Source organism: Anthonomus grandis, chromosome 16, assembly GCF_022605725.1.
Source record: "Anthonomus grandis grandis chromosome 16, icAntGran1.3, whole genome shotgun sequence".
NCBI lineage: Eukaryota > Metazoa > Arthropoda > Insecta > Coleoptera > Curculionidae > Anthonomus > Anthonomus grandis.
Genome location: NC_065561.1, coordinates 9,423,316 through 10,000,000, shown reverse-complemented (window position 1 = coordinate 10,000,000; position 576,685 = coordinate 9,423,316). Strand labels below are relative to the sequence as shown.

The following is a 576,685-nucleotide window of genomic DNA, read 5'->3' as shown; positions in this document are numbered from 1 at the left end:
CCAATCCACCTGTTTTCAAAAATCTCATTTAAATAAGTACGGGCCTGTATGGCATAATGGGGTGGAGCTCCGTCCTGCTGAAACCATACGTTAGGATTTAAATTTTGGTTTAGTAGACGAGGACAATATGGTGGCATGCGGCAGAAAGGAGGACTGTTATTCAGAGACTTGACAAAACACGAATAATGGCGTGTATAGTATAGCTGATAGCAGGAGCCATGTCAACGACACGGACTGCTGCCCTAGAAAATCTGACAAAATCTGTAGTACGGACACAATGCCCTATTCGAGAAGATACAGGATCTCGAGCGTATGGCACTAAGAACGGACAAAGCCAAGGTCACACAGCTGTGTAATTAGGAGGACCACTGCGAATAGAAGTTACCCAGCTTAGGCAAAGCGGCTACTCACTATGGTACACTGCGGCCAAACGATCGAAGATTGGGGTAGCGAGGCCGTGCTAGAGGATGGACAATAAGACAGGCAACTTAAGGCTGTACCTGGGCCTGGAAGCAACAGAATTACAGGCAATCATAATAGGAGATCCAGACCTGTGTCCAACTGATGAGAATACAAGCCAAGTGGCCGAACCTTCGTAATTATTATAGGAAACCATGCAGCAACAAACGCTTAAGGATAGTTTGAGACTGGAGACTGAGGTCAAAGACTGTTATACAGTCAATCTGAAAAAAGACCTTAGTATTCATTAGCTGCTTAGAGCGCCGACAAGGGCGTCGAACCTAATTTTGTGAATTGCAACAAAAGGGAAGTGATTGACATTACCATTGTGTCACGCAACTTTTCAGATATAGTAGGTAACTGAAGAGTATCGAATGACGTAACTATGAGTGACGGACCATGGACTGGGCCACCTATATAGAAGGCCTAGCAGAAGTGCTTAAGATCTCTAAATAAATTAGGTCAACTACTCAATCGAGTTTTTAAGATAGCATATCAGAAGAGAAAGTGCCTGCAAGGTGAACGTGGTGGAACGAGGCCCTCGAAATCAAAAGGGAGTCTAGGAAGGTCCATCTCTGAGCATCTCGGGAAACATCTCAAGAGGATAAGTATAAAGACGTAAAAAGGCGCTTTAAGATAGAGGTGAGAAAAGCAAAAGAGGTAGGTAAGATGCTCCATCAGGGCCTGAACTTAATCCTTCCTCAACTAAAGTATATTTTTCCGAACCAGTGTAGCAATGGGATATGTACCGAAGATATGGAGAGTGACGCATGTGGTCTTTATTCCCAAAGCGGGCAAAAATGACTACAGCCTGTCCAAATCTTATAGTCCTAATCAGTTTAATGTCTTTCTAATGAGTACCTTAGAGAAGATGATTGACAAAAATTTAACTGAGGTAATTTTGAAGGCAAATACACTTCATAGGAATCAACAGGCGTACATCAAAAGGCAATCTAGTAAAACTGCTCTACACGCCGTAGTTGAAAAAGTAGAAAGGGGCAAGAACAATAAGAGGTTGCATTAGCACTGTTCTTTAATGGTGAAGGAGCCTTCGATAGGGCAAAAAGGCCTTTCAAACTTTTCGAGCATGAATGGCTTTCAAGCACAAGAGTGCAGGGGTACGATATACGATAATACAACGGATACAGGAACAAAGTTTTGTTAATTTAATTATTTCTCGTATATTATCGAACCACTACTTTCTAAAAAGCCAGAGATAAAGTTCATTAGATATTCTAAAGTTTTTGGCAAAGGAATGCTTGAAAACGAGGAAGATACGCCGAAAAAAATGTAAATACGTGAAGATGAAATTCTTGTCTCTTTTGATTTATCTTCTTGGTTTTCAAGCATTCCTGTACCAGAAACATTGGAATAGTTTCATCGTTAGTGAATGACGGATCGAGAGTAAAATAAGAGTTCTTAATAATAAAACTGTTTTGTGATTTAAAATCTGTGGTTTTTTAAGACGCAAGTTTAATTCAACAAGAGTCACCGACCGAAATTTTAGTTCAAGAATGCCGTTAAAGATTAGAGTTGTTAAGAAAATTTTAAAGAATAGCAAAACTTTACTTAACCATTGTAAGAAGTTTACAAGAGAGTTGAATATGATGGCACAAAAAAATTTATAGTGGGGAGAATTTTAAAGAAACAAAACTGAATATAATATTTTCAAATATTGTTTACTTTTTTGATGTTTACTGAAATGTACCATTATGTAAATGAGCTCAAATTCTAACTAAAAATATCCTGTAAATCTATAATGTTTATAATAAAATATGATGACACTGGCAATATGAATTAAAGCTATAAAATCACATAAGTACACAATAGCTATACACACTAACATGAACAAAAATATTTCTCAATTTGAAAAAAAAAAAACTTATGCGACTTGTATTAATACTTAATTTTGTATGGTACCTAATTATTATGAATTAAATTCTAAGAACCAATCTGCTATCCTGATACATTAAACTTATTTATATTTTTGTTAAAGATCTAAGGCACACTCAGTATGGTCCCCTATTAGAGATATGATCTAAAGCACAGTGATTCTTAGAAACTGTAATAGAGTAATATAAAGGTATTTAACAAATTTATAAAGCTCTAAAACACACATAGATACCTACTTATTTGGTAACATTTAATACTCCCTCAATAAAACAACACGATAAAACTATACACAAATAACAATTTTCGTATATGAAAAAAAAAACATTAAGGCACAACCTGCAAGGGCACAACCTAAAGAACACAAAACCGTACAAACTACATAAAATTAAAATATAAATAAATAAATAAAAAAATAAGTACTGAAGCCGGACCAGGCCAGAGTTGAACATACATTAGTAGACATTCAAAATTCGCATTAATATTAATTTGTCTGTCAAACAAATCATATATCTTATAAACTTGCATCATCATCTACTTGTATTTCGAACTGAACCGACCCTGCCCTCTTCAAGGATCCGCCCTTGTATTCGATGTTTTTCGCCCAAGCTCGACATTCTACGCTGATAATAATATTTGCTGAAAAAAAAATACAAATTAAAAATAATAAGAAAATTACAAACTGGTAAATTTGTATTTAACCAAAATATTGTGATTGGAATTGAAGAAACTATGCATTTAATTTTTTTTGGACGCACAAAGTAATTTTTCTTGTAGGACATAAAGGGTGTAGGAAAGCCAAGTTATTTTAATTGGTCATAATTATAGTTTCACTTAACCCAGTGATGGATCCAAGGGGAGGTCAACTGGGGCAATTGCTCCTCCCCTTGATTACTCTGTTTTAAAATAAAATTTATAATAACAATAGAATATTAATTAAAATAATATAATTTTATTAATGTTATTTATTAGTGCATTATTCTTCTCTACGTTTGTACGTACTTTATCGCAATTATCGTTCAACATCTCGCGTCGCGTTGAAATGAGGGCGCCGCGCCGTTGACGTATGACGTGGTAGATCATTCGCGGGGAATCACCGGAAGCAATAACAGTTTTTATTTTTGCAATTTTATTACCAAGCAATTTACTTAAATCCGACGATGAAATAATTAATTCGTGTGTAAGTAGTCTGTGGAAAACCTTCAATCACATTTTATCTAATAACGATATATCAACCTGTGAAACAGCACCAAGTCTAAAATTATGATCTGAAAAATGAAGTTCCTAAGGGAAATGGACAACGATCGAAAAGATAAAAAAAAATTTCTCTAGATATTTCTAAATTGTGTAATAAAGATGATTATCTAAACTGCAGCAACCTACTACAAATTTTAATCACTCTTTCAGTTAGTGTAGCGTCAGCTGAACGCACCCTGTTCAGCTTTACGCAGATTGAAGACATGGCTGAGAAATAGAATGTTACAAGAAAGACTTTTAGGTTTAGCATTACTTCAGGTACATTTCGATCTAGACATTAATATAGAAAATATAATCAATGATTTTTCAAAATCAAAACATAGATTAGATTTTGTGTTCTGCAATTGTTTGATTTGTGTTGCGTCACTACGCCACTACGGCCCTAAGACGCGTTAAAATTTATAAAAAACATTAATGACCTAAATAGGATCTGCTGCATTTATTTTTACCTTTTGTACATGATACCATAACAACAATTGTTTAAAATCAATGCTTATCAATGTCAATTCTCAATGTCATGTTTAGAAATTTTATAGCTTCAATTTTTAAACATTTATTGCTGATGGAAAACTTTACCAATCAAGAATTGGCGGATATGCATTTGGCATACGGAGCAACAAACTGCAATATACGAGCATAGCATATATAGCATATATAGCGAGCATCCCGGTTGTATCATGAACGTTTTCCCGAACGACAGCATCCTGGATACAAGAAGTTTATTGCGGTTCATCGGCGGCTCGCTGAGACAGGCATGTTTAAGACCAACATGCATGATATTGGTTTTGCTCGAACCGTAAGAACGGTCGAATTTGAAGAAGAGAAGCTTCAGCGAGTTGCCGATGAACCATCAAATAGCACACGTGACGTCGCTAAGAATATGAATACGAGTAACGCTTCTGTCTGGCGGGTACTACACGAGCAACAACTCCATCCTTACCACTTCCAGAAAGTTCAAGGTATGACTGCAGCCGATTATCATCATAGAGTTCAATTTTGTCGATGGCTTCTGGATCACATCATTGCACGACCAAATTTTTTACGATAAAAATTTTTACGATATATTTTGTGGACCGATGAAGCCTCTTTTACAAGAGACGGTATTTTTAATAGTAGGAATAGCCATGTTTGGGACGAAGAAAATCCTTATGCAATTTTTCCAAGAAAACATCACAATCGTTGTTCTGTCAACATATGGGCAGGCATTGTTGATGATTATTTAATTGGGCCATACCTTCTCCTAGAACGGTTAACAGGACCTATTTATCTGCGTTTCTTGGAGGAATTTCTTGGTGTGGTTTCAGCATGATGGAGCGCTGGCTCACTTTGCTGTGCAAGTACGCGAGTATTTGGCTCAGCGGTTTGGGCACCGTTGGATTGCCAGAGGTGGAGCAGTTTCTTGGCCTCCTAGGTCACCCAATTTAACGTCGCTCTATTTTTTCTTGTGGGGACATGTAAAGTCTTTAGTCTACGAAACTTCAGTAGAATCAGAGCTAGACTTAATTGGACGAATAACAGCAGCATTTGAAATCATTCAAAATGAGGATCAAATTTTATTGTAGTCCGCCGAAATCATGTGCGGCGTTTAAATCAGTGTATTGAGGTTGGAGGAAGACATTTTGAACAATTGTTGTAATGGTATCATATACAAAAGGTAAAAGTAAATGCATCAGATCCTATTTAGGTAATTAATATTTTTTCTAAATTTAAATGCGTCTTAGGGCCGTAGTGGCGTAGTGACACATTTCCGGACATGGATTCCTATACTCAAATGGATTCTACTATTGCACTGAACAACCCCAGAAGTTTGATCCCACAGTTCTGAAACACCCTGTATAATCAACTTAAAATACGTATACTTTAATTTTACCTTTATACCAACTTTTATTTTAAATAATTATCATCAATATTAACTGCATTTATACTAGCAAGTGCCCTCCCTTAGTGAAGTTCTGTATCCGCCTCTGACTTAACCCACCTAAATTTGATTTATTTCCATTTAAAGAAGATACCTTCTGGATATATAATACATAAAAATAAAGTTTTACAATATTAGTAATAATTTCGTTACAATTTTAGTGGCAATTTTTCGTAGGGGGTGTGCAGGCCTCACGAGAGTTCTGAGAGGTTCCGTACCCATCCAAACTAGTATAATACCCAACTATTATACTATTTTGGTTGATGCGACACCTGATTCCAGTCACGTGGAGCAAACGATTTATTTACGACCTTTCAATTTACGATACATGTTAGTTTATCCTGACGAAAAACAATGAAAAACACAAAGTCACGGTCTCACAACATTTACTTAAAGCTACACGTGTTTCGCTCTATTCAGAGCATCATCAGGCCTAAAACAATAATAATTAGTATTGAAAGAAAAAAAGGAGGACATTAAAAAGACTAAAACCTTAAAAAGCCACTAACGTTGGCAAAACAGTAAATAAACATACATTTAAGGTTAGGATGACTATACAGTTATTTAGAACCAAAAAATAAAAAATAAAAAATTGTAAAATAATATCACACCTATTGGGAATCGAACCTGCGATAATAAGCTTACAAGCCAGAGACTATAACCTATGGGCTACCGGAACACTGAGGAGAAGTTCAAAACATTTGTTGTTAAGCCAAGGCACTAACACAATATTAAACTTATCTCAGTTGGAAGAGATTATGTAAATATAAAATTGATTAAATAAGATTATTAAAAATAAGGTTGGGTTCAAAATTAAATACGTCGTTAACACAGACAAGAACAGGACTCTTCTTGGCTTTAGTAATTTCCATCCTCTCCAGAAGGTCAAGATTTTTCCCTTTAGGGCATTCATGAAGTATTTCAGCTCCGACCTCTGGAGAAAAGTGATGAGTGGAAGCTAACAGGTGATTTGCAAACGCTGACTTTGTATCACGGACGTCTGTATTTTTAAATTTCTCAAACAACGCTACATGTTCTTTAACGCGTGTAGAAATTTTTCTTCCAGATTGGCCAATATATACAGCGTCACAATCCCCACATTTCAAAGAGTAAACCCCTGATTTCGAAAAGACATTTGCCTTGTCTATCACGTTCACTAACTGTTTTTTTTAAATTATTCGCGATTTTGAAAGCGATTTTGATATTAGAGGTCTTAAAAAATTTAGCTAAATTTAATGAAATTGAGCCGAAAAAGGACAAAGATCTAAAGGACTTTTTGTCGTCTTTCTCATGAAGAAGGTTGTAAGTCAACCTATATTTATTTAAGAACTTAAAGTATAATTTGTTAATTAAGTAAAGTGGGAATCCATTATTAAAAGCAATATGTTTTATAATATTAAGCTCTTTAGCAAACGCTTCCTTTGACAGGGCGATGTTAAAAAGTCTGTAAAAGAAAGAATTGCATGTTCATGCCTTTCCCCACTGTTAAGTGAAATTTTTATGAGCAACCTAGAAGAGAGGATTGTTAAGGGTAGGTTTGAGGAGTTTCTCATTGAATATAAGAGGTACGTTGACGATATATTCATTGTCTGGAATGGCCAGAAAGAAGATTTGACAAATTTTCTTCGTTTTGTGAATTCTTTGCACCCAAAGATTTCTTTTACCATTGAGGAAGAACAAAATGGTAAACTGCCATTCCTAGACCTCCTTATAGAAAGACTCAATAATAAACTAATATTTCAAATATATCGTAAACCCACAACTACTGATAATGTCATTCAATATGCGTCTATTTCTCCCTATCCATACAAATTTGCCTCCTTCAATTCTTTGAAGGAGGCAAATAGAGCGCTTCTGCTGAATAGAGCGAAACACGTGTAGCTTTAAGTAAATGTTGTGAGACCGTGACTTTGTGTTTTTTTTTTTTTGTGATTTTCATTGTTTTTCGTCTGTTGTATACGTCGGTCTCTTTGTGAAAAATGGATGAGATTTTCTTATTAGTTTATCCTGTTTGGAAAAAGCTATCAGATTGAAAAACTTTCTTTGACTTTTATTGATCGTCACTGTAAAACTGGTGAAGTTATTGCTGCTTTAGTTTGTGGAGCTTTAGAAAAAATATGACATTTCACGGATAAACACCGTGCACAAGGTTATGACAATGGACGAAACATGAGTGGTAAGTACAAAAGAGTTCAGGGTCGCATTCTGCAAATAAATTCATATGCACTTTACGCACCTTGCGGAGCTCACAGTATGATTTTAGCAACCTGAATGCTATCGCAATGCTATAACTTCAACATATTCATTATTAGTCTGATTGGAACATTTTTTGGAAAATTTTAAAAGAATGTGTACCAAATTAACTTTACTGCTTATTCGACACAAGAAGGTCTGCTCACATTGATGCTGTCAAAGTTTTTGGTACAAATCTACCGAGACTGAGGAAAGTTCTTACAAAATTGATAGGTCTCAATCTTACCGTAGAAAATAGGCGCGATGTCGATAGCATTTCCAAATATATCAATAAATTCGAATGTGTCTGGATGTTTATCAAGAGTTCAAGATTTTACAAAGAGAATTTAGAAAGAAAAGTAACAACGATTAACTTCGAGGTGAAAAATCTTGAAAGCCTTGTAGCCGATCTGCAATCATTACGCAGCCAATGGGATTTAATGTCGAACTGTTGCAAAAAGTTCGCCAGATACTTCGTCAACATTGGCGAAGTATCTGGCAGTAAAATGCGAAAAACCCTGTTTTTCGTTGATAACGTTTAGGTTAAAGGTCTTATACTGGTTTTCTATAACTAAATATTCAACGTTTTGTTGATGGTAAGTATATTTATTTATTAACTCATTTTGTAAGCATCTTTAAATAGTAAACAATATACCATACTTAAAAGTTTAACTTTTATGAAATAACTAATGTATACCTTCTTGTTAAAGGCGAATTAGATAAAAATAATATTAAATTCCTTAATGTATATCACGCGGACAATCTAGGATGGCAATTTTGTATTTGGAATCTTAGTTACTAAGAAAACTCAACTTTTTCACGACTCAAAAAATTTTATGAGTCAAACCACGAAAGGCGAAATTCCAAGCATCGCGTCAGTTATTTTTGAAGATTTTCTATTTTGTTGAGAAGCACAATATTAGTTCTATTATGTTGGATAAGCCTGTCAGTTTGGATATTTCTGGATATATCTTTCTGACTTCAAGACTTAACTTCAGACTTAGTTCACTATGAATGATTTTTGCCACATTATTAGAGGGATTAGCATATTCTCGTGAAGCCAATTTTTGCAACCGCTGAGACGGTAGAATTAGTATTTTCATGTTTTTACCATCACCTTTAGATCGTTTACTATGTGTTTCAGTTATAATTATTGACATAGTCCTGGATCGCACATATAAAATCTTCAGTTTCTAGAAAGATGTTTTCTCTATTTAGCCATTTAACTGATTGAACCTTTTTATTGGGGTAAATAACATCGAGCATGTTAGGATAGCGACCAATGGAGCTCTTTATCTTTCCAATGTTGTAATAGTGTTGAAACGGAGTTTCATAAATCAAAGTTATATTCTGCATCATATAGGTTTAGTGGGGATTAGATTTATCTAGTTTGACAGAGAGGTGAATCTGTTGCTCGATCAAGAAAAAACTGTCTGGTTCTTGGGATGGTGTTTTCTGTTTTCAGTAAAGCACACTCTGATCGTTTTGTTTAGATGTCGTAATCGCTTAGTGAGTTTTGCAGTAGCCGCTGTCCAAAACAACAGCATTGCATTCAAATTATAGCTTCGGACAGTACTTTTAGCTCTTCTAAGTATTTGAGCGTTTGTTTAGTAATCATTCCGTTAGCTGAGATAATAATAGGTTTAACTCCTACTGCTTGAATTCGCCATATGTTCTCAATTTCATCGGTCAGTATTTTTCTTTATTCGTTTTGAAAATATTGTCGTCTAAAGGCTTAGAACATTGAAAGGCTGGAATTAGCATTGCCGTGGAACTATGGGCAGTTTGTTTACTTATTATAAGAACATAGTTTGTTTAACAGCTGTTCATGCCAGACCCTATCGAATTCCTGTGAAAAATCCAGAGGTACTGCACGGAATTTACCATATTTCTCGATAGCATCAGTCTAAAATTGCGTAACATAAGCCTACAGTTCGCCAGGAAATCTGTGTTTTCGAAAACCTTACTGACGGTCGCTATGAATGTTGGTAGACTCCAAGTATTTTAAAATTTGCTGGTTGATCATTTTTTCCAATGCCTTGGCGATTATCGGGACTAAAGCAATTAGACTGTAATTGATGGACACTATCTTTTTTCCTTTTTTGGGTATTAGTTAAATCTGCGTAAGTTTCAAGTCTCCAAGGAAAAGACCTGCTCTGCATGTAAAAGAAAACAGTACGCACAACGATGGTGTTAACACAACGGTACACTTTTTCAATACTATTGGCGGTATTTGAGCATTTGAAAAGTTTGTTCTTTACTCATTATATTTTTTTGCAGGTATTTAACGTTTCTTGGGCGCATTTCTCAAGGCAATAAAATTGACACGATTTGTAGAGGTCTTGCGATAAGCAACATTTTTGATGTTAACTGCCTTGGTGCGACTTTTATCGAACCACGGTTGCTGAGTGAAGAGCTTTTCAGAATGTTCGAAATATAAGCCTCCATACATGCCAAAATCAACCACTCATATGCCACTCGTTTGATCCGTGACCACAATATAGTCCCAGTATAGCTTTAAGCTTGTAATTGTCATTGTTAAACATGGTATCTTATAAGAGAACTTTATAGTAAGGTAAATGATTGATTGATATGGAGAAGCTCGAGTTCTAGTAAAATATCCGTTCTGTAAAATATCCTTTCTACTGCTCCACGTCGTTCCTTATATTCAGTTGCAGCAAGAAGAATATTAAACTCAAAGTAAACACAATTAATGCAGCGCTTATTAGTCCGTTTATAGGAAAATCTCCAGACTCATTAAAAAAGTATGTTTTAATGAATACCGCCCTCTGGTGGTGAATACAATAAATAAATTACCAGAGTTTATCTTTAGATTATTTAATTGGTTGCATTTTAAGCACCCCCATAAATTTAAACCAAACCTTGAATCTATTAAGCAAAATCTTAATAGTGATTTATTTAAAAAAATAGATTTTCTTACTTCTCTTCGTGTTTTCCAAAAAATATTTCGGTAGAAAGACTACAATAAAAATTTCTAACAATCATTTTATTAAAAAATATTTTTTAAATAGCGCTCAGGTAGCTGTTACAACTATCATTCTGACACCCTAAGCGTAGTCAACTATAACAATTTATATATATACAGGTTGGGAAATCGATCATTACGCATTTGAGGAGGGTCTCTACGCTGCTGTATATTTGATTTTATTTGGAGAATATCCAGTTTATTTAAATATGTGCCTCTTTTTCCGTCTGCACAAATATCGATCAATTCTCAAGAATGGAATACGTCTGTGTATGTTAGGTTGCCTTATCATTTTTTTTTTCTTTTAATAAATATTTTTATTAATCTGTTTCCTAGCGGAAAAGTCCCTAGCGTTTTACAGCATATAGAGTTATTTTCCATTGAGTGTGGTGGTATTTTCACCTGCTAAAAAATTTAATGAAAAAAAACCTTTAATGTAAAACACTGACGGGGTCCTGTGGAAGGCAGAATTCTATTTCTAGAGGTGTAGTCCTTGTCACTTGCATGCAATTTTAAATCGACTAAAGAAAGACAACATTTGAAATCAACTTTTAGAGTACATAAACAAAATCCCAAAGCTGATCCAGAGGACGTTATTATTTATTTATGATGCGGTTGTTATCGTGTTAATTGCTTTACAATTAATTTGATCTCCTTATTAGTCCTGTAGGTTCAAAACGATTTTAAATAAATGCACAGGATGACGTATTGCAGGGACGTGCAAGGAATTAATGCGAGCTTCTTATTGGCTTAAAACTACTAGTTAACCTCCGCTCCACTGACCTAGTTTTTGTGAAATCTGGAGAATTTTTAATTTAACTTTTAGGAATCCTGAAATTTCATTGATGGCAACACTGCTCAATTTTTTTAGACGACATTAGTGAGCGTCTGACTTTAATGGAAGTGACTGTATTAACTAAAATTTTGCAGAATATTACGCGAACATTCATGCTTTTCCGAAAAGTTTTTAGATACTGGCTTTACATACATTAGCCTACAATCCACATAGAATCGGAATCTTAGAATTTTTATTATGCTGTGTATTACGTAAGGAAAATGAAACATTATTCTAGTAAAACTATGAGCTCTGATGAAAATAGAAAAACGTAACCACTATACAAAAATTAAATTAACTAAAATTATTTTTTTAAATAAAAGGCTTAAACAGACTTCTTTCATTGAAAACTGTGCTCAGACAGTGAAAGGATTGCGTTTCTTATGTAATGGCAAAGAAGATTTATTTAAAGTATGGAATATTTCATAAAAAAATATCATTTTCATTTGCTTCTCTAAGAAATATCTCCTGAATTTTGGAATATTGGAATTACGTGTACCCATTTTTTTTTCAAATGCTGGTAACAGTTGTATGTTCCATACCCAGTTCCTTTCCAACACTTCTACTTGATCGTGTTGAATCCACCTTTAGGGCACTACAAATAATATCTTACAGTCGTTCTTGCTCCTGTACTCTTTTAATAGAAGGTTCTCGTGCTTTACTGTGGCATTTAGGACAATCTTGAAGGCAAAAGGATCTCTAAAAATTCGAAACTTTTCGGAGGAAGTATAAACAGCCATAATAAGTTGAGAAAAACAGTGCAGGGTGCAGACACACAATAAAATGAAGCATGCCGATGATATTATTATTATTCTGTAAAAAATAAAAATTGCAAATACCTATCAGGAGGCAGCCGCTAGGTCGACCATGGACATAGGGAAAGGGTAGAATGGTCCGAGACCTGCGCCGATTGTCCAATGACCATGACCGCCATTTTATTTTTATTTTTTATTTTATTAAATTTACGGAAATCCCCATTTTACAAAATAAATGTGCAAAATAGATTATTACATAATAGATAACTTAACCTAGTGAGTTGATACAATGTAAATATATATATATATATATATATATATATATATATATATATATATATATATATATATATATATATATATATATATATATATATATATATCCAAGAACTGACTTGACACCATTACAGCCATAGTCTGCTCAGACTATTCTTAAAAACGGACAGTGAACTACTACATAAATCAATGTTATGAGCGTTTAAGACACTAAGAGATCTATCGATAGGAGAATGACGGCCATATTCAGTTCTGTGCATAGGAACATGATAAAGGTCAAAATTGCGTAGAGTTCTATTTGGAACATTGAGACCCACTTTTGAAAGAAGGTCAGGAGCATTAATCATGCCATTAACCAGCTTAAAGACAAAACAAAGATCAGCGTTCACACGCCTTTTGGCCACTGTATCCAGGTTAAATCTTACTCTCATGTCCTCACGATGGTACTTGTCAAAGCTAATGCCCATTCTAAATGCAGCACACCGCAAAAATCCATCTTGTACTCTCTCAATCATATCTATTGAATTCTGATATAGAGGAGACTTATACTGAAGAGAATTCAAGATTAGATCTAACCAGTGAGATATAAAGGAGTCTATAGGCTTGCAGAGAGAGATGTGAACTATACCTGTTTGCAGCACCCAACACTCTTAGTCCCTTTAAAGTTATTTTAGAGATGTGATGAACAAATCTCAGATGCTCATCGAACCACACGCCCAAATCCTTGACTACATTCACATACTGCAATGACTTATCAAGGATACTATAGGTAGAATTGAATCTCTTCGAACCTCTATGAAATGATATGTAGCAACACTTGGAAATGTTGAGCCTCAATCCGTTCATCACTGACCACTCACACAAAGCATCAAGGTCTTCTTGAAGTTTGGCTATATCATTCACCTGCTTAATCTGCTTGTAGATCTTCAGGTCATCAGCAAACATACATACAGAACTATGATTGATCACATTAACAATATCATTCACAAGTAGATTGAAGAGCAGAGGGGCACAATCTGAGGAACCCCTGAGACTACATTAGTAGGTGCAGAAGTACCGCCATGCACCTTCACACTCTGAGTTCTTCCTATCAGAAAACTGTTTAGCCATTTTAAGAGGGAGTCATGAAAACCAGCACTTTCCAACTTGGCCAGCAAGAGACCAAAGTTCACCCTGTCGAAGGCCTTGGAGAAGTCGGTATAGACTGCATCAGTCTGAATCCCCCCCTCCAAAGCCCCCAACAGATCACACTCGTATTGAACCAAACTGCTGGTTGTGGATTTCCCAGAAGAGAATCCTGACTGTTTTTTACTAATGATTCCTTTGCATTGCCATGTTAGCTAACCGCAAACCAAACTATCAAACAATTTGGCCAATGACTTTTGAATACATACTCCACGATAATTGGCAATATCCTCCCTACTGCTAGCCTTAAATATCGGCATGCTGAAACTGTGCTTTCAAGCTTCTGGGAAGGTAGAGTCCTGTAAAGACATATTAAAGATCATCTGGAGAGGCCTACTAATTGTATAAATACAGTTCTTTAAAAAGACATTAGGTATATTACCTGGCCCACAGATAAACTTGTTAGGTAATTTCTGGATCTTAGAAGATACCTCCGAGAGAGTGAAGCGTCCAACAATAATATTCTGGGAACCAAATTCAAGAGAATCAGAAATGGGATAAGTAGAGTTGTCGTAAACTGTAGCAAAAAACTTTGCAAACAAATCAGTAATTGCTTTCCTAGACTCTGCCATTTCCCAGCCCAAAAACATCGAATTTGGAAATGCATTGCTCTTTCTTTTGTCATTGGCAAACCTCCAAAAGTAACGACTATCATCCACCACTGACTTCTCCACTTTACCAATATAGTGTGCAGCCTTCTTTTTACAAATTAAGTCTTTAAGTAAAGGACTAAACCATTTAGGAAAAGACGAAGACTTAGTCTCTTTTTAGGAACATACAAATCAAGGTAATCCTGTAAAATATCATTTAACTTACCCGCAGCACCATCAACATTCAACCCATCAAAATTCATACTCCAATCAATAGCCCCCAAATGAAAGTTAACAGCCCTAAAGTCGACATTCCGAAAATCGAAATAAAATTCATCAAGCATTAATGAAGATGAGTCAGTTTGAATATTAATATGATAAGAAACGTGGTGCAAACTATTACTAAAAATGCAGTCAACAGCAGCTGAAATATTAACATTAACATTATGCAAATCAGAAAATACAAAATCTAAAAATGTGTTTCTGTTATTTGGTACGTTATTGTATTGAAACATATTATGATAAGAAAACATTTCAGCTAATACTCGGGCTGGATAGTGTTCATTGCAAGCTACACAAACCCCATCAACATCATTTGACCAAACCGCCTCAGGTAGGTTGTAATCACCGAACACCAGCACCGATGATTGTTGGTAGCTTTCATAGATTTCATGAACTGACATCCCATGTAACTCGTACTTATCGCGTGTAGCACTTGGTGGAATATACACTCCACCAAAAACAAATGACTTCTTGCAAATATTTACTTCTACATATACTTGCTCCACTGAGATGTAAGGAGTAGCAATTTTTCTAGATCTAAATTTATTACGAACTGCTATAAGCACTCCACCACTTCTAATCTTTGTACTTGATTCCAGGCTACGGTCAGTGCGGTAGATGGTATACCCAGACACAAGGATTTCACTGTCAGAGATATCCTCATTCAACCAAGTCTCAACTAGGATTATGACAGAATAGTCAGACAGCTGCACTCCGTGATAAAATTGTTCAATTTTAGTGCGCATACCACCAACATTTTGGCAGTAGAGGCTTAATTGTTTTTTGAGTTGTTATCACCATCTTGAGACCTCACATTTTTCAACGGCACGATCTTGGGCACTCCTCTAATGTACTTGATTCCCAGATTTTGTTCTCCATTATTAAGGCGATTCGAAAGAGTAAGCTTTAGTTCCTTAAACTGCTTTCTCTGGAGAAAAGTCTGATCAGGACCTAATTTAACACCAGTGTCACAATACACTCTGCTCCTCAAAATCTTCAATGCCACTTGTTCATTAGCAAGAACAGCCTTGATAGGTCTCACTCCTGTACCCCTCTTCTCAACACGAAAAACTCTACTAATTTGATCCTCTAATCTGTCCCCCACCACGCTCTGAAGCAAGCTTCTAACTTTGTTCGTATCAAACGCCACTTTCTCTCTAGCATCCTCAGATGTCGACTCAGTCACATTGTACAGCATGATGTTCTTAGATCGCCTCTTTCGCTCTTCAAATTCCTCAAAAAAATCGCCACCTGTATCTGAGGCAATGAGTGCTCCGTTTTCACCTTCACTCTGAGAATTAGATCTAGAAAAGTCTACTTGGAGGTCATTTACCGCCTGTTTTAAGGTAGATACTTCCTGTTCCAGACTTTCAAGACGCTCTGATTTTTCTTTGGTCAGGTTGCGTATTTCCTGCAAAGTCTCATGCAATTCAGTTCTCTGATCAAGCATAATATTGAGCATATTTGAAAATAATGCAATAACATCTTTGGTGTTCACATTCTGTTCAGAAGAGATGACATCCATCAAAGGGATAACTCCATCAAAGGGAAAGGTCAGGGAACCACTGACCGGGGCTTTGAGGGAATTGCTATTGTTGAGAATGTAGCTGCATTGCATGTGTTTTTTCTGTCACATATAAATTTAAATAAATATAAAAAAACTAACAAGCACCCAATACCAAAAACTATATTGAAATTTCGATTTATAAACAGAAAGAACAAAATAAATAACCTCAACTGCTCTAATTGAAAACAAACAAAATTAATTTCCACAAACAGCTGATCAGCTGTAACAGAAGACCATACAAATGGCGGCCCCCTATGTATCCACCTAAAATTGGATGCGCAGTGGTCTATATGCACATTCTACTTTTAGGAAGCGGTGTTGCCATTATTCTGGACATTGCCTAATTCTTAATTCTCGAACCGGTATATCAATAATTAATTACTCTTCAATTTCTAAGTTTAATACACATCTACATTAAAACTGATAAAAAAATTAAAATCTTCGATTACAAGTTGAGATTTTAAACCTTACATAATCTCGAAATTCACTTAAGCAATAAAACGAAAATAAATAAATCACATTTGGATGGTACAGAACAATATGTCATTATAAGTTACCAACAAAATCAGGGCGGGAAATTTAAATATATATAATCAGTTGGCCGCGCCCAAGCTTTATATGGCTGCAAACCAAATTATGTCATACGTGACGTACACGTTTATTGGAAGTATGAAATAAAATTACATAATTAAAAAAAAAATAAAATGAATATGGGCAGAGGAAGGGTGACCGTAGTAAAGAAAATTTCGATATGTTCACAATTTTAATTAAAAAGATACAATACATATTCCGTACCTCATTAATTAAATACAAAAGAAAATTAATTCTACCAAGGTAAGGTCTGAAATGTTATAAAAAAACATAATTTTTCCCTGTCTAAAATTAGAATTAAAGGTGACAACTTAGGGCCATTGTCTTGTCATATACTGAACAACATCATTTATTACTATAAGGTGATTATTATTATAGCGTCTGATGACCTCGCTCTATTTCCTGGAATGGAGACACGAGCCGCTCAAGAACTACGATATTCCAACGGGAACACGATTTTCCAGGGAGTGGCCCCAGCGTTGGTGGTATTTAAGCAGTAATGGCCAGTTTTTCTTTTTATAGAAGTCTATATGAGTTGCCCAGCCGGCGCCACCCTTGATATACATTTGAACGTAAAGGCGTCAATCAATACTCGTAAATTGATAAAATCGAAGGGAAGTCTGACAAATTTTGTTTTTCTACCTTTCACTTATTATAATAGTTTTTTTCTGCTTTTAACCAGAAAAATAATTGGATATAAGGAGACAAACGACTATAGTGTGATCAGTTTCTATGCGGGAGCTTTCGAAGTAATGTGAGATAATTGTTATATGACCATGAACTTACTGGTTAAGGGTGGTTTAATGGATTTGTAAGATGATATTTTAATAAAAAGTGGCATGACGACATAAGACCGATAGCTATAAAAAAATATTAATTGAAATTGTGACCAACATTAGATTTTGTTTTTACATTCACCGCGATTTTTTCATTTATATTCTGTGCCTGAGTAATAAACTTTTTTTGTTCTTATGTGTTATTGAAAATTAGCACTGAAATATGAAAACATAACCATAGCTTTTATATTGCCGTTAAAATGATCGAGGATACAAGAAATATTTTTTTAATTGTGAAAAAAAATTAAAACATATCCACTTTCGTAATATAATTCAGGCTTGCACGCTTTTTAACACTTCAAAATTTTCGTCTAACTTATAAAAATATAATGGTATGATTTCGTAGGAAGTAAATCAATTTATTTTTTTTGTCATAGACCGAAATTACATCGCAATATTTTACCAGCCGCAGCTTTGTCTAAGAATAAGATAAAAACTTCATATACAGGAATCTTGAAAAGTTAATTGTTTTCATCTTACAGATTCCTATTGAACATGATTTTTTGTTAATATTTTCGAAACGCCTAGTCGTTATTTTTTGAAATTTTTATGCTATACTACTGTTATTGTTACTGACTGATTTTATAACACTTTATGCTAAAATGTATAAAGGGTCATTTAAAATTAGTGGTCAGCAAAGATAAAAATGTCATAACTTTTTTTCTGGTTACTTTTTAATTATTTAAATAGTAAAATTCAAAAGAACCAACATTTTTACATAAAAAAGGTACTTTTGTCTTATTTCGTTAGTCCTCCGGTTTCTAGAAAAATAATTATTAAGTTTTAAGTAAATCATGACTTGGTATTGAAAAGGTATGTATGTATATGTATAAAATAAAAAAATAGTTGTTGGCAGTGCTTGTTGATAATTTGTTTATTGCTTGAATTTTGTTTGACGTTTTTATTAGCATTTTCATTAGTTTAAATTTACGTTGGTAAAGTTAAATAGTTCTTTGTGTAAATTATTTCTTTAAAACTATGGATAGATTGACGAATCAAGAGTTAAGCGATATGCTTTTTTTATGGTTTTTGTAATGGCAGCTCGTTACCTGCTGCGCGTGAGTGTCGCCGAAGATTTCCCCTCAGACGAATTCCAGATCGTTTCCAGATCGTCAAGTTTTTATTAACATCCACCGTAACTTATGTGAAAATGGAAATTTTCGAAGAGCTCGTGGGCAAGGTAGACCAGTATTTAGGCTCAGTATATCCAGGCATTTAGACAATTTTGCGCTGAGGATCCACTTTTGTAAATGGATAATTAACAACCCAAACTTAGTCCCTTTTATTTTATGGACTGATGAAGCTACCCTCACTAGAAATGGTTCGTTTAATCTGCTTAATATGCATGTTTGGGCAGTTGATAATCCAGCGCATCTAGAGCGATTCGGCGTATCAACTTTTAGACGAGGTTTTCAATAAATTTGTAAGCGGGATTAATCGGGGACCACCTTATTGGCCGATAGAGTTACCCAGCCGTCTTACCTCTGAAAACTATTTAAATATGCTGGAACATAATCTTGAGCAGCTTTTGAAAGACGTTCCTCTTAACATACGACAGAATTTAATAATTCAGCAGGACGGAGCGCCTACTCATTTTGGATGTAATGTTCGTCAATGGATAGATATCCATTTTGCTGAAAGTTGGATTGGTCGAGGTGGTCCTATAAATTGGCCTCTTCGATCTCTTGATCTAACTTTAGTCGATTACTATTTATGGTGTCATTTAAACGAATTGGTATATGCTGTACAAATTAATGACCGTGAGGATTAATTAGGCGGTTAATGAGATAAGGGGAAATCCATTTTCTATTTTAAGGGCTACTCGCGCAATAAGGCGTAGGGTAAGATTATGTCTCCAACAAAATGGCAACCATTTCGAACATTTGCTATAATTTGTTTTCTTTTATTTGTTTGTTTTGTTTGGTATTTTTAGTTTTTTTTTCTTAGCCAATAAGTTAATTGATTTAATTTTTCTCAATTATTTACACATTATTTGCAATTTTGAAATGAAATTTAAACCAAAGAAAACAGTTTTTGATATTAAAATTAATTATCATTTGTAATAGTCTTATATCATGTTTATACCTGATGATTTGTAACATAACTTTAAAGTTTATTAAACGTGATCAAAAATACTTTATGTTTGTAGGTTGCAAAACATTTATGTCTGAATATTTTAAAAACGGGCGATCATATCGAAATAAGATAAGAGCACTTTTTTAATTAAAAATAGTGATTCTTTTTGATTTTGTTACCAAAATTATTAGAAAGTAGCTAGAAAAAAAGTTTTGACATTTTTTACCTTGCTGACCACTAATTTTAATCGGCCCTGTATACATTTTAGTTACGACCAGGCATTTCGAAAATATTAACAAAAAACCATCTTCAATAGGAATTATAAAACACCCTGTAACATAAAATTGATTTACTTTTCAAGATTCCTGAATATGAAGTGTTTGTCTTATTTTTAGACAAAGATGCGACTGGTAAAATATTGCGATGTAATTTCGGGACATCCTGTATACGTTGATCGCAGAATTCCTTTTACTGTCACCGGTCACAGGCAAAAAAAGAATACATAAATCTTGTGCGGCCTGCTACCAGATATTTTACATGGCTAGTTTCACCATGCAGGAGTTGCAGAAGCGCTATAATTATTTACTGCATAAAAACATTAAAATTGTCTTCTTCTTCTCCTTGTTTTTCCTTTTCTATTTAAGGCCAAACCGCCTGTTCTAACTTTATCCTAATTCAGGTGTTAAGTTATCGCTCTTTATTTTTCTAGGTCTCCCTTTGCTCCGCGACTCAACGGTGATTGGTGATTGCGCGTGCTATTTCTACGATTCTTGCCTTAATGTGTTGATTCCATTCATTTTTTCTACTCAGTAAACATTGATTCACCTCCTTGGTCCTGCACGTTCTCCTTATATTCTCTTTATGCTCTCTGTCTAGCAGTGTTTTTTCAGCAATCCTTCGAAGGATTTTGATTTCGGTTATCTCCAATATCCGCCTGCTTTTTGTTGTTTCAGGTCGTTTTTCAGCTGTATAAGTCATTTTAGATCTGATTGAAGCCTTATATATTCTGGACATACTACTATTCTAGCTGCTTTGATTGTCTGCTCACGTATATACTTCGGTCTCAACGTCTCTATATCCGGATACTCCATGCCGAGATACTTACATCATACTTATATTTCTTGGTGGATAATTTTTTCATCGACAGCCAGTTTGCATCTTACAAGGTGTTCGTCGTTGTCACGCATTTTGTCTTAGCTGTGGATATGTTCATATTAAGTGATTTTGCTATTTGGTTAAATATTTGTAATACTTTTTGCACATCATTCTGACTGCGTTGTTAGCGTAGCACAATATTTTATTCTCTATGTCACCCAATCCATAGCCTCTCAGCTTGCGTATAAATATAATATATAATTTTACGTTCTTGATTATTTCGTTCATGAGTCTCCCTGTCTCATGCTTTTTCGATTGGTATTGGCTCGGTGTATTCGATATTAATTTTAGCTTCAGCGGAATTTGCCGTATACAGTGCTTTCATTTCAAAACGATCCACCCTTAATAACATTCTTAAAAAAAAAAAAAAAAAAAAAAAAAAAAAAAAAAAACACTTCAAATTAGATATACAGGGGGACGTTTAATTATGCATTTACTGAAGTTCTGTCAATCACCTCCTCACCTCCAGCTAACCTCACTTTAATATGTCAAATGGGAACCCCCATCGTGTGATACATCATAGTAAGCAGCGCAAAATTCTCTATTCAACGGTACCAAAAAATGAAATCGGTAAATGTATAAGCAAATAGTTAGCAAAAATGTCTAGAAATAATGAATATTTTATTTACGCCAAACTTTGGTATTTTAAATGAATACTTTTAGTGTGGTACCTACATCATTTTAAAATTCTTACATTTTTTATAACAGATCATCAAAAAAAAATACAAGCGATTTAGAAGTTAAAATGTGTGGTAAGAAACAGTACATTTAGTTCAAGCAAATTATTTATTTTTTTAAGTAAAGAATGTGTACCGTTATTTGCGAGAAAAAAGAGTGTCTTAGTTTTCTTCTCAAAAAAGGAAACGATATTTTTAAAAAACTTTTATTCAGATTGACAGCAAGTACTACTAACAAATGAGCTGCATATAATTGGTTTCACTCATATTTATAAGATATTAATATACTGACTATGCAATTACGGGAATTAACAGTAAGCAATATTATACAAGGAATATACGTTATACAGGGTATATAACTCCTCCCATGCTAGACGAAAGCATATCTTAAAGGGTATGTTTTCGTAAAATAGGGTACAGTAAAAATACTTAAAGGTCTAAACATAAAACGTAAAATAAAACATTAATCTTAAAATCTAAAAATAGGGTAAAACAAACCAATATAAAAATATAAAAGGATATAAAATATAAACTAAGTATAACTAGACCATAACACTTTCAAAAATAGTGTCTTTTGGGGTATTAGTTTTCTCGATAGGTCTTAATTTACGCACTGAGCGAAACTTTTTCACTGTTAGATATAAAATAACTAGTACAATGAGAATGTAAATGAAAATAGTCCATACACTAGTCCTAGTTAAGGAAATGGGTGACGTAATGTCTTCAAGGCTTCTAGCTTGGCTTCTTAGTTCTTGTTGGATTTCATCGGTGGCTTTAAGATTTACTAGTTTCAAATCAATAGAAGGTGGGTTGAATACAGGCGGCTTTTCTTGTACATCTTTAGTCCAGTTGAAGGTAGGAAGACTAACTTTCTCGTAGACTAATTCTGTTGGCTCGTATGATTCAAAAACCATTGACTTTATTTGAACCATGCAGTTTTGCGGGATTTCCATCAAGTAGGAACCTTGGAGGAGTTGGCTTGACTCGGAGTTGCCACATTTGACTTGGGCGACTGTGCTCGTAGGGGTGGTAATTGCCCAATTACCGTTAACGATTTGTACGGCATGTACATCGTGCAGGTGAATCGCAAATGGATGGCAGGTGGTAGTGGTTGACCTTAGGGTAAGGAGCTCAACGGCACATGGCGGGTGGTCCTCAATAACTCTGCTATGAGTGTTCTTGCATAGAAATTGATTATCTTGGACTTCTGGACATTTCTCGTCTTGGTAGAAATAACTCGTGCTGCTCAGCGCAAGATATTGTTTAAATGGTAAATTGACAAGAAAAGACTCATTACTTGGCACTGGTAACGTTAATAACTTATAGTATTGAAATGTAATTTCACTAACCAGTGGAAGCTCAAGAATGAAAGTTATTTGAAAGTCTTTAGTGAGGCTTTTGACTTGGATTAGTTTTTCTAAGGTCAATATATTTTCTACGTTATCACTAAGGGGTAGTTTATCATTTTCATTAAGGTGTTTATTTAATTCCTTAATTTTAAGTAGCAATTCATCTGGATTAATAATCGAATTAAACAAGATGTTTGTTTTCGAAAATGTCAAGGCAACTTCGATTTTATTTAGGGTGTTGTAAATTGATTGGTAGATTGATGTGATTTGACTAGTTATGACGAATATTCTTAAATATTCATGCAGTTGAACATTATGAATATCGTGTCGCTTAATTGATTCCTCTATTTGAAGGATCCTAGATTTTAGTATATATTCGTTATGAGTAATGTTAGTGATGATATGCTTAAAATTCTCAATAGTTTTGTCTAGGAGCGAAATACGGTTAATCGCATCAACTTTTAGTTTATTTTGATTTGATTGTAATAATCTTATACTTTGATATATGTTCTCAGCATCAGTTTGGTCTAAGTTTCCAGTGATGCTTTTAATAAAAGAACCCAAGGGGTTAAACAAACCTCTTTTCCGTCTATTATTAGGAGAAACATAAGGAAATATTTGATTTATTAAAATATCAATATTTCTTTCCATAGCATGAAGGGGTGTTAATGAATTAAAGTACTCGGCGTGATAGGTAGTACTGTTTTTTAAGTTAAATGATAGGGTTTTAGTGTGGTTTTTAAGAGATAGGAATTCATTGATTATTGGTTGTAAATCTATAGTTTGTACAAATGACCAATGATTTGTAACTAACTGTGCCGTTCCTAATTTGAAAGGCAACATTCCCGGATTTTCGTTTAAGTCGTGGAACTTGACGTTGATGGTTCCGTAGACGGTCCAGGTCCATCTGGAAGAAGAGAGACTGATTTAGTCTCATTGACATGGATTATTTCCTTCTTGTTATTTCTAGGGTTTTCTATCTCTAATTTGCTATTTTCTAAAATTTGAGTAACTGTAAAGGGGCCTAAGTACCTATCTTTGATTTTACCAGATCTTTTATCTGATTTCTTATAGATTATAGAACCTATTTTGGGGACTTTTGTAGTTTTCGATTGATTAACTCGATCGATAATTCGTTGTTTGAGCGCGGTAGATTCTTTTGCGATTTCGTCGTATAAAATCTGCGTTTTATTTTTATGATTGTGTATATATTCTGTATATACATGCGATGCTATTAAATTCGTAGGGTCTCTGTTATCGGTATGACCGTGAACTAGCTCAAAAGGGGTGAAGTTAGTACTTGAATGGATTGTACTATTATAAGCTATAATCGCGTAAGGCATTAGTTTTACAACATCGGCGTTAGGATCAGCTTGACGTAATAAACGAATATGTTCGATTAACGTGGAGTGTAAGCGCTCAATAGGTGAATTAGATTCGTGATGATTAGGGGTTGTAAAGTGAATTCCGATGTTATGGGCTTTAAGAAGTTCTTTAACAACTTCGTTCTTAAATTCAGATCCATTGTCTGATACTATAAGTTTCGGTACACCTAGAAAAGAGAAAATTTTAACAAGTTGTTCGCAGCAGGATATTGCGTTTCCATTGTATGGAAGAGCTTGTGCGAATTTAGAAAATTTATCTATAAAGGTGAGAAACTTAGTATTCCCTATGATAAATGTATCTACATGGGCAATTTCAAAGGGTTTACTTGGTGTTTCAGTTAAGACTAATGGTTGATCTGGGGGTTTCGTCGATTCCTCTGTGATTGGTCTTTCCTTCGTGCCTATATTTAATCATGAGGGTTCTTTCGTCCTCTTTTACATTGTTAACCAACTTAGTGCATTCTATTAACCTAAAGTTTCGGAAATGGTTAACTAAGGCTTGGTGGAAATATTTTCTTAACTCTTTAGAGTAGAAATATATATAGGAAGGAGAGTGATTTAAATGTTCTTTTAAGAAATTAACAATCTGTGTCATATTTGTTGGAAGAGTTGCATGTACAATTTTATTCCCATCAAATATTTCATGGTCAATTTTAATGTAAGTTGGATAGGGCGATTGTTTAACAATAAATTGATTTAATTTATTATTAATAATCTCATCCAACAAGGTCATTGTCGTGTAATTCTGGTCCGAATTTGTCGTGTGTACGGTGTGTATCATTTCGTCATTCGCAATTAAATTATCTTGGGTATCAGGTTGCAATAGTGGGTCATTGTTTTGTTGTTGTGTTGGGTCAGTATTTATGGGATTTGGCGGACGAATTTGAATGTTAGACAAAATCTTGATTTTGGGTGATTTTGGCTTTTCTAAATTAGTTATAGTATTCTGTACTAATTCAGGGTCCAGTGAGTTTGGGTCAAATTGATTTATGTTGTCGAAGAATTGTGCAATCTCAAAGTCTATGTCGCCTGGGCTATTTATTATAGACTCAGTTTCAATTGCGTTTACCTGTATGCGAGAGAGTGCATCCGCGTTTGTATTTAAGAGTCCTTTTTTATAAATTATGTCGAAATTGTATTCGTCTAGTTTACATTTCCAACGCATTAATTTACTGTTAGGCTCTCTGAGATTTGCTAACCAAACTAAAGGTCTATGGTCTGTATATATGGTAAACTTTTGACCGTATAAGTAAGGTCGAAAATATTTACAAGCCCATACTATACCTAGGAGTTCTTTCTCGATGGTACTGTAGCGTTGTTCGGTTTCATTTAAAGTTCTCGACGCGTATCCGACTGGAAGGTCTTGGGGTACAATTCCTTGTGATAGTACGGCGCCTAAAGCTACGTTAGAGGCGTCTGTAGTCAAGATAAACGGTTTTGTAAAGTCTGGGTATCTTAGAATGGGTGCATTTATTAACAGCTTTTTTAGATGGTTAAACGAGTTTATGAAGTTTGGCGAATGTTTTACTTTTGCATTTTTCTTTAGACAGGCGGTCAGGGGTTTACAGATTTTCGCGAAGTCTTTAATAAAGCGTCTATAGTATCCGGCTAGGCCTAAAAATGACTTAATGTCTTTTGATGTTTTGGGTAAGGGGAAATTTTTGACTGCGTTTATTTTGTCGGGGTTAGGTTTAATTCCGTCACTAGTAATTTGATGTCCAAGGTATGCAACTTCTTTGCGCAAAAATTCGCTTTTGTCTAATTGAATTTTGAAGTTGGCAAGTCTTAGTCTTTCAAAAACAGATTTTAATCTGTCGATACGCTCTTGTAGGGATGTAGAAAAAATGATGATATCATCAAGATATACAAGGCATATTTCGTTCTGGAATCCGCGAAGGACGTTATTCATTACGCGTTGAAAGGTCGAGGGTGCGTTTTTTAAACCGAAGGGCATTCGTTTAAATTCGTAATGTCCTGTGTCTGTTGAAAAGGCGGTTTTTTGGATATCGTTTGGATCCATCTCAATTTGGTGGAATCCGTTGGCGAGGTCTAAAGTCGTGAAGTATTGCGATTTTCCGAGTTTGTCTAAAATGTCGGATATGTTAGGTAACGGGAATTTTTCGTCAATAGTCTTTTCGTTAAGCCGTCTATAGTCGATGACTATACGCCATTTACGTTTACCGGACGCATCCATTTTTTTTGGGACTATCCAAATTGGACTACTCCATGGGGAGAAGGATTCTTGAATAATTCCGTTTTTTAACATTTTAGAAATTTGGGAGTTGACTTCAGCTTTATGTATATGGGGGTATCTGTAAGTTTTGGTGAAAATAGGAGAATCTTCTTTTAAGTTAATTGTGTGTTTGATTTGGTTGGTGAATGTCAAGGGAGTATTTTCACAGTAGAAAATATCTCTGTACTCGTGACATAATGTTCTAATGGCTTTGTACTCTTCAGAGTTACAATGGCTAAGCCTTAAGTTTTTTAAGTTTTGTTTTTGTAAATTATCCATATGCTCGGTTAATTCACAATCAGTTTCCATTTTTTCAATAAAATGAAAATCTGGTTCATCTAAGATTTCAACTTCTACGCGTTTTAACAATGTTAATTTAATGTCATTCTCAGAAGAATTTGTAACAGTAGTAAATGCATAAGAATCAGTTATGCTTACTAAGGCTTGAGGCATTTCGGCTGGGCCAAAATTCTTGTAATTAATAATGCCTACTCCAGTAGTGTAATTCACTGGAATTTTTACACGTTGAGATGTTCTCGCGGGAATTATTAATTTGCATGGTGGACAGTCTGTTAACTCGAGTTCTGGTGAACTGGGTTTTGGGAAATATAAAGGTAAAGTTACATTCTGAGATTGTAATGTAGAGTCTTTTAAGTTTATGTTAGCTTTTATTTGTGTGAGAAAATCTATACCTAATAATCCGTCAAATCTCGAGGAAAAGTCAAAAAGATAAAATTTATGCTTTTCGTTTGAGTTAAATGAGGCGAATATAGGTATGTTTATGGTTTCATTATGGTTGGATATTGCGTGGGCTGTTTTTACAGAAAATGGTTCATAAGCTATATAGTCAGGGTAAATTTTATAAGCTAATGCGGGGTTAATGAAGCTTTTACCGCTACCAGTATCTATAAGAAATTTTGCATTAATTTCCGGTAGATATATAATGGGTAAGTCGGTATTAGGGTGTGTATTTAGGGGAATTACGTCATGTCGTTGGGATTTTGAACCTCTTGAAAATTTCTGTCTGAGGGGAAATTATTTATGGGGTTGTAACTATCATCGTACAACAGAGATTCTTCGGGTCCGTTCAAAGATTGATCATAATAATAATTATCATAATTACTATTTCCTTGCGGGTAATAATCGACTTCATCATAACCTTGATCGGGGTCGTAGTTATTAGATTGACTAGAACTTGAAGGGTATTTGAACTGATTATTATTAGGATTTTCTAGCATAATTTGAGGTTGCTTAAATTGTGGTTCGTGTGATTGGTTACGAACATTGGGATGAACATCTTCAATTTGATATTCAGATTTCTGTTGGGTTTGAATAGGGTGAGCATGAATAACGGTGTTGCCGGACGATGTGTCCATCGGCTCAACTCTTTGGGTGTAAGGCCTGACAACTGAGGATGTTGCAGGGCGTTTATTGTTTTGGTTAAAGTTATTATTATAACTGCGGTTAAAATTAGGATTATGATTTGTGTAGTATTGGGGTTGAGGCGGCCTTACTGGATAACCAGGATGAAATGGCTTGGGTTGTTGAAAAACATTTTGGTTTTGTGTAAATCTATTATGTCTAAATGGATTTGGTGTAGCAAAATAGCGATGATGGTTATTAAATTGGTGTTGTCTAAATGTGTTTTGATTGGTGTTGTGATGTTGTGGATTTTGTCGTTGTTGTGGAAATGTTTGATGTTGTTGAGAGGGTTTATACTCAGAATTTCTTTTTGAATAACTCATGAAGTTTTCTTCTTCCTGAGCTAAGCACATAGCTTCTTCGAGTGTTTTGGGGTCTTTTAGGCGTACTACTAGTTGCATATGGTAGTTAAGACCATTAATGAAAGTTTTTAAAACTAAGTTAGAATACTCTTTAATTTTAAGAACTTTAAGGTTGTTTTCGTCATTACTAACGTTAATTTTCGAGAATAGTAAACTACGTATATCCTGGAGCCTTATACCAAACTGTTGGGGTGACTCTTCTTTTCGTGGTTTACAGGAAATAATATCTTGGACTATACAATCTATCGATCGTTGGTCTGCAAACGTATTAATTATGGATTGTTTAACATGTTCCCATGTAGTTAATTCTACTCGGGATGCTACCAAATCGGCAGCTCTACCAGTCAATTTTGTTAGAATGGTATCGAATAAGCAAGAATTAATAGTTGCATTAACATTTGTGGTGTCTTGATGGTTTTTAATAAAATTTTCACAGGCGGAAATAAAGCGGTTAATTTGCCTGGGGTTACCATCGAATGGGGGAATGTTATCGGCTTGGAACCTAATTAACGCATAATTTGGTTCTGGCATTTTGCTATTTTAATGGTAACACAAAAATAAAATAAGTAACGTAAAGACGTTCAAATACGACAAAGAAATAAAATTGAATTCTACTTGAATTCTACAAATAAATCAAATAATAAATCGATCAAATAAAATAAATCAAGTAAATCTTTCAATACTATAAAATATCAAATCTTCCTTGTCAAAATAACAAATAAACAAAAATCAATGTACTTACGACAGCAATAGAATTATCTTCATTCCAATAGGACGAGCGATGCTTGTCTCTTCCCTGGAGGTTAGTTATGAGGGTCGGACGATGTCTGTTCTTCACCTCGCACCAATAGGACAGTTTCTTCCCTGGTCGTGAGCCCTTTGCCAATGCACTACCGAATCTCGAATTTTGTTTTTGGGTATACACCATTAATCGTTGAAACGAAAGCGAATTGTAAATTTTCGCGATGAAACTTTTTAATCAACCCGCTTGGTGTATCCTACCGACTGCGCCAGTTTTCTTCTCAAAAAAGGAAACGATATTTTTAAAAAACTTTTATTCAGATTGACAGCAAGTACTACTAACAAATGAGCTGCATATAATTGGTTTCACTCATATTTATAAGATATTAATATACTGACTATGCAATTACGGGAATTAACAGTAAGCAATATTATACAAGGAATATACGTTATACAGGGTATATAACTTCTTCAAATTTTTTGCAACATCTTTGCAGTCTTATAACTTTGTATGTGTATTTATTTCACTTATATTTTTTGCGAAACCTACCTAATAGGTACAAAAAAACACTGCAATACCTTAAATTTTTAAGGCGTTTAAAAAGCAGGCGATTTATTATAATAATAACAATAATAATAATAAGACGTTTATTAGCCACCAATACAAAAAAAAGCATAATTACAGAAGGTAATATGATTATATACATGGAATTGAGGATGAGAATATTAAACAAAGAGAGCATATTAAAAACAATAGGTTATATAAAGAATTTAGTTAACACAAGTAAGGCAACTAATAAGCCATGCATTCAGACTTCCAGAAAAGAAGGAAACAACTTCCTGGATTCTGTTAAGGCTTATAATAGAAGAAGTGAGAGAAAAAAAAACAATTCTTATAGACAAACTAAAAAAAAAAAACAAATAGGCAGGCATATACTTATGAGGGGAAAAAGCAGTAGGGGGAAAAATGGATGAAACGGAATGAAAAAATTCTTTTTTTTTCTTTCCTTTTTTTTCTTTTTAAATTTTAATAAAGAAAGGCATTCAAGAAAAATTAGGTTTGATTTAAAAGAAGAAGCTTGGTTTTTAATTTAAAAGTTTTTTCAGTGACAGTAAAATTCATTACTTTGAACTTATTAATCAAATTTGGTACGACATAAGAAAAGGATCACTTAAAGAGTTCTTTGCTATGGCAAGGAATTGTTAAAAGATTTTTACGTCTTATATTAAGATTATGCACATCAGTACGATAGGTAAGCTTTTCAAGTAAGTAAGGCGGAGTTTTTGATTTAAGAATTTTGTAAGAAAAACATGAAATATGTGATATTCGTTTATTGTGCATATTTAACCAACCTGCTTCTTTTAATTTATAAGAAATATGTTGCCGTCTTCTTATACCAAATATAAGTCTTAAGCAAGAGTTTTGAAGTTTTTGAATTCTACTTGAGTCGGAGTTATCGAGACATGGTCCATAAATTGTGTCGCAAAAATTTAACGGTGATAGTACTAAAGCATCACAGAGCAGTTTTTTGATACTTGAGCTTAAACAATGTCTTTGACGATATATTGTTTTTAAGGCAGAATATCCATTTTTTAGTTTAAGGGTAACATCTTCTTTGAATCTAAGTTTATAGTCCATAACTAGTCCAAGATTTTTTGCAGAGTTTTTAAAACTTATTATATTGTTATTAAGGTGTACATTTAAATTATTTAAAATATTAGTTCGATGATTGTCACTACAAAAAAGAATAGCTGCTGATTTAGTGGGGTTAATCTTTAAAAGTAATTTTTGAGTTTCTATATTTAAGGTATTTAAATCCTCATTTATATATTGATTAGCTTGGACAACATTAGTGTGATGAAATGAATAAAATAGCTGGGTGTCATCTGCATAACAATGGTGCTTACAGTGTAAAATTTTTTTGGTAATTTGTGAAGTATAAAGAGTATAAAACAAAGGACCAAGAATGCTACCTTGGGGCACCCCAGAGGTAACATCCAGTGCATTTGATTTATTGTTATTAAGCACTACTCTTTGTTTTCGATTAAACAAGAAAGAAGACACCAATGCCAACGCAGACTCAGCAAAACCCATATATTCTAATATAGCCAGTAATATTCTGTGATTTACCATGTCAAAGGCATTAGAAAAATCTAAGAGAACCAACACCGTAGCTTTATTTTTATCAAGTTCCTTAAAAATATCTGTCACTTTAGATAAAGCGGTTGCACAACTATACCCCTTACGAAACCCAGACTGGTATTTAGGAATTAAATTATTTACATTTAAATATTGAACTATTTGATACTCCATAATTTTTTCTAATATTTTTTATAGTACAGGAAGTACAGATATTGAGCGAACATCATTAAATTCAACAGGATTTTTTATTTTGGGCAACGGAATAACATTGGCTTCTTTCCATTGATCGGGAAAGCAGTTTTGTTCTAAACATACGTTTATAATATGAGTGAGTGGTTAAATTATGGCAGGACAACAAAGCAAAATCAGGGTAACGTTTAATTGATCAACGCCAAATGCTTTAGATTTAATAGATTTTAAGTAATTTATTATTATATCTTGTGTCACCAAATTAAATTTAAATTCAGCCAAATAATTTAACCTATGTTTTTTAAAATACCCAACAAATTCTTCGTCAGGGTTATTATTGTTTTTGTTAATATTAGAAAAAAAAATATTAAGTTTATCTACATCTTGCATAAGAGGAGGAAGTTGTATATTTGATTTATTAGAAATATTTAGTTTATTAAGTTCTTGCCATGTTTCTTTGTTATTACATACTCTAAATCTGTGAGCCAGGTATGCCTTTTTTTCCGCCCTAATTGAACTAGTTACAAGATTTCTGTACTGCTTATAATTTTCCCAATCCTCGCGACTTTTGGTGTTTCTAAATTTACGTAAAGCCGAGTTGCGAAGTCTTTGTATAAATCTAATATTAGGAGTAATCCAGGGGCAATATGGTCTAGTTTTACCCTTTACGTTTTTTATAGGAGCATGTAAGTTAATTAACTCTAATAAAGATTGAGTAAAAAAAAAACTTTATTATTTAAATCAGCCATACTGTACATATTATGCCAGGGAATCGATTCAATATCAGACTGAAATAAACAAGTTTTGATATTTTGTAAATTTCTATAAGTGAAATTATAAATTTGAGGCTTAGGTATATCAAAGTTTATATTGCAGTAAATTAGCATATGATCCGATATTTCAATATCCCTTATTCCACAATTCTCCACCGACTCTAAATTTGAGAAAAGTAAATCAATTAAAGACATAGTGGTGTTGGATATTCTGGTAGGGTCAGTTATAAGCTGTTTCAAACCATATAATTCACTAATTTCGCTTAATGATACCTTAAAATTCAAATCTAAAAAATTTATATTAAAGTCACCCAAAAGTAAAATAGACTCATAGTTAACATAAAAGTCGGTCATAATATTTTCAAGACGGGAATAGAATAGATGTATGTCGCTCTTGGAAGGACGATATATATTACCAATTAAAACTTTTTGATTATTTACTTTTAATTCGATCCAGACATGCTCAAGATAATCGCATGTCTGGGGCCAGTTTGACGCGTGCAATTTTTCAATTTTAGTTAAAACAGTGAGTTAATAAAATGGTGTATACGCTAGCCGAAAGAATAGAAATAATTTTCCTTTATGGAGCTCAAGATCGGTGTGCTTGCAGAACCGCGAGAGCATTTAATGAAAGGTATCAAGATAAAAACGTGAGCCATAAATACGTATTAGAATTGATACGAAAATTTGAAGAGACGGGATCGATTTGCAATAAGAAAAAATATGAAAATAGAGTTGTCGATGAAGCATGCCAAGTTGAAGTACTAGGAAAATTTGCTATGGATCCAACTTTGTCTATACCAAAGGCCGCAAAACTAACAAATATTTCCACTGGTTCCGTACATAAAGTTTAAAAAAAAAATAAGTTCTTTCCTTATAAAATTCATATTCTTCATGAACTCGGAGAAGATGATTTTGATAGGAGAATTCAATTTTGTGAGTGATGTACCAGCGAATTGACGACGATCCCCATTTATTGAAGAACATTTGCTTCAGTGACGAATCGACTTTTTTTTAGATGGCCTGGTGAACAGACATAACTGTAGATACTGGGATAATGAAAATCCGCATGTTTTTCGGGAAGGCCATACCCAATATCCCCAAAAAATTAATGTTTGGGCAGGAATTTATGGGAATGAAATAATCGGGCCATTTTTTTTGGAAGAAAATTTGACTGGCGAAATTTATTTAAACCTTTTAGAAAATGCAATATACCCTTTCATCATCCAATCTATGGAAAATCAAGTAGATCAACATGGTGCTATATTATTACAGGATGCTATATTTGGTAGTTCGAGAGTGGCTTGATGAAAATTTTCGAGAAAAGTGGATTGGCAGACGTGGTGCAATCGAATGGCCTGCGCGGTCTCCGGACCTAACCCCACTAGACTTTTTTCTTTGGGGCTACTTAAAAAGCTAAGTTTATAAAACCCCACCTGAGAGTATTGAAAATTTAAAAAATAGAATATTTCAAGAATGCAGAGAAATTAGCGGGCAGACCCTTGCCAATGTTCGTAAGGCTTTTTTATTGTCTTGCTAATAACGGCGCGCATTTTGAACATTTAATAAAATAAAATTGTTAAACTAATTAAATTTATTTTTCTACCCTACCGATTTACACTTTAATTGCTTCTTGGTCAATCAATTTTATTTTTTTTACAACCATTGATAGCATAATGAATTCCCTTTAAAATAATGTATCACACCATGGGGTAGCCATTTGACATACCAAAGTTTGGCGTAAATAAAATATTCATTATTTCTAGACATTTTCGCTAACTATTTGCTTACACATTTACAGATTTTATTTTTTTTGGTACCGTTGAATAGAGAATTTTACGCTCCTTACTATGATGTATCAAACGATGGGGGTTCCCATTTGACATACTAAAGTAAGGTTAGCTGGAGGTGAGGAGGTGATTGACAGAACTTCAGTAAATGCATAATTAAACGTCCCAGTTGGACGCGATCAAACGCCTTTTTAAAATCTATGAAACATTTAGTATGCAAACACAAGGTTTGCCAGTTTGGTATATTTGATCAATTTGTCATGATCATTGTTTTGTCAACACTCTAACGTGTCTATAGCGTATCTCAGTGTGTATTTATGCAGCTCTCTATTTAAACGCAATATTTAGTAGCTAAAATCTCTTAATAAAGGTAAATTTTCTGCCATTTTGTAACTTACAGTCTGTTCTTAGTGATACTCTGTAATTTCATAATAACATATGAAGTAGTTTGAGGCTAATTAAGTAAACAATGTCGCCAATATGTATACCTTGCACGTCACAAATAAGGAAAAAATCTCCAGGTATACAATGCCAAGGAATCTGTAGGAATTCTTATCATGCTAAATGTGTTGGTCTATCGATAGACCAAGTATCATTAGTGATAAACTGGGTATTTTGTGGAAATGTTCAAGTTGCAGCGGCAGCGGCGATCCTGTGAGTCAAAGTCCAATCGATGCCCCAACTGGAATGGGTCATTCTACGAGTACTGCTGATATTGGATTTAAAGCTGAAATGGTCGATTTTATGAGAGATATTTAGGCTCAAATTCGCGAGTTCCGCACTAAGCAAGATGAACTTTTAAGGTCTAAGGATTTTTGTTCTCATAAGGTGTCGGAATTTGAGGAGGAAGTTAAGTGAAGAAATGAAGGTAATTCAAATATTAAAAACGGAAAACGAGACCTTAAAAAAGACTGTTAAAGAGCTTTCCGGGAGGGTCAACGATATTGAGCAGATGTCTAGAAAGACCAATATAGAAATACAGGGACTCCATGAAGGGAGAAATGAGGATCTTATTAGCATAGTCAGAAAAATGCACACCTTGATCGGAGTTGAAGTTGGAAAAGATAGGGTTCAGATAAGGTTCAATCCTTTCGCAAAGATCAGCCTAAAAATGTGGTAATAAAATATGCATCACGCAAAGTAAGATATAATATTCTCCAGGTCTCAAAACTAACAACAGGTAATAATAAAGACAATAATAATGACAAGCTATCCCCACATAATAAACTCCTTTTTAAAAAAACTCGCGAACAAGCTCGAGCCAAGTCCTACAAACATGTCTGGATTAATAATAGCAATATTTTAGTGCGAAAAATGCCCGGAGGTAATGTGGAGGTAAGAGAGGTAAGAGTAAAGTGTATATAGTGTAGTATAGAATAAAGTGTATATAAGAGTAAATAAGGAGGTAAGAGTAAAGTGAGGAAGATTTACTTACTATGTAGGCTTTTTCTTTAAAATTTAACTTAGATTTGCGGCAGTGATATTTTCTTAGTCTTAATATATCCTATTCACGTTTTTTTCTTTTTTTTATCAAAATGTAAGGGGCATAAGATCTTAAGCTCAAGATTTCAAGTGTAATTTACTTTCCAATAACTTTAATTGTATCATTCTAACAGAAACCTGGTTGAATGCTGATGTTTTTGATTCAAAACTATTCGGTGGTTGCCATGTTTTTCGGCGAGACCGAGAACAGATTGGGAGCGTGAAAAGTGATAGAGGTGGATGTTCAATTGCTGTGTCAGACGAATATACTGTTGTGAGACGTTCAGAGTGGGAAAGTGATGCGGAGGATGTCTGGGTTACGATTTACTTTAAGAATGGCGGTAAAGCCCATTTTTGTTGTGTTTATATCACACCAGGTAATGATCTTGCGCTAACCTGCTTCTTGGATAAGCTTTATAGCATATCAAATTTTATCTTAGGGGATAAAATTTTAATCTGCAGTGATTTTTAATTTCGCTACTATTAATTGGATATCGAGAGAAACTTACTATGTAGTTGAAAATCATAACCCTAAATTTAATACTTTTTATGACATGCTTAACTTCTTTGGTCTTTTCCAAATGAATAATCTCAAAAACCAAAATAACCGAATACTTGATTTAATTTTAACCAACGATTTAGTGTTTTGTCAAAATATTAAGCAACTGACTTTGGTCCAAGAGGACCCCATCATAAATCTATGGAATTTGATATTTGCCTCTCACCTGTGGATAAACTTAATTGCAAGAATAACACTAATGTCTATAATTTTAAAAAAGGTGATTACGATAGTCTACATTTGCATTATGATAATTTTGATTGGGAAGACATTTTTAAAGATCATAACATAAATGTATGTATAAGTAAATTCTATGAAATTGTAAACCATGCAATAAATAATTTTGTACATTTAAATCAAATTAATAAAAATTTTCCACTTTATTTTAGTAAAAAACTATTAATAAAATTTTGCAAAAGAATCGAGCTCATAAAAAATGGAAAAGATTAAACTCTGAAATGCATTATTGCGTATTTAGTGAGTTACGTCGACAAAGTAAAACAATGATACATTCGGATTATGTTAATTATGTAAGATCTGTTCATAATGATATTTCAAAGAATAAAAAGAAATTCTGGCAATTGATCTCTGTTAACAATAAAAGTAGTGGGATATCCGATTTTATATACCTTAATCAGAAAGCTGCTCGGGGACCTGAGGTCAACTATTCTCAGATTTTTTTAGGGGAGCTTTTCAACCTTATATACAGTCAGTAAATCATAATAATTCACCCATATTTGATGCAATTATTCCTAATGCATTCTTTTTAGATTCAGAGGAAGTATAGAGAGATCTGTCTGACTTGGACGAGAGTAAGGGTGGCGGGCCTGATGGTATACCGTATACCGTCTTTTTTTGGAAAAAAATGTGCACATTCGCTATATAAACCATTGTCTATTATTAATAACTTATCTCTTAAGCAATGTGTGTTACATTGCAAGTGGAAGATGGCTAATGTAGTGCCAATTTATGAAAGTGGTGACAAATCTAGTGTGAAAAATTATAGACCAATAAGAAAACTTGATATATTTGGTAACATTTTTGAATCATTAATTATTGATAATATTTTCTATAATTATCTATAATTATTGATGAGCAAAACAGTTTTTTTCCCAACGGATGAATTGATTCCAACTTAGTTGTTTACTCGGAATATATACTCTGTTCAATGAATTGTCAGACGCAGGTAGACTCTGTGTACACCAACTTCAGCAAAGCATTTGACAAAATTGATCATAACACTTTATTACAGAAACTTGCTGGAGTGGGAGTTCATGGAGATCTCCTGCGGTGGTTAGCGTCGTACATTTTTAATCGATCCCAGTATGTCACTGTACATGGCCACCGGTCCTCCACGTATCCAGTTACCTCAGGCGTACCTCAAGGTTCCCACTTGAGGCCCTTACTATTTATAATCTATTTAACTGATGTTATAAAATGTTTTACCTTCTCCAGAATATTACTTTATGCAGATGATATTAAGATTTTTGCTTCCATCAATAAACTCGGTGATTGCTTTCTCTTACAAAATGATTTGGACAGATTTTATGAGTATTGTCAGAGAAATAAACTTTAACTTAATTATGATAAATGCGCATTTATTAGTTTCACACGTAATACTAACTTATTTCAATTCGACTATAATTTTAATGGAATTCTACTTAAGAGGATTGATAAAGTGAGGGATCTGGGTGTCATATATGATCAAAAGCTAACTTTCGCAGAACATATTAATTGCTTAAGCATCAAGTGTAATCTAATGCCGGGATTAATTGTAAGAAGTAGTAGGCTATTAACCTCTCTAAAAGCTCTCTAAAAGCATTATATTTTGCCTGTATTTATAGTCGTTTGGATTTTGCCTCCGTCGTCTGGGCTCCGCAATATGCGGTGCATGCTAACAGATTGGAAACAATACAAAATAAAATTTTAAGATTTTTGGACTATAAAAATACTGGTATATTTAAGCTACATGGTAATTTAATAGAACTTATAGTTAAATATCAATTATATTCTCTTGAAACACGGCGCTCTCACACAGACATGTTCTTTCTCTATAAAAGAAGTCGTATGCTTTCCTTATATAATTTTAAATTTTTTCTGTAGATTTATTTTGCCGCTCTCTTTCTATATTTAAAAAGAGAATCAGAGATCCTTGTTCTAATTAACAAGAACACAAAATTAGAAACTTAGCACTTTATTGTATTTCTGCTCTTGTATTATTTTTTTAATATTGTATTAGTTAAGTACACCTGAAACACTTTGTAATTTGTGGATGTGCCTTTGGGTTTCGGCCTGTTAACATCCTATTTATTTTTGATAAATAAATAAATAAATTTATCATGTCTCATGACAATGACTGCGTCGATACACGATCTTCCTGTTGTAAATCCCAGTTATTCATCCGGGAGAGTAATCAGGTTTGTTGTTAGTTTTAGGATGGTATTCAAGATTTATGCTTCTGTAATAAAAAAATGTAAATGTCTAAATTTATGCTTCTTTCGACGGAATTTTCTTATCGCCTTTTTTGAACATGAGGATTACGATGCTATTGCGATTCTGTTGGCTGAGTCTTACTTTAGTTCCTTAAACTTTAATAATTCTTTTCTAGGGCTTTTCCAGTTTTTTAGTATTTTAAGCACGGTTTCACGTGGTGTTCCTCTATTTGTATTACTTCGTTTGTTGTTATCTCTAGTGTGTTCAATTCAATTATATGTTCTTCCTTCTTGTACAGGTCAAGGTCTTCTTTTTCATTGAGCTTGATTTTTTTATTTCTTAGATTTTATTTCGCTGGTTCCTGATGAACCATCACATTTGTTTCTGTATACCGTAGAAATTACTTTCCATTCATTTCAAAAATTTTTCCCAGTATTCGTGTTTTTTTTGTCTAACTAGTGCGGATGTGTTTGTTTTGTTCATAAGACTCTTTTGCACTAAGGTAAATTTAGGTAAAAACTAATAGGAGTTTTTTTAGGAACTTTAAAAATAATACAAGACAAAAATATTATTGGAATAATTTTTTTATTATTACAATCTGCTAGATAATTTCATGGCATTTTTTTAATATGATGTCCGGCATATACTTGCCGCGGCTACGAGTTACATGGTTCATTCGATTAATGCAATTTTTCACTACTTTTTCCAACAAATCTGACCATTCGAACCAATTCCAATAAATCATGGTGGTTTAAATATTGGCTTCCAATACTTTAAGAGTTGCTGATTTGTGGGTATAAACCAATGAGTTAACATAGACCCCTAAAAAGTAATCGAGAGGCACATGAACGAGAAGGCCAGTTAACAGGACCACTTATGGAAATAAAGTTGTCACCAAATTGATTTTGCAAAAAATCGATGGATAAACCCTGAGTGTAGCTGATTAGGTTTTGAAAACAAAAAATTATATAGCATGGCTCGATAGCGCTCGCCATTCACCGTACCGGCAGCTCATTCCTCATTTCAAAAGAAATAAGAACCGATAAAGGCATAGGAATAAGAACTTCGAACAAAATGCTCATCTTCGGCCAGTTTCAAGTTAGGAAAAAATGCGACGTAAACGATGGTCATCTATCTTTAATTCTTGTACGAACTGTATTTTATAAGCTCAGAAGCCAAGATCCCTTCGTAAATTTTCCGTGTAATCGAAGGACAAAGGCCAACATGTTGAGAACGACGACGAATCAACGGTTTAATTTTCTCTTTAATATTTCTTTGTCGTGTTAATGGTTTTGAATAGAGAAGAGGAAAATTAATACAAAAACGATTAATAACTGCACTCTATGGACTGAACGAAGAATTTGGAAGCGTTGTTCTCACGTTAAATGATTCATGATGAATTGCCAAACCTTACTGAATAGATATATCAGTAGAGTTTAATATTGACAATTGTCAAACCATAGACAATAATCAACAAAACTTTAAATGCAGGTGTAAAACACTTTATAAGGTCGTTACAAATAAGTAATATTGGAATTTAAAAAACAGCAATAGAGATGAGATAGATCATTCTGTCATAAAATCATATAAGAAAAACGTCATTTACGTAGGTAAAAGGACAGAAATATCAGTTATTTAAAATCTGAAGTCAATTGTTCCTAAAAATTTATTTCAAATTTCTTCGTCTTCAAATTGACTTCGTTAGTTGTAAGCTGTAATTGACTATCAGGAATGGAAACAGGGTTTTTGTTTTCGAAGTCATCATCATTTAATGATGACCTACGGTCAAAAGCACTAGGCAGACATAGTACATTATTTCTTACGCTGAATACATATTTTATTTTACTTTCCTGATATTCCTTTTTCTCGTCTTGGTAATTTGATGGGTCTGCTGTACGCTTAGAACATTGAAAGACTAGAAACAATAAACAACATACTTTGTCTGAGTTTACCAGCTCAAAGGCAAGGGGGTGTTTTGCTTACAAAAATATTTACCAATTCTCTGTTGCCAATCTTCTACACATTTCCAAAAGAGGAAATTTTCAGCTATATAATATAAATTATTTGTGTTGGATTAAAAATAAAACATAGAAATAGATATGACTTATTCTAAGAGTAAATAAAACATCTTTAAACCAAAAGAAAATTTATTAATATTCTTATTCCTGACGCTTTAAAAAAATGTGGAATGACAACACCGCAAGCATAAGGAAAATGTTACCTTATCAAGGTCAAACGGCTTTATGCTTACACTCGGCAATTGTGACGTTCTGTGTTTTTTCTTTACGTTAACTGTTACGATGGTTGTGCCGTTTGTGCTGCACCATGGAAATAAGGCAATTAAAGTCGATTTTTACAAGTAAATAACGATACTTTCATAACATCACTTCATGGGGAACAGAAGTGGTGTTATGAACACCACTTCATGTTCACAACATCACTTCATGTTCACAAGTGATATAGTTAGAAAAGTTTATAAAGAACCGGTGACATCAATGTTGCCAGGTGAAAAAAATAAAATTCACCAGAAAAAAATGAAAAATCACCAGAATTTAAAAAAAATCACCAGAAATTTTAAAACTTTATTTTTAAAGCTGTATTACTAGATTTAAACAATGAAAATACATACTTTAATGTCTGTGTACAACATAGTTATAACCTCTAAACACTTTATAAACCTTCGGCACTTGCATCGGTCACGGGAATTAACGCAAAAACTTAATCTTTAATTGTCAACTTTTTACTATGAAAGCGTACCACCATTGCTAAATTTTTTACCGCGGAATTATCAGTAGAATCATCAACAAGCAACGAGAATTTTTCTTTTTTCAGTGTGTCTACTAAAGTTTCAAAGCTTACTTTACCTATTACATTATTAATTATTGCAGTACACTTGGTTCTGCTACATGATAGTCTTGATACTTAGGAAGAGTTTCATTCCAGAATTACATATACTTTTAACCAACTCAGACAAATGATCCACTACATTGATAGGAATATTGTGTTCTGTAATAAAGCCTGCTATTCTTATTTCATTTTATTTAACAATGTTTTCATTAGTTTGAAGAAACAAGTTCTTATGCAAATCGGTCTGTTTTTTTTAAACTGAGAAGGTTTGTTTCATGTTTTTTTGAGGCGTTGTGTTTTTTTACTGCCCCAATGCCGCCAATAAAATCCTTGTTACAAACGTTACATTTAAAATAAGTGTTACCTATAGAGTACTTTTCTAAATACAATGCTTAAAATCATTATGTTGCTCCCAAGTTGAATTATATTTGTGAGCATAGCATTTTTTTTCTGTGGAGTCTCTTCTGCATCATTGGTGTCTAATAAATTAGAATCAGATGAGTCCAAAGAAGAGATGGAGAGAAGTAGATGGAACCGGCGGAGACGCACATGCTGACATATTATTTGATGAGGAACTAGTGCCAGGCTTTTCTGTGTTTGAATCTATTAGCTTTTCGATAGGTTTCAAAAACTGTTGAAAATATTCAAAGTTGATTAAATTTTTAAAATTACCAGAAATTGCCATTTTACAAAAAGTTTTTCACCAATCCCCAGGTTCATCATAAAATTGATCAGATCTGGTGAAAGTCGAGGTCTGAAGACAGTGGAGGCGGCATACTTGTTGAAATAATTAATATTTATTTGTACTAGAGTTTAAATAGCCCTAGATTGTTAGTAGGTATAGCTAGCGATATTGTAAGTGCGTTTGATTTAGTTGAAATACCAACTAAGACTGCATATATTTGAATTTAATTGCTCCGAGATTCGTTTAAAAAAGTGTAGATAAATTAAATTTATATTTTTTAGCATTGTGATGTGCCCATAAAAAATCAAATAAAAAATAGTTTTACTTACAGGAGGATGCAGTTCGCTAATTATTTTTAAAACAGGACTTCAAATACGTAGCTGAAAGTTATTCTTTATTCGCATTTTTTTTTAAGTATTAGGTATTTTAAACGACGTGTGTAATGAAACAAATTGGTATAAGCTTAAAGTTTTATTTCATTATTTTACATATTATATATTGTTATTTACTATCAGATAGTGTATTACAACCTAAATCAGATTCATCCGATGAAGACCATTCAATCTCTTCATCAGATGAGCCTATATTTACTGTAAATTTTAAAGAATCCAATGCTTCATCAAAAAGGTGATGACTTTCGAAGTATTGTTTTTCTATGTTGTCTATATGGTTGCAAATATTTATCCACTCATCATTCGAAATTTCCGCAAATTTCTGCCTTGTCAAAAATTCGACATCCGCCAATTTAAAAGTGGAATTTCTGCTTGCCACCCAATTCTTAACAATTGCCCAAATTTTTTCTATCGGATTAAGCTCTGGGTGGTATGGAGGCAACTATTTCCTGCTTTTTACTTCCAGATGTAACATTCTTGACTACAGGCACATTGTGATAAGCTGCATTGTCTAATACTAGGACGAAATTACGTAGTAAATTTGGAATTAACTGATTTTCGGCCCATTTCATGAAGTTGTGATGGTTCATGTCATCATGATAGTCTCCGCTTTTTGACCCTAAAAAGAGAAGAATAAAAGATTTTAAAATAATCGTATAAAATTGTCAGTATGGTATTAATTATCAAAATATCAATATTGATAATGGTAAAAGGTTGACTAAATATTATAGGTGAAAATATGGGTTAGGGAACTGGGACTGAAAAGTATAAGTACCCGCTTATCCAATCAACGAACTAAGAGTATTATTTCTGCGTATTGCATTTTAATATCATTTTTGGTATTACTTTATATAGAAATAACTAAAAAAATTTACCTGAGCGAAAAATCAGTAACCCATTATTTACGAAACCATTTCTTTCTCTAGCATGAAGAATCAGTCTCTGTCCTTTGGAAATGGGTTTTCTAATTCCATGTCGACTTTCATCAAACCACCCTTTGTCCTTTGTATGTCTATTTCACTATTATACTTTAAAAAAAACACACAACAGATTTTAAATGCCTTATAACACGATTAACTCACTTCCCGTACGAGACGACACTGAGTAGGCCTTCAGGCTACGTCATAGGCTTTAAATCCCCGGCAGGTACAAAGAAACGAAGTACGGCGGCTGCTTTGTTCTTGCGGTTTCTTTAATAAGAAGCGAGAGAAAATATATTGCGGTCGTCTTTTCTCTCTGCCACCGGATTTTCTATCGATTTTGTGTTGAAAAATGGGTTTGTGCGCATATTGACCAGCCGGTTCTTTATAAACTTTTCTACTTATATTATCTACATTACTTCTTTAGGAACAGCCTTCATAAGCGTAGAATAGGGGATCCTAGAAATAAGCCTAAATAAAAACTTGAATATGAATGTGTGTGTATGAAATATATTAATTAAATATTTTTTTGATAATACCTATTGTTAGAACTATAAGTTATATTTTTTCTAGTGCTATATATTAATTGGCTATAAAAAATAGTAAACTGAGTTTTCTGCATGGTTTTACTCACACGACTTATTTTATATTTTCTTATTGTCTTGGCAGAAAAATGGTAAAAAAGTAAAAGTGATATTTGTTTAATATAATAAAATTACGCAAAATGTTACAAAATTTGTATTTTAAAATATGAATTATTAAGATATTTATATATAATTATAAAATATTTAAACTTCATAAAAATGCTTCTTATTACCTTTACCTTAATGAAATTCGTAAAGAAGCACATAAATAGTTCATAAACAGTAATATTACTTATATTTAAAGCATGTTCATTAATAATAAATATTTATTATGTAAATATTGTTTGACGACGTCACTGGTAGTGATTCCTTATGTCAAGGTGGTATCAACAATGGAATCGAGCGGCGTTGCCATATCATTATGTTTTTCTTATAACATTATTATAAAGTAATTTTTTGCTATTTTTACATAAGCATCATTGCATCAGACACATTGCAAGCAAACAAACTGCCCATAGTTCCACGGCATGCTAATTCTAGCCTTTCAATGTTCTAAGGCTGTACGATTTGGAGATTCAGAAAAACCGTCGGATATATACCATGTTCTTTCAATCTATAACTTTCATAATTTTTATTTCTTACATGCATATCCTCTCCCACGATGGTAACGTATCCGGAATCATCCGGTCCAGTTACCAGCATGAATAGGATCGGTAACCACTGGCAATCGGTAGAAAAGGATATAGGAAAGGGATGCAAAAGATAGAAAAAGATAAAGAATGACCACATATTGACATATTCCTTTGTAGATTTTTGATTGACGACAATATCTCAAGCGCAGGCTCCTCCAGATCTAGTTTAAACCCATGTAAATAGGTCGAGCGGAGGACTGAACGGTTTTAAACCTGACCGCTTTTCTATTATTTAATGTGTACTTATTTTATTAAAGAAACAAATGAAATAGAAAAAGACTTGGAAAGGGAAAAATAAAAAGTGGTAAATCAAAAAAAAAAAAAGATGAAAAAAAGGTTAGGGAACTGTTCTATTTTTTTTCATCTACTCGTTCTAGCAGGTTTGATAGAACAGTTTTGGGAAAAAACCAAAAGACAAAGAACAACCACGTGTTGACTGGATGAAAGGGAACGCAGTAAAAAATTTTAAAGTTCAGTTATTTTAAAATCATAAGCAAAAATGTATACGTTTTTATAACCTTAAACCTCAGATTATAAGTTATGCTCATCAATGCAAAGTTTAGTTTCAATTCCTGAAAAATTTAGGTTACTCCAAAAATAAATCGGGCCGTCACTTTATAGACGCGTGTGAGAGCGGGAAATACCAACAAATACTTATTTATTATTTATTCTAAAAATAATATTTTCGAAGTGTTGTTCCGTAAGACCTTTTGTATTAGAACTAGGCTTTACATTATTAACGGGTTTACTTACTTTTAACATTGACGAGCTCCACCGCGATAATAGGACTTATGTAATTGGGGTAGTTTTGATACGGGTAGTAGTAGCTGGCAAATCCGTGAGGATAATAATTGAACGACTGCACGTGTTCTTTGTCTATATCATCGACACCCGTGCAGGAGACCCATACTTGTTGTCGCTCAGTGACGTTCTTAGTATTCTACAGAAAAAGAAGATAAATATTTAAAAAATAGGCTTTTACTTAACTTTAAATGTTATTACATCATTACACAAAACTTTGTGTAAACTTTGCATCACGAATCTCTTGAAAAGTGAATATTAAAAACATCAAACAAAAATATGTTTGTGATGACTTGATAGGTACATATAAAAGGTGTAATGAAAAAACAAGTATATCAATTAGTGAAGTAAACTGAAGATTTCTTTCTTTGCTTCGTTTGTCTATTTTTTGTTATTGAATTTTTTCGCTATTTTAAATTTTATGTAGCCTTATTTTTTCTTTAAATAATTAATTTTAAACATAAAAGTTTTTTCGTATACATAATGGTCTAGGGGACAAGGAAAAAACCGTTTTATTTTTAAATGAAAAAAATAGTTCCAAGATAAATTGTATCTATTATTTGTTGGACCTTCTTTTAAACATACCTTATATTAAGTTATGGTGAGAATTTGTTTTGAGTGTGCTGTGCATGCACCATAATCAATATACAAAGGCAACATCTGAAACACAGTTACGAGCTAATGGTATGATACACGGTGGTATGAACATCCGCGACGTCGCAGAAGCTGTACATTCTAACAAGAGTACTATAGGAAGATTGTGTCAGAGATTTGAAGAAACTGGTGATATGAGAGAAAGACATTCTAGTCGAAAGCAACATTTATTTGTCCTCAGGCATTTTGAAATATCAATATTACTGCTAAGAAGTAAGCTTCAAAATGTTCAAGGCGTTAGTGTCGCTTCTTAAATAAATTACACGAAAACATATAGTTTACTCCAGAGAACGTTCCGTTAGAGCTCCAGTACTATCTCGTGGGAATCGCGCTAGTAAATAGTAGGACGGTTCGAAGATGATCAGAATTGGCAAGACCATGGATGCATGCTACATTCCTTTTAGCAGTTAATTGAGGTTTTGTACTGATTGAAGAAGGCTGATTTTGTGGCGAACACTTGGCCACATGTCTCGCTTGCAAAACAGAACTTTGATGGTTTGGGTTGGAGTTTTGATAGATTTTCGGACTAGTTTGGTTCCCATTGAAGGGTATTTAACAGCAAACAAATATTAAAATTAAAATCTGGAACCCATTGTTTATCCGCGTGCTACAGAATTTAGTAAATATTTTGTAGAATAGGCTGGGTACGGTTGAAACGGTAGACCGTTGAAACAAAGCGAATATCTCATGAACCATGCATGGTAATTGGTAGGGTGAGAAGGCCAGGAGAAGAATGAAGCGGAAGACCAGTTGAAACTAGTGCTGGGATATCGCAATGAAACATCGATGTTGACCGTCGATGGTGACATCGAAAGGTAACATCGATGCCTTAAAAACATCGGTTGTAAAACATCGATGTTTTCCTAACATCGATGACCGACTTAATCAAAATTTAATAATAAACACTTCACTTATAAATTGAAGCTTAGTCTGGGTCTGGATAGGGCATAGAAGAACAATTCCAAAAGCTTCTAACAAAGTATGAAAAATTAAAAATACACTACGAAACTCACAAACGAAAACACAAACAAAAAATAAACTTTTTAGTCGGAAATTCTCCTAAAACGAGTTACGGGACTTGCGCGGATTTTCCGGATTCAAGATTTTACCGACCGAGTCCGAGATAGAAAATTCGATCAAAATCTTAAGCTGTGTTCTGACCTGACAGAGGCAAACGTGAGTACCCAAGCCTAATATTTTTAAAGACATTAGGAGTTGGTTAGAAATTGGTATTCACGCATTTTTCTTGCCCTGTTTGTATTTTAAAATCGATATGTTTTATTAAAATAAAACATTTAGAATTTTTATTTTCAATCAATATTCTGGTTTTTTTATTAGCGCATGGGATATCGAAAGGTAAACATCGATAAAAAAAACGATGTTCTTGATGAGCGATTTTTACCCCAGCACTAGTCGAAACACGAATTTTAGCTGTATACAGTTGTGGCCAAAAAAATAAGAGTGCATATTAAATTTCAAATCAAACTGAATTAGCTTCCCTATATGTTGAAATTTACAAATAAAATACTACGCATTTTCTTCCAGCATTAATCTGCTTACTTGGTAAAATTTATAAATAAACCAAGAATGCCTTATCTTCTAATAGCAATTTTTTTTCATTATTGTTTAAAAATCTTGTGGACAAAAAATAAGAGTATTTCTTTATTGTAACTACTTGGTCTCTGTTTATTCAGATAAAAGATTTGTTTGTGATATTTTCCATAGATACAAGTCAGTTTCAACAAAATCGTTGCATCGCGTTGGTAAATATGGGTCGCCCAAAGCATTGAAGAAAGGCGTATAATTTTGCAATTGAAGAGTCAAAATAAATCCTATGCATTTATTGCAAATGTGCTTAAAAGATCACCTTGTGAAATCTCCAGAGTTTTAAAAACAGAAAAATAAAACGGAAAATGTTCCTGAAAATCGAGGCCGTCCAAGAAAAACCACACGGAAGACTGATAAGCTTATTATACGCGAAGTCAGTAAACAACCTTTTTCCACGTCTATAGACGATAAGAAGACGTTTGCAAGACCAAAAATATATGGTCGAGTGGCCAGAAAAGTCCCATTTCTAAGCAAAAAGAATATAAAACAAAGACTGGCATTTACTAAGAATAATTTTAATGAAAATTTTCAAAGAAATTGGTGCAACATTCTTTTTAGTGATGAGATGAAGATCAACCTATTCAGATCAGATGGAAAATGATACGTTAGAAGGAGGAACAATAGACACAGTTAAACACGGAGGTGGAAATATCAAACTGTGGGGCTGTTTTTCCTACAATGGAGTAGGTCCCATATTTTGGATTAAAGAGACCATGACAAAAGAAATTTATTTGGATATCTTGGATAGAGTCGTGGCTACCATATGCTGAAAAAAACATGCCCTAAGGTGGGTGTATCAAGATAACGACCCTAAACCTACGGCACAGATTGTTAAACAATGGTTTACACAAAATTGGGTTTCGGTTCTGGAATGGCCAACACAATTACCTGACCTTAATCCTATTGAAAACCTGTGGAAGGAGCTGAAAAACCGGTTAGCTTGTAAAAAAACAACAAATAAGCAGGATTTATGGAAGGAATTTCAGGAAGCTTGGTATTCCATCCCAGTTGAAACATGCCAAAAGTTGATCGATTCGATGCCACGAAGATGCGCAGCGGTTCTCAAGAATAAAGGTGATTCTATCAAGTACTGACTCGCTTATCTAATGCTGTCGTTTGTTTTATGGTACATTGTAATTATAATTTTTTATGGCCATTTTTGAAAAATACTCTTATTTTCTTGTCCACCATAAACCGTGTAAGAAATAAATTATTTATTTATAATTACAAATTAAACTGGCAAAGAATAACGTGTATTTATTTTTTTATCACTGATGGCATAAGTTTTACAAATATGAAATCGTTATTGTTTTTTCTCTAAGTAGCACAATATATTATTAGGAATATTGAAATAAAACCAGGCACTCTTATTTTTTTGGCCACCACTGTATTTGTGTTCTGTGAATTTTATTATTACGTTGCTCTTCGCGCACTATGGTTGTGTTTAGAGACCCCGTTGTGATTTTTGGTGGAGAAGTAATTATTTATGTTTGTACATTTTTGCAATTATTATAGTTTTGAATAAACTTTTTGTATCGTTACAATTGAGGCTTGTATAATATTTTAGTATCATTAGTTTCTATTCAAATTTATTAACATTCCTCTCGTAAGCTGTTTTATATTTAGGAGGTTGGGGACAGTTAAAACAATTTTATGGGTTTGGTTGAAACAGCTTATTAATTTGATTTTCTTGTTTCTTGGATGCCAGGAGTACGCCAAATGAAGACTATGAGAGGCCAGGCTCAGGTATTGATGTAAGAAGTAGCCTGTGTTAGAAGATGTCAAAGCGGGATCTTTATTATTAAGAACAGCGGCAGAAAAGCATGGACTGAACCACTGTTCCTTGCTGAGGTATGTACGGAAGTAAGATGCGGCTGCTGGTGTTAAAAATCAATAAATAAAAGTATTTAACTAGATGTGCAGATATCTATTTTGGCCTAACTAAAAAGGATGTTATGAAATTGGCATACGAACTAGCTATAAAATACGACTTATCACAACCTCGTACTTAGAATGAGAACAAAATGGCTGGCGAGGAATGATTTCGAATATTTATGAGAAGAATTCCTGGACTTTCAGTACATGCAGCTCAGGTTGCAGGCCTCTCTAGGGTGACTAGCTTTAATAAAAATACCGTACAACCTTTCTACTATAATTTGACTACTCATACACCGCTAAAAATTGGAGACACAAAATATATACAGTGCTTTCATTTCAAAACGATCCACCCTAAATAACTTTCTTAAAAAAAAAAAAAAAAAAAACACGTCACATTAGATATACAGGGGGACGTTTAATTATGCATTTATTGAAGTTCTGTCAATCACCTGCTCACCTCCAGCTAATCTCACTTAATATGTCAAATGGGAACCCCCATCGTGTGATACATCATAATAAGCAGCGTAAAATTCTCTATTCAACGGTACCAAAAAAAATAAAATTGATAAATGTGTAAGGAAATAGTTAGCGAAAATGTCTAGAAATAATGAATATTTTATTTACGCCTAACTTTGGTATTTTAAATGAATACTTTTAGTGTGGTACCTAAATCATTACATAAAAAATACAAGCAATTTAGAAGTTAAAATGTGTGGTAACAAACAGTACATTTAGTTCAAGCAAATTATTTATTTTTTTAAGTAAAGAATGTGTACCTACCTATACGCTAGCCGAAAGAATAGAAATAATTTTCCTTTATGGAGCTCAAGATCGGTGTGCTCGCAGAACCGCGAGAGCATTTAATGAAAGGTATCAAGATAAAAACGTGAGCCATAAATATGTATTAGAATTGATACGAAAATTTGAAGAGACGGGATCGATTTGCAATAAGAAAAAATATGAAAATAGAGTTGTCGATGAAGCATGCCAAGTTGAAGTACTAGGACAATTTGCTATGGATCCAACTTTGTCTATACCAAAGGCCGCAAAACTAACAAATATTTCCACTGGTTCCGTACATAAAGTTAAAAAAAAAAAAGTTTTTTTTTCTTATAAAATTCATATTCTTCATGAACTCGGAGAAGATGATTTTGATAGGAGAATTCAATTTTGTGAAGTGATGTACCAGCGAATTGACGACGATCCCCATTTATTGAAGAACATTTGCTTCAGTGACGAATCGACCTTTTTTAAATGGCCTGGTGAACAGACATAACTGTAGATACTGGGATAATGAAAATCCGCATGTTTTTCGGGAAGGCCATACCCAATATCCCTAAAAAATTAATGTTTGGGCAGAAATTTATGGGAATGAAATAATCGGGCCTTTATTTTTGGAAGAAAATTTGACTAGCGAAATTTATTTAAACCTTTTAGAAAATGCAATATACCCTTCCATCATCCAATCTATGGAAAATCAAGTAGATCAACATGGTGTTATATTATTGAATGAAAATAATATACATTTTCAGCAGGATGGAGCTCCCGCGCACTACACTTTGGTAGTTCGAGAGTGGCTTGATAAAAATTTTCGAGAAAAGTGGATTGGCAGACGTGGTGCAATCGAATGGCTTGCGCGGTCTCCGGACCTAACCCCACTAGACTTTTTATTTTTGGAGCTACTTAAAAAGCAAAGTTTATAAAAACCCACCTGAGAGTATTGAGAATTTAAAAAATAGAATATTTCAAGAATGCAGAGAAATTAGCGGGCAGACCCTTGCCAATGTTCGTAAGGAGTTTGAAAATAGGTTTTTTTATTGCCTTGCTAATAACGGCGCGTATTTTGAACATTTAATAAAATAAATTTGTTAAACTAATTAAATTTGTTTTTCTACCCTACCGATTTACACTTTAATTGCTTCTTGGTCAATCAATTTTATTTTTTTTTACAACCATTGATAGCATAATGATTGCCCTTTAAAATAATGTATCACACCATGGGGTAGCCATTTAACATATCAAAGTTTGGCGTAAATAAAATATTCATTATTTCTAGACATTTTCGCTAACTATTTGCTTACACATTTACCGATTTCATTTTTTTTGGTACCGTTGAATAAAGAATTTTACGCTCATTACTATGATGTATCACACGATGGGGGTTCCCATTTGATATATTAAAGTGAGGTTAGCTGGAGGTGAGGAGGTGATTGACAGAACTTCAGTAAATGCCTAATTAAACGTCCCCCTGTATATCTAATTTGACGTTTTTTTTTTTTTTTTTTTTAAGTAAGTTATTAAGGGTGGATGGTTTTTAATGAAAGCACTGTATATAATATATAACTATTGTGCAAAAACTCGACCTCAGAAAGAGTTAGGTAAATAGCTAGGCATGATGATCGTCAGAGAGGTTCAGTGACCTCAGGCGAGAGGAATACATTAGTCACAGTTGTCTTTGCGGTCAATACAATCGGAAATGCAATTTTACCAGAAATGGACCAGTAGGATTTACTGGGAGTGCAAATCCTTCTGGCTGGATGCAGGATGAAACATTTTATATTTTCTGGAACACTTCAAGAAACATACAAATGCTTTTTTTTACATAAAGTCTTACTTGTGTTTGATAACCACTCTTCATATAATTATATTAACGAACTAAATTTTTGCAAGACGTACTGTGATACTATTGTTCCCTCCCCAATATTCACATAAGCTTCAACCCCTTAATTTGACTCAGTGAAGAAAGCTGTAAATTCGACCTGTAATGGCTGGATGCGAAACCATCCCAACAGAATATCAATATACGACATTCCAGGTATTTTACTTGTTGGTGTACCGCTTGCTTTTACATAATCGGACATTCAAGCTCGATTTCGCACAACTGGGATATTTCTATTTAATCAGAACTTGTTGATTGATTTCGATTTTGCACCTGCATTTGTGATAGACAGTTCAAATCCTGTTTATAATAAATACAATTGAAGCAGCTGATTTTGCTGCTCTTATCAGAATATTAATACACCTGGGGAAAAAAAGCCAGCACAGTCACCTTTTGAACTACTGGAAAAGTTAGAGGAGCTTTCTAATACAGCTCTTTCTGTACAACAACCGACTGTAAATATGCGACAGTGTTCACAAGTCCCAGACAGAAAACAGGAAAATATTATTGCAGATCCGGTGCCTTTGATTACTTACACTACCCACACATCAAGATAGTGATAGAGTTCAGAAAATTTCACATAAATTCTCAATCCATTCCGGTGTTGATAAATCAGACAAAAAATATAGAATCTCCGAGTACAACGCTTTTGTTTTCAGCGGAAGCAGTACGACCACTATCAAAAGCTCCTCTAAGGAAATTAACAAACAGGGGGTGAAAAACCAGAAAATTTACAATATACGCCGACACACCTAAAAAAGAAGAGATAAGAAGAAAACATCAGAGCAGATTAAATGGAAACATATCTAAGCAAATTAGGAAAAGATTAGATGGAGAGGAAAACACTAAAAAAATTCTAAAACAGAAAAAAAACTATCACAGAAGCTGAATCATCAGAAGAAGAGGAATTCTATTGTCTTGTTTGTTTGTCAGCACATTTAAAAAGCAGACCGGGTGAAAAATGGATGTGTGGTAAAAAAAATTAACGTTATCTCGTATTTAAAGTATTTCTGTTTAAAATATGATTTTTATAGAAATAAGTGTTTGGATTTTTCCTAAATAGCACTTATCTATAAACGGTTAAAACAAATTACACTTTTTTTTTAAACTGACGTTACAAATAAAATGTGAAAAATACAATTACCTTACTTATGTACGTCCGCATGTCGTACGAACCGCTAGAAACTTTTTGGAGCAGCACAATCTTCAGGTATTGCCATGAACTGCACAATCCCCTGAATTAAATCTTATCGAGTACATTTGGAATATATTAAAAAAAAAATTGTGTTTTAAATTAAGGAATAGTATTAGAGATAATGGACGAGTTGCTGAACTGGATGCAATTAATTGAACAAAATGACAGTTTTACAATCAAGTTACATTTTTGTGTTCACTCATTTTATTATGACAAATAGGAGTGTCTCTCGATTAAAACAACCGTTTGCCTGCACCATCAGTAAACTGTAGTACAAGTGAGACAACCCTTTTAAAGACCTTAAATTACTATTTACATTCCAGTTGCAATACATTTTAAATATTTATAAGACAAAAAAAAAGAACCTATATTTGAATAGGAATGTAAAAACATAAAAAAAATGAAGAAAAACCACTAAGAAACATATTAATAAAAAGACATGCACACTCATGAAGTGATATACCCTCAATGGGGAATGGGGATACCAGCTTAGATAGGGAGGCAGCGCTGATGCGAGAAAGCGATAAGGGGGACCGACATGCAGAGAAATGCAGATGAATGGGCGAAACCAGTCGGAGACACGTAAAACTGTTTTTTTTTTGCAAATACATAAACAAAAAAACAAAATCAATTATTATTTTGACCCAAAAGTATTTTTAATTTGACTTGTTTAAAAAAGCTTTGGATAGGTAATTCCTCTAGTTCTTGAGAGAGACTGTTCCATATCTGAACAGCAACAAATTTAAAAGAACGCCTAAAAGCTGCTGATCTGTGGATAGGTACAATAAAATCGTTATTTCGAGTTGCATGAGAATGGACAAATTCTTGAAGCTGGTGTATTAGATATGCCGGTTGTCCTCTTTTTATGACTCTGTATACAAACATGTGCATGTGCAGTAGTCTTCTATTATTCATATTAAGAATTTGATTAGCGTTAAGATACGGTGTTATGTGATGTCTATATGGAATGTTATATGCCAATCTTATGCAGGAATTTTGAACTTTTTGAATAGCCTTTTTGGTGCTTACAGATAAGGAATCTCCATAAATTACGTCCCCATAATCGAACAAAGACAAAACCAGACTTTCGCAAAGTAGATATTTCTATTTTGGGGTGAGAAATGTTTTTATTTTATAAAGCTGCCTTAATCTTAGATATGCATCTTTAATTTTGTTTTTAACATGGGATTCGAATGAATTGGTCAAAAATTACAAGTTTTTTGCTTCTGCTACTATTGGGATTTGTGTATCATTTATTTCAATAGAAATGGTATTTTTTTATTTTCCCTTAATAAATTATTTGCCGAAATTATCAGAATTTTTGATTTAGTAGCATTCAACTTAAGGTTGTGATTCTATGCCCAAGCATTTAGGTTTAATAAGTCTTAATTCAGTTTTTCTTGCACTGTATTTAAATTTTCGCAGCTCACAGGTATGTATATTTGGGAGTCATCAGCATATTGGTGTAATCTCGAGTACTTTATTGTTTCCTGCATATCTGACACATATATTGAAAAAAGCAGGGGTGAGAGTATCGACCCCTGGGGTACTCCTCGATTACAGGGCCTAAATGTGGAGACTTTGTTTTCAGAAACCTGATTAACGACCACACAACTCTGTCAATTATGTAGATAATCCTTTAAAAAATTGATACCCTCAAGTGACACCCCAAAAAATTGTAATTTTGCTAATAATAATTCGTTATTTATGGTATCGAAGGCTTTACTGAAGTCCAGTAATGCCATACAAGTAGGACGATTTTGTTCCTCGTTAATTCTTATGTCGTTTAATATATTTACTAAAGCCGTCGAAGAGCTAAAATTTTTCCTAAATCCAGATTGGCAAACTGGAATTATATTAAAAGATTCGGCAAAACTAAATATCTGATTATAAATATGTTTCTCAATGACCTGCTAATGAGATATAGCTGGCAGTATAGTTATTGGTCTTAAATCTGAAATTTCCTTTGGCTCTACTATCTTCGCTATAGGCTTTATGATTGCCTTTTTCCATATTGATGGATATTTTTGTTGTAAAATGCATTCGTTAATAATATTGACCAATGGATTTAAGCAAAACGGCAGACATAATTTTATATCTTTAATCGACAACTGGTCTATTTCTTTTGCGCTGGTTTTAATAGTTGAAATAATCTTCAATAAGTTATCTTTATCTATTAATTGAAACACTAACCGTTCATTGTTAAAATTATTATTTTTATAATATTCGATGATGCCTCGGTTGGTTGTATCTGGTAAACTGCTAACACTTTTTTTTTCGTTAACTTAAGTTTTTCAGCAACGGTCCAAAATTCTTTGCCTTTTTCGTTAATTATTTGATTAAAAAATGTGGTTTTTTCACGAATTATTGCGTGTTTTGTATAATTTCTTAATTTTCGATAATATTGCAGATCTGGGTTTGATTTTGATTTTTTAAATTTTTTATGCGCAAGGTCTCTTAATTTTATTAAAAGTTTAATATTGTCGGTGATCCATGGGCAGAATTGCTTATTTCTCCTTATTTTAGTTTTAACAGGAATATGCTTGTCCAAGAGCATGGTAATGTTTTTATTGAAAAAATTGATTTTATCGTCTATATTTCTTAAATAATAAATACGTTGCCATGGAATGGCTAATCCATCCGTGATAAAATTGTTGTAGTTTAAATTATTGTAAACTCGAAACATTATATGTGGTTCTTGATTTCTAACGTTCTCATATTCAAAAATAGAAAAAATTAAATTATGATTGGATATTGTCTCTGAAATTAGTATCGATTGTGATTTTTTGGATATTAATTGTTTACTAGATAATATGAAATCAATAAGACTTCTATTACCGGTATTAAAGTCTATTCTGGTAGGTTCAACAATATTTTGTGTCAAATTAAAACTTTCCAAAATAAATCTTAATCAGTTACTATACAAATTTATTTTCAAGAAGTCGATATCACCCACCAGAATTATATAGTCGTAGTTTATAACCAAGGATTCAATGAAATTCAATGAAATTCAAGGATGCATGTTTTCCAAATCATTTAAAAACGTTGGTATGCTCTTTGATGGAGGGCGATAAATTGAAACAAGTGCTAATGATTGTTTTTTAAATTAAATGCTATTCCAAGGCTCTCAAATGAGTCTGCTTCATGATTTATTTTGACAATATTTATATTTTTTTTCAAATATAAAGCAATTCCTCCTCCGCGCCCCTGTCTATCCTGTCTTAAGAGTCGATATCCAGGCAGATTAAAGCGATTTGTTTCTGTGTTGCCACGTCTCAGCAATAGTAAAAAATCGAAAAGACATTGAGATAGATAGTAGGAAAATTCGAAAATTTTTTTTCGAAAAATTTCGAAACCTGTATCACAGATGTAAATAGCTCCACACGGAGCCTCCGTGCGCATTTACATCTGTTTCTGTATTTAAGAATCTTATGTTTAAATGGCCTACTAATAAATTATTCAAAGGGCATCTGCTTTCAAAAAAAATGTCATCCGACCTTCGCCTACTATACAAATCTCTAGCCATTATCGATCAATAGTTTCCCTATGTTCTCCTGTACAGGACCCCCAAGACGCCCACCTCGCACTGCACTGTCGCCACCACCCCAGATATAAAAAAAAGAACTTCATGGTGCTAACCAAAAACATAAATTCACCTCCCATAAAGAATTCCTACAGGTTTAGGGCTGTATAAGGAGCAAGCCGCTAAAAAATTATTATTTTTTTCTCTTTTTAATAGATTTTATATAATTTCGTGAGGTACCTACATACGTTCTATAACACACATACACATATATATCTTAGCATATAATAAATAATATAATTACCAATACAATACCTACACCCCAGATCTGATTTTAGTAGGCAATGATTAATATATCATAAAAAAACAAAACTACGTAATTTTGATATGGTACCCGAAAAATACATTTAAAAACACATTTTAAAGCGTATACAAAAAAAAAGTAGTGTCATAATATGCCGAGTAATATACTCTTGATAGCAAGCTTTGTAATAAAACTGAGATAATAAGAGTACCTGTTAGTTTGTGCCAAGTCTGTCTTCAGCCCCAAGCTGGGTAAGATCGGTCTCTGAAGCAATCATTTTCACACTATTGTTTAAATATATTGCATTATCGATAATAATCCTTGGTATACTATGACTAATTCTTCTATTTTTAATAAAATTCTTCTATTTTTCCAATTTGAGTGCAGATTTCTTAGTTTTAAGATTTTTCAAATAAATTTCAAAATGATTATTTAATTATCTTTTAATACCTTTGCCCCCTAGACCATTTTGTTCGTGCAGGTTTTAGTAGAGTATCCTTATACTAAATCACTCTGAGCTAATCATGATAATGTAATGATTAGGCAATCGTATAGGTTTAGTGTTGTTCATTTGTTTGAATGCACATACTTTGGTAAATTATTTAAGAAAAATGAAATAGTGAAATAAATGAAATTGAAAATCATGATTAATATTGCTAAAAATAAACATAAGTATGCAGATATGACAAAACGAGAGTGCTTTAAATATATATAATAATAAAACGTAGTTAAGGTAAAAATGAAATAAAACTAAATAAAATATAGCAACAGGAAGTGCGAAAATTAGTGTGTGCATCCCAAAATGGAAGCGAATACCTTACGTGATTCAACAAGAAGTAAATACACATTACGAGCAATATCTCTTCCCAATTCTTGATAAGTATCCGTGACGGAAAGAAACCTTTTTTAAATCTGAGTTTGGAATATGCTATGTGTGTTACAGAATGTCTTAATAATTAAATTAATTGATAAAAATCAAGTGACATTTTTTAATGAATAAATTAACAAACAAAGTTGCAACATTCCTGATAACAGTAAAAAGGATAGATTTGTCGAGATATCCCGTGAGTCACGATGCAGAGAAAATAAAGGTGGTACTTGCCGACATGTGTTTCTGCTTATTGCTTTCTTCAAGGCAATCAGAAAACCAAAGGAAAAATGAAAAAAAACATAGGGGATCACGAGAATAGGCAAACAACCGATTTGTATATCAGCTCTATACCAAAGAAGCATAAACTACCTGCGTCACAGAACCTTAAGTCAATACAGTTTAAAGAAAAGAAAGTTTGCACGGAATTTTAAATGTCAAGGGGTAAGGTAGGAAGGATCAAATGTCACTCTTTTTAGACTACGAATATAATAAGGGGGCAGTCAAGTTTAAAGATCTGTACTGCATGTAATTTAAGAAAAAAACTCTCTGATATGACTATTGTTTGCTTACCATATTCGCCCTATATCTAATGGACAATAGTCTATATTATTAAAAGGTTAGCATAGACAGTTAAGTGACTTAAAAAGATGATTTTTCGGAAAATGCGCAAGTAAGGGAAGCAGTAAAAAATAAGGATGGTATATTTCTTTTTGTCTTCCTTAAGATAATACACTCAAGAATATCAAGATAAGGGCACTTAAGAAATCGCAATCCTTCTAAATCGTATGTACCAGAATTGGTTGCTGGTTGTACGCAAATTGGTTATTTGCTTGGACTCGTGATCCCTTATTATAGTCTAAATCATTGGCCATAAATTGGTAGTTAATTGGCTTTAAGCTTATTGTCAATAGGATTGTAAAAAAAAGCATTTCTTTTTGCTAGAGTTTTTATTCTAGTACAAAAGATCATTAACACTACCGTTATTTTAAACTTTATTAGTTCACATAAGCGAAGTAGCGTGACCGACACATAAGCCTCTGGAGAATGAGACATTTTTAATAAATGCCTCCCTCATGCAGATAAAATCTTTTAATCGCTAAATGAATTGCAAGTAACATAGAGTTCATATGGCAATGATAGAACTATTGCACCAATAAATAATCACCATTTTTCAAATTGTTAGTTAACTTTTAAATATTACTGCAAGACTTATTATTTTAAGCATATTTTCCTCCCATATCATATAAAAAATATATTTCATTTACATATTTCACTAACGACACTTCACAGAAAGCTAGTAATAAATAAATGAATAAAACTTACTTCTTCAATATGTAATTTTAACTCTTTGGGCATATCGGGATGCACTTCAGTATAATACTCTGGCTTCCAACCAAATATCTAGAATATACCATTTTATTTTTTCAGAATTATTTTTGAGAGATTCTTACCTTATTCAGCTTTAAGAATATACAGGGAGAGGATCCATTGTATCCATAAGCGCGATCTTTGTTGCAGTTTCCCAGTTTTGATAAGTCGCTAACGCATACTTTTCCTTCAGCGGGAGGCTTATCGAAATCGCAGGTCACGTAATTCTTACCTGCTTGGTTTGCTTTGTATGCTGTAATAAAATAAAATTTTTTTAATTTTTTTTCTGTGTTTCTTACTCATTTAAATTCTTTACGATTTTTCTTCCATCAGTATTTAAACCACATACATAATTGTTAATACTCTTTAAGAGTTTTCCAGATTTGACCCTTATGGAGATTTATAAAGGATAAAGCAGTGGCTACTTCACCTATGACTTTAGAGGCTATGAAAAACAGAATTCGTTCTGCTTGCTTATTAGTTGGTATTGTTGTGACCAATTCATAATGAGTTACTTATCTTGTTGGGTAATACGTCACTTTTAGTAAATAACTGAGGTTTAATCTATTAATCTCTGAGCTGGTTTCTTCTTTTCAATATCCTACCTAACTTTATTATATATATGTGAGAATATAGTCCGTGCCAGACCAGCTAGATTCGAAACTCAATAGGGCCCTCTTCATGAAATCGTCACCCGAGCCATTAGCCTTATGAGTGTCTGTGTTAGTTTTAAGTTTTAAGTAAGAATTTTGCTATTAAAAAGAAAAGGGGACATTTTAGACAGCGTCTGCGACGCATTATTTCTGAAGAGAAATTTGTTCTGTTTTATTTTAAGATTTTTCGTTTTATTAAATCATAATTTCATTAAAACTCGGTGTTTTCTTACATCAGAAGTGGGATCGGCTTACTTAAAGTACCACTTATTGTTCGATATTGTTTTCGTGGACGGCTTTAAATCAGTAAAATAAAAGAAAAAGTTAATCGCGTCTTGTGGATACAAGAATTATGGAAGAATTCGCGAAAATTTTAACCGACTCTCTAAAAGCGCCTAGAGATGAAAGCAAAAGTGCTGTGTCGACGTTAATGGACATTCCGACGTTTAATCCGGGAAATGACGATGACGGTGCGGTAAGGTGGTGTAACGAATTGGAAAAATTGGGTGACGCTTTTAAGTGGTCTAATCATGAGTTACTTGCCAGAGGTTCGAGTGGGTCGGCTGGAGAAGCAAGGGACTGGTTGTCGACTTGGAAGCCGTTACAGCGAACCTGGGAGGACTTTAGGACTGAGTTATGCAGTCTTTATCCGGCCAAGAGAAATCTAAGCAAAAGGTTGCGAAGAGCCTGTTTGTACACCAGCAATGACGCTACCTCGTACTGTGAGTATGCCAGAAAAAAAATTATTCTTTTAAATTCTCTAGATATTAATCTAACTGATAGTCAGTTATTAGAAATTGTCATTGGTGATATCAAAGACATTCATGTCAGAACCGCTGCTTTTAATAGCAACCTAGACTCAGTGGATTACTAATTCTTTTAAGTGATTATAATAAATCTAGCCGGGGTAATTTTTCTGATAAAAGAGGCCAAAAAAGAAGTTTTCCTTTTCATTTTAAAAATCAATTTGACAATAGTTCAAAGAAATGTTACAACTGTAACCAAACTGGGCATATCAGCCGCCATTGTCAGAATAATCAATTTAAAAGTATTGATTATATTGTTGATGTTCAACAAAATAAAAAAAAACACAGAGCACTTCCAAAACGAAAAATGTATTTATTAATAAACCAGAAAAAAAAACAAGTTGTGAGTTTACAAAATAAAGCTCAAACTGCTCATGACAAGAGCTATAAAGCGACTAAATTTAAGGAGGCATCGCAGATGCGTCCCTTGCTAAAAAAACCCTTATACCCCCAGATTTTTATGGTTGTGCAAAGGTTTTTCCTAAACGTGACAAAATACAAAAAAATGGAAAGCTGTAAGAAAAGATAAAGAACCAACGCTACATTTAGGCATCTGTTTTAGATCACATTTTATTACTGTCAAGTTTGGGTTTTTTTTTATCCCTTATACCTAAATTATATTATAGGAAATCCTTAACATTAAAAAATACTTTCTATAGCTATAGAATTTAACACTCTTACTTATTTTGAAATGTTCAGGATATATTTAATTGGTCCCGCAAAAAACAAAACTGTTGCTTCGGTAATGGTTTTGTAAAGATATCGGCTAATTGCAGCTTTGACTGTACATAGCAAATTTCAATCTCTTCACGACTGACCACATCACGTAAAAAATGAAACCTAATATCTATATGTTTTGAATGCTTGTGAAACTCCGTATTGCTGGATAACTTTATTGCCGATTGATTGTCCACATAAATCGGAATACCTTTAACCAGAATCCCTAATTCATTAAGCATTTGGCGCAGCCAAATAGCTTCTTTGGTACCGTGCGCTAATGCAATGTACTCAGCTTCAGCTGTTGACAATGCAACGACGCTTTGTTGCTGACTAGATCAACAAATTGGTCCGCCGTACAGCATAAATAGAAATCCGCTTCTTGACCTACGCGTCTCTAAACAGCCGGCATAATCTGCGTCAGTGTAGCCACAAATATCTATACTCCCACTGGTCCCCAAACTTATTCCGTGCTCGCGAGTCCCCAACAAATAACGAATAATACGTTTAACGGCTTGCCAACGCTTTTGCTCATATGAATTTAAAAATTGACTTGCATAATTGACTGCATATTCAATATCCGGACGACATACTCTAGCCGCGAATAAAAGCGAGCCAACTGCATCACGATATGGAATCGCGCTATTTCCTGGCGTGTTGACACTTATGTCAAAGTAAAGCCCGGACTCCGCATACCAAACTTTTTGCAAATTTTGTCAATATAATGAGACTGGCTAGTCTTAATTAAATGTTTCTCACGATCGCTTGATTTCCACGGATTCGTTTGATTTCCATGGCGACGAACTCATTTGCTTGATCGACCGTTATTTTAAACTTGCTTTTTAAATAAGTTAAAACATTGTCAACCCCTCGCAATACCTTTGGGCAAAGGCACAGAAATCGACGTATTGCTTTCCAGCAGCGCTTGTTTCTCTTCTTCCACTGCTTTTAGCCACTTTTCAGCATTTGGGTCCGAGACTGCCTCACCATAGGTCACCGGGACAGTCTCAGCAGGAAACGCAACAGATATGCCATAGCGTTCAATGTTCAATTCCTTCGTCTTCGTCTTCAAGCGCTTGTTGATTCGGTTCTGCTGCTTCAACCGCTTGCTGATAGTTGGCAATCTGATCAGCTGGTTGAGCGTTGGGCTCTTCTTCAAGACCGAAATCAAGTGTGTGGTAATTTGCTTCCTTTTTCAATACTGCTTCTATTTCGTAAAAATCGACATCGCTGCTCACATGGATTTTGCGCATTTCTTTGTCCCAAAGCCTGTAATTTTTTGATTCAACTTCGTAGCCTATGAAGATGAGTTTTTTGCTTTTCGGGTCTAGCTTACGACGTTTTTCTTTAGGCACATTTAGGTATGCGTACATACCAAATACCCGCAGATGGTTAATATCTGGCTTACGGTTAAAAAAAATTTCATATGGAGTTAACGTTTGTTCTTGATTTAATAACACTCTGTTTAGCAAATAGCAAGCAGTACTAATTGCTTCTAGCCAAAGTTCGACGTCCACTTCACTATTAATCAGCATCGTTCTCGGACATTCCACTATGGTTCGCATTTCACGCTCGGCGCGACCATTTTGCTCGTGAATGTATGGTGACGAAAATTCGTGAATTATTTCATGATCTTTTATATAGCTTTGAAACTGTTCAGAGGTATATTCACGCCCATTATCCGATTTTAGAACTTTAACCTTGTTGCCAGTTTGTGTCTCTACGAAATTCTTGAAATCTTTGAATTTTTCAAATACTTCTGACTTATGCCGCAAAAAGTATATTTTTCGATAATGTGTACACTCATCTTTGAAAAGCAAAAAATAACGCGAACCTCGCGGAGATTCGACATTATTTGGCCCGCACACATCTGTGTGAATTTTCTCTCCAGGATTAAAGATGCTCCGGTATTTATTTGCTGTGGGATGTGGCTTACGGGTTTGCTTACCAAGTACACATGTTTCACAAAAGAAATCGTCTTTTCCGTTATCAAAATCACGATCTGGGAACTCGAACAGCTTACTTGTTCTTACAATGGCACGAATGTTAACATGACCAAGCCTTTCATGCCAAAGCTTTAGCATATTACGCTTTGACTCGGCCACATTGCACTTTACTATAGGTACTTCAACTTCAAAGTTCATTTTAAAAAGTCCACGATGTCTTTCGCCACGAGAAGTAAGCTTACCATTTTTGTCGCGCACTTCACAATGCGTTTCATACGCATGAAACGAAAACTTCTTATCGTTGATAGTCACGATCGAAAACAAATTTCTTCGAAGTTCCGGCACTAACAAAACGTTTTGCAGTTTTCGTAACACAGTTTTTCCGTTTACTTTCTCGCGAATCATAACCGTACCCTTGCCGCTTGCAGGCAAGACTTTATCATCAGCAATTTTCACAAAATCACTTACTGCGCTAAGGTCTTTAAAAAATTCCCTCTTGTATGTCATATGCATGCTAGCTCCAGAGTCCGCTAACCACAGATCTTCATCACTCGAGACAGTTTTTGAATAAAAAACGCTGACATCGCTGATGTATGCCTCGGCATTGTATGACGAATCTTCTTTCTGCGCGTTTTCACCTAGGTACTTTTTGTTCAGACACTCTCGTGCCCAGTGGCCTTTCTGCTTGCAAATCGCGCAATTCGTTCGTTTTTTTAAATTTGCGATTCGCTTTTTGTTGTCAAACTTTTGTTTGCTTTGCTGCTGATTACCTTTATTTAAACTCAGGGCCTGTGTCTGCAAGGCTAGAGATGCCACACTTGACTCAGTATCACAAAGACGCTTATCTTCACGAATTAGCCGGCTTATTAGCACATCCGTTTTTCGATCCACTGATCGCGTGCACTCCCATGCCATACGAATCGTTGAAAATCTAGGTGGCAAACTACACAAAAGCTTTTACTGTTTTGCTGTTTCAGATGGTTTTTCACATGAATCAGTAAGCTGCTTGCAGATGCACTCAAACACTTCCAGTTGTTGCGCAATTTGGACACCATCGACAATACGAAAGTCGTAGAATTTTTGCCACGCACTTTGCTTCTCATCATCGCCGACTTCTCCAAATCGTTCCTTTAGTTTTTGCCAAACTTCGTGCTACTACTGGAGTCGTGCAATTGATAAGACACGTATGCAAACGCATCTCAACAGAGCCCACCAGAATACTCATTGCTTTTAATGAGTTAGTGCTCCACTTCTTCCAGTCGGTTGCTTTTGTCTCTTTGTCCGGCTCTGTTTCTGTACCTTCGACATAACCCAAAAGACTAGCTGATCTCAGAGCTAGGTTTACACCAAATTTCCATAGAGTGTAATTGGTTTCGTTGAGCTTAACGAAGTTAAAATCCCTATTATCTATGCTAGCCATAATAAAGGATTTGCTTAACACTCGAATGAAAATCGGTATGCACGCACCGATTATAACCGATTGTAACTGGTTAGAAAAATACACTTGCGCAGTGGAAGCGTGCTGGGCTATAACCTATCGATTAGATTGTTGATGTTCAACAAAATAAAAAAAACACAGAGCACTTCCAAAACGAAAAATGTATTTATTAATAAACCAGAAAAAAAACAAGTTGTGAGTTTACAAAATAAAGCTCAAACTGCTCGTGACAAAAGCTATAAAGCGACTAAATTTAAGGAGGCATCGCAGATGCATCCCTTGCTAAAAAAACTCTTATACCCCCAGATGTTTATGGTTCTGCAAAGGTTTTTCCTAAACGTGACAAAATACAAAAAAAACGAAAGCTGTAAGAAAAGATAAAGAACCAACGCTACATTTAGGCATCTGTTTTAGATCACATTTTATTACTGTCAAGTTTGTGTTTTTTTTTTATCCCTTATACCTAAATTAAATTATAGGAAATCCTTAACATTAAAAAATACTTTCTATAGCTATAGAATTTAACAAAGAGACAAGCTATAGAAAATAAATCTTATAATGACCATATAAAATTGGCAAATAAATCTGAACTTATTTGCAACTAGTGTAAAAAACGCGCACATTCTGAATCAAAATGTTTTAAAAAAGAAACCCTAGCTGGTTATTATGCCATTAAACATTTTCGCGTCTATTTATTGGGAATTCATTTTAAATTAATAACTGATTGTAACTTCCTTAAACTGTCATTTAGAACCTTGCCTTATTACTATGAAGGGCATAGGGAATAATATAATTTTTGCTTATAGTAAAACTGAATTGAGATTAGAAAAATGGCACTGCATTTGAAATTTCTTTTTATATTGTCGACGTTTCCATAATTGGCCCTGATGCTATAGTCGGAAAATATTTATTTAAGTACACAGATCCAGAAATACGCACAGATCACACCGGAACTCGATTGTTTTTGAATAATAACAGTAATTTAATTCCAAAAGCCATTAATCAGTTATTAATATCCTCAGAAACCATTAACACCCCATTAACTGGTATTGAGTTGCAAAATTTAATAACTTCACTTTCTAAATATAAACAAAAATATTACGCAAGGAAATTCAGTAATAGCTGCAAAAATTCAATAATAGCTGCTATTACTACTGCTGAATTAAATATTAAACTAAAAGACGATACGATTATAAATTTTCGTCAAATAGGATAAATAGGATGCCATTATGTGAAAGAGAAAAAATAAAAATAATAGTTCAAGACTTCCTTAAAAACAAAATAATTCGTAAGAGCCATTCACCATATGCCAGTCCAATAGTCCTTGTTTATAAAAAAAAATTAGTCTCTCATTTTAATTAATGCACCGGCGAGTTTAGAGACGAACTGGCATGTATAAGAAAACAGGCAGAATATGCAAAAAGTTTATTTGACAAAACAAAAGGCTCAATAAAGAAATCTCAAGCGGCGATCTTGTCTTTCATCCGTCGGGTGACAGTCATTTAGCAAAGTTGGACAAGAAATACGAAGGTCCATTTGCAGTTATTTCTATTTTGCCGAATGACAGGTTTCAGTTAAAAAATCTGTCAACTAATCGGAAAAGAGTTATTGCTAGAAATATGATCTGAGTTTGGCCAGGCGAACTTTCAGAATGTGGAGATATATTATTACTTTATTTAAAGTAATTGGAAAATATAATTTTTTGTTTGTTTTTGATATGTGGAAGCAAATTGGTTTGACAAGTTAATAATTCAGTATTTGCTTTATTTTATTTTGTGTTGAGAGCTTTTACGCTTTGCGAATTATGTTGAAAGCCTATACGCTTGACAGTAACGTTTGATTTACGTTGAGAGCTTATGCTTCACACTGATGTTGCTATAACATTGAAAGCTTTCACGCTTTGCTAAAAAAAATTTTTATTAAAAAGAAATTTGAAAAAGAAAGTTAAAAAGAAAGACGAAGTTCTTATATTTTTGTGTCATATAATATGCTTCCACACTAAATAGTTTTAAACAAAATAACTTTGGCAAAATTTGGCTGGCGTTTGTTTTGTTGTTCCAGGTTAACATTGGATTTTTGTTTCAATTCGAGAACAAATTGAGTGTCAGGATTGGTAGTGTGAGAATATAGTCCGTGCCAGACCAGCTAGATTCGAAACTCAATAGGGCCGTCTTCATGAAATCGTCATCCGAGCCATTAGCCTTATTTATTTGACATTATGGGACACTTTATGATGACGATTTATGGATGCGGAGTGTCTGTTAGTTTTAAGTTTTAAGTAAGAGTTTTGCTATTAAAAAGAAAAGAGGACATTTGAATTTTAGACAGCGTCTGCGACGCATTATTTCTGAAGAGAAATTTGTTCTGTTTTATTTTAAGATTTTTCATTTTATTAAATCATAATTTAATGAAAACTCGGTGTTTTCTTACATATATTAAAATTAAAAACGATGAGAAAAACCTACTTATTTAATAAAAATACCTAATTTGAACCAACGTTTCGGTACTTATATTTACTACCGCTATCAAGGTAAATAAAACTCAATTAAACTAAATTAAAAATATGAAAAAATTTACTTATCTTTTCTAATTTCTTGTCTGCCCTTTGTGTAAAATTCGTTTTTATTTCGAGAATTATTACAATACTTTTTTTTTTAATTTGTCTTACTTCTTTTAAAATTAAATAAAAAAACTTTCTACAATTTCATTTAATCTTTTGGTAAGTTTTGGCGATGTAAGTCTTTTTACTAATGTTCCAGTTAATAAAACTTAAAATATTGTTAAAAATAATTAAAGAATGATAATAATTTGGCAGAATGCACAATACTAAGAGTAAGTACCATTTTAGAACTTTGAACCTATTGTGTAAAAACTACTTATTTCCAATATAATAATAAATTTTATCAACAAAAGGGTTCTCCTTTTTTCACTAATTTTAAGTAATATATTTATGGAAAATTTTGAACCTGACTTTATTAATAGATTTAATAATACACCTAAAATATGGTGGCGATATATTCATGATATTTTTTATATATCACTTTAACGAAATAGACCTTATAAATTTTTAAATTACATTAACTCCAAAGAATCTGCTATAAAATTTACTCTTGAAAAGGAGGCTGATGATCTGCTTTCTTTTCTTGTTATTTTAATTAAAAAAGATTTACAAAATTTTGTAACTAGAATTTACCGTAAACCAACTCATACTAATAGATATCTCAATTTTAATTCTCAATACTCAACACCCAATAAGTGTTAAGAGAGGAAAGGTAAAAAGTTTATATGATCATGCAAACATTATTTGTAATAATCAACATTTAACAAGTGAAAAAGATTTTATTAAAAATACCTGAATACAAAATAATTATCCCAAAGAATTTTTGGAAAATTTCTTTAAAGAGTTTGATAATCCGCGTATAAAATTGAATCACCAATTTTTACCACAAAACCTATTTTACCATTTTTTCCAGGTTTTCCTAATAAGACAAAAATAATTACTAAAAAATTTAACGTGAAAAAACACATTACGATATCTATAAACAAAAACTAAATCTTTCAATGAAAATGAATTTAATACAAATGTTATATATATAATTCTGTAGACCATTATCAAAAAAAATCAATGAACACAAAATTTACATAAAAAACAATCATTTTGAAAAATCCAAAATTACACAACATGCATTCGACAATAACCATAGACTAAACTGGACTACTTCCTCAATTTTAGCAAAGGAGCCAATTTCAAAATTACGTAAATTAAAGGAAAGTACATTTATAATGTTAAATTAAGATAAATGCCTAACTACTTGTTCGGTTGATTTTAATTGATAATTTAAAATATATTTTATTCATATATCTTCTTTTATTAAATTACATTATGATCACAACCCTTTATACTGACGTAACATGCTTAGTAGTGACGCCAATAATGTTACAGCGTGTATGAAACTCATTTTTCTCTCTTAGGGGGTGAATGAACAAATTGTCGTTGATACTGCAATAAGACTTATGTCAGTTTAAGTTAGTTTTCCAGGAAACTGATATAACTTTACCTACAATTTGTTTTAAAAGACTGGCATCTTAATTTTTTTTCTGAAAGTTAAGGAGGCGTCAGTGTTTCAGTCGGAAATAATTATCTACAAAATGTTAAATACTGATTCCACTAATGGATACTTTTAAATGACATAAGATTTATTTTTTTGCCATAAGGCATATTACCTTAAACAATTGCAACTTTTAAGTGATAGAGGATTTATTGATTCTTATGTTTTAATATAAACTTAAGCCTAATATTTTCTTATTTAGGTATCCTCCATTTAAGATATCATTAACAAAATAAAAGCAAAAAAATATTTATATAGTAGGTATGTCTCAAAATTAAAAATGGACACAAACTAAATACTTTAATAAACTGCTAATCGGAGAGTTCAGTAAAAAAAAAACAAAAATTCTTAAAAACTATAATAGGCTGTCGTCGACTTTTTTACGACAATAATAAAACCATACAATCAAGGATTTGCATTTGAAACTGATTTTACATCTTCACACTTTCCTTTTGTAGAGATGCAATTCTTATGTAGTAGAGTAGGATAAAAAGAGTGATAATTCGTAGCCTAGAGCAACTTTAGTTTTTAAAGGTATACACAAACTTTGATAACTAGATTGTACATAGAGAATTATATAGCGATGAGTGCTTGATAGAACGCATTTTTCTGTTTGGATACGTCGGCAATTATGCCCAAACATCGGTGAAACTTAATTTAGAGCAAATACTACCTTCTGATAAATACTGAAGTGCACAAATATTATCTATCGGGATCTCTAAGTTTTGATCCCGGACGAATACTTATGTACATTCCCGCGTCATATTTACTTATTATAACCAAATTACTTAAATATTGGAGTCCCTTTTTGAATGTTTACATTGCACACATAGTCAATTGTTGTATAGAACAAAATTATTTTCCTGATCAGTGGAAATTATCAATAGGTAAGCCACTTCCGAAAGTAAAAAATCCAACTAACTATGGTGATCTATGAATAATTAGTTTATTACCGGCTTTGTCAAAGGTTTTCGAAAGGGTTCTGTATAATCAGTTGATTGAGTACTGGGTCGTGAATAAAATTATCCCGAAGACTCAGTGTGGCTTTAGAAAAGATTTGAGTACTGATGTTGCCCTAACTGGAGTTAATGATGAAATAATAACGTCAATTGATAAAAAGTTGTCTACTGCTTTGATTCTTTTACACTTTCCGAAAGCGTTTGACACAATCAACCACGAACTTTTATTGGCGAAACTGAAATTTTATGGATTTCTAGATGGTTCGGTAATGTTGATTAAATCATATCTTTATAACAGATTTCAAAAAATATTTTCTTTTTCCGAAGAACCTAGAATTTTATCAGGCGTACCTCAAGGGTCAATCCTGGGACCATTATTATTCATAATCTACACCTCAGATATACTTAAATCATTAAAGTACTGTAAACTGAGAGCTTTTGCCTATGATACCCAGGTTTATCTTCACTTCAATCATCAGGATTAGTTGCATGCATCTTCTTTAATAAACCATGACCTGAATTTACTTATCCAGCTTTCTTCTTGCCATAATCTAAAACTTAACCCTTTTAAATCGAATGCTATGATTTTTGGATCAAATATTAAGATTTTCTTAAAAATAATTTAAATATCTTATTAAATGATGTTTCTCTTCCCAAGATGAATCGTGCAAAAAATTTAGGTATTGTCTTGGATACTGAGTTGAGGGTTTGCGAATATGTTAAATTGTTAATTCAGAAGTCATTTTTATCGTTGAAAATTCTATATAATTGTCGTCAGGTTCTTTGTTTCCATTTGAGGAAAATGCTTTGTGAGTCTCTGGTTCTGTCCAACTTCAACTACTATGATTTTATTTATGGTCCTTGGTTAGACATTGCAGATAAAAATCGTATTTAGAAAGTTTAAGATACTTGCTCACGGCTAATATTTGGATTACGAAAATACGATCACATCTCACACACATTTAAAGAGCTTAACTGGTTGAGAATGGACAGGCACAAAGAGTTACACTAAGGTAATTTTATATTTAAAGTTTTGTTAAACCTTTCCCTTCTCTTCACTTTACGGAATAAATTTGTTCCTCGTTCAAACGTTCACAGAAGAGTGATCCGATTTCCTGAGAGGATGACACCTCCTCGTCATTTGACTGCAATGTTTTAACGTTTTTTTACGTCCATTGCCATTAAACTCTACAATAACCTACCAACTGAATTGTCAACTTTAGATCAGAAGTCATTTAAATCAAAGTTTAAGAAATATCTTTTACATTCAACCTTCAACCCGTAATTTAGGCCTTTAATTATTGATTTTATTTTTGGCAATTTTTTAAATTTTATATTTAGCTATTTAATATTTATTTAAATTATATATATATATATATATATATATATATATATATATATTGTTCTTTATTTGGATTATTAATGAATTTAATAGAGTTAATCTTTATATTGTAACTTCAGTTTATGACCGTTGATTAGGGTTCAGTAGAGTAGCTGTCTTAGCTAGACTGCGCTCTGCTTCTCGGGTACTTAATTAGAGAATATTATTATTGTTAACTACATCTGTAAATTTTGAATAAAATACTATTATTATTATTATTATTATTATTATTATTATTATTATTATTATTATTATAATTATTGTAAAAGTCTTTATATGTCAACGAAATGACGTTATATTAAAAGGAATGTCTCAGGCTGATTTGATAATATTTATGTAGTCAGCGGAAATGCAAATGTTTTGTCGTTGGTCTAATTTTCTTTCGATGGTACTGTGGGTGGAATCCACTTCCATTTAAGTGTGCCCCACCTCTAAGTATCTTTGTTTTATCGTTATTTGATTTTACATAACTATTTCAAGCAGGCAATTTGACAACTTGCTATTCCGGTTTTGGTATTCGCAACCATCCCTCCACATTATAATTTTAGCAGGTTTATGCTTTTGTATTTTACTTTTTTAAGAAATTTGTGCATAATTGAACAAAAAACGTCGCTTTTCAAGCCACCATTGGTGCCACAAAAAACAAGAAACATCCTTGTCGTTCAAATTGTAAAATGTCAAGTTGTGAACCTTTATAGTTTGCTTTACTGCTTGTAACCGAAGACACAAAAAAACTGCCTGAATGTCTACAGTTTAAACGCAGATCTTTCCATCATCGGATGAGTTGGTTAATTCTTTCTCTTTGTTTTATTCTTCGCCTGCTAGATTTTTTCTTTCAATATGAGCCTCATAAAGAGAATCTGTTAAACTTCCATTTTTGTGCATTATGCATACATGTTGTTGTAAACATGCAATGATCTTTTTTAGGGGAAAAATATTAACATTCATTGGCCGGAATGCTTTAAAAAATGTTCCCCAAGAACATTCTTTTTTATTTTCCTATTCTCTATTCAAAGTTCTCACAAAACGCCCTTAATAACTGCCTGCTATTCCATATAGTATTGAAAAGTTAGTAGGGAAAGTCTGTTCTCCACAAATAAAATGCTAATTCTCTAATTTCAGAAGTGATGCATTTCGGCAAGTGTTCTTGCCATCATCAGACTCTAAAATATATTACAAACAGTTCAAACACACATATGAACATTTTTTCCTTGACAGGTGACATAAGAAAATATAGATAAAATACTGAGTTACTTAACACATATACTAATTCTAAACAATAACAATCAATACTTGAAAGGTACATTGCACGACATCTAGTGAACAGTTAAAATTATAACAAAATTGAACAATATGAGATTAGCAGATTTCTACTGGGTACTGGGAGCGAGTAAGAGAGAAACATCGGACTGTTATAGGGTGTGAATAAATAAACAAATAAATGTGTGATAATAAATCAGATCAAATCAAATGTCAGTGTTACTGTTAGGACCCAAGGAATTAAAGAAAGTGTTGCTCTCAAATTGAGTTTGCTCATTAATGCAAGTGTAAACGGTTGATTTGATGGCTTTATTTATTTCCAGGATTACCAAAAGATCCAACCTTAACACCTCCTGACAACCATGGAGCACCTCGGTATCCGCTCCAGGTTCGAACCCATGTTCGGTCTCAATAATATGATTGGCGAAAGGAGAAGAGGTATTGGTTATAAATCGGTTTATATTCTTTTCAATGAGTTTATTATGTTCTTTGACTCTCGTCTCGATTCTCCTTCCGCTTTGTCCGATGTAGCACACATTGCAGTCAAGATGAGAACATGTAAGTCTGTAAACACCAGATATGTGTGTGACGGGAATTTTATCTTTGGTGTTGACTAGAGATTTAGACAAATTATTCGAAGTCCTGAAACAAACACGCAACCGCTCATCGGAGTCCCTCGACAAACTCTTAGTAACCTGATGGGATATGTTTCCAAAATATGGTATGCTTCTATAAACGCCATCGGTTTTGTATATATGTGGCTTATTTAAATGTTTGTAAAGATGTTTAAAATAAAGAGAATTTATAATCTTGTCAGGCTAACCATTGTTCCGAGCAATTTGAAAAATTATATTGAGTTCCTTTTTAAAATGTTTTTGAGAAATGTTTCTTCGTTTATGTTTTTGAACTGTTTGTAATATATTTTGGAGTCTGATGATGGCAAGAACACTTGCCGAAATGCATCACTCCTGAAATTAGAGGATTAGCATTTTATTTGTGGAGAAAAGACTTTCCCTACTAACTTTTCAATATTATATTGACTCCACTTGAGAATGGACTTTTTCCTTAATATATTCCATATAGGATCTAAGTACAGCTTTCTACTTGAAAATCTGTAATAATGTGATTCTATTTCCTTAGAAAAGTTACCAAAAATAGAAGTTAAATAATATTCCAAAAATAGTTCTTAAACTCACGCCATATTTTTTACAATCACTTTCTGAAGTTTTGTCTTCATTAAGGGAAGGAGTTGGCCTTTTGATATTCCGATCATGAAGTATCCACTCTCTAACGGTTGTTTCACCCATGCCTAATGTTCCAAGGAGCATTTTCTTACACACATGTTTTTGTAATTTCTCATTTTCCCTCAAAATATAAAGATTTAAAGAAATCCTGAAGTTGCACCAAAAACACAATTTTCAAGACTTAAAACTGCTAGCCATTTGTGACAAATTTGACATAAAACAATTTGCAGTAATTATATATTCATGCTAGTGACATTGGTCTTATTGGTTAGATGCGTTTTGCTTCTTTTTCATTGGTTGTTAATATACGACCTTGCAGGGTCATTGAGCTACTGATATTGACTAGTTTGGCGATATTAACACAACAGCTGTTTTTTGACATACGACCTATTGCAGCATCAACGACGAAATATCAAAAATATCATAAAAAATGCCTTCCCGTAAACTCACTCTGTATAATAAAACCCAATGCTAATTAATTATTATACGTATACTGATACCATTACGTAAAAAGACTCCCCATTAACAAAACAAATCAATAAATAACTGCCACAGTAATAAGATAAAATTCTATTGATTTACCCAAATAGCTGTAATTTTATTATCGGGCAAACATTTGTGGCGACAATGACGATAATGATGCTCATGCATTTAGATTTAATCTGTGTCACTAATGATTGGTAATAATGAACAGATTTTTATGTTTTTTTTTGTTGTTGCAAGCCAATTAAAATTTACGCAAAGGTTTTGGTAATTTACATCTTTCGTGACGATATCCATTTTAGTTAATAAGCTTCGAATTAAATAACAACCATCAGCATACAAGCAATAATGTATTCTTTAAATATATATATGTATATATTTAATATTTATATTCAGACAAAATTTTATATTTATTGTTATAAGATTTTAATATAAATAAAATTATAAGGTATCAATCGCGCTATAAAAATCTCGCTATTAGGTTATATTAATTTTGACTTTGATGCGACCTCATCTACGTAATTTAATACCATGCAATGTGCTAATCGCCATGGGAGGTTTAAAAAGTATGTTAAAAAAACGGCGATTAACGGAAACTTAGCAACTGTTGCATGATATATCCAAATAATTTATTCAGTATATTGATAAAAGGGTCAAAAGAGCCAGGATGAGAGAAGATAAACAAAAATGATAAATACTTAGAGCATTAAAAGGCTAGAATTAGTAAACAAAAACTTTGTTTGAGTTTAACGTGTGCACAGGAGCAAGGCGGGGTGTTTTGTTTACAAGCATATTTATCGATTCGTTGTCAAGTTTACACATTTTCAAAAGGGGAAAATTTCAGCTGTATATCAATACATATAATAATGTTAATTTAACTAATTGATGTTAGATTTTGGATTAAAAATAAAAAGTAGAAATAGATATAGGTTATTCTAAAAAAATTATTAACATTCCTACTCCTAATACCGCTTCTAAAAAATTTGAAATAGCGACACCGCAGGCAAAAGCTGATGTCATCTTGACAAACGGCTTTGTGTTTACATTCGGCATTTGTGAATTTTTGTGTTTTTTTTTAGTTGTTGGTTAAAAAAGGAAAAAAATTCAGTCATTTCAGTGTTTTTGTGAATTGTTACGCTAGTAAAAACTTGTGCCGTTTGTGCCACACCATGGGAAAAAACGATTGAGGCCGATCTTTTCACAGGTAAATACCGATATTGTCATAACATCATATCAAGGGACAACCGTCATCATAAAGGTAGAATAATAAAAACTTATTAAGAACTCTATAAAAATATAAAATATTTTATTTCATAAAAATGCTTTTTATTAGATAATTACCTTTACTCTAATGAAGTACGTTAAAAAAAACGTATAAAGAGTTCATAAACAATGATATTGTTTAAAATTTAAAGCATAATCTATTATTAATTAATATTTGTCAGGTAAATATTTTTTGACGACGTCACTGGTAAAGATTACTTGTGTCGGTGGAATCAACAACGCGATTGAGCGGCGTTGCGATGTTGTTCCCTTTTTCTCTAATATATATTTTTTTTAGAATATAAAGTGTTTTTTTGCCATTTCTACATAAGCATTTGGCATCATTGCATCAGAGGTATTGCAAGCAAACCAACTGCCCATAGTTCAACGGCAATGCTAATTCTAGCCTTTTAATATTGTAAGGATAAATATTTATAAGAAATAATTAAAGAATTTAGTAGGTGGGTCTTTGATTTGTTACAGTAACAAGTAAATGAAATTAAAATTTTAATTATAAGTTGTTTATTTATTGCATTTGAGATATCATTTCTTGTCTAGTGACGATGACTTGGAAGAAATCATGAATGTTATGAAAACTCCAAGAAATAAAAATTATTTTGAAGGAATTGTTCATGAATACAACGAGGAACAGTTTAGTTTGAGCCGAGAAAAAACTGCTGAACTAGCACAATAGTCTGAGGCTTTAGAGTACTTCCATGGTCAAGAAGGAGATTCAGAAAAAAATTTCACCTGAAAAATCTATTACAATATTCCTGTGGTTTGCTGCACACGAGCCAGTAGTTTCAGGGATGTTGAAATAGATGTATTTAATAGTCAACAAATATGAGTCAATATATTTCTATTATTGAAGAGGTTTATGATGTTTATATTTAGTTTAAGCCAATATCCACATCGTCATCTTTCTTTATGAAAAGAGAAAGCAACTGTAATATAAATGCGTTTGTATAGTAACTGACGTTGTGTTTTTACTAATACAAAGACCGATTCATTAGGTCCTTATTAGGCTATATTAAAAGGGATATATTTAACATTCATTCCTTTTTCGACTTTTGCTTCATTCGCTGCTTAAGTAATAAAAATAAAAGAATAGTTATTAGAATTTGTGTTTTTGTTCTACCCATATTCTTAATAAGTATCTTTACTCTAATGAAGTTTGTTAAAAAAACGCATAAAGAGTTCATAAACAGTAATATTGTTTACAATTTAAAGCATAATCTATTATTAATTAATATTTATCATGTAAATATTTTTTGACGACGTCACTGGTAAAGATTACTTGTGTCGGTGGGATCAAAAATGCGATCGAGCGGCGTTGCGATGTTGTTCCCTTTTTCTCTAATATGTTCATTGAAATTTGAATGTTGACTTCTTTACAGAATATCTTATTATGTTTTACGAAAAAAATTGCTTCATATTTTATTCAAGAGGAATAGTATTATTTTGCGCCTGTCAAAATAAGTGACAAATTTTTATGAACGTGTTTTCTTGCCATTTTTACATAAGCATTTGGCATCATTGCATCAGAGATGTTGCAAGCAAACCAACTGCCCATAGTTCCACGGCAATGCTAATTCTAGCCTTTCAATGTTTTAAGGATAAATAATAATAAATAAGAAATAATTAAAGAATTTAGTAGGTGGGTTTTTGATTTGGCAACTCTTATCTAGACTGAACAAAAAATTCAAGACCTAAGTAGTTAAAAGTGTCAAAGAATTATAATGTCGGATAGAGCAATACACAATACTATATACAGAATATCTAACCTAACAAGCTTTAATTAGAAAGTTATTTATAATCTATTATGAAAATATTCCTGAATATCGCAATAGGCTCCTGCAACAAGCAATCCCTTGACTTTCCTTTTAGAGCTCTTTGATTGAGAAAGTTGTCTCACGCTCACAGTCAGATGATTGAAAAGTATACGACCATTAAAGACAATCATTCACCTGGGCGTTGCAATCAGTTCGTTGGAGATTATTCTTAAGGTGACACTAATTTTTAATTAGCGGTAGGTCGTGGTTAGTAAGATCCATCAAAGCCTCCTCATCTTTATTATTCCACAAGATAGTACCATCATCTGCAAACATAGTAAACTTTACAGATAGATTGAGATCCATAATGTCATTGATATACAAGGTGTCTCATAAATAACAGGAAGTAAGCTAACATCAGATTGTTTTTAACAAAAAAATGAGATTAAGTTAAATTCTCCTAGTCCGAAAGCCAAAAATAATCAAAATGCAAGGTGATAAAGTAAATATAATTTTATTGAATTTTGGCCATTAATTTAGCATTTATTCTTCGTTTTTCATAACAATTGGACAACGGGCTTTTGTTTTAAAAGGCATATCCTAAAATTACCTTTTATTAAAATTATGTCATAGAGGGCGCCCCCAGAAACATTTTGATTCTTTTTAAAACTCCGTAACTTTTTCGGGATTGACATAATTTAATTTTTTATTGAAAATATGTTTAGAAAGGATACACTACAAGAATCTCGCTCATATTTAGGTAATAGGGTGCAGCTATTACTTAAATATGATCGAAGCCAATGCACTTGGCTACCTCTAAATCCACAAATCTCCAACTTGCGCAGCAGTATCTTGTGACTCACACAATTTAATGCCCATAGGAAAATCCCTTAACATCATCAGGAAAAGACTCAGACAGGACGTAACACTTGCAAAACGCACTGGACTTCCTTTCATTGGAGGCAGTGATGGACCTTCTGGAAGTTTGTCCTCTTACCTCAAAATCAAACTACTTTAAAAATTTTACAGGATGTAAGACTTCCAATGTGCTTTCGTTATCCCCAGTGGTGGCCACCTTAATATGGAGTAGTTCGAGCAGCACGCGATAAAGACGACTCAATCCAAATCCAAGGTGTGGCTTTGATATGTCGATAACACATTTATTATTTGCTATAAGAGAGATAAAGATCAAACTTTCTGGCGCATAAATAGGCCGAGAGGAGAGACTTTAGACCGAGAATCAAATTCACGATGATGTTGGAAAATGAGTCAGCAGTGCCCTTCTTAGATGTTCTTGAAAACAACAACAATGGACAGTCATACAACTTCGGTCAACCTGGTTCAACAAAGGTCATCATTAAAAGACTATATAGGAGAGTAGTCAGAATATGACACAGCAATGTTGACCTCAACAGGGAAATGGAAAACATCATCAAAGACTTACATCGTAAAGGTTATTTAAACAAACTAATGAAAACAACTATTAGGAAAGCAGCAGAAATAATAAGGAACGAGCCACAGCAACTGGAGGATCCTACAACGTTTTTAACGATTCCATACATCAACAAGACACTTCGGAGAAAATAAGGATAATTACTAAGGATACTTGCCAGCGAATTCAATTTAATTCATTAAGACTGTCCTCACTTCAGATACAATCTTACGAGGATTAGTACCGAAAACCAAACCACAATGCCTACTGGACATCAATAACTGCGTATAATAAATCCCTGTAAATATGGAGAGTCATACATAGACGAGACAAATCGACTACTAGAAGTCGGAACAAAAAAACATCGAAAGTGAACCCAATAAGGAGCGGTTTCCAGATCAGAAATAGCAGAACACACTTTTCTGAGGGGAGCAACATTGGAAGAAACGAAGATTCCTGAAAGCAAATTATATATCCAATATTAATATGAAGGTTTTGGCTTGGTCGTGGATGTCTCTAATGTGCCTCCTTAAGGTGGAAGTCGATTTAAATGTAGTGGAGCAGGAGTGGCAGGAAAACGGTTTTTCCGGCAGGTGCACCGAGAGGTGAACTTTCAGTTTAAATCTGTGAGTGAACTGCTTCGGGCAGGGAGGGCATTGGATCATTTTGTTTTCGGTTTTTATTTTTTTATTTTGGTCCCAGTACCTGGAAGGATGAGGATAGTTTGCTGCAGGAGGTCCATTATTGCTTGTAAATAAATAGAATGCTAGTAATTAAAATTTATTTATTTTATTTACATCACTCAACAGAGAAACTTCCATAATAGAGTAGAAAAGATACATATAAAGATGAAATCGTCTTATCAAAATAACATTAATAGTATAGATATAATAGCTATATGACAAGTAACTGACGATATATTTAAGGCCCTTGATAATAATCAGGCTACAGTTATGGTAATTTGAGACTTCACAAAGGCTTTTGACATGATTAACCATCAGATATTATTGGGTGTATTGGGATATATCGGATTTGGTCGCATCTTTTTTATCTAACAATAAGCAAAAGGTTATACTTGATGATATAGTATCTGACGTACTTGCTGTCACAATACTTGATGATTTGGTTGACACCATAGTTTAGTTGAATATTTTAGAAGTATAGCGTCTGATATCGAGAGGGGTGATTCCTTTTATATAATTTAAACTTGTAACTGGACTAGTTATGAAAGTTCCAGTACACAATATCAATATAGAAGTAGAAAACCACGCAGCATTTAGAGGCGTTATTATTCTTGCACCATTCATTAAGTGAGTTAATGGCTGCTTGGAGTCTAACGCAGTCCTCAATAGTATTAATTCCAAAGTAAAAATGTTTGTCATTGCAGCATAATGAGCCGTTTACTTCCAGGTCCTTAGAAATGGTATTAATAAATGAGTTGAAAAGTAGAGGTCCCAATATGGAGCCTTGTGGTATGCCTGAAAGAGCTATTATTTCACTTGAGCTATGTCCAAAGCATTTAACATATTGAGGACATTTAGTAGGATAAGAAGAGATAAGAGCAAGTAAACGAGATAAAAACCCAAATTGGTTATTATTATTTATGAAGTTTTTGGTCCAGAGTTGCTCTGGATGTGGACCATGGCAAGGGCCTCTTAACTGCTTGAATTTCAGCATTGAATCCGTGGGTTTTGAGGACTTATTAAGTGATACTTGCCAATCTCAAGAACGCACTTATAAAAATGCCGTTTTATTGCAAAATCAATATATTAATTATAAATAAATAAATAACAATGAATAAGCCTCCTTCTTCTCCTCCTCTCAAAAAACTGGCTTTGGCAGAAGCCAAGCCAGCAGGAGGAATAATTAGGAGGATCGCCACTGACGATTAAAAATGCAAAGAAAATAAATAAATGGAAAAGAAGTTCTGTACTAATAAAATTCCTTTCTACCCTCAGCTCTGTATCTATGACCCAATATCTGGAGACTCCTACTGTCGGAACACTGCATGATCTAATGCACTTCACACGTGACCGAATGTCACACACCTCTAGTATATAAAACTGTAGAATAGTTATTGTTAGTTTATAGTTGATAACGGTTGTAGATACTTCCCAACCGAAACGTCATGCTAATTTAAAATAAAGACAATGAAAGTTCGAAAATTAGATTTTACTACTTAAGCACTGTCTACCATTTCCAAAAACAAATATATTATCGATCATAGTGACCTAGGTTTGTTATTTTAAAAGTTTGACAGTGAAAAAATTAAACAAAATAACTCACCAGCCTGTTAATATGACATAATTGTATTTACAGAAACTTGGTTGCATAGTGGCATATATGCAGCAGAACTTAGCCTCACTGACTTTAATATCTACTGCCAGGACCAGTATCTTCAAGAAAGAAGGAGGAGTTTTAATTGCTATACATAAATCTATACCTATAATTAACGTCTTCAAGTTCATGATAATATTGAACATGTTTTTGTCTCAGTTTGATCTGTTAATTTCAATATTATCATAGAAGCTGAATTTCACCCAATTTGTCAGCACAATCTTCTCACTTCGTATGACGAATTCCATCCTGCATATTATGAATGACTTCAATTTGCCTCATGGCATATGGGAAAAAGCAGCTTTAGCCGCACAGTATCAATACAAATAGAGCACGACCTGAAGAAGCGTTGAGCACACCATTCATGTCAAATACATGTAATTTCCATAACTCATTTTAACTTAACTTATACCTAACATCATACAGAAGCCTTCTCAATTTAGTGTAAATACAAGACTTTTTCAACAGATATCAAATGAGAAGACTATTTTTTAGTTCCTCCAGTTGTCCACTCATTGCTAAGTTAAATATTTGCCTTGTGGAGATTGAAGAGGGTCTCGGGTTTAACGGATTCTACAGGGATTTTAAGACTGCCAATTTTCAAGAGATTATAATGTTTTCGGATTAGTTTGACTCAGCTGTTTTACTTTTGAATAAGCCTCTTGAAGCAATGCTAAATATTTTTTATGAAATTATCTTTATTATAATTGATATATTTGTACTTAAAAAAAATATTCAGCTTATCTCGTATTATCTACTAGCTAAATCGTATTATCGAAAAGAAAGACACTGACAAAAAATATAAACAAAGACGATTACCTAGCGACTGTTGAGAGTTTAATAGGTTGAGACAGCTATGCAAGAATCTAACACAGGCATATCACACACAGTATATTTACTGCGCTGAAGAAGCAATTGGCTCTAACATAAAGAAATTTTGGTCATTTGTTAGTCATAAAAGGACAAATAACTCTTTTTGAAGTACACTAAAATATTTAGACAAGACAAGTTGTGCTGGAGAGGAGATTGATAACATTTTTGCTGATTATTTTCCTACCGTATACTCACACGATAGGGTTAACGTCCCCACTCATGAATTATCTGCATCCGATACTCATATCCCTCACCTTCACATTAGAATATCAAATATATTTACTAAACTCTCATCCTTGAACATTAACAAGGGTCCTGGACCAGACGGTGTGCCTACTTCTCTAAACCTATTTATAAGTCAGGCGACAAAACCAGTGCTACCAGCTATCGTCCCATCAGTATACTCAGTGCAGTTCCCAAAGTATTTGAAAGCTTAGTATGTGACATTATCACCCCTCTTCCTGAACCTCTACTAACTGATCAGCAGTTTAGATTTAGACCATGCAAATTAACGGAGCTGAACATTCTTACTCAGGTGGACTTTTTTTGTTGGATGCCTTGAGAAGGGATATAAAGTAGATATGATATACAGAGATTTCTCCAAGGCGTTCGACAAGGTAACTTACAATATTTTGTTGCATAAGCTAAACATTATAGGTATTGATGAATCTTTATTGTCCTGGTTCAAGAGCTACTTATCTGATCGTAGACTGATTATTAAAATAGGTAATTTTCTTTCTAAAACTATTCAGGTTCCATCTGAAGTGCCTTAAGGCTCTCGGGCCACTTCTTTTAAATATTTTTATTAATGATATAGATGAATGCTTTATTAACTGCCTATTTTGTTGTTTGCCAATGATCTAAGATTGAGCTGTATAATCTAATCCCCGAATGATGGTGACAAATTACAATATGATCTACATCATTTCGTAGTTTGGTGTAAAGAAAATGGTATGGAACTTAATCCAGCTAAATGTAAAGTAATCTTTTCTCGTTCTAGAAATACTATTAATTTTGACTTTAAGATCAGTCGCTATTCCCTTGAAGCAGCTTCTCTTTTGAAAGATTTGGGTGTCACGTTTAATACAAGCATACAGTTTTCTCATCACTTAGATAGTATTATCAATAAAGCTTTCCGATATTTGGTTTTGTTGGGAAATGTACTCAAGACTTTGCAAGTATTGCCGCTTTGAAAACACTCTACTATGCCTCGGTCTGTCCTAATCTGGAGTATGCCTCCTGTCAGTATGTGGTCTCCTTTCTATGATGTACCCCATTGATGTTCTTCAACTAGTGGGAAATCTGGAGCTTCAGAACTACTTCAAAAAATCAATATTCATGCTCCACTTAGAAGAAATAGAGTCACTGATAGCTTTCATTACCCAATCCACCGTACTAACTATGATCTTAATAGTTTCCTCACTAGAACAATCAGACTAGCAAACCAACATCATGATATTGACCTTTTTGAAACTTACGAACAAATTTCTGTGTCAAGTTTTAGTAAGCATAAGTTAGAGATTATTAATTATTATTACTTAATGATTTTCTGTATTTCTGTATATTACCTATATTATGTATTACTGTTCTGAATTTAAAAGTTTAACAAAATTGTAATTGTGCTTTGCCTGTTTATAAATAAATAAAATATTGACGTAAATTTGGATTAATTTTTTTTTCTATAATTATGATTTATTTTATATGCTAAATATTTATTCCATTTCAATTACGTATTTTAAAGCCAAATTAGCTTATATTTATATGCCATTAAACAGAAATTTTAGATTTATACGTATAATCTAAAAATATAATTTAACGAAGTTGACATGTACTGCCAAAAACGACAAAGCTATAAAATATTTCCAATTGTTAAGAGTATTGGTGATAAAACGTGTTAAATGCCATGGAATATGCAATCTTTATAAACTTAAGAAGCAAATTATTGTAAACTTACGTATTAAAAATTCATCGATCAAATCAACCCATTTATTGACCTCCGTTTGATTGGTCATGTTATATACGATCAACGATCCCTCCTCCGTTCTTTTAGAGATGGGACGAAAACCTAAGCCTGGATTGGTGCCTATTAAACTTTTGTCCAGAGTCCAGGTAGGTTGTGTGTCGCTTAAGGTGGCAAAAAGGCCTTGCATACATATCGCGAATAGGGCTGCAAGGACTGCGTAAAAGATGGCGTAGAATAGAAGAAGTTGACCTAAAACAAAAATTTATTATATTAACCGACAAAATTAAAAACACTAATTAACAGTTCGTTAAATATATAAATAAATAAAAATCAATAATTTTTCAAATAGTATTGAATTGTAAGGCAGTGGACAGCCAAAGAGGCTGTTATGCACATAGAAATGCTATAGGAAACCCGTCGAGCCCCACCGAGAATTACCAGACTTGGAAAAACCAATGGTCTGCTTTGTAAGACCCAAATCGATTCCAAGCGATCTATCGGTTTTAACCGCGGTTCAGCCCTTGGTTGACCTTGAACAGTCCCTTTATAACATAACCAATCGTGTCCGCTTGGACGTGTTTAGTTGAAGAAACTTCGTAATTTGTCAGCTGTCGCTGTCATCATTTTGTTTGTATGTAAAAAAGAAAAACATATACACAAACATGTATAAAGGTTATTTAGCATGCTATGGTCCATCATCCTAAAGGCATTCTGCTTCCATGTATATATACAATTTTATTAAATGTAAAACTGTAAAAAAAAATTCACAAATCACATCAATCACAAAAAATCACAAAAGTAAATTAGGCGAAATGATATGGTGTAAAAAATATAAAGAATATACCTAAAGTCCTGCAAGAAAAAGGTAAAAATGACTAAAATCTATCCGACAAAAATTCAGTTATTTCATAATAGCCCTTTGCAACTAAGAGTTATTTAACACGTTTTCTAAAAAGTTTCCTGCTACCTATACCTTTCAAATCAGCAGGAAGATGATTAAAGAGTTTTTTACCACCAAATATAAAAGTTCTTTTGATCAGTGAACTTGTCGGCATAGGCAAGAGCACATCATTAGGTCGTCGACTGCTATATTCATGCCTATTAGTTGTGTTCGCATTTCTAAATTTCTTATGAACGAGGCAAACAGATTCAAATATAAATAAGACAGAAAGGGTTAGGATTTTATGAGTGATAAATAGCTGTTTGCAAGACTCTCTCATACTCACATTACACAGACGTCGGATTGCTCTCTTTTGCAAAACAAAAACACTATTAAATAAGTAATGTGTGCATGCACCCCAGAAACACAAACCGTACCTTAAATGGGACTCAATTAAAGAAAAATAAACATTTCTCGCCATGTCAAAATCAACCTCTCCTGCGACCACTTTAAGAGCATAACAATTTGCTGATATTTTTCTACACAATTGCGTGATATGGCCCTCAAATTTTAGTTTATTATCAATAAATAAACCTAAAAATTTATTTTCGTCTAAATTGTTTAGAATGTGTTTCTCCAAAACACATTATTTAAATTGCATTTAAAATTCATAACACTAGTTTTTGAAATATTTAAACACAGTTTGTTGGAATCACACCATTTCTTGATTTCAACAATATCTCTGTTAACTGTGGTATTTAGATCATTCATGTTATATGTAATTAGTTCTTAAACAAATATCAAAAAAGGAAACTTATTAGCCATAATAAATTTTGTGATCTTTAAAAAGGAAATAAATTGTTGTTTGTTTTTATTTTTTCCCGCACTTATTTCAATATCTTTGACATTTGATGTTTAGAAAACAGCTCCGGACGTGGGTAATTACTGTTACAAATTGATGACGTATAAAGGGCTAATTGGTGACGTCACATATCTCAACACGGTTATAACCATAATCGCTTGGACGTGTTTGGTTAATACCATTTAGGAACGGTAATTACCGATTGACCGATTGGAATCGGTTCTAATGTCACTGGTGTAGCTGTAGATGTTACCCAGATATTTAAACATAGCGTGCGCGAGTGCTGGGCATTCCTTGATAATGTGACCTGATGTTTCATCCTTCTCTTAACACTATTGTCATTCCAGGTTGTCCGCAATAACTACAGTGATAGATGACGTCTTAAATGCTAATATGTCATAAAAAGATCTGTCACTAACCAGACTTCAGACTTCGTCTCTTTAAGCGCAATAGTTGTCTGGTGAGTCAGGCTCATCTATGTGTGTCTAGTCTGTTCCATGCCAGGTGCATCTGTTCATCTCCTGAGGGTCCACTACGGATGATAGGTTCAGGGCCTACCGGTTGTTTCGTTGTTTCCAAGTCCAAGGGAGTATTCAAGGAGCATTCAGGAGTCCAGTTACGTGTGAGCAAGGATTGAGCTTGAGCACAATTGATTACATTGTTTCAAATGTAAGCAATAAAACAGACTGCAAGACGATTGATTTCAGAAAATTTTTCAGGATTTCATTTCAGAAAAGGTATTGTTTTGAATCCTTATGAAACTAATACAAATCTTTTGTTTGATCAGTTTATGAAACATTTTTATTAGTGTTTTAATGCAGCTGTTCCTGTGAGAAAAACAATATTAGGTAAATACAAAATAAAAAGCCAAATTGAGTTCCCTGCTGAAGTTCTAGCACACTTAGACAAATTAAAATCGTTAAATTGGTTAAGAAAGCAGACGAATTCTGATTCATTAAATAATTATTATAAAAATTTAAAGAAAGTTGTTAATAAAAATATACAAGATAAAAAACGAGAGTTTTATGAAAGCAAAACTTGTAACTCTAGGAATAGAACAAGAATGCTTTGGAACATTAAAAATGAAAAGTTGGGCAGACAAACCAAAAATAACAAAGATTCCATTATCGCCATTACAGATTATAATAAAAAAACTGCGTTGTTCGGACACTATTTCGCCAATTCAGTAAAAAACAGATTAGATAATTCAAAATTAAGTAATAAAAATTATAGTGCCCCACAACAATATATAACAAATACTTTTTATTTTAAGCCTGTATGTAAGCTTAGATGAAACTCTTGTAAAAGGTTTAAGAAATAAATTTTCCAAAGGACTTGACGAGGTCCCAGCAAAAAACATGGTTCGAAAAAATATATCTATTGAAACAGCCTCTCTTGAATTAATTCAGTATGTCTGGGATAATATGGAAAAAAGATTGAATGTAGTGGCTTTTCTGTTTGACCTATCTCGAGCTTTTGAAACGATTAATTCTTGATTGATTTTTATTAAGCATACATTAGAGAGCTTAGGAGTGCCAGGTAGAGTATTGAATTGCGTTATATCATATATGACTGACAGATCCTTAGTTGTAAAAGTGGGTGATGATTTCTCAAGTCAGTATAACTGCGAACTTGGAACTTCACAGGGTGGTACTTTGGGGCCGTTACTTTTCCTATTATATGTTAACGATCTCTCAGAATTCATTGGCGATGTTAAATTGTTCATGTACGCAGACGACACTACTATTGTAGTTACAGGAGAAAGTATGGAGGAAATCGAAAGCCTGCTCTAAATGCATAAGTTTCTTAAAGAATGTGGTGGAGGCTCTGCGGTTTCAATTGTCTGCGAATCGTCAGGTAAGTTTTTGGGATGCATAATAGACCAACACCTATCTTTTCTTTTTTAAATTGACGAGATATGCAGGAAACTATCTAAACTGTATTTTTCATTGTTTACCCTTAAAAGGCATCTAGGAATGAAGGGTCTACTGAGTGTATACTATGGTATAGCGTACCCTCTCTTGACCTGACATGTTGCTGTTTGGGATAATAGATCAGAGGCACAAAGGGTATTTGTATTTCAGAAAAGATTTATGAGACTGATTTTGGGTTGGAAATACAATAAGAGCTGCCGTGAAATATTTAAAAAATTAAATATTATAACAATGCCCGGAATTTATATATTTAAATTATTGTTATACATATTTAAAAATCAAGAACATTTCTTCAAATTAAGTGATTTTAATAAATATAATGTTAGTTGTAAGGATGCTCTTTATTTACCAAAATTTAACATTGTTTATTTAAAAAAAAACCTTTTATGAAGGAATTAGCTTATTTAATTAACTCCCTGCTTCATTAAAACAAATAGATAACTTCAACATATTTAAAAATAGACTAAAACGGCTTATTATAAGTTCTGTCGTCTATGATATCAACGAATTTAGCAACATGTTGAAAGTCACTCCTGCCTAGTCAGTGTCTGTACTTTGTACTGTTTGTTGGTACTTTTGTGGTTATTATAGTTTCTAAGTTTTAGATGTGTGTAATTAGTTTTTTTTATAATAGTTTTACTTTTTTAAATAAGGTAATTAGGATATAAATTTCTTTCTCCTGACTTATTCCATTGTATATATAGTATCAAATGACCAAATAAGTCAGTAATCAGGAGTCCGCTTCCTCGCTTCCAGCATGACCTGAGTGGCCAGGCATCCAGACAAGTTCAACTCTGCGTTCACTTTTACCATAGTTCACTCCGGTACGAGCTTGGAGCTCACCTTTTCGGTCATAATAGCCTGGCAGCCTATCTTATTTCCTCTCTGAGCAGATTAATAAGACAGTATTGCGATATCCACAATTTAGATTTTCCATCCGTATTTTAATACCGCAAAGACTTCAACCTGGAAGACGGTAGCGTGGTTCATATTGGAGCCATCTATATATCAGATGGTTCCCCTGTTTAGCAATGTAGTTCATTGGAGTTCTGCCACTTCTCCCTGCGAGAGATATGGGTCACATAACCCTTACAATCCACTGTCTCAGGTGCCCTATAATCACTGCCTATCAGAAGGAGATGATATTTGTGTACGACCTGTGACTAGAATTTCGCATGACCAGTCTCACCAGCCCATAGTTTATTAAGGGCATGTAGTCTTATATTTGTAGACACAATAGCACTTCTTTTATGGTATTTTTTACATATGAGCAAAATATTCATTAAAATTCTTTGAACATATTCCATGTGGTCCATCATGACGTTCATCAACTAATTAGATTTCGCTTAGTCATTCGATTTAAAATGTCTCTAATCTATTTGACTAGATTGGCTTATTCTTATAAATACCAGTGCCGTCTTTTTGTGGTTTCCAGGTAGGGGCGCTACTTTTCTCAATCGGTATTTTCCATTTGCTTGATTCCAGAGCTTCTTCCTGCAGTGTATTTTTTTTAGCTTAGATAAGATTGTTTGATGGCAGATGGCTTTTCGTGACTTAGACTGGACGTGCTTGGATTCTTATAGTTGAAAGTGTCGTCACTTTCAACTATAAGAGTCCAATTTTTTATATAGACTCTTGTATTGAATTTCCTAGTTGCCTTTTTAGATGTCCATACAAAAGCCCTTGACCTGTCTGCCCTTCAGTGTTCAGGATTTTAAAAGTTTTTAGAATTTCTTTATAAGAAAGTTGAGCAAAACGAGATAATCTTCTTCAATTCCTTATTATATAGGTTATTACTTTGGATTAGACTAAAGAGTTTTTGTTGTTTCTCAGCAAGATGGAACTCTCTCAGCTAAATAAATCTTATTGATCATGACCACTTATTGGACAACAGTTTGTTCATGTGCCATAACCTTTCGAAGAATATTGCACGTTACTAAAATAGTCGTCTTTTTGTGCGTCTATTCTCTTTGGATGTTTGAGCCCGAGTAGGCCTAGGTGTTTGATGACGCTTTTTTAACCAGTCCCTTTGCGGATATTACTCTCGGTAATATTTTTGCCTCTTTAACTGATAGACGTCCTTCAGTTCGTTTTCATCAAGTGGAATGGTTACGTCGATTAAGAAGACCTCTTTGTTCTCTATGTCTATAGTTACACAGTCTGGACAATTGTGTTTCACTTGTTGGGAACAACTAAAGTAGTGGAATAAGTCTGTTATTATACCTGTATAGGTTCAATATGTTTCGTTTTCAACTAGATCTGATGGTGAATATTTATTGTAGGCGATTCTACCATTATTTAGGTTTTTTTTAATGCATATTTGCTGATGGATGATTGCTACTAATTGGTTGAATCGCCTAAAATAATATTTCGGTGCAAGGTAAGTACAGGCTGACAATATAAGCTAGTGTGTTAGTGTTTTAGAATACGAATCGCAATTTCTACAATGCTCATTTGGCACTTCGTGTTTAAGGATGTATTTTGTGTAATTTCTAGACGCTATGACTTGAACTTGAATAGAGCTAATAAAATCCTCTGTTTATTAATGATTCTTAGGTAACGTAAAAGGTAGATGATTATTGTTTTTATTAATATTATTTTCATTAATATAATTATTATCTCCGGTTTCCACATATATATTTGATCTATGGTTGATTTAAAGCACCACCAAACGTACAACGTGGCACCACCAACTGGGGTGGCACTTCTTTTTCTTCCAGTGTTAAAGTACCTTTCGTATTATATGAACAGTGCTCACCACAACTGACTTATGTAAGACCAACAGGTTATGCTTTCCAGGTATTTGGTCGATGGCTTTTAATGACCTTTTTGATTTTAACCCTGTTGCTCCTATTACAACGGTTATAATTGTCGTCTTCATATTTCTGTACTTCTTTTTAGGTAATGTTGTAATCAGATGGGGTTGCTACGTCTATAAGTTGGCACGTTCTCTTATCTTTGATTATATTGTCTGTCTTATACTGTGTGTTGTTGTCTGTTTGTATGAACTCATCCCAAATGATGGTAACTTCTGGTGTGTCGATTTCAGGGTTCGTGTTGTGCTGGTACTACTTGTCTTGAATTTTGATGTTGTATTCTTTGCAGATATTCTAGTGCAGATGTTTGGCAATTTGATTATGGATCCAGATACATGACGTATGGTTTCCTGGTGCGTCTGGCAAAGTTTGCTGTTAGGGTCCTAGCCGGTTTTTCGGATCTTTAATTTCATGTAGTTGGTGGTGATACCTGGCGAGTTGTTATAAGGGATTCTGTTTTCATTTTAAGATTAGCGTATCGCAGCCAGCTCCATGATAATGTTTTATTAATTGTATCTTTCATTGTCCCTTTTAGTAACTATCCATGTGAAGCTTTCTCTATCCATTTTTGTTTACTTTCTTCCTTTATTTTTTGTTTCAAGAATTTCTTTCACATTTTTAACACCAATATCTGTTTTGCATTGAGCCTGATTCTCGTTGGCTTCAGATTTACGTCCTTGTCTATAAACCATGTCTATGTACTTTTCTCCTTGTTTCAATTCCAAGTAAGTCTTCAGACCCTCAGTGGCGATATCGTAGCTGGTTTCTAAGCTGATCATTCCTCGCTCCCCTTCTTTTCTAAGGAACCCAAATAGCTTAATATTCTTTAGAAGACCTTTTGGAATAGTGCCTGTTGTCGAAATAATAATTGGGACCGTTTGGACCTTTTCCATCTTCCACTGCCTCTTTATTTGTATTTCCAAATCTCTGTACTTGGCTATCTTATATCATTGTAGATTGCTGTTATTTAGTACTGCTACGTCGACAAGAGTTGTCTGCCTAGCATTCTTATACACAAGTTTTAGATCTGGTCTAATATACATGACACAATGGTCTGTGAAAACACTGCGATCCCAGTATAGCTTATAGTTGTTGTCCACAAGAACAAACTCAGGCATGTAAAGTAAGAGAATACACAACGAAAATTAGTATATACTGAAGTACAACATATTTAGAGTCCAAAAACAAATAGTTCTTTGAATATGAATAATTAAAATATATTTTACCAAACTTTAAAAAAAAAATGTGTTAATGGCCATATTACCACCACGTTGGTAAACATTAACACCATGTTAGTAATATGGCCCACTATGAAAATGTTAAGAACTTGAAAAAAACTAGTAAAATGCGAGTAGGTACGTATTTGTTTGAAACTTACAGTAAATAAAAAACAATTATACAGTAAGTATATGAAAATTAACATTCACATAATAGACAAATAAATCTTTCCCAATTTCCTTCGTTAAACCTACGCAATTCACATGAACATATTTTTGACAGACAAAACACAGAAGCATATCAAAGATTTCATTCAACTGACAAACTTCACAATACCAGTCTTGCTTATCTATTTTGTTGGAGGTAGTTTTTTTATTCTTTGCTTTAGATGTTGAAATTTTATGTACTAAGAATCGTTTAGGTTCAACTTTAGAATTTGACGTTGTCCTAGATGTTGTTGGAACATTGGAAGTCGCCGCAACAGTCGATGTTGCTGTAGTATAGTCTTTTTTAACAACAAGTGCTTGACTGTTTAGGGCCTTTTGTCTCACATTTTTTACTGTTTTGATAATTTTAGAGGTATCCAGAAATAAAGATGTGTTTTCTTCATCTAAGCTGTGACTATAAGAAGAGCTAATCGTACTTCTCCGTCTTTTTCAGATCTTCACAAAACAGCGATTTCACCAAATCTCTGTTTTGTGATGTTTCGATATTGATTGATCGAGTACTTGATTTTTCCAGTGGTATTCAAAAGAACAAAATTGTCCATTTTTGTCCACCGATTTGTCCATAGGTTGAAGCTCGTATGTAGTGTTACTTTGTAGGCATTAAGTTCAATGTCATATTCTTCTGCTATATTTACGATTGTTTCATTCTCTTCCCCTTAAACAGAATTGTAGGCGGAATGGAATTACTAGAAGCATTACCACAAGAAACAATTGTAACGTTTTCTCCATGCTCTGGAGCCAATTGTACATGTTTCACTCTTTTTTTTGCCAGCACACTTTGCTGATGATGTAAGCTGAGCCTACAGCCTGTTTTCATCAACATTTAAAAAAATTTCTGGGCTTTACATAAGATGCAGTTTTAAAAGTATTTTTTTTCAATTTTTTCAAAACGGTCATTAACGATAAATCTTTTTAGTTTTTGGGCACGGGCAAGATTCATACTTTGAGCTTTTCTTTACCTTATTTCATGATTTCGTTTTAAAAATCCATCAAGCCAATACCGACCAGCCATTCGAGACATGGTGGAAAATTTATTTTGTATACTACGTAAAAAATTAAAAACACACCGTCGGAGTGTCCTAAATGTTAATGGATAGCCAACATCCGCTAAACGGATAATTCTTTCAGACAGTTAACTTTCCTGATTTACAGTTACTGCTTTATTAATTTGGTTTTTATTAACATGCCGAGACAGAGTTATTCTGGCGACCTTCTTGCACAGCTTCAACTGCATTTTTTCAAGTCCTCCCTGCTTCATTTACTTTGAATGTCTTGGTTTCTTGTCTTACCAGTCATATCTGTAATAATTTATACCAAGTAGCTTACCGGCAAATAGCTGGCAATATGCCCATGTGCATGTTGCGAGCATCATATAATATGGTGGGCATATTACTACATACACATGCAGTCAAATTAGGTTAGGATATTTTTTGTCTAAGCTCTTACCTTAAATGTATCCCTTTTTAGTTCAATACACACTTTATTATTCTCTTACAGAACATGTGACGTTTGATTTTCAAATTTAAATCTATCAAATACTCTTGATTGGTTTAATTCTTGGGTTGTTTGATCTTTGTAGTTAAAATATTAAGTTTATCATAGAACAGACTAGGGGTTTCTAAAAAAATTACTACTAGATCATAAATTGAACACAAGTCAATATGTATAATGAAAGAAACTAGCGGTTCCTGATAAAAAAACTAGTGGGTTATCTTCGTAGTTAAATTGAACAGTTCAACATGAAAAAAACTAGCGGTTTTTAATACTATGACTAGTAGGTCATCATACAGTGAACCTATTAAAGTGTATGAAGGAATAAACTAGGGGCTTAAGCTAGTATATAACTAGACGTTTTTCGTATTTTCAGTATATATAAAAGTGTATCGGTAAACATTCTAGGAATATTACTAGGGGGTTTTTGTACTTGGCTGCATAAAAAAAAACAAACAAAAAACTGAATATTCCTACAAAAATTGAATTTGCTGTTCATGCGTTTCACTTTTGGAATGAATACTAACTTTAAAAAGAAAAATGTAGGAGTACGTATTAAAATAAGTACGGATTCCTAAAACCTATCTTCGATATAAAAGAGTGATCCGAAATAAATAGAAGTTCGTAGTAAAATATATGGGAGTTCTTCTTATAGCGCCGCATTAAAAAAACAGATTGTAACCATATGACGTGTTCGGCGCTTACAGCTCATTGAACTGTTCATTCTGATACGACGTTAGGATAACAACAAAACATGGGTACGGTGTGTATAGCCATCTCTCCTAAATAACCAAACTATGCGCCATACGCATATTGTACTCATCTACCTTACTTGTAGTAGGGGAGATTGATCTCCTGTATGAGTTTTTACTTTTTGGCGCTTTGCTAGTTTGTGATGCAGTATCTTTCCCACTGTATTCCACATGTATGAAGCTTGCATGGTGAAAATCGGAATCGTATGTCGGCCATCTTACTTGGCAAAATTGACAGGGAGCTGACAGACAGTTGTTGACATTGACTGATAAAACATCATTTGTCAGTGTCATACCATTAGAGTTTGTCTTTCATTTCAATGAATGCTGGCAGCGTGGGTTGGGATTGCTATTTGTTTTCAGGATGTTATTTTAAATTCATGACTTTTTTTCTAAAAAGTTCTCTTTCAATATTGGGAGTAATCTTTTAATTGATTTGCAGCAAGCAATTAAGAAAATCTTATTTTATTTATTACTATTATGTTTTTTATTATTAATCTTCAGTCTTTAATAAAATTAAGTTCAGTTGATTTCAGAGAACTATTACAAAATGTCTGGCCTCTCATTTTCTTTTTCACAATTAAAAAGTTAATTAAAATTTTCCTGTAAATATCCTTCATGTAAGAGTATTTATATTTTAAGTGATTCTCATAAACATAATAAGAAAAGATTTTTGAAAATTCCTTTAGACCCCATTACGACAAAAACATAAAAAGAGATTTGCAATGTAAATTTTATTAAAACTGAGCTATAGAATTTGTTCCTATCAGTTCTCCCCAACAAATTTTAATAACGCATTATTTATAAGGTTTGCACTGCCTATTTTTTTATTTTATTTCATGCTCGTATTATACAACTTCCTGTGTTCACTTAGACGAGACATAGGTATAGAGACTAAGAGAGCTGAGCATCCAGAATGGATCAGAATGAATGTTTTTCTTTTAACTTGAGTTTCTTTTTATTTTATGTAGACATGTGTCTTTCAATTAAGTTTTTATTATTATTATAGTTTCATGAAATGTTAGTATTATAAGAGACCAACAAATATATACTATGTAAGTAATACATGTTTATACTAAAATAAGTTGTTTTCATCTTCGAAGAGCTTATTTTGTTTTGCAGAGAGATATATTGTTTCTTTGGATACTGTTATAAAATTTTTAATTAGTTTTTAAAATCTGTTTAATTTTTCTTTGGGAAACAGATACAAGTACACATTAAATAAGCATAATTCAATCTGTATTGAATATATATTTGTGTTAGTAACATTGGGATATTATTAACCTAATTGTAATGTCTTCAGAGGTATCGTAAGAAAATAGCACAAAAATCTTCACAACCTTTTCTAATCTATTTAAAAATTAGGATAGTTTAGTGCTAACAAAATACTTTTGAACATTATTAATTCTAATTTATATAAAGTCTGTTATAATAAATTATTGTAAACTACTTATATCATTTTAAGTAATTTTTTTTCAGGAAAATTAAATAATAATTATATTTAAGCAAAACATTGTTTTATTTCCATTTTGTAATTGGTGTTATGTAGTACACTATTGTTAATTCATTATTGCAGTAAATTAACTCATTCAGATATGTAAAATAAAGCTGAAGAATTTTATTTTTATTCTGATCAAAATGCAACACCAATCAAAAGGTGCCTTCTCTATAAGTAACCTTATTGAATAGGCGTTTGCTTTAGATATTACTTAAATTATGAGATTAAATTAAATTTGATTTCCCGCGTTCATTTGGCCACGCCTTTTTATCATTTTGATTGGTCCCATTAGGCACGTTAAACTGGCAAGTTAGTTACAACAGTTTTCGTTTCCAAGCGAGAGGACGCTAGCTGATTTGTCAGAGGAATGTCGAGATGTCAAAACTGGCCATCAATTTTTAACAGCCTCTACACATAAAATACTAATATTACACTTATGCATCATACTTATTGTATATTAATAATAACGTTCTTCGCCTAAATAGAGAAGAATTAAAGATATTATATGGTTCTTTTTAACTTAATTATTCAGAGCGCATTTAATATCAATTTGGACCAATTCCCTATATCACACGCCATTCAAAATGTTTAAACCACCCACCAGCGCGGCTGCAAAAAATATTTAATATATTTTTGTCTTTGCTTAATGACCTTAAGTCCTACTTGGCAAATTATTATTAACCTTCCCACTATTTTAAGCATTTTTTCCAGAAAAAACGCGAAATTCGCTGATTTACGTACGTGAGATCTAATGTGAGATTTCCGCTTGACGAGTACCCTACTGTACAAAAGTTATGTTAGATCGCGATGGTTTTCACGGTGTTTTCAAAATCCGAAAATAAATCGGCGATTATAAATAGGCATGAAAGGACTAGATTTAAATGAAATCATTTAATTTTCTGTTTCTATTTGAGTTTTACTAATATGAGAACCTAACAAATTAAATGCACATTCGAAGCAATAGATAGTTTTTTTGTTTTCGAGGCAGTTGGGTATGTTACTATGCATTTAATATTGCAGCTAATTACGTAATATATGAACCCAATTATAAAATGCAGTATTATAAAATTTATAAAATTGTAACTTTGCAATATTATAATAGTTTATAATATTGCAAAGTTACATTTATTACATTTATTATTTTTCTGAACGAAATATGCAATTAGGACATGAATTGTGGTTTTGGCATCCGACCGCTCAATATAAACTAAAAAAATCAACAACAAAAATTAATGAAATTTATGTATTTAAAAATACGAGTTAAAAAAAATTAAAATCAGCAAAATAATGAATCCTTTTGTAAATTTATACCACATTTTACATGTTTTATATTTTAAAAACTTTTCCGGTCTAGGGAGTCAGATTAATTCAATTGTGCTGTTAATAAAAAAACAAAAAAAAAAATTGGAAAACATGTCAATTCTTTGGTATAAAATACCCGAAAAATAAAAAATAAAACACGATTATGAGAAAACGAAGTTCAGTCTCATAATTCCAAAGAATTTTCACATTCTTGAGCTTTTAACTGGATCAACCAAAAAGCAGTAGTTGTTATACTGCTCGAGATTTTGAAAATTTTAAGCCTTATTTAGGGTCCAATGTCCCTTAAAGTTCTACTCAGATCTCCTCATAGTGCGATATTTTTGTAGCTTTGGCTTTGGTTTAAAATAGGCGCAAATTTTTTTTCCATATTAATTAGTTCACGTTGATCTCTATGTTGCGTGGTACCTATGCGGTTTGAAATCAAAAATCTACTTGAATCTTATTCTACTTTTTTTACTGAGCATGCTTGTTCCTACAGATATTCAGTTACAGCTACATGTATCAGCTGAGGAAAACTCAAAACATATAATTGAAGTTTAAAAAACGTTTACGATGTTTCTGTCCTTGATTTTTACGTACAATGAAGAGTTTTTGCCCTCTATATCTTTGGCAATGGGTGAGATGAATAAAAGAGGGTAAATGCTTTTACTTTCTAATTTTTAAGTAAATTCTTGTCAGTAAGTGAATAATAAAAGTTTTAGTCCTACTTGTCAAGCAAACACTTGCTATCTTGAGTTATTACTCCTAAAGCAACTATTTTAAGTGTTTACTTATGGTCGGGGTGAATAACAGCAAATGAAAACTTAACTTATTAAGTAAATACTTTTATTTTCGCAAGGTTGATTTAATGCTACCTTACCATAAGATTTATAATTTATAGTTTGTAAATTATGGCAGCATTTATGAATATTCGTAAAATTAAACAATATCGTGATGGTAGAGATGTAACTCCAAATAGTGCAAAACGTCTTTTAAGGTTTGAAAATTAAAATATTAAGCTCATTACGAACTATTTCTTACCATATAACAACGAAACTCGAGGTGGTGCACTTTCTTCAAGAAAATATATGGAAATATTTTTTCGGTATATTAGTGACCCTGGTTTTCAAAATGGTGTTGCAAATGATTTTGGTGTTGATAGAACAACAATTTGTAAGACTGTAGATTATGTTGCACAAAAAATTAAGGCAGATCAATGGATAATGTTTCCAACAACTGAACGACAGTTAAATGAAGCTAAAACAAGTTGGATGGAAAAATACAGAATTCCCACCATAATTGGCGCACTTGATTGTACCCATATACAAATTAAAAAGCCTGGCGAGCAGTTTGATGATGAGTACATAAATAGAAAAAATTTTGCTTCATTAAATGTTTAGATGACATGTGATGCAATGGAAAGGATCACAAGTATAGACGTGCAATGGCCTGGAAGTGTGCACGATAGTAGGATTTGGAGACAAAGTTCTGTTCAACAGAAGCTTGCAATATTTAAAAAAAAATTCTATTTGCTGGGGGGACAGCGGATATGGTATATCTCCATGGCTTTTAACACCATTTAGACAGACACAAACTCAATTAGAACGGCAATACAATACATTACATTCAAAAGAACGAATAGTAATAGAACGGGTATTTGGCCAAATAAAACATCGCTTTTCAATACTAGCAAATATGATTAAACTGGCAATAAAGAACGTACCTAAAATAGCCATATGTTGTGCTGTACTTCATAATATTGCTAAGTATTTGCAGGATGAATGGGACTATGAAATAGAAAATAACAACGACGACGATCCTGATGACACAGAAATTGAGGAAGAGGGAGATATTAGACGTCTTGGTGAACAAAAACGCTTGGAAATAATGCAGATAATAAATCAGTTTATATCTACTTATATGAATTTAAACGCCTTATATCTACTTAAATCAAATATTTTGTAACATATATACATGAGAAATAAATTCGGATTATTATACATAAATATGTATACCAAAAGAAAATCTTGCAACCTATATTCCTTATTAAAAGGATCGTTACTGTTTTGGGTATTATTGGCTTTGTTTTCTTGCTCACGTAGGATTTTTAGTATGGCAGGTAAAAAACTTTTATTACCAAAATCTAGCCCAACTGTTACTCCTCCTGGTATTTTACTGTACACAGGATTTTCTTCAGCATTTAAAATTTCTAGAAAATCTTTTTCCCATTGCAGTAGCTTAATTGGTTTATTTCCTATTCAAGAGAAACTAAACTGCTGCGTGCTGCAGTTTTCTTCTTTACAGAGCTTTTCATATTGTTAAGAAGTTTTTTCAACCTATCTATAGTTACGGTTTTTCCTGCATATTTAACAAACTCCCTCATTCTAGTCCAGGCGTTCTCTTTTGCCGAAACCATTTTTGGTACCATGAACTTAATTAAAACAATTTTATTGTTTTCTTGCTGTAGAATTCTGACCAACTGTGCTCGGTTATCAGAAACAAGCTTCGGTTCCTTTATGCTTTCTTCATCACTGGAAGACATCCTTGTTAAATATCTTGACTTTTTTTTTTAAATAACTAATTTAAACAAACATTTACCTAAATAGAACGTAAAGAGGTCTATATAACACGTGGTTTATAAAGTAAATAATCGTAAATAAGATGATTCAAATATGTGAATAAGGATAAACAAGCTTAGACTCGCAAGTTCTACTTCGCTATTAACAAGTAAACCTTTTTCAGTCATGCCTTACTTTTATTCACTCATTGACAAGCATTTGCTTCAACTTTCAAGGCAACACTTTTCTTATAAGTAAATGCTTATAAGTGCTTACTTGATTGAATAAATTTGAATCCTCCAAATAGGACTCCTTAGTACCCAAGTGTACTTTGGCCTCCTTGTAGACCTAGTAGTGGACTGTATACCTTTATAACCGTTACCAAACACCGTGAAATAAAACACTTCCGGTGAATTGTTTAACACAGTTTATTAACCCTTAAAACTCGTATTAAACAATCCCAACTGCGAACAGAAACTTATGAAACTAGATATTTAACAAAAACCATTTAGAATTAGCCGCATGCAATTTTTATTAGAGCCCGTGTGCAATTACATGTTCTTACTATCGGCGAGTCAACAGACAGACTCTGACAGACTGACTATTTTTTAATAATACATCTTTTATTTTGGCGGTCTGCGGGCGGGGTGGCGCACGGATGAAGATGAGATACGGATCGGCAAGCTTCAAACGACGCGGCTTTTTTAATACGAACTACGCAGTGAGTAAACATGCCAACTTTGTTGATTCCAAGAACACTCAATTCAAAAAATTAAATAGGTAAAATTAATTGGCGCTCTAACATTCTCCCCCCCGTTGAAGCCCCTGGTTCAACCATATTTATTATTCCTTATCAAATGGCAAAGGACATAACTTTGTTATGGGACGTATAAACTCTCCCTCTTTAGTTCTTATTTTTACCATTCGAACCTTACTATCGGAACCTGGAACCGCTTCAATCACCCGTGCCAATACCCATTGCAAAGGAGGTAAGTTTTCATCTTTTACGAGAACAACCATATCCCTTTCTAAATTTTTTCTTGACACATACCATTTCGGTCGATTCTGAAGTCTAGTCAAGTATTCAACTGACCATCGAGTCCAGAAATTTTGACGAATTTTTGAACATAACTTCCAAAAACTTAACCTGTTTTCGGGTACATTGGATACATCTCTTTCAGGAACGGACGTTAAAGGTTCACCTATTAAAAAATGTGACGGTGTTAAGCAATTCAAATCTCTTGAATCTGATGACAATGCACAAAGTGGCCTTGAATTAAGAATTGCTTCAATTTCTGTTAATACCGTAGTCATTTCCTCGAAAGACAATGTCAAATTACCTATAATCCTTCTTAGATGAAACTTGGTTGATTTTATCCCCGCTTCCCACAATCCCCCCCAGTGTGGGCTTAATGGCGGAATAAATTTCCATTTAATTTCTTTACTTGCTAAAAAAGTATTAATATTATTCCGATTTGTTTCATTTTTAAAAAAGAGATACACTTCTTTCAGCAAGTTATTTGCCCCTTGAAAATTAGTTGCATTATCGCTATAAATTTTACAAGGACAACCACGTCTAGCTATAAATCTTTTCAACGTATATATAAAACATTCAGTGCTCAAATTACTGACTAATTCAATATGAATCGCCTTCGTTTGCATACACACAAATAACGCAATATATGCCTTTGTAGTCGTAGAACTTCTAAGTCTTGACTGTTTGACATATATCGGCCCTCCAAAGTCAACTCCGGTATTTAAAAATGGACGTCCAATTGAAATTCTATCCAAAGGAAGAGAACCCATAAGCTGTGCAGAAGTTTGCGCTTTAAGCCTATAACATTTGACACATTTCCCAATTACAGACTTTACTTCGCTAAGACCATGGATTGGCCAATACCTTAACCTTAAGTTTGCCAATACCGCCTGTGGTCCAGCGTGAAATAATTTCAAATGTTCTGCCCAAATAATTAACTTTACCACGTGATGCCTCGATGGCAATACGATTGGAAATTTTTGATTGTAGTCAATATCCGCCTTGGATAATCGACCATTAACCCTCATTATACCATTAGTGTCTAAAAATGGATTTAAACACTTTAAAGAACTAGTCTTAAATATTTCAGAATTATTGTCACCATCATGACAATTTAAATACTTAATTTCTTTTGAAAATGTCTCAGCCTGTACAAGTTTTAAAATTGTATTTAATGAACGTTTAAGTTCGTCAACTGTCAGTGGCCCAGATTCCCTTTTATCAAAAAATCGAAAACAATACGCAACAGCCCTTTGCAACCTATTAAAATTCGAGAACCTTATCCAATCAATGACCCTTTGATTTAACTCTACCTGAGTTAAAGCTATTTTTCGTTGCTCTGGTAGACCTTCAGTAATTGAACATTCCTCAGGTAAAAAATCAATTTGTGAATCATAAAGAAATTCAGGGCCCTTCCACCAAATTTTGTGTTTTAAAAGTTGCCCCGACATTAAACCCCTTGACAGGCAGTCTGCCGGGTTGTCCTGAGACGAAATATGTTTCCACTGACAATTCAAAGTCAATTCCTGCACTTCAGAAACCCTATTGGCCACAAAGGTGGTCCATCTACTTGGTGACCCATTTAACCAAGCTAGTACAACTTTGGAATCCGTCCATAAAACAACCTTAGATATTTTAAGATTTAAAATTCCCAAAATTTTAGAAGTAAGGCGAGATACTAGAAGTGCTCCACAAAGTTCAAGTCGTGGCAATGACACTGTTTTTAAGGGAGCTATTCGTGATTTCGAGCAGAGTAAATTACAGGAAACATTTTTGTTTTTATAAATAGCCCTTACATATAAACAGGCCCCGTATGCTTTCATGGAAGCATCCGCAAATCCATGTATCTGAATTTCAGCAATATCCGAATTATTAAACAGACAACGAGAAATTTGTAATTCAACTAAACATTTAATATCTGCCGAAAACGATTTCCACTTATCTAAACTTGTTGATAGGAGTTCCTCATCCCAATCAACTTTACTTGCCCAGATTTCTTGCATTAAAATCTTCGCAACAACAATCACAGGCCCCAACAAACCCAACGGATCGTACATCTGTGCGATTTTTGATAACACCAATCTTTTTGTTATCTTGATTTCAGTTTTATCTATTTCATCTGGAACAGATATTTTAAAATAATCCTGAGTTGGAAACCATAACACTCCTAACACCTTATTTGAAAACTCATTATCCAAAGAAATGCATTCACCATCCTTGTCACTACCAACATTCTTTAACAAAGACAAATCATTAGCACACCATTTGTGCAATTTAAAACCTCCAGAGTTTAACAAACCAATCAATTGCTCCTGTAGTTCTAAAATTTCCTTTTTAGAATTTGCGCCGCAAAGAACATCATCAACGTAACATTGCTGTAAAATTGCCCTTGAAGCCGCCGAAAAATTACACATCTCATCTGTTGCCAATTTATTTAAGCAACGAGTTGCCAAAAAGGGAGCCGAGTTGGTACCGTATGTCACGGTTTGCAACTCTATGATTTTAACTGGTTCATCTGGCTTTTCCCTCCATAGAATATTCTGGAATTTTCTATGATCCGGGTTTACCTTAATCATACGATACATTTTTTGGATATCAGTCACTAAAACATATAAAAACGTTCTGAACCTACAAAGAATATCAAAAAGTTCCGGCTGAACGGAAAACCCTTTTAACATAACGTCATTTAGTGAATATCCTGTTGTCGTCTTACTTGACGCATCAAAGACAACTCTGAGTTTAGTTGACACAGCATCCTCTCTTACGACACAGTGATGCGCCAAGAATACCCTTTCCTGTTCTCCGAATAAATCAGAATTTACTGAGTCCTCTTTTATGTATTTTCCATGACCTAAAGTTACATATTCATTTATGAACTTCTTATACTCAGAAAATAACTTTAAGTGCGTATGTAACCTTTTTTCTAAATTTTGAAACCTTTTCAATGCTAAATCATACGAATTACCTAACTTTAAGTATCCATTTTGTTCTCTAAATGGTAAATCCACCTGAAAAGATCCATCATCCAATCTCTTACAGGATTTAATAAATTTTTCCTCACACAATTTATCTTCTGAGGATAAAAACCGTTGACCTGATATCTCTTCCATTTGCCAAAATTTTGGAATTAACTCATTAATGTCCTGGCCCTTAGAATGACTAAACAAATTTACACTTAAATTATTGTTTGTGCTATTTTTAATACTATTTTTCTGAACTGACTTTACCGGCGCATTTCCACAAATTAACCATCCCAATTGAGAGTTTTGTAGAACTGGCAGACCTGACCCTAACCTAATTAAATCAGGCAGCACTAAATCAAAGTAAAACTCTGCTGAAATTAAAATATCGATATCCGATGGCTTGAAGTAATAAGGATCAGCCAATAAAATACCTGGTGGAATTTTCACCATATTTGTTTCTATAGAAACATGTGGCAACTTACAGGTAATCTGATTTAAAACTGCAAATGACACATCTACCTTATAGTTAGTAACCTGAGACTCGAGAACTAAATTAACAACCTCATTAATGTCTGTGACCTTATTTCCTATACCACCTATTTTAAATTCAGTTAACTTACAATTAACATTTGTTAATTTATTAAACAACTTCCTTGTTATGAAACAGCTCTGGGACCCAGAGTCCAACAGTGCCCTAGCCTCCAATTTATTGCCATCCGGACAAATCAAATTTACAATTGCTGTGGCCAGTATAACTTGTACATTAGAATGAGCCACAGCAGCCTGTTGTATTACAGGCTCCTCTAGAATACCCATATCAACCCCATGACTCACTCCAACAAACTCTTTCCCAAAGTAATCCTCATCTGAACCCAACTCCAACTCCGATTCTTGAATTTTATTCAAATTCCCAGAAACACCTAACAAGGCATTAGAACTAATTTTATTTTTAACATCAGGTTCATCTCTTTTTACTTCTTCACCTTGACCTTGACCTCCATTTTGTTTACTATTAAAACCTTCCCTATTACCATCCCAAGAATAATCATGCAATAGTAAATTGTGTCTTTTTTTACACACTTGACAAGGTTGTTTGGTACAGCGTGAAACTGAATGTGAATTATCTAAACAAAGGTAACATAAATTATTATTTTGAATTATCAACCTTTTTTCCTTTAATGACAAGTCAGCAAATTTAAAACATTTAATAAGTGTATGCCCAACACGATTACAAAATATACACTTATTTTGAACATCATCCCTATGACTTTTTCCTTGAGATAACAGTGTATGTCTTGTCGGTTGCTTAGAGTATTTATCCCCCTTTGAATGCCCCATACTATTCCCTTTATAAATTTCCCGAGAACTTTCCCCTTCAATAGTTTCTAAGGCAACACAACGCCTTTCCAGAAAATTAATAAATTCTTCACATGTTGGCAACACTGAATTTGAAAAAGAGGCATTTCTTTCTAACTCATATGCCTTATGAGTTTGATAGTCTAATTTTTGAGTAAAAAGAAAAACAAGCAGTACATCCCACTCCTTAACAGGCAAACCCAAAGCTGTCAAAGAATTCATATGTTGTCGAACATGAGTTAAAAAGTTTCTTATTTGTTTACCCGAACCCTTTGCAAGGTTAGGTGTATCCAACATACCCCTTAGGTGAGCATTAATAACCACCAGTTTATTTTCATACCTACTCTTAAGCAAATTTAAAGCATGTTTATAATTGTCATTTGTTAAAGTGAGGTCATTTATTAATTTTAATGCTTCTCCAGATAAAGCACCCTTTAAATATAAAAATTTTTGAACCTCATCTACATCAGCTGTATCAATAATTGCATTAAAAAGATCAATAAATGATTGCCACTCTTCAATCTTTCCCGAAAAAGTTGGTGTGTTTAAATGTGGCAACCTCGCGTTCCTAAAACTATTGTTACCGGAGATTGAAACGGTTCCTTCAGGGACAGGGGCGGAAGATTGTTGCAAGTTTGCCGTCCTTAAATCCTCTAACCTTTTAATACTAGCCTTTATTTTTGACCAAATCGTCAAATATTTAGTTTCCATCAACTCCCTATCCCTAACCTCATCCTCATCCAGTTCCTCTATCTGAGATTGAACCTCACAATATTGTTCAAAACTATTTTGTAAAAAAGTTTCCCTAGTAGAAAATTCACTAACTTCTACATTGTCCGAATTTACATTTATGTTAACATAATTTTCTATCCTAGTTATTGATCCTTTAAATACACCTCTTTTCTTTTTTAAGGCTTCCATTTTTATTTATTTATTTTTTTTTTTTTTTTATTAATTTATTTTTATTTTATTATCAATTTATTTTTTTTTCAACCTTTTACCCAAACACTAACCTAGTATTATTCTAAGTCACTTTTCACTGAATACATTTTTAATCACTGCTTAAGCACCTTTTTTAAACCTTCATAAATACTGGTTTAACCTTTACTAACAACCCTTTAAAATTAACCAATTAATTGTAATTCTTCTTACAAATGACAAACTAAGATGTCTAAAACTAATTAAAAAATCCGTTAGGTGTATGTACACCTTAAAAACAAATTATAAGTTTCTTACTAACTTAATAAACATACAACCTTTTCCATAAACCTAAACACCCAATTTTGTTATAACACACCTTGTGTATAACTTATTTTAAATAGAGTAAATATGCTTTTAAATCTTTAACACCCAGTATTTTAATTATACAAGTAAGTACACCCAGTGTGAATTTAACCAAACTTATAACTTTAGCATCTACTAAATAAGATAAATACCTAAATATCTTATAAACCTAAAACCGCCTAAAACACCCAGTGTGTTTTTAATTATATTATTTAATTAACACAATACCTAAAATGCCTTAATTTTTAAATTACTTAACACCCAAATGTGTAATTTTTAACAAATCCCTAATATAAGACCCTGTGCCTTATTTTTAAATTAATGTATTGTCTTTTAATTATATTCCTTTATGATATGCCGTAAATAATCCCAAATTCCAATTCCTTAAATCCTGGTGAATCAAACTTGCAGCAATCAACCCCAGTGGTTTTCCACAAGAGACCCAAATAATAATGAAAGATCTGACCTTATGTTAAACTCCAGTTTCCAACGGTTCCAGCTCTCCAGTTCCAAACCAAACTGACCAAATCCAGCTCGATTGGACCATGAATAAATTTGAATCCTCCAAATAGGACTCCTTAGTACCCAAGTGTACTTTGGCCTCCTTGTAGACCTAGTAGTGGACTGTATACCTTTATAACCGTTACCAAACACCGTGAAATAAAACACTTCCGGTGAATTGTTTAACACAGTTTATTAACCCTTAAAACTCGTATTAAACAATCCCAACTGCGAACAGAAACTTATGAAACTAGATATTTAACAAAAACCATTTAGAATTAGCCGCATGCAATTTTTATTAGAGCCCGTGTGCAATTACATGTTCTTACTATCGGCGAGTCAACAGACAGACTCTGACAGACTGACTATTTTTTAATAATACATCTTTTATTTTGGCGGTCTGCGGGCGGGGTGGCGCACGGATGAAGATGAGATACGGATCGGCAAGCTTCAAACGACGCGGCTTTTTTAATACGAACTACGCAGTGAGTAAACATGCCAACTTTGTTGATTCCAAGAACACTCAATTCAAAAAATTAAATAGGTAAAATTAATTGGCGCTCTAACATTGATTTTATTTACCTGACCCATTGTGATTGCAGTTAAAGCTCTCTGATATAGTGTTTTATTGATCTCCACCTTGGTTGATGCAGGATGGTTAAACTTGATAGAGTGCAGATATTTTTCAGGTATCATAAGAATATCAGCTTAGAGGAAACCGACGTTCTTATGGGTCCTTTGTGGTTCATAACAGAAATTAACTTTATTAAACTCAGAAATTATCTTTTCTTCCTCCTGGTCGTAGTGCATTTCGAGTTGTGGAGCTCGAGTAATTAAATTAATTATTTTCTAAGGAGGCAAAGAAGTTTGCTGTAGATGCTGGTGTTGGCTAGCTTAGGAACAAATATAAAAAGATCTCCAGAAGATTTCAGTTTTGTGTATATGTATCAAAAATTATGTTTATTAAGAGGAAACTTTGGAGAACTGCTATCAAATATGCGTTTTGTTAAAAATACTAAGTACCACTTGACGGTCGCTTATTTTTAGCTAAGTTCCCCAATTTTCGGACTAATATGATTTCTTATCTCGCAGGCTTTTGTGGCGAGGCTGCACAGCTTGCCAGGCTTGTCTTTCAGACTTGTTTTACAGGCTGAAGTATTTGCTGTGTTAAAATGGGGACAAAACTTAAAACAGATCAACGTCAAACCGTACGTGAACATCATTAAACCAGTTGTATGCTCTATACAGGTTGTTCTTAAACTATTGTTTTTAGATGTAAGGGTGCATAGATCTCGCCAAAATATTTTTTTTTTACTTATTATCTCGTAAGCGCATCCGCAAGCATTCAGTGATAATAGCGCATTACGCGGATCTTGCGCAGCAATACCACTGCGCAAGATCCGCGCAGTGGTATCCAACCTGGGACACAGGATAACGTGTTTGTACCGAAAACCGTGTTAGTAAATGACATAAATCCACAAGGAATATTTGGGAGAGTATATGAAAAAAAAATGTTTTAATTTAAAAGATGTTCAAAATGCGACAAAATGATACGACGCTATCACTGCGTCATCCTGCACACGTTGAAACACTTACACACACACGGAATTTCTTGAATTTCAGCAGTAGCAGCAACAATCATTTCTACTAACTCTTCCTCTGTTTGAATCGGAGTGTCGTACACAAGCGCTTTCATGTGACCCCATAAAAAGAAGTCGCATGCCGTCAGGTCTGGTGAACGTGGAGGCCAAGCATTTGGTGCGCCCCTGCCAATCACTCTTCCCTGATATGCCTGGTTCAGATGTTCCCTTACGGCTAACGGGTAATATGCTGGGGCTCCGTCGTGTTGGTACCACATGTTTCATCTGGCATTCAGGCGAACATTTTTTATAATTCGGGAAGCGTTTCTTGTCGAAATGTCAAGTGAATTTTGCCATTATTCGTGGTGGCAAGAGATACGGGCCGACCAGAGTATTATGAACAAGTCCTGCCCAAACATTCACCCTAAATTTTTGTTGAAAACTACGCAGGTGCATGCGTGGAGGTTCTCTTCAGCCCAAACTTCATAAGCTTGGTTAAGATATGTTGATGATGTGTTTGCCGTGTTCGACAAAAGCAAATTCAATATTTATAATTTTGTAGAACAACTCAATAACTGTTTTCCATCGATTAAATTTACGTTCGAACAAGAAACATATAACCAACTTCCATTCTTAGATCCTCTTGTCATCAAAAATAATAATTGGTTAGAATTTGATATTTATAGAAGATTATTCATTCTTTTAGATACATAACTAGTGGCTCTAAATATTGTTTTCAACATACATCGCTTGATCTCTAAATGGTCTTTTTGGAGATTAAAATAGATAAGTTTAAAATTACTCTTAAAAACTCTACCATATTTCAGAAAAAAATAAAATAAGCAAATTTTTGTTGCAATACTATATGATCCTATCTTGAATAAGGGCTTTGATAGGGTTTTTAAAGGCTAGGTCTAAGAACGGTCTATCAAAGTTCGGCCAAGCTAACCCAGCTACTCCCACTGGCCTTTTAAATGGACGCTGGACCATTCTTACAGAGATGGCGCTACTAACACTGCTTTGTTTATGAATGCACCAGTTAATTTTGACATTTGCTTAAACATGTATTGTTGTTTATTTGGTAATGGAGGCAAGTCTTTTTCGCTATTTTTTTTACTCGATAATGGACAACATCTGAAGAAATACTTTTAAAATATATTTATTTTATATTTTTTATAGTTTTGTATAAATATCAGTGTAAAACAGATCATTTTATAATATTTGATATTTGAAAATAGTTTTTGGTTGTAAACAAAAGCTAGGTTATGGTGTAATAAGTACCGTCCTTTTAAAAGGCCAGTGGGAATATAGGCTACTTTTAAGGTACTGGAAAAAACCATTAACTTTAAATGAATTATTGGAAGAGATGGAGAATATTGATTCGAACGAAATTCCCTCTCCGAATGCAATCTTCCCGGTAAGTTATCTTTTTTTACATGTACCTGGTTCTTGTAATCATTATTTTTTATATCATATTATTTTATTTTAGGTAGTTTGCTTAATTCTGAGGCTGAACCTGTTTTCAAAACAACCAGTCACGCAATCGATGACAATGAGGATAACTTAGATGATAGTGATGACGATGTGCCTCTATCTAGTTTTATGAAATATAAGAAAAAGTGTAGGAATAAAGACTGGGTTCGACAGGACATTACAGATACTTTACCGATCTGGCACGACGAGGTCACTCCAATAAATACTAATCTTTCACCCTTAGATATTTTCAACTTCTTTTTTGACGAAAAGCTCTGGGATATGTTAGTTGAATACACAAATATCTATGCGGAACAACACAATAGAACTGGTGATGTATCAGCAGACGAAATGAAATGCTTCTTTGGAGTTCTGACTTATAGTGGATATTGTACTGTATCCAGAAGAACCCTATATGAAGAACCCTGTATTAGGGCAACTGGTACTCTAAGAGAAAATCAAATAGCAGTTCCTATAATAAAATCTAGCGAAGATCTAAAAAAAGAACACAGAGGTACGTTTGAATATGCTTTAGAGAAAACCGAAAATATTATAGTTTGCCGCTGGAATGACAACAACACTGTACTATAGCTTCAAATTGTGAGTATGTATTGCCTTCAAGCAGTGTTTCTCGATTTTCTCAAAAAGAAAAAATAAATGTTCCTCAACTAAAACTAATAAAGATTTACGACCAAAACATGGGAGAAGTAGATAGAGCTGATCAAAATATTAGTCTTTATCGTGTAAGTATAAGGGGGAAAAAATGGTATGTTCCATTGATTTGTCATTGGTTGGACATGGCAATTCAAAACGCCTGGCACCTCCACCGTCATTATGGTGAATATTAGACCAGTATGCATTTCGAAGAACCATTGCTAAAGGAATTTTGGAAACTTTTAAAAAAACCAATAAGAGAGGGCTTCTACGTCCTAGGATCGATGACAGAGAATTATCGCGTTACGATGGAAGAGACCACCTGATGGAATACCATGAAAATGAAATTAAATGTCGTTTTTGCCATAAAAAAGTGCAATTTAAGTGTACTAAGTGCAATGTAGGTTTGCATCCCAAATTTTGTTTTATTCCATTTCATACTCAGTAAGGTTTGTTTCATTATTGTTTATTATTTTCTTAAATAAATAACGTATTTTTTTATACATGTCCTATATTATTAAAAATTACTTTTTAGATCATAAATAAAGCATTTTCAGTAAAAAAATATAACATTTAAAAAAAATAGTTTCGGGAGTTAGACCAGGGTTAAGAAATCTTTTAGGAAACCAATAGATAAAATGAAGGTCAATGAAAAGTTCAAGATCTATGAGATTTTGACGATTATGATAAGAAGTATATAGAGCAAACAAGATCAATTATTATGTCAGATTGAAAGAACATGTAGGTCATGTGAAATATGCAAGAGTTGAAAAGTCAAGTTTGGCTGAACATGTTTTAAATACTGGCCACTTTGTAGAAATAGACAACTTAAAATTAGTTAATAACAATCGAAAATTAGATGGATACATAAGTTTAACAATATTCAATATTTAAAAAATCATTCTTAATCTTATATAGTTGACTTATTGTTTAAACTTTGTTCAGCCATGCTTTGTTGTTTTTTTTTTCGCTCTGTTAGTTATATCTTTAGTTATTTTTTTTTTATCTTTAGTTTGATACGGTTCAGCTAAATAAAAAGATGTTCGGCAACGCCGGAGAGATGGTGGCGCTGGCGGTTAACTGTACATGCCGCGGTGACGAGGTCACTCGGCATCGAGACCCTGATGAGCGAGGGTGATGCGCTAAAAGTTTTTAATTTTGGTTGTACGAATAAAAAGTTTGAGTTTGACCGGTGTGTTTTTGTAATTGTGATTCCTCTGACGACCCAGAACGAGATAAAGCTCAGCTTGAGCTGTTTCATTGGCACCCAACTAGAGGCCTGAGGTTTACAGTTACCAATTGCTTAATAACCGGTAAGCTCTTTCCAATTTCTTGGCGTGCTGTTGCTAGGCGGATCATTAAATAATTTGCTGTCAGCCGACGAAAAACACGTCTTATGGGTGTTTAGTTAATCGCATGTGGTACGTTGTCTACGTTTTGGTACAGTTCAACATGTTTGGATGTCTTCAAGGACAATAGACTATTTTACGAGGATCTACCTAGTTTCTATTAAAATAAAGGTTATTAAAATAATAGAATCCTCACGGAACTATTTTTTTTTGTGCTTTAGAATATTTTAATGAATATTCGGAGTGTTTAATATTTATCACAAAGTTGGTTTTTTGTAGAAATCTACCCTTATTCTAGATTAATGTTTAAGTTTGATAAGGTAGAGTTTGTAGTTTGGTAGTATTTTGTCGAGTAACTTTAATAGTGTAGACAGTTTTTGTTTGTTGGTGGTCTTACTTTGTAAAAAAAAAAAAAAAAAAGGAAGCTAAAATGCCACCTAAAAGAAAAAGTAAAAATAGGAATCAAATGTCGGATTTTGTTTATGATTCGGATAATGATAATGCGGAGGGTTCGCAAACAAATAGTGTTACCGCACACGAAAACATAACTCAGTCTAATGATTTCAATATGGTGCTAAATAAATTAATGTCTGAAATGAGTATGTTAAAACAGGCTGTAACCGATCTATCTATCAAGCAAAATCAAAATAGTGGGGAGAAAAATGAGGCCGCGAGTGTAAGTTTACCGGTGGCCGGAGCGATAGTTCAAGAGGGCTTAACAATAAATAGGCAAAATGCTTGTTTGGGGGATAGATCCTATATTTTAAATTTTAAGGAATTGGGGGGTAATAATTTATATTTTTCTCCTGCGGGAAAAATGAACCCTAAAGCCTTTTTAAATAAGGTTTATAAAATTTTTGACGAGGCCGGCGTGCCAGATAGACATAGATTGGGCTTGGTATTGCCGTGTTTAAAAGGCACAGCAGCTGATTGGGCAGCTATAAAAGAAAGTAGTTTTCATAATTTTCAGGATTTTGAGGTGGCGTTTTTAAACAGATTTTGGGGGGTGGACAAACAGAGAGATTTATTTTTGGAAATAAGCTACGGGAGATTTGAATCTGGCAATCGCGCGGACTACTTTTCGAATCTTTTTAACCAGGCGGGTTTCTTATCGTCACCAATTCCCGAATCTAAATTAATATCGTTTTTGAGCAGGCATTTTCCGCCTGACGTTCAGCGGGGTATTGTAACCAGGGGGCTGAGGACGTTCGATGAGGTCGATGAGTACCTGCGAGACATCGACGCAACATACGCTTACCCAACAGAGGGTAACGCTGTTAATGTTAATAGACGAAGTGTGCAGACTCGTGGGGATCGTGTAATGGGACCGACCCAAACTTCAGATAATAGCGGACCGGGGAATCGTGGCAACACGGGGCCAAACAATAATACTTGGCGGCGAACACAGGGTTCGAGCGCTAATGGGCAAACGTCGGAGCCGGTCGACAGAAATGATGCGCGGGTCGATAGGCAAAATATGAGAGCTATGGAAATGACGCGTTTTAACGAAGATTTCGATTTTTTCAGCGAAACGGAAAGCGAGAATGAGGGTGAATTTGAGGCCTGTAAACCATCAATTAAATCGCCGGTTATCAAGGCTGTGGTCGGAGAAAAAGGCGTTGAAGTTTTAATAGACAGTGGCAGCGAAATTACTGCTATCTCTGAGGATTTTTTTAAATCCATTGCGAATAAGTCTAGAATGTCAGTTTTACCGGTTACGAATGTGGCTATTACGGTTGCGATTGGCGGAAAACAACAAAGGGTTAGAACGCAAGGGCTTATTAATTTATATATCCCTGATGCGAAAGTTTACCTAGATGTTAAATGTTTGGTAGTACCGGGATTGAATCGAGATATATTATTTGGGTTCGATTGGCTCTTGGAATTTAAGGCTAATATTGACTTTAATAAATCCATAATTGCTTTTTTTGTAAATGAGAACGAGTATGTAGTTAAGTATAGTCAACATATGACAAGCTGTTTAGAGGAGCGTTGTCTTAATTTATGCACTAGCGCAGGGGCTGTTTCGGTGATACAGCCGGGTAATATTAGTGCTTACAAACACAAATATAATGAAAGTGATATTCGCGCGGCCGTCGATATTATTAATGCATCCGAATTAGATAAAATTCACTTCTTTGATCTTTTACGCCGCTTTGAGTCTATATTTTCAGAATGTCCGGGTCATATAAGATCTTACCAACACGAAATAATAATGACCAATGATAGTCCTTTTCATTGTGCTACGTACCCTATTCCATTTGCATATCGGGACGAAGTCAAGTCTCAGATTGAGGAAATGCTTCAGTGGGGTATTATTTCAAGAGAGAAAACAAATTATATTTCGCCATTAGTGACGGTTCGAAAGAAAGACGGTAGCATACGCATATGTTTAGATGCTCGTATGTTAAACAGCCGTATGGAGCCGGATTTTATAAATCCGCCGAATCCAAATGAATTATTTTTTCATTTTAAGACAGGCATGGTAATAAGTACCATTGACCTAACATCCGCGTACTGGCAAATTGAAATTAAACCGGAGCATAGAAAATACATAGGTTTCATTTATGAAAATGACTCTTATACTTTTAAGAGACTTCCTTTTAGGTTGTCAACTTCGATGGCTAGTTTGATACGGTGTTTAAAAAATGTTTTACCATCGGATACGCGGGATTTTACAGTAATTTATGTAGACGACCTATTCGTATTTTCGGAAAATATAAGTGATCATTTCAGTCATTTGGAGCGACTTTTTACTTATTTTCAATCAGAAGGTGTTACGGTCAAACTAAGGAAGTGTCAATTTCTTAGCGAGAAGGTTAAGTTCCTTGGGCATATAATCTCGAGTAAGGGGATAGAAATGGATCCGGAACGCATACAGGCCATTAAAAACTTTCCTGCACCACGCAACATTCGGGAGCTTCGTGGATTTTTAGGGTTAATTAATTACGAGCAAAGGTTTTGCCGCAAATACTCGGATTTGACATTACCATTATTGAAACTATTAAAAAAAAATGAGAAATGGTCTTGGGAAGAGGAAGAAAAAGAAGCCTTTAAGACCATTAAGGACCGGTTTCTCAGGGCTACCTTGGTGGTACATCCTGATTTTAAAAAAAGATTTTTTGTACAATGTGATAGTTCGAATTATGCTGTGGGGGGTTGCCTTTTTCAGAAATCTTTGGAAGAAGAAAGGGAAGTTATAAGTTATACCTCTACCACTCTTAAAGGAAGTCAGATACGGTATACTACAACGGAAAAGGAATTGCTAGCATTGGTGCATTGCCTTAGGCAGTGGCGTACCCTTTTATTAGGGCAGGCATTAACGGTAATAACCGATCATAAATCGCTATGTTTCTTAATGACGTGTAAATTAAAATCGGCTAGGTTGACTAGATGGACACTTCTTATACAAGAATTTGATTTTAAAGTAGAACATTGTCCGGGGGTTGAAAATAAGGTTGCCGATATTTTATCAAGAAATCCCCCTAATAAAAGTTTATTCTTGACCCCAGAAAAATCTTCGAACCTACACATTATGTTGATAGGTTTATCAGAATCTTACGATAATTTAAAACAAAATTTAAAATCTCTGCGGGCTGATCAATTAGAGGAGGCTTGGATACGACAAAAAATTAACTTTTTAGAGCAGCTTAATAGAGATCCGCGAATTTTTTCAGGAAAAGAGTATCGGATCTTTTCATGGTTTCGAGAATATAAGGGTTTGCTTTTTAAGAGGGGAGACCATCTGAATCCGGGGTACAAATTATGTGTTCCTAAGAATCAAGTTAGAGATCTGATTTTAGCGCATCATATCGGAAACGGGCATTTCGGGCGAATGAAAACATACGCTCAAATGAAAGAAATTTTTTACTGGCCAAAAATGCAACGGCATATCGGTCAAATTGTATCTACTTGTGACCTTTGTCAAAAGGCAAAATGTTCTAAGCTAAGTAGGGGTGAATTACATACCGTCATTGTAGAGAATCCAGGTGACTTGGTATGTACAGATTTAATAGGTCCATTACCAGTGTCGCGAGGTGGGGTAACTCAACTACTGGTTTTGGTAGACGCTTTCTCAAAATTCGTTAAGTTGTATGCCTTAAAACGTGCTACTGCTAAGGCTATCATAAATAGAGTGTTACTGGACTATATACCAAAAGTTCAGAAACCAAAGTGCATTTTAAGTGATAACGGGACCCAATTCACCGGGAACTTATGGAGGAATAAATTAGCCGAAAAAAGTATCCGGGTTAAACATACCTCCGTTTATTTTCCCGAGGGAAATATGACGGAGCGATATAATAGAGAAATTGGCCGACTACTGCGTTCTTATTGTTTTGATAAACATACTAAGTGGGCATGTCTTCTCGAATTCATTGAAGGCTGTTTAAACTCTGCGGTTAGTGAAGTTACAGGGTTTACACCGATGTTTCTGCAATTTGGAGAAACTCCGCAGCGGCCTATAGAAAAATTTATATCATTTCCACGTGAAGATAATATGGGGTTAGATTTGGAAAGTGTAGTAATACTTGTTCGCGAGAGGTTGCGCACCCGAGCTGAACGTCGCGTGGAAAAGGTTAATAAAAAATTAAATCCTACGGTTTTTCAAGTTGGTGATAAGGTGCTGGTTAGATCTCATGCCCAGTCATCTGCCGATGATCGAACCATTAAAAAATTCTTCCTGTTGTTTACCGGCCCCTTTTATGTTTTGAAGCACAACGGTCCTAACTCGTATGTCATTGGTGATTCTATGGGTAGGGAACATTCATGTCAAAATATTATTAACCTCAAGCGTTATAAAGATGTAGAAGGCTTAACCAATTAGTTTGTAATAAATATTTTCCTATTAGTTGTAAGGTTATTTGTACGTGAAATTTTGTAATCAATGTTAGTTCCTAAGTTGCTTTTGTTAAAACGTCTGATAGAATTAAATCTGTTCATATGAATTAGATTTAATTGGGGGGTCATGATACGGTTCAGCTAAATAAAAAGATGTTCGGCAACGCCGGAGAGATGGTGGCGCTGGCGGTTAACTGTACATGCCGCGGTGACGAGGTCACTCGGCATCGAGACCCTGATGAGCGAGGGTGATGCGCTAAAAGTTTTTAATTTTGGTTGTACGAATAAAAAGTTTGAGTTTGACCGGTGTGTTTTTGTAATTGTGATTCCTCTGACGACCCAGAACGAGATAAAGCTCAGCTTGAGCTGTTTCAAGTTATTTATCTTTAGTGTCTTTAGTTATCTTTTGTTTTGTGATTTGTAATGATTAGATCTAAACTATTTGATCTTAATAATAATTGACTAACCTTCTCATCAGCACAATTAACACTTTAAAATTTTATTTCATTAACTTTTCAAGTGAAAGGATCATGTTTGTGACAGCAGTAATGCTTTTAGCAAGAACTGTTACAATATTATAAATAGTAATTTCGCTTCTCTATTGATTGCCGCGCCCTTACCGGAAATAAATTTTACCAACTTCCTCCTATTATCCAGTTATAGTCCAATTATTTATCCATTATCCAGTTGTAAATGCGTTTAGTAAATCTTGTGTATTGTGGTTTCTACCCAGTTATCTGAGTCAAAAATACAATACTAGTTTTTTCTTTTAAGATTACGATATTAATATTATTAAATTTCATTTGTATATAATAATCTTCTTTAGCAAAATAACATTTTTATTATTATAACATATTTTTATTACAATGACCAGTACTTCTTATCAATATAAAATATTAAAATTAATTGATTCGTTATCATTGTTTTATATTTTTACATTCGGTCTACTTATCGATATTTACAAGTTTTATGTTATTTTTATATTTGAGGGGTATAATTTGGCATTTAATTAATCATATATTGTAATCAAAATGATAGAGTTTTCGTTTATATAAACTTAGATTTTTTCATATTCAATTCAAATTACATCCGTTTTACGGACAAATATTATAGATATAAATTGTTTAATAAATAAATCATTTTTTCCTTACTTTGGCTATTGGAGATCGCTGTCAATGGACATAAATTATTTATAAATGTTTTAGATTAATTTTTTACTACACAAAATAAAAAAAATCCAATTTAATTTTATTACTTTCGTGGGCGACCTTAATATAGTCTAGAAAACTGGGAGAAAATACGAATAACAAATACTATAACATTTATGACCACCATTTTGCTTGCTTTAACAGAATACCTGTTGCTAATATACATACCTTCCACCAAAAATTAATGAGCTTGCCTATAAGAAGTAAATTAATTTTATGTGGTCATCTCAATATTGAAAGTTAGGGTGGGTTGGGTTCGGTTGGGTTGAATATATACAAGCCCTTATACTTTTAAATTTTACATATTAAATGAAGGATCCTTACCATTATTAATTAAAAAAAATATAAATAGCTAGTGCTTGTGTTTTTATATTAGTAATACCAACACTATATACCTAATAGGAAATTCACTTACAAGAAATTTCATGTGAAAACCAGAATTTATCATTGACTTTGTTAATAAGTGCAGACTTTCACCTGAATCTTATGGACTTTTGTCAAGCATGGCAACACTGCCGAATTTCCTGATGAAAAAGTCACATATTGAAAAGTTTTTGCATGGCAATGTTTTGAAATGACGTCATTTAGTAAAAAGTTTTTTTTTATTACAAAAATATGATCCATCCAATTGTTTTTTTTTGTTTTAAAATGTTCTATAGACTGTACCATTTCTACTAAGCTATTTTTTTTCGGGAAAATGGTTTGGTCTTCAGTTGCTCAAGAACCAAATTAATAATAACACAGGTCTACAAAATAAAACTTTTTGAGAGAAAATAAATAATATAAGCCATAAATACAAATACATTTATTAATTTAAGAAAAATATTAGTTATGCTTAAAATATAACGTAATTTTAATGTTTAACTTATTGAAATCTTCGCCTTTTTGTTAGAAAACTGCGTTTTGTAAAATTTCTGCTGTGAATTTTATGCGGATTCTCACGTTGTTGCATCCAGCAGTAGTCTGCTATCATCAATACACTCCATCTACCCTGGTAACGCCTTTCCATCTCTTTAATATCTTAGTGGAAACGTTCTCTTTGTTCCTCGCTAACTGCCCCAAGATTTCCCGGAAAATAGTTTAGATGTGCGAATAGAAAGTGTAATTTCAAACTCATGTTGCAGCCTAACACACGAAAATGTTCCAACATTTTCCTGACTACGTTCTTATAGTCTGGATCCTTGTTATTTCCCAAGAACTTGTCAATAACTTCTTTAAATAAGCGCCAGGCTTCCTTTTCGATAGGCGTCATAGAATTTTAAAAGTCTTGGTCTCTACATAAAGCCCTAATATCGGGACCTACAAAAACTCCCTCCTTTAATTTGGCTTTAGACAACTTGGGAAATCTTGCACAAATATACTTGAAACAGTTTCCGTTTTTGTCGAGAGCTTTGACAAACTGTTTCATCAAGCCCAATTTCATATGCAATAACATTTTTGTCAACTAAGGTATATTGTACTTTATATTTTTGCTTCCCGGCGTAAGGTTTTCTCTTGTAGGCAACTCCTTTTGATTCCAGTGTTTATCTCGTGCTCGACTATCCCATTAACAAAAGCAATGGATGTTTAGTATATCCTGACTGCTGCCCAAGAAGCATACAGAGGACTTTCAAGTCTCCACAAAGCATCCAGTTATGTTCTCGGTATTTTATTTTTTCCAACAGAAGTTTCAAACTTTCGTAATTTTCCTACAGGTGAACAGAATGATCAACAGGAACAGCGGCTAGCATATTACCATTGTGTAACAAAACAACTTTTGGACTTCTCGCAATTTTTCTTTTTCGTAAGAGGTAGCTCCTAGCTTTATAACTACTTTAGGTATATTGTTACAATATACTAAGGATCCTTCTTGAACAAAATATGGGCTTAGATCCTTTTCTCGATTTATGTAGATACTGGTTGATGTTCCTGGAGACAGCAAATTCTTCTCACGAAATCTGGATGCTAGAAGTTCTGAGGCTTTTTGGGAAGATTAAGGTCTCTTACTAAATCGTTTAATTCCATTTGATTAAATTAGTTCTGGTTTTCGGTTTCAGAAGTGAAGTCGACGTCAGTGGAGACAACTACAAACTGCTCCGAATCAGATGATAACACATTTTTAATTTCCTTAGGTGGAACAGGTATGGGTACATCAGGACCATGAAGAATAGGTCTAATAGTGGAATTTAGATTGGTGTATAAAATGTGCCTTTTATTCTTGTCATTAAAACCTTTTAAATCGAGGGAACAAAAGTAGCAATCATCAGTATGGTTTTTTGGCTCACGCCGCACCATAGAAACCCTAAAACTCAATGACTTTTTTGTACGCTTTGTCCAATTCCTTAAAGCTTCTACACAAACCGTACATACAATGTGTGGTGCCCAAGATTTGTCTTGATCTCCTAGTTTCACTCCAAAGTAGGCATAATACGTATTACGGACAAATGAGGTTATATTCTGTCTCTGTTTTGTAACCACAAATATAACAAAAATAATCTGCTTTATTAACACAGTGTCTACTTTCCATGGCTCAAAAAAAACACAACGATTACAGAGCACGGCAAAACACTCACTCGAACTGTTAAACAATGACTGGTTTTTACAGTTTTTGTTAAGTTCAGTTACGGCTGCAAGAGCGGACTCGCGGGTTTACGCCTGTTAACAAATATTACAATGTTGCCACAATTCAGTATTTTAATTAAATGTTTTTCAAATATTGGTTTTTGTCATATTTATGCTAAAAAACTTACAGGATTTTATATATACTATTTTCTTATAAAATAAGGAATTGTATTAAGATATCAGTTTGTGAAAAATAAGAATGTGGTAGGACCAAACTAAGGTCAGTTTCGGATTTAGGAGTCAAAATCAGTTAAGAAGAGATGTTGATTCAAAAATATCAATTTTGCTGTAGGTCTGTGTTATTGTATAGTCTGCAAATGTAATTTTTGACATAAAAACTAAAATATTATTAGATAGTTAGACTTACATATACACAAATAAAGACTTAGATTGTAAAGTTAAATCCAAAAATGCCTGGATATAAATATATGGGATGTTTCATTAAAAATAACGAAAATATTTTAGCCGCGTTCCCCTTTTCGATTTTAGTATATGGTAAAATTTTTAAATTTTTTCTCTATATAGTCTTCTCAGAATCGATCGATGCGCTTCCTGGAGACCCACCCTATATAGTCCTAAGTAATTTTTAGAGAGAGTAATACTATAAATTAAAAAAAAAACAAATCAATTAGAAACTATTCTATGTGAAAAAAATGTGCACAAATACGAAAATTTGACATACTCATCTCATGTTTTTTCATGACACAAGATCATTAAGTAACAAAAATATTTTAATACCTTTTGAATTTTTTACTGAAATACTACGAACAGGAAATCATAGGTATTCACTACTATCATTTCTACTATCCCTGAGCTACAGGCTACTCAAGCGCTTTGTACATAACCGAATAAGCCAAAAAATCCTCTATGAAATCCTAGTAGAACAAGTTGGCTTCAGACCAAAACGAAGATGCGTTACGGTCAGTTAAGTTGCTCTCCCCTCCCTCCCAGTTGAACTTTTTTCTCAAAAAGCTAGCGCAGAGACCTTATCTCTAGCGCACTATTTTTAAAAGCTATCGCACCAACCCTTGCGATATTATCAAGGGTTGAAATCGGGGGGGCCAGATTAACGCTAGTCCTCCCCAGTTATTTTTGTTGTGTAAAAAAGCTAGCGCAGAGCACTTATAACTAACGCAGGCTATAGCGTACTACTTTTAAAAACTAGCGCACTAACCGTTGAAATAATTCCGAGGAATGAATTCTGGGGGTAGAGGTAGTGCTTATTTAAAGCTTTTATGCAGAAAAAAAATTAGTGTCAAAAAAAGTATTTTTTTATATACATTTTTAACTAACCTAAGACTTATTTAACTTAGGTATACCGGGGGTTCTTTGAAGGTACTTTACTCCAAAAACGTACGTTATATTTTTTTAATAAAAAAATTACATTTATTGGCAACAACTAGTAACTATTGATAAATAAAATTCATCGATAGATTACTTACATTAAAGAGCCAAGACAGCCTGTTATATGAGATATTTGAGAAAGTCGTCCTCAAAGAGACTTAAATATAAAAAAAAACTAAAATTATTCTCAAAAGTCATTCACATATTTACAAAGGTAACGCGTTTCACCGGTTTACACGACATCATCATACCTACATAAAAATAAATTTTTGACTTAAGTAAATAAAAAAGTAAAAACAAGAATTACCTATCTACTACTTTCCAAAAAAATTCGGCATATCCAAGTCGACAATCTCTCAAGGAGGCTCCGAGAATAGGAATTTAAATTATAAATTAAAGTTAGCAACTAAACATTGATAACTAAGGAAAAATAAATTAAATTGTTGCAGGAAAAAAATTTTAAAAAAACGCTTCGAAAGAGATATTGCAACTATTTTGCAGTGTTTGAAGGCTGTAGGTTTACCAAATATTTATGATTTTTCTACAAATACTGCAGTTAATCGGTAAAATTTTATTAGGAAATATTTGGCAAGACCTACAGGCACAGGGCGTAAATATCTTACCATTGAATATTTTCAGTATAATTTAAAAAAAACTATTATAAGACATATGAGTTATTGGGTATTCAAAAACAGTGTTTGAGCTGTCACAACCGGGAATTAAAACTAATTCATTATATTTCCCTAGAATTAAGTGATATGTCCGAATTAAATGATAAAATATCCAATGGTATTACAGTGCAACTATATTCCCTTAAATCTTCACAGTGCAGCTGGACAAAATTTTGAAGAAAACTATTTTTAAATAATACCTACATATTGAGTGAGTCTATTAATATAGAAAATCAGCCTCTATTTCGAAATTAGTCTTAATGCAATTCCGAAATATATCAAATTTAAACAAGAATTCGTTTAATTTGAGAGGCGTGGTATTTGACCATTTGCAGTTGAAAGTGTAACACCGTTGACTTCTAGCAATGTGATTTTATATTTGTATACCATCTATTATCGCGAATAGGGAACTCAGTGTCAAGTTTGAAAACACAACTCTTAAACATAAGAAAATTTATAAGAACCTAGGTGTAACACTCGATATAACACTTTCGTTTAAGGAGCAGTTATTAAAAATAGCAGAGAATCTGAGAACAAGAAACCATATAATGTAGAAATTCGCTGTCAGCCGTGGGCCTCGTTAACTCACCTGTAGAAGACTGTGCTCTGGTAGGTGCATCTATTTATGCATGAGCACATCTATAAAATATATGCACAGCTCAACAATATAATGAGAATTATTGCTGGCGTTATGAAATCGACTCTTACAGAGTGGCTTTCAGTACTGAGTACTGGAACGCTCTGTACAGAGCCTTTAACAAGATACGAACTACTGATCCATACAGACATTGAAGATGCTAACCACAACCGCCTCCAATCTAGAAAACCCCCAATCTAGAGCACCACCAACCAAGACTTCATTTAACGCAATAGATGACGAATGAAGCATCGCAAACACTTGATCAAAACAAAATAGTGATATGGCATGAATTACCATCAGGTTCGACTTACCAAGATTTCTACCTAAGATTTTCTATTAGCGACTCCAAAATCGATAGAGTGTCTAAAAATATATCTCTCATCACTTGTCAATTAACGCATCAACTTCTGTAGTTCTGAAAATTAGTTCAAATCGCGCAATATATCAGGCTTAAATTTTCCGCCACACGCCACCCAAGATGGTTGCCCCCGTTTTTGTCAACAATGTCAATAAAGCTGTCAACAGAATTTCTATCTGTTCATTAGGCAACTCGCATTTCTCTATATTTGTGTTGTGTGGCTGTATCTCTTGCGGCAAAATTTTAAAAGAAATTACGCGGCATTGATATAATATGTTTCTAATGCAGAAATTACTTGTGTAAAACCCGCATATATTTGTAATTACAATTTTTTTATGCTGTGCATTGCATATTGAAAATTAAAGCGTTGTTTTTATTAAAATAAAATATAAACTCGTTAGCCTATCGTATAAGCTAATTCTTACTTCCAAAAAATTTGAGCTAAAATTGACTTTTCAGATTTAAAAATTTTGTTTCTATTCTCCTCTAAATTCATTGGCCTACTATTATAATGTTTATAAATGTCTACTTACGATAAGCGCACAAATAAAAGTCACACAAATCGGAAGATTTTGAAGGACATTTAATATTGCCAGTCCCACTAATAAGGCGGTTAGGAAAGGTATTTGTTGAAAATTCTTTTACTCTAACCGCATTATGAGTAGGACAGCCATCTTTTTTAGAATAGAATGATCCCAGGTCTATATCAGGGATGAGTTGAACGGCAAGAAGTACTTGGTTTTGTAGCAACTGTAAGATACCATCAATGAAAAATAATGGCTCAATAATATCGTCCCTACAATGTCCAACTATCGAATGTGAAAAAAAGGATTTTTCAAATTCGATACATTGCTGTTATCCTAGACGTAATACGCCTTGTGGCAAATTATTAAATCCGTAGCTCGTTTAGAACGCGTTTTAGAAGTAGCGAATATACATATATATGTATTTCTATATTTTACAGAATCAAAGTATCGAATATTCACATTCGTTTTCTTATACCGAGATTACATAAAACTGTTATATTTGTAAATCTACACACTATCGAATATGACACATTTGTTAGTTAGACACTGCAAATAACAAAAAATCTTCAAAATCTTGAATATCAAAGTATTAAATGTGCCATATTCTATAGTTGAATTTGGGAAAAATCATGTAGGGTTTGCAATTAATACAAAGCATAATATCAGTTGTGGCACATTCGATAGTTACGCTTTGGAGAAAATGCAAATTTTTTGAAATTAACGGATGTCATTTTATACAATATTTCATATTCGATAGTTGGAGTTCGTAAGTATTAGCAGAGTATACGAACGTGGCTTCATTAATTTATCGAATGTGCCACATTTCTTATTTTGGAATTGTTTATATTTTCTGAGTTGGCGCTGAATCGTGACTACTCGTAATTGTTTATTGGAACCACCTAAAAAACGCTGTAGATCCAATCCTAACACCTGGAAGCGAAATGAAAATGAAAAGCTTCGTCTAAAACTGAAGTATACGTTACCAAAAGTGGCAAAAATATTCCTGCTAAACAATTAAAACCTTCTGCGTGTTTAAACAAACATAAATGTCTCACAAACATTCCCGAAAGTGAAAGACAAATTATATTTGATAATTTTCATTCATTGTCTTCACTTCATCTGCAGCGGGAGTTCTTTATTAGACATATTGTAGTAGAACAACCTAAAAGACGCGTTGTTGATAGTATTTCAAGAAAGAGTGTGACAAAAAAATATTCATTGACGAGCAATAATGAAAAACATGTGGTTTGTAAACAATTTTTTCTCGATACGCTTGGCATCAGTGAAGGCTTAATTAAAGGGGCCTTTAAAAAGTTATTAGAGCCTGAAAGGAGAGGCGGAGAAAGATCTATAGCGGGAGATAACGACTAACTCAGTGCAAACGATGAAGATAGAATAAAAAATCACATATTTTCATTTCCCGCGTTAGAATCTTACTATTGCCGAAAAAAGTCTGACTATTAATATTTGGATTCAAATCTAAACATAAAGTCCATGTATGAGATGTATAAGACAGAACGCCAAGTTCAAGGCACAAAAGTAAATTTTTATGAAACCTACAGGAAAATATTTAAATCTTATAAATTGAAATTTAATAAGCCCAAAAAAGATTTGTGCAAATTTTGCATTGCATTTAATGAATGCTCAGAGGCAGACAAAAATAAAAAGGCTGAATCGTATGCCAAGCACCAGGAAAGAAAAGAAGCAGCCAGAGCAAAACGAAATGAAGACAAAGAGTTGGCTCAAGTTAATAAAAATATATTGGCATTTAACTTTGATTTGCAGTCAGTTTTATAAACTCCTAAAGGAGCAGGGTCTTTTTTTACATAAGAAAACTTGCTATTTAAAATTTAACAATATATAACTTGGGAGACTCAAGTGTACATTGTTTCTTGTGGGATGAAACGGAGGGAAAACGGGGAAGCACCGAAATTTCTACTTGTATTTATAAATACATTATGTCGTTTCCATATATTGAGCATGTTAAGATTATGTCGGACAGCTGCGATGGACAGCAGAAAAACAGTTTTTCAGCTATGTGTCAATATCTTGTAAACACTCACCCAAATTTAAAAACAATAGATCATGTATACTTTGAGCCATATACTTTCTCACATGGAGTGTGACTCTGTACATTCAAAGATCGAAGTTAAATCAAAAAATTGTCCTGTTTACACCCTGGAAGGATGGGCTCAAATCATAAGGCTAGCGCGCAAAAACCCAACTCCATTTGAAGTTACTCAGCTACTCCATGATGATTTCTTGGAGTTTAATAAAAATCATATTAAATTTGAAATGGAAAAACAAGAAAAAGCAAAAAAATTAAGTAAATGAAATGGAACCGGTTATTGACGATCATTTTACCTTCATTGATGGTGTATGGTTTCAATATAAAAAAAATGAAAATAAACACAGTTTAATGAAACGAAACTATAACGAGGACTTTTTGAAATTAGTGGCTACAAAAAAAAGAGGATATTATCAAACAATTCCTTCTACTCCTTATAATAATAGACTTCCCATAACCGATGTAAAGAAAGAGATCTTTTGTCAATGTGCTCACAAAATTTGATCCCAAAACCCTACCCACCAATACTACTACTCCCTACCAACATCAAGCGAAGTAAGGGACTGTCTACCAGAGCCAGATGCTAATGAAAATGAAGATGAGCCTGAAGAGATTTAAAAAATATTTCTAATTGTAATTTCATTTCATGTTTAAATTTCCGTGAGAATGATGATTCTGCATCATTTAATTCCACTTAACCATATTTTTATTTTGTTCTTGGTTTTGTTTTCTAATGTGTTTAGTGCTTATAATAAATAATTTGTGTGTCAATTTTTGTTTCATTACTTGACTTTTATTAAAAACAAAAAAATGTTTATAACACAAACATTCGAATATGTCACATTCGATTCTTTGAAGTAACATTTTTGACAAAGCCGTAAATTGGTACACATTTTTAATAAGATGCAAAGTGACGAATATAGATTTTTAGCCTATAAAAAGAAAAAAAGCTATATAAGTGTTAGCACTATCACAAAAAGAATCAAAAACTGCATAGCAGTGATATAAAAAAAAACAAGTTGGCATATGCGATAATTTTTAATTCACAATTAAATATGTTTTTTAGCTCTTCTGAAAAGTAGGCATTTTCACATTCGACATTTGGACATTGTAGGGACGATATGGTCGCCCAAAATACCAGCCAAATATTCAACTTTTGAGCATTTTTTTCATGTTCGAACACTCGTCACATTTTAGCGCCATATAGCCAGTTTCTCTTCAACACTTCTGCTCGATCGTGTTTAATCCAAAACTAATAAATCAGTACAAACCATTTCTTTCTGCCGTTTTATCTTATGGGCCCTTTCAATAGGTGGTTCTTCAGCTTTGATGTGACAATTTCTACATTCTCTACAAGGCAAAAAGTTGTCTCATAATTTGACATGACATTTAAAATAGTTTTAGCACAAGGAATCGGTCTATTTTTAAAATTTACTGAAAATAAATCCTTTCCTTGTACTGCTGAATTGCCTCTATAAAACCATTTCATCAATTAAACTTTTTCGGAAGGGATATAAACAGCCATAATGATAAATATTTAAAAAAGTTAAAATATCACTACCTATAAGAGTCAACAACATGCAATCTCAACAGTATCCAATGACACAGCAAAATAAGATCTGCTGATTGTGCCCTGTCGAAAATAACAAATCAGACGATTGGAACCCCTTGCGCCGCTTATCAAGCAGAAAGTAAGCGAGAAGCAGTGTTGCCATTTATAATGCCTATGTGTAGTCTTCTATTCGCCAACCTGTACATGCTTTGTGTCTTAATGTGCCATACGCTAAATAAATAAATTTTAATACCTACATACACCAAGACTCATAATCAAAACTTCATAAACTATATATATCGTCCCTATAATTTTAATAAACAATACCTGATTTTTAATGATCTTAACATAAACTCAAACTAAGACCATAAATCTCATCGCGAAGAGATTTACATTCCATCGTTTTTTGCTACAAGATACGTAAGAATCGATGACCACTCTGTCTGTTTAACAACGTAATTTTTAGAGCAAACATACATCAAGCCACTATTAGAAATAGACATCTCATAGACATTGTGCAGCATTATGAAGAAATTTTTAAACGCCCATTTTCTTATAATATTGCATTCATAGTGAACAAGAAACATTTAGCTGACCTCTTGCTATCCACTAATGGTTTCCGGGATAAGATAAGAAAAAGACTTATACTCCAGTAATGTATGATTTAATATACATACATAGATAGGTGTATTTACGTTTTTTAACACTTTAATTGCATTTTAAAGGATTTATGTCAGTTGACATTTAATTGTTGTTAATTTTAGTAAATATAATATACGTGCTTAGTTTTAAATGTTTACTGCAAATATATTTTATTCATTTTATGATACTACAACAGCCCTCAATTAGGTTGTTATAAAGCTAAAACCTGCCTTTTAATCCGCACTGGCATTATCATGTATATTGTTTTTAATTTGTGGATTAATAAACGGTATTTTTATTATGATAATTATTATTATAACAATATGTAATATCCGTAATATTTATAGATCTCGCTATCAGCTCGACTGCCTTGTTGTTCCTCTGCCGATTCTCTTACAAATTCTGAAATGGCTACGCAATATCCATACATATGCCTCATAATATTTTTAAAATTTTATTATACACTTAATATACATATAAAATTTTTTAAATAATGTTATATTTAACTTCCTAAATTAATTTTTATACAAAGGCATTGAAAAGGTAAAATTGCTTAATAAATAAATCTCATCTTCTTCTAGCTTCTTCAGCTTAGGTGCACTATTTTTTTAATGTATATGTGAATTGTAGTTACTTAAAACTATAATATACTTTTTTTAAATTTGAACTTTTTTAATTTTGATTTCAAAATATCATTAAAAAGAATGAAGAAATTCCTTAGCATCTCTGTACTCGTAATCCCGTCATGAACTGCACAAAGTTCAAGCCCATTATAATATTGAAGGGAATAATCTAATAAAGGCCGCTAGACGGATAAACGCCATTTAATTTCGTATGAAATAATTTAAACAATTGGTGATGATAATACATTACATGTTTAAGTATCTTTTAATCTTGTTTATTGCCAGATTTGTCTGTTTTTACGACATAATTTGATTAACTCGATTATGTTAATTGCTACGATATTCTTACTAAAATAATTAACCTTGCTGCATCGCTAAAGGTGACTTTTTTAGACAGATTTTATGTCTTGCAATGATTTTCATTTAGTCACTTAATCTTTATCTTTTACGCTACAGTATATATTATTAAATGATAATCCTATTAGACTATAATTTAAGAAATACTTTAGAACCATTTTACTACATATTGTGAAATTGCCATTTTTCAATGAAATAATATTAAGTAATTAGCACATATATGATAATTTTTTATATTTGACAAAAAAATTAATAATGATTATCGTCTTTATTCGGTATTTTCTAATTTTTCGAGCTCAGGTGTTTTTAAGGCCTGATGATGCTTTATTATCTCGCAATCCAATATGCGGCTACGAGGCATGGGTAAGGGACACGCATTCGTAAATAAAACAAGGCTCATTTTATTCATAAACTGCCCAGCGAAATGTGCAATTTTACGTAATCATGATCATAAAATACTAAACATCTTCTTCTTGGTAGCAATACAACCCTCGGTGGTTTTTGGCTGCCATAACGATCTATCATGGCCTCCTTACAATCCTATAACTGCATGGTCTGTAGGTCTTTTAAAGTGTTATCTCTCCATATGAGATTTAGGCCCTCTAGCGGTCTCTCGTTTCATGAATTTCCTGCCCATACTATCTTGATGCGACATCTGGTATCGTTTATGCATAACTTCGTGAAATTGATAATTATTTTTATATATTTTGTATACCTATATTTGCCATGGCTATCCAGACACTATCCCGTATACCAGTGTCGTTAGCTTGTCTGAAGTCCAACACCATGGTGCACGTCTTTATTGTATCGATAGTGCTTCTCCAGTAGGTATCGGGTAGTAAATATCTAGTCCACTCTTCACCTTTTTGGTCTGAGTCCACACTGATGGTTGCCAATTTGTTACTAGTTTGTACTATTCTGGACAGCTCGTTTCATGTGTTTCTTGTAGTCACCGTAGATCTACTCTGAGAAAAACTATACTGACGATCCCTACAGTGTCATGAAAATTGCACAGAAAACAGCTTGTCAAACAGCGACTTTTCCGATATGGAAGCACAACGACAGAATAGGACTTAAATTATGATGACGTAAAACACTCGATTCCGTTTATCACAAGATGGACACAAACGAGGTCTGCTTTAGTAAATACTATTGGGGCAATCAGTCCTGAAAAGGTAACTGCAAAAAATGCAAAGCCCCCCAAAAAAATGCACACTTGTTGAAAATTCTTAACCAAAATTATGAAAGATCAAATACAATTACGAACTGCGCATTAAAAGAGCGAGAGAAGGGTAAAAGACAAAGCTAGATGTTATCAGATGTTTTGTCATTTTAATGACAGTTCCTAGTAATATTGTATTAACTTAAGAGGAAAAGATTTTAGTACGTCCGGGTCATACTAGATTGGTCTCCCCATCCCCGTACTTCTGCAGTCTCACTCCCAGCACTCTAGCGCCTGGGAGATCTCCACTGGTTTCCTAAACCTGTATATAAAAAATGATAAAAGTTTAGGTTAAGTTAGGTTAAAAAAATGCCACTTTTTACTATGGAAGAACTCTTGGGAGCTTCAAGCCTTATTAAAAAGAAGCGAAGGGAAAACTTTTGGTAATGCTGCTTAAGTAAAATAACATCCCTATTCAACAAAAGAACTTGCAAAAGGAGTGGAAGAATGTGAAGATGGGCCTCATAAAAAAACCAAAGAAGAACAAGAGCAAAAATCCGAAACACATGCCTATTTGCCTGCTGAACACATGCGGCAAGTTGTTAAAACACCCAATCCTCGAAAGAATATATCAAAACCTTAACCTAAAGGAAACGCTATCAGAACGGCAATATGGTTTCAGAGCAGCCTGGCTCACAAAAGATGCAATCATATAGGTAACGAAAATCACAAAAAAAAAACAGACACCGGAAAATAGCAGCCCTATAGAAAACTTGGCCCCTACTTGACAAAAATAATAAAAAGCTATTTTACAAATCGAAAGATAATAATAGAGACGGAAAACCAAATATCGGAAATGTATATGACCTACAGCGTCCTACAGGGTTCCGTATTGCGATTTACTCTCTGGAACGTACTATACGAGGGGCCACTCAAACTGCCTCTTCCCGTAGGAGGTAATAGCGGGACACGGAAGAAATACGAGCTAAATTAGAACCTCTATGTTCAGCATCACTTACTGGCTTACAAACAATCGCTTAAGATTATTGACGGAGAAGACAGAGACACTCCTAGCCTCTAGAAAGAAACGTTCGATATAAGGTACTTGAGAAGAAAAATGATCTTCACAACAAACATAGTAATAACCTTCACAAACAATTATGACTAGCGGTTGCATAGGCAACAATCAGCAAAAGCCTCAAGGAAAGGATGAACAGCCTCATTGTGTTTATTGTGTTACGCAGCACCCGCATACTCAGAATCTCTAAAGTTGAAGAAAAACATGAAAACCCTAAAGTCATAGTCATATATATACAGAGACAATCAGTTCAACGAATCTGCAGCGCATGCAGAACTGCCCCACACACGCAATTTATAGATCTACCACTTAGGAAAGAAAAGACATCTATTCTGCGAGCGATGAACAAAAAAAGCAGGTGCGTAAAGGCCCTAATAGACGGACGTTTTTGTACGCGTTCATATATGTGCGTTCAAAAATGCACATACAAAAACGTGAATGTGTATGCTAAAAAGGTCACAGTTTTGAATGCACAATCATTTTGAACGACGCTCACGATTTCTGGCGACGACAGAAATTTTGTGTGTGCACGCAAAAATTTCTTGCAGATCTCAACGGATGGATATAAATTGTTCGTCGTACATAAATAGCGTAAGCTGTTAATAGATTAGTTATAGTTGGATATATTAGTTAGGTTGAATTGTAGTTGGGTTGGGTTGAGTTGGGTCATATACTATATTTTGTTATATTAATTTGAATTGATTAAGTTGTTTTTTTTTTTGTAGAAATGTCTCATTGTAGAACACTTTCCCGTGAATTCCCGCGGGAATTTATTGATATGCACATTGTGGCAAATAACATCAAAGTTTTATGCAAAATATTTATACAAAATATTTATATGTCTGAATCTACGTACTTATACAGGGGGTCCATAACAAATGCGACATAAAGTAACTGGAGATTCTTTAAGTCAAAAAAAAATGCGATCTGGTTAAATTTTTATAATCCGAAAGTCGACAGCTACCGAGATACAGGTCGTTGAAAATTTCGAATATCGAATTTTGTTTTCAAATTTTTCAAAAAAAAATCAGCACAATATTTATTTTTTACGCAAAATTTGACAATTGAGGTTTTTTGGGGATGACAAGTCATAATTTGCCCCAAATTTTTATGTGTGACTTTAAGGGCGCTACGAACGATTTAATATTTTTATTAATATTCAAATCTTGGTAATTTGTCCAGTCGCTAAATATCTTAGAGCTGCGGTTAATCGTTCATGTACACTTAGTGCTGGTCTCATTACTGTGTCTTGACGTTGAAGTAATGGACTAACCATTTTAAGTAATTGCAAATAAGTTCCTTCGTCCATTCTAAGATAGTTGCGCCAATCATCTGGCTGTAACCTCAGTTCTACCAATAGGTTATTGTGGAAAAACTTAGCCCGTTGTAGATGTCAGTCTTGTGCACGCCACTGCTGCTAATGCTAAATCAACCACTTCCTTGGACATCGCTCAAAAAACTGCGGATTTGTAGGTGCGTCTGTAGGCAGTGTTAGTGCACGTTCATGTGTGTGCATTTGCAATGCACACACTTGAACGCGTACAAAAACATCCGTCTGTAGGGCCCTTAAAGAAGCAAAAAGTCTCCAAACCTCGCAAAACTGCTGGGATGATAAAAAAAAACGAAAAATGAGTTCCGCGTTATCCTTCACCCAGTCAACACGTGGTTGTTCTCGTCATTTTCTATTCTTCGGATTCCTTTCCTAGATTCCTTCCTACCCCTTGCCGGTAGTTACAACGTGCATTTCAGAATTAAACTTTATGAAAGTTTTGATCCCACTTCCGCGTCATCCTTCACCCAATCAACACGTGATTGCTCGTCCTTTCCTATCCTTTAAATCCCTTTCGCAGACCCTTTCCTTCCCTACCCCTTGCCGGTGGTAGCTGATCCTATTCACGCCGGTAACCAGGCCGGATGATGTCGGATGCATCGTGGGGGAGGCGACATCGGGACAAGAACAGAACAGAACAGAAAACGAAAAGTGCAGATGGATAAAAAAACTGATCCCCCACATCGATCCTTGGATATACCGTAAACGTGGCAACGTAGATAACAATCTGACGCAGGTCATGACTGGACATGGCCGTTTTAGAGAAATCACACACTTTATTAAAAATTCGGATGACGACGAATGAGATAAATGACAGAACATACTATTTTCCACTGACCAAGAGAGACCGATGCAAGAAACCGCTGTTATCGTAACGTCGAAACTAGTTTTACTTCTGAGAACCTACACTGAGAAAAACAGGTTTGCTAAACATGTTAGTTGACGTTTTTTAGTTGCTATTACTATAAAATTTGTTGCTTCAATTTTTATGTCTCTATTGTTCCAGCTATTTTAAATTAGTTGTACCTTGCAAGCTACTACAACTAACTTTATCAGCTCCAAAAACGACTATTTTTTGTAATAACATATCTTACTAATAATTTATTTGTGGAAACGATTTTTCATTATTTTCCAAGAACGTTCAATAAAAAACAACCAAAACATTACTACAAATTTAGTGGTGACAACCTGGTTCAAACAACTAATGTTTGTTAGTTTATCCTTCGGAAGCTTCGGACCCAAGATTTTAGGAAATAATACTTATTGCACGTAGTGCCTCGGCCCCGAAGTTTACCGAATCCTCAGTTTGTCGGATCACTTTCAGTCTCATCATGATCATTACATCATGAGTCTCTAATGCTATTTGGTGCGGTCGTTTGTCACCCTATATGTTCTTGTATTCTGCGCATATATGTTTACCCTTCGTTTATAGTGAATATACATAAGAAATCACCTTTAATGAAACGGGCAATAATAGTTACAAAGTCCAGCTAATAAGTTGGTACCTAGAAACTTATTTAGATGCGTTTGAAGGTAAGTACCTCTGATTTTTCAAATATAGCATTACTTTTATAGCATTTCATTTTTAAATAGTGTTTATGTAGGGTGACTGGCGATTGGCACCTCAACAGAGAGGAGGAGGCAAGAGTGATGTGTTACCTATATTTTTAGTTACTTTTAGTCCATCAGTACTATTCCATTAATTTTTTTTGTATAACAATTAATATTTTTTGTTATGATATGATTGTAAAAATATAGTATTTTGATTTAAGACGAGTCTAAACTAAGCAAGCAAAATGTCTTTAAACGTATGCATACCTTTTGTGCCCTGCATGATATGGAGGAAAGACGCTCACGAATTTGTGGACTTAAATCTGATCATCATGAAGTGCACAAAATATTTACAAAGGCTTAAAGACATTTTACTTGGCTCGTAATTTGCACTGGACTTCAACGAAGATTATTAGTTGGCATTACTAAGATTATAATTTGTCACAAACAAAATAATTCATTATCAAAACAAAAACTATTTTTTTGACTAAAATTGTTTTGTTAGAACAAAAACAGTTCGTTATCATGACACAAATTTATTGGTTATTGTGACCAAAATTATTGGTCGTCATACAAAAGTTTTTAGTTGTCATAACAAAAATTATTGGTTGCCGATGCGAAGAATAAGATTAAAACAAACCAGAAAAGCTAGTTATAAACTGAGTTTATTAGTTTCACTGAAGAAGAACTACAGTTTATGTAACCAGTTTTTGCTTTATGATACCTGAAACACTTAGTTCTATTAACAACAAACTTAAAATTTTTAATAAAATTTGTGGGTACTACAACAATGTTCTTTATTTTAAATAACCAAAAAATTTAGTTACCTAAACCATAGGAGGAGTTCTAAAAAAGCTACCAGAGTTTTAGTTGCCGTAACAATAGAAACGTCTTGTTCCTCGTACTATTTTATACCTACTCTTATAACTAATTTGTTGACCTGTCCTCTATGCTATCCACACTTTTGGGCTACTATTACTAAGTTTTTAGTTATGGCAGCCTTTTTTTTCTCAGTGTAGTTACAGAAATGCTTAAAGGCCCTGAAAGATGGAGAATTATCACTAAGATCCATATGAAATAATGGAAAGAAAAAGCAAAGACGAGAGAAACTCAAAATAGGAACAGATCTTCCCCTTATTTAAAGTAATAGACTGGTGAACGCAGTCCCAAATGGAAACCGTGAAAGAGGTAAGGCTAAATTGAGTTGCGTTGGGTTGGAGATATACTAGCCCCTAAACTTTTAAATTTTACATATAAAATGAGAGATAGATTCTTACTCATTTCAGTTAAAACAAAATTAATATACACAGTTAGTGCGTGTTAAATAGAGTAATCATTTCAACATTTTTATAATAGTAATACGAACCTTGAATAAAAGGAAATTAACTTACAAGAAATTTTAAGTGTCAACCGGAGTTTATTATTTATTGTGATTTATGTTTTACATAAACCTGATGGAATTTGACAAGTATGGGCATATCACTGAGGATTATTCTTTAATGCAAAATTTGATTAACCCATTTCTTTTTGTTTTACAATATTTAAGATACATAATCTCTTTTTACTAAACCAACACTTTTTTTGTAAATCATTAGGTCTTAAATTGCTCAAGCACTTGTTATTACTTCTTTTTATTGTTTTGTTGGTTTGTTTTAGTATTTAATGAAATCATTTTCAAGGGCAGTGAAAGATTTCTAAATAAAAAAATTGCACAAAATGACTCAACCAAACGGATTAACTCAGAATCACGGGAACTCCTCTAAAAAATCTTCTGTAAAATGTGTGAATATGTTTTAAGGCGCTCCTAACTTAAAATATCCCCTAATAAAAATCTCCTGGGTGGTTAAAATATGCATTTTAGTTTTTTAAATTTGGAGACTTTTCAACCTTGGTTGACAGGATTGATCCTCCATTCAAAACTAATTTCGGTACAATAAAGGTTCCTTAATGTTGGGTAAAAAATATTAAAACTTTTTACAAAATATATTTAATATTACGTAAAAAGTTCCTAATTTTTGCTAAGAATTTAACAAATTATCACTATCACTTTTACCAATTTAATATAATATTCAGATTATTTTATGAGATAGCTCTAAAATATATGCAAAATTTTCCAAGATGCTCTATGAACATTTATTAAGAAACATACCAAAAGAATTCGAGAAAAGAGTATTCCTTCAAGGTTAAAAACCTTTAAAGATTGTTAGATCTTTGGTAGTTGGTTGTCTCTATTATTTCAGAATTAATCTAAAAAAGTATTAATACATTATTTACTGTACTTACCCCAACTTTTCCCAGTCCTTCCCAGCACAGATTTGGTTTCAGGATCATAGATGGCTCTCTTAAAAGTTTCCCATTTTGTTTCATGTTTCAACTTTTGAAACTGAAACTCTTTGACACCGCCGTTATCTTCAGATTGATCGGAGACAACCATTTGAGCGTCTTTTTTTTACTTTTTTAACCTATAGTATTAAATTAAAAAATAACCGCGTTAACGCACGTTAACAGTTACGAGTAAACCAGAAACGAGATCGCGAGTCGCGAGCGCACTAGTTCATGTAGGTATATTTTGTGTATCGAAACTCCTGCCTGATGCGATGTTTCAGCAGCAAGAGAGTCTTTGGTGGGAATTTCTGCCGCTAGCAACCGAAAAACGCGCTGACGATTTTATTTTAGGCGTCAGGATTGATAGAACGCTTTGCCGCTTGGATGGTCACCGCATCAAGAATGAAAATTGTACAAAGTTTAGTATAACTCGAATCCGCTATTATTCCATTGATTTTATGTATTATTATGTATTAATAAATTACTTTTTGACTTTTTTTTGTGTAGTGCCCATTAAGTCGTCAACTGAAGAACTTATGAATTAAACGTAATGTTCCCTAAGTGATCGTCCAAACTACGTGCATTTAAAAATAGGAAAAATAGCTTTAACGATATTTCAATATTTAATATATAAATCATATAATAATATTAATAAATGATTTTTATTTGTTTAATCGATTTACAAAAAATGATGTTAGAAAGAAAAAGGACGATCATATGAGCCCTATACTAAGTAGTCGCAGTCTAGCCTAAGATAGCTACTCTACTCAACTATGTTATACATCTTGTAAATGTTTTCTAAATATTTAACTAATTAACATATCATCATCCTGAAGATATATTAAAATAAACATTATACACATATCGTGCAAAAAAAAATAAAAACACTTCAAAATATTAAAACAATCAAATTTAAAATTTAATTTAATATTAAAGAAAAAATTAATCATTAAAACTTATGCAGCGTGTCCGAGACAAAACAGTCCACCCTGAAAATCTTGAAAAATAAATTGTTTAGCCAAAAACGGCCAGGATGGGACATTTATTGACAGAAATTGCGTTTGTCTGACGTCAACCCCTCACTTCCCAGAGCCCCCATGTCAATTTTTTAAATAGGAATAGGGGTCGAGTGATACGTTGAATTAAAGGTAATTTTATTCTCTAGCTTTATTTTTATTTTTTTATTGTATGTGATCAAAAATATAATTGTGAAATATAATTTTAAATTAAAAAAAAGTATCTAATACCTAGTTTATTAAATGTTGAAAATTATCTCTGTTGATCTTCATATAAAAACACATGTGTTGTTCAAAACGTCTGCGCACATTAGCGAACATTTCGGACGTTATTAACTGACATTCGTTAACAATTTAATTTCGATCTTTAAGAAAGTCAGGCTTTGTGGCGAAGACTTTGGTTTTTAGATGACCCTATACAAAAAAAATCCAAAGGAGTAACATCGGGAGATCTAGCCGTCCATTCTACAGTACCTTTTCGGCTAATCCATCGTCCAGGAAATATGTCGTTTAAAAAATGACGAACGGCATCAGCCCTATCTTGTTGAAACATCAGTTTCATTTCTAGAAGGGTATCCATCTTGTTCAAGTAACTCAGTTATTCTGGGATTGATGGCGTACTACCCTTCCGAGTCATTTTCAGCATTTAGATTTGTAATAATAAAAATAGGTCCAACTGTACTAGGTATCTGGTACTTGAACGTGTCCAAAGCAAGTTTATTCGTTTCATGGCTTCTAAACTAAATATAGATTAGGAGAACAACCTTAAATAAATATTTTTTAAATTCTGAAATCGGATACTTTCGAGTTATGTAGTTATGTAAAAAAACCTGATTTATATCTACAAAATGATTAAAGGCCTAATAAATTATCCTCGCCTATTAACCGAAATAGCTATGTAATGTTCCCTATCGAGGTTTCCTTAATTTTCATCTTTTTCATATCACTTTTCACTCAACGAATTATGGGAACACTCGCCAATGGAATGATCACTGAAAGCCGTAATTAGATATATTTTAATGCACACTCTGGGTTTAAAAAAATATTAAAAAGGCGATGACCTTACTTAATGGAGTCAACTTTGTGATAATTAATTAGTTTTATTTCTGTACTTTATATATTTATTTTGTTTAGGATTTTTTTTCATGACTATGATATTGATATAATTATTTTAATATATAGGTAGTACTACTGTATTGATCTATGTATCTAATATATTAAAATTATTTTGGAGGCAATCTCTTTTCACTACTTACAAATTTGTAGTATGGAATTACATGTTTTTTTTTGTTACCTTTTAAAGGGTGTTTTTTTAGAGGTTTGGATTTTAAGTTGTCAAAACTGATTCTGGTGATTGTCAGTTTGACAGTACGGTCGACATAATCGGCCATCCGAGCAAGTTATTCGAAATCATTGATTCGAATCCATGAATCGTTTTCTTACCACGCATACTCTAGTTGATAATACGCATCCACAAAGACGTGATATACAGTGCGCACAGAAGAAGTTATTGCTGCTGTGGAGCATAGTGTTGAAGAGGACCCGAATGAGTCGATTCGCCATCACAACAATTGGGGCTGTGGCCATCCACTTTGTGGAAGATTTTGCGGCAAGATCTTGGCTTGCGAGCTTACAAGATCCAACTATGCGCGCCGTACGTTCGATGAATGGGCGGAAAACAGTATTCAGCTTGACCCATTTTTTCAATCCAAAATTTTGTTCAGCGATGAGGCTCATTTTTGGTTGAACGGTTTCGTCAATAAGCAAAATTGCCGAATTTGGAGTGGAGAAAATTCACAGGCTTTTGTTGAGACGCCCTTACATCCATTAAAAGTCACAGTTTGGTGCGCTTTATGGTCAGGAGGAATCATTGACCCATATTTTTTTAAAGATGATAACGACCAGAATGTTACAGTCAATGGAGAACGTTATAGAGCCATGATTGCCGACTTTTTTGTTTCTCAGATGAACCCACTTGATGTGGCAGAGCTTTGGTTTCAACAAGATGGTGCAACATGCCACACAGCGCTTGACACTATCAATTTAATTGCGGGAAACATTCCATGATCGCATAATTTCGCGCAATGGACCTGTGAACTGGCCTCCACGATCGTGTGATCTCACACCCCTGGATTACTTTCTTTGGGGATATTTGAAGTCACATGTCTTCAAAGATAAACCACAGACGTTTGATCACTTGGAAGCAAACATTCGCCGCGTTATTGCCGAGATACGGCCCCAGATGCTTGAAAAAGTGGTCGAAAATTGGACTTCCCGATTACGCTACATTCGAACCAGCCGTTGCGCTCATATGCCCGAAATCATTTTTAAGCACTAATGGCATAACAATATCTTTTAAATAAAACCAATACCATGTCAATAATTTTTTTTTATAGTTTTATTTCACTTCAAATTTGCATACCTCTCAAAAAAACACCCTTTATGACTCTTATTTGTATCCTGTAAATATTTAATATTATAAATGAAAGTGGAATTTCTCGTAAAAGTAAATAATAAATATGGTGATATGTACATACCTAGACTAAATGTATGGACTTGCATTATGTAATAAATTAAAAACACATAGGACAATAAAACCTGCTGATAAAAAAATACTTAAATAAGTTGATTGATTGTTGGCTTAGGGAAAAATAATAACAATTACAATTATTTTATTTAAATAGGTAATCCGTTCATTATTTTAGAAAAGTTTCATGGGCTCTCGATTGTACAATTCTGAATACCACTCATGTTATAGACTATATGACAATTAGATCTTTATCATCTACTACTTTCATTATCATAACATTTAGATTTTCCACGACGAATAGTTCTATTGGCAACACCAATCATATATGATGAGGTACTCACATCAGATCTTATCCTAGTTGTTCGGGATCAAAATGATCTATAATATATCTCTATTAGTACTATTGTATATTTTACTTGAATTGTCTAATGAAACTTTTCTTTTTTTTCTTCCAATCCCTTGTTTCTTGCTATCTAAATTTGGGAGATTACCTACATATTCTGGGACATACTGTATACGAGTTGTTCTCTTGATGTTGAGAAAAAACAGTTTGATTGCTCTTGGAAGTATATTTATAGTTGCAAAATTAGCGTTTGAGGTCAGCTGAATATTTATTTTCTTTAATGTTATATAAGCCATAAACGCCCGAGAAAAGAGCAAAGTTATTTTCTCATTTATGTCAATTTAAACATATGCATTCTTTGAAGGCATATACAAGACGGGGATGCCTTTAAAGAACTTAACTGAAAAGAGAAGGGTATAAACATAAATGGTCAACTTTTAGATAATTTGATGGAAATTAAACAAATGCTATAGGAACTACAGTATGCTCTGAGACTGGTTTAAAAATTAACTATTCAAAAACGAAATACATGACAAGTCTGGTTTCTGTAAATGAAAGTTTGGCTATTGGTGGACAAGAGGTAAAACTTGGATATAGCTACGTATACCTGGGTCATGAAATAAGAATAACAAGAGACAACTAAACCGTAAACTTAAGAGAAGAATGAGACTTTTCCGGGCTGCCTTCAGCACACTAAATAATGTATTTAGAGAGATACAAAAAACAATGTCACTAAAACGAAAAGTTTACCTCATCTGCCAGGAAGCTAAGAATAACCAAACGAAAAATGGAGAGGTCTACGGAGCATGTTGCTCGAATGACAGATTGTAGATAGACGAGGAGATTGCTCGAATGGCGACTTAGAGCCGATAGTAGATGTAGATAAAACCCGGCCACAAAGTGGACCGGCGACATCAAAAGAATTAAAAGCAATTGGATGCAGAACGCTCAAGACAGGAGGCAGTGGAAAATATTGGGGAAAGCCTATATCCAGCAGTGGATGCAAAGGGCTGAATGAAGATGATGATGAAGCATATGTATATATTCGCTCGAGCAATTATCCCCATATTAACGTTGCAGGTTTATTTATCAGGGTGACAATTTCAAGGGTAGCCATGGCTTATAATTTTTAAACTGTAAAAGATATAAAAAAATGCTTAAAACCGTTTCTATAGTAACAAGGGGGAACCAAAATGATGAATTTTTTAGGGATATACTATCATCCCCCTAACCCCCAGAGCCACCCCCTTAAAAATTTTAAATTGGAAGGGTAGTCGAGTGATACCTTGTTTGAAAGGTCTATTAATTCCCTATATTTTGCCGTCTTACTCATTAAAATCAATGCAACCATTTCCGAGACATGTATGTCCTTTTAAATGTTAGTCAATTCATTTTACTATCAGAATAAAAATATTTATTCTGATACTAAAATGAATTGTTAAAAGCCAAAACAAAACTCCAATAAATAGTACACTTATACTGAAATTATTGAATTGTCGGAATGGTATTTGGCGATGTAAAAAAAAGGAAAATTTTCGATGCCTGCCATTCTCGAAATATTTGTTGTTTTTTGTTTATTTAAATTAAAATGTTCAATTTTTGGTTTGGTTAGTAATATCGTGGTTCTTTTTGTGATTTAAAGTTCTCTCACTGCTCTAGTTTTATTTTTACAATGGTTTATACGATCGCCGAAAGAGTTGAAATGATATTTATTTATGGTTCTCAAAATCGCTGTTTTCGTAGAAGTGCCACAATATTTAATGAGAGGCACCCAGATAAGCAGGTTGGGCATTATTACATCCAGAAGTTGGTAAGAAAATTTGAAGAAACTGGGTTTGTAGGTGATATAAAGAAAAATCAGCCAAGAATACTGGATGAAGCAACTCAGATTGAGGTTCTTGGGCATTTTGCTATGGATCCTGGTATGTCGACTCGTCAAGCAGCAGCTGCCACAGGAGTGTCTCGTGAATCAGTACGAAAGATATTAAAAATTAATAAATTCTATCCTTACAAGCTACAGATTGTTCAAGAACTTGGTGATGACGATCCAGACAGGCGGATCGAATTTTGTGAATTAATGACCCAAAAAATAATAAATGAGCCATGTTTTATAAAAAACATTTGTTTCAGTGACGAGTGCACTTTTTATTTAAACGGTAACGTTAATAAGCAAAACTGCCGTTACTGGAGTGATGAGAATCCCCATATTTTTAGGGAAGGGCACACCCAATATCCCCAAAAAATAAATGTGTGGGCCGGAATTCTAGGGAATAATATAATTGGGCCATTGTTTATTGATGATAATCTAAATGGAGAAATTTATGCTGAAATGTTAGAAACAACTGTTGAGCCTTTAGTAATAACGGAATTGGAAAACCAAAGGGATGAAAATGGAGATCTTGTTCTTGATGAAAATTTATTGCATTTTCAACAAGATGGGGCCCCACCACATTATGTATTGCCTGTTAGAGAGTGGCTAGATAATCATTATCCAGACCAATGGATTGGTAGAAGAGGACCTATTGAGTGGCCGCCAAGATCGCCAGATCTCACCCCTCTCGATTTTTTTCTTTGGGGTCACCTAAAATCGGTCGTTTTCAAAACGCAGCCTGCCACCATTGAGGAGCTAAAACAAAGAATTACACAAGAGTGCCGATTATTAACAACTGAAGTTTTTAGAAATGTTCGTCAAGAGTTTGAAAACAGATTGTACTTTTGCTTGCAAAATGATGGAAGCCACTTTGAGCATTTAATAAAATAATTAAAGTTCAATGCAGATTTTTATTGTTTTAAAAATAGAATAAACGTAATATTGCAGAGTGTTTTCCTAGTTCTTAACCATTTGTACTAATGTTCAAATGTTAAATATTTTATGACTTTTTCAAAATATGTTAATTTTATAAGAAATTAAAAAACACTTAAATAACCTTTAATAAAATATTAAAATTGGCATAACTCTAAAATAAATGCATTGATTATTATAAGTAGGGTCGCATAATATAGGGAATTAATAGACCTTTCAAACAAGGTATCACTGGACTACCCTTCCAATTTAAAATTTTTAAGGGGGTGGCTCTGGGGGTTAGGGGGATGATAGTATATCCCTAAAAAATTCATCATTTTGGTTCCCCCTTGTTACTATAGAAACGGTTTTAAGCATTTTTTTATATCTTTTACGGTTTAAAAATTATAAGCCATGGCTACTCTTGAAATTGTCACCCTGTATGTATATTTATTTGTATATGTATGTATATCTGTTCTGTATAGCTGGAGATCCAAATTCATCCAAGCTATAATAAAAAAATATACAGGTTGTTTCAGAACTATGGGATCAAACTTCTAGGGGTTGTTAAGTACAACAGTAAAATGCATTTGAGTATAGGAACCCATATCCGGAAATGTGTCACTACGCCATTACGGCGTTTAAATTTAAAAAAAATATTAATTACCTAAATAGGATCTGATGCATTTATTTTTACCTTTTGTATATGATACCATCACAACAATTGTTCAAAATGTCTTCCTCCAACCTCAATACACCGATTTAAACACCGCACATGATTTCGCCGGACTACACTAAAAATTTGATCCTCGTTTTGAATGATTTCAAATACTGCTGTTATTCGTCCAATTAAGTCTAGCTCTGATTCTACTGGAGTTTCGTAGACTAAAGACTTTACAAGTCTTCACAAGAAAAAATCGAGCGACGTTAAATCGGGTGACCTAGGACGCCAAGAAACTGCTCCACCTCTGGCAATCCAACGGTGCCCAAACCGCTGAGCCAAATACTCGCGTACTTGTACAGCAAAGTGAACCGGCGCTCCATCATGCTGAAAACAGATTTGCTGTCTAACGTTTAGTGGAACATTTTCAAGGAGTTCTGGGAGAACTTCCTTCAAGAAACGCAGATAAATAGATCCTGTTAACCGTTCCGGCAGAAGGTATGGCCCAATTAAATAATCATAAACAATGCCCGCCCATACGTTTACAGACCAACAGATGATGTTTTCTTGGAAAAATTGCATTAGGATTTTCTTCGTTCCCAACATGGCTATTCCTACTATTAAAAATACCGTCTCTTGCGAAAGAGGCTTCATCGGTCCACAAAACATATCGTAAAAAATTTGGTTGTGCAATGATCCAGAAGCCATTGACAAAATTGAACTCTAGGATGATAATCGGCTGCAGTCATACCTTGAACTTTCTGGAAGTGGTAAGGATGGAGTTGTAGTACACGTGTAGTATCCGCCAGACAGAAGCGTTACTCGTATTCATATTCTTAGCGACGTCACGTGTGGTATTTGATGGTTCATCGGCAACTCGCTGAACCACCTCTTCTTCAAATTCGACCGTTCTTACGGTTCGAGCAACACCAGTATCATGCATCTTGGTCTTAAACATGCCTGTCTCAGCGAGCCGCCGATGAACCGCAATAAACTTTTCGTATCCAGGATGCTGTCGTTCAGGATAACGTTTATGATACAACCGCGATGCTGCTCGTGCATTGCAGTTTGTTGCTCCATATGCCAAATGCATATCCACCAATTCTTGATTGGTAAAGTTTTCCATTAGCAATAAATGTTTAAAAATTGTAAGCTATAAAATTTTTAAACATGACATTGAGAATTGATTTTAAACGATTGTTGTTATGGTATCATGCACAAAAGGTAAAAATAAATGCAGCAGATCCTATTTAGGTCTTAGGGTCGTAGTGACGTAGTGACGCATTCCCAGACATGGGTTCCTATACTCAAATGGATTCTTCTATTGCACTGAACAACCCCCAGAAGTTTGATCCCATAGTTCTGAAACACCCTGTACAAATAAGTCAACTTTAAAATGATATCGTTTTGAATTCAGCTATATAGAGACTCCATATATGCAAAAGTTCTATTTATTTTATTTTTTTAAGTTGCGTATTTAATAATATTGTTTTGTTTTTCTATATACCGTAAATACCTTTAATATGGACTTCGTTAAAATTTTTTTTGTTCATCTGCCATTTTGGAACTATCATTTTTAGGTAAAAAGATGGTTTAGTATCTAAGACCACTTAAATGTACAATGTTAAATGTACCTTCTCTAGTTATTTTGGGCACAGCTTATAGAATAATTTTTTTTTATAAAAACCTAAAATAAAAGGGAGGCATTTTTCAATTAACAAAAAAATACCATATGCTAAAGAAAATAATACTCTTATTCTCATAAATCTAAAAATTTACTTCCTTTAGAATAATTTTTTTCTTGGAGAATAAAAACCAATTATGAAATTCTTAACATCAATAAAGTATTTGTATCTATATTTTTTTCTTTTTTGCTTGTTCTCTTAATGTTTCCAAATAGGAGGACTCCTTATCGTTGTGGAAGGGCTCAACGTGAGCCTCTGGCTGAGTGGACTGTACTATACCAGCTGGGGCTAGAACTAGGGGTGGGTTCCTATTAACTAAAAAAGAAAAATTGTTTGTTATCAAAAACATTACTTATAAGATTTATTATATAGAGTGGCAGAAAAATCTTTAAATACCTACCATATGAAAAAATGAGCTTAATGAAAGTTGTTTAGTAAATTACTCCCCCCATTTTTACCTGCATGAATATTTTTCATCATTTCTGGTTTTGGGATTGAAATTTTAATAATGAGGATTAGCAACAACTTTTAATGTCTCATCAGTCAGTGAAAAATTTGTCTCCGAAGAAGTTGCATCCCTAAGATGGTGTATAAGTTAAACGGAGATAATTTTGACAGAAAGATACTATACTGATAATAACTTTGCAAAAAACATAATTTTCTCGGTTGAAGCTGCTATTCATTTAAATAGCATTCTTAATAAAGATAATTATCATTATTGGTTAGCTGATGATACTCACTGGTTTCAAAGAGCTCATACTCAGAGACCCGTACAAGTTAATGTTTCTGTGGCCATAGAAGGGGGACATATTGTGGGTTCCTTTTTTTTAATAGATATTAATTGTCAAAAAATATATTTTAACCCCCTCATATAATTTCTTTTTGCAGAATGATTGTAAAAGTTGATGAATTGTGCAGACATTTAAAGAACAAAGTTTTCCTTAACCTTCTTAATTACTTAAAATATTTAACTGTCCAAATGAATGCTGACATCCGAGCCATAAAGACTAAAAAACTTTTTTAATAAAATAACGCTATAGATAGACAGGTTCAGGGATTGACTGACGCTTTGCATAGCAGAAAATGGTGGTCCTTCTGAACTCCTGATCTACGTTTCCATTGTTTACTATTCCGATGTTAACAAGTCATATTTAGAAAATGCGATTTTTTTGTTTTGCTTTAACTGTCATTATTTTAAGTTGAAAATAGGTGAATATGAAAAAATCACGTTTTCCGATCAAAATTCAATTAGATCTTTATGGCAACCAAATTAGAAATGCCAGAAAAAATTTATATAGGGGGAAGAGTAGGGAGTAATTTACTGAACAACTTTTATTCAGGTCACTTTTTAATCTAACAGGTAATTAAAAATTACAGGCATTATTCGCCACTTTTTTGCCAATAATAATATTTGCCTAGTGCATTCGCCAAATTTTAACAAGATAATATGTGGGGTCTAGTCTAAAGGAATTTGTCAAAATAAGAACTTAAGATTTTGATTACAGAAGAAATAGACCTATACAACCATACGACTTTTATTTAAATATATTCAACTTAAACGCTCTCCAGCAATATAACCCCTATACCTACTTGCCGACCATCCTGTCGGCTTCCTCAGACTACTTTTTTTCTTGTCTAACTTGGCTTGCTAGGTTAAAAGCAATGTTGTTTTGCTTGCCATTTTTCTTTGATACAACTCACATTCCTCTAGAGCAGGGCATAGTTTATTTATAGCGGTTCCATGACCGCTGCGGTAAGTGAGTCTAGCCATTTGGTTAGCCTTGACAATTTCAGACTGTTTTAGAAATGGGTGTCTTGCTCTTTCATGGACTATTCCGAGTATTGGATGAGAGAATTATAGAACGGCCTTTAAGAGGTGCTGTTCACTTTTATTGTGTAGCCTTGCAGTATTTTTTTGCAAGTTGCTGTACAAAGTAGTGATCTTAAAGTACCAAATCTTTTGTAAAAAGTCTGTCTGCCTTGTAAATTATCTGTTTTATGATGGTGTTCCGCGATTATGGAAGTCACGTTATTCTTAAGGCTTGCCCATTGTTGTACTTCGTACTACCAATCGATCTTAATTCTCCTATCAGTTTCTTCTAAGTACTTTTTACCATGGCTGCATAGAATTTATTATAAACTTGGAGTTTCAAAGGGTATTTTATCCTAGATTGGATTTTATAATTTAGATATATTAGGCTAAACAGTATAACTATGAATTCTTATGAGACAGTATGTTCTCTCAGGAGAGTTAGCAGCAAGAGATTCCCCTGGTGAAATAACATTCTGGACCGTTATAAAAAAAACACTTAAGCTGATCTTATCGCTCTCAAAGGAGGAACTCAAGAGAATTAGGATGTATACTTGAAAGACTTTGAAAAATGAAGTCAAAAATGAAGTCCGAAGTCGGACATGAGACTGTTGGCGCAAGTTCTCTGGAGAGATAGAATCTCGTCTTCTAAAGCTACTGGGCTCTGACAGGAAAACTGAGATAGGACGCTTGAAGAAAGGTAACTCAGTTTCCTAAAGTAATAATCAAGATAATGTTGCCTTTTGTGGCGGGGAACAAGAGCCGAAGCTGGACTGGAACCTCGTCAAAAAAATAATGAAAAACGAAGCCTTGGGTGAGTTTAGTCCATATAAGGCTATACGGGGCCTGATGGAATTACACCTATGATGCTGTAGGTAGGCCTCAAAAATTGCACTCCCTTTTTAAAGAGAGTTCTCGAGGCCAGCATTGCAATGCGGCATGTTCCATTAGCATGGTGGGTGGCAGATGTGGTCTTTATCCCAAAATTAGGCTAGAAAGACTACCGCCAACCAAAGCCCTTTAGGTCAATAAGCCTGACTTAATTTCTAATAAAGACTATAGAAAGTCTAATAGACAGGTATATAACAGACTGGTACACAGATCGGTCATGCATGAAAAGCACCTAGTCAGCCGGAGCCAGAGTGTACAGGATGGACACGAACACAGCGAAATCTTTTTCACTAGGGAAATACACGACAGTTTTCCAACCGGAGGTGTTTGTAAACAAACAAATGGGAAGTATTAGAAGGTAACGAGGGTATTTGTATCTACTCTGATAATCAAGGTACCCTCAAGGCGATCCAAAAACCCAGGATCAGCTCAGCGCTAGTCCGCGAGTGCAAAGACGCACTAGAAAGACTGGCAACATATAAAGAACTGAGAATTAGGTGGGTCTCAGGACACCAGGGTGTTGAGGGAAATGAACGAAATAACGAACTAATAAGACAAGGTTTCGTTAGCCCCTTCGTAGGTCCCGACCCGTGTCTCCACCTCAGTAAATAACAAATTTCCCAGGAACTTAATAATTATTGTGCTTGAGAAAATGAAGGAAGGATTGGAGAAGGATAGAATGAGGTAGACAGGCTAAGAAGTTGATAGCTGATCATGACTGCTCTTAAGGAAGGCGATTGCTAATAAAGAGCCGACAGGGAATAAAAGACTTGATGGGAATCCTAACTAGACATAACTGCCTATACAGGCATCTACACCTTCTTAGTATAAGCAAGAGTCCGCTGTGTCCGAATTGCGGTACATGCGAGGAAGCTTCATACCACATATTAGGGATTTGCGATAGGTAAAATCGTCTGGGAAGGGAAATTTTTGGAGTAACGACACTCCAACGAGAAGATCTTAAAGGTCTCGTCTGGGACAACATGCAAGCTTTTATTAAAAGGACGGGCCGACTCAGTGAAGACCGTGCATTGAGAGTGGAGGGGTAAGGGTAGGTGATTCTGGGGTTCGCGAAGAGAGACTTTCTAGGCTTACTTGCCGAGATCTAGCTCCCTGATTCTTAGTACTACTACTAGATATGTAAGAAAATCGGATTTTTGTCTTGGTATCTCAAAAATATTTCTAAGATTCGTTCATTTCCATTATAAGGTACACAAACCATAATATTTTTGGTCATATCTGGATCCAAAAGGGGATCCAGCCCCATTTTAAGGGATCTTTGTTTCTCAATGGAGCCTGTTTTAGAAAAAGAAATAATTTTCAATGATTACTGCTATGTGAACTGGAAGTCAAGAGATTCCTCTTTAAAAAACGAGACCTTTATGTGGACTAATGAGTTTACAGCATATATTTTTTTGAATTAAATGGTTATGCAATAGCGCGCTAAGACATCGGTCTGTATAACTAGGTTTCCTGTACAGCAACTGCAACTACGAGTAGCAATCTATCACAGTATGAATCCAGAAGTATTTTGTCTACAAAATGTTTTTTAATGCATGAATTGGTATAAATATGCAGTTAAAGTTTCTTCTCAAGTTTCATTTTATTTTGGTAATACTGTATATTTTTCATCACTTAAATTCTGAAAATCTTTTTAAATGTCTGTTATCTCTTGATTGCAATTTAACTAATATAATTTTTATCTTTGGCTACATTAAAATAACAAAATATGCTTATAACAGTAATATTGATTTTCAAGATAAGCTTTGTCATTCTTGACATGATTACAAAGACTGCTGTAGTAAAATCATTGGATCTACGTTTTGATGAGATGCCTATCATCTTGCTCTTTAAGTCTTTTTAAAGTATTGTATACTTTGAAATATATTTTAGTTGTATTTCTTATGTATTATAGGGCTTTCTTTAATCAAAAATATAATTATTTTACCGCAAGCTTGGCCTTTTTGAAGTTAGATCTACTACCGCAATCCTTATCCAAGAAATCGCCAAGGCAATGATACCAGGTGCCAGGTTGTCATATATTTTGATTTTAGGAAAGCGTTTAATAAATTACAAGGTGCTCTTTATAAGCTAGTTAATTTTGATTTGTAAAATTCTATTATAAAACTAATTTCTTTGTGGTTATGTGATCGTAATGAATATGTAGAACTATACATATATGCTAAGTCTTATCCTTATAATGTTTTATCCCAATCAATGCCAAGGATCCTTTCTTGCCCGATCACTCTTTACCTAATTTATTTATGATAGGCGATGCTACTGCATCTAAATGGTTCCATCATACCTAACTCGTCATCGTCTTCATCAATTTGTTCCAAGTGGGGCTCAGCTTCCTGTTGTGGAAAATCGATTACGGTCACATTCTTGGGAGGTAACTCAGCTTCACTTTCAACCACAACAGCTTCTTGTTCAACCGCTATCTGTGCGTCCGCATTGTTCACGTAGTCTGGTTGAGGTTTTAGTGCTCCAAATGGCCCTGTATTGGCATCATCTAAAGAAAAAACAATAATTTAGAAGATTATGGTTATATATCAAAACTTACTACTTACCAGGTTTTTGAGTAGGTTTGGGTGTTGATTCAGGTTTAATTGAAACATCAGGAAAACGCTCTTCGAGATTAGGGGCTAATGGTTTTTCAGTTTTATCACCCTTAGCCTCTTCGATAGTGATGGTAATTTTAATTGGCTTGGTTGGCACAGCGTAAACTATCTAAAATTTGTAAGTTAATTTAGTGTTTGTTGCACCATATAAAAAATCACATGTATCAAAAAATAAATAAAATATTGCAGGATTTACTTATATAGCTACATTAACAACCATTTATTTATTCCAGTTAGCAAGGTTTGTAACCGTAAAGGTTTTCAGTAAATAGAGAAGTATATGGCAAGGATTTATACTATTATCACTTTATGTAATGCGTTCACGGGCAATTTACTTAGAAAGGCTCTTAGTAATATTAGTGAAAGTAATAATATAAGCGATAGAGTACAAATATACATAGTTATGCCGACGATACAGTTGTAATTGCTAGCAGTATCAAAGTTTTACAGGTGCTTATAGACCATATAATAAAATGTGGAATTTATGGGAGAAACTTAGTTCCAGTAGGTGACCAAAATCAAAGTCAAAGTCTGCTTTAGAACCAATAACATCCCAGAATGTGTCAACGAAATTACAGAGACGATCTTGGCAGGAATGGAAGATTATATCCCTTTTTCTACTAAATGCAGATCAAACAACAAGCAATGGTTCAACCTGAATTGCAAAAAGGCAGTAAACATTAAAAACGCAGCATATCGCAAATGGCGTCAACATCCTTCCACCGAAAATTGGAGGAACTTTTTAACCTCCAGAAATAGGTGCAAGCGAATTATTGATGAATGCAAAGAGAGTCACAACAACAGGATCAAAAACAAATTGCTAAACTGCCCAAATGGAACAAGATCTTTCTGGTCGGTATCGAAAGCCGTTAGTCAAGGATCTGCTAAGTCGGCCTTGCCACCCCTAGGGTGAATTCATCGATGGGAGAAATTTCGTTTCCCCAACGAATTATAAATAAAATTCTTAAAAGCGTAGACACCAACAAAGCTTCTGGACCCGATGGAATTCCAGTCCTAGTACTAAAACATTGTGCAGACGAATTGACTCCTCCCTTATGTAGACTGTTCACGGCATCGTATAAGCAGGGCTCATTTCCAACAAGCTGGAAAACTGCTCAAGTGCAAGCTGTACCCAAAAAGGGTAAGAAGACGATGCCCTCCAATTACCGCCCGATTGCACTAGTTCCAGTAATATCGAAGATTATGGAGAAAGCAGTCAACTAACAACTGTTAAGATATCTAGAATCATCTGGACTAATCAGCGATCATCAATACGGCTTCCGAAAGCTTAGATCCACCGGCGATCTTCTGGCCTACGTCACACACTTGTGGACGGAGGCCATGGAGAAGCACGGCGAGTCCCGCTCAGTCGCTCTTGACATTTCCAAGGCATTTGACAGAGTGTGGCATGAGGGACTACTAACCAAGGTCTCCTCAATCGGCATACAAAACTCATTATTGAATTGGATCAAAAGTTTTCTTGAACAACGAACAATCCAAGTAGCCGTCGATGGACACCTCTCCGACAAATTTAACATTAACGCTGGGGTCCCTCAAGGATGCATTCTATCCCCCACCCTTTTCTTGATATATATCAACGATTTGCTAGAAACCACTGTCAATCCAATCTACAGCTTTGCGGACGATAGCACACTTATTTCCACATTTAAGTCCGCCAAACCAACGACAGCCGCAACTTCTCAGAATCCTAGGCAGCAACAAGTAGCTTCAACCAACAACGATATTAGAGCAATCTTGGAGTGGGGCGGTAACAATCTGGTCAATTTTAACGCTAAAAAAACGCAGGCTGCAGTATTTACGATGAAGACTAACCTTGGTGGCCCGGAGCTGGTTATGGCAGGGAAAACATTGCCAATGAAATCATCTTTACATCTTCTAGGAGTCGAAGTCACCAACAGTAAGTCCTGGCATGACCACGTTGCCGAAATCGCCAGGGCAGCTTCCAAAAAACTCGGAGTGCTTTTCAAAATGAAAAAACTCTATACACAGCACACTACAACAGCTGCTGACTCTTTATAAGGCTCAAATACGCCCTTCCCTCGAGTATTGCTCGCATGTCTGGAGCTCTGCACCCAAGCATAGTTTAAAGCTGCTAGATTCTATACAGAAGAGAGCTATTTGTCTTATCGACAAACCAGAACTGACAAAGAGTCTGGATAGTCTGGAGCACAAGAGAAAGGTGGCTGATCTCTGTTTATTCTACCGTTATTATCACGGTAAGTGCTCCTCTGAGCTGGCAGGCCTGATTCCACCCAGGACTGTTCCGGCAAGAAGGACGCGTCTAGCAGTTGCGGCTCATCAACATCGAGTCCACCTGCCTACCCCAAGGACGTCGCTGTATCGGGACTCATTCATCTGGAGAACATCTTCTTTGTGGAACGGGCTTCCACCTCACATATTTCGCGACGCATACAACCTACAGCGATTTAAGATAAATGCCCACAAATATCTTCGCGCAAGCACCACTCCAAGAGTGACATTGGACTTTCCTCTTGTGCTTGTGTTTACCATTAAAAAAAAAAAAAAAATATTTTAGTAGTCATCATAAACAATAGCATTTACTATCAGTTTTCAGCAGGCTAAACGAAGAACGCCACCTAGAACTATTGGAAACAACAGCATAAAGTATTTAGGATATAGGCCTTAAAGAAGATGCTTCATCTAGATAAGTAAGAATAGCTTGTAACTCAGTGTTATGCAGTGTATTAAGTTAAAATGTCATGGTATGGAGGGGTTAACATTAATATATATCAAGCAATTTCGCTGATTTATTGAAATAGACAATTTTCTCCCTGATCGCTTTCCCGTTTTTGGCTTTGAATTAAAAAATCAAACTCTTCCTTTGTTCAATAGATCTGATCTTACTATTAACTCTTAAATCCAAGTTACAGCCTATCTTAACGTGTTCAATGATCTCTTCATTCTCTATTCATTAGCATAACGATGACTCCTTAACTCTTGAACGCTCTAAATAGCCACCAAAATATCTATGCTCGGTTATCAGTTATCACTTCTTTGTTAGGTTCAGCTGTTTCATTCCTACTTCCAAGCACTACCGTTTAATGCCTGATTCTCTTATATTTTGTCTTGCTTATCCATTCCTCCTTTTCCTCATTTGCTCTACCCTATCTTATCTCTCTCCTTACTTGTAATAAGCCCTGTGATCTCCCGTTCCTTTATTTATGTACTGACCTCGTATATGGCTCTTTGACAATGCGCATGGGTTTTACCCATCGTCGCATAGTCATTTGCCATCTCTGCTATGGTAATTTGAGAATTTGCCAATATATCGGTTCATATATTGGCAAATAATACTGGTTCTTAGTGTAAAAAATGAAATTCAGCCTAAAATCACCTAATCAGCTCTATTTGTCCAAGGGATCCTCAACAGATCTTAAACTCAGAAAGTGAACAATACAAAAAATGCATTTACTGCATCCTTTATTTCGTACATAGTCTTATGATTATTGTGATCAACTGTTAATGTTAATTTTATTGATGCACTGGTTGATATCACTTTGCAGTGATGTTGACTTGATCATACATTACAGTGTTACAGTTTCCTTGTCATTTCATTTTTGGCTGTAGAATTATATTGTAACGATATTACAACATTAAGAAACCAGCTGATTCTCCATCATTTCAGAATGACACAAGTGGCACATCATACGACGTCTCGAGAGCGAAAATCTTCCGAATCAGCGTTCTGCCGAGTGTACAGTGACCGCCTAAAGTTCCGCATAAATTCGATAAAAATTAGAGACATAATTTTTTGAGAAAACGCTCGGACCCGTCGATTTTTATTTTAAGTTGCACATTATTTCACATAAATTCTTGTATACAGGGTGGAACAAAAAAAGATATGACGTCATCGGTCATTTTTTTAAATAGAATGCTATATTTTTTATTGCATTTATGAAATATAGGCGAAATTCCAAGCAAGTTTCAAGAAAACAAATAACTACGTCTATTTACAAATGAAGGTAAAATCAAGGATAAAAATAATGTTATAAACACTGCCAATTATTTTTATTTCCATGGTTGCACTTGTAAAGAATCTCCATTTTCGAATGTCACTGTCAGTTCGAAAATGAATAGTTTTTATCAGAATAAATTATGCCTAATTTAACGGAAACCCACGAATTGAAATTTTGATGATGCTAAGGTACGGGGATCGAGTGCGCACGTAAAAAGAAGTAAGTGAACTGTTTAATGCCAAAAACCCAAACCATCCTATTTCTCAGTCAACAGTTAGTAGAACAGAGCACAAATTCATAACTTCAGGTCATGTTAGGGATTTGCCAGGATCAGGTCGTCCAAAAATTTCTGAAGAAACAAAATTAAACGTTCTGCTCTCCGTCGAAGAAAATGCAACTTCACAAATTTCAGTTGATAATAATATAGCCGGAACGTCAGTAAGACGCATCTTAAAAGCAAATGAATACCACCCTGATAAAATTAGACTAATACGCGAATTAAATGAGGACGATCCTGATTGAAGAAACCAATTTTGCGAGCAAATGATGAACATTTGCAATAAACCATCAATTTGTGTTACGAGTTTTGTTTTCGGATGAAGCAACTTTTTGTTTAAACGGTGTTGTAAATCGGCAAAATTGTCGGTACTGGTCAGTGTCAAATCGACACTGGGCAACTGAGGCTTATTGTATCACAGTACCATAAATCTAATAATGTTTGGGCTGGTATCGTGGAAAATAAAGTAATAGGGCATTAATTTCTCGAAGAAAACTTAACAGGACAACGCTATTTGAATTTTCCTCAAGAAGATCTTATCCCTGCTTGGGCTGCCCTATACCCAGACGAACAAGACCCTGCTGTCCCGACAAATAATTTGTGGTTTCAGCAAAAAAACGCACCGTCACATTTCTTTCGAGATGTCCGTAATTCCTCTCCGTCCGTGTTCCTAGGAAGATGGATAGGACGAAGAGGGCCAATAGAGTGGCCGGCCAGGTCACCAGACCTAAATCACTGCGACTATTTTCTATGGGGATACCTGAAAAGTAAAGTTTATATTGAGAAGCCAAACAACCTAGAAGATTTGAAAAATAGAATTAGATATGTAATTAAACGTATATCACCCGAAATAATTGATAGTGTTTTACATGAGTTTGTAAACCGTCTTGCTTTCTGCCAAGAAGTAAATGGGGATCAGTTTGCACCCTTGATACATTAATATCAGTTTTCACAGTTTATAACATGTTATCCTCCATTTTATCTTAATTTGTAAATAGACGTACTTACTTGCTTTCTTGTTGGTTAAATGTAAATATTTCTGAAACAGTTGAGTTTTGAGCTAAGGTGTGTTACACGAAACTTACTTGGAATTTCGCCTATATTTCATAAATGCAATAAAAAATATAGCATTCCATTTAAAAAAATGACCGATGACGTCATATCTTTTCTTTTGTTCCACCCGGTATACAAAAATTTATGTGAAATAATGCGCAACTTAAAATAAAAATCGACGGGTCCGAGCGTTTTCTCAAAAAATCATGTCTCTAACTTTTATCGAATTTATGCGGAACTTATACGGTCACTGTATAAGGAGCCGCATAGCCGACGGAATTCAATTGACAGTTCAGTAAAGGAAAATTTAAAATATTGCCGCGAGATTTAAATAGTTGTAAATAAATACGGTAAAAATCAATATTTCTGGTAGTCGTAAGTGATCGTGTTTAGTAGTGTAAATGTGTAAATAAATTAATTAACTACTTTTGTGCAATCGAATATTTAATTCACACCTACCGAACGGTAAAAACGTTACAACAAATTTGTTGCAACTGATTCTTTAAAAGCTTTAAAGGAGTTCCTTTAATATAATTGATTACATTAGAAGATATGCCAAGTAAATTCCTTATAGTCTTATTAGTAGCACAGCCTCTGCACACAAATGCTCTTAATGTTTTGTTTTTTTAGGACGTACATATATTACATACATCTATACCATATCCCATGTTTGCAACTTGTAAAGTCGTGTTTTGTAACTTGAGTGGGTGATTGTTCTAAGTCCTTCTGCATAGAAGTTAAGTCCAGACAAGCTCGTAATATCCCTTGTTGCACAGATCCTTCAGGAATCGTTTAATATCAATAAATGTCATACCAATGATACTGATTATTCCAAATCTTCCTGTTAGTGGAAAACTCCGAGCCCGAATTTTCCTATGAACGTTTATTATCTATCTCCCCTGTTTTTCCTTACCTTACTTTCTTCTAGTGCATTTTTCTCTTTTATGCCATCTTTGTCGCTTACCATCTTTGGTTCTGCCGGGTATCACTTAAAGTTTTTCCTGTTTCTTGTAATAGCCCACAATTTTAACGATAGACTTTTTCCCTTATCATCTTAATAGGATTTAAAAATTATGCCCTTTTTTTCTTTACCATAACAACTGGAGGCTTCATAATTCTTCTTGCTGGAGAAGTATGTCCACTGTCTTAATCTCCTCTGTCTCGTCTTCGTGCAATATTCACCTCTTTTAATTAAAACTTGGTGTCTTCACTCAATTTATTTATATACTGACTCTTTCTCTTAAACCATCCTTCTATGAGTATGATCCAGGGGTCTACGCTACAAATATTTGCTACTGACGCTATTTCAGGATGAGCTATTAAAAAATCCCTCCATATCATGGACTGTCAAAATACTAAAACTCAATCCAAGTGACACGATGAGAAAACACTCGAAGACCCACTGTGAGTGAAAACTTTTAAGTGCTTTGTATTAGTTTACTAAAGAAACTTATGCCTACTGGAGAACCACATTAACTAATATGAAGGATCACAAAAAAAGGTATGAAAGTGGCTTTTATATTTAGCGAACATCTTTTTTTAATTAGATCCAGTGCAAAGAGCAATATCGAACAACAGTATCAGAGATTAGCAAAACCTTACCTTGTTGGAGATATAATAAATCAGTCAATAAATGTGTAACTGCTACAAGAAAGATAGAAACATAGTGGGTATATAATGTAATCATCCTTAAACTACTAACTTGATAAAATGTTAACTGACTGAATGCAGATGACTTACCTTTACAGATATTGGAGTTTCTTCCGACACATAAGTATCAGGCAGTACGGGAGCTATGACAGCACCAATCTTGATGGGAATTCTAGCATTTTCGTGAACAATTTGTACCTCAGAAGGAAATAAAATATTGCTCTTCAAGCTGTTAATGATCAAAGGTTTTTCCAGTACCATTCTGACTGCTGGGGTACATTGGAAGGACTGGTCTCCTGCTGTAACGGTCATTTTCGGTTCGTTCTTAGATACGGAGGTGATGTGTCCATTGGAAACCATTTTCATGGTGTTTTTCGAAACAACGTACATTGGGACCACTGAAAATCTAAAAAAAAAACATTAAAATAATTAAGCGACTTAGCAGGCAAGATGAAGAATACAAATTATAGCTGCGCGGTTGATTAAAGATATAATCAAGCTTTTTGCTGTAAATTGTAGTACTTAAACGTGATAAATCTTATGAGATAAATGCATCTCAAAATCGGCTTAATAAGGTTTAAATTATACGAAAGATAAGTATATGGTGCGATAGTATATAAACTTGATTTACTGCTACTGGCAAAACCAGTCAAGATTCGTCACTACTCAAAAACGTATCATAACGTAACAAACTGCTTCTCGTCATTTCATCAAGGTTCCTAAAAACTTAATTTTTTCGATAATTACCTGCCTAAAAAGGGCACCTTCAATCAAAACACATGTAAAAAAGAAAAAATAACCGTAACCTTGAAATTCTTAAGTACTTTTTTGGGGTTTTATCAAAACTTAAATGTGGCCAAACCTGTACGAAAATTTTAATGGGCGGTTTGGCATTGCGTTTTGTTTGTTTTGATTTTATTTGGACCAGACTTGAAATTAGGTTAAAGCCGGCAGACACTAAAATCAATTCGGTGTTAATTGTCGTTTTTTATCTGATGGACTTGGACTTGATGAGAGATTTAATAAATGGTGACACGTGAGATAAAATATTTACTGAATAATTGTGTAAATCCACATATAAAAAATAATTTAGATTGACCAGTATCTTTACTATAAATAACAGCCTAGCAACAATGCCAGTAAATACTATTCTACATTTCAGGCCTCTAAATGCAAAAGCCGACAAGTCTAGCATAAAGTTTTTTACACAATTAGCAAAAAACCGATTATGGTTTTAATATTACTCCTAACAACATAAAAATTAATGTATGATTAACGTCTTAAGTATGATACTCCAATAAGTGTATGCCTAAAAATCTAACAGCTTGTTTTTTTATAAATTAGGATTTAAATTTCTACATGTCGAGTTTTGTGTGCTAAGATCTGTGACATGTCGAAATTTGATTCCAAATATAATGTGAAATGTTTATAAATTAATTAAGAATAAAAATAAAAACCATATGTACTGTTTTAATAAAATGTATTATTAAACATAAACTGGATTTAACAAAAACGGGCATTCCGCCAACTAGTTTAAACCGACAAAAAAAGTAATCCTGTTCACAAGCCATCGCTGTTACGTATTCTCCATCCTGCTTTACAGGATAGAAGCATGGACACTTACTGGAGCCACAATGAGGAAATTGAAAGCATTCGAGCTATGGTTATATCGCAAAATATTGAAAATACCACGGACAACGAATATCGAGGTTCTGAGCACAATTGGCAAGGAAAAATAAGTGCTTAATACTATAAAGGAACAAGAGCTCTAATATTTGGAATAAGTAATGAGAAATGAAAAAAGACTTTACTTATTGCAGCATATCTTGCAAGGATAGGTACTAGGAAAACGAAGTGTGGGTACAACACGAATCTCATGGTTAAAAAACCTTAGATCATGGTTTGGTATGAGCGCAACTGAGTTGTTCTGGGCTGCAGTGACCAACGTTAAGATAGCATATATGATATCCAACACCCAAAACTAATAGGAACTATAAAAAGAAAAAGAAGACTAGGATATGAAGAATGAAAAATATATCAGTTGACATTTGCTGTTGCAGTCTAAAAGTGCTTTTGCAGAAAAAGTAAAAAAACAGGATTGGACTTAAATTGATGTGAACACTTTATCAAAACATAGTAGTAAGTTAAAAAGTATTACACACCAAAATTTAAATTTTCAGTCAAACAAAAATGTTCAGAAATAACTTCTGCGGTTCTTCCATCTCCTGTGTTAAAGTGAGGCTTTTACTTCTTTCCGAAGGAGACGCTCCAAAATTTTTATTTTCAGAAGCATTTTTAAAAAATGATATGGACTCATTGCTTTGCCATAATGGCAATTAATAATTAATTCGCGGGTGCATGTGAAAAAGGTGTTATGTCATTTTTTTGTCAAAACTGGTTTATGTCAGAAGCCGAATTTAAAAACCCTCCTTTACGTATGGGAATAACGAACCAAGTCATTATACACGCGTAAGTCCATCATTTTCAATGTCTAATGAGATAAGTTACATTTTTATCGTGTAAAATGCTCGTTGTCAGACATACTACAAATGCATTTTGTTTTTTTGCAGTTACGCGTGAAAAAGGATTTAAGTCAAACATACGGCTTATTTCACAGCAAAATATTTAACACCTGTTTGGGAAAAAAGTATTATGTCTGACATATATCATTTTACAGGCAAAAGTTTAAATAAAATTGTGACATAAATCATTTCTCGCATTTAAATTGAAAGTGAGGTTAGACTATAGTGCAATAATTTTAGTGCTGTATAAACATAGGAAAACGAGAAATTATTGTTTATTAGTGTAAAATGGGCTCTAGAGTTAACAAAATAATGAGTATGGTGAACAGCAACATGTCTGTCAACATGTAACCAATACAAATAAAGGTAAGCTTCTAAAGTTTTGTTGGTTCATGAGAATATAAAGATATTGTTTTTATTTAAAAAATACTAAAGAGTTTAGCAACAATTTAAGGTTAATATTTTGTCATTTGTATCCTAAATTTGCTTGGATTTATATGCTCCTAGACTACTTCGATAAGCTAATTCTAGTTTTTAATTGGTATTTTTTTTTTTAGAACATAAGGATCTACTGACAAATTCTCCAGATTCTCCAGACAAGATTATTGTGCTACAGAATCTACCATCAGAACCATTTTCTTGAGACCAAGAAGATTTAAGCACTGTGATGATGAACCATGCAGAACCGACTTTCAATAAAGGTAAGAAACTTATAAACAAATAATTTTTTTACGCACTAGTGCGTAAAGTAAATTTGACAGTTTTGACAAAGGACTCTGTTTTTACTCATGTGATTGTCACACACATTCTGTCACACATTGTACATTCGTAAAAAATGGCTTACTTTACACACTTGTTGCATAAATATCCATTATAGGTAACATTTTTTCATAAGTGGCCATATTTTAAAACTTACTTATTATTATTTACTGTTTAGTTAGTTAAATTAAAAATAAAAACAAAGGATTACCTAGAATTATCCTTTTCAGACTGCAGTGAATCTACTACCCCGCTGGAACTGCATTCTCCGTTTATTAATATGGATGTAAAGGACACAACTATTAATAAAAGAGATCCTGATTCTGACATAATAAGTACAGGTAAATAAGATTCTATTTACAAAAACATTTTTTGGTACACTCTTTATTTTTTTTTAAATTCTGTTTTATTTTAGTATCCAGTGAGGCTCCATCTATACCTGCTGACATTCAAAACGCTATTGAATTTTACCATTTTGGAGACTCTGACGATTCTATATCAGACCCAGATTTTACATTTAATTCATCAGAATCAGAATCTGAAAGTGTCCCTAAGAAAAAAAAAATAAAACGACAGTTAGAATCTAATCAAGAAGAAGATCAAAATACCGTAAAAAGACCTAGAAAGTTTTTCTAGTAGATCAAGAGCTGCCCGAAATAAGAAGGGTATATTAAAAGGGGAAACGAGAATTGTTCGAAAAGAAAGGCAGCTTAATCGGAACTTAGGACGTCAATACACAACTGCCAAAGGTAAAAATGTATCTACGCATGTTATGAGGCCTTTAGGGAGATGTAGAAATAACTGCCAAAAGAACATATCTGAAGAAGATAGAAAACAAGTTTTTGAAGATTACTGGAACATTGGCGACTACAACAGAAGGGTTTCATATATTGCAGGTTTGCTGGAAGTTAAAAATAAGGCCGTATCAAGAGTTAGAACAACTTTAAACACCAAAGGACATAACAGACAAAATACCGTTATGTATCATTTATAGCTTAATGGAAAAAACATACCAACCTGTAAAGCCTGTTTTATGGCTACTTGATGAAACAGCTAGATTCATCGATACCGTTGTTAAAAAGAAATTAGCTGCAAAGTCAGGAATAGTACCACTCGATAGTCGAGAAAGAGTGCACCAGTCAATAAACGAACCGAAGCAGATATTGAGAATGTTCGTGCTCATATCCATTCCGACCTATGAAAGTCACTACACAAGAAAAGACTCTTAACAAAGATATTTACCTTCCCATATAACATTGTGCGACCTCTATGCTGAATATAAACTTAAATATCCTGAACATCCCGTATCGCGGTTCATATATGAACGGGAGTTCAACTCTTTACAAATAAAGATTAAACAACCCAAAAAGGATACGTATCAAAATTGCGATCAACTTAACATGAAGATTAAGTTAAACGAAAACGAGAATGAACTAAAGGAAAAATTAAAGCAACATCATGACGAAGCTGATTTTGCCTTTCAAGCCAAATCTACCGATAAGGAGCTTTCAAAAGATGATCCTACCATGAAAACCATAACGTTTGATATGCAACAATGCTTGCCAACCCCTTTTGTTCAAACCTCTTTGGCATTTTATAAAAGGCAATTATGGACGTACAACTTGACGGTTCATGATTGTGATGATGGCCAGGCGTTCTGCTATATGTGGCATGAGACGGTAGCAAAAAGGGGCGGTGATGATATCAGTTCTTGCCTTTATTTTTATATTATAAACGATTTACCTAGTAGTGTAAAACATTTAACAATGTACTCCGATACGTGTGCCGTACAAAACAAGAATAGCTATGTTGCTGCAATGTGCATGAAAGCTTTACAAGACTCTGAAAATTTATTAACAATCGATCACAAATTTTTAGTGTCAGGGCATACGCACATGGAGTGCGATTCCGACCACAGCATTATTGAAAAAAGAAAGAAAAAACATTGCTTGCCAATAGAACACCCCCATGATTGGGTGTAGTTGGTGCGGCAATGTGGAAAGAAAAAACCTTTTGTTGTCCGGGAAATGAGGCAGAGTGATTTTCTTGCATTTTCCAATATGTTTAGGGGCCACTTGTAAATAGAAATGAAATAATCAATAATGTAAATAGAAAACTAAAAGGAAGATAGGAACTCTTTTTTATAAAATATCACTTCAAACTTCGGAGGAATTTAAAAATGTTGATTTTAAAAGGAAATCTGGAAAAGATCGTATAATATTCACTGCTAAACAAAGTTATATTGGACCAGTTCCTATATCTAGTGAAAAGAAAAGTAATCTTATAGATCTGCTGCCATAAATTAGCGACACTTTTGCGGATTTTTATAAAAATTTGGGTGCTGGTTAGATCTCATGCCCAGTCTTCTGCCGACGATCGAACCATTAAAAAATTCTTTCTTTTGTTTACCGGCCCCTTTTATGTTTTGAAGCACAACGGTCCTAACTCGTATGTCATTGGTGATTCTATGGGTAGGGAACATTCATGTCAGAATATTATTAACCTCAAGCGTTATAAAGATGTCGAAGGCTTAACCAATTAGTTTGTAATAAATATTTTCCTATTAGTTGTAAGGTTATTTGTACGTGAAATTTTGTAATCAATGTTAGTTTTAAGTTGCTTTCGTTAAAACGTCTGATAGAATTAAATCTGTTCATATGAATTAGATTTAATTGGGGGGTCATGATACGGTTCAGCGAAATAAAAACATGTTCGGCAACGCCGGAGAGATGGTGGCGCTGGCGGTTAATTGTACATGCCGCGGTGACGAGGTCACTCGGCATCGAGACCCTGATGAGCGAGGGTGATGCGCTAAAAGTTTTTAATTTTGGTTGTACGAATAAAAAGTTTGAGTTTGACCGGTGTGTTTTTGTAATTGTGATTCCTCTGACGACCCAGAACGAGATAAAGCTCAGCTTGAGCTATTTCACCTTTTCCTGTCACGTTTTATCATAGTTGTTGTTTAGCTAGGTCCCGTTTAGACTGCCGTTTAATCTTATTGCGTGCTGTATTACCTTTCGTTGGCATAATATTTTGGTCACACATTTTTAATATTTTAAACAATACAAAATAAAACTTTCCTTCAACAAACACGACGCCACGCGACTGACGTGTACAAATGTGCGTGTACAAACCAACTGACAATAAAACGCGGGAATTAGAACGAGTGACTTTTGATTGACACGTGACAAACCAGCTCGATCCTATTAGGTGAATTGGACACGTCGGCGTTGATGTCGGTTTTTGCATTTCAGTCCAATTTTCTTCATCAAATATCGTATCGATAATGTCGGTTTTTGCAAGAAAAAAATGCATAGCATCTTTAAAAATGGAACAAAATTATGTATTAAACCCAATTTCCAAGGAAGTTTTGCATTTAGAGGCCTGATTTGCTAGATAACGTTCATAAGATAATTTATAGTAGTAGTAATAATTAACATGCTATCTACTATAACCAGTTTTTAGTACTAGAACTTTTTACCTAATCTGATTTACTATAGAGTTAGTTGGCAGAATCATTTTTTAAAGTGCTTTAGGTATCAAGGGCGTCGCCAGCCGGTAAGCTAGGGAGGGGCAGCATGAAAAAACTGAAGAAAAAAAACAAAAATTTTAATTAAAAAAAAATAAAAACCGAACAAAATATTTACATGAAAATCAATTGAAACATAATCTTTTAGGGTTCTCCAGGTTTTGATTCTCCTAAGGCTACTAAATGACCTTTAAACTGTACAAGTCGTACAAGGTAATGCAACAAGGATCTGTAAAGCCTTCTTAATTTCAGGAAAGAAATCATCAGTTTCCTTGAGGATGTCCACAATACTCATTTTGACCGATTCTGGTTTTTCCTCCCATCATTTTTTCCATTTTTTCCTCTATCTCATTTTGGATATTTGTAACACCGTAAAAATTTTTAAATTCCTCGCAAGCCTCTTCAAGTTCTTCCAAAGAAATGTTTTTCATTTGCGCAGGATGTAGTTTTGACAAAGTAAATGATGGTCTATTTTCTTCAGAAAACCTTATTTCTAGGGAATTTATAATTGAGTCCAAATAAGAAATTCTTATGGACCTGCGCCAAAATTCTGAGGGGCTTTTTGATGGGTGGTTGCTACGGTGTTGTTGTCTTTCAGTAGTACGCGGTATTGATTTCATATCCAATCCAATTTTTTCCGCAATAACAGAAGCATCTTTGAAAATTTCTTCTGTTATTTTTTTATTGGATTCTCACGGTGGTTTTTGATCAGTTTTAAAATACGACCAATATGCTGTGATGCCTGAACTGCATCCAAGGAGACTGATTGGAGCACGTTTACTGTTGGTTCTAAAAGAGCGGAATATTTGGCTATCAATCCAAGGCTAAAAATAAACGAAACTTTGGAAGCTGCAGCATGGAGCTGATATGCATGTTTCCTTGTCGCAATATTGCCATCTCGAGATAGGGTTTCTAGTGCCTCCATTATATTACAAAAGTTCTCTTTAAAAACTCTGATGCTCTTGTATTTCTCGCTCCACCTTGTTTCGCACAGCTTGGGAATATTGGGTATTAATTTTCTTCTTAGAACCGATTCACGAAAAAATGCAATTATATCTTTGATGGCCCCAACTGTATTTCGGATCTCCGGCAGAGCATTCAGATCATTGATTACCAGGTTGAGTTTATGTGACGAGCAATGAAAAAATAGTGCTTTCTTGTATTTTTTACGCAAAATAGCCTGAACGCCACCTTCTTTTCCAGACATCGTGGAACAACCATCGAATCCCAAACCAACGCATTTATCTGGATCGAGATCCTCTTTCGTCAGGAATTCGTTTATTACCGTGGCAATCGATTTAGCGTCCAAGGCTGTAAGCTCAGCAAATCCGAGGAAATACTTCTTCAATGTTGCTGGTTTCCTCATCAAAATATCTTATGCTAACTGAGAGCTGTTCCTTTCCAGAGATATCCGCTGTTTCGTCTGCTAAAATGCTATATGCTTGCGATATCTTCACATTTTTGATGCAATCGGCCTTAATAACATCTCCACAAATACTGATAATCTCATTCTGGATGTCAACCGATCGATAACTTGCATTTTTCTTTCCATGCTCAAGATGGTTTTTTAAAATAGTGTCTCCTGCGTCAATTCGCATCTTATACAGCCCTTCCAGAATTCCATCACCATAGCTTGCCCCCCTTAAAGCTAGGTCGTGGGATCCGCAAAACGCAATGCAGGAAATAATCGATCTTATAATTTTCCTGTTTTTTCAAGACTTTCCCGAGAGTATTTGTTATTTTGCACATCTACTGGCACATTATCAAGAAAAGATTTAGCTGCTTCCAATAGGTTTGTTCTCACAGCAGTAAGAAACAAGTTTTCGACAAATACACATGCGCAATAGAGTAAAATGCGTTCGCACAGGAACTTCTGATCGGTTTCAAATCAAAAGTTTGATGTTCTTACACAAATTTCTGATCGTCATCTGACAGTCAGACTTGTTTTCGGATTTATTTCAAGCAAAGTGTCAGAGAATTCGTGTAGCCAGTCAACGCCGATCTTCGGAATATGAACATAACCTCTAAATTGTTGTTTCTATTTTGTCGTTTTGTATAGTCCTTGATATTCGTTTTGAAAATTGTATTTTATATTTTTGGATTAGTGTAAACATAAACATTAAGGAAACAAGTGCTTTTGAATCGTTGGAAAAATCTGATCAGAATTATGTTGATTCCGATACAAACTTTTAAAGAAGATTTAATTAAAGAACGGATAAAGCCCAAAAGTCAAAACTATTTTCATGAAATTGTCTCCCAATTTAATAGAATAGAATTTAATGAGTTACTTATTATATTGGGTATTACATCACTTATAGCAAAAATCAATTTAGAAATTTTTATCTCACACGCTCAACAATTGAAAAGAAGAAGAAAATATTTTGAAAATATTTTTTAATAATTTTCTTCTTCTTTTCAATTGTTGAGCGTGTGAGATAAAAATTTCTAAATTGATTTTTGCTATAAGTGACGTAATACCCAATATAATAAGTAACTCATTATGAATTCGTCACAATAATACAGATTTTACTTAGAATAGAATTTCTCGAGCATTTTAGAGTAAGTCTTGAAGTAGCAAATAATCACACAATCTTAAACTCTATTAATAATATACAGCTATTTCAAGGTTGTAGTATAATTTTTGTTTTGTTCATGTTTTATTTATTTTCCCATTTCCCACTGGGATAAAAAAGTGAGGTTATTTTTCTTCTCCACTCAACCCGTATTTGATGTTCACACAGACGGTTTCAAATCGATCAGAAGTTGTAATATTTTACACATGCGCATCAAGAATGGTTTGGAAACAGTTTCAAACTTGTAAGAAATTTGCAGTGAGAACAAACCTAATGCCGTCTTATGAAAGTGAGTATCTGCGTGTTTTCTGCAGTATTCACGAACATCTTTGAACTGACAAAACAGCCTTATAATGAACGAACCTAAAACACCTCTAACGGAGCTCAGATTGGGTGGAAATAGTGTACAGAATTTACACAAGGCTCCTTTTTGTTGGCGGGAGTATGCTAACCATGGTGAGTACATTTCCAACCAGGAATGATTAAATTTTCTTTTCAGATACTGGGCGTCTTTGGCAAAGTCGTACGTTTTCCGTAGTATCCGTAGGTTTTTGGCTCAAAGTGAGCGTAATCGTTTCAATTCGCTTTTCACTTGCGAGCGCTTCGAGCCCCCGAAATGTAAATATGTATAGGTACAGTAAAGCCTTATCTTAGATTAAAGTTACCTAATAGCCTAATTATTAAGTGAAATTAGAAATTAATAAGTGATATGTTACGAAATATACGTTTTCAAAAGTAAAGTTTGAATTAGCCGGATGACTGGTTTAGCGTTAACCTCTAGGCCTCTAGGGGGAGGGCCTCTAGGGGGGCACTCCTAGAGGCCCTAGGGGGACACTGCCCCCCCCCTGCCCCTCTCTGGCGCCGCCCTTGTTAGGTATTTAATATCTTCCATTGGTTGGTCCTCTACTTAACAGTTCTAAATTATTATTAATAATCACTTCTAATGAATATGTCAGAACTTCCGAGCTAGAAAACCTAGTTCGGTGGTTCTTCTAGTTCTTCAGATGAGCTCTGCGTGCCTTTGTTAAGAAAACTCTTTAGCAGTGGTCATTTGAGAAAAAAATGTATGTTACGAGGGTCTTGGATGAGAAAAAATAAACCTTTTCGATTATAATTTTCGAGTTTTGATTTCTTTATAACCACTAACTAAGATTAAGAAATAATGTTAACTTACATAGCTCATCCAACAAGCTTTTTGCCACTACCAGAATCACCATTTAGTAGTTTATTGGACTATGGAATATCGGCTAGTTGGGTTCCAAATATGTATGTATGCAAATTTGTTATAGACTTTCACGTTTTCTTTAATGAATCCTGTAGAAAGTGATGCAGGAGAGAATGGATTTACTGATGGGTATAAGAGGCTTTTGGGTGAGAGGATTAAGGAGTTCTTTGTTAACATTACCAAAAAAACAGATTTTTATTTGATTTTGAGAGTTTTGTCTTCACAGGAGAAAATACTTTAGCAGTGTTCATTTGAGATAACATTTTATGTTGCGAGGGTCTTGGATGAGAAAAAAAAAACCTTTTCGAAGTTTTAATTTTTTACCTATCCAATTTTTTTTAAACGTCAGTTACACGCTGTAATTGACTATCGGGAAAGTCAAAATAGAATAAAACACGTCTTCAGCGTAAGAAAGATGTTCCTTTCTTAAAAAAAAATTCTGTCAAATGCTTGACTGATTCTGCCAACCAACTCTTCCCTCTTTCTTATCTCTGTATAAGCCAGGAGCTAGAAAAAGTCCAGTATATCTATAGAGAGTCCTGACAAACAAAATCCAATGCGCTGGACAATCATCTTGTTGGAACATTATTGGTCTTTTACGTTCCAAGAGGCTTTGATATCTGATAGCAGATTTGCAGGAACTATAAATAGTTAGCTCCATCTAAATGCTCTGGTAGATAATGTGATTCAATAAAAGTTCTGCTGGTCTACACATGGAAAAAAAATCTGCTCTGAAATTTATTTTGTTTTTTCCAGTACAGATTTGCGTCCTTAGGACTTGTCTGTCCATAGAATCATTTTTAAAAACAACGGGTCTTCGATATTTATCAGTGGATAAAAAGCGGCAAAACTCTATTCTTCTTGTAAGCCTTGCACTACCACAAAAGGGTGCTTTCCATCTTTGTGCATAGTCTCCCATACTCTGATGTAGAAAGAACAAGGTCTTCAGCTGCTTTTCTGACGCTTTCCATAGGATCCTCGTTATTAGTATTTGCTTGTCAATCTCTATATGATGAACAGGGTTAACACCACGTGCAGGTTGTTGCCAATGCCAACTTCACTAAGCAAACGAAAGGTGTTTTGAAATACTCTGAGGTTTGGTAATCTCGGATCTGGAAAACACTACTGGTATGGCGTACTTTTCATTGGTAAATGACATTTCACAATAGGGTCCAAAAAAAACGAAAAGGAACTCGATTTGGAGAACTGTAGATGTGCTTAACACGACATAAAATTCATGATAACCATATAAAATTAGCAATTTTATTTGACTTTATTCAAGCATCAAACCAAGTATTTTATTTTAATGTTTCTATTTTTGCTCTCAGTTAACACAGACTAAGTAACCATTAGATAAAACGAAATAAACTTTAAAACTTGTAAATTGTAACTGTAATTGAATTGTATTAAAGATTAAGTGTGAAATTTCGGCATTTGTCGGACAAAATGCAAAAGTTGCAGTAAGATATGGATTTCGACCTATACATGTTTGGCTTAAAATGTTCGAAATTACGTCAGCTCTCATCCTATCCTTTTAAAGGATGATGCGTGAAAGAAATGCATTTGATCCGTAGGATAGTTTGGGTCTTATTAAGTGTTTGTAGATCAGTGCTTTTTTTTAAAATTGAGGAGACTTTCCTGTTTAATATGCCATATAGAGATTGGAATTACTTATTGCATTCTTGTGTCGTTATGTCTATATGTATTTTGAAATTTCTTATTTTGTCTAGATGAATTCAAAGACATATGTTGGCCATCTTTGGTTTCCAGTTTTCTAGAGTTGAGTATTGGAGGGAATTGAAATCTAGTTTCTCCTCTGAGATTTACTCAATTGCCGGAATATTTTTCTATCTTCGTGTGTCAATTGCAGAAAATTGTACCAGCCGGCGTTTTTTAAATTTATTAATTCTTGCCTAATTTCTTTTTGTATAATATTTATCGTCATTTTAATTGCTGGGGCTAGAGATCGCTGTGCTTTTTTTAAATTTTGTTTCGGGATTTGATTTTGTAACATCTATTAAAAAAAAGTTTAAGTGATAGTTCTGCTCAAGACATCTTTGGTTTGAGCAATAAAATATTGAAACAACTTGCAAATGGTTTGGCCCTACCACTATCTCTAATAATAAACAAATGTTTTTCATCTGGTACATTTCCACAAAAGCTTAAAATAAGTAAAGTTGTTCCTATATTTAAAAAGGGTAATATGGATGATCCAGGAAATCATCGACTCATATCAATAATACCGATATTATCCAAGCTCATTGAGCTCTGTCTAAACCAACGTCTCATATCTTTTCTTGATAAACATAATTTACTTTCACCAGCGCAGTTTGGCTTTCGAAAAGGAAGATCCACTGCTGATGCACTCAGGGTAATGGTAGACTACCTGGTTGATGCATTTGAGGGGGGCAAGACAGTGAGTGCAATTTTCTGCGACCTCTCAAAAGCGTTCGACTGTGTCTCGCATAATATTTTGTTGAGCAAGTTGGTTTTTTATGGTATCCGGGGTATTTACCTGGAACTTATCCAGTCCTACCTTTGTGAGCGTCAGCAGATGGTGACTTGTGGAGGAAGAACATCCTCCATACTTCGAATAACAACAGGGGTGCCTCAAGGATCAATCTTGGGTCCTCTTCTGTTTTTACTTTATGTAAATGAATTATTCGCCCACTTCTCAGAGGTGATATCTGTACAATATGCGGATGACACAACTCTTCTCAGTCAGCATTCAGATCTGATTTCCCTACAGAATGAAACTAGTGCAACTCCTCACAAGTTAAAAGTATGGTTTGCTGACAATAATCTATGCTTGAATCTAAATAAAACAGAGGTGGTTAATTTCTCTTTAAGGGAAAGACATCAGAGAATAGACGCGATCAAATTTCTGGGTGTTTATCTAGATAATAAATTATCATGGAAGAACCACATAATAGATCTGGCAAAAAAACTCTCGTCGGTTCTTTTTTTATTGCGCAGAATTGTTCAATTGGCGCCTCCAGTAGTATGTAGAACGGCGTATATGGGACTTTTTCAATCAAAGTTGTCATATGGACTGTTATTTTGGGGTAACTCGGCTGACTGGCAGAGAGCATTTAAGTTGCAAAAATCGGCACTCAGAATTCTAGAAAACAAAAAACCAACAGACAGTTGTAGACCTTTATTCAAGAATTTAAAAATCATGACAATGCCTGGCCTATACATTCACCAATGTCTGATGTTTGCCAGAACATACTCTTTTAGATTTAGCACAGTAAATAGTAGGCACTTATATGACACCAGACATAGGGGAAATCTTTTACTTCCACAACACAGGCTTAGTCTGACCCATAAAGGCTATATGACTAATGCCATAAAACTTTTTAATGCAATACCCGAAACCACAAAACAACTACATTTAAATAGATTTAAGCAAGTAACGAAAAACCTGATTTTGGAGATCTGTCCATACTCATTGGACGAATTCTACAATAGTCTTTAACCTAGTCTATCAAAATTTATCGAATACTATACTTTCATACCTGTATAACAAATGTTTCATACATACTTGTGAGCATTTCTGATGCGAACCAAAATTGTATTTTGTTTAATCTTTTTTTTTTTATTTGCTATGTTATGTAGGTAAAACTCTGATAGATTAATGTCTCCCTTTGTGCACTGTATTATTGGCGTTTGACAGTCTATACCTTTTGACGATGCTAAGCTGTTGGATGTATTTGAGTAAATAAAGAAGTATTATTATTATTATTATTATTAACATCTCTAATAAAGACAAATAAATGGGTAGTCTTAATTTGCAATTTTTTTATAACTATATTATAAAAAAAATTATTATGTTTAAAACAGTTATGTCCATATAACTATCGAATACCTTCTTAGGAAGGTATTCTTTTGCGTATGTATTTGGTTTAATACCTGCGTTATTACTTTTCTTACAGCTCCAGTTTTTGTGTTTGCTGTTTAGGTATTCAGGCCACTATACCGGGTGTTTCAGAATTATGGGATCAAACTTCTAGGGGTTGTTCAGTGCAACAGTAGAATCCATTTGAATATAGGAACCCATGTCCGGAAATGTGTCACTACGTCACTACGGCCCTAAGACGCGTTTAAATTTAGAAAAAATAATAATTACCTAAATAGGATCTGATGGATTTATTTTTACCTTTTGTATATGATACCATCACAACAATTGTTCAAAATGTCTTCCTCCAACCTCAATACACCGATTTAAACACCGCACATGATTTCGGCGGACTACACTAAAAATTTGATCCTCGTTTTGAATGATTTCAAATGCTGCTGTTATTCGTCCAATTAAGTCTAGCTCTGATTCTACTGGAGTTTCGTATACTAAAGACACAAGAAAAAATCGAGCGACGTTAAATCGGGTGACCTAGGAGGCCAAGAAACTGCTCCACCTCTGACAATCCAACGGTGCCCAGACCGCTGAGCCAAATACTCACGTACTTGTACAGCAAAGTGAGCCGGCGCTCCATCATGCTGAAACCACATTTGCTGTCTAACGTTTAGTGGAACATTTTCAAGGAGTTCTGGGAGAACTTCCTCCAAGAAACGCAGATAAATAGGTCCTGTTAGCCGTTCCAGTAGAAGGTATGGCCCAATTAAATAATCATCAACAATGCCTGCCCATACGTTGACAGGCCAACGATTCTGATGTTTTCTTGGAAAAATTGCATAAGGATTTTCTTCGTCTCAAACATGGCTATTCCTACTATTAAAAATACCGTCTCTTGTGAAAGAGGCTTCATCGGTCTACAAAGCATATCTTAAAAAATTTGGTTGTGCAATGATGTGATCCAGAAGCCATAGACAAAATTGAACTCTAGGATGATAATCAGCTGCAGTGATACCTTGAACTTTCTGGAAGTGGTAAGGATGGAGTTGTTGCTCGTGTAGTAACCGCCAGACAGAAGCGTTACTCGTATTCATATTCTTAGCGACGTCACGTGTGGTATTTGATGGTTCATCGGCAACTCGCTGAAGCACCTCTTCTTCAAATTCGACCGTTCTTACGGTTCGAGCAACACCAGTATCATGCATCTTGGTCTTAAACATGCCTGTCTCAGCGAGCCGCCGATGAACCGCAATAAACTTTTTGTATCCATGATGCTGTCGTTCAGGATAACGTTTATGATACAACCGCGATGCTGCTCGTGCATTGCAGTTTGTTGCTCCGTATGCCAAATGCATATCCGCCAATTCTTGATTGGTAAAGTTTTCCATTAGCAATAAAAGTTTAAAAATTGTAAGCTATAAAATTTTTAAACATATCATTGAGAATTGACATTGATAAGCGTTGATTTTAAACAATTGTTGTTATGGTATCATGTACAAAAGGTAAAAATAAATGCAGTAGATCCTATTTAGGTATTAATTAATGTTTTTTATAAATTTTAACGCGTCTTAGGGCCGTAGTGGCGTAGTGTTGCACTGAACAACCCCCAGAAGTTTGATCCCATAGTTCTAAAACACCCTGTAGTCAGCTACTTTGATCTAAACAGTTTACCTAGGTACAGTGCTATCCAGTTTTGCTTTTATATGATATAACATAAGAATTATTTGTGTTTTTAAAGTTTAATTTTGTTGCTGTGGTTTGTCTGGGAGAGCATGTGTTGGATAGAGCGATTAAATAGCGGTTTATGAAGTTCTTGGTAAATATTGCTTTGCCACCTCCAGTAAGTTATATATAGCGTGTATATTATCTATTGCGAAAGTTGGTTAAACGGTTTGATGTTAAAAGATTTCGGGTTATTATTTAAATTATTTTTTGTAGTATACTGTAGTTTTTGGTAAATTTGGTTTGTGTCTTAGTCTAAGAGTGAAGGTATGTGGTTTATATTTTCAACGTATGATAGTTGGAGGAGAATGTAAGAGGTAGTTTGTGTTTGAGGAAATGTAATGTTATTTGAGTTTTTTTTAATGTGGAGGATTTGGTTTTGCGAGTATTTTGGAAGGAGGTTGCTAGCGCAGAATAGGTTCTGACTGCGTTTATATTTATATGTAGTGTAATAAGTGTTGTTATTTTCTTTTTATAATTTGAGTTTCTTCCGTATTTGCTGTAATTAGCTAGTATCATTACAGTTACAGCAGATAAATTACTGGTGAATTACGATGTGTTTTTGAACAGTCTTTATAAATAATATAGCACTTTCTAGTACTATATTCTGTAATTAAATTTAATCCTGAATTAGAAAATATCAAACACAGTATTAGCCCCTGGTGTTAAATGTTTTAATATCCACTATAATTATTCTGTTCTACCTTTTGGGATCTTGAAAGAAGAAACATTGACGAAATTTAATACTATTAACGAAATAGTGGTTAGTTCAACATCCTTACTACGTGTTTGACATTGACAGTAGAATCTTCAGGTTCATTTCTATTCTCCTGTAAAGATTTGTCTTGTTTAGTCTTAGGTCTGCGAGCAAGATTTTTGTGATATGTTCAAGAATTAGTTTTTAATTTGATTGATGTCTGGTTTTTTATAACAGTTTTCTTAAATTTAGGTAATGCTTTATTACGTAACTTTATTCTAACATAAGCTGGTTTAGAGACTGACACTGATGTGGGGATTGCGTTGGATTGGTTGGACTGTAGAGGTTGGAAGCAATGGGTCAATAAAACACTAGTCTGAATATCTTCTTTTCTTTTTAATATTAGTTTAGTATCAAGCTAGTCTCTTACCATGAACCATAAAAGGCCAATAAAATACTAGAACCAATAAGGCAATGAACAAAATGTATTTAGGGCTTTTCGGAGGTTGCGGCTAAAATATCAAATGATGCTATACCAAGATTAGGTATTTAATATTCCTAAGTTTCATACCCATTGAGAGTATTTCATAACTGATATGTGCTTATTTCAAAAAAACGCGATAACCACCAAAGCTTGTAACCCACGAGAAGTCTCTCCTGTATATTCTCTTTCAAAATTATCTGGGCCTGACTTGAAACATGTGTGCTTACCCAGTACTAAAAAATCAAGTACGTAACATTTCATCCCATATAAATGGCGATTCTCTTTAATTTGTAAAACTTCTTTTCAAAAGATCATTTCGGTAATTGTACAGTATAAAACGCTATCCACAAGAATATTCTTGAATAATATATGCTAACTTCCTTATCGAATCTCTAGTAATTGTGACATAGTCTCTTCAATTACTGCCCAATGGCGGTAATTCAGTTAATGATAGTGGCGATAAAATAAAAATTAAATAATCTTCACGTCTTTTTTCAACTTATAAGATTTCATCTCTGGTAGTTGCCTTTGATGTTATTAAATTACCTGCTATATTCTGCAAGACCTTGTATTTATATCAGAAAGGTGTTGTTTTCGCAATTTATCAATATAGCTTATCTAGCTCAAATCTAATTATTATCTTTTCACATCTGAATAAAGGTTAAATCGTTAATTAAATATTTTTTCTTTCGTTAGCGTTAATTGAGTATTTTTCAATCTTTGGCCTGTAGATTAAACCGACTTGGCACAACTTCTAGACAGGTTTTTGGCCAAGGCGATCAGTTGTATGCAGATTTTTCCACATTCGTTGTACTCTCATCCTACTCTCTTGATCAAGTATAATAAACCAAGTTAGATCTTCGGTATTCAGAAGACAATTCCAGAATACTTAGTTTAAGACTTTCAATAGAATGGTTCTAAGCGTAATTAGAATAACTGAAAAGCAAGTGATAAAAGGAGGTTTATCAAAATCAAAACGCTGCTTATTCCCGAGAGAACAAATCAGTTTAGTGAAATTGGGAAGCGATTTCAAATCATTACGGAAAAATTAGTACATTTTTTCCTAATATATCAGCTATTGTTTGGCATTCGGGAATTATCTCATCTGTCGCCTAGGCCTGAAGGTGCGCAAAGAGCCCACCTCACGACATCTCGGGACACATGTAGAAAGTTGGAGAATATTCCAGAACAGTGGTCTAATTAATATATAAAGAACCCTCGCCGCTAGGAGGGCAGATCGAAATAAATACAGTGTAAACAAATGTTTTTATCAGCCTTAGGTCATTTAGTGTGTACGTATGTAATAATTGTGATAAAAGTGTGTAATAAATCACTTAACTATTTCTGTGTATCGAGTGTTTTAAGGCACATCAAAATGCAAAGGAAAAATTGAGCTGGGTGGAAAGTAAATATAATTTAAAATGCAATATTGTAAAATCATAAGAAAATATTTTAAAAAAATGAGAATTGAGATAAGATGCTGGATATAATGTAAAGGTTAAATTTTTTCAAAGATCCTATTCGTATCAGTTAAACTGGAAACGTCAAATTTCAAAACGTCACGCAACATTTCCACATTTTATTGTGTCTAAAAGTATTGAAGTATTCTGTGCCTCGATGGCGAGGTTTTCCGGTTTCGTTGAGTGTCCTTTAAAGTGTATATTATAGAAACTTCATTTATAGAGAATTTCACAATCCGCTAGGCATTTATGAATAAAATTAGGCATACTTACTGATGCCCCACAGTCGCAGATTGGATATTGCCAGACGATAATAATTTATTTTAAGAATCAATTATATGAAGTTTTTAATATACGTAAAAATATATGCAAATTATACGAAGTTTTTAAAATACTATTCAATGACCATACTTACTGATTTGATACTGAATAAGGCAACTCTGCCATAACGTTAAGTGTTGGCTGCTCCTCAGAGAAAACTGAATATCCCAGATCACGTGCATAGTCATAAACGAGCTCACTATTGTAAGATGGAGCATTAGGTGAGTAAGTTCGAATTTGTGGTGCGTAGCTGCCATATCCATAGTTTGAATCAGCGTAGCTTACAGATCCAGTATAGGCTACGGGATAATAATATCCATATGGGTTATGGATAGGATGTGATGCTGAGAAAGCTGCCAGTAAAAGGAGCTGAAGTACAGGAACCTGAAATAATATGTAAATAAATATGTTGTATTCCAAATAAATTTAAAGTGTAACGTCAGGGGTAGTAGTAAAGGCAAGGTATAAACATAACATAACACAAAGATAAAAATCGTTATTTTTAACTTAACTAGGGAGAAAAGATGGCTCAAGATCTTTGATCAATTGATGGTGGGAACGCCGACGGTAATAAATATGCGATTTAAGCATTTTTTTGTTCTTCCAGTGCTAAGCATATTATTTTTCTGCCTTATTGGAAGAGAAATGTAGTTTTTTTTACACAGCGGGCTAACAAAATTAAAAAAATCCAAAATATACACATAAAATACAGTAAGTAATACAGAAATAATCTTATCAATTCTTCGAAAAAGGACAAACAAGGAAAGCATCGCGATTATAAAAAACCAATACACAGATACATGCAACACCACAAAGATGTCGATATATCTGCGGGATGCTACCCGTTAAAAGTATAAATATACTATTTTCACCAATATAAAAGTGTCTAATACAAAAATCTTATACTTGTCGGAGAGTCACTTTCATTATTTTCGGCGGAGATGTTTGTTATAAGTAAAACTCGTAATTCGTGAAAACACACACTTAATTACGTCAGTATAAAGTACCGTCGCGAATAAAATAAAAGAACTAGTGATCCGAAGCCAGTCTATCTATCATCAGTTCTCTCAAAGACATTCATTTCCGGCTTCGTTCCACTCTCTCGATATCTCTTAAAAGATATTGAGTCATGTCCTTTATTTTATTTCTAAATAAACTTCACTAAAAATCAACATGAACCAAGACTCATAAAAATAATTAATGAACGGCCGTACCGCCGATCGTTGACAGTAACTTAATACCAAGCCTATCACTAATCAAAACAAATCCTTATCTTAATATTCTTAGAAAAATACGTATAGCCGACACGGCCAAGGCCATACTGACATGTCGCACGTCCTCGTGCGCTAGGCCACTGTTTCACCTGGAACAACCCAAACAACAAATCCGCTTGTCCATCCTGACAATTCAAACAAATCACATAAACAAATACTATTTACATTTCAATCATTCTTTACTCAACTTTCGTTCTTAAACAGCTTGTTACCCTCGAAACACACAAAACAAATCACCGCAGTGATTAGTAAAACATAATATGATGATGAATCATAATACACCAAGAAGATTACCGCAGTAATACTTTTTTGTAAATGTTTTTTTTTCAATACACCATGTATTGAAGCCAAAAACTACCGCAGCAGTTTTTAAGTAACAGATAACCTCAGTTATCTTTACTATACATCATGCTTAACCAAGCTACTGCAGCAGCTGTTAAGCCCCAGACAACCGCAGTCACCTTTAAACTTCTCATCTAGCTACCTCAGCAGCTATTCTCAGTAACAGATAGCCGCAACTATCTTTACTACTTTCACACTTGACCTAGCTATCGCAACAGCTATCAAGTATCAGATAACCTCAGCTATCTTCACTATACATCACGCTCACCCAAGCTACCGCAGCAGCTGTTAAGCCCCAGACAACCGCAGTCGTCTTTAAACTTCTCATCTAGCTACCTCAGCAGCTATTCTCAGTAACAGATAGCCGCAACTATCTTTACTACTCTCACACTTGACCTAGCTATCGCAACAGCTATCAAGTATCAGATAACTGCAGTTATCTTTGCTTCTATAAACTTGCTAATATCATCCCGCAGTCTAATATTAGCCTTACTTCTGTTTTTTTTTTACAAGAAACTTCTGTACTTTTCTATACTTTTAATAATGCCTACTCTTTTTTTTTAATCCATCTCTTTTTAGCCTATTTATTCTTACTCATTAGCCGACACTGACTCATCCACACATTCTTCAACATCATCACTCTCAAAGTCAAATATCGCTTGTCCTTGACCAGTCGGCACAAGCAGACATTGATCGTGAATAAATTTACTTAACCCTTCTTTACCATTTATTTTTTCTACTTCATATCTATCATTTGCTAAAACTCTTTTTATCGTGTAAGGTCCGCTAAACTTCTAATTCCCCTAAATGATCTAATTTTATAACATTCGCTCATTACATTTAGCGTAAAAAAAATCACCTACGACAATAGTATATCTAGTAGGAAAAGCTTAACATTCCCGGGCGATCGTAAAAATTACGCAATACGGAGCAATACGGAGTCTATACTATTTTTCCGAAAATCGAGAATCATTAAAATTACGGTAAATTATTACTAATCATGTTAAAAATTTTAAATCAACATTATTATTTTTCCCTTAAATAAAAAAAGCCATGAAACATTGTTTTGTAACTATGGAAACGAAGTACCACATAATTTTAAATTGTCAAACTTGACGAGTGAAAAGTTTATTTATGGCGTCTTTCCAAAGTGTTGATTTTTTAACGTTTTAAAAAGCCAAAGTAACGTGTAAAATGATGGGTGATGATGACTGTTCCATTTCTGGAACCCCCCCAGAACTCACGGAGGCAAGGAATGCTGCATCATTGGAATTGTTACCAGCAAAATCTAGAAATAAGTATAACTATGCATACAACCGCTTCATGGACTATCGTACGAATAAAAATGTAACTTCTTTCTCGGAAAATGTTGTAATGGCATACTTCTTGGAGCTTGGTTCCAAGATGAAATCTTCAACTTTATGGGCCAATTATTCAATGCTTGCAATTAGACATGATGTGGATATATCTAAATATTCAAAACTTCGGGCATTCCTGAAACGGCAAGCACATGCCTATAAGCCAAAAAAATCCAAGATTTTAACTAAAGAAGAAATAAACAAATTTATTCAGGAAGCTCCAGAAAACGAATATTTAATGATTAAGGTAATTTACAAAACTTCAAATTATATTTGGATTTTTTACATGCTTATTTATTATGTTGTAGGTAGCTAAAATATTTGGAATTTCCGGAGCTTGACTGGACAAGATATACAAGACCTACTATCTAAACTTTTAGTTACCATACCGGATTCAAAAATCAATACATCAAGATCATTTACAGTAAACGAAATGTACTTAAATCTATACCGCAAGTAAGTCTCTTTAAGACCAAGAGACATGAATACCACTCGGTTTTTTTAATGTTTCTTTTAAGTACCAAAATGAAAAAGGTTGTAGAAAAGTAGTAGGAATTCACCAATTTAGAAACATGCCTAAAATAGTGGCCAGTTATTTGAATTTGCCAAACTCGAAAGAATATACGGGCCACTGTTTTCGTCGGTCTTCTGCCACAATGCTTGTTGATTCGGGTGGAGATATTACTAGTTTAAAGAGACTGGGTGGATGGAAATCAACAAACGTCGCTGAAGGATATATAGAAGGGTCTCTTACTAATAAGGAAGAAGTGGCAATAAAATTTTCACAGCAGAAAAAAATCAAGAAAGTAAATCTAATATTTCTAATACTGCAGTAACGCCCAATATTAGTTATTGTCATACAAATAAAATTATTAGTTTGGAAAATATTCAACAAAATAATGCTTTTAGTTCCCAAGTTCTTTCAGTTTTCAATACTTGTACTAATTATCAAATAACAGTAAATAAATATAAGAAAAAATAAGTAACAATTTTAAAATATAATGTTAACCTTGTTTGTGCTGAAAGTTTTAAAAATTAAATTGTTTAGGAAAAAACCTGTTCGCATTTATGTTCTAAAGTTTACTGTATGGAAATAACATTTCTTTACAGTACAGAATATTGACTTTTTCTTTCAAATATGCTGTCAAAAATGTTATTATTTCTTATTGATTTTCGGAAAAAGATTTTATTTTGCCTTTATTTGTATTAAAACGTTCCGTATCTAATTTTGCGCATTTATTTATGTTTTTACTTGCTTCTTCTCTTATTTCAGTTAAAGGCGGACTCCTGTTACCATCATCATCCAAAAATTGATAAACCAAACTGTTTAATTGTAATGAGTGAATTTTAGTACCAAATAACATTTCTGCCGGACTATACCCCGTGGTCTTATGCCTGGCACTATTTAAGGCTAACTTAACCTCTCCCAAATCTTGCCATGTTTTTGATTCTTCAGACTCAACTACGGTAAGAGTATTTTTAAGGACCTGCATTACTCGTTCGACCTGACCATTTGCTTTACTGGCACCATGGGCTATGAAGTGAACATCAATATTACTTTTAGAACAACATTTTTAATTCGGAACTAGTAAAGCATTTTCCCTGGTCCTATATTATACGACTTGGAGCTCCGAACAAGTGAGTAAAATTCTGAAAAGAATCAACGGCCTGTTTACCCGTCAGTGAAGAAATGTGATATAAAACAACAAATTTCGTAAAACCATCTATAATTACCAAAGCATATTCTTTTCTGTCACTTTTCCCACTTAATTTTCCAGAAATATCGATCTAAACTGTATGCCAGAGTTTTGAAATTTTGGGAATAAAATGTAGCTGAACCTGTGACTTTCCACTTTTGTTCTTAGATGCTTTACAAATAAGACAATTATCTACAAATGTTCGGACATATTTGGAAACCAATAAAAGTCGTACAGCTTATCCAAAGTTTTTTTCCACCCTAGATGTTTTAAACCTACATGAACATGGTTGATTATGGACCAAGCCATAGAACGTGGAACAATAGGAAGCCATTTTGATTTTTCATTTCTTTCTATTTTCTTCAACAAAATATTATTTCGAACATCGTAAATTTTTAATAAACCAGTAGGCAGTTCATGAGATTCCCACTTAGAAATTATTTTAAGAATTTCATCATCTCTTTGCTGTTTCACTTAAAGCCAATCTCTTTGCAACTGTAAAATTTGAACTTTTTTTTACAATAGATGTGCAGCTGCTGACATTAGAAATAGGTAAATGATTTTGTGAAAAGAAATCGACGTGCTTCATGCGATTACCTTCACAATACTGAGTGTCAAAGTCAAAGCCTTGTAAAAATGCCCACCAACGATGCACTCTAGGTGTTAAATAAATTTTATTTTTTTTTGGAAACTTAAGAATTACAGTCTGTTACAACGTAGTAGATGCTAATGCTTCGCTAAAAAGTATTTACTTTGTAGCATTTGCTTTTACATAAAAGTATCTACTTTGCCTATGAAGTAAATACTACACTGTACGGCCTAACAGAAGTACCTACTACTTAAGAGAAAAGTATCTACTAGTGTCGCAGTAAGCGCGTGTTAAAGTTCTCAAAATTGACAAGACACTTGTCAAAACTCGTTTTTCTATCAGTGCGTCTATTAGTATTAAGTGTGTTCGTGTAATTCGGTTCGGATTCAAACTTTTTAAAAGTTCAGTGATTATAATACTGGTTTAACTATGAGTGATTCTTCAGATTCCAATGCAACAAAAGAGCTAGGACAAGATAAAAACGAACAAGTATTATTTGTTACTCTACTTGAAAGTTATCAAATTTTATTTATAGATAAAAAGATGACACCAAAAATTAAAAACGAAAAAGAAGATAACTAAAAAAACTAAAAGCACTAAAAAAATAACAACTGGTTTTAATAAAATAATGGGAAAAACCCTAGACACAAAACAAAATGAAAAAGTTTAATAACATGAAAACAAAAGTTAAGAAAATAGTTGACTTAAAAAAAACTGGAAATAAAAGAATTGTACTGACGGAATGGCAAAAAAAATTTTACGACTTATGGAATGTAGGAGAAAACCCGGTTCTACACAGAGTACCAGGTGCATGTCAGGCCGGTGTAAGCAATGAGATTGATGTTTCCTTCCAAAACAGTGAAGATAACTTCCTCAGTTCTAAATCTGGTTCCAAACAAGTTAAAGTCATGAGACCTAAAGGTTCTAAAGCAGCTGATAAGGAGGAGACACTTATTCAACTACAAAAGACCTATCTACGAAAACAAATTGAAGCAGCCGAAGCCCAAATTTCTGCTTCTCGAGCTCAACAGTCTTCAGCCGAAGCTCAGGAACGGGCCGCGATTGCATTGGTAAATTTTTCCAAAGCTGGTGGGCAGTTAGTTGACCATTCAATTAGGCGGGACATGTTGGATTACTAACAGGAATATAAAATCTACGTATGAACCCATAATTTAAATATAATATGAGGTGTAGTATCCATTTATTTCTTTTATAGTTTGATATTTTGTCACAACCTTAAAATTGAAATAATTAGTTTATTTAGTTGTTACTTTTTTATACTTAGTTTATTATTAAACATTTTATAAGTTACCTATTTAGTATATAATTATCATAATAATAATAATAATAATAATAATAATAATAATAATAATAATAGCTTAAATTATTAGGTATGTTAGTTATGAAATAAAAACTCAGCAACTTCATTTCTGCGCTGTGTACCTTGATTTCGAATTTGTGGTATGGATGGTGGAATCCATGGTATGGGTCTTGTAGATATTTAGCTATATTGTGAAGTACAAATGCACTCACAATATGTTCCGGAATGTTTTCAGTTTTTAGGCGAAAAGTATACTGGGAGCATTGGAAAACGCCGTTTTAACTGACCAAAGCAGCGCTCTATGACACATCGTTCCTTTGCATGGATTAAATTATAATTTTCTTGCATTGGTGTAGTTGGATTTTTATATGGTGTCAATAACCACGGGGCAACACCATATCCTTCATCACCTAATAAAGCTGCTTCGTGCACATTATTATACATAATTCCATGCACTATGGAGTTTCGCCAAATTCGACTATCGTGTACGGAGCCAGGCCAAGATGCATCCACACTTGTAAACATTTCTCGGGCATTACAAGTAGCTTAAACATTTATTGAGGATACCCCTTTTCTGTTCACGTATTCATCACCACGAATAGATGGTTTTATTATTTTTACATGGGTACAGTCAATAACACCTATAACCCTGGGCATTCGCTTACCACGTGCTCCCTCATTAATAGCAACTCTAAGCAATTCGTTAGTGTTGGGGAACTTTATCTAATTGTTTCTTTTTGAATAAATTGCTTTAGATACCGTGGCTAAGGTTCTGGAAACAGTGCTTTGATTGACGTCTAGATCAACACAAACTCCTTGCTGAAATCCAGGATCTCCTGTAAGAAAAGTTATGTCCAAGCCACTCTACATTTTCTCTGTTAAATCTAAAATACCAAAGCGTGATTAGATGATTGGGATAAAAAAATCTATTAAATTTATGGTAATTACCTAAATAATTTTCGATATAAATCGTCATTATTGTATTCTCTTCTTTGTTTGTATATTTTTTGACGATGCACATCCATAAAAACTGCCATTTTTTACTAAAACACTTTGATTGCTGGGGCCGAAGTTTGTCAAACACCAACTTCATTTAAACTGTAGTAAATAGTACTATAACTCGTAGATACTTCCAAAGCATAGCACCTTCTTCTATGTATCGCGTACATAGTAGTATATGCTACAGAGAGTAGTAAATGCTTCATTAGTGTAGTATAAACTTTAGAAATGTAGTACATACTTGAAGCATAAGCATATACTACTTTTTATGCATTCCACCCAATGCCTAAAATGTTTAACAGCGTTTATGACAGCTAATGTTTCAAGTTCATATGAACGATACCTTGATTCAGAGCTTGCATCTGTGTGCAACTCGGTACACAAATCTGGATCATAAATAGAAAGCACGGGTTCAGAAGTAAGATGTTTTAATAATGTCTGCCGGGCAGCTTCGTGATTGTCGTGAATTGTGATTGTACTGAACTTCAGTTTTAAGAAATTTCCACTTTTTCAAATTGAACGAAAATCCGGCATCTGCCAAAACAGATAAAACCTTTTATTATATTGGCCTCTAATAACTCTGAAACCCTAGAACGGACAATCTCACGCTCAACGGGAGCTAAACGATAGAGTCTAAGGTGAGATCCAAATTAATCAATTTTAATAATAATAATAATAATAATAATAATAATAATAATAATAATAACGTTTATTAATCCACATATACATACGTTTACAAAGCTGTAAAAAAACATCATTGAAACAAAAAGTGACAGACAAAATGCGGATTAAAAGGCATAATTTCAGCTTCTCAACGCAGTTGAGGGCTGTTGTAGTCTATAAAGTAAAATATTTTTTTCAAAAAAAGTATCTAATAGTAAGTACCCAAAGAAAAATAAATAAATAGTACTAAAATCGAGGAAACACATTTAAAACATTTTTACATAAATAAAATGAAAAAGAGAATATACAAAAATAAAAACCTATAACAAATCCAAAATTCATATTTTTAAATGCATTGCTCTGTTTTTAAATAATATTCTGGAGCTTAGATTTCATGCATTTTTGGAAGCCGTCTGTCGTTAGCGAGAGATCAGTAATATATTTTTTTACTACAGATGCAATATTTTAAGAAAATGATCGTTTAAAAATTTCTTTTCGATGTCGTGGAATATCTAAACGCCGTCTATTTCTAACATTAGCCTGATGATGAATATCAGCTCTAAATACCACCTTGTACAAAAGATATTGTGGGCACCTCATCTTAAGAATATTGTAGCAAAATACCACATAATGTCTGTAACTCTCTCTTCAATGACATATTAAGCCACTCAAGATCTTTCAATTTGTGCGACAGTTCATATGGCCTGCGAATACCAAAAATAAACCTTATACATGCATTTTGCAACTTTTGTATACGCTTTTTATCTCTAATGTCTAAACAAGGGCCATACACAGTATCACAAAAGTTAAAATGAGAAAGAATGAGAGAGTCGCACAGCATTCGCTTAGTATCCACATTTAACTCATGGCGCTGCGGATATAAAGTTTTCAACATTGAATAGGCTTTCTCCAATTTTGATGTCACATGATATGAGAATCTTAATCCTATATCAATGTACAATCCGAGATTTTTGCAATTTATATAGATGTAACAAGTGTTCGTTTAAACAGTCACCAGCATTGCCCGGATTCCATGAATCAAAAGACAACATCAACTGAGTATCATCAGAATAACTATGATGACTTTAAACATTTAAACAAAACGCACGTATAAATCAAAAAAAGAAGAGGACCAAGAACACTGCCCTGAGGAACTCCCATAACTACAGCCATGTCTTCCGAAAAATTGTCATTTAGACAACCTCTTTGCTTTCGATGTGTGATAAAGCTTTTCCACGAGTTTCATTGCAGCATTAAAAAATCCTACAAAGCCAAGTATCGACAATAAAAGCTCGTGGTTAAGCATATCGCAAGCTTTGCTATAATCTAGCCTCACTAGTACAACGGATTCTTTTTCATATAAAGATCGAATAATATTATCCGTCACATCGCATAGAGCGGTCGCACAGCTACGATTAGAACGGAATCCAGGCTGCTTCAAAGGAAGGATAGAATTGCTGTTTAAAAACAACGTAATTTGCCGCTCAAGACATTTCTCTAGAACCTTCGATAATATAGGCAGAATCGAAATTGAACGTAAGTCGCTGAATTCTTTTGGATTTTTTACTTTGGGCTATGGAAATATACTTCCATAGCTACTTTCCAACTGGTCGGAAATATATTTGATGTTATGCATGAATTTATCAAATGAGTAATATGTGGTATTATAAATGGACAACAGAGCAATATAAGCTCCAAGTTTAAATTATCACGACCAATTGCTTTTGACTTAAGTTTTCCTAAAATTTTCAGGACGGCATTTTGTGACTGAACATTAAACTTCAATGAATTATGCGTTAGACTATTAGTACAGTAATAATTAAGAAGCCCTGTATCGATGTTAAGTGGCTTGACAGAAATATTGGAAAAATGCGATTTTGCGTCAAGTTTTTTGATAAATTATCAGATAATGTAGAGTTTTTGGACTTTTTCGAATTCCTATTTTTCTCAATTAATTCCACTTTTTCTTAGTATTACTATGTTTTAGTTCATGGTTAAGAAAGGCCTTTTTTTCAGCACGAATAGCAGAAGTAGTATAATTTCGAAGTTGTTTGTAATACGACTAGTGATTATTATTTTTTGTCTGTCGAAACCTATTTAAAGTTTTATTTCGTAGTTAAATCATTAACCGAATATTCTCAGTTATCCACGGTGCATAGGGTTTCTTTTTACCTTTGATAGTTCTTGTTGGTGCATGACAGTTAAAAAGCTGAAGCAATTGGTCTGTAAAGAAATCCACCTTTTCGTAAATATTGTTGGATTCATAAAAAATATTCCAATTAATATTCCGCAAATCAAACTGTAATTTATCTTTATCAATGTTTCGGATGTCATGATAACTAAAACTATAGGTTTAAGGTTTAACAATTTTTAAAAAATGCAAACTACAATATATATTAAGAATTGGTCCGAAATATTAGGGTCTCTAGTCCCTACCGCTGTGACATTATCGCCGTTGTAAAAAATCAGGTCTATTAATATCGAGCTATTTGCATTTATTCGCGTAGGTTCGGTAACGAGTTGTGACAGATTAAAACTCTCCGTAATACCAATTAGTGCAGAGCATAACCTACCCGTTGGATTATTCATATTTATATTGAAATCTCCAAAACACACTATGTTATCAAAAGATAAGGAATCAATAATCAAGTTTTTACTATTGTTCATAGAATCGATCACTCCGAGTATAAGTAAAAAAAAGCAAAGCCAGGACTACAATTATTAGTCAAACAGGTAAAAGGGTTATCGAATTATAGCTTGTAATGTGTTTTATTATCGTTATATAGAATTCCAATAATAGTTTTATATTTTTAATCTTTTAACTGTATATTTATTTCCAAATTTTCTAAATTTTATTTTTTAATTTTTATTATATACTCTCCGGCACAAAATTCCGCCACCCTGAAATATTGGCCAAGTTTGATGTTTGATAAATTTTTTTTTAATCAGATTCTCACGATTTTGCCATCAGTTTTTAGATACATTTGTTGTGATTTTTTAAAATCATTTTGTAAAGTAGCATTTTTCGATTAGGCTATATTATACAGGAGTAAAACACACTGTTGTTTTTCTCGTAATTTCAAAAGACCCTGTAGGAAAATTAAGGTGGATAATTCTGTTTACATACTGTTCCTTGTAATCTTTGATGTATTCTAAACATTTCGATTTTTGATTCATTCCATTATCTCATTTCTGCTGCGAGCTGCACATTTTTTATTGAAACGCTGCGATTTGAAGCTTATTTTTAGATAATTAATGTCAAGTTTTCGGTTAAAAATTATCGACGTTGGCTAAGGACGCAATTAATGTGACAGTGTTAAAGTTTGACAGTGTCACTATTATAATTTGTTGTGTGTCAATATGGTATTAACTCCAGCAGACGTGGGTAAAATTGTTGCGTTAATAGAGGATGGCCGTAGCAAAAGTTATGTCGCCCGTACTCTGAGATTTCCGCGGTCTACAGTTCGAGATGCCTGGAATAGGTATTTAGAGATGGGAATTTTTACTAGACGACAAGGCTCTGGCAGAGGGAGAATGACCACTGCAGCTGATGATCACTTTGTCACCATTAGTTCTTTAAGAGATCGAAGATCTACTGCTGTGTGTCTAAAAAATGACTTGCGAATACTTCATGGAATAAGTGTAAGTGAAAGAACGATACGTAGAAGATTAGCAGAAGCTGGACTTTATTCACGAAGGCCAGCAAGATGTCCACAATTACTTCCTCGGCATCGACAACACCGACTGAGGTTTGCAAGATCGCATTTTGAGTGGACTCTAGAACAGTGGGCAAACGTACTATTCACAGATAAATCCAGGGTTTGTTTAAGGACGCCGGATGGTCGTGAGCGGGTATACAGACGTAGAATTGAAAGATATGCTGACTGCACCATTTCAGAACAAATCTCATATCGTGGCGGTTCAGTCATGATTTGGGCGGGTATTTCTACCGAAGCACGCACCAATCTTGTATTTATTCAAAATGGAGCTCTAACCGCCCACCGTTACATTAAGGAAATCCTTCAAGAAGTTGTTGTCCCATTTGCTCCATTCATTGGGAACCAATTTACATTAATACATGATAATGCTAGACCTCACGTTGCACATGTAGTGAGCGAATATCTGGATGAAGTTGGACTTCCAAGATTGGAATGGCCCGCATGTAGCCCGGATCTCAACCCAATAGAACATCTTTGGGATCAACTTAAAAGGGCCGTTCGTCGTCGTCCTGTACAACCACAAACCTTGCAAGACTTACGACTAGCGCTGATCGAAGAATATGAGGCTATTCCTCAAGAAAGAATAAGGAACCTTATTTATTCGATGTCGCGAAGACTGCAAGCAATTGTTTTTTTTTAATTAACTTTATGATATACCTAGTGTTTGTTTCTCCTAATAAAAATACGCTTCAAATCAGCGTTTTAATAAAAAATTTGTAGCTCGCGGCAGAAATGAGATAATGGAATGAATCAAAAATCGAAATGTTTAGAATACATCAAAGATTACAAGGAACAGTATGTAAACAGAACTATCCACCTTAATTTTCCTACAGGGTCTTTTGAAATTACGAGAAAAAACAACAGTTTGTTTTACTCCTGTATACTATAGCCTAATTGAAAAATGCTACTTTACAAAATGATTTTAAAAAATCACAACAAATGCATCTAAAAACTGATGGCAAAATCGTGAGAATCTGATAAAAAATAAAAAATTTATAAAACATCAAACTTGGCCAATATTTCAGGGTGGCGGAATTTTGTGCCGGCGAGTGTATGTAAAGATAACTGTAGTAAATTGAATATTATTATCATTAAATTAAGTAAAATATGTTAGGCACTTGCTCGTAAATTCATCTAGAAATATTTTCGTTTTCATCCCATCTGCCTGCTGAGTAAAAACCGGATTTTTACAATCTTAAAAATAAAGAAAAGCATAGCGGCTTTTAAACATATCTACAAAGATACTAAATAATAATGATTACCCTGTGTAAAGTGCTAAAACCAGTTGTCAGGTTCAATGAGACTTGACTTATTACAAGATCCTGTTGAAGCAAAATTGGAAAAAAGTGAAAAAAAAAAGAGTTTCCTATCTCGCTTTAAATAGGGTGTCATAAAGTTAACAACGATTGCCAAAATTATAGCCCCACGTAATTATTCTTTCGGGTTAATTAGTAAACGAGAACCCATTTACACCATGATTTATTTAATATCATTTGATATTATTATACGAGAACATTAATGATATTTTTATGTTCGAGCTAATGATACTGGGAATATATTAAACGTACGTTGAACCTGTCGGCCTTTTGCCGCAATTTTATATATTGTTTTATTTTAGGTAAAGCAAACTAACCCGTATGCAAGAAGAATTCAAAATTAGCAAGCGGATTCTTCGGGAGACAGATTTTTTTATATCATTTGTGCTCTGCGTATCGGAATATATTATTCGCCAATTACAGTTTGCTTTGGGTGTGGAGTTGCGCTCACATATTATTGGGTCACAGTATTGTTATTACGTGGAATGATGCATACAATTAGTTTTACATATTTACGTGCATTTATAGTGACTTATTGACATTTTTTTCGTATGAAATGATTCCAGTGTTTTAAGATCAGATTGTTAAATATTTTCTAAAAAACTTGCATTTTGGCACTGAAACCAAAATCACGAAAAGTTCTCTGTACTATTGCCGACTAACAGAGCTGTCTTAGAATTTGTTTTAAATTTTAATTCGTCATCATTTTCTTTTTTTTTACCAATTTAATTACTGTCTTGCACTAAATATGTTATATTCTGATGAGAATGCATATGATATAATTTTCTTCTTACCTGTACATAATTTTGTTTTGGTTTTTTTTTATGTTTGGTTATAATTTTTGGTTTTTAATGAATATTAAAATTTCTGAGAAAAATAAATTAAAAATTATTATTTAGAATTGGCTGAGAATAGTAGTATTAGTTTGTCCTGGTCATTACTTTTACATATCCTTGATCTTCCTAGTACTCACGTAGATGTTCAGAATTGCAGAGATAAGAAAGGGTTGCAGGTTATTGGACGTTAGGTATTATCTCCTGAATATTCTTTAATTCCAGCTTTTCAATTCCTTTTTTTTAAGGTAAGTTTCGATGAAGTATGATAGAGATTGTTGGGTAGTAGAAATATTTTATTTGATGTAGAAGATATATGTGCAGATTAAAGTTTTTCATTCTTTCGCAGCCAATTTCCCCATAACAGGTTACAGCAGTGTTCAGATGCGTTATGATGATGACAGCAATCTATTTTTCGTTAATGAGGTGCGGACTAATTACTCCAGGTTATACCCAGTACCCATGTGTATTGGCAGTACTCATGTGTTAGTTGCTGTGGCTTTTACTTGTGAGCATAGATTAGATTTTAGGAATAGTTACAGCCTGTTGTTCCGTAATTTTATTTACCATGCAAGTCTAAATATTTTTCATCAGAGGGTAGGGGCTTAAAGACCTGCTTTTACCTCTTACTGTTTCTATTTTATCTTACTTTCTATCTTACTGTTCCTTAGAAAAAGACGCCCTTCTATAGATCTCACGATTACTATTTTTAGAACATTGAATGCCTAGAATAAGCCTAGCTGCAACGCATAGACGAGGTATTTGAGTTCACCATCTCTCAGGTAATGATGTCAAATCGATTTTTAATTTTTTCACACAATATATATTTTGCTTAAGAACTTTTCACAATAATAAAATATTCTTAAGAAAAAAGTTAATGGAAAAAAACAACTTGGCAACGGAGAACACCTCTATGTTTACAATGGAAGGATCCAATCTTGCCACCTTCTGTTTTTTTCCAAATATTTTTGCATGTGTGTGCCTCTGATCGATATCTAGCAACAAAAATCGAGAACATAGCATATCGACGGTCAAAAAGCAGGACCTTGTAAGTAATATTTTGGAAATTTTTCAGGAGAGCAATAAAACTGTTTAATTTTTGTAATAAACGACAAGTAATGATTTTTTCATACATTTATTTATTTAGCAGGAACATAATGACATCAGTCTAGAAAAAAATAATAATTTTCTTTTTTTATAAAATAAACTACATTTACGAGGTACCGTGTCTAAATAATACAGATACGAGGAATTGCATTCAAAAAAACTACGAAAAAAACACAAATAAATTTTGTGTATTTATTACAGAAAATAAAATAAGAGAATATTCAATATTTTCTGCAAAGGAGTATTAAACATTATAAAAAGTTGTGTACTTATACCCTAAACCTATTTCCTAACATAATTAAATACCTATTAACATTCTTCTAATAATATCATCACATTATCAGGTACTTCAAAAAGTTTGTGATCTGGTCTTTTTCTAAATTTAAAAACAACATCTTTTCATAAAAGTATTTTTTATGTAGCAACCTAATACAAATAAAATTAAATTAAAAAAATGAAAAATAAAAGCTGACGAAACTTTTCTTGGCAAAATATTTTAACTTGTAAGGCAACTGTTCATAAAAACTCCAACAATCTTTAGGAATTGTAGCCTTAATGCTCTGTAAATTACCATACTTTTTTTTCGTAATTGAAAGAGGCGATTGGTAAAGAGGCGGAAATATTACGTTGTTAAACTCAACATTTTTTGGTCTTAGGGGCAGGGGGTGAAAGTCTTCGTCAGAAAATTTTAACTTGAATGAAATTTGCCCATTACAATATTTTAACACTCTAATATTGGTCACAATAGCCCTATCATTATTCATTCTTGAAGGCCGAATCGAGGCATACTTTAAAAAATCTTTATGGCCGTAGTTTTTGAAAAACTCGTAGTCCATATTCTTTACCAAATAGGGATTTTTAATACGTGCTTGCTTAGTGATTTTTAAATAATCACTTGGTAAATAGATTTTTTTGTTTTTTAAGCAGGTTTCAATAGCACTATGGACAGAGTCACACTCCATCTGAGTGTGACCCTTTTCCAAAAACTTTTGCGTAATTGAAACATCATGCTTCTCTGATAAATAAAAAAGAGTATTAGCGAGCCCACTATTCCGAATTTGCGCCGCACAGCCATCAGAATAAATAATGATAGGTCTTTTGGCCTCTTGGGTTAAAAGTTGCTCTTGTAAGTAGTCTACTAAAAAGGAAGCATAAACAGATGCTTGCCCATCGGCAAGAGTTTCGTTACACCAATAACAAACGACTTGGTTGTTGACTAAATTATAAGTCGTGAAGTTATGGCAACACAATTTCTGTTTATAGTACAACGTGCTAGCTGGTATTTGCGGAGATAGCTTCACAGCTTGCACATCCATGGTATCCATGTGAAACTCACCATTTATCGCCTTCTCCTTATCTATATCCCTTTCACGTCTTGCTGATTTTTTTTTCTCAATATGTTCCTTATATTTTTCCGCTTCTATATTTTCGTTCTTATACTTAAAACAGACATCACATTGGTCCTTTCTAAGTCGGAATATTGAGATTTTCATTTCGTCGGCAAGTTTAGTCATTGTAATAATTGACATTGGATTTTGCCCCTTTTCTTGGCATTGCCCCATGTAGACACGGTATAAATCGGACCATGACTGAAAAGACTGTTCCAAGTACATTTTGTTGGTATCTTTTCGACAGTAATGTGAAGGAAGCTTGTTTAAATTTTGAAGAAACTCGGTAAGAAAGTTTCTGTCATTTTTAAAAATATCTTGTCGTTTTTCTCTCCTGCTTATATCGGTTTGGTTGCTACTAACCATGCCATTTTCAGAATTCATACCATTCTCCGAGATTAAGGGTATTTAAGTACATTTTCTTACAAACAGTAATGGATTGATTACCGATAATAAAAGAATAATTTAGTGTTTGGGATCTACGAGATGAATCGATTTGTTTCGACGGCCTGTTTTTATCGCAAACTTTGACAGTATTTCCAACAAACACTTTTCGCTATCATATCTTCCCAGAACTTCTTGAATAACTTTTCTCGATCCTCGTTTGAAATAAGAAAACATTTTTTGTAGCATCCTTCACTTTTTCTTTGTTTAAACACTTACACCTTTCTTTTATCTTCCTTTCCTGGTGATTTTTGTTTTGAAACGTATTTTTTTTATTTTTGGGCTTTGTGAATCCCATGTAGCTTTTGTCTATCAGCCTTAGTTTTTTATTAATAGCCCTTTTATTGTATCCTTTTCGCTTTCTATTTTCATGTTCACCTACAGGATGTTCTTCTAAATCGCTTTCTTCTGAATGTTGCCCTTGCGGTCCTTCATTTGAATTGTCTTCGACCATACTTTCTTCAGATGAGTCGGGGTCATCGGGCTCCATAGTGGCGTCGTAATCAGGATCAGACAGTGTGTTTTCTTCGGGTAAGTCATCCGTAAATGAATTTGTCACGCTTTCACCCAAACTGGCTTCCATAGAGTTTGTTTTAAGGATGGGATCTGATATCGTAGCTTCTTTGATTTCCATATTTGCCATTTGATCGGGAGAGGTGCTGAGAATTCCTGACTCTGAATAGCTTTTGAATACGACCTCCGCATTAGTGATTAGTTCAGAAATATCCTCAGAGCTTAAAATTTGGTCCAACTCAAGCTCGAGTAAAGACACTGATTATTAAAATCACTTATATTTGACAAGTTCAGGTCATTTTCTTGTCCTAGGCATTTAGTTACTGTATTTAATTTATTTGAGTTTAGATTTTTAGCCATTGCCACCATTTTTCTTGCTTTATTGCTACTAATTATATTAGTAGTTCTAAACAGCAACTCGTAAGCGGTAATACAATTTAAATTTTTTAAAGTGCAGGACCTCGTAAGTGTTTCCTGGAAAAAAAATGTGGTTTAGGTAAAGAAAAATTATATTTATTTTAAAATAAATTAAACACAAACTACTAACAACTTTAAAACAACTATTTTCAAAGTGATATAAAATTTTAGCTATTTTAAACATCTTACCGGCCAAAAACACAAAGCACTTCCACGAACAACAACAGTAACGGTCGCTAACAAGGGTTAACTGACAAATACGAGGTTATGATTTTTGCGATTTGCCGCTAAAATTAAAAACTGATTAATATCTAACTTGGTCAACAGATGCCACCATCTATTCTACGCATAATGGTATATTAAAACTAATTTAGCCAAAAATGTTAGTTACGAGGTCCTGCGTTTTGACCCTCGATATGTCGTTTGCCAGAAGGCTATTCATAGTCTGCGCCCGCTGTTATTTAATCGATGATAACAGCGTGCGCAGACTATAAATAGTCTACGATGTTAATCGATGAATTATTAAAATTCCTTGGGAATTCCAGTGGGCTATCTCTCGGATTTAGGTAGAAAATAAAAACATAATATGGAACTTTCCTATAAAAAAAATTCCTATAGGCCCTCCCTACGAAGATATGACCTCTTAGAGACGCCGCTGAAAATCGGTTCTTCTTGAATAACTTTTGATGTACTTGATTTAATAGAAATTTTTAACAATATGTTATTATATCACTTTATTTTCTTCTCTTAAAATTAAGTAATCACTGGTACCATGGAATACTAAGCATGTTTATCAAAAAAAGATCTCCTCTGCCCCCTGTGAAGATCTTGCGTTCAATCCAAAACAGGCAATGTCTATTCTCGTGTATTCAATGTTCTAAGATTACTGCTAAATAAGACCAGTTCGAGTTGTCTTAAAACATAAAGCTTTAATCGTTCATTTCAAGCGGAAGGTTTTTCTTTACACTGGGACATTTCGAAATACAGCGGAAATTAAATTTTTCTTCTATTGTTCTGAGGCAAAACCACAATTTCTCTTAACGTTACATCCATTTTGTTTTGCCAAGCTAATATATTATATTTTTTGAAGAGTTTTTTGATTATTTATTCGATTGTTGTGTGGCAGTAATGCAGTTATTTCTCTGGAAAAAAAAACTAATATTTTTAAAGAATCCTGTAGGGCTTAAAAATTGTTAAATATCAAAGGCATGATATAGTTGTCTTTAGAGATAATTTCGTTTGTTCCTTCTTCATAGTGTCCACCTAATCTAGGTGAACCATGGCCAAAGATTCTAGGCTATTCTAACCAGCTTCTCCATCTGCCTTTGAATTCTGTACTTCAGTGGTGGCTTTCTTTCTTTCTCAACCCCTCTTCCACAGAATGTACTGAGGAAGAGGGGGATTCTGTATCGGATCACAGCAGTCAGCTTCTCGCGCGATGCATCTGACATGATCAACGTGAACATCATCCAATCATCGGCCAGGAGGTGGGAAGGAGTCTGGAGACTGAAGGAGACAGGTTAAAATAAAGAAGAGAACGATATACGCCTTTATGTGTTGAAGTCTTGCTTTGGTTACATGACTAGATTTCAAAGGCTATATCTTAATATTTTTTACATTTTTGTCTGCAAGTATAGTGTTGTGATCTAGAGATACCAGAACATCTACGCTAAATGCTCGTTTTTCCCTTATTCCATATACCGTCAGGATGATTCTATAAGTTGTCTACATTAAATTTATCAGTTAGTATAGTACCAAATAATAACAGATAAAAGATGCTCGCTGCATCTTAGCGTTTAATTATTGGGTTTTTTTACTTTAAGATATAGGACTACGGAGATGTAGGCCATTGACTAGAACAGATGGTTCTATTCCAATGCCCGCAATGGAAAAGGCAGACTTGCTGGGTGTGATGTTCGCATTAAACTCTACCGTGAACCCACCGTTCGATTGATTTAGTCCCTACAATCACCAAAGTAATGTAGAACCTTGTTAACCAATTAATTTTAAAATACATGGAGTCCACCAACATCATTAGTGATCGTCAGTATCGTTTTCGAAAACGCTGGTCTACTGGCGATCTCTTGGCCTATATTACACATGGTTGGGCTGAGGCTATCGAGAAATATAGTGAATCCCGTGCAATAGCTCTGGATAAAGTCTGGCATGAAAACCTCTTAAACAAACTGTTTCCTTGTTTTGCCAACAAGTCTCGTTGCTTGGCTTCAAAGCTTCCTCGAGTACCGATCCACCCAGGTTTTTGTTGATGAACACACCTCACAGAGGTTTCAAGTTAACGTTGGCGTCCCTCATGGTTGCATGTTGTCTTCTACCCTCTTCCTATTATACAGGGTGTTTACTATACATGCGGGAAAAATTTAAGGGATTACTCCTTGTCCTTTTATGATATTTGATAGGACGCTTTGTTTTAAAGATACGGGGCGAAAGAGAATTTTGACAATAACAATTATTTATTACCAAAAATTACTCTCCGCTCGGATGCAAGAATCTAATCTTCTCCTCACAAACTATTTCAAAAACACCAGACTCGTTTCTGATTGCGTTACATCCAGCAATTATCAAATTTCTCAAATATTTTAGATCTTCTACTGCAGTAGTATAAACTAATGACTTTAGGTGCCCCATAGGAAATAATCCAGGAGGTTTAAGTCCGGGGATCGAGCAGGCCATACGTGAGGTCCACCTCGACCTTTCCAGCGATCTCCGTATGTTACTGTTAAAAACTGTCGAGCCAAAATACTCTGGTGCACCATCGTGCATAAACCGCATTGCATTTCTTGTAGCCAATGGTATACGTCCTCCAGAAACTGTGGTCGCATTTATTTCAAAAAGTTGCGGTTTACCTCATCGGAAATTCTTCCTGGCAGAAATGCAGGTACAATTAGAAAGTTACTTATAATTCCCACTCAAACGTTTGACAAGAACTGATGTTCAAAGCGATGTTCAAGCACCTCATATGGATTTTCTTCTGCACAAATATGATTATTGTAAAAATTCCTTATTGCATTTCTTGAGAAACTGGCTTTATCGGTAAAAAGACTAAGAGTCAGTAGTTGTGTAAATGTGTGCAAAAGGCATTGACAGAATGCAATACGTGGAAGAAAATCTGCAGCTAGAAGTGCCTGAACGCGTTGTATGTGGTATGAGTACAACAAATATTCTCTAAGAATCTTCTAAATTGGCCCGCTAGTTACGTTTAAAGTATTAGCAATTTTTTGCGTAGAGGTACCTGGATCTTCTTCTACTATGGCCAGCACATTATCTTGTAATTCTACCGTTCTTACTGTCATTGGCCGTCCTGGTCCTCCACTTCGCTTCAATGCTCCTCTTTCATGAAGTCGTTGATGTATACTTTGGCAGGTTTTTCTAGCCACATTACGATTTTTCGGCTACATTAATCGGAATGTTTTTAAACGATACCAATGGAATTAGACTAAACCAACGGATATAGTTAATAATTTTAAAACTACCAAAATTGGATGGTTGAAATTTTTTTCACCTCGTATCTTCGAAACACAACGTCCTATTAAAAATCATAAAAGGAAAAAATATCCTTACATTCTAGAATAGTCCAAGGAATAATCCCTTAAATTTTTGCAGCAGAACACATGGGGACGAGAACACATTGGGGACTGATGACGCTCTGTTTTCCCTTTTGGACCAGAGCATGAGTCTAAATAGAGGTGAGGTTTCTGTAGCGGTCTTCTGCGATTTGACTAAGGCTTTTGACTCTGTCAGTCATGATATACTACTTTAAAAGCTTGAGATATATGGGTTTAGAGGTGTATCCCTGAATTGGTTTCGGTCATATCTTAGGGGAAGGATGCAGAGTGTGTCTTTGTCTGGCTCAGTTTCAAGTTTCCAATCTGTAAGTTGGAGTTGTTAAGTGTGGAGTGCCGCAGGAGTCAGTGCTGGGACCTGTGTTATTTCTTTTGTTCATTAATGACATTTGCCTAGTGGAAATTATGGGCTATTTGACACTTTTGGCCGATAATACAAGCATCTTGTGGAATGTATCAAAATGGACAGAAAATTAAATTTTGATTATCACATAAGTGCTCTATCTAAAAAAACTGTCTTCAAATTGTTACGCTTTAAGGGCTATTTCTAGCCCTTTGGGGTAGCTGCAGTGGTTATTTCTTTAAGTCTTTGTTTGTATTACAAAAGAGAGCAGTTTGGATTATGTACAATGTTGGATTAAGGGCATCATGTAGGCCTGTCTTTTAAAATAACAAACTTAAGACCTTGCCGTGTCTATGTATTCTTGACAGTGTATGCTTAGTTCCTAGAAAATATAGGCCTCATCAAGGGCAACATAACACTCGTCAAGAACAACATGTACCATTACCCATACCAACAAATGCCCTTGTAAAGAGATCATTTATGCAAATGATCTATAATGCAAAAAAAATATATAACCATTTGCTCTCATAACTTAAAAGCATAAATAACTTTAAAAAGTTCCAACGTCAGTGTAAAAAACTTTTGATTAGTAAGGATTATTACACCTTAGATGAATTTTTTAATGATCAACTCGCATGAGTAATGTTAAGATTTATGTACCCACTTTATTTTATTTAATTTTTTCTGTGTCATATGGAATGTCAATTTTATGTTAACTTTTATTTCTATTCCAAATTTTGACATATCTATATTATTTTATAATTTAATTTTAGCTTTGATATCAGCCGACACCCAGTGCCATAGGTGTCGCCAGGTAACAACAACTACTAATTCATACCTTAACATTAAGTTTAACGCAGCTAAGACTCAGGCTGCTGTGTTTACAAAGAAGGCTGCACCTGCCGCCCCAAACTCGCTTATTAGGTGTGGAGGTTGGAAGTAATATGTTTGACATGATCATCTAGCGGGAGTAGCTAAAGCAACTTCTTAAAAACTTGGGGTTCTCTTTAAAATCAAAAGGCTCTATACACCGTAACAGTTTTTAATGCTTTACGAGGCCCAGATTCGTCCATCTCCTGAGTACTTCTCACACATATGGAGATCTGCACCCAAACACGCTTTAAAGCTGCTCGATTCCATCCAGAAGAGGGCCATACGTCTTATAAGAGATCCAGAAATTAATAGAAGCTTGGACAGTTTGGCGCATAGACGGAAGGTAGCGGATCTTACTCTGTTTTATCGATACCATCACGGTAAATGCTCTTCCGAACTGGCCTATACTATTCTACCTAGAGCTATACACGCAAGATCTACTAGACAGGGAGATGTGACTCATAAATATCGAGTGCATCTGCAGACGCCTAGAACGTCGCTTTTTATAGAGAAGTTTAAGTCTATAAAATCAACTCTTAAAGAAAGGCTTTCTTGAACATTACGATTTGCAGAATCTTAAGAAAAGTATCTACAGATACTTTCGTAGCAATGGAGCGACTCGTGGCACTCGAATACCACTGGCTCTTTTGTGTTACGTCAAAAAAAAGAAAGCAGAAATACCTTGGGCCCTGGAAATAGGTAACTTGTTGCAAAATAGGAAGTTGAACGTCTTGAAGTCTATTTCAGTTTAAGAAGATTCTTATAAAATCTTTTATGTAGAATTTTGCTCTGTATTTTTTTTTAATTTCAAGATTTTTTTCTATTTCAGGTATCATTTTATCAGTCTATGTCTTTTAGTCACATTGTGTTGCAGTCGTATACTATAAATCCAAGGTTTCTATTTACAAAAGGAAATAAAGCCAATAATATATTTGTGTATATTTGGGCTAACGATGATAGCATCTTCAGGAGGAGATTAAATATTTTTGCTTAGCAATAATGGCTAGATTTAGATATTAAAGATTTATATAGTAAATTTAGCATTTAAGAGTTAGAAACATACACACTTTTTAAAAAACTTAACTTTAGATACATTGATTTAGAGTATGGGATGTTTGAGGTTATTATTAAGTTTTCTTCACTAAATAAAAAGTAAAAAGATTAGTGAATTCGAAAGATATACCACAAAAAGGAAAACTAGTTAATATCATTGAAAATCAGCCATCTGAGTCTTTTAATTAGAAAGAACTTAATGTTCTTAATAAGGGTCTTAACTTTGCACCAGTTTTAAACTGCAAAAACAACCTAGAGGAGATAAGTATTGAATTGATGAGTTGATACTATAATAATATTGCTATAAAAGTTGACAAATGCAACATGATTGTTAGTTTAGACAAATGATTACAAAAACCCTAACTCCTCTTAAGATAATTCAAGTTACAACTTTCGAACTCTAATTTTAAACAATTTCAAAATTATATTGTATACCAAAAATCCATAAACCTAGCAGTAAAATGAGATCGATTGTGTCCGCTATAGGATCTCCAAATAAAGACATTTCAAATTTTTTGGTAAAGTAAACCGAAACATTAAAATTACCTTATGCATATTTTTCAGTAAAAGACAGTCAACAGTTTATTTGAAAAGTCAATAATTTAATTTTAAGTGAAGGTAAAATTCTTGTTTATTTCGATGTAGGGGAGACCGGGTCACAGTGGCCAGATACAGATTAAAACTTATATTTAGGAAAGATTACATTATATTGTAACCACTAAAGCCAATACTGAACTGCGTATAAGTTGTACGTAATCCGAAAGTACATCCATAATTTAAAGGGGCTGGTAAAATCGCAACAATATCAAATACTGGTACTGTTGGCTCATCTTTCACTTGAGTAAAACCAAACTTATTACTTTTCTTGCTTAAGAAATTTACTCTATAGTCACTTCCTACGAATATTCTTCAAATTTTCATCGAGTTCCACAAAGTCTTCATCTGATTTCAAAATCTCTCTGTTTGAAGTATCGCTATCTGCTAAATCTGATATTTCACCCTCATTTTCGATGCTAGATAGCATCAATTTCATTATATTCTTCTTATCTTTTATAGTATTATCTTTTAATTTTTTTTTGTTTCAAACTCTTTTCAGTATTTTTCCATGTATTCCTGTTCTATTCTGTTCATTACGGCGGCTGTGCTTGTCAATACCTTTGCTTTTTTTCTTGCGTCCAGTTTTTCGTTGTTCAATGTCATTAACTTTTAGATATGGTCGTAAATTTTTAGGAGGTATGAAAAGAAATGTACTCATTTTGATCTACTACACTCATATTTTCGAAAATAAAAATATTAACTGGGGTACAGTGACCACTAGAATTAATACAAATTAGTATTGACCACTGTGCTCAACTAATCTAAAATAAATAGCTACTGTAAGAGGTTTCCCATGCTAAAGGCTATAAACCAATTTACAAAAGTATAAAAATCAATAATTTACAGAAATATCGCTTTTTCATAAATAGAAATAGTCTTGAGAATTATTAGAATATTATGAGAATAAATAAGACAAATTTTAAAAATAATTTGAAAAAAGATCATCGATCATCGAAGATCAAAGAAGTTTTGGACCTGGAGGGAGAAAATTGAAGATTAATTTTAGAACCATATACTTATTTTAACATACAGTTTCAAATAAGATTAAACGATTTTTGGATCTGTTTAGCACAGTTTAATTTATAACAGGTTAATAGATTAATTCAATCTAAAAATGATGACGAGTTTTTGAAATGAACAACTCAACTATAAAAACTTTAGTACTTTTTCCATACCGATAGTTTCTTTTTATAGCTAAAAAAACGTAACCCCAAACTTTCTTTTTTAATTTTTTAAGTATAACTGCTTTATGCTCATACATATTCTCTGTGAATATTCGTAAAATATATTACTGATAAGTATGACTTATTTCCATGAAAATAATACTATAAATATTATCAAAAACCACTATACCGCCGTCCTAAGCCAAAAGGGCGTATCTCAACATTTTTCAATTTTTATATTATTGTTTTTAAGGACCCCAAATACAGTGTTTAACCTATTTCCTAAGCGAAAAAGACGCATTTTAACTCAATAGTGCCTAAAAATTGGTAACAAAATTAGAGGCATTTTAAAAAAAGAATACAAAATCCTACTCCGATTCGAGGTATCTCAATTTCCCAAGCGAATATGACGGTTCTCAAAGATGCGCCTTTTTCGCTTAGGATTTTTGGTAATTTTAAGCGCGTAATGTACAGTGTGCATTTAGATGCGTCCAAATTAGTTATGTTTTTACATGGCAGTTTCTGTGTTGTAATGAGTTAGTGGTGCTAAAGACACACGAGCAACCTGTTATCGACTGTTTATAACCTAACTTTTATGTGAATTGTAGTAATCGTTTCAACAAATTTGTTTTATTGGGGTGATAAACTTTGAGACTAACTAAATACAGGGCCTATTATAAAGTTGTAACAGAAGACATATCGGCTACAAGACTCTTTCGACCGGTAAGTAATTATTTTTAATTTTGTTTATTCAATTAGATCGGATTTTCGGCGGCCGTCTTTATCTGAGCAGCACTTTTGTCTGTGTTTATTCGTCTTTTTACTATTTACGTTTAAAAAGGTATACATCTTTAAAAAATCCAGAAATAGTTTTTATTATTAAAAATACTTAAAACTAACTCTGCCCTGCCCTTTTAGATTCAATGGACAGAACACAAGGATTTCGAAGAAAAAAAATGGTCATGTTGGCGCTGAACAAGGAAAGCATTCCAACCCAAGGAAAAAAATAAAAATCGTAAGGCTTCGGAAGATTTAGATTATTATCCGACTGACCCTGATTCGGAAAATGATAGTAGCGACACGGCAAGTAAGTGCAGTGAAGAACTTATTATTATTAACGACATAAACTTTGGGAATTGTGTAACAGAAATCGCCCCTGCCATACACATATAATCGGAAAGCCCAGTTCTTCTCGATATTTCTAGGTCTTTTGTGCCAGTTCACTTTGAGGCTCTCGAAGAAGCAGACTTATGCCCCCTTACGTCAGAAGTAGAAAATGTTGAGTTGGAAACAGTGACTGAATTATGTAATCAAATCACGGAAGTAGCCGAGCCATAATTGATGCATGAACCTATTCAAGACGAGCATGTTATGGATTCTGACCGACGCAAGACCGACGTAGATACCGACGCAACTGAAGTAAATAATACCGCATCTGTCATTCAATATAAGTACTAAAAATTGAACAGTTCGAAAAAGAAAGAAGTTCGAATTATTAGTAAGTTCCAGAAAAAAAGCTAAGCATCAATCACTTGCGAAAAAGCACTGCGTTAAAGAAGGTTGTGGGAAAGATTGTTTAAAAAAATGTCTGTTGAAGATATCAGAAGAAAGAAGAAAATTATTGAACAATGAATTTTGGAAAATTTCAAATGATAAAGACAGAAAATCTTTTATTTTACATCATGTTTCATCAAAATCTGTGAAACAGAGAACTACTTTAAAACGTGATCTAGGTTATCGAAGAAATAATATTTATACGCTTAAAAATGAAAAAGGAACATCTGAAAATGTATGCAAGGTCTTTTTTTTACAACTCTCGGCTTTAATAAACAAAGTGACAAAGTTATCCGTATAGCATTGCGTAATGCTAATAATTCTGTAGTACCTGTGGCTGACTTAAGATGCACGAAGCAACCTCACAATAAAATAGACGATAAAGTGATTCGTAATCATATTAATTTTTACAACCCAACTATCTCACACTATCGGAGAGAGCATGCACCCCAACGTCTTTACCTTCCTAGTGACCTTACTTTTGCGGCAATGCATCAGGATTCTAATTAAATATCCCAATATACAAATTTCTTATGAAAAGTACCGTGTATAGTAGCTAAGAAAATGAATATTTCGCTAGCAAATCTTGGACACGAAGAATGTAAAAGTTGTGAAGAATTTTCTCTACATGATAAAAGTCACACAAAAGATAATCTTGACGAAATCTGTGATAATTGTAACAGTTGGAAAAAACATATAGATATAGACAGAGCAACAAAGTCGCATGAAAATTACAGAGATGGTAGTCAACCAGAAGAACCAGGTAAGATTATATACTGCGCAGACCTTGAAAAAGTTATTATGCTGCCAAGACTGGAAACATTTAAAACTGCAATTTTCAAAAACAGACTAACAGCTTACAATGAGAGCTTTGTACCAATTGGCAAGAAAAAGAAAGTGACTTTGTGTTTTTTATTTGTTTTTCATCAAAAAAAAGAATGACAAAACGTTTGCCGCCGTTTGGCATGACGCCTTGTTTAAACGAAGTAAAGATGTATTAATAAGCACATTTTACCAGTTTTTCCTTGTAAAGAGAGACGCTGTGAAAATAACATTATGGCTTGATAATTGCTCCGCGCAAAACAAAAATAGGTCATTATTTTCATTTTTGCTCTACATTATTAATTCTCATGAAATGAATGCTAATGAACTTATTATAAAATATTTCGAGCCCGGTCATACATTTATGGCCGCGGATTCGTTTCATCATAAAGTTGAACAGTCAATGAAAAAGATGGGCAACAAACTATACGTTTTTGCAGATTTTGTTCAAGCCGTAAAACAATCCGCACGGCAAACTGAAGTTCTGCCAATGGAGTTAGATCATTTTTTTCTTTGGGAGGATTACACCTCGCAATATAAACTTAGTAGAATTAATCCCCGGCCATATCTAAATGAAATAGTCCAAGTATCTGTCCAAAGGGGTTCCCATATTATAACATACCAAGATGACTTCGATGGTCCAAAAATTGCACTTGATTTTCTTACTGCCAAAATTTAAAAAATAAAATACTGCCACCACCAAAAAAATAACAAAAAGTCCTTGGAATTTCATCTAAAAAGAAATAGTTAATAATAAAAAACCTCGGTGCAATAATGAAGAACAGGCTTCAGTTTTGGAAAGACCTTCCAGCTTCCCAAGATGATGACTCAAAATAAAATGTTAGTATTTTTTTGTAAGCTGATATGTTGAACTTATTCACTTTCAATTAACCTTTGTTTAAAAAGTATGTAATAAAGCTGTCCATTTCTTTTGTAATATTAGCAAATATTTAATAATAATATTAGCAAAATGCAATATCCTTCTTGACGTATCTAAAATTTGTACTAAAATCCTAAGCGCAATAGACGCATCTCATTTTTAACTAAAAATCTCTTTCTAAACAAATAAAACTTCAAAGTTATTTATTACTCAAACACATTACTACAAATAACTAAAAAAAAAATTCAAAAATTAAATAAATACGAGTGCTGTAATAAAAAACCGATAAATCGCAATAACTCAAAAATCTTGAGATGCGCCTTTTTGGCTTAGGATGGCAGTATACTACTAATTAAAAAAAATTATCATTACGAAAAAAAAGACCAAAGAGGAAAAAGAACAAAAAGATATAGGATTTAAAAATATAATATGTTACTGATCGGTCAGTTTTAGATGAAAGTTGAAAAGAGTTTAAGCTTTATGGTTGGTATAAATTTATAAATTTCTAGGAAAATAGTATCAAAATTACAATAATAGGATAATTTAAAAATTAATAAAATGATTTAGTTTTTTAAAGAATATAATGCAAACAATAAAGCTGTGCATTAAAAAAAATTATTATTTTGATGGCTCGGGCATGCTGGTAAATTGATAAGTTTTATGTTTAGGCTATATTAATTTATTATTTCTATTATAATAAAAATATTTTAGAGAGAAATATACTTGAAAATTCAAATTTTCTAATAATTCACAAGTTTAGGAAGTAACACCTATTTATTTAGCATAATTAGCACAAAAAGATCTAAATATCAAAATAATTGTAAAAATAAAGTGGCGAAAAAATATAAATTTAATTTAAAAGTAGAATAACAATCAAATCTTAACAAACCAAAACTCCTCATGTTTAAAGTCTTATCAGAACTTCATTTATAATTTTGCAAATTATTAATTAGCCACTATAAGAGAGGAAATAGGAGATATTTAAAATAAGGCCCAACAAATCGATGACTAACATAAATCAAATTGAAATTCTCTGATAGTACTACTTACGTTCCGCCTCATGATGTCAACGAAAAAATTTGTTTTTGGCACTAAGGTACGCGACGCACAATATATTAAAAGAGAAGCCGGACTGGTCAGGATGGCCACTAAATCCGTGGATTTATACCAAAGAAATAAGCGACGAGAAGTTGCTTCGGGTGTTGGACAACTACAACATATAGGTACCAATCCGGATCTCTGATGATGGTGGTGCGATGGGGGATCGCGGTAGGTCGTTTGGTCACTATACTAATAAGCCGAGACAATTATATTTTTTTTATTTATAAATATTCCTACTACCTAAAGGATAAAATCAAATAAAAAAAACATATGACAATAAGCTTTTTGATAGCTATACAGAGAGTTTCATAAAATGGTCCAAACTGAAGCATATAATAAAGGAGGTTATTACAAACAAGTTGATGTAACCTGGGTGGTAAAAAAAAGATAGGACATTTTTAATAATAAAATATCAAAAGATTTTTATTGTTTCTTATAATTTAACTTAATTTATTTTTTTAGTTTTTTTGTTCTTCATAATTGCTAACAATATCTCAAAAACAACACTAAATGAATATAAAATTAACTCTTTTTAGGTAAAAAAAAAGTAAATTTTGTTATAATGAAAAGAAGATCCTATTTTGTTTTTAAATCCAAAGAAATCAATGGGTAACTAAAAACGCTTCGATCATCCCCCACTAAATTTACTTAAAAATTATTCATTCACATGTTTCAGACATATTACATGTACATCATCAGGGATCTATAAAGAACCAAGGAAACTTGTAAGATAAAGATTAAAAGTGTTAAAATACAAAAGGTATTATTTATAACTTACACAAATTGAGGGTTTTCGTCAATTCATATAAAAAGCTATAGTGCCTCTGGCAAGGTCAAAAGGTTAAAACAACTAACAATGAATAAAAATGGCATCTACAATAATAATAAAAAAACGCCACAGTTATCACTGGAGCAGTTTAGTTGATAAACACCCGATTTTTTATATCCGCCAAACCGGTAGAAAATTCTCCACTCGTGTTACTGAACATTGTAAAGAGATCGAAAAGTCTAGAAAACGCAATCTTTGCCCTTCAAATATCAAATCCAATTTTGCTAGACACATACATCTCAATAACCATAACTTCGATCCACTTTTAGTCACCAAATTTTTACATTTCTGGCATAAAAGTAATAAACTAGATTTACTAAGTATTTTAGAAATAAATAGAGCTATACAGAATAATAATATTGCATGTGTCAATGATCAAATAAATCATTCATCCACACATTTTTTTAATTCATTAAATTTTAATGCCGATTTATAACGCCTTTTCATTCTCTCATATTAAGGAGTCAAAAACATTTATATTTTATTTATAAGTATCATTTCTAGTACCGCCCTCTGTTTCTATTTTTACAAATTACAGGTACCATATTTTAAATAAGACGCACCCTATCTTTTGAAAATTTATATGGTTCTTTTGTTCTTAGTTCTTGTTGACATAACAATTAGCGTAGTGTTGTAATCATGTGATTTTAATGTTTGTGTAGCTCCAGTTTTAGTCCCTTTCTCATGCATCTTAACTTAATTTTTTTGTCTTCAACGTCCAATTGTTTATTCGTTAATTAATTAAGCCTTTTTTATCATTATTGTAGATGCCACTTTTATTCATTGTTTTTATATGTATTAACAAAAACCCTCAATTTGTGTAAGTTATAAATAGTACCTTTTGTATTTTAAGACTTTTTAATCTTTATCTTACAAGCTTCCTTTGTTCTTTATAGATCCTTGATGATGGACATGTTATATGTCTGAAACATGTAGGATGAATAATTTTTAAATAAATTTATTAGAGGATGACCGAAGCATTTTTAGTTACCCATTGACATATTAACTTCACTGCAAGTATGAACTACTTCTTCCACTCCAAAGAAATCAGATTTTTTTTAAATTTAGTAAATAATATAATTTTCTTATTAATGTAATCTAAGTCAAAAAATTGTCTATATAGAAAACATAATAAGTAAGAAACACATTAAAATATAATTGTTAAGTATACAATGGGCAAAGCACGTAAATTTTCCAACAAACAAATAATGGACAAACAATTTCAAATGAAAATTGCAATAAAAATCACAAGGTTAGACAATATTATAATTCATGAATTCCTCAATGCTATAAAGTTCAATGTTAAGTAATATGTTAATAAAGATTTCTTAAAAACTGGAATTATGTTTTTTTCCGTCTTTTAGTTTTGGTGGTACCTTACCGAAATAAGAAATGCAAGTATTTGTTGGTAATTTCTCAGTAGATGTCAATCTGTGTGGAGGCACACATAGTTTAATAAGCTTGCATCATAATTTTGGTGTAAATTGTAAAATGTTTGAAATGTATGTTGATTTTTTGCAAGGAAAATAATACATTAAATAATATACAGGGTGGCGCATCGAAAACGAAACAGAGGCATTTAATGGCGGTTTAGTTTTTTTTTTGGAAAAAGCTCAGACCTGTCTGTTTTCGAGGGAGACACAAGTTATTTAATTAAGAAATTTGTCATTCTGTTTTTAATTACTTATTCAAACATTTTTGAAATGTTGACAAAAGTGGGACAGGTTTGTAATTTGATATCTCTTTTTTATAACCACTGTTATTTAAGCAGGGTTTAATAATTCCGATTTCCGACAGTCAGGAAAGCACTGTATCAAACGACTTATTTATTATCCACGTCAAAATCAGTGAAATTTCTGTAGGTATTTGTTTTAGGCATTCAATTCTTATATCGCTTCATCCAGAAGATTTTTTTATCTTAGATTTATAAAACCATAGAATTTTGTAGATATTCATTGTCGTTCTTATAATTTGGCAAGTTCTCAGTATACACATTACCATTTGTAGTTTTCATTTGGCGTATTTCAGTTTTTTATTTGGTTTTGTTACAAATTTTATTAATGCGGTCCCAAAGTTTTGATTTTGACGTATAATTTTGGTTTATTTTCATTTGAAAATATTGTTTCTTACTATTTTTTATTTGGGCTTTTAATTAATTTTTTTATATAAGATTTTAATTATAAGACTTGATATAGAAAAATCTGCAGCTAAGGTTCGGCAAACAAAATGGCGTCTACGAACAGCGATGGGAGATCAAGCAAATAACCATGCCAAATAAAAGTGAACAACAATAATAGCAACATCATCAACATCTTTATTTTTAACCAATTTATATTTTGTTAACCATAAAAATATAACGTTGCCTAATAATAAGATAATCTAATATAATGGAACTCGGCCAAAAGAAACTCGACTAATAGGATCACACTCGTAGATAAACAACAAACCTTATCAAAATGTCACAAAACTTTCAAGAAATCATTACATAATCAAGAATCAACTACATAAAATCCCAAATATGCAAATTACGAGGATTCACAATAAAATAACCTAAATTTAAATCCTAAAACTAGATCATCCACTATTAAGTGACCTTTACTATAATTCTTACATACAACTTTTAACATTTATTAAAGATTATTAAGCGTATAAAGTGATTAAAAATAAATTATAACAGATATTTTCATCTCGAAAAGGATTTCTAATCTGTTTTATTTTGCTTTCTCTTCACCACTATGATTAAAAACCAGATTCACAAATTTATGGAGATAAGAATACACCACTCTATTATGCAAATACTCATATCATCATATCTCCTTTACTTGTAGCACTTAAAATCTTTAAAGAACATGTATTAGAACTGAATATTTTGAAAGAACTGAGGACTAGCCAGTTATCATCATCATCATTAGATGCAAATGAAATGAGTGTTTAATCTCGTAATACTGGATACCAGCAAGTTAAAATCATTTGTTTTGTTTTGAAAGAAGAAAATCAAAATTATCGCTGCCTGCATGTGATATTAAAACCCTCAAAGAAATTTGCACCAGGTGATATTGTAAGAAGAGCGTTAATTTTCATGTTATTATTACAAACGCCCGGCATTTAACAAGACGCCATAATTTAATCATGGAGAGTATTAACCAACTCTTAGTTGTATTGCAATTTCAATATTTTAATTATTTTAACTTTTGCGGGCTCAATTGATCAATAATTGTTTCTATTAGCAGTGTTACTTTAATGAAAAGTAGATCTTTCTTTATCTAGAAAAAACATGTTCCTTGCCAAATTGTTATCGGTATGGCATCTTTCCATTATTAGCTTGCAAAATTCCGCTGTTATACCAAAATCATCCTCGTTTAACTCATGCACCAACTTTGTCTTGTAGGAGTGTAGCTTTTCGTTTCTAAACAAATTTTCACTGACTAATGTGAGAGGCATCTCAGAGCAAAATCCATTGTCAATCTCTGAATGATTGCATCGAGTTTCTTGTATTGATATAATATTCAAATCCTTTTTCTCCTCCGGTTGCTGTTTTAGATAGCCCTAGCCAGAAACTCAAAATTGACTGCTTTTAAGTCGCTGTCAAGGAAACATCTTGACCTAAATAGTAGTTGTTAGGTCGTAATAGAGATTTCTGCATGCCCGTAGTTCTCTATTACCTTGGAAATAGTGAATAATAAGTGAAAAATTAAAATCCAAAAAATCATAGTTTTCCCAGTAGAATCCACATGCCGGATGTTATGTTTAAAAAAAGATGTGTAATCTCGGACCTAAGACCAAACCAAAGATCCGATCCAAAGTTGATTCAAAGTTAACCACAGTACCACAAACGTACTGATTTAATTGATGATATAACCACAAATATTGTTAACAAAGATATTACAACCCTCGTCTTGCTGTATTTGTCTTGAGAAGTAATTTGACACCACTAGTCACAATTTATTGGTTGCGACATTTAATATTATGATTTATTAAGAGAAGCTGTAAAAGGCATATGTGTTCAAACTGATTGTCGCCATCAAAGGGTGAAATGATATTTTCCAATATACATTCGTCATTTCAGCGATACCCAAGGGATCTATGTTATAGGTTTCTTAGCTTCTTCCATGTTGTTTCTTTGTGTTTATCTTTCTTTAATATTATTACTATTATTATAATTTTTTTACAGATTGCTTAGGGTGCTTGAAGTAGTCGAACGATGTCAAGACTATTTCTTGTTGTTTTATGTAAGTATTTTATTCCATAAACTACGGTTGACTTGAAGTAAAAATGCCTTGTGCATTGGTAAGTCGATTTTTCAGGCACGTTTACCACTCTAAGAGAATTTTTTAGTGTTCTAGGTATTATACCAAGTAAGGTTATGGCTTCTCAAGCAGGTGTGAGAGCTGAAGAAAAAAAGATAAATATTGCAAACATTGCAAGAGAAAAGTCACTACATCGGTGGATTGTGAGGCTTGTGGGTCCAGTTACCACCCCAGTTGTGGGCATCAAGCAAAATTAATTAATAGTTTAAGTAAAATTGAAAATTGTAAAGTGTGTACTAAAAGTGGGGTTAGAAGTGAAGAAAAGACTGGAATGGATAAAACTGAGGTTGTAAATCTGGTGAGGGCCTTATTTAAAGAGTATCTTGACCCTTTCAAAAAAACTATGCAGCAGGAAATGCATGAAATCAAAAAATCAATGCAATTTATATCAGACTCATTTAATGGGTACAAAGTTCAACTTGAAGAAGTCCTGTGTGATATGAAAAAGCTTAAAGATGAAAATGACAAATTAAAAAAACGTGTGGATGATATGGAATCAAAGCTTAATGCCCAGGAGCAGATAGAAAAAAGAAAAAACTTAGTCGTTGTGGGTATACCAAAACAAGGGGTTGATGATGTCACCACTATGAGGAAGGTAGTGAAAAATATGAACGTTGGGGCTGACCAGGATATATTAGATGCTTACAGAGTGGAAAAAAAGGTGGATGGTCCGATTGTCCTGAAACTTGGGAGCGAAGAATGTAAACATAAAATTCTAAAGTTTGTCAGGGAAAAAAGGGCATAAAAATAAATGAATGTGGACTGGATGGTAGAAACAACATATACTTTAATGAGGACTTAACTCACTATAACCAGACATTGTTTAAAAAGGCACGAGAATACAGAAAAAATCATAATCTCAAGAGTTCATACTGTGTAAATGGAAAAATATACCTGAGATACAATGAGACTGATCCACCGGTAAGAATTAAACGTCTTGAAGATTAAAACAAACAATAAACATTTAATACTCTTATGTTTAAAGAACTACAAAATAATAGCTTAAATATATTGTATATAAATATACGTAGACAAAATGGACGATATAAAGGAAATTTTAAAGCAACAAACCTATATAAACCTTCACATATTGGTTTTAACAGAAACATGGATCTTTCAAAATGACACACAATTTTATAATATTGAAAACTATTCTTCCGTACACAATTGTAGGAATACCCGAGGAGGGGGCACAAGTATTTATTTAAAAAACAATATAGACTATACAGTAAAAGATACATCCTTTGTAAACCTGGAAGAGTGCAATTTTTTGTCAATAACCTTGACTAAATTTAAATGTACTATATGGAGTATATACAGACCACCGAGCAGCAATGCACAAAAATTTATTAGTGAACTGGACAATATCATGGAAAGTGAAAAAAATCCTTGCTTAATTATAGGTGACATAAACATAAACTTATTAATAGATTCTCACATAGTAAATGAATATAAAAATGTAATATCAATCAACGCCTTTGAAATAAAAAATAAAAATAACTATTGACAAAGCTACTCGAACAACACAAACAAGTAAAACAATACTAGATCATATCATAGCAAATAAGAACCTACAGTGCAAAATAAAACTAGATGATCATATGGTTTCTGATCATAAAATAATAAAAATAACTCTTAATAGAAAGGTGGAAAAATACAAGAAAGAAAGAATTATTAAATATAAATTAGATGAAGAAAGGTGGATTCAAATGGTGCAAGAAAAACTACATAGAAAAAATAATGGCGTACAATCCTTCCAAGAATTGGCTGAGATTATTGTTAACTCTAAAAACTAATGTTCTAAGAAATATACACTAAAGATTAGATCTGCTAATGATTGGATTACTCCAGAGTTTATAAGAAAATTAAAAATACGGGATGAACTATATATTCGCTGGAAGAGGATCTCAAATGAGTTTACAGAAAGAGAATTTAAGAGCATGAAAAATACAGTAAATAATATGCGAAAGAATTTGCAACAGAAGTATGCTGAGATGAGATTTAAGGCAGTGAGTGAAGATTCTAAGAAGACATGGAGAGTGATTAATGAACTTTATAAGAAAAAGAAAAACAACAATACTAAAATAAAGCAAATTGAGATAGATGGACAAAAAATTACAAACGAAAAACAAATTGTACAGGAGTTTAATCACCATTTTACATCTATAGGAAAAAACTTGAGGTACCTTATAGTATGTTGGGGAAATGTTCCAAATTATTTATTAAATAAAATACAACGAGTGCAAAATAAAGCAGTTAAATTAGTTTATTCTTTAGATTATTACACACCAAGTGATATAATTTATAAAAATACTGGTATTTTAAACAATAATCAATTAAGAACCTATGAACAAATTAAAGACTGCCAAAAGTATCAGCTAAGAAATAAAAACATGTTGAGAAATGCATTGGTGCGAACAAAAAAATGTCAGGACTCTCCATTACATAGTGCAATAAGTGTCTTCAATAAAATTCCAGAAACTATTGTGAATCTAAAAAGCTACAAAAATATGTGTAAAAGACTAAAACAATACCTTAAGGTAAACTAAATAAATATATTAAATATGTAAGGCTGTAAGCCATAATCTCTATATATTAATCAAGTAATATTGTACTAAATTTATTTAGAATTATGTTCCTAATTCTGTTGTATTTTTTTTGTTAAGTTTTAGGCCCTGGTGCCAGTTTACAAACTGTTTTTGGGTCATAAATAAAGTTATTAAAAAAAAAATACCAGGGGCCGAGAATATGATTGACACTTTAGTGACAGATTGCATCCTCCATTCCTTCTTCACTTAAATTGATAGTGCCACATACTTTTTAAGTTTTTCCTTATATTTAATGTCAACCTTGCTAGCGTTTGGGATGGAAATATCTATAAGGTAAGTTTAATTCTTTTTTTATTTATAAAAGTTATATCTGGTCTGTTATGGGCGATTGGAGTATCTGTTATGATGCCTTTATCCCAGTATATCTTGGAATTAGTGTTTTCTTCGACGGGATTTGGATGTAGCTTGTGGTACCCTGGTAGATTGGATGTATCAAGTGCATATAGTTTGAAGAGTTCAAATATAGCACGGCCACAGATTACCTACTTTAGGTAATCTGTGGCACGGCTTTAATTGATGTTTTTTGAAGAATCAAAGAGATCCAAAAAGATTAATAGTTTTATTTACCTACACGAAAACTAAAGTAAAAAGTTGTTATTTTCTTTTTAATTTTAATAAAAAATAAAGAGGTAGGATAAAAATTAACGATTTCTTTTTAGATTCAGTGCAAAAAATATCACCAAAAGTCAACAAGGAGACACCTAAAATGAATCGTACCACAAAATGTACTGCAAATAAATTTCAATTTAGTCTGTGTTCAAATAGTGATATTTATAAGGCCTTTTGCCAGATTAAGTCTAATGCTTCGGGATCTGATCAGCTCTCCCTCGTTATGATAAAACTATGTTGTCCAGTAATCATTCCCATCTTAGTAGAAATTTATAACAAATGCATTTGAACCTGCACGTATCCACATCAATCGAAGGATGCTATTGTATTGCCACTACCAAAAATCAGTAATTTAACTAAATTCACAGAATTACGCCCCATTAGCTTACTCTTCGTATTGTCAAAGATTTTCGAGAGAGTACTTTATAACAAGATTGTTGAACACGAAAATAATCTAGTTGCTTCGTGCCAATCTGAGTTTAGAAAGGGATACAGTACATCTTCTGCCTTGCTGAAAGTACTCGATGACATTGTTAGGGAGACAGATATAGGAAAGACATCGGCATTAATATTTTTAGACTACAGTAAAGCTTTTGATGTACTCAATCACGAGCTATTGTGTGCAAAATTGGGCTATTACGGTTTTAGTAAGAGTGTGGTCGATTTTTTTCGAGAAATTACTTATCAGGAGAACTCAGAGAGTACAGAGGGATCGTCCAATCCACGTGAACTCAAGAGTGCGGTTCCACAGGGCTCCATACTAGAACCTCCACTTTTTGTTATATTTTGATTGACATACATAAAATTCTTAGCAAGAATAATATCCATCACTATGCCGAGGATACCCAGGTTTACAGAAAAAAAATTAACAGATGGTTGCAATCTATTTATTAGTATTCAACAAATAATGGTTTAAAGATAAAACCTAGTAAGTCTGATGTTTTGTATATGGGACACAATAAGAACTAGGCTAAGGAAAACATGAATCTAGCCATGAACAAGGAGAAACTTGTTGTAACTGAATACAAGAATTTGGTTATACTCATGGACATAAATCTTCGTTTTCGAAACCACGTAGCAAACATAGTTAAGAAAAGTTATATTTCACTTAGATATCTAGACAATTAAAAATTAAAAAAACAACTTTGTGAATCTCTAGTACTTTCAGTAGGTAATTATTATGATTATGTGTTCATGCCTTTCTTGGATATCGCGTGTCAGTATAAGCTGCAAAAAGTGCAACTCATGCATGCGATTTATTTACAATTTAAAGAGAAGGGATCATGTTAGCCATAAGCTTTCTGAGTTGAAATGGTTAAACATATTAAACAGGACTAAATTACATTTTTCTTATTTTCTCTTAAAAGTGTTGAGCTCTGGATCTCCCGACTATATTAGAAGTAAGCTGGTTCGACGTACCGATGTACATGTCCGTAATACTCGCTATCGGTTAATTGAATAATAGGTATCTATATTCTCAATCAAAGATATAATTATAAAAGCCATTTTCAGCGATCTTTCATATACTTGGCTCCAAAACGTTTAAATTCGGAATTGCTTGGCAGATGGGATAGTGTTAGCTTTATAACCTTTAAGACTAATTTTAAAGAATATTTGTTAAATTGTAAATAACTAAGCTACCTTCCTAGTTTGTGTTACAGGCGTTCCTTAATGTTCTTATTTTGCCTTTATAAAATCGTTTTATTTATCTTTTAGTTTTTCGTTTTAAAGTAGGTTAATTTTATTCGTTTTGAAATACTTAATATTATTTTTTTTTCTTTTTACATTTTAGTTGTATTATTGTATAGACCTTCGTGTTGTAATACTTCAGTTTTTCTTTTTTTTAAGTATTGGTGTATTTATATATTTAAATTTATTTTCTCTTCTTTTGCTTTGTTATTAAATTATGTTTATTAATGTTATGTGATTCTCGATTGTAATATGTATGCTCGGTTATTCAAACATCTCTGCTGAGATTCGCCAAGTTAAAAATAAAGGCCTTTTATTATTATTATTACTACTATTATTATTATTATTATTATTATTATTACTATTCTGTTTTAGCTCGCTGATAGCGGTGTTGTCAATTTCACCGGCCTGAAGGCAACATGAATTTTGCTATGGTAGATTTAGGAACTTTCGAACAATGTTGCATGTATTCAGTACAACAGATTTCTGTATAATGACAATCGTCCAGGAGGAAAGACCCAATGCGTTAAGGTTTTTGGACAGTGTTAAAGGGACAATTCCAGTGGATGAAATTACTAGAGGGATATATAATCTTGCCTCCATTGTTGTTTTATCTCGTGAGCCAGATCTGCGTGTTTAGTAAGTTTAGTGTGTGTCGTTTCTAGGACATTATTGGTATTTGGCACTGCTATGTCAATTAGAAAGGTTTTCTTTTGGGCTTTGTTTATTAAGATTATATCTGGTCTGTTTGAAGTCAGCGTCCTATCGGTTAAAACAGTTCTGTCCCAGTAGAGGCGAAAGTCGTCATTTTCAAGTACGGTTTCTGGTTTGTACTGGTAATAGGGGAAGTTTCGCCAATTAGATGATAAAGTTTTGCCAGTTCTTGATGAATATTTTTTGCCACACAGTTATGTCGGTGCAGATATTAAGCAGCTGATAGAGATGTTTATCCTGATGTTATATGTTGAATTGTCTCCGGTACGCGCAGGCATTTTCTACATCGATCGTCGATTACTTTCTCATCTTTAGTAATATACTTAAGGTAATTTCTTGTAGCAATCACTTGGTCTTGTAGAGCCATCATAAAGCCTTCAGTTTCAGGAAATAGATCTCCATGAGTCAACCAGTAGTTCGACGTTTCATAATCGACATGTTCGGCATTAAGTTCGTGAGGATGCTTTCCGTGTATTGCCTTCTGCTTCCATGTGTTAACTTTAATAGCTGTGTGCTCTGATCTCGTTACAGTAATGTGTTCTGCTATACCTGCATGGAGATTCAAGGGTGTGTATCCGTTATCCGCTAGCACCACTGCTCTATGAAGAGAAGAGGTTTCCCTCATAGTGAAGAAGTATTTCTGAAGATCTGCTACTTGTTTTTTGAAGAGAAAAGAAATATCAGTTAGTCCTCTGCCACCCTTGGATCTGGGAAGAGTAAGTCTTTCGATGGCTGACTGAGGGTGGTGTGCTCGAAACGTCGTGAGGGTTTTTCTGGTCTTTCTCTCAATCTCCTCTATATCAGTCTTTGTTTACCTAATGACTCCAAAAGAATACGTTTAGACAGGGATAGCGTAGGTATTAACCGCTTTAATCATATTCTTACCATTCAGTTTAGTTTTTAAAATTTGCTTAAGACGATTGATATATTCCTTTTGGAAATTCTGCTTTATTTTCTTGTGCTTTGTATGGGCTGACTGATGTGCGCCCAAGTACTTATAAGTTTCCCCTTCTTCCATAGCCTGAATGAGACTACCATCTTGTAATTCAAAGTTGTTGGTGTTGTGTTTACCTTTGATAATTATTTGAGTTTTGCATTTATCGATACCAAAGCTCATTTTAATGTCGTGGGAAAATATTTCAATTGTTCGCAGCAATGAGTTGACATGCGTTGATGTCCCAGCATAGACTTTGATATCATCCATCTACATTAGATGTGTAATATTATACATATAGGTTTTCCCTGTTATCTTTAACATTAAATCCATGTTGACTTCGATTAAGCATATGGGAGAGGAGATTCAGAGCCAGACAAAACCAGAGGGTACTCAGGGAATCTCCCTGGAAAAGGCCTTGTTGTATTTTAATAGGCTCAATCGCTAAAGTTTCATTTCTGCAGTTAAGATTCAACCGTATGGTCCGAAAACCCATCATATGTTTTAATAAATTGATAAGCGGTGGAGCGACTTTATAAATCTCAAGGACCGTAAGCAGCCAAGTGTGTGGAGCGCTATCGAAAGCCTTACGGTAATCTATAAAGGCGGTGTATAAGTTTCTCTGCTTCTGTATTGCTTGTTCTATAATTACAGTGTCTATAAGTAACTGTTCTTTACATTCTTGAGACCTCTTAATGCGGCCTTTTTGTTCTAGAGTGATAATTCCATGGTCTTTGCAGTGCTTATAAATTATTTTTGCAATGCATGCTGTAAGCAGTTTATAGATTGTAGGCAGGCAAGTTTTTATTATTATTATTATTATTATTATTATTATTATTATTATTATTATTATTATTATTATTTTTATTATTGTAACGAACTTCTAATCTTAAAGAAGTCTATAGATAAAATATTAGTTCCTGAGTATAAAAATCGATTTAGTAAGTAAATAATATATAAGGGAGCTGCTGTTACATGATTAACCCCTTAAGAACGGCACTTTCCCTGAGTTAAATTAGCGTTGGTCAAACCTTGGTATAAAACAGGGGATAAATCTTTGCTCGAAAGTGTAGTTTTCGAGTTTACTACCAGGTTACTAACGTTTTCTAAATTATTTGAGATTGCTATACGCACAAGGCTTCTGCAGTTTTTGTATGCTAAGAAACTAATAAGTCTCAACATTATCTCAGTAAAAGATCTCTTAAATAGACACATACGAGTCGTCGAGAAAATCTTGAAGGGCTAGGAAGATGGCAATATAATCCATGGGTATATATTTAGAATTATTCAAGGCCTCTGATGACCATCAAATTATACTTAACAAATTGGAGAGGATGGATGGAGAGAATGGACCTGGTTCAGCTTTAAAATGAATAGAGTCCAGTTTTTATCTACAGGCGGAAAAAGGCAGTTAATTTGAGGAATGGGAGGCACTACTTTTCAGAGGAGTTCTTCCATATGGCATTGCCTAGGACAATGTAGTAGGACCAATTCCTTTTATTTTAAATGTAAATAACTTATTTAGAAAGATATTAAATGATCAATCATACCATGTAAATTTTGCTGGCCACTCAAACCTTTTGACAATAGCAGCAACTTTTTTAGAACTCCTTAATATCTTTTCGGATAGTTTTAAAAGATGACTAAAAAACCAATATTGGCTGTTTTCACACCAAATAAAGAAACACATGTGTCGGAGTCGAGTATCGGAACACCAGTACTTCCTGGTTAGCTAATATATCCTTAACAGTTCCAGTCTCTTTCCCCTTATCCGATTGTAGATTGACTTACAGGTTCTCTGTTTGGATATTCATTGTTGAAGCGTACTCGAACTTTGTTGTGTATTCTAGTTTTGTCACTACGGCCAATCATAATTCTCTTAAACGCATTGTAAATATTTGCTTGCTGATAACACAAGAATTTTGCACACTGCAGATAATTACAAAGGGGCTTTGGAGGGGTCCATTGAGGCACATACCTAAGTGCAGGACTGGTTTTACTTAAATCGGCTCCCACTAAATGTGGAAAGAACAAACCGCATGTTTTTTATTTTGAGAAAGCTTCTCAATAACGAACTACAACAATAAGTGCGGTTTCTATGAGTGGAGCTTGATCCGAAACTTCAGGCGAAAAATTATGTTGATGCACTCTCAAGTAAACCTAATAGGGGGCAATATATAATAATAATAAAAATGTCTTTTATTATTATTATTATTATATTATAATGTCTTTTATTATAAAAAAAGTACCTCAACTTGGCGCAGTCTAACTTTATATAGCTACTCCACTGAACCAGATCAGGGTGTATTCGAAGTATATAAACCAACATTATAACAACATGTTATATGTAAAGAAAGATTCCCAATTATAATGTAACACAAAAAAAGTTTTCTTCTATAAAAAACAGCAAATTTGATACATATTAAACAGTAAGAGAATTGTTTTGAATATTCATAAGAACAATTTTATATTTCCTCCTACATTTATCTGCACGAAGGTCAAGAAATTCTGCAGGTATTTTATCGTAGCACTGAACAGCCTTATAAGAAAATGATCGCTGAAACATAGCACTCCTATGTACCGGCATGGTTAACTTATTTCTAGCTCTAACATTTACACCGTGTACATTTGCTCTAAACAACAATCTATTCCTTACAGTCGCAGGTGCCTTTGGGCCGCTAATCATTTTTGTCAAAAAAGTGGAAAAGTGAATGATTCTACGATTGTCCAATTTAAACCAGTTAATTATTTTAAAATATTGCGGACATATGATCATACTTATGTAAGCCATAAACCAATCTGATACAGGCATTCTGAATTTTTTGTATGCGCATTTTACATTCATTCTCTAAGCAAAAACCGTAAACATAATCACAGTATTTAAAATTAGAGAGCCCCATGGCCTCACATAGGCTGCGTTTAAGACCTAGGTTAAGAATATCTCTATTACTATATAAGAGTTTTAAAGCTGCAAACGATTTTTAAACAATTTTTTTAACATGCTCCCTGAATCTCAACTTACTGTCCATCACAATGCCCAAATTTTTGGCAGTTTCAATAACCGAAAGCTCAGAGCCCTCCACATGAACATTTATTACACTTTTAATACCTGTAGTTTTATTTGTATTTCCAAAAACCATTAATTAAGACTTTGAGGAATTTAATTTTAAATTATGTTTTTTAGATAATTGATTTATTATATTTAAGTCATTGTTTATACCAATCTCCGCTTCTTTAAGATTATCAGGTTTGAAAGTTGTATATATCTGCGTATCAGCAAACGCTTGCACCTTACAAACTTTTAAGGACTTAAGAATGTCTGCTGTATATACAAGAAAAAGCAGAGTACAGAACTCTGGGGCACTCCAGACAAAATGTGAGCCTGATTAGAATAAGAATTATTTGTAAATATTGTCTGAAATCTATTATTCAAATAAGACTCAATTAACTGTATAGACTCCATTGAAAAGCCATAATATTTAAGCTTAGCTAGTAAAAGGGCATGATTTATTGTATCGAACGCCTTAGAGAAATTTAAAAGCGCCAGAACAGCAATCTGTTGCTTATCGTAGCGTCTATTATATCATCCAGTACGTTTAGTAGAGCTACAGAGGTACCAAAGTTCTCTGCTAGCAACTTTTGATAAGGGCTTACCAATCGAAATTTTCCATTGATCGGGAAATAGTGAGCTTCTATGCAACAATTTATTAAGTGGCATATGTACTAATCAATAAACATATAATGTAAACATATATGTACTTAGAAATTTAAGAAATTCTGTTTCTGTGAATATCTTAAAAAATGCGTTTATGCAATATTTCATGCACGCCTCTCCTATGTCATTCTAGCCATACAGCTCAGATTCATAGGTTATTCGGAATACAGAGAAAAGCTGTGAGGATAATAACAAACCTGTTATTATACTCACAGCCTTTTAGGTTTCAAAGATTATTGCAAGGATATATGTTGTATGGGTTTGATGACTGTGCCTTGTGTATGTATTTTGGAAAGTTTGATTTATATTAGTCAGAATATGGAGAAGTATCATACTCATAAAGATGTCCACTCCACTATACACGCAGTGGGTCTGATGTATACCCTTTATACTGGTGGCCAGGGTTTTATAATGTACCAGGTGCTATCATTAAACACTCATTTTATGCATTTGAGCAATACTTAACTTTTGATTTTAGTAGTATGTTATATGTATAAGTGTTTTTTGGCGCCCAAGTCAAGTTATTTTAATGTTTTAAGATTTATTTTTAGTTTAATTTGTGTTTTTTTTAATATATGTGTTTTTATTATGACTTAGGAATATAAGCCTGAAAAGTTTATAAATTCATGATTTTGATTCATACAGCTTTTTTCTTTGACATGTGTACACTGATTTTTGTAATAACATAAATAAACTAGATGGACTTGTATTTGTTAAATACTTGCAATTGCAGTTGAAACTTTTAAATAATTGACACTTATTTGAAGACTATATCAAATATTTACAAACAGAGGTGTAGGTAATTAAAATGACGGGTTTTAAAATACTTAATAATTTCGCATTTTAGGTTTAATAAATTGGTTTGAACCTTGGAACTTAAAAAAAATAGTAATAATAAAAACATATTTTTGACTAGCAACAGGCATCAAAATGACTCTATTTTGACTTATCCTATTATATAGAGTTGCTATGGGATTGTATTGCTATTTCATATCCAGCCAGCCTTGACACAGTCATTGAATAAACCTCTAGAAAATAGTAAAAATACTTGAAGCGTTGATTGGATATTTGAGTATATAATAAATATTCAATCAACGCTTGCAGCTTTGACGACACCATATTCCTCTTAAGCGAATTCACCAGAATATGCAGAAGTATCCTTAGACTTGCAACCAAAATGTATTTATTGTGCTTGTAATTCAAACTGAGGTATAATTTTTTATTAGTAAATTCAAACTGATCCCATGTTATTTGCTGATGACACAACTTTTACTTAAAAAATCCAAATATAGAGGATGTAAAGGATTTAATAGAATGCTTTGAATCTACCAAGCTGGCATTATTGGAAATGCAGTTTTTGCCAACTGAAAATCGGTTTTTGGCAATCTAGAACACACTTTAAAATTCAACTATCATGCTGATTTTACCACCTAACCAGTGGTAAAATCAGCATGATTTTACCACCTAACCACTGGTTAATCTTAAAATCTTAAAAAATAAATTATTTTGCCAAAAATGGCCGAACACATCAAATTTTATATTGAGGGGGACATTTATTGACAGAAATTGCGTTTCTCTTACGTCATCCCCTCACCTCAGAGAGCCCTCATGTCAATTTTTTTAAATGGGAATATAGGAGTCCAGTGATACCTTGAATTAAAGGTAATTTTATTCTCTACATAGCCGTATTTTTATTTTGTTATTTTCTCAATTGGATCTCAAGAAATGTGAATAAACTTGATGACATTCTTCAAAATTTTAATTTTGCAATTTTGTTGCCTGCATAAATTTTCTTTTTCTTTTGATTATCCAAGTGGTATCTTTAATCAAGAAACAAAATTCATTCCGAAAAGTTGAAGTGAGCAATAACAACAGTAGCACGAAGTATGAGTTTGTGGGATTTTATTATCAACAAAATAAGTCTTCTAGAGCAACGGTAGGTGCCTTTAACGGTAATCATTCGGATAAAAAAATAAATTATCCTCATAAAATCATCAAATTATTTAATGGATTTGATGAAAAAGTTCCAAAAAGCAAGGTCAGTACAAAACAGAAAAAGTTAAGTTCTGCATCCAGTGAGAAATAAACTGGTAGAAATTGCAGTGTTGAGTCATGTTGACATATAACTAAATACATCTGCTTAAAAAATTGCTAGGGCATCTGGCGTGTCTAAAAGTATCGTTCAAAAAATTTAAAATTATACAAATTTCATGCCTACAAAATTAAACTAGTGCATGAGCTAAGTGAAGATGATTTTGATCGTCCTGTACAATTTTGTGAGTACTTTAGTAATAGGTTAAATCATGAGAGAAATTTGCTGTACAATGTCTGTTTCTCGGACGAATGTTCGATTAGAACTTCTGCAGGACACCATCAATCCCAGAATAACTGAATTACAAGAACAAGATGATAACTTTCTAGAAAATAAGCTGATGTTTCAAAAAGATGGGGTACCACCACATTATTCTGCTGCCGTTCGTCATTTTTTAAACGACGTATTTCCTGAACGATGGATTGGCCGAAAAAGTACCGTAGAGTGGCCTGCTAGATCTCCCGATCTTACCCGTTTGGATTTGTTTATGAGGTCATCTAAAATCTAAAGTCTTTGCCACAAAGCCTGATTCCCTTGAAGATCTTCGAAATGAACGCCCTAAATATTCCCTAATGTGCGCAGACGTTTTGAGCAACAATTGAATTTTTGTATGGAGATTACCGGAGATAATGTTCAACATTTAATCAAATAAATGTTAGATACTTTTTGTTTTCTTTTTAATTTAAAATAAGGTTTATTTTTTATTCCACATTTATTCATATTTCTTGAAAATGAATTCAAACTCTGCAGAGGCGGCGCGTCGGGAGGTCCACTTTTTTGTATATCTTAAAAAATATTCATTAAGAAGCTTGTTGGAATTAAAAAATAAATACGTATCGTTAGTTACAAACATGTAAATAATTTCTACAAATTCATTAATTTAATAATTGACGAGCCAATAAATATGTCTTGGATATTATTTGACATGCGTTGCATATTCCTCATCGTTTTTTACAAAATGGAAAAGTGAAAACTCAGAAACGAACCAAACGATTGCATCGGTTCACGCGACTCAGCACTGAATGCTTTGGCAAATCTGCATTGACTTGTCTATTCTGGCGGTGTAAGGGTAGGGAGTTCTTAGAGCAGAGCATATTATTTCTATATTTAAATAATAAAGTGAATTTTTCTGACAATAATCGTAAATCAATCAAACGTCTTCTATGTAGAGAAAAAATGAAAACTCTAAGTCTCAGTCTCAAAATCTTCGTCTTCTATTTGTTTAGTGGATTAACTAAATTTTCAGGTGAGATTTAAAAAAAAACCAAAATAGCTATTTGATTGTAATCGCTTATTTATTCATTCAAGTCGTAATTCATGTACAGATTTCCTCTTTAAATATGGCCAAAAAACATGCATTGCTTAACAATTTTTTCGGTAAAAAACTACCTCTTTTAGAGCCAAGGCAGGGGGATGATAGTATATTACAGCCAGAGACTTTAAACGCTGACATTTCAACGTGTGCTAAAAAGTTTTTGCTAGAGGACTTCGGCGGTAGTTTGAGAAGATTTCAATATCAGTGGTAGGTATGACCGTTTTGCTTGGTTGAATTATAGCATAAAACTAGATGTTTTTATTGTCGTCTTTATTGCTTCAATCAACCAGGATGCGCAGATGAGGCTTTCGTTAAAACTGGACTGAAAAACTGGAAAAAAGCTTTGGAAAAATTTGAGATACATGAAGAGGCTACAGTTTACAAGAGAGCAACGCAGTTTTTTTTTGGAAAAGAAGTCAATAGGAAAGAACGTACTATGTCAAATAAATAATTTGCATAGAGAATCAATTTAAAAAAAGAGTCTGAAAATAAAGGTTTTGTGTCATAATGTTAGTTGCTTTACAGTAATTATGGATGAAACTACTATTTCACTAATGCTTTACATGTAGAGCAAGTAGCAATACTATTTCGTTTCTACAACATTCCAGAAAAGACAGTTCTTATTAGAGGAAAAGTTCTTATTAGACTTAAAAAGAAATTTGTGGGGTTCTTAGAATGTTTAAATATATCGAGTAGTTTTTTATTTGAAGCCACTAATAACTACATACAAAGAATTGGTCTTCCTATTAGCAAACTAATATTTCAATCTTATGATAGGGCTTCTAATATGAGTGGCAAGTTTTATGGCCTAGCTACAAAATTTAGGAAAACTGAACCAAGGGCCCTATATATTCATTGCTAGAAAATTGTTGAAGAAAATACAATGAAAAGCTGAAATGAAAGAGGCCAGTTTTCCACGCCAAAGAAAAATTCCTAATACCCCCAATCTAATACTGCGTTTAACTTCTCTAACGTGAAAGATTGTGAGATTTTTTTGGTCGTCAAAACGTTACGCACTGAGTACCCATTAACTTTTATAACGTATTTGCAACACTTTAGAATTAGGGGAGAGTGGGGCAAGTGAATCATAGGGGGCAAGTGCTAGAAATTAGACAACTAGACAAGTTTCTAGAAATATGTCGAGCAACCGGCATCATAGCACGACAATGATCAGTGTAGTGTACATGTCTATTAGCGCGTATTGTGTCCTTAAGCATTTAACTGAAAATTACTATAATTAAGGTAAATATTAATATTTTTTAAATTTTGCGTGTTGTTTTATAATATTTTAAGCGAAATCAATAAGGATTTGCCCTAATTTAAAGGCATTTTCTTAATATTGTATGAAGTGCATACCATAACCTTATATTTGCTTAATACCGCGTTATGCTTAGAATGTTACCACATTTATCTGTCTTTTCAAGATTTAAATTTTTATATTTTAAGAACGATTGGGGTAAGTGAGTTATGCCTGACTCACTGTAGTATAAAAAGTTCTTATAAATATATTTCATATATTGCAGAGGAAAAATGGTGCGTAACTACGTGCGCAAAACCCAAAAAGGATCATCCTCAGAAGATGCCATTCGTGGTGCCTTGCCAAGCGATTCAAAATAAAGAGATGTCTATATAAAAAGCTAGTGTGGTTTTTAGTATTCCGAGAACCACCTTACAATCACGATTAAAGCGTCGACAGCTCACTCCACTTCTAAACCACGGCAGGTTCAAACCCGTATTCACTGAAAAAATGGAAAAGGAATTATGTGAACACATAATTTTGTTGGAAAAACTGTTTTATGGACTTCTGACCACAGATCTTCGAAGGATTGCATTTCAATTTGCTGAAGCCAATCAAATAAGTCATCTTTTTAATAAAGATCGACAACTTGCAGGAAAAGACTGGGTGAGAGTCATTTTTAAATCGTCAGAAAATCCTTTCCATTCGAAGACCTGAAGCAACCAGCATTGCAAGAGTAACAGCATTTTCTATATCTAGGGTTAATGATTTTTTTCAAAACTTAAAAAAGACCTTGGACAAGTTTAATTTTCCGCCGCATCGGATTTTTAACTGTGATAGACGGGGATTACCTGCGTTTAAAAACCGGGAAAAATTTTAGCTGAAAAGGGAAGAAAGCAAGTTGGAAGATTAACTTCTTTAGAGAGAGGAAAAAACACAACTTTATTAGCTTGTGTCAGCGCTACAGGTACGTCTATTCCACCATTTATGGTCTTCCCTCGTGTTCGAATCAATCCTGGTTTTTTGAGCGGTTCATTTCCTGGAGCAGTAGGATTTCCTGCTCCATCAGGCTGGATGGATGCTGACCTATTTATCAAATTTTTAAATTATTTTATAGGCTGCACCAAAACAACAACAGATTGTCTAAGTCTACGACGAGTTTTTATTATAACCTTACCTCCTCACACATCAAATAAGTTGCAACCGCTAGACGTAAGTGTCTTTGGACCATTTAAAACCTATTTGGCAGGAGAAATGGATCACTGGCTTACAAATCATCCAGGCTCTAGGATCACAGAATATGATATGGCTCCTATTATTAAAAATGCGCTTATTAAGGCTTTTACACCAATAAATATTATTAAGGGTTTTGAAAAAACAGGAATCTACCCATATAATCCAGATGTGTTTCAAGGCAGTGAGTTTGCGCCAGCCGAGAACATTCTTCAAAAGGAATGTAGGACAGAAAACATTAATCCCGTCGAGGGTCCCGTAATAAGTGATGAAGTCTTGTTGAGAAAAGATGATATCCAGAGTACTTCTAAAGAATTAGTAAACAATTTTGAACAAGAGCAACCATCATGTAGTTATGTTTCAGTTTCAACTTTAAGGCCAGTTCCAAAACCCTGTCAAAAGAAAGAAAATGCCAAATATAAATCTAGGCGCATAGAAGTATCTAAAATAATAACCAGTTCTCCTTACAAAGATCAATTGGAAGAAAAATTAAAACCAGTGAAAGCTAAGCAAGTAAAAAAAGAAACTAGACGACAAAGCAAGGACAAGTACTAGTAATGGAAAAAAATTAATAGAAGGAATTTCTAAGCAAAAGAAGCAAAGTGCCACGTCAAGAGCAGAAGAAAAACAACACAACATAAAAACAATGCCGGACGAAGAGAAAAACACATTATGCATTTACTGTCATGAGACCTACGAAGACACTTGTTATGAAAAATGGATAATGTGCATGCAATGTGGTGCCTGGTTACATGAGGATTGTTCCGATAATGAGCCAGGTACTAACAATTATGTTTCTGACAATTGCCGTTGATTAATTAGCATTCGGACTCACTTGCCCCATGTGGATGACTCACTTACCCCTATAACTTTGGGAAAGAGAGTCATTTTTCTTTTTTTGTTTTAAGATTGATATTTTTCCAAAGAGTTAATATTTAGTTTATTTTTAAGGTTATGTTAGTTTGAAACCAATTAAACTCGTGTTACAAACGATGAAAGTTTTTTTATTTCTAAAACTTAGTAAGTTATACGCCGCAGAGCCTTAAGGTGTCTCACTTGCGCCATCCTCCCCTACTGATTTTTGGACGAATGAACGCCATAACGACAGAAAAATTAATTACTTTTTTAAAAATAAACTAATAGATAACTCCAGTAGGCAGCTACTCCAAAAATAAAACCTTTTTAATCCATCTTTTGAACAGTCCTTATTTAATATTTGTTTTGTATGTAGTTTAATATAGTTAATTATACGGGTAAAATAGCCGTTTTGAAGGCTTTACACGCACTTAATTTATAAACGGAATGTAGTTTACTATAAAAAGATATCATTTTAGTCCTAAGTAACATGCGCGCTCTTAATTTATAGCGGATTAAAAAAAAAGAAGTAATTTTTTTTATTGGTTACATAGGAAATATAGATAAATACAAAACTTTTCACTGCTATCTTCCGCCACTTCCATTGATTCTACATAATCCATATCAACTTCAGGTAAGCTAATTGAAGGCATTTTTGCCTCCATTGCAACTTTTTTTTGCGTCTGTAGTAAGTTGCAGAATATTTAGTCTTTATATCTCCTTATTTTTTAAACCAAAACGAAAATAATAAATCTGAATAATTCCAAGCAAAAAATGAATTATAATAAAAATCTAGATTAAGTAGGTTATGATGAATTGAATATTTTTTTTCTTCGTCTTATTCTCTCTACCTTTGTTTTTCATCCTTTTTTAAAATTCTTAACGCGTCAAAAAGTTCCCTCTACAGCGAAAAATGCTTAATACCGACGATCAGGCAATGTAATACCCATTCGCTAACGATTACCTCAATGTTGTTCTTACCGGGTTTTTGATTCGAAAAATTGTACACGTCTGCACGTCGTTGTTTTAAGTGTAAATTACTACTGCTACCATCTATAGTGAACAAATGCGTTAACTACGACACACATGTGTTACGACACAGATGCAGTAGTACGTCGAAGCTTCGTCGAAAATAAACTTCGTTGCAAAACCAACTAAATTTTACACTGAAAACAACGTTGCAACTAGTGAAAAGTAATCTCAACTTAGGTGACTACAAATTGTTACTTGGGGAGATTTATCAAAATTATATAATGGGACAAAAAATTACTTTAAGTACTATCGAAGATTATGCATGCATGTTTTTAAAAAAATTAATTAAAACCTATGCTTCCATTGGTCTGGGATATGTTTGAAGTAATTGAAGCGTTCGGACGAATAACGGTCTATGTTACAACTTGATATTTTCGAGAAAAGACGAGTTTTAACATTTTGTTGCATTTCTTGAAATTTTATGAGTGAAAATGTAACATAGACCGTTATTCCACAAATAAAAGTACAAATCGTTTTTTGAAAAAATTTAATAAACAAAAATTTTTAATTGTGTAAGTTATTTTAATTGTGTAAGTTAAAGTATTTTTGAAATAAACAAAAGGACAGATTTCAAGAATGAAAAACAAACAGAAATCAGTGCTCTGGTAGTGCTCTATAAAAGTCTGCATATTGACTATTCATATATATAATCATTTTTATTAAATCTTTTTTTTTTATTTTTCGTAATGGGCAATGGTGCATTGTACACTGGTTGTAAATCTGCAGGCTTTGTTATAGCTTCCCAATTTTCTTTAAAAATCTTAAATGACTCTCAGGGTCTTATGACGTTATGACTTGCTCGACCGTAAATAGTGTAGGGATCATCAAGGTCATATTTCATCCAGAGGTACTTTGTCACTTGTAATTTTGAGGAACTTCTATTTTTTGGTAGGTGTTCTTTAATAGAGGTTAGGTCTTTAAAATCATTTTGGCTCTTTTCTATAATATCAAGAGGTTCATTCACTTTAGCGTCAGCAATAATATATTTCCACTCAGAGGGTACATATACGTTTGCACTTTTCTTTGCTTTCTCGATTATGGCCAAATCTCGATCACAAGGCAGAAAACTGTGACCCGAGGAGAGAAACTTTTGGTTAATGTCGCATATTTATACGCATATTTTACACGTATCTGATCTAGGAGCACCAAAACGCAAATTCATTTGCTTAAAAACTGTGTCATAATACGTTTTACTCACAGCAACATTAGGATATTCAGTTTGGAAACATCTATACATTTTTGACAAATTTAGATCAGGACTCAAGTATTCTTTCTGTGTTTTACCACGAGAATAGTGTGACTCTTGCCTTGGAAATTTGTTAATATGTTCCATAACCAAGTTCCTACTCTCGTGTAGAATCGCCTTTGGTCTATTATGATGCTTGCCTCTCTGATCTAAAGGAATATGAACACCGAGTTTGAGTTTATCTTGTAAAGTTTGGATTCGTCTATGAGTGATTTTGAACACGCCGAGTAACGTAGTTTTGCATACTTTCTTGATATTTATGAAGTACGTGAAAGTGCACAACTTTAACGATGCAGCATCTGTTTTTCCAGCTTTTCTTCTTTTTGGTTCCTCCATTCTGATACATTTTGTTAAAAACGCCGACTGCTCATCATACGAATATGAATAGAAGAACTTGAAGAGATCTTTTTTTATATCAAGGGTGAAATGTGAGCACATTTGCTTACAAGATTTGCTACATATGTTTACCTTTAAAAAATAACATAAATAGTAAATCTATACATATACAGTGTGAATCTTTACTTGTGTTCCATGGAAAAAAACATATAATGAAAAAAAGTTGAGTCATTCAAAATGTTCCATAGAAAAATATAATATTATAATACCGACAATATAACACCTGCACAGAAACAATATGATTTTTCATAAGGTAATGTCATTGTCAGGTGATAAACACAAAGTTTTTGATAAATGTCAAAACAAATCAAAAATATTTCACGTTTAAAATATATTTATTAGACGAGAAAATTCAGCTTTACTTATTATTGTATTTTTTGAATGTGTGAATTTAAATTTTGATTAATTTGAATTTTTGGTTGTGGATTGTAGGCTACTATTCGTAATGCACTAAAAACCCTTTGGAATATTTCTCAATGACTCAACTTTATTTCATTGCGTGCTTTTCCTATGGAACTAAGGTAAAAATTCTCACTGTGTAGGAAAAATCCAAGGAAAAATCATATAACTTTTGTTGCACATAATAATAGTGTCACCAGCGAATGCCATAATAATGCGCATGGTATGCAGTGATGACGTACATCAAAAGATATATGATTTTTCCTATAGAGATTTATGGAATGTTTTGAAATCTGGAACCTATTACAAGTTTAATGATTTGATACATTTGCTTAGCACCGACTTCAATAATATTATACTAAACATGTAGGTAATTAATTTGTAAAAAAAAAAATCTTTTACTTAGATCTTTTTTTTAAGTCGGTTAATTAATATAATTTTTTCTTATTTCAACTTACATTTGTAGGAGCGGTCTTAACAGGAACTAATGTTTTTGTCTTCCTTGTCGTGTATTCGAGACCCGCATCTCTGCGATTTTTTCCAGACACATCCTTCCAAGTTTCTGCATTTATCTGCCTGGTATTTCTTTTTGATTTATTGAGTCTACGAATATCAGTAGGTGAAAACCGAACAGTATTGGATCTTTCTATCCCGTTTTCCATAATCTAAAGAAACTGCACACACTACAATGTAAACAAACGATAACTATTCGCGCTGAACCATAAAACAGAATCATTGGGTTAAGTATCAACGACCACACCGGCTATCCGTACTCAAAGTTGATGTCACATAGACCGTTGTTCCGACTTAAAAAATTATTTTACACTCGCCATATTGGCATACTTGCCTCATCTATTCACTGAAAAAAAACCGAAAAAATTACCTTAAATATTTATTTAAATCTTTTTTATTTCCACTGAATACAATTTGTTTCAATAAACTAATTCTTGCTTGTGTCAAATAAATGTATGTATTTGAATATTTTTAGTCATTTGTTTGAATATATTTTTAACGTTTTTATTTATGACAAATAATTATTTATTTAAACTAAATTAAAAAATAAGAGGAGTTACTCAGCTCATTTTATCAAATAATCGTTTTTTTTAATTTAAATATATTTATTAAACACAAACAAATAAGTTTAAATACAAATAACTCAATAGGTACTTTTTCAACACTCAATCATTAGAACTACAACAGGAATCCCTCACCCGAAGCGCAATTGCGGGTGCGGACCGGCCGGCCGGCAGTTCGTTGTTTGCTTGATACTGGGAAGAAAGTCACCCATAGATTTTTGTCAAATCGCAGTTTTTCATCAAATTCACCATTATTTATTCGCTCTTTACGATTCATTTAATGTTTGTTTGTATATAACCTGTGGATGTGCGCATAACTTGTGGATTGTGTACCTAATTAACAGTTCCTATATATGGAAATGGAAACCTTTTTGGACCAATGTGGCGTGGGTCATTTGTGGCCTATATTTCAGGGTAAGTACTTACATATAACCTTAAAAACTTTTGGTAGGCAATCGTATTGTATGCATATTAATTATAAGATCTTAAAAAACTTAATTGGTTTAATTTCACGTTGTTTATTAGCTCATGATTCCGAGTTCTTTTCGCAAAATATGGCGTCTTCCACGGCGTCTTGCGGCCTTTCTTTATCTTTTTTTGTGTATAAAGATCATGTGTACCGGATCACACCTTTTAAATAAAAATGTATTTGATCTAAATAAATGGTATATAAATATTCAGTTACAATAAAAAATTATATTGTCAGAATAAACTACTGTTTATTCTAAAATATAATAGGTTATTTCAACTAAATGAACATTTAATTGGTTTAACTGTTGAAGTACTTGTGTATAATCATAATACAATTATAGTAATTGGCTTTGTTTTAAATATGAAGTAGATTTACACACAACAAAATAAGTTATATTTTGCATCATTTTTTAATTTAATTAAGACACATTGAAAAAAATAAGCTAAAACAATGTTATTACCACATAAAAGACTATTTTCTTGAATACATATTTAATTTAAAGAAGGAAACAAAAACCATATTTAAAACTGAATAAGGTGATGTGGTGCAAAACTTTTTTTGTTGTATTGGTTCTATATAAGTTTAAAGCATATGTATTTTCCTTTTAGAGAATATTCTATAAAAAGAAACTTATTTCAGAGCATCATATAGACGACCTCGATGTCCTACAGAGCATTAGCGAAAATGATCCAACATCTTAATCCAACAACCAACCACAGAAAAATTAAGAGGTGATGAGGTCACTAAAAACTATTTAATGTTTTTTGTTTTGTTGTCTTGTCTGTATTTTTTTAAGTTTTTATGTACAAACGATGCAGCTAACCGTGCTACCATCGTTGGTATAAAAGTGTATTTATTTTACCTCATAGTGTGGTATTTACAATCCTAATTTTTTGTTAGATTTGTAACATAGAGTAATTAGTTATAGGAGTCGATAAAAGTGTCGACTCCTTGTTATTATATTTTTCTATATTATAAGGATTAAAAATGTTTATGTTTTATTTTCTTATGGTTTTTGAATCTTGCAAATTTAATGTTAACTAGACTATTTTGCAGTTTAAAAATATTTCAGTTTAATAATGAAGAAGTATTATTAACATTATTTATTAGTATTTTTTCTATATACTTACCTTTCCTTATAGTTCAAGGTTTGTAAATTTTTATTTTTGGGTACTTTCGTTTGGTACTATTTATTCTTTTTATAACCCATATTTTATGGTAATTATACATATGTATGTTTTAACATCAAAATTGTTATCCACACCGGATACCGGATTTAAAAAATATACGGTACCTTTTAGTAGAACCCTACAGGAATTAAATTTTAAAAATGCAACCAAATAACTAATTTATTTATATTAAATAATGAAAATCTCGGTTCAAATAAATAAAAAAAAAATGTGCACTTAAATGTTTCATCCAAATAACAAAAGTTATTTAAATTAAATCATCCATTATTTATTGCAAATATTTCGTCTCTCAAACTATCTATTTTTAAGGTAATATAAAATACATTATTTTATTGAATCAAATAAATTATAAATTTTTAGAAAAAAAAATTAATATTTAAACCGAATAAATGTACATTTCACTTAAACAACACCTGTAGTATTTTAAATAACACATTTGTTCAAATCAAATACACATTTATTGAACGACCGTCCATTAAAAAGTAGGTATGTATTTATTTAAATACATATTTATTTGATACAAACAATTTAAGTAAAAACGATTCAAATACATTTAAAAAAAAAATTCAAATAAATGTTTGGCCATTATCGAACAAATATTTCTTTAAAATAACTCCAAATTTTTTTAGACCAAGTAATTTCTTTTTCAGTGTTGGTATATCAACAAACTATAATATTTAGTGGAATCTATGTACAGGCCATAGACCGTTATTCAAACCAAAACTCGGTTTTTGATAATTTGTAACATAGACCGTTATTCGTCCGAAGGCTTCAATTTTAACCTGTCCAGTATGTACAGCATCTGCCGAGAGCTATTGTTCTTCTCTTAAAATGTTGAAAACTTATTTAAGAAGTACAATGGATCAGGAAAAATGATCGGGTTTGGCATTAATGGCGATTGAAAAAGAAAACAGCTCAAAGTTGATGACTCCCGAGCAACTAGAAATTTTATTTGAAAAGTTTGCTACTAAAAAAATTAGAAGAATGGTCTTTTTTATTCATATAATATGATACCTACATGCTTACGATGCATTCGGATGACTTCCAGGTTATTTATTTATTTTTTGTTATATGAATGAAGAATTTTATTTTATTTTTTTGTAGCTCATTTTAATTTAATAAATTAATTTATATATTAAACTATATTATATACTATGTTTATTATTTATTTTGTTTCAGATTTTTGTTTGCGTTATACGATTTTTTTATTGAGAATTTATTAATTACTTTATATTATTAAAAATCTTTAAAAAGACATTTAGACGTGTTTAGCAAATTCCATTATTCCTATATGATACTTATTCCTATATTTCATTATTCTACTTAGAATATTTTTCAAACATTTTAGGCTCCCCACTTTTTTAAAGCACGCGCCACCTCCGGGTCTATGATATCATACTGAATAAAATCAAACCGAGTCCATTTCATTAAAGCAACTTTCTAAATTCCCCTCGTAGAATAAACAGTACGTGCATGTGTAGCGGGTTATCTATCGTTAACATGAAATTCTATGCCTGAAAAAGGTTAAAAAGCAAAATATTGACCGTTTCATTTGGATGATTGGATCGATCCGAGAGAAAACACAAATCAGTCGGCAAACGTAGATTTTAATAAGTTGTACGGTAGGTTTTTGCTTTCTAACCTAACATACTTTTTTAGTTCGATTTTAATGTGATTTTTTTAATCCCCAGTTATGTGTTTCTCCCGTTTATGTTTATAGTTTTTGTTTTGTTGTGTTTTGTCCAGTTTTAAATTAAACATTTTGAGTAAACATGATAGCCGCTAACAGGCTCTCCAGAAAATGTTTTTCCGAAGAGGTAAGTTTATGATTTTATAGTTTTTTTATATTTTGTGGCTTATTATTGATTTCTTTCCGGTAAAATGTATGCTAATCCCTGTTTATGATTAAAGTCCTTAAAAACCAGGTAAAACTGCTTCCATATGATCAGCTCTAAAAATAAACACAGCCAGTCAGGCACACTTATCATATACAGGGTGTGATTAAAAATAAATAAAGACTATAGAAAACAGATCTTATTTTTTCTTACTTATTTTTCTTTTAAGGTGGTTTGGCCGTTTTGTTTTTATTCCCTTAAAAGTATTGTCTAAATTTTAAAATTTAAGTTTTCCAGCTGAAATTAATAAAAATATATATTAGGTCTTAAAATAAATTTTCATGGAAAAAATGCATATGCTGTTCTATGTTGTTGTGAGAATAAGCTAAAAAGGTAACTAATTACTATTATCATTGATAATGTATTGTGTTTTATTATTCTGTTATATACAGAATATTCAATTTCAAGTCTTAGAAGTGCTGGTTTGAGTGAACACAAATGCAATGCATGCATTTGCATTTGCAGATGATACAGTTTTGGTGTATAGTGATCACTGACATAATAGAATTCTATTATGTCTGTGATAGTGTTGATTGAGTATTGGGGTGTCTTATAAAATATTCAATGTTCTGTATCCTATTTGGGTATATTATAAAATATTCAATATTCAATCAATGGTGATAGTGAGCTTGAAAGCCTGTAGTGTATTGTTAATAAAGATCTTAAAAAGTATTCCAAATGGTTACTGTGCAATAAACTTTAAATTAATATTTTAAAAACACATTTCTTGTTTTTTAGACAAAAAAATAAATTTTCCAGAGATCTAGTTATCAAAATAAATAATATTTCATTAGAAAAAGTAACACACACTTCATATTTGGGGCTTATTATAGATGAAAACTAAATAGGAGGGAACACATAATGCATGTAACTAATAAAATTGTTCCCATGCTAGGCGCTATATATAAAGTTCCAGACTGTTTAACATTTAAGAACATGATGTATATTTACAATTCCTTTTTCCTATCGCATTTCAGACACCTTCTTACCATGTGGTCAGGTAGATTTCAATAAAATGCCGATATTGCAGAATAAGATTCAGAAAGTGTTATTTAAAATTGTTTGGCATACAAACACTGTGGAGCTATATAGGGGATTGGGTGTTAATACAAAAAAAAAATACTTATTTTTGAATGGGATAAATATATGTTTAAAGTGATTAACACAATTCTAAAACTAATCCTATAAGAGTGGTCCTTTCTGAAAATATTCATGGATATTATAATAAGACTCCATATTATGACATCTATTGAGATAATAATATTAGACTAATATAGGTTTACATAATTGAGCTTATCATTTGCAACAGTATATAATAGTTTACCAAAAATCAATCAAGAGGCTCCTCAAGGTTCGATTCTTGGCCATTAATTGTTTCTCATTTACATCAACAACCTAGCGTCTATCAGTATTACTGGATCCTTTACATTATTTGCTGATGACACTACTATTCTGTGGCTAGGAACAAAGAACAATACATTGCAAGAAACACTAAACAATGATATTAAACTTATTAAAAATTGGTGTGAAGCAAACAAGCTCTCTTTTAATATTTCCAAAATGAATATTGTGACATTTAAGGGTATTACTACAAATCCTTCATTGAATGGGGAGCCTATAATGAATAGAGAATGCTCCCAAATTTTTAGGAGTTTTTATTGGCACAATAAATTTAAGACCCACATTGTTGCTTTGAAGGGGAATATTGCCTCTGGTTGTTACGTTGTTAGAGTGGTCCACATTAAGGTTGGTATAGAGGTGGCTAGAAGTGTACTTTGCCCTAGTAGAGTCCCACTTAAGACATGGAATTCAATTTTGGGGCTTCTCTGGGCAGGGTCTGGTTCAAACACTTTTTCTCTTAAAGAAGCGTGCTGTAAGATATTTGTGTGTAGTAGGCTTTAGAGACCACTGCAGGCCTCTATTTATTAGGAAGCGAATACTCAAATTAACTTGTATTTTCATATTGATGGCAGTAGAAATGATTCATAAAAAATACAAGAGTACTAATAAGCCCAACATATATCTAACAAGATTTAATACTACCAATCTATGTCTATGCACCCCAAAGAGTACCCTTTCAAAATACTAGTTTTATGTAAAGGTATTAAAATGTATAATCACTTGCCCCTGGAATGCAGTCATGAGTGGTAGCAAGCAGTTTAGCTGTTCTATAAGGATTTAATTAAAAAAGCATATTACTGCCTAGAAGAGTAGTTTTATAGAGATGTTTTGTATTTCTTGAATATTTGACATAGTTTTTTTTTTAATTTTATCGGATCTCTTAACCTACCTGCCTTTTAAATTTTATATATTATTGTCCTTTATTAATACATTTGTTTTTGGTTGACAAATTGTTACTTTATACTAAAACCTTTTTTTTTTGTGACTTTTGTTTCTTGTTACTGTATCCGTGAAATTTTCTTCTTAGCTTTAATATTATATTTTTTTCTGTATTATTATATGTTTGCTTTGTTCATAACTCAATGTTGAAAAACAATGAAGCATATTTGATTTGATTTATATTTTTGTTGCTTGCCATTTGTAAATCTACAAATTACAGGTGTTTCCTTAAATAGTGAGGGTGAAGATTTAATTGATTTTCTTTTTATGTTCTGTTACATTTTTAAGGTTAAGGCTATACACTGTGAATGTTATATATCCTTCTTACCAATAATTTCCACTGTTTTAATTTTACTGTAAATTTATAAAATAATTGAAGTTAATAAGGAAATTTTCTTAAAAAAAATAATCAAACTGATAAAAACTATCAAGTAATATGTCATATATTTTTAAGAAAAACACAACATATTATTAAAGATGGTTTCAGAACTGGAAAATCTACAAGATGGGATTCTTGATTTACCAACCAATATTTATCAAAGCTTAGATGAAAACAATCATCTCTTTCTGTTTTTATACACCTCACCAAGGAATATGTGTCAGTTAAAGTGTGTTGAATTCATTTATTCTTATTTAGATACAGGTACACATTCACAGAATTAATATTACAAAATACTTACAACTTAATTTTTACCTAATACTAAACATATGTTGTCAACAATATGGATCAAGGATATGTGCTTGTTGGCAATTAAACTTTTTATCATAAAATTAAGAAAGAAAACCCAAATTAAAAAAAAACTCAATAATACTACATTACCATTAAAATCTTAAATATATGTATTATATACCACAACTCAAACTCTAAGATATAATATAAATGCATAACAGAAAATAATAAAAATCAAAAGTCCTAAGGGATGCTTGTATGGGCAATCCAGCAATTCACTTTGGTCTTTATTTGCTTTATTCCGTTTTTATAATAATCAAATTCAAAACATGGTTTATTGCAGAAAAATTAACATATCGTTGACAAAGTTAAAATTAAATTATAAAATAGTATAGGTAGGTAAAATAGGCCGTATAAATATAGCACTTAACATAAACAAAAAATAAAATAAAACAAAATAAAATAAGGTGGGTACATAAATCTTAACATTACTCATGCGAGTCGATCATTAAAAAATTCATCTAAGGTGTAATAAGCTTTATTAATTAAAAGATGCCTATATTTTCTATGAACTAAACATACACTGTCAAGAATAAACTATTTATTTATTTAAAAAGACAGGCCTACATGATTCCCTTAATCCAATATTGTACATAATTTGAACTGCCCTTTTTTTGTAATACAAAGACTTAAAGAGATAACCACTGCAGCTACCCCAAAAGGGAAGACCATATTTTAAATTACCGTAAAACATGGTTACTTTGCACCATTTTTTTTAGTTTTATTTTATTAGTTAGGATGTAACGTCACTCGAAAGAAGATCTGAACTTTTTATTATAAATATCAATTGAGCAGGTTGTAATATAACACTGATTATAGCTATTTGTTACGTATATTGCCTAATCAAGAGCACAACCTAGTTTTATTAGTGGTGCAAAGTATACCCCAAAAAAGTCATACTTTGCACCACTCAATATTTTATTAATATTTGGCTACTAAATGCTTGCTGGTGCGTAGAAAACCCTTATTATTTCAAACTTTGCACCAATTAAATGCGAAAAAATGTTCGTGGGCCACGTTTTGTGAATTTAAATCTACCTACCTACATATATTTATGAAACAAGCATAAAAGTAAAGAAAATTGCTACAATTTAAATGAACAAACTTTATTATAACATTATAATAGTAAAAATACAACGTTTAAAACTAATCCCACCACAATTTGTCGCATTCTGGGACAATGTACAATCCTCGTTTGGACATTTTCTTGGGAGGGCTAATGGCGCCAATTACGTTGTCCCACGAATACCATATTTCGTCACGTCTTTCTGGCCATTTCCAAAACTTTATCGATCTGGCCATAGCATTGATCATCGCTCCATCGTTTTCTATTGCTGGTATCACTCCAGGATAAACATGATGTTCATAGGAAAATAAAACGTACTTACCACCAACTTTTTTAACATCATCTAATCCAGAGTTTTTGACTTTTTCGACAATATTTGTTCCAAGAGAACCTGAGACGAGTTTTTCATTAAATTCTTTTTCTTCTTCCATCTCTTGCATCTCATATATTTCATCATCTGATGAATCCCTGCCTAGTGGAAAGTGGTCGTCCAAAACAATGTCCTCCTCTGAATCATCTACGATTTCTGGTTCAACAGCTTGAAGAGGTGTGGATGTAGATGCTCCAGTTAGATCTGTTAAACTAATTTCAGAATGGGCAATACTGTATCCTGCTGAAACCGTTATTTTCTTCTTCCTACGTGGCTTAAACTGTGTGGCTTCCGGTCTTTTATCTTCTAAATACTTAATGAAAGTGTTTTCGATATCCGACGAACTTAATTTATTTGTGTCGCTAGCAGTTGTCATATTAGATTGCTTAGTTGTTGTTGTTTAATTTTTTCCATTAATGATAGTAAAAGCATTGGAAAATGCTGTTTCTCAAGTACATTTGATAAAATGTCTCTCCAGGCTCTTTTCATGGGGGCAAATAATGCGACGTCTAGCGGTTGTGTAACGTGGGTGCTGTTCGGAGGCAAACATACAAAATCAATGTCGTGTCTTCGACATAAATCGAGGACTTCATCATTAATATGAGAAGACAAATTGTCTCCTAAAACGACCTTCTTACCCTGAATTTTTTTAAGCCTGGGCAATAGGAGAGTGCTGAACCAATTTGCAAATGTCTGTGATTCGAACCAACCAGATGCAGTATTTGCATAACGCGTACCAGGGGGACCATTCTCAGTCCAGGTGTCCCACAAATGCTTGAATTTGTACACCACATAAGGAGGTAGAAGCTCACCAGCTGCATTTCCACAAATCATAAGAGAAATGCTACTCTTTGAGGAATTACAAATTCGTTCGGGATACTTAACACCACGTTTAGTTAATATCTTTTTTTGACCGGGGTCATCGGTTAAGTTTGTCTCGTCATAATTAAAAATAGCATGCGGCTCTATACACCAGTTAATGTTTGTTTTAGATTTTCTATGTATTCAGTCATTTGGTTTGCATTGAGTGCTGCTCTACTTCTTTTTATGTTCGAGGCTATCCTTGCAGTAAGGTCCTTATGATGAGTTAAAAATGATTTGACCCAATCGATACCTGGAGTATTATCCCTAAAACGAGTTATTTTTTTTCCTTTGCAACTTAAATAGCTCTTGATTATTTGTCGCAATTTCATTCCAGTAACAGGAAAACCAGAATCACTAAGGCTATGAATGCTTTGTACGAAACATCTTTCCTCTTCATAAGAAAATATTGATGGGTATCCAGGTTTTCTAGTGTGTGATCCTTTTAATTTGTAAAAAATAGTTCTCCTTGGAATGTTAAAGGATTCAGCGGCAACTCTTGTGCTTATGCCATCTTGTATTGCTGACAAACATGCCTTCAAATCTTCTTCTGAGTAGTCTGCATATCTGCGAGATCCCAGTTTCCTTTTATAACGTCTGGGCATTAAACCCGTTATTTTAACAACTACAAATCGCAATCGGTTATAGGATAAGCCTTTAGACGTGTACTTACCAATTTTTGTACTCTGGGGCTTTCTGCACGGTATGATTTTGCAAAGCCAGAAAATCATAGAATTTCTAGGTTAATATTCGGACGGTTGCTGATAAACATCTGGCGACCAGGAGGATATTCGCGCGTGTGTTGGTGACGTATTGCGATGCTGCCTATGTGTTCTAGAGGTAGTAGAAATATCTGAACAAAATTATGAGGAGGATTACAGAAAATATAATTTTACATGTTCGGTGCAAAGTTTCCCTGCTCAATGCAAAGTAACCCCGTTTTACGGTACTTAATTAGGGCAAAATACCCCATTCTAACTGAACTCTCTAGAAATAACTCTTAAAGCGTAACAATTTGAAGATAGTTTCTTAGATAGAGCGCTTATGTAAAAATTTAGTTTTCTGTCCATTTTGATACCAAGAAATCTTAAACTTTCTCTATTGTTTAATTTATTTCTGTCAAGAATAATGTCAGTAAGATCACACCTGAAGGTAAGCACATTAGTCTAAGAAATGTTAAAAGTTAACAAATTGTTATCAAACCAAGCCTTGATCTTTAGCAGATCAATATTAATTATATTCTGTAATGCCTGAGAGTCAGAGTGATTCCACAAGATGCTTGTATCATCGGCAAAAAATGTCAATTAGCCCATAATTTCCACTAGGCAAATGTCATTAATGAACAAAGGAAATAACACAGGTCCCAGCACTGACCCCCGCGGCACTCTACAACTTACAGATTGGAAACTTGTAACTGAGCCAGACAAAGACACACTCTGCATCCTTCCCGTAAGATATGACCCAAACCAATTCAGGGATACACCTCTAAACCCATATATCTCAAGCTTTTGAAGTAGTATTTCATGACTGACAGAGTCAAAAGCCTTAGTCAAATCGCAGAAGACCGCTCCAGAAACCTCATCTCTATTTAGACTCATGTACAGCTGATCCAAAAGGGAAAACAGCGTCATCCGTCCCCATGTGTTCTCGAAAACCAAATTGATTTGAATTCAGTCGGTTGTTCCTGTTTAAAAAACCAATGACTAACCTCGACGAGTTTTTCTATAATTTTAGCCAATGTCGGAAGAAGAAAAATTGGCCTATAGTTTGAAGAACATGAAGCATCCCCACCTTTGTGTAACAGTATGATTATAGCTTTTTTTAGGAAGCCTGGAAAATGCCCTCTTGAAAACGAGTTGTTTATAACATTTACCAAAGAATTAATAGCAGAAGCATTCAGTTCTTGAAATATATGAAGACACATGCACTCCCACCCCACAGACTTTTTGTTTTTTATTTTGGAACTCAAAACTCTCATTTCATTTACATCTGTTGGATACAAGAAGAAAGTGTCTCGGACTCTCTTGTGTGACAAATATTTCAAGGGTCTTTGGTTAGCACAATTTTAGAAGCTAGATTTTGTCCGACTGTGGAATAGAAATCATTGAGCTTATCCGACGTTATAGTACTGGAATCAGGTACATGGGATTTTCCTTAGAACATTGAAAGGCCTTTCAATGTTCTAAGGGATTTTCCATGACCTTGTCTAATGTAATTTATAATTGACCAGGTTTCTTTACACACATTTTTTGAAACTGACAATCTTGATGCATAATAATTTCTTTTTGGCGACTTTATGTTCCTATAAATAGTCCTATATTTATGATAGTAATCTTGGAATTGTTGATTATCATGATTAAATTTTCTCAGAAGGTGAAGCCATTTCATATTTTTGGAAGATGTTCTTATTCCCCTTGTTACCCAATCTTATCATTATTGAGTTTATACCTAATCATTATTGAGTATAAATCTTTTTACAGCTTTAATGTATAGTTGTTATACATTTAAAAGGTTACTTTTACTGGAATAATAATTGGCTCGGATATATTTTTGTTTTAAACATAATTATTTTTATTATGTATTCTTGAGCAACATTTAAACTATTTAAGACATTCTTGCAGGCACTACCCCAAACAATTATCCCATAGTTGATACATAGACTCTACAAGAGAAAAGTGAATTGTTTTTAGTAGTTTAAAAGCCAAAATGTTGCATAATTCATAAAATGTATATATGACTTTTCGTATTTTTGTAGTGACATACTCCAAATGTTTGGTCCATTTTAAACATTCATCTGTATAGATACCCAAATATTTTATATACTTCACTCTTTCCACCTCCCCACAATCACAAACACCCATATCAGGTTCACAATCTACATTGTGGATTTTTAATTTATGAAAGTCAGGTAATGTTGTCCCTCTCAAGGCATATAAAAAGTAATAAGTTAGTTAATTTTGTAAGAAATTTTGTTTTGTCAATATTTAATGATGATAGACTATTATCTGACCAGCATTTTGCATTTTATTATTGAAATTGCAATCTTTGCCCTTTTAATAGTTGTCCAAAACCATAGTATCATCAGCAAATCAGTATACAACCTCACCTTCATCCAAAATTGATAGTATGCCATCAGTATAAACATTAAAAAGAAAGGGACCAAGCACAGTATCCTTTGGCACACAATACTCACCAAAGACTGATTTCTTAAATAATTTTTAACTTTAACTTTTTCTGGTCCCTTATGTAAGAATGACTCTACCCTAATTCCCATATTTTGTCCAGCCTCTCTAGAAGAATATGATGCGTCACAGTGTCAAAGGCCTTGGGCAAATCCAAAAATATTTCCAAGACCCTCTTACCCCTATCCAAGTTACCTACAATTACCCAGCAAAGTGCATTCTCAGTACAGGCATTTGTTCTGAAAGCAAACTGATTTTTTGACAAACAAGTTATTTCTTTCTGATGTAATGGGCCTATAGTTTATGGTTAACTTAACTATATATTTCTTTGTTAAAAAACAGGACATATTTGTCTTTTTAAGCACACTTGGATAAATTTCACCACTAAAAATGCAGTTGACATTATGTAACAGAGGTTTTAATAAGTGGCTGTGAATATGTTTAATGACCTCAGTAGTAATTAAATCATCTCCACTTGCACTATTGTGTTTTAAGGTTTTAATTTGTAATATTAAATAATTTTTTGTAAAAGGAATTTAAGTTAGTCTCAGTTTTTTCTATATAATTTGGTCTTGACTTTTTAATTTTACTTGCCAACTTTTGCCCGACTCTACTAAAACAATTATTAAATTCATCAGCAATCAAGGTGGAATCAGTCAGTGTTCTTATAAAAGTTAGTAGTCCCTGTTAGTGATCCATGTCCTTAATCTTAGATTTTTACAACTATTTTACAATTGTAAGTACAAGTATCAGTCACATTTTGCAAAATAGTTACAAACTCCAAAGTACAGAACTAATTTGGATAGAAGGTCTTGCAATTTTATATAGTCAATTTTTTGTATTTCCTTTTTTTGTTTGGTACAAAAAGCACAGATCACTTTTGCATTTAATAAATAAGTGGTCAACATAAGTTGCCGAGTTTCCCTGTACTCCTGTGGGTAATTAAAATTTATACAGTAGATGCCAGTATGTGAAGATGTATTATATAGGCAGTGAGCTTAGGGTCGTGAATTGTGGAGTACCACAGGGAATGATGCAGCCATTTTTTATCAGTGTAACAATTGGAATGAAGTAAAAAGTAAAGCTGAAAAGGATTTTTGTGATATATTTGAATAATAAAATGAATATATAATGAAGCTCTGCAAGAGGTATCCCATATTAAATTTTAGACATTGTTATCGACAGGCATCTGAAGTGGGATCAGCATGTGCTTTATCTCAATAAAAAAATAAGATTCCTCATTCATAAGTTCTATATTTTACGCAGCATTTTGAGCTTTAAATTAATTCTTATGATTTATAAGGCACTAGTGGATCCTCTTCTGAGATATGGCATTATTGTGTGGGGTGGAATGATGACTCCCACCTAAATCAATTAAAAGTAGCTCAGAACTATATCTTAAAAATAATTTTAAATAAACCTCGATTATACCCCTCAAATCAATTATATTCTAATGAAATAAATGACGTAAAAATGTTATAATATAACATATATTATATCCTTGCAGTGTGCAATTTTGTGCATGGTAATAAAGAATTAAAATCAAATAATGTTTGTCATATCTATGAAACTTGAGCCAATATGGCTAATAATCTAAATATTCCACAATCTAAGTGTGACTTAAATTTACATTTCTTGTCATATCTAGGACCTAAATTTTACAATTTAATCCCTGAAAATATTAAGAATGTGGTAAAAACCAAAAGCTTTAATATTCTGTTAAAAGATATTGTTGGGAAAATCGTTTAAAGTTTTAACGTTTATTTTAAATTCTTTTAATTTTATATAGGTGCTATGAGTATAGGTAGTGTGCAATGTTTGTAAATTTAAATTTTTGTTTTTCTATTTTTTGTAGAATATGATAGGTGATTTTCTCGGTATTCTGGTTTTTGTAAATATATTTTGGTTTATTTTTTCTTAGCAGCTATGCAGATATTAATAGGTGTAGGTATATTTTAATTATAAAATTTTAAAAAGAAATATGTACAAACTAATTATTTATTAATTATGTCGACTTATTATAGATACCAGGTGCATACAAATTTTCTTAAATTTAGGCACCCTTTTAATAGAATTTTTTTTTCTTGTTGAAATATTCTAAATATGTATTTATATTTTTCGTTATATACTGATAATAAAGTTAGTAGGGATCAGAGGTACTGTTTCTCTACAAAAAAAATGGTTTTAAGTTAGCATTTAACAATAATACTTAAAAAAAGAGTTTACGCACTTATGCATAAATATGATATCTATCATTAGAACCTTAGAGCTAGAAAATGAGCAGGTTATGGAAATAAAAGTTTGAACCTTAAGCTTGATCAATATTAGATTAAAGATTCTGCAGTAACTTCTCCATTTTCCTGTTATGCCTTTAGAAGTAGATATCAACTTAACCAAGAAGGGAAATTCTCCTATTTGGATCAGATATAAGGCTACTTAGCTCTCTTCAAGAAATATACAAATGTTAAATTGACATCAACAGTCAGTCAATGAGTAGGTTACTCGAGGAAATGTTGGAGGAATGTCTTGCATCCTGTCATAAGTTCACAAAGAGTGATTTTGTCTTCACATTCTTGACCTCACAAAATTCAGTTATGGGAACATGAAGCACACAAATGTTATTCTAATTGGACCTCTTACTATGGATTGATGTGTGCTTAATATACTTATAACCACTCAGAATATGGAGAAATGTCACCCCTTGTTGATGCCAATAACCATGCTATTTCCTGTTTGGCGCAAATCATTATTTGGGAAGATCTGAAAATAAATAAGGCTATGGACTCCGCTTCGACTCTCCGCTTATGCAATATGTTTAGTTCTTTTAACTGGCAAATACAACCAACTAGACAACAAGGCTAATATGTGTAAGGTTAAAAACTTCATAAGAATCATCAAAACAGAGTCGCGATTTGGACGAATCTTTAATAGGAAGAATTATGAACATTTTCACAACTTAGATTGGAAAAAGCCCAGGTGGATTGCTTGATTCACTCTCTAATTTTCATGCTGGAGTGTTGCAGCTATTTTGCATTGTAAAGCCTAGGTCGAAAAAGTCTTGGCTTACAACAGGCCTTAAAATCCCTTCTAAAAATATGCGTTCTCTTTATACAATCAAAAAGCATACTGACTCCCCAACATTTCATTCTTACTTTGATTCGTACCGTTTATTGTATTCACGTCTTATCAGGCTTGCTAACCAATCTCACTATTTAGATTAACTGAATAAAAGTTCTACAGAAACAGGCAACATTGAGGGAGTCCGGGAGAATAGTAAATGATATCCGCAGTAAAAGCAATAACAACAAGCTGTTGTAAATCGAATATTATCAATATTAATCTACTCAATACTTTCTGCTATATGGTGGCCCAAAATCTTCAACAAAATCTTACTCCATCAACTGAGCCACTTAACTATCTTACAAATACGACAGTTTAAAATTCGCTCTTCTATTTATCTGCCGACTTAGTAGAAGTAAAGAGTCTTAAACTCTATGAAAAACAAAATTTCTTCAGGTGAGGATATAATTTACGGTCAAGATACTGCTCTCTGTTCTGTTGCTGATGCAATCAATGTCTTTTCCTAGTTGTTAAGTACTCCAAAGTGATTCCTATTCACAAGGCTGGCCATATTGATGATCCCTTTAATTTTCGACCCATTTTTCTTCTTTTCACTCTGTCAAAGCTAATTGACAAACTGGTGAAATTTTGCATCATGTCTTTCCTCAAAGCAAATAACATCCTTAGTGGTTTTCAGTATGGCTTTGAAGAGCGCCGCAATACAGATGATGCCATTTACAATTTCTTGAATGTCCTATATGCCCAAATATTTTAAAGGCGTTTGAAACAGTTGACAATAAGGAAAGAATCACTTGTTTTTTGGTGTTTCTAAATTAATTCAAAATATTTGGCAGGATGTGTAGCAAAAAATGAAAGGGTGTATTTTATGTGCTGATCGCAGAATATTGCTGACAAATCTTGAATGTTAAATTGTTGTTATGAAATTTTTCAATAAAATTTTTGTTTGGCTTTTCTAGTTTACAGACTCTAAATTTTTATAACTTATGCTTTAACTGCATTATCTGAAACATAACAAAGGAAAATGACACTTGTGTCCTTTTGTAGGTTACTTAATTGCTTTTGCATGATATGAGAAAGGACCTAAAATAAAATATTGAAAAATAATTAAAGATTGGACATAGTCAAGTCAAGTCAAAAATAGCTTTATTGTTATATAGCATAATAATTATGTTGTTAACAGAGCATTATACAATTAAACCTTAAAGATAGTTGATAACATAATATTTTACAAAAATATAAAAATTTTAACAATTCTTACATACATAGAATAGAGAACACACGCAACACAATTAAAAAAGTAAAAGAAGAAAAAAAAGGAAAGTAGTAAGAAGTCACATTACGCTACGCAAAACTCTTCGCTGTCAAAAAGTTGTATTTAAAAACTCATCTAGAGAATAAAATGCTTTAGCAAGTAAAAGTTTCTTTATATTTTTCCTAAAACATTTTTCACAATTTATTAGCCTTATATAAAGGGGTAGATGGTTAAAAAGCCTTCTGCCCCCGTACACAATAGAGGACTTAATCTGCTCACTTTTTGGGATAGGTAGAGGTAAAGAGAAGATTGTTCGGAGATTGTAACCCGAGAAGGAAGAGCCAAGCTGATGGCGATATTTTTTGTGGATGATGGCATGGCAATGCCAGGACAGAGTGTTTTAAAAATAATGGCCTACAGGGGCTATGAAAGGGAGCTACACACATGTAGCGTATGCCTCTTTTTTGCAAAATAAATATGAAGCTGAACAAATACTGAGAGCACACTCCCCAAAACACAATACCATATCTCAGATGAGACTCAATAAGAGCATGGTAGGCAATTTAAAATAAGGCATGGTGTTATTACTCTAATAGCCTAACAGTTGGATGATAGCTTCCCTATTAAAGAGGAGATATGATTTTCAAATTTTAATTGCTTATTAATCGTCAGACCCAAAAAATTGCATGTTTCAGAAGGACTTATTGTTTTATTTTGCAAAGTGACAGTTTCAAAGTTACATTTAAAAGTTAAAATATTAGTTTTAAAGATATTAAAGTCTATTAGACTCACACCATGACTTTACAAGAATTAAATCTTCATCAACAATATTCTTTAACCTCTTGGGGTTAGTGTTATGCCAAAGTATTGTTGTATCATCCGCAAAGATAGTAAATTTGCCCCCCATTGGAATTTGAGAGATATCATTGACATATAGCAGGAACAACATTGGTCCAAGAACCGAACCCTGGGGTACACTCGCATCCATATCCAGACGGGATGACATATCGTTGTCAAAGAATACCCTTTGGGTTCTGCCAGATAGTGTAGCGGGGGTTCTTACGTACTTGCCGTATGTCCACCCTCTAACCTTTGACGTCGCAGGGTATCCGTCAACCTCCCTCACTATTTCTTTGTACAGTTATAGGAGAAAAAGTTGACAAAATGCCTCGGGTGCCACTCTAAGTAATTAAAGGAGCTTAGAGTCCCCTCTAGCCTCTCGGGTAAGCCTTTAGACAGTGGAGAAACCAGGTAAAGATTAAAAGTAGACTATCCGGTTATAATGAGATCTTATTGCTCTTAATTTTTATTATTACAAATACTAATAAGTAAGTAACAGGTTTGGTTGCTTAAAACTAAATGAACAAAAGTGTCCTTAAAATCTAACAATCCCCCATTACCAATTTCTATGATTACAGGCAGAAGTACAGGCAGTTATTTGGGAAATTGTACCGGAAAATTCGGCACTCTATTAATGACGCAAAATAGTATGATTTAAGGGACGAAGTTATGATGTTTTGTTCAAGCGGTTACGGATGACATTCGTGAAGCAAAGCCGGAAACTCAGCACCAATCAAGCGAACCAATCCCAATCAATCGGTCAACATTTACCCCTGCTCTGTTAATATACGGATAATAATTATATTATCACGGACTCGGTTATTACTTGTCTTTCACCACTTTGAGAAGACAAGTAATACTTAATAAACGCGGCTACTGCCTGCCTTACAAAACACGAAGAAAGATAGTGTCCAAGCAGTAGTTTTCCTCAATAAAATAATTAAACGGAACGGTACGGCCGCGGACAGAGAGGAAAATAAAAAGTCAACAATAAAAATTATCAATTAAATACAAAATGAATCCGAGTGTTTCTCTGGTTCCAAACAAGAATGTAACTTTTCGCGAACGGAATTAATGAAACGTTGGTTTAATTACCCGTTTACTACCTGCCCTACAAAACACGAAGAAAGATAGTGTCCAGGCACCAGTTAATAATACTCGCGACTGTGGTTTGCCCTACAAAACTCGAAGAAAGATAGTGTCCAAACTACAGTTTTAAAATTTCATAAAGCGAAATAGAATCAATATGAATATTCTAATAGTAAATCGCAGATAAAAACTCACAGCGGAAAAATAGAATACCACCGTCTTCCAAGCATGTAAAAATGGCAACTAAAATACCGTAACGCGGATAATTTTATGATTATTGTATCAATATAACCCGCTTACTACCTGCCCTACAAAACACGAAGAAAGATAGTGTTCAGGTAGTAATTTAACAAAACGCGCTGCTGCCTGTCCTACAAAACACGAAGAAAGATAGTGTCCAGGCACCAGTTATCAATCGCGGCTATTGCTTGCCCCACAAAACACGAAGAAAGATGGGCCCAAACAACAGTTTTAAAATAAAATAAAACGGAACGGGACGGAACGATATCAATGGGAACGGATTCGATAAAAATCTTAATACGCGAGCTTGGAAGCGGCCGGTCAACTGTCAACAGGTGGCTCTTACCTAACCCAATTCACACTGTCAACGTCAAAACAAAATTAAAAGTAAATAATGAAAATTTAACGGTATTTAAATATGGAAAAATTACTGGTACTTCGCTCGAAAGGTATGGTACGACCTTACTGCGACGAATGTGTCATCTTGGTGAACTTCGAACCTTTTTATACCCATCGCAGGAATTTGGATGCCGACGACTCACGAATAGGGCTGCCATATTTTTAAAAGTAGAAATCGGGAGCATGGCATGTTCGAGTTTCGAGTCATGCCGCAGGCAATTTTTTTTTCGGAGCCATGAATTAGTTTTAGAGCTGGTATTATAAACATATGTGTGTACTTTAAAAATTTTAAACATTAAGAAAAAATAAAAATATCTTTGACCTCGTTAACAAAAACAACATGTATTTTATTTTAACGCTACAAAAAAACTAAACATAACATTAAGACATATATTCTTTAGCTTATTAATTACATAATTAAGATACATATATTAAACACTTCAAAAAAAATTAAACATACCTAACACAAAAAAAAAACATATATTATTTTGCCTCGTTTTTGGCAATTATTATGCCAGAGTTACGCCTTAAAATAACTCGAATAAATCCTTAAATTAAAAATTTTTTAGGCTGGTCCCTACTTTACCAAGAATGTTTTTCCCATCTTTTTCTAAAAATTTTACAAATTCTTGGCAAGTTTCGGTAAAGTTATGCTTAATCATTAATTCTGACTCTAAGGTTTCTATAGAAAGAGAATTTCTTTCTTTTCTCCACGCTATAAACATTAAACTAAAAATTTTTTCACACATGGCATTAGAGTGGGGAAGAGAAAAAACACAAGAACATATTTTAGAATAATTCGGAGACTTATTTGTTTTAAAATAATAAACCCATTGTTGGTCAATTTTAAAATCTGAAAATTTTTCGGGGAGATTTTCTAAAAAAGATGAAAGGTTCACAAAATCAACATCTATGTCAATACTAAATTCTTCTGAAATTTTCATAAAATCCTCCAATCTTGGATTAGTCCTCAAATCCATTGCTTTCAACTATTTACATTTGTTGTTGTCAGTAAAGTCATACCTAAAATTACCAAATAACTTAAAAGAAACTTGTTTCTGAGATCATATAATATACCTACCATTTTTCTAAATATTCTACGATTCTCCCAATTAACGAATCAGCTTCTTTCTTAAAAATATTTACAATATCTAAATTATCACATTTTCGTACTAGAGAAAGGGCTATTGAGCCATAAAACTTCTGTTCCCTTTTCATCACCAAGGATCGTCTTAAAGTATCCATGATTCCAAACAATTCTACTGCTAAGGCACTTTCGGATTCCAATTTAGAAATTGCCGCATTCATGGCAGTTCCTATGTTTAAAATAAGCCCTAAAATGTTTTTTGTTTGAAGTAAAATAATTAAAGGATAACGAAAACATCTACTTACCTAAATAAGCCTCAGCGAGTTCATTTTCAAAAAACATTCTTAGAATTAAAGGTGACGATTCTCGAGATAAAAAATATGATTTGATGGGAACAAAATGTTTTAGTAAACGTTCGACTGCCGGAATTAATGAGAGCCAACGTGTAGGAACAGAACGTAATAGCTCTGACCATTCTTGTAACATTTGATTACAATAGTTTCAATATCGTACCTTATAACATTTTGTCCATACTTGCCAGCATTGTGAATAATATGGCATACACAGCCAAAGGGTAAAATATTTTTATTATGTTTGTGTAGCTCTGTCATAACACTCTGTTTTTTTCCAAAATTAACCGACGCATTATCAGCGCAGTAAGCAGTGACATTTTTAATTAATAATCCTGCCTCATCAAGACCATCAATTAGGCATTTAGCAATATCCACTGACTTTTCTGATGAATTTGAATAAAATTTTAAAAGCTTTGTGCTAACGCCTTTTTCCGTTTGGAAATACCTAACAATCAATGGGAATGTCTTGATATTTCCCTTATTTGAGGCATCTGTTGCAAGGGAAAAAGGATTGTCATTCGCTAAATCCTTCTTAATAATATTTTTACTTTCCGGACCTAAAATTTTGGTGACTATTTTAGTCGCCTTTGTTCTTCCGCATGAATATTTCTCAGCTGTTTTGGAATCCTTGAATATCAGGGGAAATAGTTTTCCAGCACAATCTGCCGAGGCGTAACTTTGAGCATGTTTTATCGCATGAAAAACAAAAGCACATTCAGCCAATGCTATAGAATCCTTGTCAGCCATAGATGAAAAATACCGATTTACTGATTTAGTTTTTGATGTTGCATTAACATTTTGAGTGTGTTTTTCTGTCCTCAAGTGTTTAACAATGTCGTTTTCCCCGCCGTGTTTAATGGAAAATTGACAACGACACGCTCGACATTGTGCCTCAGTATTTAAATTACCTCAAAAATCCAATCATATTTTTCTTTCCAAACTTTGTTAAATTTGACATCCCACTTTTTCTTTTTCACTCCTTGATGTGTGTTTTTGCTTTCCTCAATCGTATGCTTATGCTTTCGTATTTGTTGCGATGTTTTACTTGTTCCCGGCAGCGATTCGGTATCGGATATATTGCCGTAATCTTCTACCCCGTCCTCTATCTCTTCATTTTGATCAAGGCCAAGCCAGTCTATTTCCGATTCACTACTACTTGAGCTTAAAGTCATATTTTGCAAAGTCTATCTCGTAAAGAAATTCAAAAAAATTCACTTAACTTTCTCACTTCTGGCGAACGAAAAACTAATGAGAACTAATACCGAGCTCGCTGCTGCTACGATCATCTATGGGAATCACCGGTTTTTATAATGTCAATATCAATGTCATAAGTATTTTCAACTGTCTACGCAAGGGGGCGATCTTTTAGAAATGGAGGAATGTGAGAGACGTATCGATATATTTAACGTATCGATTTAAATGGCGTAAAATTTTATGAAAGCGGGAGGTTGCAGGAGATTTATAATTTAAAATAAAAGGCGGGAGGGTTGACAAGAAATCGGGAGACTCCCGCCTAAATCGGGAGGAATGGCAGCCCTACTCACGAACATCCTCGGAACCAATCGTTGGATAAAAATGCAATTGGGAAAACTTAATGAAAATAGAGTTTTTCCTCATGAAAACAGTACAGATTTATAGGCTATGACCTTATATGGTAAACAAAATTAGTTTCAGCTCAAGGTGTACAAGAAAACCGACTTTTCAGGAAAACCGCGGGAAACGGAAATATAATTTATATTATATTTTGTCACACCAGGCATCCCCTTCATTTAACAGGGCTTCCGAAGGTATAGGTAAACTTGCAAAATAGAACATGTAAACAATGCAACAGCATAAAAGGAAAATTTAAAATAGTGATGAAAACCCTCTCAGTTTTAGGCATTTGTGGTTCTTTATTATCCTAAGAATAACCAGGGCTGAAAACAGTGAAGGCCAGAGACTGCAACATAGTCAACGGAGAACTAAGTATAACCTATAAGAAATCGAACCTTTCCAGGATACTATCAGGCTAGAAACCTCTTTAAGTTGGCTTCTTTATGTATGTTTACAATTATAAACCTCTCATGACTCACAGGTAAAGCTTAAAATGTATCTTTTTGTTATGTAAATTTTAAAATTAGAGGTTAAAATGTTAACGGAGCAAAATTATCTAAGTTGTCTTATAAAAGACTGCCTGGGGTTACCCTTATTACTATAAAATAAAGACAAAATCTTGTAACTTCGTTACAATAGGTAAGAACGAAACCAGTCGAGAGCCACTCCTCTGAATCCATAGGTTTCTAGCTTCTGCAGCAGTATTCTGTGACTTACACAATCAAACGCCTTAGATAAGTCACAGAACACCGCCGCCGTATTCTCCCCAGCATTCAACCCCATGTGCGGACTCTCCAAAAAATTGAAAATAGCATCAGATGTACCCAGTTTCGTCCGGAATCCAAATTGTTGATGGTTAAGAATATTATGCCGTTTCAGAAATTCCATCATTCTGGTTTTTACCAATCTCTCTACAAGCTTGCCAAGCGTGGGAAGCAGGGCTATGGGACTGAAATTTGATGGGTCATCATAGTTTCCACCCTTAAATAATAGTATAATCAAGGCAAAACTTAAAAGGACCCACTTGAAAGTGAAACATTTCTCACTTCAGCCAAAGAATCAAGGGTTGGTTGCGGTAGCGCTATTAGGACCTTTAGTGACAGCCCATCCCATCCAGAAGAGTTCTTATTTTTTATTGAGGATAGAGCTTCCATTATTTCACTAAAATCTGTTGGTCTAAAGAAAAATGTTTCAGGCACCTTAATGTTGTCCTGAAAGAGTCCTGTTCTCGTGTGTGTGAATGACGGGTTTAGTTTTGAACCTAATTTAATTTTTAACAATTTAATTTAGCTAAGTATCGTTTAACATTTTTCTTGTAGTCACTTTCTTCAATTTACATTGGCTAACGTGTTAAGTTGTTTTAGCATTAGGTCCGTATAGCCGATAGGTTTTACACTTATACTTATAACCTTGTTGTACCGGGTTCGATTCTCGTTGAGTCTATGTTGTTGCGTTCCACTTTTTAATTTTTTACTTTTTGCTTTGTACAATTATAACCTTAAAATTATTGTTTATTTATGTACTGTGAAGTGCGTGGATGGCTTCTTCTTTTTTATTGTTTTATGTAAGTTTTTAGTTTTGTTTAAGTATTATTTTTATTTTAGGCCTGATGATGCTCTAACTAGAGCGAAACACGTGTAGCCCGTTTAATTACATGTTGTGAGACTGTGACTTTGTGTTTCTCTTTGTTTTTCGTCAAATTTGTATGTTGGTCTCTAAGAGAATAATGGATGAGATTTTTGGACTTAATGTTGTATAAGTATGAGCGCGGATCTCTAACAGACTGAGGCAATAATATTGATAGACCTAAAGCAACACCCTGGAAAAAATGTGATTTTTTGTCAATTGTGTGAAAATGTGAAAAAGTGTTTCAGCCGACACCGGGCTATTAGAAACAGAAGGATTTTCACGTTCACCACGTAAGTCATTCACAATTTTCCAGGACTGACTTATTTCTTGATTGGTTTATTTTACTTGAGTGGTATGAGTTTTTTGCCAGTTTCACTGTATCGCGGTAAATTTTGCGATATCTATTAAAGTAGGATATGAATCTGGAATTATCTAGGGCAAACTTTCTTAAGGAGTGCAAACACCGAAGATTTTTACCAGAAACTAAGAGATCCCTGCTATACCATCATCGGGTCTTCTCCTTCTTTTCCTAATTGTCATCATGGGGAAAGTTAAATCAAATCCAGTAAAGTTGAACGGAAATTCTTAAAAGGATCACCGTTGTCAAGTGTATACCATACATAAATAAAACTTGCCTTGGAAGTAAAATTTATTAAAAAGAAAAACAAGTTATTTGTACAGAGACTAGAATAGTAATAATTAATTAACTGTCTCAAAATCAACAACCTATATATGAACCAAAAACTCTACTTCCATTAAAGGTTATTTAGGAATTTCAGTATAATAATTACAACATCCAGATGAATTAAAGTGACTCATGCAATCCACTTGAAACACTTATAATGATATTAAACTGTTGGCGAGTCAAAAAGGAGGATTATTCTTCTTCTTTGCGATTATGCCGACAATAAAATCCAATTAAGTACATAAATACATGACTAATCAATTAACAGCCTAAAATAACTCTTGGCGTTGTTTGAGAATTACTTAAAAGTTGTTTCAGAAAAGTGTACAGAATAGGTGTCACCTTTACTCACCAAAGAAAAAATGATTAGTGCGCCACTGGCCTTAAGTCATGTAATTATTTTAATATCGCTCTTTCACTGCAATTTTTCTTTTTTGCAAAATCGAGTAAAATTTTTAGTTGGCTTGCATTAATGCATTATTTGCATATATTTGCAAACCTGCTTGTTTCTGCCTCACCTGTCAACCACGGATACTGCTCAGTTATTATGTTTTTACCAACAGGAGCCTTTTTAGCCTGTCTACTTGGATTTTATAACTATTCTTAATGTTTTGATTAATAAATTGGCATCCATAAGAAAGATTGTTTTAAATATGACCATTTTAAGAGTACAATTTTAGCAAATCAATTCCTAAGCGGCATTTACTTTCTCACTCTCTTTCTTTCTCTGTTAAAAAAAAAAAAAACCAACAGGTTCGTGTAGGCGCCAAAACTTGTTGCAAAGCTGACATTAATTATTGTTATTTTATTTATTCGGTGTGGTGCGGTAAGCGCGTTACTAACGCCGCATTCGCCAATTTTTTTATTCCGTGATTTTCAGTTTTGTCCATTTATTATTTGAAAGTAGTCGCGTTCTACCGTGTTATCCAACGGTCAGTTCTTTAATACGGTTAGTGAAGTGTGCATCTTTGTGTATTGTTTTTGACGTGGTTTGGAGTTAAATTTTGTAGTTCCATGAAATGTATATGAAATGGATATTTTTCAGTACTTGAGCAACTCATCTTTCACATTAATATTAAATCATTCATCGGATGTATCATCTTGTGTTTCACAAATGTGACTCAGATAATATGTAACGATATTCATTGCACAGCAGTATCTTATCAAATGACAATGATTTATCGATCGTATCTTATGTTTACAAGATGTACATAAAAGTTAATATACAGGGTGATTCATTAATATTGCACGAAAATGAAATGCCGGTTTTTTTTGGGTTAAATTATGACGAAAAGTTCCTATAAACATATGTCCGAAAGTGCTTCGTTTCCGAGATACAGGGTGTTCAAATTTTCTTAAAAAATCGATTTTTTATTAATATCTAAGAAATGCCTTTGCTGTTTGCAATGTCATTCACACCATTTCTGGATATCTTAATGATGTATCTTTTTGACATATGACAGTTGATTTGTTATTCCAGGGACGTGCCCACGGGGTAAGCGGGTTAGGTTTTTTGTACAAAAAATAGCACCTAGTAGATTTTTTGAACCTCCTGTACATTTTTTGGATGACGCAACTAAAGATGGAATTGTTTCAACTCTTGGGTGTTTTTCGTATCTCCCTCCGTTTTCGATAAAAAAATTAAGAATTGCTTTTTTGCATCCCTCTGTAAAAATACAAGTAAATGCTTTTAAATGACGCGAAAGCAAAGAAATAATTTTCTTCCTAAAATGTAATACTTACCTATTCATAGTGTCGAATATCAAGTACAGCATTAACAACTGCTGATCTAAAAAATACTGCGGAATGTTGAAATTGTAAATACGTATTAAACAAAATTTAGTAAATACTATTATCGTTTTAGTTTTTGTCGCATTCTTTTCGTTGCTTTGAAAATGCAATAAATAAAATACCAGTTCATTTAACATTACTAGGTGTGGCTCAGTGATAAGGTGTTGTTTTTTTCCTGTCAAGTAGACAATTTCCTCATTTTTGTCTAAAATGGAGTACACTTATAGTGAAATGTGCGATATGCACTTTGTGTATGGTCTTGCTAATGGTAATTCACAAGCAGCGAGGCGTATTTACGCGGACAAATACCCTAACCGAGTACTTCCTCATAGTCAAATGTTTACTCGCCTCCATCAACGTCTCAGAGAAAGTGGAAGTTTTAAAAAACTTACAGTCGACAATGGACGACCCCGCACAGTTGCAACCGCAGAAGCTGAAGAAGCAGTGCTCCACGAAATCGAGGATAATCCTTCAACGAGTACAAGACAGATTGCTGCCACTTTAAACATTAGTCAGCCAACAGTGTTTAGAATACTGAAAAATCAGCTTTTGTACCCGTATCACATCCAGCGGGTACAAGCACTTTTGCCAGACGACTATCCTCATAGAGTGGCTTTCTGTCGATGGTTACAACAAAACATTGTAGAAAATCCTCCTTTTTTATCAAAAATACTTTTCACGGACGAAGCTAATTTCTCCAGGAATTCGATAATGAATTTCCATAATAATCACATTTGGGCAGATGAAAATCCACATGGAATAAGTGAAAGTCGCCATCAACACCAATTTTCACTGAATGTTTGGGTTGGAATCATTGAAGACCACTTAATTGGTCCTTTCTTTTTGCAACAAAGGTTAAGTGGAGAAGTGTATCGGCGTTTTCTTCAAGAGGAGTTGCCAACACTATTAGAAAACGTCCCGCTTGACTTAAGGTACCAAATGTTTTTCATGCATGATGGCGCTCCGGCGCATTTCAGCTTAATTGCTCGACAGTATTTAGATAGAGTATATCCCAATCGTTAGATAGGTCGTGGAGGTATACAACCCTGGCCTGCGCGATCTCCCGATCTAAATCCAATAGACTTTTTCCTCTGGGGCCACCTCAAGCAATTAGTTTATACCACCCCCATCGAAAATGTTGAAGAATTAAGAAATCGTATTATTGCAAATTGCGATATTATTCGAGCCAGGGATCTTTGAACGTGTTCGCCAGTCAATGCGTCGCAGGACAGACGCATGCATTGCAGTTGGAGGAACTCATTTTGAACAACTCTTATAGCGTACGTTTCTTAGTCCATAGCTTTTCATTACCTTCATCAATTTACTAATGTTTATTCTAAGAATTTAATTAATGTACCTAAGTTTAATTAAAACTATTTTTCAACAGGTAGTACAGTTAATGTCATGTCAAAATTCCAAATTACCGTATTTACTATTCTTCACCCTGTAAATCGATAAGTAGGCATTTTATTATGTTTATTCAAGTTTTTTCAAACGTTTGCATTAAACTAATTTTTTTATCGAAAACGGAGGGAGATACGAAAAACACCCAAGAGTTGAAACAATTCCATTTTTAGTTGCGTAATCCAAAAAATGTACAGAAGGTTCAAAAAATCTACTAGGTGCTATTTTTTGTACAAAAAACCTAACCCGCTTACCCCGTGGGCACGTCCCTGGAATAACAAATCAACTGTCATATGTCAAAAAGATACATCATTAAGATATCCAGAAATGGTGTGAATGACATTGCAAACAGCAAAGGCATTTCTTAGATATTAATAAAAAATCGATTTTTTAAGAAAATTTGAACATTCTGTATCTCGGAAACGAAGCACTTTCGGACATATGTTTATAGGAACTTTTCGTCATAATTTAACCCAAAAAAACCGGCATTTCATTTTCGTGCAATATTAATGAATCACCCTGTATATAAACAGCATTTCTTTTAAAGTATTTATTTTATTCAAAGTTAAAGCAAAGATTTTATGGTAATCTACAGGATGTTTCAGAAAACTTTAATACAAATTTATTAAAATGTTAAATAACTGTTATCGACTGGATCTATTTGCCTAATAGATTTTTTGGTGGTGATGCTTTTGATTCTGACAGTTCATAGTGACGATAATTAAAATATTTAGATTTTAAAATCTCCGAACTTAATAGCTACGTTTACATTGCGTGTACCAAATATTTTTATTACTTGGATCGAATGACGTCATGAGGACTATTTTTTCGGTGTAAATGGCAGCGCACTAAAATTTGATGGGTCCCAAACAAGGCAGATTAAATTTTTTTTTTCGGCGTAAACACCTATTTTGAAGTACTAAAATGACAAGTTTGACATTTTATTAGATGTTAGGTTAGGAGGTTTTTATTTTTGTATACAAAAATAAAGAAGAAGAGGAAGAGAAGCACAGGGGTAAGCCTTAACAAACATTTATTAGTTTATTTTTAAACAACAATAACAATTTTAAAGATTTAGAGGTTATGTTCTATAATTCTTCCCTCTCTAAGATAAAAGATAAACTCCCTTCAACTGACATTTTGATCCTAGAGATAATCCTGCACTAATTTAACCCTCAAAATCAATCCTTGTAAACAGGGCTGTACTGAATAAAAATAGTGTTATCATTTGATCCTTGGACCTAATAGATCCGCACGTTGTAAACGTAGCTAATGGACGTCAATTTAAAGGCGCGTACAGACTTGCATACGCATGCGGTGAAAAGCTTCGCATATGCGTGCGTACTCAAGCCATTCACGCTCAGAGCATTCGTTGAAATTAAAAATCTCCGCATATGCATGCGTGCTCAAGTCGCTCCATCCGTTCGTGAAAAAATGGCCGAAGAGTTGCTTATGGTTAGTCCTGCGTTTGTGGTTATTACGAGTCTATTAAAAAATAAAAAATAAAAAAAGATGGCGATGGTGGATAGCGCATTGCATTTATTTAAAAGAAAAACTTTACAAATGGGATCCGATTTACTATCAGATTTGACTTTGGTACCTAATACCGGACAATTTCAAAACTTTACACGTATCGTCGTCAATATCACGAAGTGGCGTAACTAATTTTTTGTCATTTTTCAGGAGATGCTTTTAAAATTTTTTACGATCTTTGCTTCAATGCTAACGCAAATTCATTACAGCCACGGTGTTTCGTTTTGGACAGTAGTTATATATGTATAAGTACTATTTATTCATGATAACCAAAACGCATATTAGATTTTATACTTTAAGTTATTTAGCAAAAAAATTGATACGCCAGTTTGTGACATTGATAAATATAATTTGATAAGAAAAAAATTGAGTTACGCCTCTGAACATCTAGGTACGTTACCATAGATAAAAGAGACACCGCATAATTAAAATGACAAATATACTTTATTTTATTAATCAATTTATATGAAAACATAAAAAGCGACAAAATAAGTAAACATTGTGCTTAAAGAAACTTAACCAAAATGTTTAATAAAGATATTATTATAAAAATAAATGGGAAAAAGTAATTTTTAGATCTAAACACAAACATAACATAAAAAAACATTATAAACTCAGGTTAATAAAAATCTAATTTAAATACATTAATATAATAAAAGAAACCATACGTAATAATAACGGGCTGGGTTTAGGACTCACTTTAAGGGTGTTTATGGCGTGCTAAATGGATGACGGGATATAAATTGTGGCGGGATGAAAAGATCACCTGCGCGCAAGTTGGCAGCTGATATTGCGCTATGGGCAGAACCTTCTTCATTCTGCCCATGAAATGATTCAAAGAAACGTAATGAAACTTCTTCTATGTTCGAAAAGTTAGCAACTGCATACAAAAGCATTGCAGCAATGACAGAATTTTTATTTTGCCCACTGCATCCATCTGAAAACAAGGCTACTGACTTAATAGTTTTTTTATAGTCGTAGTTTTGTAGAGCATTATATACACATGAACTGATTTCCGAGGCACCTCTTTGGCTACTTAGCTCACTCCAAATGAAACAATGACATTCCTTTGAAGCGATATCGTAAAAAGTAAAGTTATAGTTTGCTAAACGTCGTTTATAAAATGGAGCATTTTCTTGCATTTCTTGACTGTGGCAAGTAAATTACCTGCTGAAGATCAAAGCTTGCACAACCTATAGTGCTATCTCCAGCTAACACCTTCTCTTTAATGATCTTTTTAAGTTCCCTTACTTTAGTCTTTTCTGCAACATGTCTATTGAACTTATCCATTATCTTCTCTTTTAAAGCTGGATCTCCTTTTCTGTAGGACAAACATAACGAGCACTGGTCTTTTTTGGCCGGTGGAAAGACAAATTTAAAGATCTAAACACCTTACGATACAAATCAATTGAAAGTTTTTCTTCATTTGGACTTAATTCTTCAAGAAGCATATTGTACATCTTTTTTTTTTTTATTTATTGACCTTGTGCTGAGCACATTTAGTCACGAAAAAACCTCTATATAATAATTTTTTAGTACTTAAACTAAATCGGACATCACAAACGACCATGCCAAGTCTGGGACTCGAACCCAGGGCCACACGACTGCTAGGCAAGTATATACCCACCGCGCTGCCGGGGCCGGCTTGTACATATTTGATACCGTTAATTTGGGGTGGAGATATTCCCTGCTAGAACTAGCACGAACATAGTGAGCTTCTACCTTGGGAAATCTTTAGATGTGATTTAAAATTGTAGTTCGAAGGATATTATCACGTTCAATTACCCTGACTGCCTGTCTACCACCTCTTCTTTCCCCTTCTAGTACCCCACCTGAAGTTACCTTTGTCAGCGAAGTTCTCATTGTTTTTTCGGATATGCCCAATGTATGCAAAAAGAATGTTTTACACACCAAGTATTTTTTGTGATTCAATGTCAAAAAATATTTGTGACCTTTTTGTCTTCGAGACTGCTCTTTCTTGGTAGTTTTGGTAGCCGTTTCCAGAACTTTAATATGGCGAACAATAAATTCACGTTGGGATGCCAAATTCCATTCCAAATTTCGATCAGACCTAGGAAAACAAAAATATGCAAGTATTGACAAGAAAATTCTGAGCTAAGCCGAATAGTGTAAGTCGACACCGACATTTAATTAATTTCACAAAGTGGCTTAACTGAGATGCGCCTTAGAATGACTAGTAATATGGAGAATTCTAAATTTTACAAAGAGGCGTAACTTAAGTTAAGTCTGTTTGTAAAATTGTACCTTATAATAAATCTAGATACGCCTGTCAGTTAATATGCTGTAAGTCAGAACGTAGAAAGGATCGAGTTACGCCACTTCGTGATATTGTGCGCCATGTAATGTGGTATGTAAAAACGGGCTTAACTCAATTTCGCGTTTTTTCGAGTTACGCCACTTCGTGATATTGACGACGGTATGTCGGTAGAAGACTTTGAACACCTTTTAAGTAATAATTTTTTTTGTTATTAGGAAATTTAAAATAGTTTTTTTATGAAATCAGTTGTGTATGTTTGATAACATATTATAACATTTTGATTTTTTATCAAATGACTACTGTTATGGCGGGAACTTTGATAAAAGTAATATAAAAGGTCATCAAATAGCGTTGATTGAAACGAGTACGCCATCACTTCTAAAGTGATTTTCCAATTTTTTTAATTTTCGTCATATATAAAATAATAAATTTGTTTATTTTTATTTAAAATCATATATCAGTATGTCAAAAAATCATAATTTCTGATATCTTCATGTATTTTTTTGAAAATCAATCAATAGACATAAAATTAAATTCGTAACAATTTTTCCAAATAACTTTTTTAGATATGCTAACTTCTAGTCTTATTTTTTACATTTTATATATCTTTTTTCAAATTTCCCGCCATATTAGGGGCAAGAGCTAGTCACTTGACAGTTATCAAAATGTTTTATAGGTTCTCAGATATGCACAACTGATTATCATCAATCCGTTTTCTAATTTTGTTTCAAACTTTATTTAACCACAAAGTTCAGCTCTTGTTGTTAATTTATCTTTGAAAAAAACTTAATACAGGTACCCAAAAATCATTTATTATTTTCATTTAAGTGACTAGCCACTAGCTATAAATGTGAATAAAATTGAATAAATCGGCACTAGTCTCGCGAATAGAGTAAAAACCCGTCTAAAGTAAGCGCGAAGGCACACGTATGTTTCTTTGATGCGCGTTATGGTCGGGACAGACATGTCTGCAACGAGTCCGCACCGAGCACGCACCGTAGCACGGCCGTGTCTCGGTTATGAATTGTCGTTCGTAATCATATGAAGTAGTCTTAACATGACCGCACCGTGCCCGTGCGCTGACTCCGCACCGAGTCCGCAACGAGCTAGAATAGTTTTGTTTTAAAAATCGACGGTGACGGACGACGGTGCGTTCCCGTAGTGATCATACAGCTGGAAATTAAAATGGAAATTGAGAAGCTATTATACTCTATTTCAGAAGTGTATAGAGCAATAAACTGGGGAATTCCGTTCTGTTTGGCTACATTTCGTGGTAGTTCATAGGCGCAGGTACTTATAATATTTATGAATTTAATTTTCACGGATTAAATGCCTTTATTTTGAAAGAGATTAAATACTAAATAAATACTTTTAATCCTTTTGTATAGGTACCTATCTTTTAACGTTTTGTAACATGCAAAAATGGGGTCAGGTAATATATACAGACTATAAATACTTTTAAATCATATTTTAAACGTTAGTAGTCACTGCTACGCTGTAGTGTAATCACAATATTATTATCCCAATATTTAAAAAATGGAGGTATTCAGTCCAACGAAAAGATGTACTAAAAATTCTCCACTATCGCTGAGTGAAAAAGTTATTATTTTAAATGTACATGATTGCATAAAACACGATTACCCTAGTTTTACTGTGCAAGAAATTGTTGAAAAATGTTCTCGAATGAGTGGAATTGGAAAGTCCACCATTTTCAAATTGTTGCGGGAAAGAAAAGTAGCAGGTCAAGTGGAATCTCCCAAGCAAAAGCCAGGACGACCTACAAAAGTCCTTGATGAAAATGCTAAATGTATAATTCGAAGAAAAGTTCACTCTTTTTATTTTAAAAAGCAAATACCCACCCTAGACAAAATTTTAATGGAGCTTGGCCGAGATGACAGTATTCCGTTGATAAGTAGAAAACTTTTATGGAAAACTTTAAAAAATATGGATTTTGCCTGGGAAAAGCATAACCGCAAAGCACTTTTACTGGAGAGCGACGAAATTGTTTGTTGGAGACGACAATACTTGAGAAGTATCAAGCAGTACCGCAGGGAGCAAAAGAAAGTTTTTTATCTTGATGAGACGTGGATTAACGAAGGTTATATAGTCCAAAAAATGTGGCAAGACAAAAATATAACCAGTGCTCGCCAAGCTTTCATAGAAGGCCTGTCTACGGGTATTAAGTACTTTCGGGAAAAGGAAAAAGACTTATAATCACACATATTGGAAGCGAAGAGGGATTTTTAAAAGACGGTCTGCTAACCTTTGAGTCGACTCGCACAGGAGATTACCATGAAGACATGAACTCAGACGTTTTCGAGGACTATTTTGGTGAAATGATAAAATTTCTTCCGGCTAATTCGGTGGTGGTTATGGATAACGCAAGCTATCATTCACGGCGAATAGAGAAGACGCCAACTTCAAGTTGGAGAAAGCAAGAAATTATCGATTGGCTGACTGCAAAAGGTATTGCGTTTGAAGCAAATTTGATAAAAAAAGAACTGCTGGCAATAGCAAACTTACACAAAACTCGTTTCATGAAATACGCCGTGGAAGATATAGCCGAAAAATATAATATAACTGTACTGCGCTTACCGCCATATCATTGCGAACTAAATCCTATAGAACTGATATGGGCGCAGGTAAAAGGATTTGTAGCAAGACAAAACACGACTTTTAAAATGAAAGATGTTAAGCTACTGTTTGATCAAGCCATTACGGAAGCGACACCAGAGAATTGGCGAAAAGCAGTCCAGCATGTAATTAAGCAAGAGGACAAAATGTGGGATCTTGACAACCTCATCGATCAGACAGTCGATCCTTTAATTATAATGTCAAGAGGTGATGACAGTTCGTCAGATGACGAAGAAGACTACAATCTATTATAATTTAAAATTGTTATATACTGTTCAAAAAGTGCCAGATCCAAAAGTGACATTTTCAACTGTTTTACATGTTCAAATAAATTTGTGAAAAAAATATATTATTCCATTTAAACAAAAGTAACTTTCTAAAATAAAATAGCATTTAAGTACATTAATTATAAGGTAAAAAACAAGTCCCAGTTGCACGCCTTTGGCGAACCGTTTTCAATGTTTATCAGTGGGTAACAATGGGCAAAACTCATAAATTGACCCAAAACCGGGTGGCACTACCTGCAATCAACGAAAAGAAAGAATTTTACATTGAAACTAATACCCAACTAAGGTAGTGACATAAAATATTGGTGGATCACCAGGTACCACTTTTGCATACCTAATGAGGTTTTATTGCTTTACACACTTCTGAAATAGAGTATAGTTTATAATAATTATTTTTAGCTATTTAGTTTTTAAATTTACATAAAAAAAGGTTACAAAGTTTAATTACCAATATTTTTTCCACTAGATTCTACATTAGTTGTTTGGAATTTTCGTCTTAGAAAAAAATTTTTTACGGCGAAGAAACCAAATAACTAGTAAAAAACATGAATTTGACACGATCTAGATTTTATTTACTACATTTTAGCGAAAAAGATGCAACATCTAAAAAAACTGGCAAATATGATCCATAAATTAAATTATTTAAATTACCAGGGCTGTATTTTCCTGCCAATCTACGCTGCCCTCTATAGAACTAAAGAAATCATTTAGTTGTTCTCGTATTGCGAATGCTGCATTTGTTGATCATTACCAAATTTCGAAAACATTTTTCTTTGAAATGAATTTAATGTACCAACCCAATTAAGTTTCGATCCAAACTGAATACTTTAAAGTGCGTCATGACCGTCCAATGCAATGCAGGATGCGGCCGTGTGTCGGAGATGTGTGTTTTGGGAGATAACGCACCGAGACACGGCCGAGCTACGCTGCGGGCACGGTGCGGTCTCGGTACGGATATGTGTATATTATTAATAGAGTTTAAGATTGTGTGATTATTTGCTACTTCAGGGTTTGCTTTAAAATGGTCGAGAAATTGTATTTTATTAAATTGGGACACAGTTTCATCAAATTTGATTTTTGGGCCTTATCCGTTCTTCAAGTAAATCTTCGTAAAAGTCTGTATCGGAATCAACATAACTCGGAATCAACAAAATTCTGATCAGATTCTTCCAACGATTCAAAATCACTCATTTCCTTCTCCGAAGATCGGCGTTGACTGGCTATACGAATTCTCTGACACCTTGAAATAAATCCGAAAACAAGTCTGACTATCAGATGACAATCAGAAATTTTTGTAAGAATATCAAACTTTTGATTTGAAACCGATCAGAAGTTTCTGTGCGAACGCATTTTACTCTATTGCGCATGTTTATTTGTCGAAAACTTGTTTTTTACTGCTATGAGAACAAACCTTTAATCTCATACTATAATTTAGTTCTATTAAAGTAATATAGGGCGACAAGTGATAATAGGATGATTTTGAAATAAATGTTACACAAGAAATTAGCTACAAAATATTATTTTATTAACATCAAAATGAAGCTTATATTATGCCATTTACAATCTGAATTAAGTATCGAAAATAATGCCATCAAGATGGTGACCATCAAGTTGGATGCAGTTTTCGATCATTTTTATCAAATCCTCCATACACGCCCTAACATCGCTTGATCAATAGTCAGGATTTTCTGGCAAATTGCGTTCTTCAACTCGATCAAAGTATGAGGCTTGTGAGCATATACATGACTCTTAAATACCTCCATAAAAAAAAATCACAAATTGACAGGTCTGGAAAGCTTGGAGGCCACATCTCCGAAATGTGAAATGAGTTTTCCTAGATACATGTTGCGGTCATCATTCTTTAAAGCATTGGTAGTATGTGCCGTGGCACCATCTTGCTGAAACCACACAGTCCTTGGGCTTATCCCTTTTCGTAGTTCCTGTACTGGATCATGTGAACGTAGCGATTAGAATTAACGCTAATGGTATGGCCAGTTTCTTTAAGGAAATATGGACCTATAATGCCAGTTGGACCAATGGTACAACGGTACTGGAACTTTTTCAAAATAGAGGAGGCTCATGGATATTTTGTGGGTTTTTAAAAGCCCAGTATCTGTAATTCTCTTTATTAACTGCTCCATCTAAGTGTAAATGAGTTTCATTACTCATTAGAAGATGCTAATGTAAGTTATCCTCCAAAATATCTTGCAGTCTAGTAGCAAAATTAAATAGTTTTGTTGTTACGGTTGCTCTCTTTGAGAATCATTTTTTAAAGTTTTTAAGCCACAATATTGTCTTTCTTCCTCATAAGCTTCTGCCCTAAATCCGCTTATTAAATAATTAAATCCCTTTGAAGAACGGACTTTAAAAGGTTGTAAAGGTTTTGCTTTCGTTCCTCATAATATGTCCGAGATAGTCAAGCTTTCTTCTCTTCATGGTGTTCATTATTTTCAAGTCCTAATCTATCCATCACTGCCTTGTTAGTCACGCTGTCCACTCATCATGTTCTCAACATTTTCCTGTAAAGCCATATTTCGAAGGCTTCGAGTCTTCTTTGTGTTACCTCGGTTAATTTCCACGATTGCATCTCATAGAACAGATTCGAGAAACTATTACATTGGAAGAGTCTGATTTTGAAGTCGATGTTAAGGTTGTGACTTTTAAACAGGTTAACCATTTGGTTAAAGGCAGCTCTTGCTTGCTCTATTCTACACTTGATCTCCTGTGAGTGATTAAAAATTGATCATGGCTCCCAGATACGTGAACTCTGTGGACATCTTTCATTTTGTTCATTAGTTTTTGTAAGTTGTTCATGTTATCAGTGAAAACCATAGTATCATCTGCATACCGGATGTTGTTCATTCGTTTTCTATTCAGCAAAATTCCCATGTCGGTATTTTCAAGGGCTTTTTTTTAAAGGCTTTCTTCGAGTAGAGATTAAATACGAGGTGTGACAGGATAGAGTCCTGTCCAACTCCTCGAAGAATGTTTATCTTGTTGGTCTGGTCTTCCATATTAATTTTAATGGTAAATAATTGTTTCCAGTAAAGGTTCGTCGGATAATTCTTAGATCTTTTTCATCCATCCTCATATTCATCAAGACGTGTACCATCTTTTCGTGTTCCATACTATCGAATGCCTTTTGGTAGTTTATAAAACAGGCAAAAATATCACAGTTCATATCCCTAGAGCGCTGGAACAATACTTTCAGACAGAAAAGTGCAGCTCTTGTACCTATGCCCTTCATAAATCTAAATTGTGTATGTGACACTTTCGTCGCAGATCCTATAGATTCTTTGACGAGTTTCTCCTTTGTAGCCACCACACGCTTTGGCTTTCTGTTTCTTTGGTTACATTATAAATTCAGATATAAGCCATTTTTTGGAATGAAACAGTAGATGCTATTAAAAATGCCATTTAGGACCGCGATGGACTCATCGTCAAGAAGCCTGAGGAATTCCGAATGTACTTCATCCGGCCTTGGAGCCTTTCCTTCACTTAGAGTATTAATGGGAACTTTAACTTCGTCTCTCGTGATATCAGTTCTGGACTCAACCTGAATGGGGAGTGGGTCTTCTCTTTCATAAACTATACTTTTTGTATACTTCCTCTATATTAATTTTTTTTTATTAGAATTATTACATTAGAAGTACCAGTTTTAGACATGTTTCACTAACCATATTAGGATCTTTAATAGAAACTTTAAATTATATTTCCTATTATATATATGGCTATATTATTTTAAATCCATATTTCACACGGGCTATATGTTGCTTACACCCAAAATTATTGCCTTATGTATTCCTTGTTATAATCATCGTTGCAGCTGAAATCATAGATCCATTATTATTACTTTTTTATTGGGATTTGCTAATTTTTTGCAAAAGCTTTGTTAATTTAGTCAGTCGTTGGATTTAAATTCATTACTTTCCAATAATTATGTAAGATCTTGAAAACAAAGATAATACTCCACTTTCATTATTTTCTACAAAATTTTCTAGTAAAATTATGAGAATTTTCTGCTTTCTTACAAACTTTCATAGGACCAAGCAAATTTCTCAGAAAATTTGAAATATTGTGTTAAGTAAGTGATCCAATTGGTCTCATTTTATTGCTATTTTTGGATACAATCTTAAATTCAAGTTGTAGATTGAATTTTCCAGATGGGGAGACAAGGTTTTTATATTTACACCAAAAGTTCCAGCCCCACTAGAGTTTTTAAAAATATAATACAATTTCAGAGAATACTTCATACAGGTATTAAATAATTTACTACAGTTTTATTTTTACTTGATTATATTGCCAAATTTGCTATCTTCAGGATATAATAGGATAATTTTTTGAGGCTTGTGTGAAAATATTATGCATGAGATTTACATAATATCAACAGCATGATTTCACTAGTGCTCACATTTTTACCACTCATAATATAAATTACTCAAAATCAGTAAAATTTATTCTACGCAATTAACATGGATCTTAGTAACCCATTTGATAAAGTTAATCACAATATTTTTATTTTTCGAATCTTAAATCTCGCATTTTAATAATTTTTTTACACATTAACTCCATAAGATTAACGGAGTTAATTGTAATTCCGAAGTAAAAAGCATAGATAAAAAAATTATTTTTTGTTATCTAGACTTTCTTGTAAACCTTAGGTATCTCTTAAGGTTTTTTCCTAGGCAGGTTTTCATGCAGATATTTTATAACTAAAAGAATATTTAGTGTCTGATTTATGGTTTTTTAAAATTTACATGCTTATATCCCTTATTACAGGATCCCAATTTAGTTGAGATAAAAAGATCCATCTTTTTTTTCATTAACATGATATTGATAATATATTAAGTATGTAATATATATACTATACAGTGCTTTCATTTCAAAACGATCCACCCTTAATAACTTTCTTAAAAAAAAAAAAAAAAAAAAAAAAAAAAACATGTCAAATTAGATATACAGAGGGACGTTTAATTATGCATTTACTGAAGTTCTGTCAATCACCTCCTCACCTCCAGCTAACCTCACTTTAATATGTCAAATGGGAACCCCCATCGTGTGATAGATACATTATAGTAAGGAGCGTAAAATTCTCTATTCAACGGTACCACATAAAATGAAATCGGAAAATGTGTAAGCAAGTAGTTAGCGAAAATGTCTAGAAATAATGAATATTTTATTTACGCCAAACTTTGGTATGCCAAATGGCTACCCCATGGTGTGATATATTATTTTAAAGGGCATTCATTATGCTATCAATGGTAAAAAAAATTAAATTGATTGTCCAAGAAGCAATTAAAGTGTACATCGGTAGGGTAGAAAAACAAATTTAATTAGTTTAACAAATTTATTTTATTAAATGTTCAAAATGCGCGCCGTTATTAGCAAGACAATAAAAAAGCCTATTTTAAAACTCCTTACGAACATTGGCAAGGGTCTGCCCAATGGGTCAATTTTTTTTTGTTAAGAAAGTTATTAAGGGTGGATTGTTTTGAAATGAACGCACTGTATAATTGAGGCTGTACAAAACTGGTATAAGCACTTTTTTTTCTATTAAACTCTTATGACTTATATATGATCTTGTTGATCCAGGACTGAGTGGTTCTTAAACTTCTGTTACTAAAATAACATGCATTCATACTAATAAGAATATTTATTGGCTTCCTTAAAGACTCTTTTTCAATGGTAAGACTGCTGAGATTTCAGAGGGTGATTATTTTCCGACTATTTCCCCTCGGTCTATTACAGGTTATTATTATTCACAGGACACCCATTACATTAATATTAACAGGTGGATGAGTTACCTTCCACCTTCCTTTCAGTTTATGAACTTAGTAAGTCAGTAAAGTTCAATTTTCTTTAGGAGAAGTTTATAATTTGATAAATTACTGCAAAAATAGAGACTGAGTGCAGGACCTGATCAGATACCTACTTTTTTCCTAAAAAAATGCATTTCCATTTGCATATTTTTAATAATGAATTCCTAGAGACCTGTATTGGAATAAACGTTTAGACTTTAAATCAACCCTGAACAGTTAGGTTTCATTTAGGGTAAATCGACTGACTCAAACTTTATTTTGTATATTTGAATATGTAGAAAGCGGTATATATGATTTTTCTAAAGCCTTTGAACAGCTTAAATGATATTTTATTAAGCTTAGTACATTATGGATGTTTTCTTCTATGGCTATATGGGTCTGTTACTGAAAGATCTTAACAACTGAAAACGGGTGGTTTTCACTGTGATTCTCTGTTATTTATCCTCTGTTTGTTCTTGTTTGATTTAATTGGTATATTGAGATACAGTAGAGCCTTAATGTTTGACATTGCTATCATAAGATTTCATTTACAAGGAAACAAGGCTCTATTAACTTTGAATACACAATTGACCATACACGTCTTATTGTGAAATCTGAGATTTCTGATCTAGAGGTCATGATTGATTTTAAAATGTCATTCTACAGTCACATTAATCAAATTACATTGGATTTGTTCACAGATGCTCAACTAATTTTGCAATATCTACTTGTAATATGCCGATCCATTTTGGAATACTGCTCGGTTGTTTGGTTGGGTATTGAGTGCAGAATATATTTATAAGTACTGGTGTTTAAGGCTGAACATCGAAGAGAGGAATATGTATATGAGTGGATTAGATTAGCAGTTTGAACTGACACTGTTTGGAAGCAAGGAGTCTGCCATAGGTTTTAATCTTGGTTAGTTTGGAATAGACAGTCCAACAGTTTCTTTCTCTCATTCTATAATTCAAAATAATCATCCATTATTCTCAAAGAGACTTAGATATATGATATAATAATTTACTTATAGAAGGAGACCAAAGGAGGAGAAAGTATACTCAAATTCAAAGTCTCACAAATCAAGCGTGAAATCAAGTTTTTGTATTTAGATGAGGTGTGATGATGCCCTAATGCGGCGAAACGCGTAACCTTTTAATAGACGCTTGATTTGTGAGACTTTGAGTATACTTTCTCCTCCTTTGGTCTCCTTCTATAAGTAAATTATGATGAACCTAAATTAATAAATTAAACAGCACCTCTCTCATCTGATGTCTCTTAATTGTTAAAAGATTTCAATACTTGGGTTTGATACTAACTTCAATACTATCCTCAAATTCTCTAAATGAATAAACTGAAAATTAAGAGGGCATTTATCTCCTAACATTGTTGTTAAGTTTTCATGATTTTGACTTCTAACTAAAATCGGACCTGAATACATGGGCAACCAATTTTTTCATGATTTTCATTTATTTCATGTAGGTCTTTTTTGATATTCAATTCAAGGTTCTGAATGGTATGGCTAAGATGTGATGCCAGTAAGAATATGTGTTGTTTTTTTTTGTTGAATAAGAGTTATTAGTCAAATCTATCTATAGGGTGTTTCAGAACTATGGGATCAAACTTCTAGGGGTTGTTCAGTGTAACAGTAGAATCCATTTGAGTATAGGAACCCATGTCCGGAAGTGTGTCACTACGCCACTACGGCCCTAAGATGCGTTTAAATTTAGAAAAAATATTAATTACCTAAATACGATCTGATGGATTTATTTTTACCTTTTGTATATGATACCATCACAACAATTGTTCAAAATGTCTTCCTCCAACCTCAATACACCGATTTAAACGCCGCACATGATTTCGGCGGACTACACTAAAAATTTGATCCTCGTTTTGAATGATTTTAAATGCTGCTGTTATTCGTCCAATTAAGTCTAGCTCTGATTCTACTGGAGTTTCGTAGACTAAAGACTTTACATGTCCCCACAAGAAAAAATCGAGCGACGTTAAATCGGGTGACCTAGGAGGCCAAGAAACTGCTCTACCTCTGGCAATCGAACGGTGCCCAAACCGCTGAGCCAAATACTCGCGTACTTGTACAGCAAAGTGAGCCGGCGCTCCATCATGCTGAAACCACATTTGCTGTCTAACGTTTAGTGGAACATTTTCAAGGAGTTCTGGGAGAACTTCCTCCAAGAAATGCAGATAAATAGGTCCTGTTAACCGTTCCGGTAGAAGGTATGGCCCAATTAAATAATCTTCAACAATGCCTGCCCATACGTTGACAGACCAAGGGTTCTGATGTTTTCTTGGAAAAATTGCATAAGGATTTTCTTCGTCCCAAACATGGCTATTCCTTCTATTAAAAATACCGTCTCTTGTGAAAGAGGCTTCATCGGTCCACAAAAAATATCGTAAAAAATTTGGTTGTGCAATGATGTGATCCAGAAGCCATCGACAAAATTGAACTCTAGGATGATAATCGGCTGTAGTCATGGCTTGAACTTTCTGGAAGTGGTAAGGATGGAGTTGTTGCTCGTGTAGTACCCGCCGTAGGTTTAGTCAAAAGGTTTGTCAAGAAAAAAGTCTAACGGCGTTATATCAGGAGATCTAGCAGGCCATTCTATAGGCCTTCTTCGCCCTATTCATTTATCTGGAAACTCGTCATCTGAAATATATTTCCAGCAAGACGGCGCTCCTCCTCACTATGTTCTTGCCGTTCGGCAATGGCTAGACGACGAGTTTCTTTTTCTGTCTTTTCAGTGGTTTTCGATAAATCCGTGGTGGGAAAATTTCAAATGAACACCCTGTATGTGATTATACTTTGAACAAAAATAACATAAATCACACATAATAGGCAATATTTTTTTTACTTTACATTACTAATATATCACTTCTACGATATACATATATATTTACAAATAAACGAACACGGTCAAGAGCCACAGGTGAACTTCATGAACCATCTGGAAAATGGTTCATAAAAACCAATGGAAGCCATTTCAGTATTCTTGAAGATGCAAGGTGAATCGAATTTTCTGTTTATGATGGTTATTTTGGAATATCTCGCCTTGACTGGTGAATCTTCACTATTTGGCACCATTTTTTCCTTAAGAGGCATGGATTATGAATGTAAAATAAATTCCATGATGTACCGAGAGTTAGTTTGAGTACTGTTTTAAAATTTTTTGTTAGTTTTCTTGAAGTAGATTAGCTGTTAGTGTCTGGTGCTAATTAAGATTTGCTAGATAGATATTTCTATATATAGATAGACATTTTCATTTTATTCTGCTTGGCGTTATTCTATTTATTACATAGCCCAGAAGTATGTATGCTTTAATCATTTTTGTATTTTACTGTGTTTTCCCTTTAGCTGTTTATGTTTCTGCTTTTCGGAGTGTATTTTCCTCAAACCGACAACTGGCATATAGGACTCTATTTTGAAGACCTTGTAGTATTGGTGGCTTGATAAAGTTTATTTCACTTTCTTAGTTTGAACTGTTGGTGTTCGTCCATTGCCTTTCTAGATAACTGATTTGTTTCTTAGACGATTGTGTCTCAGAAATAGTGACTAAATAAGAACAATATAATAATAATAACGCCTACTGCTTTGCATACTTTATTTAGCCATTTAGTAATAAATCATCGCAGTAACACAAGTTTGGAACAACCTGTAGAATGTACCAAAAACAAATGCGTTTAAATTATAATTTCTTTGGTACTCCCAAAATATGAAATAATTTTCTCTTAAAATATTGACTTCTTGTATTTTTTAAAAGATAAATTAAATACTAAAAAGGCCGTGCAAAATATATCGTTATCCACTGAATAAATATTGAATCTGCATATTTGCATGCTTCTAGAAAGTTAATAATTGTGCTCCAATTGTGAAAAAATACTGAACTTATTAAAACTCCTCAATACACAATACTAGTGTTGTAAAAAAATGTCGCGAAACTCTTCAGGATACAACAGAAATCAACAGGAAAGATCGAGTACTTCACGTGTCTATTCACAGTCCGCTGGACGTCGTTATGACGAAATTGACGTAGTCAAAGAACCGAATAAAAACTCCATAAATGGCGCTAAAATCAGATTCAAAATCGATGACGACATAGGCAGTACACCGAAAAGGTGGGAGCACCACATTACTCGAGTAAGTGTCAAGGTCCCCCCCAGTTGCTTAAGTTGAATAACACATCACGTCTTTAGTGACTTGCCTGTGGCATTTATATATAACATCTGGTTTGAAAGGGGGTAATAATAACGAAATTGGTTTATAAATATATGGTGGGAGCAGGGATTCTATTAAAGATATGAATGCCCTGAAATTACTTTTTAAAGTTTTATGTATTTTTTTGTGTGTGGCACCTAAAACTATATTGTCTCTTCCCTAATTGGGTTAATCATATTTATCTTTACCTTATAAGGGGTATATTTAATTATTGTGTATTTTAAGGTTATTGACACGCTAGTAAAATAAATAAAAGGGAGGCTAAATACTGGGTAGGGACACTCCCCGTTCCAGTTTTACAATGACAGAGAGCTGTTCCCTACAGTTAGAGGATTTTAATTTTAAAAAGGGTTCTGGCATAAAAATGCTAAACCATATGATATTAGCAGAAATAAACAGACCACTGAGGAAGACCAGGATACTATCTGTGTTTGTAATCCCGAGGAAAAATTGTGAGGACGATTATTGGCAAATGGCTTAACCTAGATGTCAAAAAATAACTGAGAAAACAAGACCCACTCTTATTAAGGGCTCATGCAGAAAGGTATTGGGTTTTCCTATCTGTGTTTTCATATGCGATGGAAAATGAACAAATATGATATATATGAATATATCCTTAACTTTCTTAAATTGCAAAACTGGCACGATTTTACATGCGAAAAATTTAGAACCAAGGAGAAGCGTTGGAGTTCAAGTCTCCCAGAGTTACACATAATTATAAACTCTTATAGAGACTCATAGTAAACCTAGGTGTCACAAAAAGCATCAGGAAAATATAAAACTTAATATAAATGTAGAGGCCTTGATAGATTCAAATAATAGATATGATTAAAAAGTAAAATCTGTATTGTAAATATGTATTTTAGTTTATACAAATCAATCAATCATCAAATTATAAAAAAGTATTTTCGAATTAAAAACCAAAATATTATTTATTATTATTATAATTATAATTATAATAATAATAAATAATATTTATTAATATTATATCTTGGACGCAGCTTAAAAATAAGACAACAATTATTATAAAATTAGTGTATTCGTCCGTGATTGGATTAACTTAACTAGAAAAACACAATTTTAGAATGACATCGAGGATATTAAAGAACTGACACAGGGATATGTCCGAATAAGTCGAGATTTTGGCTCTCCTAAGACATATATCCTGGATGCAGTTTAAAAATAAAAAAAGAATTATTATAAAATGAGTGTATTCATCAGTGATTACATTAACTGAACTAGAAAAACACAATTTTAGAATGGTACCGAGGATATTAAAGAACTGCGACAGGGATATGTCCGGAAAAGTCGAGATTTTGGCACTCCGAAGACATAATCCTGGACGCAGTTTAAAAATAAGAAATGTAGTATAATATATTATTACTATAGTATATTTTTTCATATTTTTAATTTAATTTTATTTACCTAATTAATAAAATAAATTATTTAAATTATAAAAAATTGCGTCGTAATACAATAAAAACTATATTAATCTACTACTGAAATGATTACTATACTAATCATTTCATAGCAGTCCTTCTATTCAAGGACCATCGACATGGAGGTTCCATCATTTTAAGACGATTTATCCATAAAATTCCATTGTCAATTAGCAGAATGGATATAATAGAACAGAACTGTATACTATTTACAACATAGAGACCACCAAGTGGTAAAGTAAGAGCTTTTTCTTGAGTGTTTGCCTTCTGTATTTGATTTGGTAGCAAAAAAAAGGTATTTTGTATGTAATTTTAAATGGAGATTTTAATGTTTTTTTTTTAATGTAGACAAAAAAGGTGAAAACGACTGGACAGATTTGCTTAGAAGCTAAACCGATTGCAATGAGCTATATACATGTTATCGTAAACTCTTATGGTGGAATTAGAATTACTTTCAGTCGACCATTCTCCCATTGTCATTGAAGTCTTGATAGTCATTGAAGTCTGTATAGGGAAGTCAACCAAATATCTAGTGCAGGATCTAATCACAAGAACTGACATGATAAAGCTCTTGCAGTCGTTGAAATGTTGTGACTGGGATTCATTATTTTGTAGCGAGGGGGAGAGAACTACAAACTTCTAAACAGAAAGAAGCTTCCACTAAATTCATTTTAAATTAAAATAACCCCGTCCATTCCTCCTGTAAGGTCGTAAATTCGTGGCTAGTCAGATTCTGGTAGATTTGCCTGTAGTGGGCCTGTAATCATAGGTAATTTCTGAGGCAGAATATTCCACATGGACTTAAATTTAGCTTTCAACAAGTAAGCTGAGTACAGGTGAGGGATAATCTATAGCAAGATTCTTTAAAAAATAAACCAAGCAGCGACATCTACGGTATCAATATCACCATTATTAAAAAGCTAAAGAATCAGTTTATTTATCCTGTAACAAAATTTATTAATAAAAGTATCTCGAGGAAAGTTGCTATTGTTAAGAAGGGCAATTTTTTTTAATAGTTGGACACACTTGCAAGGAAAACCTATCGCGTCCGAGGGGCGGCAAGTGTGCTGAAGTGTCGGTGGATATTCGTCTTAATTCGCTGTAGGCTCTAGCCCTCGAAAAACACGTCTGCGCGAAGTTCGTTCCAGAGTGCCGCTGTCCTACAGATAAAAGCATTCTGATAGAGAGCTGTTCGAGGAGTCTCCAGGTCGCCAAAAAATCCATGATTTCACACTGTCTGTCGTGATCGTCGGGCAGTATTACAGGCCTATATCATCAATTCTCACTCAACTGTCATTACAAAGATTTATGAGCACATAACTATTGAGAAATCAACTGTACAGGTATTTTGAGGAAAATGTTCTTTTGTCAATATGGCGAATCAATAATTCAAAAACCCTCGCCTTGGTGTGGGTGTGTTGGAGTACCTGATTGCTGCCTTTGAAAAAGAGCATTACGCTGCTGCAGTATTTTATGATCTCTTGAAGGCATTCCACGATATTTCCAATGCGGATCCTGGTGGACACACTAGTATTCTATGGTGTAATATACAGGGTGGCCGTTTTATTAGGGGCCTATATCTTTTCTCAGAATCTACAGGGTGTGCATGCAAATTTTCTTACAGAAGTGTTTTCGTCTTAAGTGAATTTTTAAATTATTTGAGTTTCATCAATACAGGGTATTCAAAAAGTGCTTCACCGAGTTTAACACCAGAATTTTGAATGGGACACCTCGTACATTTTTATATTTTTAGGTTCTTTGGGAGAAATAAAGGTAGTTTTCATAAGAACTACCTATCCGAATTTTGTGTAGTTTAGACAGAAATGAAGGTTTTGTATTTTTTTTAGCAAATTTATGTCCCCGGCTTACAGTTTTTGTAATGCTGGTGAGTAAGACTTTTTAATAAAATTTCTGACATGACTTAAGAAACTACCTCCCACTGATCGACGGTGTCCGGGTATTTTAAATTTATACAGGGTGTCTTAGGTAATAAGATATATTTTTTAAATTTTCAATTCGCAATATTTCAGTTTTTTAAATGAAAACTTAAAAAAACACTAAACGAAACGGAAATCTCCGTAAGTGAATGTATCAATTTTATTCAGTACTTTTAGACACCAACCAAACACTATGTTGAGGCATGCGGCATCTATGTCCAATCGCTAGTAGAATTTCACCATATTCCTTAGAACTCCTCCAAGTAGCTGCGGTTAAGCATTTTTTGCACCCTTTTTGCTCTGCACTAAGCATATTATTGTTTTGCAGATATCTATATAATTGTTTACATATTGCTGCAGCAAATATTTCGTACATGTTAGGAAGCAAAACAAAATGGATTACCGATGAGTTTTTACAAATAATGTCAAAAAGGAAGGCCAGACGCTTAGCAAGGCCAAAAGAAAACGGATGTCTGACCCATAATACTCGGGAGGAACACAGAAAAATAAAAGAAGCCTCTGGTGTATATAAAAAACGATCTCCACTATGATAAGAAGCGACTATGGGAAGAATACATTACGGATCTATTCGCTGACGACTCTCGTAAAGAAGTAATAGATAACCAATTAAACACACCTTTATCCGGGCAACCGATAGTAAAGGAAGAAATAAGGAGAGTTTTAACGGAGGCAAAAGATCAGAAAGCTAAAGGACCAGACGGAATACCACTGGAGCTCTTGAAAGTGATTGAAGAGGAAAACATCGCCGTATTACATAAAGTCTTAAATCGCATATACGATACCGGGCACTTCCCGTTAGAAGCCGGTTGAAGTTCCGCTTTTCGGACTCAAATCCTAATACAAAAGTGTCAAGACGTTTAGAAGGACATATTTCTATGTTTTGTAGATTACAAGAGACCATTTGACTGTGTTCAACACTCAAAACTCATAAAGATTCTTAAACAAGTTGACATAGATGACAGAGATATAAGATGCATCGAAATCTTATACTGGTGGCAATTATTAAGTATTACATCGTAAGATATTACCACTAAAGGTATTGAAATTCGTAGAGGAGTTAAACAAGGGCGAAGCGAATTTTACGATAAGTTTTGAAGATCAAGAAATGGGAGTGAAAGTAAATAAAATGCCAATATCATACGATATGCAGATGACACTGTCATTATTCCTAATGATTTTGAAAAACAATCAACAGATGTGCACCAGCCAAAATAATAGCATTACTAAATACGGGATAAACATAAACGACAAAAAAAACAAACAAAAAAGGATATGCAAATGCTGCAATTCACATAAATAATTAGAATATATACTACCCTGTATTTTATATAGTATTTTTAAAAAGGGCAAAAAAGCTATTCATCGACAAATATATGTCCTATACCAAAATCTAATAGTTTAGAAAACATTTAGAATTTTATTGCAGTGATATAATTTCTACAATATAATATAACTCTACAATAATAACGCTCCTTGAACAAATTTTGCTAATTTAGTAATTTACTCTAGTAGCCTGTGAAATAGCAATACTTAATATCCGCGCTTGTGGTATCCAGAATAATACTTTGACGAATGTACATAGTCAGTTTAGTAGTTATTAATATTACTTAAATTGAAATCTCTCTTAAAAGATTGTTTAAAAATTAATAACCGTAAATCGTTTAAATTTTTACTTGTTAATTCAACAATTAGAAGAACGAGACTATGATGGAAGATCAAACTTTTGGGATAGGTTAATGAACATGCATTTCGATGAAAATGTCTTTAATAAAATTATTTGGACTGATGTGTCAATTTTTCACACATCAACACTAATTTTAAATAGGAAAAATATGTATTACTGGAGTGATAAAAATAAGAAAAAGATTTGTCCGATAATTCCCACGAATACATTTGTTTTTTGGGGATATTGTGTCCGAGTAGGAACAAAGCGATGTTCATTTTCTTGGCTCCAGTACCGGCAATTCTGAACATTTGGTTCAATGTTGAGAATAAATGTACATTTATCGGTAAAACAAATATTTCTTAAAAAATTCCTATCATTATTTGCTCTTTCCATCATTTCAAAACAAAATGCCATTCTTCGCTCTTCATCTCCTTCCTGCAGCTCTTGATGTTTTTCGAATTTATACGAATAATATTTGTGTTTTTTTAAAGGGCGCAATACCGTTGTATGATGTTTATTTACCTTTTGCCGAAGAACCCTCGTACTAACCATCTTGTTTTCCTCCACACTTAGTAGATTATTAAGATCTCTGTTCTCTTTGAACATTTACAATTATTTATTACGGTACCTTTGGACTCGAACTTATTGAAAAACGTTTAATAGTTGAAATGGACGGAATGGGCTTGGTGGGGAAATAAACTGAAAACATTTCAGATACTGCTCTAAAACTGTTTCTTGCATAATGCCACTTAATTATGGCTAATTTTTCGTCGATTGAATAATTCATACTTGTTTTCAAATATCGACTGTCACTGATTTATTGACACTTTTTCTCACGTCAGTGACAATATTCATTTTATTGGTGCCCGTTTGGTTTTACCTGAACCGAAAATTTGCTAATTTTGCAATTACATTTAATTGAATAATTCAAGATTCGCTTATTAAAATTTTTTGAAACTTTGCACGAGGGTTTGCCAGATTGGTCCCTTCGAAAAGTGATCTTACATTTTTTCTGTAAAATGTACAGGGAAACCAATAATTAACCCCATTAAAATTTACATAAGGGATTTCCTATGTTCCGCTCGGCGACGCACCACCCGGTATATGGATGAATAGCTTTTTTTGCTATTTTAAAAAATACAGTATAAAATACAGTATAAAAAACTGAAATATTGGGAATCAAAAATTTAAAAATATATCTTATTACCTGAGACACCCTGTATACATTTAAAATACGCGGACACCGTCGATCAATAGGTAGTGGTCTTCTCAAGTCGTGGTAGAAATTTTATTATTTATATATATTATTTTTTTAAGTCTTATTTACCAGCATTACAGAACACGGTATGCTGAGGACATAAATTTGCTAAAAAAAATACAAAACTTTAATTTCTGTCTAAACTACACAAAATTCGGATAGGTAGTTCTTATGAAAGTTATTCCTTTATTTCTCCCAAGGAACCTAAAAATATACGGGATGTCTTAAAATTTTGGTGTCATTTAAAACTCGGTGCAACACTTTTTGAACACCCTGTATTGATTAAACTCAAATAATTTAAAAATTCGCTTACAACGAAAACACGTACGCAACAATAAAACAAAAGATATTTTTGGTGTTTGTTTTTGATTTACAATAATTACGTTAAATATGTCTCTTTCATTTGACCTGTGGATGTTTGCTGATGACGGTACCTTGGTAAAACAGGTTCACCTTAGGAATTGATGGTGTCAGTGCAGAGGGAGGCTGGTCGGCTGGCGAAATGGTTTATGAATAATAGGTTGTCCCTAAACCAAAATAAAATAGCTTGTATAACTTTTGGCCTAAGAGCTATTCCAGATATGATTGGATTCTGTGCTGCGGTTTGATAAACATATTGACTACATGTCAGCCAGGCTTACAACACATATTTTCCTTTTACGTAGCCTGGTTAAGGTTCTTTCTTTTTCGGCTTTTCTCCAGGCCTTTTTAATATTTGCTTCATTAAAATTATCAATAAATCTTTTTACGGCTTTTTTTTTGAGCATAAAACTAATTAAATGTCAAAATATTTTAGTATAGTTCAAAAACTAAATCAAAATAATCCTAAAGCAAACTTTTTCCTAATAAGCATGTTTGCTTTAGGCTTATTAGGCCTATTTAGGATTAAGTGATCTCCATAGAAAAATCAACTCTAATTTTATAAGTTTTAATCGTGAAATTTGGATCAGTTTAGCAAATAACCATATTTATTCCAAATATATTTAGGGTAGTAGGAGTATAGAATATAAATTATCCATAGATAAAGTCTTTTGCTTCATAACACTAACTAATTATTTACAGTACAATTCATATTAAAGCACAATCTGGACTAGGTTGATGGTGTTAGTACCTTGATGTGGCATTTGGTGTAGTTTGAAGGCTTGGTCCAGGCCTTTCATGCTATCTATTTGCTGTTATTTGCATGGGGGCATTGTTGCGTAAATCGTGTTTTTATAAAAGGCAAAAACACAAAATCTACAGCATCACAGAATCATTTAATAAAACGACAAAGGTTACATATTTTGCCCAACTAGAGCATCATCAGACCATAACATAAACAAACTAACTTAGGTGTTTTGTTATAAAAACGTATGACCAGCATCTTTGGGAAAATGGATGAATTTTTCGAGTAGATCGTGTGCCGAAGGACCACCAATTTAAATAAAATTGGATTGTATGATTAATAACTTATTTTATTTTAAATTTAAGATAAATTCTACGGCCTTTCTTATACCAACGAATACTGTAGTCGATCTTCGCTATCCTCGTTACTCTCCCATTAATCAACGCCTCGTCGTTATCGCTTCACGACTCGCTCCCACCTCGTCTCAGCGTCGCGCGCACTTTGCCACGTTTATATGAATTATTATTTTTAAAGTTCAAAATTTATTTTTTTAAATTGACCTACAGGAATGTTGCACGATATACTACAAATAATCATTACCATAGCTACACGACTATAGGTCTAATTATGGTAGGCGGTGATGTTAGAATTAAGTTTTTGAGATTGCAGAGGAGTCGTTTATCCGCAAACTAGTAAATGTTAGATAAATTGGTATATTTTTACTTAAAAATGTTTTTTTTTTTACAGGGCGTCCAAGTAAAAGAGTTTGACATAGGCCAACCGTGCACCGAATGCGACGTGTGCAAGGAGGGCTACGAACCGCACAATTGGAGGTAAGTAGGTTTAATATATAAATCCTATCCTGTAAGTTTTTTTTAATCCTATAAAATTTTTATTGATCTCGTCCAAACTTCATCAACGGTCGCATCACATTTTCGGCAAATAAAACACGAATAAGGGTCAAATCAGATTAAAATAAGGGATTTTCATTAAAGGAACTCCCGTTTAATTACGTTAAAACGAATCTTTTCCGATGTGCTGCACATTTTTTATTTAGGTCATCACGACCTCCACGTGTTTCTGTTTAGTTGACGTGGGGCAAAATTAGCTACACGCGATTTTTTAAAAGCTTTATGTTGGTATTTTATTTGATATATATTATGCTTCTAGTTCGCCTAATAATTGTACCTGATTTAATTTCTCAACTCATTTCTTGCATTTCTTATTGACATCGATAGTTCTATACTCTTTTCACAGTTGAATCGATCAATTGTGACTGCGATTAATATTATAAAGCCATCGTCAGTGATAATTGTCAGTTATACACAGGACACTAAATAAAAATGTAGGTAAAAGTCTTGACCTTAAAGAATAAAAAGTAAAAAACAAAAAAAAAAGTAGACGGCTGCAAATGTATATTTTGAAACAAAAAAGAGAGATAATCACTGTTAATGACCAAAAAATTTTAGTGTCAAAATATTTTAGTATAGTTCAAAAGCTAAATCAAAATCTTGAGTTAATAGTTTTAAAAATATAAAGCAAACATGCTTTAGGCTTATTAGGAAAAGTGATAAATCAATCCTAGTTTTAAGTTGTAAAAGTAAGTTGTTTGCTTAAAGTTTTAATTATAAAATTTCGATCAGTTTAGCAAATTACCATATTTATTCCAAATATATTTAAAGTAGTAGGAGTATAGAATACAAAATTATCCAAAGATAGTCTTTTGTTTCATAACACTAACTAACTATTGAGAGTACAATTCATATTAAAGCACAATCTGGACTAGGTTGATGGTGTTGGTACCTTGCATTTGGTGTGGTTTGAAGGGTTTTGTTGCAGATGCCTGGGTCATTTGATTTGCTAGTGCTTTGCTGGCCAATCTTAATCTGAAAATTAGATTGAAGTCTGCAATAATTGGTCTTGTACAATTGGATGCTCTTTCTTTTAATATATTTTTATTGTAAGTGAAGTGTAATGAGTTTCCATTTCAGTAAAATTGTAAAAAAAAATTAACCTAAATGTTGATTTTCTTCTTAAGATTTCAATCTTCTCTAAATTTTATTGCGGCTGGTACATACGTCTATATAAACCTTACAGCATCTACTTAGTTACTATAAGATCCTAATACTAGATGCTAGATTGTTTACATTTTTGGTGAGGTAGCAAAATTGACAGATGAGTTATGCATGGTAAAATCTGAGGGGAACCAATTTGAAAGATTTGTGTTACCAGATCATTTTTCAATGAGAGTTAAACACTCGGAATGGTTTCGCTTTAAGCAGATTCCTATAAGGATAATCCTATCTAGGTCTGATTTTTTTGTGAGTTTAATTTATACTCTTGCCTAGGGCAGTTTTCAAGAGACAGGCTAAAGAGTTTTTAGGGCTCCCTTTGTTTTTTTGTAATTAAAATCCAAAAAAAGCCACATTCCAACTTAGCTAAGTTTATACATGGCACATGATCAACACATTTTTGTAATTTTTCTTGTAATTCATATAGGTATTTATTTTGTTTTTAATTTGAAGTTTATAAAGGCATTCAACTTGACAAATTGTTTTGTTTACCGGGAAAAATTCGTCGGTTGCGTATCTCATATGTGGTTTTTTTATAGGCCTTATTCTACGCCTTGTAACTACCGTTTGAACCTCTTCATCTATTTGTTCAATTGTTGCTGAATCCATTCAGTCCGTGTAATTTTCACTACTCATATTTGAATTCTTGATGGATTACTCTAAGACCGTGGTTTGAGACACATCAAACACACTTCTGCTGTGGATATGCTAACGTCCTACATAGAGTTTAGTTCTGGCTGGCTATTGTCCAACCAGCACTGAAGATGTCCTTCCTGAGGTACTCCAGGTGGCGTATTTCCTAAAGCTAATACTGTATAACGCCCGCAAGTTTTCCTCGATTGTGATTGGTCAATTCTAAATCTAGTTGGTCACAATGCACTACTCAAAAATCTAATACGATACAAGGCCTCCACGATATTAAATAGGATTTTACCATTATAGACTAAATATACGGATTGGCGAATGGATCACTACAGACAGTAAATACGCTGATGTTCGAGCTCGACTATTTTAAATTTTATTTTAGTAAGCGTCTGACGTCGGTGGAGGCTGTATCTCTTGCGGCAAGATTTAAAAAAAATATTATGCGGCATTGGTATAATATTTATCTAATGCAGGAATTACATGTGTATAACCTGCGTAGTATTCGTAATTACATTTTTTCTTCTGTGCATTGCATATTGAAAATAATTAAAACGTTGTTCTTATTAAAATAAAATATAAACTCTAATAAAAATAGAATGTAAACATCTAAATAATAAACCTTACAAATAATTATTTAGCTAAACAAAAGTTTAGCCTATCGTAAAAGCTGTTTCTTACTTCCAAAAGAGTTTTAGGTGAAATAGAATTGGCAGATTCAACAATTTTGTTTCTTAACTCCTGTAAATTCGTTGACCTACTATTATGATGCTTATAAATAGTCCCCTTAAGATAACCCCACAAATAAAAGTCATTTGGTGACAAATCGTAATCTTGAAGGCCATTTTATATTGCCAGTCCCACTAATAAGGCGGTTAGTAAAAGTATTTGTTAAAAATTCTTTTACTCTAACCGCATTATGAGCGGGACATCCATCTTGTTAAAAATAGATTGATCCCAGGTCTATATCAGGGAGGAATTGAACGGTAGGAAGAACTTGGTTTTGTAGCAACTCAAGGTATTTTTTGGAGTTCAAAGTACCATCTATGAAAAATGGACCAATAATATTCGCCCAAAATACAGCATTACCAAACATTCAACTTTTAAGGGTACTGAGTATGGTACTATAAACTTCTGTGCTCGTATTCCTGAGACCAGTAACGAACAATCGAAGGATTGCGTTTACCATGGAATAGAAAAGAGAACTCATCTGAGAACAACAAAATTTCTAACAAATTTTCATATTCATTTGCTTTTTCCATCATGGTTTCACAAAGTGCCTTTCTTCGCCACTGGTGTTTAGGAAACACGTCCTGCGTCTTGGAATATTTAAAATATTTGAATCCATGTTTTTTCCAAATACTCATCACAGTTTTAAGGTGCATACCCATTTCCTCTTCAATACTTCTGCTCGATCGTGTTGAATCCAAAACTAAAGCACTACAAACCGTTTCTTCCCGCCGTTCTATCTCCTGGACCCTTTTAATAGGTGGTTCTTGAGCTTTGATGTGACAATTTCTAAATTTTTGCAGGCAAAAAGATGTCTCATAATTTGACACGACATTTAAAACAGTTTTAGCACAAGGAATCGGTATATTTTTTAAATTTACTGAGAATAAATCCGAGAATTTTACTGCCATTTATTTAATTGAACTTTTTCGGATGGGGTATATACAGCCATAATGATAAATATATAAAAAAATTAAAATAGCACTTTAAGACTCAACAGTATGCAATGACACAGCAAAATGAGGTCTGCTAATTGTGCCGTGCAGAAAATGGCAAATCAGACGATTGGAATCAGAAAGTAAACGAGAAGCGGTGTTGCCATTTATAATGCATATGTGTAGTCTTCTATTCGCCAATCTGTATATTTGAGTACAGCGCAAGGCCGCTAAATCTAATATATTGCAACACATAATTTAGAAGTTAATATTTTTTTGCTCATCGAAATGTTTAATACAAACTTATTAAAAACAATTTTGTATTATGCGGTAAATGAAAGATAATATGGGTTAATTTTATATTTAGTTTAATTTAGGAAAAAAAAATATGTATTTTGGCGTTAGGAGTATTTGATGATATATTAGCTGCCAAGAAGTGTCGCCTCTTAGCACTTTGGATTCCGAACTGTCCTATTTTATTTACCTGTCGAAGTTTTTTGACATTTTTTTTTGGAAAAAATTACAAGTGACAGTTGCGATTTTTTCATTGAATACACCTTATAGGGTTTAGAGAGGAATGTAATAATCATTTCGTGTGCGCCTTTAATTCAAAAGAGTCGTTTTTCAACTATCTCTAATATAAATACTGCTTGATTTTGATTAAAGTGTAACATGGATTACCTCAAATTTTTTATTTTTATTTTTATTTAAATCTAAAAATAATATGATAAAAAAACTTAATTGTTTTGTATCAGAACTTTAAACACCCTGTATCATAAAAGAACTAATTTTAAAAGATGCTTTCGGTCGGTCTCTATTTTATAAGTTTTCTTTTTGGTTATAGTATTCCCATAATACTCCTAAATTTTACTTCCAAATTTTTACATATAATAAACCTCATTATTGATAAAAACAGAAAATTATATTACTTAATATACTAAATTAAAATATTATTAAACTTACCGTAATTTCCACGGATAATCTTTTTTTTTTAAAGCACTTCATTCCTTATGGTATTTTTGTTAATTTTTTTCAGAAATAAATAAACGGAAGCCCCACATTTTTTACCCTTGGTTTTAGTGATGGCGTGCATATCTCTTTCGAAATAAGTTATTGTAATTTGTTGCAAAATTGATATTAATTAATTTTATGTAATTAACATATATTTACTAGTTTCATTTAGTTAAGATCTTTAGATGCAGGATTTTTAGATGCAACTAATTGTCATATATTTTTGCCCTGGGAACTGAATATTGTATACAGGGTGTTCATTTGAAAACTTTCCACCATGGATTTATCGAAAACCACTGTTAAAAAAAAAACGCCGAAATACGTCAAAAGGTTTGTCAAGGGGGACAACTTTCTAACCTAAAATTACTTCACCCTCTGCCCTCCAGGGTCATCCCCTTAAAAATTTTAAATGGCAATTGGGGTATCGAGTAATCGCTTGTTTAAAAGGTCTTTCGAAGTCTTTTATTTTGACGTTTGATTTTTTTAAATCGGTCGATTCGTTTTCGAGAAAATTAGAAAAATCTCTGTTTATCTTAATTTGTTCAGATAGAAAACAAAAACATGAAAATATTAGTTTTTATTTCAATAAGTGCAAAATGTTCCCGTTTTTGGCCAAACAATGATATAGGCAATGTTCGAATTCCTGACGGACATTTTCAAAAACGTGTTGTGGGATATCATGGCAGCTGTCGATGACGCGTTGACAAAGTTTATCCAAACTTTTTGCTTGGGGAGTAAACAAAATAGATTTCAAATTACCCCATAGAAAAAAGTCTAACGGCGTTATATCAGGAGATCTAGCAGGCCATTCTATTGGCCCCCTTCGCCCTATCCATTTATCTGGAAACTGTATATATATGCAAAGTAACGAGGTATATTCTATAATAAATAGGCATACTGCAGTGTCACGTTCAATTACTTAGTGTTTATTTAATATAATTATATTTTTATAAATATTTTGGCAGCTAAAATTATATCGTGGCTTATTTATTTATATTCGTTATATCTCCTGCTTTAGGTTTCGGGCCACATCTTACTTTAAACTCATAGGAAAAAGTCATTTCAGAATAAAAAATATTTCGTAATTTCAAAAAGTTCATTAGAAGTGAATGATTAATTTTAAAGGTCTACATTATAGGGGTTTATACAGTCTTAAGACTCATCATATCATTCAAGTCTGAAACCAATCCTTTCGATTATTTATTTTTTAATTAGAACATGCTCTTCAAGATTTTGACACGCTATCGTACTAAGTTAACCTTTTTAGGTGTTTCGAAAATATCTATGAATACTGGGTGACGAGACTTCGCTGTCCCACCCTGTATTTATTATCAAGTTATAAACTATTACAATTGGAAATTAAATTGTAAAAGTACCAATTTTTTTCCAGCAACAATAATTTTTAAAGTAGTATTGTCACATCGTCTAGACACTGATTTGTCATATAACATGAGTCGCGTATTAATTAAAATGAATATATTGTATAAAGTCTTCAAGGTTAATTTACTACTGCTTGATAAATTGTTAAGGATTATATATCGGTTTGCAGCAAATTCTCGAATTTCGCTTTACAAGTGAAAGTATAATGGGTCGTTAAAAAGTGCACTATATAGCATAAAATTTTTTAGCTTACTTAAAAACCTTCAGAATACATAGTAAAGCGTAACTACTTATATTCTGTGCGACAAAAATGCGTCACCTGCTTAAACAGTTTAAATTTGCGATGTAAATAATAATAAAAGATTCCAAATTTAGAAATGTGCTGGCTCTCCATTTAAATGCTTTTGATAAAGGGATCTGGGGAATCCTGAGGAATGTAGAACACCACAAATACAAATATATTACTGTTCATATATATACATACTGTCAGAAATATAGAAAAATAAAACCCAACTTTAAAAAAAAATAACTATTTTAATTACAATTTAAGATTTAAAAATAAAATGAACAAAAGCAAACAAAATATAAAAGTCACCGGGATCGACTTAAACTTTCAATAGTCAAAGCCAATCTGTCCTTCTCTTCAATGCCCGCGTGTATTTCCTTTTCCCAAATTATGCTGAGATCGATATTCCCTTTCATAATATACCGTTGACCTGGACCACGATGACGACGGTACCAAGCCAGGCTATATGCACGTGATCCGAGACGTGATCCTTATTCGGCATATTTCTTACAATACTGTTCTTCGTAACTAAAAAATAATATATTTGTAACATCATTATTTTATTTTTGCACCTAGACAACTCAATGTCTGTATGTGCAACACACACATGCTCTAATATTTTTAAAATAATTTAATTTTTTTTTCAAATTGAAACACAACGTACATGGTTACCTAGACAGAAATTAAGTAATTAATAATGTTGGCAGAGTATAGTGTCCCTCAATTAGGTATTATAGTGAAGATGTAAGTAGCGGGATTAGGGACAACAAATCAAACCTTAAGTTTTTAATTGGTCGAAGTTTCGACGATATATATTTTTCGTCTTTGTCAAGGCTAAAAAGAGATAAATTTCCTTTGTTGGTTTCATTAAAAATAAGTTTCTTTCATTCTTTTTCCCTTTCTTTAATAAATACATAGAGTTAGTATGTTAGTTAGTATAGAATTCAACAAAAGTTTACAAAGCCCCAGATAAATTGCATTAAAGTGTTGTAAAAAGTAAATGTATTCATTTTAAGTTCTCATGCCTAAAGCCGAGTTTACATTGGTATAGTAAACGGGTTAGTTACTTGTACCAGTAGCTTGTAAGACAACAACTAACCCAATGTCAACCTATCAGGCAAGTACTTGTACAAGTAGCCAGGACAGGCAAGTGAATAGCCAGCCCATCTAGGGTCAGTTGGGGTAATTGTGGACGATATTTCATGTTTTGACTTGCTAAACGATTTTTGTGGACATCACGCATTATGCTATATATCGAAATTAGCAGTCACAAAGCTTCTATCTTCTTTGATAATTACTAGTGGTTTTCTGTAATTACAAGTCACATTAAGATAAAAAAAATATATTCAACAGGCTTGTCCGTTTACATTTGTCCCAACTCTTTAGGGGTAATTGTAAACAAGCATCTCTTGACACATTTACTCTATCAGAAAAAAACATGGGGCAAATGTAAACGAACTATATAAAGTCGCTGTGTAGCAAAATATTTTTTGATATAAGTCGTGTTTACATTTACCCCAAAATAATGTGACCTTAAAGGTTTTGCTTGCAATATAAATGAAAAATCGAGATAAAAGTAAATATTTTCCAACAGTTCTGTTTATTTTAACTAAAACTAAACTATTTTTGAGAATGCTAATAAAAGAAATTCATTCTAAGTATGTAATTATAATAATATTATAGGTATAAAAAATTAGTTTTGCTCATAAACAGGAACTATTGCTGGAAAGTTGTATAGTATTCTCTCTCCCTTCATTTGAAATCCAGGATCGGGAAGCACACCAATGATTTGATTCAAGGTTATATAACTGACATCAGTTTCAACAATGTTGAAAAGCATTTTTGATGCATCCCAGGATTTAAGAACAGTCACTTTGATTTCCGTTAGTTTTTCATCCACAGCTTCAATTAAACACACATATTTAAAAAGAGTAGTCTTTCTCTTTCCACCTTTGAACTGCACAAGAATAAATTTCCCTGTTGACAACTCTCGACTGTTTTAAGCTTTATATGTTGTTTTTCCGGTTCTGCCCAATCTATTTCATCATCAGTATCACCCAGACTTATTTCTCCATCAGAACTTTCCGACTTTGCAACTGGTTCACTTCTCATTTTTTTCAATTTCGGCTCTAACTTTTTGTTGTCCGTTTTCGGATTAGCCTTTTTTTCCTTTATTTTTCTTCTTCTCTTCTGCTTCTCTTAGTCTTTCCAAGACTTAGTTGGTTGTTAATACCTCTCCATATCTTTGTTGCTTTAATCTCGGTATGACTTGTTTTTTTTCTTCAACAATATCTTCACGGCGGCTGAGTGGCTAGAAAATGTTGGTAATTTCTGTCGATTTAATGACGAATAATTTATAGACGATGACGTCGATGGTTGTGAACTATGGGTAGATGCCACTAATAATTTTTGGTAGTCAGTTGACGATGTAGAAGGCTGCTGTCGGCTTTCAGCTGATGACACTGAATGATGTTGACTACAACATGATGAAGTTGAAGGCATTTGATCGTCGACCGTATCTAGAAGTGAGTTTGGTTCAGAAATTGCAACAACAGTTGATTTAGAGGATACTGGTTGGATAATAATAGCATCGGATGTTACAGATTTCGGAGCTTTGAGGGCAGCTTCGTATTTGGCCAAGTCTTCTAATGTAAATTCATTTTGTGGGAATTTGTTTCGATCAACTGGGTATACGCCAGTATTTTTAAATCCAGATATAACATTGCTAGAAACCATAGACTCTTGCCAAGTAATGCCAAGTAATGCGGTAAATTTTTTCTTAGTTAGCCGTCCACATCCTCGTTCCATTTGTTCCTTACCAACCTTCACCAACTGTTTATTCCAGTTCACCTTTAAGGGTCCGAAGACACACTTGTCCAAAGGCTGAAGCTTATCCATAAGATGGCTTGGAAACTTTATCAAAATAATATTGTTGTGCATTGCCTCTTCAATAATTCTGACGCTCATATGACTGCTGTGACCATCATACAACAGTAGAGCTGCTTGATCTAGAAGGTTTTGGGAAGTTCTTAAATCTTTAAAGTGAGGTATAAACCCTGTCGTAAACCACTGGTAAAATTGTGGCTCCTCCATCCATCCATTAGTGGAGGCCGCATATAGAGTTCTTGGATAGGCGCTATTGGAAGTCCAACGAGCCTGAAATCCAGCTCCCTTGAATACGATGAGCGGTGGAAGTGCTTTTTCATCGGCAGAAACACATCCTAAGACTGTCGTCGACTTTCTTCCAGAGCCTCCAGATATCCGGCACAGGGCCTTTCCTTTCTCTCCAGTTGCCCTAATACGATAGGGATCATTATTAAAACCTGACTCGTCAGCATTAAAAATAAAGCTTCCTTTATCATCTAAATTATTTTCATCAATGATTCTTTTCAGGTCATCAAAAAAATGGTAGACGATCTCAGGTTTTCTAGCATCCTTCCGCAGTTCTTGCAAATGTTCCAGTTTCTTAAAAGACAGTTCAGGATGTCTTCTCATGAATGAGTACCAGTCTTCTCCCGGTACTCCATTTTTAAATGGTATTCTTAAACCTTTTGCATTAACATACTCTCCAACCAGTTGTCTAAGTTCTGCTTTGTCACATGGTAGACCCATCGCAGTACCTGCCAATAAACATTTCACTATTTCATTTTCGATATCTGAGGATAAAACTTGGGAACGTCCACCCTTTGTCACATTTAATGGAGTCTTTCTTCCTCCTATCCTTCGGTAAATAACTGATCTGGGAACGCCATAGAACGTTTCTGCTTGACGATACGTTACGATTATTTTTATTTTGGACATCTGCAACGGCATTCGCAACATCTTCAGTTGTATAAGAAGGTGCTTCTTTTTTCCTTACATAAGTACGAGGCATCTTTACACTGCAACAAGACAAAGAAATTACTCATTTTACATAAATTATCGGCGAGACACTAATTTTATTATGTTTACAATTACCCCAAAAGTGTGTATACATTTCCCCCAAGAACAAATTTATTAGAGGGAAATGTAAACACTGAATTATTTTAGTGATTATAAAATTTGTCGACAGACATTTAGGCGTAAAATAGACACAATACTATAACAAACAATGTCCCAATGAAATATCTAACTTACCTCGATGATTTGCATTCGAAAACTTCAGTGCCGAAATTCAACATAAAACCAACAAACACATCAAATTGCATCAGCCAACTAATGCAAGAAGAGCACAAACAGGAGTAAAATTTCGAGGGAAACTGAGTTCGCCCGACGTCGGCACGACTCGAATAGTGAGCTTCGAGCCAAATTTGAAATCTAAATGTTGTTGTGTTTCTTATTTTAGATGTGTCTACAATTACCCCAGTTTACATTTACCCCAATTGACCCTATTTACTTGCTTACTAGCCTTCCCCTTCCACCACATTTCGCACTTGCCAGGCAAGTAGTTTAGTAACTAGTCGAGTGTAGACGGGTCTGGACGCGCTTTGGCAAGTGAAAAAGTGAGATCAGTGCGGTAGGTAATTTTCTTAATTTTTATTTGGTATTAAAATGAAGTGGTCCGAGGGGGAAACCGTTAAATTTGTGAACTTTATCGGGAATACAAGTAAGTGTCTCTGGAATGTTACCAAACTCAATTACAGAAACAATCAAATGAGATCGGCAGCTTTGGAGAAATTAGTGCGAGATATATAGTGTTGATGGATTCACCGTAGCCGATGCTGGGCAAAAAATAAAAAGTCTGAGAAATTCTTACAGCCAAGAGTTGCAAAAAATACCAACATTAAAATGATTCCATATTACGCACGCATTTATGAAAGAGACAAAAGAAAAAAGACCAACTCAAAGCAACATGGTAAGTTTACTTTCAAATTACAGATAAATTAATTAGTAATAATATTAACATAACTGAATTTGTGACCCATTTATCTTGGAGTATTAACTAATTTCATAAAAACGTAGCATTATTTTTTTAATGGGACATTCAGCCTATTAAATGTTTGGATTTTCTGACCAGTTCTACGTTTTTTTTTTTAAATTACGGTTTACTTTAGGACTATTCTAAATTTTTATGTACACAAAACTAAAAAAAAGAAGTGTATTCTAGCTCTTTTATTTGTTTATTTACATAATAATGTTACCTATTGTAGCTATTAAAACATAGGCCCTACAATTAAAAGTTATTTTGATTTCAACAAAATGCGTACTAAATAATAATAATAATAATTAACAGCGTAACTCATATGAGTAGATATAGGTATTTGTTTTTTGATAACACTAATAAAATTAGTAAATTCTTGCTTCTTGCCATGGTACTGCTCCTTCGTTGTTAACGTATCTTTTAAGGTAATCCCGGAAATCTCTAGCAAGTCGAGATGATTTGTAACCAGATGTTGGCCTTGCAAGATTTCTCAAATTTGACACCTCAGCTCTCCATTTTCCTGGAATTATTTCTCCCGTGTCTATATAGACAAGAATGATGAAGAAAATATTTTCTTCATCGAAACAGCCTGGTGTAAAATAAGTACTTGAATCTGTTTTACGTAGCCAATTATGTAAGGCACCACAAGCTTTTACTATTTTGTCAACAGTTGCTAATTTGGAGGCAATTTTTTTCTCAAATACTCGAAATCTGCTAACCAGAATACCAAATGCATTCTCAATGACTCAGGCGATAATTGAAAATTTTTTCTTCTTTTGATAATGGCACAGAATTGAATGGTTTAGTTAAATACGTTTTTAGAGGGAAGGCATCGTCACCAGCTAAACAAGTTCCTTCTGGAAGTATGCCTTTTTCTAAAGTTTCGTACATCGAGCAGTTTTGAAAAACCCCTCCATCGGATACAATACCATTACATCCAACATCGATATAGGATAAACAGTAATTGTGGTCTGCAATTGCCATGAGGACAATACTATTATGTCCTTTATAGTTGAAAAACTCTGTTCCACAGTTTGGAGGAGCTTGAATTAATATGTGCTTACCGTCGATAGCCCCGCAGCACCTGAAAAATTTCATCTTTCTTGGAAACCCCTCTCTATCTGTTTCCAAGCTTCTAAAGTAGAAGGGACCTGAAAATAATAATCATTCTCAATAGACAGAAGAACAATGTTTGATTATAATATTTTAATTTTCCCTTTTTTTCTTCTCAGATCTCGCAGTTAATTAGACAAAGTGAAGAAAATACGAAGAAGGAACTGGAATCGGAACCTGGTACTTCTAAAGAAACATCAAATGCAACTTTTCAAACTACTACAACATCTGTAGTTTCTGAAGTTCGAAACCTTAAAACAGCTTCTCAGAAAGCAATAGCACGCAGTTCCCTAGCGGGATCAAAAAGGCGATACCAGGATTTATCAACCGCAGTTTCAGAGCTTCGTGACATTAATTGTTTCTTACTGCAATCTGGTAATGAAGAAGATAAATTTGAGGCTTTTGGAAGGTTCCGTTACACTTGGCCCTACAATGTCAAAATGAGCTGCAGACTACACTGACCCGATATAGGTGCATGAGTCTTACTCCATCACCCTTTACGTCACAAAATCTACCAAGTCCTACTGGATCTTCCCATTCTTCTGGTAAAACCTATTGGGGTTCAAACTATTCAATCCCACCAACGTTGCAGTCGCCGCAATCTCCTGGATACCAACTATCGTCTACGCCGGCACCGTCTTCTGAACAGCGTTCACCTCTGTCATCTCCTGTACAGCAACCACCTTTATTATCTCCAACAATTTACGATTTACCACCGGCACCTCTTGACCAACAACAGCAATCATTCTCGGCTCCTGGATACCAACTATTGCAATCAACTTTAGAACAGAATGTCACCATTATCGTCTACCACATCAACAAATAATAATTTGCAATTTGAAAATGTAACCTTTGAAAATATTAATTATTCCGTCTCGAATATTTAAAAAAAAAGGTCGAAACGGACTTTAAGTTGTACACTTTCGTTCTGTATTCTTGATTTCATTTTACTCACGTAATAATGTGTCCATTAATTTCATATGTTTCTATGTTTAAATATATACATACATTTATAAGAAAAGAATTATGTTTAACTTACCTTTATATACTTATTCAGGGCATCATAAATTGCGTCGCAAACTTCTGGTACAAACTTCGATATTGACGTCTTTGGAACTCGAAAAAAATGTTGAAGGGTTCTATAGCTATTTCCAGTTGCCATGATAACATTAAACATAAGCATTTAACATGTGCTGGTAAAGCGTCTCCTTAAAGTGTATCGTTTCTTTGAATTCTAGGCAGAACCATATTCAGCAAGTCATTAAATTTACTCGGTGTCAACCGAAGGCATAATCTATATTCTTCAGGATCTTCCATTCGAAGTTCTTTTAAAAGAAGAGCGGATGCACCTCTTGTACCTCTTCAATCTATCCACCTTCGAACCCATATCCTTTTCGGGCGACACTCTTCTTCTTCAATCAAACTAATAGTTTCTTCAATTAAAATGCTCGATATTTTCAACATTATTCTTTTAACCGGATTATTAATTATTAATTTTGAAATGCCCAAAGCATGACGCCGGCAATGAAAAGGAGTCATCTCATCTACTGCACGTTGGGAACTGGCTAGCGAATAATTACTTTTATGTGTAAACACCTACTAGCTTGTCCACTAGCGAATGTGAACTGTCCTGGATATACCTGTACAAGTAACTGGTACAACTAACTATACCAATGTAAACTCGGCTTTACTGAACCACCATATTCAACTCCATCCCTTCCCTGTTTCCAACAGAAGCCAGCCTTCATGTATTATCCCATTCGCATAACCTCTATTTCATCTAAGCCAAGCCAGTATTGACTTATACATGGTATGTTGATATTGTTTTATATCGTTCAAGAATGCCTCAAGAAGAATTTGTTTCAAACTCAGTTTTATTTTGAAATAACTAGATATTGACGTGAAGCAATCTGATCATTGAAACAGGGCCAAGATGGCTTTGTAAAACTTTTATTTTTCTGAGGCATTGAAGATTCAGAATTCGTTTACTATAATCCCTTCTGGTCATAGATCAGTTTACTTTGCTTTATTTCGCATGATTACTGGTGCTGCTAGCTTAAAGAAGCTTTGGTTTTTCTTTCTTTTTGTAGTAGGAGGTGTCCTTGATCCCCTTGCTGTTTATGTAGTCTACATTTGTCTCTGACGTTGCGCACGAAGCAAAACCTGAGATAAAAATTGAACTTGCTGCTGGCAAAATGGGTTATCAAACATTTTAGTGGCAGGCAGAAATTCTCGAAAAAAATTCTGGACTGTGGGTAATTGCTAGAACACTAGCTGATAGTTGGTTTTTCTTGTCATACCTTCTCTAAAAAAGTTTGGTGTGGTGACAAACCTTTTAATAAAGAAAAAGAGTAGGTTGAACATCACAGGACAGAGAGATTTGCAGTTCTTCCTCAAAAAAACTCTAGCCAAATATTGATAATTTGCTGTCCATCCATCGAGTACATACCTACCATTAAAATAATGCTTATTTTTTTAAATTATTAGAATACAAAGAAAGTTTTTATTTTTATTTTACTATTCTGAACTTAGGGCTGGAACATAGCCGCGATTTAAATTTCGTTGGATATAATCTTCATGTTTTTGATTTTGGGAACGTACTAGAAATGTAGCAGCAGGTGCTTCACCGAAACTATAAAACTTTTGAAAGGGGTTTAAGACAAAAAAAACTTCCTCATTGGAAACTCGCGGTTTAAAAGTAATGGCAACTCATTAATGCATTTGGCTAAGAAAGAAGGCAAGTTTTCCAACCGAACATCTAACCATTTATTATTATTTTCCTAAGGGACATGGAAGTAAAAAAAAAACATATTGCTTTATAACGTGATAATGCTTTTGACAATACACAATGTGTTACTTTCATTAACAGAATTATTTATAGGGGCGAATCACCCAAACTATTTCGGGACACGTTAAATTTGGTCACTTCCTAAATATATAAAGTGACTGTTTGGTCACTCATTATGTCGCGCAAAGTGTGTAGCAAGGACAATCACTTTTGTTAGCATAATGTAATGGGTATGGACATACATGGGATTGTATAACCGCACAGAAATTTAACCGCAAATGAGTATGTTTACCACAAAATTATTAATATACAGTGAAGAGAAGTATCATGCGTGTTAATTAAAACTACAATTTACTTAATAGGTTTAATAGGATCATAAGCCCGCCTATTAATTTGGATACATTAAAATGTTCTTTTTTTCCAAAATTCAAATTCAATTTTTTTTTGTTTGTCCAATATTTACATATACAAATTATACACAAACAATTTTACAAATATATTATACTATATAACCCGAGGACAAAAAGGACTACAGCCAGTGGCGGCTCGTGGCTTATGCTAAAGGGGTTTCACAAAAAGGTGTAAATTATATATATTTTTTCTTTTATCAAAAAACATTTTAGGCATCTTAGAAAAAAAACTAAAAAAAAGTAAGGATTTTTTTATTTTTTAACTTTACAGAAAAATATACATTTATTGAAAAAAAAACACATTAATGTGCTTAAACGTAAAGTCCATTCTTCTATTTTTATTTTCAGAAAATTTGTCATTAAAGTTTGAAATATTCTCTATAAACTTCTTTCAATATATAGCATTGCTAGGGCTGACAGTCTCTCTTCATTCATAGAACTTCGCAAAAAAGTTTTTATTCTCTTCAGTGTTGAAAAGCATCGTTCATCTTCGGCCGTAGTCATTGGTATGATAATAATTATTTGTAAAAGTGTAAAGGTAGTAGAAAATATGCTTTGATGCTTTGAAATGATGCTTTATTTTATATAAAAAATTGCAGCAAACTTATAGCACTACTTATATTTCTGAAATCAGTTCTTCCGTAAATTAATTCTAATTCAGTCTGTAGGCGAACTTTATCTAAAAACGAATATGCTTCTACTACATTTTCCAAACATTGCAAAGGAAAATGCCTCTCAAATTGTGGAAATTTGTCACAGGAAAAAAGAATAGCTGCATTTAAATGATTTGTAAAAGAAAATATATCTTTAACGTGTGTAATTATCGTATCACACACTTCCTTGACTGTTACGGTTCTGCTAATATAAGGGTCTTCCTTTGTACGTCGCCTTTTAGTTTCAGTCATAGTAGTAGTTGTATCATCAAAAATCTCATTTTCAACTGTTTCTAAACTCTCGTTTTGAATGCAGGTTTTAAAACACTTTATGGCTGTGTGAATTTGCACTGCGTCAGTGGCCGTTTTTTGTATAACTGATTATATAAGATATCAGCATGTGGCAATATTCTTTGAAATACACTCAGCCAAAATACAAACTTAGAGTCCTGTAACATATGGCCAATACCAGTAGCTTGTTTCATAGTAAGCGTCTGTTTTGAAGTGGCTTCTATTTTTTCCATACATTCTATTAACAATTCGCGATATTCGAATACATCAGTATTTATCGATCTGCTTTTAAAATTCCATCTTGTAGCAGACGATCTAGGAATTCTTGTACCGACAATTTCATCCAAAACTGCAACTCATTGTGGAGAATAAGAGAAAAAATTTGAAATATCACTCAAATTTGAAAAAAATACCCGCACTTCTTGATTTTATCTAGTAGCTTGAGAAAAAAATCAAGTTACGCTGCTGTGCATAACAGTGAACAAAAAAGGCATAAATATAATCACGTTGAATAAAGGCTTGAATACCTCCAACACGACCACTCATTACACTGGCGCCATCATAACTTTGCGCTATAAGTTTCTCTCGTTTATCTACACTTGTACTAAATAAGTTTGGATACATTCTGAGAGATTAACTGCATCATGGTCAGGTGGGTTGACAAAGTTCCAAAAACGTTCAACCGGTCTTCCATCTAGTAAAATATACCTAAATACTGTAGCCATTTGGTAACAGTTAGCTGCATCGGTCGTTTCATCGGCCATAACAGCAACAAATTCAGCTTGCAAATTTTCTTTTTTTATATTTTCTTGGGTCACTTGTAACATACAATCTAACAATTCATTTTAAATGATTTTTAAGATCCCTTTAAAGACTGTAGATTTTTCAAAATGTTCTTTAAGTGCCATGTCTAAATCGGCAGTAAATTTATTAATCCTCTAAAAATACCAGGATTTGATGAACCATCTTTTTTTCGTAGTGCCTCGAAGGGCTAATTCAAAAGCTCCGCAAAATTTTATGCAATCAATAATTTTTGAAAGCACCTACCTGTTTTTTCTAACTTGTTCGTTTTGCTGCTGGATATTCCGCCTATATGCACTGTCCAAGTGGTGTCGTATATCTACTTTTCCCAAAAGCTGTATTTCTAATTGCGCATTGATATGAGCTTGCGTATTTTCATGCTTCTTAATTTTTTGTGCCAAATGTCCCTAGTCGGCTATTCTATTTTTGGTCCAATCAGGCTTGAACTACCCAACGACCAAACAACAAACAGGAAAAACAAAATAAACAGTTAGACGTGCTGCATCCACAAATCCAGTTATTTTTTTGATATATTTGCATTTTAAACTTTCTAATAAGTCTCTCAATTTACCCTTTGTAGTCTGCGTTAAATTAATTTCTGGTGTAGGTCTTCCCGCTTTTTTTAGTTCAATTTTTTGTTCCAAGTCTACAGTCTACAGTTGAACTACTCATTTTTATTTACTAACTTAGAGAAAACGACTTTTCTTCGTTAAATTGCAATACCCCCGATACACCCCGCAAGCAAAATAGTGAAAGCAAAAGGGTTATAATCACGCCTACATGATTGCATATGCGATTGTTTCTCGTCACTCATTAAAAGCCGCCAAGCTTCGTGCCAGATTCCGATATTTTTTAATTTTTTATTTATTTTGGGGGTGCACGTGCTCATGTGCTCCTATGGTAGAGCCGCCACTGACTACAGCGCGACCATAGTAGCCGATGACACAAATTATGTGTATATTTGTGCGTGGTACCCCTATAAGTATAACCTATAATGTATAACCTATCATATTGAGGATATTTTTTATTATTTAAATAAGGTGTAATATGTTCTCTAAATGGAAAATTGTAAGAAAAACGCATACAGCTGTTTTGTATTTGGTGTGCTAATTGCATCGTCAAAGATGAATCATTAACCACATCACCGTAGTCGAATAGCGATACTATTAAACTGTCACATAATTGATTCTTGGTAGCCATTTTTTTCAAATAATTAAGTTTTTTCCAATCTTATAAAAGCAATTTTTAATTTATCATGAATATGTGTTTGAAATGTTAGCGAATCGTTAAAAAGTATACCCAAATTTTTCACCTCTGAAACTGAGGCCAAAGGCATGATACCTATTTGTGGAACGAATAATTGCCTAATTCTCTTAATCTGATATTTAGCATTAAAAAATAGCCTACAGGATTTAGAGGAGTTTAGTTTTAAATCATGATGATCGGAGAATTTTTTTTAATTATTTAAGTTTGTGTTAAATTTGTCAATATTTTTATTTATATAATCTAAAGAAAATGTAATATTTGAGAATCATTAGCATATTGTTGAATTTTCGACTTCTCAATAGAATTGCTCATATCTGCAACATATATGGAAAACAACAGATACAACCCAAAATTGAGCCTTGAGGTACATCTGTGGCAATTGGTACAAATTCAGATCGAACGCTTTGAAAATCTCTCACAATTTTCACACAAAAGGATCTATCTTATAAATATTGTTCGAAAAATTTTACAGAATTATCAGAAAGTCTATAGTAACGAAGCTTGGCTGATAGCATATTATAACTAATCGTATCGAATACTTTGCTGAAATCAAGAAATGCCAGGCAAGTTGTCAGTTTTTTATCTTCACGGTGACGAACATCATTTAAGATATAGAACTAAACAAGTAAAGGTGCTGTAACCAGATCGGAATCCTCACTGACATGATGGGATAAAATTTGACGTGTTTAGAAAGTCGTACAATTGTTTATTAATATGTTTTTCAAGAAGTTTAGAAACTACCTAAGAATACTGATCGATCTTAGATCCTTTGGTTCTTTAGGATTCGTATTTTTAGCTAGCGGTTTTACGATTACTTTTTTCCATGAAAATGGAAAATAACTTTCTAAAATACAGAAATTTACTATATTTAATAAGGGTGAAATAAAGTATTGCAAGCAAAGTTTAATATAGCCGGCAAGCTTTGCACATAAATACTAAAAGTTCTCCGGTTAAGAAACCAGCGGCTCTCAAACAATTTTTTTAATTTATATTTTTATAAGATTTTTTTTATTTGATGGGTGATTTGATTGTATTAATTTCTATGGGTGTAAATAATAATATTTCATTTTCTACTAAAATAATTTGAAAAAAAGACCTAAATAGGCTAAAAAGACTTATTATATTGAAAAAACGTTAAAAAATATAAACAGAGGAGCAAAAATATAAACATTAAAAAATTGTAACATTAAAGAAAGTTTAGTCTGAAATTAAATACATTAAATTAAGTTTAGTCTGATTTTGAAGATATGTTAGTGTCGGAATAATTAGATTCATTACTACTTGAATAGTCGTCTGGGCGTATAATTAGGCGTCGTACCTCGTCTATCACTTGCTCGATTTGATAGTTTTCAGCTATATTTTTTTCTGTGTGATCTATAGATTTTCTCCATGTTTCTTCCTTTATTTGATGTAAGGATTCTTTCCATAAATTAAGGACACTGGCTTCATCGGTTGTTTTTCAAGCGTGCTTATAATAATTTTTTGCTATGCCCGAAATCAACTTAATGGGATTATATGGGATTACTTTTTGTCACTACATGTAAAAGTTCACGGTAATTCTGCAGTAATTCTCGAGTGTTGCCAGTTCTGTTGTCAACTGCGTTTTGTCACTCTCAGCTGAAGCCTTGTCTCCAGTCTGGCTGACTCATGAGTGCCTTCTCTAAAGTGGAGAATTCCCTTTGTATTTTTTTAGTCACGTGAAATGTTAGATATTATGCCTAAAATAAAATAATATAATTTCACAAAAATTGTTTTTACCTTTTCTTGTAACTAAGTCCGTTATTTTCCTGCAACAAAAATACCGCAAAGACACCCATAATGTATTTGTATATTGGTAATTTTTAGATTTTGGACCGAATTAAAAATAATATGATTCTCCAGTTTAGCGCAGTGTTTCGGTTCGTTCCGTTCCTCTATTACTGCGCGGGGAACATAAGGCGATGCACACAAAAGCGGCAGAGGGCAGCTCCATGTCCTGTGCATTACTAAAAAGTCGACCCTAACCTTTTGTCAACGTTACTTCATTTTGCGAGGCAAAGTCGGAGCGATTTTTTTAACTTTTCGCTTAACACCCAACCCAACTCAATCCAACCCAACCCAACTATTTGCAAAATGCACCTTCCGCCACTTTATTACTTTTTTCCAGATAAAATTAAGCTATTTAAAAAAGAAAACCAGTGAAAATACGCCAAATTTGACAAAAGCCGCTAAACTGGAGAATCATATTATTTTTAATTCGGACCAAAATCTAAAAATTACCAAAATAATAATACATTATGGGTGTCTTCGGTATGTCTGTTAAGAAAATAACAGTTTAGTTACAAGAAAAGGTAAAAACAGTTTTTGTGAATTTATTTTACGCATAATACCTTCACGTGACTAAAAAAATAGAGAGTGAATTCGCCACTTTAGGGAAGGCACTGCCACACTGGAGCAAGGCTGAAGCTGCAGAGTGACAAAACGCAGTTGACGACAGAACTGGCAACACCACACCTAACTTCACCTCAGTTGTCACCTATTTGTTGACAAAACTAATCGAATTCAGGGTTATTCTAATGACGTTATTTTATTCATGTCCCATAGTGAGTGATTTAGTGCGTGATAACACCCTCTTCGTGATAAAATTTGGCTTTCCGCCACTCTTAGTGAAAAATATATATCCAAATCTACCCATTTTGCAAAAAAACCGACCATTTTTCGTTAGTTTTGACAAAAGCCGCTAAACTGCAGAATTACCGTGAAACTAATGTCGCAAAGTTCTTTTGTCTTTTATTATTTGTAGTACGGTAGCCATTGTCACGTGTTGTTTACTTTAATAGGTATACCCTTTTATACATAGTTATAAATAATGGTTCTAATTTCGCTCTTAATTGTTTGGGGTATAGGTCTAGACTTTTTGGATACCGATGGATTCTTTTATTTGATTTGTCCAGTTCTTCTTCGTCCATATTGCAAATCTTATGTAAAGTGCTTCTTGAGATCTGGCATGCATCACATGTCCGCTTCTTTACTGCCAAAACAGATGTGAGCCATTGACATCTGAGCCATGTTATTTTTTTCTTGTTTAAAATAATTTCGTACTCTTTAAGTTTTAAAAGACGACGCTCACCCGAAGATAGAAACCGATATTTAGCGATATGTTTGTGTTCTTGCGAATCCATAATTCAAAAATAAGAAATCACAAAGTAAATTTAATTTATAGACTGATGATATCACTCCAAATTACCAAAAAGAATAGATCACCAAAGTATTTATTTGTCCAATCAGGTAAATTATCACTTTCAGGTACATAATCCTCTTAACCTATTTTTTCGGCACTATATTTCGGTCTGGTACTTTTCCCAGAATTTATAATCCTTTTTTAACCGAATTCTACCTCTTTTTTACCTTATTAAATCATAAAAAATATTAGGTTACACTAATAAATAATACTAGTAAAACAAATTATTCAAATATAAAAAAGCATTTCCTTCAAAAAAAATATTAGTACCCTTTAAAATAATACGAACATGTGATATTACATTAAAAACCAAAAATGTTTTTAAACCACTGGTAACAGTCGTCCAAACCGGTACTCAATAATATAAATAGTGAATAATACGGCGATAAAGAATTCATTGTTTAACCGCACTACTTATACCCCGAGATAATCCGTTATGTGTTAGGGTAAAAGGAGCCGACTATATCCCTTAAAGATATACCATCATCGCCAATTGCCCCAGTGGATATACTATTCAGAATCGTGATCAGGGAATTCTCGTCTATGAGACTAAAATTTAGTTTGGTATTAACATTGGAATGGACATTTGGACGATAGAAAAAGATTTTGTCATCTGACACAGTTAGGAGCGTGAAAAAAGTTGCAAATCTGTTCTGGATCACATAATTCATTGGAAATTTCAACTGTCTTATTGGATGATATATTTAATTTTTTAGCATTGCCCTATAAATCTTCCTTTTTTGAAGAAAATTGGTTAAAATAAGTAGTTTTCTCCCGTGTGTCTATAATATTCTGTCTGTAATATTCTAAGTTACCCAAGGTCTTGTTTTATGAATATTTCTTGTGTGCCTTATCCCTTAAGCGCATTAAAAGTTTTGTTATCAGTTATCCAAGACATAAAATTTTCAAAAACTAATTTTTGTTGAAATGGAGCGTGCTTATTTATTAAATTTAATATATTTTTATTAAAAATATCTAATTTTGTATCAATATTGTTTGTGCAATAAATTCCGTTGCACACTATTTGCTCAGCATCTCTGCGAAAATCCTCAAAACTAATGTTTTTATAATTACGGCATTTTAAATGTTGTACTTTGTTTTGTATTTTTGGAAAATTTAAGACGGCGTATACTTATGGTCGGTTAGGCTTCTTGACACAGGTGTAGAAACTGCTTTTATCACATCAAGTTTTTGACTCGAAATAATCACATCAATAAGACTTGAGCTGTTTGTCAATAAATTATGGTGTGTAGGTTCAGTTATTAATTGTTTTAAGTTCTTGTATTCGCATTTTCATTTAGTAAATTAATATTTATATCACCAAGTAACAAAATATAATTGCAAGTAACAAAAAAAACTTTTTTACCAAAAGTAAAGTCCAAGGTAAAGTGTTTATTTCTCTGATATAAACGTAGTAACGCTACCCATCTTTAATAAACGCTTAGCGAAGATGACATCATAAGAAAAACACTTTTAACGGAGACCATCAACGACCCCACGGCGTATATAATAAAATAAATACTGGCCAGTTGTCACTTTAGTAACTAAACAAAAGTTTCCGAGAACGATATTTGCTTTTACGAATTTCGCAGAACTTGGACTTGTAGGCAAACGTATTGGATGGCAGTTTAATGAAGTGGTAAAGTAGGTATTTCGAAAAATTAATTCTTTATAGCCTGATTAATTGCTTTTTTTTGTTCTGGGCTTTCTGGCAAAAGAACAAAATTGTTGCTGAAAAAATGGTCCTAATTGAGCAGTTGTACTTGATTTAATGCACTGATTTTGTCACGCCAAATGACGAATATATAAATTAAAGGTAATTTTCCGATTGGAATTACCTCTTTGCATTCTAGGTTACTTTCTTGAGAGTGTTCTTCTACTTACAGTTTAATATATTAACGTATACTCTTCAAGAGAGAGTTTAAATTGTTTTAGTTTTCTTTAGAACGATTATGCTAAAGCTGCCTCATTACCTTTTAATGAATTATTTATATGAGTATGCTCACTTATCTCATAATGATTTTATGTGCTTTATTTGATTAACGTGGACATAAAACACTTAAAGAGTGGACTTAATTGTGTCCCCCTCTTTTAAATGCGTTTATATAAAAATTTGAAATTGGGCATACATCATTAGCAACGTAAATACTACTTTTTGGTCCCTAGCTCATTTTGCAAAACTTTAAATACCGGCGAGACGCCATTTTGAAAAATAAAACTAAATAGGAAAGGGAGTCATACATCTTTTGAAAGCTCCTACCAAATGCTTTATTTTCCTAGAATATTAAGTCATTTTCACCTAAAGCAAAATAGCAGCATTTCAATACCTTATTTTTCGCATTTTTATTTCCATTTAAAATAATTAAACCTTAGGTAACACAGAAATGTAATTATTTCACTACAAAAGATGTTGAAAATGTGCACTTTTAACTTTAAGACAACAAAATAATCTATTGGAGAACTCTTCACAAACATTTTCGAAATTGTGACATACATCAATTATTCTTTGACGTAGATGGAAGATTCTGGCTGGGCGACGTAGACTTTTTGTTTTATGTAGCCCGATAAAAAAAAAAGTCCAGAGGTGTAAGATCGGGCGATCTGGCTGGACACTCGGTAGGCCCTCGACGACCAATCCACCAATTAGTTGAAAACTGATTAGTGAAAACTGTTTCCAACCTAAATTCATGAGGATGATCTCAAGGATCAGTGGTTCTACTGCATTTTTCATGTTTAAGTAAAGGTATTCTGTATGTGTTTCACGAAATAACTGGAGGTTTACCTCGCTTCAATATTGGGCATTTTTTCTATGAACATTACCATAAAAAAAGACATTCATCACTGAAACTAATGTTCTTCACATAAGCAGGCTGGCTCCTATTCCCTCGGTCATTACTTTGCAGAATTCCATACATCGATCAAGATCATCTTCTGTGTCATTAACCATTTGATTTTTTTTTGGTGGCATGTGGCATTTAACCATACAGCCAGTCACAATTTTTATATTTTATTTAAATTGTAATTATTAACGTATTCATGTTTTTTTAATTCTAATTATTTATTATATTTTTCTTTAATTTATTTATTTATTTTTTAATGTTAGCTTATTTTTAATATCTAGATATATCTAATTTATAGGACGGTTCTTAGCTACATTATCCTATCCTAAAACATTTAAGACAGTGAGAGACACTTCACGCCGCTGGGGTCTGTCAGGGCGACTTAATACAATACAAGGGATATTGACCACGGAAACATAAGGGAATGAGACTTGGAACTAGGATAACTATTCTCATTAAAAATCTAAACTAAATAATAAGTCAAATAATACTTTAATTTTGTTGAGGTGTGCTGGGTAGCAAGCATGTCCAAATTTCATACGAATTATAGTTGTTTTAAAACACCTTGGCAAGTTTAGTTCACTATGTCAGTATGCAGAAGGTATTTTTGGAACTAATTTGCAATAACTTGTTGGAAATTCTTTGCAAATATTTTCCCAAATAGCATTCCATTTAACATTTGTATTTTTTCTAATTATTGCGTTTATATCAGTCAGACAAGGAAGATCAGGTATGTAGTTGCCGGCGGCAATACTAATTTTGGCTAACAAATCTACCAGCTTATTATCTTTAATACCAGTGGGAGCCTTATCCCATAGAAATGTTACTTTTTTGTTAAAAAAGGATAAACGACGTATAAGTGTTTTATTTTCCCATATTAGGGGGTTAACTTTATAAAACCAAGCATACCTACTTTCAATGCCTTGAAGAACAGACATGGAGTCCAACTTAGTTTTTGTTGCTGTCTTGTAAGGCAAGTCCCTCTCTATTGGCAATTGCCAATAGAGAGGGACTAATAGAGGGTCAATAGAGGGGAAGTAAATATGCTACCATTTGTGTCAATTTTAAATAGGTATTGAATGTCTAAGTCAGAAATGTATATTGCTGCTCCATTGCCTTCTTCACTTTATGATGCATCTCTATATATATTTATGCTCATATTATGTTGTGATAATTCTAATTTAGGTATGTTTTTATTTAATATGGAGCTATCAGTAAACGAAGGATATTTAACCACACGTGTTTCAGCAGCGCTGAAAAAATCAAATTTAGTTAATTTAAATGGTACAATTAGATCTAACATTGGTTGTATCTCTCGAAAAACCTCACAAAATGGAGGGAACTTTTTATATATTCAATATTTATTTGTTAAATCTTGAATGTTTGATTTGTTTACCTCATATAGAAGATCTGTATTTAAGAATTTGTGTTTAATAAGGAACTTAGCACTAAGCATGCTTCTGCGCAAATAAAGAAGAGGTTCCAATGCTTCAACTAAAAGGGCCGTTGTAGGGGTAGAGCGCATAGCACCTAACTAATGCGCAGATCTTTATATTCTATGATATCTATTTGCTGTAAAAAATTATTGGAAGCAGAACCATAAAGACAGGATCAATAATTGATATCATGTAAGTCTTATAGAAAACTAATGCTGTTGATACATCACAGCCCCACCAAATTTTAGTGACATATCTTTAAATATTTTTATCTAGAAAATTTATTTCTCTGATGCTGTTAATTTGTTCTCTCCAATTAAGTTTTTTGTCTAAAATTATGCCTAAATATTTTACTGCTTTTACGTAAAGTTATCTAATGTCATTCGTTAAGTCAACATAACTTATTTTAGGAGTATTGTGACGTGTAAAGATACATACACTTGATTTTTTAATAGATATTTCAAAACCATTTATGACTGACTAGTTCCTAATAAAATTAAACATGTTACACAAACTGTTCAAACATTAGTCATATTTTTTAACAATACTGTATATATAAAAATCATCAGCGGACTGTACTGTAAACTGTATTTACATAATAAGGTGTGTCAGTCGCTAGTATACATGTTAAAGAGAAGAGGGCTCAAAACTGAACCTTGGGGTAAACCCGTATGTACAAATCTAGAGCCAACTATTTAATTCTGAGCATTTCTTATGCAATATAATAAAATAATAGATTGTGCAATATTTTCTGGTATAAAAAATCAGGTTATTATTTTGTGTTTAAGTATATTGTGTACAGAGTCATATGCACCCTCTATATCCATAAATAAGGCAGTTAGATATTCATTTGTTGAGTTGTGGTTATACGTGCTACCGCATCTAGAGAGGCAATTTGATGTTTTTTAAGTACCTTTTTCACAGTAGCAGAAGATACATCACACGTGTCACCAACTGTGGAAGTAGACTGTTGTGGATCTCTATACCATAGCTGCTATAATATCCACCTATTTTTCTTCTGGATAGCTGGGACACTCTGGATTCTGGCAATATACTTTAGACATACTGTACGGTCAGGAAAGCGAATATTAAGAATTCCAAAATAGACCATTATTATTTTGATAGCTAGGTGATCAGGTTATACTAGAAAATTCAAGATTTGATTGGACTAAAGAGGTATTCAGTGGCTTTAATGCTACAATGGGCTCGTCGCAAAAATCTCGGAATGTTAACTATAAATGATAAGAGAAATTTAGGATTCAAATAAATGGCCTTGACTAATTCTACCTGCTCCAAATGTGATTATGGAGTAATTAATATCACAAGATTCATTCATTCATTTAAAAAATCCGCAAAAAGTAGCATTGACTTGAAGTTGCATGTCATTTTTGTGATACCAGAAACATATTTCATTATCGTCATTCTACAAAATAGCAATGTCATTGCTATTTTGTAGCCTACCTACTCTTACTTTTGTAACCTACCCTTGCATTACATTCAGTAAGGGTTCGTCTAAATTTCTTTTTTCTTTTATCCTGTTGACCTTACCGAAGTTGAGGATGTAATTAAAAGCTTAGAAAATCATAAATCATCTGGAGCTGATCGAATATCTTTAAAGTTACTACTAGGTTTGCCTCAATCAGCATTGAAGGACTTAGTTTCTGCCATAAACAATTCCTGGCATAATGGCATTTTTCCTTCATGCTTAAGAGAGTCAGTGGTTATACCTCTTCGTAAGGGTGGGTATTTTAATGAGTCTTGCAATTTCTGCCTAATTTCTATAACTGTTATTATTGATTTAGCCGCACCATATAAACTTTATTTTTTAGGCAACTTTACAAAAAAAGTCCAAATGGAAAGATCAGGAGATCTTGCTGGCCACCTTATGGGACCATCGGTTCCTATCCTCTAGAAATGGCAAAATAATATTAGCATTATGTCCTGATGGACCATCTTATTAAAAATAATAATTATATATTGTTTAAATTTGCCAAAGGAACATCTAAATGCTCGGGAATGATTTCTTGTAGTATGTTCAAATACCGGACTGCTTTGTTTTTGAAGGTGGTAGACAATGGTACAGTGAAAACATCTTGTCGAACTTGCATTGTCTTATTTATTTAATGTAACACGACGTTTCGGTTGGTAAGTATCTCCAACCGTTATGTGTAAACTGACAGCAAACTACTATTCGATGGGCTTATATACTAGATGTGTGCAGCGATGTGCAACGATGGAATGGTTCGAGGAACATGCAATAGATGCCTCCCATTGCAAACCCAAGCTCTGGCTTCGATATGTGGACGACACCTTCATCATCTGGGACAAAGAGGAAAAAGCACTTTTGGAGTTTCTGCTTCACCTCAACAGCTTCAGACCAATAATCAAGTTCACGATGGAGACAGAGAAGGACTCAGCTCTACCTTTCCTAGATGTCCTTGTTAAAAAGGTTGGCGGAAATCTACGAACTTCAGTTTATAGAAAACCAACACACACGGGCCAGTATCTGCACTATGAGTCCAACCATCCTGCAACCATCAAAGTAGGCATCATAAGATCCCTCTACAATAGAGCTCGAACCATCTGTAGAAACGACGAGGATCTCAAGACTGAAGTGGATACCATCTACAAAGACCTACAACAGAATGGATATCCAAAAAAGCTAATAAGTAGGACCAAGAAGCGTGGTATCAAAGACCAAACCAGATGGCATGTTGGATACCAAAAATTGCGTCTACCGGATCCCATGTGAGTGCGGTGACTCATACATAGGTGAAACGAAGCGCCCCCTAGAAATCAGAGCGAAGGAACATCGCAGCTGGACCCAAAGAGGAGAGGTTTCCAAATCCGGAATAGCAGAGCACGCGTGGCATAATGGACACAATATCCATTGGTCAGAAGCCAAGATTCTGCACAAGGAACAGCACTGGCGGAAGAGGAAGTTCGTAGAGGCAGCTTTCATTTCACAGAATCAGAGGTTCTTCAGCCAGCCAAGCGTCGATATACCCAACATCTGGAAGCCTCTACTCTCAGGACAGTGTAGGATCTAAAGAGAGGCGTGTCCTCCCCCCCCCCCCCAACTCTTTTCACGGATGACTTTCCCTTCCACATCGCGGCACTCATCTAGTATATAAGCCCATAGAATAGGAGTTTGCTGCCAGTTTACACTTGATAACGGTTGGAGATACTTACCAACCGAAACGTCGTGTTACATTAAATAAATAAGACAATGCAAGTTCGACAAGATGTTTTTTTTTACCGGACTGCTGTTAGCACCACTTCAAATATTCTGAAGATTAGTTGCTCACCCAAAATGAAGCATTCAACGCTAAACCCGAACCTGCCTTACCGTTGACGTTCAAGAGTAATATGCTGATTTTCTTGGTGCCAATAGCTGCTAATATATCTATTAAGATTCCATCTGAATCAAATGGACCTTGCTTTTCTTAACCCTGACTTCAGAACCAATGACTCTACAAGATATAGATGGATTTGCAGCTATGCATGCCAGAACATTAGTTATTTGTTGCGGTCAAAGTATCAGATTTTTTATTGGATTTCTTGGAAAATTGTTGAAGTGAGTCTTAAGAACTGAAATCTGTCAATTGAATATTAATATGAGTTGCATTAAAAGCTATAATCTTGATATGATGAGATGATTTTTTATTTAAGAAAAAGGTTTATGAAGCTCTATACATTTAATTTATCTTAAAGTATACAAGGGAACATTTAATTTACAAATTGAAGAAGTAATTATGAATTAATTTCCATTGGAAAAGATTTCCTCCGGCTTCTTCAGCTTGCTGAGGGACATCCATGATTTGACCCATATCTATTTAATAGTCCAGTACCTCTTGGTCTATGTCAAAAGGAGCAGGAGGTCCATGCATTGCTTTTGCTATGTTTTGTAGCACAGCTAATTTTTTCAGTCTCCATTTTTAATGTCAGTCCATAAGCTAGAACAGGAAATCTGCATTTCCATATTCCAATGGCTCTCTCAACAACATTTCTTGTTGTTATGTAAGACTCGTTATACAGTCTTTGGCCATTGGTACTAGGGTTTTCTATATGAGTTAATAAAAAATTTCTTTTGGTATACCCACTGTCACCTACAAAAAAATCAGATCAGAACCTAATATTCATAAATATTAATTAATACACCTTATGTTTATACAGGGTGTTCATTTAAAAAGTTCCCACCACGGATTTATCGAGAACCACTGTTTAAAAAAAAAACGCCGAAATACGTCAAAAGGTTTGTCAAGGGGGACAACTTTCTAACCTAAAATTACTTCACCCCCTTTCACCCTCTGCCCCCAAGGTCATCCCCTTAAAAATTTTAAATGGCAAAGGGTATCGAATAATAGCTTGTTTAAAAGGTCTTTCGAAGATCGTCTTTTTTCACTATTCCAAGACCGTCACAAATGTAACTGACGGCAGAATAAATTCTTCATTTTCCTTAGCAACTATAAATAACTAAGCAGGTATAACAATAAATACAGTTCGCCCAGGATATAACGGTATAACGATAAATCCGTGGTGGGAAGTTTTCAAATGAACACCCTGTATGTATATGGAATTAATACACAGACCTACTTAACAATATATAATATGGAAAATACCCTTGCTGAAACTTTCTACGAATTCTTGAATTATTAAAAATGGTATTGTCATGATGCTTAACGTGGCCACCTACGACAACGACATCAATCAACTTTAGATTAGTATCACAAATAACTTGAGGGTTGATTGAAAAATAGTCTTTCCTATTTAATACCTCAGCATCATCTTGACCTAAAATTGTTAATATGATGTACGTTTAAAAAATATTAAATATGAAATGATGTACCTGGATTTTGTATCTTTATATAAGTACCATGAGGTACCGCAATTACTCTTGGAAATACTGTAAAAATCATTTTATACGCCAACCAATACAATTTTTACAAAATCAGAAAAAAGGATTTTTATAAACCATCTAATGCTGTTGTTACTCTCTCAATGATGCGACTGGCAGTGGATTCATGGATATCCATAAAATCCCCAACAGAAGATAAGTGACTATCACTTGCATTAAATCTCGGCCAGTCAAAAGTTGATTGATGGACGACACGCTATTATTCCTAAAATAGAAAATATTTAAAATAGTTAAAGGAATAGGGGATTGAACGTTAAAAAGATTAATATAAAAATATTAAACAGCTAATTAAAAAAAGGTATAATCCAGCTATCTAATGTGTCTCACAGTGAATTTAAGTCAGGCCTCTGTGTATTATTTTTACCTCTTATACCCTAATTGGGAAGCACGGAGATAAAATAACAAATATTGTGCCTGGAAATACTCCCTCATCATATCTTTAAAAGACCCATAGGTTTTAATTTCTAATGCAGAAAGAGTCTCGCGTTCATTACCTTACATACATACAGATCGTGAGAAAATTCTAGGTGTTCCTCTATTTTTTCCAGTTAATAGTTAGTTAATACGGTCTTCTTTAAAAGCCTAAATCGTCTGATAAAAGTGAATTCGTCCAAATCCTGGAAATAATTTCAACTTTGGTAAATTTGTATAGGAAAACCATAATCAATTATTTCGAGTAAATCTAAGTCGTCCTCCAGAAAGATCTCCTCAATTTCAAGATCCATAATATTATTGATAGTGATTTTTAAGAACTTTTTACAAGACACACCCAATTGACAGGAACAACAAATTTAAAGGGAAATAGCACCTCCAAATGGTATTTTGAGGTTAACTGAGACTTAAGCTCTCAATATAGGGGGATTAAATTCAACTATTAGTTAGGCCAGCGTTATTCAAAGTGTGCTCCGCGAAACCTCCGGTAGGGCTCCGCCAGCAGTCGTAATAAATGAATGCACGTATTAAAGTGGACCCTATAAGAATAAAGTTACCTAAGATAAAAATAAACAACCAAAACGAAACGCCTACTTATAGGTGTTACTGGTACATATACGAAAATTTAATATGTATTATTAAGTAAATGCCCGACCTATTACATCGAAATGTTACAGCGTTACTCGTACGGGCATGTTCTTTGATGCGTTTGCTTTCCCCAGACTTAATGTTTCTCATTTTACATGAGCTATTAAATCCTAAAAGTAGACAACAAAATATACAATTATGTCTGATAACTAAGAGTTTATACAACCTCTGGTGTCGCTCCTGTTACAATTGTAAAATATATGTTCTTCTCCATTCTTAAATTTATTTTGGGTCTGACAAGCATAATCGACTTCCCTATTTGTTTTCTATAAGAGGTATATTCTTCAAAATTCCTAAAATTTAAAAATGATTGTTTAATCTTTCTATTGTGAATATCAAGCAAATGTTTGGTTAAACTATTAAAATAAGAAAATGCCTGGGTACTGTTTGTACACATTGGACAGGTAATGTGTTTCTTGTATTCCTGGCCAACAAATTCTGGGTGAAACTTCTTAAAATTTCTGTTTCTCATCATTGTGCTTGAAAATTTCTTTTTACGGACTTCGCAGATTGCATTTTGTTGACTGGAAAATACGTAATAATTCAGATATGACCTAAAAAATTATATCTTACCTTAGTGTTGCCATAATTATTGTAGCCAGATACTGCAGCAGTTAAAAAAGAAATTAGAGAGTAAAGAAATCACTGGACTTAAAATCAAATACTAAAATGTTTGTTTTTGAACTCAAAATTAGCGTAGAACCGAATATTATAGACAACGGAGTCAACACTAAACACCATGATTGCTGTGAGCACTCAAATAGTGGCAAAATCGATATAAATAATAATTATCGGCAATAATTAAATCATTCAGGAAGCAAAGCAAATAAAATAAAATCTGCAATCTAGGTTAGGGGAAACAAAACAATATTAATATGTAAATGCCAATCGCGCGCGAAATTTTACGGACGTAAACGAAGGGATCAATCGGTTTTTGGTCCCGTCTTCAATTCTCATTGGCTGGGCATATTCGTCTTTTAACGTATGCTGGGTTAGAGCTTAAAACCTCAGGTTTTAACCAAGACTTTGTAAAAGGTAGATAATCATACAAAGCTGCGCACACCAATTGATAAAATCCACTCTTTTTGTCTTGAAGACATCTAGTGTTTGTTAATATTTATTTTTTATTCATTTTATTTTTATTTATATATTTTATTATACATTACTCAACAGCGAAACTCCAATAATAAAGTGGAAAAGATATATATAAACATGAAATCATCTTATCAAAATAAAATTAATATTATAGATATAACAAAATATTAATAAATATATAAAAAAGAAGAAAACGAGATTTTCTAAACTAAGCAAGTTCTTTTAATTTCGGCTTGGCTACATTTAAATATATCACATTGATCCTGTAAGTAGTTACGAGCGTTTTTGTTTTGTAAATCAAGAACCTCTAAAAACTAGCGCTAAAAGTATTAAACAATAGTATTGTTTCAAAATCTTTGACAAGCTGTCATACTGCGAAAACTCAAGTTAACAATTTCAAACTTGGCAGTTGTAACTAGAATAAAAAGACCTTTAAAATCACTTGACGCCCCCTCCTATTTAAGATTTTGAGGGTGGTTGCAACCCCATGCCAAGGGGTTAATGTTAAGGGGTTGAAAGTATTAAAAGAAATTGCCCTCATAAAATCAAAAATCGACGGGTTCGAGCATTTTTTAAAATTTTTTTTAAAAAAGGGTCCCAAACTTTGCTGGACTGTTTTCGACGGGCCATCCTGTATGTACTGCATTATTCTGACCACTGGCCTTAATAACACATATTTATAAAAACATTTATATTTACATTTAAAGGGTAAAATAGTTGCTTACGGATATTTTATCTTTTTCAGGTATGTACTGTTATATCAACACCGACCGCCAACCCGACATTTCAATCATATATCATTTAGACGTCATAATTTACTATTACAATTTGTGTAAGTACTTTGCTTTATTTAACTTAATGATTTATGGGTTTTGTTTTAATGTTATATTAATTTATCCTGACAGAATTACCTAAGATATTTTCTAATTAAAAATAACAGAAAATCAGTAAATAATACGCTTTTTAAAAATGTATGCCCTACAATCACAGTCTAACATAAAATTTATAATTTATAATAAATAAATAAATTTATAATTAAGTTGAAATCTATATACTTTGCTACAATGTTACAATGTAAATCTGGTTGACTTACAACAATTTCCCTGTTATAAAAAGGGATATTGCATGTAATTCCATTATACACGGAAAAAAAGCTAAACTGAATTAAAGATGAATCGTATTATTTTAGCAATATCACCATCTTCCCATTCTGCAAGTATAGTTAACTTTGTATTGCAGCTATCCATATACTTGAAATTTAAGTAATTTTGTTCTTATTCTAAGCTTTAGAACCTTATAATTAAGTATAGCTTTCATTTTAATAATATAGATTAAGTATTATTTACATGAGAAGTGTTTTTTTCTTGAATCAAGAATACCTATTAGGTTTTAAGAGCCAAATATAATTATATTTAAGATTCGCATATATTTATATTAAGTATAGTTTTTAGTATCAAGTATAGCTTTATTCTTGATACTACATTAATTATTGTTGACATGAGAATTATCATTTCTTGAATTAAGATCAACTATTGATAGTAAGGAATGCATATTCTTTGTAGAAGAAAAATTATATTTTAATAGAGCTTATATCAAGATGATTGGTATTGATCTTCCACTTTACAAACATATTGATATTCTTACACATTACAATAATGCAATATGTTTTTCTTAGAAAATGTATAGTATCGGACAAAAATTAAGCGACGCTATAATATTCCTAAAAACTTTGCGACTGTACTTCGTATAATTAGGAACACTTTTGTAGTATCAGTTATACCTTTGTTAATAAGATTTAAACATTCTTTGCCTCTTGTGATGAATAGCAAGAGATTAGTAAATTGTTGTATATTTTTATGCATTTTTTCATGGACAAAAATAAAGCGACTTGATCGATATTGTTCATACCATTAGTAGATAAACATCGGTTTTTCTCGGTATCAAATCTATATTTTGTTTAAAAATGCCTCGTGGTAAAAGTTTTTCTATTGATCTTAAAGAAAGAATTATTGCATCGTATAAGATGGGAACACCACAATACGTAATAAAACAAGAACTAAGGGTTTCAAAATCTGTTGTGTCGAGAACCATTTAGAACTATCGAATTAGAGGAAAAGTAGTTAACCGAAAACAGACGGGTAGACCGAGAAAAACTTCAAAGAAACTGGATAGAAAAATTAAAAGGATCTCCCAAGCAAATCCTTTTCTGTCAGCAAAGCAAATGCTGGCTGAAGCTGGGGGCTCTAATATTTCATCTCGAACGATACAGCGCAGACTAGTTGAAGCAGGCTTAAAAGCATGCAAACCTGCCAAAAAACCGCTTCTTAGTAAAAAGAATACTAAAGCACGTCTTCTGTTTGCAGAATAACATGCTCACTGGATACCAGAGAAATGGAAAAAAGTACTTTTTAGTGATGAGTCAAAGTTGAATTTGTATAAAAGTGATGGTGTTCAATATGTTCGTCGTATTGCCGGTAAAAGACTTGACCCAAAGTATGTCCAAGGTACTGTAAAACATGGAGGTGGCAACGTGTTAGTTTGTGGTTGTTTCTCTGGCTATGAAATGGGACCAATTTACTAAATTGAGAAAGAGAGAATTTTATTTCAGTCCTAAAAATATTATTTAAATTTAATACCTTATATATTGAAAGGAAATCATCAAATTGGAAGAAATACATCGAGAAAGGGTTATATTCTCACACAAAAATATTTTGTCTCAAAATTAACAAATATTTGGTTAAAGGTCTTAGAGCATTGACTTTGTTAATTTGTAACACGTTTATTAACTTTTTTCATAAAATATTATCTAGAATCTCCCTCTGAAATATTTTCATATCATTATAGAACATCCTGTGTTTTTAAGTAAGTGCTTAAAATTTAACTTACTATTTCATTATGTAGTCATAGATCTGTCTTCCTATAATGTCTACTAATTTATTACTGATATATTTATTCAGCACTGTATGTTCTTTATAATAATTTAAAATTAGAGAGCCATAAGGAGCAGTTGTAAATAATGTATGAAGATCAAACTCCGGTATTCTGTTGTCTTGGCTCAATAAGTCCTCAATCCCACAAAATGCAATGTCTCTATTATAGATTGGTACTAATGTCAATTTTAATGTTGATGTTGATGCAACATTACTGTTTTTAGCATCATCAGATATAAAACTTGTATGTTTTGATCCCCAGTAGATTGGCTTCTTTTATTGTACTGCTTCAAATGTTGACAGAATTTAATTCTAGTGCCTATACAGGGAACTAATTCATTTATTATATCATCAGTTAAGTTTTTGATGTTTAGCAAATCAATTTTGTCTTCTGCAAATAGGAAATAAATAATTTATTTACATTCAATGCAAAAGAAGAATTATTAAAATTCATTATTTATAGATTTGGGCTTGCCATTGATAAGTCAGGAAAAACTTTTTTTTGGCCGACACTTACTTTTGACGACTTACTTATATTCCTTAAAATAATGGCCACGCATGCATCAGGACATTGGAGCATGGATATATACACGACTATTGACGATATTAACATCTTTTACTTACCCATAAATGTTATTAAAAGGGATTCCAAACCCAATTGCTTAACAATTGCTCCATAATAATTCACAAGTCACAAAAAATGCGCATCAGAATAGCGCCTAAACAATGTCGACACCGGCAGCCCTTACACGAATAAAATGAACAATGATATAATTGCGTGGGTCTGTTCAATACTGATGTGTACAAGTATAATAATGTTAGTTTAAAACGACTTATTCTTAAAATAAGTATAATAATATTGCATTTACTAAAATTTATTTGCTATAAGGAACAAATAAAATTCGTTTGAATATTATGCAAAGATTAATTTAAGCCATGCATATGTTTAAAACAAAAAAAACTACTCGAATGAAATTTTTTCATATAATTGTTAGTTCAAGACTAAGACTTGAATTTTTAAGAAGAAATAAAATTGAATTAATTTTAGTTTTTTTCTTGTATATAACTTGTTTATTCTACATTAACCAAATTTTAAAATTATTATAGCAAGTAGAACGGGAATAGAAATTTAAGAATAGGTAATTTTTTGACCTATAAATATTACACTTATGCCAAACTTTTTTTTTTAGATGAGAGTTAATCTTAGATGGAGAAGTTTTTTTTTCCGTGTATGCAACAACTTGTTTAAAAAAAAAATCATTCGTAAATCAACATATTATGTCATACAAATTACACCACACCTCTCTAAATATAGTTTATAGCGGCTATTCGAGATCAATCAACGAATCACAATCAAATTTTGGGGAAAAAGCCATTTCAGCAGGCGCTGCTCCAGTTATATCCGATTTATTGTGCCATTACCCCAGGTTTATAGCCTACTTAACATTTTCGTTGACATTTTCACGGTTTGGTTGATAAAACGGCTTATGAAGTTGTTGGAATATAATTCTTTTTTTTTTAAATTATCCTGCTGATAAAAAATTTGTCACGCTTCGATATAATGTTACGTAACTATTTTTTTTACTTTCTTTCCTTTCACAGACAACCGTCTGGGCTACTAAACGTCTGATATAAGCAACAATTATTTTATTGTTTAACCAGCCTTTATAAATAGAACGTTACGTAATAAGTAGGTGATCTCAATGTTTTTTTTTAATGTTTGCACTTAAAGCATATTTTTTATTGGTTTCCTTAAACAGTCCTTATCTTTTAGCTGTTGGGGTCTTTTCCAAAAATAACTGCACCTCGCATATTTTATGCGGTTCAAGCTCTTTAATACAACACGTGTTTAACGTTTACGAAATTTGCTAAAAGACTAATTGCAGCTCATGCTTAAATGATTTATTAGTTATGTTAATGAAATAGCTCGTAAATTTCGATGACTTTATTACCACAAATAATTTAGATAAATGTGCATTATCCTAGGAGACTAAAATAGACCGACATACTTGCAAGATCAAAATTTAATTTGTTTATTAGAAACTTTCACCATAAAATCAAGAACGACAATGTTTAACTTTTTTCTCGAGCAACGCCAAATATAGCCTTTTAAGTGATTATAGAGAATCGACGATGTTTTCTCAACCTCGTCTTTAAGGGGTCATAAATTGGTTTTACGACAGAATTAGCCGTCGTAATTGAATTAATAAAATCACAATTATTTCTGGTTTTTATGGCCCTGAGGTTATTTTGCGGTGTCATTCCGATGTTGTGCTTCAATGGCTTTTGAAGGAAGCATTAAGATTCGATGAGTGTTTGATTTTCAGGGCACTACATCCTTTTTATTAGAATAATTATTCGGAAATCTCTTTTGCAATTATGTTTAAACCACAAAGAGAGTATTTAAAAATGCATTACCATTGTTATATGTTATATATTGTTATATTATCTCAAAATAATATGTCGACCGTAACAAGTTTACAAGGACATCTAAATATTCAGTAGCTTTGGAGAAATGTCACAGTTTTCGTCTTAATTTATTTTATTTATTTATTTATTTTTCCTAATAGTCAACTAAACTAACCCATACATACTTTAATAGGTACACATTATGATAACAGATATTCTATTTTTCCTGTGAGCTTAGATTGGAAATAAAGTTTGATGTTAAAAGATAAAATCAACAAAGATATAATCTTTCGCTTCTTTAATAAATTTTTTCCTATTATTTAATGACTTTATTTGATATGGCCATAAGTTAAAAAAAAAATTCCAGATATATTATACATTTTTGATTTAATGATCTCTTATTTTGTGGTACTATGATATGCTTCTCCAAATTTATTCTTGTTTGATGGCGATGGTTAATTAGGTTTTGAGTGTTATATTTCTTTTTAGTATAAAGACATACAGCCAATATATAAAGAGTGTTTTAAGTTGCAAAGTTCTTTTGAATAAAGTTCAACTGTGGGATATAACTTTGGTTTTTGAAACATAATTTTTACAACTGAATTTTTTTTTTCCAAATAGGTGGCACTTGCTCCCCCCCCAAACTGAGATTCCATATTGCAATATCGGTTCAATCAGAGATTTATAAAACATCAATAGAAATTTTTTGGTTAGTGTCGTTCTTAACAGATAAAATTTTCCTAGTAAGGCCCTGAGTTTTGCAATAAGATATTGAGCGTGCAAATCCCAGCGTAGGTGTTGGTCCAATATGATACCCAGGTATTTTATATTTGTTACGGCATTTATAGGTTCATTAATGGTATTAATCATAATATTTTCATAATTCGGACGATTTACATTAGTTAATGAGAAGGCAATATATTTTGTTTTTTTAATGTTTAATGATAAGTTATGAGAATCTAAAAAGTGTTTTATTCTTAAAAGTCCATTACATAATTTATTTTTTACTGCATCCCAGGTATCAGCAGTAAATATTGCTGTGGTGTCATCTGCGAAAGAAACAATTTCACCCCCTATATCATGACTAAATAACATGTTTACATATATTTTGAACAGAATTGGTCCCAGTACAGTTCCCTGTGGTACACCCACATTAATTATCTTTGGATTACTATAACACTCACTAATTTTTGTATATTGAATTCTATTTTCTAGATAATTTTTAAATAAAGAAAGGACTTTACCTCTAATGCCATAGTTTTCTAAGATTTCTATTATTATTTTTTTTCCTTTATCTATATTTTTTGTTAAGATGGTAGCTACCTCTTGTAAAACATCTTCAGTACATAATCCTGCAGTAAACCCAAATTGCTTGTTTGACAGAAAATTATTTTTATCCATGTAGTTTATCAGCCGTTCTTTTAGGCTCTTCTCAAATATTTTGCCAAAATTGTTCATAACACTGATAGGTCTGTAATTTTCTAAAAGGGATTTGGGCCCTGATTTATGCACTGGACGAACCACTGACGTTTTAAATTGGCAAGGTATGCAACCAGTATTAAAGACATTGTTTATAATATGTGTTAATGATTTAACAATATATTTGTGTAAAGCTTTTATAGTTCTTGCGCTAATGCCATCTTCACCTGGTGAGCAATTATTTTTTAAAGATATGTACTTGTATTTTCATTTATTGGTTTTAAAAACATAGAGAATGGTATTTGATTTTTTATTTTTTGGTTTACTTGGGTGTTAGGTTGAGAAATGATACCCTCTGCCATTTTTTTCCCAAATTAATAAACTATTCGTTAAAAAGGATAGCCACCTCAATATCGTTGTCAATTAAATCGTTGTTCTGAGTCGTAATTTAAAATCTTTCATTTGTTTTATTTTTTCCATTTGTTGCTTCTCGGACAAGTTTGTAAATGTTTTTTATATCTGTTGGATTTTCATTTATTTTTTCGGTATATTAACTATTTTTTGTTTGTGTAATTAATTTGTTTAATTTATTTCTAAAGTTTTTATATTCATTTATTTTGTCAGGATTTGAGTTAATTTTAAGCGATTTTTTAAGTTGATCTCTAGTTCTTATAGATTTTAACAGACCATTCGTTATCCAAGGTTTAAGTTTGCGATTTTTGTTTGTAATTTTATATTTTACTTCAGATTTCCTAACAGTATATCTATAATAAAGTCTGTTAGTGCTTTAGTTGCAATTTCAGGATCTTCTGTTTCCAGAATTTTATTCCATTGAACATTTCTCGCTAATAACATTAGTTTTTCATAATCTAGTTTAGTGTATACTAGAGCATCATTTTTTTTGTTTGAAATTATTTTGTTGTGCTTGTGAGGCATTTAATATTATTGGAAGGTGGTCAGTTATATCACAGTTTAAAATAATCGGTTTCATTTTTAATAGATCTTTTTTAATTTTATTTTTAGTGAAGATATGATCAATGCATGTTCCAGATACTGGTCTAGTGATATCTTTAAATGAAGCAGTAAAACCATATAAATCTAAAATGGATAGATAAACATTTACCATTTTGTCATTTCCCAAAATATTTATGTTAATATCGCCCAAAAAAATTGTTACGTCAAATGATTTTAAGGAGGATAAGAATTGGTCTAGGTCATTTAAAAAGTTAGTGAAATTCGAGTTTGGGGAACGGCAGCATGCATTTATACTAATTTGATAATTGTGATAGTTAAAATTAATATTAGTTATACTTATCTTACTATTTGTCAGTTTTCTTGTAGAGATTTTAGGATTTATTTGGTTCTTTATGTATATAACAATACCATCAAATTTATTTAGTTCAGCATGATCATAGTATATTTCAAATCCCGGTATGTAAAGTTGTTGCACTCCAATCGCAACTCCAATTTGTGACATTCTGTAAGAATAAGTAAGCCACAATCTCTAAGATTGCAGCTCTCTAAAAACACCATAAATTTATCAATATTTTTTTTAAGCCCTGTATATTTAAAAGTAGAATGTTAAGGTCATTTGTTTTGTAAAATGTTTTAATAATACCTTGCAATTCATCAGTGTTAACTGTAATTTTTTTATTTTCGTTAGGAAGCTCATTTAATAGAACATCTATTTCCATTACCTAAAAAAGAAAACATTTTTTTTAAATTGTAATTTGTACATTTTTATCACACAAAAGAACCTATCTACCTATACCTAAAAATTATTAGTTACTAAGACCTACTTCATTTCTGATTCTTATTGGTGAGTCGCCTTCTTTCTTCACCAGGTAGATCTTCCCATTTCGAGAATACACAGCATGCATGCATGACCTTTGTTTTCTTGTAATCTACACTTTTTGAATAATGTTTGGTTCGCAATAGTTAAGTCCTCATTAAAGAATATCAAGTTGTTTCTCCCTGTCAGGTTGCATGAATGCACTTTTAGTCCCTTTACTTCTTTTCTCGCCTTGAGTAATTTAATTTTTTCTTCATGACTCTGTAGTTTTATTAGAATTGGGGCCCCTTCCTGCTTGTTAACCCTGTACATTTCCACGTTCATAGTTAGGGTGAATCTTCTAGTTTGGAATATGTTTCCAACAACTTTTTTTAAAGTCTCATTCGGCTGTTGTGGGACTCCGCTCAATATAATATTATTTTGTTTTTCTTTTTGTTCTTGTGAGTTTATTTTGTCTTCAAGTGCATTCAATCTTGTCTTTAGATTTGCATTTTCATCTTTTGACAGTTTCATATCCTTGTTTACCTTTTCCAGAGCCTTTTTCTGTTCCTCAAAACAGTCGGATATAAATTGGAAAGATCTCTTGAGGTCAGCAAACTCTCCATCCACATGATTTTTGAAAGGGTCTAGGATGTCGGTTAACACTTTGGTAATAATGTTTTTTAGCGACGTTTCATCCATTGGACCGATTTTTTGCAGTGTTTGCAGTGTTTTTCCGGCAATAAATCCATTGTTTTTGAGATCACATAACCTCAATTTTTTAAAAGTTAAATCAACTTATTTGTTTTACTTTAAATTGCGAAAATATAATTTCCTCTACTTTTCTGACTAAAAGGCGGTTAATATTTTGACAGTTTTAGCTACTTTTTGTTAAAGATGACCAAAATTAAATCTGATTTTATGTTAGGAGAAAATTTTTGATGTTTGTTCGTTTTGATCACCATAACCTGTTCTTATAAGAAAGACGTGCTTTTAAAGCTTTATAGTAATAATAATAATAATAATAAAAACAAAATGAAATAGAAATGCTAATTAGAAATCATCAGGATCGGTGAAGAACAAACTGACCCAGAAGAAGCACCGCTTCCTATAGAAGGAATGAGTCTAACAGAACTACCCAAAAATCCGTACCAATCAAACAAGTTCTCGAAAATAATCTGGCAATGGAATTAAGAAGATTTATGAAGAATATTTCGGTTCTGACCCGCTTAATAGGCCCACACTACCAACCCTAAGCTCAACGAAAATACTTGGATATATGATAGGTTTACTTAACAGAATCATTTTACCAGAGTTTTTTGCAGATAAATCAAGCATAGATGAACTACATATGCTTGGATGTAAAGCTTATGGCAAGAACCTAAAAAGAACGAAGTAGAAAAGAGTACCAAACACCAATGTGGGAGAAACAACTGCAAAATATATACAGTTGTGGCCAAAAAAAAAGGAGTGCATATCAAATTGAATCAATTAAATTGCAATCAATTGAATGTAAATCAACCTGAATTAGCTTCGCTATATGTTTGAATGAATTTACAAATAAAATACTAGGCATTTTCTTCCGGCATTTATTCTGTGTACCTGATAAAATTTATAAATAAACCAAGAATGCCTTATCTTTCAAAAGCAAGTTTTTTTCATTATTGTTTAACAATATTGTTAACAAAAAAATAAGAGTATTTCTTTATTGTAACTAGTTGGTCTCCGTTTATTTAGATAAAAGATTTGTTTGTGATATTTTGTATAAATACAAGTCAGGTTCAACAAGATCGTTACATCGTATTGGTAAATATGGGTTCGCGCAAAGCATTGTAGCCCCGAAGAAGGGCGTCTAATTTTGCAATTGAGGAGTTAAAATAAATCCTCTGCATTTATTGCAAATGTGCCTAAAAGATCACCCTATGTAATCTCCAGAATTTTAAAAACACAGAATAAAACGGGAAATGTTCCTGAAAATCGAGGCCGTCCAAGAAAAACCACACGGAAGACTGATAAGCTTATTGTACGCGAAGTCAGTAAACAACCTTTTTCCACATCTATCTCTGTAAACCGAAACTTAAGCCTAAGTATTAATGCACTAGGACGATAAGAAGACGTTTGCAATACCAAAAATTATATGGTCGAGTGGCCAGAAAAGTCCCATTTCTAAAAAAGAATATAAAACAAAGACTGGCATTAACGTTCTTTTTAGTGGTGAGACGAAGATCAACTTATTCGGCTTAGATTAAAGATTATTCGTTAGAAGGAGGAAGAGTGAAGACTATAATCCTAGGAACACAATAGGCACCACTGGCACTGGGGGGCTGTTTTTCCTACAATGGAGTAGTTCCCATATTTTGGATTAAAGAGACCATGATAAAACAAATTTATTTAGATATCTTGGATAGAGTCATGCTACCATATGCCGAAGAAAACATGCCTATAAGGTGGGTGTATCAACAAGATAACGACCCTAAACATGCGGCACGAATTGTTAAACATTCCCATCAAAATCGCCTGACCGTCAAGCAAGCATATAATCGTTTTTTATACACACCCCACAAAAATTATCGCTAGCTAGTACCAGTGAATGATGGGAGACTAATAAGACTATTCTGTGCTAATGCATGATAATGCTCGTCCACACGCTGCTAGAGTTGTTCGGCAATACTAAGAAGAGGTCGAGATACCCACCCTAAATTGGCCTGCACGTAGCCCGGACCTTAATCCGATAGAACATGTCTGGGACTATCTAGGATGGCAAATTCAGCAACATCCAGCACCAATAAGAACACTACATGATCTTCAAAATGTTCTTTTTGACTTCTGGGCAAACGTGCCGCAAGAATACCTCCAGAACCTGTTTAGAAGCCTTCGAAGACGAATGGAAGCTGTAATTAGAGCCAGGGGCGGTAACACACGCTATTAGAAATTCATTGGCTTAAATAAAGTTCATTTTTTTTGTATACATGTTTTGTATAATTTTTTTGATTTTTGTATGTTTTGGTAAATCAAAATATTTGTCCTCTGTAGATTGAACTGATTTAAAATAAATGTTGCAAAAGTCGTATTATTTGGTGATTTAATTATCAATATCAATAAAATTTTAAAAAACAGGCAAAAAATTTAAAATATTTAAGAAATAATAAGTGATGCGATAATTTTTGTGGGGTGTGTACATTATGAAATATTGTATGAATTGTTTCATAAGGAGTAGAGTGAAGAGAAACAGACACGGATCGTCATTGATTATTGTAAAGTTTCTAGGATTATTTGAAAATGCATTAAACATAAAGTTATGAAAGCTAAAATAAGAACTGACCGAGTCAATCTAGCGAATAAATCGCATTTACGACCACGCCAAACGGATTCACACAATAACACCCATACATATTTAAAAAAAAAATGAAAATACAAACCTTGTGTTTAGTCAGTACTAGCAAAATGGCCGGTTTTATTGGCAATAACCGCAGCGTTATTTACGAGGCACCGTTTTTGTTTTGACAAGGCTCCGATTTTATATTTCATTATTAAAAGCTAATACATAAGACTATGTCAAACAATCTGGGGAATCAAGATTTATGGAGGTCGCTCTTTTAAAAAGGAAAACCTCGAATGTATTAAAGGAAAATAATTGATAGGAGAGAAATCGTATATTTAGAAAATTGAGCTGAAGGGAAGTGATGTATGATCATTTTAAGCAAACAATTGTTGAGTTGTTGGCTCCTTAAATTGAAAAGAAAAATAGCTTATATATATAGTTTTTAGCTTTGGAGGATTTCGTTTTATGACGATTGCAAATTAGTATATTACACTGATAAAAAAAAATTTAAAAATACACACTAAATCATTGGTTTTTTTGATGCCACAGAAGTGTGTAAAATAACTTCTTGATTGAAACTCTGCATTATGTAATTATATATTTTTCTCGTTAAAGAAAATTTACCAATATGATTGGAAAATACATTAAGTCCTTAAATACATTATGTACCATTGTGTGTACGTATTTTTACCAGTAATTCTTCATTTATTTGTGTATACTTACTACGATTTAGTATGTACATTTTTTTTGTCTCAAAATGTAAAATTAATTTGTAATTTTTCAAGTCATTAATGTTTTTTTACAGTGAGCTATTACACTGTAATATTTTGTATGTACACACTATCTGCACCAAAAATAAGTGGGATATAATATTTGTCTACTCGGCCGTAATTTATATTACATAACACAATTAAAATATCCTCCATTTTGATTGATAGCAATCGAAGCCATGCAACGCGTACCCGACACCTGTGTTATGGATCACTAAGCACTTTAAGCTGAGAATCAGAATAATGTAAATGGAGAAATGAAAACTGAGTTCATTTTTATCACATACCGCTGAAGGACTAATTGCATTGCGGGGATCAAATCGTGGAAATCACATATCACAAACTACGTTTGAGGCAAATTATTAAACAAACAATTTGAAAAGAAAGGTTAATTATTTTTGCTTGAAAAAATTTAATTCTTGATTTAAGAAAAATAAATATGAAGTGTGAAGGCACAGAAAATATATTTGTGAGAATATTATATGTAATTATAATAACAGGAACTTACAATTAATTTAACTGCAATAATTTCCCTAATGTTAAATATAGCTTCTTCTTGAATCATTACAAATTTATTTTGATTTAGAATAAGATTTACTTTAAATTTTAAGACAAGCAATAAGATTAAGGTATTCTTATCTCAATGTTCTTACATTAGATTTAAACATAATTACAGTTATTTCAAGATAATTTTTTTAAGAGTGGCTTTAGTTTTACATATGAAATAGGATTTTTTTGTGTGTAGAAAGATAAATATAAAGGATTTGTACAATGTTATAGTAAAATGAAAAAGGTTCTCTCATGTATAGCCTTTAGATGATCAATAATTTACGGATTCTTGATAACCCCTTCCGTGCCAAATTATAAAAGGGCCTAACCCACAAATGAAAGGGGATTATCGGAGTGCCGTTTTGTCATCGAATGAATCTCTAAATAGTAGGAGCGGCAAAAGCGCACGAAACGAAGGTGTTTTTCAGGAAATTACCTGATCCACACCCCCGCACGGTTTCACTGAACAAATGCATAAGTATTTTATTATGAGATATCGGCACGATAAAAAAACACGTATCATGTTAGGTGTAAAATAGCTAGATTGATTTCATATTTTATTTGTTTTGGGTGTATTAAATGGTAATGGTAAAAACTTATTCAGTTCTATATGAATTTTGGGCATTGTACATCTATTCTAATGTTTTTAATCACTCTCTAAATTAACAGCTTCAATAAACCCCAAAAATAGTTTGTTAAAACTATGCTTTTTACTGGATGGTCACTATCACAAATATCTACATTCTGACGCTTGCAACCTGATTTTACTAAAGAACTATTACATCTCCAGTGTAATAGTTTAATAGCAATGATACGCAATATGGGGACCAACATTTTTAATTGTTGCTTGATTAAATATAAGAATATCTGTTGTTAGCGGCCTAGAAGTTGAAATATAATAGCTCTAGACCTATAAGATCTTTCTGTATTATACTTATTAGACTTTTTTAAAAGAAAGACCCTGGTAGGTACAACCACTGGTACACACACGAATATTTTACTATGTACCAATGTTGACAGCCAATTGTGGCATGCGAAGAAACGAAATCTGCCAATTAATCTTATGTAGCACCCCAGCGTTTTAACTTTTCGTAATATACTTTATAGTCGCCTTCGCTCTTATCGTGCGGGTTCAAAGGTCACCACGTAATATGAATCAAATTGGAAAATCAGTGGCTGCCAAAATGTTATTTCCTTGAGAGTTTGACAATACATTGAATGCCGTCATGTGACATATTAAAGCCGCGTATACACCTTGGATCATAATTATTAACTGACGTGATGCCTTTAACGCCGTAAAAATGTCTGCGGAATACTACGTATCCGAGATTCAACATGTAAAACATACGTTGGTTATTTCCTTTCATGACGTGAAAAAGCCCATAAGTATAAAGCCCGTTGGGTATACGCCTCATCGGTATATGCTTAGAATCCCCGATATTCTGCTAAGTTGCCAGACATAATATTTACTTTTCTTTTTTGAAAAATTGTCCGAAATAGACGGAATTCTCAATAACAATTTTTCTTTACGCAATAATATCTAAATCTAAGCATTTTATTTTTTTTATGAGAGCAAAAATGCCTCCCTAGCTTTTCATTAAAATTGTACATATTTTACTTAAAAATGGTTGTTACCTAAATTTTTGAGAAATTAGTATACGATTAAGCATGACCCTATGTATGTGCATAACATATAGGCCAGCGCCAAGCAGACTCTTGCGTGCACTAACCCAATATTGAAGTATAACCAATTGTCACTAATACTAGTCGATTAAGCATGTCTTTTTACACAAAAAATGTTAATATGCCGACGTTCGCAGTTGGTCGAGACCATAGTTATAGTAGAAAAACTTCAAAAATACGGGGTTTTAGAAAAACCTACTTTTTAATATTAAATCTATAATATCGCCGAAAGTATTTGATATATCCTTCTAAATTTTTTTTTATATTAAAGGGCATTCATAAGCGCTGCCAACTATCATAAAATACTTACAAAAGTTGTTTATTTTTTTTCTGAAAAAATATTAAGTTGAAAATGTTGAAGAAGAATAAGTTGAAATGTTTTAAAATGAAAAATTTGAACCAAATTTTTCAGCAATCGAGAAACTTTTTTATTTGAAACATTATCAATATAAGGTCTGCGAGGAAGTTTTAAAAAAAAAACTAGAGTTCTCTATTTATAATACTTTACGAGAAAGGAACGTTCAAACTTGCAGCACAAAATTCGATTACCGCGCATTGGTCGTCTATGCAGCATTTACTGCTGCTTCAAAAATGGATAGGGTATTTATTGCTAATTTTAATTTTTTTTTATTTCAATTTTAAATGTTAAAAAAGTTGCTTTAAAGCAAATAAAACAAAAAGGCATTTTTGGGACCCACCTTGCTAAGCGAAACTAAATAATAAAATATTGCACTTTCTATTTAGTAGGTACCAAAAAAATATTCCAAAAGTAACATAATAGTGTAGTTATAAACAACATAAAACATTTTATTAAATTATATTGTCTTCTATATCATCTTCTATATCTATGATTTCTGTTACATTTTTTGCATTCCATCTTGCATTTGCATTCAAGAGAGCAATGCACGCCCTCATTTTTGCACGCACACTTATTGCTATTGCAGTTTTTTTCATTACAAAAAAGACTTATAATTTTCCGTAGTCCTTGGGGAATTGGATCATTGGGTGTAGAATACTGGCACTAAAATATCATTTTCATACATCCAACTATAACTTCGTGGATCTAACTTTTCGACCATACCGATGTCACTTTTGACCCAGGAATATACTTGATAAAAACACCTGGAACATAAAAAGAATAAAAATAAAACATCTTTTAAGATACCAACTCATCATGTTAAAAAACTAATTAAAAGTAGGTACATATATCTACCTTTTAACATGCAAATAAAATGATGCTTCAGTGGGAGGAATTTCTTTGGCTGATTTTATAGTTTCCTTTGTCCACCTAAGCCTTACTTCATTTAAATATGTACATTTTTCATTGCGGTAAAGATACAAAAAAAATTCTCGCAATGTTCACACTTTCATCTATAGTATTTTGTCCAAAATATCGCAAATCCAGAATTTCGTGATATCGAGAATATATTTGCCATGCAGATTTTTTTCCAATTTAAAAAAAAGAATTAGTTGTATCGCAGCCTGTGAGTGCATGAAAAGCTAGTAATTCATCACATACTGCTTTTCCAAAATGATTCGCTATAAAGTGAATTGGAATAAATCGTTTTTTGTTTGTCGAAGATGTGGATGTCCCTTTTCTATAATTATTTCCAATGAATTCATTTTGTCTTTATTCCAATAAAAGTAGAGTAACAACACCATCACGTCAGTATCATCCGACTTTACAATGATTTTTTTTTTCCTGTAAATTCTTCATTAATTATATGAAATATCAGGCGTGTGTCAGCTTCTTCATGATTACAAGACAAAATATTTTCTTCTATAACTTTACTATTTTCGATCTAAAAATCATATTATTAATTTTATTGCCAATATAATAACAGAATAAAATATTTTACCTTTATACTAAGATTCCCATATTGAAGTCCTCCAGCTATCATAACAATCAGCAGGCAGTTTATCTGACGAGTCAATTAAATATTGGGTCACAAATCTTATTAGCGTCATTTTATTTACATTTAATTTAAGTAATGTGGTACCTTTCGAGAACCAATTATAGAATAACTTCCTATTTTATGTTGACCTCTTCTTTGTCGTTCAGCACTTTTAACGGAATCTTCAATATCATATCTGTCAAATATTAAGGATATTTTTTTGGTGTTAGTAGCAGTTAATATGTAGCAGTTTTTTAATATGACATCTCCAAGATCTTCAAAAGTTTTTCTTAACATTTTTTCATTTAGTTCTTGTAATAATAGCATTCCGTCGATTAAATAAGGTCGCGCCCGCCGCCCTGCTGGAGAGGTATTTTTTTTTTAAACTTCCTTGTAGTGTTATGTACATTTCCTTTACAGATTGTGTGTCAAAATTCCTTTAAATAAAAAAGTTTCTCCCTTGTTGAAAAATTCAATACCAAAAATACAATCTATATTAATTATTATCATTTTTTATTATCAAAAACAAAAATACTTGGAAATCATTTTGGCTAGATATTAGCGCTTAAGTACGCTTTTTATAATAATTAAAAAAAAAATCGCATACGTCAAGTAGTTTGCAAGATCTGACAAGTTAATGTTAAAAAATCAATTTTTTGAATTTATGCTTTTTTTTAGGTTTTTCGCTGTCAAGAACGTCCCGACCAATTGCCAACGTCGCCATAACAATTTTTATATGTAAAATGACCCAATATATAAAACGGTTATAGTCTCAATAAGTTATACCGTAATATTGGGTTTGGTCCTACGACGACTTTTGAGAGGTTTGCCGCCGGTTTTCTAATTTGTCGATTTCAGGGCAGAGCGTCTAGTTTTTAACGATTATTTGATCTTGTCTTCTTCTTTGTTTATGTGTGATTGTGTTTTTTTTGTAATAATTATTGGGAAACTATACATTTTGGTATAATGACAAACAATTAATTTGTATTGTGTGTGATGCAGTGCAGTCCAGAAAACTACTTTTTTTTGTTTAAAGGCAAGTTTATGTTACAATCTCACTTTTAAAATGACATTTTAATTTTATGATTTATTATTTGTCGTTCGACCCAATCTATACGTTGATGCACAGAAAATTAAAAAAGTTGTGTTATCTTTTCTTTTATATCAGTTAAAAGTCAAAAAAAGATAAAAAATTACTAAAAAAAAAACTGGTGAATGCGGCGGGCAATTCTAACTCTCAGCACATTCACCAATTCATGTATTTAACTTTGTTTAAAAAGATAAATACGAGGCGAGCTACGATAGTTCTTTAAAATGTCGTTTTCTTATGAATATTTATTTATTTACACATTACAAGGCAAAAAAAGATTGAAACTAACTATTAAAAAAATGGAGAATGCGCCGGGCATATCTATCTCCCAGCGCATTCACCAATTTATTTACTTAGCTTTGTTTAAAAAAAAATAATTTTTGTACTTTTTAATCATACCTAAATAATAATAATAATAATATCCTTTATTTGCCAACAAAATCGTATACAGGACGACAAAGCAACGTCATACAAAGGAGGATCTAGCTCCCATAGGGTACATTAATTTTTCTTATCTAGAATTCATAGAGGCAATATACTTATATAAACAAAATTTAAAATAAATATTCTAAATATCTAACACAAGTTAAAATTATTATCCAAAAGTAAAATTATAAAAACATTTAATCTGCAACCAGTGGTAAACAGCTTTCTTAAATTGGACTGTAGATTCAATTCTTCTAATATAAGCAGGTAGCATTCTATAAGCCCTGATGGCCATATAATGAGAACCTCTTTCATAGTAAGCTGAATTATGCAATGGAATGCGGAGATCGCTTCTATGTCGTGTAATCATAGTCACATCCTCAGCGTACATTGCCCTATTCTCAACAAACAAATGATTGTGTCTCTTCACAAATAACACCAAGGAAGAAAAGTATAAGGAGGGAAGGGTGAGTATTTTTAGTTTGCAGAAGTAAGGTCTAGAGGAAGTTCTGTAGGTCATGCCCAATAAACAACGAATGATACGCTTTTGCATTCTAAATATATCTAGAGCTCCTCTTGCTGATCCCCAGAAACAGATACCATATTGTAAGATCGACTGTACCTGTCCGAAATAAAATAGGCGAAGAGATACCTTAGACACTACATCCCTTAATCTTCTAATCAATCCGCACAAGCTAGCTAATCTGGAATAAAGGTTTTTAATATGTTTCTCCCAATTTAAATTGGGGTCAATATGTATTCCTAAGAATTTAATACTATTGGCTACAGGGATTGACTGCCCACCAGACCACACAAGTAGAGATCCTGAGACAATATTGGCCTTCGAAAAATTAATCAACCCCGTTTTACCAGAGTTCAAAGACCACTTACTGTCCAGACACCAGGTCCTTATGCGCTCCACTGCGGATGAGCAGCCCCGTGAAAGATCTGCCACTGTCTTCCTGGCAACTATAACTGATGTGTCGTCGGCGAATTGACAAATCATATCAGACGGGAACAGCTCAGGCAAGCCATTGACATATAATAGGAAGAGCACAGGTCCTAAGATTGAGCCCTGAGGCACACCTCTTTCTATAATTTGGGGGCGGGAAAACGTTGGTGAGCCGGAATGTGTCACACAAACTATTTGTTCTCTTTGCTCTAGATATGAACTGAGTAATTTAGATGCTGCACCCCTGATGCCATACCGTTCCAGGATGTCCAGCAGTAAAGAATGGTCAACCGTGTCAAACGCCTTAGACAAATCGAAATACAGTCCAGCTACACTGGCCTTTCTCTCAAGATTCTCCATAATATATTGTATTGCACTATAAATGGCCATTTCCGTCGATCTTTTTGGGAACGAATCCGTATTGGTGTTTATTTATTATTTGATGGTGAGTTAAATAATTCATAACTATTTGATAGATAACCCTTTCAAATACCTTCGATATGGATGGTAATACGGATACTGGCCGATAGTTGGCAATATTCGTTTTTTCTCCCTTCTTAAAAACAGGCACTACTTTTGCCCGCTTAAGAGCAGACGGAAAAATTTGGGTAGAAAGACTCTCATTGATCACATTGGAAATCGGTCCGGCTAAGTGAATCCCAACAAACTTTAAGACGAATACCGGATTTTCATCCAAGCCAGAGGAAAATTTATTTGGAAGGTTCATCAATATCTTAAAGATATCCTGAGAATTAACAGGATTGAGAAATATGGTTGGATAATCATTATGCAAGTCATGTATATTGGAGTTACAGCTTTGTTGATGGTCAAGAGTAAAATGTTTAGCAAATAATTCGGTGATTAAAGCTGGGTCTTCAATGGACTGACCATCTTCCCTTAAAACAATATTGTTGTTAGTTTTATTTTTACCTGACTCAGATTTAATAATTGACCATGCTGATTTTATCTTGTTTTTTGAATTTTGGATTTTGTTATCATTTATGGACTTTTTATAAGAGGAGATGTAACGTCGATATTGTTTCCTTTCATGTTTGTATGTAACGTAGTGTTCCCTAGAATTAGTATATTTGTACCAAACATAGAGATCTTTTATGTAGTTTGAATATCTTTTTATCTCTGGTGTTATCCAGGTTGGCTTCTTATTTTTCAACCTAGTCGTACATATTGGAAAAGCCAAATCAAAATAATAGAAGAGAATACGAAAGAAACTATTATATTTTCCTTCAACTCCTTCAGCAGAATAGAATCATCTCCTCCCATGCCTCCGACATCAGCATATTGTAAAATCGATTCATGTTATGTGTTGAGAATTTTCGTCGCTTCACAACCATACCACATTGGGGAACCTCCATCTGTCTCTTAAAAACAAAAATTTGAGGATAATGATCAGACAGATTAGAAACAAGGACTTCAGAAGATATGACAACACTTGAGTTCATATTTGTAAAGATGTTATCCAACTGAGAGGCACAGTGAGCAGTGACTCTAGTGTTGGAGTTAATGTAAGGTATTAGACCAAAGGTCTGCATTAGTCCAAGCAAGGCCATCACGCCATGGTCATCAGGATTACTAAAGTTAAGGTTATTTAACTTTCTTTTTTTAAAATTATTTTAATAACGAAAAAGAAAATAAGGGATTGCTTAGAATGTACAAGAAGAAGTAGCTAAAGCGCTTGGAATTAGTTTAAGAATGGTGCAAAAGGTTGTATATGAAAACAAGAACAATCTTATTTCCAAGCAGGAAACAAAGTGTAAAAGGAAGAAGCCGAAGACTGAAGATTTAAGTGAATGTGTAAAAATGAAGTAACAAATTTGACTAAAAAAAGAAACTAATTATAACTATCATTATCACTAACAGAGTCGGAAAACTCTTCATCATTTTCCGAATCTTCTTCAAATGGAGCAATGATCAATGGTTCAACTTGGATATCGAGTACTTTTTCTCTCTTCCACCAGGTTCTAATAATGTTTTCTGTGTGATCCACTAATTTCCGCCAATACTCCTTTGTGATGTGATTCAATGCCTCATTCCAAACAGCTTCAACCTGGTCAAATCTAAGCCCAGCACCCACATGCTTCTCATAATAAGATTTTGACCCTGCCCATATAAGCTCAATGGCATTAAACTGACATTGGTATGGTGGAAATCTTAAAACTTCATGGCCATATTCACGTACTATTTCGTCAACAGCATATATTTTTGGTCTTTTCAACGATTTTGCAATTGAAAGAAGTTCGGATTTTAGCATATATGGCAAGGGATTCTGATTTTTTTTTACTAACCATTCATAAATTTCGCTTTTTCTCCAACTTCCATTTGGTTGTTTATTTAAAATTCTTGAATGATACGACGCATTGTCTAATACTATTAAGGAAGGTTCTTGCAAGTTCGGTATTACCTGTTCCTTTAACAATTTTTCAAACATTTCGCAATTCATATTGTCATGATAATCCATACTTTTAGACTTAGAAGAAAAAATTAAACTTGCACCTGGAACGAATCCCGTTGAAGACCCGTGTAAAATAATAAATCGTTTTCCCTGACCACATCCTTTTTTTCTTTTCACGCTTTTCACAGATTCATCTTGCCAAGATTTTATTCCACTCCCGTTTGAAAATATCCAAGTTTCATCTAAGAATACCACTTTGCTTAACTTTGATTTTTAATTTTGTGTATATTGTCTTAAAAATCCTATTCGTTGGCTGACAATATTTGGTAGTTCACACAAATATCTTCTATTGCAGTCTTTTTTATAGCGAAAACCTATGCTTTTAATTAATTTTGATAAAGCAGAAAGTCCAATTTCCAAAGTGCCGCGTTGCTTTAAAACATCCCTCAGAAATGGCAGCGTTATATTTGTTTTTAGCCTATATAGTTCATAAATCCTATCCCTTTCTTCCATTTTTACATATTCACTTAAATCTTCAGTCTTCGGCTTCTTCCTTTTACACTTTTTTTCCTTCTTGGGAATAAGATTGTTCTTGTTTTCATATACAACCTTTGGCACCATTCTTAAACTAATTCCAAGCGCTTTAGCTACTTCTTCTTGTACATTCTTAGGCAACCCTTTATTTTCTTTTTCGTTCTCGAAGTAATTAATAACATTAAGTACCATTTTTTTGGCTTGATGATTTAGAAATCCACAAAAAGTTAAATTTAAATAAAATTTAAATTATCTTGTGACAAATAATGTCATCCGTCAATCGAAACGAGACAGGCATGTTTGTTATGAAAGTAATTGTTTTAGAACCACTGACATTTATAATTTTATCTTCTTTTGATACATTAACGCTGCATATATCTGTTTCGTTTATCTGACGCGTTGTAGTTAAAAAACGTTGTTGCGCAAATTGAAATGAAACGTAACTACAAAAGTTTGTCGTTGATAATCCGATACACCCGCACGATAAGAGCAATTTTGACTATAAAAGTAATTTAATAGGAGCATGTTGCTTTGATTGAGCATGAGCAGCCATTCTGTGTTATTTCTGAAAAGAATCGTTACCATTATTATTTCGACTAAATAAGTGCGATTCTAACTATAGCCATTTTTAGTTCTTGAAAATTATTGATTGTTCTATGACATGGAATAGAACTGTTCCTGAAACCTTGGACCACTCAAAAGCTTGATCGCTAGCTTTGACTTCTATTTTGCCCAATCATGTGATTATGTCAGAAATGTGTTCAATTTACTCTTGTTGCAATAATCATTTTTCATAACTCTAGAAATGATTAATTTTTCCGAGCATTCTTATATTATTCCAGACATTTGAAATAAAATCTTGTTTTATGACTGTCATTTTCCACGTGTTTCAAGTATTTCAAATCTTTTTTTAATTTTTTGTTTTCGATTTTTAATTCCAGAAACTTTGAAATTTAATTTTTTTTTGGGAATTTTCGCGATATTTCGAACATCTTTACAATGCTCCAAGCATTTGGAATAAAATATAATTTTATTCGTAGATCTTAGGGTCGTTTTCCATATCTTCGAAGTATTTTAAATAATTTATCTTATCATTTTAATGTTCTAAAATAATTTTTTGTTTCTAATTTCACAATTTTTGAACATTTTGATATTTTCGAGATTTTCAAAGTATTTTTATGATGTACGAGACATTTTGATTAAATCTTGTTTTATTCCAGGACTTTAGGTCAATTATTACGACTCCCAATTATTTCAAATAATTTTTCTTTTAATTTTAATGTTTTAGGATAAGTTTTTGTCCAATTTTTAATTTCAGAAACTTCGAATATATTTTTTTTTTTTTGGAATTTTCCCGATTTTCCGAACATCTTTACAATGTTCCAGGCATTTAAAATAAAATATAATTTTATTCGTAGATCTTAGGGTCGTTTTCCATATCTTCGAAGTATTTTAAATAATTTATCTTATCATTTTAATGTTCTAAAATAATTTTTTGTTTCTAATTTCACAATTTTTTATTTGATATTTTTCAGGTATTTTTATGATGTTCCAGATATTTTGAAGAAATCTTGTTTTATTCCAGGACTTTAGGTCAATTATTACGACTTCCAACTATTTCAAATAATTTTTCTTTTAATTTTAATATTTTAGGATAAGTTTTGTTTTCAATTTTTAATTCCAGAAACTTTAAAATTTATTTTTTTTTGGATTTTCCCGATTTTTCGAACATCTTTACAATGTTCCAGGCATTTGGAATAAAATATAATTTGATTCGTAGAGCTTAGGGTCGTTTTCCATATCTTTCAAGTATTTTAAATAATTTATCTTTTTATTTTAATGTTCTAAAATAATTTTTTATTTCAAATTTCACAATTTTTTATTTGATATTTTTCAGATTTTTTTAAGTATTTTTGTGATGTTCGAGACATTTTGATTAAATCTTGTTTTATTCCAGGACTTTAGGTCAATTATTTCGTCTTTCAACTATTTCACATAATTTTTCTTTTAATTTTAATGTTTTAGGATAAGTTTTTGTTTTCAATTTTTAATTTCAGAATTTTTGAACTTTTTTAAATAATATTTAACATTTATTAGAATTTTTTGGTATTTTTATATTATTCGAGGCATTTGGAATAAAATCTAGTTTTATTCCAGGACTTTGGAATTATTTTTCACGTCTTCCAGGTATTTCGAATCAGAGTCTTAGAGTATCTGTATATTATTCTGAATATTCCAGGCATTTGTAATGAAATTTTGTTTTATTTTAAGATTTTGAGGTAATTTTACCATATCTTGCAGGTATTTGCAATATATGTATAATATTGCATTTTAATGTTTTTATTTAATTTAACGCTATTGCGTTTTTAAGATTTTTTAAAATTTGGGAAATTGGCATGTTTTTGGATTTTCTTATAGTTTTTCAGGTTAATGGAGTAACTTTTTAATGGCATTTAAAGTAAAGTTTTGTTTTATTTTAGGTTTTTAGAATCAGTTTTTGTATTTTCCAGACGCCAGAGACTCTTAACGTAATTCTGTAAGTTTTCCAGGAAACTGTATTAATTTTTTATATTATTTCAGACACTTGAAGGAAATTTGTACGCCTTCCAGGGATTTCAGTATTTTTTTTTACATTTTCCAGGGATTTTGCGCAATTTTCTATATTTCAGGCACTTAACGTAATTTCGTAAAATAAAATGGAAAATGACCTCAAATAATAAGGATGTAACTCTGAAGTAATGCGGTATTGCATTGCTAGTATTTCTGTCTAACGTGCAATATTTATTGACAGTTTCCGGTTTTTAAAAATTAAAAATATTACTTGCGATACATCATTAAATAGGAAATTTTGCAGATTTAAAAAATGCAAAAACCGAATATAACGTCTATAAGAAAAAACAAGGTTGGTGATGGTTCGCAAAAGACAAAACGCCGTAATAAAAATCTAAAAACACCAACATGTAGCACAAAAAAAAGTGGCAATGCGAATGTGCAAATTATTTTAAAATCGGATAAGAAATAAACTCACAAAAGAACCATTCGGATTTTTTTTTTAATAGCATATTGTTAAGCTCAAAATTTCTAAATTTTGGCCCATCTTCGTATCTCTTATACAGGGTGTTTCAGAACTATGGGATCAAACTTCTGGGGGTTGTTCAGTGCAACAGAAGAATCCATTTGAGTATAGGAACCCATGTCCGGAAATGTGTCACCACGCCACTACGGCCCTAAGACACGTTTAAATTTAGAAAAAAATTTAATTACGGTATTTTTAATAGTGGGAATAGCCATGTTTGGGACGAAGAAAATCCTTATGCAATTTTTCCAAGAAAACATCAGAATCGTTGGTCCGTCAACGTATGGGCAGGCATTGTTGATGATTATTTAATTGGGCCATACCTTCTACCGGAACGGTTAACAGGACCTATTTATCTGCGTTTCTTGGAGGAAGTTCTCCCAGAACTCCTTGAAAATGTTCCACAAGACAGCAAATGTGGTTTCAGCATGATGGAGCGCCGGCTCACTTTGCTGTACAAGTACGCGAGTATTTGGCTCAGCGGTTTGGGCACCCTTGGATTGCCAGAGGTGGAGCAGTTTCTTGGCCTCCTGGGTCACCTGATTTAACGTCGCTCGATTTTTTCTTGTGGGGACATGTAAAGTCTTTAGTTTACGAAACTCCAGTAGAATCAGAGCTAGACTTAATTGGACGAATAACAGCAGCATTTGATATCATTCAAAACGAGGATCAAATTTTTAGTGTAGTCCGCCGAAATCATGTGCGGCGTTTAAATCGGTGTATTGAGGTTGGAGGAAGACATTTTGAACAATTGTTGTGATGGTATCATATACAAAAGGTAAAAATAAATGCATCAGATCCTATTTAGGTAATTAATATATTTTTTAAATTTAAATGCGTCTTAGGGCCGTAGTGGCGTAGTGACACATTTCCGGACATGGGTTCCTATACTCAAATGGATTCTACTGTTGCACTGAACAACCCCTAGAAGTTTGATCCCATAGTTCTGAAACACCCTGTAGATTCCAAAATTTCCATGTCCATGAAGGTTCTGAGGCACTTTGCTAATTGAAGATTTCCGGTGATCCTAGGCTGAAGTATATTATTGATATTAATAGCGTTGATGATTGCCAACATCCGGGTCGAATAAAAAAAAAAAAAAAAAAAAAAAAAAAAAAAAAAAAAACTTTTATTACCATTCAAAATTATTATATTATATTAAACTATTTTTTATTATATTATATTATATTATATTATATTATATTATTATTATATTAAACAGAATATACAAAACAAAATTCCATGAATATACAAATAATTCAAAATTACAACAATTTATTTGGTAATCGGAGTGCAACGCGATTTTTATAAAAAAAAACCGATACACATGCAAGTACATAGATTACTTGTACATGTGCTGTACAACCCGTGTTCTTAAATAAACTATTTTCTAAAAAACGTAATATTATGTATTTACAATAAGGTCCATACCAAAATCAAAAGGGACAATATGTGCATTTTACAATGAACTAGCGAGTGGCTATGAAGCTGGGCAAAAAGAAAAACAAAAAAAAAACAAAAGAATCCAAAGACGAGCGAGAACGGTATAGGGGCGAGCACGGAGGGTAGATATCAGGCGAGTGAGAATTCAATTTTAATGTAAATATTTGCAATTAGCAAGATCAGGTGTGCAGAACATTAATTAAAACAAAAATACCATTTTATAAAATACGGTCACATTAGGTTACCATAATTTGCGTGTTTAAGAGATATTTTTTAAGTTTATAATAGATTTTTTAAAGGTTGCTGTTCTATGTAAAGGAATTCTAAGCAAATGGGGATTTCTTGTATTATAAGGAATATCTTGATTAAAAAATAAATTTCTTAAATTTGCAGGCTGTCCGGTTTTCATTATTTTATAAATTAAATTAAACATATGGACTTTCCTTCTATTGCTCATATTCAGAATTAAATTAGAATTTAAATATGGAGTTATGCGGTTTCTAGAGGCAATATTAAATGAATATCTCATGCAACTATTCTGAAGTTTTTGTATTTTGTTCGATAAGTATTTAGTTAAGGAATCGCCGTATACAATATCCCCATAGTCAAGTAATGAAAGAACTAGTGTATCACACAGCCAATATTTTATTTTTGAAGGCAACATTTTCTTATACTGATAAAGGCCCTTTAATCTGATGTAGGCGGCTTGAAGTTTGACTTTAATATGGGAAGCAAAGTTAAGATTTGAATCAATAACTACACCTAAATTACGTTTTTCAGTTACAACTGGAACAGACTCGCCTTAGAATAAGGCACCATAGAAGAAAAATAGGAAAATATTTTTGAGTTTGAGAAATAATTTGAATCCTGTGCTTAGAAAATGTTGCCATTGACATTTAAATTTTAAAGGTTGTTCATTATTTCTCCCTTTTCTCTTTTCAGTGTGTTTTTTTTATATTCTATTATAGATGCCAACTTTTATGCTCCCATGTTGAAATCAAGGGAGCAAGACGATCCTCATAAATAAGTCCAAAATCTGGTGTGACTTGATAAATTGGACAAGATTTAAAAATAGTAATTATATCCCGCCAAGAAATATGTCTTTATGCCCGAATATCCAGAGCCTGCTTATAAAAGCGGAAAAATGGATTTATCTCTGGAATGTCTGCATTTGTCACGCCATTCAGTAATAAATTCAGAGGCGAGGAGCTTTTATATCTGATGCATAGTTCTTAATTATATGATAAAGTTTAATGAAAATATTTTTGGCGCTCTTCATTCAAGAATCCATTTGGTTTTTTTTTCATGAAAACAAACACTCAGGCGGCTGTCAGTTTTTAAAATAGACAGTTTGGAAAAAGCAATTATAGTATAGAGACTAGGAAACATGTAAAAATAAACATTTGTCTCGTCCATCTTAAAACATGCTCTTTATTGCAGAAATAGACATGGCGGTAATTAAAAATATAGATTAGTAGTTCATAGACGTAACGTTTAAAAAATTAAGCAGAACACTTAAATAGGTCATTAGTGGTTGCTCATCAACTTAAAAACATTTTATGAGTTTTTTTTTGTGTATTCTCCCAAAACAAAAGCAATTAAATATCCCAGAAAGAATTTCAGTGAATTGGAGCAAAGGCTTAAGAATAGAAACTCGTTAAAAAGAAAAATCTTTTAGAAGTGCGAATGTGTTTTATTTTTAGCAGAATAAAACAGATTTTTGAAATGTTAAGAGATTTTGTCTATTTTAAGACTAAAAATATTAGGTTTGAAGTAATTTTTGAATTAATTTGAATTAGTTTGTAAATTTTGAAGTCATTGTGAAGGTTTTTTTAATGCGTTATTAAGCGTAAGTAATAATAATATTTTATTATTTCTAGTTAAAGTTGTATAGGGTTTAAATAAGAGCGCAAGATTTCAGTGTTCAATAAAACGCTTGCTGGCATATGCGTACCCTTTCGACGATATTTTCAGTAACGTTATTGTGTACATATTTCATTGATACAGTGTCTAATTTCGGCTTTCATTGCTTCATTTGCTCATTGGCATAAAACTGTGACTTCAGATAATCCCACAGCCAGAAGTCTAGGGGCGTTAAATCGGAGGAGCGTGGAATTGGAAAATGACACGACCTGGGGCAAACTCGTGCAAGATCGTCAATGTTTCACATGTCGTCAAGACCAATAGCTTCCAAATGAGGCATGAGAAACTGTGTTATCATAGCACGACAACGTTGGTTATTCACCGTTACTCCCGTTACTGCATTACCTTCTTCGTTTTCGAAAAAAAATACCATACAGTGACACGTTTTGGATGCATTGCTTCATGATGAATCATTCATGGATTTTCTAATGAGAGCTTTGCCTAGTAAAAAAGCCATCGTGGTGAAAATGAGCCTTATCATATGTATAGGTCTACCAATAAGAATGATATAAGTTTAAATTGCTAAAAAATAAAAACGAATTGGTTAATTTCTATGATTGATGTTTTATGTTGTAGTTTATTATGTAACATTATGTTTTAAACAAAATATCATTAAGATGTCCGGCTACGGCGGCAGACGTTTAGACGATGAACCCAATTTTCAATCACTTTTTCTAACAAGTTGGGCTGAATTTCGCGAATAACTCTAGTTATGTTAACTTTTAACTCATTGATGGTTTGAGGATTGTAAGAATACACCTTCGACTTCACATATCCCCAAAGAAAAAAGTCCAGGGGAGTAAGATCACAGGACCTTGGTGGCCAGTTGATATTGCCATGTCGCGAAATTTTTAGATCTTCAAAACGCTCTCTTAATACATTAATTGTGGCTCGGGCGGTGTGTGATGTTGCTCCGTCCTGTTGAAACCAATTCTGTTCGAAGTCTCCACCATCAATTGCAGGCCAAAGAAAGTTTTTTATCATGTCGCGGTAGCGCTCTCCGTTGACTGTCACAGTACGTCCCCCTGCATCCTCAAAAAAGTATGGACCGTTCATTCCACCGACATGCAAACCACAGTCACTTTTAACGGGTGTAATGGCACTAATTTCTGGGGATTCTGACACCATAAGCGACAATTTTGCGTATTGACAACGCCACTAAGACAAAAATGGGCTTCATCTGAAAATATGATTTGTTTCCCAAAATCGGCATTTTGTTCCAACTGCAACAGGGCCCAGTCGGTAAACGTTCTTCGCAAACCATGATCAGCAGGCTTCAATTCTTGAGATAGAACCATCTTATATGGATGTAGGCCTAAGTCTTTCTTCAAAATGCGCCACAGAGACATTGGTGAAATGCCTAATTGCTGAGAACGGCGCAAAACACACATTGTTATTCGCGTCAACGCTTTCTCTTGCAGCGGCGATATTTTCAGCGGTCCTTGCACTTTTTTGTCGCGTTGGTGGCTTATTATCCAGAAGAGTGTACTCCCGTTCAAACTTATTATTTGTGCGCCCTATTGCAAGCTCAGAAGGCTCGAACATTAGTTCGAGCGAACATTGGACGGTCTTTATGAGTAGTTGCAATTAAACTCTCACCATTTTGATAATAGTTTTTGACAATCAGGGCGCTTTGTTCTACCGTGTATAATGCTTCATGTTTACTAACTTCAGTATGTCAACTGTCGATCTGTCACGTCATAATCATGTGACATTATGACTGTCAAACATGGCACGTAGTTCAAATCTTGCGTTCTTATTGAAACACCGTTTATAAGATATTTTTATTAAATAAATTATTTTTTTTTAGATTTCAGTTAAATATTAAAAAATATTTAATTGAAGCTTAGGATTTAATGCTTTAATGTACTTCAGCATAGGATTACCAGAAATCTTCAACTGGGAATGTACCGCACAACGAAAATATCTCAGGATTTGTTACGGTAAACCGATAAACCCGAAAATAGGCAAGAGCATAGGGTTTTTTACAGTTTTCAATTTTTTTTCAAATCCTTTAAAAAAAAATGTGTTTTTTAATTCAAAAGTTATGCTATCTTGAAGGATAACATGACTACTATGAAGGAACATAGGAAATCCCATGTAAATTTTAAGGGGGTCAATTATTGGCTTCCCTGTACATTTTATGTTGAAAAAATTTAAGATTGAAGAACTTTTTGAAGAGACCAATCTGGCAAATCCTCATGCAAAGTTTCAAAAAATGTTAATAGGCGAATCTTGAATTATTCAATTAAATGTAATTGCAAAATTAGAAAATTTTCGGTTCAGGTAAAACCAAACAGGCACCAGTAAAATGAATGTTGTCACTGACGTGAGGAAAAGTGTCAATAAATCAGTGACAGTCGATATTTGAAAACAAGTATGAATTATTCAATCGACTAAAAAATAGCCATAATTAAGTGGCATTATGCGGGAAACAGTTTTAGAGCAGTATCTGAAATGTTTTCAGTTTTTTTCCCCACCAAACCCATTCCGTCCATTTCAACTATTAAACGTATTGTCAATAAGTTCGAGTCCAAAGGTACCGTTATAAATAATTGTAAATGTTCAACTCAGGATATCGAAAATAGAGCCGAAGAAAGAGAGAACAGAGATCTTAATATTCTACTAAGTGTGGAGAAAAACAAGATGGTTATTATGAGGGTTCTTGGGCAAGAGGTAAATAAACATCATACGACGGTATTGCGCACTATAAAAAAACACAAATATTATTCGTATAAATTCGAAAAACATCAAGAGCTGCAGGAAGAAGATGAAGAGCGAAGAATGGCATTTTGTTTTGAAATTATGAAAAGAGCACATAATGATAGGAATTTTTTAAGAAATATTTGTTTTACTGATGAATGTACATTTACCCTCAACAATGAACCAAATGTTCAGAACTGCCGGTATTGGAGTCAAGAAAATGAACATCGCTTTGTTCATACTCGAACACAATATCCCCGAAAAACAAACGTATTCGTGGGAATTATCGGACACCATATCATTGGACCCTTTTTTATGGACTATAACCTAACAGCTGAAACCTATTTGGACTTATTTCAAAATCAAAATTGGACCCGCCTTGGAAGAAGTTGTTCAGGAAGATCAAATGGTCCGGTACCAAATGGATGGTTGCCCGGCCCATAATGCCCGTATGGTTAGAAAGTGCTTGGAAAATGGTTTTAACGGCAATAATATTGGTCCACGGTACCGGATACTTTGGCCAGCCAGGTCACCTGATCTTTCATCGAATTACTTCTTTTTGTGGGGTCATTGAAAAAGTGTCATTTATAAAAATGTAAAATTTGAGAATCTAAACCAGTTACAAAACGCTATTTCGTTAGAATGTAATAAAATTTCCCAATATCAACTTAGTAACGTTTGAAATGAATTTTATGGTCGGTTAGGATATTGTTTAGCTGTTAATTGGGGGTTGTAGTATAATAAAATAATTTTTTTAATAATCGATAATAATAATTGTTATTGGTTTAACTTCATCGTTATATTAAATAAAAGTTTGGATAAAAAAGTAATGTTAACGTGTCTTACTTTGAATGTATGGTTGTGAGATTGATAAAACGAAAAAAAAATACTTGTTTCGGTAAATATTCTTTAATTAAATAACTAACTAAATTAAAAACTAAAAATTAATAACTAAATTTAACTAAAATTTCGAATAAAATTTCTTGTATTCGGCTGTACGTCAGATTTGACAAAGCCTTATAACAAATTGTTTGCTGGTGGCTGGTGTCTGGTTTTACCTGAACCGAAAATTTGGTAATTTTGCAATTACATTTAATTGAATAATTCAAGATTCGTTTATTAAAATTTTTTGAAACTTTGCACGAGGGTTTGCCAGATTGGTCTCTTCAAAAAGTTATCTTACATTTTTTCGGTATATGTACAGTATCGGACAAAATTAGAGAGACTCGACTACTTACGTCTTTTATGTAAGATAAAAATGATTAAATTCCTCTTTTTGTGCTGAAGGATGTTATGTTTTGAAGTAGTTTAAAAAGGCACTAAAATAAATTTAAAAAAAAAAAACATTTCTCAGGATTTATTAGGAAAAATAAAAAAATGCAAAAAAATCTGTGCGACAAAATTAGAGAGACTTATCCTTAAAGTACATTTGTACCCTATACTAATGAAACTAACCTAATACTTTGTCCAGTACCCTTTATTCTGGATAACTTTTTCACATCTATTCGGCATCGATCCAATGAGATTCGAAATTACAGCCGGATCCATTGATTTCCAGGCATTCTCGATTTCTTCAAATAATTGAGCACGATTCCCGATGTTTTTAGTGCGAATCTTTTTCTCTATAATCTCCCAAAGATTTTCAATTGGGTTCAAGTCCGGCGATTGCGGTGGCCATTTTAAAACTTGAATTTTGTTAGCCAAAAACCATTCCTTCACAAGTTTGGCCGTATGTTTGGGGTCGTTATCGTGTTGGAACGTGAATCTTAGCGGCATTTCCCATTCGGCGTAAGGCAACATTACATCTTCCAGTATAGTCCGATACATAAATCTATCCATAGTGCCCTCAATTTTGTGGATAGGACCCATTCCATAACCCGAAAAACAACCCCAAACCATTAAATTGCCACCTCCGTGCTTCACAGTACCAGAAACATATTTTGATTCTCTTGTCCAGCAGTACTGAGGTTTTTCTCTTGCGGCCACCTCTTTTAAGGTTTGTCACTCTTCCACGGAGCTGATAATTTTTTATTGTTCTGGAAACCATTTGTTACAACGTCAGTAGTTGAATTGCTCTTTTATTAATTTTTGTGAGCGACCTGAGTTATAGGCTTCTATAATTTTTTCTTTTAGGTCTATGGAATAATGTTTACCACGAGGCATTGCTAATGATATTCTCAAACTAATAAACAGAAATTAAACTAATCGCGACTTCAGCGAAACTAAATACAAAATGAGTCTCTTTAATTCTGTCGCAGTAATTTTTTATCAATGTTAAAAACATTCTTTAAATAAATGTAAACATGAGCTACAAAAATGAATTGTTGATAATTGAATTCTTGTCAACTCCGGTATACACTGCCTAACAAATATTAATATTATTTCAAGTACAAAAAATTGGAGTTGGCAAATAGAGAAGTCTCTCTAATTTTGTCTTTAAATGTGTAATGTATGTATGTATTTAATTGATACATTTTCATTGAACTGGTTTAAAAAAAAACTATATCAAATGCAGAGTATTTTATAGCTTCAGTTTATATAAAATCAATTTATTTGGAAATCCCATTGATATATCTTTCTTCTCTTGCACTCATGGAGTTCTTATGGGAAGTACTAGGAGTAATCGGACATGCAAGTGCGATACCTTATTTTAAAGGCAATTAAAAATGAGAAAATCCAATATGGCACCCATAAGAAAAAATATGTTGATGACCAAAAAAAAAACGAAACGTCGGATTATTTTTTCAATAAGATCATTGATAGATAAAAATATTCTGCATTGTTTAAAATAACAACCTTGGTTCGTTGGTCAGCTTTTAAATAGAAACAATCTTTTTCTCTCAGTGCCTTAATAATATTTTAGTAGTTTAATTAATGAATTTTTATTAGTTTGATGTGTTTTTTGATTTGGTAAGATCTTGAGATTTGGTTGCGAATCATTTTTCTAGTAAATCTTTTTGAAGACTGGCAAGTATTGAATTGATGATTTAACACTTACTATAATACATCCTCCAGGTTATTTTTGAAGCTGATGCATAGCTAAGACGCTTATTGAGTAATTCAAGTTGTTTCTCACTAAAAGGCTGCTTTTTATTTAATGAAGAAAACTTGCTAATATATTTGTGTTGAATAACCTAAAACATATTTCTTTGAAAACCACTTTATGCTTGATCAGTTTGTCTAAAAGTGAGCTTTTTATAAAGTGTTTATGTAAACATAAGACTACTGAAATAGGTATCAAAATGAATTTTATTCCAATGATATTTCAAAGACCATGTTGGTTTATGAATTATAAGCGCTTTGTTAATATTTTAAAGAAAACAATCACCTCAGAATTGCGTTTTTTAACCTTTTGTAGATTTTGAAAAAAAAGGCCTGAATAAAGTCTAATTTATTTATTTTTTATTTTATTTACTTATTTATCTATCATCATTATACATAAAAGTATAAAACATATCAATCTTAACTAAAAATAAAGTTTACAAATACTTGTTGGTATAATTTGATTGGTCCTCTTCCTGGAAGGTGCTCCCTTTTGGAGAATTTTTGGATTGAATTTTTGCTGTGTTAAGACAAAGTTTATTTTCCAAAAACCATCTCTCCACATCCGACTTATCCCGTGAATCTTATAAATTTGAAGGTTCATATGTTGTGTAAAAGTTCGTATCATCATCAAACAGTATAATGTTATACCACCCCTCTGAAAATTGACCAGATGGTTTATACAGAGTGTTTCAGGAGGAATGGTGGATATATTGGCATGTTGTAGTATTTATAATTGTGAATAAAAAAGTATCCTAATCTCAATAGTTGCTAAGATACAGCTATTTGAAGTTGGTCTAGCATAGCAGAAGGAAATTGATCATATGTGATTAAGTAGGCGGTGAATGACAAATGTCGCCATGGGTGACAGTTGGATTAATCAGTTAGCATTTACAGTATTGTCAAAGTGTTAAGAATCCCTCAGGTCTTTACGCACTCAGAATATGCCTATATGGTGTTCGTTTGGTGCCTGCAACGGTAGTGCCGAAGCATCTTGTAGAGAATTAGGCCGACGATTTCCGAACAGACGATTACCGAGTCCAAGAGTATTTACTCGAATCTTCGCCAAACTGTGTAAGACTGGTAGTATAACCAGCAGGTTTAAATACAAGCGTGCAAATCAACAAAACATGGATAAATTAGAATAGATCCTGGAATCGGGTGTACGTAGTACTGGTACGTAGGGTTGAACAAAATTTTATTACCTGCGAATCATTCACTGTGAATAAAAAATCACATTCACGACTTGATGACAACTTAAAAATAAACTGTGAAATGTCAAAATGTGAATGAAAAAGGCGCGTTCAAATTCAGATAAACGAATGCGCGTTGAAATTTGAAAAACCGAAAGAAGTAATTTATTCATCAACAATTAGCCATCGTTAAACAGACTATCTGACTCCCATCGTCTATCCGTCTCTCTCGTTTGTGGAGAAAAACGAGAGAACAATTATTTTTTATAAATTATTTTTATTGTACATATATTATATTTTATATTGTCATGCTTATTTAGTTTCTTTTTACTGGATTTTTATTATGATAGAATATTTTAATTTATCTATTTCTGCGGAAGGTCGAATATTAAAATATGTTTGTTTTTATCATTATTTTAAAGTTTTAAAGACAATTATTTCTTATTAAGACATCGTGATGTTAGCTTTAAAAATGTCTATAAAAATATATATATTTTCAAATGTGACAATAATGAATTATTGTTGTCATTGTCAATGATATTGTCTCCAATTTTTATTTACTTTAGGCCCCCTTAATATTTGTATCTGGGTATGAACTATCCTTAATACAATAAACACAGAATAGTAATACTTTTCTTATTATTATGCGAATTCACTGCCATGATATTAAACTGCACGATAAGCAAACTCGCCAACCGGCGCGGCGCTCAATCGTAAATTCACGTTCACAGGTTATATTCACAGTGAATAGAAAATCGCGTTAACAGTTATACCTGTGAATTCAAATTCACGACTTAGCTCAAGCCTACTGGTACGAGTACACGGAGAATTGCTGTACGCATCTGTGTTCCTCACGTAAAGGTATAGCGGACATTACATGAGCAAAGTTGCCATCCATTTCATGTACAACGGATACAACACCTGGAATCCAATGATGTCACTAGCACACTGTAATTTTGTCATTGGGTAAATATTCAGCATCAATCAATTTCATCAATACTATTCACTGTTAAATTAACTTTTAATTGCGACGGTATTAGCAACACCCATAACTGGCATCGCTGTTTTGATGAAAATACACATGCAAATCCAATTTCAAACATCGATTCTCTGTAAATGTGTGGTGCGGAATTATTGACAGAACGTTGCTTGGACCCGTTGTATTACCACAGCGCCTTACAGGAGCTGGGTATTTAAATTTTCTACAACACAATATGCCAATAGAGGATATTCCTTTGAATTCAAGAATGAATATTATGACATGATTTTCAGCTCGATGGATCTCCCGTACATTACAGCTGCCAAGTGACACAATACTGGAATCAAACTTTATCGGGACGTTGGATCGGCCGCGGTGGTCCTATCAGTTGGCCGCCAAGGTCGCCTGATCTTACTCCCCTAGATTTTCGATTTGGCTGAAAAATGAAATTTATCAAGAAAAAGTAAATACGCGCGACGAGTTTATTCTTAAGATTTATGCATTGTGCTGCCCGCATTAAGGAATATCATGATGCCCTCCAAAGACCTACACTCGGAGTTATTCCAAGAGCTGTATTGAAGTTGGCGGTGGGATTTTCGAACCATTCCGCTGAATATGAAGAGCAAATTTTCATTTATTTGTAAGTTATTAAATAAAAATTATTATAATCTAACACTTACTAGCAATTAATTCAAGTGCTGTATCTCAGAACTATTGAGACTAGGATACACGTTTATATCAACTTTTCTATTCAGAATTGTGGATACTACAACATACCAAAGTATCTACTGATCCTCCTGAAACACCCTTTATAAATGAGAAAGAAGATTGGAACTAGGACAGATCCTTAGGTATCCGAGTGGAAACCATAAACAAATTTTGTAAGCAAAATACTACGAGAGATACAGTCAAATGCTGTGGTCAGGTTCAGGCATGTCGCAAAGGTGTCCTTACACAGTTCAAAACCGCTAATGACTTATTATGTACAAGATGGTTTATTGCTAGAAGTGTACACATATTACGCCGAAAGCCAAATTGCCTCTGAAAAATTGATATATCTTTCGTCGCCAGTTGTACTTTTAACGCCCAATCAAAATTTCAGGCATGATCTCCCACATGGCTGATTGCTTATTAATTGAGTTCTCAGTATAGTGATCATGAACATATTTCTTTATAGTGATTAGTGCAGCTGCTTCCTGAACTCAGTTAATGTTTTTGTAGGCATTAAAATTGGATTTCTTTTATTATGGAAAACCATAAATGCAGTCTTTCCCCTTTCCCTCATGATCCGAACATCATAGTTAATTTTGGCATTTCCTCTGCTTTCAGTATGAGTTTTCAGCACTGCCTTTAAACCAAAACACAATACCCAACGCACCAACATATCAAACAATAGTCCTTAAAAAAATCCGAAATTTACGTCCAATACCCTTCCCACTAGCATCAACGAAACTCCACTAGGCAAGTTCAAGGTTTAAATACACCAATAAACCCTCTTTAATAATTGGTTGGTATATGTGACTCGAGTAGGATGTTGGCTATGGGACATTATTTTTACACTACTGAGCACATTATAGTGATGTAAAAGGTGGAAGAGATCAGTCCGAGTTGGACCCTGCAATTTGTTGCTGCATTTAGTTGAGTTGAATACTGGATTTTTTTTTAATCCTGAGATAGGTGCCTAATGAAATTAATTAAGCCAACTCTGCACAAAATTCCAATACCCTAACTACTATGTTTTAAGTTTTGAACAATTTTATTCAATAAATTTTATTACAGAAAATCCACCTTTCTCAAAAATCGATGGATTTACATAGACAGAAATAATAAAAAAAAATTCCACAATGTTTCAGGCGGAAATGGCTGCCGCCATTTAAACGTGTGCAAGATACATAGCCCTGGAGAACAACTTATAATGCGTATCTTATAGCTGTGCATAAATTATGTAGATTTTAATAAACCTTAGATTTAATACTTTATTTGACACTGCAAAACAGAAAAACTGAAATACCTATTTTGCACGACTTACAATACTACATAACCCAAATACCCTATTCTTAGGTATTCTTAGGTAATATGTCTCCAAAAAATCGGAATATCAACACTGTGGTGGCCGAAGAATCCTCGGTTTTCCGTAATATGAAAGACTTCTTTCAATATTGCCTCTTGCACAAACTCTTTGCTTCTGGCCGATATACTTCATTTTTGGTAATTATACCAAAAAATGTGTTAAAATACCAAAAACAAAAGTACATTAATTATGCCATTAATTAGTTTTGCCAACGGATTCTTTACTCAGTTTCGTTTTCAGTACTTTGGACATAATACATACATTTTTAAGATATGAATATAGTGTAACAAGAATTAATTATTTTTTAAAGAAACCAGAATTCCAACTCAATAAGAGAAATATTCAAATATAAATAAATACAGTATAGTTTCCGTATCATCAAACATATGCCGCTGGCGAGCCTTTGAACTGCACCTTTCTTAAATAAACCGCAAAATAGGACATCGTTGAACATAATAGAGTAACAACAAGTAACAAAATCGAAAAATGTTAAAGGTTCAATCAACCAAATGTCCGAACGTATATTACAGATAAGTGTTTAATTTACTTAAAGACATGACAAACAAATCCGCATAATTTTGAGCCCTTGTACTAACAATAACAAAGTTCAATGCTGATAAGAGTTCTGAAACGTCTATTTGAGTACTGCAGCGTTTAATTAAAAACACCACAACTTGTTCTCTGATGCAGTGACAGTGCATTAAGTTGTAAACAATAACTACTGACTTAGTACCCTTTCAGTCGTACAATTTATGGCATAGTCAAAACTAACTTCATCTCTAAGCAAGGAAATAGACATCTTATTATAATTTTGGATATTTAGTGGAAATTAGTTTACACCATTTATAAATTTTGTCAACATCGAAAGACAAATACAATAGTAGATTTATTTACAAATTAATTGCTAGAATTCGCAAAACTGTTTTTTTTATTTTTTTAAATGAGAACTGGACTAATGAAAATTTTTACGTAAAGTAAAATAAGGTACATCATTTAAGATTATAGTTTTTTTTTCGCACTTAATAGAAAATATAATTTAGATAATAAACAAGTTTTCTTCATTGTAAATTTTTGAATTTGACTATAGAAAGAACTTTTCTCATTCTAACCTGTATATCTTAGCCCCAGGGTTTGGTTCCATGTCAAAAAACTTTTTGAATTTGTTGAAAACAACAAATAAAATTAAAAATAATAAAATAAAAAAAACAATAATAATAAATAGAGGGTTATATTTAACATGACGCCAAATAACCCCTAAATAACTTACATATGCAGAGTTATGTACATTATACTTAATTTCTTGCTCATTTGTAATATTATCCTTAGACAGTTCTGCCTTGGCAAGAATGTCCTTTTATTTATATCCGAGTATTTGTCGCTATGGCCTGTTTTAATTTTCAGACTAAAGAAATCAGAGTTGGAGGATATTGTCATTGTGATGCCATTTATTGATATTGTGAAGTAAGGTCTAAAGAAATCTTTGGTGAATTAGAACTTGTAGGATTCGCTACCATGATTTTTAAGGATTTTTATTTTTGAAAAGCTCTAAAGTTGCTAAGATGTTCTCTCTTAATTTGAGCAACATCAATGAATACATCTTCAGACACACTTTGATACTGGGTTGCAAATATGGCTTTTTTTGCATTAGGCGCCTTTGAGTAATTATGCTCACTTTGCATTTTAATTTTACGTGGTGACCATGATAGAGCGTCCCATCTAAATTGCATAGGATTTTTAGATTTTTAAAACTGGAACCAGAGATCCAATACCAGAAGAATCCTTAAAGCAAATCAGATAATTGGTGACATTCTTACTAGAACTTACATAATAGAACTCCAAGATTTTTGTAAGGATGGATTCGACGGAAATTTAAAAAAAATTATAATTTCTGTGGGGGTTATATTAATTATATTTTCAGCCTGGGCAATTACTGATATACAAATTAGTGGATAAAGGAAATTTGCACGAATATCTTAGCTTAGATGAGGGCGAGAAAATGGAAATTCCCGACATTTTGATCGGTGGAGGATGTCCAAAATATCATTAAATCTGTAATTATGCCTTGGAAAATAATAATGCTTTCAAAATGCACCTTAATATTATTACAAATAGTTATATTGTTACAAATATAATATAATATATTATGTATTATGTTAATATTATTACAAATAATATTAACACTTAGGTATGTCATAATTGATAAATTTAACTTTGCACGATGATTGGACGTTTGCACGCTTGTAAAATAAGGACAAAATAAATTGCAAAAAAAACACACTTTATAATATCAAAAAAATTTGTCACTTATTTTGACAGGGGCAAAACAATACTATTCCTCTTTAATTATAAATGAATAATTTTTATCTTCATAAAATATGATCAGATACTCTATAAAGAAGTCAACATTCAAAGTTAAATGAATGTAGATCACGTATATTAGAGAAAAAGGCAACATCGAAACGCCGCTCGATCGCACTGTTGATTCCACCAATACAAGTAATCTTTACCAGTGACGTAGTCAAAAAATATTTAGATGATAGATATTTCTTATACAGAGTGGTGCGTCGCCGAGCGGAACGTAGGAAATCCCATGTAAATGTAAGATAAATTTTTGAAGAGACCAATCTGGCAAACCCTTGTGCAAAGTTTTAAAAAATTTTAATAAACGAATCTTGAATTATTCAATTAAATGTAATTGCAAAATTACCAAATTTTCGGTTCAGGTAAAACCAGACACCAGCCATCAGCAAACAATTTGTTATATATAAGGCTTTGTCAAATCTGACGTACAGCCGAATACAACAAATGTTTTTTTTTTCGTTTTTTTAATCTTACAACCATACATTCAAAGTAAGACACGTTAACATTACAGCGCCTTATGTTTTCCCCTCGCGGTGATAGAGAGCGTCGCTCCCCGTTGGGTGTTGAGATAATGGGATGGGATGGGATGGGATGGGATGGGATGGGATGGGATGGGTTCGGTTCGGTTCGGTTCGGTCCGGTTGGGTTGGGTTGGATTGGGTTGGGTTGAATCTTAAATTGCTCAAGCACCGCTCATCAAATTTTGCGTATTTTTACAATTTTTTTTAAATGGCCAAATTTTACCAAAAAAAAAAAGTGGCAGAATGATACGATATAATTCGCCGCGAACATGTGAATTTTGATAGAACTTACAAAAAATAAATTTAAAAAATGATTTACTCCTAAAAAGAAATTTTCAATTTAAACAAATATTATGTTTATTACATGTAATTGACACTTTAAGTGATATGTAATGAAACTAGTGTATAATGTTATGATTATACACTAGTTTCATTCATCATTTTTTATATGTTATGATAATGAATGATCAAAAAAAATACAGAGCGAATTCTCCACTTTAGAGAAACCACTCATGAGTCAGCCAGACTCTGGAGATAAGGCTTCAGCTGCAGAGCGACAAAACGCAGTCGACAACAAAACAGGCAACTCCACACCTAACCTCACCTCAGTTGTCACCTATTTGTTGACAAAACTAATGGTATACAAGGTTATTCTAATGATTAATCGCGTCCTATAGTGAGTGATTTAGTGCGTGATAACACCCTCTTCGTGATAAAATTTGGCTGTCCGCCCCTCTTAGTGAAAAATATATATCGAAATCTACCCATTTTGCAAAAAACCCGACCATTTTTCGTTAGTTCTGACAAAAGCCGCTAAACTGCAGAATTACCTTCATTTTACTGGTGCCCGTTTGGCTTTACCTGAACCTAATATTTGCTAATTTTGCAATTACATTTATTTGAATAATTTAAGATTCGCTTATTAAAATTCTTTGAAACTTTGCACAAGGGTTTGCCAGATTGGTCTCTTCAAAAAGTTATCTTACATTTTTTCTATAAAATGTACAGGGAAGCCAGTAAGTGACCCCCTTAAAATTTACATGGATTTTCCTATGTTCCGCGCGGCGACGCACCACCCGGTATATGGATTATGCTTTAAATTATAAAAAATATTACCGTTTATAAACTCTGCGTTTTTTTTAAGTACAGAGTGGTGCGATTTCGACTGTTTTAACAGAAAACTCGTATTTTTCGAACAGATAGAAAAAAACTGACTTAGATGTCATGTGCTCAAATTTCGTAAAAAAAAATTTAAAGTTATCAAAATGTAACTATGTCAAACTGTTTGGCCTCTAGGGGGCGTCTCTTGAATTTGGTCGATTTCGGTAATTAGCCATAACTTTTTTGCTATTAAAGATAATTGACTTCTAAAAACGCTTTCTCAAAGTACTTTTTAATGAGAAATATTTTTATGTTATATATTTTTATAGAGGGTGTCTCATAAAGTTGATATTCCAAAAAAAAAATTTTCTTATGGAACACATATTATTTTTTTACAAATTCTTAAAGCCCTTGAAATCCTCTTTTCAAAAATATATAACACCATATATCTCATTTTAGGTGTTTCCGATATTTCCGATATTACATTGTCATTTTTTCATTTTCCAAGACTTAATTTTTATAGAAGTAGGCTATGAAAAAATTTACTTCACTTAGATTATAAACTTAATGTTTTTCGACATATTATAAAAAAATAAAGCAATTAACAATAATTTCTAGGCATATTTACAGAGTTTAATAATAATTATAAACTAATATTACAAACTAGAACCATTTTTTTCACAGTAGGTCTTCAAACTGAACACCTCCTTCTCGAATACATAATAAACACCTTTTTCTAACTGATTTACAAGCGTTTATAAGCTCAAGAGGTCTAATAGCACGAAAAGCTTGCCTAGTCGCTACTTGCAACTTTTCCCGTATTTCGATTGTTCTTCCTTTAAAAACTAAATCCTTTAATCTCCCCCATAAAAAAAATCTAACGGCGTTCGGTCGCAAGACCTAGCAGGCCACAATATAGGCCCCCTAGTACCAATCCAATGATCCCGAAATTACTGATTTAAAAAATCAGTCGTAATTTGTGCGTTGTGCGAAGGACAACCGTCTTGCTAATAATACGTGTTTCGAACTCTCGCTAATGGTAAATTTTCCAAAAATGGTGCAACATGTTTGTAAAATATTTACATAATCTTGGGCAGTCAAAATTTCATTAAAAAAATGAGGACCCAAAAATCTACCTCGAAAAATTCCAACCCAAATATTGAAGCCCAGCCGTCCCTGTCTGTTCGCGCGTACTACAACATGTGGGTTTTCTGTAGTCCAGTAATAGGAATTATACCTATTATATATGAAGTGTCTATTCGGCTTTCATCTGTCCAAATAATGTTATTATGGAAATTGTCGTTGCCAATCTGCACTTATTGACATACCAATCACAAAATGCAATTCTTCTCTGAAAGTCGCCATCCTGAAGGTGACTTTCCTAACCCTGTAGGGTTTAAATTTGTGCTTTTTAAGCGTTTTTAAAACTCTGGTTTTCTCAACACCTATTTCCTCTGTTACTGCTCGATGAGACTTATTAGGATGATCTAAAACCTCACCTATTATATTAAGTTCCTGAATTTCAGCTTCAACATTAACAGCATAAGTTTTGGGCCTTGGCTTCTTAAAACTTCCGTGCTTCACAAGATTTAATTTTAACACTGGAAATATTCTTTTATCTGGTTGACGACGTTCAGGAAAGGTATTTAAATATAATTCACTGGCTGTTTCGGAATTTTCATTAGACAGAAAATAGCCATGTCAACTTTTTCGTAAATTTTATAGTTTTTTTTTTTAATTCTATAAATATTTGAGCACTATATAGCTCTAAATACAGCAAATTCAAATATGTAAATGACAGGAGAAATAAACAATTTTCTATCTGGCTGTCACATATGACATGTGCTGTTTTTTACCAAAGCCTACTTCTATAAAAATTAAAAGACTTGGAAAGTGAAAAAATGACAATGTAATATCGGAAATATCGGAAACAGCTAAAATGAGATATATGGTGTTATATATTTTTGAAAAGAGGATTTCAAGAGCTTTAAGAATTTATAAAAAAATAATATGTGTTCCATAAAAAAATTTTTTTTTTTGGAATATCAACTTTATGAAACACCCTGTATAAAAATATATAACATAAAAATATTTATCATTAAAAAGTACTTTGAGAAAGTGTTTTCAGAAGTCAATTATCGTTAATAGCAAAAAAGTTATGGCTAATTACCGAAATCGACCAAATTCAAGAAACGCCCCCTAGCGGCCAAACAGTTTGACATAGTAAATTTTGATAACTTTATTTGATTTGATAACTTTAAATTTTTTTTTGCAAAATTTGAGCTCATGACATATAAGTCAATTTTTTTCTATCTGTTCGGAAAATACGAGTTTTCTGTTAGAACCGTCAGAATCGTACCACCCTGTACATATTTAATTAGAGTAAAGGTACTTATCTAATAAAAAGCATGTATTTATTTATTTATTTAAAATATATAATTTTAATTTTATGGAAATTATATATATTTTATACCTTATTATTATAGACTTCTTAATAAGTTTTTGTTATTCTACGTTTATGACGACGGTTCTCCCTTGATTTGATGTTATGACTCATGACACTATCGGTTTTTACTTGTGAAAAGATCGGCTTAAATCCAAGGGCGTACTCAGGATTTCAGCTAGGGGAGGGGGAGCAGATCATACCTGTTTCGAGAAGATGGTCGGTCGGGTATATTAAAACGAAAAATTATGAAAAATGACTTTTATTAATTGTTTGATTGACACAAAATAAAATATTATATAAATATAATAATCATAATATATATTTATATTATTATTATACAAAGGTAACATAAACAGTAGTCAAATACGACAGTTAAAATGTCATGAACGTCATTATTATCATATTTGACGTACGTCAATAACTAGCCAATCAGAATCAATCGAACCATCTTGGGTGGCAACTATTCCGCCCCACCATATTCGACATTCATACCCTTATTTGCAACTATTCTTAATAAGTCAAGGGAAATGATACACATGTGCGTTTTACCCGAAGCAGAGAGTTTTATACGGTTCCAAAAGTATAAGAATGCCATGTTTCAATGAATTTGCGTCATCATTATTTGCGGCTTTTTATCGCGTCATATGTAAGACAACCTTAATTTTGACCGAGAAGAGTCGCACGCACCTCTAGTCCAGTACTGCATCGATCCTGATTGATAGGAACTGGCAGCATGAGCATTGATAAACTACTGACCAAATAAGTCGCTCTCCATATATAAAGACACGCGAGTGAATTCCAAAAATTATAAGTGCCGGCACACCGTCAAACCCAGCAAATATTTGGAGGTGAACCTGGAGGACCAGTCCTGAACAGAAGCGACAGCAAGGTGAGCCACAAATTATATTGGGGTTGTCTTGGCCGCCGTCTTCAATTTGTATGCATTAATTAATTAAAGATACAGTCCACTATTTTTATATTTCTCCTACAATATATATTATTTTATATATTTTGTATATACTTTTTTTCAGCAGTGGTTATAGATAGAATAACTATGTTAGACCTCGCCACACCTAAATTAAGTATTTTTTGTGGATCTTTCTGATCATAACGAGACGTTTATTATTATTAGATACTATAGAATATAGAGTATCTAGAGTGTTGCTTTTATTAAGTATGATATATCGTCTATTTAATGTACGTTACTTTATGGACGCTCTGTATAAATCACTTAATATGTGGGAAACCCTCCACAATCTGACATCGACGCACAAAGATTTTCACCAACACAACCCGTTAGATTTTCCTCGTGTTGTTATATTTTCCTCGAGACAACCGACGTCCGTATACGCGCGCTTCTCCCGCCAAAATAACTCGTTTAAAATCAGTCCGATAAGTTTAGTTTAAACATCGATTAACTTAATTTAAACCAATTTTGTTTGTTGTTATTTGAACAGGTATATCCGAGAACAAATAGGAGGGATAGAATGACACAGTAAAGTAAATTTAATGGATTTTTAAGCTTTTTCGTCCGTTTTCGTTGGCTTCAAAAATATTGTTTAAAAGTTCGTGTGTTGTGAGCATATTGTTGTTAATCTATACATAGTGAAGGTTTGAAATAAAAATAATGAGAACAAATAACGAGTTATCTAGTGGACTTCCTTTGGGAGATACGGGACAACATTTAGTTTCGCCTTTTACATGTAAGTGAACATCAGTGTTTTAAATATAAACGACTTATAAGTGCAGTTATGTTGACCAAAAGTAATAGTATTAAACCATTTAAAAACTTTGAAAAGGATTTGGGTTGTGCTTTACCTTGGTCGGGATTAACTTTGGCCTGTGTAAGGATTCTTCAGCTTTATGCCAGAGTTTTTGAACAGGATTTTTCTAAACTGAATCCTCAGTAAGTAAGCTGTTTAATTTCTAAGAAGTTTATCATCTTATATCACGCTTGTTAAAGCGTTTGTATGGTACAGATGTTATTTGTCGTAAATTGCTTTTTGAAGTGTCCTTTAAAAAAAAAGTTTTTGTATACATTTTTACCAAGATAATACTATTCCTAAGGTCTAAGCAATTATGTAGGATGATTTAAAAGTAAAAAAAGTTTTCTTTTAACGAGCGTAATTCTTGAATAAAAACAAGATATAATATAAGTTCCTATTAACGTTAATAGTTATTTTTTTTGCAACATTTTTGTAACTAAACCTAATTAAATAATGAAATTTTGAGTATTTTATGATCATTTGATGCATAAGCTAAGTTGGTTTAAAAAAAGTAAAAAATTTACGTCAGAGGCATCCCATACCGTAGGACAGACTTGGATGTAACTTTTATTACTGATTGTGTCACTTCACACCGAATTTTGAGAAAACCCTGGATTTGCCAGCTGCGTACACTTGTACTTCAGTGACTTTTTATAGGTTTATTATTAAATTTTAATTGTGCTTATATTTTGTAACTAGTTAATAATAATAATAATAATAATAAAATGCCTTTATTCAGCAAATGTTACAATAATGCCTAATTGCTTACAAAGGCGAAGATTAGCTAGAAGCTACTCTTAAACTCTTAACCTTCATTAAAAAAAAACAAAAAATAAATTAATTAATCAATTAAATAAATAATAATAACTATACTTATACATTATACATTATAGTTCACCATAAGTACAACAACCAACTTTCATAAACTAGTAGTCCTCTAATAAACAGTAAACAAGATACCTCATCCCATTGATTCTTCCAAAAATAAATTTCTAAAATTTCTTTTATATGTATACAAACTGTCATTAAACATAAGATTTTGACTATTATAAAAAAATACAATATTGTACGTAAAAGAACAGGTAAACAGAGTAGTTGAATGGTGCAGCATAGTGAGGGTATTATGTCTAATATTTCGACCATGTATTCGATTTCTAGGTAAAAGTTTTTCATACAGATATTACGGGCTTCGGGTATTAAATAAACAGTATAGAAATGTAGACAACAAAAACTCAAATAAATACAATATTTTGAGCCATTTTAAATTATAAATGCCTTGAGACATGATCAAACCTTTTTAAATTACAAATAAATCGGCAACAGTTGTTTTGAAGACGTTGTAAACGGTACTGTGCCTGTTGATTTAAACAAGGAAAATAAACTATCAAACAATATTGGATAATGGATAAAACAAAAGCTTCAGTAAGTTTTCCTAGTCTTATAATTTAAAATTCATTTGTTAGCATGAGGCATACGCCTTCTCAAATAACACCTTTTTGAACCGTAAAGAGCTATCTAAAGTCAATCCAAGAACCTTCATATTATCCGAAAAAGGAATTGATGTGTTATTCAGTTGAATTTTAACGGATGAAACTATATTTTTACGAGCATTTTTTTTGAAAATACTATCATTTTAGTTTTGGCTGGATTAATGGTTAAGTTATGCTCCTTTGAGTAGATTAAATTGAATTAAGTTCAGCATTTAAATTATATTCAACTAAATTATCGTTGGGATCGAAGTAGTGGAGAACCTGCGTATCGTCGGCATACTGGTGAATTTCTAATAAATTTAAAACCTTTGTTAGGTTTATTATTTATATGGTAATTATTAAACGTTATTATTATTATTATTTTTATGCTAGGATGGCGTTCCTTAAAGGTTTAATCCTTAGAAAATTGAAAGGCTAGAATTAGCATTGCCATGCAATTATGGGCAGTTTGTTTGCTTGCAACATCTTTAATGCAATAATGCTAAATGCCTATGTAGAAATCGCAAAAAAACACACTTTATACTAACATAAGGTCCTAACAGCTCCTTCTTCTGAGGGTAGCTGAAACATGATCTTTATTTCCTCTTTACTGTTACATACTGAATTAATACACATTGATGGATTCTTTTTCTTTGTATTTATATTCATATTTATATTGCAAACTTATCTATATCTATGAGTAAGTATATGTAATATCTTATGAGGAAATATAAACTGTCAATTATTATTATTATTATTATTATTATTATAAAAATTTTTCACTTATTTTGAGAGGAGCAAAACAATACTAATCCTCTTTAATAAAATATGAATAATTTTTTCTTCATAAAAAATGTTGATTCTATAAAGAAGTCAACATTCAAAGTTAAATAAATGTATATCATGTATATTAGAGAAAAAGGCAAGAACATCGTAACGCCGTTAGGTCGCATTGTTGATTCCACCGATACAAATAATCTTTACCAGTGACGTCGTCAAAAAATATTTATATGATAAATATTTATTATTAATAGATTATGCTTTAAATTATAAACAATATTACCGTTTATAAACTGTTTATGCATTTTTTTAACGTACTTTAAACAGAAAAAAGAAACTTTCAATTTGGAGCATATTTTGAAAAAATGCTCATTTTGGTCCCTGATTTTGCTTCAAAATCGAAAAATGCAAAGAAATAGGCCTTACGTTAATTTTAGAGTCAAATCAGTAACAAACCTTTTTAAAGGTACTCTGAAGAAGTACAGGAGAGAAAAATAAAAATTATGTTTAATTTCGATATTTATGTTTAATAGTTTTTTCCAATTTTCTCTTATTCTGTGATAACTAAAATCAATTCGTTTTAACATACGGACACCTCGTAATATTTCCAAGAACTTTTATTTAAAACAAAAAGTTGTCTGAGATATAGTTTATTTATAAAAAAATAAAAACCGTTTTTTCAAAATTTTTCGGGGGTACCCCTTTCGATTTTCGACCAAAAAAAATATTTTTTTCAGATAATTAGAACAGAAATATTTTTTTTAAGAAAAAAATGGTACCGTGGAAAAAAACGAAGTTTCTTTTGTTTTTTTTTACATTTTTACTAATTTCTCGGCTTCTATAGCTTCGATTCAATTCGTTGATGGTTTCTTTTATTACTTATTATTTTTCTGTTAATACTTTTCATATTTTATTGCAATTGCTTTTCAAAATTAAAATGGAAAATAAAAAAAATCAACATAAAAACTGGTTTGTCTTATCCCAATACATAGATTCTTATCGGACCCTGTTTTTCCTTTACATTGTGGCACTCGTATATATCATTTCCTTATAAAACTTTAAAAAGAAATTTTGAATTTGGAGCATAATTTGATAACGTAAATAGAATTACTTTGAAAACAGCGATTATATGCATATTATGGCGAATACTCTATAACGTTCACCAGTACGACAGTGTATTAATTGATGAGTCTGTTTCAGCATATTTACTTTATCATAGACTATAATTATGCGAGTTACTTGAGAGCGGATCATATTGTAACACATCATGGTTCTTTGAAGCATGATACCCAGAAATAAATAAGTAATATTTAAATGAAATTTATTTCTGTTTATAATATATTATAAGACCTTGCCTTTTCTCTCTGTATTTACTATAGATGTTTATTTTTTCGAAGTACTAAAAAAAGCAAAGTTGGTCAGAGCACCATGCCGAGGCTAAGGTTTGAACACAGAGCGTTACGACAATACGGCAGGTCTCTTCCCCACTAGGGCACTTCTTGGATTATTGTGGAGATTTTTTTTTTTGTAGTGCCAACAAAAATTAAGCAAATTTCTACTGGTCCCCCATGACAGTATTAATGATATATATTTTGTATATGTTCATGGTTTCAATTAACCAGCTATGAGGTATACTATCAAAAACTTTCTTGTAATCAAGCCATGCTATTAATAGGCTTTTTCTTTGGATTTTACAGTCTTTTTGAATCACATTGTTTGTGAAGAGATGATCTTGATAGTGATTACATCCATAGGAATCTTATTATTATTATTATTATTATTATTATTATTATTATTATTATTATTGTTATTATTATTATTATTATTATTTTTCGGTTTTAGCTCGCTGATAGCGTTGTTGTCAATTTCATCGGCCTCAAGGCAAGATGAATTTTGCTATGGTAGATTTAGGAACTTTTGAACAATGTTGCATGTATTCAGTATAACAGATTTCTGTATAGTGACAATCGTCCAGGAGGAAAGACCCAATGCGTTAAGGTTTTTGCACAATTCCAGTGGATGAAATAACTAGAGGGAGTATATATACATTATCTTGCCTCCATTGTTGTTTTATCTCGTGAGCTAGATCTGCGTATTTAGCAAGTATAGTGTGTGTCGTTTCTAGGACATTATTGGTATTTGGCACTGCTATGTCAATTAGAAAGGTTTTCTTTTGGGCTTTGTTTATTAAGATTATATCTGGTCTGTTTGAAGTCAGCATCCTATCGGTCAAAACAGTTCTGTCCCAGTAGAGGCGAAAGTCGTCATTTTCAAGTACAGTTTCTGGTTTGTACTGGTAATAGGGGCAAGTTTCTATTATTCAGGTTTTTATTATTATTATTATTATTATTATTATTATTAATATTATTATTATTATTATTATTATTATTATTATTATTATTATTATTATTATTATTATTATTATTATTATTATTATTATTAATACTATTGTTTAGTTAGAAAAATATTGAAAATTTAACGGATATTTGGGATGCCTCTATCAATAAAGCTTCTCGGAACTATTTCCATGCCTTTTTCAGGAATCTTTTATTTTATTTTTATACTAGTTTCTGAAAAAAGATTTGACTACTTTTGTATTATGTTGCATTATGAGTCACACTTATTTTTAAATCATACTGTATATTTACCTTTCTGTTGATTCATTCAATTTTAATTTGACTCATTTATAATGCAGCTTAATCTTTTTAATATGAGATAATTTGGGCCTTGGAATGCGGTTTAATCGTATAATAAGCCTAAAACCTTTTATTTTTTTTAACTTGAAAAAGCAATAAAAAGAGGATTTTTTATTGATTTTTTACTTTTTGCTGTGTATACTCTTGTATATACAGGGTGTTTCCTAACTACGGTACGAAACTATACAGGGTAAATCGTTAGGTCGTTTTATGAAAAAAAGTTCCTATGAACGTTTGTCTGCGTTTGTTTTGCAGCTTTTTATTTATTTTTGTATTTAAGAAACTAAAAATACAACTTTTTCATATCTTATCTTATTATCTTCATATCTGGCTTTGTTTTCGAGAGAAATAATTTAAAGTATCTTTAACTCTTTCTAAAAATTATCCATGGACGACAACATGAAATAAAAACCAATTAATTCGATAAACAATTTCGACCTTGAAGTACATGAGCAAAATGTCCACCCTGCAATGCACGACTAGCAGTGATGACGTCATGAATAATTTTGCTAACCATGAAATGACCGACATGCACTTTATTTATGGATTAGCAAATGGAAATGCGGAAGAAGCACGAAGATATTACCAGGACAGATATCCTAACAGAGTCATTCCATGTGCAAAAACATTTAGAAAACTACATGCAAGATTATGTGAAACTGGGAGTTTTAATAAAAATATGCGTGGTGGAAGACCAGAAACTATAACAACGCCTGAACTGGAAGAAGCTATACTTGATGCGATAGAAGAAGATCCTTCCAATAGTATCAGGAAGATTGCACTGCAGCTTGAAGTCAGTTCAAAAACCGTTTGGAAAGTTCTAAAAAGAAACCTCCTGCATCCATATCACATACAGCATGTACAAGCTCTACTGCCTCGGGATTTTCATCCAAGATTAATGTTTTGCAGGTGATTGATTCTTGATTTGATAATTTCCTACCAAATATTTTATTTACGGACGAGGCAAATTTTTCAAGAGATGCTATTATGAACTTCCACAATGATCATTTTTGGGCCGACGAAAATCTCCACGTTATTAGAGAAACTCATTTTCAGCAACAATTTTCGCTGAACGTTTGGATAGGAATTATTGGTGACTACCTAATTGGCCCATTTTTTTTACCGACAAGATTAACAGGTGAATCCTAGACGGATTTCTTGCAACACCATTTACCCACTTTATTAGAAGAAGTACCCCTACAAGTAAGAGTCAACATGTGGTTTATGCACGACGGGGCTCCAGCTCATTTCAGTGTTCTTGCTCGTCAGCGTCTCGACGTCATCTACCCTAATTGCTGGATTGGACGTGCAGGACCTCAAAATTGGCCGGCTCGCAGTCCTGATATGAATCCCCTGGATTACTATTTATGGGGCCATCTGAAGGCTCTTGTTTATAAAACTCCCGTTCTAGATGTGAATGACTTGAGGAATCGGATAATTGTCAATATCATAAGGGATACTAATAAGCGTCTTATAACTTCAAATAACTGCACGAAATTTCAACCAAATCGGTTTAAGGTTAGTTATAGTATTTTTAAAATAGCGTTATTTTTTTTAACCTTCATCGCCCTGTATCTCAGAAACACAGCAACTCCCGACATACGTTCATAGGAACTTTTTTTCATAAAACGACCTAACGATTCACCCTGTATAGTTTCGTACCGTAGTTAGGAAACACCCTGTATATTACACTAACTTCTTTATTCTCCTGACTATTATTAATATAGTAAAAACACAAACAAAATTTTATTGAGTATCGCACTTGAAAGAATATCTTTCTTAAATGAGTCCCTGTATATTAATTTATTATACCAATCGAGGGAAATAAATTTTATGAACAAAAATGGTGATATGCAGTTTTTAACTTAAGTTGACGGTATTATGAACCGTTTTCTCTGTAGATTTTTTCTGCTTCGAAATGAGCAAAAAAAAGAGCATTTTTAGTAAAATTTTAAAAGTAAACCTTTTGACTAGTTGATAGTAAGGAATTAATATTTATAGATTTTTAAACCATGTTAAAATATGTATTCGATTCAAGTAGAAAAATGTTTTTTAGCTCGGAGAATTTAAAAATCTTAATAAAGAACAATTACATGACAAATAAAAGACTTAATAGGCGCCATAAAAGTTGTGTTTTTTTAAGTCAAACACTCTATTTATTATTACATTTTTGGATTCTATGGTCTTAAATTGTCATACTTTCGGCTTGTATATATGAAAAGCTGGAATTAGCATTGCCGTAGAACTATGGACAGTTTGTTTGCTTGAAACATCTCTGATGCAATGATGTCAAATGCTTATGTAGAAATGGCAAAACAAACACACAATATAAATATTATAAAAACTTTTACAGTTATACCTATTTTGACTGGCGCAAAACAATACTATTTACCTCTTTAATAAAATATGAAGCAATTTTTAATAAAATATTATGATAAGATACTCTATAAAGAAGTCAACATTCATAGTTAAATGAATGAAGATAACATATATTAGAGAAAAAAGCAACAACATCGCAACGCCGCTCGATCGCAATGTTGATTTCACCGACATAGGTAATCTTTACCAGTGACGTCGTAAAAAAATATTTACATGATAAATATCTATTATTAATAGATTATGCTTTAGATTATAAACAATATTACCGTTTATGAACTCTTTATGCGTTTTTTTAACGTACTTCATTAGAGTAAAGGTACTTATCTAATAAAAAGCATTTTTATGGAAAATAAATATTTTATTATACAGAACTTCACAAATGCCGAATGTAATTACAAAGCGGTTTGTCAAGATGATATTTCGCAAGATGACATCAGCTTTTCCTGCGGTATTGTTATTTCAAATTTTTTAGAAGCGGATTTTGTAATAATAATGTTAATAGTTTTTTTTTGCTTTAAAGCACTTAGAAAGGCATATATCTATTTCTACTTTTTATTTTTAATTCAAAATCTAACATCAATAAGTTAAATTAATATTATTATATGTGTTGATATAAAGCTCCAAATTTCCTCTTTTGAAAATGCGTGTAAACTTGGCAACAGAGATTCGATGAATATGTCTGTAAACAAAACACTCCCCTTGCCCCTGTGCACATGTTGAACTCAAAAAAAAGTTGTTGTTTACTAATTCTAGCCTTTCAATCTTCTAAGGGAAATGCTGGTGATACTTTAAAGTCATTAAAATGTTGACCTGTTAGATATAGCACATTTTATATTAGTTTCTCATAATGAATTATTCGTGAGCTGAAGAACAACGAAGAGTAACCCTGTATTACAAGTGTCAAGAAAATGCCAGTAAAGCAAATAGAAGATACATTATGTCGAGTTTGATACAACTATATCGAGTTCAGAAGATAAATTCTCAAAAAAGATTAAATCATTCATTCGTTTTCAATATTTTAGATAATTCACTTATCATAAATGTTTGCCAAGTTTGTTCGGGTTCAAATTATTCTTACAAGTACAAATATTAAATTCTTGGAGCTTCCAAACATCACAAAAATCACTTTATGGTCTGCCTAATTATTTACCAAATGATTCGAAATAAACACTTAATAGCATCTTTATCTTAATGTAGTTAACTTGCATGTATATTATCTATGTCCCACTAACAATATATTCTTTTATTCTATACATTTTTTATCATACTAAAACCCAACATAATAGCTAATCTTTGTTGAAGTACACGTTCTCCCAATCCAGGAGCGATTTTTTTAAATAAATAAGATATAACTAATATAGGTTTTGCATCCCCCTCTACTAGACACCTCAAAATTAAGGTACCTAAGAAACAATTCGTTGACAAAATATACGTCGTTCAATTAATTCTTAGAAAATCCAAAAGATAGCAGTCGTAGCGTCAAAGAATATTATTTCTAAGTTGGCAGCACTATTAGCTAGAAAGCTGTCAAAGGTTACGCAGTACCAAGTTTATTATAGATTAAAGTTAACAACTTTTGTTGGTTTATAATAATGGAAAAAAGTGGGTTTCAAGCAGTATTTAAACATTTTCATTTCAAAGGCTTTACACAGAAAGAAATCAAAACTGAGTGATGCTCCTGTGTTTACAACTGTTTACAATTGGATAAATGAGGTTAAACATAGTCGTTTATTCACAAAAGTTGAACATCATTCGGGACGACCAGTGGAGGTGACTACTCTAAAAAATATATACAAAATTTTAGATATGATTTTAATTGAGCGTTAAAAATAATGTGTGAAAAAAATTTCTGCACGATGGATGCCGCGTTTGCTGACAGAGGAGAATAAGCACAATATTTTTACACATAAACATTTTACTGCATATAGTATAGTGAAAAACAAGTCGTTTATATTTTTGACTGAATTAGAATTATTGCTCTCTGGTAAGAAGGGTCATCTTGTCACCACATAGCCAAAAACTGAATATTATTCAAAGAGCACTAGGATTTGGCTAAGATTAGGTTCGTCACCGATAATCTATTTTGCGGCATCTTTTATAATCTCTTAGAATTGAAAATAGGAGATTCGAAGACAAACTTCCAGAAGGTTCATCACTCCCTCCAGTGGAAGTCCAATGCATATTGCAAGTGTTGCATTTTGTCTGAATCTTTCCCTGTTGATGTGTGGCATTCTCCGATGGGCATTGTGTGAACTCTCACAATGCTGACTAGCTCATCGGTGGGTCTAACGTTAGTGTAGTGAAGTAAGCGTTCCCTTGTAGTGGCTGGATATTGGTCAACAGGGTCGCAAAGGCATCCCCTTTTTGTGTATTATAGAATGCCCGTAGAACTGTGGTGGGATGCTATGGTATGGAGTGAGTTTGGTCCACATGCATTGCGGACCAAACTACTACCAAATACCACTGGTAAGGAAACCACCAACCAGGCCAAAAGTTAGACTTTGAGCGGCATCTTTGACAAATATGATTAATTCTGTTTTTCTTAATTTAAATTGTGCTATATAGACCATACCCTTTCTACTAACTAGTATCAAAAAGTCATTGCGTCTTAAATTGCTTAATCACCCCCCCATCAGCCCGCAGTAATAAATAGTCAGTCGCACAGTACCTGCATTAAGATCGGACTTCCAGAAGGCCGACAACCATGTGACTTTAGGTTCGTAGGAAAGTTTTAGAATCAGAGAAATAACTATGTGATGTCGTTTATCCTTTTCTTTTATCAAAACAAATTTATTATTTTTAAGTTTAGTTGTACAATTTTACGGACTTTCGACTTTCAGAAAGTCACTAGGATTTAAAAGAGGTAGGTTATGGTTATTTTAAAGAGGTAGGTTAGGGTATTAAAGCAATCAATTAGAAACTCTTAAAAACTGGCACCATAGATTTAAATAACACATAATTTTTCATTAAACTGTTGGGCGCTTAGCTCTTAAGTACTCATTATTTTTAACGAAATCCGAAACTAATGGACCCCTTTGAAAACCCACTAGGTAAACAAACGGGTAAAAAGTCACACGGCCGATTTTATTTGTCAGAGACGAATTTACTTGGTGTTACAGCCGAATTTGTAGTGTGAGTTAAGTCGAAGTGAGAAGTTGCTTAAGAATTACCCCTGTCCTCCATTACTTTTCAAACCCTAAGATCTTCCTTCCTTCTTTTTCTCTCTTCAGACTTTTGGTGATTAATTGCAAGTTACAATAACAGTTAAGGTGAAGCGTTGTCACAAAAGTCGAACTGTAGTCGAGGTGGGTCAGTTGCTCACCTATTATCTTTACCCCTAATAGCCTAGAAGGGTATTCTACTATTATCTCTACACCCTTCGTGAGTTAGTAAACGTTTATAAATGTAAATTAACTTTGAAACCTACTTGAAAACCTGTATCCTTACAACCCATACACGACGGCCGAACTCAGAAGTCCAAACTAGGGAAAGTTTTGAGGAATTAGTAATAGGAAGATACTGGTTGGGAACTTTCTGTAGAGCCGATACAGACAGGCGCTGGCATTCTAATATCAATGAAGAGAAATGCCAGGCAACATAAAAAAATCTCCAGTTTCGTAGATTTCTTAAAGGCAGTCATTCGGACATGTCGTCTGATATGTTGTCTGCATACAGGATACAGGAATTTTGGCCAAGATAAGAAGAGAGATTTATTTGTATATAATATAAATCAGGTAGAACCTAGGATTGGTTTCTAAGGGACCTCATGTGATTATTAGACAGATCTCTCTGACCCACAACTTGCTCCCTGTTAGATAAATATGATCTAATAAACTGCAGGTTTGGTTAACATAGTCAAATGTCTTGCTAAGGTCGCAACGTGTTAAGCCTTTAATGTTTTTAAAAGTAATCAACTATGTCACCCACAAGTCTCATTAAAGCCTGAATAAAAGAATATCCAGATCTGAAGCCTAATTAACTGACACTAAGAGATGTATGCTTTTCAATGAAACCATTAATTTAAGGCCTACATACTAATTCAAAAATATTTTCAAATATTAGTAAAATAGAATTAAGTCTATAAGTAAAAACTATAAAACATTAAGCACCATAATAATTAAAATACTCATAAAAATAACAAGCATTTTTTACCAAAATTCTTTTAAAACTTTCTTAAATCTAACCACAGCACCACAGGCAATTCTCTAAAATTTACTGGCAAGGCAATAAAATATTTAATAGGCCAATATCCTGGACCACATTGACAATCTTCTCAGTCTCCAAAATGTCGTCACTAAACTTTCTCTGTCTCTGGCCTGGTACTTATACGCATCAAAGCGTTACGACGAAGACAGGGTTAGTATACCTAAGTCCCAAACCACTCACCATCCTATCAGTTTTCCTTAGAAAAGCTAGAATTAGCATTTCCGTGGAACTATGGACAGTTTGTTTGCTTGAAACATCTCTGATGCAATGATGTCAAATGCTTATGTAGAAATGGCAAAACAAACACACTTTATAATATCATAAAAATTTTACAGTTATATTTATTTTGACAGGCGCAAAACAATAATATTCCTCTTTAATAAAATATGAAGCATTTTTTTTTCATAAAATATGATAAGATAATCTATAAAGAAGTCAACATTCATAGTTAAATGAATGTAGATAACATATATTAGAGAAAAAAGCAACAACATCGCAACGCCGCTCGATCGCAATGTTGATTTCACCGACGTAAGTAATCTTTACCAGTGACGTCGTAAAAAAATATGTACATGATAAATATCTATTATTAATAGATTATACTTTAAATTATAAACAATATTACCGTTTATGAACTCTATGCGTTTGTTTAACGTACTTCATTAGAGTAAAGGTACGTAAAGGAAATTAAATATTTTATAATTATTATAGATTTCTTAATCAGTTTTATTATTCTACGTTCATAACGACGGTTGTCTCTTGATATGATGTTATGACAATATTGGTATTTACTTGTGAAAAGATCGGCTTAAATAGCCTTTTTCCATGGTGCGGCACAAACGGAATAAGTTTTTACTATATATATATGTGTTGATACATATAGCTGAAAATTTCCTCTTTTGAAAATGCGTGTAAACTTGACAACAGAGAATCGATGAATATGTTTGTAAACAAAACACTCCCCTTGCCCCTGTGCACATGTTGAACTCAAACAAAGTTGTTGTTTACTAATTCTAGCCTTTCAATGTTCTAAGCAGCTTTCCTCTGTAAGCCAAACAAATGTTTGGCATGGCCCCACACAAGAATAGCATAGGATAATTGGGAATGAAAGGTGACAAAATAAGAAGATTAAAGTGGTTTTCCTGAGACATTATCTGCAAGGCACCAAACCAGCAGAAGAGGCTGTTGCTTGGTTTTGAGGCCACAGCTTCCAGATGTGCATTCTATTGTGCCTGATAGTCAATTTGTACTCTAAGAAACTTAACTTGATACACAGGGCTACCCACAGCTCCCAGATTTCTCAGCGTAAACACTATCCTTTTGTTTTATTCAGGTTTAAGAGTAATTTAAATACATCAATTCTCGGAGATGGTAGCATCATCCGCAAAGAGATAGGCCCTATTATGTGTCAATGAGTAAATCTATTGCGAATATACTAGTTACAACATTTTGAATAGGATTTCCTAATTTAGGCTAAAAAATATTCTATTAAAAGCCCGAAGTTACGAAATTCTTTAAAATAAAATTTAAATTAAATGAGTTTTGAAGTATCCAATAAAACTGTGAGTTTACACCATAACGTTTTCAGAAAAACAAGCACTTTTAATCAAAATTCAACAAAATGTCTTTGGACAAAACTTACAGCATCAAAAGAATTTTACCAGTTTACCAATGCATACTATTGCTTAAGACACAGAGATTTAAAATATCCACTCTCTTAAAAACCGCATTTTATTGCATAAGTGAGACTCATAACCTCAAGAATCAGGAGTATTAAATTAAATTATGGCTTACCTTCTAAATAAATCGAATCGCTAAAAGCAGACCGAGCCTTCGCTTTGCTTTTAACTTCGTTATCTGAATTTTTTTTTTACTAAAATGAATCTATATTTCACCGTTTTGATTACCTCATAAATTCAAACTGTAGCCTCTGTTATTTATTTGAAAGCTTCCCGGTAAATCCTTTTTAAATTTAAAAACTTGTAACGTACTCTTTTGATGTGCCTAACTTTAAGGGGGAAAAAAAGTTTGGAGCCTGCGCCTCCCCAGTGTTGTAAATTTATTTGTTTCGCTTTCTTTATCGGGTCAAAAAGTTTTCACTCGCAAAAAAAAATGAGACAGTAATTTATAGGTTACTTTTGGAACGGCCTCAAAGGAATTACGACCATAATTTATTGCTTGACTTCAACGTATAACTTACAATGATTTTTGCTTGTACCATCGTAATGACCAAATAAATTGGACTAAAACAAATGAGAAATCGATGAACTCTAATATATTGATTTCTGAAGAAGGATTTTTATCGGAAAAAAAATTATAGAAGTTAATAAAGTCAGATTAACAGGTTCGAAAATTTGGTTTTAACTTTACTTTGCCAACCTATGAATTTCCTCTACACGCAAGGATCAGCATTTTATTACCCATCCTGGGTGCAATGGTATCATTCTCATCTATGTAGGCTTTCTTCGGAATATTTTATACAGGGTGGCTCAAATAAGATGACTTTTCTCAGAATCCAAACGACGTTGAAAAAACTGCAGGACCCTTTAACTTAAAATAACTTAAAAAAATTTAATTTTTGTGCATTGTTGAATTATAAAGAAAGAACTTCTTTAGAAAGAATTTCTTAAATTTCTGGGTTTTCAAAAGATTAGAAGATATTAAATTTCCCTGACCAGAGATTTGTACTCAAAGAGACTTGTAAAATTAGAAATAGTATAGAAGAGTAAGATAAACAATAAAAAGTAATTTAAAATATATTTTTTTACATATATTCAAAACCCTATTATCTAAACATTTCAAATGCGAATTAATTTTTATTCGTCCAAAATGCAATGAGTAAATACAAAGGAAATCATATTGAGTATTTCTAAAAGGACAAATAAGGAGAGCGTCGCGATTATAAAAAAACAAAATACAAACGCATGGAACAATACAATAATGCCACCCTATAAGAATATAAATATTACAAATTATTTTTATGTATTAAAAATATTCTGTACAAAAGAACATACACTTACTTATATCAAAAACTAGAAGAACAATATACCCAGTCAACATAAGTCGCTTCCTGGTAAGTCCAAGTGACAATGGGTCATAGATTAAATCGTACGGACATTCCGTTACATCCCACAAAGTCTATAGGACATTCCAGGGACATGTTTTTGGAACAGTAATAAAAGCATCCCAAATTGATCACATAGACGTCCTTTGGTTAGTACCAAAAACGTACAGGGGACTTATTGGCTGTCCAGTGGATGCCATATAGGACAACAATATTTACGCTTTTCGCATAATTATAGCATATAAAAGAGAAAAATATACAAAGGGGTAAATTTTATAATTGTATTTTCATACATATAATTTTAATAATTTGTATTTTCTCACTTCAGCCTTTCAGGGGCTTAACACGACATAATTCAAGCTCAATATCTTTTCTTGTATTTTTGGGTTGAGCACTAATCCTTCTAAAACAAAAAAATATTCATTCATGGTCATAAACGCCACGGAGTATCTATCACAATGCACTAGTGTGTACAAGTGATTAAAACAGATACGAATGCCGTTGACGTATCACCTTTATTTCTTTAAACTTTAAGAGAGTTTCTGCATTTTAAACTTACCATTTACTGCCTCACAAACGTTTAAGCTTTCAATGCCTTTCTTCCCGTTTTTACCTTTCCAGCTGTAATAACTGGAAGGAGCATTGTTGATGAATATTCTGAATATAGAACTATTTGCAGCACTATACTGTGACACTGTAGAATCAAACTAATGTTGAGGGAGTCCAGTCGAAAACCTTCAATTTTAAATCCGAGTTAAAATAACATTTATTTTCCATCGCACCCACAAAACACCGATATTGCGATGAAAGCAAAATAGAAGTATAGAAGTATAGAAACCACTAGAGATCAAACCTCCTACGCAATGAATTGACGGTACCCAATTTGCAATACAAACCGACCGAGAACTGTCGGCAACAGCGACCTCTCGATGTCGTGCATTAGAACTAACCGGAACTGAGTTTGACGGTGACTCCACAATAAGGCGCCAAATTTGAATTTGATTCTATAGTATTCAATGTTAAAATATTGAAAAAAATCACAAAATGTTAAAAAAACTATTTTATATTTTTCTCATAAAAAAGGTACTTTTAGTTCATTTCTTTCAAAATTGACTTTGAAATTTTTTTGGTTATGTACAGTCGTGGCCAAAAGTATGGAAACTTTTTTAATTTGTATTTTTTTTTTTAAGAAACCAGGAACTATAATAAAGTTACTTATATTGTGATAAAGTATATATAATATATTACCTAACTTAACATACTAATTTGAAATTAAACGTATTATAAAAAGAAAAAGAAATATAATTAATATTTTCTTGGCCAAAAGTTTGGAAAGTGAAGAAAGTTATTTATATAAATTACATTTAAATCAAAATCTGCTAATATTTTGTAGCGTATCCCTTCGAATTTATTACTTCTCTACATCTTCGTGGCATAGAATCGACAAGTTTTGCACAGTCTTCACTGGAAATGGCAGCCCCTTCAGTTTGCAGTATTTCCCACAGTTGAGCCTTGTTTGAAATCGAATGGTTTCGAATCTTCCTGTCCAAATGATCCCATACATTCTCTATGGGATTCAGATCTGGAGACTGTGAAGGCCAATCCATTAAAGCAACGCTCTGTTCATTTAACCAGTTTTTCACAAATATATTATATATTCTACGGTACCGAGAGCTCATCAGCAGCAGTTTTCTTTAAATGTGTGAACGGGAATTATCGATATACAATTATTAGGACCCGTATTTTTTACCGCAGCGGCTAACTGGAGAAACCTGCACAATATTTTTACAAAATGAATTACCGCCATTATTACAAAATCTTCCAATTCTATTACGAACACAAATGTGGTTTATGCACGACGAGGCTTCTCCACATTTTAGCATTATCTAGAAACCATTTAAATAATGCTTACCCGTAGCGTTGGATAGGTCGTGGAGGTCCAGTGTCATGGCCACCACGGTCTCCTGACCTAAACCCTCTTGATGCCAACAATTATATCAAATACAGATTATTTTGTAGCTTCAGTTTATATAAAATCAATTTATTTGGAGATCCCATTGATTTATCTTTCTCTCTTGCACTCATGGAGTTCTTGTGGGAAGTACTAGAAGGAGTAATCAGACAAGCAAATGCGATACCTCATTTGAAAGGCAATTAAAAATACTTTTTAAAAATCCAATATAGTGTCTATAATAAAAAATAAAGTTGATAATGATCGAAAGAAAACGAAACGTCGGTTTAATTTTTTACGTCATGTAGGATATAAATAGTGGCAAGGAAAACTGTTTTTAGTTTTCCGATATCTTTTTCAATAAAGTCGGTAGAAGGTAAAAACGATTTTGACAAATTTCGGTTTTTTTTCGGATAACTCCGGAAGGATCCAGAATTTTAAAATTTTTTAAACGTCATTTTATTAAGCTCCAAATTGAGCCACTTTGCCTCCATTTAACCGACCCTGTAACTCTTACGGTTTTCGAGATGCCAATGGTCACCCTCGAATTTGGGACACCCTGTACTTCTTAAGAATAAATTCTAAAATCAATAAAATGAAAATACAGGTCAATGTCAAGTATCCATTCCTGAATAAAAAATGTTAAAAAATAAAATAACATATATCACTTAAATAGTATATATTTGTTGGGCTCATAATAATAACAACATAACTTGGAACTATAATATTGAAAAAAAAACTTAATTGAAAGATAAATGTCTACATAAAATAAACTCTTAAAAAACAAGTTGTAATAAAAACATTCATTATGGTCCATTCTGGGTACTCAGCTCTATTAGTTTCTATACCTCTATCTCAACTCAGTGAATACAGGAAGTGGTATGATACGAGTATGAAATAAAAATTAAAAACTAGCCAGTGTAAGCATTATGAATAAATTTGCTAAATGTTTCATGTGAAAAATAATGACAAAGCAAATGTTTAAATAAATATGTTTTGTAGTGCCAGGACTCTTGAAAATTAAAGATTTTCTTTAATTAAAAAATTTTAGATAAAGATGGAGATTATTCACTTTATTTGAAATTCCATATCAAATAAATCTAGTTCCCAGAAATTTTCACTCGATTAAATTTTACAGAATATAAATTTTTTATTAAGGTGAATGAATGCTTCCGTAAATAATAAATTAATCAGTTAATTTAATAAATTTTATTAATACACTGCAGATTTATGAAACGCCTAAAATATATCCCAGGTGGTACGCACACTTCATATTTCTAAATATATAAAAAGTTTTCTCTAAAACTAAATTAAAATCACGTTATACTTGCCAAATTTTGTGATCGCGAGGGCGTGAATCGTTTCATTTACAGTGCATGCACACAACTGTTTTAATTTTTTTTAATCTTGTACACGCACTCTGTATTATACCTACTATTATTAAATAATACTATTATGAAAGACATCCTGGTTTGCTAATAATATTTTTGTTTAATTTTGCTGTTTATAATAATTCTTAGATTAATAACAGCAACAAATAAATACGTTTAAACTATAAATCATTCACAATAAAAATTGTCTTACTACTTTTTTCTTAAAAAGATATTACACCTCCTATAATAGCTGAAATAGAAATCGCCCGATATCCTTAAACGATAAAAGCCGTTAAATTTTTTTCGGTGTTAAGAAATTAATAAAAAGAAATCTTTCATCAGTCACCGTCAAAGCCCATAACTGCAATTAAATTTAGTAAGATAAGGCATCTAACGAGCGGCCAAATATAGAATAATTCGTCGATTTTAATTCAGCAGGTGTAGAAGGTAATTGCTCATGAAACACAAAAAAAATGCCTAGGTATGTTTAAAATAAGTAGATGCTCTTTTACTATCCGTTATGGGTTGTAGGAGTGTATACAGTATACACGGTGTCTCAGAATGTCGCAGAATAGGATTTATGAAAATTTTTAGGAACGCTAAATATAATTGTGAAAATCTTATAAATCTATGAACTAGTTTACCAAGTTCATGTGCTTCTTCCTAAATATTTTTTACAATGAGTGAATTTTTAAATTGTGTATTGCATAGACATCCTATTCGATGAATTATCTTTATTGATGAACATCAATTTTTAAAACCAGTATTAATAATATCACAATTTACATTTATATATAGATGAAAATCCACGTATTGAATCCACGATGTGCTTATTGGGTCTTATCACCATCAGTATGAACACTAAAATATAAAACTTCATTCACACATTCACAAATGTTTAAGTTCATTACATCCTCAAATAATTCTACAATAGCTATGTTTACAACGCGTGGATCTATTAGGCCCATGGATCAAATGATAGACTATTTTTATTTAGTACATCCCTATTTGCAAGGATTGATTTTGAAAGCTCTTATTAATGTATCAAGTGTTCAAACTGATCCCCATTTACTTCTTGGCAGAAAGCAAGACGGTTGTTTTCTGCCAAGATTTCCCCCAAACTCATGTAAAACACTATCAATTATTTCGGGTGATATACGTCTAATTTCATATCTAATTCTATTTTTCAAATCTTCTACGTTGTTTGGCTTCTCAATATAAACTTTACTTTTCAGGTACCCCCATAGAAAATAGTCGCAGGGATTTAGATCTGGTGACCTGGCCGGCCACTCTGTTGGCCCTCTTCGTCCTATCCATCTTCCTAGGAACACTGTATCCAAGTAATTACGAAAATTCAAATAGCGTTGTCCTGTTAAGTTTTCTTCGAAAAAGTATGGCCCTATTACTTTACTTTCCACGATACCAGCCCAAACATTAATAGATTTACGGTACTGTGTATGTGCGTCAGTTGCCCAGTGTGGATTTGACACTGACCAGTACCGACAATTTTGCCGATTTACGACACCGTTTAAACAAAAAGTTGCTTCATCCGAAAACAAAACTCGTAACACAAACTGACGGTTATTATTGCAAATGTTCATCATTTGCTCGCAAAATTGGTTTCTTCGATCAGGATCGTCCTCATTTAATTCGTGTATTAGTCTAATTTTATAAGGGTGGTATTCATTTGCTTTTAAGATGCGTCTTACTGACGTTCCGGCTATATTATTATCAACTGAAATATGTGAAGTTGCATTGTTTGGATTTTCTTCGACGGAAAGCAGAACGTTTAATTTTGTTTCTTCAGAAATTTTTGGACGACCCGATCTTTGCAAATCCCTAACATAACCTGAAGTTATGAATTTGTGCTCTATTCTACTAACTGTTGACTGCGAAATAGGATGGTTTGGGTATTTGGCATTAAACAGTTCACTTACTTCTTTTTGCGTGCGCACTCGATCCCCGTACCCTAGCATCATCAAAATTTCAAGTCGTTGGGTTTCCGTTAAATTAGCCATAATTTATTCTGATAAAAACTATTAATTTTCGAACTGACAGTGACATTCGAAATAGAAACAATTGGCAGTGTTTATAACATTATTTTTATCCTCGATTTTACGTTAATTTGTAAATAGACGTACTTTTTCTTGTTATTTAAATGTAAATATTTCGGAAACAGTTGAGTTTTGAGATAAGATGTGTTATTCGAAACTTGCTTGGAATTTCGCCTATATTTCATAAATGCAATAAAAAATATAGCATTCTATTTAAAAAAATGACCGATGACGTCATATCTTTTTTTGTTCCACCCTGTATACAAAAATTTATGTGAAATAATGCGCAACTTAAAATAAAAATCGACGGGTCCGAGCGTTTTCTGAAAAAATCATGTCTCTATTTTTTATCGAATGTATGCGGAACTTTAGGCGGTCACTGTATAATTATATATATAAAATAATACATAGTATTGAACCCCGTTAAATTGGGACAAAGTTGCGAATTTTTGAGCTTAACAAGATACCGCTTAAAAAAACTAAAAAATCCATAAATCCGAAATTTTGAAAAATAGATTTTATTTTCTAAGCTTATTTCTTATCCGATTTTAAAATAACTTACATTTTTGCATTGTGTTTTTAGATTTTTAATACAACGTTTTGTCTTTTGTCAACCATAATCAACTCTGTTTTTTTCTTATGCGCGCTATATTGGATTTTTACATTTTTAAAATATGTGCAGAAGTACCTTTTTAACAATGTATCACAAGTAATTTTTATTTTTTGAAAAAATCCAAATTTTTTCGAAAAATCTAACTTTGCCGCAATTGGCTGTGACAAATTGACAAGACAGTGGACAGTGTGAATGAAAACTTAGCTTTTGCTTTTAGTATGAAGTATAAGCTTTAGCTTTTACTAGTAGGTAGATTTAGCTTTTGCTAATAGCATTTGCTGAAATGGAAGTGAATAACCTTTTGCTTTTACTTACTAGCAAAAGCTAGATATTTTAAGTATTTACTTAAAGTTCTTATTTGGTAAATCATTGGAAGAAAAATGTTTTTATTCTGATAAGGCCTATATTTATATTTTTGTGACTAATCAGTCGGCCGTGAAATTCTGTGGAACTGCAGGCGCAGACCTGTCGATTTTTAACTGCCGATGTGCAAATCGACGAAGGCAAATATCGAGCACATTTTTATCAATTTTTTAAACCAGTATCATTTCCGAGTGCTAAGTATTTACGTTCAAAATAAGTAGTGATTCAGAAAATTCTACAAGTGATTTTTTGACGGAGGAAGTTCCTGCAAAAATTTCGTCCAACCTGAAATTGATGGACATTTTGGAAAGCTATAATTATTATATTTAATAAATCGCAAGTTCCTAAAATAAAAGAGCAAAAAGAACAAGCATACAAAGAAATCCACCAAAAATATATTTTGGAAGGGATTTAACTGAAAAACAACTTAAAAAGTAAATCCAAAATATGAAGACCGAGTTGAAGAAAAAGACGGACAAAACTGCAACGGGAAATAAGAAAATTGTTTTAAACGCGTGGGAAAAACAACTTTTGGCGCTAATGGAAGTACAAGAAAACCCTATTTTTCAAAAAGTACCAGGTAGGTAATAAGGAGGGGGTAAAATTAAAAAAAAAATTAAAAAATCGAGTAATATGTCATTTTAGGGATTTTTGGATAGGAAGATTTTGATTTTAGATCCCACTGAATATTTTAGAAAATGGACGGGGATAGGGAGGGAATAAAATTAAAAAAAAAAAAACGTTTTTTCGTGTCAAAAATCGAGTAATATGTCATTTTAGGGGTTTTTGGTTATGCAAATTTTGATTTTATACCCCACTAAATTTTGGGGGGAGAAAACATTTGAAAGGGGGAAACATTTTATAATATGAAGTTTTATAAGTTTTTCTTAAGGTAATATTTTTGGGCTAAATGAATCTAGTTCTACTAATTATTTTACGAATCTATCATCAAGGTCGAAACTTAAAATATGATGTGTGTCGTTTTCTAAGTACTAAGGGAGGGTTAGGTACTCAAACAGTGATGTGGAAGTATTGATTGAATTTGCAGCGGTTTTTTTTTCGCTGAATAGTATAAATTACTGTTTTGCTGCTATTTGATCCATAAAAATTATTTCAGGAGCAATATCTGTGGAACAACCTCAGCCATCAACGTCCAAAACCGAAGAATTTATTCCACCTCCACCTCATGTTCGGCGTTTACCTGATAAGTCTCCAGTTACCAAAAAATCCAAATTTAAGGAAACGGACGAAACCTCAAATTTGTCCAATACTGAGCTTCAACGACTGGTATTGTTGGAACAGCTGGAACTAATAACGGTTCAAAAGGAAAAGGAAAAATTATTGTTGAAAAAAATACAAAAAGAAAATGGAGATCAATTTGTAAAAATAAATAATGTGTTGTTCAGAAAGTTGTAACCAAAGGAATAAATTGTTTTCGTTGTTAACGTTTTTAAATTAATGAACTTTACTCAGATTAGGGTACCAACTTACATCTAAATTTAACTTAAAAAAAATCAGAATAATGAAAACTATAAAATATAACATTATACAGTGTGGCCCATTGAAAACTTTCTAGATGTTTAGACTTGAAGAATTTCTAATATTTATGCTGGAAAAGTGGTTGTCGCAAAATCCTCCTTCAAGTTTCTTGTTTATTTTACTTATAACGTATTATTTTTCATGTTGTCTTTTGATATTATACAGTGCGTTTTTTTAATGCGGTACATAGGATTTTACATGTTAAAATGTCAAGTGCATGTTAGGCACATTTTTACTGTAGTTATAAAAATTGACACAGGCAAGTTTGGGCTCTTAGCAGCATACTACTCCCAGCTCTTAGAATAAAAATGCTTAAATTTATTATAAAAATTAATTTAAAAATCTACTCTTTTGAAATACCCCGTACAATACATGACCACCGGCTACAGACATTCATTAGTTGTCAAATGTTTTGACATAACAACAAATAAAAGTTCAATTTTTTAAAATAATTTATTAAAAAATGACTCTTGTTTATACGATTGGAGTAAGATTGAAGATTGTATCAGTCTCATACCAGGAAATGGCAATTGTACTTACTGGCTTTTATATCCAGATCGCCCAGTTCTACGCAAATCAATTAGAAAGTATGTAGTAGAAAGATTATCAATAAGTAGTAGAAAGATTTCTTTTAAGAGTAAACAAAAACCCTTCGTCAAATTTACGGTCCTTAAAAGAATGTGATGCAATTTCTTCCTGAAGTAGCTGCTTAAAAGCATTAAAATACAAATTATTAATTTAATTTCCTTATTTTTCTTATATAAATTTTTTTTACTAATATTAAATGCTTATTTTGCTAAATAAATTTTGTTTTTGACATCATTTAAGTCACCTTTTTGACATTGTCAATGTAATGATGAAATAGATGGTATTAAATCAATATACAAGGCTATGAAAAAGTGTTTGTTTTCTAAGATTAAATTTGATTTTTCTGAAGATCTAGCAAGTTTTTAAGAAGAAACTAAAGCTTGTTATGTTTCTAGAGACCTAAACTTTGCCTATGTGAATTTTGGTCTGCATAGGCTTAGTAAAAATAAACTTAACATGCACTTGAAATTTTACCATGTAAAATCCTATGTACCGCATTAAAAAAAACGCACTGTATGGTATCATACTTAGTAGTATATTTACAACTGCAATTGAAAAATTATATTTTTTATTTCTTCTCGTCTCTGTTGACCACGCTGACGGTCGTTATTTAGCTCATCATTATATTCCCCAACTTCTTCACCATCGTGATCCTCGGCGGCTACTTCTTCTTCGTCATTTGGTAATTGGTCATTTAAATACTTAGCAATGCTATGCAGAACTACAGCGCTGACGATTAATGACGGAATTTTGTCAATGTTCAATCGTATCGGATGTTGCAAAACAGGGAATCGACGTTTTCGTTGAACGAAACAGCGTTCTATAATAACGCGCTCTTTTTTATGTAAATTATTATACGCTATTTCTTGAGGTGTGGTGGGGTTTCTATACGGTGTTCATAGCCATGGTGTTATGCCGTACCCTTCATCGCCTAAAATAATTCCATAGTTCTGTTGACATCTTCTCATCATACCAAAAATATTTGATCTTCTTAAAATACGACTGTCGTGCACCGAGCCAGGCCATTGAGCATCTACGGATGTAAAAATTTCTTTGGCATCACAAGTTGCTTGCACATTTATACTACACCAGCCTTTCCTATTAACATACTCGTCACCATGTAGCGATGGCTTTATTATTGGTACATGAGTGCAATCAATTGCACCAAAAGCACAGGGAAATCTATACAACTGTGCCCATTCGTTGATTGCCTGGTCAGTCGAGTTTTCTGTAGGAAATTTAATCCAAATTCCTGCCTTTTCAACTATTTTTGGGAAAACCTGAGATATCGTTTTACATATTGTTGTTCTATGAACTCCTTCCTCTTTTCCGATCCCTATTTGAAATCCGGGATCACTTAGAAAGCGCAAAATTATTTAATTTTTTTTTTGGACTTAATGCACCACCTCTAGTCTCTACTTTTGGCTCCAAAAAATGGTTAGCTATCCACTAAACATTTTCTTCACTACATCTATACAGACCGTGGTATTCTTCGGCATGACTTTCTTTTCTTTTGGGATAAAATTTTACAGATCTTATATTTATAAATGCAGCCATTTCTGCCAAACTGTTTAATAATACTAAATTTTTAAGCCAGGATCTAACAAGCTTGCAAAAATGTAAGCTTTTCCTTAATATTCTTAGTAATTACTTACTTTTATTCACGCCCTTTTTAGACAATTCTAAAAACTTTAGCTTTTGCTAATTGCATTTTTAGTAAAAGCTACTACATATTTTTATTCACTGCAAACTAAGCATTTGCTAGGAAAATGTAAGTTTTAGCTTTTACTGAATTTTTATTCACACTGCCCAGTATATAAACTCTCATTAATATCATAATATAGTTTAAAATATGTGTATGTTTTGTTAGTATTGTAGTACAAAGTGACAGGTATCTTACTAATAATTTAAAGGATTATGGTTTTTACGAATGCAAAAAAGCGAGATATGATTCAAATTTATTATAAATACGATAGAAATGGCGTTAAAACGTTAGAACTTGATTTCAAATTTTTGATAAAAATCTGGGTATGTTTGGTTTTTTTAATAAGCTTAAAAGTGAATATGGTGTGATTAAATAGATGATAAAACTTACTTAACGAGGTATGGATTAGCGATTTTTGAACTTCTTGCACTACATAAAAAAATACTTTATGAATAAATCTGAACTCAGAGAAATCTACAAAATTTTCTATATTCATATAATTCTATATTTATATATTATTTTCTATATTAAAATATCCATATTTAACATAGATATTTCCGAAACCCGCTCATTTTATCGATATTGTTCTAGCATACATAGAGGTAGTCTATCCCTGAAATACACAATTAGCGCGATTGATTGGGTTCGTTTGAAGGAGATTTATGTGCTTAGAATTCATAAAATTATACAAAGCATTTAAAGTAAACATGATTTTTTAGAGATGTTCTTTAACTTTTTTTTAAGAAAGTTTGTAAGAAAAAATTATATTAACATTTTCTGTTTCCCCTATTAATTTTATTTTATTGCAAAATTATTATAAAATTATAAACACCTCTGTTTACGAAGATTAAATAAGTTAAACCGTCTTATTAACTTGTTAATTGATCTACACATCACACGTAATTGAATTTTTAAATAGATTATTGAAAGAAAACCGCCGGTTGCGTGGCACGAGAAAAATAAACAACTTGTCATGTTAGAAATTTGAATTTAACGTGTCATTATTTACAGCGTTGATCATCGGCTAATAAAAGTTTCTATTTGACAAGATCGAGTCGTTATTTGTAAAATAAAGCAACAAGTTATATTCCAGAACCGATATATTTTCTCCAACTCATTTCGGCTACCCGAGCAGGGGAAAATTTACGTCAAATTTATACAGTTTTCGGGTTGTTAACTTAGGTTTTTCTGGTTATTGCCTAATAAAATTCGAAAGTGATTGGCTGCCAAACCGCTCTGATGTCAGCGTTTAACAGGATTTTTTTAATGATTTGGTATAAAAAATGTTTTTTTTGCAGTGTCCTTGATAATTTTGTTCAATGTTTTAAAATTAATTGCAAATGAATATTAATAATTTGTACAATATAAAGTTTTACGAATTATCATTATTTAATTATAATTGTTTTAATATTTCAGGCATAAATTTAGTTAAACCTAACGTTCAATTAAATTAAAATACCTCGCCTAAGAAAGAAAGAAAGAAAGAAAGAAAATGTGTTATATTACGTAAGAATAATCTTGTGTACAAGCATCCTAATACAAGCTAAAAAAACAAAACAAAAATACAATTTTAAAAATTGACAAAACAATGAACAAAATTAAACACAAGAAGACAAAACTTTTTGAACATACTTAAATTAAAGATAACTAAATAAAGCAATCAATTACTTAATAAAGCTAAACTTGTTGACAAAACTAAAGAAAAAAAACTTTCCAACATGTCCAAGGTTAAAACCTATCATTAAAAAAGTCATCCAGGTTATAATATGCCTTAGCCAATAAAAGCGTCTTTAATTCTCTTTTAAATTTCCTAACATCCGATATAGGTCTAACACATAGAGGAACATGATTGTAAATTTTTTTACTTATGTAAATTAATAAGTTTTTGGTAAGGGAAGACGTAGGAATAGGTAGGGGAACATCATTTACACGACGAGTCAAATGGCCAGTGTCAGAGGGAAGTTTGGGAATAAGAGCAGCTGTTTCTAAGATAAAGAGTGAAAAAAGAGTTAGGATTTTTTCAGAAATGAAGAGGGGTTTGCAAGAATCTCTTAACTTAGCAGAACACAGGTATCTAACTGCTTTTTTTAAATAACAAAGACAATGTTAAGTAGCCCCTTATTGGTTAAACCCAAAAAAGGCAAGCCATACCGAATATGAGACTCTATAAGTGAGAAGTACACTGAACGTGCAACCACCCCTCCCAGCTCTTGGTTTGCCATTCTTACTGCAAAACATCCAGAAGATAATTTCCCAGCTAAATGTAAAATATGATCTTCAAACCGAAGGCGACCATCAATGGTAATTCCTAGGAACTTGCGGCACTCTTTATTCTGCAAGAGGGAATTTTCGTCAAACATCAGACCCTGAACATCGCACTTAAACCCCATAATAGACGTCTTTCTTACATTAAACACGAGCCTGTTGGAAACACATCACCCTGATAAAATCTGAAGGTCTTCAAGGATACAAGTCTTAATATAATCAGAATTTTTATGGCTCCATAGTATGGTGGTATCATCAGCAAACTGAACCACCTTGCCCCGCAGTTTCAATGAACTCAAGTCATCCACATACAGTAAAAATAACAGTGGTCCCAACACTGAACCCTGGGGAACGCCGCATTTTAGGGATCTAGAAGCAGACAAACGCCCAGACACTGTAACCTTCTGAGTACGATTTGATAGATAGGACTCAAGCCATCGCAACGCTACGCCCCTAAAACCATATTTAACGAGCTTAGATAACAGTATTCCATGATCCACACAGTCAAATGCTTTGGATAGATCACAAACCCTGCCGCCGATGACTCTCCAGAATTCAAGGACACATAGACGCTCTCCAAAAAGCTAAAAACAGCATCATGAGTCCCTTTACCGGCTTGAAATCCAAACTGATTTGCAGACAAAATGCCATTATGATGTAACAAGGACAAAATTCTGCTTTTTTCAAGTTTTTCAACTATCTTAGAAAATGTAAACAAAATAGAAATGGGACGGAAATTACAAGGCTGATCCAAATCTCCACCCTTATAAAGAGGGATAACCACTGCCTCTTTTAAACATGAAGGAAAAATGCCAATATGTAAAGAATTGTTTATGGCAGAAACTAAAGCATTTAAGGCTGAATCAGGCAAAAAGAGTAACAACCTCGAAGATATCCCATCAGCTCCAGATGATTTATGGTTTTTTAGGCGTTTGATTTCATTTTTTACTTCGGTAAGATCGACAGGATGAAAGAAAAATGAATGCTCAACCGACACTTGTTGAAGATAGTGTAAGGGATCAATGTTACTACGAATGCCCTTGAGCAAGATATTAGGTATATCACAATAATATTCGTTTAAAATGTCAGGTCTTAACTCCGGTTCAGATACTTTTCTATGGCAATGTCTAAAATCATTAATAATCGACCAACACTCTCTTTGCCTATTTGATGACATATTTAAGCGATCCCTATAATAATTAGATTTTGCTGCTTTAATTGTCTTTCTGTACAGACTACGGTATTTCTGATTATATACAAGGATATTTTCATTTGTGGTATGTTTGCACAATTTAGTCAAAAAACGGAGGTTTTTAGCTGAAATTCTAAGGCCTCTTGTAACCCATGGTTTTCGTTTCTTAGTTTTAAGCCTCAGTTTAGGAAAGCACTGATTGATCTTATCACACAGAACTTAAAGAAAAAACAAAGTAAGTGGGTAAAAGAAGCCGTTTCAAGTGCATTCCAATTTACCGAAGCTGTAGCAGCAGAAAAAGCATTGAAATTATTCTTCATTATATGGCATTTTAGCAAGAATAGCTTCATGGTCGGAAATACCAGATGAGAGTACTGTGCATAAAACGTCATCAAAATTTATACAGAAATAGTCAATTGTAGTTGCAGATGAAGAAGTTATTCGTGTGGGAGAAAGAACGTGCATTTTCAAGTCGTAAGAATTTAAAATACTTAAAAGAGAAGTACGTGGCAAGGTTTCATCAGTGTAGTTGATATTAAAGTCACCAGCCAATATAACCTTAGAGTGTAGGGACAACTGGGATAAAAGAGAATCAAGTTTATCCAAAAACATAGCAATATCTCCTGTAGGTGGCCTATAAACACAAAGAATATATAAATTAAAACGCTTACAAAAAGAAAGAGAGAATTCAAAAACATTCTCTAACAGAAGATTATCATACTTATCAATATTACAAAAAATCGTTTTAATTGTTTGCCTAGCCAAGATCATGGTTCCTCCATGTATAGATTGTTGACGACAAAAATTTGATATAGGAACATAATCAGATATTAAAAAACATTCACTAGGCCTCAACCAGTTTATCCAAAAACATAGCAATATCTCCTGTAGGTGGCCTATAAACACAAAGAATATATAAATTAAAACGCTTACAAAAAGAAAGAGAGAATTCAAAAACATTCTCTAACAGAAGATTATCATACTTATCAATATTACAAAAAATCGTTTTAATTGTTTGCCTAGCCAAGATCATGGTTCCTCCATGTATAGATTGTTGACGACAAAAATTTGATATAGGAACATAATCAGATATTAAAAAACATTCACTAGGCCTCAACCAGTGCTCAGTCAGAAGTGCAATATCAGGAAAATTACATGTGTCCAGCAAAAGATGAAGCTCATCCATCTTGTTTCTTAGGGATTGTATATTAAGAATAAAGATACTTAAGCTTTTCGAGGAGCTAATTTCAATCTTACTAGTAGAATATGAACATGAATGAGATTCAACCTTCGTGGACATGTCTATAAAAAATAAGAATTCAATTCACGATCAGTAATCAGTTCAGACTCATTAATTTGATGATTCAAAGACAATTTATTCGATGAAATTTTAATTTTAAAATATTTGAAAATATGTGCATGTAAAAATGATGCCAAGTCTGAACCAAGGTCACTGGCGTGATTAGACTTTAAAATCCCATACAGATTAATATTATTAGCATGAAAAGTACGATAAAGGGCCTTATTACTATTATAGATAACATTATGGTTTAAATAAGCATAAGGGCTTGTCATCACTAAAGTGTTTGTATCAACATGATTTAGAATTACATTTTTTAAAACATCAGATGAAGAACAAATTCCATTTAACATTGCATTAAAAAATCTTCTTTCTTAAAGTCCTTAACTAAATTTGATGCTGTCCTAATCATCTCACTGCTTGAACTGCCCGGCTTCAGGAAACACTGGACCTTGTAGTAAGCTTCAAACTTTAAACGTAAATGTTTTAGGAGAACACTCTGGTATAATTTCCACCAACAAAGAGAAGCCTAAATCACCATGTTGATATATCAACCTGATAATAATAATAATAAAAACGTTTATTAGTCACTCAAAAAGCAAAAAAAAAGTACATACAAACAAAGGTTCACAGACAGTGAACAACACTATGTTATTTCAATATGAATAAGAAAAATAAGAATATTATTTGTTACCCTTAACAATATAATTTTATGCATATATAGTAATAATGGAAATAAGTGACCAATAGGCCTTTATAATGAGACTTTCAAGAAGTTCACCCCTTAGAACATTGAAAGGCTAGAACTAGCATTACCGTGGAACTACGGGCAGTTTGTTTGCTTGCAATATCTTTGATGCAATGATGCCAACTACAACACTTCATAATATCATAAAAACTAGTCACTTATTTTGACAGGTATAAAACAATACGGCTGTTCTTCTTAACTTCAATATGAAGCATTCTCTCTAATAATATAAAATAACCCTTTGGGACCCAATTTTATTTTTAATGATTTTAAGGATGTTTTTGAGAGTTATGGTATTTTAAGAGATCATTTGACAATATATACTGGTTAAAATTTAAAAAAATATATACAGGGAAAGCAAAAAATTGTGGGACAAATATATCCCAGCGGGATTTTTAGGTAGGTTATAAATATCCCTAGGGACCAAAAAAAAACACATTTTTGTATTTCAAAATTTTTATTTTTTTTATTCACAAAAAGACAACCCACAAAGGTAAGATGAGACGTTTCGATGTTTCTATTCTCTTATCACCCACATTTTTCATTACTTTTGATCTCTTTGATGGCCTTCCCCAACTGTTTCTTCGAAATTTGACTGAAGTTTGCTGTTGTCCTTCTTCGATTATGTCCTCTGATAAGGTAAATAAAAATTCCAGAAAGGGTATCTTTTTTTGGGAACGACGTAAGTCATTATATATTACCCAGCTGTTAACAGCAATGATCAAAAGTCGATAAAATACTTTTTTCCACCATTTGCATGATTTTCTGCCAAAATCATACACACCACTTATCTGATCAGCCAGATCCACACCACCCATGATTTCATTGTAGTATGCAATAGCAGTGGGACATGGTACGTCAACTCTCTGCCCAGTCTTGTCTTTTCTCTTCACGCAGGTCATATCAGGGGTATGGCAGTTACTCAAAAGAATAACCTGCTTTGTTTCTTGCCATTTGATCGCAATAGAGTTTGTTTGATTTCATAAAAACTCGCATTCACCCCTAGACATTTTTCGTTTTTCGATGATTTTTTTTGGCATGTCTTTTCTTGTAATAATGGCTGTTCCCACAACTGGGTATTGGAGGGAATCCATCAAACGGACTGATGTAAAAAATCGATCAAAGGCCAGAACTACGTTTGGATTTTGTATAGTTTCACATAATTTTTTTACAACAGTTTCGCCCAAAGTTCCGCTCCTTTCAACGTCCTCCTTGCCGCAATATACATTTGCATCGTATGTATATCCTGTTTTGGCATCACATCTAGACCATAATTTAATGCCTCTTTTCACAGGTTTTTGTGGCATATATTGTTTCAGTGAAGATCTTCCTTTGAAGCCCACTATGCTCTCGTCAATACTTTGACTTGTAGTGTCGGATCGATATTTCTGAAACGTATATTTGAAGCAAGATAGAAGCTCTTGTACATAGTAAATCTTACTGGCCCCTTCTGGCTTGACTGGATTATTGAAATAAAGCTTGGATAGTAAAAACAAACACCTGTTTTTGGATATGGCCGATTTGATGGCCTTGTTTTCAAAAGATGGATGCGATGACCAGTAATGGCGAAGTTTTGGCACCTTATTGAAACACATAACTAATGTGCAGCCAATAGTAATCATAATCTCCCCTGCATCAGTGAAAATCGCCTGCTTTTTTTATTTTCTTTGTAAATTTTGATTCGCTGGTTTGTAGACTCAGCAATAAAAGTAAATAAACTTCGAGGACAAATTTTAGTGAATATGTCCAGCGGGGAGGCATTTGCAGCAATTGAAGGATGTATGATACATTGACTTTCATTTGGAATGCTTAGTCTTGGGACATAGGTATTTGTAAGTAATGACCAAATTATATTACCAGTTGTAACAGGAGTTTCAGCCTCTTGAGCTGAATTTTCAGCAGAAATAACGCCGTCGTTGGGTTGGGTTAGGTTCTCGTTTGTGTTGATCACTTTCAATGTCTCCACTATCTTCGTCCGAAGTATCCGAGGGCTGATACAACTCGTCGGACTCTTCACTATTATGGAATGGGTCTTCTTGTGAGGAAGAGTCGTCATATGGGGATTGCAACTCTTCTCCGGATGACAACTCTTCTAAAAAATGCTGACCGATCTCGCTTGAGTGTCAAAGCCCATATGACAGAGAACTACGGAGAACAAAAATTGAAAAAAAAAACGAACATTTACCTCGGCCAGCTCTCCAAACTAGGAGAGCTCAATCAAACTGCCGAGATAACAAAGCAAGTTAAACTTGAATGGACGACTTACAGAATCTAAAATTTTACTCAGAAATCAACAAACAGAAGGATATGGGAAGCTTGTATTCTGCCAGTACTGATGACGTACCGAACAGAGATGATTGGCACTACCTCAAAAAAAAAGCGCAAACATGCTCAAAAGAACACAGGGAGCTGTGGTACGGTCAATGCTTGGCATAAGTCTCGGGGATCGAATGAGAAAACAGATAAATGAGATAAGACATCGCACAAAATCTTCTGTTTAGGAACTTTATTACTCATATTAGGAACAACAAAAAAACAAACAAACTACCCAGTAAACAATTAAAACCTTAATAAATTATACGATACAAGTTTGTAATTTTAAACATTTTTTACACACTCGCAACAGATTTTCCCACGGTGTTCATCACACATGGCAAGTTGACACTTACTGCATACTAATTTGGTTTTCCTGTCTTTTCCTCTAGGGCAAAATTCGCATCTGAGACGTTTTTGCAATACCACGGCCTCAGGTGTTTCCTCAGGAATATCCAAAATGTCTTTTATATAGGTCTTTAGTGTTTTGCTCAATGTTGGAAGTTCCAATCGATCCCGAACCATAGGTTCTAACAATTGAAAATATAGTGTATTGAGAAACTGCCGTCGATTAAGCTTTTTGTTTTCACTTGCCAAGTTATATAGTACGGCAGCATTACTTCCACATTGATCAAGCATTCCATAGAAGTACCTCATTGGCCATCGTCGTGTTCCTCTGACAGTTGTATATGCATGTCAAAGTTTATCAAAGGTATCTGTTCCGCCTTTTTTCTTAGGTACATAAGAAACCAAAGTTTTATTTTGATCAAAGGCAAATTTGGAAGATCCTTCCACCCTGCGATCTAGAAATGTAGGTGGTACCTCTCTTTTATTTTTCCTTAGAGTTCCAATCATTGTAAGTTTATAGTTGGTAAGCATATTTTCAAACAGGGGCATGGAAACCAATTGTCCACAGTAATGTTTCTGTTTGTTCCATGAATTTGTTTAGAAAGCTCTCTTACATAACATGAAGGAACCGGCTCATTGTTTTCAGTACTAACTTTTCCAACGTATGGAATTAAATTAACCATATACCAGGTCCTAGCATTGTTCATCATCATTATTTTAATTCCGTACTTGTCTGGCTTAGATGCTAGATAAATACGGAATGGACATTTAACTCTGTAACCCATAAGTTGTTCATCAATTGTGCAGTAAGAATGTGGTGTATAAATTTTTTTACAATTAGAAATAAATACTTCCCGAATGTCCTATTGAGGCTATTTTATCAAGTATTCTTCTTTCAACCCTGGTTTTCTTATTGTCAAAGCATAAGGAAGAACATAAAAGTTGAAACCGCTTCATTCACATGACTGCTCTGTATAAGGAGATTCCATATTGCTTTGACACAGTTCTTTGAGGTCTACATGAGTTGATTTTTTGACGCCACAGAGCAATCCAATAAAGGAACGAATTTCGATTATGTCCGTAAAACGGTGATAGGACTGCTTAATATTTATAAGGTTAATTTTTCATTCTATTTCTTCATTAGTATGAATAACAACTTTAGAAATCCTCGTCAAATAGTGAAGTCCAAGCTTGTAATGGAGATCGTACATTGCGAGCCTCTGCTTTAGGTCCTGGCATAAAAGAAACTATGTTTCTTTGAGGACGCCTCCCGCTCTTTTCCGAAACGTTTAAAGACCACTTATAATTAGATTTACCTAAAATTATTTCTTGTTGGCCGACATCATCTTGTTGGTCTTCCACGTTGAGCTCTTTAGCACTTTCTGAAAGTTCTTGTTCCACCAAATAATCCGATTCTGGATCTGTTTCAGAATCACTATCACGCAAAAAAGTTTCGTCATCTTCCTCCAACACAAATTTATTCATCTCATCACTCAGTTCTTTATCAGTCAATGCACGTTTGTTCTGGTAACTGCTTGAACTTTCTGCCATTTTAACTAAAATATAACCAATAAGCCTAAACCCATACCCAAAATTATTTTTATTTGCAACCACAAACTTATCTCTAATACTCACCAAAACTCTTACACTTTCAATGATGTACACGGAAAATAAATATACGCGCAAGGCACCGTGGGATTAAACGCACTTTATTTCACTGCCAGTTGACTGTAAACTAATTTTGTATAAAATGCCGCTATAAGACTATAGACACCCTTCAAGGATATCCTAACTTAAATTTACATGGAGTGGGGAGCGCATATAGGGTTCGGTTTATAAAATATTATGATTAAAACTGCTGATGGGGTCTCAAAGACCCCACGGTCCTCTTGGAAGGATACCATGGTGCCCTAGAATATCACAAAGAAGTATAGAAGTATATAAGAGATGGTCAGATGACATAAGGGAAACAGCCGGAGAAATTGGTTACAGGTTACACAGGATAAAAAGATTTGGCATAAAGTAGAGGAGGCCTATCTCCAGCAGTTGACCAGAGAAGGCTAAAAGAAGAAGAAGGTTTTCGGAAAAGACTTTTTGATTTTGGAACATTTGAAACATTTGTATCCAGCTTCTACTTGATGATGTTCCACCACTTCTAGGGCACTACAAACCATTTCTTCCAGTCTTTCTTGATCCTGGTCCCGATCCTGGTTCGATAGAAGGTTCTTACATTTTAGTGCGTGTCTTTTATGACAATCTCGAAGACAAAAGGACGTCTCAAAATTAGAAACCATGTTTAAAATTGATTTTTTTGCAAGGATTCGGTCTATTGTCAAATATAATAGAAAACAAATCCCTACATTGTATTGCCGAATTTTATGCATAAAGTCACTTAATAATTTAAACTTTTTTGTAAGGAGTATAAACAGTAGTTGACAAAAAAATAATAGGGCTTTAAAATTCAACAGTGCAGTGTGCAGTCTCACACAACAAAATTACGCATTTCTATATTGTGATTTTGTAAAAAATTAAAACTGCTGTTTTAACAGAAGACCGGAGGCAGCCACTCATAGACGGTGTTGCCATTAATTTGGACAATAAATAATTTTTAACTCCCCAACCTGTATAGAAACTTTTATTATTCTTAGACGACAATCTATAGTTTGTAGTACTTAAGTCATTAGTATTTGGTTGACTGTAAGGGAGGTCACCAACATTAGAGTACTCTATTAAATATTGCTGTCTGGGAAATGTGGATAGATAGTACTGTTAAATTCTCAAGCTTTTCAAGCTCACAAGAATGTCTAGCTGGTTTGATTAGATTTTCTTTGATATCCAAAGATTTCATGAATGCGTCTCCATGCTGCTACACCATAGGTAGAATACATTTAAGCACAGTAATAAGACATGAAAATACTTCTTTTAACAAATGAACTTAGTTTCTACAATCCAAAAAAAGTATGTGTCCAGCCTTTTTAATAAACCGGCAATATGACTAGACCATGTCAATTGACTGATATACTCGTATAGTCTGTTTAATATTTTTATGCAATTAATATTTATACCCAAAAAACATATTTATTAGATAATACTACAACTTTAAAATGAGTTCCCGTTTTTTTTAATTGTATTCTTTATATTGATTTAAGTGTAAAATCTGTTTTTCTTATATTTCAGAAAGACCTGCAAGAATTGCAAATGTTCAAGAGACGGCCACGAAGTAGTAGCTGAACATGGAGCTCAATCGAGACTCGGTTTCGTAAACCGTGATAGTTTGGAAGCCAAGGAACTCGGATACACCTTTGTTCCTCTTGGTTTAACCTCGGCTAGACAGGTAAGCTTTCAAAATAATGAAAAAGAGAAAATTAATACACACATATTTTTGAAATGCTTATGATGCCTACCTTTTATTTATTTATTTATCAACGGAATCCATTTACATTGTAATTACAGAAAATATATAATAAATTACATCTAAGCTTGTGAAAAATATCACACTACATATCACTCTATATAAAAACTCCATTTCATATCACTTAAAATCACAGTAAGCAATAAATGCATCTTTTTTATTAGTAAAAAAAATAGCCGAAGCAGCCAATAAAAATTCATAATTCAAAACAATTAAAACAAGTATCCAAACTAGTTAAAATCAATACAAATTCAAAATTACATTAACCATAAACATTTAGACAAGCTGTAAGGTGGATATCACAAAATGTTTTTTAAATATCTTTTTGAAAGCTTGTAAGCATAGAGTCAAAAAAATTTATCTGATCATCCAAGCTATTAGCCTTAGAAACCAAACTTGAAATGGGCTCATTGACGCCATAGCCAGTCCGATGGAATGCAATAAAAAAACGTTTGCTTCGTCTATTTCCAGAGGGTCTCTTTAGTTTAACCAGAGCCAACAATTGGGGGCAGCCAATGATAGCATTGAGAACCCTATCCAAGAAACACATGTCAGTTAGTGTTCTCCTTGCTTCCAAAGAATGTAAATTCAGACTTGATCTAACCCACTCATATTCATATTCGTCTCTCTGATAACCACACCTGAAAGCTACAATTCTTAAAAATTTATTCTACACTCTTTCTATTTGATGGACATAACAGTGATATGAAGACCATACAACAGAACAGTATTCCAAAATGTGTGTACTAGAGAACAGTAAAATCTCCTAAATGTAAATAATGAAAAATCGGGCGAAGACCTTTGGATAAATGCTTCATTGCCTTTAAAGTAATTTGGTTTATGTGACTAGAAAAGGTAATCTTAGAATCTATTAGGACGCCAAGATCAGAGGTCTCCTTTTTAACATTGAGTGGACTATCATCCACAGAGCATACAAAGTCAATCGGATTTCTTTGTCTCGAAAATGTGACTTTATGACACTTCCCAATATTTAAAGTCATTTTATTTTCTACACACCGCTCAAAAAATATTTTCAGGTCCTCCTGGAGACCAATAGCATCATTGAGGGACTTAACCTCCCTGAAAAGCTTCACATCATCAGCAAACCATAAAGAACTACTGTTTTTAATTCTCTAACTTTAATCCATCAGGAAAATGCAAAAAAGCATTAGTATGCATTATATCCTTGTATATATTTTTGTAAAGTAAAATAAATAAAATAATAAAATATACTAGATTATTCAATGTTTTTTTTAATCATGCAGACCAATTGACCAAACAAGAATCTTTAATTATTTACCTCTAAGTAAGTGATTAAAGATTCTTGTTTCCCCATATTCAATAAAGGCTCTAACATGCTCAGTTCTTAAAATTAGAGATGAAAAAATGTTTAAGACTACGCATATATTATGATATAATTATATGTGTATTATACAAGCTGGTTGGAAAATAAATAGGGAAGTCGGGGTTAAAACGGAGTACTGCAGTAATTATTATATGTCATCTAATACCTGTAATTCATCCTTCTGCGCAATTCGAATATTTATGTTTTTAATTATTTTTTAACCATAAAAACTAACCAAATGTTTGTAAGTTTTTTAAAATTTATTTGTAGTTTTAGTGTTTTAATTGTTGATTTGTTCTTTGTATTGACTTTTTAAATCGTGTACCATTTTGATTCTAAATATATTTTAATCCGATGATGATACATAGCTCTTAAAAGAAGATTGACATATGTTTTGTGGAGAAAAGAGTTCCTTCAAAACAACATCTTTCTTACTTTTTCCCAGTTTAATTGTGTCGAGCTTGTAGGGTTAAGTTGGATGTGGTATCCATGGGAATAAAATCCATGCCGTTCAAACCTCTGTTTCCTTTAACGTCAACGTTTCGGCCTATCTTAGGCCTCCTTCAGGGCGCTGCAAATTAAAAAAACATTAAAAAACAATTATATACAAAGTTTAAAACATTCATGGTATGTAATGGTCAAAAACAATATTAAAATAAATTATGCTAAACTATTATGTTATTTAATAACTATTTCAATTATTCAAATACATATTATAAAACGTAGAGATAAAAGTCAATTGTATAAAAAATGCTCTTGTGATTTATGGCAGTCAAAACCTTTTTCCACACAGATGCTAGAACCAAACATGAACCATGTAAGTATACAATTCGTTAAGATCAAACCGGATTCCTACGCTTTCATTCAAATGGTCTATAACCTTTACTGCATATTCTTTACTCCAAAAAATCTTTCTGAAAATGGTTTTACACTTTCGATTCTAGCAGACCAGCGAGTTGTAGATAGAGAATGAAGAGACCCTTGGATATGTTTTTTTAGGATTTCCTATCGTTAATGACTAGCAGAGAAATTATGCGAGAATTACTGCCGTTGTTGTATCCCTGACAATCTACCACAGTAATGGAGTGTGCACAATATCCAGAATTAACTTGGGTATGGCATCTTCAGTCTTTTGATTGTAGTTTGCAAATTTAAATAATTTTATTGCACAAAATAGCTTTAATATCTTGCAAATTAATATTAGAAGCATGAGTCAGAATTTCGACAGCCTTCAATTTTTGCTTAATCAAGGGGTTTTTAAATTTGATATTATCGTTCTTTTAGAAGTACACCACTTTTTCGATGAGCAGGTTTTTCGAGAACAGAGAGATAATATTATATATAATAATGGCAGCCTTACTAAGTGTGATTGAGTGATTTTATTAAAGAGACAATAACACATAAACATTCTTTTGTATTCATTGGTCAACTTAAATCAGTGGAACTAGAAATAGATATAACTTTATTGGGAAAACTATATGTTATGTCTAATTTCATTTAAAATTCAGGGGTGTGTTCGAAAAAAAAAACGCTCGGACCCGTCGACTTTTATTTCAAGTTGCGCATTTTTGTACGTGAAGTTTGTATATACAGGGTTGCTCTAAAATAAATTACGATCATCAACTTAATTTTTTCAAATAAAAAACCTTTTTTTTCTTTTTTGAATTTCGCGTGGAATTCTACGTATGTTTCATGCATCATGTCCTATACCTAAAGTCAACAGTTATCGAAAAAAAGACGACCAAACATTATTATTAAAGTTCACCTTACGAGTCACCTTATCTCTGAGAATTTTTATACAGAGCAAAATTCCATTCATTCGTGTTTTTTTATTGTTGGCTGGTGACCGTGTATTTTCATAGAAACTGTATGACAGTTGTACGCCAAACAGATATTGTCAAGTGTGAAGTGTACGAGCAAAGTTGCGGTTTTCACAATGGTAAAATTAACGGAACGAGAAAAAATAAAAATTCTGTGCATGGTGGGGATTGGTGATAGAACACGTACTCGAAGAGAAGCTGCTCAATTATTCAATGAAATCCATCCTGATCGTCCTCCGATATGTCAAAACGTGGTGAGTAGAATAGAGGCTAAATTTAGAGAATTTGGTCATGTTAGAGATCTGCCGAAATCTGGTCGTCCTGTTCGAGATTAAAATGAACAACTTGACGTTTTGCTGTCTTTGGAAGAAAATCCATGCAGTCCTCTGTCGTAGATTGGGGCAAATTTACACATGGCGAAATTTATAGTTCACCAAATAGTTAAAAAGCACAAATATCACCCCTACAAAGTTATTCCTGTGCAAGAGTTATTTGATGACGATTTCGATAAGCGAAATGAGTTTTGTGAACGCTTACGAAATATGTGCAATCTAAATAATAATTTAGTAACAAATATTATTTTTTCCGATGAAGCCACGTTCTATTTGAATGGTAGTGTGAACAGACAAAATTGTCGATATTGAGCAACAGAAAATCGGCATTGGATGATGGAGGTAAACACCCAGTACCCTCAAAAACTAAATGTGTGGTGTGGAATAGTGCGCGGAAGAATAATAGGTCTCTTTTTCTTTAAACAGACTTTAACGGGACAAGTGTATCTCAATTTTCTCCCATTTGAATTAGTTCCAGCATTACTAGCTTTATTTCCAAATCCATTGGACCCAGACTATCCTGACGAAGAACTAATTTTCCAGCAAGATGGCGCTCCTCCGCACTATGCTGCTACTGTGCGTACATTTTTGGATGAAACCTTTCCCAGTCGGTGGATAGGAAGGAGAGGACCCATCGAATGGCCTGCTAGGTCGCCTGACCTAACACGAAAGGACTTTTTTGTGGGGATACCTTAAGTCGAAGGTATTTGTTAATAGGCCAAATAATCTAGACGACTTGAAAGAGAATTCGCAGAGAAGTGCGCGCCATAACTCCGGAAATGATTGAAAATGTGCAACGAGACTATTGATCGCCTTGGATATTGTCAAGCCGTGAATGGCAACCATTTTGAACATTTAACTTGATTTTTGTTCTTTTTTTATTTGTTACATGAATCGTCTTTTTTTTGACTGTTGACTTTAGGTATAGGACATGATGCATGAAACATACGTAGAATTCCACGCGAAATTCAAAGATGAAATAAAAAAGGTGCTTTCATTTGAAAAAGTTAAGTTGATGGTCGTAATTTATTTTTGAGCAACCCTGTATATACAAACTTCACGTACAAAAATGCGCAACTTGAAATAAAAATCGACGGTCCGAGCTTTTTTTTTTGAACACATTTGTCTTAAATATTGGGCGATGCCTTCCTTACTTCGTTTATCCACTGCAGCTCTCCCGTTCTGGATTAATGTTTATATTATTATTATTATTTGTTTCTTTTTGATTTATTTTGAATAAATTATTTATTTTTAAAGGTTATTTCGTCTGTACCAACAGATTAATGGTTTTTGTAATCGAGAATTAATGCTTTTGTCAAAATTTGTCCGCTATTTTGATCATTTCGCTGGTTAGGTGTAGAGGTTGGAATCAATATGTCTTCGCCTGACCTTGTAGCGGAAATAGCTAATGCGGCTTCTTAAAAACTTGGGACTCTCTTTAAAAGGGAAAAGCTATAGACACCACAACAGCTTTTAACGCTTTACAAGGCTCAGAGTCGTTTATTTCTTGAATATTGCTCTTACATATGGATCTTTGCACTCAAACACACTCCTGTGAAACTGCTTGATTCCATCCAGAGGAAGGCCATATGTCTTTAAGGGATCCAGAGATAACTAGAAGCTTGAAAATTTTTCGCATAGAACACACAATGCTCTTTTGAACTGGCATATATCATTCCACCTAGAACTATACACACAAGATCTACTCGACAGGCAGATGTGACTCATGAATATCGGGTGCATCATGTAGACGCCTAGAACGTTGCTATATCGGGACTCTTTTTTATGGAGAATACGCTTTGCCCTTTTGTGTCAGTGTATTTCATAAAAAAATTAAATAATGTAATTTTAATATTCCTTTCCTTCCCCCTCCCCCAACTACCCGCGTCATCCCTAACATTGAATTCCTAAATTCTTTTAATTTTACCATAACCTTACCTTTAACTTTATATACAAAATAATCCTTGGGTTGGTTTCCCAATATTTACTTAAAAATTGAACAAATTTACAATTTTTAAGTAATCTATGATAATTACGAAAAGAGATCAAGAAATAATTTTTGTATGCACAGAGTTAATACTAACTATACAGGGTGTAAATAAATAAATGCGAAAAAGTTCAGGGGCTGATTCTTGGGTAGATTTTAAGAAAAAAACTTTATATGAACGTATGTCCTAAAAGTCCTAAAACTTTTGAGATATGGGTGGTAAAAATTAAAGAAAAATATATGTTTTTTTACAATACCTGTGAAACCCCTGTAGATATTTTAGTAATATTTGGTATGCATTTTCTATGCATCAAAAGGCATTTTCTGAGGCTCACTAATTTTTTTTATTTGTATCAATGACGTTCGTGCAAGGTTTAAAGTAGATATTTTTGATGAAAAATATGGTACACCACTATTTACTTACTGTCAGTTCTTGCCTCCTTTAAAGTAGAAACTCTTTGTGCACTTTTGAGCCATTTTATCAAAATGCAGAAATGACCGATATGCATTTTGTTTATGGTCTTGCTAACGGAAATTCATTGCAAGCATCTAGAATGTAAACTGTTATATACTGTACCCTCCACGAATGGCACCTCATAATACATTATTTGCACGCCTTCATTTAAGACTACGAGAAACTGGAACTTTTCAACCAAGGAAGCATGATTGTGGTCGCCAACGCGATATTAGAACAACGGAATTGGAAGAAGCAGTACTTAATTTAATTGATGAACCACCTGACACCAGTACGAGAAAAATTGGTCTGCAGCTACATGTCAATCCTATGACGGTATGGACTATTTTAAAGGATCATTCATTATATCTATATCATGTACAACGAGTCCAGGCTCTATTATCACGAGATTTTCCTAGGCGTCTTGAATTTTCTCGTTGGATGTTAGAAGTCATTGAGCAAAACCCTCAGTTTTTAAGGCAGATTCTGTTTTCTGACGAAGCTAATTTTTTCAGAGAGCCAATCATTAACTACCATAATAACCACATTTGGGCAGATGAAAATCCCCATGCCATAGTTGAAGCTCATCACCAACAACAATTTTCTTTAAATGTATGTGCTGGAATCATTGGAGACCACCTTATTGGCCCACATTTTCTGCCACAGAGATTGAATGGGGAAATATACACTCATTTTCTCCAAGACATACTTCCAGGACTTCTTGAGGCGATACCCCTAGATGTTAGAAGAGTAATGTGGTTTATGCACTCCTGCCCATTTTAATTTATTACCACGTGATTATTTAGACGAAAAATATCCAAATCGTTGGATAGGCCGAGGCGGTCCTCAGTTTTGGCCACCTCAGTCACCAGATATGAAGCCACTAGATTTTACGACATGCGGTCATTTAAAAACGTTGGTTTACAGGATTCCGGTACAGCATATTGATAACTTGAGAAGTCGAATCGTTAATTCATATGCCGTAATTCAAAATTCTCGAGGAATTTTTTATCGGATTCGTCGACAAATGCGGGGATTGCATAATGGCAGAGGGTGGTCATTTTCAACATTTTTTATAATTATGTAATTTCTTTTCCTTTCATCTGGTTTAAAACAAAAAATAGAGTCACATCTAAGCATTAATAAAAAACACGTAATACATTTAGGTAGATGGATTTTATTTTTTAATCGAATACGCAACTTCGAAATAAAAAAAAATCAAAAGAAAGTCAAGAGATCAAATTTGCTCAGAAATAAATAAGAATTACAAAAACAAAAAAAAAAAACAAAAAAGTGACGTACCATATTTTTCATCAAGAATATTTAGTTTAAACCTTACAGGAACGTCATTAGTACAAATAAAAAAAATAAGCGAACCTCAGAAAATGCCTTTTGATGCATAGAAAATGCATATCAAATTTTATTAAAATATCTACAGGGGTTTTACAGGTATAATGAAAAAAACATATATTTTGTTCAATATTTACCACCCGGTATCTCAAAAGTTACGCCTTTTAGGACATACGTTCATATAAAGTTTTTTTCTTAAAATTTACCCAAGAATCAGCTCCTGAATTTTTTGCATCCATTTATTTACACCTTGTATATATCAGCCAAAACAATCTACATTATAATGGTCTTAAATATTACAACCCACCTAATAATATTAAAGACTGTGAAACAATAAAACAATTTTGTAATTTTTGCAGAACATGTGTATTAAAAACTGTTATCTAAATTGGAACTATATTCTAGGTTATGTTGTAAATTCGTCGTAATTATCGCATATTTGTTTAATTATGTTATTATACTTAGTTTCTCTTTTATTTCATATTAATTTTTTAGGTTGAACAATATTACTCAACACTGCCCTCCGAAGAAGTGCCTAAATTAGGATCCAAAGGGGAATCAATTAGAACCCAGAGGATAGTCAAACAATTGCCCAAGCAAGATTTGGCCCTTAGCGCATGTAAATTTGTCGAACCAGAACATGCTACCAGTTATGAAGTAGGTATATATCGTAAGTTACGTGAATTCTATATAATTATTAATATCTTCTTTGAGGATTTTGTATCGGGCCGCAACCAATTAGCCTTAGATGTAGCTGTAGCAAAACCAACCCCTCCAAATGGCGGAACTTGCACTCACTGCGATAGACGAATTACACTGCCGCAAGTACCGATTGTGATAATAGCCCCTAGATTAGGTATATTTGCGATAAAATAATCACTAAGTACAATTAATTATATTGCGATTTAAAATCTTAGGAAGTATGCTATGGCATCCAGCGTGTTTTAAATGTACGGAATGTGATGATCTACTTGTGGATTTAGCATACTGTATATATGAAGATAAGATTTACTGCGAGAGACACTACGCCGAAAAGATGAAACCAAGATGTGCAGGCTGTGATGAGGTAAGTGCAAAGCACCACTTTTAAAGTCGAGTTTTGGCGAGTATTACAATAGTTGCGAGGTTAAGGCTTTCTTGATTTTATGGCGGGTTGGTCATACATTGGTGGAGGTTCCGGAATATTGAATTCTGTTATTGTTTAACGTTTGTTTACTTCACCCACTCATATCAATGATGTGGTCAAATGCAATAATAATAAATTATTAAATAAATCTTATAGCATTAACATATTTTTACATGCCATTTGATTTTATTAGGTAAAAAAATCAAAATGCATTATGCAATAAATTTTAGCGCTATAAGTTAATTAAATGTCTATTATATCTATCTATGTAAATTAGGTTAAGTTCATAATTATTAAAATTAGGTTCCATAATAAATTAAAATAAGCAATAACTTTTGCGAATTCATTAATAGCCAATATGTTCAAACTGTTCGATTTTAGTTTATTTTTGTTCTCATTGAGCAATCTGGGACAGTTAATTTTATTACCAGCTCATTGGATAATGTTCCAAAAATATACGATTATTTGTTTTTCGTGAATGCGAAATTGTAAAAGATATAGAAGATTTATGAGTTACTTTCAAAAGTAATTTAATATTTTTGGTTTACCATTTTTACCTAAAACTTGATTGCTCTATAATACTAGAAATAACAAAAATAATAACTACATACCGGGTGGTGTGTCGCCGAGCGGAACATAGGAAATCCCATGTAAATTTTAAGGGGGTCAATTATTGGCTTCCCTGTACATTTTACAGAAAAAATGTAAAATAACTTTTTGAAGAGACCAATCAATTATTGTTTAGTATGGAGTAATAAGTGAAGAATAAGTGAGAATTTTGTGTGGGCCCGATATTCTATTACCACGCCTAAATGGACAATTGCTTGAATGATTTCCTGCAAAATCACTTGTTTGAATCTCTAAAGAATATTCCGCTAAATCTTAGAGCCGAATTGTGAATTCAAATGAACAAAGCTCCTGCGCATTTCGCGCTGGTAAATCGCGAGTGGTTACATAATAATTATCCAGAACGATGGATTGGATGATTAGGAGTCACCAAATTGTCCTGACCTTAACTTGTGTGTCGTCTTGTGTGTGTGGAGTTATTTGAATAATGTCGATTACTTGAGACCACTTCATACAAGAGATGAACTGATTCAGAAGAATAGAGCAAGACTGTGAAACTTTGCGAGCAAATACGAATGACTCAATTAAGCGCAGATACCTGAAATGTATCAAAGTTAAAGAAACAAGAAACTCATTTTGAAAAAAAAATTATAAACTTTAGGATCTAAATCGTTATTCTAGTATCTTGTATAAATATTTAAAAACGTAGTTAATAAAGAGTAGTTTGGAAAATGAAATACCAGCTTTAAAATTGAATGAACTGATTGCCGTTTTGCATATTTTGTGACCCAAACTAACAATAATGGAAATGATTTTTTAAATTTTTCACCAGAAAACCTTAAATAGCGTGAAGCAAAGGCAAGGAATTAAATTGAATCTAAACTGAATGAAGAATTTAGAAAACTAGATCTTTGTTTTTAGAAAAAACGGTGGTGTACCATTTTTTCTATATTTATACTCAATTAAATGCCATACCATATTCAATTACAAATTTTGTACAGATACCACTGTTAAACATTTTAAAAATCTTTCAGATCAAAAAACGCATTTTGTTGCAAAATCGTGTACCAATTTTTATAAAAATATTTGAAGTAATAAAAAGTTTATGACTAAAAATTTTTTTTTTCAAACAAACACCCTGTATTTTAAAAATAATATTGTCTATTTTATGATTTTATAGTATTATTATTTCATGAGTCAATCAATTTGAAGTTTTAATTTTTCTGACTTATTTTAATGCTTGAATAGCATTTTCAAATAATTAGATTGTTCGCACATTCTTTACTTCTCTCCCCAGTTGGATGCTTGCTTCTCTTCGCATGAAAATTACTTTTCTGGTAATTCTCTTGGGGGAATAGAGGGATTTGTTACAGGATTAATTACGCTTTAGACGGTATTTGGAGAATCCTAAATTTTATTTATTTGGTTAAGATATTTAAAAATGACCTTGTTATAAATTTTTCTTTCAAAACTTTATAAGTACGAGACTGCTGACTGAGACACCCACCATAATTACAATTGCCTTCGATTTTTAATGGAATTCGCCAATATTTTTCATTGAATCACTTTAATTCTTTGTTATTGTTTACAATATGCTGTACATGGAGAAGATTTCACGACAATTGAATTGGTCAACCGGTTTACTAAAGCGGACGCTTGTCGAATTATTCCGATCTATGTATGGGTTTTGGTTGGGCCCATAGCGGCTAAACCCATAAAGTAACGAGAGAAGTTCCTCAATCTCCGGTCTTGCGCCCAGACGTCTTTTGGACTACTACTTAAGCAGTTCCGCGACGCATCTGGGGGGTCTTTCCAGCTCCTGCGTCTGTCAAATGTGAACCGTGCTGTCCGCTGTGACGGAGAGAGATTATTCATGTCGTGAAATAAATCTAGTATCATCTCTCTCTGCATGCGGTGGAAAAATTCCTCTCTGCTTTAGACAGAGGTATGTAACAGATAACATGTTCACCATCGTCAAACTCTTGAGATAATACAGCACCGATCCCAGACGCTGAGGCATCAGTCTGAACCAAAAAAGGTTTCGAGAAATCAGGACAAGTAAGTACAGGAGCGGAAACTAACGAATTTTTGATGTTCTGAAACGAATTTTGACATTCTGGGGTCTAGTTTCACTTTTTGTGTTTACAAAGAGGAGCAGTAAAGGGAGAAATAACGGTTGAGAATTGGGGAATAAAACGCCTGTACCAGGACACCATACCGATGACACGTCGGTGGTGTGCTTTGAAGTCGGAATGTTCAATACGGCTGTCACCTTATCCGGGTCGACATGAAGTCCATCTTTATCGACAACATATCCTAAATACTGAAGTTCGGATCGACAAAATTTACACTTAGAGGAGAAGGTCCGAATATGGGCCACTATTATTGGCAACAACGCGCACCGATACGATGATTCACATGGCGTAGATTAACAGTATTTGATCCACGAACAAATCTCTAGCTTCAGCTGTCTAAACATAGATGGCATAGGAAAGCAATCGACAGGTTGATATTCCGACGGTTACACAAATTAATACAGGTGTATTAACATTTTATATTTTCGTGAAAAATTCTTAGCCAATAAAATTAAAAATTGGTAAGTGTGGTCTTGAAATGTTATTGTTTAAGATGTACTACAGAGTTTTGACCAAAATTATATTAAAATACTTCGTTTAAATGTGAACATTTTTGTTATTATGTTTGGAATATGGGCCACTTAACTGTCTGAAATATGAGTCAGGCCCATATTTAGACCATATTTGTGAAAAATGGCGCGATTGTTATTTTTTAGGTAAAAATGCCCCGAACAAAGGAAAAATACGTTTCAAAAAAAATGAGAAAGCAGTGGAATACCAGTGATATGACGAAAGCTATAACTGTTGTTAAAGAAAATTTATTAACTTGTAGGCAGGCAGCAAAAACATTTTGTGTACCAAGATCTACTTTACAAAGGCTGTCTAAAGTCGATGGAGATCCTGACCGCATAACCGCAACTACCCTTGGAAGAAAAACAGTTTTAAGTAGTCAACTGGAGAAGGAGCTTATTGATTACATTCTCACAATGGAGGCAAAATTTTATGGTCTCACTAGACGAGACATTCGAATTATGGCGTACAATTTAGTTGAAAAAAATGGTAAGAATAGCCCCTTTGAAATGAAATAGCAGGAAGAAGCTGGCTTGATGGATTTTTACGTCGCCATAAGGAAATACTTTCCCTAAGAAAGCCAACTGGAACGTCTTTTGCAAGAGCTCTTGGTTTTAATGCAGAAAACGCATTACGTTTTTTTGATAACCTGGAGCAGGAATACAATAAATACAATTTTCCACCGCACATATTTAATGTCGATGAGACAGACCTATCAATAGTGCAAAGTAAGATCCCTACTGTAATCGGTCGAAAAGGTAAACGACAGATAGCTGCCATCACTATAGCAGAACAAGGATCACTTGTGACATTCGTTGCGTGTATGAGTGCTGGTGGACAATTCGTACCGCCAATGTTAATTTTTCCCAGGAAAAATAAAAATTATCAGTTAATTCGTGGAGCTCCCCCGGGGACAATTTATGACGTACATCCTAGTGGGTGGATTCAACAAAATCTCTTTACGAAGTGGTTTCGTCATTTTATACAATTCGTTAAACCATCTCAAGATGACCCTGTTTAGTTAATATTGGATGGACATTACAGCCACACCCGCAATTTGGAAGTTATTAGCTTAGCCAGGGAGAATCACATTTCAATATTGTCACTACCCCCTCATTCTACGCATAAATTACAGCCCTTAGATAAAAGTTTTATGGGTCCATTTAAGCTCTACTATAACGAAGAAATAAGAAATTGGATACGTGTTAATCAGCGTCCTGTTTCTGTTTATGACATAGCCGAGCTATTGGGAAAGGCATCCCTAAAGTCACAAACTGCACAAATAGCAATCAACGGTTTTCGAGTGATAGGTATTTATCCCTTTAGATACATTTATAGAATAGACACATTTTTTGTGATGCTGATTTTATTACTGAGGAAGCTGAAGCAGTTAAAAGATGCGGCGATTTTAAAGAAAACTCCACCAACAGCAATACTTTCCAAGATCAAAGTTCCTCTCCTGTGTCCAGTACAGCAACTCAAATTAACAAAAATGCTAAATCTACTGACCCGTCATGTTCCAATAATGATCCTCAACCCGGAAGCTCTATATATGTTGATGATGTTCCTGCCTCAATTTCACATAGTTTGTCAAAATTGCCCAGGTTTGTGTCGCCTTTTGCAATTTTTTCAGTCCCTTCCATAAAAAGAAAAGTAACTAATCGTGGAAAAAAGTCTTCTGGGGTCTGAAATTATAACGTCTTTTCCATACAAAAACGAGTTAGGAACTTCTATTGAAAAAACTAAAAATGTTAGTGGAAAAGGAAAACAGAATGTGTTTGGCAAAATTTTCTCCAAGGGTAAATCAAAGTCCCAGCCAAAACTTCCAAAACGAAAAAAGATTGTTGAATCGTCTGACTCTGAGAGTGAAGATGGAATATTCATTCCTGATGATGAAGATAACGCGATTGAAGAATTCGAAACTCCTCCTGAAAACGAAGATGCAACGTGTATTTATTGTGAAGGACTTTTCTCTGAAGATGTCAAGGGCGAGTCGTGGGTGCGCTGTTTGATGTGTAATATGTGGTCACATGAGGCTTGTGCGGACACAACACGGCGAATATATTTGCGATTTTTTTAAATGAGTATTTTTATGTCTTGTTTTTTGAAAATACATATTTTCTTACGATTAAATACGACTTTTTGTTACTTTTATAGGGTGGCCCATATTTGAAGCACTTCATAAATCTTAAAAATTTATACTTTTTGATTTTTGAAAATCACACCATTCTTATTATGTATTTTTTTAAAGCCGTGTTTATAACTTTAAAGTGGATGTTCCCAGTAATTAGGTTTCCAAATTACAGGTTAATCCGTTCAATGACACCCTAATATTTAAAAAAAACAAAATGGGGCCCATATTCGGACCTTCTCCTCTATCCTGAGAGAGAGTTATACCGGCTCGATGAAATCTCTGGAAAATCTCCTCCAAAACCGCTAAATGTTGCTGAAAAGTCTCAAAAATACAAACTACGTCATCTAAATAAACAAAGGCATGTGGCTCCAAATCAGCTCCCAATAAGGTATCTACTAATCGCTGCCCAGTTGCAGGGGCATTCGTCAACCCAAATGGCATTCTCTTAAATCGATAAAGTCCCCGACCACGGACAGAAAAACTAGTTTTATCACGTGAATGTTCATCAACCTCGATTTGCCAATATGCAAAGTTGACATCTAACGAAATAAGATACTTTGCATTTCTTAATTTGTCCAAAAAAAAAAATTGAGTACAATAGTCTGTTTAAAACGGGACTTTAACAATATTAGTTATAATAGGTATTTATATCTTTTTATCATTGCAGAGTCAAACGTTTTTTAATGCTATTGTTATAAAACTAAGATTTTGCCTAGATAAGTCACGAATAAACATAAATGATGAATGACCCAATTATCTGAGGGACATTAAAAGCCATTTGGCTAACTTATTTGCGAATTTTTTGATACAACAAACTACCTCGAATTATAATTGTGTATCACACTTTTTCTTACAGCAAATCCTTCATATTTCCTACTTTATAGCCTAATAATTCTGTCTTAACAAACCTAATGTAAAATTCTCTTAGGGGCCTAAAAATACTATCCCGACATATCCCTCCAATAACTCTTTCTAAAAATAATCCTGTTATGTTGAAACTAAACAGATCTCGTGCGAAATCGTACCTGTTCGGCCTCACAGGTGACATCGCACCTCCAGTTAATACCCGCGGATTAAATAAACCTCAAAGTTACGCCGACGCCCATCGTCAGTGGCGGGACGGATGCCGACGACGGGCGTCGCGATGCACCCGTCGTTTTTTTTGCAACCTGAGACGGCCGCCATCTTTGGCTTGCCAACAACGTTGCGAGGAGCCGTGTGCAAACTGATGGGATGTTTTTTTTCTCACAAACACACACACAGGCGGTGGTTTTTGTCAAGTTAATTTAGAAGTAATACATATGATAATATAAGGAAATTTCCCAAAATGATTTACTTCAATTTTCAGTTGAGCTTGATACAGTTATTGAGCAAATTTCTAACAATATGAATTTAAAAACGTCTCTTCGCAATGACGCATTTAGTATATTGCATAAATTTAAATCTAATTTTATAAAATCAAAATCTTACTTAAACTCTCCAAGTCCTAAAACCCATTAAAAACAAAATAAAAAACTATAATTTGGTGATCTCAAAAGCAGATAAGGGAAATTGCTTAGTGATCATGGAAAAAGCATTTTATATATCGAAAGTTGAAACTTTTTTAACTGAAAACAACTTTAAACCACTAATGTCCAGTCCTTTTAACAACTTTGTCAGAAAGACCTCCACTCTTATAAAACAATTTGACCGTTTTTTAAATGAACATAATGCTCCGTATGCCCTCTTATCCAGCAACCCTACAACCCCACGTCTTTACGGCTTACCCAAGTTACATAAAATCGGCATTCCAGTAAGACCAGTAGTTAGTTTCACCAACACTCCAATTTTCTTTTTATCAAATTTTATCCTTAAATTGTTAAAAAATTTAACAGCCTTCTGCCTTAAATTTGGTGTTAAAAATTCTACTGATCACTTGGAATCAAATTTTATAATAATATGTTGACGATTGTCTCTGTTTCTTGAATTGTGACACAGTAGGAGCTCAGTTACTCTTAAACAAGCTAAACCAAATACATCCCAAGATTTCTTTCACACTAGAAATAGAAACAAATAATAATTTGAATTTTTTAGACTTAACAATACATAAACAATCAAATAGTTTAGAATATCCAATAGGGTAAAAGGAGGAGAGATGGACCACATTTTAAAAAATTAAACGTGCTTCTTTAATAAAAAAAATAACAAAATTGGAAAAAATATATATAACATAACAGTGGTCCATCTATCCTGCTCTGTAGAGATGAGATGAACCACTAGGGGTAGGATACGCGGACCATGCTATATTTTCTTTTTTTTTGGTGGCTACAGTCTTTCCACAATTATTGCAAAGGTTAACGAAGCCAGAACAAGTTTCATGTAACCAACGTTTACAAATGATACATTGCAGCCATTCGTCTTTTTTAGACGTTTGGTTATAGTCCTCTTTGCAACCGACACATTCATTTTCTAAATCACTTAAGTTTTCTTTACCACTGGAGTTTTCATCAAGAGTAACGTCATCTTCAGACACTGAAGATTCACTCACCTTTCTCTTACTTTTTAATTTTCTTACAGGTTTTCCGTTCTTTTTGAGATGTGCATCTTTCTTATTTTTGATAAATTCCTTAGCTGTTATCTCTCCGGATATTTTTTTATGAACTCTTTTCACTGCTGCAGGATTTCTGTTTCAGGACTTTCAAGGGGTATCTGTATTAAAAAAGCATATTCCAGGATAATTAACGGATTAAATGGATAAATCCCAATGGATTTAAATGCAGAGGCCGCATTTTGAACAGTTGCTGAGTTTCCCCATGCTCGACCAAACAGCTTACTAAATTGAAGACGATTAAGGACCTTGTTTGGGTTATTTTGGACCATAAAACGGTGTTAAGCGTAGAAGTTGCTTTTAAGAGATTTAAAGAAGGCGCGATCAAGAGGCTGCAGGTAGTGAGTGGTATGCGATGATAAACAAAACAAAATTATATCATTTTGCTCAGCAAATTCTAGTAGGTCCAGGTTGGTCGTATGGGACGTGTGGCCATCTACTATTAGTAAAGTTTTACCCGAGGGCTTTCTTGGTAAAAAAATGTGTTCGCAACCATTCTAAAAAAATCTCGCTATTAACGTAAGCAGATTTTGCCACCGGGTTCTAAAATTAGAAAATGTTAGAACCCGGTGGCATGCCTTCATGCCAGTCTTCTTTTTTATTTTTTCCTTTGAAAATACAATATGGGGGATAAAAGTGCCTTCTACAACATGCTATGACACTAATTGTCTCACCCTTTTCCCCAGGGCTTACGCTTGGAACACATTTTGATCCTTTTTCGGCTAGTACCTGACCAGCTCTAGTGTTCAGCTGTAATCCTGTTTCGTCTGTATTGAATATATGCCCGGGTTTATCATAAAAATTGTGTTCAGTTATATTTCTCTGTAGATCCGAAAGGTAATTATTAACGGTTTCTCTTGACATTCCCAAAGCTTGCGCAATTGAGGTGTTCTCGGATTATCTGATTGAAATTTGAGGTATTCGCTTTAAAAACAGTTTTAACCATTTTTGTCCAGCTTTACCTAAAAAAGACGATAATAAATTAGCAATGTGGTTTTTATTTTTTTTTTTAATATACTTTCTTTTTTATTAAATTTATTTGGAATCCCCAATCGTTTAGCTAAATTAAACGCCACAGAGCCACACAGCCACTTCCTTCTTCTAATACATATGAGGCATTACAAAAGAATTTACATACATTACCAAAATAATGATAATAATAATGCAAACGTTTATATGGAAAAAAAACATATATACAAAATTTAATAAGAAAATTCTTAAGTTAAGCCCTAAATTAAATAAAACTTTAACTTTCCTAGAAGAAAATTCTTCCAGACCATAGTTTATTCTCTCGCTCGCTACAGGCGATGCGCAGTTCGCGATTCATTAATTCGCGCATCGTGTGTAGAGGTTTGGTTCGTTAAAAATCGATTCGTCAGCCGAGTTTGCTCGGTTCGTAGTGATTTGCCCTTGACAGCGGTAAATCGACGACATCAAAGGCTGCAAATCACCATAAACTGCTGATTCGTTAAACTTCAAAGGCCGCTACAAACGATGCGCGTTAATTCGCGTTCACAAGATTATTATTATTGTGTATTATATAGGTTATGTTTAAATATGGTTTATAGTTTAAATCACGTTTTTAAAGTGTTCGTGAATAATTAATAATTAAAAGCAATGACCGGAGAATTCCAATGGTCTGATGAGCGCGTACTGGATTTAACTTAGTAAAACGAACACCGATGCCATTTGTGGGACCCGACAGACAAAGAGACGAAAAATAGAAATTAAAAAATGATGCCTTTAAATCGTTGAAAGAAAAGCTTCTTAATCTGATAGACAGTGAGATTCATAAAAAATATGTAAAAATTAGTTATTCCTTTTCTACCTATTAAACAAAGTGCCACAGAGCCTTTCCGGGAATTATATCTTCATCAGGTACTGATGACTTGTTAGGGTTGATGGGTAAGGGTTTTAGATTTTCAATTCCGGAGGGGCCTGGTTAAGGAGACTCAGCTCTAACTGATAAAATATCCGTCTGGACCGTCTGTAATGTTTCTGTTTCAGGACTTTCAAGGGGTATCTGTATTAAAAAAGCATATTCCAGGATAATTAACGGATTAAATGGATAAATCCCAGTGGATTTAAATGCAGAGGCCGCATTTCGAACAGTTGCTGAGTTTCCCCATGCTCGACCAAACAGCTTACTAAATTGAAGACGATTAAGGACCTTGTTTGGGTTATTTTGGACCATAAAACGGTGTTAAGCGTAGAAGTTGCTTTTAAAAGATTTAAAGAAGGCGCGATCAAGAGGCTGCAGATAGTGAGTGGTATGCGATGATAAACAAAACAAAATTATATCATTTTGCTCAGCAAATTCTAGTAGGTCCAGGTTGGTCGTATGGGACGTGTGGCCATCTACTATTAGTAAAGTTTTACCCGAGGGCTTTCTTAGTAAAAAAATGTGTTCGCAACCATTCTAAAAAAAACTCTCTCGCTATTAACGTAAGCAGATTTTGCCACCGGGTTCTAAAATTAGAAAATGTTAGAACCCGGTGGCATGCCTTCATGCCAGTCTTCTTTTTTATTTTTTCCTTTGAAAATACAATATGGGGGATAAAAGTGCCTTCTACAACATGCTATGACACTAATTGTCTCACCCTTTTCCCCAGGGCTTACGCTTGGAACACATTTTGATCCTTTTTCGGCTAGTACCTGACCAGCTCTAGTGTTCAGCTGTAATCCTGTTTCGTCTGTATTGAATATATGCCCGGGTTTATCATAAAAATTGTGTTCAGTTATATTTCTCTGTAGATCCGAAAGGTAATTATTAACGGTTTCTCTTGACATTCCCAAAGCTTGCGCAATTGAGGTGTTCTCGGATTATCTGATTGAAATTTGAGGTATTCGCTTTAAAAACAGTTTTAACCATTTTTGTCCAGCTTTACCTAAAAAAGACGATAATAAATTAGCAATGTGGTTTTTATTTTTTTTTTTAATATACTTTCTTTTTTATTAAATTTATTTGGAATCCCCAATCGTTTAGCTAAATTAAACGCCACAGAGCCACACAGCCACTTCCTTCTTCTAATACATATGAGGCATTACAAAAGAATTTACATACATTACCAAAATAATGATAATAATAATGCAAACGTTTATATGGAAAAAAAACATATATACAAAATTTAATAAGAAAATTCTTAAGTTAAGCCCTAAATTAAATAAAACTTTAACTTTCCTAGAAGAAAATTCTTCCAGACCATAGTTTATTCTCTCGCTCGCTACAGGCGATGCGCAGTTCGCGATTCATTAATTCGCGCATCGTGTGTAGAGGTTTGGTTCGTTAAAAATCGATTCGTCAGCCGAGTTTGCTCGGTTCGTAGTGATTTGCCCTTGACAGCGGTAAATCGACGACATCAAAGGCTGCAAATCACCATAAACTGCTGATTCGTTAAACTTCAAAGGCCGCTACAAACGATGCGCGTTAATTCGCGTTCACAAGATTATTATTATTGTGTATTATATAGGTTATGTTTAAATATGGTTTATAGTTTAAATCACGTTTTTAAAGTGTTCGTGAATAATTAATAATTAAAAGCAATGACCGGAGAATTCCAATGGTCTGATGAGCGCGTACTGGATTTAACTTAGTAAAACGAACACCGATGCCATTTGTGGGACCCGACAGACAAAGAGACGAAAAATAGAAATTAAAAAATGATGCCTTTAAATCGTTGAAAGAAAAGCTTCTTAATCTGATAGACAGTGAGATTCATAAAAAATATGTAAAAATTAGTTATTCCTTTTCTACCTATTAAACAAAGTGCCACAGAGCCTTTCCGGGAATTATATCTTCATCAGGTACTGATGACTTGTTAGGGTTGATGGGTAAGGGTTTTAGATTTTCAATTCCGGAGGGGCCTGGTTAAGGAGACTCAGCTCTAACTGATAAAATATCCGTCTGGACCGTCTGTAATGTTTCTGTTTCAGGACTTTCAAGGGGTATCTGTATTAAAAAAGCATATTCCAGGATAATTAACGGATTAAATGGATAAATCCCAGTGGATTTAAATGCAGAGGCCGCATTTCGAACAGTTGCTGAGTTTCCCCATGCTCGACCAAACAGCTTACTAAATTGAAGACGATTAAGGACCTTGTTTGGGTTATTTTGGACCATAAAACGGTGTTAAGCGTAGAAGTTGCTTTTAAAAGATTTAAAGAAGGCGCGATCAAGAGGCTGCAGATAGTGAGTGGTATGCGATGATAAACAAAACAAAATTATATCATTTTGCTCAGCAAATTCTAGTAGGTCCAGGTTGGTCGTATGGGACGTGTGGCCATCTACTATTAGTAAAGTTTTACCCGAGGGCTTTCTTAGTAAAAAAATGTGTTCGCAACCATTCTAAAAAAAACTCTCTCGCTATTAACGTAAGCAGATTTTGCCACCGGGTTCTAAAATTAGAAAATGTTAGAACCCGGTGGCATGCCTTTATGTTTTATGCCAGTCTTCTTTTTTATTTTTTCCTTTGAAAATACAATATGGGGGAATAAAAGTGCCTTCTGCGCTACAACATGCTATGACACTAATTGTCTCACCCTTTTCCCCAGGGCTTACGCTTGGAACACATTTTGATCCTTTTTCGGCTAGTACCTGACCAGCCCTAGTGTTCAGCTGTAATCCTGTTTCGTCTGTATTGAATATATGCCCGGGTTTATCATAAAAATTGTGTTCAGTCATAATTCTCTGTAGATCCGAAAGGTAATTATTAACGGTTTCTCTTGACATTCCCAAAGCTCGCGCAATTGATCTGATTGAAATTTCAGGTCTTCGCTTTAAAAACAGTTCTAACCGTTTTTGGCCAGCTTTACCTAAAAAAGACGATAATAAATTAGCAATGTGGTTTTTTTTTTTTTTTTTAATATACCTTCTTTTTTATTAAATTTATTTGGAATCCCCAATCGTTCAGCTAAATTAAACGCCATCATTCTTACTTCTGTTCTGGTGGGTGCAAAGCCTGCCTATCGCAGTTTTTTTATGTGACTGACTATTTTTGTTTCGACGTTCGAGCCCAAAGAACAATCTGGCCCCAGACGATTACAGCTATCGATGTTATTTGCTTTTATTCTGCGCTTAAAAGTTGTTTTTGGGATCCCAAATGCTTTCGCGGCTTCGTTAATGCGCATACCGCCATTCTTCACAACATCAACTGCATCACCTAATGCTCTAGCCGTCCAAGAACCTCTTTTAGGTGCGTTTTGTTTTCGGATATATTTATTGGGCATAATCCTAAAACAAAATAGGCTGGTCCAACTCTCCTCCACTTAGTGGGCTCAAATAGGAGGATAGATGGACCAGTGTCTAGCTTCTAAAATATGCCGATTAGAGCTACGATTGGTGCTCTCCAGTACACCTTGTATATGGTATCTAAACACTAATCCAACAAAAATCGGTTAAACTTACCTGATTTTAAAAAAAAAAAGATTCTCAAAACTTTCAACTATTGTAAATAACATTCGCGAAAGTCCGTTATAATGCGTTCCAGTCGCCACGCTGTCTCAAAGGCAACTGACGCTAAGAAACAGAACGGGACAGGTTAGTCTTGCCCTGTTGCCAAACCTTGCCGGATATTTTGAGTGGACCGTCTGCCCTCCTGGTCCATCTCCCATCATTTTACCCTATACCGGAAATCCACTCAAACAGAACACACAAGAAGTCAAATTTTTCCAATCACCCTCGCCAACACAAAATGGCTACCTTAAATTGTTAAATTCACCGTCTTTTAAGCATTCCTCTATCCTCTTCTAATTTTCAAAACGAAATAAATGTTCTTAAATAAATTGCTTATAATAATAACTATGACCTCAAACTAATTAATACTTTAATCAGGAAAATAAAATTAGCTAAAATTAAAAATCAGATCTTTCCTGATGTTAAAAAAGATAGTAAATTCATATCTCTACCATTAATTAATTCTCATCTAAATAAGAAAATCAATAATAGCTTCATTAAACACCAATCAGAATTACAAATTTCTTATAAAACTAAAAACAACTTGGGTTCGATTTTGATCAATACCAAAGATAAACTTGACACATTATCAAAGAGTGGTATTTACAAATTTCAGTGTGATTCTTGTGATTGTTCATATGTGGGACGAACTTGTAGACCCTTAAAAAGCCGAGCACTTAAGTAGACCCTGGCATTTGGTGAACATATAAAATCTAATGACCATAATTTCAGTCCAAAGTCTAATTCTGAAATTCTCCAACAAGTTACCTCTAAAAACTCTAGCCGACTAGATTTTCTTGAGGACATTTATATCATCAACGAGCTCATAAAAAATCCCTCTTGTTTAAAATCTATGCAAGTGAACCTTAACAAACCTTACGTTCCATTAGATAGGAGACTCCACAATTTTAAAAAAATAAAAATTTTAAAGCATTGGCAATTTTCTAATTTAAAAGTTCGCTTTTACATCCTTAAAGGATAACAATTTCCTTATCCGATCAAAAATTCACTGTTGTAGTCTAATTTGTGCCACCAATTTATAACCAACTCGCACTACCGCACATCATTTACGATAATGACATCCAGACCGATCTGTCGCTACTACCACTCTGATAGGTTCGCATAATATCGATATTAATTTTAAAGTGAAGTTAACTGGCTAACCTAATTTGACATAGTATTTCCCGCCATCTAAGAAACTACAATAAAATGTAAACAAAACACAAAGGAGACCAACGTTCTCCCCTTTTAAATACTGTTCGTCCTGTTTAGTGTTCTGTATAGTCTTAAGTGTGTCTAAATGTTATGAATAATTTTAATAATATCAAATGTGTTCCCACTATGGTAAACTTCTGGGCTTAACTGACAAATGAGTATATTCGATTCGTTCACCTTTAACTATAATGTTTTTTACGCATATAACACCCAACTCATTTCAGTTAGCACTGATGATGGCGCATACGCCGAAAGCGCTCTGCTAAGCTTTTAAAATAAAATTGCTCTAAATACATCTGGTTTTATTAATTTGTATTGTCCTTCGAGCAACACAGCCACTTCCCTCTTGTAATACATATAAGGCATTACAAAAGAATTTACATACATTACCAAAATAATGATAATAATAATTTAATCGTTTATATGGAAAAAACAAATACAAAATTAGAAAATACAATTCTTAAGTTAAGCCCTACATTAAATAAAACTTTAACTTTCCTAGAAGAAAATTGTTCCAGACAATAGTTTATTCTCTCGCTCGCTCCAGGCGATGCGCAGTTCGCGATTCGTTAATTCGCGCATCGTGTGTAGAGGTTTGGTTCGTTAAAAATCGATTAGTCAGCCGAGTTTGCTCGGTTCGTAGTGATTCGCCCTTGACAGCGGTAAATCGACGACATCAAAGGCTGCAAATCACCATAAACTGCTGATTCGTTAAACTTCAAAGGCCGCTACAAACGATGCGCGTTAGTTCGCGTTCACAAGATTATTATTATTGTGTATTATATAGGTTATGTTTAAATATGGTTTATAGTTTAAATCACGTTTTTAAAGTGTTCGTGAATAATTAATAATTAAAAGCAATGACCGGAGAATTCCAATGGTCTGATGAGCGCGTACTGGATTTAATTTAGTAAAACGAACACCGATGCCATTTGTGGGACCCGACAGACAAAGAGACGAAAAATAGAAATTAAAAAAATGATGCCTTTAAATCGTTGAGAGAAAAGCTTCTTAATCTGATAGACAGTGAGATTCATAAAAAATATGTAAAAATTAGTTATTCCTTCTCTACCTATTAAACAAAGTGCCACAGAGCCTTTCCGGGAATTATATCTTCATCAGGTACTGATGACTTGTTAAGGTTGATGGGTAAGGCTTTTAGATTTTCAATTTCGGAGGGGTCTGGTTGAGGAGACTCAGCTCTAACTGATAAGTTATCCGTCTGGACCGTCTGTAATGTTTCTGTTTCAGGACTTTCAAGGGGTATCTGTATTAAAATATGATCTGTAATAAAGTATCTGCGCTTAAAAGTTGTTTTTGGGATGCCAAATGCTTTCGCGGCTTCGTTAATGCCCATACCGCCATTCTTCACAACATCAACTGCATCAACTTATGCTCTAGCCGTCCAAGAACCTCTTTTAGGTGCGTTTTGTTTTCGGATATATTTATTGGGCATAATCCTAAAACAAAATAGGCTGGTCCAACTCTCCTCCACTTAGTGGGCTCAAATAGGAGGATAGATGGCCCAGTGTCTAGCTTCTAAAATATGGCGATTAGAGCTATGATTGGTGCTCTGTAGTACACCTTGTATATGGTATCTAAACACTAATCCAACAAAAATCGGTTAAACTTACCTGATTTTAAAAAAAAATAAGATTCTCAAAACTTTCAACTATTGTAAATAACATTCGCGAAAGTCCGTTATAATGCGTTCCAGTCGCCACGCTGTCTCAAAGGCAACTGACGCTAAGAAACAGAACGGGACAGGTTAGTCTTGCCCTGTTGCCTAACCTTGCCGGATATTTTGAGTGGACCGTCTGCCCTCCTGGTCCATCTCCCATCATTTTACCCTATACCGGAAATCCACTCAAACAGAACACACGAGAAGTCAAATATTTCCAATCACCCTCGCCAACACAAAATGGCTACCTTAAATTGTTAAATTCACCGTCTTTTAAGCATTCCTCTATCCTCTTCTAATTTTCAAAACGAAATAAATGTTCTTAAATAAATTGCTTATAATAATAACTATGACCTCAAACTAATTAATACTTTAATCAGGAAAATAAAATTAGCTAAAATTAAAAATCAGATCTTTCCTGATGTTAAAAAAGATAGTAAATTCATATCTCTACCATTAATTAATTCTCATCTAAATAAGAAAATCAATAATAGCTTCATTAAACACCAATCAGAATTACAAATTTCTTATAAAACTAAAAACAACTTGGGTTCGATTTTGATCAATACCAAAGATAAACTTGACACATTATCAAAGAGTGGTATTTACAAATTTCAGTGTGATTCTTGTGATTGTTCATATGTGGGACGAACTTGTAGACCCTTAAAAAGCCGAGCACTTAAGTAGACCCTGGCATTTGGTGAACATATAAAATCTAATGACCATAATTTCAGTCCAAAGTCTAATTCTGAAATTCTCCAACAAGTTACCTCTAAAAACTCTAGCCGACTAGATTTTCTTGAGGACATTTATATCATCAACGAGCTCATAAAAAATCCCTCTTGTTTAAAATCTATGCAAGTGAACCTTAACAAACCTTACGTTCCATTAGATAGGAGACTCCACAATTTTAAAAAAATAAAAATTTTATAAGCATTGGCAATTTTCTAATTTAAAAGTCCCTAGTACCCACATTAGGATCTCTTACTGTCTGCCAGTTATTCTCCTGCTAGCCTATCTTTGCACCTTGTAGGCCTTTCTTTGCACATTCAGAGATGTCTATATGAGTAAGGTTTTTTTCGCTTAAAAAAGAAAGGGAGTTTCCCTAGGGATCCTCGTATTGTACCTCTAAGCCCGTAGACTTCAGATTCGACTCCCTCTTTTACATTTTGATCCATCTGTATACCAGACTAAGCTTCTGTTTCTAATGGTTCTAGTTTTTGTCATGTTTTGTGGCGATCCTCAATGGTCACTTTAAAGGAACTACAAATGAATGAAATTAATAAATTCCGCTTCCAATTTATTTGTTAGGTTTATCATGGCCTCTCTCTATTTGTCTTTCGGAATCTTGAGGTGACCAGTCAGATTTACTGATTTTAGATTGTGTGACTCTATGTGCGTTGATTCAGGTCGGCTTTTCCATATGAGGCATAAGGTCAAGTAAATAAGGAGCTGCTGAGGGGAAAGTCTTTGTAATTTTCGGTGAAGTATTATTTACTTAATACACAAGCTTATGAGTTACTTATTTTATTAGGTATTACGTCACTTATAGCAAAAATCAATTTAGAAATTTTTATCTCACACGCTCAAAAAATTGAAAAGAAGAAGAAAATAGACTTATTCACATATTTAAAAGAAATATGAACTCAAATCTGTAATTGATACCTCTCTTTTCAGCAAAGGAATCCATGTATTATTAAAATCAACCGAACAAGTAGCTAAGCATTTATCTTCATTTAACATTATAAATGCACTTTCCTTTATTTTACGTAATTTTGAAATTGGTTCCTTTGCTAAAATTGAGGAAGTATTCCAGTCTATTCTATGGTTATTGTCGAATGCATGTTGTGTAATTTTGGATTTTTGAAAATCATTGTTTTTTTATGTAAGATTTATGTTCATTAATTGTTTTTGGTAATGGTCTATAGGTTTCACCTATATAAAATTTACCACAAGTACAAGGAATTTTATAGATTACATTTTTATTAAATTCATTTTCATTGAAAGGTTTAGTTTTTGTTAATAAGTATCGTAATGTGTTTTGTGATTTAAAAATAGTTCTTATATTAAATTTTTTAGCAATTCTTTTTATCTTATTAGAAAAACCTGGAATCAATGGTAAAATAAGATTTGTCGTAAAAATTGGTTGATTCAATTTTATACGTGGATTATCAAACTATTTAAAGTAATTTTCCAAAAATTCTTTGGGATAATTATTTTGTATTAGGATATGTTTAATAAAATATATAATAATATATAAATATATATTTCACTATATATTCGCCTAATTTTTGGCATACGCAGACATAATCGCGTTTCCCATAGACTTTCCGAGCTGGGGTGGTTAAATATGCAAAATCGTAGGGTTGCTCATTCACTTACTTTTTTTTATAAAATTCTTAAATTCCGTAGTCCACCTTACCTATACCTTAAGATTACTTTTAGAAATGATGTTCACCATTTGGGCTTAAGAAGAAACACAATTCATATTCCAAGACATAAGACTCAATTATTTAAAAGGTCCTTTTCCTATAATTTTGCATATCAGATAAACTCTTTGGGAATAAATTTTGAGTTCGGTTTGGTGTCTGTTCAGACTTTTCGCAGAGGAATGATGCAGGGTGCGTAGGTGCGTCTAATGAGTGAGCAGCTATCTGCGTAAAATATTGAAGGGTCAATATTGTTAGTTTGGGTATGGGTGAAAACTAAAAATCTGTGTTTAGTGTGGGTAACTAACGTGTGTGTTTTTTTTGTGAGAGGTACTATGTTAATGTTCTAAATTTTTTGGGTAGGTGTGTATAGTTAAACTTTTTTTTATGTAGTTATGATGAGTTTGCGAATAAAAAAATATTTATTATTATATTATATTATTATTATTAAAAATCTTTTTTAGTTGTTAAATATTGATTATTACAAATAATGTTTACACGATCATATAAACTTTTTACCATTATTGGATGATTAGAATTAAAATTAAGATATCTATTGGTATGAGTTGGTTTACGGTAAATTCTAGTTTCAAAATTCTGTAAATCTTTTTTAATTAAAATATCAAAAAAGGAAGCTTCCTTTTCAAGAGTAAGTTTTATAGTAGATTTTTTGGCATTAATGTAATTTAAATTATTTATAAGATCTATTTCGTAATGGTGATAAATTGAAAAAATATCATCAATATATCGCCACCATATTTTAGGTTTTTTATCAAATGTATTAATAATTTCAGACTCAAAATTTTCCATAAATATATAACTTAAAATTACCACACTACACATTGACTTTTAAGGGTGTTGTGTTTGACATTATGTGAACCAATTAGGGTTTTCGGTCGTCCAGTATCGACAATTCTGTCTGTTCACATGACCGTTTAGAGTAAACGTTGCTTCGTCAAAAAATATTATCCGTTTTACAAAATTACTGTTATCATTACATAATTGCTGCATTTGCTCACAAACTTCATTTCGGCAATCAAAATCATCTTTCGATAGTTCTTGAAGTAAGAATATTTTATAAGGGTGGAACTTTGCTTTTTTCAATACTTTATGCACAGTAGATCGAACAAAAAAAAAATTAAAAAATGTAAAAATATTTCAAATAGTTGCACCAAAATACACTCACTTTTTGACACTGACAACGACAACTAAAATACTAAAATACCATTTAATTTAGATAGGTATTTCTTAAATTTTACATTTTATCATAATTGTTCGTTCAAAATTGCTTATGTAACCACTCTTCATTTGTACCATATCCTTTGTAAAAAAATGCGTTTTTTCTCATTCTGCATTAAAAAATTGTGGTTTCCATTTAAAAAAAAATGATGACGTCATATCTTTTTTTTGAGTCTCCCTGTATGTTTAATTTCCACGTAGAAAATCCCTAAGGCCAATCTTAAAATTGATAAGTTCAGGCATTTTTTTCAGAAACATTCCATTAACAAACAAGGTGATACTAGATTTGTTCTAGCAGGAAATTTGGGATGTTTTGAAACTAGTTTGATTTATATCCCAATTGCGCATGACCAGACTGAAACCGCGTTGCAAGCGGTTTCAGACCTATATGTGCTAGAACATCTTTTTAACATATGACGTTGACATCTCGCAACTTAAAACCGTTATGTAATATGTTTGTTGGTTAAGTTTTGTGTTATTTATTTTTAACATCTAAATATTTGTCAATAAAAGTAATTATTTTATTATAATAATATTATATTATATTAAGTGTAATAAATATTATTTTTTTAAATGCATACCATTGATGAATTTTACTACTATGCTGTAGAAGGTTCCTACAGCACTCTAAATAGCCAATATTTTTATTTGTAGGCGTCGAAAAATTTCTTATTTCACCATTAACAACAGTTTCTAACCAAGAAAATACTCGAACACCAATCTCTATTCAACAGTCCCAACAGTTTTCTTTTATAAACCCACAGCCAAAAAGTTCGCGACCTTCAGTAAATAAAATATCTTCATTATTTAATAAAAATTACACAAACATTTTTCATGGGGTACCTCTGCCAATGGGTTTGCTGATTCACCACCCATATTCTTTTAATACCAAGGGTGCCTTAAAGCTTGTCTAACAACAAAATTTCTGTGGTCAGCAGCATCCCTATTCTCATGAGTGAACAACATAGTTCTTTTGGTCAAAAAATAGAATATTAAGACTTAATATGCCAAAATTAAATTATTCAAAAAATGCTAGAGGTTTCAGTGGTAAAACTAAATAAAAACTATAAATAGGTATTTTTTATTTAACTGACCTGGATGGAATAAAAATTCTTTCTATTTAAATATGAGTCTGGATCATTCTTAGACTTATCAATCTTTATATGAGTACCATCAATAGCCCTGGAAATCTATTTTCTTTGGAATGTTGTTCAATAGTAGTCTTTTCAAGATCAGATGGCCATTTGGCGACATTCTACTTAGGAAATGTATCATCCTTTTAAGACCGTAAAAAAGGCAGCTAATTATGACGTCAAATCTATCTCCAACATCTCTAAATGAAGAAGATTCATGACCAGCAAACCACAAAAAAATGTATGTTTGTTCATAGGCTGATAGCTTGCCATTTCCACCAGATTGTGACTTAAAAAGCTCACTTTCTTCAAATCAATGGCCAATATCTTGAGCTACTTGTCTGCTCACTTGAAAATGCTTAAAAAATTCCTGGTTATTGTACAGTGGTACAGTTACTTCGTTACTTACTGAGTCTCCTATGGCCTTAGAACAGGATATCTATTAGTTCATCATCACTCGATACATTAGAATCAAATCCATGATTTGAATCCGAACTTGAAGAGTCTGATGACATTCTGGATTCTCTTAAAACCCGTAACAAGAAAAATTAGGATATATTTATGTGCCCAATTTATAATGTAAAATTACACATAATTTTATTAAATTTTTTATAAACCTACCTTTAGGTATTTAATAAATACAGTAGTAAATTAACTCTAAAACCAGCCCTAATACTTTGAAAGCAGCAAAAATCAGATTTCAATTTGCCCATAATGAAACTTGATCAAACTACGATATCAAACTCCAAATCCGATATACGTTTCTTATTGATGATCTAAATGACAAATAACAAAAGAAAACACAGTCTTGATATATACCTTGCGCATGTCGCAAACCGAAATCCCTATGAAATTCTATTGACTACTTTCGGTAGTTTGAAACCAATTTCCAAATTGAAATTTGTTGTTGTTAGAACAGCTGACAAGCAGTCAGAATCCCGGATTAGTTTTGTAGCGCGTAACTCGGTTCAAACCAATTTATTTCCAATCCGTGTGAGTCATACCTACCATCCAAACACAAAAAAAATTACCAAGTCCAGACAAGCAAATTTTGTTTTAAAAGATTCAGAGATTTGGTGGCCGCCAGCTTTTAGACAGTGGAGAAGGTAGTGGGAGAAATTTTAATAAGAGCGCCACTTGATTTAAATAATTTACACCAAACCCTGATATATTATGATGGTAATATAAGCCCCCCTTAATCAAGAAAATGACCTATATTTATGCTTGTACCTAGATCCTAAAAGCTGAAAATAATTTGGGAAAAACTCAAATAACAATCCATAGGTCCACCAGATTGATATAATCATCCAAGAATTTACATAGTCACTTCCATTTATATAAAAAAATTAAATTATTTAATTAAATTATTCAAAATATAATACTGTAGTAATTTTAAGTAAATAAAAAAATTGATAAAAGAATTAAGAGTTACTTCAAGTATGCTTAAGGCGAGGAATTATTAAGAAAAAAAAACAAATCCGCACTGAACTACTGTTCAAGGGGAAAATCCAAAACGTGATCACGTGTTGTTTACAAGAAGTATATGTTTGGAGCCTAATTCACAATACCTCACTGGCCCTAAAATACCTTTTACAAACTCTAGTCAAGTCACATTAATCTAAATAAAACTTTTAAATAGTAAGGTTCGAATTTAAAAGCCTATTAATGGTATGTTGGTGCAATACAACCCGTTAACCAACAACCAACATTATGACTAAATAGGTTATTTGTAGCAAATAGCCGATCCCTTACAAGGTGATCCAGGCTCAATGACAAAATCAATTATGTCGATGCTCGACTCAAATGAAAACCCTCAGGTTAATATTAATAGACTTAGCAAGAACCCCTTAACGTTTTTGTTTTACATAAAAGAAAATGAACCCATAAAATTCAAATTAATAAATCAACCCCCAACCCTAAATCAAACCGTTCAATAAGAGAAAAATAAAATAAAATGTGCAAAAACTTGCGTGTCCTCTAATCTCTTGTGTATTTTGGCTAAGGTAGCTTAACTCGACAGCTCTGGAACCAGTCAGCTACAACCAGGGTAACGACCACATGGGCAAGTCGATTTCAGGCAAGTTCCAATCCAAAATCGCAGAGCCACAGTACAATGCTCAGTCCAGGATGTGTTAAGGCTCACTTCAGCCGGTCTCCAACAGTGTTGGGGTGACCAGAAGGAACCAGAGAATAGGAAGAGACCAGAGAATAGGGGAGAGAATTAAAAAAAGGAAAGGCCTCTAAAATAGAGGAAAAAAAATCAGTAAAATAAACACACAATCAATTCTATGGCAATTACCAACATGTTGCTACATACCCAAGGTGGTGAGCGAGGCCTAGAGTCTCGTTTTGTGGTTAGAAAATTTCAAAATCCCATAAATGGTGTGGGAGCAGCCGACCAAATCCAAAAATATCAGGACAATCCGAAATCCTCTCGGCTACAACTTTCCACTAGACGTTCATCAAATTAAACCCCAAAACTTGGGAGGAATATATTTTTTCCATTCAACCGAATTACCGGCAAGATGAACTTAAATTTTCCTTTTTTTTTAAAACCACAAAATGTCAACTGTTCTTTCTGATAACGGGATGGCTATAGGCTGAACAAGGAACTGACAACTAACCAGACAGTGACAGGTGACACTGGCAGTGAACTTGTCACTCTCTCTCTTCGAGACGATCTGACCCTGCCTCTTGGTGCAAACTACGCGGAGCTTCACTCTATCAAAATAGAAATTCCGCAATACCACAGCAAAATGATACTGCTCGGATACTAAAACATGGAAAACTAACAAAATTTTCCCAACGGGGCTACGAAATTCCAATTTTCCTCTTACGTCGCTCTGATTATGACGCTCCGTCATCCGCCAAAAGGAAACCAAACTTTAATGGGAAACAGCAACGCTGCCAAACCTCCACAACAACAAGTGTGTCAATAGTCATTACTGTCAATCGGCTAGTAGGGTTATAAACCAGATGTCAAGGCACGTTTATTTACTAAAACTTAACTTGAAGAATTGAAGGGAAATATAGCAAGCAAAGGAGGCCAATTTCAAATCAATTAGGATACCTTGCCCAACATGATTTCGCTATAGAAGAAAGTATTTGTAAGTTTTCCTACACTAACGGATCACCATCTAAAAGGTGTTATTTACTCCACTCATAGCGCAATCTGTGGCACAACAGCACCCTCTAGAAGTCCCTCCATACCCCAGACATATACCGGTCTCATAGAAACTCTTGACAAACAAATCAAAGGTCAGAAAGTTTCCAACACCAGGTACATGAATAGGGACTAAGGAAACATAATACGACTAACTCCACAGAGGTGTGCTGACAGGATAGGGTAGGTAAATACATTCCTAAAAATAATCAAACCCCAAAAGCCTTAAAAAAAAATAAATTGCATTACTATCAAACCCCAAATTCCATTTATAAAACTGTAAATCACACAACCCTTTCAAGCCGATACCAAAACCCATAAACTTTTGCCCGAATTTATATGAAATCCCATGTTACATGCTTAGGGCAAAATCTGCATGTAACAGTTTTGCTAAAACGCGTACTTTCGTCTGCGCAGATTTCGGACAGTTTGTGTATTGGTCAAACTTCTGCTAGAACAAACCTATTATAGTCGGCACGCTTTACCCTAACACATAAGTAATAAAAGTTCCCCGGTTAAGAAACCAGCGGCTCTCCAACAATTTTTTAGTTTATATTTTTATAAGATTTTTTTAAAATTTTATGAGTATTAGTAATAATATGTTATTTTCCACTAAAATAATGTAAAAAAGACCTAAATAGGCTAAAAAGACTTATTATATTTAAAAAAAAACGTTAAAAAATATAAACGGAGGAGCAAAAATATAAATATTAAAAAATTATAACATTAAAGGAAGTTTAGTCTGAAATTAAATACATTAAATTAACTTTAGTCTGATTTTGAAGATATGTCAGTGTCGGAATAATAATTAGATTCATTACTACTTGAATAGTCGTCTGGAGGTGTAATTAGGGGTCGTACCTCGTCTATTACTTGCTCGGTTTGATAGTTTTCAGCAATTTTTTTTCTGTGTTATTTATAGATTTTATCCATGTTTCTTCCTTTATTTGATGTAAGGATCCTTTCCACAAATTAAGGACGCTGGCTTTATCGGTTGTTTTGGAAGCGTATATACTTATCATAATAATTTTTTGCTATGCCCCAAATCAACTCAATTGGATTATATTGGCAGTGGTAAGGCGGTAATCGCAGGACTTCATGCCCATATTTAAGAGCCATCTCATCGATCACGTACTTATTATACCTGTACGTTTTACAGCTCTGCAGCAAATTAGCCTTTAAAAATATATCGTCATGAGCAATATTTTTTTGCTCTAACCACGTTTTTATTTCCTCTTTCTTCAAACTGCTAAAGGGAAATTTCTCTTCTACTCTGGAATTGTATGAGGCGTTGTCCAAGACTATAATAGAAGGATTTTCCAACCGTTTGAGGAGTTTTTCTTCAAACCAATGTTCAAAAATATCGGCATCCTTATTTCCGTGGTAGTCGTCTGTTTTTTTCGTCAAAGCGTCGGAGATAAAGCCCTCGTCACTTCCTGCATGTAGCACAATGTACCTTTTTCCATAACTAGAAACGCTGCTGGGATAGCATTGTGTGCTACCATCTTGCCATGATGATTTTGATGAGTTCCCCTTGGCAAAAAATCCAAGTTTCGTCTAGAAACACAAAGTGTTTGGGATCTTCCGAGTTTTTATTTTTTAGATATTTTCTCAGAAAATTTTATCTTTTTGTCACTACTACATGTGAAAGTTCACACAATATTGTCCGATTATTCGTCTTTTTGTAACGAAATCCCAAAGAACTTTTGCCAAACTGGTTTAACTAATGTTGCAAAGTTCTTTGTCCTTTATTATTTGTAGTACGGCAGCCATCGTCACGTTGTTTACTTTTATACATGTTATAAATAATGGTTCTAATTTTGCTCTTAATTGTTTGGGGTAGGTTCAGACTTTTTGGATGCCGACGGATTCTTTTATTTGATTTATCCAGTTCTTCTTCGTCCATATTGCAAATTTTATGTAAAGTGCTTCTTGAGATCTGGCATGCATCACATGTCCGCTTCTTTATTGCCAGATGTCAATGGCTCCATGTTATTTTTTTCTTGTTTAAAATTATTATTATATATTAACTCATTTTTTCGGCACTATATTTGGGTTTTGTACATTTCTCAGAATTTATAATCCTTTTTTAACCCAATTCTACCTCTTTTTTACCTTATTAAATTATAATAAATATTATGATTTAATATATTAGCATAGATTAGCATGGCCCCTGCGCAAGGATGACACGCAAAATCGTGAAGCGTTCCACATTTTTTATAACCCTTACAAACCATTTAAGCAAAATTTTAGAAAGAATAGTAAATTTTAGATTGATGTGGTACTTAGAAAAAAACAACCTCATTGATCCAAATCAATTTGGTTTTCGTAAGGGGAAATCTACAATTGACCATATAATGGGATTTACTTTAGATTTATATGAAAACTTTGCTAAGAAAAATCACCTTGTTGCTACTTTTCTTGACCTAACTCGTGCATTTGATACCACATGGAAATACAATATTATTAAAACTCTATTTTCTTGGGGAATAAGAGGTCATCTACCAAACTTCATAAAAAATTTCTTGACAAACAGAACCTTCTGCGTAAGAATAGCAAATACCCTCTCCTCAAAATTTATACTAGAAAATGGTATTCCTCAAGGATCTGTACTCAGCCCAACCTTATTTATAATAGCTATAAACAGTATAAGATCAGCTATTCCTCCATATATAAATTATAGAATATTCGCTGATGACATAGTAATATATCACTCATCTTCAGATAGTCAAATATGTCAACGAAAATTTCAAAAAAGCATCAATAACATTACATCTTGGGCACATAAAAATGGATTCACTTTCTCACCAAATAAATCTAATACAATGCATTTCTGTAAGAAAAGAAACTGCCCTAAGACAAACATTATTCAAATACAAAATTCCGAAATTCCTAATGTAATATCAAACAAATTCTTAGGATTAATTTTCGACAATAAAATGATCTGGAAAGACCATTTTAAGCACTTAAAAATTAAATGCACTGCCGATATAAACCTACTAAAGATTTTAGCAAACTCAAAATGGGGGAGTGATTACAAGACCCTCCTAAAAATATACACTACCATTATTAGACCAAAAATAGACTATGGAAGTATAGTTTATACATCTGCAAGGAAATCATATATAAATACAATAAATCCAATACAAAATCTATGCCTTAGAGTGTGTACTGGAACTTTCCCAACTAGTCCAATTACCAGCTTAAATTGTATAACAGGAATCACCCCTCTCGACATCAGATGCACACAACTACTCCTAAAATATTCAACCAAATTATGGTGTCAACCAAATCATCCATTATATAAAATTTTTTTTCAAATACAAATACCAGAAGATTTATATACTCAAAGCAATCAAACTATTCCACCATAATACTAATGAAATCACTCAAAATGTATAATATAAAACTCCCTGAAATAGGTCATCATACCAACTATAACTTTCCACCCTGGATATACATTAATATAGATATAAACTTAAATCTAACTAAATTCAATAAAGAATCCACACATCACCAAATTATAAGAAATGAATTTTACACCATTATTAAGAATAATTACTCCGACCATATCATAATTTTCACAGACGGATCAAAGACAAATACACATACCAGCTCAGCTTTTTTCTCAAAATATTTCAAAGCTGTGAAATAAATTTAAATAGCAGTATACTTACAACAGAGTTACATGCTATTGAAGCAGAAATTACTTTCATAAAAACATCATCTTTCAATAAATTCTTAATTGCTACAGACTCACTCAGCTCATTACATACTCTTAAAAGGTATAGTGGTGAACACCCATCATTCATAAATATTCAAAATGAAATAATCAAATGCAATAGAAATGGTAAAAATATTAGTTTTATCTGGATTCCCAGTCACATAGGTATAGACGGGAATGAAACAGCTGATAACATGGCAAAAAATCCAACTGGTATTTGTTCTAAACTATCAATTACCTTTTACTACAGAGATCTATTCCTGCAAATAAATAACAATATACTAAATTTAACTCAACTCAAACTAGATTTAGACGAAACCGACAATAAGCTCCTTGAGATAATCAAAATACAACCTTCACCTTACCTAGATGTAAATTTAAACAGAAAAGACCAATCAATAATTTTTAGAACTCTGATAGGCCACACTAAAACCACTCATGAATATATGTTAAAGAAGGAAAATCAACCAATATGCCCCTTTTGCAACGATCATAATCTCACCATAAAACATATTTTTGCACATTGCAATAGACTGCATACATTTAAAATAAAACACAATTTACCAATCACCACTAACCTAAAACATATACTTGAACCAAACAAAGAAAATATAAAGAATATAATAGAATTCTTAAAAGAAGTAAATCTATAATAAAATTAAAAAAAAAAAAATAGTATAATAAAACATTACATTACATAACGGGTAATTTTTGTTTTATTTGGTGAACGTAAATGTTTTTTTTAATGTTCTGGTAAGTTCTAAATCTGTATTGTTATAGCGAATAAACTCTTTTTTAAAACTGTCTTGAATTACCTGTATTTTATTTTAGTATCTGATGATGGCTGTTTACACAGCCGAAATGCATAATACATTTACCTAAGTGACCTACATGCATTTTTTCTTGGAGATAAAGACTTCCCCTATTTATAATCTTTAGATACTCATTCTCCTACAAAATATGGACTTCTATTCAACTAGAGAAAAGAAAGTAAAAAGAAACGAAACAACCACTAAATTATGCTTTATTGTTCCTGTAGTATGTTCTTTAAAATATATTTTTTTAAAGAATAAAAGCTAAAAATGTTTTCGGTATTAGTTTGGCAGCTATTTATAACTTTAGAAATTTGATAAGAAAATGATCTTTTATAGGTTTCGGTTGAGTGAAGCGGAGGTGTTAGTCTTTCTTTATACCGGGTATTAATATTGTGAACATCTGTGCGAAATTTTATTTTATTATATAAGTAAGGTTTCTTAAATTAATTATTTTAAAAAACATTGAAGATGCGTGTTAAATATTAGCCGATTTTCCGTTTCCCTTCGGGTAACGAACACATGCTCCAGGTTTTGCTTTCTTCCAGTGCCTGGATCTCCTCGTTCATAGCTCGTTGCCATAAATTAGCTTGATTACTTGTTATGGCTTCATTGTACGTAATGGGCACATTCTTGGCGTACTAAGCAACTGGTATCCCAAAACGATCAGGGGCTTTCAGAGTTGTTCTATCACTGAGTCTCCGCCCTTCGTGATTATTGTGCGCTAGCTGTTGCTGTGGCTGTGGTTGCGGCAGCTCTTGGACATTCACAATGGCTTCCTCTGGCTCGTCCTCCAAGCTAAAATCTAGGTTAGAAACAAAACTGCTAGTTTTACGATCGCCTTGATAATAAAGTGGCTTATTTTCATTAAAATCTACATCGCTGCTTATGTAGACGGTAATTAGTGGAGTCACCATCATAACCAATAAAAATTACTATTTTGCTTTTAGGGTCCATTTTATGGCGCTTCTCTTTCGGGATGTTTATGAATGTCTCGGACCCCTATATTCCCTAAATACTCGAAGATGATTTATTTAGGGTTTACGACCGAACCATTTCTCGAAAGGGGTTTCCTTTTCAGCCGAATTCAAAACTATTCTATTTAAAATATAACACGCGGTGTTAATTGCTTCCGGCCAAAGATTACTAGGGACCTGCTTTCCCAAAAGAATTGACCTGGCACTTTCTACAATTGTCCACGCTCGGCCCGACCGTTTTGTTCATGAATATAGGGTGAAGACAGTTTATGCACAATACCTTTGCTAGTTAGGTAATTCTTAAATTCGTTTGACCTATATTCTGTCCCATTATCACTTCGCAACACTTTTATATTTTTCTCGAGCTGCGTTGACACAAAAGCTTCAAATTCGCGGAATTTGCTGAACACTTCAGATTTGTGTCGCAAAAAATATACTTTACGAAAACTGGTGCATTCGTCTTTAGATATCAAAAAGTACCTAGATCCGCGTGGCGAATCGACATTTACCGGTCCACAAACGTCCGTGTGCACTTTGTCACCAGGTCCGTAATTACTCGGTTTTCTTTTAATACTGGGATGGGACTGCTTACCGACGACACAGGCCTCACAGAAAATATCGGTTTTATCAGTTTTGATGTCACACACGTTGAGCTCCTTGCATGCATTTTTCACCACACGCATATTTGCGTGTACCATACGCTCATGCCAGAGCTTCGCTTGGTTCAATGAAGTAACAGCACTATATACTTGAGCGGGATCACACGTAGCCGGCATTTTTACTGCGCACACCTAAAGCAGTTACTTTTCCGGTACTATCCCGAACTTCATACTTTTCCTTGAACGCGTGGAAAGAATAGTTCTTGTTGCCTATCACTCCGATTGAAAAGAGGCTGCGTTTTAACCCTGGTACAAGCAAGACATTCTGAAGCTCCCGTGTCTAAACTCGGGCGAATAGCAGCTCTTAAATGACAATTGTACCTTTACCAGTAGCTGCTAATATTTCACTAGTAACATCCTCAAGCTGCGTGAAGTAGTCCCTTCGGTACGTCATGTGCATGCTAGCACCTGAGTCAGCAATCCACACATCACTGTCTTCATCTGTGGTGTGTGAATAAAGAGCCACGACGTCGCACATAAAAGCCGATGCTGTGGGCCCGTCCCTGTTGTCGTGTACTCCTTTCTTTTTGGGACACCCCCGCACCCAATGACCTTTTTCTTTACAAAAAGCACATTTGGTTCTTTTCTTTAAATCTTCGATGTTTTGTCTGCTGTTTTTCTTATGCTGACTACGTTGTCCATTCATGGACGCTTTTTGTACTTGAAGTGCAAGTGCTGAAACGTTCACTTCGCTTTCGAAAAACCGCTTATCCTCTTTAATAAGACCAACAATTAAGTTTGCCTTTTTCTTTTCGGCTTCGGGCGTGCAATCCCAAGCCATTCTGAACAAAGAAAACTTGCTAGGCAAACTGCTTAATATCTTAGATATAATTGCTGTATCAGAAGGTTTTTCGCCTGCATCTTTAAGCTTCTTGCAAATGCTTTCTAGCTTTTCTATCTGAATAGCAACTGACTCACCTTCGTTCATACGAAATGCGTAAAAATGCTCCCATGCACTTTGTTTCGCATCTATGCTTGTGCCACCATAAAGAATCTGCAATTTTTCCCAAATTTGCTGGGGCTTACTGCAATTAAATTTGGGTGCAAATTCTTCTCCACTGAGCTTAGTAGAATCACCGCAGCTTGCGACGACTTTTTCATTCATATTTTCCACTCATCAGCTTTCGTTGCTTGGTTGGATTCTGTTTCGGTGCCATTCACAAAACCTGTAAGCTCCTTTGCTTGTAAAAGGAACGTTATTCCAAACTTCCACATGGAGTAATTTGAGCCGTCCAGTTTTGTGAGTTCTAAAATTTCCTTGTCAGCCATGATAAGTGAAAAGTTAGTCCAAAAGACCCAAAAATAACGAAAACTTCAAACACGCGCGGTCGCTACCGTTTTATTCGAAAAACAACTTTTACTGGTTGGCACAGTGGAAGCGTGCTGGGCCCATAACCTGTTAAATATTAGGGTTACCTACTACGTTATAAACCTCCCCAACTTTCTACTGCAATAGGGGTCAATCGATTATTGACCTTACTATCTGTTCACCTAGTACTGTGAACCTTCTCAGCTCATGGAGAGTGTCCCTTGAGGTCACAATGTCGGACCACAGGCACATTCTTTTTGAATTAAAGAAGCAGGCTCGATACGATACCCCAGCCTACAGAAACCCAAGGTGCACTGACTGGGACCACTTTCGAGAGGAACTAGTCAGTGGTCTTACGGACATCCCGGCAAGGTACACACTTCCGGCCGACACAGAGATCGGGACTATCAACCTGACTGATGCGATAGTCGCGGCATTCGAGGGCAGCTGTCCCCTCAGACGGAGACCCGCCAATGCCAAGAATGCCTGGTGGAACAGGAACACGGAAAAGCACCGTGACAATACGCGTCGGCTCCTTCGCAGGGCTGAGCGCACTAAGTTTGCCAGTGACTGGGATGCGTTCCACGCAGCTCAAAGGCAATACAAAAAGACACTCAGGGACTCCAAAAGACAGTGCTGGAGGCGGTTCTGCGATGATGTTGAAAACACACCATCCGCAGCACGACTGTGCAAAGTACTGTCCAAGGAACCTGGAACTAAATTGGGGTCGCTGTCACTTCCAGATGGCGGCTTTACTACCAATGAGCAGGAGTCACTGGAGGTCATGCTGCGCACTCACTTCCCAGACTCCAACTCAACTCGCGATCCTCCTAGCTGTTCTCGGGCTCCGATTCGCTTAGAGTTCAAGACTGCTAGAAGAATAATTACCTACGAGAGGGTGAAATGGGCAATCAAGACATTCCCCCCCTTCAAATCTCCGGGCATGGATGGATTATATCCATGCCTTTTGCAAAACGGGTTAGAAGTACTAACCCCACACATAGTCAGACTATTTTGGGACGACCTCCTTGCTCAGTGCTACGTCCCAAAGTTATGGCGTCAAGTGAAAGTCGTCTTCATTCCGAAACCCGGAAAAAGCGATTTTACAGATCCCAAATCGTACCGACCTATCAGCCTTACCGTATGAGCTGAAGGCGATGGAGAGGCTGATTGATCGATACCTTAAGGAAAGCATCCTGGTCAACAAACCACTGCATGTGCACCAATACGCCTATCAGGCGGGCAAATCCACGGATCTGGCCCTACACCACCTCGTTAGGAAGGTGGAGGGTGCTCTGGGTAGTGGCAAGGCCTGTCTGGGTGCGTTTTTAGACATTGAAGGGGCGTTCGACAACACCCCTTTTGCATTAATCTGCCAAGCACTCGAGAGCCGCGGCTCAGAACCCTGTTTGGTTAGCTGGATAGAGGCCATGCTCTCGAAACGTCATGTATCTGCCCAGCTCAACAACGAGATTGTCGAAACGTTGGCGGCTAGGGGCTGCCCGCAGGGAGGAGTATTGTCCCCTACCTTGTGGTGCCTTGTGGTCGACAGCCTGATAAATCTTTCAAACAATGCTGGCCTATACACACAGGCCTACGCTGATTATCTGGTAATCCTTTGCCCAGGGAAAGACGCCGTCTCCATGCGGGGCCCTATGATGAGAGCCCTGCGTATGGTGGACACATGGTGCCTCTCGGGAGGTCTCAGGATTAACCCCAAAAAAGCAGAGCTCCTACTATTCACGAGGAGACGTAACTTTGGCACGCCCCCTGTTATATCTCTAGGTGGCGTGCAGCTGCATTACTCCAGGACAGTTCGATTTCTGGGAATCAAGTTGGATCCCAAACTCTCCTGGCACGATCATGCAGACACCAGAATGAAGAAGGCCACCTGCGCGCTATGGGCCTGCAGGCGGGCTTTCGGCAATACCTGGGGTCTGTCTCCTAAGATCCTCCACTGGATCTACTCGCGCATTGTGAGATCTCTTCTCACATACGGGGCTATCGTTTGGTGGCCATGTACTGAGAAAGCGAAAATTCGTGCACAACTGGACAGAGTCCAACGTCTTGCATGTCTCAGCATAACGGGTTCCATGCGGACGGCGCCAACTAGAGCGCTTAAGACTCTGCTGAGCCTTCCGCCTCTGGACCTCGTTGTGCAATTCGAGGCAATGAGGACTGCGTACAGGCTATACGTCCTCGGCGAACTACGTGCTGGCGAGACCGGTCACGCAAAAATTTGGTTACGGGCCATACAGGAATGTCCTCTCCTTCTGATGGGCAATGACTGCATGGCTCCAGTGACTGTGGACTGCGAGGGATTCGTGACGCATATTGCAGGCAGAGAGGAGTGGCAGCATTCCAACAGACCTGCATTGCTAAATAGGGGGACCATCTGGTACACAGATGGCTCCAGAATGAATAACAGAGCTGGATCAGGTCTTATTGGTGGGATCCCACATACCAGTAGGGCATACTCACTGGGGGAGCACGCCACTGTCTTCCAGGCCGAAGTATTCGCTGTATTAAAATGCGGACAGAAAATCCTAAGCTGCGGACACCGCAATACAGTCGTATCAATATGCTCGGACAGCAGAGCTGCCATTAAGGCTATCACGGCCGCAAAGGTAAGCTCCAAGCTTGTACTAGAGTGCATAAAAGTCCTGAAAAGACTGGTACAGGTTGGATGCAGGGTCCAGCTCGTCTGGATACCTGGCCATGCAGGCCATGCAGGTAATGAACAAGCGGACTTTCTTGCCAGACTGGGATCCGCGAATGTGCCGATGGGGCCGGAACCCATAGTTGGTATCGCCAAATGCGTTGCGGTCGCATCAATGAAGGGTCTGCTGGACAAGTGGACCCACCGAAGATGGACGGAGTCCCCTGGTATGAGACAGGCCAAAGCGCACATAGGTGGGCCCTCTGCCTGTCTCACCAAAAATCTACTACGCCTAAAAAGACGCGAAATTCGGCTAGTGACAGGTCTTTTAACCGGTCACTGGCACTTAAGAAGCCATCTCCTTACTATCGGTATTGCGGACAACCCGGAATGCCGATGGTGCTGTGAGGAGGATGAAACCGTTGACCATGTAGTCGGGGAGTGCCCAGCACTCACGCGCGCCAGGTTCAAATACTTGGGTAACACTTTCAGTGTACCGAGCGACTTTAAGTCCTTCAGACCAGAGAGCCTTATAGGTTTCTCTAAGGCCGTTGGGCTTTGGTAACCCCCGGTGGGGCATGACGGGTCCATCAGGAGACCTATATGCACAACTGCCTTGGCAGCCCACTGTTTCGTGAATTCAATTCAATTCAAATTTTAAAAACATTCAAAATACCTAAATGGTCATAAAATTCATTAATGCGTGAAAAATCCTTCTGTTGTTGTCCACCTGGTTTCCTTAAGCTTGTGTTTTATGGGGTTGCGCTTTCTTATGCCATATATTAATCTAAGGCACGCATTTGGGAGTTTCTGAATTCCACTCTCTGTGATTCTGAATTATACCCCGAGATAATTTGTTATGTGTCAGGGAGAAACGAGCTGACTATATTAAAAAAATCTAGTATAGCTAAAAAGAAAATCTAGAAATCTGTCAACCTGATAGATCACATGGAATACTTGAATGACAGAGATCTTAGCTAAAAGCTACTTACTTCTAAAAAAGCTTCATCCAGAATTTGTATATGTAAAATGCATCCTTAAATATATTAATTATTTGAATAATATTATTAAAACCAGAGAACCTAAAACTATCGAACAATTAATATATAAAATTCTACGAGAGTAGTCTTAATATTTTACCCTCAATGAGTCAAACCTGCTTATATTTGCAAGAACTAAGGTGAGGTAAATCTTTAATCTCTGGACATAGAGAGGATCTAAAATTTAAAGTGATCTTTACCCGCCTATGCGTCTCTAGAGAAGTGTCTTTATTGTCATAAATTGCATATTTACTGTTTTGCCCCATTAATCCGATATATGCCATAGGTGTATGTATATTAAATGCATATAATTTATTGGCCAGAACGTATGTACAACCGCATTATTATATCAATAAACAATCCCTGTATATTTATTACCAAGCTAAAAACAAATTGGCAAAACCTCCAAAATGTCGCGAACCTTCATTTTATTTTTCGATCTCAGATACAAGCATTGCATACGTTTATTACGTCACCGAATTTAATCGTTTAGCTGATCAGGGAGCTGTGTGTGTTATTTTTTAATTAACTTTTGTGTCACACAACAAACATCCCGATTGTTTTTGTTAGTAATTATATGTTAAGTAACGCAAATCGGAGCCAAAATATTGGCAGCAAAGCCAGTTCAGTGCGTGTACGGTGGTCAAGTCGATCAAAAAATGCATTCTTAAGTGAAAAAGTGACTTAAAAAATCATGGGGTTGCTACTTTCCGTGCTAGTGACTTGTGTTGGTATTGTCGAACTTTTGACCGTTTATCAAAGAGTGATACAGCGGGTGAAACCTCAAACGCAGCTCACCTCCTCAACCACCTTGCAGAATCACTATTTAAGCGAGCTTAAGAATGTTAGAGAACGGCTGGCTACTCAATTAGAAGAGTTGAAGAAGCAGGAGGCCACTGAAAAAATCCCCACCTTTAGACTAAATAGTCACGAAGATATTGATGTTGAATATAAATCAAATATTGTAGCCAAATCCAGGTCTCCTAGCCCTAGAAGATTTTTGGTTACAGAAAGGAAAAATTCCTCCTCTCCCACTAGACGTTTCGTACTATCTGAGGAGCCACAAGGCATACAGAGTCTTCGCAAGTCACCGGCTCAGGAGTGCATCCCAGAATACCTGATAGAAGAAAAGAAAAATAATGGAGAAGTGCCACGGTTCATCTTAAAAGACGATGAAGGTCCTGTACCACTACCTTTGCCAGAAAAGTTCGTGGTCGCCGAACCAAATACTACTACTAATGCGAAAACAGACATATTTAGGAAGAAAATGGGCCATACCCTTGTAGAAGTCGATGGTGAATTATATTATAGAAGATCTCCTAGCCCCTTCCCAAGTTTCGATCTAACAGTGCCAAGAAACAGTATTTGCAGCGAACTACTTGATGAAGCTTGCAGCTTAGAAGAGGTGGATGAAAGTTCAAGGTCATCTTATTCTCCTGTAAACATAATACCCTCTTCAGAAGAGCCTGAACATACTGCAACTTTAAAGGATTATAATAAAATCTCTCACAAAAATCCAGGCCTTGACATTAATAAGCCAGGACGAATTAATGCCCTATTAGTTACAAGTGCTGAATCGCACAGCTCCAAAGATTATTGGGTTAACAAAGCCCTGGTTGTGCCTAATAGAGAATGCAAATCGAGAAGCACTTCACCCTCACCACCTGAACTAGAAGCTTTATTACATCACAGTTCTGAACAATATTGGGACAATAATGCTCTTAAGTTACCCCAAAAGATTTTAAAATCCAGGAGTCCATCACCGAGTCACCAAAAAAAGGATGAACATTTTAATCGAAGAAGGTCTCTTTCTGAATCGGCTACTGTAGATGAAGCAATTCTACAAGCACCGTTAACACAAAAAACGGCTTCCCAACAAGAGTTTTTAAAAGAACCTGACGCCAATAGTGGTTCTTCAAGCGAAGAAGAGAAATTTGTAGACGTCACAGAAGAAACTATGGATAGCTTGGATGGTATTGACAAGAAACGAGGCTGTATTAGGAAAAGATATCTTAAAAGGAGGCAGAGGAGCAAGACTAAGCACTTAGGTACTAAATAGTATGAGAGGTTTTATGCTTGTTTGTTAAACATCGCAAATTCTTAGGTTCAGATGTTTCTAGCATCAAAGCCAAAGAGAATTTAAGCGGTCCTAAACCAGGGGAACCTTTTTGGGTAAATCGATAAATAAAATGGTGTATTGTAGATTTGTGTTGCCTTGCTTCTAGTATAAAATATAGGCTTTCTGTAGATGGCTTGCTGTTTTTTTCTTACGTGTGTGTTGTTTAATATTCATCTTATACTTTAATTACTACGACCGTACAACCGCACTCAGTATTTGGCAAAAATTAAATAAACACATCACTAAAGCGAATGTTTTTGGAAAAAAGACAGTGAGATTGTGTCAATGTATGTCATTTATATTATCCGAGCAATTTCGTAAACATGTATCGGTGCCAAGTGTTATAAAATGAATGTCTGAGAGTATGAAATTATCATTTTTAAGTGGCAGAAAATAATAAAAAATTTAATGGCTGATCTGGCTCGAAATAGAAATGATATTTCGAAAAAATTGAAAGAAGATTTTTTTTGTCCTTTGACATATCTTCTCACTTTCAAAAATATTCATACCGTTAGGTTATATTCAATTTTTATAGAGGGTGTGTCATGTGTAAGGGTGGACAATACCAGCTTTTATATTTTTTAATAATAATAATAATAATACACTGTATACAAAAAAACAACAAAATTCCATGGAATAAAAGGCAATTTTAGCTTTCATTCTTTACACAAAGAAAGGGCTGTTAAAGCCTTGAATTGACAAGATTTTATAAATAACGGTACATACATTGGTACTGCTGATCAAATATTGGGACAAGAAAAGGCTCTAGAATATTTAATAATACTTTACGGAAATTAGCACTATTAAATTTTAAACACTAGATACTATTAATATAAATTAATACATAATGACTAAAAAAAATTATAAAGAAAATAATAATCATAAATCTAAACTACTTCTCAGTGATCAGGGAGAAGGTTTTGTTTCATAAATGTATATTATCTATACCGGTTGACATAACACCGACACATAATATATTCAACATAAGATACGTTTCTGTACAGGGTGTCCCATTTTGGGTACTTTTTCGGGATATCTCCGTTATTTTTAGAGATAGAGAGTTGCGGTTTTCGCGACACTGTGCTACTTTTTCGTAAAACTAAAGATGCTGTTAACAAAATTTTCATAGCCCTTTTATTTTTTAAGATACAGGGCATTTTTGAAATTTTTGCATTTTGGGACCCCCGTCGTATCTCCTTTATTTTTACAGTTTTTGTAAAACTAAAAACTCATTCTTATAGGTTTGTTCCATAGAATCTAGTGGTGTAGATATATTTATTTCTTGATGAATAGTTTTTGAGTTATAACCCAAACTTATGTTTTTTTTAAATGTAACACTCTATATATTAATAGTTCATAAAACTTTTTTTTACCTTTTCAAAAATATATAACAGTATGGACTTATTTTCAAAAATACGCAAATAACTACTAATTTTCTAAATTAAATGCATAATTTAATAGTAGGCCATGAATAACAATAATAGACAAATAAAAAGTTACAAATTAATAACGACGAATGGGCAATTGCATCATTCTGATTTTTTTTGTAATAAAGGATCATAAAAAACAAATATATAAATTTAATAAACACTATAAGAAAACAACTATATAACAAAACAACATTTTTACAAGAAATCTTTAAAATAACCACCATCTTCTCTGATACAAAATTGGCACATTTTTGTAACCCTTTGCATAGCATTCAAATTAATAATTTGTCTCCTTCTCAGATTTTGAAATGCTAAATAAATTGCGTCTTGAAGTCCTATGAGATTATTGCATTGTCTTTTATACACTTGATCTTGTATACACTCCCATAAAATTATTTATTTATTTATTAAAGGTATCCACCAATTTTACAAAAATAAAATAATACAAAAGATACTAATATTAATTTAACTTGAGATTGATAATAGTAAAACATAAATCAATTAATTTAAAGAAACATGCTAGTTTAATAAAAAACAATTTATTTGGCATTTTTTTGTTTCTTGTTATAAATAGCCATGGCCTCCCATTAAATTATGAATTTGATCATTTAAATTTAGAAAATTGTAATTTTTTTGCGTGTTTTTAAAAATAAGTCCATACTGTTATATATTTTTAAAAAGGTAAAAAAATGGCCAATATTATGAACTATAAATATACAGGGTGTTCCATTAAAAAAAACATAAGTTTGTGTTATAACTCAGAAACTATTGATCAAAAAAATATATATCTACACCACTAGATTCTACGGAAAAAATCTATAAGAATAAATTTTTTCTTTTACAAAAACTTTAAAGATAACGGAGATACGACGAAAGTCCCAAAATGTAAAAATTTCAAAAATGCCCTGTATCTTAAAAAATAAAAGGGCTATGAAAATTTTGTTAACAGCATCTTTAGTTTTACGAAAAAGTAGCACAGTGTCGCGAAAACCGCAACTCTCTATCTCTAAAAATAACGGGGATATCCCGAAAAAGTACCCAAAATGGGACACCCTGTACATAATAATTGTTATCTGCTTAATATGCTGGCAAAGACTTCGAAGTTCTGTCACATATACAGGGTGTTTCCTAACTACGGTACGAAACTATACAGGGTGAATCGTTAGGTCGTTTTATGAAAAAAAGTTCCTATGAACGTATGTCGGGAGTTGCTTTGTTTCTGAGATACAGGGCGATGAAGGTTAAAAAAAATAACGGTATTTTAAAAATATTATAATTATCCTTAAACCGATTTGGTTGAAATTTGGTGCAGTTATTTGAAGTTATAAGATGCTTATTTAGCTGTAACTAGATTGAAATTATTAGTTCCAGGGGCGTGTTAGTGGGCACCACATGCTTATTGTTGAGAAAAAAACTAAAAAAAAAAAAAGGCCAATAATTATTTGTTTTGCAGCTTTTTATTTATTTTTGTATTTAAGCAACTAAAAATACAACTTTTTCGTATCTTATCTTATTATAACTTCTACGAATTTTATTATCAGATTTTTGAAATACAACAAAATAACAAATACATTACTTCTTATGACAAATAATTGGCAAGTCCATTCAAGTACCTCCTTTGTACCTATCTGCTTTGGAGACGAGCTGACAGTGATAGAATTGCTATAAGTAAAATTCAGCTGTCAATTAGCAGTGATTCGTTACTCCATCATGAATAATTTTACTAACCATGAAATGACCGACATGCACTTTATTTATGGATTAACAAATGGAAATGCGGAAGAAGCACGAAGAATTTACCAGGACAGATATCCTAACAGAGTAATTCCATGTGCAAAAACATTTAGAAAACTACATGCAAGATTTTGTGAAACTGGCAGTTTTAATAAAAATATGGGTGGTGGAAGACCAGAAACTATAACAACGCCTGAACTGGAAGAAGCTATACTTGATGCGATAGAAGAAGATCCTTCCAATAGTATCAGGAAAATTGCACTGCAGCTTGAAGTCAGTTCAAAAACCGTTTGGAAAGTTCTAAAAAGAAACCTCCTGCATCCATAGTAGATACAGTTGCGTGTACAAGCTCTACTGCCTCGAGATTTTCATCCAAGATTAATGTTTTGTAGGTGGTTGATTCATACGATGGCACACAATAATAATTTCCTACCAAATATTTTATTTACGGACGAGGCAAATTTTTCAAGAGATGCTATTATGAACTTCCACAATGAGCATTTTTGGGCCGACGAAAATTCCCACGTTATTAGAGAAACTAATTTTCAGCAACAATTTTCGCTGAGCGTTTGGATAGGAATTATTGGTGACTACCTAATTGGTCCATTTTTTTTACCGGCAAGATTAACAGGTGAATGCTACACGAATTTCTTGCAACACCATTTACCCACTTTATTAGAAGAAGTACCCCTACAAGTAAGAGTCAACATGTGGTTTATGCACGACGGGGCTCCAGCTCATTTCAGTGTTCTTGCTCGTCAGCATCTCGACGTCATCTACCCTAATTGCTGGATTGGACGTGCAGGACCTCAAAATTGGCCGGCTCGCAGTCCCGATATGAATCCCCTGGATTACTATTTATGGAGCCATCTGAAGGCTCTTGTTTATAAAACTCCTGTTCTAGATGTGAATGACTTGAGGAATCGGATAATTGCAATATCATAAGGGATACTCCACACTCAAAGACAAATCGTTTGCGGTCGTGTATTTTATCAGAAGGTGGGCATTTTGCTCATTCACTTTAAGGTCGAAATTGTTTATCGAATTAATTGTCCATGGATAATTTTTAGAATGAGTTAAAGATACTTAAATTTTTTTTTTCGAAAACAAAGCCAGATATGAAGATAATATAAGATACGAAAAAGTTGTATTTTTAGTTGCTTAAATACAAAAATAAATAAAAAGCTGCAAAACAATTAATTATTGGCCTTGTTTTTTTCTCAACAATAAGCATGTGGTGCCCACTGACACGCCACTGGACCTAATAATTTCAATCTAGTTACAGCTAAATAAGCTTCTTATAACTTCAAATAACTGCACCAAATTTCAACCAAATCGGTTTAAGCGTTGATTAAATAATATTGATTGAATAATCCTATTATTCAATCAACGGTTTAAGGATAGTTATAGTATTTTTAAAATACCGTTATTTTTTTGAACCCTCATCGCCCTGTATCTCAGAAACAAAGCAACTCCCGACATACGTTCATAGGAACTTTTTTTTGATAAAACGACCTAACGATTCACCCTGTATAGTTTCGTACCGTAGTTAGGAAACACCCTGTATATTGAGATTTTTTTTCCAAAGAAGTTACCGATAAGTAGCACCAATTTTACATACAATTGCTTGTAATGTCAAAACGTGTGATTCTTTAAATAAAATATGTTTAGTGGAGTATATATAGCTTCTTTCTTATAAATTACTTTAAGGAGATATTTTTGCGTGACATATAAACTATTTAATGTTTTCATATATGTACGCCCCCATACTGATAATCGTATCTAATTATAGACTCTGCTAATGTCATATACAGTGTGTCCAAGATAAGGATGTCTATCATGGGGATCTCGGCAGCTATAGAAGATACGAGGTTGATTAAGTTAGAGAAAAGTTGCACATTTTAGAGCCTAACAATACGCCGCACACAGGCGAAAATCGGGAAAAAGCCGGCCATAAATAGTAGTAGTGCTGATATGAACCACAAACATATTTAATCATAAGAAAATGTTAAAACTAAGATAACACGTTCATTTTAAACATTTTTTTAAATCCCCCCCGCCCCTTTTGGGTTTATTTATTGCATTACATAGGCGCTGCATAAGTACGCATTTCCTTAAAAAAATTTCAGAATGTTATTATTTCAACAATTTTTCAGTTAAGAGTTTAAAATTCATATTACGGAAAATTTTTGAAATAAAATTCAAAATGTTGAGACTTTTGATAATATAAGTACCTGAGTTTAATAAAATTTCTTATTATAAATTACTAAATAAAGTTGTGATTTGTTTGTTTTTGTGCTATTTAATTTTATAAGTAACCTTTGCTTTGTGTGTAAAAATAAGCAATTAAAATACATGTTAAGAGTAATATATTTAAGTATGTAAAGTATATACAGAGCTTACTTAACAATAACTTTGTAATAATAGTAAAGCCTAATCTATCTTAATAATAATTAAAATCAATCAATATCTTCACTATCACTTTCATCAGCAGAAATTGTTGGTTCATCAAAAAATGCCAAAACTTCTAAAAGACAGTACCTTTATTTTCTTTTAAGCTTTTTAGCAGATGATTTTTTCATATTGGAGATTAAAGGATCAGAAGATATTAAGAGATTACAAAATATATCTTCCATGTTTTGTTTTCTTGAAAACTTCCGTGCATGAAATTCTCTGAATCTTTTAATATCTTTATTTCTTGATTCCTGGGCTTCTTCGCCAAGTTGCCCAATTGGAACCAAAAAATATGATATTATTTCAGAACTGTGCATTAAGATTTTATGCACGGAAGTTGGCATATTGTACCACGGATACAATTCTACAAATTTTCTGGCCGTATCATGACAGTAATCCTTAAAACTATCGATTTTAATATGAAAACCACTAGAGATTGTTAATAAAATTACTCTGAATCTAAATATCAAATCTTGATTAATGCCTGTAATTTCCGAAGCTTTAGCAGCATTCTCAAAAAAACGGCGAGCAGTGTTGCCGTCATTAGTACTTCCAAAACCAGGTTTTGGTCGGTCAACCAATAGTCCCATTTCTTTAAAAAATAAGTCTTGGATTCGTTTTTTGGCATTTGCAAGTTTTTCTTTGTTTTCCTGGCCTCGCGCTGGCCATTGCTTAAATTCCATCTTATAAGATAGATGCAGCAAACACTGAAAAAAACGAATCCAAGCATGTAAAGATGACAAACCAAATTGAAATCTAGATTCGTCAGCAATTTTCTGTTTTAAAACCTTATCGATATTGTTAAAATCTTTGGATGTTAGATTACACAAATAGCATCTCTGAGTTGAAGTATTTTCAGTAACAGCATTACACAATTTGCCATCTATCATTGTAAAATATAAAATGTGTTTTAAAAATGCATTGTTTCCTTGAATATCAAGCTTTGTTGGTTGCAAATCTGAAATTTGTTGGTCAAAATATTGCTTTTCTCTCACTGATAACTCTGTTGTTTCATGCCTAAACTGGACTCTAAGAGGTCTACAGAATCGTGTGGAGGAAGTTCTGGGATTTTCCCAGATTACAAACTTATCTTTTGATTTCGGATCACCGTTAATGAGCTGAATTGGTACCACTGATGTTAAAAAGATATTAGCATCTGAAATATTGGACTCTGCAAACTGCTGTTTGTATTGACTCATCCCAGAACTCCCGTCACACCCCCATTTGCAAATTAAATTTAAATTATTATATTTTTCTTGGTTTAAAGAATTTAAAACTTTTTTTAGGGACTCAAATAACCCTAAAGATGTATGATCCAGCAAACTTTGAAGAGGCACTTCAGCAACATCCTCAGAAATGTTTAGGTTTTTTGGGTAGCACCTTTTTTTTGCGGCAGTTATTGACTCATAATTAGGATAAAGAGTTGACCTATGGCTTTTTGCCGAATTTCTTATAAGATTGTATTGAAATTTTGTCAATTTAGCCTCTACAAAAAGCGATAAGGCTTCATCCGCTGAAAATGGTATTTCACATTCTTTTTCAAAAGATTTTTTATATTTTGATGCACGGGTTGGTGATGAGAATGCAAATTTTTTTAACACATCTGCTTCATCCAGTTTACCTTCGGACCTAAACTTCATTTGAGCAGCAAATGTTAGTTCTTCAGGGCTTCGATCTGCTCGCATCTGTTCAGTTCTTCTTCTTTTTGATCGGTCACTTAAATCTAAAAATCCAGTGAATGGCCTCCCTCTACTCGATAGAGTTGTATCCTGCATTTCGGCTGGTTGAGCTTCATTCATTGCAGAAGAAAATTCCAACTCAATATTTAACCAAACTCGATTTTTATTTTCAAATGCAGTTTTATTTCTTGATGCTGATGACCATTTTGTATCATATTTCTCGATGAATTTATATATGACTTTTGAAGACTCTTCTGACAAGCGTTCAACTCGCATGGTAGAGGTCACTTTTTCTGCCAAATAACGGCACTGCTCCATGCTTTTCTTGGACTGACAAATTCCTAACCAACTGATAAGTTGGCTTCTTTTAAACCAAGCAGATTTTGTTGCTGTCCCTGAAATAATAAGTAATTTTGTTAATTATTTTTCATAAGATTTTGCCATTTAAAATTGGTTGCCATATTGAATTTTAAACCCATATGGCAATTTTTTTATTTCTATATTAAATTTTCTATTAAATGATGTTTTATTTTATAAAAATTAATTTATTCTTCAAGTTAGTAGCAGAAAATTATTTCTTGCGTTTTGGACCTACAATAGCATTTTATACGATTTTGGACCCGGACTACAAATCTTTAAAAATATTTTTTCGTCAAGATCGCAAATTATCGCAGCAACTTAAGATTGGATCTTACAAAGGACTTATTAAGCAATAATTTAAAACTAATTTAAATTCGGGAAATTACGCGAAATCATACTTTTAGTTTAGCAGAAGATCAGAAATTTAAATTTTTTAAAAAAATAACTGTTAACTTTTAAAAAAATCAGTAATAAAAAAAAGTAAAGAAATATTTTTAATTAATATAATTTTTAATATTCTACTTACCACTAGCAATAGGCTCCATTGCTGCTTTACAAAATTTTCACCCACACTTTGCCGAAAAACTAAATTTAAATTACTACTTTTTACAGGCGCTTTTGAATCACAATGAAATAGTCTCCACGAACATCAACTTTCAACTAAAATATTTCTGCAAGTGACAAGACGAAAAACAAAAGAGTAATTGTTTATTATACCCAGGTAACTAGATAATTGAATTATACTCAGAATAGGCCTTAATTGGGAAGTTGGTATTTCCGATTTATGGCCGGCTTTTCCCCGAATTTCGCCTGTGTGCCGCCGTTTAGAAAGTTTTAAAATTTTGAGTAGTTCCGGAGATATTTGAGGAAAACCGAAATTTGCCGATTTCGTTTTTATTGTTTTCTGGCGTTATTTAAAGAGATATGGAAAAACAAAAGACACTTTCTCATGGCCACTTTTTAAGCTCTAAAAAATAACATTGCGAGATTTTTCGTACTGCGTTTCGTTTGGAAGAAACCATCATCAACTTAATTTTTTAATATGGCGCGTAAAAAAAGTACACCCTGTATAAAACACCATATTTTTTTACGATTACAGCGATGTATGACACAATATGTTTCTACAATATTTAAATTGTAAAAAATTATTTTTTATTAAATTCCGATAGTTTTGATGTAGTAGGCTTTGAAAAAGTGACGTTGAGAAAACGTAAAAATTAAATAAAATTAAATGTCAAATTAGTTTTTATTTTAACCATTATTTTAATTCTTTTTATCTTATCTCTTTGAATAATGGAAATTTGTTTGAACATTTATTACTATGATTTAAATAGGTTTTTTTGGGATTTCCCGTAGGTAGTTTTTTAATTTAATAATGTGTTTAATTCTTTAAAATAATCACGTGACAGTATAGGAATAAAGTTGTCAATAGTGTGTTTTTTATTTAGTATTTCAAAATATGAGTAATAGCAGCCTACTACATGAAAACCATCGGAATTTAATAAAAATCCAATTTTTAACATTTAAGTATTGTAGGAACATATTGTGTCATACACCGTTACAATCGCAATAAAATATGCTATTTTATACAGGGTGTACTTTTTTTGGCGCCGCGCCATATAAAAAAATTAAGTTGATGATGGTTTCTTCGAAACGAAACGTCGTACGAAAAATCTCGCAATGTTATTTTTTAGAGCATTAGAAGTGGCCATAACAAACTGTCTTTTGTTTTTCCATATCTCTATAAATAACGCCAGAAAAAATTAAAAACGAAATCGGCAAATTTCGGTTTTTCTCGAATATCTCCGGAACTACTTAAAATTTTAAAACTTTCTAAAGGGCGTATTGTTAGGCTCTAAAATGCGCAACTTTTCTCTAATTTAATCAACCTCGTATCTCCTATAGCTGCCGAGATCCCCATGATAGACATCCTTATCTTGGACACACTGTATAGTATTCTCAGAATATTAATTTTTCATACAATTTCTGATTTGATAAAACTTATAATATAAATCAGTTTACGAAGTCACTTCTACATCTTTATCCCATTTGACATTCTGGTCAATAGTAACACCTAAATATGTGACATGTTCCACTTTATTAAGGAATTCGGTACATGTACATTTTGCTTTATATTATTGGAGTTATTATTTATATTATTGGAGAAGCACTGTTGTGAGTTAATTTTAATTTTAATGGCCTGATTTTGATAAGCATGCAGAATACTGAAACACATAAACTTGATTTTTTCAATAATAATTGTTAATCAATTTTCATCCAACCATCGCCGTACTTTTGCAAGTTCCAGTGTGGCGAGCTCCACTGTTGATTTCCAGGTGTAAAAGGAGTGATATATCATCTGCATAAGAAATTAGTTTACTGGATGCAGTGAGGCTTAAAGGGTCATTGATATAGATTGAGAATAAGAGTGGGCCAATTACAGTACCTTGCAGAACACCACATAGAACCTTCTCACATTCACTATAAATCTCGTCAATTCTTACACACTGTTCTCGATCTTCAAGATAATCTTTTACTAAATCAAGACATAAGCCCCTTAGCTACGTTTCCATAGCTACGTAGTTTTTTTAATAGAATGTCATGCGAAACGGTGTGAAACGTTTTAGCTAAATCTAGTTAAATTTAGCTAAAGGTTTCTTATTTTTATCAATAGAACTATAAATAAAGTTTGACACCTCAAAAAGCGCGTCTTCTGTTGTCATTCCTTGTCGGAAACCAAATTGGTTAGATGATAAAATATTATTATTATCTACGTGTTTTATGATTCTATTTCTGATGCAGTGTTCTAATATTTTGGCGATATTGCTAATAAGAGATATTGGGCGGTATTTCCCCGGTAAACGCGTCTCTTTTCCTTTATGAACGGGGATTACAAACGTTTTAATTCAAGCGGTATCTTTTCAGTTGATATTGAAAAATTAAAGATATGGGCAGGAGGTTTGGCTATGTAATCTTTTATATCTTTTAAAGTCCTACTATCAATACCAAGTCCAGGTGCAGAGCTATTTTTTAATGAAATTGTATTTTTTAATACTTCCTCCTCTGATACAGGCGTCATAAATAAGCTAGGATAATTATTATTATTTGTCGAATTACTACTATTACTAAGATTTCTTTTAAGTGATAGCTTATAAGTATTTATAAAATATATCTGCAATCGTTTTTTTTATCCGAAATAGAATACAAAGTAAATTAAGTTACAGTCAACAAATGAAATAATGAAGTTAAATGACCCAATACAAGATCTATTATCAAGAATTAAAATAATAAACTACCAATTTAATTAAATCAAAATTGATACGTGACAAACTTTTATATTGGTGATTTTTGGTATATCAACTCCTTTTGTCGAGGCCTACAAGCACTTGAAATAAACGACTCAACTTTGTAAATACCATGTATCGCATAATTATTAGTGAATGGTGCCAGTCAGTTGGATTGAAAATTTTTTCAAAAATCAGACTCTTACGAAATCCAATAAAAAGTATGAATAAGTGTCCGCAAAAACTGGATCAGAAATCAAATCCGAATTACGTCACCCGCGGGGCAAATTTTATCCTTTAAATAAATTATTTTCGGCGAGATCCATCTATCCGAAACTGAAAATTCGGCGTGTTATGCACTCGGCACCACAGGCAGGTTCTTCTATCATTTTCTAAAAATACCTACAGCCGCACGGCCGAACATTTTACTGAAATATTTTGCCCAGTATCGCTCTCAATCGGGCCCCGGTTAGTGCGGGTTTCTAGTTTTTTTTTACTTTATTAACGACACAAAAAAAGTACAAATCCGACTATCAAAATGGGAGACGTAGACTCGTACGCTAACTTCACCATTACCGAGAAGAAAACGAAAAAGGTGAAGAAGGTCAGCAAGAGACAGACCCAGGACAACGATGTCGGCGACGAGGTTACGACCATTACGGAAACCAACGGGACCACCAGGGGGTATGTGTTGGCATTTGAAGAACAGTGATGAAGAACACAGCTTTGTCTTTTGTCTTAAACAGAACGAACACCCTCTATGTTTTTATTACTATACCCGTCCAAAATAAACCGTGTGACAAGAGTAAAGTGGCCACCTGCAAAAGAGTCTTGAGAAAATATTTTTAATTCCAATATGCGTATCTCAAGATCTATCAGATGCGTTTGATCCTGTAGATCACAAAATATATGATAAATGAGAAATATTAGGATTTAGTGTTTTTAAAAATATACAAATTTAGTATAGGCAAGAAATTGAGTTTAAAGAACCGAAAAATGTAATGTTTGACAGCTCAAGGGTGAACACTCATTCCTGCCTTGTTATTTTATAACTTTATAAAATGCATAGTTTCTTAATATGATAACTTTGTAGATTTCCGTTTTAATTTAATTATTTATCTTTTTTCTGGCATCATTTGATTTGTGTCTTATTTTAATTTTTCCATCTTTCGTTTTTTTTTGTTATTTATTGATATCGGTAATTTCATTTCCACATTCAGCAGCTTTTATTTTTTAAAGAATCCTATATTAATTTTACGACTGCTAATTTAAAACTCTTTTTTCTCTTTCTCATCTTTATATAGAACAGGACTAATTTATTTTACTTAAATGACAAATATTTCCCTGAATTCAGATTTCTAGCTTACATTTACTAAAAAATTACTTAGAGCAAGAATATCCTATTTTGCAAGTCTGCTCGACGAAGTCAATATTTTGATCACTTTTGAATTCCAATGGAAGTAAGAAGAATACAGTTTTCCCAATTTCTGAACCATGCCACCATCACATTTTGTTCTAACTGCTAAATATCCGAACTGGTAAACCCCTTATGCTAAAAATACAATATAAAATCCAATATTTTGCTACTTGCATCATTTTTAAGGTGTCCCAACAAAAAAATTCCTGAATCCTGTGAAATGTTTAGTAACGGGAACTCGCCTAGCTAAAATTAGTTTGGCATAGCTTACATAGAACACCTACTAAAAATAATCAGTTTAACTGTTTTAATTTCCCAATTTTCAAACATTTCGACCGAAGGCGTTTACATAAAAACGATATTTTGGTAAATGGTGCATTTGTTATACCCCGCCATCAGAATCAGCTATTGGAATTTATCCAAAAATGTTTATTATAATAATTTAATTGATTGTGAAATATCCATCATACTTAAATGTAGAATGACGTTTGAGGGAATTACATTTAACAAGGAAATAAATTGTATCAATTATTTTCAGAAATTTTATTATTGCCTAAGTGGGGTTTGAATTTTGATCTAAAGATTTAATGTTAAATTGAAAAAAGCCCTGTAAAAGAGTTTTCATAATTTAACAGCATTTTCTATAATCCTTAGATAAAAACAAGAGAGAGAGAGAAAAGATTTGAATGTTATTTTTTTTTTAAATCGCTACTGTGATTAAGGATATAGAAGATATACATAGAGTATCTTTTTAAATTTGATAGGATAATTCTAGATCTGGGAAGAAGCATTTACACTCGGCTTAACAAGTTGCACAACTCAATTATTTTATTATAAATTCTTATATCCTGGCAATTTTCTATAAAGTAAATAAACAATTCTGGTTAAATATTCTTATATACCCACAAATTATAATTTTTTGAAAAATTGCTTTCAATGCAAAATTACTTCTGTATTTTTTTTAATTACGTGTGAATTATTTTCACAACTTACAGAAAAATAGTTTCTCTAGAAAACCGAACATAACACAAATAGACATAAATGCATAATGGCGGCTCACCAGGGAAGGGAATAGAGACTAAGCCTCCTCATAAATTTCTAAGCTTCATTCATATTTATTAACAAATTAGTATAACAATAGACTAAAACCGAATACGTCTTGTAAATAGTGTTCCAACAAAGCAAGATTTCTGTATTCAATAAAATACAGTATTCTGTAGCAAAGTAATGAAATATTTATTGATTTAGAAAATATACATTTGACAACTGTGTATGAATCAAAATATGTATCTTGTAAATGGCCGCCATGATTTTGCTGCCATATGACGAATTTTTCAATAAGTTTTTGTATACATTTGGTGGTATTACATTGATAAATCGTCTAATTTCGGCTTTCAATGCTCCGATGGTTGCAGGTTTATTAGCATAAACCTATGACTTCAGATAACCCCACAGCTAAAAGTCTAAAGGTGTTAAATCGCAAGAATGTGGATGCCAATCCTGGTCACCAAATCAGGAAGTAAGAGGACCAGCAGCAAACTCGTGCAAGATCGTCAATGTTTCACGGGCGGTATGACATATATTACCGTCCTGCTGAGTCTACATGGCGTCAAGATCAATAGCTTCCAAATGAGGCATAAGAAACTGTGTTATCACACAGCATTACCTTCTTGGTTTTCGAAGAAAAGTGGTCCAATTATTCTTCCAGACCATAATGCATACCATACAATGAAACGTTGTGGATGCATTGCTTTCTGATGAATCATTCGTGGATTTTCTAAGCTCCAAATGCGACAGGTTTGCCTATTAACGAAGCCGTTGAAAATGATTTTGTTTGCAAAATCAGCAGGTTGTTCAAGGATCCATTGGTGAATTCCCTTCGCTGTTTAGGGTCTGCTGGCAGAAGTTATTGAATCAGTTGGATTTTGTAGGTATACAGCTGTAAATCTTTAGTGAGAATCCGCTGAAGAGTGCCTGTTGCAATACCCAATTCTTGTGGACGATGAGAAATTGACGTCTCTGGTTTTTCTGTCACACTTTCGTGAGCTGCCGTGATGTTTTGTTCTGAACGACCTCTACGATCTCGTATTGTGTGTTTCACGTCACTAACCGTAGTACTTTCGATTTTTTTAATTTTCTTTTCACAATAGATGAATTAGGTATTTTCTTTAGGTTTTTTACTTTTTTCGCTACTATTTTGCTTAAGAGATCTGCTGTTTCGCCTAAGACGGTTACTATTTTGTCAAAGAGGGCGACTATTTTGTCAAAGAGAGCGACTGCCTTGCCTAAGGTCTACTGGATCGTTCTGAGTGAATATCTTCCCTTACTCGATAGCGGTCGTTAGGTAAAACCTCGATGACTTTGAAAGGGCCTCTATATTTGGAAAGTCACTTTTTACTTTCATTGTTTGCCGGTAAGCTTGTTACTTTTGTGAGTACGACATCTCCCACTGAATAAAATTTTGGTGGTGTTCGATGTTCATTAAACGATAAGTTTTGCCTGACTCTGTTTTCTTCGAGATTTTTGGCCGCTTGCTTCCGGATCTTTGTGATGTCTATAATCTCTTCGTCCAATACATTGTAAATGTCAGTGTCAGTTCTAAGTGGATAACCGAGTAGTAGCTCTGCGGGTGAGTGTTGAGTTATGCGGTATTTCGTGCTATTTATTCCTTGTTGAATTTGTAGTGTTTTGTTGTCTCAGTCGTCTTTCGTTGTACTAGTAGTTGATGTAGCCAGAGCCTTCAGTATGGTCTTGTTCATGCGTTCTACTTGACCATTACCTCGAGGAAGTTCAACAGCTGTTGTGAACAGCTTAATGCCTTTTTTATCGCAATATTTTTTAAATTCCCTTGAAGTGAAGGCAGTACCCGCATCGGTAATAATCATCGTATCGTATGGGATTTCCAATAATTGAAAACATTTTTTCCAATTTTCCAACTACATCTTTCGAAGACGTATCAGGGACTGATTGGCAATATATGTATTTTGAAAATCTACCAACTGCTACTAATAAGTATTTATTTCCATTTTTACTCTCAACAAATGGACCTAGGTGGTCTATATGAATTGTGTGGTGAGGTCTCACATACTTAGGAATTGAGTGAAGATATCCAGATTTTTTTTCCACTTGAGTCCTTATGATATAAACATTATAAACATGCACCTATATATTTTTTTACGAGCCTATTCATCTTTGGAAACAGATGGAATTTTTTTATTCTCTCAATAGTTTTATCAAAACCAAAATGACCAATATGGTCATGATTAGCTTTGACAATTTGCCAACGACAACTTTTTGGTACCACCCATCTTCGTCCAAATGGGGTTAATTTAAAAACTTTATTACCACGCAAGTCATAACTAATAAATATATCTGTATTATTATCTACGTCACCGCTTCTATAACTATTATCTAAATCTTGAGCTTCTCTTAAAAGTCGTTTTCAGAAATAACTAAAATGTTTTCTATTTGTCTGTTACCACTTTTAATAAAATTGTGACTTAATGCATCTACGGGCTGCATTTGTGTTCCCGGTCTATGTAATATATTGAAAGAAAAATCCTGCAAGGTTAATATCCAGTGAGCAATTCGAGGTACGATTGTCTGTTTGCTCCAAGCGTTTTTAACCGCGTTACAGTCAGTAAAAATTGTAAAAACGTGCCCTGTTAAATAGTATCTAAATTTTTCCAGAGTTTTGACTATTGCTAATAGTTCCAGCTCAAAAGAATTTTCTAAAGTATCCCGCAAGGCCCAAAAACTGTCTTAACTGATGTTGGTTTTTAGGACCAGAAAAATTTTGAACGGATTGAATTTTAGTATCTGAAAGACAAATTCTATGAAATGATATTTTGTATCCAAAATAGTTAATTTTTTTCAATAAAAACGCTGATTTACTAAGTTTTATAGTTAAACCGTATTGCTTAATTATTTCTAAAACTTTTTCTAATTTTTCTATACCTTCAATCACGGTTTTTGATGGTATGAGGATATCATCCAAATATGGTATGACATGAAAGTGACGTAGTGGCAAAAATATTTCGTTCATGAACTGTTAAAACACTAAAGGGGCATTGCATAATACAAATGGTACTCTTCGATACTCGTAATGCCCTTCCGGCGCTACAAATGCCGTGTAACGAATTGAGTTTTCATGCATTGGAATTTGGTGATATCCCGATGCCAAGTCGAGATTGGTAAAATATTATTTTATAGACTGTTAACGTGTCTATGATGTCTTCAATTACAGGCATTGGAAATGTATTTTTAACAGAAATTTTATTTAACGTCCTGAAGTCGACTACCATTTTTTTTTCGTTATTCTTTTTATTTACAAGCAGAGCGGGACTTGAATAAGGAGATTTACTTTCTTGAATAATTTTTGCATCTTATAAAATCTTTTAATTAATTGTACTTTAGAAAATCATGGTACAGGGTTCATCCGGGGCTCATTTTTTTTGTTTTCACATGTACTTTCTTATGAAATAAAGAAACTATATACTTCCCATTTGAAAAAACGTCTAAAAATGCAAAAAAAGTCAAAAATGATTTTTACAACAATAACATTTTTAGAAATTGTTAATTATTTATTTAAATTAGTTAAAAAATCAAAAAACAGATTACACCATTCGATTCTACAGAAAAAAATACAAAAGAAACTATGTATCATTATTTTACCGGAAACTTAATTGGGCACAGTTGGGCTTTGTACACCGTGTAAATACAATCACATTCTTACGTATTTTCTCGATTTTCATAGAAAATAATTATTTTTGACGAAAAAATACGTCGAGTTATCCTTCTTCTCATATTGAACCACAAACTAAAATAAAAATTGCACAAGACAAGTTTTTGTCGATTGACAAAAATAAAGTTGAATTAATAAATAGGTTGTCTGCAGCCTTTCGATTTGAAGGATATTCGATCAAACAAGCTAGAGAAGACGCAGATGTTTTAATCGTTCACACAGCAATAGAAATGGCAGAAATTAATAAAAAAAACTGTCATTATTATTGGTCAAGATATTGATTTATAAGTTTTATTACATCAATTAAATGTCAAAAATCTTGCAGTTTATTTTTTAAAAGCAGGATCACAAAATGTAAGTGACTGCTTATATTCATCAAATAGTTTCAACTTCTCAAATTACCGTTCAATTGTTGCATTCTTACACTGTTTCACCGGTTGCGATTCAACGTCTGCGTTTGCTGGAAAAGGAAAGAAGAAAACAGTCGAGTCGCCCATGAAAAATACAAATTTAGCTGAACTAGTACAGCCTTTTTATGAACAGAATTCTGATCCAAAGCTTATTGCTCGAAATGGCTGTGTATTGATTGCATCTATTTACAATTCAACTAAATCAACCTCATCTCTGGGTGATTTGCGATTTCAGCGGTACCAGGTATTGACTGCAAAATCTAGGTTTCAATTGGAAAAGTTACCTCCAACTGTTGGAGCAGCTAGCCAGCACTGTTTTAGAACGTATTATCAACTGCAAACTGGCTGGGACATGAATTAAGCGCTACCAAATGGGGCTGGAAGGAAGTAGTTGGTGATACTTCTAAAATACTCGTGCCTCGCTTCACTGACATCGCAGTCATACCTGAAGAGCCGTTGAAAAAAATCTCGTGTAATTGTAAAACAAGCTGCTCAACAAATAGATGCGGATGCCGCAAACACGGATTAAAATGCACGGTATTATGTGTAAAATGTCAGAATTCAGATAGTTGTAACACTGAAAAAATTGTGGAAGATCTAACTGATTCCGAGGATATTTCCTATGAATTAGAGCAGCCAAGTATTAATTTGGATCCAGAATGTGAAGAACAATTCAGTGATATTGAAGAAGAGTATGAAGATGAAGGAAGCACGGAATTCAATGAAAGTACGGATGATGAGCAAGAAATTATGATTTTGTCTAAAAGAAAAAGATTGATGTAATTTTGTAATATTCCATAATGTAAGCTGTGATACGCTACATATAATAAAAATCTAGTTTCGTATAAAAATAATAAAATTTTCTTTTGTACTTTTTCCTGTAGAATAAAATTATGTAATTAGTTTTTTTAATTTTATAAAAATTCAAACAAATTATTAAGAATAACTGTAAAATTTACAATGTTAAAAACGATTTTTGACTTTTTTGCATGTTTTTTTGTTAAAACTGACAAACTAATGATTTTTGCGAAAAATATTTTAAACAAAAGTTGTAGACAAAGCCCAACTGTGCCCAATTAAGTTTCCGATAAAATAATGATACATAGTTTCTTTTGTATTTTTTTCCGTAGAATCGAATGGTGTAATCTGTTTTTTGATTTTTTAACTAATTTAAATAAATAATTAACAATTTCTAAAAATTTTATTGCTGTAAAAATCATTTTTGACTTTTTTTGCATTTTTCGACGTTTTTTCAAATGGGAAGTATATAGTTTCTTTATTTCATAAGAAAGTACATGTGAAAACAAAAAAAAAGAGCCCCGGATGAACCCTGTACCATGATTTTCTGAAGTACAATTTTCATTTAAAAAAAAACGTTTTTTTCCGAAAAAAACGCATATATCCGAAAGTTTTTAATATTTCGATCTGAAAAAAATTGAGGTTATTTAAGACCTACAAAGGTATATTTTCACAAATTTTTGCAAAAATTGGACTATTTTTGTGAAAATAAAAAATTAAAATTGAAAAAACGAAAAAAAAAAAACGGTTTTTTGCATTTATCTTGGCTATTTTGAGGTTATGTTCAAAAGTGACCTCTACAAAAATTATAGATTTTCTTATGATCTACAACTTTTCTATTGAACATTTTTCAATTTGACGTCAACTTTCGCCGGAAATTGCATAAGAATGTTTTTTTACCCCTTTTCACCCCCCTCAAAACAACCCCCTACTACCCCATTGTTGGATTTTCGTTTTTTTTCACTCGTTATGAACCCCTCTACCAACTCCAACAGTCAGTTTCCGGATAGCAATTTGTGCATTTTTGGATTAAATTTGAGCTAATTCGCCTGGTCTAGTAGGAATATCCCCTTTATATTTAAAAATAAGGGAGTTATTTATTCTATAATACATAATATTTAAATACTCAGTAAAATTTGTACCAATTAAAATAGCGAATTTAAATTCCGAGTTTTCAATAATATAGTATTTTGTTTCGAGTCCTACGTCATCGATTTTCGTTTGAGCTAAAATATAATATTTAACAGTGGTGCCAACTTGTAAAAATCCTGACAACACAATAGGGGTTTTTAGTGAAAATATTTTGTATTTTCAGTTTTTTTAACAAAGATAATTTAATTAGTGATCAATCGCTACCAAAGTCTATAAATGCTTTGCAAAGAAATCCGTCGAGACAAATATCTTTATAAAATTTTGAAATATTGTTTGAATTTTTAATAAGGTTAACATTTTTGGGTTTAAAATTAAAACTTTTTTCTTGTTTAAACGATAACTTTCTAAATGCCCTCTGACTTGACAAAAATTACAAATCTGGTTTCTATGCCTACAAACGGATCGATCATGACCAATTTTTCCGGCATGTTTTGCACTGTTTCTTTATAATTTGTATGTGAGGTGCCGAGCGAGTCGAAGGAGTTTCACGACTCATTTTATGTTTAGTGTTCTCAAATTGAGATTTATTTTGTACCATTTTGTTGGCTGTAACATTAGTTTTATTTTTAAGATATGCGCCTAAAGCATTATCTGTTTCCGAAAAATTTAATTTTAGTTTGTTGATCTTTGAAAGATGTTCGAAATAAAAATCATATAATGATTGATTTTCTTTTGGTTTATGATTAACTAGCTCCATTAACAACTTGTAACAATTTCGATTTGTTTTAAAAGTTAGCAATAAAATATTTTTCCATTTTTCCCATGAAAACTGAGACCACCCCAATTCACTTTCAATGAAACTATCATACCACATTTTGCCAGTCCCTTTTAATTTGCTTAAAGATTGAAATGTAGTGGCCGTATCAGACCAATGATATAAATTTTTATTATATTGAATAATTTCGATCCAGTCATTTATATCCCTAAATTTGGGGTCTAAATCTGGTATAGCGCTAGAAACGGTAATGATCTCAGCTCGTATTAAGCGGGATACGACTTAATAGGAGGAGGTGTGTAACTTACAGTTGATCTGCTTCTTGACTTTTTTTGTTTCTGTTTACTAATTTTCCTATGGCTCTTGCACTCTTCACTTGATTTCGATGAGGGCGACCGATGTCGCCCTTTACTTGAATTAAGAAATAAAGAAAATTGTTAATTTATATGCAGAATTCTTTTCACAGGTGTATACTAATAAAGTGTATGACCCTCCTGACACAACTTTTCTACAGAGTTCTATTAACTTGTCTAGCCATAGAATTCCATGAAAATCCATGATTAATGAGAAACTCGTATCTCTCGACGTAAATAAGGGTCCTGATTCCTTCTACTCTTATCAAACACTGTGCTTGTATACTTCCTCGGCAACTTTTTATAATTTTCAATATGTCTCTTAATAGTGGAGTTTTTCCAAAGTTTTGGAAATCAGGTTTCATTACACACATCTTTAAGTCAGGGGACAGGTCGCAAGCCCATAAGCATTTTAAGTTGTATCCATAAAGTGTTTGAGAGCCTAGTCTGTGATTTTCTGTCAACCAGCCCAAAGAGCTGTTTTATCGACCAACAGTTTGGATTTCCTCCGTAACGATTAACCGAACTTAACTTACTTACCTTTACTGATTTCCTGCCAAAATTATTGGAAAAAGGTTGCCATGTTGCCACGGTTGTATGCACTCTTTATACAGACTTTTCGAAAGCATTTGATCGAGCTAACCATGTAGTTTTAATTAACGAGTTGGAGGCTATTGGTATACACGGTCAGCTTTGTGGCTAAAATCTTATCTGACTGGTAAGTGCCCAAAAAGCTTTGGAAAAAAATGTAGAAAAGTCTATGACTACCTTATATGAAGTTTAAAATTCTACTATAATTATTGCCAACTGACAATATAATAAAGTGATTCTTACATGACTACTTTACATATTCATACTCAAAACACGCAAATTAAGAGAAATCATCATCCCACACAATCTGGGATTTATTTAAAAAAAAAACAAATTACTCATCGATTTTAAATAAGAATCCTTCACGGGCGACATTTATTCGTCTGATTTACTACTTAAGAAAAATATTTACTCGGATATTGAAAAGTTGCCAGCGAGGACGGCAAAATAACAGAATTTTTATTAACATTTTCACAATTTATTTACGAGTAAGCCTATAGATCTTAATTCTTCGACCATGAGCCCGAAATTTATAAAACTACAATCGATTACAAATTCTTATTACTCGCCTAGAAAGATCTTCCTACACGAAATACTGCAATTAGTGCCTAGCCGAGATAATGATTTGTTTGGTGTAATTTTGTTGTGCGAAGGCTTTTAATTGCTTTGTATGTATAGAATGATATATGCATGCATTATTTACTGGACAATGTCAGTGTATTTGTTGATATAAAGAATTAAGGCATAGGAACTAAATCGAGTACTTTTTTTTGTACAGGGTAACAACTGGTAATAGATCGATTTTGAAATACATGTTATACAAGAAATTTGCAAGAAAATACTATTCCATTAAAATGGAAATGAAGCCTAAGTATGGAAAATAATTTCATCAAGATGGTGACCATAAAGTTGGATGCAGCTTTCAACTGTTTTTATAAAATCCTCCATAACTCGCTCTAACATCGCTCGACCAATAGTTAGGGTTTCCTAGCGAATTGCGTTCTTCCAACTCGATCAAACTACGAGGCTTGTGAGCATATGCACGACTCTTTGAATATCCTCATAGAAAAAAATCACAAATTGATAGGTCTGGAGAGCTTGAAGGCCACTGCACATCTCCGAAATGTGAAATGACTTTTTCCTGGGAACAGTTTGCGCACAACATTCATTGAAGCGGTGGCAGTATGTGCCGTGGCATCGTATTGCTGAAACCACACATTCCTTGGGTGTATCCCTCTTCTGCGTAGCTCTAAAACTAAAAAAAATGTGGATCTTGTTTACGTAGCGATGAGAACTAACGGTGACTGTAGAGCCAGCATCTTCCAGGAAATATGGACCAATAATGTCAGTTGGACCAATAGCACAGCATTCTGTGACTTTTTCAGAATGTAGAGGACGCTCATTAGAAGATGCTGACCTAAGTTATCCTCCAAAATAACTTGCTTTCTCGTAGCGAAATTCTGCCGATATTCAAAATCTCTTTCCTTTAATTGCTGGACAATCTGTAATTTGAAGAGGTGAAATTTTGGGTCCTTTTGCAATGTTTAGCTCAATTCCATGTTTTGGGCGGACCCTGTACCACTTCTTTCATCCGCTCTACGTTTTCAGGAGTTCTTATCGTTCTTTTTGGACCTTGTTGCTTTTTTCTCATGATACTGTCTGTTGTTCTTAAATTCTTTATCCATCTTAAGATTGTGTTGCGAGATGCAACCACTCCACGCCTATCAATATTAAAGTGAATGCAAAAAAGCCCCTGAATAGTGATCACTGATTCTTCATTTCGGATAATCGTATGCAAATATGCGAAGTTCTGTCGTGCATTGCTCCATCTTTACAGAAATGGCACACCACTTAAGAGGGCGTAACTACGCACTTGCCCCATTCTAATCGCCTCAAGCTTCATATTAGGCGTTCTAAAAACATCCGGTTCCCGATTGTCCCCTTGTACAATCAACTAAACTAAGTCGATTGAGTATTTACATTTACATATTTACAATGATGTATCTACTAGAAAAGAACCGAGTTTAGTTAGAGTATCCAGGTTATCCTTATACCAGTTTTTAGTCATTATATTAACTCTAGTTTCCACACGCTCTTACAGCCTCTTGCCAGTATTTCGTTCGATGACCTGATTGCTCAAATATGTTTTTTCTTTATGTATTGATTTTTAATTAAAGTCAGTTTCTTAAATCCCCCTGGATGGAGAAATTAGTCTCTGTAAATAGTTATCCAATAGATATATAGGTGATTTTGTATTTTCTTCAACCGTTATCGCTGCTCTCGGCTTGAATTGTATTGAATTTGTAAGGCAGTGAGCATCTAAAGGGGATGTTATACACATTGGTCTCCTAATGGACCCGTCGTGCCTCACCGACAGTTACCAGAGGCCAATAGCCTTGGAGAAATCAATGAGGCACTCTGATTTGAGAGACTTAATCTTGCTAGTGTAGGCGTAGGTATTACCAAGATATTTGAACATGGCTTGGGTAAGCGCTGAGCACTCTCTGATAACTTCGTCTGTAGTTTCATCCTCTTCCCAACCAAATCAAGCAATAGCCGAGTTACGAGGATGATTTGAAAAGGTTCTGGCTTTTTGAAGAAAAACATATAATTCAAGCCGAACAAATTATTTCTCGACATAGTCTTCACACAAGTCAATACATTTGATGAAACGCTTTACCCATCCCTTCAGGCCATCAGAAAAATAATCTTTAGGTAAACCTGTAAAATACAGGTTTACTTCCTCTTCCAACTCAGGACTTAACTGATATTTTCTCCCTCCGAGAATTTTTTTCAAGTTGAGGAACAAAAAAAAAGTCACTCGGAGCTAGGTCTGGTAAATACGGTGGATGTTGAAGCAATTCGAACAATTGACCCAATTTCGCCGTTGTCCTGATGAAACAGCAGGTTCTTCTTCGCCAATTGCGGTCGATTCTTCTCGAGTTCCGCGTTCAATCGGTCCGTCCATTGATGGTTTTCCTTTTTTTGAAAGTAATCAACCATAATTATCCATAAAAATAGTATCTCAAAAAAAGGAAAGTGTACTGGGTGTACCCCAAGGAAGTGTTTTGGGGCCCTTATTGTTTATTCTTTATATAAATAACCTGAATAGGATATTAAATAGATGTTTTATACACTTATTTGCAGACGATACCCTCATATCCGTCTCTGGAAAAGATTATTTAGAAATTGTAAATATATTAAATAGTGAGCTTAATGTGTTGTATGATTGGTTATGTAAAAATAGATTAAAACTGAATTCTTTAAAGACTAAATGTATGGTAGTAGGATCAGTAACAAAATGTAAATATTTTTTCGATTTAGGATTGTCTTTGTTCATAAATGGTTCACCTATAGAGTTTGTAACTGAAATTAAATATTTAGGTGTAATCCTTGATCCGCAATTAAATTTTTCAAGTCATGTAAATTATTTATGTAAGAAAATAGGAAAAAAAGTAGGGTTTTTTAATAGAAATTCGTATGTTGTTTCTAAATGGTCAAAAATGTTAATTTACAAAACTATAATTTTACCTCACTTCACGTATTGTAGTTCATTATTGATTTCTTGCAACAAAGAAGAGATACAAAAATTACAAATACAGCAAAATAAAATAATGCGTGTATTATTGAATTGTAGCAAATATGTGCCGACTAAAGACATGTTAAATTCTTTAAATTGGTTAAATGTTGAGCAAAACATAAAAAAGGCAAATCTTTCTATTGTATATAAAATTGAAAATAACTTATTGCCAGGGTATCTCAACGTTTATTTAAAAAGAAGAGTACAATTCCATAACTATAACATTAGATCTAAGCAAAACTTTAACATTAGGCAGGTAACGACATCCGCGTTACAAAAAACTTTGTTTTACGAGGGACTGTGCATGTTTAATAAGTTGCCTGAGGAGGTAAAGAATGCACCAAGTGTACATATGTTTAATAAGGGACTACTTGTTTATTTACGCAATCAAAATTGATTTTTTGTTTTCTGTTAAGTAGATATAAGTAGCCAAGTGCTAAATAAAAAGATTATTTATTATTATATTATTATTATTATATAATTACATCATGGCTGTCCCAAAAAACTGTCGTCGTAACTTTTCCGGCAGAAAGACCTTTGTCTTCTTCGAAGCTGGTTGTTTAGTCTCCGGAATATGGTGATGGATCCATGTTTCGTCAATAGTAATTAAATGGTGTAAAAACTCAACACGATTCTTTTGGAACCGGTGAAGAGTCTCGCGCGACATGTCCATCCGTACGCGCTTTTCATCGATTGTCAACAAACGCGGCACCCATCGCGCCGATAATTTTCTCATGCCCAAATCTGCATGTATAATCGTATGCACCCATTCAATCGATATCCCGCAAGTCTCAGCAATTTCTTTAATAGTTAATCGGCGATCTTTCATCACGGTTGTATGCACTATGCCGATGACATCGTCCGTGGAAACAGCTTTTGTATGTCCAGAATGTTCATCTCAAAAATGCTCGTACGACCGCGTTTAAACTCGGCCATCCAATGTTTCACGGTTGTAAATGAGCACAAAGATTCACTATACACGGAATCTAACTCTTCTTTCATTTACCATGTTTTTTCCCTTTGAAATAGAGGAACTTTATTACCGCGCAATATTCGATTTTATCCATTTGTTTAAACAATTGTCAACTGACAACTTTAAAAGGGTACCATGTGTTTTGTACTGACTGAAATGACTTGAAATTTGTGTGCCATACATATGTAAAGCCCATCTATCGGTAAGCGAGAGATCTCGAATATACAGCGAAGTTTTGCCGGAAAGGCCGTGAACTTTTCAAATGACCCTCGTATAAAGATAATGTCTTAAATGCCAGTGTCCAGTTAAAAGACCTGTCAGTAGCCGAATTTCGCGTCTTTTTAAGCGCTGTAGTTGTCTCATGGGACAGAGGGCACATTTGTGTGTGCCTTAGCCTGTCTGTTGTCCAAAAGACTCTTCATTGATGCAACAGTTAATCATTTGGCTATACCGATTGTATGCTCGGAGCCTACCGGCCGTTTCGCAGATCTTAATCTAGCAAGAAAGTCCGCTTCATCGTTTCTAGTATAGCCTGAGTAGCCAGACACCCAGGCAAGCTAAATCCTGCAGCCCACCGACACCAGTTCCTCCAGAATCTTTATGTACTCCAGTACGATCCTGGAGCTCATGTTTTTGGCCATAATAGACATTGTCTCCCTGCTAACATAAGTAATATAGCTATTCCTGTTGACACAGCTGTTATAAATTATTACTCTTCAAACACTCTCTTAACCCTATTCACTTTAAATTAATATCTAATAAGGTAATATGATATCTATAAATTATTCTCTCGCATGAAATCAAAATTCAAAGGTGTTGACGAAATAGGGTATGACATGTTGCTACTCAGTATTAACTATATTGCACACTTTGTTTGACGATAAAGAAATATCTAGCCATATGGAAAACTGCTGTAGTGAGACCTCTTCCCAAGGCAGCATGAACCCATAAGAGTTCTACCCATGTTTGGGAAAACGCTAGAGTTTTGTGTTTCGGACATGATCAACGACTTTGTTGCAGCTAGACACATATTGCCTATAATTCAGTCCGGTTTCAGGGCTTGTCACGGTAGATCAACAGCACTTAAGAAGGTTACAGTGACATATCCAAGAGACATATCCATGATATTCATGGAGGCCTCACTATTATCCTGTTTTGTGTAAGGCATTTGATCTCACATAAGATGCTGTTGGCTAAGCTGCATTATTTTGGGTTCTGTGCTCGTGTCTGTAGATGGTTCTTGGCATATCTAAGGTTTAGGAAGCAGGTGGTGGAAGTGGGTGGATTGCAATCAGATTGTCGATTGCTTCATCTTGGAGTTCCACAGGGTTCTATTCTTGGTCCACTGCTTTTTATTGTTTACACTTCAGATCTCCCATCATAGGTTCGCTCTGGCTCCATTCATTTTTATGCTGATGACACTGAACTTCTGTTTGCATTTAAGCCTAAGGATGCGGGCGTGGGACTAAGTGTTGTGAATAGAGAACTCGCACTATTTCAGATTGATCATCTGGTCCTGGCATGTTGCTCAGTGCAAGAAAGAGTGTTCACTTAATGATTGCATCTGAGCCTACTAAAGAAATAATTACATTACAGAAAAATTCTCTCATTTTATCTTCGCTTCACTACTGGGATGTTGTATACTACCACTTCCTCAGGGAAAAATTTAGGAGAAAAATTATTGCTGTTTAATATACGTTGTATTTTAATAACAATTATTCATTGAATACTGAACATAATCAGTCTTAATTTAAAAGCCTTTACTACAGGGATTCTAGATCAAATGATGTTGTCCTCACTATGGTTTTATTATTGTGTATATTTGTATTGTTTGTTTTACTTTAAATTTCGAACCCTGTGTATGTATGTTTTAATTTTTTTGTTGTTGTCTCCTTGTTCCATAAATGTTTACCTTTTATGGAATGACTGGTACTGTTTCATATAGTTGCATAATAAATTACATTATAAATGACAGGTAAAAAACATTTTAAAAAGAAATTGTTGATTTAAGGTTACTAAAATGTAGAATATTTTCTTTACTAAAGCCAAACAATAAAAGGTTTTAGCATTCTATCATTTAATCATTTCATTATTTTATAGGATAGACCAATCTGATTGAGGCGTACAGAATTAAAATTTTAATCAAAATTGTACAAATTCATGCACGGTTATTACAATAAAACTTACTATTTTACATTTCTTGCTGCATTTTGCTGCCACTACCGTAAACTCTATATTTACTTTTATGAATATTTCTGATATATCTATCTCCTCTCACTCTCTTTACATTGATCACCTTTTCATTTTAAATATTTTGTCAACTTAAATGTTTGAAAATTATTAAGCTATTTATTTCTGTTTTTTATTAATACTTTTACATCCGAGATCTATGCCGAATATTACTCCAAAATTTACTAAGAAACTTACCCATATTAATTTTTTCTGCAAAAAAAACATCTAAAAGTTTATGATATTTAATAAATAATTCTTAATTTAAGAATTCAAATAATTATTATATACTACGATTTATTTTTGTTTGTATTAAAAAAATTATGATCATCAAATGTGTTAGAGTAATTAGACTTTCATCCCTCAATGTCATGCAACGAGTTAAACAGTTCTGGTGCAATTCCTGAAGATGTAATTTTCAGAGTAATCGTAGTAAAAAGTATATTTTTTGCATAATTTTTTAACTTTTAAATATCAAAGATAATTCTTTTTACATAGTGTTTATAATTTACTCTATCCTAGGTACCGAACGTAAAATAAAATTTATTTTTTTTAAATTCTAGACATAAATATACAAATAGTTTTCTAAAAGTATACACCCTATAAATATACACTCACGAACCAGATGTTTAATACAGTACATTCAAGGATGTAATTCTTATAGATTTATCGAGGGCAGGACCAAGGCAGATCAGGTTTCGCGTACACATTTTTTCACCGTTGAAGAAATTCGTATCCGCGCTAGATGCTGATGCATCTCGGTGCAAGGATTTTATATCGGATTTAATTAGCATAATTTCAATGCGATTTTAAACTATATACTCGACAGGTTTAAATTTAGCCACTTTACCAGCTTGTCACACCCGAATGCATGGTTGCTCCTCAATATTGCAAGAAGACATGCCATCACATACCCCCTGTATACTAAATACAGGTATAACATTATTTTACATTTTATTACATACAGTGTGGTTTATGTTACAGTCCTGAGTTTATTATATGTTGTTTTATTTTGATTTTATTGTACCAGTATGATACTTAGCGTTTTTTTTTATTTATGTATGGTTTTCGTTTTTGTATACAAGTTTAGGGAACTAAATGAAGAGTGTAAAGGAAAAGATCAACATTTAAAGTCAAACATCTTAAAATGAACTACTTGAAATTTGATCATATAGTTATTTAAATTATATTAGAGCTTTTCACAAACATGCTGAATATTTTACTCTTCTATACCCTTCAAACATTTATTAAGTGATTATATAAACATATTTAGTTATATTCTGATGTGATAGAACGGTGTCTTTATATATTATACAGGTTGGGGAATCAATACGCATAGAGAGTGCACAAATGCATTTCGTGTGCTCTGCTACTCGCCTGCTACGTAGTTGTTTTTTAGTGGGACGCAACTTTAGTAAGCGTCTGACTTTGATGGGGGTAACTGTATTACTTAAGATAAAATTTCATAAAATATTACGCGAAAGTTTACTAAATGCGTGTTTGTAAATGGTCTTCTTAAGATAACCCCAAAAACAAAAGTCATTTGGGAACAAATATGGAGATCTGGGAGGCCACTTGAATGCCAGTTCCACTAATAAGTCGCTTAGGAAATGTATTTGTTAAAAATAAGAAAAAGACCTCGAAGCTCTGTTTTTTTTGTTTAAACCAACTTTGTTGTTCTTGGAGCAAACCATTCGTCCACTAGTGTTAGGGTTTACGTGAAAGACACGGGATCGCAAACGTCGATAAACGTTTGTACCTCCTTCCTATTCCGATGGTTTCACTTTTCACGGAGATTAAAAATTGGAAAAAATCTGTTGCATTAGTTTATTCTGTATTACAGTAATCAGTCTCGTATACAGATTGGCGAATGGATCACTACACATATAAGGTGAGATGTTGCGACAGTCCGCTGGTGTTCGAGGTTCGAGCTCGATTATTTTAAATTTGATTTTTAACAGCCAATCTTTGCTTTAGTTTATCTAATTCTCCGTACAGAGCTTTTTCCTGTTTTGCCAACTTCATGTACCGACACATTTCCGGTTCGTATAAATGAAAGTCGCAGTGAAAATAAGGTTTCACCGAACTAGCAACATAGCGGTTGCTTGGTTATAATCTTATTGGTGGTTGGGATCAATTCGATATTAACAGCTTGGGATACTGCCGCTTATAATTTTGTCCTAAAACTGGAATTTAGCCCCAAATTTTTTCCACCTTTGTCGTACTTTTATCGTCGGACCATAGGCTTTAGTTCGCATTTTCTGAATTGTAGAATATTTGAAAAATTTGTAAAAGGTTCGCCAATAAGAATGATGTGTTTTGAAATGTAAATAAAACATCGAAAAATTAACGTTAATCCACAATTTTTGTTGTGACTATCCAGGAGCGACTTCGATAAACCCGATTTTCTGACAGTTCAAGGAATAAATCTGCATTAACTAATGTCACGAATGTAGTGCTTTTTCAAATCCTGTGTTATTTGCAGTTTATTCGCATAATCCCATATAAAATAATAATCGCAGCTCCTTGAAAGCCAAGCATTTGCTCAACATTGTCAAAATCCTTTTTGCATAAAGTGAAATCAATGTTTCAAAGGAAACTTTTCTTTCAATAAATCAATGCTTTCGCCAGAAGTGTATTAAGTGGCAGCTTCCTGTTGAAAGTAAATGCCAGTAAAATCCATTTCTTCTTCGTGGGGCCACAAAAAATCCGATATCTTCCACCGTTAACGGTAACCGCATTTCCTTCCTCATTTTGTAAAAAATAAGTTCCGATGATGCCTCCATGCTATAAACTACACCAGTCTATGCCTTTTGCTGTATGCAAAGGCTTTTCAACAATCTCATGTGGACTATTTTCCAAAAACGACAGTTTTGCTTGTTCACATAACCAACCGTTTAGCCAAAAATGAGCCTCATCAGAAAAGATGATTTTCTTTAAAAAAATCTGATTCATTTTCAAGTTTCTATTGAGCTCAATTGCAAAATAAACGGTAGCTTATAATGGTCAAGTGGTTTTAGTTCTTGAGTCAACACCATCTCGGTACCACTGGCTCTTACCGCAGCAATATTGTCTGGATTTCTTGCAATTCCTCGTCGCTGTGTATTTTCTTATCGTGTAGAGTACATTCACTTTCAAACTTTTTTATATTCGACGAATTTCAAGCACAGTAGGAAGATTGTTTCTTCCGAAATTCCCACGTACCAAGCGACTGGTTTGGACAAAAGATCGATTATTTTCATAAAACATTTGAATAATAATGAGTCGTTCTTAAAGCGTGTATTTCACCATGATTAAATGCTAAACCCTGAACCTGCTGAACTGTGAAAAAATAACAATAATTTTATTTCTATCCTGGCCGAACTGATATTTTGAATACATTTTTTTTATGGTAAACACAAGCACAAGAGGAAAGTCCTATGTCACTCTTGGAGTGGTGCTTGCTCGAAGATATTTGTGGGCATTTATCTTGAATCGCTGTAGGTTGTATGCATCGGGAAATATGTGAGGTGGAAGCCCGTTCCACAAAGAACATGTTCTCCAGATGAATGAGTCTCGATACAGCGACGTCCTTGGGGTAGGCAGGTGGACTCGATGTTGATGAGCCGCAACTGCTAGACGCGTCCTTCTTGCCGGAACAGCCCTGGGTGGAATCAGGCTTGCCAGCTCAGAGGAGCACTTACCGTGATAATAACGGTAGAATAAACAGAGATCAGCCACCTTTCTCCTGTGCTCCCGACTATCCAGACTCTTTGTCAGTTCTGGTTTGTCGATAAGACGAATAGCTCTCTCTCTAGATTCTATACAGAAAATTCAGCAGGTTTAAACTATGCTTGGGTGCAGAGCTTCAGACATGCGAGCAATACTCGAGGGAAGGGCGTATATGAGCCTTATAAAGTCAGCGCTGTTCTGGTGTATACAGTTTTTTCGTTTTGAAAAGCATTTCGAGTTTTTTGGAAGCCGCCCTGGCGACCTCGGCAACGTGGTCATGCCAGGACACACTGTTGGTGACCTCGACTCCTAGAAGATGTAAAGATGATTTCATTGGCAATGTTTTCCCTGCCATAACCAGCTCCGGCCACCAAGGTTAGTCTTCATCGTAAATACTGCAGCCTGCGTTTTTTTAGCGTTAAAATTGACCAGATTGTTACCGCCCCACTCCAAGATTGCTCTAATATCGTTGGTGGTTGAAGCTACTTGTTGCTGCCTAAGATTCTGAGAACTTGCGGCTGTCGTTGGGTGGACATATTATAACTATTGGGAATCCCTTTAACCATGTGTTTTAACCCAGTTTCTCTCTAATACTTTCTACTTGATCGTGTTGAATCCACTTCTAGGGTACTACCAACCATTTCTTCCAGTCGTTCTTGCTCTTGGACACTTTCGGTAGAAGATTCTTGCACTTTAGTGTGGCATTTATGAGAATCTTGAAGACAAAAAAAAGTCTCAAAAATCGAAACTAAATTTAACTTTGTTTTTTCGCAAGAAATAGGTCTATTTTCAAACGTAAATGAAAGCAAATCCCTAAATTGTACTGCCGAATTCCGCTTTAAAATTCGGATGTGCAGCGTGCAGTAACACAGCAAAACGAGGCATACCGATATTTATTATTGTTATTCTGTCATAAATAAAAATAGCACATACCTATCAGATAACCAGAGGCATCGGCTCATCGACGAGAGGAAGCGGGTGTTGCTATTAGTTAAGACAATCCGTAAAATTCAGTCCTCCAACCTGTATACCTTTTTGTCTGCAAACTTAGAAGTATACCGTGATTTAGGCGTATATTATATTATCAGCAAATTCAGTGCCAGGAGCGGAAATGTATCCAGAATGTCAATATTTCCATTATGTGTCGGCAAGGTCAAGGATAAGATTTTAAAAATGCTCTTTTTATTACATTTGATCATGCATATAAGTTTAAGGATATGCAGAAAGTTAGAATAGACCACGAAGCAGTTCTGACTTTGAGTAGCTATAACTGATTGAGTTTTATATAAATAGTTACTTAAACATTGTTCTTTCAGCTAATTGAGGCAGCTATTAAAAAACTGCATTTAAAACCACCTATCTGACTTATTGTTTTTGTTTTGACAAAAATGTTTCGAAACATGAAATTTTGGCAATGCCCACTGTAATATTTCAGCTAACGAGCGCGACGTGCTAGGGGTCACATAAGCGTACACTTGTATATGTATATTTTTGACCTATATTTCCATTGAGTTAATTTTAACTTGTGATGCATATATTGTTGATAGAAAACTACAGGTGAATATGTCAAGTAATTAATTTTGGAATTTTGAATATCAGTATTTATCCACATTGGCACACTATACAGACACGTGCCATGGTTTTTTTTTCTTATAAAACCAGTTCTTTAAAGCCAAAGGTCACAAACATTTTTACAAATTTCCAATTTTGTCAAATTGATAACGTCGATTATAAAGAATGTTTCAATAAGAGCGCAACATTTCAGTGTTCAATAAAACATGGTTTTCTGTAGCAAAGTATTGAAATATTCATTGATTTAGAACACGGTTTTGCTGGCATATGCATATCCTTTTGACGAAATTTTCATTAACGTTATTGTTATACATTTAATGGTATTCAATTGATACAGCATCGAATTTCGGCTTTCAATGCTTCGATGGTTACAGGCTTATTGCCATAAACCTATGACTTCAGATAATACCACAGCCAGAAGTCTAAAGGCGTTAAATCGCAAGGGCGTGGGGGCCAATTCTGGTCACCAAATTCGAAAATGACGCTACCAGGAGCAAACTCGTGCAAGATCATCAATGTTTCACAGGCGGTATGACATGTGGCAGCGTCCTGCTGAAACCACATGTCGTCAAGATCAATAGCTTCCAAATGAGGCACAAGAAACTGTATTATCATAGTACGAAAACGTTCACCATTCACCGTTACTGCATTACCTTCTTCAAAGTTATCCGATGAAAAACGATCCAATTATTCCTCCAGACCATTATGCGCACCATACAATGACACGTGGATGCATTACTTTCTGATTAATCATTCGTTGATTTTCTAAGCCTCAAATGCGACAGTTTTGCTTACTAACAAAGCCATCGAGGTGAAATTGTGCTTCAGGAGAATTATTTTGTTTGTAAAATTAGCATGATGCAAGAATCCAATTAGTGAATTCTCTTCGCTGTTCATGATCTGCTGGAGATTTTCTAGACATACAGTTATAAATTTTTAGTACCAATTCGCTGGAGTGCCTCTTGATATGTCCAATTCTTGTGTACGATGACCAATTAACTGTGGCTTTTAGTCACAATCTCGGCAACTGCTACGATAATTTGTTCTGAACGACCTCTACGAGCTCGTATTGTGTGTTTCACTACCCCAACCAGTACTTTCGAATTTTTTGAATATTCTGTTCATAGTAGATGAATTAGGAACATTTTTTCTACCAAACATTGGACGCACTTTACGAATAGTGGCAATTAAATTTTCAATATTTTGATAAGAATTTTTAACTCTTTTTACTTTTTATTCTATATCTTTCAACTTTCGATCTGTCATGTCAAAATCATGTGACATTATGACTGTCAAATATGGCGCGCAATTCAAATCTTACGTTCTTATGGAAGCACCCTTTATTTAAGATGGCTATTAAGGTATTGGTAGACAAATAAGACTTGCTTATATAAACACTTCATATCATTTGTATTTTTGAAGAAGATCCATATTTTTGAATAATATCCAGACTGGACTCGCAGGGTACCGCTGGGCAAAATATTGTTTGCTATTATATCCAGTATTATTTTGGCATCACTTTATACAAGGATATCTATCACTCAATATCCTAGTTTGGAAAATTGCAAATTAGAAATTTCTGGATGCTTCGAATGCTAGTTGGAAAGCATTTCCTGTAGGCCAACGCTATACAACTGCTGTATAAGCAACGGGCTTTGGATTTGCAGGTTCCACATTTTCAGTGTAAATTTTCTCTCTGTTTATTAGTTTATAAGTAGCTTATTGGCAGAATCATTATTTAGCTTCTGACTTTTGATCTATTAATCATCCGCCTGATTCTTATAAGTAAAAAATATTTAATTATGCTTAAAATAAAGCGTCAAAGCACCGCCAGTTGGAATGTGTCGTATATTGTTTGTCTGTTTTATGTATTTGGTTTTGACATAGTTTTATAATAATAAACACAGCTAATAACCTCTATGACATTTTTACTAAGGTCAAACCAATAATATAAAGCCAACGCCAATATAACGAAACGTTGATTTTTCGGTTTGTTTTTGCTCCCTTTTCTAATCTTCTTCTTTTTCTTGCTTGTCGACTCCTGAATATAGGCCTCTTCAACTTCCTTCTACGTCTTTCTGTCACGTGCGATCTGTATCTAGTTTCTACGCGCAATTTCCTTTTATATCAGCCATCTCTTCTGAGGTCTGCTTAAGCTTCTTTTTGTTTGTCTTGGTCTTCATCTTGCTGGCCTTGATGTCCCTCTATCTGTATCTGTTCTTGCTATATGCCCTGCCCATTGCCATTTATGTTTACCTATTCTTTCCGCTACATCTGTCACCTTCGTACTTCCTCTTATTTGTTTAATTGTTATTTTGTCTTTTAGACTAATGCCCAACATCGCTCTTTCTGCGGCTCTATAACAAACTTTGTTAGTTTTTCATCAGTTCTTTCTGTGATAGTCATGGTTTGCAGTCGGTTAGTTGTCTCTGCTAAGATACAGCTATCATGCACCTTTCTCTTCAAGTATATCTTTATTTTTAAGTATATATCCTAACTTTCCAAATGCAGCCCACGTTAGTGCAATTCTTCTTTTAATTTTTGCTGTCTAATTTTCCTTTCCTGTTCTGATCTAATGTCACAGCACTCCGTGACATCTATTTTTTTGTTGTCAATTAACACTTCAATTTCGTCACTACTCAATACTTTTGTATTTTTTTTTCGTATAGTTTATTTTCAGTCCGATTTGACACGATACATTCTTTAGTTATTACGACCTAGTCGGTATTAAGCTCCCGTCGATATTAATTCCAAAATTTTATGCTACGGTAGCTTTTTAAAGTCGTTTGAGGCCAAGATAAATAGTTTGGGAGAGATAGTATGTCCTTGTCTCTCTGTGTTTTGACTTGATCTGTTATTAAATCTTCATCGATTTTTACATGCAAGGTGCAGTACTCATATATGTCTTTAATAATAAGAGTGTATCGAGAGTCTATTCTGGCATTATTCATTGCTGTTGAGAAGTGGGCACATGCCTTTCCAATATATTTGATATTTGTGTACTATTGACAGTCCTACACTAAAAATTCAATGCTAGATACAATATCGTAACAGTAACTCTTCGTGGTTCCATTATTTATCAGATAACTGTTGTGTTAATATGAAACCAGCTACGTATATCTGGAACTGGACTAGTTGTAGTATGTCTACATAAGATTTTTATCTGTTTTTCCTTTATCTTTATTAATTATTTTAATATTTTGAGCAAAAAGCTTATGTCCTGCCAAGTCGACTCATAAAAGTCAGTCTTGCCGTACTTCTGACTGTGCCATTTTTTTATAAATTTTCTTAATGACGCGTATGATGTAGGAAAATCTAAATACATGAATGGCCAAGAGGCCAAAATATACATTGAATATTATTAAATGAATTATTAATTTTTCTCTATTTTGGAACGAGAAGAAAGATAAACACTGCAAAGTTAGTATTAATTAATTTAATTTTTGAACATTGATATTGCAGATAACTTTAAATCTTTATTTTCTTTCTGATACTTCTTCTCCAATGAAACGTTTAAGTAATTGAACCAGTGGTTAAAGTTGACACCAACGTATCGACCATTCTTTTAATTTTCTCATAAAATTCATAAGCGAAAAATAATAAAATTAATATATATGGTCTCATGTCTAAACTTTTTTTTGCAGCTGATTTTCAGTGGAGAGTATGTCAAGGCCGTAAACAAAGACTGGCATGCGCAACACTTCTGCTGCTGGCAATGCGACGAAAGTTTAACCGGACAGCGTTACGTTCTCAGGGACGATCATCCGTACTGCGTGTCCTGCTACGAGTCCGTATTCGCCAACGCTTGCGAAAAGTGTGGTAGAACTATCGGGATCGATTCTAAGGTAGGTAGAGCTTTACTTATTCTAGTAAGTAATTTTCTAAGTCTATAAGACGAAAATTTTCTTTGGTACGTTTATGTTTTCTAGGTTCTATTTTGGGTCCGATATTTCTAAAAATATCGTAAACTTTATTTATTAAGAACTAAACGTTATAACATTTTTGTAAGTTAAACCAATTATTATCCACTAAATTAAATAAAGACAATTATCATTTATAATCAAAAATTCTTCTTCAAGTGCTCATTCGTGACGAATATTGGCCATCATCCTGCATATGATGACTTTGCTCACGGCTGCTTTAAATAGTTCGGTAGTAGTTTTTGAGAACTATGTTCTTAAGTCATGATATTCTCCTTCTTCCGGGTGGTTTTCTGTCATAATCTTTCCCTTGGAGAACGGACTTTAAATAGCGATATTTGCTTTCGTTCCTCATAATGAGGGATTCCTTCTCTATGAAGTTCATTACTTCCAAGTCCTTGTTCATTCTCTTTATCACTGCATTGTTAATCACCCTATCCACCATGATATTCTCACCATCCTCTTGTAAATCTTTTCTGTGTTTCCTTGGTTTATCTCCATGACTCCTTCCCATACAAAAGAATCAATCGGAAAATATAGCATCAGAGGTGTCTGATTTTCATGTGGATGTTGAGATTGTGACTTTCATACAGTTTATCCGTTTGGTTGAAGGGGGCCCTTGCTTTCTCTATTCTCAACCTGGTCTCCTGTGAGTGGTCCCAATTATCATTGATCAAGGTTCAGATACGGTGATTTTGTGTAATGTGATACGGTGTTTTTGATCGTTAAGCCTTATTTTCCACTAGTTTCTTTATTGATTACCATAAATTTAGTTTTATTAATATTGATTTGACGTCTTTTATTTTGTTCATTAGTTCTTGTAAGTTTTTTATATTATCAGTAAAAACCACACTGCATCAGCTGCTTACCGGATGTATTTCATTCATTCTCCATTCAGCGAAATTCTTCAAATGTCCTTTTCTCCGAGTAGATATTATATATAAGCGGTGGCAGGATACAGAATCCGCCAGAATGTACTTTAAACCATCTTACAAATTTAATGAATAAGTCGTTTTAAATTACTTAAAGGAGATGATAGCGATCAAGTTTCGAATCATCGTCTAGTTGCACTCCTTTCCCCGTTATCCAAGATTATTGAAAGATTGGTTACTAATCCTTTTCTGTTTAAATATAAAATACTTACTCCCCATCAAGATGGATTCTTGAGTAACAAATACACCCACAATATCATGTTTTCCCTTTTTAGTAGGGTGTACTCTTATCTAAGTAAGAATCACTCGATAGTAACAATTTTCTGCGATTTCTCTAAAGCTTTTCTTCTTGTGTAAATCATAATATCTTAATTATTAAGTGGCAGCACTACGGGTTCAGAGGAATACTGCTTGAATGGTTTAAGCGATAGCTTAGTAACAGAAGTCAGCTTGTAAGGGATGACCTTAAGACATCTAAGAGTAAAGAATGTGGGGTACCCCAAGGTTTATTTCTAGGGCATATTTTGTTTATAAATGACATCGCTAGTCTGGATATCAGCGGTAAATATGTTTCTTTGCAGATACGATACAAGTTGTACTTGAAGCAACGTGGATATTAAGGTGCTATATACAAAAGTACGGCAGCCACCATTAAATCGTGATGCGATTTAAATCTTCATTTCTAAACCTAAAGTCTTGTCATATATAAATAAATATATTGGAACTTTTTGTACTACATAACACCAATTTAGCCGTTGTTTAATCTATTACATTTTAAGGACAAGTTTTTAAAATGGGACTTGCACATCGATGCCTTTTCCAAAAAATTAAGCTCTGCTTTTTTTTTGCATTTAGATCGGTTTCTAGGGAGTTAAACATCTAGATCTGTCTATTATTGACGATTTGAATCCATTTGCCTAATTCGCAGGCATTTATCAGCAGTTCTAGAAAAGCTGGGGATCGTGATCTTTATCTATAAACTTCACGGTCAGAATTAGTTAAAAACTCTATCATGTATAATGGAAAAAAATGCACATTCACCTGCCATTTGAAACCAAGTTTATATAATCTTTTCCCGCATTTCGCAATGTTTTGGAATCACACTTCCTGGGGAGATATATGCAGTGATTCACTTTTTTATTTCACACTGTAATATTCTTTTATTTAAATTTTTTACTTTTTCAATGAAGCGAATAAATTTATATATTCATTTATTGTAAGTACAATTAGATTTACTAGGTAAGATCCAAATACGATGTATTGCTAACTCTTCTTCAAATATTTTTTTAAATTTGTCTTTCTACTATTATGTGTTTTTTGTTTCCATCATTTTAGATATCAAGGGCATTATTTATGACCTAATTGTGAGTCGCTTTAACCTTAGCTAGTTGGATCTAGTTCATCTAATTTGAGGTCGCACTACAATGAGTAAACCAATAAAAATAGGTATAATACCCTAGAGTCTCGACCTCCACAGCATCTTACTAATATTTACCTCTTTCATAAATAATATTAATTTATTTAGTTTTTGGAACTAGTAGTAGCTTATTGGAGGCAAACCATTACTGGGGTTGTGTTTGTCCATCTTTACACAGTCGCATGAGTTAAGTTAAAATTGAGCTAGTAGTGTCATCATCAAAGTGGTTATATTTTGCTAAAGTTTGATGATTTGGAAGAACATGTATGTATATTTACTGACATAAGAAGTGTTACACTCAGAAGGAATAGTGGTTTTCAACTGGACACCAATTGATTTTTCGGAAACATAATGACTATATTAAAAGCATGCTATGATAACAACAACGGCGTCATCTTTGTTTTTACCATTTTTAAAATTTTATCTTTCTTTTATAGCTGGTCCGTTTACTAGTGCTAATCATAATAAAATACCTCCAGTTCGCAGACGTCAAAATTATCACCACGCAATGACGGTCATACATGTGTGTCGGATAGGAATAGAAGAAGGTAGAGGAATACGAAGCAGGCCAACTGGTTAAGAGCGTCAAGATAGGCTTTTCTTTGCTACTATACATCAAATCGCCGAGCATTGGTTTGGAGAAAAACGTAGACCTGTTGCTAATCGTACACTGTATTGTCGCAATCGAGTCTTTGAACTTTTTTCATACTGTAGAAGGTTAGTCCTTCCTCTGACTGCGGACCACTATCGTCAACGTTTGAACAAGCAACATTAGGAGGCAGAATGGCATAATGTCATCTTCAGCAAAAAATCGTGATTCTGTCTAGGTATGCACGATGGCACATTGGATTTGCTGTTGAGAGGCATATACGCAGGACTGTTGGAGTAATGGTTTGGAGGCTATCGCCTATGGTAGCCGCCTTCTCTTCTCTTTGTTTGAGGCAATATGATTGCTTCGCGTTATGTTGATGATTTTCTACAAGCCACTTTACTGCCTTATCTAGAGGGCTGTCCACATTTTTTAGCAAGACAACGCACGTCCTCATATTGCTGGTCAAACTACGGACTTTCTTACAGAAGCAGACGTTACTGTCTTGCCTTAGACACCCCGTTCACCGGATTTAAATCTCATTGAACACGTGTGGGATATCATGGGGAGGAGACTAACCATTTTGCACCATCTGCGATAGACTCTGCCACAGTTAATCCAAGAAGTTTGAGTTGCTTGGAATGAGGTACCACAACCAGGCATTGAGTACCTTTCCTTACTCTATTCAGCTGCGAGGTCCCAAACACATTATTAATTTTTTTCTTATTACTCTATAAAAATTCTTGCAAAAGTTTTCGTTTCATTCTTAATGTAAGACTACCTCATTTCCAAAAAAAGTAAGTTGAAGTTTATTCCTTCTCGGTGTAACACTTAAGTCAGTGAGTCTGCAAGAAAGTAAATTGATACTAAGATGGCCCCACGTAGGACTCCTACTGTGATCCTACTCTTTGTTGACCTCACTTCATTCCAGTGGCGGCTCGTGGGTCAATCTTCAGGGGGGTCATTTTGGTTTGAAAACTTATAGTTTACTCTAATAAAAAAAACAAATCAAACTTTTTTATTTAGGTTTTTTAAAGTATTTGAAAGATCTTTTAGCATTTATATGTTAGATAAAAAATACAGACTTAGATAAAACTCAATAATATTTACCGAGATATTTACCCTATTAAGTGGGTAAAAATAACTTTAAATGCTTAAATCGTTTTCCGAAAATTAACTTTGGCTTTTTATTAGAGTAAATATTTGAAATAAAAATATAGGAAAAAGGGTATAAATAGGTTATCGACTGATATAAAGGAATATTTATATAATAAATTGTAAATTTATTAAAATGAAACTTACCTTAAATATTTTTATATTTTAAGTCAATTCTCCTATCCTTTAGTTCTGCAAAATAGTCTATGACCTTCTCATTGAAATTTGGAATGCTTTTGACAAGCGTTTTCTCAATGCTCAACATAGACAAGGCACTTAGTCTAGATTGTCCGATCGTATTACGCAGGAATGTTTTTACTCTTTTTAAAGTAAAAAAACATCTCTCACTTTCCACGGTTGTCATAGGGAGTGTGCACAAAATATTTAATAATTTCACTGCTTCAGAAAATGTTTCAGACAAATTCATGTTAATAAAAAGCTGAAGTATGGCTACTGCACCGGCACTATTGCCAAAATCCTCACGACAATATATGACTTCAAGTTCCGATTTTAGTTTGGAAATATTTACTGTGGGATAATGAGCCTTCACCATATTTAAAATATTTTGCGGAAAGTTGGTAGTGTATGCTTCAAATTTCTCTGTGTAGAATAACTGTGAAATCATGAGATGAACATTGAAACCAAACCTGTGATTTATTTCAGATATAATAATATCACAAATTTCCAGTGCAGTTCGTCGCTTTGGATCCTCTGTAGCTGTAGTAGTTTTTCTTTTTTTTTTGTCAAAGTGCGGGCGGCAAATTTTTCCATAAGCCATTAGCACTGTATAGGGACAATTTAAAATACGGCCCAGCCACGGGCTTGTGTGATGAGCGCAAGGCGCGACGTTAGTAATATATTTATTTGTTTTGCTAATATATTTGTTTTGCCAATGCAGACTGCTTAGAGAATTTTATAATTCACAGTGAAGTTTTAGATAAAATATATTTTTAATAAAATTGGTATTTTTATGAGATTATTTTAGGGGGGTCATTGACCAATTGACCCTAAGAAGGAGCCGTCACTGCTTCATTCACCTCCACCTACTGAAATTAATACTGCCAGGAGAAAAGCTATGCAGTAAAAGTTTTAGCAACAATACTGCTTTTAGGATATTATGGCTCCCAAAAGATTAAAGAGTTAAAGCGCATGTTATAGAGGGAATCAATAATGTTGGAAATAAGAGCTAGAATGGCCTGAGGAAAGTTTTTGCCTTTTCTGAAGCCGCATTGATTATGAGTAAATAAATTAAAAGACTCAAATAAATTGGTGTTTTTTTCTAGTATTTTAGACAAAGATGAAAGAGATTAATTAGATTTTCATTTAAAATTTCGCATTTGTTCTTATCCAAATTCAAAAATGTGACATACTCACTTCATTTATATGACTCCAAGATTCATAATATGAATTTACAGTATCGCTCTCTTGGTAAGGGCTGTTGCTCCACCAATAGCAAATTCACATAAGCGCCTTTCACGTCATCCACGCCTGACTTTTCTGCGAACATCGCATGGGCAAAATCGAGATTCGTCTGAGAAGATGATCCTAAATACACTTGTATTCTATAGTCTACCTTTTCTAAAAAAACGTTGTTTCCTATCGATCTTAAAGTATTATGTCGATCTCCACATAAAAGCACCTCTTCTCCCGTGCCATTTGCCCAGTTTGCTCTCAGGAACGAATTTTCTCCCATAACGAAGAATCCAGAGTAACAACCTCTTTCAGTTTTTTTTTCGAACTTTTAGCATTTTTGTACTTACTAATTTTTTAACTGACTTAAATCAAATACCAAAGACAAATAAAGTGTGATCGATTTTTTTGGTACATAGTATAGTTATCAATCCTTATATAATAGATAAAATCTCTCTACCAACGTAATTACAATAAGCAATTCTTATTTTTAGGACTTGTCCTACAAAGACAAGCATTGGCACGAAGCTTGCTTTTTATGTACCACCTGCGGCGACTCTTTGGTAGACAAGCAGTTCGGATCCAAAGGTGACCGCATCTACTGTGGACTCTGCTACGATAAGCAATTCGCATCCAGGTGCGATGGATGCCACGAAATCTTTAGAGCTGGTAAGCATTTCTTTTCTATTTATTGATATTTTAAATAAAAACAGTTAGGAAATCTTTCAGTATATGAGTAACTTTAATAAAATCTATGGTTTCGTTTCTGCGCACTTTTATATGCAAATGCCGTTGAGAGTAAAGTACTGCTGTTTTATCTATCTAAAAAATGCCCAACTCACTTATACAGTGGGGAAGAGTGAGGAGAGACATGGGCTTTTATCAACATTGGCATTTGGCGACATTTGGTTTTATAACATTGGCATTTATCATACAAAACGGCTTCTTAAACTAATATAATCATAGAAGACAGATACAACACACGTGGTCAGGTTGTTGCTTTCTTTATTAAAAAAAAACATACGGTATGCAGCTTTAGCCTCCACTTGCCTTGACTCATTAGAATGCATTTTATTAAAATTAGACAAAAAAAAACAAAAATATTGCTATAGTATAACTAGCCCTTTAAATTCAAACTTGAATTGATTTTTTCATGATCACCTTGAAACTACTCTAATAAGCATATATACCGTATCAAGAGATGATTTGCTATAAAGGCTCTAATGACATTTTTCAAACGTAAGCAATATAGCCATAGAATATTTGGAATTAGTGAAGTACAAATTTAGCCAAAAATCAGCTAATTCAAGAACCTCCACAGATTTCTGATAATTCAGCTTCCCTAATTGATAAACGAACGTAATAAATGTGAAAAATTGTGTAGGAGTAAAAGATATTCAAATATCGGATCTTTTTGTAAAGTTTACATCAAAAAATTGGTCCTGTGTCCTTACATTTAGATCACTAAATTTACTGTCAATGTACAGTCTATTAAAATTCAAGCCGCTGGTTCATGTGGCATTAATTTTAGTAACAAATTAAAGTTTAACGGAATAGTAACGTCTTAAAAGTTCTTACTTACCGGATAATTGGAAGTATGCGCTTGTTAATTCTTTGCCTAAAGTTGGTCGTGTTAGACCCTCAGGAGTATAGTATACTGTAGTATACTCAAAAATTTTCGAAAGAGCTGTCGAATGCTATTTTTTAACTGTCAGGCTTTCATAAAGGATTTAATTGTATGCGATGAGAGATGTTGGCGATGACTAACTTTATGTTCTGATCTTAATGGATTACTCAGAGGCAAAATTGGTATTCTAAGGTAGTTCTAAAGTAGCTCTACAAAACTCTATTCTTCATTTTTAATAGAAGTCATTTGGCAACATCAAGTAACTTAATAAAGTTTGATTCATCTTTTTAAACTTTCTGATGATCAAAAATTAACTGCATAGAATCATGTTTTTGGAAGCGAAATCAATGGCTCGTAATCAGCTTAATTTAAAAATTAATAGTAACAGGTCGAACTCCTTAAAATCTATAGAGGAGACTTGATAGTGAATTCTGATCTTCATTTTTGTGAATATGAAGCAGCACAATTTAAAAATGTGTATTGCATTCTTACGCCTAAAGATATAATTGAAACATAAAGTGAAATTGAAACTCTGCGACTGGTTGATTCCTTACAATCTACCTTTGCGATTCTTTATATGGCAATTGTTTAGATAGTTATGTTACTAAACGCATTCCAAAAATACAACATTTTGCTTGTGCTTAATTTTTGCAATAGCAAATAGAATTTCTCATAAGAAAATCACTTTGCCTGTATGAGTTACAAAATTATTTATGTAACACATACATCGGTTATTTTCTAACAGAGGGACAAGGTGCGCAAATATGCGAGATGAGCTATTGTATCTTAGGACCTTTGCATCTAGCAACAATAGATGTTTTTTTATCATGAATATGGCAATGAGAATATTCTGGCGATTATTTGCAATGGTTGTTACGTTAGTTTGATTTGCTCAGTCGTTAATAAATATTTCGTTGCAAAAATACTACCAGATGTAGTTTATATGTCCTCTTCAAGTTCCTACTTAAGTAAGTGCGGGTATACACAATCCGGTTTCAACGGATGCGGTGGAAACGCATCCTATATTTTATATTTTATACAAATATTCGGCAGTATAATGATAAGTTTTTCAATTATTACAGCATGTCTAAAAAATCATATAGCGAATTGTTAACTGTGTTAAAACAAGATATTTAATGCAATAATTTAGGTGAAAATTACTAAAAATGCGCGTTACAACCGGAACGTGTATCGCGATACATTTAAGTACATGTGTTGGCTAGGACCATCACGTCGTCCGTTGCTAAACCTACTTAAGTAAATACTCTCCTACTTAAAGTAAACTATTTATTTATACTGATTTGTTAATTTTTAATTTGTTGAAAAATGTTGAAAAAGGAACGAGGACAAATCGATTTTTTACTTCAAAATTTATAAATAACGTGATTTTTAATATTTAAACTTAAAAAATTAGATTTAGTGTTCTCAAAATAGGTACTATAGTTGTGTAGAAAAATATTAATATCGCCGCTCACAAAAAAAAAGAATTATTTGCTAAAAAATTTTAAATAAATTATCACGTATTTTTACATATTTCATCAAATTGCCGTATGAAAATATAGGTATAAAACCGGTTAAAGATCATTATGCATAGAGAGGTGCTTAAAGTTATAAATATGGCAATACGCAGGCATGCATTTCGTACGCTCTGCTACTCGTCTATTATGTGGTTGTTTATCAGTATAACTTTAGTAAGCGTCTGACTTTTATGGGGGAACTTAAAATTTCTTTACATTATATCAGTGTACAACCCAGAATCGTAATCTCAAAATGCTTATTATACTATGTATTGCATAACAAAAAATAGCGTTGTTTTAATTGAAATCAAATTTAATCTCTGCTAAATGTAGAAAGATTTAAATACTATACAAAAATAAAATTAAAACTGTTAAAAATATATTTAAATAAAAGGCTGAAACAGACATTCCTTAGATTAACTTAAACCATAAGTTAATCTATCATAAAAGCCATTTCGTACTTCTAAAAGAGCTTTTGGTGAAATGGAATTGGAACATTCAACAATTTTCTCTCGCAACTCGTCTAAATTCATAGGCCAACTAAATTCGTGTTTGTAAATGGTCTCATTAAGGTAATTCTAAAAATTAAAAATCATTTGGGGACAAATTTAGAGATCTAGGAGGCCATTTAATATCGCCAGCACCACTAATAAGACGTTTAGGAAAAGTATGTTAAAAAATCTTTTATTATAATTATATTATGAACAGGACAGCCGTTTTGTTAAAAATAGATCCCAGATCAGGGAGGATTGGAATGGCAGGAAGAACTTGAGTTTGCAGCCACTCAAGGTATTTTTAGGAGTTTAAAATACGTTGAATTAAAAATAGCCCTATCATATGGTCCTCCAAGATATCAAGTCAATTTCGAATAATGGAGTCAATTTCGAATTTCAATTTCGAATAATGTAGTGATTGTGCTTCCGATCTAATGGAAAAGGAGATTTATCTAAAAATAGAATATTTCATAAAAAATTTTCCATCATGGTGTCACAAACTTTCATTCTTCGCCACTGGTCTTCGGGAAATATATCCTGAGTTTTTAAGTATTTAAAACATTTGTACCCATGTTCTTTCCAAATACTGGTTTGTATAACAGGTTTATGATCCACACCCTGTTCCTCTTCAACACTTACTTTCGTATTGAATTCGCCTTTAGGATACTACAAAGCATTCCTTGCAGTCATTCTTGAAGAAAGTTTTCAACTTCATATAGAAGGTTTTTGCACTTTAAAGTAGCATTTATGACAATTTTGAAGAAAAAAAGATGTCAAAATTCGAAATCACATTTTAAATTGCTTTATCGCAAACGATCGGTTTATTTTTAAATGTAATTGAAAACAAATCCCTACATTGTACTGCCGAATCACCTCAATAAAACCATTTAATAATTTGAACTCTTTCGGAAGGAGTATAAACAGCCATAAAAAGTTTAGAAAAAAATAATAGCGCTTGAAAATTCAACAGTGCAGTCACACAGCAAAATGACGCATGCGGATATTATTATTGTTATTCTATAAAAATAAAAACAGCAGACGACCGAATTCGGCTACTCATCGACGAGAGGAAGCGGTATTGCCGATATTTTGGACAATGCGTGATCTTCAATTCCCCAGCCTGTATATATTATTATGAGTGCAGAAACCTATGTAGTGTTCATTGCATATCGGCCGCATGCAAGAGCCGCATCAACCTGTTTTGGTGTTTGTGCCGATTTTCATCCGCTGTTCGTTTTGCAGCGATGCCTAAATCTCAAAAACGATTTTTACTAATGCCTTTCTCCTATAATTCTTTTTTTCGAGACTTTCCTTTTCTGCCTCATTAAAAAAATAACTTTCTTTAACTACAAAAAAAAAAACATAAAAAGTAAACACTGGTTTGTTCCACGTTATATATTTTATTATATTTTACTTGCAATACCTCCTCTACGTAACCGCCCTTTAACTATGATATGAGAGAACTACGGCTTGGAGCCCTGAAGATTAATTAAATATACAGTAGAGCGCCGATTATCCGAAACAATTGGTGCAGAGGGTATTCAGATAATCGATTTTTTGGATAAACGAACATTTGCGAACGTCATTGGATTAGGAATACATATTATGTATGTAATGCTTTTTAATGATACACTAGAGTACAGTACATATTATGAATAGACTCATACACATTAAAATAGGGATTGCACATACGGTACATAAATACATATGTCTAAACATTTTTTAGTTAAGTGACTTAGATGTGATGATAGTACAAAACTAATCTAAAAAAAAGTCGAACATATTTGTTTGCTCAAGTTTTGAGACTCGTTTTTTGCCGCCAAATCTCTTAGGCGTTTTAAAGACAGCAACTGCACAGAATCGCATTCGTCTTGGCGTTCTAACCTTTTAATAGCAGTCTCAAAGCATTTAAAGGTTTCTTCATTAGACGGACATTTTTCAGCTGAGACGATGTCATCACTAATTTTGTCTTCATCGTCGTCATCTTCAGGAACTTGAACCTGTGCTATTATATCGTCGTCTGTCAACAATTCGTAGCCAGGATCATCCTCGTCAAATTCTAACCATTCATGCACGTTTTCTTGGTCACATTCTTCAAATCCTGAAGCCTCTTTTATCAACTCAACCATTTCTAAAACAAAGTTTTCATTTGTTGGTTCTTCAGATATAGGGCTAGCTTCGGATTCAACTGCTGGACAAAGCTTATTCCAGGATTTCTTTAGAGTAGTCGCTTTGACATTAGCCCACACTTCTGCTGCCATGTAAACAGCATCCTTCAAGTTAATAACTTTGTATATTTCAAGAATTGTTTTATCTTCCTCTTGGCCGATTAGGACACTACGAAGTAACGCTTTTCTGTAGTAACGTTTGAAGGCTTCAATCACCCCCTGGTCCATAGGTTGAAGGACTGAGGTAACATTGGGTGGCAAGAAAATCACCTTAAATTTTCCATCTTTTCGCTCAAGTGAAAGGTTTGTGGGATGACATGGAGCATTATCAATCACTAATAAAACATTTCCAGTATCTCCAGTTTCTATCTGATGTTTTTTTACCTCTGGAATGAATACAGCGTCATACCACTCAATAAATACTTGAATGTCCATCCAAGAGTTTTTTTGGTTTTTGTAAATAAGCGACAGTTTTTTTATTCCTTTGAAGCATCTTAGATTCTTAGATTTTCCTATGATCAGCAAAGATAGTCTATGTCTGCCCGTATTGTTTCCACATACCATGGCTGTTATGCGGGATTTGCTTGCTTTGAATCCAGGCGCTGCCATTTCTTTTTTAGAGACAAGGGATTTGGTCGGCATTCTCTTCCAGTATAATCCACTTTCGTCTGCATTGTAGACGTTACTGTCCTTATAACACTGCTTTACAAGCAAACTCTTAAAACTTTCTTTGAACTTTTCAGCAGCTTCAATGTCAGCTGACAGCTTTTCCCTTGAATATCTAGCTCTCTAATTCCGTGCCTAGACTTGAATCTTTTGATGCTTTAAAATCATTATTTTCCCCAAGCTTTCTGTTCATTTCTAATGCCTTTTCGCAAATCAAAGGATCATTTATTGGTTGACCTTGAGCACGTATCTGCATGAACCATGAGTAAACTGCAGTGTCTAGGTTTTGATTTTCTGCTATTTTCATTGTTTTTCTATGCAAACTTCCACCTTCACTGTCCAGCACGCAAGCAAACTTTGTGATAGATTCACTGTTTTTTTTAATCTCAGTTATCGTATCGTTGAATTCCCAATACCAAACTCTCGAGCTAAACTTGATCCACTTGCGCCTTTTTTTAATCGTTCCAAAATTTTAAGTTTGTCAGAAAGACTAAGCACAACCCGTTTACGTTTCGGCATTGCTAGGAGTCACACAAAAAAAAAACAGCACGAACCGTTAAAACAACACTGAAGTCAGTCAACGTCAATAAACAAACAAACTGATTAGATGCCGGCCGCTGGTGTTTTAATTGAAGACACGGAAAATGCCAAAATCATGAAGGTCCCTTGCGTCGCTCTCTGAGTCATTTCTATTAAACTTTTCTATTTCATTTGTACTTTTTTTTATTTTTTATATCCGAAAAAGGCGTCATATTTCCTTTTGGTAAACCGACGTTTCGGATGACCGGCTTTCGGATAATCGACGCTCTACTGTAATTCGAAACTTTGGCTAGAAATAAATAGTTTTCTTTAACAATTGACCATACACCCACAAAATTCCACTTTTAATAAAAAAACATTTCTAGGAATCATTCTAACGCAAACGTCTTGTGCATACATACATTAGATGATCTATATTGTTGAATCATTATTTCGGTTCTTCTCTAGTTATTCTAGTCTTGGTCAAGTGCTTGGAAGAATTCTGTTTTTATTCAAGGGAGTTGATCAAGACCATTCTTCAACTGCTTGGAAAAATTGTCATGATGAGCTCCATGAAGAATTCTGTTTTTATTCTAGGCTCAATGCAGCGTACGCTGGCGTAGATTATAAACCATCAGCAAACAAAAAAGGTATAAACTATGCACAAAAAAAATTATTTAATTTCGAATTCATTTTTTCGGTCACTGCAGCCCTTTTGAGACGTCTACTTTTAGCAACTGCTGCTTGTACACTGACATTCTAGTTATTAATATATTATCTATGACTGACATTGCGCTCTTTATACCTACTGAATTTTAAGTTAGCGATCGCAGCTGATGATAGATGGCGATAGTTATTCAATTACTCAATTTTGTTCGATTCTATATGTCGCCTGACTGTTTTAATGGTTTTTTTTTTTGGGTGTCAAACATCTTGCATGTACTTTAAGGTATAAATGTCCTAAAAGTCGATTTGTTCGAATTATATGTCCTGCTTTTAAAAATAGAATCAGGGTAAAAGTATACTGCTTTTGAATAAGGCAGCTATATGCGTCTACAGCACGCCTTGTCAATGTCATTAAAATAAGTCTTGAGCCACTGACTCATTCAACAAAAATTCCTGAAAACTGAATTTGCTTCAGTACCAATAAGCCCAAACATAATTTTTTTTTATTTATTTATTTCAACGGCACTAATAATACCAATACCAATAAGTGGCAAAGAATATAACAATAATTAATAATATGAAAATGACCATAAATATAAAAAGCAAAACATACAAAAACGTAAAACATAACCCTATAGACAATTTCAGCACCTTAAGTCTTAATTTAAATGAATTAACAGACCTATCTACGAAGGGGTCAAGATTAAACTCATTAAATGATTATATAATATTCTGCTTACATCGTTTCTAAAGAAGATAATTTCATTATATATCCTGAATGAACATTTTCCTCACCGGTGGATTGGGCGTGACAGTGAATTTATTAGTCCAGACTTAAACCCTCTAGACTTCTCAATATGGTCACACATGGAGGACATGGTTTACAAAGATACAATTAATTCCATCGAAAAATTACGACAGAAAATTCAAGAAGCTGCTAATAATATCAAAAATAATCGACAAATTTTATTTCATATTCAAAGATCTTTAAGGAGATGCCTTACAAAGTGTATTGAAGTGGAAAGCAGGCATTTTGAGCATTGACTTTGAAGTTTTCTTTTAATATTATTACTGATTGTTATTTGTTGTCTTTACTCTTGTTACCCAGCATAGTAGTAATTTAAAAGATAATAGAGTAATAAATTCCTATTAAGCCAATGTAATAAAGGTGGCTTAGGATTATTTACGCTGAATGTTTAAAATGCAAATAACTTAAAAACTGATAGAGTAAAAATAAACAAGAGTACCTTTTTTATTCCAAATTGAACTGCCTTTTAGATTTTCTAGTCGTTTTAGCCATAACTGATTAGGCAAAAAAGATATGTTGTAATTTACCTAAGTAACAGGGTGTAACTAACGCCCTGTATAAATAATGCTAACTTCACCACAAAATTCGTAATTTTCATGTCAAAACGTATAAAGTGGCCAACTTTCAAGACAATGCTGTTTAAAATCACAAAATTATTAAGAAATTTCAAATTAAAATTCCAACTTTAAATGCCTTGTATCTCGTAAACCTGCAACTTTTGTATAAGACATATTAAGCTCAATTGCCATATTTTGGTGGCTCGTATCTCCAGTTCAGAGATTGCCCATTCTTCATGAATCACCCTGTATTTTAAGGTTGAAAAGAATTAAGAGTACATACAATTTTAAGAAGATGAATAAAATATTAATAACATAAACAATAGTTTATTTCGAAATCACTTACTTGATATAGTGCCTAATAAACTTTCCTTGTTCAACCAGACTTAAACAAGACAAGATCTGTTTCCAAATAAGGCACCAAAACTGCAAATAAGTGCAGCTTCTGTGCAGAATGATTTTCGTTCAAATAAACGTATTGGTTTATAAAACGTGAGCCAAAAATAAGAAATTAGATAGTTGTGCCTTTTGTAATATCTTTACTTGAACTTGAATAACGTAAAAAAAAACTTGACAAAAAATGACGCATACCACATAAAAAACAATAAATACCACAAAAAAAACAGACGGCCTACAGAGTCGCGTGGGCTCGCAGCTGACATCCGTTAATATTTTAAGGCATAAATAATGTTAAAGTGGTATTCTCCAAAAGTAAGAATACATAAATCACATCCGATATAAAAGTCGAATATGGGTGCCGTTACTTTGCATCATCGCGTTTTATTTTGGGGATGATCTCATTGGTTAGCTACTATAAAAAATAAAATTATTTTGCAAATTTTATTTTTTAATCATTTATGTTAATAGTGTTAATTACTTGGATATGCTTATCTGACGGTATGATGCAATATTCAAATTAGGCTTTGCATTTGAAATTTTTAGAAAATCTAAATAATTTAAAATTTAATTTCTTTCCAGGAATAGATGAAATTACATCAGGTGTAATAATTAAAGCATTACATTAGTTGATACACAACAAAAGTTGATATTATTTGAAACAGGTCATATCTCAGGTAACATTGTCAAATATCGTTTCATTAGTATAATTAATAATTTAGCCAGAATTTATTTTAAATCAAATAAAGTGTTGTATAAAAATGATTCTGGTTTTACTCTAGTACTTCAGCTTTATCTACGAAATGATTAAAGAAACAAGAAGTCATCTAAATAAAGGAAAAAAGGTCATTGCAGTCTTTCCGGATTTAGAAAAGGCATTTGATATTGTATGCCAATCAAAGCTCCTGAATGTTCTACAGACTGTTGTTGTGATGGGTCCAGTGTTAAATATCTTTCAGAATTATCTAAGTGAAAGGGTTCAATAAGTTAAAATAAGAAATTGTATTAGATAACCAAGAATAATAAAAACAGGTATACCTCAAACGACCGTATTGGGGCAGTTCTCTTTAATACCATATACTATTTACTTAGATGGAAAGGTAATTGCTTATGCTGACAATACAGCTTTGATATTTTCTGCTCATAACTGGAATAAAGCACAAGAATTCGCAGTTGGAACTAGGGAACATGTAAATAATTTTTTAAATGATTTTAACCTAACTTTTAAGTGTTAACAAGTCATTCAAAGTTTCATGAGATTATGAAATACAATGAATGTAAAGAACTTAGAAATTATATTACTAAGCATATATGTAGAGAGAAAAAATCTTTTTACAGCAACATCTTAATAATGGAAATAGTAAATATTCTGGAAAACATTAAAGAATTTCAATATTTTTTCAAAACAAAAAAAGATATTTTATCTGGTACAATATGTAATCCTACTGACATTAATAATTTTTTCGTAAATAACATACCCCTAAGTAATACTTCTGCTGAAATTCATAGATCCTATGAAAAACTAGTTACTGGTGCAAAATCTAAAAGTTTTAAATTTCTCATTGTCTCAGAAACTGAAGTGTCTAAATATTTAACCCAAATCAAGACTGTTGGTTCTGATAGAATACATGTAATTTTTTTAATATTTTGCTGTCCTTTTATTTTAAAATATGTTTGTCATCTAATAAATAATTGTATAGCAAATTCTCTATTTCCTTGTGAATGGAAACGGGCTGATATTGTGCCAGTATCGAAGACGAATATTGTAAAGGGTTTCAATGACTTAAGACCCATTTCCATTCTTCCAATATTTATTTATTTATTTATTTCAATGTACGGCAGAGCCAGTTTACAAAAACAAAATAGATAATACAAAATACTAGATAATATAACAATATAAATACAATACTAGAATTACAAAAAATATACCAAGATAAAACCTCTGAAAAAACAATCATCAACAAGGCTAAAAACTTAACTAAAAACTTAACACTATCCAAGGAACGTAGGTTAAATTGTAGGATTATTTATTTTTGATTTGAATGACCGTAAGCCACCGACAAAAACCATGCTGATGATCACTAAGCAATCGCCTACAGTGCCACGAAAATCGCACAGAAAAGAACCTGTCAAACAGCTTAGGAACTACAGACTGAATACACACACCTCTATAGTTACAAATATCAGTTCTATCGCCATTTTTATGAATTGGTGTTAAAAAGCTTACCTTCCAATGATCAGGAAATTTGCCTGATGTCAAACAAATATTGAAAAGGTGATGCAGAAGCTTACTCAGAGTGCACACACAGTTTTTAAGAAAAACAGATGAGATACCATCAGAGCCAAAAGAATTTTTGTTAGGAAGGTGTAAGATTTCATAATATAATATAATAAAGAAAAAGAGATGCGATTTAAATCCAGACTGTAATCAAATTTATAGTCAGGAGCCTTGCGGACAGGTTGCCTGTATGTAGTTTCAAAATACCTAGCGAATAAGTTTACAATATCTTGACCATTACCAGCAACCTCGGCTTCCATATGCATGCTATTGGGGTATGTATCAGACCTACGTAATCTATTGATGTATTTCCAAAATGAAGAAGGATCGTGAGAAATTTCAGTATTTAATCTTTCAATATATGACTTAAAACATTCATCACGAAGAGTTTTACATTTATTTCTCAAATTTGAAAAATTAACATAATCCATGGGATCCTTACAATTTTTGAATTTTGTGTGAGCAATCTTTTTTTGAATAACAAGATTCTGTAATTTTCTACTAAACCAAGTGGGAAAATTAGATGATTTAAAATGTTTAATTGGAACAAACATCTCAATAGCAAAATAGAGAGCATTGTAAAAAAATATCAACAATCATTAATGGCAACAAAATCACAGTTTACAAAATCATAATAATAAACATCATACTTAAGACTAAAGTCACAATTAATAGGAATACTTATTTCAGAAGCAGGATGGTGGTTTGATGCCGGTGATAAATTTTCAGTATTGTCTAAGGTTATTTAATATTGTCAAAGGTTATTGAACGAGCCCTGAAGAATCAAATTGTAGACTATATGGAGTCTGAAAAGTTGATTGACGCCACGCAATCAGGTTTTCGAAAAGGACACAGTTGTGATACGGCTCTTCTTAATGTAACGGATGACATTTTTAGATCTATTGATAAAGGTAATTGTACTATTCTGGTTCTACTCGATTATTCCAAGGCATTTGATACCATAGACCATGATACGTTATTACTAGTCTTGGAATATCTTGGTTTTCATCATAGTTTAATCACATTAATTCAGAATTATTTTATAAATCGCCAGCAAAGGGTCGTTTTGAATGGCAATAAATCATATTATCTTGGCGTTAATTCAGGTGTCCCTCGGGGCCAATTCTTTTTATTGTATATACTTTCCAATTTTACAAATATATTATACTCAAATTTATTACTGTTTTTCGTCCTCGTTACTGGCTCATAGTTGTCTCTCTGTCACTGAAGATCTAAACACACTATTTAAAATTCCTCTTCCACATGAACTCAAGTAAATCCTTTGTGATGTTTCTTGACAGGCCTATTAATGTAAAACATCTGACTAAAAGAGATGTCTTAGAAATTGGTGATCAGATTCTTCCTATGAAAAACAGAATGCAAAACTTCGGAGCTTATTTTAAAATGAAATCTACGTGCCTTATATAAGAGACATTTTCTTAATTAAAAAACTAAAAAAGTTTTATGCGATTGTCTCTGTTTTAATTATTGTGATGCTGTTTATGGACCTGGTTTAACTGCAGAGTATTGTGAGAAAATAGAACGAGTTCAAAAATATTGTTTAAGATTGATTCATGGTATTCGCCGTAGACAACCCGCAAGTCATAAACTGAAGGCCACCGGGTGGGTAAATATGAAACAGAGACGTTTCATTCACAAATGTGTATTGTATCATAAAATAATAAAATTAAAGTATTCTCAATATTTGTTTAAAAAAAATCACATTCAGGGCAGATGTTATTACCTGAATTTACGATTCGATGGGATCGTCATACCTAGACATCAATCCGCAAAACTCGAGAGATCATTTACATATGACCTGGATAAAGTCTTTAATAGTCTACCCTCTGCCCTACAAGTCTGCTCTATCTCAGCTTTCTCTAACCATATTAAAAACTATGTCTCGTCCTTGCCCCAATCTTAGCTGATTCCGCCAAAAATCAAATCTTGTACCCACACATGTTTATAATAGCAATAACGGTAGTATAGTAAAGTATGTGATAGACTGGATAATATAGTCTGTTTAAAAGAATCAGTCCAAAATTTTAATGTATTGCATGTTAATATTAGGAGCCTAAATAAAAATTTCGATAACCTTGTTCTTTTTCTCGAATCACTGCAAGCAAGCAATTTCGATGTTATTGTTTTATCTGAGACCAATGTCCTTCATGATCCTTTAAATTTTCGTATTAATGACTATGATTTATTTTATGAGAGCAAAATTAATAAATGTGATCGTAGTTTAATTTATTGTAAAAGTTCATTTGTAAAAATGAGTAATATAATTGAAACTAACAATTAAAAGTTTTTAAGAGTCACACTTACTAAAAATAAAACAAGCATAGAGGTTATCTCCCATTATAGGTCCCCTTCACTTAAAGAAGAATATTATATTCTTTCTTTGGTGGGTCTGCTAGGTCAGGCTAATTATGCTTCTTGTGATATTAAGCTTTTTGTGGGAGACATTAACATAAATTTATTGAATATTCAGTCTTCTATTGTTAATGAATATGTAAGTTGTCTTAATAGCTTTGGTTATATCTCTAAAGTTGATAGCCTACTAGGATTGATAGATATAGTAAGACATGTATAGACCATATCTTCATGAGAAGCAAAACAAGGTTTGAAAATAATTTGATTATACTAACCAGCTCGGTTTCCGACCATCATTCTTTATTATTTAATATTAACTTACAAAATAAGCTAAACAACGCAGCCAACGAAACAAATACTATTAGATCTTTTAATGAAATTAACTATGAGCAACTTCAAAACTCAATACAATCTCAGAAATGGGATGGAATTCTATTATGTCGAGTCCCGGATACCGCCTCTGGAATGTTTATGAATACCTTAAAAAAACACATACTTGCAGCAACAAATGTAAAATCAATTTCAAATAAAAAAATCGCCTTAAACCCTGGATCACTCCGGGCCTGCTAATTCCAATTGGAAAAAGAAATGAGCTTCATAAATTATGCATTCGAAATCCTTTAGATGAAAATTTTCGTATTAGTTACAAAAGTTATAGAAATATGCTAACTAAACTTATTAGAAGTAACAAGGCTAACTACTATAAGCAACAATTAGAAAGTGCTGGGGGTGATTCGAGGAAAACCTGGGACATAATCAAATTAGCTACCAATGAATGTAAAATCTAATATTCCTTGTATTAAAAATACCAATAATCAAGAAATCACTGACCAGAAAGAGCTACCTCTTTAAGATTAAATAAGATTCATAAGCCTAATAATGTTCGTGGTGTGATCCGGGAGCAACAAAGAGAATTTCCATCCATGTTTTTGTCCCCTGCCACCAATAATGAAATTGTTAATGCTGTTGCAACTTTGAAAGCAAAATCTTCTCCAGATGACTCAATTATAGATCAAATATAGAATTTTTAATTGTGCCCTTGGTACATATTGTGAAGTTGATATTTACCAGTGGCGTTTTTCCTACTATATTTAAAAGAGCGGTAATTGTTCCCTTGCATAAAGGTGGAGATGGGACAAAACCGGGTAATTACAGATCCATTGCACTTACTAGTCCTATCTGCAAAGTAATCGAGAAATGTATAACAAAACGGTTATGCAGTTTTTTAAAAGCTAATAGGGTCTTGTCAGAATGACAGTATGGATTCACCGAGGGTGTAGGTTCAGATGATGCTTTGAATGAAGTCTGCACTTTTATTACAGACTGTTTTAATAACCATTGGAAGCCTCTGGCTGTCTTTTTAGATCTTACCAAGGCGTTTGACAATGTGGATCATCGCATCCTACTAAATACAGATCTCAAAAGGTAAATCTGAAATCAGTTTCAAGTTCTTATGTAAGTGTGGGGTGTGGTGTTCCACAGGGTACAGTGCTTGGCCCAATACTCTTCTTAATCTACATTAACGATCTTCCACATGTACTTCCGAAAGTAAAAGTGGTATGTTTGGCACAGTGGCACAGTTCTGTTATGTAAAGGGGATTGTTGGAATGAAGCTTTTTTAAAGGCTGAAAGTGCAATGTGTAGTGTTCAAACATGAATGGATGTTAACTCACTGACAGTAAATGTCAAAAAAACTAACTTTATGTGTTTTTCAATGAGTACAGTGGGATTACCAAGCAAGCATGTTCTTAGGATTCATACCCCAGATTGTAAAATGAATATTGACTGTACTTGTTCTGGCAGCATCAAATCAACAAACAAAATTAAATACTTAGGTGTTTATTTTGACAATTATTAAAAATGACAGCATCATAGTGCTTATATTCAAAACAAACTAAAAAACTAATATATAAATTTTATGAGTTACGTAATATGCTCAGTAAAAAAAAAACAAATGTGTACAAAGCTCTAGCTGAATCATACCTAAGCTATGGTATAATATGTTAAGGTGCTGCCTACAATGAAACTTTAAAGAATATTAATTTTGTACAGAAATATCTTTTAAAAGTTATGTTATTTAAATCTAGACTGTTTCCGTTCAACCTTTTATTTGAACAATCTGGAATATTTACTGTTACTTAACTTTATATTAAAAATGTACTTAAATTCTCAATTTAAGGTAACCTTTTTAAAAATTTTATTAGTCATAATGTTAATACTAGAGTAAATACACATCAACATCTAATAATACCCATCCCCCATTTTAGTGTAACTCGAAAATGTCCAACATATATAGCTCCCAAATTATTAAATATGTTGCTAGAACAATTAAAAAACAAAAAATATTATACTGTAAAGAAAAAATTGTACTCATGGATTAAAGATAACATATTTAGTCAATTTAATATTTCTGAATTTGATAATATTATTTAAACAGGTATACAATGTTACTATTATTGGTGTTAGGTTGAAGTTCATTATGAACTAATTATTGATGAGCTTGATGTGCATACACACAGACACATTATGTCCATTGTATGCATATTACATCTCATAATAATTGTAAATTAATATGTAATGGATTGATTAAATAAATAAATAAATAAAAAATAAATAAAATAAAAAACATCATCTAGTTTTATGATAGATTATAAAAAACAATAATGTTTCTTCTTAAATTTGTTAGCTTTAGGATCTTTTTTTATTTTATTGAAGGAGTGTATGTCTACTTCTTCTTAAGGATATCTTGCCTTTTCATTATTTATGTATATTCTTATACTTGATTAAAGATTATTATTATTAATAATGATCTCTTGTTGGATATTATGTTGACAACTATTGTTTTAATAACAGCTACTCGGAAACGCGGGACTGTTGGATATACCCATACAATTGCCTCAAACTCTTGAATCATGATGTTCTACTTCTTCCTGGACTACGCTTGCTCTACAATAAGATGATATGACTAAAACATTCTAATTTGCGTTGTTCGATAGTTTTAATTATTTCTAAATCGTTGGCCATGGGATTGAGAACTTCTTACAATGCCGGCTTGCGCCTTTCTCTATTCTCGTTTTGATCTCAAAGTACTGGTACCCACTGGTCATTGATATTACTACCGAGATACACTAACCTATGTTACTCTCTTCAGCTTTGTGCCATTGACCGTGACACCATCATCCCCAATATTAGGTTATTTGCTACTAATCATATATTTTGTTTACCTGGTATTGAGTTTTAACCATTACATTATCTTATTCGTTGGTTTTGTAGATCTTCTTCGTTATCAGTTGCATCAGTGAGAGCCTCATTGAATATTTCCTCTGAATAGAGGAAACTTCTCTTCTTGGATAGAAGAATTGTGACTAAAACTTTTGGTTTTTTATATATTTAAATTAAAGCAGCTGTCTGGTGCCAGCACAAATTGTTAATTATGTGAATATTTTTCCCACCTATCCCTGTCGTTGATAAAATTTGTAGCATTTACTTCATTAAAAGCCTTTTCAAAATCGATTAAACAAAGGGACACACTGTGGTTAACATTACGACATCTTTGAATCAGCACATGAACAGCAAACAACGCCTTTAATTCCTCGGCCACTCCGAAAACCGTTTCCGAAAATGTTATTATTCAAACGTAAACTTTATTGTACGCGCTCTTGAATAATCAAGAAATTTGCAGGTGAAGTTTTTCCGTTTTCTTTTCGATAATGACAGTATTTTCTTAACTTATTTAAACTGCGATGTAACTTAATCAATCACAATAATTCACTTAAAATAAATCTGGAATACCAGTGGTCGTTATAAAAGGCTATAAAGATAAATTTGTATTGCCAAAATAAGAGTGAATTTATCGGTTTACATATGACCAAAAAAAAATATTTCTCCACCCAAGGTAACCTTTGCATAAAAAAAATTAAATTAAACCACTTATGACAGCACAATATCAAAATAAAAGAGAAATCATAAGGTCGCATGCCTAAACGGGCAGTACCAAATCGGTCGCAAAAACCAACTCATTCAATGCTACTTGTATACACGTAAACGATTCGGTTTCGTAACGGTTATACTATTTCCTTTTAGGGGAAAATGTTCGTTTCTATATGGAATTCGTTTTGATTCATCGGTCGCCAACCAGTTTTTTTTTTCCTCGCTTGAATAAATACTTTTAGTAAAATTGTATTGCAAATATTTGATGTTGCATGGGCGTAAGTAAATGTTGATTAAGAGAACAGTAGTTTTGTAAGTTATTTTTATCATTGGTATGCGCAAACAGGAGGATGTACATAATATACAGGGTTTGATACAACAGGCATTTTGCGTTTGTGATGACCGAGAGCAGGAGGAGCAAGGCACTTACAGGCAAAACAGTTTAGATGCTAATAAGGGACTCTGTCCAAATGGTTTTTCTGCTTTCTTTATTAAACACTGCTCGCGCCTAGCTATACCATTACCTTGGTCAAAGTCTATCAGTAGGTTTTTTTCCTGAAGTCTAGAAGATGGCTCATATTGTACAAATTTACAAATCTGGTGATAAATGGTTACATTCGTAATTACTGTCCCGTATCTCTGAATGACTCAAGGAGACGCTCAACCATTACTAACCTGAGCCTTTTGTACAGGGAATATATGATGCGATGGAAATGAGCAAGAGTGTTTGTGCCGCATACACTGTTTTTTCTAGTGCGTTTGATAAAGTTGATAATTCTATTTTAATCAAAAGGCTTAAACATTTTGGTGTGTGTGATAGACCACTCAATATTTTTAGTAACTATTTAGTGGACAGAGAACAATGTATCATGTTAAATAGAGTTAAATCCTCACAGTCATTGGTTTGCACCTAAATGGTCTTCTCTTATCTATTTTACTGTATATTGACGAATCTTTCATAAACACTAGTCTAAAGTATTTACTGTATTGTGACGACCTAAAAAATATATACCATTGTTAACGCCTCTAATATTGTTAACTTACAACTGAATAAGTAACTTTGCTAACTTCTGTCATAGTCTTAGATTTTTTGTTAATGTTGATAAGTGCTATTATATCATGTTTTCTAAAAAATATTCTTCTGTGCAAGTTCCAGTTTATTAAAAAGTGTTGTCTCTGTAAAGTATCTGCAAGTGACTTTGGATTCCGAGTTGCTTTTTGAAAATGTTGAGCTTCTTGATAAAAACGTCAATTAGATTTTATAATTCATTCGTCTCTTATTCTGCTCTACAATAGTATGTTTAGGAACATGCTTAAATATTCATCAGTAGCCTAGAATCGAATGTATCATAAACTTATATCATGGCTTAGAGAGCGTTCTGCTACCATAAAAACTCTTCCTTAGTATGGTGTATGCGTTCTTGGAAAAGCCTTCAAACTCTGAATACGATAATAATTTTATTGGAATCCAACTTCTTGACCTTCGAAACACATGTCATAAGCGTTCTAATAAACAAAACTTCTAATCTGTTTTGCTCATTGTGTTTAACTTCAAATTGTAGCTGTGGTGGTTGTAACTTATTTATTGGGCAACTAATTCTGAATAAATGAATCAATAAAAATAAATAAAGAAATCGATATTAAGTAACTACTTTTATTCCAATAATACTGTAAAAAAAGCAAAAATAAAGGGGAAAGAAAAAGAACGTTATTTAAAAGGATACTTCAGCCAATGAGTTTTTTAAGTCTATATATTTACTATAAATCAGTAACAGAATCCGTTTTATGGTATGGAATTTTAGTGTGGGGAGGTCTATATAATACTGCTTTACACAAAATAAATATTGTTCATAAATATATTTTAAAAATATTTTATTTAAAAGCAAAACTCTTTCCTACTCACCAGCTATTTACAGAAGAAACAACTAACATAAGAATAATATACAGGTTGGGGAATCAAGGATCACGTATTTTTATAGAATAACAATAATAATATCGGCACGCCTCATTCTACTGTGTAATTGCACACTGCATTGTTGAATTTTTAAACGCTATTATTTTTATCTCTTATTATGGCTGTTTCTCCTCTATTCCTTCTTATCCTTATTACTCCTTCTGAACGAGTCCAAATTATGCAATGGTTTTATGGAGGAAATTCGGCAGTGCAATGTAGAGATTTGTTTTCAATTACATTTAAAAATAGACCGATTCCTTGCGTGTAAGAACCTTCTATCGAAAGGTTCCAGGAGCAAGAAACACTGGAAGAAATACTTTGTATTGCCCTAGAAGTTTATTCAACAGCATCAAGTAGAAGTGTTGGAGAGGAACTGGGTATGGACCATAAATCTGTTACCAGTATTTGTAAAAAACATGGGAACAAATGTTTTAAATATTTCAAAAGTCATGAGATATCTCTTGAAGATCAGTGGGGAAGAGTATAATGTTGTGAAACCATGATGGAAAAAGCAAATCAAAATTAATTTTTTTTAAGTATTTTCAAGAAGATTTTGCTATCCTGCTCATAATAAGAGTGTCTATATGTAGGTGTGACAGAAATAAATATGTACACCAAGGAGTTTTAAGCGAGCTACTTCTCGGAGAGGCTTTCTGCCACACTTCTAATGAGCATAGTTTTGAAAAATGTCACTAGCTTGGTTTAATCAGCATTCATCCTCAGAGTATAATTATTGCCACACAAATTCTACATCCTTCTCACCGCTGACAGAAAGCCGCTGGACCAGATGCTCCGCCAAGGTTATAGAAGTCTCATCAGCGTATTGACTAACAAAACATCTTGGAAACCTCTCACTGACACTATTTACATACGAGGCAAATAGAACTGGGCCTAGGATCAAACCTTGAGGTACTCCTTGTTCCATCAAAAATGGCGCTGCGAAAACTCGGTTTTCCTCATTAGACGCAAGGCAAAATTTCTGTTCCCTATGACCTAAATAAAAAGCTATAAACCTGGCACAATTTCTCTGCAGTCAGGATTGACAATAACAGGTCATAGTTCATCGTGTCGAAGGCTTAGGCAGGTTAAATACGAGTCCAGCAACTTTCCCATTCTGTCAACGTTTTCAATCACAAAGGATATAAGCTTGAAAACCGCCTACTGAGTCGAATGATTGGTCCTAAAACCAAACGTGGTTATTACAAAGAATATTTTGCATTTTTTTAAAAGTTAACATGATGAACTTCCTTTGCATCTGTGGGAAAATATTGGGAATTTGACTATCTCTAGGCAATTGGCTGGAAACAGAAGCAGATGTAACATTGAACTTGTCCAAAAGCATGCTGGCGATCTCCTCCAGATTTTCAATTATTTCATGGTGATACTAGAGGACTTCGACTTGTTAGAGCATTAAGAAGGAGCTTTTTATTTAAAGAATTAATTTTTGTTAAGTTTATTCTTAAGAGTTTTAATATTATTTTGTGTTTGAATTTTTATACCTTTGTCAGAGTTAATATTTTATTTTTATTAGAATAACGCTTTAATTGTCATTATGCAATACACAGCATAAAAAACATTTTGAGATTACCAATCTATGTTGGTTTTACAGTGATGTACGTAAAGCCTGCATCAGAAAATCTGGCCAAATATTTTGAAAAATTTAATTGCAAATAATACAGTTACCTTCATTAAAGTCAGACGTCGTACTAAAAAACACCGACGTAGCAGGCGAGTAGATGAGCGCACGAAATGACATGCGTGAGTGTTACTATATTTTGCCTTTAAACACCTCTCTACGCGTAGTGATCAATTCCCCAACCTGTATATTTAAAATACAATGTATAAAACCAAAACTCTTCCCTATTAACCATTATTTACAGAAGATACAACATACTACCACAATTTGTTTATGCATCTGTTTTCGTAAATATATTAAAAACGTAATGTAATCACGATAATAACACAAAAGCTAAAGGTAATTTAAGTATTTCAATTAATTTAGGAAACATATTTTTTTTTATTCACCTTGCTCCAATAAGACGTCATATTCTTTTACTCGAAATTTAACAAATTATAAAACAGGCTAAATTTAAAAAGCTTTTTAACAAATATCTGTATACTAATTCTCATGCTTTTTTAGCCTTTTTTTAACAAATATTTTATAAATAGGATATTGAATTCTATTGATACACTAGGAAGAAACTGAACATCGAGACACAACAGGGTTTTTGAAATAACGAAGTTTATCGATTAAGAAGTAATTAAAAAAACTAATAATTAAAAACAATTATTTTTTAATTTTGTTAATATTGTAGAGATCATCCCCATTTGACTTGCAACATGAGTGAAAGATTTTTAATGGGATGATCTTGAATGATGAGGTACAATAAAAGATAGACGTCGCTATAAAATATTGAAGGAACATTTATTGTTTTGTAGATATACCGGTACATATAGTGTTTTCAGCTGTTACTTATATTTAAGCATTTATGTTTATTAATGAAGAAAGAAACCTCACAAAGCGTATATGAGCCGTTCAGCGAAAAAGTGGTCTAACTCCCTTAAAGTAGAAATTTAGAAAATTGATATTTTGCATCTGGATGAATTAGAAAATCACAGTAACATATTCTTTACTTTTTTGTACATATTTATAATAACCCTGTACTAAAATTTCATATGGTAAACATTTTTACTGATTGCGCCCATTAATTACATTTTTGCCGCCCAATGTCATTCTTCCAGTAAGTTTTTTTCAAAAACATAGTGGAAAAGTGGTATAACTTGGAGAATTATACCATTAGGAAGCTCTTATCTTAGCTAAGTTAAAATTTTGACTTATACCAGTTTTCGACTGAATATATTAGACCAGTAGAAACATAATTAATGGTATAACTCAAAAATAAAAAAATACTGACATATACCACTTTTCCTCTGAGCGGCTCATATGTATTTAGAGTTACTAATTGTCTTTAAAATTAAGCACAATTGTAGCATTAAAAAGATCTCTAACACTCTAAATTTTACTTAAAACGAACTACTTTTTATAGAAAAATACTATAAATAAAATATTTAAATTTGTATTAGATTATAAATTTAGCAATCTTAGAGGTTATGCGGAGCAAGCCAGTAAAAAGTACTAACAAAAAGTAAACCTTCTACAGGTCTCGACCCCGCGACCGAGATCGGATATATGCTCCAATGCACTGCTTACTGTGCTAAATAAAAAAAAGCTGTACATAATTTTTTGGGGCCAAAATAGAAGTTTCTGGGCGTAGTAACTGCCAAAATATCAAGCCTAGCACCATTTAGACTTTTTAATCTTCAAAATTAGAACTCAATAATAATTTGGTCCCTACTAGTCATAATATATAATAATACTTTTTAGAGTCGATCAAAAATGTGTATACTATTTTTATAAAAAGCTAATTACTGAATCGCCCAAACCATATTGTCATTATTATTTATTAAATTTCGCGTGTAGGTAGCGATAGTTAACCTTGCCCTGTAACCTGTGGGTCTTGTAACCCGACACCAAGTGAGTTTGTTTACACTCTCGATTTATTACCCTGTTTATACAGTACCCAAACTTTTTGAATAGGTTGGCTGACTTTGGTAAACGTCAATAGTTTTAGATTAAATTCAGCCTGTTTTCATAGACCTTCTGAGAATATATGTTACTTATTTTTTTATAATTGGCAATTTTATTTTTATTTAAAAATATCGCCTTTGTTTCGTTAATTTTTTCATAATTTCATAATTAAAAATGATTTTATAAAACAAAAAGCATTTACGTCAAACTCTATATAATGTAAGATTAAGATTAAAAGTCTCTGTTCTAGCATATCAAACGCCTTACTAAAATCAAGAAAAACAAGAGCTATTTTACTTTTATCTATCCTACCTTCACAACCTTTGTTTTAGCGAACAATGTGACATAATGCTTGACAGGCTGGAAGTTATGGTTTACTTACTTTAGACGAAGTCTTACTATAAATCAGAATGAAAGAACTTGTACTAATAATATTCCTATAATCAGTAAGTGATCTGCTGATGGGCCTTCAAGGTCGTAGGACTAGCGTCAGTACGCTGATGACACTTCTGTGGTATTGCCTGATCCATCTATCAGTGTTTTTCATGTAGAGTAGAAGAGTGAGAAACTGATGAGACATGAGACTGAACACTAAAAAAACCGGAATCTTTATTTCAGCTACATCAGAGAAAGTGAAAATCTTTATATGTATCATTTTACAGTGGATCCTACTTCCTATGGCAGATTCCTTAAAACTTGGTTTACACATTTGACGAGAATCTTAAGGATTATTTTTTAAATGTTCTGCTATACGTAGTATCGACAATTGCCTAACACTGTAAAGTTTGAAATATTTTAATTTGCTTATGTCCAATCAATAAGCATGGAATTATTTCTCACTTTTCTTTCTTTATAAATTCAACTAATTTCTGTGCATGTGAGTCTTAATAATAAAGAGGTTTGATCTTACCACACTTCAACCTTCTTCAAAAAAAGTTTTTATTATATAGCATCTAAAGTAACTAACCAATCTTTTCCTGAGGAGTTTTAGTGAAGGGCAGCTATTTTATATATTTTCACGTATATTCTTGTAAATACTAATGTATACTAGTGTTTACTTTGCAATAATTCCCTACCTATTGGTAAGAATTTTATAGAAATTTTTATTGGTATTCTTAACGGTTCTCGTCTCGCCTGATAGGTCCTGTCTGTAAAAGCTGCTTCTTGTATTCTGTAAAGTACAGATGAAAAACCAACAAAAGACGTGATCTAGATCATCAATAGTTTCTTGTACAAACTTCTCGTGTGTGTATGATTTCTTATACTTAAATTATAAAATATTAATTTTTTATTGTATTTTTTGTGCTTGTTTGCTTTTTGACTGTTTCCTGTTGGTTGTACTAAACAATTTTTAGGAACGCATTTTTCAGCTATTTACTAATTGAGCTTATGAATTGAATTCTGGGTCTAAAAAATGTTTTGGAATCATTTTCCTGGCTGAAAACTTTACTTCATTACAATATGACGATACTGGATTTGTCGGAATTAAACATATACTATACCAAATTTAGCATAGATGACACAAATAGATATATACTCAAGTTTATTTCTGATGTCCTCCTAACAACATCTTGGAAGCTAGTGATAAGATATCTTAAGACCTCAACTTACTCACAAAAGCTTCAAGTGACCACTGCTTAAGCTTAAACCCAAGTAAATTTAAGCTCCTTTTTAGTAGGATGCAGTCTAGAAACGCCTTTGAGAAATTTATTTGTTTATGGTCATTTTAATGGTAATGGCCAACTCATAAAATGTGTCTAAAAATCTTGGAATACTCTTGGATAAAAGAAGGCCTTTATTACCCTCGGCTACTTTATAGTCAGAGGCAGCTCCTTAATAAAGATCTCAGTAAAGTTTTATATGGTGGTCTTGTGCTGTCTCATTTTACTTATTATAATATAGTATATGGTTCGCGTGTCTTAGCAAGTGATTCAAGACGGGTTCAGTATATTCAAAACTGTTGCGTAAGATTTATCAATGGAACAAGAAAATTTCATAGAGGTGTGAGGACTGAAATGTGTGTCATGAAGTGGTTAAATATGAGTGAAAGGAAGTTACTTTGTAGTCTGATGATCTTCAATAAAATTATATTTAAAAAATGTCCCGATTATCTTTATGAAGTTTAGACATGATATTCATGATTTGGACTCCTCATTATAAAACAACTTTATTTAAGAGGAATTTTAGCTATTGCGTTTATTTGTTATATTAGAAAATTTATCCCGATTCGAAATGTATTTCACCTCCTTAGTCACATTACTTACCTCTGTTCCTTGGGTTAGCCCTGGCAGGCAGGCTTTTTGCAGATTAACTGTTTTATATTATTACAAACTATATTGAAACATTATAATAATATTGTAAACGTGTTGAAATTTGGTATACTAATAATAGACACTTAGGAATTAAGCTTCAACGTAAATCCTATAGCGGAATCAATAAAAGTAAAACTGAATTGATCCTTAAGGTACACAGCAGTAGTCATAATATGACAATGATAAATCCATTTGTTCAAATTCCTAATGGCAACTTTTGGACGTTTTGAAGAGGTTGCAAACCTAATTTAAAGAAAAAAATTGGTGAAACGGCCCCTGATTCTACCTTCAGCTTGTCCATTTATGCATAATCTGCTACTGTAATAGTTTTTTTTTCTGTTTAAAGATATTTTACTATTATAACTCGATGACTATCGCAGAAAACGACACAATTACATTTTCAGCTTAAAGCATCAGTCTTTGTGCCAATTACAGCTTCGAAGTTCCCCTTTTTTACGGTATTTTTCTTTCGGCATATAATTGTTTATGCAAATTTCGTCAACGGTAATTATTCAGCGCCAAAAGTCTGCAGTGACCTGTCAGGACTCCGGTCAGGTCTGCTATAATCCCTCTGTGCCGGGACAGTATCCTAGCTTTAGTTGGATTTATTAGCAGTTCTTTAGTCTGTCGACAACCGCTGTTCTTGTTCCACTTTTTTTACTGCTCTTTTCTAGTCCAAGGTAGGGTTCGGGGCTAATCGGTGGGAGAGCTGATTCGAGTCTCGTGAACTCGTCCGCCCATTCATTGCCCTCCACTCCGCAGTGTCCAGGAACATAACACACTCGAACCGTCTTCCTCCTACCCAATGTGCCTAGCGCATCCCTGCACTCTTGGACCAGTTTGGAGCTGGTTTTGGTTGCTTGGATAGCTTTTAACGCAGATTATTTCAGTTTCCGGGCCCTCTTTGACTTCTTCCCTGGTGGGCACCTCGAGAATGGCGAACACTTCGGCTTGAAAGACTATCGAATGTATTCCAGTCGAGAAAGCTTGTCCTCGATCCGTATCGCTACGATACATTCCAGCTCCTGACAGGCCTGTGTGGGCCATTCTTGAACCATCTGTGTACCATATTTGCAAATCCTCTCGAGGTCGAGCCTCTATGTTAGGCCATTCCTCCCTGGGCGCTATGTCAACCTGAAAAGAACCTCCTAACCACACATTGTCCTCTGGCTTTGCATTGATGGGTAGCAGAATTGGCATTTTTATGTAGGGTGGGCTTTATACCTCACTTCCTGCCAACTACCCTTCGAAGTTGCCACAAGATGGCGATTCCTTTGTTGATGATCTGCAGAGGTTTCTGCTACATTATTGACGTCCTTAGTTCTACAAGATTTCTCCTTTTCGTGAAAAGTATGAACTCTGCTTTGTCAGAATTGACAGAGAGGCCCGTTTTCACGCACCACCTTTAGATGATCTTGCGCTTTGCATGCGATGACACACTATCTCAACGAATTTGCCTCTGACTATAACCAATCCGTCATAAACGGTAAAATTGTTTATAATTTAAAGCATAATCTATTAATAATAAATATTTATCATGTATATATTTTTTGATGACGTCACTGGTAAAAAATACTTGCAGGCCCGGATTTACAAAAAATGCCGCCCTTTTTTTGAGGTGATTTTAGCTTGCGAAGTTAGGGTAGGTAAAATCGTATGCTGAGGTTTGTTATTTGTTGCTGGTCAACTGATTTATTTTGTACATTTACGTTTATATCACAGATGTACATATTATTGTGTTTTCTGCAGAACAGGAATAGCAAAATAAACAGTAAAAAGTGACAAGATTATATTTGTGGCCTGTGAACTGTGCCTTATTAATAACGATCTAGAAATAGCAAATTCTATTCAAGTTTCTACAGATAAAAATACTTGTATGTATCGTTCGATCTATCTCTTGCTTCATACGATCTGTAATAAGCTTAATGAATAATTTTTTTATTCCATCTTTTTTTTTTACACTTTTAAGAATCAAACGTTCCTTTTTTAACCTAAGTTAACTTTGGGAAGAAACTAACATAACTTTTGAAGAACTTGAAAGAAGAACTCACAAATCTGTAACCCTACTTATATAATAACGTGCCGTACTGCTGTAGTTGAAGGAAAACTCTGTATCTGACCTCTATGGTAATACAACATCCTAGCTTATCATTCTTTTTTTTAAGGTGTTTATATATGTTTTATTGTCCTGACGAGTGCTAGATCAATTTGAATATTAGATTGCATATTATCTAAAACTATCATATTCAAATACTAGTAAAATTCTTATTTTAGAAATTAATTTGTATCCAATTAAATATAATTTGCTTTCGTCTTTTTTTTTATCACGAAGCAAGGTTAAGACAAAAAATATATAAAATAAAAGGAGAAAAATACTTTTTATTAAGAATTGAAAGATGTAAAATATTCTTATCTGTCATTTAATACAATTGCAAAATGGAGGCGGATTTTTAATTACAGACTTGTTTGATCATGTAGACAATGAAAATATTATTAACTGTTTCGAAAAACGATATGACAGCTATAGAAATCTAAAGATGTATATGAGCGTGTCGTTTTGATCGAAAGACGCGTCTGCTTTTTATGCATGCATGAACTTTTCAATAGGTAATTGACATTATATTCAAAAAAGTTAATTATTTACTATCAATATGGATTTTCATTCAGAAGCAAAAATAGATATTTGGGTCAAAAAACGTCAAAAAGATGTTGCCAGTTGTTAGTTTACGTTTTAAAGTATTTATCAGGCCTTCGATTTACTTCATTAAAGCAAATTCTACTCTTAATATTTGACATGTAAACATTCTCCATGGTAATTTATAAGTATAAACGTTAAAAATATTTTGTTTTCTTTCTTGAGATTTGCCGCCCCTCAAAATTCTGCTGCCCTGGGCACTTGCCCCGACTGCCCCTAGTGTAAATCCAGGACTGATTACTTGTGTCGGTGGAATCAACAATGCGATCGAGCGGCATTGCGATGTTGTTTCCTTTTTCTCTAATATATACGTTATTTACATTTATTTGACTTGTAATGTTGGAATGTTGACTTTTTTATAGGGTCTATCTTATCATATTTTGTAAAAAAAATGCTTCATATTTTATTAAAGAGGAATAGTATTGTTTTGCGCCTGTCAAAATAAGTGACAAATTTTGATGATATTATAAAGTGTGTTTTCTTGCCATATCTACATAAGCTTTTGGCATCATTGCATCAGAGATTTTGCAAGCAAACAAACTGCACATAGTTCCACGGCAATGCTAATTCTAGCTAGTGATGGGAAAAATCGCATTATTTCGATAATTGGATTATTAGGTTATGAATGATTTCAATAATCGGATTATAATTCAAATTAAAAATCAACTCATATTGCAACATCGCAAATTATAAGAGAACAGACACTTTTTATCAGCTGATTAATTCGTGAGAAATAATTAGTAAATCTTTGCTCCTTAATCATTACACTGTTGCTGTTTCTTAAAAAAGTATATTTTAAAGTTTAACTTTTTTAATTTAAAATTATTAATAAACTGCGAGAACAGAATATTACTCTAAGTAGTAAATGATGTTTACGATGAAATCCGGAAGAACTATAAAAAAATCAGTGGTTTGGGATTATTTTAACAAACTCGATGCAAAACAAACCGTTTGTAATATATGCAAATTTTTTTTTTAATATTTGGGTGGAACGACTAATTTAAAACAACATCAATTAAGAATACATCCAACAGTATCGATAGAAATTGCTGCACCCGAATCAGATGAAATAGACGTATCAAAATGCCAAACAGTAAATGAGTCCAGTTAAAGTTGGTCCTACTTGGGCTTCCAACACGGCAGGAGAGCCAGATGATGCCTTGATACGTCCTACTACCTCCTTGCAAATTATTGCCGTGCTATTACCTAAAAAATCCATTAGACCACAAACAATTAAGCAATTAAAACTTTTTGGTTCAAATGCATCAAATGATCTATCAGAAAGTAAAATTTCAAAAATTAATATCGAGTTAATTAAAATTATAGTTAAAGACTACCAACCTTTATCTGTCGTCAAAAACGAAGATTTCTTAGAGTATACTTATAAACTTGAACCTCGATACTCACCACCAAATAGAAAAAAGTTAACATGTGAGTTACTCCCGAAATATTACAACGAAGCCGCTTCATCATTAAAGTTAGTTTTAACTCAGTAAAACATGTTGCTTTAATGACGGATATCTGGACCTCGAATAGCAACAAAGCCCGCGTAACTGTTACTTGCCATTTTATTCATGAAGATAAATGGAAAGCGCGTGTCTTTGCTACCAAGAAATTGTGTGGATCCCACACTGCCGAGAATATTGCTGTAGAATTAAAAAACATTTTGAACAAGTGGGATATAGAAAATAAAATTGGAACTGTAGTATCTAATAATGACGCTAATCTTAAAAAAGCAGTAAACAAGTATTTTTAAAAATATCACCATCCATGTTTCGCTCATACGCTGCACTTATCCATTACTTATACAGTGTGGTGACTTTAACTGGAATAAATTCAGTTAAAACTAATCAAAATTTATCTCGCAAAATTTCTGAGACCCGTCGATTTTTGTTTATTTTTTTTCATATTTCAAGGTAGTTGTAGTAGTAGTTGTCAAAGTATAAGGCACTTAAGACTGGAACTAGTTCATGTTCAAGAAATTCTAGATATCTTTCCCCAGTTAAAGTATCATTGAAGAATATGGGCCCTATAACTTGCCTGCCAATTATGCCAGCCCAAACATTAGTTTTCTGGGGATATTGTGTATTAGTTTCCCTTACCCAGTGTGGGTTCTCGTCAGACCAGTAGCGACAGTTCTGCTTATTAACATGGCCATTTAGGGTGAATGTAGCCTCATCAGAAAAAAGGATCCACTCCGAAGATATGCGATTTTCGTCAATGGCGTTCATCATTAATTCACAGAACTGAACTCTGCGATCTGGATCGTCTTCCAATAACTCTTGAACGAATTGCATTTTATAATGTCGTTTGTTTGCACTTTTTAAAATTTTTAGCACAGATTTATGATGAATAGAGTTTTCGCGAACTACTCTTCTGGCTGCAGTTACTCTTCCATCGCTAACAATACATTTAATTGCGTGTTTTATCGATTTTAGAAGAAATCCCTCACGTGCCCAACTTCTCGAAATCTGCTTTCGATTTTACCAACCGTACCTTGGTTAATAGGTGGCAAATCTGGATATTTCTGCCTGAATAAGTAGACAACCTCTAGCTGAGTACGACTTCTGTCCCCATAATCAATCATCACTAAGATTTCAATCTTGTGGGATTCGGATAAATAAGGCATTTTTTCAATATAAGTTAACTTATTTAACAACTGGTTGAAATTCACTTTAACAGTGACACTACAACGTCAGGAAATGTCTCGATACCAATAAAATAAACAAACACGCTAAAAATTTACCAACACAAAATATTTCGAGACTTTTAATAATTTAATGGTTTTTATTTTTTTTTCGTATTTCTCCTTTAGATAATCACAAAAGTAAATAGGGCAATTTAATCAGGAAAAAGGGCTCTTTTCAATGACAGTTTAAAAAAAGTGGCTTTCCATTTGAAAAAAAAAAGTTTGGGTTAATTTGGACCCCCCCTGTAGGTGAAAAAATACAAAAACCTCTTGAAATGTGAAAAAAAACAAACAAAAATCAACGGGTCTCACGAATTTTGCGAGATAAAATTTGATTAGTTTTAACTGAATTTATTCCAGTTAAAGTCACCACACTGTATATCTTCAGTAATGCATAAGGAGGAGAAATTGAGCACTCTTCTAAAAAATGTAGAGCTATCGTCGGTTAATTTAAACATAATGTTGTGGCAAATGAGTAACTTAAAAGCGTTTAAGAACAAATGAACTTACCACTTTTAAAAGTCACACACGAAATCGTAATCGCAACTCGTTGGAATGTTTACGTTACGAACGTTCATTATGACTGAAAGACTATTTTTTAAGGATAATTTGCCAAGAGATCCTGAATTTTTAGACGCGGCAGAATGAAAGGCACCTGAAGATTGTGTTAAGGTTTTAAAACGTGTTAAAAAGTGCTCTATCAGGTGAGAAGTATCCTACATTATCAGTAATTATTCCTCTTTTACGTGGATTCCAATTTACCTTAAGGAATCTTAACGTAAATTGCAGCATTGGTGAGGAATTAAAATTGAAGGTGCTGGATACAGTCGCACGGCATTTATCGGGCTTTGAAACCAAAACTTTGAAAAACTATTGCGAAGGCTTGTATTTTGGATCCTAGATTAAAAAAATATGGTTTTGGCCTCGACGAAAATGCTGAGATGGCTCCAAAAATAGTGATAGATGAACTGACTCAAATATTAGTAGCCAAAGGGAGGGAAAATGTTATACAGGAAATTGATGCAGAAGTTCCTAAGAAACGGGAAGAACATTCGCATCATTATCAGGAGTGGGAATCATTTGGTCTCATTTTGATAAAAAAGTCACATCATAGACAATCTTTTACTATCTTAATTTTAATTATCTTCAATTGATACTTTAAGGAAAATGCAATATTTAGAGATGCCGGTATTAAAAAAGAAAAAAATGCCTTGAATTTTTGGAAAAGAAATGTGTTAATAATGCCAAAATTGTATATAGCGATGAAATATTTATGTGTCCCGTGCACATCTGTACCCTCATAGAGAGTTTTTTCAAAAGCAGGACAGAAAACCAATCAAAGAAGAAGTAGACTATTACCCAAACATTTGGATTACATAATTTTTTTAAATTCATGCCTTTAATTAGTTTTTAACGAATTAAAATATACTTTTCTTTGCACGTATATTAGAAATATTTATTTTTTCAGCTAGAAATTCTATTTGCCTATTTTTTTTATTTAAAAAAATTATTTGTTTAATTTTTTGCTTTTTACGTTATACGAATGATCTTATATTACCATTATTTGACAAATAAAACATATTTATTTCTATTTAAACAAATAATAAAAGACTTAAAAGGAACTAAAAGAATTATATATTTCATATTTACTTTTAGTTCAATTACAATCTTAAATTGTATCTATAAGTCCCATCCTTTCGTCCTACACCCTTCAGTAATTATTAACAAAAAATAATCCCAGTATTATGTTTCTTATTATTAAATACTGAATATTTTATAGAAAATAAAATAAATAAAAATCTATACTATTATTCATTAAAAATATGAAAATGAAAAGAAGTGGCAACGCAGCTGAAAACCTCACTTCTGCCGCTTTAATTCATACTCCCATGACAAAACTCAATTGACCAATAAGAAAGTCCGAATCAAAAACCCAAACGCTGACTACCGACTTATATAATGTATAAATTACCAATTAATTATTATAATTAATTATAATTATAAATTATATATAATATATAATTAAATATTATTATTATTATATATAATTAAATTATATTATTATATTATATATAATTAAATATTATAATTATAATTAAATATAATTAAATTAAGGTATTTATACATATATGGAGGAGGCGTTAACTAGCGTAACAAATTCCATTGTCTGCGCATGCGTCTTTTTGGATTACGAGGGCAATCTACTTTCGCGATTTTAAATATATACGAGGGGCTCCTAATATGAACCTTACAACGTAAGTTTAAGATAATGTTAGGTAAATGTGATAAACTGGTTATTATAGTATTACTCTTATCAATAATACATAATGACTAATATTTCTGGCATAGAAATGTGATAAATTATTAAGGATTTTTTACTGTATTTGGCGCCTTTTTATGTATAATTTTCAATTTAATGCAATGGTAAAATCTTTATAAATTGAGTACAATGTATCTACTGCTACATTTTTGTAAGTAAATATTTTAGTCTAAAATAAAACACTTTATGAAATCAAAACCAATAATGAATTTTTATTGCAAATATATGTAATAACATTTTTAATCGGAGCAAATTAAAAACAATAAAAAATTAAAAATAACTGTGATCATTATTTGCATTGCTTGAATTAACCAGATCGGAATTAACAAACTCTTTAATTATTTTGATATCTTCCTCCCCACCTTTAGAATAAATTGTCTTTTTTTGGAGACATTTCTTTTTAGTTGAATGGAAGGATTTTTGTTTTTTGTTATATTTGTGTTAGCTGGATGTTTATTCGTTTCTATATCTTGCACTACAAATTTATTTTTGTCATGAAGAGAGCTTAAATCTAGGCAGGTTGTTGTATGGCTTAATCAGAGATCTAGTTGCTCTTTGCTAAGATCTCTGGCGTCAAGTTTTTGTAACATTTCAAATAAGTTACTTTTAATACATATATTACAAAAAGGCATAACATACATTTGCAGATTCTTTGGTAACAATGTATTCATTACCGTTATTTTTTAAAGACCAAGTAAATGGATCATTTTGGATTAAATCAAACGTTGATGTAATGGCAGTCCTGTGTCTCATAATAGTGTTATTTTTTAGGTGCGTTCCCTTTTTTAATTTAATTATCCTCTCTACAGCTTTATCCCGTAAATAACTCATTAATTGATGAATTGATTTATCCAATCTTTAACAATCCGGAAACAAACACATTTATCCAAATGTGTTTGTTTCCGGATCTTCAATGAGTGCCCAAGATAATTTAGTAATTTTTGTTTCAAAAAGTTCAGTATTGGGAATAGTTTGTATGTACTTCAGTGTTTTGTAGACCCAAGATCTCTTTTCAGAATTGCTTATTTTTGAAAGATTTACCTGCCAAGCTCTATCAATATGCCAGTAGCACAATAAACGATGTTTCGATGGTCTCATTATTTGACACCATGCCGCATAATATGTATCCGTGATATCTGACATAAACACTGAACTTTCAATAAGTCCAACAGCCTCTTTTATTTTTGCAAAGAAAAAAAGATAAATGGAAGTATCTTTTCGATTGCTAAACATGAAGGCTACTGGAAAGCCTTGCCTATACTCATCTAAAGTTGTGAGCTCAAAATCGTAAGCATTAAGCCCGTGTGTTCCATCTATTGTAATAACTTTACTACCAAACTGTTTTAATATACTTTTTTGAATATTATATTCAAACAAAAATCAGTTAATTCAAAATTGTCAATTGTGCTGACTTAATCGGAGGCACTCTGTATAATTACATATGTATTCTAAATAATTTACTTGTGGCACCTAGTTTTGAAACTTGTTAATCAATAATAGTACAGGTACTGACAATGAATAATAAGTACTCAGCCTTTGGATGGAATCCCTAACATTAGTTTGGAAGCAATCACTTGCTTGTCGCTTTATGGAATTTGTAAGTGTTCTAGCTCATCTGGTCCATGCAAATAATGTGATTTATAATATGTAATATCGTATTCATTTGATTCAATGTTTCTTTTGACGACAATCTGGCTAATGCAAGACTTTTTTAACTTGCAAGATCCTTGTGACTTTACATTCCGTTTTCGTTGTACAAGTGGAATAAGATTCTGCTTCTTATAGGAGCGACGACATTCAAAATAAATACGTTCACAGTTATTTTGAAACTGTTTTCCAGAATGTTGGACAAATTGGACATTGTTAACTTTTTGTATCTCAGAAAGCCACATGTTAAATTCTAAAAAAAATAAGAAATCATTACCAAAGGTATAATAGACACAATATATAATAGGTATAGGTACGTATTTATTTTTTTTGGCACTGCTGTTTAGATTTAGTAAATTACAGTCTATATATTTTATTTGCTCCAATATTCAACCATCGCATATCAATACAATCTAATAAATAATATTATAAAAAGGTACTTTTTTAAAAGGCTAATATTTTTTTTGTCTTCTCAAATCCCTATTGAATTTAAAAAAGAGATGGCACTCCACACACATTATGAACAGTCAAGTATTTATTTATGTTAGATTGGGATGATAAAACTTTTTCACACTTAAAGCAAGATATTGACATTTTTAACACAGCACAACTATAATAGGTCAATATGTTATTACAAAATAGATACCTATCTGAATCAAATTTAAAATAAAAATATTCCTTTGTTTACAAACAAAATCCAGCAGAAAGTAAGGTTAGAGATCCGAATAACAGACATGCGGATAACATGGAATTTGTTACGCTAGTTAACGCCTCCTCTTGTGAGTGATCCATAGACGTATGACGATTATATTTCATCTCTTAATTTTTCTGTCACTCGTCCATAATAATCGAATTATTTTTGACATAATCGAACGCTACCGATTATTTTCATAATCGGATTATGAATGATTTTTAATCTGAATTATCCCATCACTAATTCTAGCCTTTAAATATTCTAAGCTTATACGAAAGCGCTCTCCTAAGCTAGTAATACATATTTTGCTCTAAATACATCTAATGGTTTGATTGTTTTGTTCGTTCGAAAAATATCTGGCAAACAATTTCTAGGAAATAGATAAAACTTAATAGTTCGAGACAAAAATACAAAGTTTAAGCACAATCCATTAAACGTGAAAAAAGTAATCATTATTTGTTGCCAAAACAATGGCCTTCCGACAAACAATATAACGAACATTTAAGCGAAAAAAATCTATATTTAAATGATTTCGTCTCGGTTTTTCAGCACAATGTACCACCTCAATATTATTTAAAAATACGACAATGTATTTTTACCTGTCCGAGGTAAACGAGCTCAGGATCTCATTGCGGGAATAACAACAAATTCACAGTGTTCTTCTACATTGACTCGTTCTGGCGATGACTCAAAACAGAAACACACGAGCGCGGTAGACAGACGGTGTAGTGTGTAAGACCGCCATGTCTTGAGAAAATCGGTGCCGCATCCGTTCGCTATATCTCTTTTTTTCTTGTTTTAAAGTTGTTTTTAAGTGCCTCCAGTAAACATTAAGTAAATATCGCGTGAAGAAAGTTCAAAATACTTTTTATTGGTGCCGTGCGCGTTGAAGTTTATGAATAATCGGGAACAATTTAAAAAAAAATTAGTGCGCGTTGTGCCGTTTTTTTGTAACATAAGTTATATAAAAGTATTTTTGCAGGGTAAATAGCAGCTAAATATATGAAAAAAATAATTACATCATATATTTAAAACATTTTTCCTAGTTAAATCCGCAGGAAAAAATTATTTTATTTAGTTCAGCAGGTTTCGAAGATGAGATTTCTTGTAGAAGACACACGATTTCTTATTTAAACATTGCTATCAGCCAAGTCCAGTAAATTTTAGCAATATAACTAAGTATAGCCATTTCTAAATCATTATTATTAACAATTCACTTCTTAGTATTTCAAAACCATTTCTAGGAAGATTTGAAACGGCTTACCTATCAACCAGATTGGGATTATAAAAAAATCCTTGGCCGCACCCATTGTATGCAAAAAAAAAAATTACATCCATGTATTTTTCAACTTACATTTAAGTTATAAAGATGGTCCAGATCTTAACCAAGAAATTTTCTTCATGTATTCTATGTTAACAGATAAGCCCTAGTTTCTCATATAAACATGTCGAGAAATGCTTCCTCTCCGAAATACAGGGTGTTAAAATAATAAGAAAAAAAAAGTTTTTTATTCATAACTTTTACACTGTTTGAAATATTTTTAGGAAATTTGGGACATAGCTTTTAACCATCAAGGAGCATTTTTGCATAGATTTTTTTTTAATTCTACCAGTATCGTCAATACTACATCGAGACTGAAACTTTTTAGTAAAAAAAATGATACGCCACCGGTTTTTTCCAAAAAAAAAAATCACTTTTGAAATCCTCATTTAATTTAGATCAAATTCGGTTTCTTGATCTTTTTATGTACAAGGCACCGTTCCGAGTAAAAAATAAGACACATTCTCATACTTGAAGAAATCGCTAAAATTTGATGTGGTACATGATAATAAGACTATCTCTGTAAACGAAACGTCTACTTCGTTTAAATTCACAGGGGTCGCATATACGATTTCTTTCAAAAACCCCCATATGAAGAAGTCTGAAGGGGTATTATCAAGGCTCCGTGGAAACCAACTGACTGGCCCATTACGTCCGATCCATAAATAAATAAATCCAGCCTTTAAGTAACACTTAAAAGAATATAAGAAAATGGCAAAGTCTAACATATCTTGAAATTTTGAATTTGAATTTAAAAAAAAAAAAAATTGTTCCCTTTACCAAAACACTATCAATCAATATAAGCTTTATTGTCATAAGAAATCTTGTTGACAAAGCTGTAAAAAAAATGAACAAACCATAATATAGTAAGAATACAATAAAACTAGATTTAACATATAGTTCAAACAAACAAATTACAATATTAAAATTCAAACCTAAATTTACATATACATAGATAAAATATTAAAACTTTAATATTAAAGCATGTTAAAAAAGGACACAGTAGGTACATTTAAAATCTCTGCTAAAAAGTCTCCTATTTCATAGTAGCCTTTTGCAACAAGCAATCCTTTAACATTTTTTTGAAAGAGCTTTTTATTATGAATCTCTTTGATATCTGCAGGAAGATGATTATACAGCTTTTTACCATTGAAAATAAAAGATTTTTTTATTGATGTACTGTTAGGTATAGGTAAAGTTACATCATTGGCCCTTCTATTGCTATATTCATGTCTTTCTGTTACATTGCTGTGGTTTCTATATTTTTTATGAATAAGACAAACGGATTCCAAAATCAATAAAGAAGGCAGAGTAAAGATTTTGTGTGAAATGAATAGTTCTTTGCATGAATCCCTCGCTCCAATTTTGCAGATGTATCTGATAGCCCTTTTTTGCAACACAAAAACACTTTTGAAAAGTTGGTCACAACATGCACCCCAGAAACATAATCCTTACCTTAGATTTGATTCAATTAATGCAAAATAAGTATTTTTGGCAGCACTAAACTTAACCTCCTGGGACACCACCTTAAGAGCATAACAATTTGATGCTATTTTATTGCTTACTAGCCTAATATGGCTTTCAAATTTTAATTTATTATCTATGCCTATTCCCAAAAATGTATTTTCACTCAAATTTTTTAAAGCACTTGTACACAAGGAACTATTTTACTACTTTACTTAAATTGCATTTAAAATTTATAATACTGGTTTTGCCAATATTTAGAGTTAATTTATTACAGTCACACCATTTTTTTATCACAGCAATGTCCCTATTTACTCTTTCATTTAGATTTGCAGCACTAAGATCATGCTACAGCACTGTTGCTTAATCTGCAAATTGAGTAAATTTACCTGTGATCTTTAGACTTGCCATGTCATTTATGTACAGTAAAAACAAAATCGGACCCAACACTGATCCCTGGGGGACACCACCTGTGTGACAAATTGCTCCCTTGACAATACAACATTTACAGTTACAGTCTGTCGCCTATCTCTTAAATATGAACCAAACCATTGAAGAGACAGCCCTCTAAATCCGTACCGCTCAAGCTTCCACAGCAGCACTCCATGATCAACACAATCAAATGCCTTAGTCAGATCCCAGAATACCGCTGCAGCAAGCTCCCCATTGTTGAGTCCCATATATAAAGACTCTAAAAATGAAAAAATGGCATCCGATGTTCCTTTGTTCTCCTGAAACCCAAACTGCTCACTCAGAATTATATTTTTTTGCGTCAGATATGATACCATGCGGCTTTTTACTAATTTTTCAATAATTTTGAACAGGGTTGAAAGCAATGCTATCGGTCTGTAATTAGAGGGAGTTTCAGAATCACCACCCTTATGCAAGGGAATTACTCTTGCTATCTTAAGACATTCTGGAAATATGCCTACAGAAAAAGACTGATTTATGGTACCAAAGTATCTAATGCAGCATCAGAAATTTTTAGGTGTGTGGTGCCCAGTTATTCCATCATAACCAGAAGATTTCTTTTTTTTCATTTCTCTTAAAGTTAATTTAAGTTCTTCAAGCTCGACAGGTAAGAAAAAGAATGAATTTGATTCAGCTTGGTAATCAAAGTATTGATGAAAATCACAGAAATTTGGAATTTTAGATGCTTTAAGTCCCTACCAATAGTGCAGTAAAATTCATTCAATTGATTAGGTTCTATACTCGACCCTAGGGATGAAACACTCCTTTGCTTTCCTCTCAGTTCATTGCCCGCTTTGCAAGTTTCTCTCTGAATATTATCTGAATTGCTTAATCTTTTTTTGAGATAATTATTTTCAGCTTTCTTAATAATTACTCTATACAAAACTCTATATGTGTTAAAATAATTAACAAAACTGTTATTTATAGAAAATTTGCGAATCTAGTGCAGATACCTTTATTCCCTTAGTAATCCAATTCTTTCTAGATTTTTTTTAACGTCCTGACTGGAAAGGCATTATTGAAAATCTCACATAACATTTTGTGAAAGGATTCTAAGGGATCGGGAGTAGTCATAATGCTCTGCCAGCGCACAAGCAACTTAGTTGCAAGAATCTACTATAATTTGTCCTACTATAAATTCTACCCTTCTTTCCGCCAACTATGCTAGACTTACAAGCTATAATAAAATGTCATGCCACAGCTTCATGATCAGAAAGTCCCGAATTTATAACATGACACTCAAAATTGTCATTTTCAATGTTGGTACACACATAATCAATTTGAGTTGCAGAATGAGAAGTTATCCTTTAGTTAGACCTTTTTTTTTCACCATAATATTTAAATCACAAGATTTTAAAAGATAAACAAGTAAGTTGGTATTATTATTTGTAAACTCTAATGAGTTGACATTAAAATCTCCACACAAAACAATTTTGGAACAAAAATCTAAGCTGCATAATAATACTTCCAATTTAAACAAAAAGTTATGTATGATAGAACTAGGAGATCTATATAAACATATGACATACATATTAGCAGTATTGCTGTAAATGATAGATAGTTCAAACAGCTTGTCTTCATTTAAATAGTCAAACTTACTTACTTTAATAAATTTTATAGTATCAACTAATTTTGAATGCATAAGAATTATCGAACCTCCATGTAACATATTTTTGCGACAGTACTTGTCCATTATTAAATAATTTTCTAAGTAAATTGGTTCGGAAAACCAAAACACAATTATAATAATATATGCCCATGAGACTAGCAATTATAAAAATATATAAGATAAGACTACTTTCTAAATTCCAACCCCCATCTTCATATCATAATCTTCCTTAAGATTAAGAAAGACATAAATAGTAGTTTGAAGCTGCCGAAGACATAAACACACGGAATAGATAAAAGATTATAGTAGGAAATATTCATTATTTTGTCTGACTTAGAGAAGAAAAAATTGTTTTATAACTTAAACTTTAAAATATTAAAACTTCTAAAGTCTACTGGTAACTGAGTGTATTTTCGACAGAAAACCTGATAATCCTATGCAGAAATGTACCCAAATGGAGTCTCCAGCAGTTTTCCATTCTTAGCCATCAAACTAGCCCAATTTATGAGATATGTGGTCGCGCCTGTTTAGGCCAAAAAAAAGTTTACAACATGTATTTTGCATCACTTGAACTTTATTTCATTCAAGGAAACTAAGGCAATGTCACAATAATTGAATCTTGATAGAACTAAAAACTTAGACAGTACCCTTCTTATGTTCAAATTAAGATATTGACTGTAATCGTCAACAACAACTTTATACTATAAATATCTTTTTTCGAAACTGCAGCAACGTGACGTACAAATTTAAGTGGTGAATCCAATATTAGACCCAAATTGCAAGCCACGTCTACATACCAAAGCGGAATATGATCTATACAAATCTTTATATTGGTTTTTAAAAAACTCAACCTTAATATTAAGCAAATTTGTGCAAGTTTATTATTAGCCACATTACTGGCTTCAAAGAAGTTATTAGGGTCAGATGAAAAATACAACTGCGTATCATCAGCATAAGCAAAAATCTTTCAGTGTTTTGCAGAGCCTACTAAATGTGACGTATAGGTAACAAAAGGTAAAGGTCCCAAAATCGAAACGAAGTAAATCGAACCAATAAAATGGTTAATTATGTCGAATGCTTTTAAGTAGTCGAGCAAAGTAAGCAGCGTAGCAAACCCTTTTATCGTAGGATTCAAAAATGTCATTTGTTACCTTCGCTAACGTATAGTTGTTGTACTAGAGCCCTTACTAGAAACCTGATGAAGACACTGATTTTTTCAGTGTATAAATCACAATACACAAATATAAGCGCATATTTATGAAAAATTGTTATCCAGCCGGTTCCTAATATTTCTATGAAAGTGCGCCAAGTGAAAGTTGAAACCAAGCAGCTGTTCTTGATTCTAGTGGACTATTTTCCCCCATATTGGCTTGCTATGCCGTTAGAAATTGCAAAAAAATTTCACCAATAACTCATTCTGATAAGAAATAGGGTCCCAATAACACTAAATTCTACTTGGAAATTACTACTGGTGGTTGAAGACTTTTTGGTTATAAATATTTACTCCGACCAGTAAAACACGATTCATCAGTCCATAATATGGTATTTCAAAACTCTCTAGTCTGCTCAATTAAATAAAGAGTGGGTTGCAAATTTTAAGCATTTCGAAGGTCCTTTTTTAAAACTTAAAGTATTTTGGACTTACAAGAACGACATGTCTGAGCTGCTATTTTACTGCTTGTTGGATTCGTATCAAATTCACGAAAAAACCTGTTATTGTTCCTGAATATTAACTATTTTGCCGTTCAACTAGTGCTAACTAAGTCCATTAGTTCTAAATTGTTGGGGCATAATGATAAATCACCGCGCACCCACTTGTCACAGAAATATTTCAAGCAGTGTAAAAGTTATAAATAAAAAACTTTTTTTCTTATAATTTTAACACCCTTTATCTCAGAGAAGAAACATTTCTCGACATGACAAACTAGGGCTTATGTTTTACGTAGAATACGTGATTAAAATTTCTTGGTTAAGATCTGAACCACCATGTATAATAGTTACATATTCAATAGTTATCATTCGATATAAATAAAATCACAAAAAGCAAAGTAAATCGTTTAACACACCCAGAAATTACTAACAAGACTACAAGATTAAAGAAAAGAATAATTTATAAAATTTGTTTTAGTTTTTGCTTTAAAATACCAAATTTAGAGTCGAACAGATTTACTTGTCCTAGCAGGCCACTAGCGCTGGGAACCAGTGGTGCAGTTGGTTCATTCATGCCGTAATTAGTGTGGTATTACAAACGTTTCAGACTGTCTTATATATCAAGTAGGAATCTTAAGTAGCAACAACTGAGGATAGTCTATAGCAGCATTTATTATTTTATGTAGAAACATGTCTAGTATAATTTTATTCTTCTTGACTCTAGTATAGGCAAATTTAAACTATCCCTCATCCATCATCTTCATCATCGATCAGCTCTTTGCATCCACTGCTAGATATTCGGCCCGTTTTTATATTTATTTTGAGTGTTCTGCATCGAGTTTATGGCTATTCTTTTCTTATCGCGTGGAAGATCTTTCCCTATTTTTCTTGTCAGCTCTTGGTGTCCAGAGCACAGCCTTTTTGTCCATCGTCCATCTGCCATGCGGATCAGATGCCCATCCTAGTTCCACATTATTTTAGCCACCTGTTCTCGCCCGTAAGTCCTCATTTCTAACGTGGTCACACACCGAGCATCGATCTTGCATTATATTATTTTAAGCTTTTTAGCAAATGTGACGCTCAGAGTTAAAGTTTCGGTGCCTTAGGTCATAACCTGTAAATTACACTGATTCAAAACCTTTCGTTTTAGACATATTGGGAGTTTATTCTTAAACACCTCCCCAAGTATATCCTATGCAGCCAAGAGAGCGTAACTATTTTTTTTAATGCGCATGGTTGGTTGTCCCTCGAGATTCGTATTTGATGACCAAGATATGTGTACCTCTCCATCAACGCCACCTCACACTCACCAATAGCATTATTTTCACTAAGGACCAGAGTTGTCATAAATTTCGTTTGTGATATATTAATTTTTAGATTGACCTGAGCAGATACTTCATAAATATTTTCCAGCATTTTTCTGACATTTTGTAGCTTGCCAGACAACAAAGCTATATCGTCCGCGAAGCGCAGATTTGTTAGATTTAAACCACCTATATTTAAACCCTTTCCGCTCCATTCAAGCATCCCGAAGGCGTATTCCAGAACGCTAATAAATAGTTTGCGTGACATAGATCACCATGTCGTACTTCTCTACCGATTCTTATGGGGTTGGTGTTTTCGTGCACTTTTACCATCATCATGGTAGTATTTTTATATATGTTATATATTAGTTTAGTGTAACGATAGTCGACACGATATTTTTGTAAGTAGTTGAGTTAACTCAACGGTGTCAAAGGCCTTGGGGAAGTGCACAAAGGCAATGACAGGCGGTCTATTGCATTCGATTGATTTTTCGATCATAGTTTTGATGTCTTGAAGATGGTCATTGGTTCTAAATCCTCTGCGGTTGCTTTAATGGTTGGTAAAAATTCAATTTGTTTACCAGTCGTATTATAATAATTCTCGTTAAGTTCAGCTGTATCTCCTTTCTTGTGAATCAATGTCACGGTGGCATTGTGCCACCTATCTGGTATGATGCTGTTAAAAAAACCGAGATTTAAAAGTTTAATTTTCTTGAGAAAACAGCTACTACCTATATTATCTGCATTGGCAGCTATATATGCAGTCCTTTCCAGGGTCCTTACTGTTTATTGTTTTCCTCAGTGCCAACTTTATTTCTTCCTTAGTTATACCAGGTAGCAATTCTGATCCTTGATTAACGAGGCTTTTTTTATTTGTTCTACTTCTATTTCTCAATCTAAATTTACTTCATTGTGTCCTTTATATGGTATTTATATTTAAACGGTGGTAAAAATCTTCAACAATTTTTAGAATACCTTCCCGGTTTGTTGTAATATGTCCCTGTTTATCCTTTATCTTCCTCTTTTGCTTTTTTCCGCTTTCCAGTTTTCTACGCAAGACCTTTTATTATTTTTTGTTGCTTGCTCGATCTGATTAGCGTCTTATAGCTTTTGATACTTCCTTGTTAATTTGTCTTAGCTCTTCAGCAATAGTTAGTTCTTTACTTCTCATCCCTCTGATATCCACTTCTAAATGCAGCAATTCTCAAAATATTAGTGTGGACTCTTTCCAGCTGCTTAATGTAACAATTGTAAGACGGCAACCAAACAACTGACCCATACTCCAAAATTAGTTTAACAAGGGAGCAATTAGGCATTCTAAAAGTAAACATAGACAAGTCAACACTTGACCTCTAAATGAAACCAAGCGCCCTATTTGTTACATGGTTAATGTGGCTCTCAAATGATAATTTTGAGTCCATCCAGATTCCAAGTCGACTTATGAATAAATATTTTTATATTCTAAAATTTAGATCTAATTTAAAGGCTGTTTTTAAGTAAATAAAATGTATAAGTTGTCCTTGAAAAAGTAATTGTATGGCATTTATTAATATTAAGTAGCATCTTGTTTCAATCACACTAATGATTGAAAACCTCTTGTAGAAGAGCAGCATCATTCAAAGACTCAATACTTCTAAAGAGTTTGGCATCATCCGCAGACATCAGAACACCGCAATTTTTGTTATGGCACCCATATTTTATCAGATAATAATCCTGCAGGATGGATCACTCAAGAATTCCCTCTAACAAACTCAGATATCTGATATAATCTGAAGAAGAGGATCAGCAAGACTTAAAGCCTTTAGTTCTTCTAAGAGGACCCCATCAGAAGCTTTAAAGAAATCTCTATAGATCAAGTTAACCTAGGATCTTGGATATTTTTAATCTTGAGAGCTAATGCAATTAGAAATATTCAAATTTTCGGATTTTTTGTCAAAATAGTCAATTATCAAAGAATCTAAGTATTTTACTAAGAATTTTAGACAAATCGTCGACCAGAGGAAGAGGGTTATACCACAAAAGACCATTTTTTGGCAGGAGAGGAAGTATAAATTTTATTTTAAAGTAGAATGCTTATTTTATAATTAAGATTTTACAAGTAGTTCAGTACATTATCTTATGGAAAAAAATGAGTGGTCCTTCATTCTTACAGAAATTTTTACAATTATCAAAGTCTAAAACGGTTCTAACCGAACTAAAATATTTTTATCCTATAAATTAATAACTCCATTACTTTAAACTACCACCTAACTATTTATGCTTGAATAGTACATAATTATTTTGGCAGTAGTGGTCGCTGCCATTTTTATTATTATAAGAAGTCAGTCTGCAGAAGAGAACTAAAAATAAATTTTGTTTGTTTTAAGGCATGACATCCTTTTCTAAACCTCGTTAAATCCTTTATTTTAAAAGAGACCTATTTCAGTCGTAGATGAAAGATGTAACCATTCCAGTTTTTTCGATGGCAAACTTGGTCACATATCTTAACCACTACCTGGTTTTGAAAAAAATATTCAGCGGCCTTAAGTATCAATAACTGATGGCAACTGACGAGACATACAATTTACAATAATTTTTGACACATTTGTTAAAATGTGAATCCATTTCGCTTCAAAGTGGTTTTAGGATCACTTATTAGACGTACTGTAACCCCATTCCTTCTATTCCAAGTTTAGTTCTTTATGGTATTAATAGAATCACTGAACTGGTTTTTATTGTGGAACAATATCCAGTAATCATTATCAAAGGAATTTTGAAATATGATCATGGGCATTTGCCTTTACAACTCTGATCCGGTTTCTGCATTCATAATCCGGTCGTCAATTTCCCTAATATTTTCTCTGGATAAATTCAATGACTCGCTATTACAATAAAAGTACGAATATTTTTTAACTGAACTTACCTAATTTTTATTGTAACTAACATCTGGCTATGGGCTGTCAATACACGAAATACGTAGAACCAAAATTTTAATGCAATTGGTCAGTGACTTTTAACCGTGGATTGATAACCCATAGGTCTTATGTAAGTGTCAAATTGGGAGAGAAATCCTGAATGCTGAATCATATTTACGAAGTAGACCTTATATACCGTAAATAAATTCATTAAAATGGCGAGTAGTGTACTAAACGATCAATTTAAAAGAATGAACTTACAAACAAAAACGGTGGGAGCGGATCGAATAAAAAGGGCCAAAGATCGGAATGAAGATGTAGCCATTTTATCCATGGACTTGCCGGGGGAGAAGAAGAATTTCAAATGCTGCTTAGGGGAAGGATGCTATTTTGGAGATCCCACTAGTTTGCCTCTAGGTTTGTTTTTTTAAACTAATATTTACTTAAATCACAAAACAGTTTTACCACTTACCAAAACTCTTTGATGCTAACATCGTTAGCGAAGCACGTCTCGAGAGTAAAATAAAGATTTTTGGTTAGTGGTAAAACTATTTTGTGATTTGTTCCAACCATAGGACTGTTAATTAATATTTACTTAAAGTTGAAACTAATGTAAACAACATTTATGAACCATTGTTAAAACCGATTACCGTAAATGCGCATTTAAAATGCAATAATCGTCACACTGCATTGATTTAATTATTATAAATGTGTGTACGTTTTTAACTAATATCGGTAATAACATTCCATTTATTTCACACCGATTATTCACGATCAAAGTTTAAGTTGCGGTTTTTCGTTAAAAATGTATTTAAAACCCGTAAAAACGTAGTTGAGGAATTATTTTTAAGCAGCGATTTGCTTCCCATTAAACACAATCATTTTGCGAACATTTCTTCATAAATTTAAAATACTTCCGAAATGTTCCATAATATCATTGCACACATTATCAGAACATTGTGTGAACGTGTATACTGTTTTTAGAAATTCATTCCCATTTAGAAAAAGATAACATATATATTTAACTTAATACTATGATTAACAAATTGCCCTTATTAACTTTATGAAAAAAAACGTGTTAATTTAGATATATAGTGAGAAGTGTAATTTTTCATTTAACCTTACTTTGACATGTAAAAAGGAAGAAGCATCTACTGACACTTTCTATTCTGTTGTTAATTTCTTGCGCTATATTGTTGTCAGAAGTGATCATAGCTCCCAAATATTTTAACTCACTTAAAATTGTAGTGGCCCATTGTCACCTTCCGTCCCAATCTATCCTCGTCGTTCTCTTGTTGTACCCATATACCCTTCGTTGATTCGAAGTCCAACAGCGTTTCTTTTGCAGCATTTTCCAGTTTTATGAACTCTTCCTTGACACTCGACAGTTGTGATTCCTACTATATCTATACCATCAGCAAAAGCCAGCACTATACGAGAACCTTGATTCTAAAGAATAGCGTTTCTGCCCTTGCCTTTCCATAAATCTCTCCAAAGCGATCTTAAAGAGAAGTGGGGATAACGCATCTCTCGATTTGAGACCATTGTTGATTGTAAAGAACATCGACAGTTTCCCTTCAAGTCTTACTGCACTTTTAGATCTCTCTACACAAGCTTTTTTAAGATTAACTTACTTCATCCTAACTTAATCAATAACGTTTCTCCATTAGCTGCCTAATAGTGAATCCACTGTCGATGGGTTTTCTCTAAAATCACACTGGTAATCTTCCAATTGTTACTGTACACTGGCGATAAATTGTGCCAATAACATTAGGGAGAACATTTTATATCCTTTGTTAATAAGGGATATTCCTCTATAGTTTGTATAGCACATTTTAGCGTTTTTTTTAAAACTGGCAAGATTTGCCAGATGAGCACATAGAAATCAAGCACTACAGTTTTTCCTCTATTATTCAGACATTCCGCCAGTAGAGCATCGGGAGTTTCCTGGGGATTTTTAATTTTTGGACAGCACTGAACACTTCTTCAACTGTAGGTTCTTTCACCAAGGGTTCCTGCCTGATTTCGTCTGTCCAGACATTTAGTAAACAGTCCAAGTATCTTTTCTAAGTCTCCATCTCTTCCACTTCATTTGCAGTAAGGTTACCTTCGTAATTCTTTATGATAGTTTTAGTTAAAACCTTAGGTCTAAAGCCGTTTTTTTTATATTTTTTAGCTCTTTGAAGAAATGTCTTGTTCTGTTGTTTATTCTATTTGACTTTAGCAGCTCTGGGAAAATGTTGTTTTCGTGTTCTCTTTTTTTGTGTTTTTATTTTTTCTTGCCTTTTTTCTGAACTCTCCGTACTTCTGTCTAGTTTGCTCGTTTGGATCTTGTAGCATACATAGTCGAGCCTGGCTCTTTAATTTTAAGACTTTCTCGCATTCGTCGTCAAACCATTTCTTCATTTTATTATACTAGTAATTGATTTTTTATTTGTTTCTCACATTGCGTTAGCATTGTTTGGATGTGTTACAGATGCCATTATAATCTCCAGAGTTGCTTGATATTTTGATATTTTTGTTTTTTCTTTGAAAGCGTCATTGTTCTAACTCGGGATCTATTCTGGCCTGTTGTTCTTTTGCTTAGAAATTATTTCTCTAAATTTAGCTCTAACCAGAGAGTGATCAGTTTGCATCAAGGCCCCGCAGGCTTCTTACATCAGTAATACTACTGTCATGTCTTGCATTAATTTAAACGGGAAGAACAAGCGTTTGTCCGTTAATGGGTCAACATTTCGGAGCCATCAAATGTTTTAAATTAACAATATTTTCAGGTTGGGTTTTATAAAATTTGTTTTTTAAATACCCTCGAAGGAAAAAGTCTAATGGAGGTAGGTTAATTGGGGACAGTAAAAGAAAGATATTAAGAGTGATTCAAGGGGACTAACTCAGAAGTGGAGTTCATCCTTTGTCATCTAGTTAAACTAGTGGATACACTTTTTGGATCACAGCATTTTCATTCTTATTTTCTTCCAAATTCTTTTACAAAAAGGAAATCCTGAATCTGTTTGATGCTTTACAGGTTGCCTGGGATAACATATCAAGATGTTCTCAATCACCTTTTTGTAACAAGAATTTGAGAGTGAGAAAATGAGTATTGGGATGATATTGAATAAGAGGCTTTGCTCGGTTCGTATTCTATGACTTTTTTGACAAAAATTGATGAAGTAATTTTTGAAATACCCAGTTGACTTTTGCCACTTTCAGTTTTACCGGAAAGGGTTATAACTTCCGTATTTTCAATGGGGCTGTAGCTGAGGAGAAAGACGATTGGTTCGCTCGTTCTTTGGTCTATATATTCTGACTCTGATTTTGGGTTTGAATAGAAAATTATCTGAATCTCCCACGACGAGTGTCAGGTCTTGTTTAGGTTAGCTTCCTTTCCAAAGTGTAATAAAACAGATCTTTTATAAAGACAGAAGTGAGCACATACTGTTGCCAAGTGGTCAAACCTTGGAACCGTTAAAACCAAAAATAAGTTCAGGAGAGATTTATTGAGTATAAAACCTATTCTGAAACCGTGGGCGTTTTTGTTATTGCCTCTATAGAAAAGTACTGAATTCCCAATACCAGTATGACCCACTCTAGGCCGCCGTATTTCTTGCAGAGCGGTGATATCTATATTCATTTCTTTGATCGCTTCTTTTGCTGTACTTGGTCGATATAGGCTGGGCTAGGGTGGAGTGAAAATGGACGATTTTTTTTATTTGTGAGATATGGCGATGCCTATATTTGAAAAAGTTGCCTTTTCAAACTGCTGATTACTGCGCAAAATCTGGGTTTGGTGTGACCTTATCTTTGGCTGCCCAACGAGGCATGAATATTTAAAAAAAAAATCAACATTTTTCCAAATTTCTATGCAGCTGTTCGCTTATTCCCTTTTGAAATTTTATTGAAACTACTTTTTTAAAGGAAAATAACCCAGAACTCACCACGTGGAGGTGGCTGCAACTCGAGTTCCAACCGCCCGCCCGCCCGCATTTCACCACTATATATGCTCATAATTTTTATAATTCTGTAAAACTTTATAATATTGACTTTTTGTTTCAAATATTGGCAATGCGGCTCTAGAAGCTATTTTAAACCTTATATAACCATCACGTGCATCAAAGCCACAGACTGCAGTTGATGCTTCAGTTACCAATTTGACGCAGCGTTCCACTGCTTGTGAATGGCATGGAAACTTTAAAATGTCAATTTCACTTGGAACTTCTGAGATCATTTCCATAAGGCTGCTATCGGAAATCGACACTGTAAGGGAAGGCTCAGTAATTGTTATCGACTGCCAATCAACTAGGTCAATGTAGTCTGTGGCCTTGAAATTTAATAAGGGTACCTTAAACTCACGTACTTTTAGTCTTAATGGCTTCTGTTGTCTACATTTTAGCAGTCTTCTTAAACCTAATTCTCTTACTGCTTTTCTACTATCAGAGAGCATAGCTAACAACATGTTTTCTGGGTGAGCGAAGTACCCGTTTCTTTGAATAACAGGATCAATAATATTTCTAATTTCTTCTGGTAAGGAAACAGCATACACTTTCATAATATATTGCGTTAAAAGTTTAAGATTTGTTGATGGATTTTCGGTACCAACATATAATCTCAAAATTCGATTGGCTGTAGTTAACCACCTAGAATGATTCAATTTTCCTGGTCCTCTCTGCGACAAACTCAAAGAAATGTTTCCTGTTGAAATTGCAAAACAGATTTCATAAAGGTATTGCTGGTCGGTACTAAGTTCACTTGGAGTAATTGCAGGCAAAGTAGTTTCGATTTTTTCAAACTTTTTAACAGGCATTTTTTCACAGTTTTCCAAATGTTTTCCTATTTCGCCGCTATATCATTTAGGCCCAATAGTACCGCCCTCCAAATTTTGCAGTAAATGACGCAAAGGAAGTTCGTTTGCATGTAACAAACAAACGAACCATTGTAAAGGTCGTCCAAGAGAAACTTCAATTTGTCTCAATATTCCATTTTTTACACCAGTATTGACTACTGTACCATCATATCCAATAGCCTGAAGTTTAGAAAGATCCATGTTTTTCTCTAGGAATTCTAAAATGCTTTTTTTGATATTGGTCGAATGACCAGAAGTTGGAGTTACATGACCTAAATACGTGGATCCTGGTTCCGATACTAGTACAATATGCTCTTCTATTATGGTTTTTCTTGAACATGTATTTTCGCCTTTGACTTGAATTATTGTTTGGTCTTTCCGTCCGTCAAAATATAAACCATATAATGGAAATGATATTTCCTTATCTTTTCTTTTTAGGTCACTACGCGCTTTTGTTCTCTCTCTTCTTATTTTGCTTCGATCGACGATCTTGGAGGGGTCTTCTTTGGTTAAAATTCCCATATCTGTTAGAGCTGCATTTACAATAATTGCGGCAGATCTATCGGATACGCCTGTTCTATCGCAAGCTTGCGCTAAACTTGGAAGTTTTAGTCTCATTTGAGAAGTTAAGGGGCAGCTTTCTTCTATAGACTGTTACGGGCCCGCGTAATATAAAAAACCAATTTTCATCATTTGGGCAGCCAAATGTGACGTCGTAGAAATCTGAAATTTTGCACACCAATTTGTAATAACAAAACGCAACTTTTCCGCATATAGGCATTTTAAGTTTCAAAAAATTTTTTTTCGCTCCACCCTACTGGGCACGCTCCATGTTTCAATATTCATGTATTCTTTGCGTTATTCGTATTCGTGTATCCGTTCTGATCCGAGGATTTTGTTGCTTCCTCATAACCTATACTTTTTTCCATGAGGTGGGGTGATTAGCCCCACGCTCAACCCTCCTCTTTGTGAGATTTATGTGATCAGGGTGTGCCCTATCACTTTTTGACTCTCAACCTTTATATTATTGGATTTCTTAAATTGCAACTTAGAATGTTTTGAATACTTTCATTTTAAGCATTTTTCAAAAAAGGACAATTTTCTATTAAATTATCAATTATATTCTTGATTTTATTATGCTAATGTATTAATAAATTTATGAAAAAACTGGATTAGGGGCATACATATTACAAACTTCACAGCACAAGGACTACTTTTTTAATTTTTCTGTTCTGCTACATGATGTACAATTTTATTGGAAATATACCATTGATTTTTTGCTAAATAAGTAAAAATATTAGATTAGATTAAAATAAGGGTGATGTTGCACTTCGACCTATAAGATCTATTGTGTGACTCTTTCTAATTACTGCTTGATGTTAGTCTGAAGTCAAATTACTTCGTACAATATTATTGCTTTGATAAAGCCTAGTAATTGTGACGGCTTTAGTGATGGGATGGTTTTTCATAAAACTTCATAGCTACCAGGATGTATGGCACGATTTTCAGCAATGGTTTGGCATACTATTACTAGATGTTTTGGTGTGTCTTTCTCGCAGAATCTGCATTCACTTGCCTATCTTAGTTTTAATTTCCTGTGTTCTCGAACGTGACAATGCCTGGTAAAAAACACTTTCAGAACTCAGAAGTGGAGTTCATCCTTTGTCATCTAGTTAAACTAGTGGATCCACTTTTTGAATCACAGCATTTTCATCCTTATTTTCTTCCAAATTCTTTTAGAAAAATAAAATCCTGAATCTGTTTGATGCTCTACAGGTTGCCTGGGATAACATACCAGGATGACCTCACGTCCAGTTTTACCGGAAAGGGTTATAACTTTCGTATTTTCAAAATGATCTGAATCTCCCACGACAAATGTCATGTCTTGTTTGGATTAGTTTTTTCTCCAAAGTGTAATAAAACAGATCTTTTATAGAAACAGAAGTGAGTAGTTGTAGAAAGTGCCTTTTATCCTAATGTAGCACATACTGTCGCCAAGTGGTCAAACCTTGGAACCATTGAAACCAAAAATAAGTTAAGCAAAAATTTATTAAATATAAAACCTGTTCTGAAAGCGTGGGATTTTTGGTCATTGCCACTATAGAAAAGTACTGAATTTCCAATACCAGTATGACCCATTCCAGGCATCACTTGCAATCTGCATTCAATTGCCTATCTTAGTTTGAATTTCCTGCGGTGTTCTCGAACGTGACAGTGCCTGGTAAAAAACCTGATGAAAATTCGTAGTTTAGTTTTAGTTAAACTTACTAGTCCTTTAGATCTTGTTGGGTCGATGGTTCCAAGGAATTTTTTGGATTGCCTCAACCCCGGATGATCATCCCAGGTGTGAGTTATTTCTCCATTTTTGAAAGCTCATATAGATAATTATTCTTACCGCAGAAAGGTACCGGCGCTAACAACCTGTAAGTCGGAACCCTTTATTGCCAAAATATTGGCTTCTTCATTACCTTGCACGCCTGTGTGCCCAGGTACCCAAAATATTGCAACTTTATTTTGCTCATTAAGTTCCCCTAAACAGTTTTTTACCATTTTAGAACTGCTTTTGCTTGAAAGACCCTGGTGGGTTACAGCGACTCTGAGTATTTGGTGTCAGGCCCGAAAATTCCAGCTCCTGTTTCTTTTTCGGTTTTACAACCGTCAATAAACCATTATAATATGGCGATTTAAGTGACTGGGTGACTGTTCCATTTTTTCACCCATTTTTGCTATTAATTTTTGTAGTGAAATTCCTTACAAAGTGATATTCCCGAGTTATATCGTCTTTAGGAAGATCGAACAGAGGAATAGATCTTGTTTGATATTTTCAGGCTCTCTAATCGATATTCTTTCAACTAAGTTTGCTATCCAGTGCTACTCCCAGATATTTAACTTCTTTCCATGCATGTACAAGTTGTTCTCCCACGTAGATATCCCTGGTTTTACGAGTGAATGTACTATCATGGTAGTTTTCGCCGAACTGATGCTCAGCCCTACTAATGTACACCATTATTCCGTAATGCTTAGGATTCTTTGTATGAGGTCGTACAATGTGCTTTCGTATCTGCCTTTGACTATAACGATTTCATCCGCATATCCTATGCAGATGGATCATTCCATGGTTCCATCGTATAGTAAGGATAAGGTTACCCTTATAGTAGTCCTTGGTGCGTGCCACGAGTAGCTCTGATGATTGTGGTCTGTTCACTCATAGCTGCACGTGTCGCAACCATTTGACAAATCCATCGCATTTTTGACTGCTACACGTGACATGTTATCCAATGTTCCAGATATATCTAGAAAAGCGCAAATGGCTATTTCTTTCTCATATAGGCTTTTCTGGATAGTTTGTGTGAATTTATGTAAAAAATTTCATCCAGCCCCGGTGACTTGTATACGGTTAAAAGCCAAAATCATCTGTCTGCTTTAAAGACGGTTCTTGCAATTTCCCAGTCCTCTTTTTTGGGATTGGTGTGATTTATTGACACCGTTTTTATAGGCTCGCACCCTGGAAAGTGTGTTTGAAGTTATAATATGGCTTGCTTGCTCCTATCTGTCTTTTTTTTGAAGGCCATTATTGAGTATGTGCCTCTCTTAGCCATTGCTTTATGCAGTCTAGTAGCAGTCGAATATTTTTGCATTCTGGGTGCCTGTTTTAAATAAGAAATTTATTACGATTTCTGGTAAAACCGGAAATGATAAAAATAATTTAATGACTGGTTGAAAATTCAGTTAATCCTAAAAATATTTAAAAATCTTTGTCAAAAAAAAGTAGTTTACTAAAAACCTATATTCGAAAAATAAATTCTTTTTAAAAATTCTATCAAAGACTTAGCCACCGTTTTTCGGAACAATTCACAAAGCAATCAAAGGCACACGAATTTTAGAGTTTGGCAACTTTTACTTCAATTTTATTTCCGGTAAAATTCTTTACAGTTGAGCCAACGAGATCGCTCTTTATTGGGATGCACCGCACGCGATCATCTAGGGCATTTTTTTCATGGCAAAACTGGGTCGACTAAAATGTATTTTTAGACGTTTATTGCTCCAACTTTAATTTGGAAATAGCGTGATTTACTTAAAAAATATATCTCTTGATAATTCGGTGCATTAAAATATAGTGTCTATTATTATGTCTACCTGTTACCTATTAAAATTTATCTCAGACAGACATTGACCTCATTGCGAGACCCCTTGAAGGGCTTCCTACGCACAATTCACGCGAACTTAGTAGAATTATTGCCGTTTTGAAAATCGCATTGTCATAACGCCTACTATGCCAATTATAATTTTAAAACCGCACTGCATAAAATGAAAGGGGATTTGCCTAAAGTCATGGGCAAGGATGATATGTATCGACCTACGTGGAAAAAAAATGTAAAAAATACTTATTATTTGTGGGTTTTTCCTTTACTTCCTGCGACATTAAAAAGTCATTAGTTGCAGTATTTGCATGGTTAGTGTGACTTTGTGCCCGTACAATGGTTGGTAAACGAAACCATTCGGTAATAACACGTTAAATTATTTAAAAAAAAAATTATGTAGCTCATAATGTCTAGCACGTAATTTAGATATACCGAACATTAAATTCGTCTAAATCTAGCGCTGATGTATATAACATTATTGTAAAAAATTGTTTGAGTTTTGTAGAAATTTAGACCCGAGAAGATTAAATGGTATGGGCATTTTTATGTTGACACTTTATTACCTTATTTATGGGTTTTAAACAAACAAATTTATATTTTTTTGCTTCATTTCAGGTACCAAAAAGATGGAATACAAGACGAGGCAATGGCACGAGAAGTGCTTCTGCTGTTGCATGTGCAAGACCCCGATAGGCACCCAAAGTTTCATCCCTAGGGAGCAAGAGATTTACTGCGCTAAGTGCTACGAAGAAAAGTACGCTACTAGGTGTATTAAATGCAATAAGGTAAGACTTTCCTTAAGCAGTTAAAGCTTTAGCCATAATCTGGTGTGCGACGAATTTGGAAGTTCTGCTGATAAGATTTGGTGAATCTGAAAATTGGTCCAAGTAGCAACCAAGCTACAACTTCTTTGAATCCATTACGTCATCATACATACCCTGTATCGTTCGGCACATGAACTGTTAATGGTTCAGAATCAATAAAGAAACAACTTCTGTTGATCTTTTATCTAAGGAAAAGTTTAACTAGTGTAACAAGTGTTCAATATCTAATCTTTTCTTAGTTATAAATTTTGCTCGAGCTGTTCTCTGTTTTTTTTTACGGTAGATAAACGAATTTCTTCGCGTAGGCACCTCAGTAGCATGAGCTAATGATTTGTCCCCTCCCCAGTCGTAAAAATCTAAGGGAGTTACGTCTGGAGATCGTGCGGGTCGAAGAATCGGGCCACCTCTAGCTTCTCATTGAAAATGTGCCAGATAACCAGCGTGCTGCAAGACAATGGGAACGTCTCTATTAAACACTGGGATTCCAACTAATAGCTCCAACAAGGTAGTTTCTAGGAACTTCAGGTAGAGGCGCTGTAAGGCGATCTGTCAAGTAATGTGGTCGTAATGTGTCGAATCGAAGTTGATCTCTTCGTGTGTGAATTAGAATCTTTTCTTTCCCAGTGGTGCAAATTGTGCAGATTCGAATCTTTTTTTTTCAGATTATGAGCTTAATATGACCTTATGAGCTTGCATTTCATTAGGATTTAGAAGTGGGATGATAATAACTTTCTTTCCAAAGATTAGGAAAAACATTTTCATGAATACACGTATATTTATTAAATTCAAAAGTGCATTTTTTAGTAAGGCAAACACAATTTTAATTTCCTGATGGTTATACTGTCCTCTTTACTTTATCATCATCATCATCATCAAATGGCCGTTCACGTCCCCTGCTGGACATAGGCCTTCCTCAGGCTGCCACCGTTTTCGGTCTTTTGCATCCTGTAACTAGATTCTCTTAATATCGTCTGACCATTTTGTTGGTCGTCTGCCTCTGTTCCTTTGTGGTCTCCACTCTAGAATACGCTTTGACCATCTTCCATCCGTTGTTCGTGCCAACTGGACAGCCCAAAGTTGCAACTTCAAAGTTGGAACTCTCTGTATGATATCAGTCACACCCGTCCTATGCCGCATAGTCACATTTGGTATCCTGTCTCTTAGAGCAACAATCCTCAGCCTGTCTCTAAGAGACAGACCGTTCCATAGATCTCTGAGCAACTCACAACGTTGTGCGCCGTTTTTTGGTAATCGTTAACGTTTCGGCCCCATAGGTTAGTACTGGCAGTATACATTGATTATATGGTTTCCGTTTGAGATATATAGAAATGTTTGGTTTCAAAACATTTCCAAGCTTTCCAAATGCCGCCCATGCCAACCTTATTCTCCTTTTCAGCGCGCAGGTTTCATTATGTCGGCCAATCCTGATCTCGTGACTCACCTCTCCACATGCCTGATTTTTAATTGAATTTATGTGTAACTCCTAGAAGATCCTTACTTTATATGACAAAGTATTTGTCAACTTACGAACTACTGATAGACAAACTGTACGAAGGCGGCTGTAATCACAAACTTCCATTAAAAATCTTTCTTTAAAATCTTCATAAGCTATGTTATAAACTGTTGCGTTATTTCGGGTGTATCTTGACATCAAATTAAAAAAACATTCGAAAGAATTTAAAAATTAATTACTTATAAATATTTCAGGTTATCACCAGCGGAGGCGTAACTTACAAGAACGAACCTTGGCATCGTGAGTGTTTCACTTGCACCCACTGCACAAAATCCTTGGCCGGAGAACGTTTCACCAGCCGCGACGAGAAACCATACTGTGCCGACTGCTTCGGCGAATTGTTTGCCAAGCGATGCTTCGCTTGCAACAAACCCATTACTGGAATCGGTGGAACTAAAGTAAGTTATTTTTAGTAAATTTAATTAGAACTTTATTAAAATCAAATAAAAAAAGTAGGTTATGATATGTAGTGAAATCTACTCTATTTTCGATTAAAACCGGTCAAGAGATACTGGATATTTGTTAAGATTGACTAGATCATCTATAATTATCTACATTAACAAACTATTTTAGTAGTAAAAGTAGTAGTAAGGTTGGGGGAGTTGGAGGTCGGCAAGTAGGCCTAAAAGTCCCCATTCGCTAACCCCGGAATCACCCACCTGTACGCCTCCACTTCCAATGCACGGTCTTTACTAAGTCGGCCCGTCCTCTTAATAAAGGTTTACAGTCTCAGTCCAGATCTTTACAATATTCCCATTGGAGTGTCATAGCTCCAAAAATTTTCCTTTTCAGGAGACTCCACCTATCGCAAGTTCCTAATATGTGATATGAATATTTCTCCTCTGTACCGCAATTCGGACAGAGCGAACTTTCTCCTATACCAAGAAAGTGTAGATCCCTGTTTAGGCTGTTATGCCCAGTTAGGATTCCCACCAACCACGAGTCATTGATCCATGTCGACTCTTTTTTTGGAGTCGCCTTTCTCTAGAGGCATCATGATCTGTTATAATCTTTCATCCTTCATTCTTGACCTGTCGACATCCTTCTATTCTTCTCTAATTCTTCCTTGTTTTTTGCCAGGCCCAATTATTAGGAGATTTGCTTTTTATTGAGTTGGAGACACAGCTCGAGGTCTACGAAGGGGCTAACGGAACCTTTTCTTGCTAGTTCGTCAGTCTGTTCATTGCCCTCGAAACCCTGGTCTTGGGACCCACCTCAGTCTCACTTCCTTGTTTGCTACCAGTCTTTCCAATGTGTTTCAGCTTGAATATCAGAATAGATACAAACCCCCTCTTACCTTCCAATGCTTCCTGTCTGTTTGCTACTTTAAGTATATCAAATACCTCTGCTTGGAAAACTGTGAGGTGTTTCCTTAGAGGAAAGGATTCTCCTGTGTTCGTTTCCATCCTGTACACGCCAACCTCCACCGACTTGGTGCTTTTCATCCATTACCAGGAGTGTACCACTCCTGAAAAACGTTTAGCTCCTTGATTTGGTTCGTTGACCATTCTTTTCTGGTCGGAATTTCCACCCGAAATTTAACCTTAGTTTGCCACTCGCTGTAGCACATCTGGATGTCAGAATTGGTATGTTCTTACACATTCTGAGAGCGATCGTCATATGACCTTGTCCTAAGTGAATATTGTAGTAGTAGTAAGCCGTTCTTCACTAATCTTCATCCTCTTATGCGCCTTCATGGCCTTTCTTTCAATCCAGACTGGAAGCTCCGGTAGCCCCAAAGGAAATTTTTGTATATGTTGTTGAATTGTCCTCAGCAATGAGTGAGATTAATAAAGGTGTACCCCAGGAGTCAATTTTTAATATACATATATCAATGACCTTCCTCATAGTGACCTAATCGCTAAAAATACTGTCATTGGAGGCTACCAGGTTGGCACAGGAGAGGGCAAAGAAATGGTTCTGTTCTAACAGACTACTTCTGAATGGAGAGAAGACGCAGATGGTAATTTTCTCCCTTTGAGACATACGGGTGACACCGGGTATCTCGGCAGTGTCTTTTCTGGGTGTGACTTTGGATCCCAAAGTACAGTGGTGTAAACATGTTGATGCCTTTGCAAAAAAACTTGCCAAAGATCTTTATCTTCTCCGCCATATTTCTCATTGAGTCTAGACCAATGTAAGGCGAATAACCTATTTTGCGTTTTTTCATTCTCATATTAGCTACGGAATCCTTCCACGAGGACATTCAATTGGGAGACATACAGTTTTTGGATTGCAGAAGAAGGCTGTTATGGTGATATATAGTTTTGGTTATAGAGAGGACCTCAAAAGTACCATTATTATTCTAAAGATTTTAACTGTGCCTTGTCTTATGTAACGGAAAAGTTGGAGCTGGTTCCAACTCATGGGGATGTGCACAACTATAACACTCGTGCCAGGGACGATTTGGTTTCTGCTTACCGCAGTCTCCAAAGATGTCAAGATGGCTCAGGGTATTTGGCGACTAGGTATTTTGCATAATGTATTACCTGTTAGAATAAGAGAGTTGCCACTCTTAACTTTTTAAAGCTCGTATAAAATGGTTTTCTATTCCCATGAAGAATATTTTATTTCAAATTTTAATTTATTGTGATATCACTAGATCTATTTTCTTGTATTAGTCTTGATATCTAGTAGTCGCATGTTTTATATTTTAAATTGTAATTTTTATTATAGTTTATTTTCAGCACCTATTTGTCCATGTTATTTGACGTGTGCTAAGATATTTTTTTGCTAAGATGTAACTGACATGAATAAACTATTGGTTGGTTGATTCATTGGAGAATGTTTAGGGATGCCGCAGGTGTTGTTTTTATGACTCCAGTAATTACCAAACAGACCAGTCTTTGCAGTCTAGCCAGTTTGTTTTTGGGGGTTGGTGACCTTTAATGCTGCTGTATGAGACCCTCGATCGTATGACTGCAGAATAAAGCCAGTGGAGAACATCTTATACCTATTGTTCCCCGTAATTGACTGCTCTACGTGAGTGCCAAGTATTCGACCTGCTGTCCCAATGTTAGGCGAATCTGATACATAGTGGGAAGTTTAAAGCCTTTCAAATTCTGCCTTATTGGCAGCCGCCCTTCACTTTGGTCTCGATACGACAATCTCCTAGTGTAGCACTGATCTTTAGGTCTACCTTATTCAGAGAGACATGGCAGATGGTATCTGTTTTCGCCTCTTCAAATACTCCTACCACGTCAAAGAAAAAAGGAAGTGCTATTTCCTTGTTTTCTATACCTTTTTCAGCCTTGCTCACTACAGAGTGATTTGCCATTTCCGTCGACTTCCCTTTCCGTTGGCGATTCTGTTAGAATCTCTTTGTTATATACCTCCCTATAAGCTTTTCTATAGTCTTCAGTAGTCTTTTTCTCCTGATTTTGGGATAAAGACCACATCAGCCGCCCTCTATGCTGGCCTCAAGAATTTCTTTATATAAGGGAGTATATACGGGGTAAGATTCCATCAGACCCCGCAACCTTATATGGACTAAACTCACCCACTGCTCAAGCTATGGTTTCGTTTGTAACTATTTTTTTGGCGAGGTTTCAGTTCGGGTCGTCGCTACAAGGGCCAACATTTCCTTTACCAGTAAAGTGAGTTTTAAGAAGAAGCTCGATAGTATCTTCTTTGTTTGAGATCCATAGGCCACATTTCTTCAACTTTTCTGAAGATGAGATTATAAAAGGCCAGTAACAAAATTAAAGGGAACAAGGCTATTCGTCCAGACGGCATTCCAGCTTATGTATTGAAGCCGTGATCATTTGTTGAAGCCGCTAGGATATCTTACTAATATTATTCTCCAAGCTTCAATTTATCCAGATAGGTGGAAAATTACTAAAATCATTCCTATATACAAATCTGGTTCTAGAGATTATCTAAGAACTATCGCCCAATTAGTATTATGAGCTCTATTTCTAGTCTTAAAAATTGATTATCTTTGAGCGCCTATTTGGTGAAAGAGCTGATCGTAGTATTTCATGTCAACATGTTTCTTGCCCAAAAAATCAACTTTCACTAATATTACCTCATTCTGTCAATATGTCCATACAGCTACTAATGGAAAATCTTAGGTTGATGTTATCTATACAGATTTGGAGAAAGCATTTGATAGAGCAAGACAGTGTACAATCCTGAAATCTTTGTCAGACTTAGATGTAGCTTCTTCTATTAGTTGGCTAATTCAGTCATATCTCAGTTGTAGGTTTAAATATGTTGAAATTAAAGGTTCCAAGTTATGTATCTTTAAAAGTACTTCTGGTGTTCCACGAAGCTCCAGTCCAGTTGGCTGCTGTCAACGGTCTGACTTGCAATAGTAAAAATGCAAGATTATTGTTTGCCTACGATTTCAAGTGTTTCCTTCAGATTCAGTCAGGAAATGATTGTCAAGGCGTTGCAAGATGAGTCTTGCGATGTTGCGACCTGGTGCGAATAGCTTCAGATTAAATGTCAGTAGTGTGCTTGTATGTCATTCACCCTCAACAGTAACCCCATAATTTTTAATTACACCTTAAAGTGTTGAAGTGAGTCTTCATCTTTATGATAGCTTAGTTTTGCCAATCTTGGAATATGGATCCATTATTTGGTTCCCCCAGTACAGTATCTGGGTGGCAATGGTTGAAGGCGTTCAGAGAAGGTTTTTGAAGTGTGTTTATTTTAGGAGATATATGTCCCCAGAGAGGCTGTGATAATGATCATTTGTTGCAGGTTTTTGATTGCTTCTGAGACTGTCTATGAGTATGTGAAGAATTAGAATATTTTTATGAACTTTTTTCAAAATACTGGATTTCAATTTACTGGATGATTTCATAATTGGTTAATAAGTTTGGTTGTGTAAAGATTAAAGCTTAAATACAGGGTGTTTCAGAACTATGGGATCAACTTCTAGGGGTTGTTCAGTGCAACAGTAGAATCCATTTGAGTATAGGAACCCATGTTCGGAAATGTGTCACTACGCCAAATAGGATCTGATGCATTTATTTTTGTCCTCACAAGAAAAAATCGAGCGACGTTAAATCGGGTGACCCAGGAGGCCAAGAAACTGCTCCACCTCTGACAATCCAACGGTACCCAAACCGCTGAGCCAAATACTCGCGTACTTGTACAACAAAGTGAGCCGGCGCTCCATCATGCTCAAACCACATTTGCTGTCTAACGTTTAGTGAAACATTTTCAAGGAGTTCTGGGAGAACTTCCTCGAAGAAACGCAGATAAATAGGTCCTGTTAACCGTTCCGGTAGAAGGTATGACCCAATTAAATAATCATCAACAATGCCTGCCCATACGTTGACAGACCAACGATTCTGATGTTTTCTTGGAAAAATTGCATACGGATTTTCTTCGTCCCAAACATGGCTATTCCTACTATTAAAAATACCGTCTCTTGTGAAAGAGGCTTCTTCGGTCCACAAAACATATCGTAAAAAATTTGGTTGTGCAATGATGTGATCCAGAAGCCATCGACAAAATTGAACTCTAGGATGATAATCGGCTGCAGTTATACCTTGAACTTTCTGGAAGTGGTAAGGATGGAGTTGTTGCTCCTGTAGTACCCGCCAGACAGAAACGTTATTCGTATTCATATTCTTAGCGACGTCACGTGTGCTATTTGATGGTTCATCGGCAACTCGCTGAAGCACCTCTTCTTCAAATTCGACCGTTCTTACGGTTCGAGCAACACCAGTATCATGCATCTTGGTCTTAAACATGCCTGTCTCAGCGAGCCGCCGATGAACCGCAATAAACTTTTTGTATCCAGGATGCTGTCGTTCGGGATAACGTTCATGATACAACTGCGATGCTGCTCGTGCATTGCAGTTTGTTGCTCCGTATGCCAAATGCATATCCGCCAATTCTTGATTGGTAAAGTTTTCCATTAGCAATAAATGTTTAAAAATTGTAAGCTATAAAATTTTTAAACATGACATTGAGAATTGACATTGATAAGCGTTGATTTTAAACAATTGTTGTTATGGTATCATGTACAAAAGGTAAAAATAAATGCAGCAGATCCTATTTAGGTAATTAATGTTTTTTATAAATTTTAACGCGTCTTAGGGCCGTAGTGGCGTAGTGACGCATTTCCGGACATGGGTTCCTATACTCAAATGGATTCTTCTGTTGCACTGAACAACCCCCAGAAGTTTGATCCCATAGTTCTGAAACACCCTGTACACCTTGAAATTACGAAGTTTTTCATCGCGTTACTAAGATTATCGCTTTTGCCTAATGCAAAAGCCATGCTTATTTCGGAAAATGTTGTGTTATTCTGATATAAATTGTTTTAATGAAAATTTGTGTTTCTATTGCAGTTCATCTCGTTTGAAGATCGCCACTGGCACAACGACTGTTTCTTCTGCGCGAGCTGCCGTTCCAGCCTGGTTGGACGTGGTTTTATCACTGACAACGACGACATCATTTGCCCCGAGTGCGCCAAGCAGAAACTTATGTAAACCAACCTTTATTACTTTCTACACTTCGGCAGAAATTTTCAAAAAACAAAGTGCATTGAACATCTGCAGTCATTGGAATTTTAAACACAAATACGATTTCATTTTTGAAAACAACTGTCAATTGAAATGTGTTACTTTCACGCTTGGATCAACACATAACACATGACAACACGCACACATTTACACATACACAAGAAATACACTTGATAAAAAGAAATTTAAAAAAATACAAAAAAAAATACAATTTTTAATTTAAATTTTAAATTATGTATGAAGTTTTTTCCACAATTTTTTTTTTACTTAAGAACACTTTAAATTTTGATTATAACGTCATCTTATGCTTAAAATGCTTTAATTTAGTGATTTGAGTGCCCATATTATGTATTTTTACATATTCTCGAGAATTTTATTTTATGAATAGCCATCATACAAAGTCTTATTAAATATTTTGTTACATATTTATTTATGTTTATTTTTTTAAGTGGATGTTTTTTTATAGAGAAAAATACGAAACAATTAAGGAATTACAAACATAACGTTTTTGAATTTTATAGAGTCCTGACATTTTTATAGAATGAATAGGACTTTATGAAACTCTTTTATTTTCTTAAATAAAAATATTATATATCTTACATGTTTAGTTTTTAGGTTATTTAATATAATTTAACGCTGTATTTATTTTTTGACATTTTGTGTTGTAGATAATAGTATTTTGTGTATAAAGCTTATAAGCATTTAAATGAATATAAGGGGCAATCTTGGTGCTATTATAGTTTGTAAATTTATTATTTCCTAGCCATAAGTTTGATTAATTTGTTATCAATTACTTAATGAACATTAACTAAATAAATTTTATTGTAATTTTTATCTGCGTTATTTATATAAAAGATAATATTTAAATCAATATTACTACTATTAACACGAGTTTGGAATGTTATTAATTTTATAGGCTTTTAAAATTACAGAGCTTTGCTTTTTATTAGGATTATATTATCACTGTTATACCTTTTTTTTCTTCTTTAATAAACTTATTGGAAGGTTCTCTCTCAGTGTGTTTTTTTTATACCCCTATTATTGAATCGAAGTTCAGTACAGATAAAAATTGACAAAGCTTTGAACAGTTTAATGTTACAACAACCTGTACAGCCCGTGAGGTTGTGCTTTCTCTCTCTCTCTCGTGTGTGTCTCTGTTTTTCTTTCTTTCTTAATCTCGTGCGGGTCTCTGTTTCTGTCTCTTTTTCGTATGTGTCTGGGTCTCTTTCTCGTGCAACATACAATTGACTTTCTCGCGTGTCTGCCTCCCACTCGTGTGTGTTTCTCACTGTCCCTCTCTATCGTGCGTCGTCACCTTGATTTGCCCTTGACTCCCTAGTACATTTCTCGGTCTATATCTGTTTCGTGAGCGTTTCTGTCTGTTTCTCTATCCCGTGCGCCGTGACCTTGTCTCTGTCTCTTGGTCTGCCTCTCGTTCGTATCTCTGTCTCCCTCTCGTGTCTTTTTCTCTCCGTCTCTCATGCAAGTCTCTAAATATCTATCGCGTGCGACATTACCTTGGCTTGACCTTGACTTTCTGCATGTCTCTGCCCCTCGGTTTGAGTCTCTTTCTCTGTCTTGTGCGTTTCTTAGTATATCTCGTGCGTGTTTCGGTTTTTCTCTCTCTCTCTCTCTCTCTCTCTCGTGCGTCGGGTTTTCTCTCGTGGGTATGGATATCTCTGTCATATGTGGTGTTCTGTCTCTTGCTGTTGTGTGTATCTTTGTTTTTATTTCTTTCTTGACATGACGTTTACGTAACTTTGACGTTTACTTAAATTTCTTGCGTTCCTGTGTATCTGGTAACGTGACGTTGACTCTCTCTGACCTTAATTCTCTCGTGCATACCACTATCTCGTTACTTTCTCCTTTTCTCTCTCGTGTGTGTGTGTGTGTCTCTCTCTCTCTGGCGTGTCTGTCTCTATTTCTTTCTCTCGGGTGTGTCTCGATACATCTCTCTCCGTCTCTCTATATCTCTCTCCGTCTCTCTATCGCGCGTGTCTATGTCTCTCCCTATCTCCATCGTGGGAATTGGTCTTGATTTTCTCATGCATGCCGCAGTGTCCTTTCTCTCGTGTGAATGTCTTCTTCCTCTCCCGTGCGACGTGACATTGATTCTCTCGTGCATGTCTCTGCCTGTATATCTGTCTCTCCCTCTTGTTTATCTCTGTCTGTCCCGTGGGAGTCTCTCTTTTTATCCCTCCCTCGTGCGGCGTGGCATTGACCTTCTCTTGTGTGTCTCTGTCTTTCTTTCGTACGGCGTGACCTTCTCTCTGTCTTTCTTTCGTGTGTGTCTCGTTCTCTTCGTTGTGCAGATCTCTGCCTATCTCGCGTGTGCGAGTCTCTGCCTCTTTCTCGCGTGCGATCTGACCTTGACGTAACCTAGTCTCTGTCTCTCCCTCTCGTGTGTCTCAGTCTCTCTCTCTCTTTGACTCTTTCTGTCTCGTGCGACTTAACCTTGATATGAACTTGACTCTCTCGTGCGTGTCTCTATCTTTCGTGCGAATCTCTACCTCATCCGCTCATGCGACGTGACCTCTCTCGTGCTTTTTTTCTCTTGTGCATTTCTCTGTGTCTCTCAATCAGAACATGACCTTGATTCTCTCGGGCATATCTCTCTTTCTCCCTCTCCCGTGTCTCTGTCTTTCTCTCTCTCTCTCATACGTGTCTCTGTGTCTCTTTCTCTCTCGAGCATATCGCTGTCTCTCTCTCTCTCTCTCTATTGCGACTCTCAGTGCCTATCTCTTGTTGAAGAAGTCTCTTTGTATCCTCTTCTCGCCATACTGGGAGACGTAGCCCTGAGCAAGGAAAGTCTAACCCATACATGCGCGGAGATTTGAAGGGGCGCAATGGTTTTATTGAACGTTTCACAGGTCTCCCGCTCATTAGTTGTAAAGTAGCCATCTGGGAGTGACAGCGACCCCATTTTAGTAACAGGGTTCTTGGAGGGCACTTTGCACAGTCGTGCCGCAGAGAAGGTGTTTTCAATATCCTCGCAGAACTGTTTCCAATAGTCTCTTTTAGAGTCCCTAAGTACCTCTTTGTGCTGCCTTTAAGCTACGTGGACCGTATCCCAATCAGCAGCGATATGAAAAAGTGCCCATGTGTATCGTTGGTTCTTAGCGTTTGCGGGTCTCCGTCTGAGTGGACAGCTGTTCTCGAATGGACTATCGCACGAGTCAAGTTGACAGTCCCGATCTCAGTGTCCGCTGGAAGGGTGTACCTTGTCAATATGTCTACAAGAGTATCGACTGATAAAAGACTTTATGGGCTGATTCAAAAGGCACTCGCTGATATTGTAGCGTTTTTACGGTTCGTTAGGCGTGATTTAAACCACTCGATGCACAAAAATAGTCAACTGATTTATTTACATAGTTATAATACTAAACCGTGCGATCACGTAAGACTACTAAAAATATTTATTTATGTTCAATTTAAGTATCGCGCCAATATTTTGATTTGAATCCGCTTGTGTCATCGCGATAATTCTGGAACGACGAAACACAGCAGGTATTCCCGTTATTGCCAATATCGTAACACTGCCCCCTCCCTAAGCTCAATTCGTCCCGAAATGGTTCCAAAGGTAGGGGATGCCGATATCGGCAGAAGGTTTCCCTCTTGTCGAAATAACAATCAACAGGTTTCTCTAGTAAACGACGTTGAGGAATATCCCTATATTGACAGACCAAAATTTGCAGACCTGAAGACCACTTCTAACATGCGGCAAATCATCCTCCAGTTCAGAATATTGAGTTTGGGAATTGCGAGTCTTCTCAGATCCTCGGCAAGCAACTCTTCCTTTAGACAACACAAATTGTCCCAAACGTCCTTATAGGTTGTCTTCTAATCTGCTGCCTCTTTCGTAACCCGGTAGAAAATCTTTCAACCAGTCGCTTCATCGATTATCTTGACGCAGCTCTTAAACTTTTCCGAACTTTTTGAAGAAAACTTCAGTTATTCCTCCAAACATCTGTACATCCTTAACCGCATAATGTGCCAGAGCATACTCTGCTTGAGCAGTAAACAGCTCTTGCTATACTTCGCAGGTCACGCCATACCGACTTCTTCTTCCATTAGAGGAATATGAGGCATTAATTCATGGAATGTGAAATTCGACTTTAGTTGGATTCGCCGCATCTCAGCGTCTTCATGGTTTCCATAAAATATCAGGTTGCATGAAGACGGAGTTTTTTTACCATCACTATTCGAGCGGGAAAGTCTCCTGTGGTTTCATGGATGGCCAATGCAGGAACAAATGAAGAAACCTATCCCAGTCTCTTTGGTGGCTAGAGACTACTTTAGCCAAATCCCGAATAATGGTTCTATTCATTCATTCGTTATGTCGGCCTTGCTATTGACCCAGTAAAATATTTCCCTTACTTGTCCCATGGTCTTTGTTACTGCAAGATGTCCTCCTGACACATCGGTCATTTAAGCACAAAAATTTGCCTTCCTCCCTCTTTGCCGTCGTGCTCAACTATTTCCCTCCGCAAGAGTCCATTTTACAAAATTAGAGAGTTCCATTGAGTCCAATGTGACTTAACATTGTGAGAATACTTGAAAATGCTTGCAGTCCTGTGGACAGGGTCGCCTCGTCACATCGACCTTCCTTACTTTGGCGGGAGTAGAACTAACGCCTTCTGGAGGGTGTCTTTTTATGTGACCTGCTTTATCACATTTCCAAAACTCCAACCTTCGGTCCTGGCGGCTACGTCCTCCAATCGCCTCACTAATTATCCACTTAACTGATTCCTCAGTCGTCTTCTTCTGATGATGAGGGATGTACTAGTAGTAAGGCCTGTCTCATTTCACCCTCGCGGAGTCTGAACTACCAGACGTTCCATGATTCTTTCCGGGACATCTGGATATGACAGTCGAAACGTGCAATATCGGGTTCAAATTCTTGCAAGGACTCCCCTGACTTTTGACACTACGTGTGGTCGACATGTTCCAGGTGTAACTGGCCATAACGCATCTCCAAATGTCTCACTAGATGGTCGTACACTGCTTGTTATTCAGGAAATATTCTTTGCAGGACAACAGCAGGATCTCCTCTCAAGGCCAATGTAAGAGCAGTGGCTTTCGCCCTGGATGAACAAACGTTTGCTTTTGTAGCCGCTTCATGACTAACGCTGATAAATATTTCATGATGTAGTACCATCAAAATGAGGCGGTTTGAGGGGCAGCCGCTCATCGAAAGTGTTTATCTCCAATGTTACGATTGTGTGAAGGAAGTGTAAGTTACCTGCTAAGAAGCAAAAGTATAAATATGGTTAAAGTGCGCATACGAGAAGACAACAAAGACAACCTAAGGTTAATGGTTGTCTTTGTTGTCTGTTATGGCCTTGTAATGTAAAATTGTTCAATTTTCGTACCTTTGGAGTTAATAAATGAACATAGTTTATGTTGTACATTTTTGCTTTATTTATTACGTTAATGAGTTCAGCGTCATATAGGCTATTATCATTCAATGAAGATAAATAGTAAATTAATACATTCTCCGGTAGCACAATTAAATAATTATGCCCTCCTCTATGTGGGGAAGGGTAAGAAGCCAGGCAGTAGTTCTCCTCCTAATAGAAGTCCATTAGAAAAACAATAACATGAAACGTTTTAAAATACTGACGATACAGTCAGTATTCAGATCAACACAAAGGAAGCCATGTAATATCATGAATATTCATGATATTGTTCATGATATATTCATAACTGTATCTTAAGCACCAGCTCTACACATTAAAGAAAAGAAATAATAAACGTCAATTATCAAAAAACTTATCAAGTATTTCTTTTAAACTAAGTAACTCTGAAAACTTCCCTACTAAACTCATTTATCTAATAATTCCTATACACATAATAACCTCAAAAAAATATACAATTACATTTTAAATTCTCAATGACTTACTGTTAGTAATTTATACTTAATTCTCCAGTGTGCATTGTCTCCCACATGATGTTTTGACTTTTGACTCACTCTAATTTCACGCCTGATCTCTTCCTCCAACATCTTCTTACCTCACCGTACCAAGAACCATACCAAAGCGACTACAACTAAACAAAATGCTGCGATGCTCAAAACTTCACTAATGGAAATTTCTTTCTCTACTAGAACATTTTCCCTACCGAAGTTACGCCGCTACTATTTTTTGCTTGCGTGACTATAACCTGTACTTTGGATTGGTCCCATTCGTACCCATTTCTTTTTGATGTCACTCACAATTTTATAATTTTTCCCTTCCTTCTAAAACGCACTGGCAGGATCGTCACGTAATATCTTGGATATTGGATATCTTATGTAAGTACCAGTTTTACGCATTGAAGGAGAAGAATAATAAACGTGGAAAACCTTTCAGTTGGGTTATTCAAGTCACTATACAACCAACGTCGACTTGCGACTAGACACAGCCTCTCTAGTTCACATAATTACCGAGTTACCTAACCCTTTGATGTATACTAAACTAAATACCATTTTATATGGAATTAATATTACAGTAATGTATGGATAATCCGAACAGAAAGTTGGCAGACCCCGTTTCGGATTATAGGATTCATAATAAATGATTTCTGTAATCCGAACACGTTCGGTTTATAGATTACTTTCTTCACCATATAAATGCACTATCACCATAAAACATATTTGTACATAATGAATTTAAAAACCTTTATTTATGTGCATACATAAATGCATATTTCAAAATAAAAATAGACTTAACAGGAAATCAAACAAAAGATTCAGTAAAAATTTATCTAACAAGAAAAATAATTACGATTTTTAAAGAAAACAGTTAACTGCATACATAATATGGACATACTTCATTGCCTCTTAATATTTTTTTGGATAAAATTGTCCAGAGTTCTTTGAACAGGTTTTTTGATGCTTAGATCGACAGCCTTCTGTCGAATTCTTCTTAGATGGATCACTTTGCAGTGCAGTGGCAATTCATTTTCTTCCGCCCAACGTAGACACTTATCAAATGAGATCACCGCTTCTTTGCTGGATATTTTCTGTATAAGTTCATCCTCGTCATCAGGTTTCTGATTTTCTCCTGCGACATTAGCAATGATCTCATCATCTTCTAAGATCTCAATATCCAAATTTTCCTCGTCATCACCTCTTGCCCATTTTTCAACTCCTGTTTTATCTATCAGATTATCAGCACGATTCACTTTGTCCACTAACTCCAGTAGATCAGGTCTTTTATCTGACAAAATACAATCACATATTTCTCCTCATAAAGCATGCAGGGGTATCAAATCTTCTTCATCCCATTCATCCATGTCCTTGGCGGAAGGAATTTGACACCACGATTTTCTCACCAGTTTTTCAGGCACTTGCTTCCAAGCTTCGGCTAATGCAAACACAGCATCCTTTAGCGACACATTCTTTAAACATTACGCAATGTTTTCATCATCTTGTACAAGTACCTCTTGCAGAAGCCTTTTTCGATATGTGACTTATATTTTGGATCACATTCTGGTCCATCGGCTGAACCAGGGCAGTGCAGTTAGATGGAAGAAACATGACTTGAATATTACCATGATGGCTGGCTAGTTCTTGACCTGGTCTGTGAGCTGAAGCATTGTCCGGTATTAAAAGGGCTTTCTCTTCACGGCCCCTTCAGGGCCACTTGCATTTGCGCAAGGCATAAATCTAATTCGGTCTTTACTGATTTTCCGACCCGGGGCACCCTTTTCGTCTGCGTGTACTAATGTCTTTTCAGGAAGGCAGCGCCAGTATAATCCAGATTCGTCGGCGTTATAGATTTGCTCTGAAGACCGAGTTGCTCAATTTTTGTTTGAGTTCTATACGAAAGGGTTCCACAGCATTTTCGTCACAAGACAGCTTTTCGCCGGTAACTTTCAACGAGCGCATCCCAAATCTGTGTTTGAAGCCTTGAAACCATCTTTTGCTAGCTTCGAAGTTGACTCCTTCGTCATTATTCATTTCTGTGAAAAATTGGCGAGCCTTTTAAAGTATGATTGCTTCGGAAATTGGTGCATGTCGTGCTCTCTGTTGCAAAAACCATGTATACACTGCATCTTCAACAACAGAAAATTCCGCTTTGCGCATCGTTTTTCTTGTTCCCGGCCCTTTTTCAGTACGCGACACATAACGAATAATTCTACTCTTTTTTTTCTTGATATCGGATATTGTTGACTTCCCGACGTTCAAGCGTGTCGCCAAGGACGTGAATGAACATCCAGAATCCAGCAGACGTAAAATTTCAGCCTTTTGTTTAAGACTTAATGCGACATGCTTACGTTTGGAATCCATGGTTTAAATGAAATATGCGATACATATACATATATGCAGCGTGCAAGTCACAACACAACTACATAACTCTACTCTTTCCATAAAACACGTCAAAACCACTATAAAACCACGCAACGTCTTGCTGCAAGAACAAACTTAGAATAATTATGAACTACTCACATAAATTAAACGTTGCATCATATTTTCGCACTAGACGCCCACGCTCGCGTACGTACCGACAGTTCGGATTATACGGGGTTCGGACTATCCATACATTACTGTATTTAGTAACAATTAATAAGTACGAAATCTAAAGATTACCTAATACTAAAAGATGCCCCAGGTATTAACGATATGCTGCTTATAATAATCTATAAAATATCCATTACATCTCACGCGGACAAAAAGAAAAATATTTCGTACAACGAAAACATTTCTCATTTATTTTTTAATTATTACACTATGTACAAAAAGTAAACCACATCCTAGCTGTAATAGATTGATTTTCTATTATTTTTATGCACCTATTTAACTTTGTTTTTCACACTTATCACTGTGACATAGTGTCTTTCACTTGTACTATTTTAAAATTATCTTGAAGCCGTTCATCCACTTCATCCATTGCATTATTATCTTTTATTAGCACTTTCTGTTTATTTTTTGAAGCTACTAAATTATTTCTGGCATCTTGCCATGCTGTTTGCATTATGTTCTTATGCATTATGTTACTTATGCATTATGTTCATCTACTTTTATAAAAATAGGATTGATTTGTTTTATATTCAATTATTTTCTAAGATATTTTCGACTTATTACTTAGTTTAATAGTAAATAATTAATAGTTTTAAGTAAACTTTAATGGCATTTAAGTCAGTTTGATATATTATATAAATACATAACTCAAAAGGATACATTTCTATAGTCCTCAGTAAATAGTATTATATTTTCATAATACTATTTACTAACGTATTTACATTTTTGTAAATACGTTAATTATTCTCCTAGTTTTTGTACTATTTTATTAGTATTCTGTAGTTAAAGTTGATTCGTAGGGTTTATTTAGGGGTATTTGTTAAGCTCCGAGAGGCCAACCATAAGCTAAGACCTAAAAAATGTTGCTTATTTCAAAAAGAAGTTCGTTACCTTGGCCATGTAATATCAGAAAAAGGTGTCAAGACTGATCCAGATAAAGTAGAAGCAATCGAAAATTGGCCACGACCTACTGACAAACACCAGTTAATAAGCTTTCTGGGCCTTTGTACCTATTACAGAAGATTTGTAAGTAATTTCGCTAACCTTGCAAAGGCTCTACATAAGCTCACGGAGGACAAAATGGTATTTAGTTGGTTAGTTGGTCAACAGACTGTGAAGAAGCGTTTCAACGGTAAAAAAAAAGCACTGTGCACATCTCCAATTTTAACATATCCGATTCCTGAACAAACTTTTATTATGGATACCGATGCAAGCAATGTTGGAATTGGGGCCGTTCTATCACAAAAATATGAAGATGGCGAGCAAGAGATAGCTTATTTCAGAAAAACTTTATCAAAAACCGAAAGAAACGAGAGCTATTGGCAGCAGTAAAAGTCATTGAACATTTCCATAAATATTTGTATGGTCAACGATTCATCCTTAGAACTGACCATGCTTCTCTGAAATGGCTGTATCAGTTCAAAAACACCGAAGGACAAATAGCAAGGTGGCTTCAACGATTACAAGAGTATCACTTTACAATAGAACATAGGAAAGGCGAATATCACCAAAATTCCGATGCTTTATGGAGAAGACCCTGTATTGAAACATGTGAACATTGTTTTAAAAAGGAATCAAAACAGCATGCAGAGATATTTACTTGTAATCGTATTGGCCTTCACAGTTCTAAAGAGTGGCATGTAACTAGTTTAATCCAGGATCAGTGTGATGACCCAGTATTTGGTCTTATTTACGAACTGAAATCTCGAGAAATTTCAAAACCAGAATGGAAAGATATTTCTGAAAAATGTCCAGAACTAAAAGCTTATTGGTCTCAATGGAATTCGTTGGTTATAAAAGAGGCTGGGAGAGCGTAGATGGAAAAGAAAAGACATATCTGACAGTCCTTTCTCGAAAAAGGATTCCAGAAGTTCTTGAAGCTGTTCATGGCGGTGTCGGCGGAGGAAATTTTTGGAGTTAGTAAGACCTTGACAAAAGTGAGAGACCGGTTTTACTGGCTGAACATTTATGAAGATGTTGAACGCTGGCGCCGACAGTGTGAGCAGTGTTTGTCAAGCAAGGGCCCAAGAACCCGGACAAGAGGAAAGATGATGCAGTATCTTGTTGGTGCACCCTTTGAACGAATTGCCATAGACGTAACAGCACCCTTTCCTACTAGTAGCTACAGAAACCGATATGCTCTTGTTGCTATGGATTACTTTAGTAAGTGGCCCGAGGTTTATCCGATTCCAAACCAAGAAGCAACGACAGTAGCTGAAGTGCTGTTCCAACTGGATTTGTCGATTTGGTGTACCCAGAAAAATACATTCAGACCAAGGAAGGAACTTTGAGTTACAAATATTCCAACAAGTATGCCAGTTGCTGAGAATCAATAACACTCGTACAACCCTCCTACACCCTCAGTCTGATGGAATGGTTGAAGGATTTAACCGCGCATTTGAAACCTATTTGAGGATGGTGGTAAACTCTAAGCAAACCGACTGTATACAACCATTCCTATTGGCATATCGTAGTTCTATCCACAAATCAACTGAAAAAAGCCCGGCAAAAGTTGTCTTCGGTGATGAACTTCGTTAACCTTAAGGAGTAGGTCGACCATTTACAAGAGCATTTGCAAATTGTTCACGAACAAGCACGGGATAAACTTCACTTAGAAAGTAACAGAATGAAATCACGTTATGACATAAAGGCAAATTCTATTGGTTTTAATCCTGGGGATAAAGTCTGGTTATACAATCCACGGAGGACGAAGGGCAAGTCACCAAAGCTCCAGAAGGATTGGGAAGGTCCATTCAATATGGTCACCAGAATCAACGACGTGGTGTACCGTATCCAGCGATATCCGACAACGAAGATGAAAATTGTAAACATCGTCCGGTTAGCGCCTTATCATGCCTCAGGTGGTCCCATGTTTGAGGTGTTGAGTATTATGAAAATGTAAATACGTTAATTATTCTCCTAATTTTTGTACTATTTTATAGTATTCTGTAGTTAAAGTTGATTCGTAGGGTTTATTTAGATTTCTACTTACGTTTGTTTTATTATTTTTATCTATAGTATCTATGGTGTCTAGTTTTTAAGTAGTTCATCTTGTTTGAGTTTTTAAGTAGTTCATCTACTTTAAGCTTATACGTGGGGATTATATCGATTTATCAAATTTATCGTGAAAATCATTACTACAAATATCTTTTTACGGTTTTTTTGGATATTAGTTTTATTTGTAATATAATTGCCTTATAAATACCATTGTGAAGAATGTGAAACATAACTAAATGTTGACAATAGGAAATGAGAGAAAACAAGAGGTGTCTATTTTTATATGAAGGATTCATCTTCGTTTAATTGGGTCCGTTCTCGATTTTTTTTTTATTTTACAAATCGAAAGAAAAACACCTATAAAGTAAATTCCCAAATTTTTAGATTTTTATTCCTACTTTTAACCCCTTAAAAAAATTAACAAAGTTGCTCCACGCGAAAACGGGGCGGAGCTTCGGGTGACGTCACGATGCAGCAGACGAGACGGTGCGACCGCGCCGCGGTATCGGGAGACGGCCAGAAACAGTGGAAATCGAATTAAAAAACGTGTTTGTTTAGTCTGTTGCGAGTATTCGTGTGGTGTTTTCTGTTCTGTAACTTTTTTTAATTTAATTTCTGGTGTACCATGAGTGACAAAAAAACTACGAGGAAATATTGTATTGTACCTGAGTGTCCTAATACCTCAAAAAATGCCCCTGAGAAACTATTTATAAACGTGCCTTCTGATCCTACAGCTAGGAAGGTTTGGCAAAAAGCTATGCGTCGAGAAGTTTTTGTTTCTGGTAAATCACACGTTTATTGTTGTAAGGATCATTTTGATGTAAGTTAAAGTTTGCGATGATAACGCAGAATAAAAAATATTTTATATCTTTAACCTATTTTAGGTAAAAGAAGACATAGAAAATTATATGTATTTAAAAACTATGAAAAAAGGTAATATTCTTATTAAGCCAAATGTAGTACCGAGATTTTTTGATTGCCAAAAAAGTCGAGTAACAGCACATAAAGCGAAACAGTCGAAGTTTTTACAAAAAAAAAGAACAGCGGTCTTTGATTCATAGTTTACTACTTCCTGGGACTTCTGCTGAAATCGAGGATGTTGAGCAAGAAGATAACGTGACAAGCGAAACAGAACCGAAACAAAAAGATGTAGGCATTCAAGTTTTATTTAAGGTAGAAAGTCGCAGCAAGGGAATTCAATGTATGCCAGATGATTTGGTGCCAGTGGAAAAAGAGAAGAAAAAAAGAAAATGTGCATTTAAGCAAAATGATTCGAAGATAATGCGGTTTGCTGAAAAAAATAATTCTATCTCTATTTCCACTAGCGGCTCTACGTCCACATTTAGCTTGTCACAGCTAAGTATGTCGGATTCTGACAATACGCAATATATGGAGAATATGGACTTTTCAGAAGAAATACGAAAAAGATCTACGTTTTTAATAGAAAGAAATCCAAAACTTTATATAGGTATTCCTAGCCATTCATTGTTTATTGTAAATATTCTAGCGCAAAAATGTAAATTAGATAGATTAGATATTTTCTTAACTTTCAAAAAGATAAAACTTAATTTATCCTATAGAATATTAGCTGACGATTTTGGCATACAAGTTGCTAGGGTATGTAATATTATTCAAAAAACTATACCTTTATTAGCAGGTTACCTTTATCCATTTGTGCAATTTAAATCATTAAATGATGTCCAAGAAAAACTTTCCCTATTCCCTATTCCCTTTAGGCATAGATATAAAAATGTTCAATGTATTATTGACTGTTTTGAAATATCGATACAAAAACCAAGCAACCCAATACTACAGTCTCTTTCATGGTCAGAATATAAAGGTTGTAACACTATGAAATATTTAATAGCATGTACACCAAATGGTTTTAATTCTTACATTTCTAGTGGCTTTGGTGGTAGAACTACTGATAAAATGATAGTTGAAGAATCAACTTTTTTGGCAAAATTAGATCCAGGGGCTCAAGTAATGGCCGACAGAGGGTTTAAGCATCTCGAAAATCAACTTTTAGCCAATAATAATCAACTGGTTAGACCACCATCTGTTTCATCAAGTCAAAAAAGTTCGAAGAATGAAGTTACAGAATCAAAAAGAATTGCAAGCTTAAGAATACATGTTGAACGAGTGATTTCTCGAATAAGGGAATTTTCCATTCTTCAACCTCATGCTAGTGTTCATTTAAGTTTAGTTAAATATTTAGATTTAATAGTGCAAATAGTTTGTGGAATTATTAATTTACAAGATTATTTAGTGAAATAAGTACACAGAGTAATATTTTACATTATTTTATTAAAAATGTTTTCCAACCAAAATTTATTCAGTTGTTTTATTACAGATTTCACAAGTTTTTCATCAAAATCACAATGTTTAATTGTAATTTTTTTTGATTTTTCAAAATCGGGATGTGAGATGACAAAAATTCCATGCGCTCTATTACTAAGATACATTTGTATCTGAATTTGATACAAGTATTTTTTCTTAATATTTCCGTCGGAATCTATGTAATTTAAACATGATTTTTCGGTTGTTGGACTTTTAATTTCAACTACAGATGTACTATTTATAGCATCAGGAGAGGCACCTATTAGAGGATTTTCTTGAGAAAGAAATATTCCTGCTTTCGAGAATTTTTGCCCCATTTGGTTTTCCAATACTTTTAAAATGTCACTTTCCAGATTTAATCCCCTCTTCATTGCTTTTGTTTGAAAAAGTTTTGCCCCTAAAATGCTTTCGACTAAACATCCATCTAAAACTCGACATCTGGTCACAGCATAAGCCTTTGATGCAGTAATTCGCCCATATCTCATTTCCTGCCAAATATTGCTCTCACTCTGTTTTCTAGTATCTTTTTCTACATCTAAAATTAACTGATTTTTCATTTTTGTTTTAATAAATTCAACAAAGCATGTTGAGCTTATTTCTGCTTGTAATGAATTTTTGTATGAAATTGCTAAGCTATGGATTGAAAGATCCGAATATTTATCAATGTTTTCATATCGCATTAAGGTATTTTCAATTTTCTGCCTTTTAGCTGTATATATATATTCTTGTAGTACCGAATCATTATACACCGCTTTAATTTCTTTTCCAAAATCAGATGATGAAATAAATTTTTTTGTTATCGGAGCAGATGATAACTTTGACTTTTTCCAATAACATACTTTTTCTGTTGGAGAAGGTTCTTCACTACGTCGATGCAACCACATCAAAAATGCTACTTCATGTTTACATCCTCCTTCTGACACTGCACAGCCCTGACATTTTGCTTCCACTACTTCTTTTTCATTAGTGTTAATAACACAGAACACGTCGTAATTTTTTGACTTTATTTTATGTTCTGGCGTAATTTTAGCTTTTAGTTCACAAAGTACTCCTTGCTGTTTGACTTGTACATATCCAATGGCATTATCACCATAGTCTTTTCTACCAGACCTGAAATTAATGGTTTTCCTATCAAATCGGAAGATTTATTTTAAATAAATAAATAAATAAATATTATTGTCTTTATTAGTACCAAAAATGTACATAGGCGGTATTTATGTGAAAAAAGCGCAGTATAGTCGCCAGCGCCAAACTTTCCAAGTTATTTTGTTATCTTACTTAAAATGAGACGCCCGGTACCTATCACTCTTTACTCTATTATTTTTACCTATTACTATAGTGGTATATTATACCTATAACTTGACTACTTACCTTATCAATTTTATTCCACGCATTTCTGAACTTATAAAGTCTTTATTTTTATTAAAATAATCCAGCACCATGAACATATCTACTTCTGGCAAATTCCCAGAATCTGCCTTTATGAAGCCTCTTTCGACTGAAAACATTGCACAAAACTCCACTAATCAAAACAATAGTTTAACTAATAATAATAGTGTTTTATAACATTCAGGCATCAAACAAAATAGACCCTTTTTTATAGCGGCGAACTAGATAATAACAAATAATAACATCAAAAACACTGAAATGTCCGACTCAAATGCGTTCGGGGTCGGCCGCCCGCAGAGAGCTGCTGCGGCGTGACGTCAAAAATGGAGGAAGCGGCTTTTACGGATATTCAATATTTAACGTCGAATATCTAAAGATTGGATATACATAGAAAGCTGAAATTTTTACAGTTTATTTAGGATGTTAAGTGTTGTTGAATTCTATGAAAAAAATTGCGAAAAAAAAAAGTCGGCAACAAGCCCATTACATGATTCTACGAGAGTTTTAGGCAGATCCGGCTCGAAGTAGACATTAATAAAAGAAAATACTACTTGGGCTCCTTATACAGACCATCACGTAAGAGTACCGTGGTTTTCCGTACTTATAAATGTTTTCGAGGATTTGTGTCAGAATCAACAGTAAATGTTAATAAAATTATATGTGGGGGCAACCTCAACATAAATTTATCGGACTTAAATAGTGCACACTCTTTCGCATTTTATGATAGCATGTCTTCTCTTAATTTGAGCCAACTAATTAATAACCCGACTCGAGTAGCTACCACATCTATTATCTAGCTAAAAGTAATATTTATTTCAGAAAGTCTTTAACCTGAAAGTTTTGGCACCGTTGATCTCGATTTTTCAAATCAATGGTGTATTGACTTTGTCTTTAGATAGTAATACATCCGACAGTCAGTGAGAGCGCATTAATAAAGACTTACTTAAATACTTTTAATTACGCAAGTCGATGGTATTATTTACTTGAATGATGTAAATTAAAAAATTCAATATCTTAATCAAATCATATTTAATATTTTTGATGTGTTAGCGCCGCCTAAAAATGACTTTCCTAGAACCTAAGCCTCTCTGGCTGATAGATATACAAGCAATGATTAAATTAAAGAATAAGATATTTAATAAATATAAAAAAACACGTACGAAAGGGCATTGGAAATACTTTAAGCAAATTAAAAATCAAACTACTATCGCTGTAGTTAATGAGAAAAAGAGATGTCTTGCATTCATAAATGTGGAAAAGATTGTCGGGTATTGTGAAAAAAACGAAATAATTGAACATTGGCAATAAAAAAAATTAAAATTATATTCTTGCCGCATTTAATAATTGTGATATTACAAAATCGAAACTTTAAAATTTTCAATCAACTTTTGCTTTGCATTATTGTTTACCTTTAGGACAGTCATTATATCAGAATCAATGGCTACCGGCTCGGACTTCATTAATCTTGAAATGCTGCATTTGTGTTATAATGTAATATATATAAGCTAATGTAACAAAAGTGCAATGGAATCTGGTCCAGGGCGGCCTTTTGCAGTGCGACCATTATGGATCTATTGTGCTTCCCCTGTCCCTATCTCTTTACTACGTTCTCAAACAGGGTCAGCTTCTTCAGTACAATAAAGTTCGCTTTAGTCCCCTGTTTTGCGCAAATGTCCGTCCGGCTGCAAATTTCCGTTCCCTATATAAATTGGTGACCGCAGTCATGAAATCAATCGTATAGGTAACGAAAATTGTCTCAACGCTACAAACCCTATTCAATTTCGTGACAAAACGAAATAAAGTGTGAAGAATATTCGGTAAAAAGACATATTTTTTCACATATGCGATTTTGCATGTGGTTTATTTTCTAAAATATTGTTTAATAATTGTCTTTCTCTTTCCTTTTTTTGTGGTTAAGTAATGCAACCAGCCTTTAAGGCTGTTGTTCCTTTGTAACTACTTTTGCTTCGTGCAGTTGTAGTTGGTTGAACTTACATTTCCTCTTTTGCCAAAAATTTTCGAAAAAAGTTAATAACTGTGATGAAGTATCAATATCTATTTTTTGATAGTTCGCAGCATGTAATTATTACAGTTTGATTTTACCAAATTAGTTAATTTAATGAAGTCTATCTATCTCTGCGGAACCTTCCCCATCTAATGTCGTATCGGCGTCAATTCCCGTCTGTAATTAGAAAATTGTGAAATAATATAAATATTAAAATATAAAATGAAAGCTTTATTTATTGGGGATACAGTCTGCATCCTCAAGAAAATAAAGCTTTCATTTGGAACTGTCAGTCGTAATTTATTTCACTTTATTAAAACATATAAGTATATACTTCCTATTTCGCACAATTCTTGCGCTTTATTTTGGATCATGGAATCTAAAAAGTCATCCTGTTCAGTTGAAGTATTTATATATTCATTGGCGTCTTGAAATGATATACTTTGAAAGAACGTCTCGACGACAACAATAATTTTATATATTTATGGATTTATAGGTATCGGATTATATTTTATAGTTTAAAAATAAACATTTTATTATTATTATTATTATTATTATTATTATTATTATTATTCTTTCCCTTTTCACAAAGTTTTTAACTATGGTGTTGTTCTTCGTTGAAACTACCACCGCACCTAGTGCTATTCCATGTTTGTTACGTTTAGAGTACCTTACGCACCCTGTGCAGTACTCAACACAACGGATTTTTGTAGTGCCTGGAGGTTATGTTTGCCAGAGATATTTTTAATGACCTCGCAAATATTTTTTGAAATCAATTCTGTTGCACCGGTCACAATTGGAACCACTGTAGTCTGCATATGCCACAATCTTTGAACCTCAATTTGCAAATCCTTGTATTTAACCTATGAGAATACGTAGTTTAGTTTTAGTTAAGCTTACTAGAGCTTTAGATCTTTTTGGATTAGTGGTTCCAAGGAATATTTTGGATTGCAACCCCCTGGGATAATCAACCCCGGATGATTATCCCAGAAGCGTTCTCTGAGTTTTTCCATTTTTGAAAGCTCATATAGTCTTGTTCTTGCCTATGCCGCAGAAAGGTTCCGGTCCCACAAACGGAGAGTCGGAACCCTTTCTTGCCAAAATATTGGCTCTTTCGTTACCCTGCATGCCTGTGTGCTCCGGTATCCAATATATTGTAACTTCATTTTTCTTTACTAGCTCATTAAGTTTTCCTAAGCAGTCTCTTACCGTTTTAGAACTATGCACTAACATGTGCGCTCAGTGCTGCTATGGACGCTTACTGTCGCTGAAGATTGCGATATTCTGCTTGAGATAGTATGTCCAGGATTAATTGAGCGTGTATTTCTGCTTCAAATACGCTGGTGTGTTTACCAAGCGCCTCTGACTATTTGGTGCCAGCCCCGAATAGACCAGCTGTTGTTCCTTTTTCGGTGTTTGAACCATCTGTGTACCATTCGTGACTGGTTGACTTTTAAATTTTTTCAGCCTTTTGTTATAATCTTTTTAGCAACACCCTCTACTGCCAGATGAAGAGGTTCTAGGTAAACTATTACCTCCGGTACTGCCGTGGGGCCTGCTTTCATAGCTTTGGTGATGTTATTGATTTTACATGCTGTAAATCCGTCCCAGTATTTTGGGAAAACATCCCCAGTTTTTGCCCGTTAGGTTTTTACAGAATGCGATATCTCGGTTAATATGGAAGATTTTTAATTTTTCGGGCATTTTCGAGTATTTCCCTGTATCAAATTTTTTCACCAAAAATTTGATTTTTTCCGAAATTGAACTAACTATACCAACGTCATGGAAGTTAGCAACAGAATCAGAAACGAATATTAAATTTTTACAGTCGACCAGATAAGTTCTGCAATTTTTTTCATATTTAAGGAATAAATCTGATTTTAAACTTCTAAAATAAAGTTAAGAGAAAAAATATAATTACATATAAAGAATAGGGGTGTAGATTTAATTGTTTTGCAGCATAAAAGATAAATGTTTGTAACATAATAAATAATCAAACAAATTACAGTAATTGTTAAAAATGTTGTTACACCTTCAAACTTGGTGCATAAATAAAAGATTATAAAATACACGATATATTTTAGAGACACACGTTTTTTCAGGGGATGAAGGAGTGTAAGCCACCCTCTAATAGTTTCAAAAATCGTAGTAATTAGCAATAATTTTGTTACAGCTTCAAACTCAGTGTATAAATAAAAGATAATAAAATACATGATATATCTCAGAGACACACGTTTTTTTAAGGGATGAAGGTAAGTAAGATAAGGGATGATGAATTTTGTATCTTTTATTTATACAATAAGTTTGAAGGTATAACAAAATTATTACTAACTACTACGATTTTTTAAGTTATTCGGGGGTGGCTTACACCCCTTCATCCCCTGAAAAAACGTGGGTCTCTGAGATATATCGTGTATTTTATTATTTTTTATTAATACACTAAGTTTCAAGGTCTAACAAAATTATTTCTAATTACTACGATTTTTAAACTACTTGGGGGTGCCTTACACCCCTTTATCCCCTGGAAAAACGTGTGTCTCTGATATATATCATGTATTTTATTATCTTTTATTTATACTTTATTATTTTACAAAAATTTATCTTTTATGCCGAAAAAAAATCAAATCTACACCCTTTTTGTCTATATGTAATTATAGTTTTTCTCTTAATTTATTTTAGATGTTTAAAGTCAGATTTAATCCTTAAATATGCAAAAAAATATATTGCGTGCAGAACTTATCTGGGCGACTGTAAAAATGTGATTTTCGTTTCTGATTCTGATGAACTTCCATGACGTCTATACCAGCGGCTTATTCCAGTCACGTAAATCACGAAAACACCGGGTTATAACAGGATTCGAGCTGAACTGAGGGAATGAGAGCACTTTGAAAATTCGGAAAAAGTCATTTTTCGACCACGTTTTTGAGCCCAAAAATGCGATATCTCGGGTAATATGAGAGCTAAGAGCTTGCTAAGCCTCGCTAGATTCAGAAGGACGAAACTAAGACAAAACCATTGGAATGTAAACGGTGTCCCAATAAGAGCGCACGTTTTAATTGGTAAATAAAAGTCATAATATATTTTAAACTGAGTGTTATTTATATTTTAATGTAAAACTAATACACTGCAATTAAACGTGAAAAATAATATCTGGCAAATGGCCGCCTCGACTTTCGTGACAGACTCTTATTCGTTTTGAGAAATTTTCAATTACATTTTCAGATAATTGCGGCCCAATTTCGCTAATAATACGTCTAATTTCGTTTTTCAACTGTGGAATTGTTGTTGGGTTATTAGCGTATACGAGGGATTTTAAAAAACCCCAAAGAAAAAAGTCACAAGGCGTTAAATCGCATGATCTTGCGGGCCAGTTCTGGTCTCCATTCCGTGAAATGACACGACCGGGAAACTTTCTTTGCAACAATTGAATTGCTTCACGTGTAGTGTGACATGTTGCACCATCCTGTTGGTACCACATACCGCCCGTATCCATACCATCCAATTGAAGCCATAAAAACTCAGTGAGCATATTACGATAGCGTTCGATGTTTACGGTAACTGCATTTTCAGCCTCGTCCTCTAAGAAGTACGGTCCAATTACTCCACCTGTCTAAAGTCCGCACCAAACAGTGACTCTTAATGGATGCATTTTCTTCTCGAGAATGACTCTAGGATTTTCTTCGCCCCAAATTCGGCAACTTTGTTTATTAACAAAGCCATTAAGGTGAAAGTGTGCCTCATCGGTAAACAAATTTTTTTTTTGAAAAATCGACATACATTTGTTGTTTTTGCAATACCCAAGAAAAAATGTACGGCGCGTCGCATGGTCCACTGGCTTTAATTCTTGGGTCAATTGAATCTTATAGGCATGTAAATGAAGATCTTTTATTAAAATTCGGTGGGTAGTGCTCTTCGAAATGTGCAACTGCTGTGCACGATGACGGATAGATGTTCCCGGATTCTCGCCAACACTTTCACGCACTGCGGCAATATTTTCAACAGAACGGCTAGTACGGTGACGCACTGGTGATTTTACATTCACGACAGAACCATTTTGTTCAAATTTATCAATTACTCTTTGGACGGTCGTGTGATTTGGTGCATCGTGTCGACCAAAAATGCCCCGCAATTTACGAACTGTTTCCGCAAAACATTCTCCATATTTGTAGTGTGTTTTAACAATAATAATTCGTTGTTCGACCGTATATCGTTCCATGGCTACTAATCGCAAACTGTTTACATTATTCTTTTTAGTTTTTTTTTTGACATACTGCGATAAAATAAGAATGCTGCGCAATTCAAAACGTGCGTTCCTATTGGGACACCCTTTATATACAAGTTGCCGCCCAGGTAGATTCCTGGTGGGTAGCATTTT

The 576,685-nt window shown here is 33.5% G+C and overlaps 3 protein-coding genes, 1 long non-coding RNA gene and 1 other non-coding gene across 14 annotated transcripts; 3 read left to right on the top strand and 2 right to left on the bottom strand.

The window, feature by feature from the left end:
- Nucleotides 1–2,117: 2,117 nt before the first annotated feature.
- Nucleotides 2,118–136,981, bottom strand: LOC126745575 (sodium/potassium-transporting ATPase subunit beta-1). The gene is made up of 6 exons (XM_050453478.1): nucleotides 136,614–136,981; nucleotides 84,037–84,294; nucleotides 59,493–59,662; nucleotides 59,365–59,442; nucleotides 45,302–45,488; nucleotides 2,118–2,988 (listed from the first exon to the last, which is right to left on the bottom strand). The coding sequence occupies exons 1-6, from the start codon at nucleotides 136,762–136,764 to the stop codon at nucleotides 2,864–2,866; spliced, it is 969 nt and encodes a 322-aa protein (XP_050309435.1). The 5' UTR covers nucleotides 136,765–136,981; the 3' UTR covers nucleotides 2,118–2,863.
- LOC126745576 (uncharacterized) lies at nucleotides 85,932–87,163 on the top strand. The gene is made up of 2 exons (XR_007663590.1): nucleotides 85,932–86,524; nucleotides 86,596–87,163. It is a non-coding gene; the product is annotated as an uncharacterized LOC126745576 (long non-coding RNA).
- An 8,759-nt stretch (nucleotides 136,982–145,740) lies between the features above and the next one.
- LOC126745574 (uncharacterized) lies at nucleotides 145,741–207,181 on the bottom strand. Its single transcript, XM_050453477.1, has 6 exons — nucleotides 207,014–207,181; nucleotides 177,212–177,501; nucleotides 158,063–158,378; nucleotides 150,944–151,103; nucleotides 150,679–150,885; nucleotides 145,741–145,987 (listed from the first exon to the last, which is right to left on the bottom strand). Exons 1-6 carry the CDS (start codon nucleotides 207,023–207,025, stop codon nucleotides 145,842–145,844), a joined length of 1,131 nt encoding a protein of 376 aa, XP_050309434.1. The 5' UTR covers nucleotides 207,026–207,181; the 3' UTR covers nucleotides 145,741–145,841.
- A 29,491-nt stretch (nucleotides 207,182–236,672) lies between these two features.
- On the top strand, nucleotides 236,673–556,085 carry LOC126745572 (four and a half LIM domains protein 2-like). Of its 10 annotated transcripts, none has more exons than XM_050453469.1 (12): nucleotides 236,673–236,830; nucleotides 285,835–285,920; nucleotides 319,699–319,785; nucleotides 401,862–402,018; nucleotides 409,880–410,041; nucleotides 410,099–410,240; nucleotides 410,302–410,450; nucleotides 484,885–485,085; nucleotides 491,158–491,332; nucleotides 546,870–547,039; nucleotides 548,786–548,989; nucleotides 554,903–556,085. In XM_050453469.1, the coding sequence occupies exons 1-12, from the start codon at nucleotides 236,786–236,788 to the stop codon at nucleotides 555,041–555,043; spliced, it is 1,719 nt and encodes a 572-aa protein (XP_050309426.1). In that variant the 5' UTR covers nucleotides 236,673–236,785; the 3' UTR covers nucleotides 555,044–556,085. The 10 variants fall into 10 exon arrangements, with proteins under 10 accessions (XP_050309426.1, XP_050309428.1, XP_050309424.1 ...); XM_050453467.1 differs by lacking the exon at nucleotides 236,673–236,830 and adding an exon at nucleotides 277,359–277,583; XM_050453471.1 differs by lacking the exon at nucleotides 319,699–319,785 and having other exon boundaries at nucleotides 236,675–236,830.
- Nucleotides 436,872–436,973, top strand: LOC126746021 (U6 spliceosomal RNA). The gene has a single exon (XR_007663776.1). It is a non-coding gene; the product is annotated as a U6 spliceosomal RNA (small nuclear RNA).
- Nucleotides 556,086–576,685: the final 20,600 nt, after the last annotated feature.

Excerpts from the sequence above, each read along its gene's own strand:
- LOC126745575 (XM_050453478.1), bottom strand. The coding sequence starts at position 136,764 with ATGGTTGTCTCCGATCAATCTGAAGATAACGGCGGTGTCAAAGAGTTT. Across the intron at positions 59,443-59,492 it reads TATTCTTAAAGCTGAATAAG|ATATTTGGTTGGAAGCCAGA; the intron begins GTAAGAATCTCT and ends GGTATATTCTAG. Across the intron at positions 2,989-45,301 it reads GGAGCTCGTCAATGTTAAAA|CAAATATTATTATCAGCGTA; the intron begins GTAAGTAAACCC and ends TTTTTTTTTCAG.
- LOC126745574 (XM_050453477.1), bottom strand. Across the intron at positions 151,104-158,062 it reads AAACTCCAATATCTGTAAAG|ATAGTTTACGCTGTGCCAAC; the intron begins GTAAGTCATCTG and ends TACAAATTTTAG. Across the intron at positions 150,886-150,943 it reads CAAACCTACTCAAAAACCTG|ATGATGCCAATACAGGGCCA; the intron begins GTAAGTAGTAAG and ends TTTTTTCTTTAG.
- LOC126745572 (XM_050453466.1), top strand. The coding sequence starts at position 446,630 with ATGGGGTTGCTACTTTCCGTGCTAGTGACTTGTGTTGGTATTGTCGAA. Across the intron at positions 447,984-448,039 it reads GAGCAAGACTAAGCACTTAG|GTTCAGATGTTTCTAGCATC; the intron begins GTACTAAATAGT and ends GCAAATTCTTAG. Across the intron at positions 485,086-491,157 it reads CTATCGGGATCGATTCTAAG|GACTTGTCCTACAAAGACAA; the intron begins GTAGGTAGAGCT and ends TCTTATTTTTAG.